The 576,716-nt window shown below is 44.6% G+C and overlaps 8 protein-coding genes across 20 annotated transcripts; 3 read left to right on the top strand and 5 right to left on the bottom strand.

The window, feature by feature from the left end:
* Positions 1-32,861: 32,861 nt before the first annotated feature.
* Positions 32,862-98,138, bottom strand: tpcn2 (two pore segment channel 2). Of its 2 annotated transcripts, XM_086008187.1 has the most exons (26): positions 98,032-98,138; positions 97,719-97,879; positions 88,578-88,627; positions 84,920-84,996; positions 82,878-83,055; positions 80,170-80,286; positions 79,309-79,415; positions 78,592-78,664; positions 76,329-76,428; positions 74,957-75,022; positions 67,328-67,392; positions 62,393-62,496; positions 61,588-61,672; positions 59,929-60,015; positions 56,894-57,013; positions 55,968-56,027; positions 55,737-55,865; positions 54,581-54,630; positions 53,392-53,491; positions 46,559-46,630; positions 44,800-44,879; positions 43,719-43,812; positions 43,431-43,513; positions 40,416-40,497; positions 36,422-36,510; positions 32,862-33,671 (listed from the first exon to the last, which is right to left on the bottom strand). In XM_086008187.1, exons 2-26 carry the CDS (start codon positions 97,861-97,863, stop codon positions 33,584-33,586), a joined length of 2,301 nt encoding a protein of 766 aa, XP_085864313.1. In that variant the 5' UTR covers positions 97,864-97,879; positions 98,032-98,138; the 3' UTR covers positions 32,862-33,583. The 2 variants fall into 2 exon arrangements, with proteins under 2 accessions (XP_085864313.1, XP_085864314.1); XM_086008188.1 differs by lacking the exon at positions 40,416-40,497.
* An 11,534-nt stretch (positions 98,139-109,672) lies between these two features.
* nadsyn1 (NAD synthetase 1) lies at positions 109,673-186,576 on the bottom strand. The gene is made up of 21 exons (XM_086008185.1): positions 186,333-186,576; positions 180,647-180,707; positions 173,048-173,164; positions 170,086-170,139; positions 168,912-169,001; positions 165,584-165,635; positions 163,667-163,755; positions 149,824-149,941; positions 147,184-147,315; positions 146,924-146,998; positions 144,635-144,759; positions 141,084-141,132; positions 136,834-136,936; positions 134,572-134,740; positions 125,567-125,702; positions 123,029-123,135; positions 120,172-120,303; positions 119,943-120,012; positions 118,166-118,294; positions 115,562-115,738; positions 109,673-113,399 (listed from the first exon to the last, which is right to left on the bottom strand). Exons 1-21 carry the CDS (start codon positions 186,418-186,420, stop codon positions 113,337-113,339), a joined length of 2,136 nt encoding a protein of 711 aa, XP_085864311.1. The 5' UTR covers positions 186,421-186,576; the 3' UTR covers positions 109,673-113,336.
* Positions 186,577-208,292: 21,716 nt separating this feature from the next.
* Positions 208,293-263,071, top strand: dhcr7 (7-dehydrocholesterol reductase). 2 transcript variants are annotated; one of them, XM_086008183.1, is made up of 8 exons: positions 208,293-208,415; positions 215,886-215,998; positions 230,815-231,037; positions 238,478-238,568; positions 241,244-241,457; positions 255,026-255,230; positions 257,314-257,445; positions 258,761-263,071. In XM_086008183.1, exons 1-8 carry the CDS (start codon positions 208,413-208,415, stop codon positions 259,223-259,225), a joined length of 1,446 nt encoding a protein of 481 aa, XP_085864309.1. In that variant the 5' UTR covers positions 208,293-208,412; the 3' UTR covers positions 259,226-263,071. The 2 variants fall into 2 exon arrangements, with proteins under 2 accessions (XP_085864309.1, XP_085864310.1); XM_086008184.1 differs by lacking the exon at positions 208,293-208,415 and adding an exon at positions 208,957-209,060.
* Positions 263,072-287,505: 24,434 nt separating this feature from the next.
* Positions 287,506-331,040, top strand: LOC147107111 (uncharacterized). The gene is given in 14 exon segments (XM_086008169.1): positions 287,506-287,612; positions 298,315-298,438; positions 300,219-300,490; positions 301,371-301,432; positions 303,144-303,418; positions 308,080-308,190; positions 309,617-310,213; positions 311,093-311,221; positions 315,716-316,297; positions 322,119-322,265; positions 325,085-325,744; positions 329,453-329,581; positions 330,038-330,319; positions 330,322-331,040. Coding segments are annotated over 13 exon segments (3,393 nt in total). The 5' UTR covers positions 287,506-287,612; positions 298,315-298,335; the 3' UTR covers positions 330,366-331,040.
* Positions 330,685-365,202, bottom strand: LOC147107110 (L-lactate dehydrogenase A chain-like). Its single transcript, XM_086008175.1, has 9 exons — positions 364,891-365,202; positions 364,254-364,745; positions 363,246-363,410; positions 361,109-361,223; positions 355,396-355,569; positions 352,071-352,244; positions 348,283-348,388; positions 340,430-340,553; positions 330,685-333,356 (listed from the first exon to the last, which is right to left on the bottom strand). Exons 3-9 carry the CDS (start codon positions 363,369-363,371, stop codon positions 333,192-333,194), a joined length of 984 nt encoding a protein of 327 aa, XP_085864301.1. The 5' UTR covers positions 363,372-363,410; positions 364,254-364,745; positions 364,891-365,202; the 3' UTR covers positions 330,685-333,191.
* Positions 365,203-366,302: 1,100 nt separating this feature from the next.
* On the top strand, positions 366,303-416,429 carry zdhhc13 (zDHHC palmitoyltransferase 13). Of its 5 annotated transcripts, none has more exons than XM_086008172.1 (17): positions 366,304-366,418; positions 372,623-372,783; positions 378,746-378,868; positions 379,008-379,085; positions 380,353-380,497; positions 381,399-381,463; positions 381,560-381,722; positions 383,654-383,785; positions 389,029-389,162; positions 396,912-397,016; positions 406,034-406,154; positions 406,864-406,926; positions 408,486-408,579; positions 410,551-410,634; positions 412,117-412,274; positions 414,614-414,708; positions 415,970-416,429. In XM_086008172.1, the coding sequence occupies exons 1-17, from the start codon at positions 366,392-366,394 to the stop codon at positions 416,106-416,108; spliced, it is 1,887 nt and encodes a 628-aa protein (XP_085864298.1). In that variant the 5' UTR covers positions 366,304-366,391; the 3' UTR covers positions 416,109-416,429. The 5 variants fall into 5 exon arrangements, with proteins under 5 accessions (XP_085864297.1, XP_085864298.1, XP_085864296.1 ...); XM_086008170.1 differs by having other exon boundaries at positions 366,305-366,462; XM_086008174.1 differs by lacking the exon at positions 366,304-366,418 and adding an exon at positions 368,388-368,404.
* A 15,954-nt stretch (positions 416,430-432,383) lies between these two features.
* csrp3 (cysteine and glycine-rich protein 3 (cardiac LIM protein)) lies at positions 432,384-489,189 on the bottom strand. Of its 7 annotated transcripts, none has more exons than XM_086008179.1 (7): positions 488,979-489,189; positions 465,175-465,225; positions 464,899-465,013; positions 460,697-460,865; positions 451,904-452,030; positions 434,827-434,920; positions 432,384-432,898 (listed from the first exon to the last, which is right to left on the bottom strand). In XM_086008179.1, the coding sequence occupies exons 3-7, from the start codon at positions 465,008-465,010 to the stop codon at positions 432,822-432,824; spliced, it is 579 nt and encodes a 192-aa protein (XP_085864305.1). In that variant the 5' UTR covers positions 465,011-465,013; positions 465,175-465,225; positions 488,979-489,189; the 3' UTR covers positions 432,384-432,821. The 7 variants fall into 7 exon arrangements, with proteins under 7 accessions (XP_085864305.1, XP_085864303.1, XP_085864306.1 ...); XM_086008177.1 differs by having other exon boundaries at positions 464,899-465,050; positions 488,979-489,188; XM_086008180.1 differs by having other exon boundaries at positions 464,899-465,010; positions 488,979-489,188.
* A 14,865-nt stretch (positions 489,190-504,054) lies between these two features.
* On the bottom strand, positions 504,055-545,152 carry e2f8 (E2F transcription factor 8). The gene is made up of 14 exons (XM_086008167.1): positions 544,925-545,152; positions 541,302-541,412; positions 538,212-538,490; positions 537,870-538,026; positions 536,393-536,701; positions 532,253-532,414; positions 528,605-528,742; positions 528,262-528,474; positions 526,892-526,976; positions 525,958-526,528; positions 519,863-520,153; positions 519,199-519,334; positions 508,119-508,516; positions 504,055-505,284 (listed from the first exon to the last, which is right to left on the bottom strand). Exons 2-14 carry the CDS (start codon positions 541,401-541,403, stop codon positions 505,087-505,089), a joined length of 3,039 nt encoding a protein of 1,012 aa, XP_085864293.1. The 5' UTR covers positions 541,404-541,412; positions 544,925-545,152; the 3' UTR covers positions 504,055-505,086.
* Positions 545,153-576,716: the final 31,564 nt, after the last annotated feature.

Raw genomic sequence — 576,716 nt, 5'->3', positions numbered from 1 at the left:
CCACCTTAAACATTCACTCTGTCCACCACCGGCGTACCGTGGCTGCAGTGTGTACCATCTACAAGATGCACTGCAGCAACTCGCCAAGGCTTCTTCGGCAGCACCGCCCAAACCCATGACCTCTTCCACCTAGAAGGACAAGGGCAGCAGGCACATGGGAACACCACCACCTCCAAGCATCTGTGGAGAGAGAAAAACAGAGTTAACATTTCAGGTTTTTGAGCTTTCATCAGAATATATGACTGTGTTTTTCCGTCCCCCATAAACAGTGCAACTTAACATCCAAACTAGTTTCTTCCACTGCCCTCCTAAACTCCGTTCCCCCTTCTCTCCTTGATGATGGCCTTTAGCCATCTCACCCCCCACACGCTGGAACTCTTCACTAAACCCCTTCACTTTACTACATTCCTCTCCACCTTCAAAAGCCTCTTTAAAACCTAACTCTTCGACAGCAACTCTGGCCACCTCCGCTAACCTCCCTCTTACTGTTGTCAACCCTCAACTGTAGAGAGCCTTAAGAGGCTTTGCTACATTAACAAAGCTAAATAAACACCAGTAATTGTGTTTGGTCTATGGTCTACTAAAATGGTCATGTTGTTATTCAAATACCTGCTTTTCTAAAATTCAGAAGCCCAGGGACTATTTCAGTAACCTGGAAATTCAAGGTCACTAACCTTGACCCTGGATCACAGTTAATGCAATTCATTCTTGACTCCACAACCACCTCTGTATTGTCAGACTAATTATGGATAAACCAGAACTTTCTCCGAAACCATGTTATTTGGCTGCCACCAAAAGCTCCACCTCCTTGCTACCAATTGCAAACCTCTCCCCAGGTGTTCACGCTGGTTGAACGAGACAGTGAGCAACATTGCTGGCCTGTTTGTCCCTGAGCTGAGCTTCAAACCGCATAGCCTGTCTATCACCAAGGCCACTTAATTCCACATCTGCAGCATTACCTGCCCCTGCCCCCTGCCTCACCTCCACTGCCATGAAACTCTTACCCATACCTTCATTACCTCAAGACTTCACTTCTCCACTCTGGCCCCCCTACACAAATTCCAATTTTTCAAAAAACTCCACCCTGTCCCATATTAAGTTCCACTTGCCCATTATTCCCAGTGTTCCTGATCTCCAATGGATCCCTGTCCTCAAACCCATGGAATTCAAAATCCTCAGTCTTATATATAAAATCCATGACCTCACCCCACACTACGTCCCAGCCCATATCCTTTAGGCTTCTGACTCTGGTCTTCTGTGTATCCCTTCCTTGATCTGTCCCTCTATTGGTAGAAGCCCTACTCTCTTGAATTCCCTCCCTAAATATTTGCCTTGCTAATTCTCTCAACGACTCCTCAAAAGCTATTTCATTGAACATTCTTTTGGTAACTTATCCTAACTCTTCTAACACTACTCAGCATCCGTGCTATATTCTGTGGATTATCTTGGGACATTTTATTACATTAAAGGTATGATATTAATGCAAATTGTTGCACCATTTGAAACGATGTTAACTTCAGGGCTGTGTAGTGCAGCATTGATATAAACTACACACTGTGTGGTTGTGTGTAAAGGAAGAGAGCCTTGCACTTATATAACACCGTTTATGCCCTCAGCACATCCCAAAGCGCTTTACAGCAAATGAAGTACTTTTGAAGTGTAGTCACTGTTGTAATGTAAGGAAATGCGGCAGCCAATTTGCGCACAGCAAGGTCCCATATCAGCAATGTGATAATGACCAGATAATCTGTCTTTTAGTGGTGTTGGTTGCGGGATAAATATTGGCCAGGTCACCAGGGGGATCTCCCTTGCTCTTCTATCGAAATAGTGCCATGAGATCTTTCAGCCTAGATTTTTGTAGCTCAAATCTTGGTTGTGAGACTTGAACCCACAACCTTCTGACACAGAGGCGAGAGCGCTACCCATTCTTCTTCTTAGGCAGTCCCTCGGAATCGAGGATGACTTGCTTCCACACTAAAAATGAGTTCTCAGGTGACTGATGAGTCCAATGTGGGACCTACAGTCTCTGTCACAGGTGGGGCAGACGGTGGTTGAAGGGGCGGGTGGGTGGGGTGCTTGGGTTGATGAGCGCTCCTTGCGCTGTTTGCGCTTGACTTCCGCTTGCTCCCGGTGAAGAGACTCGAGGTGTTCGACGCCTTCCCGGGTGTTTCTCCTCCACTTTGTGCGGTCTTGGGCCGGGGATTCCCAGGTGTCGGTGGGGATGTTGCACTTTTTCAAGGAGGCTTTGAGGGTGTCATTGAAGCGTTTCCTCTGCCCACCTGGGGCTCTCTTGCTGTGTTGGAGCTCCAAGTAGAGCGCTTGCTTTGGGCCACAGTTGGCATCATGTAAGGTCTGGATATAAGGACTTTCGTTTTTGGTTAAGAAGGGTGTTGATGTCACCAGCAACAATATGATTTCAACTCACTGTGATCTTTTTAAACATGCCCTTTCTTGTTCAAGTAATTATTACAGATAAGATAGACATACATACTTTCTTCTAAATGCGGTGTCTCCAAAGGTGAAGATTAAACATGTAGGTGTTCAGGAATGCAGTAGGGTGATATCCCTTCCTCCAGTTGACTAATAATTTGGCACAGTGAGCGAGACAGTTTGACAGATCATCCCAATGTATAATGAAGGATTTGTTATGGAAGTAAAGAGGTTTAATTAAAAATATTACACCAAATCTACAGGCAAAAGAGAAACGGAAATTAAAATTATAGTTAGGTTTAGTTCCCCGGGCACCAAATAAAAGGTGGCGGATAATTAAGATTAATCTGATAACATTAATGGATGGAACATCAAAGGCTGGGGACGCAGAGTATGTACAGATATGTGCCCCCGACGGACATGGTTCTGGTCTAGAAGCACCAAAGCAGAAAATCTCCCCTACTGTCCTTTCAGCTCTTGGTCCTGGATTTGATTTCAATCCAAATGGATGACATTCTCACATGAAATGGGTCAAGGGAGACTTAAATCCACTGTTCAAAATTGTCACAGATTCAGCACTAAAGTTTTAAAAATCTCACTCATGACTGCAGTGGGAATTGGAAAATTGACACTGGTAGAATAGGATGTTCATTCAGGTCTATGTTACTGTACGTGTCCTCCACCCCTCTGGATCTGGCCTTCTTTGTATACCCTCCTTTCCCTTTGTTCCACTTCAGTTGCACAGCCTGCAGCTCTTTCAGTTCAACATCAACACCCTCCAAAATCTACTTAGCCTTGCTTCCCTCTTTTCCTTCAAAAGCCTCCTTAAAACTAACTCCTCAATCTTCATTCACTTCTAATTCTTCTTCCTCCATTTCTTGGATTCTGGTTCTTTTTGATCTTTGAAGTTAAAAAAAAGACAGAACGCCCATATACATAGTGCTTTTCACAACCTCAGGACATCCAAAGCGCTTTACAGTCAATTATGTACTTTTGAAGTGTAGTCACTGTTGTAATGTAGCAGCCTGTTTTTACTGATGTTGGTTGTGGGATAAATATTGGCCAGGACACCAGAGAGAACTCCCCTGCTCTTCTTCAAATAGTGCCGTGGGGATCTTTTACGGCCACCTGAGAGAGCAGACGGGGCCACAGTTTAACATCTCATGACAGCTCTGAAAGTGCAGCATTCCCTGAGCTGGATTATGTGAAGTCTCTGGAGTGGGGCTTGAACCCACGAACTTCCGACACCAGAGGCGAAGGTGTTAACCACTGAGCCACGGCTGACACCAAGTCCGCCACAATGTTTTCTTTCATTAAAGGCACTGTATAAATGTCGTTGCTGTGATTGTTGTTATGAGATCTTCGCGCTCCTCCAATTCTGGCCTCTTGAGCATCCCCGATTTTAATTGCTCCGCCATTGGCGGTCATGCCTTCAGTTCCCTAGGCCCTAAGCTCTGGAGTTCCCTCCCTAAACCTCTCCTACCTCTTTGACCAAGCTTTTGATCATCTGCCCTAATATCTCATTATGTGGCTCGGTGTCAAATTTTGTTTGATAACGCCCCTGTGAAGCGCCTTGGGACATGTTACTATGTTAAAGGCACTATACAAACACAAGTTGTTGTTGCTTTTGTCATTGTAAGCTGAGGTTTAATGACATTGTTGGAACAGAATAAAGGAAGCCTTCTGGATGTCATAACTGACCAAGGAGCATCTAATGCTGATAAAAAGTGGGAAAGTGTTCTGCTCTCTAGCATTGGTGTTCCTCATCTCAATAACCACAAAAATAAAATATCATTTGTTTGGACATCAACATTTTCAATGATAGCTTGAATTGTTCTTGAGGAACTTCATTCAATTAAGCTAAATCTAGAATAATTTTGCACAGTTCTGAGTGTTGGTTTTGAGTCAGTTACTCATGCTAAACATAGATTGTGAGCCTGCTTTTAGATATCTTTTCTTCTTAGTTAAGTTTTTGCCAATGCTGAGGAAAGGAGCACTTAGCAACATAGCAGCAGGAGTAGGCCTCCCCTCGAGCCTGCTCCACCATTCAATACGATCATGGCTGATCTTCTACCTCATCTCCACTTTCCTGCACTATCCTCATATCCCTTGATTCCCTTAATATTCAAAAATCTATCGATCTCTGCCTTGAATATACTCAACGACTGAGCCTCCACAGCCCCCTGGGGTAGAGAATGCCAAAGATTCACCACCCTCTGAGTGAAGAAATTTCTCCTCATCTCAGTCCTAAATGGCCAACCCCTTATTCTGAGACTGTGACCCCTGGTTCTAGACTCCCCAGCCAGGGGGAAACATCCTCCCTGCATCTACCCTGTCAAGCCCTGTAAGAATTTTGTATGTTTGTATGATTCAATGAGTAGGCCTTTTAGCCCCTCGAGCCTGTTCCGCCATTCAATGAGATCATGGCTGATCTGTGACCTAACTCCATACACCCGCCTTTGCCCCATATCCCTTAATACCATTGGTTAACAAAGATCTATCAAAACACAGATCTAAAATTAACGATTGACCCAGCATCAACTGCCGTTTGAGGACAAGAGTTCCAAACTTCTACCACCCTTTGCGTGTAGAAGTATTTCCTAACTTCACTCCCGAAAGGTCTGGCTCTAATTTTTGGACTTTGGCCCCTGGTCCTAGACTCCCCAACCAGCGAAAATAGTGTCCACTTACCCACTGTTTATACCCTGTGGGAGTATCAAACGTTTATAGGTCAGGTACTGATCAAAATTTCCCTCAGCTATATCTGAACAATGTGCCTTGAGCTCAGCCTCAGAAAGGCGCCCCTTACTGTACCAATGGGACATTTCCATTTCCCGTTCCAGCCATTGGTTGCTTTTGAGTGCAATCGTCAATTTAGATAACACATTGGCAAGTAATTTCCGATAGGAGGCTTCCTGCGTCCCGAGGCTTCCGATCCTGGACACTTCCGATCCTGGGCCTCTCCACAGTCGAAATGCGCAGAGGCCCCTGTATCCCAGGGGCGCAGGCGGTTCGCAAGCGTCCCTGGGATTACGTGGGCCAGGCCAGCCAATAGGAGAAGGGAATCTCCCTTCATACTTATGACAGATAGACCCGTCAAATATATGAATGGAGATCACCACAAAAACACATCAAAACATTAAATACATTTTTTTAAACCATCACGTTTTTAAAATGAGTTAAAATTACATTAAATTAAATATTTTAAACAAAAATTAAATTTTTTGAAAAAATAATTAAAGTTTTTTACAGGGCTAAAAATAAATTTACCTTTTTTAAAAGTATTTTAAAATTATAAATGAGTGAAAACATTTTTTTTTTACTTTTTTAAAACTCTTATGCTGGTAAAAGCAGGCCTTACGCCTTCTTTTAGCAGGCATAAGATTTTGAAGTGGTTTCAGCGGGCGGAGGTTCTGCAAAAAGCGGAACTCTCCGCCCGCAGAGGCCTTTCTGCAGGGCAGGCGTCCGATCTGTCAGGAGGATTCTTGACAGATCGGAAATGCCGGTTTTCAGCGCACGCGCTGTGCATGCCTGAAACCGGCATTTCCGATGTCCCTACAGGTGTGTACACAGCGCGTACCCACCCATAGGCATCGGAAAATACGGGCCATTGTTACTGGGATTTGGGTTACGAGTGTTCCAACATCATTTCACATGGGACTCTTGCAGGCAGCAGAAAGGATATTTCTACCCCAACAGCCTAATCGGAACTCAAATGCAGGATGCAGAGGTGAAAGGGCAATGCTCCAAACTACACCACCAACTAGTCCCTTTAAACTTTTTTTTATGCACGCATTCCTTAATGTTTGCAAACAATGACTTGTGAAAATAGGCAAATGGTAATTTTTTTTTACATAATGTATTAAAATTATTTCAATGCCAGGGCCTGGTCCCTACTGCGCAAAAACTGTTCATCGCCTTTTTGAATTATGGCCTGCTCCCTCTAATTTAACTGAATAATTTCCCCTCCCTTCAAAAAACAAGCAAAAAATGTTTTTCTTTAAACCAGTTGGCCTTTATAAATCTTTAAGTTTAAAGCTATCTGTGGGTGAACTGAAAAGTTAAATACTGTTAGTATTCTTTGAACATCTTCGGTAATGTTGCTTTAATGCATTCCAGGGGTGAGGGACTTCAGTTAAGTGGATAGATTGGAGAAGCTGGGGTTGTTCTCCTTAGAGCAGAGAAGGTTGAGAGGAGATTTGATAGAGGTGTTCAAAATCATGAGGGGTCTGGACACAGTAGACAGATAGAAACTGTTCCCATTGGCGGAAGGGTCGAGAATTAGAGGACACAGATTTAAGGTGATTGGCAAAAGAACCAAAGGCAACATGAGGAAAAACTTTTTTAGGCAGCGAGTGGTTAGGATCTGGAATGCACGGCCTGGAAAGGTGGTGGAGGCAGACTCAATCATGGCTTTCAAAAAGGGAATTGGATAAGTACCTGATGGAAAAGATTTGCAGGACTATGGGGAAAGGGCGGGGGAGTGGGACCGGCTGAAGTGTTCTTGCAGAGAGCCGGCACGGGCTCGACGGGCCAAATGGCCTCTGTCTGTGCTGCAACCATTCTGTGAATCTATGATTCAATAATCTATTCAATGTCGGGCTTTTTCTAGGGAGGTGATGCCTAGGCTAGAATGGCCCGTTGCAAAACCCTTGTAATATAGCTTTGAAAAATTATAGCTAAAAAGGTTTTGTGGAAAGCTGTGTAAATAAGCTTCTCTGACGACCCCACGAAAGCATTTGTGCCAATTTCCCGTCTTCAGTTAAAAAGCTGCAGTTTTTAAATGATCAGATTCATTAGACATTTCTATGTGTTAGCAATAATGCATTGTATTATACAACTCATTGCCTAAAAGGCTCCATTCGGCATTTCTGACCTCAGGAAAGGAACAAATGACATCATTGTATTGGACGTGAAGAGTGGGAATATAGCTTGTTGCAAGGAACATTACAATGGCAGGATGTAGTGCACAAGTTGTCATAAATCATTACTCTGATGCCCAACCTTTTCTCCTGTACAAGAAGACCCTATTAAACCTTCCACTGTTTAGGCACCCAAAAAGTTCCACGTTACCAAATCTAACAGCCAGCTTCCAAGACATGTCCACTCATGGGGGTGAATCCTTCAATCATTAACGAGATTAGAAAGCCTCACTGAAAGCTGACAATGTATTGTTAACTTCGACATGCAGAAAAACTTCAGACTTGGTACTTAGCTGGGGTTTGAGAGGTTCTCTCCTGCATTGTAGGCATGCTTAGCATTCTTGCATGGGGGGGGGGGGGAAGAGGGAGAAATCATTGAGAAGTACCTCAGAACAGTAAATAATCAAACGTTTCTCACTTTGTAGCTCAGATAGGGATATAATCTAGAAAGTGAAACGAACGCAGTAAATATACTGGGTCAGAGCGGCACAGGCAGCAATCAGTTGTACGATCCTAATGATAATCGTGTAATTAGCAAAGTGTCCCACTCCTCTTAAACAATAAGCCGTCTGTACTGTGCAGCGATGGAATTGGGCCAAAATGGTCAGACACAACACCATATAGCATGAACTAATTCACACTGTCCAAAACAGGACTTGGCCGCTAATTAGAATGCAGGCAGACGGTGTTTCACCTCTTGAAAAACAATGAGGATGTCTTATCGCTCAGTAAAGTACTGCTCAAAACCTCTCCCATCCTAGATTTCTAATTATTGCCACTGTTTACAACGACTGGTAGCGCTACATTAAAACAAAACACCCACTGTATTGGCCCACAATTCAATTGTCACCAGCAATGAATTAGTTTGGTTTTAATAAAATAGTCTTATTCTGGGATTTTTTTTTCTTTTTCGGTAGGTGAAACTGTTTCCATTGGCAGGGGGGTCGGTAACCAGAGGACACAGATTTAAGATAATTGGCAAAAGAACCAGACGGTGGGGGGGGGGGGGGGGTGAAAATGAGGAGAAATCTTTTTAACGCAGCGAGATGTTATGATCTGGAATGCGCTGCCTGAAAAGGTGGTGGAAGCAGATTCAATGGTAACTTTCAAAAGGGATTTGGATATTTACTTCAAAAGGGAAGATTTGCAGGGCTATGGGGAAAGAGCAGGGGAGTGGGACTAATTGAAGAGCTCTTTCAAAGAGCTGGCACAGGCACGATGGGATGAATGGCCTCCATCTGTGCTGTATCATTCTATGATAGAGCATGTTACTGATAAACCCAGAATCTACAAAGCAAAAGGACCCGTGATCAAAAGTGCTCTCTCAGACACACAAACACTGCACATCAATGAGCCACCATACTGAGTTATGGCAGGAGTTATGTTACTTCTAGACTTGACTATTACAATGCACTCCTGGCCGGCCTCCCACGTTCTACCCTTTGTATACTTGAGGTCATCCAAAACGCTGCTGCCCGTGTCCTAACTCACACCAAGTCCCATTCACCCATCACCCCTGTGCTCGCTGACCTACATTAGCTCCCGGTTAAGCAATGCCTCGATCTTAAAATTCTCATCCTTGTTTTCCAATCCCTCCATGGCCTCGCCCCTCCCTATCTCTGTAATCTCCCACAGCCGCACAACCCTCCGAGATATCTGCCCTTCAAATTCTGGCCTCTTGAGCATCCCTGATTTACATCGTTGCACCACTGACGGCCGTGCCTTCAGCTGCCAAGGCTCTAAGCTCTGGAATTCCCTCCCTAAAACTCTCTACCTCTCTTTCCTCCTTTAAGGCGATCCTTAAAACCTCTCTCATTGACCAAGTGTTTGTTCATCTGCCCTAATTTCTCCTTATGCATCTTGGTGTCAAATTTTGTTTGATAATCGCTCCTGTAAAGCTCCTTGGGACATTTCACTATGTTAAAAGACTCCAGAGACTTGAGCACATAAAGCTAGGCTGACACTCCAGCGCAGTGCTGAGGGAGTGCCGCACTGCCGGAGGTGCCGTCTTTCAGATGAGACGTTAAACCGAGCTCTCGTCTGCTCTCTCGGGTGGACGTAAAAGATCCCATGGCACTATTTCGAAGAAGAGCAGGGGAGTTATCCTCACTCAACATCACTAAAACAGATTATCTGGTCATTTAAAACATTGCTTGTTTGTGGGAGCTTGCTGTGCGCAAATTGGCTGTCGCATTACCCACAATACAACAGTGACTCCACTTCAAAAGTATTTCATTGGCTGTAAAGCGCTTTGAGACGTCCGGTGGACGTGAAAGGCGCTATATAAATGCAAGTCTTTCTTTATAGAAATGCAAGTTGTTGCTGCTGCGAAGCAGTTTGCAGCCATGAATCCCAACATGGACAACTTCACAATTCCATGTGGTTAAGGGCACAAAGAAATACGCTTCCTTTCTGGTTTAAAAAAAAGTGAGGAAGAAGCAGAAAGCAAAACGGTGCCATCTGCTCCCGGCAGCCAGCGACATGGTAGACAGAGAAAGAAAATCTGCAGATGTTGGAGATCTGAAACAAAAAAAACAACCCCCAGAAAATGCTGGAATTACACAGGCCTGTCTGCATCTGTAAAGATAAAAGTCGGGTTAACCTTTCGGGTTGAACACTTTGTCGGAACTCAGGATACAGTTACGGAGTAGCATTGACAGAGGAATAGGAAAAAGGGCAGCAGTCTGCAGGCTGTACCGACTGATGATGTGCGAGGCATTCAGAATGCAGCAGATAGGGGGTGGGTGGGGTACAAAAGGTAAACTTGATAACTGACCAACCAACTCAAACAACTGCTGTTTTATTGATTCCCCCCTCAAAAAAAATGCTCTCTGTGTGTGCTTGTTGCTCATTGAGAAACATGAGCGCCGACGCACAGATTACTGCAATAAAACTTCAAAAGGGACCAATATACTTGTCATACATTTTAATTGAGGTTTACAAGAAGCCGAGGATAAGGAATTATAGCCACCTCATTACCATTCGCACTTGGCGAGATTGGCAGTTACTTTTATTTGCATGATTGCGGCATTATGTAATGAATAATAATGTTACCAGAGCACTTGCAGTTCTCCCCTCTCTGGCCATCGGACTCTCAGGTTTTTTTGCTCACCGACATTTGTGCAGCATGTTTCTGCCGCCACCCAGTGATGGCTTGCAGTACTGCGGGTCTTTTAGCGCTCAGCTGGTCATCGGGTAAATGACGGGACACCTTTAAGCAGCTGAAACTGCTCGGCATGCCTGCAATGACCTGAACTCTGCTGCATACCGCACTTCGTTCACCTGTATGCAAATCCAGCCCCGATTGCTTTTATCTGCCTGCCAACCCGGGTAAAAGATTGCAAACACTAACATTATTCCGGTAACAAAACACTGATTGTACTTGCTCTGAGTTCATTTTTTATTGGAAATCTTCAAGCCCAGCTTTGCAAATGGGGAATCTTTTCCTTGAGTTCTGGCAATAAGCATTGCCGGGTTATTTTGCCGCAACTCGAGCTGCCTGACAAACACGCGCCTTACAAGGGGAGAAAACACACCTTTTAAGCACATCAACAAAAATTTCCACCAGGCCGAGTAGCCACAAGTTGTCAATCGTTGGTGGCAATGCTTTCCTACGCAAGCTGAAGATTCGGGTTTATTAGTCGCGGGGAGTATGGATTGGAGTGCCAATTGCAACTCAAACTGGCATCGGTCGCCGTACATTGACCAGATGCATCGGCTGCCATTTGAATTAGGTCATGGGAACAGAGAATTTGAAACGGGCACAGAATGAAGAGAATTACACAGAATTAACAGTACAGAAACGGGCCATTCGCCCCCAACTGGTCCATGGTGGTGTTTGTGCTCCACGCGAGCCTCCTCCCACCTTACTTCATCTCACGCCATCAGCATATCATCAGAAAGTAAGAAATCGGAGCAGGAGTAGGCCATTCGGCCCTTCGAGCCTGCTCCGCCATTCAATAAGATCATGGCTGACCTTCTACCTCAACTCCACCTTCCCGCACTATCCCCATATCCCTTCGTTCCCAAATATGTATGACCTCTGTCTTGAATATACTCAATGACTGAGCCTCCACAGCTCTCTGGAGTAGAGAATTCCAAAGATTCACAACCCTCTGAGTGAAGCAATTTCTCCTCATCTCAGTCTTAAATGGCCGACCCCTTATTCTGAGACTGTGACCCCTGGTTCTAGACTCCCCAGCCAGGATAAACATTTTCTCAGCATTAACCCTGTCAAGCCCCTTAAGAATTTTATATATTTCAATTAGATCACCTCTCATTCTTCTAAACTCTAGGGAATATCGGCCTAGTCTACTCAATCTCTCCTCATAGGCCAATCCCCTCATCCCAGGAACTAGTCTGGTGAACCTTTGTTGCACTCCCTCTAAGGCAAGTATATCTTTCCTTAGGTAAGAAGACCAGAACGGTACACAGTACTCTAGGTGCGGCCTCACCAATGCCCTGTATAATTGTAGTAAGACTTCAGAATTGAAGTTTGTGCTCCACACGAGCCTCCTCCCACCCTCATCTCACCCCATCAGCATATCCTTCGATTCCTTTCTCCCTCATGCACTGATCTAGCTTTCCCTTAAATGCATCTGTGCTTTTCACCTCAACTCCTCCTTGTGGTAACAAGATCCACATTCTTACCACTCTTGTATTGAAGTTTTTGTCCATCAGGAAAGATAAAGGTGCAACGGTTTGGGTGTGAGGGGCTGGGCAGTATTTACCTGGAGAGATGAAACTGTTCAGCTGAACTTAATGGTACCGTGCACTCTCTATGCTGGCTGGGATTCCTCATTGCCTGAACACTTTTATGGCATTATTACCATTTACAAATACCCCCCAAATGGCTATTGCTCTTAGCCCTCATCAATCCAAAGGCCATTGTTAAACCCACCAAAATCTGTGTCTAACAATGGCTATGGTTTGGGAGTTTGATGCCAGCTATTCTCCCTGGGCCCAGCATCACTGATAACATCTACAAGTGGATCTCACATCCCCAGTGAATCAGTGCGGACCTGTTCTTGCCTCAGATCTAGGTAAATATATTGAGATCCAGGACCTGGAGAGTCCCCATCACTGTGCTTCAGCTTGCTGGATACATCACTTTGTTTTAATCATTCACAGGATGTGGGCATCACTGGCAAGGCCAGCATTTATTGCCCATCCCTAATTGCCCTTGAGAAGGTGGTGGTGAGCCGCCGCCTTGAACCGCTGCAGTCCGTGTGGTGAAGGTACTCCCACAGTGGTGTTAGGGAGGGAGTTCCAGGATTTTGACCCAGCGACGATGAAGGAATGGCGATACACTTCCAAGTCAGGATGGTGTGTGACTTGGATGGGAACTTGGAGGTGGTGGTGTTCTCATGCGGCTGCTGTTGCTTTTCTAGGTGGAAGAAGTCGCGGGTTTGGGAGGTGCTGCCGAAGAAGCCTTGAACAGTTGCTGCAGTGCATCTTGTAGATGGTACACACTGCAGCCACGGTACACCGGTGGTGGAGGGAATGAATGTTTAAGGTGGTGGATGGGGTGCCAATCAAGCGGGCTGCTTTGTCCTGGATGGTGTCGAGCTTCTTGAATGTTGTTGGAGCTGCACTCATCCAGGCAAGTGGAGAGTATTCCATCACACTCCTGACTTGTGTCTTGTAGATGATGGAAAGGCTCTGGCCTGCTCTTGTTGCCACAGTATTTGTGTGTCTGGTCCAGCTAAGTTTCTGGTCAATGGTGACCCCCCAGGATGTTGATGGTGGGGGATTCGACCGTTGAATGTCAAGGGGCGGTGATTAGATTCTTTCTTGTTGGAGATAGTCATTGCCTGGCACTTGTGTAGCGCAAATGTTACCTGCCACTTATCAGCCCAAGTTGGCAACGCTGCGTCTTCTGCATCCTCCACTTCCTTTGCCCCACCATTGGCGGCCATGCCTTTAGCCATCTAGAGACTAAGGAAATCTCTCCCCAAACCTCCCTACAACTCACTCCTCCTTTAAGATGTCCCACTCCAGAGACTTGAGCACATAAAACTAGTCTGACACTCCAGTGCAGTGCTGAGGGAGTGCTGCACAGTCGGAGGTGCTGCCTTTCAGATGAGACGTTAAACCGAGGCCCCATCTGCTCTCTCAGGTGGACGTAAAAGATCCCATGGCATTATTTCAAAGAAGAGCCGGGGAGTTCTCCCTGGTGTCCTGGCCAATATTTATCCCTCAATCAACATCACTAAAACAGATTATCTGGTCATTGTGACATTGCTGTTTGTGGGAGCTTGCTGTGCACATATTGGCTGCCGCGTTTCCTACATTACAACAGTGACTACACTGCAAAAGTACTTCATTGGCTGTAAAGCGCTTTGGGACGTCCGGTGGTCATGAAAGGCGCTATATAAATGCAAGTCTTTCTTTCGTTCTTCTTTCTTTAAAACCTACCTCTCTGTCGTAATCTTGCCTTCTTTGGTTTGGTGTCAATTTTTTTGTCAGATTGCACTTCCTGTGAAGTGTATTATGTCGTTTTACTACATTAAAGGCGCTGTATAAATACAAGTTGTTGTTGTTGTGCTCTCCTTGGCTCCTTGACTTCAGAAGACAGAGGAATATTTATCCCATCAGAGCTATAAACCAACAGACAAATTTAAACAGGTAGATGAACAGCACTGAGTGCCAACAGTATATTTACAGTAATTACAAATTTACTGTCCTTGACAAAATGTGCTACCTTGAAGCCCTCTGACTGCATTCTACCCACGATGGCCTCCGACTGACGAACGAGCTGAGCACAGGTAGTCAAACGTAACCATACAACCTGTAAACCTGGTTACAGGGCTGTCCATAAAGGGACTACAAAGAATCGTGTCCCAGCCCTTCTCACAGACCCGGCTCAGATTTTCAACACTGATCGAGCTGTCAATCAAATCTATTATTTTTTTTTATATAGCGCCGGAAAGTCAGCTGGGGTATTTAGACCAAACGAAATAGCTTGGCCCACTGATCAGTTCCAAACACTTTGAATGATGATAGAGACAGGTCCCCATCCAAGGGACGGTAGCGCAAATGAACGGTATTTATATCAAGGCTGTCTGGGGATGTGGTATATCAGCCAGTGTGCAATGTGCCTGAAATACAGCTAGCCGTAATTAATTTTAACCCTGTGTATGATCATGGAATCATGGAATGATACAGCACAGAAGGAGGCCATTCAGCTCATCGTGCCAGTGCTGGCTCTTTGAAAGAGCTCTCCAATTAGTCCCGCTCACCTGCTCTTTCCCCACAGCCCTGAAAATGTTTCCCCTTCAAGTATTTATCCAATTGAAAGTTATTATTTAATCTACTTCCACCACCCTTTCAGGCAGTGCATTCCAGATCATCATAACTAGCTGTGTAAAAAGATATTTCTTCATGTCACCTCTGGTTCTTTTGCCAATCACCTTAAATCTGTGTCTTCTAGTTACTGACCCTCCTGCCAGTGGAAACAGTTTCTCCTTATTTACTCTATTAAAACCCTTCATGATTTTGAACATCTCCATCAAATCTCCCCTTAACCTTCTCTGCTGTAAGGAGAACAAACCCAGTTTCTCTAATCTTGCCACGCAACTGAAGTCTTTCATCAATGGTACAATTCTTGTAAATCTTCTCTGCACCCTCTTTCACAACTTGACATCCTTCCTAAAGAGTGGGGCCCAGAATTGCACACAATACTCCAGCTGGGGCGTAATGTGACCAGCAAGGAGGAATCCAAAAAAAAAAACCAAAAAATCAGCTTCATTTTTGTGACATGCAGACTTGGGTGAGGCAAAGTTTTCTCTAATTGAAAGTCAGGCCAGAGGTGGTGGGTTATGACAGGCAGGTGTTAAAAGAGATCTCCTGGGGGGGGTGGGGGGGTAAGCTCAATGGTGAGTGGGAAATATTACTAATTATTTCAGTTATTGTGACTGTATAACAAACCAATTGTATTATCTTACATAATTCCTTTTAAAAAGTATTCTGTCTCTTGAGTTGGATGGATTTTAAAAATTCATTCTTGGGATGTGGGCGTCGCTGGCATTACGCATCCCTAATTGCCCTCGAGAAGGTGGTGGTGAGCCGCCTTCTTGAACCGCTGCAGTCCGTGTGGTGAAGGTACTCCCACACTGCTGCTAGGAAGGGAGTTCCAGGATCTTGACCCAGCGATGATGAAGGAACGGCCGATATATTTCCAAGTCAGGATGGTGTGTGACTTGGAGGGAAGCTTTGTGGTGCTGGTGTTCCCATGCGCCTGCTGCCCTTGTCCTGCTAGGTGGTGGAGGTCACGAGTTTGGGAGATTGAATGGCCTTTCCTTGTTCCCACATCTGTATGTTCTCAATGCAGTTGCCACCAATTGAAACGGGGAGATAATGGAGCAGAGAACCACCGAAAGCCAAACATGTGCCACGTGCGGGTGATGTGGTCAAAACACTGAATATTTTTAAATTAATAAAGCTTACAATTTTCCTATTTGAAATATTTCATATAATGCATTTATAAACTTTCAATGGAACACACTTTTGCAAGATATAAAAAGGACAGCCAGTACTCAAGCAGCAAAGATCATAGTTATGTGTTTCAAGGACACTGCTATACGTCAATGTCACAGGAATATTGACTATTTCAGTAATTCACCCATGAAGCCGTATTTTAGAGGAATGCCAAAGCTTTTTAAAAAAAGTAAATTGTATGGAATACACAAAGATACTGACAAATAATACTATCTCCAAAGGTAATCCTTTAAAACATAAATGTTTGACTTTTTTTTAAATAAAGACCTTTAACAGGCAATCTGCTGTCAACAAGTTGAGCACACAAGGTTTCTTTATGAAAAGCTGGAAGTCCACACGAAGGGGTAGGCCTGTTTTTTTGTATTTTTAGCTAATATGAGAATTCAGTTAAACACGCTTACATTGCAACTCGTGGCATGAGTGATTATTTGGTTATTATTAGTCGATACCTATTAGGCGGACTGAGTATTAATAATTTACTCACAGGGGATTATTTCTGAAACCCACACTTCTGATTCCAATATTTCGTAACGCATCACCTGATACATGAACATGCATACTAAGCATGAACTTGTTCTCCTTTGTGTTTTGAACTTCTGTGAGTTAATTACTGTAGTCCTCCCTGTGTCTGCTGTGGCTCAGTGGGTAGCACCCTCACCTACTGTAGCTCTAGAAGGTTGTGGGTTCAAATCCTGCTCCAGGGACCTGAGCACAAAAAAATCCAGGCTGACACTCCCAGTGCAGTGCTGAGGGAGTGCGGCACTGTCGGAGGTGCTGTCTTTCGGATGAGATGTTTAACCGAGGTCCCGTCTGCCCTCTCAGGTGGACGTAAAAGATCCCATGGCACTATTTTGAAGAAGAGCAAGGGAGTTTCTCCCTAGTGTCCTGGCCAGTATTTATCCCTCAATCAATATAACAAAAACAGATTATCTGGTCATTATCACATTGCTGTTTGTGGGAGCTTGCTGTGCGCGAATTGGCTGCCGCGTTTCCTGTATTACAACAGTGACTCCACTTCAAAAAGTACTTTGTTGGCTGTAAAGCACTTTGAAACATCCGGCGGTCGTGAAAGGCGCTACAGAAATGCAAGTCTTTCTTTAAGTTTACAGTTGTTAAGGGAAATTTTTGCCTGCTAGTCTTCACACCACAATGGGCACACCAGCCAGCTTGCCACATCAAATTTAACAGTCCGTTAAGTAACGGCATCACAGTACAGCAATTCCATCAATCAGTGGTCTTGCACAAAGGTCATTTTGTGAATTAAACAGATTCCTCCCCCCCCCCCCCATCCCCATTTTTGTACAATAGTAAATCCAATGAGTATTATGGTGCTTGACAGAAAGATAAGCTCCCGGTGACAATGTAGGCTCTACACCTGAAACCTATCAGTTCTCGCCACAGATGCCGACTGGTGCACTGGATGGGTGCAGCATTTTTGATTTTTGCTTCAAACTCCCAGTGAGTCAGGCTGGCATAAATTTACAAGCCTGAAGATAGGAGAGTTCTCCCCGGTGTCCTGGGCCAATATTTATCCCTCAACCATCATCACTAAAACAGACGATCTGGTCATTATTACCATTTGCGGGAGCTTGCTGTGCGCAGATTGGCTGCCGCTTTTCCAACGTCACAACAGTGACTCCACTTCAAAAGTACTGCATTGGCTGTAAAGCGCTTTTGAGACATGCTGAGGTCGTGCAAGGCACTATATAAATGCAAATTCTTTCTCCTTCCGACATCCCAGCCAACATCAGTAGCTTCATGTTAAATGACAAACATGTGATGCAGATGCAGGAGCATTAAAGCTTTGAAAGAAAACTGCATTAAATTGGGAAATATTGCTGTTTAAAGAAAAGGTGTTTTATAAAGACTAGCCGGGAGCAAGTGGAAGCCAAGCGCAGGCAGCGGAAGGAGCGCACGTCAACCCAAGCACCCCACCCACCCGCCCCCTTCAACCACCGTCTGCCCCACCCGTAACAGAGACTGTAGGTCCCGCATTGGACTCATCAGTCACCTGCGAACTCATTTTTAATGTGGAAGCAAGTCACCCTCGGTTCCGAGGGATGCCTAAGAAGAAGAGGAGAACCTGGGAAATTAATATACAAGACCAAAGTCGAAGACCAGCCCAAGTAGCACCGTCTTGGCTTCAGTATTTCAAACAGGCGGTTAAGGCGGCAAATGGTATGTTGGCCTTCATAGCAAGAGGGTTCAAGTACAAGAACAAGGATGTCTTGCTGCAGTTGTACAGGGCCTTGGTGAGACCACACCTTGAGTATTGTGTGCAGTTTTGGTCGCCTTATCTGAGGAAGGATATTCTTGCCATGGAGGGAGTGCAGCGAAGATTCACCAGACTGATAGCTGGGATGGCAAGAATGACGTATGAGGAGAGATTGGGGCGATTGGGCTTATACTCGCTGGAGTTTAGAAGAATGAGAGGGGATCTCATTGAAACTTATAAAATTCTAACAGGACTAGACAGACTAGATGCAGGAAGGATGTTCGCGATGGCGGGGGAGTCCAGAACCAGGGATCACAGTCTAAAGATAAGGGGTAAGCCATTTAGGACAGAGATGAGGAGGAATTTCTTCACCCAGAGAGTGGTGAATCTGTGGAATTCTCTACCACAGAAGGCAGTGGAGGCCAATTCATTAAATATATTCAAGAAGGAGTTAAATATATTTCTTAAGGCTAAAGGGATCAAGGGATATGGGGAGAAGGCAGGGACAGGGTACTGAGTTTGGATGATCAGCCATGATCTCATTGAATGGCGGAGCAGGCTCGAGGGGCCGAATGGCCTACTCCTGCTCCTATCTTCTATGTTTCTATGTTTCTAAACACGTGCCTCAGCGTTTCTTACATCAGAGTTTAACAGCAGCTTAGTCCAGGGAATGATTCCGCTTAATTCAGCTAAAAGCACAGACCCCCTCCGGTGAGGCGACAATCACACCTGGACAGCAGGTGTACTGAAGCCACGTGACCAGGTTATGGATTAACAGCTGGTATCAAGACACCTATAAACGGCTGCACAAACCAACACTGGGGCAGGTGCTTTCGCACCGAACAAGCCAGAAGTACTGAATGAACTTCAGATGACAAAAGGAGGTTTCATTAAGTGAAACATGATTAGAGCAGGGCAAGATCGTTTCCTGCTCAAGGTGGTACCGTCTAAAGGACAATTCACCTTTTTTTCTTCACAGCCTTCTGTTAGTCACTTTGATCTAACTTTCATTGTTTGTGATCAGCACCTTTACTCAAATAAGCTTAGAACTTCACTCCGCTAAGCAGAAAGGGAGGTGGTTTCGAACGATTTTTGATACGAACTCCACAAACCAAGGGTGCCAATTAACCGGGGTACAAAACAAATTGCGCTCAAATGCTCATTTTATTTCTCACATTAAAAGCCAAATGGTGTTGATGTGGCGAATTGAATACTTCATTCGCTTATCAGATTCATGCCTGACCTTTGTGTTGCTGCTCAGATGAGCATCGCCCATATGGCATTGAAATTACTAGTTAAGCACCTCAGTTTATTTTTTTGTAGTATTCCGATCACCTTCCCTCAGCCAGTATTTCACATTTCATTACAAATGGTACGTTGCACCTCTCCCACCCCCTCAAGGGCACAACAGCAATGCTATGCTATCGCAGATAGAGTTGTGTTTGAAAAGTGGGGTTTTTTTGTATTCAAAAGCAACAAAAAAAAGTAGGAAGGCAAAATATGCACTGTTTGCTATGGTTGATAAGGCTGGACAGCGGTGTTTTTATCATGTGGCCAAGGTTTCAACTAGAAGTTGGAGTGTGCACAGCTGCAGCCTGAGACAGGCCCGCTGGTAACCTGCAGGTGAAGAGATAGGATTCTGATAGCACCGGCAGTAAAGTCCGCCCCGCTATTTTAGGAAATGAGTGCACTAAATGTTTTGTGTTTACACTGGTACTAAACCTTCAAAAGGCTACCTTTAGCATGCTTGCATTAAAAGTTGTAAATTCTTTAATGCACTATTAACTCCAACCGCTGAATATACCATTTTTTTTTTTTAATGAGTTAACAAACCTCCACTATTAAAAAAAAATGCAGTTTGTTTCAAAACACATTAGTTTCACCTTAACTATTCACCGAGTTACAAATTAACAGGTGCTCGAATAAAGAGCTGTATTAAGCAAACATTTAATTCCCTTGAAGAGTTAGCTGGGTAAGTCAGCTTGGGGGCCATCTTGGATACTGAAAATGGCTCAGTAAAATCTAAACAGATTGGCTAAACTCTGTAGTAAAAAGGTTAATCATTTTATCCTGCACCATAAATAGTTAATATTGCAAAAAAAATGTTATGGGTCAACAAAATGTTAACTCCAAAGTAAAAGCGACTCACCTAGAACATTCTAGGATGATTAGTTAGTCAAGGCCTACAGAGAGTTCTGTGGGACCACTCCTCCCCTCAGCCAATAAAGTGATCTTTCTCACCAATTAAAAAAATAGCATATCTTATCAACAATCAAAATATGTGGAAGCAATAAACCCCAGTCATCACGGGATAATTTTATAATCAGATTGACGTAGATTCCTTCATTCAGTGGAGTAATTTAGGTATGCTTACTAAATGTCAGCAACAACTCCTCTTCTAAGGGAGTCCCTCGGAACCGAGGATGACTTGCTTCCACATTAAAAATGAGTTCTCAGGTGACTGATGAGTCCAATGCGGGACCTAGTCTCTGTCACAAGGTGGGGCAGACAGTGGTTGAAGGGGCAGGTGAGTGGGGTGCTTGGGTTGACGTGCGCTCCTTGCGCTGCCTGCGCTTGGCTTCCACTTGCTCCCGGCGAAGAGACTCGAGGTGTTCAGCGCCTTCCCGGCTGCTTCTCCTCCACTTTGTGCGGTGTTGGGCCAGGGATTCCCAGGTGTCGGTGGGGATGTTGCACTTTTTCCAAGGAGGCTTTGAGGGTGTCCTCGAAGCGTTTCCTCTGCCCACCTCGGGCTCTCTTTCCGTGTTGGAGCTCCGAGTAGCGTCAGCAACAACTGGTAAGAGATTGTATCATAACATTTTTCTCAAGTGTCCTTCAAAAAGGTTATCCTACATTAATTAATGAATTAAGGAATGAATCGTCAAATGGAGTAGAGTGGCAGGTGAAATAGTTCAAGTAGCACCTACAAGCATGCTGGTCACCGAGTTTAATAATGTACTTCTCTGGTGTGCTCTTCACAGTGAAGAAAGAAGAACTTGCATTTCTATAGCCACTTTAACAACAACAAACTAACAACTTGCATTTATATAGCACCATTAACATAGTAAAACGTCCCAAGGCACTTCACTGAAGCGTTATCAAAATTTGACACCGAGCCACCAAAGGAGAAATTAGGGCAGATGACCAAAAGCTTGGTCAGAGGTGTATGTTTTAAGGAGCATCTTAAAGGAGGGGAGAGGTAGAAAGGCAGAGGGGTTTAGGGAGGGAATTCCAGAGTTGAGGGCCCAGTCTGCTGAAGCACGGCCGCCAATGGTGGAGCGATTAAAATCAGGGACGCGCAAGAGGCCAGAATTGAAGGAGCGCAGAGGTCTCGTGGGGGGGGGGGGGGGGGGGGGGTTGTGGGGCTGGAGGAGATTACAGAGGTAAGGAGGGACAAGGCCATGAAGGGGGATTTGAAAACAAGGATGAGATTTTTAAAATGGAGGTGTTGCCAGACCGGGAGCCAATGTAGGTCAACGAGCACAGGGGTGATGGGTGAATGGGACGGTGCGAGTTAGGATACGGGCAGCAGAGTTTTGGATGGCCTCAAGTTTACGGAGGGTGCAAGATGGGTGGCTGGCCAGGAGTGTGTTGGAATAGTCAAGTCTAGAGATAACAAAGGCATGGACCTCAGGATGTCCCAAAGCACGTTACAGCCAATGAAGTACTTTTTGAAGTGTAGTCAATGTTGTAATGTGGGAAACGCGGCAGGCAGTTTGCGCACAGCAAGCTCCCACAAACAGCAATGTGATAATGACCAGATAATCTGCTTTTAGTGATATTGATTTAGGGATAAATATTGGCCCAGGACACCAGGAATAACTCCCCTGCTCTTCTTCGAAATAGTGCCACGGGGTATTTTTACAGACAGAGGGCCTCTGTTTATTGTCTCATTCAAAAGACGGCACCTCCGACAGTGCAGCACTCCCTCGGGTGTATCAGTCTAAATCTTAGTATACAGTTACCAGTTATTTCCCAAATTTCTCGAAAGGTCTCCATACGCCTTGTCCAACCATAGGTGCAGTTGTTTGAAATGGAGGATATTCCGTTCCTTGAGGCTTCTCGCTGATAGCAACTATTCTACATGTGGAGACCGTTCTGGTGGAGGTGATCAAATGACTTCCTTAACACCAATGCGGGGCTGTGGCAGGCAGCAGTGTTAGCGACTGAAGCAGAGAAGGGAAGTGGTTCAAGCAAAGAGAGGGGGAATAAACAGAGCATTATGGAAACAGGGTGAGCACAGGGGCCGACTGCTCACAAAGGATGAACACCAACATAATCTAGCTGAGCCAACAATTGCTGCTGCCGCATTGTAATTTAGTGTTAAAAAAAAAAAAATGTACTCGGGTCTCTTTTCTCTTGAAAAAAGAAAGCTGAGGGGTAACCTAATAAAGGTCTTGAAAATTATGAAAAATGTTGATAGAGTGGATAGAGAGAATGTTTCCACTTGTGGGGAAGAGCATAACTAGAGGCCATCAATATAAGATAGTCACCAAGAAATGCAATAGGGAATTCAGAAGAAACTTCTTTACCCAGAGTGGTGAGAATGTGGAACTCGCTACCACAGGGAGTGGTTGAAGCAAATAGTATAGATGCATTTAAGGGGAGGCTGGACAAGCATGAGGGAGAAGGGAATAGAGGGTTGTGCTGATAGATTTAGATGAGGAAAGACAGGAGGAGGCTCGAGTGGAGCATAAACGCTGGCATGGACTGGTTGGGCCGAATGGCCTGTTTCTGTGCTGTATATCTTATGTAATCCAATGTACTTGCACCTAAAAGGATTCCCAAACCTTTCAATATAGGCTCTCATTGTACAGCTATTGGACGTCATGTATTATGGAATGTTTCTGCGAATTAAGTTACGTTGAAAGTAGCATCAGCTATTTTGGCCTGCACAAACTAGCAGCAATCGTTTTGACAGTGGGCACCAGTGGCCAGGCAAGAGGCAGCCATTTACTTTGTTGTAAATTAAATCAGGGCATCGTGCCCTTACAAGAATGCCATTTCAAGTATCCAAATGCTGAGGTCCCTCCACTTGAATACAATGGCCCGTAATTTCCGATCGGAGGCCTATCGGGAAAAAAAAAATCTACGCCCTTACCCGAGGGCTCCTGGTGTCCGGACACTTCCGATCCTAGGCCTCGCCAGTCGAAATGCACAGAGGCCCAGGTGTCCCAGGTGGTTCGCAAGCGTCCCTGGGATCACATGGGCCAGGCGAGCCAATAGGAGAAGGGAATCTCCCTTCATACTTTTGACAGATAGACCCGTCCAAAGTATGAATTGGGATCACCCCAAAAACACATCAAAACATTAAATACATTTTTTTAAATCATGTTTTTAAAAAGAGTTAAAATTACATTAAATTTAATATTTTAAACAAAAATTCAATTTTTTTATTTTTTTTTATTAAAACAGGGCCAAAAATAAACTTACCTTTTTAAAAGTATTTTTAAATGCTAAATGAGTGGGAAAAAATTTTAAACTTTTTTTTCCAAACAGAATGTATTTAATGTTTTGATGTGTTTTTGGGGTGATCCCCATTCATACTTTTGACAGGGCTATTTGTCAAAAGTATGAAGGGAGATTCCCTTCTCCTATTGGCTCGCCTGGCCCATGTGATCCGAGGGATGCTTGCGAACCACCTGCGCCCCTGGGATACGTGGGCCCTGCGCATTTCGGCAGTGAAGAGGCCCAGGATCGGAAGTGTTCGGACCTCAGGAGCCCTCAGCTAAGAGCGTAGGCTTTTACCAGGCGTAAGATGCCTAAGGGTTCTCTGCGGGCGGAGGGTCTCCAGAAAGCAGAACTCTCCGCCCGCAGAGGCCCTTCAAGAGCATTTTTGACAGATCGGAAATGCCTGAAACCGACATTTACAACGTCCCCACGGGTATGCACACAGCATGTAGGCATCGGAAAATACGGGCCAATATATACACCACTTGTCTATTTTAAGCCGGAGCATCCGATGTGAGTCGTTCATGTATTGGACTGGTGTAAAAGAGTTACCAGCTCACATGGCCAGTTTACATAAGACAGATCAGTTGGTAAACAGTAATCAGATTATGATGTAGATCCTCATGTTAAACGTGCAAAGAGATTCTGCAGATACAGTATTTTCGGGAGATTTTTTTTTTTGCCAAGTGCCCTCTGGCTCTGCCTTGTAGGCTACATTCTGGTACAAGGAGCTTTTGAATGCATGGAAGCACTCAGAATTCAGCTGGTAACAGTTATATGTGGGCATCTGCAGTGGTTCGTGCATATCCAGACTGCTATACAGATCAGCTAGCTGACACACGGGGTGCAAAAACAACTGATGGGCTGGGAGTGTTAGCTGGGAGAGACCGCCCGTGGCTGGCAGCACGTGGTCTGGGAGAGACCTCTCGTGGCTTTTGAAAAGACAGACTTGCATTTAATTAGCGCCTTTCACGACCTCAGGATGTCCCAAAGTGCTTTCCAAACAATATTTGAAGTCAGAAACTGAGATACAGGGAAGAAAACTAAAGCAAGTTTCTCAAATTAACACGATACAGATCCCAACCCATTTTCACACGTCAGACACCGTTTTACTTTAATGGATTTGGGACAAAGTAAGCAGCTCATGTTAAGCGATGCGATACTTGCTTTGTAAATCAGAAGATATTGGCATTGGAATATTACCTCTGAAGTAACATTTTGCATATCAGTGAACTTGTATCCTCTCCAGCCTTTGCACTAATAAAAATTGAAATGTAACAAGTCATATCTCCAATAGACAAAAATATGTAAAGACTCTGATTTGCATTTTGACAACTCCTATGTCACAGGACCAATAGATTGGAAGCAGGCAGTTTTCAAAAAGGGTAACGAGATCCAAAAAGCTACAAAACTTAGTCAATAACAAAATTGCTCACATAGTCAACAGAAGCCAGGAGGGGAGGATTCGGCATCACAAACCTCCCTGAATTTCAGGATGTGGCATCCCAAGCAGAATGTAGGAACCTGTACTACTGCATGATGCAACTCGACTTCAAAAAACATTTGACAAACATTCTACAGGAAATGCCCTTAAGCTTAAAGGTGGCAGGGATTTCAGATAAAATATGGGAACGGATAAGCAATTAGCTGAAGGGTAGGAAGCAGCAGGTAGTTATTAGACAAGTTAGGTTGCCAGGATTGGAGCATTTTAGCTATGAGGAAAGATTGGATAGGCTGGGATTGTTTTCCTTGGAACGGAGGCGGCTAAGGGGAGACTTGATTGAGGTGTATAAAATTATGAGGGGCCTAGATAGAGTGGATAGGAAGGACCTTAATAAACTTGCAGAATGGGCAAATAATTGGCAAATGAAGCTCAACACAGATAAATGTGACGAATTACATATTGGTAGGAAGAATAGGGAGGTCACTTATTACTTGGAGGGTGCGAGTCTAGGTGGGGTAAAGGAACAAAAGGATCTGCGAGTACAAATACACAAATCACTCAAAATTGCGCCAAAGGTTAGCAAGGCCATAAAAAAAGCAAACCAAGCACTAGGTTTATTTCTAGAGGGATAGAATTGAAAAGTAGGGAAGTTATGCTAAACCTGCATCAAACCTTGGTTAGACCACACTGAGTACTACGTACCTGTTCTGGTGGCCATATTATAAAAAGGATAGAGGCGCACTGGAGAGGGTGCAGAGAAGATTTACAAGGATGATACCAGAAATGTGAGGGTATACATATCAGGAAAGGATTAACAGGCTGGGTCTCTCTTGAAAAAAGGCTGAGGGGTGACCTAATAGAGGTCTTGAAAATTATGAAAGGTTTTGATAGAGTGGATACAGAGAGAATGTTTCCACTTGTGGGGAAGAGCATAACTAGTGGCCATCAATATAAGAGTCACCAAGAAATTCAATAGGGAATTCAGAAGAAACTTCTTTACCCAAAGAGTGGTGAGAATATGGAACTCGCTACCACAGAGTGGTTGAAGCGAATAGTATAGATGCATTTAAGGGGAGGCTGGACAAGCATGAGGGAGAAGGGAATAGAGGGTTACAATTTAGATGAGGAAAGACGGAAGGAGGCTCGAGTGGCGCATAAACGGAGTCATGGACTGGTTGGGCCGAATGGCCTGTTTGTGTGCTGTATATCCTATGTAATCCTATGACCTATTTCCCTTAGCAGCAAGGTCAATAACCAGGGGGCATGGATTTAAAGTAATTGGTAGAAGGATTAGAGGGGAGTTGGAGAACTTTTTTCACCCAGAAAGTAGTGGAGGTTTGGAACTCACTGCCTGAAAGGGTGGTAGAGGCAGAAACCCTCATCGCATTTAAAAAGTATTCAGATATGCACTTGAAGTGTCATAACCTACAAGGCTATGGTCCAAGAGCTGGAAAGTGGGATTAGGCTGGATAGATCTTTCAGCCAGCACGGACACGATGGGCTGAATGACCTCTTTCTGTGCCATAAATGTCTGATTCTATAGGTCAGGTTGTTGGGAGAAAAGAAAGTGAAGATTGGTGTTGGGACCTTCATTTGCTTTAACTGATAAGTTCAGAAGCTCAATGCAAACTGGGCGAATTCATTAGAGAACAACAACTAGGAAGGCAGCTGAATTAGAAGAGGCAGGCCAGGAACTACAGAAATTAGTTGGGACAAATATGCAAGTAGACTGTCAGTTGAAATTTAATATAAAAAATTATAAAGTACTGCATATAAGAAACAAAAATGGACAACACAAATATTCCATAAATGGTGCTTAAATATTTAAGGGGAAGTTGAAAAGTAGATCTAGGGGTTCTAACAGTACTCAACATGTCCAATTACTGCAGAGCAGAATCTAGAGCAAATGCAAAGCTGAACCAGAGTCATGCTCAAAATTAGTGCGCGCTCTGGTCAAACTACACCGAGAACGGTTTTCACTTCTCGTCACCAAGACAAAAAAGGGAGATATTCAAACCCTGGACGCAGTGCAAAGAGCCAAGAGACTTCTTCAGCCTCATAGGAAGCCAGATTGTAGTCAAAGCACTTTCAGCAATGGCTTCTCTGCACTGTTATTGCTAGAGTGCCCCATGTATCTATCCATGGACCCCTCTTCAGTTACATGCAGGCCCCTAGTAGCATAATCTTCATACATGGAGTTAGCCTCCACAAGTACGCCGACAACACCCAATTCTACACCTCAGCCTCTCCATTGCCTTTGCTGTCAGACTGCTCATCTGACATCTTGGATGAGCCCCAACATCCTCCAGCTAAACATTGGGAGGACTAAAGCCAGTCTTAAATTCCTACCATGAATCTGTACCCTTGCTAACCACTCCAACCCCCCACTATAGCCAGTGTCTCAGGGTGAACCAGAATGTTTGCAATGTGTCGTTTTCAACCAAACCAAGCTTCCAACCCCATATTGTCTCATCACAAACCCTGCCTATTTCCATCTCCGTAACATTGCCCAACTCCACCAAAACACTTAACTCATGTCACCTCCAGACTTGACTATTCAACTGCTGTGCTGGTCACGTGGGATGGGACTGCTTCATTATTGGAGGGATTGCAAATGGAGCTGCATGCCAATTGCCAGTGAACATTCCCACTTCTGACCTTGAGGGAGGATCATTGAAGCAGCAGCTAAAATATAAAATTCCTAAGGGGCTCGACAGGATAGATGCAGGAAGGATGTCTTCCCCTGGCTAGGGAGTCTAGAACCAAGGGTCAGTCGCAGAATAAGGGGTCGGCCATTTAGGACAGAGATGAGGAGAAATGTATTCACTCAGGATGGTGAATCTTCAGAATTCTCCAACCCAGAGAGCTGTGGATGCTCAGTCGTCGAGTATATTCAAGACAGAGATCGATAGATTTTTGGATACTAAAGAGTGTTAAGGGGTATGGGGATAGTGTAGGAAGGTGGAGTTGAGAAGATCAGTTATGATCTTATCGAATGGCCTACTCCTGCTCCTATTTATGTTATGAGGAACTCCTACAGCGATGTCCTTGGGCTGATTGGCCTCCAACAACCCCAACCATCTTCCTTTGTTCCAGGTGTGGCTCCAGCTAGTGGAGAGTTTTCACCCCAATCTAGGATTTGCAAAAGGCTAGAGCTCACCTAATTTAGCTTGGGGGTTTTGGGGGGGGGAAAAAGAGAAAAAGCGCTCCTTCCGCTCCCTCGTCTTTACCTCTTTCTACAGTGCCTACTCCACCCTCCGTACATCTCATGTACAGCAGTTCTATAATGCTGACAGCCTTAGGAAAGGAAGAAAAATCAGTGTGGACAAAAACAGTACCAACAGAAAAAAACTATTGCAAGTAAAGCCGACATGAACATCTGTAGAGTTTCTAAATCAAAACCATCCTCAAATGAGCACAAATATGAATTTAAACCCAAAGCTACAAAACCACTGCAATTCTAACCCAGCCGGTTCCCACAGTACATACTTTTTGGTAACTGTGATCATTCATCAGACCATTGTGCTTGATGTTGACCAAAATGACACACTTAGAAGTACCAGCAGGAATCAAGAGTAAATATTGTTGCATGCTTTTTCTCTAGTAAATCTTCAAACATGCTTTCTTGAAATAAATACATATTCTAAACCCTGCTTAGTTCTGCATGGAGTCTTTTATCCTTTTTACAGTAAAAAGCAATATACATAAACAGCACCATCGAGTGGTGATCCAGTGCAAGGACAGAAACCAGCTGTCCTCACCTATTTCACAGCAGTGTTGGAAATAAGAATTCATGAGCAAGGATTGCATATGTTCTGAAATTGAAAGGTTGAATCATTTGTAGGTTTTTAAAATTAGTTGGGAAAAGGAATAATACACAACTTCAGGAGAACAGAGTCAAATTTTAATACAAGACTTCAAGAAAAGCTACAAAATAGACATTGCATCTTAGTCTACAAGTGTTTAGCAATTCAGTATAAACTGCATAAAGTTGTCAAGTGTTACATTAATATACAAGTATTAAAAAAAGTGCAGTTTACAGAATATTAAAGCTAAATTAGAAGAAAAGTAGGAATCCAAAACAGAAGGCAGCACCAAAAGCCATTTTGACTATTTACATTTAAAGAAATCCCCACTTATGTGCCAGAAACTAAAATCGGATTCACTTGATCCAGAATCTAGAAAACCATTCAACTGCAGAATCAATAACTGGTCTCTGCTGGATCAGGAAGGGTCTATAACTGACCTCCGCTCCCTGGGGCGGGGGGGGAAAGATGGGGGAAAACAACCGATTTGCCCCCCACCCCACAAAATCATAATTGTTGCCTAGTGACACCTGGTGGAACGTGCTGCATTTGGGAGACAAGTGTGTCTGGCTGGTGTGTGATGCTCGCCACAGTGGAATAGCCAACACTCACTTTCCAGGCTCTCAGGAATGGCAACTTGGGAAATGGCAACAGTGCCAGAGGAATCTTGCCCCTATTATGAAGCAGTACCTTCAGGAGAGAGGGGGTTATCATTGGAAAATACCTTAAATGTACAATACAAGACCAGTAATGCCACGATGGGCTGAATGGCCTCTACTGTAAATTTGTATTTGAAGTGTGAAGTTAGACAGAATGCAGGCTTGGGAAAACAAACCAAAAGCAGATCAAGTGTTTCAACCAACAACTTTCATTCATTAGGTCACCTGTAATGTAGTAAAACGTCCCAAGACACTTCACAGGAAGCTCAAACATTTAACAGAGCCACATAAGGAGATACGGTGGCATAGTGGTTAGCACTGTTGCCTCACAGCGCCAGAGACCCGGGTTCAAATCCGGCCTCGGGTGACTGTCTGTGTGGAGTTTGCACATTCTCCCCGTGTTTGCGTGGGGTTTCCTCCGGGTGCTCCGGTTTCCTCCCACAGTCCAAAGATGTGCGGGCTAGGTTGATTGGCTATGATAAATTGACCCTTAGTGTTAGGGGGATTAAATACGTGGGGTTACGGGGATCGGGTGGGATATGTGTCGGTGCAGGCTCGATGGGCCGAAATGGCCTCTATCTGCACTGTGGGGTTTCTGTGATTCTGTGATATTAGGGCAGATGACCAAAAGCTTGGTCATAGCTAGGTTTTAAAGAGGAATGAGAGGTCAGAGGCAAAGCGGTTTTAGGGAGGGAACTCCAGAGCTTAGGGCCTCGGTTGCTGAAAGCACGGCCGCCAATGGTGGCGTGATCAGGGGGAGCGCAGGGATCATTCCGCCCCATCGGGGGGGGGGGGGGGGGGGGGGGAGATACGCAGGGATCATTCCGCCCCATCGGGGGGGGGGGGGGATGCGCAGGGATCATTCCACCCCATTCAGCTTCAGCAGCTTGCATTGACTGACCCAACAATGGCAACATCTGGAAATGGCTAGCCAGACAAGTTATACAATAGTCTCCCCCCTCAGTCAGAAAAAGTTTATTTCAACAGTGCGTTGACAAGTATTGCTCGGCCATGACCTATAAGAGTACAGTAATTAAATACTGCGCACTAAATTTTTTATATTCCACTAAAAGCTGCACAGGCAGCACGGAGTTAAATTCTAATTTGGTTGCAAAAGCCGACCCCACTGGAGTTTAATAGCCGACAGAAACGGTGATCAGACTCCAACCATCAACAGCGAACAACGGCTAGTGCAATTACAACAGCTGGTGAGGCATTTCCATTGGGCAATGGTCAGTTCACAGGGAGAGGCTAAATGGCCCAGATATTAAAGCAGATGTAGCAGGGCTTGATCCAAGTCATCACCACAAGCAAACATTTAGAGCTCTTAACCCCAATACCACCACAAATTACTTCTTTAAAATTCTAGTTACAATACTTTGATGTTCTATCAAAATTCTACATTAATGTGACATATAAATGAAGTATATATTTAAAAAAGAACAGTTTTGAATTACTTAGGCATTTTTACAGCAGTGCCAAGATTATTTGGTATATAAATACCAAGAGTTGCATTTACCTAAAATTGGACTAATTTATTTGAAAACTTTGCTTTTAATGACCAATTCAATAATAGGTATCAAGTGGGAATTAAAGGCACCAGAGCTTACGGTCATTGAGATCTCAATGGTACAGCACAGGAGGCCATTCAGCCCATCGTGCCTGTGCCAGCTCTTTGGTAGAGCTATGCAATTAATCCCACTCCCCCTTCTTTCCCCGTAGCCCTGTAATTTTTTCCCCTTCGAGTATTTATCCAATTCTTTGGAAAGTTACTATTGCATCAGCTTCCACCACCCTTTCAGGCAGCGCATTCCGGATCACAATAACTCACCGTGTTTCCTTATGTTGTCTCTGGCTCTTTTGCCAATCACCTTAAATCTGTGTCCTCTGGTCACCGATCCTTCTGCCACTGGAAACAGTTTCTCCTTATTTACGCCATCAGAACCAGTCATGATTTTGAAGATCTCCATCAAATCTCTTAACCTTCTCTGCTCCAAGAAAAACAATCCCAGCTTCTCTAGTCTCTCTGCATACCTGAAGTCATTCAGCCTTGGTACCATTCTAGTAAATCTCCTCTGCACTCTCTCTCTCTGGCCTTGACATCCTTCCTAAAGTGTGGTGCTCAGAATTGAGCACACTATTCCAGCCGAGGCCTAACCAGTGTTTTATAAAAGGTTTAGCATAACTTGCTAACTAAGGATCCCATAGACCTTGCCATACATGCTTTGACCATCCACAAGGATAGGAGCCCCCTAAACTGAAGAGATTTTGTGTAGCACTGGCATCCAGGTTGGGGCACACATTTTGTTAATACTACACACTGCAATTACAAAGCATGCTAAAGATGTCTACAGGTAAAACATTTGTCACCAGTTTCCCCCCCCCCCCCCCACCCCACACTCTACATTTGGTCTCAAATACTAGCCCTTGTCCATTTGAATGGCCTCCATGTTGGGAGCTTGTGCCAAGTCAGAGGTGGCCAGTGAAGGAGTCAAAAATTATGGCAGTCTAAAAATTAAGCATTTCATTTTTACAGCCATTTGAAATTGTAATCGAAGAAATGTGTGTGTTTTTCTGGTATTAAATGAAAGCGTAAATAACATGGGCTGCGATTGTTTTAACGTAAAGGGGGCAATAAACAGTCAATTCTGGCAACCGACAAAAATCAAAAGCCATAGATGGTTAAAGACACTGGCCTGGATGTTCCAGGGCCTATGACGGCGTACGCAGTCGGAAGCGTCCCGCAAGTTCCAGGTTTCCGAATGCGCGAAAACCCGGAACTTGCGATCGGTCAAGATTCTGCTCGACAGATCGGACCCGTCCACAGGAAATGGACATTCGCTGGCGGAGAGTTGGGTTATTTGCCCAACTATCGCCCACAAAACTTACACCTGGCAAAAGCAGGCGCAAGGCCGCCTTTCACCAGCGTAAGGGTTTAAATAAAATTTTAAAACTTTTCAAATTAAAACATTCAAAAATCATTAAAATTAGTTTAGTTTATTTTTGGCCCCCTTTAAAAAGGTTTACTTTTTTTCAAAAAATTAAATTGTTTTAAATGTTTAAATTGTATTTTAATTCATTTTTTGATTTAAGTGCTGTGAAAGTATTTTTAAGGGGATTCCTATTCATGCTCATGAGTAATCCGTATGTAATTGGAATCCCCCTTTGTGACTGGTTGGGCTGGCCCACGTGATCCCTGGGACACTTGCGAACCACATGAGCCTTTACGCAGGAGTACGCCTGCAGGCCGGGGGCCCAAGTGTTCGAAGGCATCAAGCAGGTGCAGTTTTCTTGCGGTTTGGAAGCGTCCACCCGCGGGAAGCCTCCGACTACAATTTCCACCCCATCATGTGGTTTTCTAATCAGATACCACTACCTTCTATAGCCCATGTAAAATGAAGCGGTTTTGAAATAGTAACCAACAAAAAGCGTTAGAGCTACATTAGAAAAAATAGTTGCCTTTAATTCACATCATACAAAATAATTAATTTACTCTTCCACTGACCAAGCTTAACAAAACAATTGAGTAACTTCAAATATTGTAGTTTTCATAAAGGTTATCTATAAAAGGTACAAGCCAACGGAAAAGGTTTCCAAGATAGTGCAGAGTATATTCATTAATGATTGCAGGAGTAAGCCCACCAACTTCAGTGTTTTAGTTAAGATGCAAGTTGCAAAAAGTGAAAATCCAAAAAACTGGATCTGTAAGAGTGAAATAGGTAATAAAATGTGGATTATGCACAGTTTTAATTCCATATGCTAGGTGAAGGTTTGGGTTTGTAAATATATGCTACCATTTACCATCTTTAAGCAAACATTGTAGTACTTTTCCAAAACATCTGAAAAGGGAATGTCAGTATTAAAAGCTGGATTGGAAAAAGAACCACATTTTTAAAAAAAAGCCCAGTTAATATTTTGGTAAAAAGTGTATATACAAAGCACGTGGTAGACAGCAAGGAAATTTGAGGTCCGTTGCTAATAGCCAACTTAAATAATTCAGTTTCAGTTCTTGTGCATCTTGAGACGGAGTGGTTGCTAAGGTCGGCAGCCTTTGCGTTGAGCAGAATGTTTGAACCCAGTTTGAAGCACTCTCACGGCAAGAGTCCTGGACGAGGAGTCACATTTCACCAAAACATCCTCGTACTACACTACAAATATGACTAAATGGGTCCTCTGGGTAGATGGAGGTGTGGATGCTGTCGCAGTCGCACCAACAATTCTTCCTCAGTTGGTTCCTCTAGATCATCTCTGTTAATTAAAAAAGTGGAATTAGCCAAGAGATATTTTGCATATGAGAAAAATAGTGCCTGTCGAATGCTACAATTTAAGGAACAGTGACGTGTTTCTTAGTCGTTCAGCTATTGACCACTTTTGTAATGTGAATCAAAGGGGGGAAAAAATATGACACTTTCCAGGACACTTCGGAAAACCTGAGTCACAAAGCAAAAAAGTTAGATGCGCTGATAAATCCACATGATTATAGGCTATTCTGAATATTTCACGGACAAGAGAGTTGGGCCATTAAAATACAAAAAGTGCAGGTGGGGTGGGGAGAATTAACCCAATTTTCTTCAGCATTCTGCTGCATTTGTTAGTCCTCCAAAATTGAAGATCTGGCTTAAAAAGCTATTGATGAGTTAAATGAACGCATCAAAAAAATACAGAAAAAGGACAGCTGGTCTATCAAGTCATGGTCACATCCAGATGTGGAGCAACCAACTCACCATTAAACATCTCCCATCCCTGCAATCTCTAAGAGGCAAAAAAGCCTTTCAGATAAATTTAGAAAAACCCTGGGAAATTTCCCTCTGACCCAGATTAGGTCATCAAGCAAGTGTCAAGAGGTCAAAGATGACAAACCACAACTCCAGTCAACCCACCTACCTTCATTAACTTGTAAAATATCTACTCTGGAATTCATCCTTTTGAATGCTTGCAACAAATTCATGCTCACCATACATACTGGCAACTTATTTCAGAGGTTGCTGACTGAAAAGTACTACCATCATCTAACCGAACGCTTATGCAACTTAAACTGACATCCGAGTCCACTCCTGTCTATCTGGCTCAGGTACCGATATTAAATTATAATAACTAATATCAATTAAGTGGCCCTCCTTCGAACCTTTAAGGCTTTTATATCCCCACCATTTGAGGGGGGGGGGGGGGGGGGGGGGGAAGAAACACTAGATGCAGCTGGACTGAGACCTTGTACGAAGAATGGGTTGGATGGCTGGTTTTATATTGCATTGTCCTGGCAATGCATCCCAGCACCCTATTTGCTTCTGCAACAGCCTCGCAACCCTGGTCATGGACCTTGAGACTAACTATAACCCCCAGGGTCCTTCTCCTGCTCAGTGACCTCAAGCACCCAACCCAGCATGGTGTATTGGAATTTATATTTTTCCACAATATAAGGTCCTTGCGCCTGCACATATCTTCCGTGATGTCCGCCTTCATAACTTCAACGCTTTCATCTAGCTCATTAATAAAGATGACTAGCAACATCCAAGATGGATCCTTGCAGGACCTCCACTAGTGGCCAGTCCATAAATAGAACTGCTAATCAATAACTACTTCCTGCACAATCAAATGATACCAATTCTTTATCCGGCCCAATACCTGGCCACCAGTTCCACAAGATGCAACCTTGCTCAGTAGCTTTTTGCGCAACATTTCATAACAAGTTTTTTGAAAGTCTAATTACGCAACAATCGGGCTTCCCTCATCCGCCAACTTGGTAACTTCCTCAAAACATAACATGCCATCAAGTTGAAGAAATAGAACCTCCTTTTCAAGAAGCCACAAAGCGATTCCCCAAAGGACCGTTCTTTCAAGGTCATACGGTGCATCACTATTCACCTCTTCTAGTAACTTGCCTACAACTGAAATTAAACCAACGGGCCTATATAGTGTTGTTATTCGGAAGTACTGCCCTTAAAAAAAAAAAAAAAAAAGGCATCGCATGACCTCTCCTGTCCATGGGAACAATCAAACCTCAACTAGCAACCAACTGCGAATGGGAGGTAGCAGCTCTCAACGCAGCCGCCACTTCTTTAAGTACCCTATCTGGGCCATCAGGGCAATCTGTTTCAAGAGCGCCAATTCTAGAAATGGACCATTTCCACATCCACTTTTAGCGCCAACTCTTACGCCGCGTTATTGGTAACGCAGCATCTTCAGCAATGGCGACTGATGCGAAGTAGCCATTTAAAACCGGTCATATATTGGGACTCGACCCAAATCTACCCTGCAGATTCCCTCAGTAGCCCAATGCAGTCCATGAATGGCCCCGACATCCAACCTGGCTAAGAAAAAAATCATCACCACCGCCAGACCCATCCAGCAACCTCTTCTCCAGTGCCTTTTTAAAAAATCAATTATATTGTTGCACTAAGCTGAACACCCATCTCTATTCTAGAGCACATAATACCTGTTAAAATATTTACACTTCAGTTGTCTGAAGACATGACTAATTAAACATTTTGGTTTAGTTCTTCCCCACCGTGGGGACGGACATGGCTTCTTTCTGTAGAAGAAATTCTTTTAAAACTGATTTGTCGGTACTGCAATTACCACGTCACCACGGAACAGGACACCCCCAGTAAGCCTTATCCAAGTCACAGCCATTTAAAATGGCAACACTAGGTTGTCAACTTAAATCTCATAATTGCCAATGTTGCTAGTTGTTCCCCTACATGAAGATCAGATGCCACATCAGGGTCACTACCAAGAACTAGATCCAGTAGCCTAAAATAGTCCAATGTGGTTATATTAGAAACATATTTGTTCACCAGTTAGGAAAAAAAATTAAGCGTTTGTTTGTGAAAGGGGAAGTTTTAGCACATTGATTAGTCCACCTAGAATTATGCAAGTAGAATACCATATCCAGCTTTTTTAACATTACTTCCAATGCAAAAGCAAATGGTACCTTAAGTACATACACATGTATGTATTGCTACTACAGTGCATCATACAAGTTAGTGATCAGCACTCACCTGAACATATCCTGCACACTCATCTGATATTCAGACTCCTGATCAGAGAAGGATGGATGGTAGCTCCGATCCCATTTGTGAATAAAGTTCTGCATTTAAAGTAAAAATAAAATCAAATGTACAGCAGTTGCTACATCCCCAGATCAATGCACCACATTACACAGGGGTACAATAAGTTGGAACATCAGTACAATGTAGGTTTGATGCCACGCTTAGCTAATTTCAGATCTGCTTGCTCGAGCGTACCAACAGGAGGGGAGAGTCGCCACCGACTGCGCTTGCATCCTCCTGGCAAGCAGCTCTCAACAACGCTAACCAAATGCCTGGCATCATCTCAGGGTCATCTGGTATTGGTGTATGCAGAGGGATTGGGGGGGGGGGGGGGGGGGGGGGGGGGGGGGCGCGCGCGGGGGAGAAAGAAAGAAAGGATCTTGGCTCCAAAAAAAATAGAATCAGTACAGGTGGCGATAAGAAATAACAAGGGGCAGAAAATACTGGTGGGACTAGTTTATAAGTCCCCTAACAGTAGCTATACCATTGGACAGCATATTAAATCGAGAAATAATAGGAACTTGTAGCAAAGGTAATGCAATAATCGTGCAGGACTTAAATCTTCATATAGACTGGACAAATCAAATTGGCAAAGGTCATCTAGAGGATGAGTTCATGGAATGCATTCAGGAGTTTCCTAGAATACATTGTGGAACCAGCCAGAGAATAGGCTAGCTAATGAGACAGGGTTAATTAGTAATCTCATAGGAGAGTAATCATAATAATGACCGAATTTCAGTGGGTTTGAGAGTGAAATACTCAAGTCCGAAACTAGAGTCTTCAACTTAATTAAAGCCAATTACATAGGTATGAGAGGCAAGTTGGCTAAGGTAGATTGGGAAATTAGATTAAAAGCCATGACAGTAGATAATCAGTGGTAAACATTCCAAAGTTCTCAACGAATATACATTCGAGAGAAATAAACTCAATGGGAAAAGTGATCCATCCGTGGCTAACTAAAGAAGTTAAGGAGAGTATTAGGTTAAAAGAAGAGGCTTAAAAAATGTTGAAGAATAACAGTAAGCTTGAGGATCGGGAGAGCTTTAGAAACCAGCAAAGGATGACCAAAAAATTGCTGAGAAAATAGAATGAGTAAATTAGCAATATAAAAATATTGTAAGTGCTTCTACAAGTATGTAAAAAGGAAGTGCAGCAAAAGTAAGCCTTGGTCCCTTAGAGGCCGAGACAGGAGAAATTATAATGGGGAATAAGGAAACGGCAGAGATGTCAAAAAAATATTTTGTTTGTCTTCACAGTAGACACAGAAAGCATACCAAGAGGCTAATGAGGCCAAGGAACTTAAAGTAATTAAGATCAAGAGAGGAAAAAGTACTCAAACTAATGGGACTAAAAGCCAACAAATCTTTGGACCTGATGGTTTACATCCTAGGGCTTTAAAAGAAGTGGCTGCAGAGATAGTGGATGCATTGGTTTTGATCTTCCAAACATTCCCTAGAACGATCCCAGTGGATTGGAAGGTAGCAAATGTAACCCCACTATTCAAGGAAGGAGGGAGAGAGAAAACAGGGAACTACAGGCCAGTTAGCCAGAGTCAACATGGTTTTTATGAAAGGGAAATCATGTGTAACATATTTAAAGTGTTTTTTTTTTTGGAGGATGCAACTAGCAGGGTAGATAAAGGGGAACCAGTGGATTTATTATATTTGGATTTCCAAAAGGCATTCTATAAAAAAGGTGCCACATAAAAGGTTGTTATGCAAGATAAGGACTCATGGGGTCGGGGGTAATATTAGTATGGATAAAGGATTGGTTAACGGACAGAAAACAGAATAGGGACAATGGGGTCATTTTCCGGTTGGCAGGCTGTAACTAGTGGGGTGCTGCAAGAATCAGTGCTTGGGCCTCAGCTATTTACAATTTATATTAATGACTTAGATGAAGGGACCGAGTGCAATGTATCCAAGTTTGCTGATGATACAAAGCTAGGTGGGAAAGCAAGCTCCGAGGAGGACACAGAGATGCAAAGGGATATAGACAGGTTAAGTGAGTGGGCAATAAGGTGGTAGATGGAATACAATGTGGGGAAATGTGAGGTTATTCACTTTGGTAGGAAGAATAGAAAATCAGAATATTTTTTTTAATAGTGAGAAACTATTAAATGTTGGCATCCAGAGAGATTTAGGTGTCCTCGTACAGGAAACAGTGTTAGCATGCAGGTACATCAAGCAATTAGGAAGGCAAATGGCATGTTGGCCTTTATTGCAAGGGGGTTGGAATACAAGAGTAAGGAAGTTTTGCCACAATTTAACAGGGCTTTGGTGAGACCACACCTGGAGTACTGCGCATAGTTTTGGTCTCCTTATTTAAAGGATATACTTGCCTTAGAGGCGGTGCAACAAATGGTTCACTAGATTGATTCCTGGGATGAGAGGGTTGTCCTAGGTGGAAAGATTGGGCCTATACTCTCTCGAGTTTAGAAAAATGAGAGGTGATCTCATTGAAACATACTAGATTCTGAGGGGGATTAACAGGATAGAGTCTTGAACTAGGGGGCATAGTCTCAGGATAAGGCGTCGGTTTTTATGACTGAGGAGGAGGAATTTCTTTACTCAGGCTTGTGAATCTTTGGAATTTTCTGCCCCAAAGGGCTGTGGATGCCAAGTATGTGTAGATTTTTGGACTTTAGGGAAATCAAGGGATATGGGGCTCGGGCAGGAAAGTGGAGTTGAGGTCGAAGATCAGCCATGATCTTATTGAATGGCGGCGCAGGCTCGAGGGGCCATATGGCAGACTCTTGCTCCAGGTTTGTTTTTTTTTGTTGTTTTTTTTAATTTGTTCATGGGATATGTGAGTCGCTGCCAAGGCCAGCATTTATTGTCCATCCCCCATTGCCATTGCAAAGGTGGGGGTGAACCACCTTGAACCACTGCAGTCCGTGTGGCGAAGGTACTCCCACAGTGCGGTTAGGGAGGGAGTTCCAGGATTTTGACCCAGCAACGATGAAGGAATGGCGATATATTTTCAAGTCAGGATGGTTTGTAACTTGGAGGAGGGCTGCCAGGTGATGTTCCCATGCGTCTGCTGCCCTTGTCCTTCTCGGTGGTAGAGGTCGCTGGTTTGGGAGGTGCTGCCAAAGAAGCCTTGGCGAGTTGCTGCAGTGCATCTTGTAAAATGGTGCACACTGCAGCCATGTTGTGCCAGTGGTGGATGGGGTGCCAATCAAGTGGGTTGCTTTGTCCTGGATGGTGTTGAGCTTCTTGAGTTTTGTTGGAGCTGCACTCATCTAAGCAAGTGGAGAGTATTCCATCACACTCCTGACTTGTGCCTTGTAGATGGTGGAAAGGCTTTGGGGAGTCAGGTGGTGAGACACTCGCCGCAAAATACCCAGCCTCTGATCTGCTCTTGTACCCACAGTATTGATCCAGTTAAGTTTCGGGTCATTGGTGACCTCTAGGATGTTGATGGTGGGGGATTCAGCAATGCTAATGCCACTGTAATGTCAAAAGGCGGTGGTTGGACCCTCGCTTGTTGGAGATAGTCACTGCCTGGCACTTAAGTGACCAGTAACATTGGTGCCACGCATCAGCCAAAGCCTGAATGTCCTCCAGGTCTTGCTGCATGCAGGCATGGACTGCTTCATTTTCTGAGGAGTTGCGAATGGAACTGAACATGGCGCAATCAGCGAACAACCCCCACTGTGCGGAAGGGCAAGCGATACAGCACGCTCGATAGAGTGGACAAAAAACACTTTTTTTATGCATATTTATGTATCTCCGGCTGTAACAAAGAACAATTGTGAAGCTAGTTCTTTATTCCAAGACATGCACTCATTTCCACACCACTCAAGGGCAGAATTAGCTTTTAATTGAAAACCTGGAGTTGAAATAGTTTCCTCTACAAGAGGCGCATTGTGAACAAATAAAAGTTTATGCAGCAAGTCGTTTTTTGGAATTGCTAACCCCCCCCCACCCCCCATACTTGCCTCAAGAATCAAAGCCACAAAGAGGTTAACCCAAATGACAGAGGACACCAGCCACCAGGCTACAAAATACAGCTTGGACCACCTGCAAGATAAAAAGACTCACTTCAGAAATTAAACATGACGCCATCCATTATTAAACATGTCTTGCAAAATAAAAAAAGGCAACAGTATGTGAGGAAACGGAAAGAAAACATACACATTAGAAGTTGAAACAACAGACTAATCAGTAAAGTAAGTTTCTTCACAGCGAATCAGTTCTTGGCAATGCCAGGGGAAGCCACAAAGTATGTGGTGTCCCACAGATGCTGGTAGAAGAGGCCATGGCCAAGAGTGCTAATGCTCGCTCGCACCAGAGCTTGAATTTCCTTACTCTTTCCCCAGGTTCTAATATTCATCGTCTTCAAGTTTTTTAATCTAGCTCCCTCTTAAATGTCACGATGGACTTGGCTACAATAGCTGCTTGTGGTAAAGGATTACCCAGGCCAATAACCACCACCAGCAGCCCCCCCCCCACCCCTTCTAGTCCCACCCATGTTGTACTAACCTGACGTTTATCCCTGGTTACTAATTCACCAACCAACCAGAGGTTACTTTTACTACTGAACTTCCAGAATCTAAATCGACAGCACCTTTCAGATCATGCAACAGAGTCGTCGTCTTCTTAGGCAGTCCCTCGGAACCAAGGATGACTTGCTTCCACACTAAAAATGAGTTCGCAGGTGACTGATGAGTCCAATGCGGGACCTACAATCTCGGTCACAGGTGGTGCAGACGGTGGATGGGGTGCTTGGGTTGACGTGCACTCCTTCCGCTGTTCGCGCTTGGCTTCTGCTTGCGCCCGGAGAAAAGACTCATTATTCGGCGCATTCCCGGATGCTTCTCCTCCACTTCGTGCGGTCTTGGGCCAGGGATCGATGGGGATGTTGCACTTTTTCCAAGGAGGCTGTGAGGGTGCCCATGAAGCGTTTCTTCTGCCCACCTGGGGCTCTCTTGCCATGCCAGAGCTCCGAGTAGAGCGCTTTGCTTTGGGAGTCTCGTATCGGGCATGCGGACGATGTGGCCCGTCCATTGGAGCTGATCGAGTGTGGTCAGAGCTTCGATGCTGCGGATGTTGGCCTGAGCGAGAACACAGACGTTGGTGCGCCTTTCCTGCCAATGGATTTGCAGAATCTTGCAACAGAGTGCAACAAAGCCAGCTGAGATTAGGAAATAGTGCAGAGGATCCAACCCCCAATTTTAGGCCCATTTCATATTTTGCACAGCACAACACAATGGCCAGATGAATGCAACAACAGCAACTTCCATTTACATAGCACCTTCAATGTAGCAAAACATTCCAAGGCGCCTCATCAGACCAAACAATGCTCATTATATTCACGGCCTTGCCCAAACATACCATTAGTAAGTTACTACTACGTTGAAAGACTTCAGCATAATTTTCTCATCACAACTTAATCTTGAGGCAATTTTTTTTTTTTTTTTTTTTTTTTTTTTTTTTTTTTAGAACAAATCCTTCCATTCGCCTCAAGACACACAAATAGAGCCATGTGTTTATACCTTCCAGGGTTTTAGTTTGATCAAAACGAGCTTTAGCATGTTTATTTAATTGCAGCATTGAGTAATTCCAGCCTAATAAAAATTTAACCTACAAAAATAAAGTCAAATTCACTTTAGTTGCACAAAAAAGTCAGGGAAATCAGATGTCAGGGCCGTTTGCCACTCAAAGCCACCTTCGACTGCAATGCCTTTAGTTCTCAATTTGGCCACTAGATGGTGGTTTGTGATAATGCAACACTACACTGCACAGCACAGCAAGTGAAAAGGGGAAAAGTGAGGCCTGAACTGTCCAGCCCTCCTAGCGGAGAAAGGAAGCAAAGCTGGAAAAATGGAGGCAAAAATATAATCAATCAATGCCGATAACTACAGGTCAGTCCTGATTGGAGCAAGTTTAAGCAAAGAAAAACAAAGGATTTTGCTGGAAGAACATGTTTGCCAAACTACACAGAAATAGTTAGCCATGTTTTAATGATGGCAACTTTTTGAAAAATACACAACTCGGATGATGCATTCTCTGCACTGCTCCCTTTGGTCTCTCAATGTTTCCCCTCAAATGTTGCACTTCAAACCCACAATTTCTGGGTAAACTCTGGTTAATCCGATTAGCGTTCCATTAAAAAAGGTGTTGCTTCAACATGTTGGCGGAGCTAGAAGCAACCATTTTCTCAAATACAAATCACTGCTTCACCCCCCAGACCATAGGACACCAGGGCTTAGAGGGTTAAATTAGGAGGGCAGGTTCCATAAACTTGGCTTGTATTCCCTGGAGTATAGGAGATTGAGGGGGTGATCTTGATGGAGGTGTTAACATGTTATGGGTTTGATGGGGTAGATAAAAAGGAGAAACTATTTCCTCTGGTGTGGGAATCTAGAACAAGGGGCCATGATCTTAAAATTAGAGTCAGGTCATTGAGGGGGGGAAAAAAAACACTAACAAAAAGAGTTTGTAGAAATCTGGAACTCTTCCCCCTAAAGGCTGTGGATGCCAAGACAATTGGAGCTTTCAAGACAGAGATTGATAAATTTTTTCTTGTTGGGCAAGAATAACCAGGGATATGGAGCTACAGATGGGTAGCTGGAGTCCGAGGTAAGTAACACACAGCTAGCTCCCCAAATGTGCTCTCTAATGCCTGCGTTCAAGTACCACATTGCCAACCTCTTCTAGCACTGCAACAGCACAAAAAAAGTGCAGTAAAATTGGACCAGAGACACAGGGCAGGGAAGAGGGACAGCCTGGGGAGCAGAATGCAAGTAATCATTTTTAAAATCACTCACCAGGAGCTGAAAATTGATAAAGCTATCAACCAAACCGGAAAGTCATTTCCTTAAACCCCACTGCAACTTAGCATTAAAATGTTCAGATCATCAGGTGGCACTCCACAAAAAGTGTCAGACTCCAATGCTCAGAACTGCTGATAAAAACTCTCTCCAACACCAACCAAATAAAAGTCTACTCACGGGCTTGCGTATCTTGAAAAGACATCCAGGAAAACCTGCCAGTTGTTTACCACCATTAGATCCCACAGGGTGATCAAAGCAGCCTGCCACCAAAAAAAACCAGACTTTAAGCTGTTACAACCATTCTCCCAAGTATCCATACTTTAGGAGATGTACACTCATCAAAAACCAGGCTATGCTTCATTATTCCCACTTTGAACATCTTACAAGGCTGCCGTTAAATTAAGTCATACAAGCATGTTGTGTTTATTTCTGGATCCATTTCTAGCATAGATTTGGACAACTTACAGCAAAGTCATTAAAGTTGTTGGGCCAATAACCCAGCTGTTCATAGGTGCCACACTGAAGCGAGATGTTCTTTGGTAAAATGCTTCCATTCAGACTGTAAAAGCAAAGTGCAAATACCGTCAACTTCAACTTTTGAATACACTGTAACCCATCACTCGCAAGTCAGGTTAATTGAGGATTTTTACCTAGAATTAATAAGACCGACCGATTACATCGCTACAACTCGTCATGCATCTTGTATCAAAAGGTGGAGGACAAGGAGGAAAGAATCAATCACTACAAAAGGCGAGGAAGCAACTTTAAAAACATCCATTTAACTATTTTTAATAGGGCATTCAGGCTGTACAGTGAGTTTACTAGTAAGTCACAAAGGCCTGCAAGTCCATACAAATTAAACCAAGAGAAGGCGGATACCAACTGTGATGCCTCAGCCAATTTAACACAGACTGAGGAAACTCATCCGGAATCTTCCTGGTCTGTATCGCTCGACTACCCTGGCTGAACCATTGGGTGAGCAGCCTCGAGCAACTCAGCTTACTCTCTGGGCACAGTTGAATTTTGAGTAATGATGTGGCTTAACACTTTTTTGTTTTTAAAAGCTTCCTCATACCTTCCAAAAAAGGAAGGTAAAAGACTGCATGTTTTCAATGTTCTTTAAAAAGAGTTAGGTTGGGAAACCTTCTGAATCGGGGAGTGGAAATTGGAGAGGATTCCCATTCCTGATCGCTATGCTGTGACCTCAGCTGGAAGTACATGTGAATGGCCATTGGGTACATAACTGAACCAATGATCAAATAGCCTGCTGGCACTCAGTCAAGGCGCTCTCTCACACACACACACACACACACATAATGGCCACTTGTGGAAGCTATCAGAAGGCAGTCAGGTCAGTGCTTTCAAGAGAAATGGAGTGTGGCAGGAAGAAAAAAAGCATTGGTTTTTATTTTAAAAAATAATGGAACAAAGTATCAACTAGCATACATTTTCAATGTTTTTTTCTTACTTGTACTATCTAACCCCAACAGTTTCAAAATAACCACACGAAAAAAAAGGTCATATTTGCACCCAGACTGAAACTTGCCTTGTATTTGAGTTATGGGGAATTGGGATTGTGTCTTTAAACAATACTACACCAACAATTGCAAAAACATAGTATGCAACCTGCAAGAGGGAAGAAAAAAAAAAACAGTACATGGTCAGTAAAATGAGCATTAAACCCAATATAAAATGACTGTAGACTAACCTGTTCACAAGTCAATTTCTCCATTATCGAGAGTTAATTCTAGTTATATTGTTAAGACAACACAACGTGTGGCATTTGATAACAAGGCATTTATGTTAACAATGGTAGTCAGCTGTGCATCAGTAAGCATAAACCCCCAGTCCTACCAGATACATGGCTCCTCCTCTAAAATGGAGAGCAGAACAATTTCACAATTGTTTTTGAGTGGTGGAAAAAGAGAACCAGATTATTGGACAATACAACCACCTTCAATTTAATAAACGGATCATCCGCCGCCATTTCCACCACCTCCAAATGCATCTTGCCCTCCCCCCCCCTTTCAGCATTCCGAAGGGACCGCTCCCTCCGCGACACCCTGGTCCACCACTCAATCCCCAAGGCACCTTCCCGTGCAAGCGCAGGAGATGCAACACCTGCCCTTTTACCTCCTCCCTTCCCACTGTCCAGGGCCCCAAACACCCCTTCCAGGTGGAACAGCGATTTACTTGTACTTCTAGCAATTTAGTATACTGTATTCGCTGCTCACGATGCGTTCTCCTCTACATTGGGGAGACCAAATACAGATTGGGCGCTGCAATTCTGAAATAAAAAAAACAGAAAATGCTAGAGAAACTCAGCAGGTCAGGCAGCATCTGTGAAGAGAGAAACAGAGTTAACGTTTCAGGTCGATGAACTTTCATCAAGAGTTCTGACGAAAAGGTCATTGACCTGAAACATTAACTCTGTTTCCCTCTTCACAGATGCTGCCTGACCTGCTGAGTTGCGCCAGCATTTTCTGTTTTTAATCTCAGATTGGGTGACCGATTTGCAGAACACCTCCGTTTAGTCCGCAAGGGTGACTGAGTTTCCAGTCGCTCGTCACTTTAATTGTCTGATCCACTTCCTCTCTGTCCTCGGCCTCTTACATTGTTCCAATGAAGCTCAACAGAAGCTCAAGGAACAGCACCTCATCTTTCGATTAGGCACTTTACAACCTTCTGGACTCAACATGGAGTTCAACAATTTCAGACTATAACCTCTGCCCCTATTTTTTCAGGCGGCATCTGTTGATGATTCTGCCGTCCCCATGGCAACCTTTAACCACTCCTGCCTTCCGCCCTATTACAGACCGTCCCTTTTGTTCTTTCCTCCCCTCCCCCACATTCCCTGCCCCTGCCTAAAACCTGTTACATCTCTAATGTAACAGATGATGAACCATAAGTGAAATGGTCATAAGTCAAGGAATGGACAACAGCATTAAGAACAAACAAAAACAAAGGTGACTGTTACAGATAAAAAGCATTTTAAAAAAGCAACAGAAAGGAAAGGGGCAACGGGACCAGGAAGAGATATAGGCAACCCTTTCACCTCTACTCCATAAAACCCTAGGACAACCCAAAGCTGGTACCAGCCATCATCCTGCCTCTCCACAACTTTATTCATTCCATAAACATGCATTTAAGCTCGATCAGGATTCAACCTCAACAGAAGAGACTCTGGAGGTGAAATATGTGCTTCATAATCTGACTTTGTTAGTGCCTCATCAGAAATAAAATGCATTACTTGCTAAACAATGAATGGCAATATTATTCAGTTTTTAAAAAGTTTTGCCACTTACCACAAGAATTCCAGCAAAAGCTCGCAAATTCTTGATCAGATCGACGAGACCACTGGCAACTAACGCCATCAACTGGAAAAGGCAAACAGTAAATACATGAAATATAGTACACATACATTGTAAACCATTCCACACCCACCAGATGATAATCATTTTTTTTTTTTTTTTAATAGAAAGTCAGCATTGTGTAAACCCTTCAGCGTAGCAGTCGGCGCAGACTCCATGGATTTTGTACATATAGCTTTATTAAAAACTGGATCGCCACCTTGTCGTGGTGAGAGGCTTGTGTGAACCTATGAACCTGTGAGCGATGCAGTTGGGAGCACAGCTCTTGGCAGGGTCACCCAAGGCGGCAAGGTCAAGTGGGAGGTTCCAGACGAAGTGCAATCCATACCAAGTCCTCAACGGTGGAACAGGCAGATGACAGTGGTAACTCGAGTTACACTGGTTCAGGAGCTGCGAGAAGCACCAGAACGGCTGTGAAGGCAGCTGCAGCAGAGAGGGGTCTACAGTCGTTGCGGTTTTTCCTTGCCACTGGACCCTGGCCCCTTTTCTGTCAAGGATCGTGTGGTGGCTGGCTGTGCACCAACCACCCCACGCTAAAAGATACCACGCACAAGAGTCCTTCAGAGGGATCTACATTTACCTCTACAACATGCCAGCGTAAAGTCCTGTGGCGATCAGTAAGTGGTGATGGGGGCAGGATTGAGAGGTCTGGAAGCTCCTAATCACAAGCTGGCACACTAAGCGGTGGGTGTCTGATTCAGTCGTCGGGCTCCTGGATCAAGGCAGGGGAGCCCCCCGGCAGCTACATCCACAACTGAGCAGCCCTATTTAGGATCCGCTCTGCTCACCCTGAACAGGGAGGGGGCTAGAAAAGGTGCCCCAAAAATAGCCTGCCACAATAACACCCTGTCTGGAATACCGCATCCAGAGGGGTCACCAAAATGCAGTCCTAAAGACAGAAAATTGAACTTTGGAGCATGGAATGTGCGGACACGAGTAGACAGTGCAACAAGTGATCGACCGGAGAAAAGGACGGCCATCGTATGCAGAGAGCTGAAACGATGCAACATTGATATAGCAGCCCTATCTGAAACTCGACTAGCAGAAGGTGGTCAATTGAAGGAGAAGTGGGGTTACACATTTTACTGGAAAGGGAAGCCAACGAAAAACCCCCAGATCCATGGAGTTGGATTTGCCATCAAAAATGAACTTGTTAGCCAACTCTCCGAATTTCCTGTGGGAATCAATGAACGCCTCATGAAAATGCGTCTAACCCTATCCAACAATCAGATGGCAACAGTTGAGTGCTTATGCTCCCACCCTGGATTCGCTAGATGAAGTAAAAGGAGATCTTCTATGCTGACCTGGATAAAACCTTGTCTGGTATCCCAAAAGACGATAGTCATTCTTCTTGGGGACTTCAATGCCAGGGTCGGTCAGGATTACCAACTATGGAAAGGCATCATAGGAAAAGAGGGCATCGGAAAGTCCAACTCAAACGGACTACTTCTTCTCACTAAATGTGCTGAGCACAACCTCAATCACAAACACTTTCTTCCGACAAAAAAACAAGTACAAAACCTCCTGGAGGCACCCCCGCTCAAAATTGTGGCATCTCATTGACTATGTCATTATACGGGCAAGGGATCATCGTGATGTTCTGGTCACTAGGGCCATGTTCAGCACTGATGACTGCTGGACAGATCATCGCCTTATCCGAGCAACTATGTCCCTCAAACTAAAGCCCAAGATACGTGCTCAGAAGAAGCAGTTCCGGCCAAAATTATACATTGAATGTCTTGAGGATACTGCCATACAGCAGTGCTTTCAGGATTCCATCAGGCAAAGTCTTCCAAAGGAATACCCACATGATACTGGAGAACATTGGGAACTGCTGAAAGCCACTATCCTCAACACCTCCCAGAACATACTCGGTTTCAAGTCCAGAAAACATCAGGACTGGTTTGAGGAGAACGACTCAGAAATTGAGCAGCTCATAGAAAGGAAAAGGAAAGCTTTCTGCGCCTGGCAAAACAACATCAGCAGCAAGGCCAAAAGAGAGGCTCATGCTAGAGTTAAGGCAGATGTCCAGCAGAGAATAAGGGAGATGAAGAACAACTGGTGGTCTAAAAAGTCCCTAGAAATACAACGTATGGCTGATACTGGGGACTCGAGGCTTCTTCAGTGCCACCAAGGCAGTTTTCAGACCAAGCTACCGTGGCTTAAACCCCTTACGCTCCAAGGACGGTTTAACTCTGCTCAAGGACAAGGAGGCAATTGACACAAGATGGAGGGAGCATTTTCAAGAACTGCTCAACCGACACAGTAGCGCAGATCTGGAGTCCATCAATCAATTACCGCAGAGACCAGAAAGGGAGGAAATGGGGGCACCCCCAAACATTGTAGAAGTGCAGAATGCCATCAGGTCCATAAAAACAACAAAGCTGCCGGCTCAGATGGGATTCCAGCAGAAATCCTTAAAAAAGGTGGCCCTGAGCTCCTGACACATACATGCCTGCCTCCTAAAAATATGGCAGCAGGAAAAAATTCCACAAGATCTCAGACGCTTTGATTGTTACTATCTTTAAAAAGGGGGAAAAGTCAGTGTGTGGTAACTAGAGGTATCTCCCTTCTTTCTTCCACAGGAAAAGCACTTGCCCGTGACCTTGCTAACAGACTTTTGCCGTTATCTGAGGAGGTGCTTCCAGAGTTGCAGTGTGGTTTCCGACCATCCAGAGGAACAGCTGATATGATCTTCACAGCACGTCAATTACAGGAGAAATGCCGGTGAACAAAAGCAACCACTGTTCATAGCTTTCATAGACTTAACTAAAGCTTTTGACACCGTCCACCGCCAGACTTTATGGCATATCTTGTCTAAGCTTGGTTGCCCTGATAAATTCATCTTAGTTCTGAGGCTGCTACATGACAACATGTCCGCAGCAGCAGCGGTTCTATTTCAGAGCCCTTTACAGTTGAGACAGGAGTAAAACAGGGCTGCATCATTGCTCCAACCCTTTTTGCAGTGTTCATCTCAGTTATCCTCCATCTCATCGGCAATGATCTGCCCACCGGAATTCAAATCCTTTACCGTACTGATGGCCGACCTTTCAATCTCAACAGGCTTAAGGCCAAGAGCAAAGTCTCCATCACTACCATTATGGAGTTACAGTATGCAGATGATAACGCCATCACAGCTCTTTCCGAGCATGATCTACAAAACACCTTGAATGCTTTTTCCAGAGCCTACAAACTTCTGGGCCTCACCATGAATATAAAGAAAACCCAGGTGCTCCACCAGCCATCACCTAATCAGCTTGCAACTCCTCCCTCTATAAAGATTGATAATAACACCCTTGAAAATGTCAACACCTTGCCAAATCTTGATAGCCATTTATCCTCCAAAGCTGACGGATTCTGAAATCCATCACCGCCTGAGCTGTGCAAGTGCAGCCTTTTCTAAACTGAGGAGAGTCTTTGAAAATCATGACCTCCAAGTCCAAACTAAAATTCTTGTATACAAAGCCATCATCCTTCCCACCCTTTTATATGGAGCTGAAACCTGGACTACGTACAGTAGACATCTCAAAGCCTTAGAGCAATACCATCAACGCTCTCTACGCAAAATCTTGAGGGTCAGCTGGGAGGACAAGCGTACCAACTGGAGTATACTTGAAGAGGCCAATATCTACAGCATCACTACGCTCATCATGCAGCATCAACTCCGATGGATTGGACATGTCATTTGCATGTCAGACTCACGTCTCCCAAAACAGGTTCTGTACTCCCAGTTGAAGGAAGGGCAGAGGTCTCCTGGTGGTCAAAAGAAGCGTTACAAAGAGATCAAAGTAATCCTTAAAAAGTTCCATATCGATATTAACTGGGAGGAAATCGCACTGGACAGAGACAATTGGAGAAAATGCATCCACAACAGTGCCGCACTACATGAAAAGAATCTCCAGCGTGCCGCTGAGGATAAACGCCAGCGCCTAAGGAGAGACAACAACTTAAGGCCCATACTCCAGTCACTACCAATAGTCTTACATGCCCACACTGTAGTAGAGTCTGTGGATCTCGGATTGGCCTCCACAAGCAGATGACTGATGAAGGACATACCATAATCGAATTTGAGTGGTCGCCAATGATGATGATTAAAAACTGGACAGGCTGTTTTGGCGGGGGGGGGGGGGGGGGGGGTGGGGAGAGCAATGAAAAACCACCCAAGCTGGAGTGAGCTCGCGTAACCAGGATGCATTCGTATGGAAACGAACTGTCCTCGGGAACAATGGCCAGAGGCGCCCACTCCCAAGTCTTGATCAACAAGGCCGACGACTCATTGTTCTGGTCAAGATGAGCTCGCTAAGTTAATCAGCTGGGAGATCAAAGTGAGTTCTAAAACATCAAAACCTGGGAGGAAGCCTGGACACTACTTCCCTGAGGCCATGTGTCCATTAAAACCACAGACAGCGGTCTGTGTATTGGAGTGATATATCAGAGCAGTTTGGATAGCGCGCTCTCCTGCCCTCCACACAACGGAACGAACGGCGAGAGGACTTTGACTAAGGCTGGGACTCGCATGCCGCAAGGCCGGTACGGAACCAGGTAGCTGAGACATACGGGACGAAGCTGCAAGCAAGATCAAAAGGGCAATCTAAGTGAGCACTGCCAAGCCTACACACCCACAAGATCACTTAGCTGTGTGAGGGGGTGCCTGTATGTTCCTACCAAACCAGAGGGGGTTTAGCGTTGGCAATGTCCTGTGATAGTTTAGTTCACAGGGAGGATGTTTTTAGGCCGTGGTAAGTCAGCATGGCAGGGGCTTATTGGACAAGTCAGGGTTGTACTGTTTTATTCACACCGCTCGTACTGTATGCGAGTGGAGTGGTTTTTGTCAACCTTAATAAACACTGTACGGGTGAGCCCGAAAACGCTGCCCGTGTTCAAATCTGTTATCAGTAATCCCCATCGTCCAGAACTTGTAGTAAGGGGGTTTGCGTGCTCGCTACGGGCAGGGCAAAACCACTTCCAACAATTGGCGATTGCAGCAGGGGCCATAGGAAATTGGCCACCACAAAAACCGGTTACAACAGGTTCCATATCCTGAAAGTAAGTCTGCAATACTTCAGGAACCAACCTTGTACAGTGAGTTCCCTCATGATTCTGAAGTTGCAGAATGATCACTTTTCATAGACATGAAAATGGCAGCATGCCAGTGACGAGGTTGTCTTGTCAAAATGTAGACTACAACTCCGAGCACCCTTACTTGTTTCTGTTAAAAAGGTTCTGGAGTCTGAAAGTATCCCGGTGCCACCACACGTTAATTAACCTGGTGAACTTTTTACCTCAAATCAGATAGAATTTTATATTATAAAAACAATATGGTAACAAACAATGCTGGGCTGTACACGTGTTCAATGAGGAGTCCAAGTCACCAGAATATATTCGCAGCAATATAATCTGCTGGATTGAGACACAGAAGCTCTACAACTGGAAATGTGACAACAATTTACGAGTTCAGGTGTTACGGAAAATTACTTAACTCTTCACTATTACTCCACTGAAATTTCTTTCTCACCCACCCACTTGTGTTACAGGTTGCTTTCACAGAATGCACCCTGACCCATGGGGCACGGGGCTTATGATCACCTGGGCCATGTGGACTGCAGTACCTCTTGGAATCGAGAAGTTACAGGACAAGTTCAAAAAGGTCAGATTTCTCCCCCCTCCCCCAAATCACAATGGGACCACTTCCTTCAATGTTTCTATTAAATTGCATAGCTGATTGAATTCACAAACATAAACTAACTGGGCGCTCTAGAATTATAAACAAGTTTCTTCAGAACTCCCAACAAAACTTCTTCACCTGCCCTTTATACTTTTATTTTACAATACAGTTACTGCACTATTTCATGCTGCAACAGACTTTCACATCAAGCGAAGATCATAAAATTACAGGAAACTTTGTGCTATCCGGCACCGAGCTGTTGCCATTCCCTCAAAACTGCCGAACACTCCAGCGCTAATGTTGAAAGATCACAGAATCACAGAAACCCCACAGTGCAGATAGAGGCCATTTCGGCCCATCGAGCCTGAACCGACACATATCCCACCCGATCCCCATAGCCCCTACACCAACACATATCCCACCCTATCCCCGTAACCCCACGTATTTAATCCCCCTAACACTAAGGGTCAATTTATCATAGCCAATCAACCTAACCCGCACATCTTTGGACTGTGGGAGGAAACCGGAGCACCCGGGAGGAAACCCACGCAAACACGGGGAGAATGTGCAAACTCCACACAGTCGCCCGAGGCCGGATTCGAACCTGGGTCCCTGGCGCTGTGAGGCAACAGTGCTAACCACTATGCCACCGAGCTTCGGAGCTCCATATCTGCCAACAAACCCTGTTGCTTAGCAACAGCTTCTAAACAGTCCAAACGTCTCTGTAGCTTAGCAACAGCTTCAGCAGACCTTGACTGTTGAGGAAAAAAGCAACAAGAAAAAAACCTAACGAAAACGGCACCTGATTTTTGCCGGTGGCTCGAGCATGCCGGACAGTTAGCCTCCGGATAACAACGTTTCCTGTAGATAGTTTAATAGAGGAACTCCAAATAAAAGGGTGCATGTTAATGGAACATGCATTTCCTGGTCCGAAGTACGCACGCAAGTTCAATTAGAACCCAGGGAGTCACGTTCTTAAAGTTTGAAAGGTTCCAGCATGTGTACCATTTAAAAAAAAAAGAAATTCCCTCCACAAAAAATAACCATGCAATAGTCATTCAAAAAGAATATTTTTTTTTTTTTTTTTTTTTTTTTAAATCACCTTGATATTGGGAATTATCCGAAGGAATCGGAAAACAATGAGCATATTCGCCAGCCGAACGATTTCCCAAAGGGAGAGCCATCCATGCAAATCCGGATTCCTGTAAGGAAGTCAGATAGTTGCAAAAATTGATTGAAATTACTTAGACACGAATGCCCCCCCCACCCCCCAGTTGTTTCGGTTTGCAGTCGCAAGCACTGGCACTTGTGGAAGCCTTTGGGTAAATGTTCCCAATAATCCTGCGATGGAATATCTAAAGTTTCAGTGGAAATAGATACTCCAAAGCACCATCTCATACAAGGCACTTTTTTTTGTAATTGTGTTTTCACCTGAGTTTTAAGACCAAAATGGTTTGTACAGGGAGGAGGCAGAAGTACTTTTAATGCCAAACAACTGCAACCACTCCGCGCTCCAACCTCAAACAGAAACCAATTAAAATGAGCAATCTTGTTTCGCTGCTGTCTTGAGAACACTCAGCACACAGGCGAGAAACCAGTTAAAATAAGTGAATATGACCAACGTTCCCTTTCCATCTTGCAATAGGGAAAGTGCCGATACAAGGATTGCTGTGGAAGCTTTGAATCAAAATGTAAAGAATGTGTCCCACTGGCTTCAACCCTCGCAGGTTTAGTCCAAATTGGTTTAGGCCACTTCGTTTTTTGACAACATTTAACTGAGTATTCTTGAAGAAAAGAACCCGATGTATAAGCATTTGCAAGAATTTATCGACAGCAATGGATACAATTTAGAGAAGACATTTGGCATTTTAAAATTCAAAAATGGTTTGGTCTTGAAGGTGATGACAACAAAACACAACATCCATAATTCAACATAAAAACCCTTATTCTGGACTATTTTTAAAAACACCAGTGAGGACAATTAGCACAACATGAAGGTATCAATATTTAATAAAAATGATTTCCCATAGTATTAAAAATAACCAATATTAAAAAAGTACACCTCCCCCTTTAGATTCTTAATCTTCTGGAGAATGCCTTCAAATTTGACATGTGCAATAAAACTATATCAAGAGCACCCTTTTCTAAAATTGTGCTCACTATGTTACAAGGATACTTAAGTGTCCAGGAAATTATCTGAAAGCAAGGATTGTAGGTTGTGTTGTTAATGTCCCTTCCTCAGAAAAGTATCAATTTATAACAAAGTGAAAGTATCAGGGTCAAAAACATACCATCCTGGATGAGGCAAGCCATACTCTAGAAGAGATGATAGTTGCAGAACCTAAAAAAAGTTAGTTTTTTTTAAAATTAGTTTCTTCTCACCAACTCACTATTCAGCATTTTAATCATATACTGTATCCAGTTGGGCTAGTCACACCAGGCCACCTTTCAAGTAGGTCTGGATAGCAAACAGAGCAACATAACCGATGCTTCCAACAGCCAGATCAGTTCTTTAGCCCAGCCTCTCAGCCAGAGAAAGCACATGGCAGGAAAAAAAACACTTTTTTACAAATTTGTTCATGGGATGTGGGCGTCGCTGGAAAGGCCAGCATTTACTGCCAACTCCAATTGCCCTCGAGTAGGTGGTGACCTGCCTTCTTGAACCACTGCAGTCCATGTGGTGAAGGTCTTTGTAGTGGTTTGGTACAACTGAATGAAATGGCCAAACGATTCAAAGGGTAGTTAAGAGTCAACCACATTGCTGTGGGTCTGGAGTCACTGGGTAAGGATGGCAGATTTCCTTCCCTAAAAAAGGACATTAATGAACCAGATGGGGGGTTTTTTGGACAATGGTAGTTTCATGGTCACCATTACTGATGCTAGCTTTTTATTTCGGATTTATTTAATGAATTGAATTTAAATTGCCCAGCTGCCGTGGTGGGATTATGAACTCATGTCTCCGGATCATTAATCCAGGGCCTCTGGATTACTAGTCCAGTAACATAACTGCTATGCTACCATATTTGAAGGAGCAGCGACCAACCTCAACAAAATGAATCCAGCATCAAGCATTGCAAAGTAGAACTTAATCAGCTTGGCTAGCATTGTAAATGATCCATCACGGTCATTAGCAGATGCACATTTTGCTCCAAAGTATTTAGAACTTGATTTTCCTGCTGCTCAGCAAACTGCCGAGACAATTTTATTTCCCCCCCCCAGTAGATGAACTAAAACCAGCATAATCGCAGGCAAAGCATCTGGACCAAACCTCTGCTTTTAAACATCAATAGGCTCAGTCTTAATTAGTCAAAAGGACAAGTTTCACATCATCTTAAGTGAACTACTAGAGAGACAAGTTAAAAGCTCATATCCATTGACAGCCAAAGAGAACAAAATGAATACATTTTAACTGTTACAGGGAGATATTAAAAAAATCAGTACACTTACCAGTAGTATTAGAGTTAGAAACCCATCAAATAGATTGCTTTTGTATGAACAATAACCCTTAATGCCAAAAGCAAAGATTTTCAATGCCATTTCCAATAGGTAGTAGAGGACAAAGGAGCCATTCACAACCTGCAAAACCCAAGATGATATGGCCAGAAATAAAAACCAAGAACTGCTCGTTTTCCCCAAAGATAGTGAACGTCTTTCTTAAAAGCAAAGCTATAGACTTACCCCAGAAAAGAACCCATCACGGTCAGAAATGGGCTTCTCTGCATCAAGTACCAGAGCAACCTATTAAAATAATTGAATCAATTCAAACTACTGTACATCCATTAACATGAAAAATCTTGCATTACTCATACTTCCCTGTCACCACCATCTTTTATAAATCCTGTGCCCACATTTACACAAGACTGGCCATGTTGTAATTGCACCCTTCACCTAGTAGAGGCACTGCCGGGGGGGGGGGGGGGGGGGGGGGGGAAATTTCAGCGTGACAAGTTCACATAGGCCATTTCCATTATAAACATGGACCTACGATTTTCTAATAGAAATGCAAGCGTAAGGACCGAATGCACGACTCAAATAGGGACTGCATTACATTTACATGCCCTGTTCCAATCACCCCCCACCATTGCCCTCTGATCCCACTTCACTTCAAAACTACACTTGGGTCTTGACCACCCAGTGCAACACCACTGGAAAAACTTAGTTGTAAACGTTTTGGCAGGTGAAGAGGACTCTTTTTAATTTAAGCTCCAAATGATGCACAAGAACGTGGGGAAATTGAAAAATTTACAAGACCACTTAATCCCAATGGGAGCCAATTTTCTTTCATAGCCTTCAGAACATGCATACGTTTCGCACATTTTACACCACTGACAGGCAAAGATTGCCCAAACTTCCTTCACATGATTTGTTAAGATAATCTAATTGTGACAGACTCTGACTACACAAGATTTGATTTTCAAATCTGCGCTTTTTACAATTCTCCCTTTTACCAGCAAGGTGAGATACCATAAGCAAGCAGCTCAGGACACCAGCCTGCTTCTGGTCCATGTGGTCATCCTGATGAACGCTATGCCAAAATGCCCAACACACTTATCAAGCAACCCTACATCAATCGTTTCTCACGACAATAAAAGTTGGCAACTTACAAAAATGCAAGTCAAGTGCACTGCAACCATTAGGTTCCCAACATAATCTGTATAGCGATGGCTGAACATGGTCTGGAGCTTTTGCAAGAATAGTGATCGATAAGCTGGCTTTGGTGGGTACTGAAAGGAAAGACATTTTACATATTTCTTGGTTCTTCATTTCTACCAGAGCATGGATTTTACAAATGTTTGTGTTTACTTTGAGCCATTTGCTTAATCCAGAACAGCAAAAGTAATCTTGCAAGGCCTCAAAAAAAAAAACACATTTAAAAATAAAGGCTTCTAAAAAGGTTAATTTAATTACATTCAATATCCGTACATTTTCTCAGAAGTCAGATTAAAAAGTTAAAGAAATCATCTGAGTACTGGGTTAATAAGGATGCTTCTATTTAAACTCAGAATAAAGTTATTCACAGGACATTGTAAACAGATAAATCAAATGTAATTTGGGATTATTTTGGTCACTGATAACACAAATTCACATGAACAACTTGTTTTTTTTTTTGAAGTCTTGGGACGAGGGCATGGCTGGCAAGGCCAGCATTTATCGCCCACCCCTAGTCGTCCTGAGAAGCTGGTGTTGGGTCGTCTTTAACTGCTGCAATCTTAGTGGTTTGACAACAGTATGTTGCTAGGCCACTTTACAGGACAGTTAAGAGTCAAGCATGTTGGTGTGGGACTGCAGTCACAGACGAGAATGGCAGTTTTCCCTTAGTGAACAGTTCAGTTTTTAAACAATGACAGCTTCGCATCACTTTTACTGCAGCAAGAATTTATTTTTTTATTATATAAACTGAATTCAAATTCTCAAACTGCTACGGCGGGATCTGAACTAATTCTCTTATTAAGCCAGGCCTCAGGATTACTAATTCAGTAACATGACCACTACGCTAATGCACCCCTGCGTACCATACATTTGGATTTAAAAACAGAAGTACAAAAGCTCATTAGGATGTTCCTGGACAGGTGCTGTCTAAATCGACCCCACACTAACGTTTGGCATCACGCACACAGCTCAAAATGAATTATGGTTGCAAACCCATGAAATTGAAACAATGACAATACCTCCTCTAATCGTGTGCAAGGCAATTCAGTGGGATGTGGGGGGTGGGGAAGAGGCGCGAGAAAGGAGAGCAATTTGACACTAATGTGGGGAGAAAAGGAATTTTCCCCAAGTAGGATAGGAACCTGCTTGGAAAAATACATAATCCTCCCTCAAAAAAAGGATAACGCAAATATAACAAAATTGGTTGACAAGTCTGGAATATACAATATATATATACTGCAGAAACCCAAAGTTAAATCCAGGAACACATTTGGCAATCAAGAACATCTTTCATTTTTATAGCAGTTTTAACACAAAACAGTCCCAACATGCTTCACAAAGGTGTAATCAAAAGTAATGTGCAGAGGCAAAGAAGGGGATAATAGATGGGATAACCAAAAGCTTAAACAAGGCTCAGCTGCCAATGGTGGGGAGCATGCACAAGAGGGCAGAGTCAGAGGACCAGGGCTCAAAGGGGTGGGGTTTGCAGGGCTAAAGGAGCTTGGAAAGATAGGAAGGAGGTGACGCCATGATTGAAACAAGAGAATCAGGATATTAAATCCAAGGTATGGGGCACCAGGTGCCAATGCAGATAAGCAAGGACCAGGGTGACAGAGGAGCAAACATTTGGTGAGTGACTGGTAAATTTGCAGGAGACCTTCTAAAATGTATTTTACAAGCCTAAAGTCTTCCTCCCCCCCCCTACACCCCACTCCAAGGACTGACCAATCTTTAGAGACGAATCTAAACTGTGATCAAACACAGATTTGGATCTGGAGAATACAACAGGAAACTAAACTGGAATCATGTATAATTTCCCCCCCACAGACAGCTGGCAAGTAGTTTTCAACCTTTTCTTGACACATTGAACTGGGAACTCAGACACTACCCAGCTGATCTCTGCCAAGAAGCTCAGTCATTACCTAGTGAGGCCAACTTGGCATTCAAGTAATAAAAGAAAATCTGTCCATTGCCCTCCCCAATTGGGGCTAGACCGTACCACCTCATGTTCCCCCTATGACTGGTAGGTCATTAGATGAAAGGTTAAGAGGAGATTGAATAGAAGTGCTCAAAAATCATGAGATTTTAATAAAACAAATGAGGTAAAACAATTTCCATTGATCAGTGAGTTGGTAACTAGAAGCTGTAAATTTAAGACTACCACCCAAAGAAAGCAAGGGAGGATTTTTTTTTAATGAATAGGGTTGCTAGTACATGGAATGAATGCCCTGCCAGAAGCAGTGGTAGAAGGAGAATCCATAAATTGCATTTAAAAGGGAAATGGATAAAAAAAAAAAAAAATGTAAGGTTTAAAAAAAGTTACAGGGATAGCAATTAAGTGAATAGCTCTTGAGAATTAGCAAAGGAGCAATAGGCCAAATGGCTCCTTCTGCAAGGTCAAATTCTATGATTTTATTCCCAAACTCACCTTGGAGCAATTACCAACTCAATTTCTCAAAACTACCAATATGTGCAGTTGGAGATCGTGAGCTATTTTTTAATGGCAGCATAGAAAATGGAAGATGATTACTTCAAAAAAAAAAAGGCTTCCTAGGAAATTTGTCTTAATCACAGTACTACGACAACCAACAAAGTGCCAACATTTTAAGAACATAAGAAATAGGAGCAGGAATAGGCCACTTGGCCCCTCGAGCCTGCTCCGCCATTCAATATCATGGCTGATCTAGGGCTCAACGCCACTTCCCTGCCCGCTCCACATAACCCTTCACTCCCTTATCTTGCAAAAATCTGACTATCTCCACCTTAAAATATATTTAATGACCCAGCCTCCACGGCTCTCTAGGGCAGAGAATTTTATAGATGTGTCAGTGTGTCTTGGTCACCAACAGGAAAGATGACACAAATAGGCTCATTAAACACATGAATACACTGACATGGAATTAGATTAGGATTCCTAGTCCAGGCACTGAAAACAGTCCTAAATCTAAATATGCATCCAAAATTATTTATATTTCATTTGTTCACATACCTCTTTGATGGTCTCTTTGTGCAATTCATCAAAGAGGACTCGAAACTGCTCTGCTGTAACGCAATCATGAGTGAATGCCTTCGCTTGCTGCAAAAATAAAGCAAAATAATTGATCGTTGCAATCAAAACAAACAGTACACAAGTACAGTTTGTACACTTGGAATATATAGGCAACTGAAATGTGTTGCAGGAGAGATTTTAAAGAGCAGAATTATTTTGAAATTCTAGCACTCCATATCCACTTTTGAACACCAGCAGTTGAAGGCCCAGTACTCGAATGGTCACAGACAAAGTCATTGCTACACCATGCCAGTCATTCTTTTGAGAGCAAGTTTCCTCAATTCTCAGGAAAACATTAGGAGTTGCTAGGGTTGTGGTTGAAGCCAACACCTCAAGTTTACCTCACCAAACATGTACACATCGAGCAAGAGTTAGTCGACAGAGCAAGAGCTGAAGTTGCCGTCCTGTATTTATATAGCGCCTTTAACATAGTAAAATGTCCCAAGGTGCTTCATAGAAGTTATCAAACAAAATTCAACACGAGCCTCAAGGAAATATTGATTAAGGCAGATTACCAGAAGACAGAAAATGCTGGAAATGTTCAGCAGCTCAAGCAACATCTGTGGAGAGTGTGTGTGTTAACGCTTCAGGTCAATGACCGGTCATCAGAACTTCTGACGAAAAGGTGATTGACCTGAAACATTAACTGTTTCTCTCTCCACAGATGCTGCCTGACCTGCTGAATATTGCCAGCATTTTCTGTTTTTATTTCAGATAACCAAAAACTTGGTCAAAGAGTTAGGTTTTAAAGGAGAGAGAGAATGGTAGAGAGGCGGAGAGGTTTAGGGAGGGCATTCCAGAGCTTACGGGCTTGGCAGCTGAAGGCACGGCCACCAATGGTGGAGTGATTAAAATCATGGGTGCTCAAGAGGCCAGAATTGGAGGAGCGCAGAGATCGGAGGTTGTTGGGCTGGAGGAGATTACAGAGATAGGGAGGAGCAAGGCCATGGAGGGATTTGAAAACAAGGATATTAAAATTGAGGCGTTGCTTAACCAGGAGCCAATATAGGTCAGCGAGTAATGGGGTGAGGGGCAAACAGGACTTGGTGCGAGCTGGGACATGGGCAGCAGGGTCCTGGATGAGCTCAAATTTAGGGGGTAGAAAGTGGGGTGCCAGCCAGAGTGCGTTGCAATAGTCAAGTCATTGATGAGGGTTTCAGCAGCGGATGAGCTGAAGCAAGGGCAGAGTTGGGCGATGTTGGAGGTGGAAATAGGCAGTCTTAATAAGGACGTGGATGTGTGGTCTGAAGCACAGACTCAAATATGACACCAAGGTTGCAAACAATCTGGTTCAGCCTCAGACAGTTGCCAGGGAGCGGGATGGAGTCAGTGGCTAGGGAATGGAGTTTGTGGCAGGGACCGAAGACAACGGCTTCAGTCTTGCCAATATTTAGTTGGAGGAAATTTGTCGGGCAAGCAGTCTGACAATTTAGAGACATTGGAGGGGTCGAGAGGGGTGGTGGTGACGAGGTAGAGCTGGGTGTCGTCAGCGTACACGTGGAAACTGATGCGGTGTTTTCAGATAAGGAAGTTTTTCCTCACATACTGACAGCAGTCAAGGAAATTCAGTTCTACAAAAAAAAAGTTAAGTTTATTCACCTTAATCATTTCTTGCTTGTGCGCCGAAGGCATTTTTACTTTCTGCAGGACTTGCAGCACTGTGTTGGTGCTTACAGTCATTCTACTGATGAAAAGAAAAACAGAAAGAGAGACCATTTTAAAACCATTTCATTGTAGCCACCAACACTTCAGTTTCCATCCCTGCCACAGCACAGAAATGCTGAGTTTCCAACACAATATCCTCTCCATCACAAAGGCCACATGCTTCCACCTCGAACATCTCCACCTTCAGCCCATCTGCTGAAATTCTCATCCATGTCTTCGGTCACCTCCGGACTTAACCATTCCAATACACTCCTGATGTGTATCCCATCCTCCACTTCAACTCTTTCAAATTTCTGCTGCCCATATCCTATCCCGCACAAAGGTCCACCCACCTAGCAGCTTTGTCCTTCCTGACCTACATGGACTCCTGGCTCCCCCAACATCTCCAATTTAAAGTTTTTCATCTTTAATTCCTTTCATGGACTCAACTCTCATCCATCACCAACCTCCTCCTACATCCCCTCCACAAACTTTGATGATCAGATGGTGTCAGTTATGCATCAATTAAAAGTGTCAAAAATTATAATAGTTGGTAACCTTAAGTTACCTGCAAGTCAACATCCATGATATGGAACATATATAATGCACATCATTTAGAAAATCAATTTAAATGCTTTTGACAATGAAATATTTTAAATATTATTGGATATGTTTTGAACATGTTCCCTTACATGCACTTCAAACACAATTGAATTCAAACAATCCTTTAAATAAAAAAAGTATTTACTGATAATCTTACATGGAACCCTTTCTTCCACATTTGGTTGATCGCTCACAGCAAAGCACCTCAAATGCACCTCGAATTCCCAAGCATCTTCGGATGATAGATGTCTGCATTGAACTCTATGAAAATGAAAAAGTACTGTTCCTTTTACATATGTACTTAAATCAGAGTAGAAAATGCTTGGGGGAGAACTGGTCTGTTACTTTCTCTCAAGAATTCCTCCACTTCGATTTTAGTTTTGCTAAAATAAAGCTTACTAAACCCTCTTTCATTCAGTTTCATGTCAGACATACTGAGCCAAGGCAATCCAGGAGATTCCCTGCTCCACAGATACTGCCTGACCCGCTGAATATTTCTGGAATTGTGCACGTTTGTTTCAGATTTCCAGTAGGTTTTTTTTGCCTTTTAGGAGATGACTCCTGCTGAAAGCTCTCATTATTCTGTAGAACATGCACATTGAAAGAAATCCACAGCGGTTTTTAAAATCGTTGGAGCACAAAGTATCTTCCATACTTTGATTTTCTTATAAACAAGTAATATTTATGCAGAAACTCCCTCAGGATGTTAAACAGATGAAGTAGTGTCACTTAGATTGTATACGATCTACAGAAGCAATAGGTTTGTTGGACCAACTGGCTTTTTCTTCAAGGTTACACAGTAATTCCATTCTCCTTTTTGAAAACTTGCCAAAGAGAATGCTCAAATACAGGAAACTCTTCGGTATCCGGCACCGATGGGACCGGGATGGTGCCGGTTGATTAAAAATTCCGGATGACGGAGAGGGTTATCTACCGAGGCTATTTTTAACAAAAAATGTTTTTAAATCAAGAAATGTGCAGTATACAGTAATTGGGTACTCACCTACAGAATGTTGTTAAATGGATGGTGGAAGATGCTTGATTAAGTACAATACTGCCAGTTGAGGGTAATCCATACTCTAATTACTTTAATAATGCAAGATGGGGGAGATAATTCACAATAAAGATGGAGAGACAGAAAAATGGCGGATCGGAAGAGACTACCGGCAGCGCGGGAGGCACAGAAAAATGACGCATCGGAAGAGACTACCGGCAGCGCAGGAGACAGAGACTCCTGTTATTGAGGTGTTCGGACTTCCGTCAGCGCCAAGAAGCAGAGAAGTGGCAGTTTGGAGAACTACCCCCACTGACTAACTCGGCCACCGCAGGGGACTGACATTTCCAGTTATTGAGGTGTTTGCGGAGTATGAATTTTGCCGGTTAAGAGAGAATTCTGGATATTTAGGTGCCATTTAAACAAGAGTTTCCTGTACATGTAAAGTGATGGAAGGAGGCGTCAACAGCGCCATCAAGCAGTACTTTAACGCACCAATGCTCAGTTTGGGTTCCGCCAGGACTACTCTAGTCCAGACCTCATTATAGCCTTGGTCCAAACATAGACCCAAGAGCTAAATTCCAGGAGGCAAATCACATTTCAAACCCCAGTATTTATAAGAGGCAGTACTCTCACAACCATAAGACACAATGCGTGACATCTGGACCACCCCTAGACCTGAAGCGGTTCATGTTGGTGGAAGGAATGGTGGATTCATTCAGGGTGGAGGGCTTGGAATGGATGGTGTTTGGAGGTCGGAATACAGTCTATTCTTAATTCATATGGTGATTGTTTCTTTTCAGAATTACATTCTAGTGTAAACAACTGCAAATCAACAGTAGACTATACCACAAAGTTAATGCGACAAGTACCATATTTATCAGATTTGCACAATGTTAGAGGAGTGCGTCAAAGAAAATGATGTATTTTTGTCTCGATTTAGTAGAGTTTTTTTAAGGCACGTTGCTTAGGGAACAGCCAGAATTTTACACCAGGTTTAGCCCAATACAGCATTTGGAAGTTTATTATAGTCTCCCTGGTAACAGTTTTTAAAGAGGGAGCCCAAAGCACAATTTTCAAATATATACACACTGTGTGATTTGGTCGAATACAAAATGAACCAGAGTCCCTTTTTGAATTTGAGGAGTCAGGTGTTCAAAATCCACGAGTCCCAGTAATCCTATTTGAGATTGGAAAAAAAAATCTCGTGGGAAGAAGCAGCAGGATCTTCGAGCAGGACAGTTTAAGATAGCCACGAGAAACTAAGAATGGGCTGAAAAATAAAAAATTGTGCATTTACAAGTTATAGAAATTGCAATTTAAAAAAAAATTGTCTACGGAGAGTTAAATGAAAGATTTACAGTAGAAAGATTATTCACTTGTAATAAATTTGCTTCATATTTTAAAACAAGGTCAGACACAATACTCTTAGACTGTGGGATCATATGGAGGGACAAGATAATCCAGTATCCAAAAGCAATTACCAAAAAAAAAAAGCGCGTGCGGTCATTTCAAAGATATGCATTCCTTTCTTTTCCCACCCTTCACCCGCCTTTAAAAACCTAAAAAAAACGTCTCTTCCACCAAGCGTTTGGTCACCCCTTCAGTCCGCTAACATTGTCACTTTAACCATAAAGTGTCATACCATACAACACGGATATTACTGCAATCACAAAACCACTCCGTGTCTCACCGCATAAAATGCCCTTCATGCATGTACAAAATGTAACTGTCCCCAAAGGAAAAACAAAGGCAGAGTGATAGGCCCCGATTTTACGAACCTCAGCGTGTGCGTGGTGGGTGATGTCAGTGGCGGGTCCCGACCCCGCTGCTGGTTCCATCCCGGCCTCTGAAATGACTTTCCATTGATTGGGCTTGTTAAGCCCGCACAGCACGTTGGCCAGTCAATTGAAGGAAGCAGGTCTGGTGATATCATTTGATGACAGTCATCAGCTGATTTTCTTAAAGGGACCATGCACAAATTGATTGACAGTTGTGCTGTCAGTGTTCTCCAGCATTGGGCTGCACCCAGGCTCTCCCATAGCTCCCTCCATATGCTTAAGGGGGGAGTCACCACATACAGGGAGGTCCTCTTCCCATCCCATGAGCAGAAAAGACCTCCCTAGATCAACACAGCCTTGTTGCACATTGCAGAGATGTGGTCAGGAGGACCTGGGTGCAGTACTGCAAATGTTTCAATGATCTCAGTAAATCAGGAAATGTTAGTACAAAGCCACACTCAACCTCATCCTGCTGTGCCTAATCACATCCTCATCACTCTACCTTCCCTACTCTACTGCTGCACATCCTTACACCAACTCCACCCATCCCTCTATCTAGATTATCACATCCCCATCTCACTAGCAACCCCTTACACTCAACTTCATCCTAGTGCAATCATACCAACTAACACACAAGGGTAGGCACTTGGGTGTTTTATGCAATGTTAACGTAAAGTTTTGTTAATGTGGCGTCAAACACAAACCTTTATTTTCAACACTCTGCGTTCTTGGACAGATGAGTGCCCACCTTTGGAATGGCTTAATGAGTTGCAGTGAATGGGGAGACAGAACTGTACCCCCCCCCCCACAATGGTCATGAATGTGAAAGGAATGGCTTGTGCATTGTCAGGATGCTTTACAGTGTTGGTGTGGGGTGGTGCCAACCTGGTGCATCATGTGGCAGCCAGGGTGTACAGCGTCAAAGTGAAGTAAATCTGGCCATGGTGAGGCCATCGCTGGCCGCAATGTGGTCGGGTGCTGATGCCTGGTGTCCCGTGCAGCATCAGGTGATTGCGGAGAAGGTTGGTGATGGGGCTGATCTGGTGGGATTCTCAGGACCAAGGTGAGAGTTTCAAGGGCACCCATGCTGATGGAATAGATGGCAGGTGAAGTAGAGATGACAGAAGAAATCAGTCAATGGTGGAAGAGGTAATGAGGTCAGACTGGATGGAGACTTGTGTAAAAACTTGTAGCATCCTGAGTCTGAAGTAGAAATGCAGTTTAGAGAAGCTAGTGGCTAAGAGAACATATCACAATCAGCTGGGTGCTTTGACTTAACATCTGAAGCTATCAGCTCATCAGTGGCCACTGACCTCCTGCCTCAGCTTCACAGACGAGGTCTAAGCACAGCGGGAAACCAGTGGGTGACCGGACAATTCCAAAAAGCTGGGCAAACACCATTAAGTGGCCGTAAACAAGCCACTGATGATTTTAATTGCCTCCCCTGCCGCTCAGCGGTGGGTTCACAGCGGGGTCCCGACCTGCTGGGGATAAAAACCACTTTCCCACCCGACTTGCCACTGATCGTGCCTGCTGACACCCCTCCCTGCCCCCACGACAGCAAAATCCAGCCCAGTGTTCAGTTACAATTTATTTCTCATCAACTAGATACCAATAAATCTGCAGCAGCACTACACAAATCCCAAATACGCCATTTCTCAAACAAACAATAAGGCAACAGGATATGCGCTCCAAAGTTCACTTTACAAGTGGTGATTGGGATGTGGACATCCTTCTGGTCTCTTCGTGCCCCCGCATCTCCCACCCCCCAAAACCACCACGAGATGGATTCTACTGTTGTGCTCCACTTAACTAGTTTACCAAAGCAGAGGGAGCATGGTAACTACAGAAGTCTACACTTCAATACTCTTCGGAAACATCAAGACAGTACTTCACACCAATTTACTGCCTCAGTCCCCCGTGTCAATAAATATGGATCAAGTCAAGATAAATGATAATCCAAGACAGTCTTCCAAAAACTAATTGGGGGGGGGGGGGGGGGCGGCAGGGGCGTGCACACAGAGAGAGAAAAATCAAGAACATCTAATCAACTCTTGTCCCTCACTTCCACCCACAAATCCCAAGAGGGGAAGGATCACTTGCTGCACACACCAGTTTGTGTTCCCATTCCTGGATTGAGAATGTTGAACGCGAATGGTTGAGAATAGATTAACTTACGGAGCTGGTGCTCATTACATGGTCATTACAGGAATGCAAAAATCAACCAACAGACATGCGGACAAGCCAGTGGAAATTCAGCTAAACACCTTAAATTATTAAAAAGCAAGCATTGTTGAAAACAAAAAGGATTACTTACAAGTAAATATCCACGAAATTGGTTGTAAATAATAGCAGTCAGTAAATTCATTAACAAGTATGTTCCTGAAAGAGACAAAAATAAGCATATTCAGTTTTGAGAAAGACCAGATTAAAAGATTGCAGAAGCTACCAACTTTTCAATTTGAAGTGGAGAATCTAACACCTCACAGAATCCCCACAGTGCAGATAGAGGCCATTTCGGCCCATCGAGCCTGCACTGACACATATCCTACCCTATCCCCGTAACCCCACGTATTTAATCCCCTAACACTAAGGGTCAATTTATCATAGCCAAATCAACCTAACCCGCACATCTTTGGACTGTGGGAGGAAACCGGAGCACCCGGAGGAAACCCACGCAGACACTGGGAGAATGTGCAAACTCCACACAGACAGTCGCCAGAGGCCAGATTTGAACCCGGGTCCCTGGCGCTGTGAGGCAACAGTGCTAACCACTATGCCACCGTGCCGCCTGTAGTGTTTCTTTTAAACCAAGCTTTACATATTTAGTAGGAACGGATTCTTTCACATTTAATAAAAAAGTTACAGAATCCATTTTGAACCACCCACATCTTTATTTAATTCAGTCATGGGATGTGGGCACCGCTGGCAAAGCCCGTATTTATCGCCCATGCTTAATTACCTTTGAGAAGTTGGTGGCGAGCCGCCTTCGTGAAACAACAGAGTGGCTTGCTTAGTCATTTCAGAGGGCAGGTAAGCCAATCACATTGCTGTAGGTCTGATGTCATAGGCCAGACCAGGTAAGGAGGCAGGTTTCCTTCCCTAAAAAAGGGTATTAGTGAACCAGGTAGGTTTTCACTACAATCCGGTAGTTACATGGTTACACCATTACAGACACTAGCTTTTTAAATTTAATTAACTGAATTTAAATTCCCCAGCTGCCATGGTGGGATTTGAACTGATGTCTCCGGATCATGCGAGTATCACAATGATGAATTTATCTTACCGAGACGCCAGGCCCTTGGAATCAACTGCAGTGATAACCAAAGGCACAAACACTGTTCTAAAGTTAAAATATCTATACCCATCTTTAAATACAGGAAGTGAAATTGTGCTAGAGTTATCTCACTGCTTAGAAAAGCTGCATGCACAGAATCAAATCCAACAACTTGTATTTATACAGCTAATCAACAAAGAGATAACCCAACTTGCTTCTCAAATAGGTGCAAGGAAAACACTTGAGAATGCAAGAACATAAGAAATAGGAGCAAGGGTAGGCCATCTGGCCCCTTGAGCCTACTCCCACCCACAACCCCCCCCTTCCGAGTATTCTCCTGGCAAATGTGCAGTCACTGGACAATAAGCTGGACAAACTCAGGGGGAGGCTCACCTTCCAGCGAGACATTAAGAACTGCAACGTCTTGATTTTTCACTGAAACTTGGCTTGATCCATCGATACCGGCTTCGGCCATTCAACCAGAGGGATTCAACATTCACCGGCTAGACCGAACAAAGGACTCGGGGAAGAGGGGGTGGAGTATGCTTTATGATCAACAATTCTTGGTGTTCCGACGTGGAACTACTTACATCTTGTTCACCCGATCTTGAACACCTGATGATCAAATGCCAACCCTTCTACCTCCCGAGAGAGTTCTCATCTGTGATCATTGCAGCGGTGTATATTCCACCACAGGCCGACGCAAATAGGGCACTAAACGAGCTGTATGGGACCATTAGCAGGCTTGAAACTTCCCATCCAGAGGCTGCATTCATCGTGGCTGGCGATTTCAACAAAGCCAATCTGAAGAAAGTACTGCCTAAATACCATCAGCATATCACCTGCCCAACACGAGCCAAGAACACACTAGATCATGTTTACACTCCGTTCCGGGATGGATACAAGGCCCCCCCCGCCCTCCCTTCGGCAAATCAGATCACGACTCCATCCTGCTGCTACCCACCTATTAGGCAGAAACTGAAACAGGAAAAGCCTGTGACGAGATCTCTACAACAGTGGTCGGATCAATCAGACGCTATGTTACAAGACTGTTTTGATTCCACTGACTGGGATATGTTCCGGAATGCCTCGGACAATGGCATCAACACATATACAGATTCAGTCATTAGTTTCATAAACAAGTGCATAGATGACGTCGTTCCGAGGATTGTTGTACGAACATTTCCCAACCAGAAACCATGGGTAAATGGCGATATCTATGCTATGCTAAAAACACGGTCCATCGCATTCAACTCTGGGGACATAGATGAGTACAAGAAATCAAAGTATGAGCTAAGAAAAACCATCAAAAATGCAAAAAGACAATACACGAATAAAGTGGAGACACACTATCATAGCTCAGATTCGCAAAGGATGTGGAGTGGACTACAATCTATTATGGACTACAAAGGGAAACCCAGCTGTCATGCCCAGCAATGCCCCTCTCCCAGACGAGCTTAACACTTTTTACGCCCAGTTTGAGGCCAACAACTGGCCTGTTACAAGGGCGCCTGCGGCTCAGGACGACCAGGTCTTCTCAATCTCCGTGGCTGATGTGAGCAAGACTTTTAAGAGAGTGAACACCCACAAAGCACCCGGTCCAGATGGAATCCCTGGGCGTGTCCTTAGAGCATGCGCTGACCAGCTGGCAGCCGTGTTTACGGATATATTCAACCGTTCACTGTACCAGTCTGTAGTCCCCACCTGCTTCAAGATGACATCGGTTATTCCAGTCCCCCCAAAAAAAGTAACCTGTTTAAACAACTACCGCCCCATAGCACTCACTTCTGTCATCATGAAGTGCTTGGAGAGGCTGGTCAAAACCCACATCAACTCCTTACTAACTGACACACTGGACCCACTCCAATTTGCTTACCGCCCAAAAAGATCTAGGGACGATGCCATCGCCACTGTACTGCACACTGCCTTATCACACCTGGATAAGAGGAACACCTATGTGAGAATGTTGTTCATGAATGCTGAACTATAATCAAATACTATTATCCCCTCCAAGCTGGTCAACAAGCTCAGTGAGCTAGGACTTAACACCTCCCTGTGCAACTGGATCCTGGACTTCCTGACAGGCAGACGCCAGGTGGTGAAAATAGGCAGTAACACCACACTGAACTTGAACACGGGAGCTCCCCAGGGTTGTGTGCTCAGCCCCCTTCTGTACTCCGTTTACTCACGATTGCGTGGCCACGCACAACTCCATCAAGTTTGCTGATGACACTACCGTTGTAGGCCTGATCATAGATGGCAACGAGACCGGCTACAGGGAGGAGGCAAGAGCTCTAGCAGAATGGTGCAAGTACAACAACCTCTCCCTCAACATCAGCAAAACAAAGGAGATGATCATGGACTACAGGAAGCGGCAGGGGGAGGGACACACCCCAATCTACATCGAAGGGGCTGAGGTGGAGGGGGTCAGCAGCTTCAAATTCCTGGGTGTATTCATTACGGAGGACTTAACGTGGTCACATCACATCGACATCATAACGAAGAAGGCATGCCAACGCCTGTTCTTCCTCAGGAGACTGAAGAAATTTGGAATGGCCCCCCAGATTCTCACCAACGTCTACCGGTGCACCATCGAGGGTATCCTGTCCGGCTGCATCACTACCTGGTATGGCAACTGCAACGCCATAGACCGCAAGGCTCTACAGATGGTGGTGAAAGCTGCACAACATACTGTAGGAATTAAACTACCTGCTGTCCAGGATATCTACCCCGAGAGGTGCCGGGGGAAGGCCCTGAGAATCATCAAAGACACGAGCCACCCCAGCCACAACCTCTTCGCCCTGCTCCCGTCCGGTAAGAGATACTGAAGCATACGGTCTCGTACCGGCAGGTTTCGAAACAGCTTCTACCCCTAAGCCATAAGACTCATGAACGTATAATTTATTATTTATTACTGTTTTATTTATTACTGTATTTCTATTAGTATTTTTATCACTGTTATGCCATATTTATTCCAATGTTGGGAGGACTCGTAAAAATCAACATTTCATTGTGCAGTACATACGTCTGCTGCATAGATGACAAATAAAATTGAATTGAATAAGATAATGGCCGACCTACCTCAACTCCACTTTCCTGCACTACCCCCATATCCATTGATTCCCTTAATATCCAAAAATCTATCATCTCTGCCTTGAATATACTCAATGACTGAGCCTCCACAGCCCTCTGGGGTAGAGAATTCCAAAGATTCACCACCCTCCGAGTGAAGAAACTGCTCATCTCTCAGTCCTAAAATGGCTTACTCCTTATTCTGAGACTGTGACTCCTGTTTCTATACTCCCCAACCAGGGGAAACATCCTCCCTACAGCTACTTTAGGAATGTTGTATGTTTCAATGAGATCACCTCTCATTCTTCTAAACGCTAGAGAACATAGGCCTAGTCTACTCAATCTCTCCTCATAGGACACGCCCCTCATTCCAGGAATCAGTCTGGTGAACCTTCGTTGCACTCCCTCTATGGCAAGTATATCTGTGATTGGGTAAGGAGACCAAAACTGTACACAATACTCCAGGTGTGGTCTCACCAGGGCCCTATATACAGGAAACTTTGGTTTATCCGGAGGTTAACTGTCTGGAATGCTCGAGCCACTGGCAAAAATCAGGAGCCGTTTCGTTAGGGTTTTTTTTTTTTTCTTTTCGTTGCTTTTTTCACTAGTCAGGCTCTGCAAGGTCTTGCTGAAGCTATTGCTAAGCTACAGAGACGCTTGCAAGGTACGGCCGACTGTTTAGAAGCTGTTGCTAAGCAACAGGGTTTGTTGCCAGATACGGAGCTCAAAATCTCCGTATGTTTCAACATTAGCGCTGGTTTGTCCGGCAGTTTTGATGGGACGACAACAGCTCGGTCCCGTCAGTGCCGGATAGCACAAAGTTTCCTGTAATTGAAGATACCTTTACTCTTGTACTCAAATCCTCTTGTAATAAAGGCCAACATACCATTTGCTTTCCTAATTGCTTGCTGCATCTTGTGTGTTAACTTTCAGTGATTCATGTACAAGGATACACAGGTCCCACTGAACATCAACATTTCCCAATCTCTCACCATTAAAAAACTCTGCTTTTCCATTTTTCCTACCAAAGTGGATAACTTCACATTTCTCCACATTATATTCCATTTGCCATGTTCTTGCCCACTCACTTAGATTGTCTTTATCCCATTGAAGCCTCCTTGCATCCTCCTCACAACTTACATTCCCACCTAGCTTTGCATCAGCAGCAAACTTCGATATATTACATTTGGTCCCCTCATCCAAATCATTGATGTAGATTGTGAAAAGCTGAGGCCCAAACACTGATCCTTACGGTACTCCACTAGTTACAGCCTGCCAACCCGAAAATGACCCGTTTATTCCTACTGTTTTCTGTCCATTAACCAATCCTCAATCCATGCTAGTATATTACCCCCAATCCCATGAGCCCCAATTTTGTTTAATAACCTCGTGGCACCTTATCAAATGCCTTCTGAAAATCCAAATACATCACATCCACTGGTTTCCCCTTATCTATTCTGCTAGTTACAACCTCAAAAAACGCCAACAGATTCGTCAAACACGATTTCCCAATTCTATTATTTTTTTTCCCCCCATAAGTGTTCTGTTACCACGTCCTTAATAGATTCTAGCATTTTCCCTACTACTGATGTCAGGATAACTGGTCTGTAGTTGCCTTGTTTTCTCTCTTGCCTCCTTTCTTAAATAGTGGAGTTACAGTTGCTACCTTCCAATCTGCAGGAACCATTCTAGAATCTATGGCATTTTGGAAGATAACAACCAATGCAACCACTATCTCTATAGCCACCTCTTTTAACACCCTAGGATGTAGGCCATCAGGTCCAGGGGATTTATCGGCTTTCAGTCCTATTAATTTTCTAGTACTTTTTTTAACCAATACTAATTTCTTTCTAAATAACAGAAAACGCTGGAAAAACTCAGCAGGCCAGGGCAGCATCCGTGGAGAGAGAAACAGAGTTAACGTTTCAGGTCGAAGACCCTTGGTCAGAACTGGAAAAAAAAGCAGGAAGAGGGATAGATTTTAAAGCAAGTGGGGGCTGGGAAAAGGGGGAAGGGATGAAAGAACAAAAGGGAAGGTCAGAGATAGGATAGAAAGCAGGCGAGATTAAGAGATATTCAAGGATCAAAGGATGGCTCTAGATGAAGTGTGAATGGCCCCGGCAGAATGAAGGACAGCTGCCATGTGGGAGGGAAGAAAAAAAGCTATAATAAATAAATAATAGGGGCCAAGGTTATGATCTGAAATTGCTGAACTCTGTTGAGTCCAGAGGGCTGTAGAGTGCCTAATCGAAAGATGATTAATTTTTCAGTTCCTCATTCTCGTTAGACCCTTGGTTGTCCACTATTTTTGGGAGGTTTTGAGTCTTCTTTGTGAAGACAAAGTATTTGCTTAATTTCTCTGCCATTTCCTTATTCCCCATTATAATTTCTCCTGTCTCAGCCTGTAAGAGACCGACATTCGCTAATCTTTTCCTTTTTACATACCTATAGAAGCTTTAATAGTCTGTTTATGTCTCTCACTAGTTTGCTCTCATATTCTATTTTCACTATCAATTTCTTGGTCCTCCTTTGCTGAATTCTAAAATGCTCCCAATCCTCAGGCTTACCACTCTTTTTGGCAACATTATAAGCCTCTTCCTTTAATCTAATACTATCTTTAATTTCTCTTGTTAGCCACAGTTGGACCATTTTCCCGTGGTGTTTTTAGTCCTTAAGAGAATGTATATTCATTGCGAATTCAGAATTATTTCTTTAAATGTTTGCCATTGCTTTTCTACTGTCATCTTTTAATCTAGTTTCCCAACCTACCTTAGTCAACTCTCCTCTCATACCTACTTAGTTTGCTTTGTTCAGGTTTAGGACCCTCGTTTCAGACTTAATTAAAATCACTCAACATAAAATTTTATCATATTATGATCCCTGCTCCCCAGAGAGAAGTACTTCCAGATATATTTTTAAAGGGATGGTGGGGAAAAAAGTGCAATGCTTTAAAAGGAGGGAACTTCAGAAAGTAGGACCAAGGCACTGAAGGCTCTGTCAATAACAGTGCAGGGAGGAGGCAGAAAAGCAGAAGTCTTGAACCCAGACAGGTTTCTGGTGAAGTTAACCATCCATTTAGCAGTACAGTGTACTCCAAGACAAGCAGAGTTCAGTAACTAAATGAAAAGGACAGTCTCCTTCATTCAGGTATAACGAGTAGGACAATGACGACGACTTGTATTTATATAGAGTCGTTAACATAGTAAAACGTTCCAAGGCACTTCACAGGAGCATTATCAGACAAACTTTGACAGCCACTTAGAGAAATTAGGGCAGGTGACTAAAAGCTTGGTCAAAGATGTAGGTTTTAAGGAGCATCTTAAAAGAGGAGAGGGGTGTAGAGGTTTAGGGAGCGAATTCCAGAACTTACTTCCTTGGCAGCTGAAGGCACAGCCACCAAATGGTAGAGCGATTAAAATCGGGGATGCTCAAGAGGCCAGAAATGGAAGAGCGCAGCTATCCGAGGGTCAAGTGATAAGCACACCGTCCAGACGGAGAACCTTACATGGCTTTTGGTCTGAAGATAAAGCTGGTACGGAAGATGTGCTTGTATTTAAATACATATGAAGATTGTACAAGACAAAGCAGATGTCTTACCAATAAGACTAAAGGTCATGAAGAACAGAGCATAGGCACGGTTTCTTGAATAAGCTGGGATCATCACTGTAGGAGGAAAGGAAAATGTTAAATAATTAACAAGTGCAAGATAACCAGCATGTAGAATTAATTGTTTAAAAATTCTAAGGATGGGATTGGTGATCTGTTAACATGAATACTTTTATGCAGTGGGAAATAAAGACAATGCTATTTTTAGTAAAAATGTATCTGATCAAAATTGTTGTGCTACTTATACTGTACTTAAATCTGTATTGTCTGAGTGCACTATTAAAGAGCATACAAGCATTACTGAAAGCTTCCCACCCAGCAATAGCTGTACCTTCAGGAAGCACCTCCCTCTAGCTAATAACTGCACACAATCCTTGCCCTTTGGCACCATGTACTGTACAAATAATAGTACTGACCCACAGACCAGGAAAGTCCCAAGTACAATCCATGGTCATTGTGGTTAACTAATGGGAGCAGGTGAACTGGAACTGGCTTTAGTGTCCTTAGAAATGGGAAGGAGCAGGTCACAGCTCCCAACTTCCCCACTCAATGTGTCTGGAATGCCTAGTAGGAATGTCCCTCCCTCCTTACATAGTCACATACTGTGCAGACGCTCAGTGTCCAGGCTCACCCAAAGAATGATCACTCAGATTTGTTACCACACAAACCAGAATCCAGTAGAGGGGAAGGAAAAAAGAGAATGCACATTTTAAGCAAGAAAATGATCAGGGTAGAAGTTTGGAACTCTCTTCCGCAAATGGCATTTGATGCCAAGTCAATTGTTCATTTTAAAACTGATATTTTTGTTAACCAAAAAGGTATTATGGGATACGAGAGGGATATATGGATTTCGGTCACAGATCAGCCATGGTCTCATTGAATGGCAGAACAGGCTTGAGGGGCTAAATGGCCGACTCCTGTTCCTATGTTCATTGCTTCAACTACAGATTAAGTTGGGGTTGCTGACAATCAAAATCCTCATTCCATTATTTCTAGATTACAGCAGCAGCAAAAAAAAAAAAAAAAAAATTGCTTACTAGTTCATTTACAAAGCTCAAAAGCTACATTTGAAAGATTTCCTGGTTTATGATTAACCTGAAGTACATTTTCCAGACAGGCTATTTACATGAGAAATAAATTCAAGGGAAATATGTTAACAAGAACTACAAGTCTGATGGTGTGGAGATGCCAGAGTTGGACTGGGGTGGACAAATGTAAGAAGTCACACAACACCAGGTTATAGTCCAACAGCTTTATTTGAAAAATAAAGCTGTTGGACTATAGCCTGGTGTTGTGTGACTTCTTACAAGTCTGATGGCAAAGAAGCAATACTAGTTAATGAGAGGGAGGCGTTGTAACTTACCATCAGGGTTATTAGCGGTTGTTAGCAGCACTAGTAAGGAGGTCAAAGACTCTGACAAATTCCGAAAATACGTCTTCCATTCGTCATCCTCTTTAGCAGTCTAGAGGATATTTCAGAAGGAAAATAAATTGCCAACTCCAAGAAAATTTGCTTAGTTCCTTCCTATTGAACATGGTTCTTCAGGTTTCACAATAGCTTAATGCCACACAAAAATCAATGAAGGGATCAATGAAAGTAAACTAGTGCACATAATAAATACCAGATAGTCACAGTTGGCATCACTCAAGGACAAAGTCTCCTGTTCTCTAATTTTGTGGCTCAGTGGGTAGCACACTCACCTGAGTCAGAAGGTTGTGTTCAAGTCCCACTCCATGGGACTGGAGCACAAAGCTAGGCTGACACTCCTAGTGCACTGCTGCAATGTCGGCGGTGCCGTCTTTCGGTTGAGACGTTAAACCGAGGCCATGTCTGCTCTCGCAGGTGGAAGTAAAAGATCCCATGGCACTATTTCAAAGAGGAGCAGGGGAGTTATCCCCGGTGTCCTGGGCCAATATTTATCCCTCAACCAACATCACAAAAACAGATTATCTGGTCATTATCACGTTGCGGTTTGTGGGAGCTTGTTGTGTGCAAATTGGCTGCCACGTTTCCCACATTACAACAGCGACCACACTTCAAATAGTACTTCATTGGTTGTAAAGCACTTTGAGACGTCCGGTGATCGTGAAAGGCGCTATAGAAATGCAAGTCTTTTTCTTTTAGTTCTTTATCTTACTGTTTTGTCTTTGACTCCCTCTGTATTGCACTCTTATTGATAGATCTGTCTGCAACAGTTTTTCCTGACACTCCATAAATTTCTCCTTTGCAGTTATAGGTGCTGTTCAAACAACTTTGCTCCCATTTTCTCTCTTTCTCTGTTCCCTTCTGTCAAATTCTCTTCTCCTCCAGAGACCTGGACAGGTTAAAGCCAGTGCTAGCCACAGAAATGACCTCCTCTCTCCATGGGTATAAAGAAAGGCGTGGAGGAAGGAGACTCAACGTGCTCCCCATCCCATTACTCAATTGTACACACTTTGGTCCTTCAAGAGAGATTAGCTTTTATCTTTTCACACTCCTCATTCATGCTTCTCCGCACACCCAAATGTGGAGTGAGTAAACGATCAAGTGAAGAATGACTGAAGAGGAACTCGCACACTACCAGGCCTCAAGCTCTCCAGTGCTGAGAACAAGAGGCAGGAAATAAAATTAAAGATGCAAATAATCGGGGCAGGGCAGAGAATCGAATCTGTGTTGGACATAAAAGCAGAATGAGACAGAGGCTGAAAAGGGCCAGGACCTCAGCATGCCGCACACTAGGCCTGGCAAAGCAGAAGTGGAGCAGACTGGCACGCGAGGAGGAGGAATTTAAAAAAAAAAAAAAAAAAAAAAAAATTTCCCCCATTTGAAAAGGCTAAAAATTAAGTGAACACAATACAGGTAGACTACCCTTTATCCGGACTTCCGAAAACCGAAACCCTCTAAAAACCGAAGGTTTTTTCGGTCAGTGTAAGTCCAGCGTAAGTCGTGCGCACGACCCCCCGCCGGCCCCGACCCCCGCCGAGTTACGCTGAGCGTCAGCGTAAGTCGTGCGCACGACCCCCCGCCGACCCACCTTCCGAAAACCGAAACACGGCTGGTCCCGAGGTTTTCGGATAAAGGATAGTCTACCTGTACAGGAAACTTTTATCCGGCACAGACGTGGTGCCAGTTTATCAAAAAGTCCGGATTACAGAGAGGTATGGTAAAAGGTACGATAGCTCCGTACACAGCAACAAATCCAGGCTTCCCTGTTGCTTTGCAACAGATGCAGGAACCCGGCCACAAGATCCAGGAACGGCCACTAATATGAATTAAAATTTACCTGAACCTACTCCTGAATTTTGCCAGTTAACAGATTTCCGGTTATTTAGGTGCCGGTAAAGCGAGAGTTTCCTGTAGTTGCCACATGCAACACCTTTGGCAATCAGATTTTTCTGTAGTATCGGTTTAACATGGAGCATTCAGCAGCATTACAGCCTTGACAGTTACAAAACAGAAATGTGCACCTTTGTGCGATAAAATGGCTTAAACAAAAATACCCCCACTGAATCTATTGGCCATTTGAGAACTGAGAAATTCTCTCACTGATGCAAAGCGCATTTTTTTAAATGACAATTAATATGCACCGAAGAGAATCTTTAAAAGTATCAAAGTTACTTTAAAAATCATAAAAAAGGAACTCCACCTGAGTTCGAGTAAACAGCAGCATGGCAATCATCGTGAACAGCAACAGGTGCAACGCTAAAAGCAGCAGAACACTAAAAAAGTAAAAACGCAGTACATAAATAACTGGGTCGTTACATTAGGAAGGGGAGCAAGCGATTAAAATTGTAACAAACAGCATAATTTGAGATTAATGAATTAAGATGTATGCATCCCTCATTGCCCCACTTTTCTAGCAAGTCTGAGTGCAGTTTGTACTGACTGCAGTTATGTATTTCCTTTTGCAAATGTGCAATTTTGTGTACTATCAGACAAAAACCTTCAACTACTTAATGATTAGTTTTCTAGCTCAAAAAAACATCCTTTAATGTCACATCCCCCCCTGCCCCCCTCAACAAAAATCAATGCATATTCAGTCCATTCGTGCAGCAAGTGCTTTGTTTCAGCAAGTTCAGGAACTGGCAGCAACCGATATTTCAAGACACCCCTATTAAAATGGAATAATTTAACACTTCATAGCCTGCCAGTGATGTCCCACTGTACAACAAAATATTAATCTGGAAAGAACTGCCTGTGACATTTTGCCAGATTCGACACAGGTCCATATCAAGACAAGCATTTCTACAGAAACTTTATTGGAGTGAGGGGAAAAAAAGTTTCAAGTACACAGATGGATTATCAGTATTAAAAAATCACATTTCTGAGGAAATTAGTCTTAAAAGCTTCTTACAGGTTTTACCTGGTGATTTGCGGTATTGTTTGTCTGAGGCATTTAAGAGTCTTTTTCATCAGTGATGAGTTCTGAAGGAGGAAGAACGGCCGCAAAATTCTTCTAACTCTTACCCTCTTCAATAAAAAAGGAAATAAGACTCAAATATTATCAGCACAACCAGGACCCAAGAGCCCTACTGTTACAACTTGGGGCAGTTCCAACACCTTGATAATAGACAACAGAGCAGGTTTAAAGAAAGTTATACAGCAAAGTGTCTCAATAGAACCATAACATTTAAATCAATAAACCTGCATAAGTACAACTTAGCTGAAAGGAGAAGACAACACACAAAGCCAAGTGAAATTATATACAATGTACCGTCCACAAGGCTACCCACCGATTCCTTCGGCACGTTGCAGCAAAGGGCATCTACTGGACGCATCGAGAGTCTGGACGGTACAGATAGCTGGCCTTGAGGGGGTGAGGGGGTGAGGGGGGGAGGAGGGGAAAGGTGGGAAGCAGTCACCACACAAAGGCCATTGCAAGTGAAAGGGAATGCAGAGCTTGTAACAGGTCCAGTTAAGGGGAGTGCTATCTGTCACCAGGACAGGACCACTTGCTTGATAGATGGTAACTGCATCTAGTGCATCAACCAGCAATCTTTCAGTCCATCACAAAACCCCACTCGGAACACTACTCCCAAAAGAAGCACAAGAACAGCGGCCAAAATCTGGAATAATTAGACATTGCATGATTTTACGATACCATTGAAATACGCCACGAAGGTTCGGACTATGTATTTAAAGCAGCATCTGTATTATCCTGCACGACCACTTACTTAGCCTTGAAAGTAGATTGGCTGCATAGCCTTGCAAGGGCATATCTTACCTCCTCGCAAAATAAGCACAGAGAAGCAGTCCAGTCCACAGAGGAAGCAGCAAGTACAATAATGTAGGCAATCAGCCATTTTGTCTTCTGAAATTCTTCCCATCCGATTAAATAGCTCTGCAGAAAAATGCATATTTGTGTTTAAGAATAAAGAAAAAAGATCAGCTCACTCAGAGGCAAGGGGGTGACTTAGAATCATAGAAAGTTACAGCACGGAAGGAGGCCATTTCGGCCCATCATGTCCGCGCCGGCCAACAAAGAGCTATCCAGCCTAATCCCACTTCCCAGCTCTTGGTCCGTAGCCCTGCAGGTTACAGCACCCCAAGTGCACATCCAAGTACTTTTTAAATGTAGCAAGGGTTTCTGCCTCTACTGCCCTTTCAGGCAGCGAGTTCCAGACCCCCACAACCCTCTGGGTGAAGACATTTCCCCTCAAATCCACTCTAAACCTTCCACCAATTACTTGTCTGTGCCCCCTGGTTTTTGACCCTTCTGCCAAGGGAAATAGGACCTTTCCATCCACTTTATCTAGGCCCCTCATAATTTTATACACCTCAATAAAAAGGTCTCCCCTCAGCCTCCTCTGTTCCAAGGAAAACAAACCCAGCCTATCCAGTCTTTCCTCATAGCTAAGATTCTCTACTCCCAGCAACATCCTTGTAAATCTCCTTTGTACCCTCTCTAGTGCAATCACATCTTTCCTGTAATGTGGTGACCAGAACTACATGCAGTACTCTAGCTGAGGCCTAGCTAGTGTTTTATACAGTTGAAGCATAACCCCCCTGCTCTTGTATTCTATGCCATGGCTAATAAAGGTAAGCATTCTGTCTGCCTTCTTAACCACCTTATCTACCTGGCCTGTTACCTTCAGGGATCTGTGGACATGCACTCCAAGGTCCCTTTGTTCCTCTACACTACTCAGTGTCCTACCATTTAATGTGTATTCCCTTTCCTCCTTAGCCCTCCCCAAATGCATTACCTCACACTTCTCCAGATTGAATTCCATTTGCCACTGTTCTGCCCACCTGACCAATTTATTGATATCTTCCTGCAGTATAGAGCTTCCTTCTTCAGTATCAGCCAATTTTAGAATCATCTGCAAACTTCTTAATCATAACCCCTATATTAAAGTCTAGATCATTGATATATACCACAAAAAGCAAGGGACCTAGTACTGAGGCCTGCAGAACCCCACTGGAAACAGCCTTCCAGTCACAAATACCCATCAACCATTACCCTCTGCTTCCTGTCACCAAGCCAGTTTTGAATCCAACTTGACACTTTGCCCTGGATCCCATGGGCTTTTAACTTAATGACCAGTCTGCCACATGGAACCTTATCAAAAGCCTTGCTAAAGTCCATATACACTACATCAAACGCACTACCCTCATCAAAAAATCCAATCAAGTTTGTCAGACATGACCTCCCCTTAACAAATCCGTGCCGACTATTCTTGATTAATCCGTGTCTTTCTAAATGAAGATTTATCCTGTCCTTCAGAATTCTTTCCAATAATTTTCCCACCACTGAGGTTAGACTGACTGGCCTGTAATTACTCAGTCTATCCTTTTCTCCCTTTTTAAACAAGGGTACCACATTAACAGTCCTCCCGCACCACACCTGAAGCCAGAGGGGACTGGAAAATGATGGTCAGGGCCTCTGCTATTTCCTCTTTTGCTTCGCTTAACAGCCTGGGATACATTTCATCCAGGCCTGGGGATTTATCCACTTTTAAAGCAGCTTAATAAAAAAATCATGCGCGAGGGAACAGACTTGCAAAATACACAGACGCTGGAAGGTAGCTCAGAGAACCGCAAGAAAATACAGGTTATACTACGAGGATTTTCACACCACATTTGCCATCAACATGAAGCACAAGAGTGGAGTTGATAAACCCAAAACAACCACAAGTGAGTCATTAGCAACACAAGCCTATTCGGTGCCGTAGTGTAGCATGACTTTGGCTCCAATGCCAATCGAAGATGAAAAGTCAACAGAAGCACATGACAATACAACAATGCCCACTGGTGCAACTTGGACTTCTTGGGTTCATGCAGTTTCTGTTTTTATTATACTGCCCGTCTGCAAAAACCCAAGTACGATCAGGACATACATGCACAGGTGCAGCAGGAGTTGCAATAACATGCCATTAATAGTCTGCCTCAAGGCACATTGTACAGCATCACTCAAGAGCTCGGACTCACACCTGCAGGGTTTTCTTCTTACAACAAGTGCAGTAGAATAAAGCTAGTAGTGTATGTGCATTACTTGAACCCAAAGACTGGATTATAAATAATTAAATGTAATCTTGAGATAGCTACTGACTACAGTTTCAACTGTAAAGAACAAGTGCTGTTATTAAGTGCATTGTTGTACTTTGCAAATTTGGTCAGTGTCTCACTGTGCAAGAGGTTTATTTTGCAGGTGCCACAGGAGTGTGCAAAAGTATGTAATTTTTCATACTATGCAAATCTAATAATGCAATTCTTATTGTCCATGTTAAATGTATTTAGCAAGCAAGTTTCAGATTATGAAACTGAGATTAGTGCACAATATAGAATGCTAGTCGCTTCAATCGAGTTGAAGCTTCACAATCTTTCCTGCAATTACTAGTCCTCTGATTTTTATTTCATAGACCTTACTGTCCAAAAGGTGCCCGTGACATTTCAGAATTCAGCGAACACATTGGGCAATGGTAAAAACCTTACCTTGATCACTACATCTACAATGAATAAGAGAAGGCAAAATGCTTCAATGCCTTCAGTCAGACCACAAGGAGGCTCCCAAAGCACATGACGGAATCGGAGATCAGACGTAATGCTCAAAGATGAAGGTTTCTCAATAAAGGCCAAGACCAAAATCACAAAAATAGCAGTGTTCAAAACCCTGGGAAAGAAAGAAACCAGATTGAGAACTGCACAAAAAAAATGGCTGCAGGGAGGCAAAGCAACAATTCAGCCTCCTGCGGACATACTCATGAAGCGTTAATAAAAATAAAACCACACAACCCATCAACAAGCTCACTATTCATCCCACCCTCTTAAATCACAATTTGTAATCATGAATCGCTCACCTGCACAGAACTAGAGACTGAAGTTCAAATATTTCAATGTTAAAAATGTTCCAAAAAAAACCAAGCAATTCTGACAAAAACTAGGTAAAGGGGGGAAAAAAATAGAATCTACGCAAAAAAGTCAGCAATCAATGTCTTCCAGCGAATTGCAGCCATCCAAAAGGGGGTGGGGGTGAAATACCAAGCGAGGGAAACTCAATTTAGTGTTTGGCAGGATTACAAAATTTGTAGAGAAAGAACATCACTAGTCTGATCACGAGTGCTCCCGTTTCAGATTCTTTGGATCCAAAAATGACAATTTTTCAAACATTTTTGTTGGCGTCAACCAGAGTGGAGTATTTTTAGCTTTAAGTATCACTAACTAAGAGAGTTCTGCAAGATGCACATCACAAGTAAATGATGAGCGTTTGACATGATCGGTTTAGTATTAATAACCTCAAATCATAGAGATATGCATCACTGTACACTGGATCAATACAGTGTACAGGTTACAATACTAAGGCAGCAATTCCACCCAAACTATTCACTGCCCTACAGTCTCCCCATAGCCCTGCATCTGGCTCGGCTGCAAACATTTTCTCAATTTTCCCTGAAAAGGTGCAATGATCTCTTCCAGAGTGATTGAGGGACAGTAGTCTATGCTCCAACAACCTTCTAGATAAAGACATTTATTTTAACACCTCTCCTTACTCAGTTGGGGGTTTTAAATTGATAACCCCCTCATGACAGATTTCCCCCCCTCCCCTTTCCAACCAGGGGAAATAATCTCTCCCTATTCACTTAAAATTCCGATTTCACAAACCTCCATTAAATCCCCCCTTGCATTTCTCTACTCCACTAAAAGTAGTGCGAGTAACTGAAGTCTTCCCCCACAATTATAGTTTCCCTTCCTTGGCATCATCCTGGTGCGCCTACACTGTACGCTCTCTATGTCCTTTCACTAATGGGCACCCAAAACTGCATGCAATATTCCAACTGTGGCCTAACCAAAGCTATTAGATTGAAGAACTAAAGTTTTTTACTCTGCACCCCCATTTAGAAAACCCTCATCTTTCTTGTATGCTTACTTTCAGCGAATTACTCATTTGAACCCCTGGTTGGGGAGTCTGTTCATTTATCACCATCTTCCTGTTGATTATATACTCCCATTCTTTGTTGTACCTCCTAAAAATCTATTCTTCTCTAATTTTGCCACGTTACATTGCATCAGCCATTTATCTGCCCATTCCTCCAAGGTCTTCCACAGTCCTTTACATTCATCTTCACTGTTTGCTAAACAATTAATTGGGTCTCGGCCAATTGAGATTGTGCCCATCACAAATCATATACCGCGAGTACAGAGGTGGACCCAGTACTAATCCATGCAACACACATTTGTCCCAACTTTGTCCCCTGTCCAACCAACTTTCTATTTATGCTACTACATTGCCTCCATTTTCAAACAAGCTTCTCCCAAGACCTTAGACACCTTCTGAATATCCATATACGCCGCATTTAAAAAAGGCACTTAAAAAAATCTAAACATCTAATATGCAAGCTATACTATCCAATAGTGTTACAAACGGAAGGTCATGAAATATGCAAATTGAATTGAAAGTTTCTTTACAACATAAAAAGCACCCAGCTTTGTCAAGAGTTCCAGTGATTAGTAAAACAGTCCGGTACTACAGGTCTTACCTCTGACAAGCCTTTGAGTAGTACCACCGATAGAGGCGCAGAGATTGGCAATCTACTCGATGATTTATGGCACGATACTGCAAACAAGGTGAAACAGGGCAAGTCAGACACGGAACAAACTCAAGTGATGTGGTTGCAGATTTCAGGTTAGCTTACTGAAACATATCAAATGATACTGGAGCAGTGCAATTCAGATGTAAATGTTTAAAGTTAAATCAGGATGGTAAAAGTATTAATATTTCTCAAATGGAATGGAGTCAGGAAGAAAAATGTATTTTGTTCAAAATTACAAAATAACCCTATGAAAATGGGGTAGTAAAATGTTAGCAAAACATTTACTGTAGATTGGTTAAAATTGCAGTATTAAACCTTGGTTTTACAATCAAATAAACACACATTTGTTTAAATAATGCAAAAAATGCATGCTGCAATGTGGTTAAGTGTTACGAGGCATGATCAGTGATCTGCTTGGAAATAGGCTTAAATATTTCTGTAGTGTAAGCTGCTCCCCAGAGTGCCCTGAACTGGTTCACACTAGAAAGCAAAGGTGTGCAGGACCAAGGCAAAAAGCAGCCTAGGAGTCAGAATGTGTGCAAACGGGAGGGAAAGCCAATTTACAGACTATAGATGGCCGAGAGAAAATTTACAAGGTGACATACGAGGATCGATGGGATATAATCTCAGTCTTTGACCGGGCTCCATAGAGTATCTCAAAAGACCCCAAATCTGCAACCTTTGGTAGTTGTGGTAAAATTGAGGTGTAATCCTCCACAATCTGAAACCATCTCTTTTGGCTGCAGCAATAGGTTTTGTACGCAATCACTGAGCATTTCATTTTCCTGACCGAATACATTTGAAAGCTCCCGACATATTTTCAACACTACCAAGTATACTCCGAACATAATCATCTTTCTAAAAGGTTGTTGGGGCTTTTGGGAGGGGGGGGGGGGGGGGGGGGGAAAAGTAAATTAAAAACTATTTTTCTGAAGTAGCCATCTTTTCACCAATTGCCCCTGCAAGCTTCAAACTCACTTAAGATTGAAGGAATCGTTTCAATAAGCTTCCAGAGAATTGAGCAGACTGCACAAGCAAAATGGTAGGTTGGCCTTCGTAGCGAGAGGATTCGAGTACAGGAACAAGGATGTCTTGCTGCAGTTGTACAGGGCTTTGGTGAGACCACATCTTCAGTAGTGTGTGCAGTTTTGGTCGCCTTATCTGAGGATGTTCTTGCCATGGAAGGAGTGCAGCGAAGATTCACCAGACTGATACCTGGGATGGCAGGAATGACGTATGAGGAGAGATTGGGATGATTGGGCTTGTACTCGCTGGAGTTTAGAAGAATGAGGGGATCTCATTGAAACTTATAAAATTCTGACAGGACTGGACAGACTAGATGCAGGGAGGATGTTCCCGATGATCGGGGAGTCCAGAACCAGGGGTCACAGTCCAAGGATAAGGGGTAGGCCTTTTAGGACAGAAATGAGGAGGAATTTCTCCAGAGAGTGGTGAACATGTGGAATTCTCTACCACAGAAGGCAGTAGAGGCCAATATACATTAAATATATTCAAGAAGGAGTTGGATATATTTCTTAAGGCTAAAGGGATCAAGGGGTATGGGGAGAAAGCAGGGACCAGGTACTGAATTTGGATGATCAGCCATGATCGCATTGAATGGCGGAGCAGGCTCGAGGGGCCGAATGGCCTACTCCTGCTCCTATCTTCTATGTTTCTAGCTACGGATCTCAAGTGTCAGCTTGAGTCAATTGGTAGCAACTCCACTACAGATTTAAGCAGACATGATTGAGGGAGTGCTGAGTGACATAGTATTTAGCAGCACAGAAACAGGCCACTTGGTCCAACAGGTCCATGCCAGTGTTTATGCTCCAACACAAGCTCATAGAAAAAGTTACAGCACAGAAGGAGGCCATTTTGACCCATCATGTCCGCGCCAGCCAACAACGAACCATCCAGCCTAATCCCACTTCCCAGCTCTTGGTCCGTAGCCCTGCAGGTTAGAGTATCCCAAGGGCACAAGAGCTCTCAGATGTGCCACCTTTCTGACAAGACATTAAATGAAAGCCTGGTCGGAAGTGTTGGTGGTGGGGGGGGGGGGGGGGTGGGTGGTGGAGTTCCATAGCACGCTAAGAGCGAGGAGCTTTCTCCATGTCCTGGCCAACATTCCTCCCTCAATGAACACCACGAAAAACAGATTTAGGTTCCTGGGACCTGATGGTGCACAAATTTGCTACTGCATTTATTTACAAACTGTCCCCGCATTTCAATAGGTAATTCATTGGTTGTAAAGCATTTGGGATATCAGAGGGACATGGAATGTACTGCACAAATGCTAGTGCTTGCTTTCTCATTGTTTGCACTATTTCCTACCCCCTGCCGCCTTCCCCATTCTCTTGCACAAAGATTTCATGTGTCACTCAGTTCTGCAAAATAAGTATCTGCACACTGTGTGGTAAAGAGCACCGCACTATAATTTTTTTTTAAAAACTGACTCCATATTTTCCTTTCTCATATCTATTTGAACAGAAACACAAAATGACAATTAGTATACGTCAGACATTCACATGATCAGCAGCCATCACTTCATATATGCTGCTTGCCCATTTTGAGACTGAATAACTGCAACAGGTTGGATTTATAATTAAACTGTTGTGTTCCCCGTCAGTTATAATACAATGCCTGCTGATTTTGATAAAGGTTAAAATGTTTATAAACGCCAGCAGAATCTCTGCTGACTACCCAAATATGACTAAACGACTAAAATCAAAACAAATATGGCAAACCCATCAAATCGGGCCAACAGACTAAACTTAAAGTGATCATAAAGTGAGGTTTCTCAAGTCTACACTAGTATCATAGAATGGTTACAGAACACAAGGAGGGCATTCGGCCCATCGAGCCCATGCCGGCTCTCTGCAAGAGCACTTCACAGAAATCGCAGAAACCCCACAGTGCAGATAGAGCCTGCACTGACACATATCCCACCCGATCCCCGTAACCCCACGTATTTAATCCCCCTAACACTAAGGGTCAATTTTTTTTATCATAGCCAATCAACCTAACCCGCACTTCAGTTAGTCCCACTCCTCCACCCTTTCCCCGTAGCCCTGCAAATTCCCCCCCCGCCCCTCCTCTCCCCCCCAGGTTCTTATCCAATTCCCTTTTGAAAGCCACGATTGAGTCTGCCTCTACCACCCGTTCAGGCGGTGCGTTCCAGATCCTAACCACTCGCTCTGTTTTTCCTCATGTCGCCTTTGGCTCTTTTACCAATCACCTTGAATCCGTGTCCTCTGGTTCTTGACCCTTCCGCCAATGGGAACAGTTTCTCTCCATCTACTCTGTCTAGACCCCTTTATGATTAATAAACAAAATCTGACATCTATTTAAACTAAACCATCATTCAGGTTCTTTTTAATTTGCCTCTGAAGTTTACACAACTGGTGAAGTGAAGATACATATTTTACATTCCTAGGTGAGTCATGGTGCACATGACATTCCAGTTTGTCTTCAATACAATCACAAGTTTGTCACATGCCAAGTGCAAATCATGAGAAATTTGATCTCTTGAATTTTAATAACTTAAAACCAAGAACCATTAATTCACACAGTAAAGCATACAATAATTTTAAAAAGTTCAACATACCTGTATTGCATCTTCAATGAACACAGCAGCTTGCTGAATACACAGGTCATCTGTCAATTAAAAAAAAAAAGAATTCTGATTTCTTTCATAAGAACATAAATAGGAGCTGGAGTAGGCCATTTGGCCCTTCGAGCCTGCCGATTCATCAAGATCATGGCCGATTTTCTACCTCAACTCCACCTTCCCGCATTATCCCAATTTTCCTTTAATTCCCTTTGTTCCCAAAAATTGTGTCGACCTCTGTCTTGAATATACTTAACCACTGAGCAGCCACAGCTCTCTGGGGTAGAGAATTCCAAAGATTCACAACCCTTCGAGTGAAGAAATTTCTCCTCATCTCAGTCTTAAATGGCCGACCTCTTATTCTGTGACTGTGACCCCCATGTTCCAGATTCCCCAGCCGGGGAAACATTTTCTCAGCATTAACCCTGTCAAGCCCCTTAAGAATTTTATGTTTCAATTAGATCACCTCTCATTCTTCTAAACTCTTGGGAATATAGGCCTAGTCTACTCAATCTCTCCTTCTAGGGGAATCCCCTCATCCCAGGAACCAGTCTAGTGAAGCTTTGCTGCACTCCTAAGGCAAGTATGTCTTTCCTTAGATAAGGAGACCAGAACTGTACACAGTATTCCAGGTGTGGCATCACCAATGCCCATCCCTTTGTAACAGAAGCTAACAACATTTGCTTTCCTAATTGCTTGCTGTACTTGTATGAAAAGCAGATCAACTCATTTACCAGAATTGAAACCAATCTATATTTTACATTACTAATCACATCTTTTTTTTTTTTTTTTAAAGATCTCTTTAAAAAAAGTTATAAAAGTTCTCAGCACTAAAGTCAATGTCTTTTTTTTTTAATGCATGTATGCAGTCATGCTGCAAAAAAAAACCCACGCACACACTACCTAATCCAGGCACCAAGTCCAATGGGCCAGTGTCAGATTTAGAATAGTTACAACTTGCACAAAACAGCCATTTCCCCAAAAATAGATATTGCTTCATATGCAATTTCACAAAGTCGAAAATCAGCAATTGCTATAATTAGAAAGAAATTACTTGGAAACAGACTAAATTGCAGGGTCATTGGGGGGGGGGGGGGGGGGGGGGGGGGGGGGGGGGAGAAGCCCAAGCTGTGGAACTAAATTAGACAGCTCTGTCAAAAAAGAGCCAGCACAGGTACGATTGGCCAAATGTCCTCCTTCTGTGCTGCAAGATTCTATGAGGAGTGCTCCTTCAAGCCCCACAAAGAAAGTCTACGGCCTCTACTGCCCACGTCCCCACCGTGACACCCTGGCAATCTCCCTCCCCCAGCGACCTACATGAATGCCCGCTGCCACTAGTCTGCCTGATTGGTACCAGTACCTGGCAAATAATATTGGCCAAGCTTCCCACAGAGACTCCGGCTCCCAGACCATTTCCTGCCTGGGAATCAATATTCCCCCTTGAATGATATTTCTACATGCAACCACTTAATAGTTTTGGCATACAGTCTCAAGAACATACCACCACTTTTGCAATTCAATTTAAATTGTCAAGAGTCTGGACATTGGTTAGTGAGGAGGCACCAATCAGATCACAATTCAGACAACCATGACAAAGCAATCATCCAGCTCCAACACACTTAATGCAGCAGAGGTAACATGGAAAGTAGCCCCGTATTCCAGAAGAGATTTGCATAGGCTGTCCCATAGAGTATGAGTAAGCTTGCAGGGAACATAAAAACTGACTGTAAAAGCTTTTAGATATGTGAAGAGAAAAAGATTGGTGAAGTCAAGCGTAGGTCCCTTGCAGTCAGAATCAGGGGAATTTATAATGGAGAACAAAGAAATGGCAGACCAATTAAATACATACTTTGGTTCTGTCTTCACAAAGGAGGACACAAATAACCTCCCAGAGATGTCGGGGAACATAGGGTCTAATGACAGGGAGGAACCGATAGAAATCAGTGTTTGTAGGGAAATGGTGTTAGGGAAATTGATGGGATTGAGGGCCGATAAATCCCCAGGGCCTGATAATCTACATCCTAGGGCACTTAAGGAAGTGGCCCTAGAAATAGTAGATGCATTGCTGATAATCTACCAACATTCGATAAGACTCTGGAACAGTACCCATGGATTGGCGGGTAGCTAATGTTACCCCACTGTTCAAAAAGGGTGGTAGAGAGAAAACGGGGAATTATAGACCGGTAAGCCTGACATCGGTAGTGGGGAAAATGCTAGAGTCCATTATAAAGGATGTAATAGCAGAGCACTTGGAAAAAAGTGACCATGGATTTACAAAAGGTAAATCGTGCTTGACTAATCTACCAGAATTGTTTGAGGATGTAACTGGTAAAATAGATAAGGGAGAACCAGTGGATGTGGTGTATTTGGATTTTCAAAAGGCTTTCGATAAGGTCCCGCATAAGAGATTAGCGTGTAAAATTAAGGCACATGGGATTGGGGGCAAGGTATTGACTTGGATAGAGAACTGGTTGGCAGACATAAAGCAAAGAGTTGGAATAAACGGGTCTTTTTCCAAGTGGCAGGCAGTGTCTAGTGGGGTACCGCAGGGATTGGTCCTAGGACCCCAGCTAGTCACAATATATATTAATGATCTGGACGAGGGAACTAGATGTAATATCTCCAAGTTTGCAGATGACACAAAGCTGGGTGGGCGTGTGTGCTGCGAGGAGGATACAGAGAAACTCCAGTATGATTTGGACAGGTTGGGTGATTGGGCAGAAGCATGGCAGATGCAATATAACGTGGATAAATGCGAGGTTATCCACTTTGGTGTCAAAAACAGGAAGGCAGATTATCTGAATGGCAATAGATTGGGAGAAGGGGAAGTGCAACAAGACCTGGGTGTCCTTGTGCACCAGTCGCTGAAGGTAAGCATGCAGGTGCAGCAGGCGGTTAAGAAGGCAAATATGGTATGTTGGCCTTCGTAGCGAGAGGGTTTGAGTACAGGAACAAGGATGTCTTGCTGCAGTTGTACAGGGCCTTGGTGAGACCACACCCTGAGTATGGTGTGCAGTTTTGGTCACCTTATCTGAGGAAGATGTTCTTGCCATGGAAGGAGTGCAGCGAAGATTCACTAGGCTGATACCTGGGATGGCAGAAATGACATATGAGGAGAGATTGAGTCGATTGGGCTTGTACTCGCTGGAGTTTAGAAGAATGAGAGGGGATCTCATTGAAACTTATAAAATTCTAACAGGACTAGACAGACTAAATGCTGGAAGGATGTTCCCGATGGTCAGGGAGTCCAGAACCAGGGGTCACAGTCTAAGGGGTAAGCCATTTAGGACAGAGATGAGGAGGAATTTCTTCACCGAGAGTGGTGAACCTGTGGAATTCTCCAGCAAAGGCGGCAGTAAAGGCCAATTCATTAAATATATTCAAGAAGGAGTTAGATATATTTCTTAAGGCTAAAGGGATCAAGGGATATGGAGAGAAGGCAGGAACAGGGTACTGAATTTGGATGATCAGCCATGATCTCATTGAATGGCGGAGCAGGCTCGAGGGGCCGAATGGCCTACTCCTGTTTCTGTTTCCTACAGAGCTTGCATATTGGAGCAGCTTAAATCAAAACCTTACTGCAATTACCAAACAGAACATAAAGTACTTCAATGCGTTAGCGTAGATTACCACCCATCCCCTTCTCCCATTAGTCAACCCAATGTCCTGACACATGAGGCCCATCACCCTGGTCAGCAGTTTTCCAACCAAACTACTGAGGAATCTATTCAAATAAAAATATGGAGTGCACACTTTTCCCTCATGTGGGCACACCCCACTTACTCTTGCCCAGACACGTCAACAAGAGCCAAGGGACCTGCCTCCTCTCAATCCCCCCCCCCCCCAAACTGTACATGGAAGTACAGCTGGGGTTCAAATTATACATTTCAGAGCACACAAGTGTCTCACTGCTTAGCAAGCTAGAACCACCTTAGCCCCGAGGGAACTGGCATGTATGGCTGTTGGGTGTGGGAAGAGTGCAGCCCCTAATGACAAGTCCCAATAGCCAAGGTTGGCTGTTCAATCATCAATGCAGACTTGCTGGGAAAAATGGCATGTTTCTATGCTTTAACATTGCAATATTCACATAATATTCTGAAGTGCTGGCACTATTCGAAGAAAGGCAGGGGAGTTCTCCCCAGTGTCCAGGCCAACATTTATCCCCAAGCCAGGGAATGGGATAAATATTTAGAAAAAAATTGCAGGGATGTGGGGAAGAGCAGAGGAGTGGGACTAACTGGATTCCTCTTTGACAGAGCCAGCATAGACTCAATGGACCAAATGGCCTCCTTCTGTGCTGTACTATTCAATGATTCTATAAATAAACAGATTGTCATTATTTCATTACTGTTTTAATGTGTGCAAATTGGCTGTCATGTTTCCTACATTACAACAGTGACTACACTTCAGAAAAACTTAATTGACTAAAGCGCTTTGGGATGTCCAGAGATGCGAGATATAAATACAGCAATCAACTCAAGCTTCCTTGCACCACCTGCCTGTGAGAACTAAGTAGTCACTAAACAGGTTTGAGCCCTCACTGGGCAAACAGCAGGTTCCAGAAACTCCTCCCATATTGCATGGTGAGCAATACACCTCATTGTAAAACATGCAAGTGGATTGCCACCATTTTCCTGACCACAACATGAATACACACGATACCCCACTGAATACTGGTTGCACCCTATTGGACATGCAGGGTTTAATCAGCAGTTTAACACTCTGCAACCTAAAGGTTTAAGACACTGAACCCTGGATATAAAAACCATTTGTAAATGTGGCCTCCAGGTATCTGCTTCCTTGGAGCTGTTGACAAAACCTTTGAGGGTTGTAGACATCAGCTATATAACAAAACATTTTCCTTCAGCATGGCTGAAAAGCCTATGCAGCACAGCTTGAAATGTGCCAGCTACTCTGATGATCCAAGTCCAATGTCATTTACTGGGATTGTGTGTCACCAACTGCTTAACCCAGGTTCTTACGCAAGGTGCATAGCATAAACTTGCCCTCCAGAGTACAGAATGGCAGGCAAGTGTCAGCGAGACCATTCATTCCTAGCAATCATTTCCACTTTTTGCCCCAAATCCACCTCACAGCTTAGTCCTAGATTTCATACAATCCAGAGAAAGCCCTTCTGTTGCATGCCTAGGAGCTTTGAAACAGGAGCTTGGACACACATCATGTACGCCACAAGTTGGAATCGCATTGGGACCTTCGCCCTTCATTGAAGAGAAAAAAAATTGAAGAGACCAGACAGACAGCAAGACCCCAAAATTTTCTTCCTTACATAGATCAGCCAAAGTTCATGTTAAAGTTAGCATCCAGCAAGGTAATGACTGAGGGATAAAAAAAAGCCCTTGTATCTTAAATTATATCTTGGAGAGCCTCTCCCTACCTTTGAACAGCAGTTAGCCAATAGTGCAAGATGACATGGGGAACATATTAAATGCACATCACCTGAAAGATGTTTCAGCAAGTGCCTGGAACAATAACCAACACTTTGATGAAAATAACTAATAGGATGAATGATTCTGCTTCACTCATCTTTGGATGACGACGACGACAAGCTTAATAAGTTTCCAATCTACCCCGACACAACTCCAAGCTAAAAGATCACATGCTCAGGTAAAATCCAAAATTCAGCCATGTACTCCCAAAGCTGCCAGCTGCTAATCCAGCTGGATAAAAGTCTTCCAAACAGAATGTCTTTTTCTAATAAGTCACTAGGATAATGCCAGACATGAGGAAATAAATAAGAAAGTTAAGAACAAGGGGCCAGAGATACAATAGTTTTAGAAGCGAGGGAATGAGAAACCTCTTCGGAGGGTGTGGAATTCACTTCGAGAGTTAGTGGTTGAGGCAGAAGCGAAGTTAATATTCAAGATTGAATTGGATTGAAGAGGATAGGTGGATGATTGGAAAAGGATGTTAAAGGAAATGAGAGCAGGGTGGGTAAATGGGAGGAGAACTATTTGCTCACATGGAGGGTAAACATCAACTGGTTGGGTGTTGTAACTATGTATAACTCAACAATAAGTGCCAATCCCTAGTTGTTGTTAGAAGTTTATGAAAAGTCAAAAAAAAGTCAAGATACTGGTTTACCACAAACAATTCAACCCAAGTAACAAAAAATACACAAGTTTTTAAATTAAAGAAGCCAGTATTACTTGACTCACTTCTTCCCCACCCTCCACCCCCAGCATTGCGTTCCTCCACACACACAGCTCCCAATACCTGGAGCACAAAATTCTAGGCTGACACGCTTGTGCAGTGGTACAGGAGCACTGCACAGTCGGAAGTGCCGTCTTTCGGATGAAAAGTTAAACCGAGGCCCAGTTTGCTCTTGCAGGTGGACGTAAAAGATCCCATAGTGAAAAGCAGGAGTTATCCCCCAGTGTCCTGACCAATATTTATCCCTCAATCAACATCACTAAAAACAGATTATCTGGTCATTACCACATTGCTGTTTGTGGGAGCTTGCCGAGGGCAAATTGGCTGCCGTGTTTCCCACATTACAACAGTGACTACACGTCAAAAAGTACTTCATTGGACGTAAAGCGCTTTAGGGCCTCCGGTGGTCCTGAAAGCCAGTATACAAATGCAAATCTAACTTTCTTATCTTCACCACCCCTCCCTCCTCCTCAGTCCCTTGTCCACCCCCCTCCCTTGGCTCCTTCACTGCCCAGCCCCCCATCCCAAGTCCCTTGGCTCCTTCACTACCCTCTCCCAAGTCCCTTGGCTCCTTCACTGCCCTCCCTCCCCAGTCCCTTGGCTCATTCACTGCCCGCCCGCCCTCCCGTCACGTGGCTCCTTCACTGCCCCCCTGCCCCCACCACCACCACCCTCTCCCTAGTCCTTTGGCTCCTTCACTCAGCCCCCAACCCCCCTCTCTCCCCCCAGTCCCTTGGCTCCTTCACTCAGCCCCCCCTCCCTTGGCTCCTTCACTCAGCACCCCCCTCTCTCCCTCACTCAGCCTCAGCCTCCACCTCCCCCCTCCCCTGGCTCCTTCACTCAGCACCGCCCCCCCCACCCACCCTCTCCCAGTCCCTTGGCTCCTTCACTCAGCCCCCCTCTCCCCCAGTCCCTTGGCTCCTTCACTCAGCCCCCCCCTCCCTTGGCTCCTTCACTCAGCCCCCCCCTCCCTTGGCTCCTTCACTCAGCACCCCCCTCTCCCCTGGCTCCCTCACTCAGCCTCCCCTGGCTCCTTCACTCAGCCCCTCCCCAGTCTCCTTCACTCAGCAACCCACCACCCCCCCTCTCCCCAGTCCCTTAGCTCCTTCACTCAGCCCCCCAACCCCCCTCTCTCCCCCCCCAGTCCCTTGGCTCCTTCACTCAGCCCCCCCTCCCTTGGCTCCTTCACAGCACCCCCCTCTCTCCCTCACTCAGCCTCCACCTCCCCCCGCTCCTTCACTCAGCACCGCCCCCCCCACCCACCCTCTCCCCAGTCCCTTGGCTCCTTCACTCAGCCCCCCTCTCTCCCCAGTCCCTTGGCTCCTTCACTCAGCCCCCCCCCTCCCTTGGCTCCTTCACTCAGCACCCCCCTCTCCCCTGGCTCCCTCACTCAGCCTCCCCTGGCTCCTTCACTCAGCCCCTCCCCAGTCTCCTTCACTCAGCACCCCACCACCCCCCCTCTCCCCAGTCCCTTAGCTCCTTCACTCAGCCCCCCAACCCCCCTCTCTCCCCAGTCCCTTAGCTCCTTCACTCAGCCCCCCAACCCCCCTCTCTCCCCAGTCCCTTGGCTCCTTCACTCAGCACCCCACTCTCTCCCCTGGCTCCCTCACTCAGCCTCCCCCCCCCTCCCTCCCCAGTCCCCTGACTCCTTCACTCAGCCCCCCTCTCTCCCCCCAGTCCCTTGGCTCCTTCACTCAGCCCCCCCTCCCTTGGCTCCTTCACTCAGCACCCCACTCTCTCCCCTGTCTCCCTCACTCAGCCTTCCCCCCCCCCTCTCTCTCCCCCCTGGCTCCCTCACTCAGCACCCCACCACCCCCCCTCTCCCCAGTCCCTTAGCTCCTTCACTCAGCCCCCCAACCCCCCTCTCTCCCCAGTCCCTTGGCTCCTTCACTCAGCACCCCACTCTCTCCCCTGGCTCCCTCACTCAGCCTCCCCCCCCCCTCCCCAGTCCCCTGACTCCTTCACTCAGCCCCCCTCTCTCCCCCCAGTCCCTTGGCTCCTTCACTCAGCCCCCCCTCCCTTGGCTCCTTCACTCAGCACCCCACTCTCTCCCCTGTCTCCCTCACTCAGCCTTCCCCCCCCCTCTCTCTCCCCCCTGGCTCCCTCACTCAGCCTCCCCCCCCCCTCCACAGTCCCCTGACTCCTTCACTCAGCCCCCCTCTCTCCCCCCAGTCCCTTGGCTCCTTCACTCAGCCCCCCCTCCCTTGGCTCCTTCACTCAGCACCCCACTCTCTCCCCTGTCTCCCTCACTCAGCCTCCCCCCCCTCTCTCCCCCCTGGCTCCTTCACTCAGCACCCCCCTCCCCAGTCCCCTGACTCCTTCACTCAGCACCCCACCACCACCCCTCTCCCCAGTCCCCTGGCTCCTTCACTCAGCCACCCCCCACCCAGTCCCCTGGCTCCTTCACTCAGCACCCCCTCCCCAGTCCCCTGGCTCCTTCACTCAGCCACCCCCCACCCAGTCCCCTGGCTCCTTCACTCAGCCACCCCCCACCCAGTCCCCTGGCTCCTTCACTCAGCCACCCCCCACCCAGTCCCCTGGCTCCTTCACTCAGCCACCCCCCACCCAGTCCCCTGGCTCCTTCACTCAGCCACCCCCCACCCAGTCCCCTGGCTCCTTCACTCAGCCACCCCCCACCCAGTCCCCTGGCTCCTTCACTCAGCCACCCCCCACCCAGTCCCCTGGCTCCTTCACTCAGCCACCCCCCACCCAGTCCCCTGGCTCCTTCACTCAGCCACCCCCCACCACCTCTCTCCAGTCCCCTGGCTCCTTCACTCAGCACCCCCCACCCCCTCTCCCCAGGCTCCTTCACTCAGCACCCTCCCCTCCCCTGGCTCCTTCACTCAGCACCCCCTCCTCCTCCTCTCCCCAGTCCCCTGGCTCCTTCACTCAGCCACCACCACCTCTCCCCAGTCCCTTGGCTCCTTCACTCAGCCAGCCCCCTATAGCTAGACTTGCTCGCTGTACCTAGTTGACTGCTACTACTGCTGCTGTTGCGGCTGCGGCTGCTACTGCTCCTGGGTCCCGACGAATCCGATCTCCGGCTTTCCTCATTTGCATCGATGTTGTACCAGGACGAGCTGCTGCGTCGGAGAAGCGCGTCGGTCTCCATCAGTGCTGACTTTTCGCTGGGAGAAAAAAATTGGATGGAAAACTCTTATTTTAAAATAAAATCCACAAGAACACACAAACTATTTGCTTCAAAGTAATTCCTCCTTGTGACTAAGCCCAACCACTGCGCACATGTGGCTGAAAAGTTTGCAAAACAAGTTTCACTAACTTTTCCCCCCGCCCCCCGTGCGCTCCCAGCTCGAACTTCCGCTGCTCAGACTCGGAAAAGTTGACTCCAAACTTTTCCTCAGCCACTCGCACCACCCAAGCGCTTTAATCAGTGGCAACGCCTCCAGTGCGCATGCGCTCGGCCGCCGGCATCCTGGGAGTTGTAGTTTTTGATGACGCGCCGCTGCCAGCCCGCGGGGCGGGGCGCCTCGCCCGGCTGGACTACAACTCCCAGCGCGCCCTGCGCCAACGCCCCCGAGCGGTAGGAAGGGGCGGCGAAATATCACCTGCTCCCAGGTAAAACGCTCAATTCTTTCTACAATACCAATTGGGATGAGATTGTCATCAGTCCTAACCGAGTAAGAAAAAGAAAGCACTTGCATTTTATATCGCACCTTTCAATAATACAATACAAATCGCTTTATTGGCATGATAAGGTACATCTTATGTTGCCAAAGCATCAAAATACATTTATGGTTGAACACATAAACGCGGTTCCATTCATACAGTGTATAAACAGGTATATCCCTGAGTTTATAAATATATTTTCGCCTTGTTTATATATACTCTTGTCTTAGTTTACTGGTTGTCCCTCTGTTCATGGCAAGCTGTAACATAGTGTGCCGCCAGTGTTACACAGCTTCTCTCCTCCCCCAGTAGGAATGGGAGTTTTTGGTTGTCAGTCAGATTTCTGAATTCAGGGCATATTTGTGAGAATTTTTGATAGAAATTCTCTCTGATGCCCTGATATTTTCCACAGGCTGTGAGGAAGTGCATCTCTGTCTCAACTACTCCCTGACTGCAGTGAGAGCATATCCTGTCTTCTCTTGGCAGCCTGGTCTGCCTGTGTCTGCCTTTTTCGATCGCGAGGCTATGTTCGCTAAGTCTGTACCTTGTCAAGGTTCTTCTCAGTTTGTTATCCTTTACCATGGTCAGGTAATCAGCTATGTTGTATTGTCTGTTTAGGGCCAAGTAGCAATTGAGTTTGCTTTGGGTTTTTGTTGTTTCTGCCCAATATGACAGATATTTTTCCTTTTGCTTAGCGACGATTGTGTTGGGTCGAATTCTTTGTGTTACCCTGTCACTGTCCTGGGGCTGGTTATTGTTAGTATTGTTATTAGTTACTTTATTGAGTCCCAGGACTAGTTGACTGAGGGTATTCTTCTTTATGGTCAGCTCTTGGCATTTCAGGGCGTCGTAGTGATAGCATTGGGGGTTGCTCATTTGTAGGTGATTCCAAAATTTGGTGGCTCTTTTTTGGATAGTGATTATTAATGGGTATTGGCCTAGTTCCGCCCTGCATGCGTTGTTTACTGTTTTCCTTTGAGTCCGGAGGATACTTTTACAGAATTCCGCATGTAGGATCTCAATTGGGTGTTTGTCCCATTTTGCAAAATCTTGTTGTGTTAGTGGTCCCCAGACCTCACTGCCATAGAGTGCAATTGGTTCAATTACTGATTTGAAAATTTTGAGCCAAATGCTAATTGGGATTTCTATTTGGATTGATTTTTTGATGGCATAGAAAGCCCTTCTTGCTTTCTCTTTCAGTTCATTCACAGCCAGTTTGAAGTTTCCCGTAGAACTGATTTTTAAGCCCAAGTATGTGTAGTGAGTGGTTTGTTCAATTTTGGTTGTTCCTACTGTGAAATTTATTGTGGGTCCATGTTGTTTGGATCTTTGCTGGAACACAAGGACTTTGGTTTTTTGGGGATTTATTGTCAGGGCCCAAGTCTGGCAGTACGACTCCAGCAGGTCCAGGTTCTGCTGTAGACCCTCCTTAGTTGGTGACAGCAGAACCAGGTCATCGGCATAGAGGAGGAATTTAACCTTGGATTCATATAGGGTGAGGCCGGGTGCTGTAGATTGTTCAAGTAGTTTTGCCAATCCATTAATGTAAATATTAAAGAGTGTCGGTGAGATTGGCGAGCCCTGCGTCACCCCCCGCCCCTGTGGGAAGTATTTTGTTTGTTTGTCTCCAATTTTAACTGCACATTTATTGTTTGTATACATTGATTTAATTACATCATATGTTTTACCTCCTACCCTGCTTTCGATAAGTTTCAGGAATAAACCGTCATGCCAGATGGAGTCGAAAGCCTTCTGGAAATCTACAAAGCATGCGTAGATTTTGCTTTTGTTATGGTGAACGTGTTTGTCAATTAGGGTCTGTAGGGTGAAGATATGATCGGATGTTCTATAGTTTGGCAGGAATCCAATTTGGCTTTTACTCAAGACATTGTGCTCTTCAAGGAAGTTTATAAGTCTTTTGTTTATGATGCTACAGAATACCTTCCCCAGGTTACTGTTTACACAGATGCCTCGATAGTTGTTTGGGTCGATTTTGTCCCCACTTTTGTATATGGGTGTTATGAGTCCTTTGTTCCAGATGTCAGGGAAATAACCGACACTCAGAACCAAGTTGAAGAGTTTTAGGATAGCCAGTTTCAGTTTGTCGTCTGCGTGTTTAATCATCTCGTTTAGTATGCCGTCTGTCCCGCAAGCTTTTCCTGGTCGCAGGTCCTTGAGTTTTTCAAGAAGTTCTTTTTCTGTTATTATGGCGTCTAGCGGGTTTTGGTTATCTTTTATGGCCATTTCAAGCTTTTCAAGTTTTTTGCGTATTTGGTGTTGCTCTGGTCCTAGTGTGTTTTTCTGGTATAATTTTTCAAAGTGGTTTACCCATGTGTCCCCATTTTGAATGGACAAATCGTCGTGTTGTTTTTTGTGTAGTGTTTTCAAGTTGTCCCAGAAACAATTCGACTCAATGGATTCCTCCATGGAGCTGAGTGTATTCTTAATAAATTGCTCTTTTTTGGTCCTGAGTGTGTTTCTGTATTGTGTTAGCGTCTGACAATAAGTAAGGCGTAATTCCTCGTTTTCTGGATGTCTGTGTTTTTGGTTTGATAGTTTTCTAAGTTTCACGACTTCAGGACCAAGCCCCAAAGCGCTTTACAGCCAATTAAGTACTCTTCAGGAAACGCAGCAGCCAAATAGCCCACAGCAAGCTCCCACAAACAGCAATTTTGACAATGACCGGATAATCTTGTTTTTTTTTTCTCAAGTGATGTTAATTGAGGGATAAGTTTTGGCCAGGAGACTAAACCCGTTTTAAAGGGAGACGAACAAACCACTCCAAATTATAAATAAAACAAAAGGAAATGTAGCAAATCAAATCAAAAATGTTGTTGCCCAGTCTACTGTGCACTCCAGTCCCTCCGGTGCCATCGAAATCCAGGTAAATGCTACATTGTAGGCGGATCGCCTAGCCAAACTAACGAGGATGGTCTGACACCCGTGCAAAACATCACACCCACACCCATAATTTTAATTCCAATCAAAGAAATGCAGTGATTCATGCTTGAGGTTGACATTAATGAATTAAAATATTCAACTTACTATCAATGTTTTGATGGTGTTCCTTTATCTCCATAGTTATACTGTTCAAGACTGTTGCAGTCTTTATACTTCTACTTTTGTTTTAGGAATAGTTGCGGGAGCCATTTGATGACATTTTGAAGAAAAATGGACTTCAAAACAAGCTGCAGTTGGAGTTGGAGTCACAGGCTAGACGATTTAACATCTGTCCTGACAAATAAAACGAAATTGCAATTGTTGGAAATCTGCATTAAAAACAGAATATCCTGAAAATGCACAAAACATCTATCACTATTTGTAAAGACAGAAGCCAAGTTATTATGCTGGGTATAAAAAGTGGTCTAAACCCAAACTGCTGTTAATGTTTTTCTCTTGACAATTGCTGAGGGGCCAATTGTGTATTTCCAACAGTTCCTGATCTTTTTATCTTTTAAATACATAATGATATTTTTTGTGGATGAAAGAGAAGACTTTCATTTATAGAGTGCCTTCTCACATCTTTCAGAAATATCTCTCAGCACTTCACAGGCAATGAATTACTTCAAAATGTAGAGACTTGTTACAGAGGCAAATGCAACAGGAATGTTGCACACAGAAAGATGCACAAACAGCAATGAGATGAGTGACTAATTTGTTTTTGATGGTGTTGGTTGAAGGACTTGTTTTGAAGTCCATTTTTCTTCAAAATGTCATCAAATGGCTCCCGCAACTATTCCTAAAACAAAAGTAGAAGTATAAAGACTGCAACAGTCTTGAACAGTATAACTATGGAGATAAAGGAACACCATCAAAACATTGATAGTAAGTTGAATATTTTAATTCATTAATGTCAACCTCAAGCATGAATCACTGCATTTCTTTGATTGGAATTAAAATTATGGGTGTGGGTGTGATGTTTTGCACGGGTGTCAGACCATCCTCGTTAGTTTGGCTAGGCGATCCGCCTACAATGTAGCATTTACCTGGATTTCGATGGCACCGGAGGGACTGGAGTGCACAGTAGACTGGGCAACAACATTTTTGAACCACTGCAGTCCGTGTGGTGAAGGTACTCCCACAGTGCTGTTAGGTAGTGAGTTCCAGGATTTTGACCCAGCGATGATGAAGGATCGGCGATATACTTAGTCTAACATCTGTTGTGGGAAAATTATTGGAATCTTTAAGGACAGAGTGACTGAGCACTTAGAGAAATTGAGCTGATTAGAGAGAACTGTTGAGTCTGTATGTTCCAGTTAGGTTTAGGATCAATCACTGGACACAGACAACAAGAATAACTTTTAACAGGCCTTTACTATTCGAAGGTCAGGGCTGACCTGCCCAGCAAATCCTTGCACAACACTTATATACCGGTGTGGTCACCACCGGTATTACAGTATTACAGTATACAGCAGCCAAGAGAAAGTAGTACATCTCTTAAGGTAGTTCTCTTAAGGTGGAACAGGTTACATACACCACAAGAACCAACATGGGTTTGTAAAGGGTAGGTCATAAACCTAATAGAATTTTTTGAGAAAGTAACTAAATTACCAGACAGAGGAATGTCTATGGATGCAGTTTATATGGACTTCCAGAAGGCACTTGATAGAGTTTCTCATAAGAGACTGTTAGCTAAAAATAAATCTCATGGAATTGAAGGCAAATTATTGACCTGGTTATGAGATTAGTTAGGTGGTAAAAGGCAGAGAGTAGGGATAATGGGTATGTAGTCGAATTGGAAGGAAGTGACTAGTGGTGTCCCACAAGGTTCAGTTATTTATGCGCAAATGGTACAGCAACATCAGATGAGGGACAGATGCGTGGTAAGTGCAAAGGTTGCTATCTGAGATGTGCCACTTCACCGTGAGCTTCGCAAAAATAGAATCTTGCTGCCTGCCTCACCATTGACTGGTGTGAAGTTGTTGTATTTGCAGGGTAGATAAAAACTAAATTCGTCAATGTCAAGACTAAGTACCTTTTTAATGACACAATTACTGCAAATCAACCTCTCTGGCACTGAAAATTAACTATTACAAGTGTGGTGTCTCTATTCTTCAGTTATTGTTGATTTAAAGAATGTAAAATTATAAATTATATTTTTAAACTTTTCCTTTGTCTCTTTTTTCTCTCTCTTAATCCAATCCGTTCTCTCTATGTACCTGATTTGACATTGAATTCACCCACTCTAATTTATACTTCCTTCTCTCTCAGTCCTTGCACAGTTTATTTTGCAATCCTTCAATCTGATTAGTTAAGGAGATACACAGTTGCTTCGCCTTGTTCACTCGTGTCCCAGATGCCTGTTTTCCCCTTTTTGCAACGTTTTCAGCTCGCACTTTCAGCAACTTGCCACCCAAAAAATGTAAAAACCTAAACACACAAGGGCAAGTCTAACTGCAACAGCAGATGCCATTAGATGCCCTGCCACAGCAAATTCTGGGCCAACAAAATCAATTATTGCTTCATCCCTAGCTATTGGGTAACGACAGGATCCTACTGTAGTTTGAATCTGAATTAAAATATTCCAATGGATGACTTTGGAAAAAAATCTTTCCACATATGCGTTGCTTGTGCACTTTTCCTCATCCACTTCTAATTTAGAAAGAGACAACCTTAAGCTCGTAGATTCTTTCTCCAAATAAGAAAAAGAGGAAGATTGAGGTCCTAAAAGCTGAATATAGGGAGTTAGGAGGTAAATAAAAAAATAGGACCTCAAAGGTAGTAATCTCAGGATTGCTACCAGTGCCACGTGCTAGTCAGAGTAGAAATAGAAGGATATTTCAGATGAATACGTGGCTAGAGGAATGGTGCAAGGGGGAGGGATTCAAATTCCTGGGACATTGGAACCAGTTCTGGGGAGGTGGGACCAGTACAAACTGGGCGGTTTGCACCTGGGTGGTGTTATGTTCATAAATAAATAGACGTTTTATTATGAACAGCTAGCTTGAGCTAGTCATTTATTCAGCCATGTGGACTAGTGTACAGCATCCATCTTGATTACTGCCTTGTGGGTAGCCCCTTACTAAAACATACAGCTCCACCTAGTGTACAATTCTAGAATGACATGTTACTGATCATTACAGGTGGGACCGGAATCAATGTCCTAGGGGGAGTGTTTGCTAGTGCTGTTGGGGAGGGTTTAAACTAAAATCGCAGGGGGTTGCGAACCTGTGCAGGGAGACAGAGGAAAGGGAAACAAGGATAGAAACAAAAGACAGGAAGGAGAAAAGCAAAAGTGGAAGGCAGAGAAATCAAGGGTGTAAATCAAACAGGGCCACAGTAAATAATAATTCTAAAAGGACTAAGAGTGTTAAAAAATCAAGCCTGAAGGCTTTGTGTCTTAATGCGAGGAGCATTCATAATAAGGTGGATGAATTAGCTGCGCAAATAGATGTAAACGGATATGATATAATTGGGATTACGGAGACATGGCTCCAGGATGACCAAGTCTGGGAATTCAACATCCATGGGTATTAAATATTCAGGAAGGACAGGAAAAAAGGAAAAGGAGGTGGGGTAGCATTGCTAGTTAAAGAGATTAACACAATAGTAAGGAAGGATATTAGCTCTGATGATGTGGAATCTGTATGGGCAGAGCTGAGAAATACCAAGGGGCAGAAAACGTTAGTGGGAGTTGTATACAGACCTCCAAACAGTAATGTTGAGGTTGGGGATGGCATTAAATGGGAAATTAGAGACGCATGCAATAAGGGCACAGCAGTTATCATGGGTGACTTTAATCTACATATAGATTGGGCTAACCAAATTAGTAACAATACTGTGGAGGAGGAATTCCTGGAGTGTATACGGGATGGTTTCCTAGACCAATATGTCGAGGAAACAACTAGAGATCAGGCCATCTTAGACTGGGTATTATGTAATGAGAAAGGATTAATTAACAATCTTGTTCTGCGAGGCCCCTTGGGGAGGAGCAATCATAATATGATAGAATTATTCATTAATCTGAAGAGTGAAGCAGTTGACTCAGAGAATAGGGTCCTGAATTTAAATAAAGGAAACTACAATGGTATGAGGCACGAGTTGGCTAGGATGGATTGGGGAACATTACTTAAAGGGTTGACGGTGGATAGGCAATGGCAAACATTTAAAGATCGCATGGATGAACTACAGAATTTGTTCATCCCTGTTTGGCATAAAAATAAAACAAAAAAGGTAACTCAACCGTGGCTAACAAGGGAAATTAGGGATAGCATAAGATTCAAGGAGAGGACAGATAATTTGGCCAGAAAAAGCAGCAAACCTGAGGATTGGGAGCAGTTTAGGATTCAGCAAAGGAGGACAAAGGGATTAATTAAGAGGGGGGAAATAGATTGAGAGTAAGCTTGTAGGGAACATAAAAACTGACTGTAAAAGCTTCTATAGATATGTGAAGAGAAAAAGATTGGTGAAGTCAAGCATAGGTCCCTTGCAGTCAGAATCAGGGGAATTTATAATGGGGAACAAAGAAATGGCAGACCAATTAAATACATACTTTGGTTCTGTCTTCACAAAGGACACAAATAACCTCCCAGAGATGTCGGGGAACATAGGGTCTAATGAGAGGGAGGAATTGAATGAAATCAGTATTTGTAGGGAAATGGTGTTAGGGAAATTGATGGAATTGAAGGTCAATAAATCCCCAGGGCCTGATAATCTACATCCTAGGGTACTTAAGGAAGTGGCCCTAGAAATAGTAGATGCATTGCTGATCATCTTCCAACATTCAATGGAACCTGGAACAGTTCCCATGGATTGGAGGACAGCTAATGTTACCCCACTGTTCAAAAAAGGTGATAGAGAGAAAACGGGGCATTATAGACCGATAAGTCTGACATCGGTAGTGGGGAAAATGCTAGAGTCCATTATAAAAGATGTAATAGCAGAGCACTTGGAAAACAGTGACAGGATCGGACAAAGTCAACATGGAATTACAAAAGGTAAATCATGCTTGACTAATCTACTGGAATTATTTGAGGATATAACTGCTAGGATAAGGGAGAACCAGTGGATGTGGTGTATTTGGACTTTCAGAAGGCTTTTGATAAGGTCCCGCATAAGAGATTAGCATGCAAAGTTAAAGCACACGGGATTGGGGGTAAAGTACTTTCTTGGATAGAGAACTGGTTGGCGGACAGGAAGCAAAGAGTTGGAATAAATGGGTCTTTTTCCGAATGGCAGGCAGTGACTAGTGGGGTATCGCAGGGATCGGTGCTAAGACTCCAGCTATTCACAATATATATAAATGATCTAGACGAGGGAACTATTGACCGAGGGAATTGTTGACCATCTTCAAGAAAGGTGACAAGTCCGATTGCGGTAATTACAGAGGAGTTTCCCTGCTATCTGCCACAGGGAAAGTCATCGCAAGAATCCTCCTCAATCGCCTTCTCCCAGCGGCCGAAGAGCTCCTCCCAGAGTCGCAATGCGGATTCCGCCCACTAAGGGGCACAATGGACATGATCTTCACCGCACGTCAATTACAAGAGAAATGCAGGGAACAGCACCAACCACTGTACATGGCCTTCTTTGATCTCACAAAGGCCTTCGACACTGTCAACCGTGAGGGATTATGGAGTGTCCTCCTCAAATTCGGCTGCCCTCAAAAGTTTGTCACTATCCTCCGCCTGCTTCACGACAACATGCAAGCTGTGATCCTGACCAACGGTTCCACCACAGACCCAATTCACGTATGAACCGGGGTCAAGCAAGGCTGTGTCATCGCACCAACGCTCTTCTCAATCTTCCTTGCTGCAATGCTCCATCTCACCCTCAGTAAGCTCCCCACTGGAGTGAAGCTAATTTACAGAACAAACGGGAAACTGCTCAACTTCCGTCGCCTCCAGTCCAGATCCAAGGTCGTCCCATCCTCTGTCGTTGAATTACAGTATGCAGACGATGCTTGCGTCTGCGCTCACTCGGAGGTCAAACTCCAAACCATCATAAACACCTTCACCGAAGCATACAAGAGCATAGGCCTTACACTAAACATCCGTAAGACAAAGGTCCTATACCAACCTACCCCCACCACACAGTGCTGCCCCCCCGGTTATCAAAATCCACGACAAGGCCTTGGACAACGTGGACCACTTTCCATACCTCGGGAGCCTACTGTCAACAAGGGCAGACGTCGACGACGAATTCCAACACCGTCTTCAGTGTGCCAGTGCAGCCTTCGGTCACCTGAGGAAGAGAGTGTTTGAAGATCAGGACCTCAAACCCGGCACTAAGCTCATGGTCTACAGGGCAGCAGTGATACCTGCCCTGCTGTATGCCTCAGAGACATGGATCATGTACAGCAGGCACCTCAAAGCACCGGAGAGGTACCACCAATGCTGTCTCCGCAAGATCCTGCAAATCCATTGGCAGGATAGGCGCACCAACGTCAGTGTTCTTGCTCAGGCCAACATCCCCAGCATCGAAGCTCTGACCACGCTCAATCAGCTCCGATGGACGGGTCACATTGTCCGCATGCCCGATACGAGACTCCCAAAACAAGCGCTCTACTCGGAGCTCCGGCACGGCAAGAGAGCTCCAGGTGGGCAGAGGAAATGCTTCAAGGACACCCTCAAAGCCTCCTTGAAAAAGTGTAACATCCCCACCGACACCTGGGAATCCTTGGCCCAAGACTGCACAAAGTGGAGGAGAAGCATCCGGGAAGGCGCCGAACACCTTGAGTCTCTTCGCCGGGAACAAGCGGAAGCCAAGCACAGGCAGCGCAAGGAGCGCACGTCAACCCAAGCACCCCACCCACCCGCCCCTTCAACCACCGTCTGCCCCACCTGTGACAGAGACTGTAGGTCCCGCATTGGACTCATCAGTCACCTGCGAACTCATTTTTAATGTGGAAGCAAGTCATCCTCGGCTCTGAGGGACTGCCTAAGAGATCTAATATCTCAAGTTTGCAGATGACACAAAGCTGGGTGGGTGTGTGTGCGCTGTGAGGAAGATGCAGAGAAACTCCAGTATGATTTGGACAGGTTGGGTGATTATACTGCATTTGCCATGCATCTGCCCAATGTGGATAAATGCAAGGTTATCCACTTAGGTGGCAAAAACAGGAAGGCAGATTATTATCTGAATGGCAATAGATTGGGAAAAGGGGAAGTGTAACAAGACCTGGGTGTCCTTGTGCACCAGTCGCTGAAGGTAAGCATGCAGGTGCAGCAGGCTGGAATGACGTATGAGGAGAGATTGGGTCGATTAGGCTTATATTCACCAGAGTTTAGAAGAATGAGAGGGGATCTCATTGAAACTTATAAAATTCTAACAGGACTAGACAGACTAGATGCAGGAAGGCTGTTCCCGATGGCGGGCGAGTCTAGAACCAGGGGTCACAGTCTAAGGATAAGGGGTAAGCCATTTAGGACTGAGATGAGGAGGAATTTCTTCACCCAGAGAGTGGTGAACCTGTGGAATTCTCTACCACACAAGGCAGTTGAGGCCAATTCATTAAATATATTCAAGAAGGAGTTGGATATATTTCTTAAGGCTAAAGGGATCAAGGGATATAAAGAGAAAGCAGGGACAGAGTACTGAATTTGGATGATCAGCCATGATCTCATTAAATGGCGGAGCAGGCTCAAGGGACCGAATGGCCTACTCCGGCTCCTATCTTCTATGTTTCTATTGTGAAACTAAGAGGGAAATCTTACTGCCAGAAATATCACTGCGTAACAAATTGACACTCATGCACAATGCAATCTGCTCATGAGTTATAAGAAAGCTAAAAGGGAAATGTAAAACTGTTTTGTAAAGTACATAAAGGGGGGAAAAATTACAAAAATAAGATGTGTGTGTAAAAAAATCAGTAAAATGTTTTAAGGAAGCAATTCATATTTTCAATTTTAAACCAATTTTCACATCTCTTGCGCCGTTCACTTATCAAAGGGGCAGGTGGGCAATGTGTTCCTGGCCTCTGTCAGTGTTGCTGTTGAACTGGCCATTAGGAAATCTGCTACAGTAGCCTGAGATGACGTCTCCAATTTTCACTTCCTTCCTCTCTGAGACCAGTAGTTTGTTTGCCCGGGAGGAAGTTTGAGGGGACGGCAGGGATTAATTAGCGGTATCCTACCATTCCCTGATGACATAAAAATGATATACATTTTCAGATTTGTTTATCTGACAGGAGGTTGTTGTTACACACAGTTGCCATTTTTCATGTCCATATTCATTTGTATTATGTTGGGATACCTTTTTCCATTAGTGTAAGTCACACTAAATTGTACTTTCATCATGCACCGAATACAAAGGATTTAAACGGATTTGTAAAAACAAAAAAGGAGACACATTGCAAACTCATTTAAATAATGGAGCGGTGTTTATTTTTCACGATGAGATGCAGCACAGCGGGCTGCATTCTTAAACCAAAACAAGCGAGATGGTTATCCAATTTAAGAACGAAACTGATGAAATGGCAAGAAGAAATGCAGAAGCAGGTTTAGCCACTTTCCCACCAAAATTGCATTTAGTTCTTGTAGATCACACTTTGTACTTTATGGAATGTCATCTGAGGCACACGAAAGAAACACTTACATAGTCAATGTAATAAATACTGCTGCAATTAAACAAAATTACCTTTGGGCTTCCCAACCCGAGTCAATATATCCAGTCATTCATTCCCCTTTTATATATAATTTTCAACTGAAATACTACAATTAGCCTTCACAGTGGAGATTGGTTCTGTTTCTTTATTCATCGGTCCTTTGAACATAGGGTTATATTTTCCTTTTTGCATTAGGGATTAAATCATGGAATCTTACAGCACAGAAGGAGGCCATTTGGGCCATCATACCTGTGCCGGCTCACTGAAAGAGCTACCAATTAGTCACACTCCCCTGCTCTTTCTCCGTAGCCCTGTAAATTTTTCCTTTTGAAGTAGAGGTCCACTTGTAAAGTTTAATAACAACAACACTTTTTGGAGCCATTAAATAAACAAATGCACCATTTACAAGATGCACAGCAGAAACCCACCAAGGCTTCTTCGACAGCACCTCCCACACCCGCGACCAATACCACCTAGAAGGACAAGGGCAGCAGCCGCACGGGAACACCACCACCTCCAAGTTCCCCTCCAAGTCACACACCATCCTGACTTGGAGATGTATCGCTGTTCCTTCATCGTCACTGGGTCAAAATCCTGGAACTCCCTCCCTAACAGCACTGTCGGAGTACCTTCACCACACGGACTGCAGCGGTTCAAGGCGGCAGCTCACCACCACCTTCTCAAGGGCAATTAGGGATGGGCAATAAATGCTGGCCTCGCCAGCGACGCCCACATCCCATGAATGAATATACATAAAAAGTTCACAATTTCCAATTGAACCAAACAGTGCTGTGACTAACAGCCAACTGGGATCCTAATAATGGCATAATGATGGTATTTTAACAACAGATGGAGGATCCTTTGCATGCCAAACGGTTTATAGGCCAAATTAAAATTAAAATTCACCGTCACATTCCCCAGTTGCTCACGGGATTAGCCGAGCTACACAAACCAGCATGGTCCCAGGTTCAATCCTTGATGTGCGCAGAGTTAGGTGCACCAATGCCATAATTGGTCTCAGCAGCCCCTAGTTTGATGTCAGCCATTAAGTGTCAGTCATGGCTCAGTTGGTAGCACTCTCCTCTTTGGGGCAAAGGATTTGGGTTCAAGTCCCACTCCAGGGACTGGAGCACAAAATCTTGGCTGATACTTCAGTACAGTAACAAGGGAGCATTGCATTGTTGGAGGTGCCGTCTTTCAGATGAGACGTTAAACCGAGGCCCGAGGGCCCATCTGCCCTCTCAGCTGAATCTAAAAGATCCTATGGCACTATTTTGAAGAAGAGCAGGGGAGCTGTCCTGGGCCAATATTTAATCCCTCAACCAACATCACTAATACAGATGATCTGGTCATTATCACATTACTATTTGTGGGAGCTTGCCGTGTGCAAATTGGTTGTTGTGTTTCCTACATTACAACAGTGACTACACTTCAAAAGTACCTCGTTGGCCATAAATTGCCTTGGGATGTCCTGAGGTCATGAAAGGCATTATATAAATGCAAGTCTTTTTTTTTTAACCATCCAACAGCTTCAGCAGGTAGCACACTTGTGTGAATGTTGGTTGGGGTCCCAATCTGGCCCACATGTAGTTGACTAACCTGTCCACACTTCGTATTTAGACTCACATATGAACAATGGCTAATAGGGGGAAGGCCTGAGGACCATATGGAACCAAATCCCAACAAAGAGTCAACACTATCAGGACATCGAGAGGTAGTAAACTGGCGAAAACTTTTGTCGGGTAGATGCCAGTGTTGTAGCTATACTGGAACAGCTTGGGTAGAGGTACGGCTATATCTGGAGCACAGGTATTCAGCATTAGAGCTCTTCTACACTCCTCATTGAAGTAGGGTTAGACATCTGGCTTGATCGTGATGGAGGAGTGAGGGATATGCTAGGCCATGAGGTTACAGATAGTGATGGAATACAATTCTGCTGCCCCATCTGGTTACAGCACCTCATGGATGCCCAATTTTTAGCTGCTAGATCTGTTCTTAATCTATTCCATTTAGCATGGTGGCAGTGCCGCACAACATGATGGAGGGTGTCCTCTGTGAAGACGGGACCTGGTCTTCACAAGGACTGTGTGGTGGTCACTCCTATCAATACTGTCAAGAGACAGATGCATCTGCAACAGGTAGATTGCTGAGGATGAAGTCAAGTAGGTTATTCCCTCATGCTGGTTCTCTCACCTTCTGCCGCAGGCCCAATCTGGCAGCTGTGTCTTTCAAGACTTGGGCAGCTCAGTAAGTGGTGGTACTACTGAGCCTCTCTCGGTGATGCACATTTAAGTCCTCTGCCCAAGAGTACATTCTGTGCCCTTGCTACCCTCAGTGCTTCCTCCAACATAGAGGAGTACTGATCCATCATCTGATGGAGGGCGGTAGGTGGCAATCGGCAGGAGGTTTCCTTGCCCATTTTTGACCTGAAGATACGAGACTTCATGGGGTCTGGAGTCAACACTGATGACTCCGAGGGCCGCACCCATCCAACTGCATACCACTGTGCCCTCACCTCTGGTGTTAGTTGTGCAGGGACACATCAGAAAATTCTGTAAATTAATCATTAATGATGGTCAGGGTCTTGGATAAAGCAATATAGATCTTGAGGTCAGATAGTAACGAGACTGATGTCTTTAAAAGGAATATAGTTCTAGTTTTCTCTTCACAGCAATTAATATAAATTAACTTGTATTTGTTTGCAATCCTACAGGATTGATGGCATCACACTAGGTGATGCTTTGCAGTGTTTTCAGACTCGGCCTCGGACGGCGGAGACTTACTGCATTCTCTCATTTGATGAATAGCTGTCAAAGGTTTTTTGTTTTTGAGTTTCCATTCGTCATTTGTGTCCTTCAGTAAAACCACTGTCCTACACTTCAGATTAGATGTCAATCAGATGACCATTTCATAGAGTTCTCATTAGCTAAGGCTAAGTTTCTATAGTATAATTGGTTGCTACTATGCTATTCAAAAATCAGTGCTGCAAATCTAAAATCTCTTATTGTAATTACTAATGTAATATTAATGGAATTCCCTCCCCAAACTTCTTTGCCTCTCCCCCCGTCTCTATCTCTCGGCTTAAAACCTACCCCTTTGACCAAGCATTTATTCACCTGTCCTAATGTCTCCTTCTTTGGCTTGGTATCAATTTTTGTTTTATAACGCTCCTGTGTGAAGCACCTTGGGACGTTTTATTATGTCAAAGATGCTATTTATATGCAAGTAGTTGTCGTGAATGTCTTTGAAAATGATAAACAGTGAGTATTATTGCACAATAAGGAAAGCATTTTCATCAGGACCATCAGGTTTTGTTGCTGTACAGCTTTGCTGACAAGTTATGCAGTTTGATTCTGTGGACACAGTGGGCTGTATCCATTCCCAGGCAGCTCTGCTCAGCACGGAGGTAGTGGCATTCAGTCGAGCTCGCTGCAAGCACCATCAGCAGGATTCTCTTGGCTGCTTTCGAGCTTTGAGACCTTGAAGAGGGGAGGGAAAATTGAAATGACATATGAATGAATAAATGAAAACCCTTCAAATATGTAAAGCTAAAATATGGGATGCATGATCCATATCAAAATCGTTGCATTTATAAAGATACACTTTTAAATGATCTTGAAAGATTTCAGCTGGCGAGATTGCACATCTCTTCTGAACTACAGCCTTAGGGGAAACAAGAATTTTCATTGGGAAATACTGATTAGTACTCCAGAGTTAGATTTAGCTACATGTTGTACAGGTCGATAGCATTTCTATTATACTTGGGATGCAAGCAGATATAACAATGCAGCCTGCCAACTCAATAAATGGTTTGTGGGGGCGGGGGGGGGGGGGACTGAGGTCCTGCCAGATGTAACTGGTGTATGAAATCAGTGCTACATCATATGCAAAAGAGATGTGAAAAGACATCTGCAATACGAAGGTCATCCAGAGGCCACCTATAATTATTCACTGTAGGTCATATTTTTATTCAGTGATCTACCCTCAGCCTTGATGACCGATGGCAAAATGCTTGGAAGAACTGTGACATATGGCATGGATTCCTTATAGAGGACCCCACAGTACAACCTGAAGGATCAAACCTTCCTTGCAAAAGGTGGACAACCATCAACCGCCTCAGAACCGATCATGGTAGATGCTGCCGCCTTCTCCATAGATGGAAGACTAAAGCATCCCCATCATGTGACTGCGGAGCTCCTCATCAGATCCTGGAGCACATCACTGAGCACTGCCCACAAAGGAAATTCGCAGGCAGCCTACAAAATATCCACGCCGTTACACCGGAAGCTTTGGCCTGGATATCTGACTTCGATATTGGCATTTGATTTGCTTTGCTGCTACCGTACAAAAGAAGATCATAGATGATATACATTGAGAAGATAATAATGCAGATGTTTCACTTGGATGCCAAGACATTATGTACTGCAGAACAACTTTTCTTTTTAAAAAAGGTCAAGAACTAAACACCCGGGTGCACAGTCAGATCAGTGCACCAACTCTACCCTCACTTTCATTCAATACATCAGACTGTTGAAGGTTCAATAAAATTCAAACCGAATAAAACTGGGCACTTATTGAACAGTTCACTCAGAAAGACAACAAGAGAGCTAGTGTGAAAAATGGATCATCCTGATGCAGGAGAATGCCTTCAGCTTTGGTGTGAAGGTGAAGGGTGGTCCAAGGCAACTGAACTCCAATTTCTTTCCACCTCTGTCGTCAAATGACTGGCCTGCAATGTGCAATCTCCCACCACCACACAGGTAGGATCAAGAGTTCAGCACAGGAAATCAGGGAACTATATCTGCATCTTAGCATTCTGTGGCTCTGTAACTCCAATACACGGCATTATTCGGACTCCTGAAAGAAAGTGTTCTAGCCCATTATATCATCCAGCCTTTCCTATCTAAAATCATTTTATTAGTTAATTTACAACATTCTCTTTTTTTGTTTTTACTAGTGCTGCCAATGCTTTTCTTTTGCCTCCAGAGTCCTTTATGTGGCATTTCATTTAATTACATCGTAAAGCTGAGAAATTGTTGCTGTGATGATTACCCCAACCCTGGCTCAACAATAGGACTTAAAGGTTACCATTTTAAGAGAGAGGGGGGAACAAAAATGGAAGAATTAACCCATTGTGCTCCACTGACTGCAAATGGCCACCAGGACACAAGCCTACAACAATGGCATAACCTCAGCAGCAAATTCCGCACATCGAAAATGCCCATTTCGGGTAAAAGTTGCTTCCCTGTACCCACGAGGGAAAAGACAAACGAGGTTTGGCTCACATACACCCACTATCCCCATCACAATTATGTCCATTATTTCTCACCTATTGTTTTTCCCCCATTGGCATCTGAGGACGTGAATTCTTTGTGGCATCGTAAATGTGAGGATTTCCTCTCGAAAGCAACGTGTTTATGATGCCACTATGCATTAATTTGGAACTTATTTTTGAAGATTTCCTCGGATTGCAAAATCCTAGCTGGAAATATTCAAGAGGAAATCTTCACAAATGGCATCAGTGTAGTTAGCCAGAGGAATTCTCCACCTCCCCCTCAATGACTAATTGTCTAAGAGCTGAAGCAAAATCACTTTGATCATTCAAGAGGAGTCTTGGGCCTACTGGATCCCAAAGCCTTACCTGGTTATCTATACACCTGAACTGCCAAGACCAAGTAGTATTGTACAGAAATGGTCGAAGATCAAACCGATTGTCGTCAGGACTATAGTTTTCTGCATGGTATGCAGGAGTCAGCGTAGTCATCTTGTGCCGGTTAATTGAATACATCCGGAAGAAATGCTTTACTTTCTCAGCCACCTTGAAACAAATTAGAATTGCACGTTTACTTCAAAAACCTATGAATAGCCATGATGTGCTCTTAAATGCTTTTTCAAGGTTCAGTTTAGCTCAGAATTGCGAGGGTAGATTTCTACTCCACAGGAAATCATAGAAACATAGAAGATAGGAGCAGGAGTAGGCCATTCGGCCCCTCGAGCCTGCTCCGCCATTCAATGAGATCATGGCTGATCATCCAAATTCAGTACCCTGTCCCTGCCTTCTCCCCATATCCCTTGATCCCTTTAGCCTTAAGAAATATATCTAACTCCTTCTTGAATATACTTAATGAATTGGCCTCCACTGCCTTCTGTGGTAGAGAATTCCACAGGTTCACCACTCTCTGGGTGAAGAAATTCCTCCTTATCTCTGTCCTAAATGGCTTACCCCTTATCCTTAGACTGTGGCCCCTGGTTCTGGACTCCCCGGCCATCGGGAACATCCTTCCTGCATCTAGTCTGTCCAGTCCTGTTAGAATTTTATAAGTTTCAATGAGATCCCCTCTCATTCTTCTAAACTCCAGCGAGTACAAGCCCAATCGACCCAATCTCTCCTCATACATCATTCCTGCCATCCCAGGTATCTGCTTGCATTTGGTTACGTTCTATTAAGTGAAAAGAAACTTTAAGGGTTAAGATCGTGAATGGGAAATACTTAGCCATCAGTCTGACTGAAAAGTCATGATCTTAAAACAATCCTCTTTAATGAACTTCCCAGTGAAGCCCAATATATGTCGTTCAAATCATCAGTTAAACAGTGGAATAAACATACTTCAGACATCACCCAAGAGGATGGCCTTTGAATTCATCCATTTAAATGCAGTAGAGGGAGAGGGAGACAGGGAGAGGGACAGTGTTACTGTCACAAATTTGTGGCATATTCTAGAGGCAAACCCTCAACACGCCACCATCAGCCTGCTTATCGAGGTGAGGCAGCCCCAATATGAGAGATTGAGTAGATTGGGCCGATACTCTCTGGAGTTTAGAAGAATGAGAGGTGATCTCACTGAAACATACAAGATTCTGAAGGGGATTGACAGGGTAGATGCCGAGAGGTTGTTTCCCCTGGCTGGAGTGTCTAGAACTAGGATAAGGGGTAGGCCATTTAAGACTGAGATGAGGAGGAATTTCTTCACCCAGAGGGTTGTGAATCTTTGGAATTCTCTGCCCCAGAGGGCTGTGAATGCTGAGTCTTTGAGTATATTCAAGGCTGAGATAGATAGATTTTTGGACTCTAGGGGAATCGAGGGATATGGAGATCAGGCAGGAAGGTGGAGTTGAGGTCGATGATCAGTCACAATCTTATTGAATGGCGGAGCAGGTTCGAGGGGCCGTATGGCCTACTCCTGCATTATTTATTATGTTCTAATACTGCAGGCCTACCAGTGATGCACAGAAAATGGACTTGGAACTTGTGCTCCTTAAGACCGTACTTTAATCTTTGATATCAAATGTAACTCTGGGCCTCCACTTAGTAACAGTATCTAACAGCTAATGCTGAGAAATTGGGAAGCATCCAATCCAGGTTTGTGTTATACGTATAAGGATTTAACTTCTGTTGATTGTCTTCAAGACTCAGTTTGCCTTTACTGTAATCACTGATATTTAACCCTATGATGCAATTGTCGGTACTATATCTGTGTCTGCCCTGATGTTGGATGTCTCTGGCAAGGAAGAGTTAAGTTGTACTTGACTCAGTGTTGTACTGTGGTCCTGTGCTGACTGAACTGGTCAATAACCAAATATCTTTTGGACTCAAGTTACGTAGTAGTTCAAAGTAAGCCAATTTAAGCATCATGTACAAAATCATAGCTATAAAGATCCCAATCTAATTCTTGGATGTGTGCGCATTAGTTGGGGGTGGGACGAAGATTTGTCTGGCACCCTTTCACTTATACAGGTTACACAGTGGGATTCTTCCAATACAATTTTCAGACTCACTGGGGGTACCGTCAATATTCCCTCTAAGCTGCGCGGCCGCGCAGCAATGGGAAAAATCCCGCGCAGGCAGCTCAGCGGCTTCTCCACTGTAAATACCGCGCATGCGCGGAAATTTAAAGGGACCACCCACTAAAAGAAACAGGTCGCGCAGAACAAAGTGCAGTTTACAGGGATCATTGGGTACTGTGCAGGATTAACATCGTAAATTCTACAAAACTAACAACTTTTAAGTAACAATCTTGTGGCTAAATCTGAAAATGAATCTAAAAGGTGCTTGCAAATGTCTTCACACACCATCCAGTTCTATCTAAATCGAAGATAGAGGATTTGGTAATGGCGCACACACCCAAATAACATGAAAAATACATCCTGAATAATTTAGTAGAGACTTTCTTTGCTCAATGATTTTTCCTATGTGCCTGTTAGTTCTAATAAACAGCTTGTAGAGTTACTGCTAAATTACACTCACCTGTCGAGGAGTGCAGATGCTTTTCCACATGTAGACTAATTTGCAGAACATGCTGTAAGGGCCACACTTTGCAATCTTCCTTAGTTTCCCATAGATCGACAGTTCCGCATATGTCATCCCCATATCGGCCTGTGCGGAAATGATTGTTGCATTGAAGCAATTTGCATTATGTTGAAGTGAAGTCCAACCAGTCTAGAATTGTGAATCCAGGGCAGCTCTTCCATGACAGCTGCGATACAATGGACCACACCATCTGCCATTTGGAACTACAGTCTCACAAACAATAAGCACATTCATTGCAGCTCTTGTGTATACAGTAAGAGTGTTTTGTGGCGGAACCACCAGAGGATTAATGACAATTGCATATAATTCCTTTTACAGCAATGTAGTACAGCTGGGGGCTGCACCTTTAATGTATCTGTTAACTGTACTAGGGCTTCTTTCCTGTACTCCGCGTGATGACGTCATGCCGTCCGTCACGTGATCTCTCAACGGCGGGAAGAACGTGATGACGTCATAGCTCGGAACCTTTTAGCAGTAGAGCTCGGAACCTTCTAGCAGTTGAGCTCGGAACCTGCTAGCAGTTGAGCTCGGAACCTGCTAGCAGTTGAGCTCGGAACCTTCTAGCAGTTTCCAGAGAGGCTTTCAAGCAGACCAGACCTATTTGCATTGTATCCTACAGTTTCCTGTACAGCTTCGTTTGTTCATTAAATTTTATTGTTTTTGATTTTCTGAGTCGATCTCAATTCTTCGGCTAGGAACCCCAGTTCCTACAGTTTACTAATTTATAGCCTGGGGGGTTTTAATTCTTTGAAGGGGACAGGACAAGTTGAGAAGGCTGTTAAAAAGACATACGGGATCCTTGGGTTTATAAATAGAGACAGAGTACAAAAGCAAGAAACCTTTATAAAATACTGGATAGGCCTCAGCTGGAGTATTGTGTCCAATTCTGGGCACCAGACTTTAGGAAGAATATCAAGGCCTTTGAATATTTCCCAGACTGATACCAGGGAGGAAAGACTTCAGTTACGTGGAGAGACTCGAGAAACTGAAGTTGTTCTCCTTAAAGCAGAGAAGGTTAAGGGGAGATTTGATAGTGGTGTTCAAAATCATGAAGGGTTCTGATAGAGGAAATAATGGGAAACTGTTTCCAGTGGAAGAAGGGTCAGTAACCAGAGGACACAGATTTAAGGTCATTGGCAAAATAATTAGAGGCGAACGTGATGAAAAAAATTTATGCAGCGAGTTGTGATGATCTGGAATGCGCTGCCTGAAAGGGCGGTGGAAGTAGATTCAATAATAACTCACAAAAGGGAATTGGATAAATACTTGATAAGGGAAAACTTGCTGGGCTGTGGGGAAAGAGCAGGGGAGTGAGACTAATTGGAGAGCTCTTTCATAGAGCACTGTGGTTAGCCCTTTCATAGAGCACTGTGGGAGTGCCTTCACCACACGGACTGCAGCGGTTCAAGAAGGCGGCTCACCACCACCTTCTCAAGGGCAACTAGGGATGGGCAGTAAATGCTGGCCTTGCCTGCGACGCCCACATCCCATAAACAAATTAAAAAAAAAACACCAGCACGATGGGGGCGAATGGCCTCCCTTCTGTGCTCCATCATTCTGTGCTTCTATAGTTCCTGTACAGTTTACACTTTTTCTGGCTTCAACACTCAACTTCAATGCTGTCCCTTTCTTGTATACAGCAAGGATCAAAGCATCAGCAAATCGTACAACAGATCAGAAGTTATCCTGTCATCACCAAATTAGCAACGAGTACCTCGTCAGTCTGCGATATTTGTCCTTCTGCCAGTGGCTCCAGCTCAGCAGTTGGTGGAGCGGACATAATGCTGTAAACAGAGCAACACCAGTGGTACCTTAGTAATCGACAGTGTAAAGAACCAAAGCATTTCCCACGTCACCTTCTTGGGCCTGAGGCAGGCCCACACCACATTCTGAATGTAAACTGAAACAATGACCCTTGCAACAGAATAGGTGTACAAACCTACCTGCGGAGTGCTGTGAGCTGAAAGTTTTCGATACAGTACTGTATAAAGTTCCTTAGATCAGTCTTGCTGATGCCACCGATTGGATTGATATCCGCACTGGAGCAATCGTATTTGGTCATGTATCCTCGAAGACTGAAACAGATCGGTTTTCTAGGGTTAGGAAATCTGTCAACCCAGCCAATGTCATAAAGATTTCTTCACAGACCACTTGAACTGCTGGAGGGACCATGCAGCCTTTTTGAACTTTGTTGGAATTTTTCCCATCCCCACTCCGAGCCAAAAAGCTCTCGATTTCCAAGCTCATGTTATTTCACACTTGGCACACAAAGGCATGTTTTCACATAGGCCCAGAGAGCTTATTTCCAAAAGTCATCCTCGGTTCCGAGGGACTGCCTAAGAAGAGAAGATTTCCAAATGCTGAGAGGAAATGTTTTGCTCCAGCAAGGATCCCCAAACAAGTGGTCTGGCAGAGAAGGAAACTCATTACAAGCTCAGTTTACATAGGATTACATGGGATATATGGCGCAGAAACAGGCCATTCGGCCCAACCAGTCCATGCCGGCGTTTATGCTCCATTCGAGCCTCCTCCCGTCTTTCCTCATCTAAATCTATCAGCATAACCCTCTATTCCCGTCTCCAGCATACGCTTATCTAGCCTCCCTTTAAATGCATCCATACTATTCGCTTCAACCACTTCCTGTGGTAGCGAGTTCCACATTCTCACCACTCTCTGGGTAAAGAAATTACCACCCTCTGGGTAAACTATGGTAAATGTTGACACAAAAGTATAACCAAAATGGTGATGATAGGAAGTAGGTTTGAGGACAGCCACTACGTGCCCTCCACAAGATTTTTTAGTAATATATAGAAAACATAACACGCATATAGAAACTGAAACAATTATATAGAATGTACAGCACAGGAACAGGGCATTTGGCCCACACTCCACAGGAGCCGCCCCCCCCCCCCCCACCCCTCTTCATCTACACCCTCCCATCAACATAACCCTTTATTCTTTCCTCCCTCATGTGCTTATCTAGCTTCCCCTTAAATGCATCTATGCTATTTGCCTCAACTACTCACTGATGCCACCATACATCCAGCAGCTTTGACACTCAACCCCACGACCACAAATTTGCATCAACCACTTGGCCATTAATTGTCCCATCATAGGACACTTCTTCACTGCATATTTCTCTGTTGCAGTTATCTTGCCTTTTAAACCCAAAATAAATCCCTAATAAATGAAGTGAGCAACCTGTAACTTTGCAGTTCTTAATGTTCCATTTGGTTTTATTAATTATTCCCATGTTTGAGTAATCACTTTCATAAACACTTCTTATTGCCAGACAATGGCCTTGGTTTCAATTATTCTGTTTGCCTGAAGCCAACTTTGAAAAAGGTCAAAAGGTAAAGGTACGCATCTGCACAAAAGAAGTCGCAGACTGCAAGAGACAACATAGACTGCTGACTGGTCATCCTGATGGTCAGAAGTCAGGTGAAACCCCTTGAATTCAGATCTGACAGGGCTCAGTTTTGTTTGCAGTCAGCTGCTGTTGTGTGTAGTACTGCGGAGAGCAGCTGGTCACCGGCAGCTCTCAGCTGTTTCCTTGTTTTGGGTTGTGCGTGCCATCTGACCTCCGATTCCATCCCCCCTCCCTGGCCACTGTGAGGTTGAACCAGACTGTTTGCGACCCCAGCCTCCTATTTGACCCCGAGCCGAGCTTCCGACCCCATTTCCTCGCCAGCACCAAGACCGCCGACCTCCCTGCCTCAGCCCATCTGCAGCTGAAACCCTCATTCATGCCTTTGATACCTCCAGGCTCCACAAGTCCAATGTTCACCTGGCCGGCCTCCCCGCCTTCCACCTCTGTAAACTTTGAGTTCATCCAAAACTCTGCTGCTCGTCTCCTGACGCGCACCAAGCCCAATTCTCCCATCACATCTGTGCTCGCTGACCTACATTGGCTCCCAGTCCCTCCATGGCCTCACCCCTCTCTATCTCTGTAACCTCCTCCAGCCCTACAACCCTCAGAGAACTCTGCGCTCCTCCAATTCGGACATCTTGCGCATCCCCGATTTTAATCGCTCCTACCACTGCCGGCCCTGCCTTCAGCTGCCTCGGCCCCAAGCTCTGCAATTCCCTCCCTAAACCTCTCCGCCTCTCTACCTCTGTCTCCTCCTCTAAAGATAAGGGGTAAGCCATTTAGGACAGAGATGAGGCGGAATCTCTTCACCCAAAGAGTGGTGAACCTGTGGAATTCTCTACCACAGAAGGCAGTAGAGGCCAATTCATTAAATATATTCAAGAAGGAGTTAGATATATTTCTTAAGGCTAAAGAGATCAAGGGACATGGGGAGAAAGCAGGGACAGTGTACTGAGTTTGGATGATCAGCCATGATCTCATTGAATGGCGGAGCAGGCTCGAGGGGCCGAATGGCCTACTCCTGCTCCTATCTTCTATGTTTCTATGTAAGACACTCCTTAAAACCTACCTCCTTGACCTGTCCTAACATCTCGTGTGGCTTGGTGTCAAATTTTGTTTGCCAACTCTCTGGTGAAGCACCTTGGGAAGTTTTACTGCATTAAAGGTGCTATATAAATGCAAGTTGTTGTTCAATAAATCCTGCTGTGATCTCACTTAAAATATGCTGTGGCAACTTACAATCTGAGGAACTAACAGACCTCTTACAAGTACAGTCATAGACCTACTGTGGTGTACTCCTAGAAATAGTGTGGGGTTGCTTTTTTAAAAAAAATTAAAAAGTCTGAATCCACAGAAAGTCAGCCGTATCAACAGGATCAAAGATTGCAACTAAAAAACGAGACATTTTGAAATGGACACGCAATGCTCACCTCTCATCCACATTGGCTGATCCCAGAACCAACGATCCTCCAGGTTTCCCGGAAGTCCATAAACTCAACTGAGCAAAGAGGTAGGCAAGGACCATGCGGATTCTAGCCTTGAGAGGACAAACATCGGGAAAGAAAATTCCAGGATCTACAGCTTCATTCATGAAACACTCTTACCGAAGGATTTTAAAACGAAGTCCCAAACTTAGGATCGAGGCACGTCATTTAGTATAAAGCCCGGCCCCTCATGATTACAGGGCAGCAGACAGTGCTGCAACAACAAAGCTGCCTTCTTGAGGCAGTGGTCAACACCATCAGCCCCAGAGCTGTCTGATACAATGGCCCTCAATTTGCGGTCGGAGGCTTCCCGCGGGAAAATGTCTCCGATCCAGAAATAAAATCCACTCTTACCTGGTGGTCCGGGAGGTACGGAGACTCACGCTCCTGGGCCTGTCCGGGTACCCGCGGGTAGAGGCCCACGTATCCCAGGGACTCGGGCGGTTCACAAGCGCCCCTGGGATCACGTGGGCCGGCCCAACGAATGACAGAAGGGAAATCCCCATTCATACTTATGGGGATTCCGTGAAACCCTATAAGTAAAATGGGAATACCCCCGAAAAATACATCTACACATCAAATAAATAAAAACCATTACATATTTAAAATTAATTAAAATGGCATCTAATTCAATATTTAAAACAAAAAAATGTTTACGTTATAAAGGGGCTAAAAATAAACTTATATATTTAAACACCTGTGAAATAAGGCAAGTTATTGATAACATTTTATTTTTCTGTTTTTTAAAACTCTTACGCTTTTACCAGGTGTAAGAATTTCACGGGTATTCGCTGGGCAAATAGCCCAACTCTCTGCCCGCGGATTCCCTTTTCCCGGGGATGCGGAAGATCTGATCGCGAGTTCCGGGTTTTAGCGCATACCTAAACCTGGAACTTGCGTGGCCCTGACGGGCGCGTACACACCCGTAGGGGCCGCAAAATACAGCCCATTAATTTGCCAGTTAACCATGCAACAAGTTTCCATCGGCGAAGTACGCCAGCTACAAGAGTGATAAAGGAGCTCTTACCAGCTCATCCCACAGAAAGGATAAGATGTGAACAGACTGGATTCTAGCCATTTGGCAGAATGAGAATGTATACGCACAAACATCGGAAAAAAGGAAATCATGAAACAAATTAAATTCAAACAGCTGGTCTCAAACCAGACCACAAGGAGGCAGGTGTGCAATTAGACGTTGTGAGCTATTGTTGCATTAGTGCTTTCATTGAAGCGCAAAGCTTCTGCAAGAATCGTCTTATGCATATAATCAATACAGTTAAAGAAGGAGCCCAATCAACAGGACTTCTTGCAAACATTAAACAGTCTAAGAGGTTAATTTGGATGTCCTTTATTCCACCTATTATTGTCAATTTATTTAAAAAAAAATTTTAAAGGCCTATTTTAACATGGAGTGTGATGTCGCCATCTGGGAAAGGTTACTGAGGGCAGCAGTTTAAAAGAGCCAAATTAACAGTACTAAGTATTCATTAACTCAGTGGGTTCACTAAGCTGGTCATTTCAACTGTGTACACAGTGCTGTAAACCAAACAATGGTGGAAAAATACTACAGTACATGAATCCCAACTATGTTTGGGGGGATACCAGTTCTCTTCAAAACAGATTTCAAAATTTGCACATATTATATTGGTCATTTAATCTCTCCTGCCTTCCACCGTATCACAGACCTTCCCTTTTGTTCTTTCCTCTCCGCCCCACCTTTCCCTGCCTCTGTACTTGCTTAAGACTTGTTGTAACTTTTTCCACTTCTGACAAAAAGTCATCGACCTGAAAAGTTAACTGGGGTTTCCCTCTCCACAGATGCTGCCTGACCTGCCGAGTATTTCCAGCACTTTCCATTCTTATTTCACATTGGGTATATATGGATCAGTGTGCGACTGCCATATGATCCTACATTTTTTTTATTCGTTCATGGGATATGGGCGTCGCTGGTAAGGCCAGCATTTATTGCCCATCCCTAATTGCCCTCAAGAAGGTGGTGGGGAGCCGCATTCTTGAACCGCTGCAGTCCGTGCGGTGAAGGTACTCCCACAGTGCTGTTAGGGAGGGAGTTCCAGGATTTTGACCCAGCGACGATGAAGGAACAGCGATATACTTCCAAGTCAGGATGGTGTGAGACTTGGAGGGGAACTTGGAGGTGGTGGTGTTCCCATGCACCTGCTGCCCTTGTCCTTCTAGGTGGTATTGGTCTCAGGTTTGGGAAGTGCTGCCGAAAGAGCCTTGACGAGTTGCTGCAATGCATCTTGTAGATGGTACACACTGCAGCCACGGTACGCCAGTGGTGGAGGGAGTGAATGTTTAAGGTGGTGAACGGGGTGCCAATCAAGGTGGTAGATGGGGTGCCTACATGCAACATGACTCTTTCATTTACAGGTGTGTGAGAGCTTAGCATGGCCCCATATTCACCTGGCATGTATACCTCGCAGGTGAAAATAACATTTGAAAGGAACCATGTAGTCTATGTACCTGCACATTCTGTAGGGCTAAGTTCTCTCTTCTGCAACCTCCATGCACTGCGAACTGTGGAGATTTGCCAGTTACCAAAGTGAAAATTCCAATCACAGCCTTCACTGCCAGATCAATGTTCAAGTTTATGTGGTTACTGAAAAAAAATTGAAAAATATTAAGATACCCTGCAACAGAACACAACGCACCATCAGTAATCTACAGCAGAGTTTCCCTCAAGAATGCTTCTTGCTATCGCAGTCATTTCAACAAGCTGTAAATCATTTTTTTCCTGATCTACTTCATATCCTTATGGTCAGAGCAGTCTGTGCGCACTTATTTATGCCATGTGGGTTGCTATGGCATCTTTTCTTTCCTGCGAAGATTTGTGGGGTAAATCCCACTTGCACACTGCAAAGCAAACATGACACAGGAACAGAGTAACACAGCAACAGGAGTAGGCCATTCAGCCCCTCAAGCCTGTCGCCCCATTCAATTAGATCACGGCTGATCTGTACCGCAATTCCATTTACCCACCTTGGATCCAAATCCCTTTATACCCTTAGTTCATTAAAAAAATCTGTCGATCTCGGTCTTGAAAATTTCATTGACCCAGTATAGACAGCCTTTTTAGGGAGAGTTCTAGATTTCCACTACCTTATGTGTGAAAAAATGCTTCCTGCTTTCACACCGAAATAGCTTAGCTCTAATTTTTAAGAATAATGCCCCCTTGTTCTGGATTCCCCCCACCAGAAGAAATAGTTTCTTTGCATCTACCCTACTGAATTCCTTTATAATCGTAAACACCTCGATTGGATCATCCCTCACCATTCTAAGCTCAAGGGAATACAAGCCAAGTTTATGCAACCTGTCCTTACAATTTAACCCTTGAAGTCCTAGTATCATTCTGGTGAATGACGGGGAGCAGAATTTTTGAGCGCAAGAGTATATGGTCTTATTGAGATGGTGAGGTCGCCATCCCAGCTATTTTAGAGTGGAGTTGGAAAAGGGTTCATTTAAACATTTTAATTTACTTTGGGTGCTTAATGCTTGAAAAAAGTTGCATCCCACCTGCGCAATGCTCATTGTGCAATGTGTGATCCAGCAGTATATCATGAATCAGTAGTATTTAGGAGGCCGGAAATGGCCTTGCACGGTTTGACATTATCTGACATGGGTGCAGTCCTGCCCTGGTCAGGACATGATTTCAAATTCAGGGAGATGCTTATAAAAAAATATAAACAAAAGTTAACTTGCCAGAGCAGTATGAAGGATAGTTTTCTGTTAATAGAGTTCCCCTATTCCAGATTGAATCAAAGAACAAGGGTGGGTGATCATTTCTGCATTGTTTTCCCCATTTACAAAAGATGACCATAGGAGCGACAAGGCTTTACTGTACTTGTACACACATCATAAATTAGCACAAGGATGAAAAAGGACAGCAATAAAGCCCATTCTTATTAAAGTAATGAAATGATCATCAGAAGCAGGCTTCATATTGGGGTTGCCAACCCTCCAGTATTGCCCCGGAGTCTCCAGGAATTAAAGACTAATCTCCAGGGGGGGAAAAATGGTGAATTTTTCATTTCCGTTCATACTGGAGAAAGATAAAAAGAAAAAACACTTTGACTGGGCGGGGCAAGTGGAAGCGGGAGGTCACGTGAGGACACCTCCAGGAATATGTCCAACCAGAGTTGGCAACCCTACTTCATATACATTCGTTTTTCAGGTTATAACTCAGCCACGATTGCTGCTTTGAACTACTGCGGTCACATTTTAATCAAGTATAAAGTAGTTTCCCCTAGTGGGGGTATCTAGAACTAAGGGGCATAGTTTCAGAATAAGGGGTCGCCCATTTAAGACATAGAAACATAGAAGATAGGAGCAGGAGTAGGCCATTCAGCCCCTCGAGCCTGCTCCGCCATTCAATGAGATCATGGCTGATCATCCAAATTCAGTACCCGGTCCCTGCTTTCTCCCCATATCCCTTGATCCCCTTAGCCTTAAGAAATATATCTAAATCCTTCTTGAATATATTTAATGAATTGGCCTCTACTGCCTTCTGTGGTAGAGAATTCCACAGGTTCACCACTCTCTGGGTGAAGAAATTCCTCCTCATCTCAGTCCTAAATGGCTTACCCCTTATCTTTAGACTGTGACCCCTGGTTCTGGACTCCCCCGCCATCAGGAACATCCTTCCTACATCTAATCTGTCTAGTCCTGTTAGAATTTTATAAGTTTCAATGAGATCCCCTCTCATTCTTCTAAACTCCAGCGAGTATAAGCCCAATTGACCCAACTCTCCTCATACGTCATTCCTGCCATCCCAGGTATCAGTCTGGTAAATCTTCACTGCACGCCCTCCATGGCAAGAACATCCTTCCTCAGATAAGGTGACCAAAACTGCACACAATACTCAAGGGGTGGTCTCACCAAGGTCCTGTACAACTGCAGCAAGACATCCTTGTTCCTGTACTCGAATCCTCTCGCTACGAAGGCCAACATACCATTTGCCTTCTTAAACCCCTGCTGCACCTGCATGCTTACCTTCAGCAACTGGTGCACAAGGACACCCAGGTCTCATTGCACTTCCCCTTTTCCCAATCTATTGCCGTTCAGATAATAATCTGTCTTCCTGTTTTTGACACCAAAGTGGATAACCTCGCATTTATCCACATTATACTGCATCTGCCACACATCTGCCCAATTACCCAACCTGTCCAAATCATACTGGAGTTTCTCGGCATCCTCCTCACAGCACACGCCCACCCAGCTTTGTGTCATCTGCAAACTTGGAGATATTACATCTAGTTCCCTCGTCTAGATCATTAATATATATTGTGAATAGCTGGGGTCCTAGCACCGATCCCTGTGGTACCCCACTAGTCACAGCCTGCCACTCGGAAAAAGACGTGTTTATTCCAACTCTTTGCTACCTGTCTGCCAACCAGTTCTCTATCCAAGTCAGTACCTTGCCCCCAATCCCTTGTGCTTTAACTTTACACGCTAATCTCTTATGCGGGACCTTATTGAAAGCCTTCTGAAAGTCCAAATACACCACATCCACTGGTTCTCCCTTATCTATTCTACCAGTTACATCCTCAAAAATTTCCAGTAGATTAGTCAAGCACGAATTACCTTTTGTGAATCCATGTTGACTTTGTCCGATCCTGTCACTGTTTTCCAAGTGCTCTGCTATTACATCTTTTATAATGGACTCTAGCATTTTTCCCACTACCGATGTCAGGCTTACCGGTCTATAATTCCCCGTTTTCTCTCTACCACCTTTTTTGAATAGTGGGGTAACATTAGCTACCCTCCAATCCATGGGAACTGTTCCAGAGTCTATAGAATTTTGGAAGATGACCAGCAATGCATCTATTATTTCTAGGGCCACTTCCTTAAGTACCCTAGGATGTAGATTTTCAAGCCCGGGGGATTTATCGGCCTTCAATCCCGTCAATTTCCCCAACACCGTTTCCCTACAAATACTGATTTCAATCAGTTCCTCCTTCTCATTAGACCCTATGTTCCCCGACATCTCTGGGAGATTATTTGTGTCCTCCTTTGTGAAGACAGAACCAAAGTATGTATTTAATTGTTCTGCCATTTCTTTGTTCCCCATTATAAATTCCCCTGATTCTGACTGCAAGGGACCTATGCTTGACTTCACCAATCTTTTTCTCTTCACATACCTATATAAGCTTTTACAGTCAGTTTTTATGTTCCCTGCAAGCTTACTCTCATACTCTATTTTCCCCCTCTTAATTAATCCCTTTGTCCTCCTTTGCTGAATCCTAAACTGCTCCCAATCCTCAGGTTTGCTGCTTTTTCTGGCCAATTTATATGTGCTCTCCTTGGATCTTATGCTATCCCTAATTTCCCTTGTTAGCCACGGTTGAGTCACCTTTTTTGTTTTATTTTTAATGCCAAGCATGGATGAACAAATTCTGTAGTTCAACCATTCGATCTTTAAATGTTTGCCATTGCCTATCCACCGTCAACCCTTTAAGTAACGTTCCCCAATCCATTCTACCCAACTCGCGCCTCATACCATCGTAGTTTCCTTTATTTAAATTCAGGACCCTAGTCTCTGAGTCAAATACTTCACTCTCCATCTTAATGAAGAATACTTCACTCTCCATCTTAAGACGGAGATGAGGAGGAATTTCTTCTCTCAGAGGGTCGTGAATCTTTGGAATTCTCTACCCCAGAGAGCTGTGGAGGCGGAGTCATTGAATATATTCAAGGCGGAGATTGACAGACATTTGAACTACAAGGGAGTCAAGGGGTATGGGGAGAGAGCGGGAAAGTGGAGTTGAGGCCAAGATTGGATCAGCCATGATCTTATTGAATGGCGGAGCAGGCTCGAGGGGCCGATTGGCCTACTCCTGTTTATGTTCTTATAACACAGTTTCAAACTGCTCTCCCAATAGAAGGTTGCCTATCTCCAAAATGGCTGCTCTTGCTAGTCCTTCCCAACACAGTGACCACACAGGAACTAAGTGTTGTATAGCTAATAATGATACAATTTACCCCAAAATCCTAGGATGAAAACGTCCCCCTAGCAACGTAGGCTGCTTATGTACGTTGAGAACAGAGTTATGGCTAAGTTGCACAACAAGGTTTCTGCATCAAAACCAGGCAGTCAACTGAAGACAAGAGAAAGGGAATCAGCCAAGACAGATCCACAGCAATTAAATGGGGAAGAGTATGCTTATGAAAGGAATTACTCCCTGCTGGATCGTACTTCCCTTTAACACAGCTGTGACTTAACACACTGACTGGAAGACTGAACCAAATTTCTTTTCAAAAGAACGCTATTTAATAATTCAACAATCAGGACAATTGGTCAGCAGAATCACAGGTGAAAATAACTTTTGAACAGTTAATGGGAAAAATGGTATCGACATTTTCTCTTCGAAACAGATTTTTAATTGATTTTTTGACAGATTTTAACATTATGACGCAATCTCAATAGTGACAGCCTCAATTCGTAGAACAAAAATAATAGAATGGTTACAGCATAGAAGGAGGCCATTCGGCCCGTCGAGCCTGTGCCGGCTCTCTGCAAGAGCATTTCAACTCGTCCCACTCCCCAGCCCATTCCCCGTAGCCCTGCAAAAATTCCTTCAGGTACTTATCCAATTCCCTTTTGAAAGCCACAATTGAATCTGCCTCCACCACCCCATCAGGCAGTGCATTCCAGAACCTAACCATACGCTGCGTAAAAAAGTTTTTTCTTATGTCACCTTTGGCTCTTCTACCAATCAGCTTAAATCTCTGTCCTCTGGTTCTCGACCATTCCACCAATGTGAACAGTTTCTCTCGATCTACTCTGTCCAGACCCCTCATGATTTTGAACACCTCTATCAAATCTCCTCTCAACCTTCGCTGCTCTAAGAAGAACAATCCCAGTTTCTCCAGCCTTTCTACATAAATGAAGTCCCTCATCCCTGGAACTGTGCTCGTAAATCTCTTCTGCACCCTCTCCAAGGCATTCACATCCTTCCTAAAGTGCATTGCCCAGAATTACACACAATACTCCAGTTGAGGTCGGACCAGTGTTTTATAAAGCTTCATCATAACTTTCTTGCTTTTGTACTCTATGCCTATGCCTCTATTTATGAAGCCCAGGATCCCGTATGCCTTTTCAACCGCTTTCTCAACCTGCCCTGTCACCTTAAATGATTTGTGCACATATACCCCCAGGTCTCTCTTTTCATGCACCCCCTTTAGAAATGTACCCTTTAGGTTATATTGCCTCTCCTCATTCTTCCTACCAATATATATCACTTCGCACTTTTCTGTGTTAAATTTCATCTGCCACGTGTCCGCCCATTCCACCAGCTTGTCTATGTCATCTTGAAATCTATCACTATCCTCCTCACTGTTCACTATACATCCAAGTCATTAATATATACCAAGAAAAGCAGTGGTCCTAGTACTGACCCCTGGGGAACACCACTGTATACATTCCTCCAGTCAGAAAAACAACCGTTCACCACTACTCTCTGTTTCCTGTCACTTAGCCAATTTCGTATCCATGCTGCCACTGTCCCTGTTACACCATGGGCTTCAACTTTGCTGGCTAGCCTATTATGTGGCACTTTATCAAACGCCTTTTGGAAGTACATGTACACCACATCAACCCTCTCTGTTACCTCCTCAAAAACACAATCAAGTCAGTTAAACATGATTTGCCTTTAACAAATCTGTGCTGGCTTTCCGTAATGAATCCACACTTGTCCAAGTGACTGTTAATTTTGTCTCAGATTATCGTTTCTAAAAGCTTCCCCACTACCGAGGTTAAACTGACTGGCCTGTAGTTGCTGGGTTTTTCCTTGCACCCTTTTTTGAACAAGGGTGTAATATTTGCAATTCTCCAGTCCTCTGCCACCACCCCCGTATCCAAGGTGGATTGGAAGATTCTGGCCAGTACCTCCACAATTTCCACCTTCACTTCCCTCAGCATCCTAGACTGCATCCCATCTGGTCCTGGTGACTTATCTACTTTTAAGTACAGCCAGCCTTTCCGGTACCTCCTCTATCAATTTTTATACCATCCAGTAGCTCAACCAGCTCCTCTTTCACTATGACTTTGGCAGCATCTTCTTCCTTGGTGAAGACAGATGCAAAGTACTCATTTAGTACCTCAGCCATGCCCTCTACTTCCATGTGTAGGTCTCCATTTTGGTCCATAATCGGCCCCACCCCTCCTCTCCTTACTACCCGTTTACTATTTATATGCCTATGGAAGACTTTTGGATTCCCTTTTACGCTGGCTGCCAATCTATTCTCATACTCTTTCTTTGCCCCTCTTATTTTCTTTTTCACTTCCCCTCTGAACTTTCTACATTCAGCCTGGTTCTCACTTGTATTCTCAACCTGACATCTGTCATACACGCCCTTTTTCTGCTTCATTTTACTCTCTCTCTTTCGTCATCCAGGGAGCTCTGGTTTTAGTTGCCCTACCTTTCCCCCCTCGTAGGACTGTACCTCAACTGTACCCGAACTATCTCCTCTTTAAAGGCAGCTCATTGTTCAATTACAGTTTTGCCTGCCAATCTTTGATTCCAATTCACCCACGCCAGATCGGTTCTCAACCCACTGAAATTTGCCTTCCTCCAATTAAGTATTTTTACTCTAGGTTGCTCCCTGTCCTTTTCCATAGCTAATCTAAACCTTATGATGCTATGATCACTGTTCCCTAAATGTTCCCCTACTGACACTTGCTCCACCTTATTCCCTAGAACCAGATCCAGCAATGCCTCCTTCCTTGTTGGGCTGGAAACGTACTGATCAAGAAAGTTCTCCTGAACACACTTGAGAAATTCTTCCCCCTCTCTGCCCTTTACACTATTACTATCCCAGTCTATATTATGATAGTTGAAGTTCCCTAGTATCACTACTCTATAGTTCTTGCACCTCTTTGTAATTTCCCTGTAAATTTGCTCCTCTATATCTTTCCCACTACTTGGTGGCTTATAGAATACACCTAGTAGTGTAATGGCACCTCTATTGTTCCTCATCTCTAATCAAATAGATTCTGTCCTTGACCCCTCCTCTCTCTCCAGCACTGTAATATTGTCCTTAATCAATACTGCCACCCCACCTCCTTTCTTTCCTTCCCTATCTTTCCTGAACACCTTCTATCCAGGAATATTTCGTACCCAATCCTGCCCTTTTTTGAACCAGGTCTCCGTTATCACTACGCCATCATATTCCCATGTGTCTATTTGCGCCTGCAGCTCACCAACCTTATTTACCATACTTCGTGCATTCACACACATGCACTTTAAACCTATCTGAGACCTTCTTGTATTCTCTCTTAGTCTGACCCCACCTAAAACCATACTATTTCTTACTCTAGTGCTGTCTCTCAATCCTTTGAGCACCTTGTTTCTCCATTCTAATGCTACATCCTGGTGCCCACCCCCCTGCCAAATTAGTTTAGACCCTCCCCAACAGCACTGGCAAACCCCACCGCGAGGATATTGGTCCCAGCTCTGTTGAGGTGCAACCCGTCCGACTTGCATAGATCCCACCTCCCCCAGAACCAGTCCCAATGTCGCAGGAAACTAAAGCCCTCCCTCCTGCACCAGCCACGCATTCATCTGCTCTATCCTCCTATTCCTATACTCACTAGCTTGTGGCACCAGGAGTAATCCAGAAATGACTACCTTTGAGGTCCTGCTTTTTAATCTCTTTCCTAGCTCCCTGAAATCTGCCTGCAGGACCTCATCCCTCTTTCTATCTATGTCGTTGATACCGATATGGACCACGACCTCTGGCTGTTCACCCTCCCCCCTCACAATGTTCTGCAGCCACTCAGTGATATCCTTGGCCTTGGTGCCAGGGAGGCAACATACCATCCTGGAATCACATCTGCGGCCACAGAAATGCCTGTCTGTTCCCCTAACTTGGCTCTGGCTGTACTCCCTGGAGGAACCATCGCCCTCACCTACCAGTTAGAGAGTGAGATGCACTCAGGGGACTCCTGCACTACCTGCCTGGTCCTCCTTGTCTGTCTGGTGGTCACCTATTCCCTTTCTCTGCCTGCACACTCTTATGCTGCGGGGTGATCATCTCTTGAAACGTGCGATCCACGTAGCTCTCAGCCTCACGAAACCCGGAGCTAGAGCTCCTCCAGCTGTCGACACTTCCTGCACACGTGGTTGTCCAGGACACGGGAAGCGTCCTGGAGTTCCCACATGGCACAAGATGTGCATTCCACTGGACTGAAGTGCCCTGTCACGCCTCTATTTAATAGATTATTAACCAACTTAACAGAAATAAACTCAAGGAGAATACCTCATCTGTTTCCAGTCTTGGAAATCACTGCCTAAGTGTCAAAACAACAACAACAACAACTTGTATTTATGTAGCACCTTTAACATAGTAAAACGTCCCAAGGCGCTTCACAGGAGCGTTATCAGATAAAAAAAACTCTGGAGAGAAGAATGAACCAATGCTTAAAATATGGCATTAAACATACACATTCTGTGCTTCCACTAATTGCTTACCTGCCAATTTGTTCCGCTAGCTCTTTGGCCCGATTGCAAGTGTCTCGTGAGGAGTTCTCACTAGCCATGTAGCAAGTGGTAAAGATGTGTCGACAGAATTCCCGTGGATCTTTGGGAATGTAATGAGGATCATTCACTATCCTCTGGGCATCTTCTATCACCTGCTGATCTGAACGCATATTATGGAAACTTTTGAGACCAAATTCACAAGCAATGTTTGTCAGCAGTTTGTGATCAACAAAACAGTATTCCGATCCACAATTCACAGTGAAAACTATTCCAACTCTTCTAAATATCCTCAGTTAATAACTAAATTACGACAAACTTCACACAGTGCAAGAATCTAACTTATCTACTTTTTAAAAAAAATGTGTATTGGGCACAGACCCGAGGAAAAATAAAAGAAAACATGGTCTCTGGTTATTTTATCTCCCATCCGCTGCTGAAACCCTCATCCATACCTTTGTTACCTCTAGAATTGACTATTCCAACGCACTCCTGGCTGGCCTCCCATATGCCATCCTACGTAACTTGAGGTCATCCAAAACTCAACTGCCTGTATTCTAACTCGCACCAAGTCCCATTTGCCCATCACCCCTGTGCTCGCTGACCTACAATGGCTCCCGGTTAAGCAAGGCCTCAATTTTAAAAGTCTCATCCTCCTTTTCAAATCCTTCCATGGCCTCGCCCCTCCCTACCTCTGTATTCAGCCCTACAAACCCCCGAGATATCTGCGCTCCTCCAATTCTGCCCTCTTGATCTTCCCTGATTATAATCGCTCAACCATTGGTGGCCGTGCCTTCAGCTGCCTAGGCCCTAAGCTCTGGAATTCCCTCCCTAAACCTCTCCGCCTCCCTTTCCTTCTTTAAGACGCTCCTTAAAACCTACCTCTTTGTCCAAGCTTTTGGTCACCTGTCCTAATTTCTCCTTCTGTGGCTCGGTATCAAATTTTAGATTGCTTCTGCGAAGCGTCTTGGGATATTTTAATACGTTAAGGCACTATATAAATACAAGTTGTTGTTGTTGAAAGAGCAAGAGGAGTGAGACTAATTGGATAGCTCTTTCAAAGAGCTGGCACAGGCACACTAGGGCGAATGGCCTCCTTCTGTGCTGTATCATTCTATGGGACAGGGTAGATAGAAACAGACTGTTACCAGTAGTCGTGGGTCAAGAACGAGAGGCCGTAGATACAAGATTAAATATTAAGAGATTTAGAAGCGAGGGCAGGAGAAACTTCTTCACACAGAGAGTTGAGGGTTAGTGGTTGAGGCAGAAAGTATTGTCAACATTGAAGATTAGATGGGAGAGGAGCATGAAGGAAAAGGGGTTGGAGGGAGATGGGAACAGGGCGGGTAAATGTGATTCGAACTATTTGCTCACGTGGGAGGGTAAAGATCAACACAGACTGGTTGGAATTTCTGTGAAAGTCTACCCGATATGGAGGCAAAGATGAAACCTACTGCTTTATTTTCCCTTTTAACCTTTTCCTCTTCTTGACCCTCCGAGATATCTGCGCTGCTCCAATTCTGCCCTGGAGCATTCCTGATTATAATCGCTCAAATATTGGTGGCCATGCCTTCAGCTGCCAAGGCCCTAAAGCTCTGGAATTCCCTCCCCAAACCTCTCCGCCTCCCTACCCCTCACTCCTCCTTTAAGACGCTCCTTAAAACCTACCTCTTCCTGCCCTAATTTCTCCTTATGTGGCTCAGTGTCAAATTTTGTTTGATAACACTCCTGTGCAGCGCCTTGGGACGTTTTACTCCGTTAAAGGTGCTATATAAACACAAGTTGTTGTTGTTGTTACCTCGCACACTATTCCCCAGCCCAGGGCTACATGAGTAGTATTGGCAGCCCTCTGTTGAGAACAGCCAGGGCAACTCACTCTGGTTCTTGCCTCCTCCCTCTACGTGGGGGAACAATGTTACGTTTAATCAGCATCACCGCCGAGCTTTTTTTGGGGGGGGTCGGAAACTCACCTGGTGGGGACCTGCTAGCGTGAAACCCACACCTCAAAGCTACACCAACTGGCGTCCTACCGCTCCATAAAGGGACGGGCAATAAATGCTGGCCTTGCCAGGTGATGCCCACATCCCAGGAACGAATAAAAAAAAAAAAATACAACACCGTTGCGTCGCACCACAGCACCACCTCCACGACATTAAACGGAGACGTCAAAACTTGCGCTCACTTATGAACCGAAACAGCGGGGTGGGGGAGGGGAGGAGAAGTGATGGGAACAAACGGACCTCGACAGCTACTTACTTCCATTACTTGCAGCAAGACACACCTGACGGCACATGGAATAGACAATGCAGGCTGTAGCGGAGCTATCAATGCCCCCACTAAGAGGCAGAAGAAAGCCAGCCTACAGACACAAAAAAAAATAATAGATTACAGAACAGGAAACAACAAGCAAGACGCTGCTCAATTCACAACATAAAAAACATATGAATATAGAAACATAGAAGATAGGAGCAGGCCATTCGGCCCCTCGAGCCTGCTCCGCCATTCAATGAGATCCAAACTCAGTACCCTGTCCCTGCCTTCTCCCCATATCCCTTGATCCCTTTAGCCTTAAGAAATATATCCATCTCCTTCTTGAATATATTTAACAAATTGGCCTCCACTGCCTTCTGTGGTAGAGAATTCCACAGGTTCACCACTCTCCGGGTGAAGAAATTCCACCTCATGTCAGTCCTAAATGGCTTACCCCTTATCCTTAGACTGTGACCCCTGGTTCTGGACTCCCCCGCCATCGCGAACATCCTTCCTGCCACTGCCACGTGCACTGCATTCCCGCATAATCACTCACACGAACTGCTAAAAAAGTGAGCTGCTTCTCATGATATAAGTTAGTTACGATTATGAAGGTTCAACTGTTCAGTCTTTGTTAGAATGGGCAGATTGTAAAATTATTGGGGTGCTTAGAGAAAGAAGATTCTGCACCTCCACCAAACCCATCGGCAACAGCACGCAGATAACTTTCAGCTGGTAAATCCAGCCAAATCCGGGGTGGGAGGGAGGACATGATTTTTGTTCCCAAAACAGAAATGAGTAGGCTGGGTGAAGAAATGGCAAGGTTCTCAATTGTATGCTGTCACAGTGGAGGATTGAATCCAAGTGGAGGCCAGCGTCATCCCAGCTATTGGATGGGTGATTCTCTGCAGCTGTAACAAACACGCCTCTCTTTTTGGGATCTGCACTAAGCTGGCTACAGAAGGCAGGGGAAACTTCAGTTACAGATTAATCCCGGCACGTCTTGGCTGCTGCGGCCAGACTGGTGGCTGACTGCCACAGAAAGACTTTTATCCATGTCCCAGAAACAGCTACATAAGCATTATGGATGAACCCTCTGACTGAAAAAGATGGGGAGGAATGGGGGGTTGGGGTGGGGGGAGGTATGGAGATAAGGTTCGCACCACCACCATCTGCAGCAAAATGCACCCGAGACCAACTGAAGATCATACATGGCATATAATGCACTCTACACAAGTTCTGTAAGCTTCATCCCTCCATATCATAACTGCTGGAGAGGCAGTGGCCAGAAGGGGTTCCCTCCTACACATGTCCCCACATTCAGCCCTTCCGGCCAGTGGTCCGAGACCACAAGGACCATGATCGTTCTGGCAATTCCAGAGCTTGCTGGATGGACCCAAAGCTCTGGTGAGCCGGAGCTTTGCCGCAATGATCAGGGTAGCACGGAGCAGAAAAAAAAAGTACATCACCCTCTCTGTCAGTGCAGCCCATCCCACAAGAAACATGACTCGAGCACATGTGGGACATATGCCAATCAGGTTGAGTGAGGACGTTCAGCCTCGACCCGAAACTGGAGAAATACCAAGGAAATTTGGACCTGTTCCTGGAGACTCACGCAGCACAAAGTGCCTCCTCCCTCAGAACAGCAACACACCCAACTGAACAGGAGCAGGAAAGAAAGACAAGCAACCTATACGACAGATTAGTAACGAGGGCCCATCCCACTTCCACTCCTGTTACCAGATGTAACTAATCCACAGAAAACAAGATTAAACAAGCTGCCTCAACCCCTTGATCTGCATCGCTCCCAGCACAAGCAGAGTCAGGCTTCAGCTTAGTCGTAGCAATCATGCCTTAGTCACAAGGTGTAGGGGCTGGTGGAGACCGGAGTTCTGAATTCTGAGTTGATATCCAGTGGGACAGTCACGGTGGGCGTGAGTGACCCCTACCCCATTATCATACAAGTTGTGGGAGTCCATGAAACCCACCCTCCGTATAGGACTAACCACCCTTGCGGCGAGCATAAAGATGGTTACGAGCATGGAAGGAGCATTCACATCAGACTGCGAATCCTTCCACTACTTCACACTATTCTCCAAGGGAAATGACATGAATCAGTCATTCATGAAAGAAAGACTTATGAAATAATACTGAGCGGCCTACGGGTGGCGCTGTCCAGAGAGAGTATAAATACTCGGGCATGGGCCCAACTTGCGCAGGACATTATTAACAGGAACTAGTGAAGGACACAACTAGACCTCCATGTTGTAAAACAGTTGATTAAAGCTTTGTTTAACGCTTAGACCAAGTGCCTAGTAGTTTTCTTACGTCAGGAAGGGTGTGAAGATACGAAAACAACAACCATCAAAGGACATGAATACGTTGCACACCCATACATGTATACAAACACACTATTGATAGTTAACCAAAAACATAGCAGGGTACGGTTAAGCACATCTCACAATAGGTGGTGCTGTGGTACCACATAATGGTGTTCCATCACACGGTACCACAGGGTGAAAGGAAATTAGCCCACACTCCTGAAACATCAGGGAGACGCACCCTGTGCAGGTTGGATCGTGCTCAGCCACACCTGCCAACCTCCTAGGTTTATCAGCTGAATAGAATCAATAGCAGAGGCCCGGAAGCAGGCAGTCTGTCTGACCTCACAGCGAGTGACTGGTCAAAGAGGAAAAGATTGAAACAGGGATTAAAATGATCATATCCCCAATCTTCACTGACTCATTACATCTTCCTCCAAGTTAAAAGATAAAATCTTTTTCTAAACTATCATTGGTTTACAATAGCAGACCAGTAAAAACAGCAGCATAATACTGTACTGCAGATGCTGGAAATCTGAAATAAAAACAGAAAATGCTGGAAATACTCAGCAGGTCAGGCAGCATCCGTGGAGAGAGAAACAGATCTAACGTTTCAGGTCGATGACCTTACGTCAGAACATTTGCTGTAATATTAAATACTTTATTTTAGATTTATCCCGTTTTAGTATCCTAACTCGCACTAACTCAAATCGTTGAAGGTGGCAGGGCAGGTTGCGAAAGCTGTTAAAAAGGCTTACGGGATCCTGGGCTTCATATATAGGAGGTATAGAGTACAAAAGTGTGGCAATTATGATGAACCTGTATAAAACACTGGTTCGGCCCCAACTGGAGTACTGTGTCCAATTCTGGGCACCACACTTTAGGAAGGATGTGAAGGCCTTAGAGAAGGTGCAGAAATGATGGACGAGAATGATTCCAGGAATGAGGGACTTCAGTTACATTGATTGACTGGAGAAGCCGGGGTTGTGCTCCTTGGAGCAGAGAAGATTGAGAGGAGATTTGATAGAGGTGTTCAAAATCATGAGGGGTCTGGACAGAGTAGAGGGAAACTGCTCCCATTGGCAGAATGGTCACAAACCAGAGAACACAGATTTAAGGTGACTGGCAAAAGAACCAAAGGTGATAATGAGGAAAAACTTTTTTACGCAGTGAATGGTTAAAATCTGGAATTCACTTCCTGAAAGGGTGGTGGAGGCAGATTCAATCTTATCTTTCAAAAGGGAGTTGGATAAGTATCTGAAGGAAAAAAATGTGCAGGGCTACGGGGAAAGGGCGGGGGAGTGGGACTAGCTGAGAGTCGGCATGGGCTCGACAGGCCGAATGGCCTTCTTCCGTGCAGTAACCGTTCTGAGTCCCATTCACCCATCACCCCTGTGCTCGCTGACCTACACTGGCTCCCGGTTCTGATGAAAGGTCACTTCTTTAAAAGTGCCTTCATGAGAAAATATTAAAAATCCAGAGTGCAGCTAAATAAGTTAAAATAAAACTCCAGTGCATCTACTCAGCAAAGTACTTTCTTGCATCAGCTCAAAATGATTACTTTCCCTCCTCCCCCACTAAACAAGCACAGCGACACGATGAGAGTTTGACCAGCAGAGCAAACTTGTCCTGTGGATGGCTGCAGTGCGCGTCCACTCCATATCGGGCCACTGAATGAGAGACCGCTTGAACTGGTAACTCCCATCTGCTGTGGCATAATCCACGCACGAGATAAACATTATTCATCATGCGCTGGTGCATGGCGTGTAGCAAGGAAGTCTGAATGACTCTTCTTCAGTAAATTAAAACAAACCACTTGATGAAATTATACATGGAAAGAATAAATCAGCCGTCGGCTGCAGTTTCACACATTGCAAAACCAACCATAGCCATTTATGCCTCTATTTGTATGACCTGTACGTCTCACTGACTTACCTGTGAACTGCGTCGCAGATAATCCCACAGCCAACAGGCAGGTCCAAGACTAAATAAAACAGGAGTAAGAGGTCATGAGCAACACAAGAGCATTCAATTTCCCAGCAATACATGCGCTTAAAAGGAAGTTCAGTCGGTGACACTGAATTATCTAAACTGTGGGAAAACTAGCTGGCGTAGAGTTAATACACTGAATTATCTAAACTGTGGGGAAACTAGCTGGCGTAGAGTTAATACACTGAATTATCTAAACTGTGGGGAAACTAGCTGGCGTAGAGTTAATACACTGAATTATCTAAACTGTGGGGAAACTAGCTGGGGTAGAGTTAATACACTGAATTATCATGTTCAAACCGCTTGATTAATAATACTAAATATTCTCGGTGGATGAATTCGTATATTTTCTTCTGGTTACTTTTTCTCATCGGAACATTTGCTGTAATATTAAATACCGAGAGCTCTGTGTTAGATTTGTCCCGTTTTAGTGTCCTAACTCGCACCAAGTCCCATTCGCCCATCACCCCTCTGCTCGCTGACCTACACTGGCTCCCGGTCCACCAACGCCTCAAATTTAAAATGCTCGCCCTCGTGTTCAAATCCTGCCACGGCCTCGCCTCTCCCGAGCTCTGCAACCTCCTCCAGCCCTGCAGCCCTCCGAGAACTCTGCGTTCCTCCAATTCTGGCTTCTTGCGCATCCCCGACTTCCTTCACTCCATCATTGGCGGCCGTGTCTTCAGCTGCCTAGGCTCCAGGCCCTGGAAATCTCACCCTAAACCTCTCCGCCTCTCTCTCCTGCCTTTGAGATGCTCCTCAAAACCTACCTCTTTAGTCAAGTTTATCATCACCTGTCCTAATATCTCCTTCTTTGACTTGCAAGTAGTTGTTGTCGTTTTGTTAGGATCGACCAGTAGATTTAATTTATTTAGATCAGCGAGGTTGGGAACAATGGGCCGGTGGACTGAGTGTGTGACGGTTGAAGGGTGGTTGCATTTTGAATAAAACTGAGGTTTTGAAGTGTGTTAGATGGACGGCCATTGGAATAAATCAAAACTAGAAGTGGCAAAAATATGGATAAGTGCTTCAGCAATGGAGGGTCTAAGGTAGGGCAGAGACAGGCAATGTAGTGCGGGTGGTAATAGGCAGTCTTGGTGATTGGCAAGCTGTGGAGTCTGATACTCCGGTCAGTGTCAGACAAGACAGCAAGTTTTTGAAATGGTCTGGTTCAGCCCAAGTGAGTGGCCGGAAGGCGACGGAGCAGGAGTAGGAGCAAGGAAGCAGAGCTTATGGCAGTTGCCGAAAGCAATGGCTTTATTCTTCAAGTTCAAAGAAGGTGGCGCTCTTTCACGACTTGATGTTGGGTGGGCAGTCTGACATGAATCTTGCCATTCATGTGAAAATGACTTATGTAATAATACTGGGCGGCCTGCTGGTGACGCTGTCCAGGGAGAGTATAAATACTCGGGCATGGGCCCAGTTTGTGCAGGACATTCTTTAACAGGAACTAGTGAAGGACACAACTAGATCTCCATGTTGAAAAATAGTTGATTAAAGCCTTGTTTAATACTCAGACCAAGTGCCTCGTAGTTTTCTTACGTCACAGTCTAACAGCATGGAGGTGGTTCTGGGGGGGTCAGAGAGAGGTATTGCAGAGGTAGAGCGGAGCGTCGTTGGCATACACGTGGAAGCTGACTCCTTGCAGATGATGTCACCAAGGAAACAACATGCAGAGGAGGATGGGGGCTAAGGATAGAACCCTGGGGAACTCCAGTGCGGGGACAGAAATAAATACCATTGCTGGAGTTGCAGGGACTGTGTTCAGATGGGATAGGATAGGATAGTCCCCTGGAGTTCGACAACAGAAAAGAAGCAATGGAGGAGGATGGCATGGTCCACCAGGTCAGCATGAGGATTTACAAAAGTTCCCTTCACACCACTAAATACCAATCTTGTGATTAACAAGAAATCAGTTAGGCCTAGCCTGGGGAAGTCAGTCTGTATGATTAAGATTATAAGCAGAGAGACATTGAATGCTGCCTGAATAAGTGGTCTTCAACCACAGTGGATCTAATGGTTAGCTCGTTAATCATTAAAATGCTGTATTATTATTGGGAGCCATAAAAACAATGCAATGTAAGAAAATAGGGCTGAGAAAATGAAAGTGGCAGTAACAGCCTTGACCAGACTCCAGTACTGCATTCAGTTTTGGGCACCAAACCTTAAGAAGGATATATTGGCCTTGGAGGGATGCACAGCGCAGATCCAGCAGAATTATACCAGGGCTTAAATTATGAGGACAGGTTGTATAAACTTGGCTTTTATTCCCTTGAGTTTAGACTATTTGTGCGGCGATCTAATTGAAATGTTTATTACGATAAAAGGATTCGATAGAGTAAATTCAGCTAAGCTATTTCCTCTGGTGGGGAATCCAGAACAAGGGGGCACAACCTTAAAATTAGAGCCAGGCCATTCAGGAGTGAAATCAGGAAGTATTTATTTTTTTAGAAACATTCGTGGAAATCTGGAATGCTATCCCCAAATCAGGCGTGGATGCTGGATCAATTAAAATTTTCAAGACTGGGATCGATAGACGTTCGTTCGGTACGGGTATCAATGTATATGGAGCAGACGGGTAAATGGAGTTGAGGTAATGATCAATCAGTCATGATTTAATTAATGGTGGGACAGGCTGGAGGGGCTAAATGGCCTACTCCTGTTCCTATGAATCCAGGATAACACTCTCCACTGAAAGAGGAGCAGCTCATGGACAAAATGGAATAACATTCTCCCCTATTTCAGGCTCAACTTCAGAAATAGTTAAAACTAGATCCTGCATCCATGTAGACCCTGTGCTGGAGTAAGTATTAACACATCCATGGGAGTCTTTTAAAACTTAGATATAATTTTCTTTATTCCCCCCCCGCCGCCGACCTCAGTTGTTCTACAACAACTTTATTGTTGTTGCTTTTACAAAATAGAAATGAATATATCACGGTCTAGAATCATAGATTCTTACAGCACAGAAGGCGGCCATTCGGCCCATCATGCCTGTGCTGGCTCTTTGAAAGAGCCGTCCAATTACAGGAAACTTTGTGCTATCCGGCACCCACGGGACCGAGCTGCTGCCGTTGCCTAAAAAGTGCCGTACTCTCCAGAGTTAATGTTGAGAGATACGGAGATTCTTATCTCCGTATTTGACAACAAACACTGTTGCTTAGCAACAGCTTCTAAACACTCGGGTGTGGCCCTAAAGCTCTGTAGCTGAAGCTGTTGCTATAGCTACAGACCTTGCACAGCTTGACTGTTCAAAACAAAGCAAAAAAAACAAACAAAAAGAATAAAAAACGGCTGCTGATTTTTGCCGGTGGCTCCAGATTGCCGGATAGCTCACCTCCGGATAGCACAAAGTTTCCTGTAGTCCCACTCTCCCCGCTCTTTCCCCGTAGATGGGACGTTAACATTTTTAATTAGGAACATGTTAGGTGTGCTATTTAACACAGGTAAAAATGTTGACTGTGTGGGACTTATTAAACAGTTTGAAGGTTCCAACCTACCTGATTTCTTCTTCTGGTGTGTGGCATCGGATCTGAATGGGTTCGATGGACGGCAAATAGACATCATCAACTGCAGAAAGTGCGAAGTTGACTTTCACCCGATGATACGGCTCTGTTTCACTTGCCTGTTTGGGATATCATTTGCAGGACAGATTTAATTCTGACATTTGGAAATACGTACAAGTGAAGGAACATGTGGCAGCTGTTGATAACAATGGTGGAACTCCTGCAAGAGGAGTCAGTGAGTCCGGTGATTAGTGTAGGTGATGAACCCACCATGAAAAACTTACAACCATTAAAAAAAAAGCATTTTTTCTCCCTTCCTAAAGAAGAGAGTGATGAGAAAAATTCACATTGAAGTTTGAAGAACTCAAGTCATTGCTCAATTAGATGGGTTTAAGAGACTCGCCAGTTTGCCTTGATATGAATAGCTTAGTCCTCAATGGAGTAGGAATCAGAAAACAAAATTGGTGTCTCTTCTTGAAATATTTTTGCTTAACTCTCTTCTGGGTTCTGGAATGCCAGTTGCCAATTTGGATGGGCTGCCTAGGCCCCAAGCTCTGGAATTCCCTCACTAAACCTCTCCGCATCACTACCTCTTTCTCCTCCTTTAAGGCGTTCCTTAAAACCTAACTCTTTGACCAAGCTTTTGGTCATCTGTCCGAGTATCTCATGCAGCTCGGTGTCAAATTTTGTTTGATAATATTCCTGTGAAGCGCCTTGGGACGCTTTACTACATTACAGGCACTATATGAATGCAAGATGTTATTGTTGGATAATGTAGCAGGTTAGCAAACTGCCCTTTTCACCTCTGTATCCTCGATTTGGATCCTTCTCACTGGCAGCTCCGAGGGTTCTACGTGAAATGGGCTCGGGTAGTTTTCACCCAAGTCCGCGTGTTCACAGGCCCACAGCATGCAATTTGATATAAATTGGAAACCAAATTGAGAATTTCAGTCAGAGGTCACAGGGTGTCAGGGAATAGTACAAACCAGTGAAGCAAGGAATGGCCTATGGAGGAGTTTGGGGGTACGACACATTATTGAGACTGTAGAGAACATTTCACCTCAAATAAAAGAACAAAAATGCAAATGCTAGAAGCATGAAATAGAAACAGAAGGAGCTGGAAATACACAGCAGGTTAGTCAGCATGTATAAATAGAATCGTGGAATCATACAGCACAGGAGGCCATTCGGCCAATCGTACCTGTGCCAGAGCTATCCAATAAGTCCCACGCCCCTGCTCTTCCCTTATAGCCCTGCAAATTTTTACTTTTCAAGTGTTTATCCAATTCCCTTTTGAAAGTTACTATTGAATCTGCCTCCACCCCCCCCCCCCGGTTCAGGCACTGCATTCCAGATCATTACAACTCGCTGCGTAAATAAAATTCTCCTCACCTCCCCTCTGATTCATTTGCCAATTACCTTAAATTTTGCCAATTAACTTAAATATAGAAAAAAAAGACAGGGTAACGTTTCAGGTACGTGACCTTAAGTGTTCTGTTTCCATCAGAGCTTTATTCTGTATCTGACAATTTTATAGGACTTCTGATTGCTTGATGCTGACAGATGTGCTAATAATGGAAGAGCGTTTAATTCACCAGCAATGATAACATAAGAAATAGGAGCAGGAGTGGGCCATACGGCCCCTTGAGCCTGCTCCGCCATTCAATAAGATCATGGCTGATCATCGACCTCAACACTTTCCCGCCCGATCTCCATATCCCTCGATTCCCCATGAGTCCAAAAATCTATCGATCTCAGCCTTGAATACACTCAAAGACTCAGCATTCACAGCCCTCTGGGGCAGAGAATTTCAAAGGTTCACAACCCTCTGAGTGAAGAAATTCCTCCTCATCTCGGTCTTAAATGGCCGACCCCTTATCCTGAGACTATGCCCCCTAGTTCTAGACTCTCCAGCCAGGGGAAACAACCTCTCAGCATCTACCCTGCCAATCACCTTCAGAATCTTGTATTGTTCAATGAGATCACCCCTCATTCTTCTAAACTCCAGAGAGTATCGGCCCATTCTACACAATCTCTCAGCATGATATCCCTCAGCTTTATGAGCACAACAAAAAGAATTAAAATTAAGTTTAAAGGTGGTCATTACTTCATTGGCTTGAGTGGAAATCACTGAACAAATATAGCTTGCATCCCACAAATTAACAGGACATGACTATGCCCCAATTTCCCTCGGTTTACAGCAGAACACTAGTTACCACTTTATTTACTGGACATCGACAGTAAAACTCCCTCTTCAACATTGAGGAAAACTCATGTACAAACCCTTAATCTTCCAGAGATACTTTCTGCACGATAGCTTCTTACATCTTCCAAATCCTGAGTGGTAGTTATAACTTCCTAAAGGAAGAAAAAAATAAAAAATAAAAAATCTAGGATGGATCCCAGCGGAGCCTTCAAATATTGAACAATTCTGCAGAGGGCAACTTAGAATGCTTTTTTTTTTAATTTAGAAAATGTGCAATAGACAAACAATGAGCAAGGTGAGCCAATCTCAAAAACGTCCGACAGTATTCACATCTTACCACATCGTCCAATGAAAACTGGGCTCCTTGAGCCACTAGATGTCCATTCACGGTAATCATAGCACAGCCATCATAATACAGGCGATCACCATCACAGCCCCTCTGGTTGGCAAGGAGATAAATACCACCATTCTGGGGAAGATGAAAGAGAAGAAAGTTGAAGAGTCAGCCTAGGAACGAGATTAAGCGATCTTTGTTCAATTACACTATTTGAAGGATGGAGCTGGTGGTAAAAGGTTGGACAGGAGTTTTACAGTCTGCCTTCGCACAGGGCTGCATCACAGTTGGAGCGTATAAAGCGTAAACGTTTCTAAATACAGATCTCGATATCATTTTGTGTGCTGCCATACATTTCTGGTGACAATTTACACCATTTTATAGTCCGCAATGCTTTACTGCTTTTCTTTTAAAAGCAGCGCGAGCTCAGCAATTGAGGCCACTTTGCAAGTCTTGGCCTCTGGAAGATGAACAAAATTATATTTCAGTTGCCACTGTTGCCTTCTTACTTTTATACAAAAATCAATAAAACAACAAGTGTGTCATTCAGGGACTGAAGTACACAGATAATAAACAACAAGGTATACGGAGACATGCCTGGGGTGACACCACATCCAATTTTTCCTATCTATAAACGGGAAGTGCTTGGGTCCTGCTCTCCAAATGGATGGAAGTGGGAGCTCGTTTTGTGGGCAACTGCAAGCTTGGGCCTGTATCCTGCCACTCAACATAGCTCATACAAATTATTAGGTTCACATCATTGTAACTGCTAATTACAAATGTGGGAAAAGGCTGCTTTAAAAAAAAGAGGAAAACAAAGTCAGCAATTGATTGCACTGCACCCCTTAGAAGGAAGCAGTCCATATTGTTAGCATACGATTATGTTCTGTAACTATCTGAGCTTTCTTCAACACCACGAGAATCATAGAATGGTTACAGCACAGGAGGCCATTCGGCCCATTGAGCCCATGCCGGCTCTCTGCAAGAGTACTTCAGCTAGTCCCACACCCCCGCTCTTTCGCCGTAGCCCTGCAATTTGTTTTCCTTCAGGTACTTATCCAATTCCCTTTTGAAAGTCACAATTGAATTTGCCTCCACCACCCTTTCAGGCAGTGCATTCCAGATCTTAACCACTCACTGCGTAAAAAGGTTTTTCCTCATATCGCCTTTGGTTCTTTTGCCAATCACCTTAAATCAGTGACCTCTGGTTCTCTACCCTTCTGCCAATGGGAACAGTTTCTCTCTATCTATTCTGTCTCGACCCCTCATGATTTTGAACACCTCCATCAAATCTCCTCTCAACCTTAGAGTCATAGAGTAATACAGCACGGATAGAGGCCCTTCGGCCCAACCTTCTCTGCACTAAGGAGAACAACCCCAGCTTTTCCAGTCTATCCACTTAACTGAAGTCCCTCATCCCTGGAACCATTCTTGTAAACCTTTTCTGCACCTTCTCGAAGGCCTTCACATCCTTCCTAAAGTGCGGTGCCCAGTATTGGACATAATACTCCAGTTGAGGCCGAACCAGTGTTTTATAAAGGTTCATCATAACTTCCTTGCTTTTGTACTCTATGCCTCTATTTATGAAGCCCAGGATCCCGTAAGCTTTTTTAACCACTTTCTCAACCTGCCCTGCCACCTTCAACGATTTGTGCACATATACCCCCAGGTCTCTCTGTTCATGCACCCCCTTTAGAATTGTACCCTTTAGTTTATATTGCCTCTGCTTCCTACCAAAATGTATCACTTCGCACTTTTCTGCGTTAAATTTCATCTGCCACATGTCCGCCCATTCCACCAGCCTGTCTATGTCCTCTTGAAGTCCATCACTATCCTCCTCACTGTTCACTATAGTTCCAAGTTTTGTGTCATCTGCAAAACAGAAATCTTGCAGCAGATGACAGCAAGATCTGTTTTGTAACATAACTTTTCTCCCCATCTCTGTAACCTCCTCCAGGCCTACAAACCTCCAAGAACTCTGCTGTCCTACATTTCTGGCCTTGTGCATCCCCGACTTCCTTCCCCCACCATTGGCAGCCGTGCCCAAGGCCCCGAGCTCTGGAACTCCCTCCCTAAGCCTCGTCGCCTCTCCACATCTTTCTCCTCCTTTAAGACGCTCCTTAAAACCTACCTCTTTGACCAAGTCACCTGTCCTAATATCTCCTTACGTGGCTCGGTGTCAACTTTTTGTCTGATTATGCTCCCGTGAAGCGCTCGGAACGTCATATTACATTAAAGGCTCGGTATAAATGTAAGTTATTGTTATAACTGCATTTGGTCTAAATTTTGGCCAGATCCATAAGTGTTACAAAAATACTGGACATGCAAGAAGTGCATCCCCTGCCCCAATACTTGTTTATCACCCATCAAGGCCTAGAAACAAAGATTGACATGGTCATGTTGTAGCTGCCACCAGGACAATACTTGGCCCAATTTTCATATCAGACACACATTCACGAACACTCGGTGAGTCATCGCGTCAGCAACTCGGGAAGTTAGCTGGCAATCTGATAAAGGAATGAACCTGGCTGTGCAGCAGCAGCAGCAGCGAGTTCATTCTTTGAAACTTTTCCTTTGTCAGTTCTTGAAGCAGCCCTGGAAATCCATTTTAACCTGGAGACACCACCATTTCAACACTTGTACCTTTGCGGTAGCTGACTTTACAAGGTCGACCCTGAGGTAATTCTTCCGAAGGACATGGTGGCTCCCCGAGGAATTGGTAAATATCTCCACCCCGTCCATCGCCATCGTAATGTGGGGACTGAGAAGGAAGGAACAAGAGTAGTCAGTGTCTTAAACATATGTTCTCACTGGCACAGGCGACCTTTTTGTAAAAGATGTATCAACACACAATGCACAATCTAGCCTTTTTGGAACATGCATTAAACAAGTTCACTGCTGGATGGCAGTCTCGGTTCTCGACACACTCACACGACAGAACTGCAACACACCAGCTGAACAAAAACATGGTAACCTTACTCAGATATCAGTCAGATATTCAACTCACAGGGTTTAGTAATGGGATCACCATATCAGAAGTGAGTGGGCTACTGTATCTAAAAGGTCTTTCGTTTTACATTGAACCAGTAATAATTACTCAATCACGTTTCTGCCTGTTCAAACTAATTACATCCCGTCTTGGTACAGGGCTTTTTCCAGGCAAACATTTGGGCATATCAGCTGTCATGTAAAGGTGAGAGATATACATATTATTGACGTTAAAACAATATCAAAGAAATCACAGAGGCCACAAAAAGGCATCTTGTTCCAGAGAGATCAAGGTAAGCAAATGGATAAATCTCAATTAGCAGTCACGTGATAGTCAATAGGTCTTTACATAGAATTGCACTGAATTTACAGCACAGAAACATCCACTCCAACTGGTCCATGCTGGTGCTTAGCTCCATATGTGCCTCCTCCCACTCTACTTCATCTAAGCCTATCAGCATATCCTCCTATTCCTTACTCTCTCACATACTTACCTAGCTTCCCCTTAACGGAATCTATGCTGTTCGCCTCAACTCCTCCGTAGCAAGTTCCACATTCTAACCACTCTCTGGGTAAAGAAGTTTCTCCCGAATTCCTTCTTGGATTTATTAGTGACTATCTTATAGTTATAACCCCCTAGTCTTACTTCTGGTAATATCAGGGAGTCAGGGATAAAGCAGAGGGAACGGCTTCCTCACAACACAACAGGCCCATAGACCTCGGACACTGGCTCGAAGAGAAGCCTGGGAGCAGGTCAGCTGCCCATCATCTCAACATGTAAATGCCAGAAAACAGAACAAAAATAACGGGGCGAAAATTCGGTTGTTTTGCGCCTCCCGCTAGCACCCTAAGAGGGCGCTAATGGGGCGCAAACCAACTAGCGCCCAGGCACGGCGATGTTTGCGCCGCTCGCGAAATTGACCAGACATTTTGCGGCGGCACTAAACGCTACCGCCACGATCTCCTGCGTCGGCAGGTCGTGACGTCAGTCGAATGTGCAATGCCCCAGTAGTGCCCCGGACTGGATATTGAGTGGCGCCCCCTGCCTTACCGCCTGCCACTATCAACGACAGGTTGAGGGGAGCCTTTTGCAGTCGGGAAGGGACTGGGGGAGCGCTATTTAAAGGCGACCGCTTCCTGCCTTTTTTTGTCGGTGACATTTTTGTACCATGCATTTTGAGAGAGAGAGACTTCTGGAAAGATTCAACGCTGTGTGAAGGAGTTTTGGGTACTGAGCAGCACTTTGCAGGTTCATTTTGATTTGACCTTCCTTGCATCGACTTAGGAGAGACGGGCTGCACTCTGATCTCTTTCCCTGGGCCTCTCCATTGTTCTTTCCAGCAGATTTGATGTCCAGGTCTCTCCAGACCGAGATTCAAGGCTGCAATGAGCAGGGTGTGGATGGAGAGCAAGATCGATCCTCCCCTTTAAGAACTAGCCGGCGCCATTGTGTCTGTGTTCCATTGCTGACTGACATCACATGAGCTTCGCCAGCGCTCTGAGGTAGCGCCTCGCTCCTCGGCATTAGTGCCTTAAGAGAGGTCTGTAGCGCCTGATTTAGCGCTCCAATCACCTCCAGGGGCGATAGAAGCCAAGTTTGCAGTCGGAGGCGATAATTAGCGGCAGGCGCTAAACTTTGCGCCCGGCCGATAAATGCGCCCCAAACAGGGCGATACCGAATTTCTCCCCCAAAATGTTTAAAAAGCAAAGATGAGGTTATGCTGGTGGGCGTGGGGGGGGGGCGGGAGGGGAGGGGAAGAGAGGAAGAGTATGTGATGTACCTTTACCAATTTTTTTCAATTACAGTATTATAAAAAACTAAAATTAGATGAAGAAACTATTCTGAAGGATGAAATCCCACCATCAGGATCCCATTAAAAAAAATCAAACACTTGAAAATAATTAATACCCTTTCAATTTACTTCCTGATCCACTCCAATCTCTCCACCCACCCACCCACCCACCCACCCCTCCTCCTCTCGAGCCTGGGCTGGCTTTAGAGTTGGGTTGGGAATAAGTGTGGAGGTTAAAGATCAAGCAGGGTAGAGAGAGGGGAAGCTAAAGAGCCAGATTAGGCAATAAGCAGCGAGAGGACCGAGTTCGGTCAGGTCTCAAACGGAAAGGCTGTAGAGTCAGGTCAGGATGGAAGGAGAGTCAAGTTGTAAGCATCAGGACTGATAGTCCATAAGGTATTAAAGGCTATAGAGAAACGGCAGGGAATTGACATCAAAAAGATAAACAGCTGCCCTGGATAAAAAAAAATGGTCCAGTGTTACCCTGGCTCAAATGCACCACACTACACTTGTCTACTTTGAAAGGCATCTGCCACACACAGGCCCATTCAATCAATGCATCCAGGTCCACCGGCAGACTAGTTATTTTGTCAAAGGTCCCAACTCCTGTCCATATCTTCATGTCAACAGAAACCTTGCGCTTGTTCCTCCGATGTCTTGTTCAAGATCATTGATTGTTGATGCTGAAGAGTAACGGACCCAACGCGGATCCCTGCGGGACTCCCACTAGTGACCGGCTCCAATGCGGAGCTGCTACAATGAATAACTTCCCTCCGTCTATGCAAACACAACCAGTTGGCTATCCAACCTAAAATCTTCCTCACTCGGCAGTCATTTGTGCGGGACTTTAGCGAAGACTTTTTGAAAATCAAGATACACAATATTTACTAGATTTGCATCATTCACCAACTTTGTAACCTCTTGAAAAAATTCAATCAAGTTGGCAAGATTGGACCTCTTTTCCAGAAAGCATGCTGGGATTCCCCAATAACCTCTACTCATATAAAAAAAACCTCTACTCTTTCCAGGTGGTCATATAATGTATCTCTAATAATCCTTAAAACTTGCCTATAATTGATGTTAAATTAATGGGCTTATAGTTTCCTGGTTCTGGCTTACTCTGCTTTTGAAATACAGGCACCATGTGGGCTTCTCGCCAGCCCATGGGAATAACCCCAGGTCTCAGTGAGCTATTAGATATATGTTGCACAAGACAGCCCCCATATCTTTAAGCACCTAGGGTAAATATCATCAGGGCCAGCAGCCCGATCTGTCAGTGAGAGGACTATTTCTACATCCACGTGTACGCATTGAATTTTAGCATCACCACTGTGTCGCAGCACTGGTAACTCAGTATTGTCAGTACTGAAGCGTGATGCAAAGTAGCCATTTAAAACCTTAGCCTTAATGTTGGGACTCTACCTGAATCTGGTACGAGCATGACATTTTCAAAACCATTAACTTGGCTGATCAAGTTATATCTAATGATGCTCAGGTCTCTATTTCCCACATGAAGGTGTGATACCGTATCAGGGTCACGGCTAAGAATTAGGTCTGGTGCACTATTTCCCCTGGTAGCATCTCCTACATGCCATGTATGTAGGAATCATTTGTAATACGTATCTACAAATCTTGCAGCCCTTACCAACCCTCCCCGCCAATATTAGGTTGATCACTACTGGACCACTGGAAAATTAAAATCCCCCAAAACACTACCTAATAATGTTACCCCTTTAGTTTGTGGCCTGATGGCCTTTTCCCGATAGGCCCCTTGACCTGGAGGCCTGTAACAGTATCAATGATCAATTTTAGATCAATAGCTTGATCCAGCTGCGTCTGAATTGCTTCAGCACCACTTTATAAATCAACAGCATCTATTTCTCAAGAACTGTTAAGTGCTCCCTTTATGTCCTATTCTGTCCTTTCGGACTCTCTTGTGCCCCTTCAACTGAAACTCTGCCACTTCATTTGCATCTGATCACATCTCGGAGATAATGAATAACGAGGTGCTTCAGCAGTAGTTTGATTTCAACTCCGCTTACTCGTACTGTTAAACACCGGATCTCCTCTAAACAAGTTTCCTCCAATGTCATTAGCATTTACCATTTAAAGAATGTAAAATCAATGGTGACAAACGGAAGAAATAAATGAAGACATAAAAAATTAATCGGACTTGTTTACAACCCTTTGATTTTATAAATGAAGTAGCAATGGTGACACTCCCATTGCAAAATGTAAGATTAGGTCATCCTGTAACAGAAAAATGTTTGTCAGTACACAACTGAATGTCCTTGAACAGTGGAGTAAGTAAGTACAGTAATGGTACAGTAATAACAGCATGTTATTTTTTTGCTTGATTTTTTTCATTTCATTTTGCCCTGGTTACACTGACACAGGAGGATAGGTTTGGTCACAGTCCAATCTGTTATGTCCACCATTAATAATCTGAGCTCGCGGCACTGAATCGGTGCCAGAATAAACCAAAGCTCTCCCAGAGATCAGTTTCACATTAACCCTAATAAGAACATAAGAAATAGGAGCTGGAGTAGGCCATTTGGCCCCTCAAGCCTGCTCCACCATTTAATAAGATCATGGCTGATCTTCTACCTCAACTCCACTTTCCTGCACTATCCCCATAGCCCATGATTCCCTTAATGTGCATGCATGCTGTTCTAATAGATAGACTAGAGTTGAGGCTCGAATCAAAGAACACAATTCACTGGCTGACTCATTCCCTTGCTCTGCATGTTCACTGAACTTGGCCAGGTTATGCAATGTGAAATATTGCTATGCCAGCGAAATTTTTTGGAACTCCTTGAATCTCTTACACATTCCTCTCTGCTTCAAGTCATTGGTGCAACAGCACAACACACCTCATGCAGAGGAGCTGCTCTGGAAAGCTTGTAAACAATAGGTAACCTGGGCTGCTTATTGTAATCTTTAAGGAGAAGGAGTGGAGCTGCCCTGGTTATACCGCTGGGTCTTAACAGAGCAGTTCCAAGGCCGTGACACAGATTTAAATGTTACACACATGCATGGGCAACTAACTATATTTGACAATTTTATTCCCATTTGAAACACAGCTCTAATCATAATGATGCAAGGAATTTGGCAATTTAAATTGCTGAGTTCACCAGCGTGCATCCAAATCAGCACTGCCATCAAACCAGTTCCCAAGGCGGTTCTTCCTTTCCGAGCTTATTCTGCGCACACAAAATGGTTGATCTAGTTTCAAGTTCAAAATCAGACTTCCAAAATATCGCCGCTGACCTCGAAGGAAGCTGCCTCCAAAGATCTCGTGATCTCTGTGGCGAGAGCTTTAGCTTCCTCGATGTGTAATCGATTGTAACGCTGTCAATAGGGGATTCCTAGCGCGATGCAGCAGTGACATCATCAAGTTGTCTAAGCAGCCAATCACATTTGAAGAATTCTCACAGACAGCAAAGCAGGAAATGAAAAGCAATTATCTGCACTTTAAACTTTATTCATGGTATTTCAGGTTCTACTTAACCCCCATGTGTATGTCCCAATCTTTATTTTGCTCTCTAACATTTTTTTTTTTTTTTTTTTTTAAATGTGTTTTTCTTTTTAAAGTCTAGGTCATGGATGAATTTAACATTCCACAAATATAAAATTAGTGTTTCAGGGCCAGAACGTTTGCTTAGCAGTCAATACGCTGTTCAAACCCCAGTTACACCTATTCCAACAAGGCTTAACATTTAATGGGCTGTTTAACAGCGATATTAGCGCGGAAAAGCTTACGCCGGGGGTGGGGAAGGTCCACAGTGCAGACTGTGTCGAAGCAGCGAATGACTGACTGCAACTTCAAGATTTCCACCTTTAGCTGCACATTCGCTAAATCCTGAAGTTACAGTCAGTTTCAGAGGGGTAATCACCCACCGCAAAATCCGGGCCAGTCACCACCAGAGCTCTATCATCTCCTTGATAGAATAGCATGTCTGCATAGACAGCATGCTGAAAACATTAACTATTAACAATGTTAACATTAGTTGGTGTCAACCTTGAGGAAGTGCTGCACTGTCAGAGGTGCCGTCTGTCGAATGAGACATTAAACCGAGGCCCCGTCTCAGGTGGACATTAAAGATACCACGCCACTATTCCGAGAGGAGCAGGGGAGGTCTCCCGGTTTTCCTGGCCAACAATTATCCCTCAATAGAGGTCACTAAAACAGATTATCTGGTCAGTTATCTCATTGCTGTTTGTGGGACCTTGCTGTGTGTAAATTGGCTCCAACACTTTAAGAAGTACTTAATTGGCTGTGAAGCGCTTTGGGATGTTCCATGGCCCCGAAAAGCGCAATATAAATGCAAATGATTTCTTTATTTTGATCATGAGGGTCTCCAACAAAACCAGATCTGGCAGCCTACCTTTGATTTCCATCACCATAGAACATTACCGCACAAAAGGAGGCCAATCGTGCCTGTGCCAGCTCTTTGAAAGAGCTATCCAATTCATCCCACTTGTCTGCCCTTTCTCCATAGCTCGGCAAATATTTTCCCTTCAATTATTTGTCTACTTCTCTTTTGAAAGTTGTTATTGATTCTGCTCCCACCACCCTCAGGCATTCCAGATCATAATAATTCACAGCGTAAAAAATACTTCTCATCTCACCTCTGGTTCTTTTGCCGATTACCGTAAATCTGTCTCCTCTGGTTACCGACCCTTCTGCCACTGGAAACCGTTTCTCCTTATTTACACCATCAAAACCCTTCATGGTTTTAAACATCTCTATCAAATCTCCAATTAACCTTCTCTGCTCCAGGGAGACCAACCCCAGCTTCTCAAGTTTCTCCATGTAGCTGAAGTCCTGCATCCCTGGTGCCATTCTAGTAAATCTCCTGTGCACCCTCTCCAAGGGCTTGACATCCTTCCTTATCTTTTTACAGCAAACATTAAGTAAATATGCCTCCAACCACTACAAGTCAAACAAGCACCAAGTGTAGACTTGTGTCCATGTGGAAGAAATCTTACACTGAGGCTTAAAACAAAATCCACTGCAAACTCGAAGAGCACAGTAGCAATTCAGTTATTTAACGTGCAATAAATCTGAACTGATTCAGAACACACTGTGAATATATCCCCTGCTTGTAGTTTGTAACATTCACCATTAAAAATGCCACCATTGTTAAAGTCAAGCACTCCCTGGTTAGATAGAATAAGCACGTAAGAACATAACAATTAGGAGCAGGAATAGGCCTTCCAGCCATTCAAGACAGCTCCGCCATTCAATAAGATCATGGCTGATCTTCGACCTCAACTCCTCTTTCCCACCCGATCCCTATATCCCTTGATTCCCCTAGAGTCCAAAAATCCTATCTATCTCAGCCTTGAATAGACTCAAAGACTCAGCATCCACAGCCTTTTGGGGTAGAGAATTCCAAAAATTCACAACCCTCTGAGTGAAGAAATTCCTCCTCATCTCAGTCTTAAATGGCCGACCCCTTATCCTGAGACTATGCCCCCTAGTTCCAGACTCTCCAGCCAGGGGAAACAACCTCTCAGCATCTACCCGGTCAATCCCCTTCAGAATCTTATGTTTCAATGAGATCACCTCTCATTCTTCTAAACTCCAGAGTACAGGCCCATTCTACACAATCTCTCCTCATAGGACAACCCTCTCATTACAGGGATCAATCCAGTGAACCTTTGTTGCACCGCCTCCAAGGCAGGTATGTCCTTTCTCCAATAAGGAGACCAGAACTGTGCACAGAACTCCGGCGTGGTCACACCAAGGCCCTGTACAATTGTAGCAAGACTTCCTTACTCTTGTACTCCAAACCCCTTGCAATAAAGGTCAACATGCCATTTGCCTTCCTAATTGCTTGCTATACCTGCACGCTAACTTTGTGTTTCCTGTACGAGGACACCTAAATCTCTCTGAACACCAACATTTAATAGTTTCTCACCATTTAAAAATATTCTGTTTTTCTATTCTTCCTACCAAAGTGAATAACCTCACATTTCCTTATATTATACTCCATCTGCCACCTTATTGCCCACTCACTTAACCTGTCTATATCCCTTTGCAGGCTCACAGCTTACTGTCCCACCTAGCTTTGTATCGTCAGCAAACTTGGATACATTGCACTCGGTCCTTTCATCCAAGTCATTAATATAGATTGTAAATAGCTGAGGCTCAAGCACTGATCATTGTGGCACCCACTAGATATAGCCTGCCACCCGGAAAATGGCCCGTTTATCCCTACTCTCTGTTTTCTGTCAGTTAACCAATCCTCTATCCATGCTAATATATTACCCCTAACCCCATGAGCTCTTATCTTGCGTAGCAACCTTTTACGTGGCACCTTATCGAAAGCCTTTTGGATATCCAAATATACTATATCCACTGGTTCCCCTTTTATCTACCCTGCTAGTTACATCCTCAAAAAACTCCAATAAATTTGTTAAACATGATTTCCCTTTCATAAAACCATGTTGACTCTGCCTGATCATGTTATGATTTTCTAAGTGCCCTGTTACCGCTTCCTTGATAACGGATTCCAGCATTTTCCCGACGACTGATGTCAGGCTAACTGACCTACAGTTCCCGGTTTTCTCTCTCCCTCCTTTATTGAATAGCGGGCTTACATTTGCTACCTTCCAATCTGCTGTGACTGTTCTAGAATGGAGGGAATTTTGGAAGATCACAACCAATGCATCCACTATCTCTACAGCCACCTCTTTTAGAAACATAATATGCGTTAGATGCAAAGTAAAGGTCCCTGTACTCAGATTACCTCCCTACAGCTTCACAATTGCATCTTTGCATGTCTTGCACAATCCTTCGTTACGGCCACCTTGAATACAATTGCCAATTTGTCTCAAATTAAAGTCAGATTTGCACTGTAGGCTGCCTGCAATTGGAACTGGGTCGAGGCTGTCCAAGTTCATTTGACATTGGACGCTTATAGCCAGCAGAAAGGAGACTTTCATCTCATCGCTCTAGATTGAATTTGAAGTTGAGTCCCAGAAATCGAAGGGCAGAGTTACGACTGCACACCATCCACGCTCCCAAAATTTTTCCAGCAAAAGCATATTCAAGGGCCAAATTACTGAATCTCTTATAATCACAACAAAAGCGCAGGTCAAGGCTTAGCACTGGAAGTTAAATCTTTACATTACAACAGTGACTACACTTCAAAAGCACTTGATTGGCTGTAAAGCCCTTTGGGATGTTCTGCGGTCATGAAAGGGGCTATATAAATGCAAGTCTTTCTTATTACTTTCCACTGGCTCTTTCTAGGTCATAAATTCCTAATTGAGAAATTGCTTTGGGTAAATATTATTCCACCTGACTATTTAAGGCCTTGAAAATGCTACCATTAAATAGCCCACTGAAAACTGATTTATTTTGGGGGAGGAGGAAAAAATTTTGAATATTTTTGCTAATCTTAGACAGAGTTCTCTATTCACTCGCTCCCATCTGTAGAGAGGTGGCCAGAGTAGAAGAGCAAGAGAATGGACACTGAAAACAGTCAGTTTAATCACTCCCCACCACCTAACCAATAGTATAAATGTATAATCTAACTTAGGGTCACTGAAATGCTGTTATTCTATTATTTATTCTTTTATGTAATGGGAATAATGATGCTGTGTTGGAAGATGCAACATTGCAAAGCTTGACCCCACCAACCACCCACCACCCACACAAGTACCAGCAACAAGATAGCTCATTTCCCAGCAACAAGATAGCTCATTTCCACACATGCCCCTCTACATGGGCTGCTGACAAGTTATCTCACATCTCATGCTTTTTAGTTCTTGGGGTCAGCTTCAAAAACAGTCAAAACGTTTAATTCATCCGAACGAAGGGCCAACCAGATCAAATGTTATTCATCCATCTCCGCACTGGTTGAAAAAAAAAACCAGATTTTGAAACGTGCTCTCAGTCAATCACAGATAGATTTCAAGCAATGCTATTCGAGCACTGAAAATGGAAGCCGGGTCGGTGGAGAGATTGAAGGCGCAAATAGCCACATGGGAATATGATGTCGTGGCGATAACGGAGAGCTGGCTCAAAAAAGGGCAGGACGGGGTTTTAAATATTCCTGGATATAAGGTGTTCAGGAAAGAAAGGAGGTGGGGTGGCAGTATTGGTTAAGGAGAATGTTACAGTGCTGGAGAGAGAGGATGTCCTGGAGGGGTCAAGGACAGAATCTACTGTAATTGGTTGGAGTTAAGAAATAATAGGGGTGCCATTACACTACTAGGTGTATTCTATAGGCCACCAACTAGTGGGAAAGATATAGAGGAGCAAATTTGCAGGGAAATTACAAAGAGGTGCAAGAGCTATAGAGTAGTAATAATGGGGGACTTCAATTATCCTAATATAGATTGGGATAATAATACTGTAAAGGGCAGAGATGGGGAAGAATTTCTGAAGTGTGTTCAGGAGAACTTTCTTGATCAATATATTTCCAGCCCAACAAGGAAGGAGGCATTGCTGGATCTGGCCCTGGGGAATAAGGTGGGTCAAGTGGAGCAAGTGTCAGTAGGGGAACATTTAGGGAACAGTGATCATAGTATCATAAGGTTTAGATTAGCTATGGAAAAGGACAGGGAGCAATCGAGAGTAAAAATACTTAATTGGAGGAAGGCAAATTTCAGTGGGTTGAGAACAGATCTGGCCCAGGTAAATTGGAATCAAAGATTGGCAGACAAAACTGTAATTGAACAATGGGCTGCCTTTAAAGAGATAGTTCAGGTACAGTCAAGGTACCATGAGGGGGAAAGGTAGGGCAACTAAAACCAGAGCTCCCTGGATGACAAAAGAGAGAGAAAGATGAAGCAGAGAAAGGGCGTGTATGACAGAGGTCAGGTTGAGAATACAAATGAGAATCAGGCAGAATATAGAAAGTTCAGAGGGGAAGTGAAAAAGAAAATAAGGGGGGCAAAGAGAGAGTATGAGAATAGATTGGCAGCCAACATAAAAGGTAATCCAAAAGTCTTCTATAGGCATATAAATAGTAAACGGGTAGCAAGAGGAGGGGTGGGGCCGATTAGGGACCAAAAAGGAGACCTACGCATGGAGGCAGAGGGCATGACTGAGGTACTAAATGAGTACTTTGCAGCTGTCTTCACCAAGGAAGAAGATGCTGCCAAAGTCATAGTGAAAGAGGAGGTAGTGGAGATACTGGATGAGATAAAAATTGATAAAAAGAGGAGGTACTAGAAAGGCTGGCTGTACTTAAAGTAGATAAGTCACCAGGACCAGATGGGATGCATCCTAGGATGCTGAGGGAGGTTAAGGAGGAAATCGCGACAGTACTCACCATAATCTTCCAATCCTCCTTAGATACAGTGGGGGGAGGGGGTGATGCCGGAGGACTGGAAAATTGCAAATGTTACCCCCTTGTTCAAAAAAGGGGGTAAAGAGAAACCCAGCAACGACAGGCCAGTCAGTTTAACCTCGGTAGTGGGGAAGCTTTTGGAAACAATAATCAGGGACAAAGTTAAGAGTCACTTGGTCAAGTGTGGATTAATTAAGGAAAGCCAGCACAGATTTGTTAAAGGCAAATCACGTTTAACTAACTTGATTGAGTTTTTCGATGAGGTAACAGAGGGGGTTGATGTGGGCAATGCGGTTGACAAGGTGTACGTGGACTTCCAAAAGGCGTTTGATAAAGTGTCACATAATAGGCTTACCAGCAAAGTTGAAGCCCATGGAATAAAAGGGACATGGAATAAAAGGGACAGTGGCAGCATGGATACGAAATTGGCTAAGTGACAGGAAACAGAGAGTAGTGGTGAACGGTTGTTTTTTGGACTGGTGGAAGGTGTTCCCCGGGGGCCAGTACGAGGACCACTGCTTTTCTTGATGTATATTAAATGGCTTGGACAGGGCACAATTTCAAAATTTGCAAAATACACTATACTTTGAACAGTGAGGAGGAGAGTGATAGACTTCAAGTGGACGTAAACAGGCTGGTGAAATGTGCGGACACGTGGCAGATGAAATTTAACGCAGAAAAGTGCGAAGTGATAGATTTTGGTAGAAAGAACGAGGAGAGGAAATATAAACTAAAGGGCACAATCCTGAAGGGGGTGCATGAACAGAGAGACCTGGGGGTATATGTGCACAATTCATTGAAGGTGGCAGGGCAGGTTGAGAAAGCAGTTAAAAAAGCACACGGGATCCTGGGCTTCATAAATAGAGGCATAGAATGCAAGGAAGTTATGATGCACCTTTATAAAACACTGGTTCGGCCTCAACTGGAGTATTGTGTCCAATTCTGGGCACTGCACTTTAGGAAGGATGTGAAGGCCTTAGAGAGGGTGCAGAAAAGATTTTCAAGAATGATTCCAGGGATGAGGGACTTCAGTTACGTGGATAGACTGGAGAAGCTGGGGTTGTACTCCTTAGAGCAGAGAAGGTTGAGAGGAGATTTGATAGAGGTATTGTAAGAATCAGCCATTTGCTGTAAGAATTTGCTATAACTTGACCAAACTTAAAAAGTTGACCAAATTTAATATCCCAGCATGCTTCGGGAGGTTGAGAGGTTGGCTCCTGTGAGAACTTTGAACAAAAGCTGTTAATCAGATAAGGAAGTGACAGACCCTGAGCAGGAACAAACTGTTGGGCGTTACAAAGACAGGAGCATCTTCAGGCAAATGGAGTGAACGGCTTTGGGGCCCACTGATAATAGGAAAACAACTGCCGACCATTTGTCACAGTTTGGGACACATACACATTGAGGGGCCTGCCCAGGTTTTTAGGGTATAAGAGATGCTGTTTTAAGACACTCGGGGCGGCTGCAGCCGGGCGACCTGGTCAGTTGCCAGAAATCATACGCCTAGTCACTGCCGGATTGATCACTCGCTGGTGTTAGTACGTATATGGAGTTGGCTTATTATCGCTTGATCTTAAAGTAAAGGAATAGCTCTGTGTATGCTTAGATATAATCGGGAGTATTACATGCAACAGTTTTGTATGAGCTTACTTATAACCTCTTGCTGATTTTAAGTAAAAAGAAATTTATTCCCGAATCCTTGTGTTTTGTGTTGTCTGTTCCACGGGTCTGAACTTTGGAAACTGTTGGACGGGTTAAAGGACAAGGGTGAATTTAAACATCTTACAATATTCAAAATCATGAGGGGTCTAGACAGAGTAGATAGAGAGAAACTGTTCCCATTGGCGGAAGGGTTGAGAAGAGTCACAGGTTCAAGGTGGCTTCATGGGAAAAGAGCCAAAGGCGACGTGAGGGGAAACTTTTTTTTTTTTTTTTTTACACAGCGAGCGAGTGGTTAGGATCTGGAATGCACTGCCTGAAAGGGTGGTGGAGGGAGACGCAATCGTGGCTTTCAAGAAGGGAATTGGATAAGTATCTGAGGGGGAAACAATTTGCAGGGCTACGGGGAAAGGGCGGGGGAGTGGGGCTAGCTGAAGTGCTCTTGCAGAGAGAGCCGGCACGGGCTCGACAGGCCAAATGGCCTCCTCATGCGCTGTAACCATTCTATGATTCTATTCTATGCGTAAAGCGCAGAAAAGAGAGCACACAGATAATACAGGAGAGATCAAATAGAAAATACAGCAGAATGAGAATGGGGAGGAACAAGACCAGAAAAAACAGACATACGTGTCATTTTTTTAGCTTCAGTATTTGAGATGATATTTTATAATCTGAACAACCCAAGGGGTACAGAATCCCTGGAGATGCTGAAAGCATTATGATTAAAGTTTGTACCTATTAGGAGCCCAGAGTTCCTCACAGATTTCACTTCCAAGACAGGTATCCTTTGTTGCTATGACAGCATCACCAAATGGGACCGAATCCTGAAAGAAAAAAAAATGCGCACTGCATTATTGTCTTCTATTTAATTTCTTTTATAATAAATTGAATTCTCAAAAAAAAAGTACCTTCACTTATGGCCAGAAATTCACTCAGTGCTGCTCCCGCTTGTAGTGATCAATAGCATGTCATTCTATAGTGGACACTAGGTGGAGCTGTATATAGCTGTATGTATAAGACTACACTACCCAGCTGTATGATATTAAGACTACATTACCCATGAGGCACTAGGCTACCCACAAGGCAACAGTCAAGATGGCAGCCTGCACACAGGAGCACAATGCTGCATCTCTACAGATACTGTACCAAGTCCACATGGCTCAATAAAGTAACTAGCAAAAGCTAGCTGTGTTCATAATATGAATGTCTATTTATTAATGAACATAACACCGCTCTGTTGCTGGACCTTTGCCTGATCCCTGTTTTACGCGTGTAAATTGGTTTTACGTCGCGCGTCCCACCAAGTTACTGCGGCCGAGCGGGGGGCAGCTCCGAGGAAATTCCTGGCCGTATATTGTATGAAGCCACTGTACATTTTATTGCACATTCACAGGCATATTTTATGGTGCCTTTTGTACATTTTGACCACGGTGTTTGTGGGAGAACTGCATTGATGCACCCATTGGTGTTAACTGTTTTGAACAAACAAAGAAATTAAATACGGGCAACGATGCATTGACGCAACAGCAAACTCTGAACAGAAATCGCGACTTTACTTACAGCTGCAAAAACAATGATCCAGTTAAAATGGTGACTCTGTTTAATACCGTAAAAGATCCAAAATCATTTCTGAACTGGTCCCCAGATTAACAAACTTGAGCTTCTGCCCAAAGCAAAAAGGTCAATCATTCTGGATTTATTCAGCTAATAAAGAAACAGTCTGTGCCTTTCTATAGTTGTATTTCATACCACTCAGCATTCAAAATGCCTAAAATCCTAATTTTTCAGTTATAAGACAATCTCCTTACACATTAAGAAAGACCCAAAAACATTATGGGCTAGATTTTGCTGTAGAAACAATGGTGAGGCTAACAGCGCTCACCGTTATTTAGGTGGAAATCGGACGGTAACTTCCAGTGATCCCACATGCACAGCTAATCGTGAAAATCCAGAAGTTGCCGTACGAGACGAGACGTTCCTCCAAAAGCTTCCCGAAAACGACATCTCGCCTACTGACTCACCATTCAAATACAGTGAATGGCATGATGTTGTGGTACTTACCTCACAGATACAGACTAAACACACCAGAAAAAGTTAGGGCTTGTCCATTCCAGTGTAAGTACCCTTTTAACGGTGGGGTAAGTCTTAATTACTGCCAAGCAACCTCTAGCACTGATAATTAGCCTTAACAAGTGTGGAGTCTCATTCCTTCAGACTTTAATTATTGTTGGAGATTTTTTAAAAAGTAAATAATTTTTTTATGTTTTTCTTTGTCTCCTTTATCTCTCTCTCTCTCTTAATCCAATCTTTCTTTCCCTCTCTTTATTTCACTTTCTGTACCTGATTTTACATTGAATTCAACATTCTAACTGACACTTCCTCGTTCCGACTCTGCACTGCTCATTAACGATTCTTCAATCTGATTGGTTAAGGAGATACACAGTTGCTTGCCCTGTTCACACAGGTCCCAGATGCCCTGCAGATGGCACTTTTTTGACAGTTGGCTAACAGGAACTTCCAGTGCAAAAGCCCATAGAAAGTCTACGGGCAAGTGCAAGCATAACGAACGGCTGACACTCAGAACAAAATCCGGCCCATTACTGATTACTGGAAACAGTAGTAGCAGTGGAAACACAATGCTATTCCGCTCACCTGTCCAGTCACCATTTGGATTACTTCCGGGAGAGCATGCTCCTCCACTATCCTAGGAAAAGGGAAAAACAAAACAACGATTACTTACTTAAACTATTATAAAACAGAAATAAGCTCCCAGATTATGAGAAATCTTTATTTCATTTTAAAATTTATTACAACACTAATGAATCGCCCATGGCATTGCTCCTGTTAAGTCAAACAATGCGCTGCTTTAGAGAGATAGGAACATTCTACCATGCAAAATGTAATATATTATTCTGCGGCCAAAGATTAAAAGTGTAGGTCCCTTTAAAGGTTACAAAGTATAATCAATATTAAGCAATTACAAAAGTGAGTTTATTCAAAAGGTTAATTGCTATTCTGCCCTGGCTTTCTTTGTGGAAAGGTCAATTAAGAGCTTGTAGACATTGTGGCTCCAGTATTTTCTGTTCCTGGAAAGTTTTTCTATGCACTGCCTTTGTTTCCTCCTACTTTCTTTTTAAGCACAACACAAGACATTTGTATGAGACAGTGTCTCATCCGGACAAGAATTTGTGCATACATCATTTAAAAAAATAATATTCTAGCTTGAACAGAAACCGATAAACCATTACAAGTGCATAGCTAAATATAATCCAACTTCAAGCTGTTCTTCTCTGCCAAACCGCGGATGGTATTTTACGCGCAGTTCCAAACAAAAAGTACTCCTAATCTCCCCTTCGGCCGTACATTTGTTAAACCATTCATCAACATGGTGATGCAATCGGAGATTCAGATTCAATGTTGCATGCAGTAAAATGTTAGATCAAGCAGCTCTGGACATCATTAACCAATACCACACTAACAAGAAACAGAACATTTGTGGAAAATTACACGACAGCGAGATCAAATAGGACCGTATTAAAATGCTCACAAGTACACTTTGTCTAATTGAAGAACTAAACCAAATGTTCCAAGGCATCAGGTTACACTGATGCACTAGGCTCAGAGTGGTAGTCTGCTCTACTCCTCCAGATTTCTATGCCTCTTCTTCAAGTCTAAGCAGGCCCATTCAGCGGAGTTTGGGGCATTCTGGAGTTCTCAAGCGAATTCCAGGGGTTCTCAATTAAGCGGATGAGCTAAGGAAATGCAGAACGTGGGCAAGTGTAATGTAGTGCACACTGGGAAACAACACTCAAAAGAATATTTATCAGCAGCAGTGGAAGAGGAAACGGATTTGGGTCCAATTATTCAAAATTTGCTGAATGTATCCAGTGAAGCCATTTTCAACAGGATGAATCAAGTTAGCAGGATACATCTCAAGGGCATTTGATTTGAATTGAAGCAGATTATGCGCATTATGTGCAATTTGGACAGCACACCTTCAAAAGGAGACTGATAAACGCAAGAGAGAGACACGAGAGAGACACGAGAGAGAGAGACACACACGAGAGAGACATGAGAGAAAGAGAGAGAGAGAGAGAGAGGGAGAGACACTCGAGAGAGAGAGAGAGAGAGAGAGGGAGAGACGCGAGAGAGAGACGGACGAGAGAGAGGCGGGAGAGAGACGGGAGAGAGACGGAGACGGGAGAGAGAGAGAGAGAGACGGGAGAGAGAGAGAGAGAAAGACGGGAGAGAGAGAGAGAGAGAGAGAGACGGGAGAGAGAGAGAGAGAGAGAGACGGGAGAGAGAGAGAGAGAGACGGGAGAGAGAGAGAGAGAGAGACGGGAGAGAGACGGGAGAGAGAGAGAGAGAGACGGGAGAGAGAGAGAGACGAGAGAGAGAGAGAGAGAGACGAGAGAGAGACCGAGAGAGACACACACACTCGAGAGACACGAGAGAGAGAGAGAGAGAGACACACACACGAGTGAGAGAGAGAGACACTCGGGAGAGAGAGACACTCGAGAGAGAGAGAGAGAGACAGAGAGAGAGAGAGAGAGAGAGAGAGTTTAGCAAAGAGTGATATGAATGCTTCCAAAATGTAAGGATCTAATGAAGAGTAACTCACAGAAATAAATTGGTATTCATTAAAGAAAATATTGCGAGGGTAAATGAGTGACATTTTTCAACCAATAAGAGGCATAAATAATGTGGATGCAAGGAGGATATTTAAATGGACTATAATTCCAGAATTGCAGGATATGAGAACAAAAATTAGCATGCCTTCAATGAGATTAGAAGAAATTTATTTTCCCCCAAAGAGGTGTGGTAAGATTCCCAGCAAAAGTAATAAATATGTCAATTAACTGTTTAAAAAAAGAACAGGATTGAAGGTAGACACATATGTTTAAATAATATTTCGTTCATGCACAGCTGGGAAGACGGATAAGTCACCTGTGGAATGTGGTCGGAGTTGCAAGAGTGGGTTGTAAAGCTGGATTAATATTCTACTTGATTTCTCTTAGGTGTAAGAGATAAGGGGCTATTGCCTTGGAGGTTTACCTATTGGGTGAATGGTCACCTCCCCTAGCAGATGGAGTGCGTTGGGTAGAGTTCACAACGGATAAATGTACAGGAAACTTTCGTTTATCCGGAGGTTAAATGTCCGGAAAGCTCTATCTACCGGCAAAATTCAGGAGTCGGTTCAGATAATTTTTTTTCTTTTCGTTGCTTCTTTTCTCCAGTCCTGGCTCTGCAAGCGTCTCTGTAGCTAAGCAACAGCTAGACGCTTGCAAGCTGCGCCGGCTGTTTTGAAGCTGTTGTTTGTCGCTTCACACGGAGCTCTGAGCTCCATATGTTTTAACATTAGCGCTGGTTTCTACGTCAGTTTTGATCTAACGGCACCAGCTCGGTCCCGTCGGTACCAGATACCAGAAAGTTTCCTGTACATGATTTGTGGATGCTGCAGGTTTGACAGACTAATGGCAGTTTCTAGTTCCATACTTTATTAGGAGAGTGAGTAAACTTCATTATTTAGAAGGCCAGTTAGCCTCCCACTGTATCAGATTTGGAAAGCATTTGCTGATGTGATGGCTCCCCTACTCTCTTGCTCAGGGAATGAGCAAGTACACCCAAGAAAATGGCGACTTAAAATGGGACAGGAAGAAATGGTATAAAATTGTAGCTAGCCACGATACTGCGCAGTAGTGATCACCTGGGTTTGGACACAGGAATAAAGACTCCATTTACTCAAATAACTAAGCAAGAAAGCCTATAATGGAGATGCTGGAGTTAAACTGAATTAAATTGGGCTTCTAGATGCTTTTACCTGCCAATACTTTGAAGGTACTGCATACATTATCTCCGGACATTAAGCATCCTACGGACTGAGCGGATAGGGCTGAGCGGACGTTCCTTAATGCTCTGTCACAAGAATGCTGGCTAGGATCCTAAATGTCAATAGTATGAAAGAGAACTGTTACCGTACCTCAGTTTACTCCATGGCAGGAACCAGCGTAACTCTCTGTAGTTACCATTATTTGCCATGATCATCTTTGGTCTAATCAACAAAATCTTCCTGAAACACATTTTTTAAGATAAGCGCACAGAATTATTCCCAATCTTCTTTAGGATAAAAAAAACACAAACAAAAGCTAAAAAGACATGGGCAACAGACCCATAGTGCTCAATGCTATTGAACACCTGGAATACTTTATTTGGTATTGGCCAATACTCAAGATATACATGGTATTTAGAAAGGGAACATTTTGATTCATCGTGAAAGAACAGCGAGATTGGAATCAATAAATCACTTATTGCCTGAATGTAGGACATCACTGTATTCAGACATCCCAGTTTTGAAGCCATTTCAGCGACACCCTGGCAGAGTGGTCATTTCACCAGCCCGCACTGTCCCAATGATCCAAGTAAGATTCATTCAAGGTCCATTTATTGTGATACAAGGCATGGATTTTATGCCAAGGCTGAATTTAATACGGAGGTTGGCATCGATCTGGGATGAAACTGGTCTGCAGCAGTTTGGAAAGCAGGATAATTAGGGAAATACCGGGATAGTTGAGATCTGTGCTCCTTCCTTTATGATTCTGGGTGGAAAACAAAATAGAGACGGCACCTACTCCAATCCAAGGTGACCAATATAGCAACCCACTCTCAGGTATCAAACAGGGCTATGACATGAATCAGCTCCCCTCTCGGGTGTCTCTTTTGTCTTTATAAAGTACAAACAGTTTGGACAATTTCATTCCATTTCAAAGCAAATGCTAATATCAAACAAACTCTTTGTGACTGTGAACAAATTTGCTGAACTTAGAACGTTAACCTATTGCTTTACATGTACGGCCAGTTTTTTGTCCTTTTAAAAAAAAAAATAATAATAGTCTTTCCTTTTTATTTGAAGTAGCTTTTATTAAACTTATTACGGTTAGGCATACTAAGCACAGCAGAGATCCTGTGATGGCAGTGAAAGAACAAGACAAGGCCTGCAGGTATATCATGTCATGCAAGACGTACAAAAGTATGACGAGAGTTTCTTTTTTGGCAAGTGTTACTCACTACAACCTTTGCTGAAAAATAGAATTCAAGTACAATTCTCAGCAAAAAACATTAAAAGGTACAGTAATGTAAAGAAAAGAACAACTTACTTGTTGAGGAAGATCACTCTGCAGTTATAGAGGGAATTTTTGTGCATGACTGGCCTGGATCGTAAGAAAAAGATGGATAATTCAAACCAATTATAATAAATCATTTCAATTCACCGCTCCATTCCTACTCAGACCTCACCGTCCGCGGCCTCTTGCATTGTTCCACGGAAGCTCAGCGTAAGCTCGAGGAACAGCACCTCATCTTCCGATTAGGCACTTTACAGCCTTCCGGACTCACTATCGAGTTCAACAATTTCAGATCATAACCTCGGCCCCTATTATATTTTTATATATTTTTTATCCACACCTTTGGTTTGTGCCTTTTCCTTTTTCTCTCTCCCACATGGCAGCTGTCTCTCACTCTGCCAGCGTATTTCACACTTCATCTAGAGCCATCCTTTGTCTCTTTACCTGTCCTATTACCATCTCGTCTCGCCTTGAATATCTCTTAATGTCTCCTCACCTCTCCCAGACCTTCCCTTTTGTTCTTTCATCCCCTCCCCCATTTCCCAGCCCCCAAACCTGCTTTTTAATCTGTTTCATTTCCTGCTTTTTTCTCAGTTCTGACGAAGGGTTTCGACCTGAAACGTTAACTCTGCTTCTCTCTCCATGGATGTTGCCTGGCCTGCTGAGTTTTTCCAGCATTTTCTGTTGTTATGACGGATTTCCAGCATCCGCAGTATTTTGCTATCGTACAATGAATCTTAGCTTATTCAACTAATCTTCAATTATTTTTCAATCTTAGAATTTTAAAACCAATGACAGAATCACCAATCCAGAAGATCATTTTTAACGTCACACCACTGGTATTCTAACAGCTGCACAATCATTCAAATAAAATAATGAATTAAAACAGTTGACTACTTATCATCACTGTTGGGACATATTAAGGGATCAAATCAGTAACCTACAGGTTCAGAACAGGAAAACAAAAAAAAAATCAGCCTTTACGTAAGCCATCAGCATTGAAAGTTTACTTTCAAGGAGTGGCATTGATAGAGGCAGGAATTGTGAAGAAATTTTCTATATAGCCTTTTTAGAAAAATACAGTATCTTATGAAATAATTCTGGCCTTGTTGAAACAGGACAAGTTGTTGACCCTGAATAAATAACCTTATTGAAACAGAAGAATGGGATGGGAACAACACAATAGTCAACCCTGGCTGTGTGATATAAATTAAACTTCGTAAAGATGGCACATAAGATAAGGAACATCTGCCCTCGTAAAGATGACACATAAAATACGAGACACCTGCCTTTCATACCTTTTTATATGGTGAACCCAGAACACCTGGAGATGCAGCAGATTCTGGAATATTACAAGCTGATGTGGCAGTAAAGAATTGCAGAGGTCAGCAGATAGATGAATAGTGATAATTAACTTGCATCAGCAGAAACCTTAAAGGAAATACAACTGAAAAAGTGTATAAATATTGAAGTCTCAAATGAGATAGCAGACTCGCTTTAATCGGGCAAAGCGATTCTCGACTAGAGGTAGCTCTGTGGTCTTCCACTCTTTGTACCTCGGGGATCAAAGGTATTTTGATATTGATGGATATCCTGTACAGAAAACTTTAAGAACTGTAATACTGTAGCAAAGTTAAGATTTAAAAGTAAGATTCTCTGTTTAAAAATAAGATTGTATTTTTTCTCTTTTTAAAACTGTTAACGTTGTGATTGACTGATTCACCAACTGTAAATTGCATGTCGGTTCTTTTAATAAATCTCTATATATTTTTAGAATTGTCTCACATAAGTCTTCTGTATCAATAACTCGCAAACTCAATCCTGGCCAAGATCAATCATCAATTTCTCGCGAGAAACTGTCCAATTCAATCTTCCAGCCTGCTAGCTTAGGCTGAATCTGACAGTCTGCAACCTTGGTGTCCTATTCACCGCTGAACTACTCTTCAAAGCGCACAGCCAGTCCATTGCCAATCCTACCTGCCTTGATCACTACCTCGCCCCAGTACAGCTGAAATTTTCATCCCCACTCTTATTACCATCAGACTTAGCTTTTCCAGCACTCTCCACCCATCACCTCAGTTTTCATCTACCTCCCACCCTGTGCTCCAGCCCAATGATTAAAAAGCCATCCATGTATACCCCTATAAACCTCCTCCTAGCCTCATGTCCTAGCCCATACCCTTCAGTTCTCCCACTCTGCGTTCCTTCATCGGTGGCACAACCTTTGACTTTCAGACCCATGCTCTGGAATTCTCTTCCTAAACCCTTCCGCCTTGCTATACCTCTCGCTACTATTAAAAGCCTCCTGAAAACCCACCTCTTGTCCTAAAGCTTCAGTCACTACCCTAAACTCAGCATTCCACTCACTGTACAATCTCCTCTTCCCACTTTGAAATACACCCTGGGGAATTTTGTAACTTTGAAGACGCTATAGAAGTGTAAGTTGTACGCAAGAGATTTCAAGGCAGTAATCCAAACGGTATCAACGTCACTTTTCAGTTTATGGCGTTATCTGCATCTCTTAGTCAGAGTGCCGCCTTACAATCACTCTGACGTAGTTTTCTCTTAACCCTGTGAGCATAGGGCTAAAGTTGGTCATTTCACCATGGAGCAAGAGTCAGGAGATGTAACATAAGGAATTAACTTCAGCAAGCTAGTTACTGAAGTCTTCCAAGTTTTCCTGATTACGTCAGTCATGAGTATTCCCTTATCCAACACCTTTGCCAGACTTAATAGGGTAGAGATTACAATCAGCGCTACTCTGGTATGAACATAACCTGCTTATATATGCATTCCACTCTGCGTTGCTTTAATTCAGGCATTAACCTATTATTTTAAATGGGTTAGAATAACAGAGAGGAACTTAGTATGAGCCATATTAAATGTTAAGTGCAGATCATTATTTCACCCCTCTTAAGTCTACAATCCCAGGTTTAATGGTATTGAGATCATTTTAATTTGATCTAATCAACATTTCTGCACTAAAAGCACTCACATTCCAACATCACACATTATGTCTTCAGTGATTGGAGAGACCAAGAGTTCTGCCAGCATTTGAAACGAGTGAAGAATGGTATCAGATTCCAAGTAGTGATCAGCACAGCCATACCCACTGGAAGGAAAAAGACACAGAGTAACTTTTCTGAACATAAGAACATACAAAATAGGAGCAGGAGATTCAAGCCTTCGAGCCTGCTCCGCCATTCAATAAGATCACGGCTGATCTTCCACCTCAACTCCACTTTCCTGCCCGATCCCCATATCCCTCGGTTCCCTTGGAGTCCAAAAATCTATCGATCTCAGCCTTGAATACACTCAAAGACTCAGCATCCACAGCCCTCTGGGGTAGAGAATTCCAAAGATTCACAACCCTCAGGTGAAGAAATTCCTCCTCAGCTCAGTCCTAAATGGCCGACCTCTTATCCTGAGACTATGCTCCCTAATTCTAGACTCGCTAGCCAGCGAAAACAGCCGCTCAACATCTACCTTGTCAAGCCCCCTCAGAATCTTATAAGTTTCAATAAGATCACCTCTCATTCTTCTAAACTCCAGAGAGTATCGGCCCATTCTGCTCAATCTCTCCTCATAGGACAACCCTCTCATCCCAGGAATCAATCTAGTGAACCTCCATTGAAAAGAGAAATACAGGAGATGTTGAATAGGTACATCAAGTAGTTTTCTTGGAAGTAGACCTAAAGAGTCACAGTTTTCATCACTGTGGAGAGAAGAGCCATAACATCAGTCTGTCACTTCTCTTGTGATGCCATCATGTGCATGTAATGCAATGATGTGTGTTGGCACAAAGTGTTAAGCAAACAAAAGACTGCATCCCTTTAAAAGATTGTTGCACAAAATGTTTGGTTCTACTTTAAGGCTGGAGCCTTTTCCAGAGCTCGTCACCGAAGACTACAAGAGTCCACTGTCAAGGAGAAAACTGCTAGAGACCATTGTCAAGGACAAAACTAATTCTCACTTGGAGAAGCATGGGTTAATAAGGGACAGCCAGGATTTGTTAAAGGCAAATCGTGCCCGAATAACCTGATTGAGTTCTTTGACGAAGTAACAGAGAGGGTTGATGAAGCTCGTGCAGTAGATGTTGGATATATAGATTTTCAAAAGGTATTTGATAAAGTACCACATAACAGACTTATTCGTAAAATAGAAACACATGGTATTAACGGGACGGTGGTAACTTGGGCACGCAATTGACTAATGGATAGGAGGCAGAGAGCAGTGATGAATGGATGTTTTTCTGACTGGAGAGAAATATGCAGTGGGGACCCCAGGGGTCGGTATTAGGACCATTGCTTTTCTTGTTATATATAAAAATGACCTGAACTTCAGTATAGAAACTACAATTTTGAAGCTTGCAGATGATACAAAACTTGGCAACATAGTAAATAGTGAGGAGGATAGCAGCAGACCTCAGGAGGACATAGACAGACTGGTGAAATGGGCAGAGACATGGCAGATGCACTTTAATGCGGTTAAGTGTGAAGTGATGCACTTTGGGAGAAACAACATGGAGAGGCAGTATAATCTAAATAGTCTTATTTTGAGGGGGGGGGGTGCAAAAGCAGAGGGACCTGGGGATGCATATTCACAAATCTTTAAAGGTGGCAGGAGAAGTTGATAAGACAGTCAAGAAAGTGTATGGGGTAATAACAACAGAAAATGCTGGAAAAACTCAGGTGGTCAGGCAACATCCATGGAGAGAAATTTGAGTTGACATTTCGGGTTGAAACCCTTTTTCAAAACTGGAAAAAAAAATAGATCGAAGGCAGGACTGCGATCGAACAAAAGAAGTAAAAGAGACAATAAAAGGTATTTGAAACCAGACGAGATGGTAATAGGCCGGTGGGGACAAAAGGCAGCTGAGATTAGGTGTGAAGTATACTGACAGGTAAGAGACAGCTGCCAGGTGGGAGAGAGAAACAAAAGGAAAGTGGGGGGGGGGGGGGAAAGGAAGACCCAAAACAAAGGGGTGGAAAAAATTATAAGTAAAAAAGTAATAGGGGCCGAGGTTATGATCTGAAATTGTTGAACTTGATATCGAGTCCGGAAGGCTGCAGGGTGCCTAATCGGAAGATGAGGTGCTGTTCCTCGAGTTTACGTTGAGCTTCCGTGAAACAATACAAGAGGCCGAGGACGGTGAGGTCTGAGTGGGAATGGAGCGGTGAATTAAAATGACAGGCAACCGGAAGCTCGGGGTCACCCTTACGGACTGAACGGAGGTGTTCCGCAAAGCGGTCACCCAATCTGCGTTTGGTCTCCCAATGTAGAGGAGACTGCATCGTGAGCAGCGAATTCAGTATACTAGATTGCAAGAAGTACAAGTAAATCGCTGTTTCACCTGGAAGGGGTGTTTGGGGCCCTGGACAGTGGGAAGGGGGGAGGTATAGGGGCAGGTGTTACATCTCCTGCGCTTGCATGGGAAGGTGCCAGGCGAAGGGGAAGGGCTGTTTGGGGTGATAGAGGAGTGGACTAGGGTGTCTCGGAGGAAGCGGTCCCTATGGAATGCTGAAAGGGGAGGGGAGGGGAGGGGAAGATACGTTTGGTGGTGGGATCACTTTGGAGGTAGCAGAAATGGCGGAGGATGATCCGTTGAATGTGGAGGCTGGTGGGGTGAAAGGTGATGACAAGGGGAACCCTATCGTGGTTCCGGGAGGGAGGGGCAGGGGTGAGGGCAGAAGTGCGGGAGATAGAACGGACACAGTCGAGGGCCGTGTCAACCACGGTAGAGGGGAATCCTCGGTTGCGGAAAAAGGAAGACATGTCAGAAGCACTGGTGTGGAAGGTGGCATCGTCGGAGCAGATACGGCGGAGACGGAGAAACTGGGAGAATGGAATAGAGTCCTTACAGGAAGCGGGGTGGGAGGAAGTGTAGTCCAGGTAGCTGTGGGAGTCAGTGGGCTTGTAGTGAATATTGGTCGGGTAGTTGGCTTTGTAAATAGGGGCATTAAATACAAAAACAAGGAAGTTATGCTAAACCTTTACAAATCACTGGTTAGATCTCAGCTGGAGTATTGCGTACAATTCTGGGCTCCACATTTTAGGATGGATGCCAAGGCCTTGGAGATATTATAGAGGAGGTTTAGCAGGATGATGCCAAGGATGAGGGACTTCAGTTTTGTGGACAGATTGGAGAAGCTGGGATTATTCTCCTTAGAGCAGAGAAGGTTAAAGGGGAGACCTAACAGAGGTATTCAAAATTATGAGGGGTTTTGATAGAGCAAGTAGGTTTCCTCTGGCAAGTGGGTCGGTAACCAGAGAGCATAGATTTAGAATAATTGGCTGGGGAATAACAAGAGGGGAAATGAAAATTCTTTTCACACAGATTGTTAAGATCTGGAACGCACTACCTGAAAGGATGGTGGAATCAAATTCCATTGGAACTTTCAAAAGGCAATTGGACATGTGCTTGAAGAGGACTAACTTGCAGGGCTATGGGGAGAAAGCTGAGGTGTGGGGCTAAATTGGACAGCTCCTTCAAAGAGCCGGAACAGGCACGACAGGCCGAATGGCCTCTTTCTGTACCGTTAAGATTCTATGATTGTTTGAGTGAACAAGTTCAGCAGCAGCTGAAATTATCCAACCACATAAGCCATCGACCGCACTCAAAACAAGAAAATTGTGCTACAATTACTTACCTTCCAGTATCTGCATACAGGCCATAACCAATGCTCCCTTAAATTATTTTTGTCGTGCGGTATCTTCCAGCGGCGGCAGCTTGTGAGCGGCCTGCGCAGGACCTCCCGATCGATGCGCGGCCACGTGTCCGCGCGCTTTCGGGGGAACAGTGGTCATAACCAAAACCACCGGTATATGGTTTTCATGTAAACATCAGTAGGATATGATCCCCAGAGCACCAATAAAAATCCAAGGCAATTCCACAATCCCATGTAATAAAAACAGAATTTCACTGATTTAGCCCCCATAAAGCAGTCATTTCTCTATAAACCCCCCCCCATATTTAATTAAAGGGCGCGACTGCTGCCAACGACATAAAGTAGTTGCCCGCGCGCAGTTCCAGTGGTTTTTTTGTTTGTTCTCACCGAACTTCCCACAGATTAGTGAGAAAGGTGAGGGGTGGACATTTCAGGTATTGTGAGGTCTGTAAGGTGACTTGAAGGTGATATTTAGGATGTTGTCAGCTCGCAAGAGTTTTATTGCACTTTCGCAGAGTGCGTTTATCACCGTCAGGTCCTCTGTTGTGATTTGGACGTGCGGCTAGTGAACAGACTGCAGGCGCAGGCTGTTAGGATTTAATCGGCTGGGAAAAGGATCATTGGGAAAGAGAGTCGAGACAGTGCGGAGAGATAGAGAGAGCAGCGCTAGGCAAAGAGACTGGGGAGGAAAACGAGAGGGAGGGTGGAGATGGAACGCGAGAAGAGAGAGTGAGAGTGGCAGCGGTGTGAGTAATTCATCAAAATGAACTGCTAAAACTTCCAGTACAATTTAACAAGGAAATGTGACTTGAAGGTGATATTAGGATGTTGTCAGATTGAGAGTGTTTTATTGTACTCTCGCCGAGTGTGCTTATTACTATCAGCTCCTCTGTCTGTTGTGGTGAATGTTACTTTTTCATATTTGGGGCCTGACATTTGTGCGCAGAATGCTTCTGCGCAGCTTCCGGTTCGTTGGCAGCAGTCACCCTGTTAATTAAAATATTAATATTTCCCCACACTGGAATGACCTGTGATAAAACATCACGTTTGTAGATCAGATCTCTACTCAAATGGAGAAATCATTAGCAACGTTCTCTAATCAAAGTCCTCGCTACAGCACTCTGATATTACAGCTCTCATTAACAACCGGATTGCACCATGACACAAAGGGGGAAAAATTCAGTTGTTTGCGCCTCCAGTTAGCACCTTAAGAGGGCGCGGCGACGTTTGCTCTGCTTGCAAAATTAACTAGACATTTGCGGCGGCGCTAAACACTACCGCCACGATCTACTACGCCGGCAGATTGTGACGTCAGTCGAGTGCGCCCCGGACCGGATATTGAGTGGCGCCCCCTGCCTTACCGCCTGCCGCTAGCAACGACAGGTTGAGGGGAGCGTTATGCTGTCAGAAAGGGACTAAGGGAGCGCTATTTAAAGGCGACCGCTTCCTGCCTTTTTTTGTTGGTGACATTTTTGCACCACGCATTCTGAGAGAGAGAGTGAAAGACTTCTGGAGAGATTCAACGCTGTGTGAAGGAGTTTTGAGTACTGAGCAGCACTTTGCCAGTTTATTTTGATTTGCCCTTCCTTGCTTCGCCAGCGCTTTGAGGTAGCGCCTCACTCCTCGGCCTTTGCGCCTTAAGACAGGTGTGAAGCGCCTGATTTAGCGCTCCAATCACCTCCAGAGGTGATAAAAGCCAAGTTTGCTGTCGGAGGCGATAATTAGCGCCAGACGCTAAACTTTGCGCATGGCCGATAATGGCACCCCAAACGGGGCGATACTGAATTTTTCCCCCCATGGAACCTCCTCTGTGAACACACACATGGGCAATAAATAGGAATTAATAGTCAGTTTACCCGTCATAAATCAATGTTTTAGACATGAATAGTTCTTCAGCGGCTTCTGAACTTTACGTGTGGTAGAGGTTTTGAGATTTGCATGTCGCACACAATATCTTAAATATTACCCCACATCCCTTCCTACCGTGTAGTCTTTCCCCCCCCCCACCTCCTTTCCTTACTGACTCTCGAGTGGGTGTCATTCCACAGGTAATGGGCATCATGCAGTGCCTCATAAGGGTGGCCATTTTTCACGTGTTGGCCGAGATGGTGGGCGCCAGTTGCCGATTCAACTGCAGGCCTTAGAATCATAGAATGATTCAGCACAGCAGGAAGCCACTCGGCCCATCGTGCCTGTGCCGGCTCTCTGAAAGAGTGATTCAATTAGTCCCACTCCCCTGCTCCTTCCCCAAAACTCCTTTTCAAGTGAATATCCATTTCCCTTTCGAAGGTCACATTCTGCTAAATCTCCTCTGCACCCTCTCCAAGACCTCGGCATCCTTTCTAAAGTGTGGTGCCCACGAGATTATATTCTGGCTGTCTTCTTCGATATCGAAGGACGACGACAGCTTTTTTCTAAAAGCAGGCCCTGCGACCTCACCAGTCCCATTCAGCTGAAGGATAACTCGGGCTGCAAACACCTCAAACCTGCTTCCTGTTGCTTGGCCTGTCCCCTCCTCACTAGTGGCAGATGCTTCACCTTTTTTTTAAATTTGCTTATGGGATGTGGGCGTCGCTGTCAAGGCCAGCATTTATTGCCCATCCCTAGTTGCCCTTGAGAAGGTGGTGGTGAGCCGCCTTCTTGAACCGCTGCAGTCCGTGTGGTGAAGGTAGTCCCACAGTGCTGTTAGGGAGGGAGTTCCAGGATTTTGACCCAGCGACGATGAAGGATCAGCGATGTACTTCTAAGTCAGGATGGTGTGTGACTTGGAGGGAAACTTGGAGGTGGTGGTGGTCCCATGCGCCTGCTACCCTTGTCCTTCTAGGTGGAAGAGTTCGCAGGTTTGGGAGGTGCTGCTGAAGAAGCTTTGGCGAGTTGCTACAGTGCATCTTGTAGATGGTACACACTGCAGCCACGGTACACCGGTGGTGGAGGGAGTGAATGTTTAAGGTGGTGGATGAGGTGCCAATCAAACCGGCTGCTTTGTCCTGGATGGTGTCGAGCTTCTTGAGTGTTGTTGTAGCTTCACTTATCCAGGCAAGTGGAGAGTATTCCATCACACTCCTGGTGCTTTTTATCTGATATCCAGGTGCATGGGAACACCATCATCTCCAAGTTCCCCTCCAAGTCACATACCATCCCAACTTGGACATATATCGCTGTTCCTTCATTGCTGTTAGGTCAAAAATCCTGGGACTCCCTACCTAACAGCACTGTGGGAGTACCTTCACCACACGGACTGCAGCGGTTCAAGGAGGCGGCTCACCACCACCTTCTTGAGGGCAATTAGGGATGGGCAATAAATGTTGGCCTTGCTAGCAATTATTGTCTGGGGTTTCTGGGTAGCAGCCAGAGGTGGGAATCCCGGCTTCCCTTTCTGCTCTGCCGCCACAGGACAGTTCCATTAGCTCAGCAGACTGGCGATTGAACCTAGGACCTTCCTAGTAGTATAGCTTGGTTCCACACTGTCTTTTACTACTGAGCCAGCAAGGGATCTCCCAAATACTTTCAACTAAGTGTCTGACGTGACAGACAAGACCAATCAAAGGGTGACCTGCTGAAGTGTTTTGCTGTTCAAGCAGGCAAAGTGATTCACACATTACACTAACAAGTACTCGTCACATTTCATTTATTCTGAATTTCCATATAGAACTTTTAGCAATACAAGTTAATCAATATGATTCAATAGCCATTCATTTTTGTTCAGCGAAATATCCCCCTCTCCGTACATAATTCCAGGTCAGATCATCTGGTCATTGTCACACTGCTGTTTGTGGGAGCTTGCAGTGCGCAAATTGGCTGCCAAGTTTCCTACATTGCAAAGTGACTGCACTTCAAAAGTACTTCATTGGTTGTAAAGCGCTTTGGGACGCCCTGAGGCCGCGAAAGCAGTTATATAAAATCTTTCTTTTTCTTACTTTACTTACCAGATTTCCAGTTCAGGTCCAAGTCTGTATCTTGCCCCTTTTGATTTTGCTATTTCAATACCTGTGTATATTTAAAAACAAAATATTTTTTTAAATGAGAATATATTTAAAAACCCATTTGCAGGTTATTTAAATCCTTGAATTTAAACAAGCACAACAATGAATGGGTTATAAAACAGGATAAGAGATAGAGAGATATTTTTTGAGGAAACAGTTGCAATCTTATTGATCTTCCAAAATTGCCTCGATTCTAGAATGGTCCCAGCAGATTGGAAGGTAGCAAATGTAAGCCCGCTATTCAATAAAGGAGGGAGAGAGAAAACGGGGAACTACAGGCCAGTTAGCCTGACATCCATCATCGGGAAAATGCTGGAATCCATTGTTAAGGAAGCGGTAAAAGGGCACTTAGAAAATCATAACATGATTAGGTAGAGTCAACATGTTTTTATGAAAGGGAAATCGTGTTTAACAAATTTATTGGAGTTTTTTGAGGATGTAACTAGCAGGGTAGATAAAGGGGAACCAGTGGATGTAGTATATTTGGATTTCCAAAAGGCATTCGATAAGGTGTCACATAAAAGATTGCATCACAAGATAAAGGCTCATGGGGTTGGGAGTAATATATTAGCATGGATAGAGGATTGTTTAATGGACAGAAAACAGAGAGTAGGGATAAACGGGTCATTTTCTGGTTGGCAGGCTGTAACTAGTGAGGTGCCGCAAGGATTAGTGCTTGGGCCTCAGCTATTTACAATCTATATTAATGACTTAGATGAAGGGACCAAGTGCAATGTATCTAAGTTTGCTGATGATACAAAGCTAGGTGGGAAAGTAAGCTGGGAGGAGGACACACAGGGCTGGATTTTTATTCAGGAGTCGAGTAGGAGGCGGGACTACAACTTTCAGGGTTGTAGTCCCGCCTCCATCGAGATGTGGCCAATCCACGCGATTTTAACTTGATTGACCTTGTTGAGCCCGCCCAGCGGGCTCAGCAGGCCAATTAAGGGCCACCCGGCAACAGGTGACGTCACAGACTGAAATTTCATCTGTCAAGATGTTTTGACAGATGAAATATCAGCGTTTCACAGATGTTTGAAGCTGTCAAACACTGATAGTCTTACTTCTAACCTGAGTCCTTCTCCACAGACTCAGTTAGAAATCTCTCCTGCACAGAAAGCTGAAGGCTGTCACTTTTGACAGTTCGCAGCCATTCTGCTTTCTGTGCCGGTGAGATGAGGGACTCCCCGAACCTAAAGGAAGGAAGGCTGAAAAGGTAAGAAAAGGTAATTTAAACTTCTTTAAACACTTTAGACACACTTACCTTTGCACTCATGCACACATCACTCACCTGAACACCAACATCTCGAACCCTCCAAGTCCTTCAACCCGACGGTCCGCCTCCTCTAACTTGGCGTGGTTTGGAGCCGTCGGAAATCCCACACTTCAACCTTAAAAATAGGGATTAGGCTAAAAACTGCCTGTTAACTACCTGTTAACAGGCAGTTAATTGGCACTAATCCCTTCCCGCCTCGGGTAGGCGGGTCCCAGTGCGGGGCGGGTACCCGCCTCCTTTGAAACTGGCATGGAGGCGGTTTGGGGGCGGGATGGGGTCGGGACCCCTGATTTGGGGATTTTAACCCCCCACGCGCCTCCAATCCCGACTCCACGGCCCAATGAAAATCCTGCCCACAGTGTCTGCAAAGGGATATAGACAGGTGGGCAATAAGGTGGCAGATGAAGTATAATGTGCGGAAATGCGAGGTGGTAGGAAACATAAACATAGAAGATAGGAGCAGGAGTAGGCCATTCGGCCCTTCGAGCCTGCTGCGCCATTCAATGAGATCATGGCTGAATAGAAAAACAGATTTTTTTAAATGGTGAGAAACTATTAAATGTTGGTGGTCAGAGAGATTTAGGTGTCCTCGTACAGGAAACACAGAAAATTTGCATGTAGGCACAGCAAGTAATTAGGAATAGCAAATGGCATGTTGGCCTTTATTGCAAGGGGGTTGGAGGAAAAAGAGTAAGGAAGTCTTACTACAATTGTACAGGGCTTTGGTGAGACCACACCTGGCGTACTGTGCACAGTTTTGGTCTCCTTATCTGAGAAAGGGCACACTTGCCTTAGAGGCGGTGCAACGAAGGTTCACTGGATTGATTCCTGGGATGAGATGGTTGTCCTATGAAGAGAGATTGAGTCTATACTCTCTGGAGTTTAGAAGAGAGGTGATCTCATTGAAACATGTAAGATTCTAAAGGGGATTAACAGGGTAGATGCTGAGAGGTTGTTTCCCCTGGCTGGAGAGTCTAGAACTAGGAGGCACAGTCTCAGGATAAGGGGTTGGCCACTTAAGACTGAGATGAGGAGGAATTTCTTCACTCACCAGAGGGTTGTGAATCTTTGGAATTCTCTACCCCAGAGGGCTGTGGATGCTCAGTCGTTGAGTATATTCAAGGCTGAGATAGATAGATTTTTGGACTCTAGGGAAATCAAGGGATATGGGGATGGGGTGGGAAAGTGGAGTGGAGGTCGAAGGTCAGCCATGATCTTAATGAATGGCGGAGCAGGCTCGAGGGGCCATATGACCTACTCCTGTTCCTAATTCTTAGGTTCTCATGCTATGGGCCCTGAATTCACCTTCACAAACCTGCAGTCTCAACCATATCATCAGTTGAAGGTGCAAAACGGAACCCGTAGAGAGAAAGGAAAAATTTAAATTATACAGATGAACAACCATTCTTTAAAATATTGCACGACTCAGTAAGCTATTTCACTTTTTTCTTACTATTCTTTCTTCTATTCCTTCCCATTTCTAGGAAACACAGCTCAATGGTGTTGGAATAAAATGCATCTCCTTGCGATTAAGTTTACCCTTCCCTGCGGTAATTAACAAATTTCTCCCTGATGATGATCTGATTGGCAACGTCATTTCTTCAGCCTTCCCCCTCACCCTGGTGGCTGGTAACCCGAGTGAAACTGGTATAGATGTTCCATACCACCACCCGCTCTTCCCCCCGCCACCCCATCCCCATGAAGCGTAAGTGGAAATAACTACTGGAAATAACCACTGCAATGCATCCACAGGTGCTCTGATTTGAGAGCTCATTGTCTAAATACTTCTTGAAAATGTGAATGTTAAAAATGTATGGTATGCAAGAAATATTGTATTGAAGAATCTCAATATGTGACCAATGTTAATTGAAGAATACCAGCCAAATCTTCCACCTTTCCACTAATGCAATTAAGGGGAATTTAGATAAAACACACGAGGGAGAAAGGAACAGAAGGAAATGTTGATAGGGTGAGATGAAGTAGGGTGCGAGGAGGCTCGTGTGGAGCATTAACACCATAGCGGCGTGGACCAGTTGGGCCGAATGGCCTGTTTCTGTGCGGTACATTCCACATGGTCCATGTAGCAGAAAATTAGATCGGGAAGTACCTTTTACGTTTAGAGTTTCACATAGGATACCTGAATCAGCTTCCTTCTAACTGTCCTAGTTTACCCTGCCCAAAAGATATATTGATTATTAACCAAGCCAGATCTCAAAATCACGACCACAGTACAGCACACAGGTAGACGTAAAATATCCCACGGCACTGTTTCGAAGAAGAGCAGGGGAGTTATAAGAACATAAGAATTAGGAGCAGGAGTCGGCCATACGGCCCCTCGAGCCTGCTCCGCCATTCAATAAGATCGTGGCCAATCTTATCCCCGGTGTCCTGCCCAATACTTATCCCTCAACCAACATCACTAAAATAGATTATCTGTTCATTATTTCGTTGCTGTTTGTGGGACCTTGTGTGCAAATTGGCTGCTTTTCCCTACATTACAACAGTGACTGCACTTCAAAAGTACTTCAATGGCTGTAGAGCGAGTTGGGACGGCTGGGGTTATGAAAAGCGCTATATAAATGCAAATCTGTCTTTCTTCTGTTTTAGGTGAGCAATATCTGACCTTTTTTTAACCTTCAACTACAATCCCACGTCAGGTGACCTGACCAATCCAAGTGGCTAATTCAGCTATATGTTCATTTTCAATGATGCCACTCAACTAAACCAGATGTGTCTTGGAAACTAGTATTGCCTTGCCAGATTTTAATTTGTTTCACAAAAATTAAACTTGCATTATTTTATTCCAGCCTCATTTCTCCAAACGTATAAATCACTAGCAAAGTGTGTGATTCTGCAACTTTGCAAACATCCTCTCAAGGCCTCTTTATAATGTTATCAGCCTAAGGTATGTGTGCAGTTTTGGTCGCCTTATCTGAGGAAGGATGTTCTTGCCATGGAGGGAGTGCAGCGAAGATTCACCAGACTGATACCTGGGATGGCAGGAATGACGTATGAGGAGAGATTGGGCAGATTGGGCTTATATTCGCTGGAGTTTAGAAGAATGAGAGGGGATCTCATTGAAACTTATACAATTCTAGCAGGACTAGACAGACTAGATGCAGGAAGGACCAGGGGTCACAGTCTAAGGATAAGGGGTAAGCTATTTAGGACAGAGATGAGGAGGAATTTCTTCACCCAGAGAGTGGTGAACCTGTGGAATTCTCTACCACAAAAGGCAGTTGAGGCCAATTCATTAAATATATTCAAGAAGGAGTTAGATATATTTCTTAAGGCTAAGGGGATCAAGGGATATGGGGAGAAGGCAGGGACAGGGTACTGAATTTGGATGATCAGCCATGATCTCATTAAATGGTGGAACAGGCTCGAGGGGCCGAATGGCCTACTCCTGTTCCTATCTTCTATGTTTCTATGTGAATGTACCTTTGTTTTTTTGCCCCATAATAATAGGCCCAAGTTCATCCTGGTGCAAGTGTACACTATTCAACCATTTAAACCTTTAATTTGAGCATCTCTAACACATTGTAGATACTTGGATACCCGCTACTAAATGTGATTTAAGGGCAGTTTTAACAGATGCTCCGTGTAACTTTCTTCTCCACTCCAACATGTATATGCTTCCTTTCCGTGAAGAATTATATTGTTGCTGCAAGGATGTATAAACAAGTGGTAGCATATTGGAGCACTAACAGGGAGTGTCATGAAGAGTAATAATGCAACACAGGCTGATGCCAGGTCTGACAATGTGGTGCATTCCCAACAAGACCATGTGGAGACCACACATTTCCCCACATGAGGTGGAGAATAATACACCTCCGAGCAGCAGTGGCAGAGACCTGGGAGGAAGGAGGGCGATAAGTGCTCTGGCTGTTCTCTCTTGACTAAGAGTTTAGGAATATCTCGAAAAATGAGTGCTCAGAAATTAAAAACAGACACATGTGCATTAACAGCTATCTGCAATAAAATTATTGAAGTAGATGCTGTTACAATGGTGTAGTCCTGAAACTGTTAAAAGTACAAATATTGCAAGCATTTCAGTGCCGCTGGCAGTTCCTATATAATGCAACTACAGTACCATACTTTGGAAGATAATTTGCCAGTTTACGAATCCTGTGAGATGGGGAAAGGGGGTGGTTGTTAGTTTTCCAATATATAGAATAATAATAATAACTACAATCCTGGGGCGGGGCGGGGAGAGAAAAATATTTAAATTCTAAGAAAAAAATTCCAAGTACAGTCATAAAAATGCTTCTGAACGCAACGATATACGAGTACGAAGTTGCCGTTCCAGTTGTTCATTTACAATGCATCGAGACTTTTTCCTTAAAAACTTACTTTTCAAAATTCGGTGACGATTTCCTTCAAAATCTAATGCCCACTGGTTCAATGCGCAAGTCGCCAATGTCACTTTACGACCCAGCATTGTGCGCACAAAGATAACTTTTTTTGTTGTTGTTGTTGCTGTTGATGGTGCTATAAAGTATCGCCCGGCTAAGATTAATTACCAACTTGCTACAACCTCGCACACTGCGACGCGCGAGGTCGCTGAATTGCTGCAATTTCCCTTGCAATCAATTTCTTATTTTTTTCTTCCGGGTCAGTTTCATCTCCTCTCTAGTGGGGAGAGTGGAGAACCGCCTTCAATGGGAGATTGTCATTCCCATAGGCAACTGCCTGGGTTTGTTACCGTCTGCGCTCATTCAGTTTTTAGTTTGCTCTGCTTCGCCGCGGGTTTAATGCCACCTGGTTACAATTTGTGAGATATTTCTGTTAAAGTACACGAAAAAACACTGCCGCTTGTTCTGCTGGCTCAATCTACCCCTCCAATCATGGTATGGTTCATTTGGTGCTCTTTTAACTGTAAATTAACTGAAAATTAACAGAACTTTAAATAAAACTCATCAAATTAAATTATAATTACATTACCGGGATGACAATGCACTCCAGTCCCCGTACCGCGTGCTCCATCTCCAGGGCCACCCAGGCGCAAACATAGCCACGGAAGAGAGGCAGGCAATCGGGCCGGACGACCCCCTCGACCGGCCGCTGCCTGGACCAGTTCATGGCCACTTTGGCCAGGCCCAGGAGCAGTCCCACGAGGAGGTCCTCTGACCTGCCCGCTCCCCTCCGCACCGGGTGACCGAAGATCAGGAGCATGGGACTTTAGTGCAACCAAAAATCAAGGAGCAGCCCCTTTAAGTAATGGAACAGGGGCTGCAACCTCACACATTCTATATAAAGGTGGAACACGGACTCCTGTAGGCCGCAGAAAAGGCAGGCGGCCTGGGAGTCCGTGAACCTACTTAACATTTTATTGCACGGGGCTGCTCCATGCAACACCCTCCAGGCCAAGTCCCCAATAGAAAAGGGGAGGACTCCCGCTTAGAGAGCCCTCCATTGGGGACCTCTGCCTCTGCCGGACGGTTCATTTGGTGCAGATTACATTGTTCTGCCATTTGAGCCCAGCTGGAGTTGCCAACCTGCCAGGGTTGCCCTGCAGTCCTCCAGGAATTGAAGATTCATCTCCAGGACGCTGCTAGGAGTAATCCAGGAGAAAAACGCATAGGGGCATTTAAAAAAATATATATATTTTCTTTCAACACTTTTGTTTATTAGTTATAGAAATGTTGGAGTTGGGAAGGAACAGGCACTTTGACTGAAACATAGAAACATAGAAGATAGGAGCAGGAGTAGGCCATTCGGCCCCTCGAGCCTGCTCCATCATTCAATGCGATCATGGCTGATCATCCAAGTTCAGTACCCAGTCCCTGCTTTCTCCCCATACCCCTGGATCCCTTTAGCCTTAAGAAATATATCAAACTCTTTCTTGAGTATATTTAATGAATTGGCTTCTACTGCCTTCTGTGGTAGAGAATTCCACAGGTTCACCACTCTCTGGGTGAAGAAATTCCTCCTCATTTCTGTCCTAAATGGCCCACCCCTTATCCATAGACTGTGACCCCTGGTTCTGGACTCCCCGACCATCAGGAACATCCTTCCTGCATCTAGTCTGTCTAGTCCTGTCAGAGTTGTATAAGTTTCAATGAGACTGACAGGTAAGTCTCATCCAATCGGCTAATGAAGAGTCTGTTCGCTTTCCAATTGGGTGGGAAGAGATTGCGCCGTGAGAATGGACATGTTGGCCGGCCAATGGGGGGAGTGTGGGGTCGGGGCAGATGGGAGGGTGGCAGTCATGTCATGAAACCTTCTGGATTACATTCAACCAGATTTGGCAACCCTAATCCTAGCACAGAGCAAAATAGTTCTAGTCCATTAATGTACAGTTACTTTATGATCGCCTCATAGAGATTCTCTTTTAAATTAACCAATTGTTGGAATCTGTTGCTGACTGCTCTTTATTTTTCATAATAATTTCCTTTAATATATTCTTTTTGTCTGGTTTACAACTAGGACTATGAATGGGTGGAAAATCAAACCCTTAGGAGTACGAGTAGGAGTTGTAACAGAAAATGTCACAAATGTCCATTCCCAGCGGTTAGTCTCCGTGCCCAGAGGAGGCATATCACGAAAGGTTGTGTCTGCTGGGTGTATTGACATTTCCAAGACTGAGATTGACAAACCTTTGTTGGGTAAGGGTGTCAAGGGATGTGGAGCAAATGCGGGTAAATTGAGTTCAAGTACCGATCAACCATGATCCAATAGTACGGCGCAAGAGACTGAAGGGGCTGAATGGCCTACTCCTATTCCAATTAAGCTCGAGGAATGCTGCACGGCCAGAGGTGCCGTCTCTCGGATGAGACGTTAAACTGTCTGCTCTCTTAGGTGGACGTAAGAGACACCATGACACTATTTCAGAGAAAAGCAGGGGAGTTCTCCCGGTGTCCCGGACAATTCTCCCGGTGTCCCGGCCAATATTTAGCAAACATGGGGTGAGATTAATCAGAGTTGAATTGCAGATTGGAAGGCGCTTGTAAATTTCAGTCTCCAGGTCATGAACATGATTTTTTTTTTAATTAGTTATTGGTTTGTGACGTAATAAAACTCACTACGCACTTGGTTCGAGTATAAAACAAGGCTTATAGAAACATAGAAACATAGAAGATAGGAGCAGGAGTAGGCCATTCGGCTCCTCGAGCCTGCTCCGCCATTCAATGTGATCATGGCTGATCATCCAAACTCAGTACCCTGTCCCTGCCTTCTCCCCATATCCCTTGATCCCTTTAGCCTTAAGAAATATATCTAACTCCTTCTTGATTATATCTAATGAATTGGCCTCCACTGCCTTCTGTGGTAGAGAATTCCACAGGTTCACCACTCTCTGGGTGAAGTAATTCCTCCTCATCTCTGTCCTAAATGGCTTACCCCTTATCCTTAGACTGTGACCCCTGGTTCTGGACTCCCCGGCCATCAGAAACATCCTTCCTGCATCTAGTCTGTCTAGTCCTGTTAGAATTTTATAAGTTTCAATGAGATCCCCTCTCATTCTTCTAAACTCCAGCGAGTACAAGCCCAATCGACCCAATCTCTCCTCATACGTCATTCCTGCCATCCCAGGTTTCAGTCTGGTGAATCTTCGCTGCACTCCCTCCATGGCAAGAACATCCTTCCTCAGATAAGGTGACCAAAACTGCACACAATACTCAAGGGGTGGTCTCACCAAGGCCCTGTACAACTGCAGCAAGACGTCCTTGTTCCTGTACTCAAACCCTCTCGCTACGAAGGCCAACATACCATTTGCCTTCTTAACCGCCTGCTGCACCTGCATGCTTACCTTCAACAACTGGTGCACAGGGACACCCAGGTCTCGTTGCACTTCCCCTTCTCCCAATCTATTGCCATTCAGATACTAACCTGCCTTCCTGTTTTTGACACCAAAGTGCATAACCTCGCATTTATCTACGTTATATTGCATCTGCCATGCTTCTGCCCAATCACCCAACCTGTCCAAATCATACTGGAGTTTCTCGGCATCCTCCTCACAGCACACAAGCCCACCCAGCTTTGTGTCATCCGCAAACTTGGAGATATTACATCTAGTTCCCTCGTCTAGATCATTAATATATATTGTGAATAGCTGGGCTCCTAGGACCGATCCCTGCGGTGCCCCACTAATCACTGCCTGCCACTCGGAAAAAGACCCGTTTATTCCAACTCTTTGCTTCCTGTCTGCCAACCAGTTCTCTATCCAAATCAGTACCTTGCCCCCAATCCCATGTGCCTTAACTTTACACGTCAATCTCTTATGCGGGACCTTATCGAAAGCCTTCTGAAAGTCCAAATACACTACATCCACTGGTTCTCCCTTATCTATTCTACCAGTTACATCCTCAAAAAATTCCAGTAGGTTAGTCAAGCACGATTTATCTTGTTTCAAAACATGGAGGTCTAGTTATCTTTCACTAGTTCCTGTTTACAAAATATCCTGGGAAAGCTGGGCCCACGCCCGAGTAGTTATACTCCTTGGACGGCACCACCAGCTGGCCGTCCAGTGTTATTTCATTAGTCTTTCTTCATGGATCATAAGATTCATAACAGTTTGCATTTGTAACAAAGTGTGACAACCGGTGAGAGGCAGAGAGAGAGAGTAACAGAGAGAGTGAGTGACAGAGTGGGTGACAGACTGAATGGCAAGAAACAAGAGTGTGACAGAGGGAGAGTGAAGAGAGAGTGACTGATAAAAACCCAGATAGATAACAGCTAACAAAGCAATGCAAATGTGATAGAAAGAGCTTACATTTATATAATAATGGCTTTCATGTCTTCAGGACATCCCAAAGTGTTCTGCTGCCAATGAATTACTTTTGGAGTGCAGTCAGTGTTATTTTGTAGGCAAATGCTGCCACCATTTCAGCACAGCAAGTCCCACAAGCAGGAATGAGATCAGTGATGGTGTTGGGTGAGGCACAAATGTTATCCAGGAGTCAGGACACCAAGAGGACTCCCCTGCTCTTCTTCATATAGTATCATCTGGTCTTTAAATGCATCGAGAGGACAGCGGGGGCGGGGGGTTCGAGTTATAAAGACAGTGGGGTAGAGTTTCCGCTTGGTTGCGCTGGTTTTTTTTTTGGCACAATGTGACCGAAATCAGCGTAACCCGTGCAAAAAATCACGGAATTTTAAGCGCAAATTACTTTCGGCGCAAATCGGGTTTCTGCGACTGTTTGCGCTAGTTTTTTTTAAATCGCGCATTGAAGCGGGCCCCGCCCACAAAACTGGCCACGTCCCCAGGATGAATTCATCACCATGGTGAGTTTCCGCTAATTGCGCTCATTTGCAGGACTTCGAGGAGGCTGTAAAAATTAAGCTGGTACTTTTGGGTGCAGGGACACTAATAGGCTCATTTTAAAAATGTTTGAATAAAAATTTTTTTTTAATTTACTAAGAAATTGACTATTGTGCCCCAGTATAACTGGTTCTGTTGTGTATGTAATATGTATGTTACTTTAAACCTATGGCCAGGGCAGCACTACTTTGTAGGGCGTAGTGATACCATAGTACCACTCCTGGCCATAGGGGTATAAATAGTACTGTGGGTACTGATCTCCCCTCAGTTCCCGCCTGTTGGTATTAAGTAAAGACCTATGTTGAATCTTCCAAGCTGTCTCTTCATTATTGGATTAAGTATAGACACATACTTTATACTGGCGATGAGTAAGGTTCGAACTCACCAGTACACGGTGCAACAAAGGAACGGCAGCAGTATGGAGAGAGAAGGAGAGAGGCTTCTTACCAGCCAGCCTGCAGAGTCCAGCGTCGACCGAAGGAGGCCGCCCAGCACTCCGGGTTTGGGAGGAGCGGCAGCAACGGAGCGAGAGAGAGAGGGTTCCAGCGGAGGCTGCAGCAGCTGAGAGAAGAGGCTGAACGGGCGCTCCAGCCACGGGGCAAAAGTCCACCCAGGGCCAGGTAAACTGAAATCCTTCCCGGGGAACGGGAGCTGCAAGGGCCAGAACGGGCAGGCGATCTGGGGAACAAACGGAGCCACGAGGACTAGCAAGCCACGAGAGGGGAAGGTCGTTGTTAATAGCGGCGGTGGCAATAACGGGAGCTGCAAGGGCCAAAAATAACGACGCTGGAGAGAGGTCGTTAGCAGCAGCAGGAGAAACGGCGGGAAAAACGCCATCTAGTGGACAAAGGGGAAAAGTTTTTTCTCTTCAGCAGTTTAAAATTAAAAAAAATAAAAACCGCCATCTAGTGGACAAAGGCGGGAAAAGCTCTTCAGCAGTTTAAAATGTCTAAAGAAGGTTGGTTGTCAGAATTTGTTGAGGACACAGAAGAGTGGGATGCCTATGTCGAAAGGCATGAACTTTATTGCATAGTAAACAAGGTGAAAGATGACGAAAAGGCAGCAACCTTATTAAATTGTATGGGGGCAAAAACATACGGTCTGCTGAGGAATCTTCTTACTCCAGAAAAGCCAGCAGACAAAACTTATGCCCAAATTGTTGATACGTTAAAGGTACATTTAAACCCTAAGCCACCATTTATAGCAGAAAGGTACCGCTTCTACAGACGTGACCAAAGGAATGATGAGTCGCAGGCAGCCTATTTAGCTGAGCTCAGAAGGTTGTCCAAACATTGCCAGTTTGGAGCCATATTGGCAGACGCGATCAGAGACAGATTTGTCTGTGGCATGTTAAATGAGAGTACACGAAAACGGTTGCTAGCCAAGAAACAGCTCAGCCTAGATCAGGCGATTGAAATAGCATCGGTCCACGAAGCAGCAGCACAGGGTGCTGCTCAAATGCGACAAAACACAACCTGCTATGACACCCATGAGGTGACATTTCACAAAGGTAAATGCTACCGTTGTGGCAAAACCACCCACGACCAAAGTAATTGTTGGTTTCGTGATAAAATATGCCGGCAGTGTGGAAAAAAGGGGCATATAGCGAAAGTTTGTCGGTCGGGTACAAAACCCAATAGTGGGGGCAGTCCGAGCAGTACCAAGGCAAGGACAAAAATACATAAGATGTCTGACAGTAGCTCAGACGAGTCACAGGAAGGCACAAAAGCAGAGCCTAAAGGTCTGGGATGTCTCAAGTTATATGGTGTAGACAAAACGGAGGACCACAGCACAATGTGGGTTAAAATGAAGGTAGCAGGCGTCGAAGTTAATATGGAGCTGAACACGGGTTCAGCCCTATCAGTAATTAATGAACAAGATTATAACAGGCTGTTCAAACGCATTCCCTTAAAGGATACGGAAATTAAATTAAAAACATATACGGGACAAAAAGTTTACCCGAAGGGAAAAATGCAAGTAACAGTTAAATACAACGGCAGAAAAGTGCCAGGACTTTATTTATACGTCCTACCAAACGGTGGACCACCACTTTTGGGTAGGGAATGGATAAGAAAGATCCATTTCGACTGGAAGTCGATACACGAGTTAAAACTAGAGACCACCAAGGATGATACAACCATTACAAGCAGGCTGTCGAAAATATTGGCAAAAACGCCAGAGGTGTTCCAACAAGGGCTGGGGACCTTAAAGGACATTAGAGCAAAAATAACTATTGCTCAAGACGCAAACCCCAAGTTTTGTAAGGCCAGACCGGTGCCTTACGCCATTCGGCCAGCTGTGGAAGCAGAGCTGGATGCCTTAGAGAGTGCAGGTGTCCTTACAAAGATTGAGTGGAGTGAGTGGGCCACGCCCATCGTCCCAGTTATAAAGAAATCTGCAAATAACACACCGGGGGAACCAAAGAAGGTTCGCATTTGCGGGGATTTTAAGATAACTATTAACCCAGTCCTGCACACGGTACAGTATCCGCTGCCGCGGATAGAGGACATATTCGCATCGTTAGCTGGGGGTAGACACTTTACGAAGATTGACCTTTGTCAAGCTTATTTACAGATGGAGGTGGAACAGGACTCGAAAAAGCTCCTAACGATTAACACACACAAGGGATTGTACCAGTACAATCGCCTGGTATTTGGTGTGGCGTCCGCCCCGGCAATATGGCAGAGGACCATGGAACAGGTCTTACAGGGCATTCCAGGAACGCAATGCTACCTGGATGACATCCTGGTGACAGGACAAACGGATAACGACCACCTCGCTAACCTGGAGCGAGTACTTCTGCGGTTACAACAATACGGACTCAGGGCGAACAAGCAGAAATGTGAGTTTTTCCAGGAACGTATCTCATACTGTGGTCACATTATAGACAAGGAAGGCCTGCATAAGTCCCCGGAAAAGATCGAGGCAGTAGTGAAGGCCCCGCCCCCTGAGAATGTATCTCAGTTACGATCATTCTTAGGCCTTATAAACTATTACCATAAGTTCCTCCCGAACTTATCGTCCATTTTACATCCACTAAATTCATTGCTGCAAAGGGGAGTCTCCTGGAATTGGGACGAAGCGTGTGAGGCTGCTTTTAAAAAGGGTAAACAACTCATTACATCAAAGGAAGTGCTCGCACACTTTGACCCAAAAATGCCAATGAGGTTGGCATGTGACGCCTCCCCGTATGGTATAGAGGCAGTGTTGTCACACAAATTTCCCAATGGGACGGAGAGGCCAATAGCATTTGCCTCAAGGTCGTTAATTACAGCCGAAAGAAACTATGCGCAAATCGACAGGGAGGCCCTCAGTCTGGTGTGGGGTGTAAAAAAATTCCACCACTACCTACATGGGCAACGTTTCACACTACTGACGGATCATCAACCATTGGTGTCGATATTTAATCCAACAAAAGGGGTGCCCCTGATGACGGCCCAAAGGCTACAGAGATGGTCACTGTTCTTAGGCGCACACCAGTACCTTATCGAATATAAGGGTACCAAACAGCATGGCAATGTGGATGGCCTGTCGCGGCTACCATTGCCTGCCGAGATCGAAGAGATAGTACAGGACCCCGTGGAAATATATCATACGGCTGTTATGGAACACTTGCCCATCACCAGCCAATGTATCGAGCGGGAAACACAGAACGACCCGACACTGGCAAGGGTTTACGAATTGACCGTGAAAGGCTGGCCGGCGCAGGGTGACGCATCATTGCCGGCATTTTTGGCAAGGAAGGACCAGTTGTCCGTCTGCCGGGGCACATTGATGTGCGGAGCTAGGGTGGTGGTCCCTCAAAAATTACAACATAAAGTGTTGCGGGACTTACACGAAGGTCATCTGGGGGGGTGTCAAAATGAAAAGCCTCGCCAGAGCCTACGTCTGGTGGCCCGGCATTGACAGGGACATCGAGGAAGTAGCAAAAGCAAAAGATGGTACAGAACATACCACCCCAAGCCCCACTACATCCGTGGAAGTGGCCCTCAACGCCGTGGCAAAGGATCCACGTGGACTTCGCTGGGCCCTTCCTGGATGCGATGTTCCTTATTGTAGTGGACGCCCACTCAAAATGGCCGGAGGTCATAAAGATGTCATCGACGACAGCCGAAAAGACGGTCGCAGTCTTAAGGACCATTTTTGCCCGAAACGGGGTGCCCGAGCAAGTCTGTTCGGACAATAGGCCACAATTTGTGGCAGAAGAATTTCAAGCATTCCTAAAAAGGAATGGAGTGCGACATTATACGTCCGCACCATATCATCCGTCTACAAATGGGCTGGCAGAGCGCTTTGTACAGACTTTTAAAAAGGCCATCAAGGCGATGGGGGAGGAAAGGTTGCCACTACAACACAAGGTGGACAATTTCCTATTCGCGTACCGTAATGCTGCACATACGGTGACCAACCAGGCCCCCGCCGTCATGTTCTTTAATAGAAGGTTAAGGTCGCGCCTTGAATTGCTCAGACCAAACATCCGGAGAGATGTGGAAAACCGAGTATTTCGTAGGGCTCCTGACAGACAGACACGGAGCTTCGAGGTGGGGCAGCAAGTGTTGGCCCGTGATTATAGAAATGAAAAGTGGCGGTTTGGTACGATAAAGGCCCACCAGGGACCTTTGATGTACACAGTGGATACAGGGGACGGCATAATCAGATGACATGCTGATCAACTTGTGGAGTCCAGAAACCCAACTGATTCACTACCTCAAACGTCTCAGCACATTGCTACAGCGGAATCACGGCCCAGCTCGTCGTTACAGAGGTCTCAGGATTGCGAGGAGTTCAGCACTCCAGTGATCTCCACAGCACAGGATGTGCCATCAGACACCGACGACTCCAGCGATGAAGTGGTGACGGAAGTACCGCCGCCTACACCGAGACCGACTAGAGAAAGACGTTATCCTAGTCGAGACAGGAGGCCTCCTCAGAGGCTGAATCTATAACATGTTTCTTTTTATATATATATATAGGTAGACAACTCTGATGTAAATATGTTATGTATATTGTGTTACCAAATGTTATTAGCCCTAGTTATGGTGCATCTGTTGACTTAATTGCATGGGTACGTTTTAATTAAAAGGGGAGAAATGTTGTGTATGTAATATGTATGTTACTTTAAACCTATGGCCAGGGCGGCACTACTTTGTAGGGCGTAGTGATACCATAGTACCACTCCAGGCCATAGGGGTATAAATAGTACTGTGGGTACTGATCTCCCCTCAGTTCCCGCCTGTTGGTATTAAGTAAAGACCTACGTTGAATCTTCCAAGCTGTCTCTTCATTATTGGATTAAGTATAGACACATACTTTATAGGTTCTGTATAATTTTTCAAGTCATTTTCAGTCATTTAAAATCGGGTTACTCACAGGTGGTGGATTGACACTGTGATTAAAGATGCTTATTTTTTGCGATAAAACCATTTTCACCTGTATTAATCAAACTGCACCAAGTTACCACGGCATATTTTTGAAAGAATTTTTTTTTTTTAATTATTTTTTAATATGTTGCCCGATTGCGCTGGTTTGAGGCAGATTTTACGTTTGGCGATATGCAAATTAGTTTCCACGGAAATTTGAGCGGGAAAAAATCACTTCTCAAAACGGGCACAATTTGCACGCCGATTGCACCCAAAGAGGAAATTCTACCCCATTACCTCCGATAATGCGGTACTGCACTGAAATGTGCTTGAGTCCTGGAGTGGGGCTTGAACTCCCAACCTCCTGACTCAGAGGCGAGAGCGCCACTGAACCAAGGCTGATATTATCATAAAAGCTCGAACATGTTGACCTTTCTGTCCACTACAATTGTTATTGTCCTTGATTGCTACACCCCCACAGACAACAATGTTCTCCTGTACATTCATACCCTATCTCTGTAAGTTTAGCTGCAATCTGCCATCAGACATGTCATCAAGGGCAGCCTACATAACAAAGTGGGGTCCTGACGAAGGGTTTCGACCTGAAACGACTCTATTTCTCTCTCCATGGATGTTGCCTGGCCTGCTGAATTTTTCCAGCATTTTCTGTTGTTATTTCGGATTTCCAGCATCTGCAGTATGTTGCTATCATAACAAAGTGAGCCTTTGTTTCCTTATTACTCCACATCATGTTGCAGTGTTCAGAATGTTTGTTTGAAAACCAGCAAATAGTAATAAAAGGATTTCATCTCGTAATACACAAAACATAAATGTTACTGCCTACACTGCTTGCACAGAGTATATATTGACTTTGTCTGTCTACACTAAAATACGCCATCTATATCCTGACTATACATTTTTTGCAATGAAATACATCAGTATACCCTGTGTTTGCATTTAACTGCACTACAGTACACAAGGTATGTCCTGACCACTGTTGTACCTACACTAACAGGCACCTGGTGTACTCAGACTGCACATTTAACTGTACCAAATTACTCTAGGTATAGTTTGACTATATTTCTATCCACACTGACCAACAAGGGTATATTCTGGACATGCATTTAACAACACTGGCGCATATTGGTATATCCTGACCATACATCTATCTACACTGACTGGTATATTCTGACCATGCCTCAATCTACACTGGCACATACTGGTATATTCTGACCATACATCTAGCTACACTGGCACATACTGGTATATCCTGACCATGCCTCTATCTACACTGGCACATACTGGTATATCCTAACCATGCCTCAATCTACACTGGCACATACTGGTATATTCTGACCATACATCTATCTACACTGGCACATGCTGGTATATCCTGACCATATATCTGTCTACACTGGCCCATACTGGTATATCCTGACCATACATCTATCTACACTGGCACATGCTGGTATATCCTGACCATGCCTCTATCTACACTGACACATACTGGTATATCCTGACCGTGCCTCTATCTACACTGGCACATACTGGTATATCCTGAACATGCCTCTATCTACACTGGCACATACTGGTATATTCTGACCATGCCTCTATCTACACTGGCACATACTGGTATATCCTGACCGTGCCTCTATCTACACTGGCACATACTGGTATATCCTGACTGTGCCTCTATCTACACTGGCACATACTGGTATATCCTGACCATGCCTCTATCTACACTGACACATACTGGTATATCCTGACCATGCCTCTATCTACACTGGCACATACTGGTATATCCTGACCATGCCTCTATCTACACTGGCACATACTGGTATATCCTAACCGTGCATCTATCTACACTGGCACATACTGGTATATCCTAACCGTGCGTCTATCTACACTGGCACATACTGGTATATCCTAACCGTGCCTCTATGTACAACACAGATTTCAAATTGAGGTCCCTGGTCCATAGAAAGCTCACAAAGGGATCCTTGGGTTGTGATTTCTGTATGCCATTAGATTTCTGTATTTGTGAACTTACTATCATATCGGTTGCTTTAATAAAACTGCTTTCTGCAATGATAACACTGTTTTTCTTTGCATGGCTGGCACTGGCTTTTGGAAGTTAGGACAAGACGAGTGTTATCCACACTGAAAAGTTTAAAAGTCACTGATCTACGCTGAAGTATAATACATTTTATATGGACCATGCATTTTTCTACACTGACATACTAGGTATATTCTGACCATGTAAATATCTACATACAGTATCTACACTGAAATACAACAGGTATATCCTGACAAGCAGCTATCTACAAAGTGGCCTGCTACAAAGTAGTCTCTTTGTAACAAGGATTCAGGGACATCATACTAGTGAGATATTACACCATGCTTACTGGATATATTTGTGATGCTGCGGCGCTGTGTTCAGTTCCTGCTCACCGTATAGTGTGTGCCAGCTGTATTTGTGATGGTGTGGCTTTTGTTTTGGCTCTTGGTCGCTGCACTTTGGGTGAAGATTAACTACTGTACTTGCTGACGGTACTTGCCACTGTCTCATAGATAAGAGTAATAAATCTGTATCAAAGGTGCAATGGATAGGAGCTGAACATAAAGTCCATGAATGTTGAAATGGCAAAGAATGAAGCTGAAAGAGGCCCAAGAGTCTTAGTAGACTCAACGTTAAACATGTCCAACCAATATGAAGGGTTTTGATGGAGTAGATAGGGATCAACTGTTGCCAGTGGCAGGGGGATTGGCAGCCAGAGAAGACAGATTTAAAATAATTGCTAAAAGAACCTAGGTGGGGGAGATGAGGAGAGTTTTCTTTTTACATACCGAGTTGTTGTGGTCTGGAAAGCACTGCCTGAAAGGGTGGTGGAAGCAGATTCAACAGTGAAGGATTATTGGAAAAAGTTTGCTTGACATAAAAATAAAGGACCTTAACACATAAAGTCATTGATGGCAAGGACTGTTGCACTCTGAACTGGTTTATCAGTAAGAAGCTAACTGCATCATGAGGTCACCATATGATAAGGAAATGGTGGAACCTTGGATGAGCTGAAACAGAGGTGATAACATAATGTTGAAAACAGATGGCCTTGCTCACATAAACTGTCTGGGCTATGAGTAAAACACTTCATGATTTACTACCCTAAACAAGGTTAGCGAATCACCAAAAACTGTGCACGTGAGCAAGGACTTAGGGTTGGAGAAAAGAAGATCATAAGAACATAAGAATACAAGAATTAGGAGCAGGAGTAGGCCATACAGCCCCTCGAATCTGCTCCGCCATTCAATAAGATCATGGCTGATCTTCGACCTCAGCTCCATTTTCCCGCCCGGTCCCCATATCTCTTGATTCCCCTAGAGTCCAAAAATCTATCCATCTCAACCTTGAATATACTCAATGACTCAGCATTCACAGTCCTCTGGGGTAGAGAATTCCAAAGATTCACAACTGTTTGAGTGAAGAAACTCCTCCTCATCATCTCAGTCTTAAATGGCCAACCACTTATCCTGAGACTATTCCCCCTACATTTGAGCTACAGGGAAGTCAAGGGTTATGGGGAACAGGCAGGAAAGTGGAGTTGAGGCCAAGATCACATTAGCCATGATCTTATTGAATGGTGGAGCAGGCTCGAGGGGCCGAATGGCCTACTCCTGCCCCTATTTCTTATGTTCTTAGTTCTAGACTCTCCAGCCAGGGGAAACTACCTCTCAGCATCTACCCTGTCAATCCCCCTCAGAATCAATGCAATCATGCAAGTATTCATGCACCGAGCATGCAGTAAAAGGTGAATATAAGGAGGCTGTTTGGCGCTCCTTGGGGCTGCAGTTGACAGTAAGAAACTACTGCCTAAGAAGACAGAAGACATCAAGAAGCAAACCACCCAAAGACCACGGGTCTAATCAACCCTCCATCTTGAGCACTGAAACTCTCCATACAAAGGTTGTATTATGATTAACTGTTTGTTGACCAAAATCACACGTTAATAAAAATATTGCTTCAGTATACTAAGGGAATTGGCTTATGTCTATGTCAGTCCTTCCATGTCTGACCCTCGAAAGACTAAAAAGAAAAATCGCACAATAGTAACTTTCAAAAAGGAATTGGATATATAGCTGAAAAGGAAAAAAAATCATAGTGCTGTTTGGGAAAGAGCAGCGGATTGGGACTATGTTCTTATCAGTTTTTTGAATGATAAGGGAGTCAAGGGTTATGGGGAGCGGGCAGGAAAGTGGCGTAGAGGCCAAGACCAGATCAGCCATGATCTTATTGAATGGCAGAGCAGGCTCGAGGAGCTGAATGACCTACTCCTGCTCCTACGTCTTATGTTCTTTCTAAGATGGGCCGAATGGTCTCCTTCTGTGCTGTATGATTCTATGAATGCAAATCAGCAAGCACCAAAGCCAATAGGAGGTTGAACTGCACAGCTAAAACAGTAGAATATAAGCCAAAGGAGGTAGTAATGATGAAAATGTATAGTGCTCTGGTCAGACCACTTCTTGAATATTATATCCAGTTCTAGTTGCCAGGCAATAAGAGAGACATTCAAGCACTGGAAGCCGTGCAGAGAAGAAAAGAAAGACTTGCATTTATAGGGCGCTTTTCACGACCACCAGACATCCCAAAGTGCTTTACAGCCAATGAAATACTTTTTGCAGTGTAGTCACTGTTGTAATGTAGGAAAATGACAAGATACTGACCCCGAGAGACAAGGGCCTGAGTTATGAGGAAAAACTGGTGAAACTAGAAAGGAGGCATCGGTGAGGGGATCTTATGGAAGTCTAAAGATTGTTAAGAGAATGGAAAAAGTTAACCTGAAATTCTACTTTAAATTAAATTGTGGGAGTACAGGTTCATACTAATAAAAAGTAATTTTAGGACTGATATCAGGAAATTCTTCTTCAGACAAAGAGTGATCAATGTGTAGAGTAAACTTCCATATAGAGTATTGGAGGCAAAAACTCTGAAATAATTTAAGAAACAATTGGATGCTACAATAGCGGGGACATTAGAATTTCTCTGGATGAACGAATAAAGATGGGCTGAACGGCCATCCTCCTCTGTAATTATTTTGTGAACTTGTGTCCCAGCCACAGCTCGCAAGCACAGTCGGGATATGAATTGAGTTGGTCATAATCATGTACTGTGATTTTGCTAGCACTGTATAATAATAATAATGTAATTAATGGTAATAAAAAATACACAAATGCTATAAATTAATAACAGGACAATGAGAAATATTCAGCACCAAACTGTAAAGTAACATTTCCTCCTTCACTTTTTAATATAATTTTCCAGATCATTAAAAATGTTACTGCAAGCATTTCTCTGTGTTTGTATTCTTTCCGTTTTGTTCAAGCTTTTGTTTCAGTTAATTCTTTGGTTCACACGATAGTTTCGCAAGATCAGTAATTCCCACCCACAGCGTGTAGCAGAGTTTTGATCCCTCACATCAATTGTCTGTAAATTTCAACGAAAAACATTACTATATTTCATATACTTAATTTTTTCTTTATTTTTTAAATATTTTCTCAACTCCTGATATCTGTTTCTTTTTCTCTTCTATTTTCTCCTCCAAATGTTTTCCCTGTCCTTTTTATAATTTGGCAATGGAAGCATTTATTGCCCACCCCTAGTTACCCCGAGAAGGTGATGGTGGGACTTGTCTTTGAACTAATGTAGTCCTTGTGGAGATGATGCTCCCAAAATGGTGTTAGGTATGGAATTCCAGGATTCGGATGCAGCAACAATGAAGGAACGTGGATGTATGTCCAAGTCAAGATGGTGTGCGACTTGCAGGTGAATTTGGAGGCAATGGTGTTCCTATAACATTGCTGCTCTTGTATTTCTCTGTGATGCAGGTTGCAGTGGAGGGATGTGCTGGTGAAGTAACCTTGGTGAGTTACAGTTGTGCCTGCTATAAATCATACATACTACATCCACAGTGTGTCAGAAGTGGGGCTTGATTTTGAGTCTAATCAAGCTCTGTCTTGGATGGTGTTGAGCTTCTTGAGTGTGTTTGTGGTTGCACATATTTTTTTAATTCATTCATGGGATGTGGGCGTCGCTGTATTGCCCATTCCTAATTGCCCTTGAGAAGGTGGTGGTGAGCCACCATCTTGAACCGCTGCAGTCCGTGCGGTGAAGGTGCTCCCACAGTGCTGTTAGGGAGGGAATTCCAGGATTTTGACCCGGGGCAATGAAGGAACGGTGATATATTTCCAAGTCAGGATGGTGTGTGACCTGGAGGAGAACTTGCAGGTGGTGGTGTTCCCATGCGCCTACTGCCCTTGTCCTTCTAGGTAGTAGAGGTAACAGGTTTGGGAGGTGATGTTGAAGAAGCCTTGACGAGTTGCTGCAGTGAATCTTGTAGATTGTACACACTGCAGCCATGGTGCGCCAGTGGTGGAATTGGGGGTAATATACTAGCATGGATTGCGAATTGGTTAACAGACAGAAAACAAAGAGTAGGGATAAACGGGTCTTTTTCAGGATGGCAGGCTGTGACTAGTGGGGTACCATCAGTGCTTGGGCCCCAGCTATTCACAATCTATATCAATGATTTGGATGAGGGGACTAAATGTAACATTTCCAAATTTGTTGATGACATAAAGCTAGGTGGCAGTGTCAGTTGCGAAGAGGGTGTGAAAAGGCTTCAAGGGGATCTCAACAGGCTCAGTGAGTGGGCGAGAACATGGCAGATGGATTATAATGTGGATAAATGTGAAGTTATCCACTTTGGTAGAAAAAACAGAAAGGCAGAGTATTTCCTAAATGGTGAAAGATTGGGGAATACAGATGCTCAAAGGGACCTGGGTGTCCTTGTATATGAGTCACTGAAAGTGAATGTGCAGGTGCAGCAAGCCATTAGGAAGGCAAATGGTATGCTGGCCTTCATTACAAGAGCATTTGAATACAGGAGTAAAGAAGCCTTACTCCAATTATATAGGGCCTTGGTGAGACCACACCTGGAGTACTGTGTACAATTTTGGTCTCTTTACCTAAGGAAGGATATACTTGCCATAGAGGGAGTGCAACGAAGGTTCACAAGATTGATTCCTGGGATGGCGGGACTGTCGTATGAGAAGAGATTGAGTAAACTAGGCCTGTATTCTCTTGAATTCAGAAGAATGAGAGGGGATCTCATTGAAGCATACAAAATTATTACAGGGCTTGATAGGGTGGATGCTGGGAGATTGTTTCCCTTGGCTGGGGAGTCTAGAACCAGGGGCCACAGCCTCAGAATAAAGGGTAGGCCATTCAGGACTGAGATGAGAAGAAATTTCTTCACACAGAGGGTGGTGAATCTTTGGAATTCTCTACCCCAGAGGGCTGTGGAGGCTCAGTCATTGGGTATATTCAAAACAGAAGTCGATAGATTTCTGACTAGTAAGGGGATCAAGGGATATGGCGATAAGGCCGGTGAATGGAATTGAGGCAGAAGATCAGCCATGATCTCATTGAATGGCAGAGCAGGCTCGAAGGGCCGAATGGCCTACTCCTGCTCCTAGTTCTTATGTTCTTATGTTCTTATGGAGGGAGTGAATGTTTAAGGTGGTGGATGGGATACCAATTTACCAGGCTGCTTTGTCCTGGGTGGTGTTGAGTTACTTGAGTGTTGTTGGAGCTGCACTCATCCAGGCAAATGGAGAGTATTCCATCACACTCCTTATTTGTGCATTCCAGATGGTGGAAGGGCTTTGGGGAGTCTGGAAGTGAGTCACTCACCACAGAATACCCAGCCTCTGACCTGCTTTTGTAGCCACAGTATTTATGTAGCTGGCCCAGTTAAGTTTCTGGTCAATGGTGGCCTCCAGGATGTTGATAGTGGGGGATTTGGTGATGGTAATCCCATTAAATGTCATGGGGAGGTGGCTGGACACGCTCTTGTTGGAGATGGTCATTGCCTGGCACTTGTGTGGCGCAAATATTACTTGCCACTTATCAGCCCAAACCTGAATGTTGTCCAGGTCTTGCTGCATGAGGGCATGGGCTGCTTCATTATCTGAGGAGTTGTGAATGGAACTGAACACTGTGCAATCATCAGCAAGCATGCTATAGACAGAGCTCCATGAACATCCCCATCCTCAATGATGGCAGAGCCCAGCGCGTGAGTACAAAAGACAAGGCTGAAGCATTTGCAACCATCTTCAGCCAGAAGTGCCAAGTGTATGATCCATATCGGCCTCCTCCTGAGGTCCCCACCATCACAGAAGCCAGTCTTCAGCCAATTCGATTCACTCCATGTGATATCAAGAAACAGCTGAGTGCACTGGATACAGCAAAGGCTATGGGCCCCGACAACATCCCGGCTGTAGTGCTGAAGACTTGTACTCCAGAACTAGCCACGCCTCTAGCCAAGTTGTCCCAGTACAGCTACAACACTGGCATCTACCCGACAAAGTGGAAAACTGCCCAGGTATGTCCTGTCCACAAAAAGCAGGACAAATCCAATCCAACCAATTCCCGCCCCATCAGTCTACTCTCAATCATCAGCAAAGTGATGGAAGGTGTCGTCCACAGTACTATTGAGCAGCACTTACTCACCAATAACCTGCTCACCAAAGCTCAGCTTGGGTTCCGCCATGACCACTCGGCTGCGGACCTCCTTACAGCCTTGGTCCAAACATGGACAAAAGAGCTGAATTCCAGAGGTGGGGTGAGAGTGACTGCGCTTGACATCAAGACAGCATTTGACCAAATGTGGCATCAAGGAGCCCTAGTAAAATTGAAGTCAATGGGAATCAGGGGGAAATTTCTCCACTGGCTGGAGTCATACCTAGCACCAAGGAAGATGGTTGTGGTTGTTGGAAGCCAATCATCTCAGCTCCAGAACAGCCCTGCAGGTGTTCCTCAGGGCAGTGCCCTAGGCCCAACCATCTTCAGCGGCTTCATCAATGACCTTCCTTCCATCAAAAGGTCAAAAGTGAGGGTGTTCACTGATGATTGCACAGTGTGCATTCCATTCGCAACTCTTTAGATAATGAAGCAGTCCATGCCTGCATGCAGCAAGATCTGGACAACATTCAGGCTTGGACTGATAAGTGGCAAGTAACATTCACACCACAAAAATGCCAGGCAATGACCACCTCCAACAAGATAGAGTCTAGCCGCTGCCAGTATGTGAAGGACGAGCTTGAGACACTGAAAGATATGATTCTGTGAGTATGACTAATGTCTGACTAGTCTGTGGGACAGCTCTCCCAATTTTGGCACAAGTCCCCAGATGTTCGTGAGCAGAACTTTGCAGAGTCGACTGTGCCTTTGCCATATCTAAATCTGGTGCCTTGGCCGATGCCGGGTGGTCCGTCTGGTTTTATTTGTATTGTTTTTCCTAGCTGTTCCATACAACTGAGTGGCTTACTAGGCTATTTCAGAGGGTAGTTAAGGGTCAACCACATTGCTGTGGATCTGGAGTCACATATAGGCCAGACCAGGTAAGGACAGCGGATTTCCTTCCCTAAAGAACATTAGTGAACCAGATTTTTATTTTTATGACAATCCGGTAGTTTCATGGTCACCATTACTGATAATCGTTTTTTTATTCAAGATTTATTTAATTAACTGAATTTAAATTCCACAGCTGCTGTGGTGGGAATTTGAACGTGTGGCTCTGGATCATTCGTCCAGGCCCCTGGATTATTAGTCCAGTAACATAACCACTATGCTACTGTTTCCATGAGTATTCCATCATACTCCTGGATGGTGAAGAAATTCTGTGGGGTCTGCGGTGAGCCAGTTGCCACAGAGTATCCAGCCTCTGCTCTGCTAGCCACGGTGTTGATACGGCTGGTTCTGTTAAATTTCTGGGCAGTGACGACCCAAGATGTAGAGGACTCGGCGATGGTGGTGCTTTTAAAGATCAAGAAGAAATGGTTGGGTTTTCTTTGTTGAGATGATCATTACCTGGCACTCATGTGGCGTGAATGTTACCTGTCACTTGTCAGCTGAAACCTGGATGTTATCCAGGTCTTGCTAGCATGGGCTGCTTCATTATCATAGGGGATGTAAATGGAGCTGAACGTTGTGAAATCATTGGTGAGCATTCCCATTCCTGTCCTTACGATGGAGAGAAGGTCACTGATAAAGCAGCTGAAATGGTTAGGCCAAGCCAAGGACATGAGGTGTTCACTCCTATGCTGCTAATTGGGACTGGTTGCTCTCCAATACCTCATGCAAGTGGTTATTATTCATGCGTGAGTCTTCAGAGTGATTATCAGTAGGCTGTCTGACTCTGGGGCATCACTACTAAGCTTCCACATTAAGTATGGAACAGTCAGCGTTTCAGACTTAGTATCTGCTTGTCCATGTTTATAAGCTTAGTTTTAGCCAATGAGCAAAAAGAAAAAAGTCAGACCCCTCACGAATTTGGTCCAAGAGTTTTAAGCTAGTTCAGGAGACAGGAGGCTTATGTATGTTATCGAGAACTTCCTGGAAATTTCTTGATGTTTAAGGGTACTAGCGACCAACAACAACAACTTGCATTTATATAAATGTAAGAAGTCACACAACACCAGGTTATAGTCCAACAGCTTTATTTGAAATCACAAGCTTTCGGAGCGCTGCTCCTTCGTCAGGTGAAGTGTCTGTGTCGATATGCGCGATTTTCTTGGCGATCCTCTCCACTTTGAGCCGGCAGTTTGTGGTGTCGATAGTAGCCATGGTGTGGAGGTGCCAGTATTGGACTGGGGTGGACAAATATAAGAAGTCACACAACACCTGACGAAGGAGCAGTGCTCCGAAAGCTTGTGATTTCAAATAAAGCTGTTGGACTATAACCTGGTGTTGTGTGACTTCTTACATTTGTCCACCCCAGTCCAACACCTGCATTTATATAGCGCCTTTACCGTAGTTATCAAGCAAAATTTGACACCGAGCCACATATAAGGAGATATTAGGAGGTGACCAAAATCTAGATCAAAGAGGTCGGTTTTAAGGAGTGTTTTAAATGAGGAGAGAGAACTAGAGAGGCGGAGAGGTTTAGGGAGGGAATTCCAGAGCTTAGAGCCTCGGCAGCTGAAGGCACAGCCAACAATGGTGGAGCGTTTAAAATCGGGGATGTGCAAGAGGCCAGAATTGGAGGAGCGCGGATATCTTGGAGGGTTGTGAGGCTGGAGGAGGTTACAGGGATAGGGAGCTTGATTACAATTGGCAACTCCCATTAACAGTTAAGCTGAGATTGGAAACTCGTCAGATCACAATTAAAATTTGGAAGTTTGAAGGCTAGGAAAATTCGTATTGAAGTTTGCAAATTTAATTAGTGGCACACCCAATCAGTGATGCAATGACATAAGTCATGCTGAAAATATTGTCGAAATAATCTGCACATCTCTGACCACACTTGATTTAACATTTGTCAGGAAGACAACTTATTTTTTTAGACTAGTTCAGTTAATGTTTCAAAAGGAAATGTAGGGATGCGATCCTATGTTCTTGCTGAACAATTACAATTAGCTATGGGGCATATCTTCCACAGTACCATCCTGACTCCTGTGAAGACCGCCCAAGTTATCCCGGTCATTGCCTGGAATCCCCCAGATCGAACTATGGAATGGTTTGAGGCGCTTTGACCAATCGCTGTCAAAGACACGCCCCTTCCCTTTGTGAGGTCAGTGGAACGGTGCGATCTCATTGGAGAGTCTGACGGTGAAAGGCGTGCCATTCATAAAACCACCCGGCAGATGATTGACAGACCGCTCAGGGACTGGCGCTGACAGCTGTGGCTGCGAGCATCTCAGCGCAGGACAACTTTAAAGGAGATTGCAGACAGGCCTGGGGAGGGGGCAAAGAGCATGGTAAGGATGCAGTAAACGTACGCTTGCAAATTTTGGTTCGTTTGGCTTCGTTGCAGTTAAACCCTAACATTGGCCTTTTTTTTTAACGGTTCTCTTTGCTGCGTCTCCCGTATGGCGGAAAAAAATAAAGCCAGAGGGGACGCCTTTAAATACAGGGTCTTGTTCCTCCGCCGGTGGAATTTAGCCCCTTATTCGGACGGGTTGCTGGGTTTGCAGCGGGATAAACACACGCACTCCTGCGCTGTCAGCCGCTCTGGGCGGAGTTTGCATAGGCAGATGTTGTATTCCCCCTCGGGGCCTCCGATCCAGCGACTTGTGCCTGAAGCTGAGTCTGCACTGTTACATATACAGTGTTAAAGGTGGCTGTGTTATCACTATCCTTGGGCTGAAGTCCTCCCTGTCTCCCTCTGCTTCCTGAGACCTAGCTTAGTATTTATTTTTATCTTCAAAGATTATTATCGCGACCAAGACTGCAAGTGAGAAATAAGGATGTTCGAGTTAATCTGAAACGTAGACCGATTTTTTTTCTCTCTTAAAAAGGTGAAGAGTGGGTTTCATACAAAAGTTCAGTGAAACCAACAGGAAGGTGGACTGCAGATAACAGCAAAAGAGATCCAAAATACATTATTTTTAATCATCTCAGAAGTAGGTTCATTGTTAAAGACCAGATATTGTAGGTCCATTAAGGGATACGTTTGCTGTTTGTAGTTGAACCAGCCGATGGGAACCTTTTTCTGGGTGCATTTAATAATATTTATATAAGGCTGCATATATACCATGATGATGATGACTGTAGTGTTGGGGTTTAGTTTCACACTGATGCTGAGATCCTGCTTTAATTTTACCCTGATGCTCAGGCCCTGACTCCAGAATGAGACTCTGAGCTCCGTACTTGATGCTGCCTGGCCTGCTGAGTATTTCCAGCATTTTCTGTTGTTATTCCAGCAAGTCTAGTCCTGCTTCGCTCCAGAATTGGCAGAAAGTGCACCAGTGCTACAGTTGTCATATAAATTAGCCTCAGACCAGCAGCTCAGTTTGGGTTGCACCATTTATACTGCCTGACTGAAAGCTCAATTGTGCTGCTTGGGACAGAGCTCTCTCTGCCTTTGCAAACTTACATAAAAGCACAGAACTGCAATCCCCAGCAGTTTTAACCGCATTCAGGCATCCGCATCGTCAAGCCATTTAAATTAATGACAAAGGTTTTTGAAAAGTATTATGGAGGCTCTAAGGACCCTTGGGCACTTTTCACACCAGGTTTGACTGGTACCGCAGTGGCGTTGCACTCCACAACTTCAGCACTAGTGCGCCAGTAAAGTTGGCACCCCAAATTGTGCAGAAGCTGTAAGGAGTAGTGCCAATGGTATGTGAGGCAGTAGGTCATGGTGAACCTAGTGGAATTCTTTTAAGGAGATAACTAACTCAAATCAGTGGACCAGAACTGGCCAATGGATATATATTACTATGATTTCCAGAAGACGTCTGATCAAGCAATACAGGTTCCGAAAGAAGGTCAACGATCTGGAAATGAATTATAAATTAGCCCATTGAATTGAAAACCAGTTTGGCAGTAGAAGGCAGGAGATAATGATAAACATTCTGTCTGGGGTCAGAGAGCCGTGATGTTCTTCAAGAGTCTATACTGAATCCTTTGCTGTTTATACTATCACTAAGTGTACTTCTAACAACATAATAAAATTTTCTGATGGTGCCAAACTCTGTGGTCAGGTAATGAATATAAGAGATTTTGAAGGCATTTAAAGGGCTCTGGACAATTTAAGTAGATAGTCGAAGGAATGGCAGACAAATTTTAATATGAAGCAGTGTAATTGGGACAGGAATCATGAAATGTGTACACAGGGAAGGGATGTCCGTTTGAAAAGGTGGAATAGGATTTCGCATGGTTTGATGACTAGAAGTTTACAGTCAATATGAAGCTACCATCAACAAAGCTAATCAAGCACAAGGATACATCTCAAGGAGATTTCATTATAAATTGAACCAAGTTGCCTTGTATCATTGGTGAGACCACATTTGGAATATTATGTGGGCATTCAAGCAACCTATCCTCAAAAGGATATTGAGGCTTTTGGGAAGTTTCATTGAAAAGTGACACTGGTTTTTCCCAAATTTAGGGCTCTAAGTTATGAAAGATTCAAAGAACTACTTTGGTTTTCATGAGAAAAGATTGAGGGGATATGTTTTGTGTTTTTTTTTAATTGAGAGAGTCCTGGATAATGTGGTTGTATGCAGGTTATTTAATTTTGAATGTGGTTGCAGAACAGAGAGTGCGCTAATAATGCCAGTGCCAATTCATAGACAGTAGAAGTTCATGGAGAACTTGGAAAAAAAAATTCTCCAAAGAGCAATGGATATATGGAATAGACGCCTAGCCAGAACAGTTAAGACACTCCTTTAAAACTCTCCTTAAAACCGACCTCTGACCAAGCTTTTGGTCATCTGTCCCAATATCTCCTTATGTGGCTCGGTGTCAGGTTTTGTTTGATAATGTTCCTGTGAACATTTTAATACGTTAAAGGGGCTATGTAAATGCAAGTTGTTATTGTTAATGCTGTATTAATTAACATCATTTTTTAAAAATCTGTTAAAGAACGGCGCTGAAAGTTTTGAGTGGATACTCAACAAACAATCAAATATTTCATGCAACATGATGGTTTATACAAAGTTAAAATGATGGAGAAATAGCTTTGGAAAGCAGCTGGTCAAAGTGTTATGGAATTTTACTTTTATTACCTTTTGAGGGTCCGGGAGATGTTTCCACTCAGCTCATATGTTCTTTGATGTTTTGAGTGATTATAATCAGGGATGCTCAAGAGGGCAGATTTAGAGGAGTGCAGAGATAGGGAGGGGCGAGGCCACATATCAAACCGCTACAAAGAAGTCTACTCCTTCATCATCGACAAGGTCAAAATCTTGGAACTCCCTACCTAACAGCACCTTGGGAGTACATTCACCACAAGGACTGCAGCGGTTCAAGAAGGCGGCTCACCAGCACCTTTTCAAGGGCAATTAGGGATGGGCAATAAATGCTCGCCTTGGCAGCGACGCCTACACCTCGTGAACGAATAGAAAAAAAACATTGATAGCCTGGCTGGCACATGTATAGTTGGGTGCATAGTACCAAGAGTGCAAGTTGCTTTTGAGTCAGCACTTGAGCCAAATGGTATCTATTTAACAACAGCAGCAAGGGACGCAGACTTGAACCGTCAACTACTTTAGCTATTCACCGCCAGATCTGGCTGGGCCACAGAAAGCGCTATCGGGTCCTGTTCTTGTCTGCCAAAGCTGCTCACTATTCCAGGATCATTCTGGAATGCAAAAATAACCCCCAGCTTCTTTTCCCTACTGCAAACCGTCTTCTTAACCCCCTGTCCCCTGTCTCTTCCACCCTCGCCTCCAACAACAAGTGCAAGGAGCGCATGGACTTCTTGGTCTCGAGCGCCTTTAATGTAGTAGACTGTCGCATGGTGCTTCACAGGAGCGTTATAAAACAAAGTTTGACACCGAGCCATATAAAGAGATATTAGGACAGAGGTAGGCTTTAAGGAGCGTCTTAAAGGAGGAAAGAGAGGCAGAGACGTTTAGGGAGGGAATTCCAGAGCAGAGGGCCTCGGCAACAGAAGGCACGGCCACCAGTGGTGGAGTGGTTGAAATCAGGATACTCAAGAGGCCAGAATTAGAGGAGCGCAGATATCGTGGGGGGGTGTTGTGGGGCTGGAGGAGATTACAGAGAGAGGGAGGAGTAAGGCATTGGAGGGATTTGAAAACAAGGATGAGAATTTTAAAATCGAGGCGTTGCTTAACCGGGAACCAATGTAGGTCAGCGAGCACAGGGGTGATGGGTGAACGGGACTTGGTGCGAGTTAGGACACGGGCAGCAGAGTTTTGGATGACCTCAAGTTTACAGAAGGTAGAAGGTGGGCGGCCGATCAGGAGTGTGTTGGAATAGTCAAGTCTAGAGGTAACAAAGGTGTGAATGATGGTTTCAGCAGCGGATGAGCTGAGGCAGGGACGGACTCCGGCGATGATCCAGAGGTGGAAATAGGCGATTTTAGTGATGGTGCGGATATATGGTCGGAAGCTCATCTCGGGATCAGACACGACACCAAGGTTGCCAACAGTCTGGTTCAGTTTCAACGACAGTTGCCAGGGAGAGGGATGGCGCCTGTGGCTAGGGAATGGAGTTTGAGGCGAGGGTCAAAGTTGAGGGCTTTGGTCTTCCCCAATATTTAGAAATTTCTGCCCATCCAGTACTGGATGTCGAACAAGCAGTCTGACAATTTAGAGGCAGTGGAGCGTTCAAGAGAAATGGTGGTGAGGTAGAGCTGGGTGTTGTCAGCGTACATGTGGAAACTGACGCTGTGTTTTTGGATGATGGCGCCAAGGGGCAGCATGTAGATGAGAAATAGGAGTGGGGTTGGGGGGAGGGGGCAGGGATCAAGTATAGATCCTTGGGCGATACCAAAGCTAACAGTGCGGGAATTAAAAGAGAAGCCATTGCAGGCGATTCTCTGGCTATGATTAGATAAGAATGGAACCAGGCGCGTGCCTCTTATCTGAGGAAGGATGTTCTTGCCATGGAGGGAGTGCAGTGAAGATTCACCAGACTGATACCTGGGATGGCAGGAATGACGTATGAGGAGAAATTGGGTCGATTGGGCTTATACTTGCTGGAGTTTAGAAGGATGAGAGGGGATCTCATTGAAACTTATAAAATTCTAACAGGACTAGACAGACTAGATGCAGGAAGCATGTTCCCGATGGCGGGGGAGTCCAGAACTAGGGGTCACAGTCTAAGGATAAGGGGTAAGCTATTTAGGACTGAGATGAGGAGGAATTTCTTCACCCAGAGAGTGGTGAACCTGTGGAATTCTCTACCACAGAAGGCAGTTGAGGCCAACTTATTAAATATATTCAAGAAGGAGTTCGATATATTTCTTAAGGCTAAAGGGATCAAGGGATATGGGGAGAAAGCAGGGACAGGGTACTGAATTTGGATGATCAGCCATGATCTCATTAAATGGCGGAACAGGCTCGAGGGGCCGACTGGCCTACTCCTGCTCCTGTCTTCTATGTTTCTATGCCTCAGGACATCCCAAAGTGCTTTACAGTCAATGAAGTACTTGTGAAGTATAGTCACTGTTGTAACATGCTGGTGTTGTAGACTTTGTACAATTTGCCTGCTGTTTCATGCCAGTATAGAAAAAACGCATTGTCAAATGAACCACGGTAAAGTGCAACGGTATATTTTAAACAGGGCAAGGGAGGCTTTATGCTGTCAGCGTGAATAACATGGAATACAAAAGAAATTGAGCCCATTAACAGCCTCTTTGTAAAAGTTTCCTTATTTTAATTGCAAAACAATTCACAGCTCATATCCCATGTCCCTTCTTCCCCTCCTTGGGGCGGATTCTTAATCATGTGTAATGTTTCATAACAGGGAGAAGTGTCTCCTGTTCTAAAGAGGAGAAAATAAGTTTAAAATGATGTCGTCTGCTGCAATCAGGAGAAACCCGAGATGCGCCAGAAATGCCATTAAATAAACGCTTTGTCCTCACTAGAAGTTTCCTTTTGAAATACCTACCTTTTCTAAGCAGTCCTGATTAGTGAAGACAAAGGGTTGAACACAAAGCACTAAGCAGAGCACTGTAGGTGGTCCAAACCCACAGATTATTACAGGGTTAGGGTTTGAGTTCTCGCCCTGGCTGTTAAGTGAACCCTCCTACAGTAAATCAATCAGTTTGGGAAGGAAGGATGAACTACAGAGAACAACGAACTACAAAACCGGATCAACTACACAGAAGCAGGAAGGCTTTGAATTTCATCAGTTTTTTTTTAATTGACAAATATTTTCTCCCTCCTCGAAAGGAAATTCCTGATGTAAAATCAGCTGATGGGTGGTGCACAGCATCAGCCCTTTGTTGACTCCCCATAATGATTCCCACCCTTTCTGCGGGCAGGTCGCTAATCTCTGAGTGAGCCAGTGAGAAGTTGTAAATTTTATTTTTTAATTTGTTCCCTGGATGTGGGCGTCGTTGGCGAGGCCAGCGGTTATTGTCCATCCCTAATTGCCCTTGAGAAGGTGGTGGTGAGCTGCCTTCTTGATATCTAGGTGGCTCGCTTTGCCATTTCAGAGGGCAGTTAAGAGTCAACCACATTACAGTGGGTCTGGAGTCACATATAGGCCAGACCAGGTAAGGGCAGCAGATTTCCTTCCCTATAGCCTTCACCGGCAGTGATTCGGGATAGTATCTTTTTGATGTGTTGTGTACCTGGAGCAGTGCTAGAAATGTGAGGTTTCATTGGCAGTGTTTATGCGCATCATGATTTTGTGCTCATCAATGTGACAGATGTTGGCGCCAAGTCAGGTATAGCACAGCCAGATGTGGAGTCAAGCACCTTCTACCTAGCCCAACAGCTTTGGAGGAGCAACCCCATACTGTGCCTGTGTGAAACTTGGAAAAGCACCAAGGGGGACTCTTTGAACTCAGGTTCAAGAGATGCAAGGCCAGTATCTAACCCATTGTGCTACCCAGATCTTTATAAAGGCTATGATAGAAACATAGAAGATAGGAGCAGGAGTAGGCCATTCAGCCCCTCGAGCCTGCTCCGCCATTCAATGAGATCATGGCTGATCATCCAAACTCAGTACCCTGTCCCTGCCTTCTCCCCAGATCCCTTGATCCCTTTAGCCTTAAGAAATATATCTAACTCCTTCTTGAATATATTTAATGAATTGGCCTCAACTGCCTTGTGTGGTAGAGAATTCCACAGGTTCACCACTCTCGGTGAAGAAATTCCTCCTCATCTCTGTCCTAAATGGCTTACCCCTTATCCTTAGACTGTGACCCCTGGTTCTGGGCTCTCCCGCCATCAGGAACATCCTTCCTGCATCTAGTCTGTCTAGTCCTGTTAGAATTTTATAAGTTTCAATGAGATTTGATTGTATTGGATTATAGGATGTTGTGTTGGTTCTAGTGTATAAAATGAGAAGCCAACAGAATGATAATCTGCCATCAGACTAACACCCTGGGTAGCTCTTGGTGGAACAGGTCACACAGTTGGCAGTGGTGCAATTCCAGGAATCTGCACCAGGAGCATTGGGATATCTCCTCGTAGCTGCATGAATACAACGTAAAAACCCTACTAGAAAAAGGTATAACTTCAATATTTATACTGACCCAGCTATTGTGGAAGTGCTGAAACTTTCTGAATTTTAGATTTAGGAGAATGAATAAAATTAAGCCTTGGGTTTCAATTAAGTAACTTTCTGCTTATCTGGCTACTTCAAGTTTGTCATCCACTAAAATATCCTGTCAGATGATAACTATCTAATTGGCAACCGCAATGGCCTGTTTATATTACAGGGCTGCCAAAGTTGTTGTGAGTAATAACTATGCCTTTATTTTCACACAAACCAACCTTTAGCTGTCTGTCCTTTTCTAATAGAGCGCCATGACTGCCACACAGTCCTCGGGAGCTGGAAAAAGACAAAGCAAGAATTCTGCAAATGGAGTTGGTCCAAGTGCGAAGGAACAACTGGGGCAATGGGGCAGAGCCTGGTAAGGAAATGAATATAACAGACAAACATGCAAGAGGGCTTTGCCACATGGGGACTATCTTGAGCTCGTTGTGGGCTGGCGGTGTCTGTGGAATTTATACTATATATTTACCCGTGTAAAAATCATAACTGAATTTCGAAGTAATTCATTCTTAGTGAAGTGCTTCGGTATGTTTCTGAGAAATGATACAAGGCACCATGTAAGTGCCATTTCTTTTGTCCATTTATTTTTCCTCTTTGTTTTCGTACTGCATTGCCAAGTGTATTGAATGACTTTTGGAAAATGTACAGCTGAAGGAAAACCTGCATTTATGGTTCAAATTCATTTTGGCAACCAGGATCTGAGCTTTGTATTCTCATGATCCTTACAACAACAGCAACAAGCACTTGTACTTTCAACGTAGTAAAACATCCCAAGGCGCTTCACAGGAGCATTACCAGACATCATTTGACACCGAGCCACATGAGTTATTAGGACAGGTGACCAAAAGCTTGGTCAAAGAGGTAGGTTTTAAGGAGCGTCTTAAAGAAGGAGTTATAGAGAGGCGCAGAGGTTTAGGGAGGGAATTCCAGAGCTTGGGGCCTCGGCAGCTGAAGGAACGGCTGCTAATGGTAGAGTGATGAAAATTGGGGATGGACAAGAGTCCACAATTAGAGGAGCGCAGATAGCTCGGAGGGTTGTAGTGCTGGAGGATTCTACAGAGATAGGGAGGGGGCGAGGCTGTGGTGGGGCCGTGGCGGGATTTGAAAACAAGAATGAGAATTTTAAAATCGAGCTCTTGCCAGACCGGGAACCGGGAGCCAATGTAGGTTAGTGAGCACCGGGATGGTGGGTGAACGGGACTTGGTGCGTTCTACTACCAGATTCTGCTGTAGATTTAATTGGTGTATCATTGCATGAATTCCAGTCTCTCTAAATATACTGGGGTGAGATTCCACTTTGGGCGCATTCGGGAAGTTAGGCGCTGATTGGGTTACAGTTCAAGTTTCTGCTAAAATGCATTTGCAGAATGACAAATTTAAAATCTTCAATTAACCAGTGCCATCGGTCAGCGTAATAGAACGGAATTGTTCACTTTATTTCTTTGCATTTAAAAGTATTATTTGATGTATTTAAGAGTGGTAACTTGGTGCAGTTTTGTTAATGGGTATATCACAAAAAATAAGCATTTGTTAATAAGAGAGTCTAGTCCGCCACCTCTCAGTAACCTGATTTTAAATAATTGAAAATGACTTACAAAAAAACTATACTGAACCATTTATCAATTTCATTGGTGTACAGTAGTCAGTTCCTTAGTAAATTAAATATTTTATAATATATAAAAACTTTTAAAACGTGCCCGTGCATCTAAAAAAACTAGCTCAATTCGAAGAGCCTCTTCAAACAGCTACAACTGGGCGCAGTCGACGGAAACTCGCCATCCTCATTATTTTGATCCGGGCCAGTTTTGTGGGCGGGGCCATCTTTGGGCGACACGATTTTTAAACCAGCGTTAAAAATTGCAGAAATTCAATTTACGCTTGATGCAACTTATGTTTAAAATTCCCCAATCTTTTGCACTGGTTCGGCCGATTTCACCCTGATTGCGCTGATAAAACCAGCAGTAACACTACCCCACTTTATTTATCTGTATGTATATATGTGTGTGCATGTGTGAGATGTCCACCCTGCACAATTGCATAATGTTGGCAGTGGCTTGCCCGTTCAAGTGAGAGAGACCACGTGACTAGTTATGCAAGCTTTGTAGTTCTTTGAACACTGCAGTAAAGATTTCTGCACCCAAATCAAATGTGTTTATTTCAAGAATCCTTTGAATTGGCATTGTGAGATTCGATTCAACTTATCAAAAATGAGTTGTATCCCGTGCCACACGGAAGCATCAGTATTATTGCTGAGTTTGTTTTAGTGATCCTGACGTCCAGTTTTTTTTTGGGTGGCGAGGGGGGGGTGCTACAGCATGCCAACCTGCCCCCGCCACACAGTACTGCCTCCCCGATTATCAAAATCCACGACAAGGCCCTGGACAACGTGAACCACTTTCCATACCTTGGGAGCCTCCTGTCAACAAGGGCAGACGTCGATGACGAAGTCCAACACCGCCTTCAATGTGCCAGTGCAGCCTTTGTTCGCCTGAGGAAGAGTGTTTGAAGACCAGGACCTCAAATCCGGCACTAAGCTCATGGTCTACAGAGCAGCAGTGATACCCGCCCTGCTGTATGCCTCAGAGACATGGACCATGTACAGCAGGCACCTCAAAGCACCGGAGAGGTACCACCAACGCTGCCTCCACAAGCTCCTGCAAATCCATTGGCAGGATAGGCGCACCAATGTCAGTGTTCTTGCTCAGGCCAACATCCCCAGCATCGAAGCTTTGACCACGCTCGATCAGCTCCGATGGACGGGTCACATTGTCCGCATGCCCGATACGAGACTCCCAAAACAAGCGCTCTACTCGGAGCTCTGGCACGACAAGAGAGCCCCAGGTGGACAGAGGAAATGCTTCAAGGACACCCTCAAAGCCTCCTTGAAAAAGTGTAATATGGGACACCTGGGGATCCCTGGCCCAAGACCGCACAAAGTGGAGGAGAAGCATCCGGGAAGGTGCCGAACACCTCGAGTCTCTTCGCCGGGAGCAAGCGGAAACCAAGCGCAGGCAGCGCAAGGAGCGCACGCCAACCCAAGCACCCCACCCACCCGCCCCTTAAACCACCATCTGCTCCACCTGTGACAGAGACTGTAGGTCCCGCATTGGACTCAGCAGTCACCTGAGAGCTAATTTTTAATGTGGAAGCAAGTCATCCTCGGTTGGAGGGACTGCCTAAGAAGAAGAAGCTACAGCGGAATCAGAAATAGAACTAAAGCCAGGTCAGGAAATGGGCCCCCTCAGGAATTGAACTTTGTGTCCAAACGCAGGCGTGAGATGAAAGTAGAAGCTGCACTAAGACCAATACTGATGCAGATGGATCTCGGGGAACAAAGTAAAGTCCAGGCCGGTGGGTTATTACTTGGGAGGACTTGATGACCGTTGAGGCAGGGCCAGCAACTAAAAGAAACAAGTTGAAAACTTGCCCGCGGGGAAATTGAGCAAATACAACTGTAGTATGAGTAAAAATCTTCCGTGTGCTGCAAGTTCCTGTCCTGCTCCAGTGATGAGACACAAGTCTGTTACCTGTTGCCACACAGCACAACTGCACATAACGCAATTCGCCAGTGGGTTTTTTTTTGTGGGCAGTTGTCTGGTGTCCATTCTGATCATCTTGCAACAAGTTTCCCCCTGTCACGTAGGGCTCCCCAGACAGTCTAGCTTTAAAGTATGAGCTGTGAACATCACCGCAGAAATGAAGCCAACCAGTGACTTTATGCAGATCTACTATCAGTGACTCAAATAAGAGCAACATGCTAGCATGACAGGACCTGGCTTCCAGCATCCTTTGCTCTCTGACTTATTACAAATTATGCTGGTGTTACTTTGGCACCTCACCCTGAAGTCCGATTCCGTCCTTGTTTTAGCACGTTCGTGGGAGCTGAACGTTTAGCATCTTATGAAGTCATTTTTTTGGTTGGTGGGGGGGCGGGGTGTGGGTGGGTGGTGAGCGGAATAGGTTTTGTTTTACTTGAGTGGACTTTACAAATCTAAACTTTTCACTTAGACAACCAGACTGTCACGTATATGATGCTTACTGATAGCCAACGTCGTCAAGAGGCAAATGGAAGATTGTAGCAGCGGCTCTATGCTGCTACCAAAATTGAGGAGCCAACCGTCCCGTGATCGAAACACGAAAAGAAAAGGAAGACTTGGATTTATACAGCGCCTTTCACGACCACCGGACGTCTCCAAGTGCTTTGCAGCCAATGAAGTATTTTTTGGAGTGTAGTCACTCTTGTAATGTAGGAAACGCGACAGCCAATTTGCGCACAGCAAACTCCCACAATCAGCAATGTTTGCCACTGATCATGTTTGGAATAGTTGCTCCAAAGAGCAGTTGGCCTGCGTGAACTAACCCACACTGAGGAAATAGTGTGCATCATTAAAAACACTGGGGATGAAATTCAACGAAATAGTTACGTGACCCCCCGAGCAGTGGCTTTCCAAAGGGAATTGGATAAATACTTGAAGGAGAAGAAATTGCAGGGATGTGGGGAAAGAGCGGGGGTGGGGGGAGTTGGACTAACTGGATCACTCTTCGAAAGAGCCGGTGCTGTACTATTCCATGATTTGGCGGGGGCACAATACCGGGGATGGTGGCGTAACAGCCGCCCGTTTATATACCCCGCCCAATTTTCCTTTCCTGAGCCACTACCGCCCGTATTGTAGCCCTGCTGAAGTTGAATCTTACCGTCCCCCCGCCCCCGCTCCCCATGTCTGTAATATTCTATGAATGAATGTAGTTTCTGATTGGTCCATGCTAATTACATGATACTGGACCAATCAGATCTTGGCAGTGTGAGGTCCCGATAACAACATGCAGACAGAATTCATTCTGATTATTGGGGGGGAAAATGTTAACCACTTGTCAATGCCCATCACATTTCCTTACCCATCACACTGGAGAACACTAAAAGAAAACTTCATAGAAATATAGAAGATAGGAGCAGGAGTAGGCCTTTCGGCCCCTCGAGCCTGCTCCGCCATTCAATGAGATCATGGCTGATCATCCAAATTCAGTACCCTGTCCCTGCTTTCTCCCCATATCCCTTGATCCCTTTAGCCTTAAGAAATATATCTAACTCCTTCTTGAATATATTTAATGATTTGCCCTCAACTGCCTTCCGTGGTAGAGAATTCCACAGGTTCGCCACTCTCTGGGTGAAGAAATTCCTCCTCATCTCAGTCGTAAATGGCTTACCCCTTATCCTTAGGCTGTGCCCCCTGGTTCTGGACTCGCCCGCCATCGGGAGCATCCTTCCTGCATCTAGTCTGTCGAGTCCTGTTAGAATTTTATAAGTTTCAATGAGATCCCCTCTCATTCTTCTAAACTCTAGCGAATATAAGCGTAATCGACCCAATCTCTCTTCATACGTTATCCCTGCCATCCCAGGTATCAGTCTGGTGAATCTTCGCTGCAGTCCCTCCATGGCAAGAACATCCTTCCTCAGATAAGGCGACCAAAACTGCACACAATACTCAAGGAGTGGTCTCACCAAGGCCCTGTACAACTGCAGTAAGACATCCCTGCTCCTGTACTCGAATCCTCTCGCTATGAAGGCCAACATACCATTTGCCTTCTTAACCGCCTGCTGCACCTGCATGCTTACCTTCAGCGACTGGTGCACAAGGACACCCAGGTCTCGTTGCACCTCCCCTTTACCCAATCTATTGCCGTTCAGATAATAATCTGCCTTCCTGTTTTTGCCACCAAAGTGGATAACCTGACATTTATCCACGTTATACTGCATCTGCCATGCATTTGCCCACTCGCCCAACCTGTCCAAATCATACTGGAGTTTCTCTGCATCCTCCTCACAGCACACACGCCCACCCAGCTTTGTTTCATCTGCAAACTTGGAGATATTGCATCTAGTTCCCTCATCTAAATCATTAATATATATTGTGAATAACTGGGGTCCGAGCACCGATCCCTGCGGTACCCCACTAGTCACTGCCTGCCACTCAGAAAAAGACCCATTTATTCCAAATCTTTGCTTTCTGTCTGCCAACCAGTTCTCTATCCAAGTCAGTACCTTACCCCCAATCCCATGTGCTTTAACTTTGCACGCTAATCTCTTATGTGGGACCTTGTCGAAAGCCTTCTGAAAGTCCAAATACACCACATCCACTGGTTCTCCCTTATCTATTCTACCAGTTACATCCTCAAAAAATTCCAGTAGATTTGTCAAGCATGATTTACCTTTTGTAAATCCATGTTGACTTTGTCCGATCCTGTCACTGTTTTCCAAGTGCTCTGTTATTACATCTTTTATAATGGACTCTAGCATTTTCCCCACTACCGATGTCAGGCTAACCAGTCTATAATTCCCCGTTTTCTCTCTACCACCTTTTTTAAATAGTGGGGTTACATTAGCTACCCTCCAATCCATAGGAACTGTTCCAGAGTCTATAGAATTTTGGAAGATGACCAGCAATGCATTTACTATTTCTAGGGCCACTTCCTTAAGTACGCTAGGATGTAGATTATCAGGCCCTGGGGATTTATCGGTCTTCAATCCCATCAATTTCCCTAACACCATTTCCCTACAAATACTAATTTCATTCATTTTATCAGCTAATTAATCCATAAAAATGTCAATCTACACAACAATCACAAATATAGTTATGAAGCTCAGCATCCCAACGCCGATATCTCTTCCCACCTCCCATCCATGCTAGATTAACAACCCTGCGTACAACCTTCCCTACCAGCAGACAGCAAAGAACCTGCTGCACTCCTTTATTCCAAGCATCCACCAACTCGGGCCCAGCCTCCGATGGCCCAATGTGAAAAATGTGCAGCAGTCCAAAGGGTTCTTTTGCCTTCCGGCTCTGGCCTTTTCCCACAGCTCAGTGCCTGCTGCATACACACCTCACTCTTTCGCTCACTCCCATGTCTCGGACCCCAGGAAGAGAGTTAAAAAAAAAAGATTCAGAGAACGAGAGTGACAGAGACACCAAGGCAGATAAACCAAATGGCAGAGAGAGAATGTGGGCCGGTAGCAGAGATATAGGATAGCTGAATGGAAGGGGAGGGTAATTGAGAAAGACAGAGAATCATGCAGGCACGGGAAGACCACAGAGGAACTCATCCAGTGTGCCCCCCAAGCTTGTTGGAATGGTGCTGCAGACTGAGCACCTCCTGTGGCCGCAAAGTCTCCTCTAACCCCCAAAGGGTCGTGAATCTTTGGAATTCTCTACCCCAGAGAGCTGTGGAGGCTGAGTCATTGAATAAATTCAAGGTGGAGATAGACGGATTTTTGAAAAACAGGGGAGTCGAGGGTTATGAGGAGTGGGCAGGAAAGTGGAGTTCAGGCCAAGATCAGATCAGCCATGATCTTATTGAATGGCAGAGCAGGCTCGAGGGGCCGAATGGCCTACTCCTGCTCCTATTTCTTATGTCTTATGTTCAAATGTTCACTGTCCAGAAAGCACAAAGCCCACCACAAACAGCATTAATAAAACTACCACTACCTCAGCCTCGCAGGCCTGAAGTCCATCTGAAGTGTTTTCTGGATGAATAAATTGGCTTCCTGAGGGTCGACTGCAAGAGCACAATGAGCAACAAAATGCGAGTATAGACAGCAAATACAGAGAAAGACTTTCATTTATATCGCGCCTTTCACGACCTCGGGACATCCCAAAGCACTTTTTTGAAGTGTAGTCACTGTTGTAATGTAGGAAACTCGGCAGACAATTTTGGCATAGCAGGGTCCCACAAAGAGCAATGAGATAATGATCAGATAATCTGTCTGTGATGTTGGTTGAGGGATAAATATTAGCCAGGACACCGGGAAGAACTAGTAAGAGTACAGAGAACAGGATAGTTAGGCTAAATACGTGGCTTGAGCAGTGGTGTAAGAGGGAGGGTTTTAAATTTTTGAGGCATTGGAACCAGTTTTGTGGTAGGTGTGACCTATACAAAAGGGACGGTCTACACCTGTGCAGAGATGGAACTGATGTTCTCGGGGTAATTTTTGATAAAGCAGTTCGGGAGCATTTAAACTAGTATGGCAGGGGGCTAGAAACCTATGTAGTGAAATAGAGGAAAGTGAAAGGCAGACAGAAATAAATGGTAAAAGGGTGAGGAACAAAAAACAAAGGGCCAAACTAATTCATAAAAAATGTGAGCATAAAAAAAGCCTGAGGGTTTTATACCTTAATGCGAGAAGCATCAGGAACAAGGTAGATGAATTAGCTGTGGAAATAGAGGTTAATAATTATGATCTAATTGGGATTACGGAAACATGGTTGCAGGGTGAGCAGGGCTGGGAGCTTAACATACAGGGGTATTCAGTATTTAGGAAGGATCGACAAAAAAGAAAGGGAGGAGGGGTAGCATTGCTAGTAAAAGAGGGGATAAATGCAATTGAAAGGAAGGATATTAACTCAGTTAATACAGAATCTATATGGGTGGAGCTAAGAAATAGCGAGGGGCGAAAAACATTAATAGGAGTGGTATATAGGCCTCCAAATAGTAAAATAGAGGTTAGGGAGGGCATCACGAGGGAAATTAGAGAAGCGTGCAATAAGAGCACAGCTGTCATCATAGGTGACTTTAACTTACATATAGATTGGACTAGCCTAATCAGTAAAAATAATGAGGAGGAGGAATTCCTTGAGTGTTTAAGGGATGGTTATCTGGATCAATATGTCGAGGAACCAACTCGGGAACAGGCTATATTGGACTGGGTACTGTGCAATGAGAAGGGACTAATCAGTAATCTTGTTGTACGGGGACCCTTGGGTCAGAGCGATCATAACATGATCGATTTCTCACTCGAAATGGAGAGCGAAGAAATTGACTCAGAGACTAAGGTCCTGAATTTAAACAAGGGGAATTATGATGCCATGAGACGGGAACTGAGTAGGTCTGATTGGACAACGTTCCTGAGAGGACTGGAGGTAGATAAACAATGGCAAACATTTAAAGATAGAATGACAAAATTGCAAAAATTGTTTATACCAATCTGGCATAAAAGGAAATCTAAAAAGGTGACTCAACCGTGGATAACAGGGGAAATTAGAGACAGCATAAAATCCAAAGATAGGGCGTATAAAATAGCCAAAAAAAGCGCCAGAGCGGAAGATTGGGAACAGTTTAAGATAGAGCAAAGGAGGGCAAAGGGCATGATCAAGAGGGGCAAAATAGCTTACGAAAACAAGCTGGCGGAAAATATAAAAACTAACTCCAAAAGCTTTTATAAATATATCAAAAGGAAAAGACTGGTGAAAACCAAAGTTGGTCCATTGCAGTCAGATACGGGGGAATATATAATGGGAAATAAGGAAATGGCAGATCAACTAAATGCATACTTTGGGTCAGTCTTTACGAAGGAAGACACAAAAAACCTCCCTGGGATATCGGGAAAAATAGGGACATTGGCAAAGGAGGAACTGACGCAAATCAATATCTCTAAGGATATGGTGTTAAGGAAGCTAAAGGGATTGAAGGTGGACAAATCCCCAGGGCCTGATAACATGCATCCTAGGGTACTGAAGGAGGTGGCCCTAGAGATAGCGGATGCACTAAGGATGATTTTTCAGAATTCATTAGACTCGGGAACAGTGCCGATGGATTGGAGGGTAGCTAACGTTACCCCACTATTCAAAAAGGGGGGTAGGGAAAAAGCAGGTAATTACAGACCTGTAAGCCTTACATCAGTTGTGGGCAAAATGCTGGAGTCCATCATTAAGGATGAAATAGCGGAGCACTTAGCAAATGGGGACAGGATAGGACAGAGTCAACATGGATTTACAAAGGGTAAATCGTGCTTGACTAATCTATTGGAATTTTTTGAGGGAGTAACTGGTAGAATAGATGGGGGAGAGCCAGTAGATGTGGTGTACCTGGACTTCCAAAAGGCCTTCGATAAGGTCCCACATAAAAGATTAGCATGGAAAATTGAGGCTCATGGGATAAAGGGGAAAGTTTTGGCGTGGATAGGGAACTGGCTGTCAGATAGAAAACAGAGAGTTGGAATAAACGGCTCATTTTCTGAATGGCAGGCAGTAACAAGTGGGGTACCACAGGGATCTGTCCTGGGCCCCCAGCTGTTCACAATTTACATTAATGACCTGGATCAGGGAGTCGGATGCAGCATTTCCAAATTTGCAGACGACACTAAACTAGGAGGTGGGGTGGGCTCAGAGGAAGAGACCAGGAAGCTCCAGAGCGATTTGGACAGACTGGGCGATTGGGCGGATAAATGGCAGATGCACTATAATGTGGACAAGTGCGAAGTTATCCACCTTGGGTGCAGGAACGGGAGGGCAAATTATTATTTAAATGGCAATAGATTGGGAGAGGGGGAAGTACAGAGAGACCTGGGTGTTCTTGTACACCAGTCACTGAAGGCGAGCATGCAGGTGCAACAGGCGGTCAAGAAGGCAAACGGTATGCTGGCCTTCATAGCAAAAGGGTTAGAATACAGGAACAGGGATACCTTGCTGCAGCTGTACAGGGCACTGGTGAGACCACACCTCGAGTACTGTGTACAGTTTTGGTCGCCTCATCTGAGGAAGGATGTTCTTGCCATGGAGGGGGTGCAGCGGCGATTCACCAGGCTGATACCAGGAATGGCGGGAATGACCTATGAGGAGAGACTATGTAGTTTAGGGATGTACACACTGGAGTTTAGAAGATTGAGAGGGGACCTCATAGAAGTGTATAAAATTCTGACAGGTCTAGACAGACTGGATGCAGAAGGAATGTTTCCCTTGGCGGGTGAAAACAGAACTAGAGGACATAATTTAAGGATAAGGGCTAAACCATTTAGGACAGAGATGAGGGGGAATTTCTTCACTCAGAGAGTGGTGAACCTGTGGAACTCATTGCCACAGAGGGCAGTGTACGCCAGCTCATTAAATATATTTAAGAGGGAATTAGATATATTTCTACGGGCAAAAGGGGTTAAGGGTTACGGAGAGAAGGCGGGGACGGGATACTGAATTAAAGGATCAGCCATGATCTCATTAAATGGCGGAGCAGGCACGAAGGGCCGAATGGCCTACTCCTGCTCCTATCTTCTATGTATCTATGTATCTATGTAACTCCCCTGCTCTTCATTAAATAGTGCCATGGGATCTTTTACGTCCACCTGAGAGGGCAGACGGGGCCTCGGTTTATCGTCTCATCTGAAAGACGGCACCTCCGACAGTGCAGTGCTCCCTCAGCACTGCACTGGAGTGTCTGCATGGATTTTGTGCTCCAGTCTCTGGAGTGGGACTTGAACCCACGACCTCCTGACTCACAGCCGAGAGTGCATTCCCCAAACTAACCATGATCAACACAGGAGGTTTAATCATAAATAGTTAATGGCCCGTAATTTCCGATCGGAGGCTTCCTGCGTGCAGATGCCTCCTATCGGGAAAAAAATCTACGCACTTACCTGCAGGCTCCCGAGGTCTGGACACTTCCGATCCTGGGCCTGTCCACAGTCGAAATGTGCAGAGGCCCCTGTATCCCAGGGGCACAGGCGGTTCGCAAACGTCCCTGAGATCACGTGGGCCAGGCCAGCCGATGAAAGAAGGGAATCTCCCTTCATACTTTTGACAGATAGACCTGTCACGTTTTTAAAATGAGTTAAAATTACATTAAATTAAATATTTTAAACAAATTTAATTTTTTGCAAAAAATAAAGTTTTTTACGGGGCTAAAAATAAACTTACCTTTTTTAAAAGTATTTTTAAATTCTAAATGAGGAAAATTCTTTTTTTTACTTTCTTAAACTCTTATGCTGGTGAAAGCAGGCCTTACACCTGCTTTATCAAGAGGATTCTTGACAGATCGGAAATACCGGTTTTCGGCGCGTGCGCTGTGCATGCCTGAAACCGGCATTTCCGATGTCCCTACGGGTGTGTACACACCCGTCGGGATCGGAAAATACCGGCCAATGTTTCATCTAAACGTCCAACTATTTAAGTAAGCCATTTGTCTAATTTTTTTAATTAATATCTTTCAATTAATAATCCTATTTTCTCTGTGGAAGTGAATGTTGGAAAAACCGCCTTATAAGCAGGCCTTCCATCTGCAGTGCGCCCCTTAATTTGGATTAACGAACTTGATAGGGATTGGTATTTAACCAGTGACTTGCCTATTGAGTAAACAGTATGTTATAATATTTGCTTTGATCTGTGGTGATTTGCCTGATTCATCTCGAATCCATTACCTTCTGCATAAATGGCGAGTGCCTTCATTATTTTTTTTTTAGAAGAAGAGATTTTCACAAGAAAGCAGTAGTTCAGGAAGTTTACGGATCTGCCCTGAGGTCGCACAAGATCTTTTGTTACAATGCAGTCTGTGGGACGAGGAGCTTGCTGCCAGTCCGAACAAGTGTATGCTGCAGTGAATATTCCCTAACATCATTGAAGAGAGTGGGGGAAAAAAAACTTGAGCTGGCTAAATTATAAATCGAATCTTCTGATGGCTGTGGCATACGTTTTTTTATTTGCTTCCCCCCCACCCCCAACACTCTCGTATGAGGATTTATTTGTGGTTTCCATTGTAGTACAACTAGTTGTCAGATACTGACTGACAGAATCAGGATGTCATTGTATATTGTAATGCACTTTGATTTTTACCAATCAAACCTTCACCTTTTCTCTCTAATTCGCTGACTTTGCTCAATGTCAGCTTTGCTAAGTTGGTAACACTCTTACTTTTGATTCAGCAAGTTATGGGTACAAGTCCCACTCCGGGACCTGCGCTAATATTCCCTCCTCTGCATTACGGAGAGCGTGTTGTCAGTGGCGTTGTCTTTCAGATGAGACATTGCGGGGGAGTTTTAACTGGAAAAAAAAATGGGTGGGTTGGGTGCGTGGTGGGGTAGTTAAAGTGTTAAAAATGTGAATCCCGACCTCAACCCGCCCACTTCTGGATTAAGCAGCGATGGGGCGGGCAGCCAACCCGCTGCCAGGAAGCGGGCGATCTATTTAAATATTATAATGAGGTTGGAAGCTTCTTCTTTAACCTCCATTTTGTGTTTAACTGTAGCTGCTCGGGTTTTACACAGCTCGTAAAACCCGGCAGTTACAACAGGGCGAGGATTGCTGCACCCAGAAGGTAAGTGCCTCTACACCTACGTCCTAGATTCAGGGACCCTGCCAAACCTAAAGAGGCTGGTTGGATCCACTTTCCATTCACCACTGCAAGTTCAACATGACCTCCTGCCTTCCAACCTTCCACTCTCCTTGCATTTTTTACTCCACCCACCGGCACGAAAAAAATGATCAGAAGGGAAAATGTTGAGACAATGAAGTGTGCACAAAACCTCAAGTAAAGGCGCAGGCACAAATTTTCACACTTTGTCCTGATTTTATTTTTGAACCACTTGAATATTTGCTTCAAGCTTTTGGCTATCCCTTTTTTTTAATCGCTCATCGTCCATCTTTGTGTGACTGCGTCAGTGATGGGGTCTTGGGATGTTTTTTCTACGCCATTCATGCTACGTCAATAAATGCCAGTTACTGTTGCTGGCCTATTAATAGGTCCCATGAAAGCCATTTGCCCAGAACAGAAGCAGGAGACGGATGAAATGATGCCCATTTTTTTATTTTGCCACCACCTGCATCTTCTCCCTCGTTCATGAAACACCCAAAAGGCTCGGAACATAAACATGCATTGCACTTTGCACGTCTGTTTGCTGATCAGTTCAAATATTTGATTTGTAAGTCAACAGAAAGCTTTCCTACCATCCTCCCAGCTGTGGAGGTAAGGCACTATAATCGACAGAGGGAATTAAGAACCAGGAAGTAAAGCTCGACCTGATAACATACTTAACAGTGGTGATTAGCTGAGCCATATGGAACAGGAAGTCAGCAGATTCGATCCCCAGTCTGTGTTGAGTTAGTTGACCTCAAATAGGATGGCAGAACGCCTTTTATTATTGACCTCGATGTCCCCGCATCAAGGGTACGGTGGCGTAAGTGGTTATTTTACTGGACTAGTAATCCAGAGGCCTCGACTAATGATCTGGAGACTAAAGTTCAAATCACAGCACGGCAGCTGGGGAATTTAAATTCAGTTAATTAAAAACATCTGGAATTTAATAAAGAAAGCTAGTAATGGTGACCATGAAACTACTGGATTGTTGTAAAAACCCATCTGGTTCACTATTGTCCTTTAGGGAAGGAAATCTGCCGCCCTTACCCGGTCTGGCCTATGTGACTCCAGACCCACAGCAATGTGGTTGACTCTTAACTGCCCTCTGCAGTTCAAGAAAAAAACATAGGAGCAGGAGTAGGCCATTCAGCCCTTCGAGCCTGCTCTGCCATTCAATATGATCATGGCTGATTCTCTATCTGAATACCATATTCCCGCTCTCTCCCCATACCCCTTGATGCTTTTGTCTAGAAATCTATCTATCTCCTTCTTAATATATTCAGTGACTTGGCCTCCACAGCCTTCTGTGATAGAGACTTCCACAGGTTCACCACCCTCCTGAGTGAAGAAATTTCTCCTCATCTCAGTCCTAAATTTCCTAACACTTATCCTGAGACTGACCCCTCGTTCTAGACCCCCCAGCCAGAGGAAACATCCCCCCTGCATCCAGTCTGTCTAGCCCTATCAGAATTTTATACGTTTCAATGAGATCCCCTCTCATTCATCTAAACTCTAGTGAATACAGGCCTAGTCGACCCAATCTCTCCTCATACGACAGTCCTGCCATCCCAGGAATCAGTCTGGTGAACCTTCGCTGCACTCCCTCTATGGCAAGTATATCCTTTCTTAGGTAAGGAGACCAAAACTGCACACAGTACTCCAGGTGTGGTCTCACCAAGGCCCTGGACAACTGTAGTAAGACACCCTTGCTCCTGTACTCAAATCCTCTTACAATGAAGGCCAACATCACCACCTCGGGGGCAATTAGGGATGGGCAATAAATGCTGGCATTGCCAGCGACGCACACATACCATGAAGGAATTTTAAAAATAGGGACAGGAAAATCAGACTAGAGTTTAGTTTGATTTGTATGTCTGTTACTGTTGGACTCTGACATATACCAGAAGGTATACCACTAGTTTATATAATGTTATGTATTCACATTTTGAAGATTTATTGATTTCATACATCTAACTTGTTCATTTCTTGCCGTGAAATAGTGGTTCTCAAAATACCTTTCAACTTATAAATGAACTGTAATGGCTACCTGTGCTTTTTTCCCAGGGAGGTGGATTGGTTTTCCCTTGTGTCAGTTATCGTTCTCCTCCTATGTGCTCCGTTAATTGTATTTTACTTTGTGATGTCGTGCGACCAGTACCAGTGTGCTCTGTCTGGTCCTCTTCTCGATTTATACTCTGGAAAGTCGAGCGTCGGTGACATCTGGAGTCGAGCCCCGTCCTTCAGCTGGTCCGCGGCTAAAATCTACGCCGCGTGGGTCTGTTTTCAAGTAAGTTTCTGTTTGTCGGCCTGCAGGCTGCTAATTTTGTCCAAAAATGTTGGCACGGTCTATGTACATAGTTCCACAGGTAGATGCCAAGGTAGAACAAAGTATTCCACTTCCCCTTTTTAAGGCTAGGTTTTCTTTCTTTCGCATATGGGTGGGGTGAGAGACACTGGGCAGGATTTTCATTCAGGAGTCGGGTTGGAGGCGGGACTACAACTTTTGGGGTTTGTAGTCCCGCCTCCATTGAGATGCGGCCAATCCACGCGATTTTAACTTGATTGACCTTGTTAAGCCCGCCCAGCGGGCTCAGCAGGCCAATTAAGGGCCACCCAGCAACAGGTGATGTCAGACTGAAATTTCACCTGTCAAGAGGTTTTGACAGATGAAATATCAGCGTTTCACAGCTGTTTGAAGCTGTCAAACACTGACAGTCTGACTTCTAACCTGAGTCCTTCTCCACAGACTCAGTTAGAAATCTCTCCTGCACTGAAAGCTGCAGGCTGTCACTTTTGACAGTTCGCAGCCATTCTGCTTTCTGTGCCGGTGAGATGAGAAACTCCCGGGACCTAAAGGCTGAAAAGGTCATTTAAACTTCTTTAATCACTTTAGACACACCAAACACATTTATCTTTGCACTCATGCACACATCACTCACCTGAACACCGACATCTCGACCCCTCCAAGTCCTTCAACCCGACGGCCCGCCTCCTCTAATTTGGCGTCGTTTGGAGCCGTTGGGAATCCCACACTTCAACCTTAAAAATAGGGATTAGGCTAAAAACTGCCTGTTAACTACCTGTTAACAGGCAGTTAATTGGCACTAACCCCTTCCCGCCTCGGGTAGGCGGGTCTCAGTGCGGGGCGGGTACCCGCCTCCTTTGAAACTGGAATGGAGGCGGGTTTGGGTGCGGGATGGGGTCGGGACCCCTGATTTCAGGATTGTAATTCCGACTCCACGGCCCAATGAAAATCCTGCCCACTGTGTTTTAACTTGTCTAATGAATGTTTAATTACAAGGCAATCTCAGTAGACTGCAACTTTAAAGGAAGAGCATAACTAGAGGCCAGCAATATAAGAGTCACCAAGAAATCCAATAGGGAATTCAGAAGGAACTTCTTTACCCCAAAGAGTGGTGAGAATGTGGAACTCGCTACCACAGGGAATGGTTGAAGCGAATAGTATAGATGCATTTAAGGGGAGGCTGGACAAGTATATGAGGGAGAAGGGAATAGAGGGTTACGCTGATAGATTTAGATGAAGAAAGACGCGAGGAGGCTCGAGTGGAGCATAAACGCCGGCATGGACTGGTTGGGCTGAATGGCCTGTTTCTGTGCCGTATATCCTATGAATGAAGGGGAGTAAAAGGACACTTGAAGCAAAATTGTACCAAAATATCTACCACAGGTGCCTTTAAACATCGTGCAGCAAGATTGCTACCAGGATTTTATGTATTTACTTAAAGCTTTTCAGAAAATCTTTTAAGAACAAACAAAGAGCATCGATAACATAAGTAAACTAAGCAATGTATCTGTTGAGATTAAAACAGAAAATGCTGGAAACACTCAGCGGGTCAGGCAGCATCTGTGGAGAGAGAAACTGATGACCGTTCATCTGTTGACATGGCAACGATTCACAGCTCCAATGGGAGAAAGCCCCAAACAAAACTAGGAGAGTGAAAGCTGGTAGACTAGTGCTTAAGGGTGAGCCAAACATGTCTCAAACCAGCCAACAAATCCTTTCATCAAGGTCTGCCCTGGCTTTAAGGTGCAAGCGTAAGGACTCAGAAATTGCCCTGTTAGAAAGAAGGACCCATGTTAGGAAATGGGGCCCATTAGCCAGCAAGCAGATTGTCCGTTTGATAGTGGAAATGATTTATGAGCTGCCAACAATAAAAAGTAAAAAAAAAACAGGTCTCCTAATAATAAAAATGCACATTAGTGGGCCGTGAGATTGAGTGAAGCACTCTAAAGAATTCACGGGGCAGATCCCGACTTTGCGAGCTAGTGTAAAGGGGGTGGGAGGGAGTCGGCAGCCCGCTTTACGTCTCACCCGATTTTTATTTCCGTTGGCTTGGAAATAAAAGTGGGGAGGAATATAAAAAGGGCTGCCGTCTCACTATCGCTCATTTTACACGATCGCACAAAGTCAAGATCTGTCCCCACTTCTGAATCTAGGGCATTCCTACAATGTGTAGAGCAGAACAGGTAGGCCTTCATCATATCTTCCACAGCAACCAACCTATCGGGTGCATCCAAAAAGATGCACATGAGCCTGTATACACTATTAAGAGTTTTGTATTAAGTAAGTTTTAGCCTCGCACAGGAAGAAGTGTGTAGATCCATGTTACATGTCTGGGGTCTAGACAGAGTAGATAGAGAGAAACTGTTCCCATTGGCAAAAGGGTCGAGAACCAGAGGACACAGATTTAAGGTGATTGACAGAAGAACCAAAGGCGACATGAGGAAAAACCTCTTTACACAGTGAGTGGTTAGGATCTAGAATGCACTGCCTGAGAGGGTGGTGGAGGCAGACTCAATCATGGCTTTCAAAAGGGAGTCGGATAAGTACCTGAAGGAAAAAAATTTGCAGGGCTACGGGGAAAGGGCGGGGGAGTGGGACTAGCTGAAGTGCTCTTGCAGAGAGCCGGCACGGGCTCGACGGGCCGAATGGCCTCCTTCTGTGCTGTAACCATTTTATGATTCTACATACACTTGCCTATCTGAAATGACATGTCCCAGGGTCTCTGTCCAGGCAATGAGCTTATCCAGTGAGTCGGTGATTCATACAGATCACCAAGATGTGAGGGAACTGGATTGGTTTTCCCTTGTGCCAGTTATCTCTCTCCTCCTGTGTACTCCATTAATTGGATTTCAATTTGTGTTGTCATGTGATCTCTGGTCTGTACCCACTTGGCCTATCTCAGCTGAGGCAGCAGGAGGGGTCCTGCACTTCACCCCACCTCCCATAGGTTTAGGGAATGGAAACCCAGTCAGGGTTCTCTCTCCTGACTGCTATCCAGCAGCCCCTGGTGGAAGTGTGCGGGCGTCGGGTGAGGTCACAATCAGGCTCGGGTTGTGAAGCTCCCTCCAGTCAAATAGCCAGCCAACACTCGCTTTCAAGACGCGCACATGAACAGTGGCTATTTGGATAAAGCACTGGAAGGTGTGTCCAGTGTTTGTTCATTTCTCCAGGACGAGAATACCAAAAACTTGGTTAAACCACACTTGGAATACTGTTCTGGTATCCGCACTATAATAAGGATATCGAAGCACTGGAGAAAGTGCAGAAAAGATTTAGAACATAAGAACAGTAGTAGGAGGTTGTTTCCAGAATTAAGAAGACGCAACTATCAGGAAAGATTGAGTGGGTTGGGGTTCTTTTCTCTGGACTGAGAGGAGACCCGATAAGTGGTCTTTAAAATGATGAAGCGTTTTGAATGTAGAGTCCAGAACAAGGGGTCATAAATACAAGATAGCCACTAATAGATCAAATAAAGAATTTTGAAAAAAAAATTCATTACACAGAGAGTGATGAGAATGTTTTACTCATTGCCACATGGAGTGGCTAAAGCAAATAGTATTGATGCATTTAAGGGGAAGCCTGATGCATACGTGAGGGAGAAGGGAATAGAGGATACGGGGAGGCAGAGCGAGAACAGGTAATTTGAGTTAGAGGAGACTCGTGTGGAGCATAAATACTGACATAGACCAGTTGGGCCGAATGGCCTGTTTCTGTGCTGTACATTCTATGTTTAACATGTGGTTCAGCCTAACTGGTCTTGAGGAAAACGGTGGGAGGAATCATTTCTGAAGGGGAAAACAAAAGCACAAAAATTAATTTCAAGAGGCTTGAGGGCAGAGGAAGAGCCAAGCTCCTCTGAACGATTGTAAGAGGCATTTTTAAGGGTCAGTATGTCGACTTGCGAAGAAGAGGGTCTGCCTCCAACACACAATTTCCTGATCGGTTTAAATAAATTGTTAAGCGAGGGTCTTTCAGTTGGGCGAGAGGCGTTGCAATGAATGTCTTGATTTTTTTTTTATATCTTCTCGTTATGATAAATTCTGTCTGTGGGGTTAGGAGCACTGGGCAACAGAGCAGAGCTTACAACAGAAAGTGCTGGAAACACTCAGCAGGTGAGGCAACATCGAGGAGAGGAGAAACAGACTCGACGTTTCGGGTTGAACCCTTCGCAGGAACAATGTAAGAGGCCGAGTCACTTTAATTCTCCCCTCCACTCCCACTCTGATCTTTCCGTCCTCGGCCTCTTGCATTGTTCCAATGAAGCTCAGAGTAAGCTTGAGGAACAGCACCTCATTTTTCGATTAGGCACTTTACAGCCTTCTGGACTCAACATCGAGTTCAACAATTTCAGACTATAAATTGGCCTCTGTATTTCTTTTTTCTCGTTTCCTCACATGGTAGCTGTTAATGTTGCTGCCATCATCATTCACACATCATCTAGAGTCATCTTTTGTTTCTTAACTTGTCCCATTACCTCTCCTTTTGCCTTGCACCATCATCCCTTTTGTCTCGATCTCTCCTGCCTTCCATCCCATCACAGACCTTCCCTTTGTTCTTTCCTCCCCTCCCCCCCTTTCCCTGCCCCTGCTTAAAAATCTCTCCTCCCTAACCTTTTCCAGTTCTGACGAAGGGCTCAACCCAAAACGTTGACTCTCTTTCTCCTCTCCTCGATGCTGCCTGACCTGCTGAGTGCTTCCAGCACTTTCTGTTGTCATTTCAGATTTCCAGCATCTGCAGTATTTTGCTATTGTGACAGAGCAGAGCTGTTGGTTGTGAGGTTTGTGGTCTCTACTGTGTGCGTGTGTGTGTGTGAGAAAGAGCGAGAGCTTGAAAGGTAGTTTGGTGTGTGCTTTTAAAATAATCTTCTCTTCCAAGCTGCGTCAAAAATAGAGAACGTGGTCCAGACTGCAGACACTACCTTTGTATCTGTATAGCACTTGGAGCACTGATCCTTTGGCAACCCGTGAATCGCTTGAGCTGGCCCGCCACAGAAACCACTTCCTGTGGTGCACTTCCCGCCCATCACTTTTTTAAACTATTTAAACAAAAAAAATTGTGTTTTTAATTTGGTCTTTTCCTTCAGTGAAACGAAGCTTGTAATTACCAAAGATGTTTTCAGTTTTTACATTTGTGAAGCTGAAGTGGTAAAAGGGTTATCTGTTCGCTTCGGTCTTTTGAAAGTTTTCATTGAGAGTCCACCATACTTCACAGAGCTCATACGCACAAGTGTGACCGCACCAGTGTGGGAACTACTTCCTCACCGGCCTGTTCGCAATAGTCACAAGGTGTACCATGTCACCCGGTATCGCAATGCTGCTGTCACTCTTTGTTTAAACTTAAAAAGGCAAAAGCACAGAGAAATGCTATATTTAAAAAAAAACTCAAAACATATAAAAATATCAAAAATTATCCCTCAAAAATCCCCTCACGAGCTGCATTCAGACGCTCCAGCACATAAATCTGCATAGTCGTAGTGTGTAACAGCTGCACTTGCTATCCATTCGTGTGAATATAACATTTGTCTTTTTTTAAAGTCTTTTATTTAAACAAAGTTTTTACAACTGAAATCCAATAGACCCTTGCATGGGTTCAGCTACAGCACATTTAAGCAAAGCGTGGGTGTTCCACATAACGCAGTCATTACTTATGTGGTACTATGCTGGCTCCCATGTGGAACTCTGCAGGGGTGATCCTAGGCTCCCAATGTGCTCACAGCTGCTGAAAGCACGGGTTTGTGGAATGACCCTTTTAAACGTCTTGTGCTCAACAAACTCTATCCAGTTACGTTCTCGCGAGTGAAATCTTCCCATCTCGTATAGTCTGGGAGCCACTTGTCGCCATCAATAGTGCTTCGTGGGCAACTGATAGGAGGATAGGTGGAGCAGGGCAAGTGTTAAATGCTTCAAGGACACCCTCAAAGCCTCCTTGAAAAGGTGCAACATCCCCACCGACACCTGGGAATCCCTGGCCCAAGATCGCAGAAAGTGGAGGAGAAGGCATCCGGGAAGGCGCCGAACACCTCGAGTCTCTTCGCCGGGAGCAAGCGGAAGCCACGCGCAAACAGCGCAAGGAGCGCTCGTCAACCCAAGCACCCCACCCACCCGCCCCTTCAACCACCGTCTGCCCCACCTGTGACAGAGACTGTAGGTCCCGCATTGGACTCATCAGTCAGAGAAGAGAAGAGAGAAACCTCTCTGTTTAATAAACCAGAATTTTGGTAAGGAAATTGAATTGTACCCAGCATAATGGGGACACACGTGTTAAATGCATGTTACAATGGAATTCGTTGTTGAATGCGAGCTGCTTTTTAGGTTGCTTGATCAAAAAGAACTGCAGTGGGATTGACTCGGGTACCGATAATCAGTCTGATTGTGTGCTTATCACTGAACGCATAAGGCCCTAGATATTCGGCTGCGCAGAGCCCGTTTTTTGGATGCTAAACGTCTTCCTAAGCGTCCAATATGGCGGGCAGGAAGTGCACGCTCATTACAAGCCGGTAGTGCATTGCACGGCATATTGGTGAAGGACAAAAAAAAATCAGCGTGCAGTGCTCACGCCTGAAATAGGCAATGCGGCCTTTTGGATATGCAAATAAGGGATCTAACACCATATGTGAGGCCCCCACTGCAAGATTGCTTTGCCCTGAGGAAGCCAGAGTTGATTGAACTCAGGAAACCAGGTCTATATGTGACCTTAAAGGGGCCCCTATTACCCACAGGTAAGATTTTAAAAGTATAGTTACCTGAATGTGGAGCGCTCCTCCCAACCACACATTAAGAATTCTGCCAGCCGCCGATACCCCCATGCTAATCGCTGCCGCTCCCTCTCTTCCCCCGCCCCTGCTGATCGCTGGCACTTCCCTGCCCCTCGTCGCCTGCACTGCCTCCCAACCTGGCCACCCGCTCACCTGATGAACTCGATGTAAATGAGGCCCGAGACCCAATTTCGGGGGGCAGGGACCGGGCCCGCCCAAATTTGGGTGCCAGTGGTTCTTCCAACCAAGCTGTTGTGACAGTAACCCGAATGGAATAACTAGGAAGCAGAATAGACAGCACAAAAAGCTGGCCATTCGGCCCAACTAGTCTGCTGGTTTTTATACTCCACACGAGTCTATGTAGAAATAACTGATGCGTGATGTCTGGAACAAACTGCTACATATTTTCACACAGTCGCACTTTTTCCCAGGTCAGTTATTTATGTCATAGCTTGGTATCAGACCATACAAAATACATAAAAAAACAGTGATGCTTATGACTATGGATGTGGCAGAATGATACAGTTACAATTTTTGCTTTTTCTGAGTGACTACGTTCTATTAATATCCCTGCGTCCCTTCCACCAGCATGACCCACTGCTGAGGAGACCTCTAGGCAGTACAATTAAATCTTACCAAGACTTTTTTTTTCTGTACATGATTTGCAGGTGTTTTTGTACATGTGTGCGCCTGATATTTGTCACAAGTTCCTACCTGGCTATGTCGGTGGAGCACAGGATGGTGCGCTTACTCCTGCAGGTAAGATTAATCTCTCAGTTTGTTTTGTCAGGCAGTAAAAAACCCATCCAAGCCACATTGCTTTGATAGGTTGTTGATTGCAATAAAGACAAGAGGAGATGGCCAGTGTAGTGCAAAACAAGACCACTTGCTCAGGGATATCTTCTTATTCAAAGTATGTGGCTTGACTCCATTAAACGTGCGCTCCCACTTGGCCTAGTACTACAAAGTTTTGTTTTGTTAACATCTGTTAATCATTTGGGCGTGAAAGAGATTGCTTCTGTTCTAAAATAGATACTTGGTTTTTTTATATATCGAATTCTCAAAGTACATCCACATTTGCTCTGAACTCATTTTGATTGCATGGCGGTTGCATGAGGAGTGCATCAATACATCCAGGTTTCTTGGCATGCCTGTGGTGGTTCCACAGTGAGGATCACGAAAGGGAAGCAGGCAGCTTGTTTGGTCTTGGTTTTTGGGGAATAATTAGGCCTGCGGAAGAGGGGACGGGGAGGGGAGAAGCTCAGCATAGTAGTGGTCATGTGGGTTGAGGTCATTGCCCTTCATGGTCAGCGGGTGGGTCAATGTGATGTGGGGGGTAATTATGTATGGTCGTGTCTATTCGCAACACCAAAGTTCTGATTGGTCACCTTGGATGACAAGACCTGGTTTCTGATTGGTCCCCTTGGGGGACAAGACACACCAAGCAGTTTCTCTGGAATGTGTAATTAGATCCTGCCTGCCTACGTAATCGGTTACTTTGCAAAGTGTAATTCGAGCCATTCTGACTGCCAGGCTCCAGACAGCACAGAGCTCACATAGAACAGGGCTCAACCTCGTGGGTTAAGACCTTCTCCCATACCCTGCCCAATTTCCTGATCTCCCCCCCCGCCCCCCCCCCCCCCCCCCATCCACCCTGCCCAAGTTCCTGACCTCCTACCCGCCCCGAGTTTCTGACGACTTCCTCCTCCCACCACCGAGTTCCTGATCTTCTCTCTTTCCCCCCACCCCGAGTTCCTGACCCCTTCTTCGCTCCCACCGAGTTCCTGACCTTCTCTCCCCCAACCGAGTTCCTGACCTCTCTCTTCCCCCCCCCCTCCACCCCGAGTTCCTGACCTCTCTCTTTTTCCCCCCCCCCCGCGTTCCTGACCCCTCTCTTCCCCTCCCCCCCCCCCCCGAGTCCCTGACCCCTCTCCCTCCCACCCAAGTGCCTGACCTCCTCCTTCCCCCCCCCCACCGAGTCCCTGACCCCTCTCCCTCCCACCCAAGTGCCTGACCTCCTCCGTCCCCACCCCCCCCCAAGTTCCTGACCTTCTCTCCCTCCCACCCAAGTGCCTGACCTCCTCCTCCACCCCCCCCAAGTTCCTGACCTTCTCTCCCCACCCCCACCCCCCCACCGTTCCTGACCTCTCTTCGCTCACCCCCCCCCCCCCCCCGTTCCTGACCACCTATCCCCTCTGATTCCCCCTCCTCTCTCTCTCCCCCTCCGATCCTGTTGTCCCACGGGGCTTGAGGAAAGCGTGGCCCACGCTGCACTGCAGGCTGCAACTGTTGGTACTGCACATGTGCAGGAGAGGAGCAGATGTGCATGCACAGCTCCGGTATACCGCACGCATGCGCAGAAGGCCACAGAAATGTTTGTGCAGATAATCACTTTGATTATGTATTGAATTGGCTGTAAAGGGATGTCCTGAGGTTGTGAAAGGTGCTATATGAATGCAAGTCTGACTGTTTTTTCTTTCTTTCTTTCGAGCAGCTGACTTGCACAGAAACTTCTGCCAATGAAGCTTTTGAATTGGCAGCTCAGAATTGTGCAAGAATGGTCTACATTGCCTGCAATGTTCCCACACAGCCGCGCAGCGACCTGCAGGTCCCGTGCAGCCCGCTCCATGGCATTCTAATGGCAAAAACTACGCATGCGCGGTAATTTCAATAGGCTGCGCAGCCCCTTACAGGGGCGTACGCCCCCCCAAAATAATTACGGGGAACATTGCGTAACTCCCACTTTTTTGGCTACCTTTTTGAGAGAAACTTTGCTTTTGAAAGTACATATCTGTGGCAAGGGTAATTATAGGTTCCCTCCAGCCTTTCCAAGACAAGTGAGCTCATTAAGCAGTTATTATCCGATCTGCATGTCTAGCTGTACTTGATAGAACTTGTGTGTAGGGACTGCGGCCAAACCAGACTTCTAATAGTCGGCGGTATGGTATGACAGCAGGTCTTGCTGGTTAATGGAGAAGTAACCCATCCTTCAGTTAGAGTCTGTTAGGGAAGGTGGTGTGGGGAAGGCTACTGCAATATACAGGAAACTTTGGTTTATCCGGAGGTTGTATGTCCGGAAACCTCGATCCACCGGCAGAAATCAGGAGCTGTTTTGTTAGGGCTTTTTTCTTCTCGTGGCTTTTTTTTTTTAACAGTCAGGCTCTGGAAAGTCTCTCTGAAGCTGTTGCTAAGCTACAGAGATGCTTCCATGGTACGGGCCGACTGTTTAGAAGCTGTTGCTAAGCAACAGTGTTTGTTGTCAGATACGGAGATGAAAACCTCCGTATCCTTCAGAATTAGCGCTGGTTTGTCCGGCAGTTTTGATAGATCGGCAACAGCTCGGTCCCGTCGGTGCCGGATATCACAAAGTTTCCTGTATTCTGAATTGTTTTTCAAAAAAATATGAAGCCTAAAATAATGTCTTTGCTCTGCAGGTCTGATCAATAAATATGAGATCAATGGTCTACAGGCGTGGATCATTACCCATGTGGTCTGGTTTGCTAATGCCAACTACCTCCACTGGTTCTCTCCCACCATCATGTTTGATCATTGGATCCCTCTGTTGTTGTGTGCCAACATCCTGGGCTATGCTGTGGCGACATTTGCAATGATGAAGGCGTACCTCTTTCCCACTAACGCCAAAGACTGGTAAGAATTTAATCTGTAACGTGTATTGAAGAATTGTTCAATGACAACCTGTTCTCGGCTCGTTGTCATCACTGGCCGTCCCTCCAATGCTCTGTTTTAAAAGCTGAACATGCAGGTTTATTGAAGCAGTTTGCAGAATAATAATAAAACGTGTATGTGCTAGTTGACATTGTAAATGGTTCCCCTCTCCTTGGTCACTGTCTCCCGTCACTTTCAAAACTGCTGTTATCGCCCCTGTCATGAATCTTACCTCACTGGGCGGCCAGCTGGTGGCGCCATCCAAGGAAAGTATAAATACTCGGGCGTGGGCCCAGCTTGCTCAGGACGTTTTTGTAACCAGGAACTAGTGATGTAACATGGTTGTGAAACAGTTGCTTAAAGCCTTGTTTTATACTCAAACCAAGTGCTTAGTAGTTTTCTTGCGTCAGCCCCATACTTTATAACTTTTTTTACAAAAAGCACCCTTGGCCTCTCTGTCCTTCCAAACGAATGCCTCATCTCCAACCTCCCATTCCTCTCCACAGTCCTTGAACATATAGTTGCCTCCTATATCCATGCACACGTCTCCTCGAACTCTGAAATATAAACAGAAAACGCTGGAAACACTCAGCAGGCCAGGCAGCATCCGTGGAGAGCGAAACAGCGTTAACGTTTCAGGTCTTGGACCCTTCGTCAGAACTGGAAAAAGCTGGAGATGTAATATTAAGCAGGTGCAGAGACAGGGGGTTAGGGGGTGGGTTGGGAGGGGAGGAACATACTGTGCCTATGTAAGAGGCAGGAAAGATAAAGGCCGAGAAATTCAGTTAGCGCCAGCCGCTAGCGCCTTAGGAGGAGGAGAAGTGGGGCGCGAAGCGGCTAGCGCCCGGGCGCGGCGCGATCTGCGCCTCTCGCGAACTTCAGTCAAGATTTAGCGGCAGCGCAAAACCGTAGCGCCCGCTCAGATGCGCGCACAGATCCTGACGTCATTTCATGGTGCAATGCCCTTGGTGCGCCCCGAACCGGAACTTCAGTGGCGCCCCCCCTTCTGTGCGCCTGGTGCCCCCAGCGACTGGTAGAATGGAACGGTTCCCAGTTGCTGCGGGGTGCGGCGGGGTGCTATTTAAAGGGGACTCTTCCTCCATTCTTTGTGGCAGCCATTTTGTTCCACTCCTGTGTGAGAGAGATATTTGGAGAGAGACAAAGGGAGAGAGGTTTCTGCTTTGACTCCGCGCTCGCACAGGTACTTCTGGCTTCAGGCCAGAGCTTTGCAGTTGGATTTAACTTTCAGTGCCATAGCCTTGAGTCGCCACATATAATGGGGGCTGCAATGGGTGGAAATGTTGGCTTTCTGCATTGCATTCAAAGGGCTCAGAGATGCCGTGAGAGAGTGCCAGTCATGGCCAGACGGAGAAGGGCCAACAGGCGTCGGCACAGGAGGCCTTACCCACCCAGGGTATACCGCCAGCAGTTCTCATATCTGAACATGTCTGAGGAACAGTGTGTTCGGAGGCTGCGATTCAGAAGGGAGGTGGTCACTGAGATCTGCCACCTGCTTCAGAGAGATCTGCAGCCACAGCTGAGGAGCAGGACGTCTCTGTCGGTGGCAGTGAAGGTGACGGTGGCTCTCAACTTCTATGCCACCGGCTCCTTCCAATCCGCTACTGGGGACATTGCCAATATCTCCCAGTTCGCGGTACATTGCTGCATCCGCCAGGTGACGAATGCCCTCTTCAGAAGGAGACGTCCGTACATCTCCTTCCCCATGACCCTGGACAAGCAGCAAGAGCGTGCAATGGGATTTGCAAGAATAGCGGGCTTCCCCATGGTCCAGGGCGCCATTGACTGCACGCATGTGGCTTTGCGGGCACCTCTACAGAATGCCGAGGATTACCGCAGCCGGAAGGGCTACCATTCGCTCAACGTCCAGTTGGGGTGTGACCACAGGCAACTCATACTAGCTGTCAATGCCCGCTTTCCAGGCAGCAGCCACGATGCCTACATCCTGCGCCAGACTTCTGTGGCAGACATTTTCGAAGCCCCAGCTCACCCAGGAGGCTGGCCTCTCGGGGACAAGGGATATCCTTTGTGCACCTGGCTGATGACCCCGCTCCGTGCGCCCAGCACCCCTGCTGAAGAACGATACAATGACAGCCATCAAGCTACCAGGAACATCATTGAGCACACAATCGGCGTGCTCAAGCAACAGTTCTGCTGTCTGGACTGTTCCGGAGGAGCCCTACAGTACTCGCCTGAGCGAGTCTCCCATTTCATTGTAGTGTGCTGCATGCTGCACAACCTGGCTATCCTCAGGACTCAGCCACTGCCAGCAGACATTGGAGGACCACCAGAGGAGGAGGAGGAGGAGGAGGAGCACCAGGACGGGAGGGAGGCACAAAGTGCAAGGGCCGTCCGTCGGCAGATTATTGCAACTCGGTTCTAGGCCCCCTCTCGGGGAATGGCTTGTGCCAATGAAAGAACATGAATGGAGTCGCTCCGCAAACCCTCAGCCGGTCATGGCAACAAATAGTTCAAAGTGCAAACATGGACAATCTGAATAAAGCAAATTTTTTATTTTACAAACTCTGTGCCCTTCCCGCATGACAAACAAATTCAGAGAAACCCCTCAAAAAACATTCAGACACATAACTGGCTCTCACAACCTTGAGAAAATGAAAAAAACAGTTAAACAAAAATGTCCATGATTCTTGGCCTTCATATAAAAAACAAACACAACATTCTCGGCCTTCATATAAAAAAAACATTTTGCCAAACCTTCTACTTTTTCGCCTGCGAGGGTGATCCGCCTCGCTTCCGCGATTGGCCCCTTCCCGCCCTGCAGCTCCTCCTCAATGGGAGCCCAGTGGCTGCAGCAAGGCTGGGGGAAGGCTGCTGAGGGTCAGATGGTGAGACAGCAGATGCCCTTGGGGGACGATCTGGGCCTGGAGGGCTCGGCTTCTGACTGCTCCAACTCTGCTTGGGCGGCAGCAGTCTGTCCTATGGGTGGTGGCAGCTGCAGTGGAGGAGTGACAGTGTTGGCTGCAGGAATGCGGCCAACCTGACCGAGCACAGGCACTCCCTGGTCGGCCGATACACTGGCACTCGCACGGGTCAGCACTGAAGCATGCACAGCAATCTGCTGTAGCACAGACTGCTGGGCTGCTGCGGCGCGGCGAGGGCCCCGTCGATGCCTGGATGATCCAGCGAGGGTGGCAGCAGTTAGTGCCCGTGTGGCCCTGGTCTGTGTCTGCATCACACCAGCCAGTGAATGCATGGCACGACTGAGCACTTGGCTGGAAGCCGCCCGTGATGCCGCGAAGTCCTGCAGACTCCTGGCCTGTGCTGCCCCGAATTCCTGAACACTCCTTGCCAGTGACTCGAGTCAGGCATCCTTGCCGCTGCAGCCATGAGCTCAGTGTGCCTGCACTCAGCCTGGGCGCCCATTTCACCAAGGAGCCACACCTCCTCTGCGCTCACCATAGCAGGACTGGAGGCCGCATTCACCCTCCGGGGAGAAGGCCGCCGAGCTTCCCCACCCCTCCCGCGTTGCTGCAGCCCACTGGGCCCTGGAGCTTCACCCTCATCAGACCCTTCCCCCCTGCTCCCCTCCAGGGAAGACGTGTCCCCATCATGGCCATGGGCTGCGTCGGCTGAGGGTGGCACTGATGGGCCGGCTTCCTCTTCCTCCTCCTCGAATTCTGAATCAGACACAGTGCCAGCTTGAGGGCCCGCCTCCTCACCTGGCAATTCATCATCTGAAAGCAGGGAGACACAAGAGTTGCTTTAGAGAGAGGACGGACTCCAAGTACACTGTCAAGCCCTGATCTTGCTTGCACAGCCTCCCATGGTGGAATAACCCTGACAGTGTGTAAAGTGCTGAATGTGCAAGTGATTTTTATGAGAGTCCCATAGCTGTTGGATGAGGGCTGGGCATTGGGGCTTTCAGGTCCCTTTGGCCATAAAGTGAGGTGCACATGCAGGGATGAAGAGGATACTGGAAAGGGTACTCGCCCTGACAACCCGAGTGAGGTCGTTGAACTTTTTTCTGCATTGCACAGGAGTCCTGGCAACCATGCTGTTGGAGGTCACCCTGTTTGCCACCTCCCTCCAGGCTTTTCTATACTCGCTGGGCAGCGGCCTCCTGCCACTATCAGGGAAGAGGACAGGTCGCCTGCGCTCCACTGCACCAACCAGTAGCTTCAGGGCACCCTCGCTGAAGCGCTGCGCTTGCTCCCTAGCCTTATCCATAGTCCTGGGTGTTGAACTGGTGAAGCAGCTATGTTCAGGCCTTGATTCAGGGCTGCAGTGTGCAGGGTGTCGCAGCAAAACAAATTGACCCTCCCCCTTTAAGAGCTGACCGGCGCCAGCGTGTCTGCCTTCAATCAGCAACTCGCCGCACCTGTGCTGCGCCCGCCCTCAGTGGTAGCGCCCCGGCTCGCCGGCTTAGCGCCTTATGATAGTCGTGCACCGCCTGCTTTAGCGCAGCAGCAACCTCTTGGGGCGATGCAACTCAATTTCGGTGAAGGTGGCGCTAAGTTGCGCCGGTCGCTAAATTTTAGCGATCGCCTGGCTGCAGCACCCCAAACGTGGCGATACTGAATTTCTAGGCCAAACTGTTGCAAATGGGGATGGCAAAATCATACAGCATGAAAAATGGGGGCAGGGGTTATAGTTTGAAATTGTTGAACTCAATGTTGAGTACAGAAGGCTGTAAAGTGCCTAATCGAAAGATGAGGTGCTGTTCCTCAAGCTTACGGTGAGCTTCATTGGAACAGTGTAAGAGGCCGAGGACAGAGAGATCAGAGTGGGAGTGAAGCGGTGAATTAAAGTGACCGGTGACCAGAAGCTCAGGGTCACCCTTACGGACTGAACGGAGGTGTTCCGCAAAGCGGTCGCCCAATCTGCGTTTGGTCTCCCCAATGTAGAGGAGATTGCATCGTGAGCAGCGAATACAGTATACTAGATTGCAAGAAATACAAGTAAATCGCTGTTTCACCTGGTAGGGGTGTTTGGGGCCCTGGACAGTGGGAAGGGAGGAGGTAAAAAGGCAGGTGTTGCTCACTACTCTGGTCTGGTATGCACCCCTCCCCAGCACTGCAACAGCCCTAGCGAAAGCCACAACAACATTCTCTGTGACGGTCATTCCGAACATTCTTCAAGTTCCTCCACCTCTCTGCAGCTTTTGACAAATCTCCTTCCTCCAAAAGCATCTCCTCTGTTGTCCAGCTCAGTGGGAATGCCCTGGCTTGGTTGCACTCTTAACCTATTTGATCATACCCAGACCATCTCTGCCAAAAGCTTCTCTTTGCATCCCTGATCTAACCTTGGCCACCCCTCCCCCCCACCTCTTCCTCATTCGCGTACTGCCCCCTTGGTGACATAATCTGCAGCTGTGGGGCCAGGTTCCACGTGTATGCTGATGATGGCCAGCTCTACATCTCCACCACCTCTCCCGACCCCTTCATTGCCTCTGTGCTGTTGACTGCCCATCCAACATCCAAACTTAGATGAGCTGCAGCTTCCTGCAAGCTTAAATAAAAACAGAGAATGCTGGAAACACTCAGCAGGGCAGGTAGCATCTGCGGAGAGAGGAACAGAGGGTTAACGTTTCCGGTCGATGACCTTTCATCAGAACACTGAAACAATAACACTACCTTCCTCTCTCCACAGATGCTGCCTGGCCTGCTGAATCTTTCCAGCATTTTCTGTTTTTATTTCAGATTTCCAGTATTTGCACAGGAGTCATAGAGTCATAGGAACAGGAGAAGGCCATTCAGCCCCTCGAGCCTGTTCCGCCATTCAGTCAGATCATGGCTGATCTGTATCTTAACTCCGTTTACAGGAAACTTTGTGCTATCCGGCACCGACGGGACCGAGCTGTTGCCGTCCCATCAAAAGTGCCAGACAAACCAGCGCTAATGTTGAAACATATGGAGATTTTGAGCTCCGTATCTGGCAACAAACCCTGTTGCTTAGCAACAGCTTCTAAACAGACGGCCGTACCTTGCAAGTGTATCTGTAGCTTAGCAACAGCTTCAGCGAGACCTTGCAGAGCCTGACTGGTTGGAAAAAAAAAGCAACGAAAAGAAAAAAAACCTAACGAAACGGCTCCTGATTTTTGCCGGTGGCTCGAGCATTCCGGACAGTTAACCTCCGGATAAACCAAAGTTTCTTGTACCTGCCTTTCATCCATATCCCTTGATCCAGTCTTCAGTATTTTTCTTTTTGTTTTATTGCTCCAGCTAAACACTTGTCTTCAGCCCTCGCCACTAAGATCCTACCCTCGCCTGGGGTTGCCAACACTGGACATATTCCTTGAGGTTTCATCACATGACCGCCAATGCCCCGCCCAGTTAAAGAGCCTTTTTTTTATCCTTCTCCGATATTTTTATAACTCATAAACGCAAACTAAAAATTCCAACATTTTTTTTTAATGCTTCCTATGATTTTTTTATAAGAACATAAGAAATAGGAGCAGGAGTAGGCCAATCGGCCCCTCGAGCCTGCTCCGCCATTTAATAAGATCATGGCTGATCTGATCCTAACCGCCAATCTACTATCACAGAACCATCTCCTGAATCTAACAGAATTAGACACACGAAATAGGAGCAGGATCAGGCTACACGGCCCCTGGGCCCGCTCCGCTACCCACAGGGCCATGTCCGATCCGAACCTAGACTCATGTCCAAATTCCTGCCCGCTCCCCGTAACCCTTAATTCCCTTTACTTCTAGGAAACTGTCTATTTCTGTTTTAAATTTATGTAATGATGTAGCTTCTACAGCTTTTTGGGGCAGCATATTCCATGGACCTACCACCCTCTGAGTGAAGTAGTTCCTCCTCATCTCAGTTTTGAAAGAGCAGCCCCTTATTCTAAGACTATGCCCCCTAGTTCTAGTTTCACCCATCATCGGGAACATCCTCCCCGCATCCACCCGATCCAACCCCTTCACAATCTTATATGTTTCAATAAGATCGCCTCTCATTCTTCTGAACTCCAATGAGTAGAGTCCCAATCTACTCAACCTCTCCTCATATGTCCATCCCCTCATCCCCGGGATTAACCGAGTGAACCTTCTTTGTACTGACTCGAGAGCAAGTATGTCCTTTCTTAAGTATGTCCTTTCTTAAGTATGGACACCAAAACTGTACGCAGTATTCCAGGTGCGGTCTCACCAATACCTTGTACAACTGAAGCAATACCTCCCTATTTTTATATTCTATCCCCCTAGCAATGAAAGCCAACATTCCATTGGCCTTCTTAATCACTTGCTGCACCTGCATACTAACCTTTTGAGTTTTGTGCACCAGGACCCCCAGATCCCTTTGTACTTCAGTACTTTCCAGTTTCTTGCCATTAAGATAATAGCTTGCTCTACGATTTTTCCTGCCAAAGTGCATAACCTCACACTTTCCAGTATTGTATTCCATCTGCCAAATCTCTGCCCACTTACTTAGCCTGTCTATGTCCCCTTGCGGGTTTTTTATGTCCTCCTCACTCACTACTTTCCCTCCCATCTTAGTATCATCTGCAAACTTTGATATGTTACACTCGGTCCCCTCCTCCAAATCGTTAATATAGATTGTAAAGAGTTGGGGACCCAGCACTGACCCCTGCGGAACACCACTAGTTACTGATTGCCAGTCTGAGAATGAACCATTTATCCCAACTCTCTGCCTTCTGTTAGATAGCCAATCCTCTATCCATGCCAGAATATTACCCCCAATCCTGTGATTTTTTATTTTATGCAATAATCTTTTGTGTGGCACCTTGTCAAATGCCTTTTGGAAGTCTAAATACACTACGTCCACTGGTTCCCCTTTATCCACCCTATACGTTACTTCCTCAAAGAACTCCAGCAAATTTGTCAAACATGACTTCCCCTTCATAAAACCATGCTGACTTTGTCCTATTAAATGATGATTATCCAAATGTCCTGTTACTGTCTCTTTAATAATGGACTCCAAAATTTTACCTACCACAGATGTTAGGCTAACCGGTCTATAGTTTCCAGCCTTCTGTCTACTGCCCTTTTTAAATAAGGGTGTTACATTAGCAGTTTTCCAGTCTGCCGGGACCTTTGCTGAGTCCAGGGAGTTTTGGAAAATTATTACCAATGCATCCACAATCCCTACCGCCACTTCCCTCAAAACCCTAGGATGTAAGCCATCAGGTCCAGGTGATTTATCCGCCTTGAGTCCCATTATTTTACCGAGTACCACTTCTTTAGTGATTTTGATCGTGTTTAGCTCCTCCCCCCCCTATAGCCCCCTGTTTGTCCAGTGTTGGGATATTCTTAGTGTCCTCTACTGTAAAGACTGATACAAAATATTCATTCAGTGTTTTTGCCATCTCCATATTTCCCACCATTAATTTCCCGGTCTCATCCTCTAAGGGACCAACATTTACTTTAGCCACCCTTTTTCTTTTTATATAACTATAAAAACTCTTACTATCTGTTTTTATATTTTTTGCTAATTTACTTTCATAATCTATCTTCCCTTTCTTAATCAATCTTTTTGTTATTTTTTGCTGTCTTTTAAAGTTTTCCCAATCCTCTATCCTCCCACTAGATTTGGCTACCTTATATGCCCTTGTTTTTAGTCGAATACTATCCTTAATTTCTTTACTTCGCCACGGATGGCTGTCTTTTCTTTTACACCCTTTTCTTCTCAGTGGAATATATATTTTTTGGAAGTTGTAAAATAACTCCTTAAATGTACACCACTGATCATGTATCGTCTTACCCTTTAATCTAATTTCCCAATCCACTCTACTCAATTCCGCTCTCACACCTTCATAGTCTCCTTTATTCAAGCTTAGCACGCTTGTTTGAGATCCAACCTTCTCACCCTCTAATTGAATATGGAATTCAACCATGTTATGGTCACTCATTCCAAGGGGATCCTTTACTAGGACATTTTTAATTAATCCTGTCTCGTTACACAGGACCAGATCTAAGGTTGCTTGCCCCCTGGTCGGTTCAGTTACATACTGCTCAAGAAACCCATCCCTAATACACTCAATGAACTCATCCTCAAGGCAGCCCTGCACAATTTGATTTGTCCAATTAATATGATAGTTAAAATCCCCCATAATTATAGATGTTCCCTTATTACAAGCCTCAACTATTTCCTGATTGATACTCCGTCCAACAGAGTTGCAACTGTTCGGAGGCCTATAGACTACGCCCACTAGTGTTTTTTCCCCCTTATTATTCCTTACCTCCACCCAAACTGTTTCATTATCCTGATCTTTTGACCCAATATCATTTCTCTGTATTACAGTGATTCCTTCCTTTATTAACATAGCCACCCCACCTCCCCTTCCTTCCTGCCTGTCCTTCCTGATCATTAAATAACCTGGTATGTTTAATTCCCAGGCATTGTCACCCTGCAGCCATGCTTCTGTAATGGCCACAAGATCATACCCATATGTAGTTATTTGTGCCATTAACTCGTCTATTTTGTTACGAATGCTACGTGCATTCAGATAGAGAACTTTCAAATATGTTTTGTGACACTTAGTTCCTGCTTTTGCCCTTTTTATTACTTTACCTTTTACTCCATACCTTCTGCCCCTTCCTGACATGCTCTGGTTTTTAATTTCCCCACTGCTACCTAAGTCTATGACCTTCTCTGTTGTAATTTTTATTATTTGCTCTCTAGGAACCTCCCCGCCCCCCACTAGTTAGTTTAAAGCCCTCTCTACAGCCCTAGTTATATGATCCGCCAGGACTCTAGTCCCAGCACTGGCCAAGTGAAGCCCGTCCCAACGGAACAGCAAAACCCATTTCTCCACACCAGTCTTTGAGCCACGCATTTAACTCTCTAATTTTATTTGTCCTAGCCAAATTCGCTCGTGGCTCAGGTAATAATCCAGAGATTATTACCCTTGAGGTTCTGTTTTTTAATTTGACCCCGAGCTGTTCATACTCCTTTAACAGAACCGGCTTCCTAGTCCTATCTACGTCGTTTGTACCAACATGGACCACGACAACTGGATCCACACCCTCCCACTGCAAGTTTCTTTCCAGCCCAGAGGAGATGTCCTTAACCCTGGCACCGGGTAGGCACCACAGCCTTCGGGACTCTCGCTCTCGGCTGCAGAGAACTCTATCTATCCCCCTAATAATACTATCCCCTACCACTACAACATTTCTAGTTACTCCCCCCTCTTGAATGGCCCCCCGTTCCACAGTGCTGTGGCCAGGTTGCTCATCCTCCCTGCAGTCCCTGCTCCCGTCCCCACAGGGAGTAAGAACCTCGAACCTGCTGGACAAGAGCAAGGGCTGCGGCTCCTCCAGCTCTACCTCCTGGATCCCCGTACCTGCCTCACGCGTAGTCACACCGTCCTGTCCCTGACCATGGGCTACATCTGAATTAATTAACTTCATAGGTGTGACCACCTCCTGATACACCGAGTCCAGGTACTTCTCCCCCTCCCTGATGTGTCGCAGTGTCTGAAGCTCAGACTCCAGCTCATCAACACGGAGCTGGAGTTCCTGTCGCAGCAGACACTTTTCACAGACGTAATCACCGTGAGCCTCAGTGGGGTTCACCGGCTCCCACATCTCGCAACAGTAACACATCACCTGCTCCATTCTATGTAATTAATTTAAAAATTTTATTGTTAGTTATGGACACCCTCTGCCCGATTATAGATGCTAGTATCCCCTTTAATTAATTGGATTTAATTTAAATCAATCCCTCTAATTACACCAGTTAAATGGTTTACCAACAGTCACTCTGCACCAGAAAGGCCTTATTAACTACAACCCACAGAGTTAAAGTTTGAAAAGAGCACCTAACACCCCACTTACCCTAACTCTCAGCACTCTTTGATGACTCGCACTCAGTGCTTGCTCGCACTAGGACTGGTCTTTTTATACTGTTTGTTTGTTGACAGCCAAATGAGTCACCCCTGCTGATTGGTTAGAAAACTGGTTTCCACTGCCTGCTGTGCCAATTTACTCCTACTGCAGTGTAACCTTGTTTTACTCTTCTTAAACCAACAGAATCCCAAATATTTAACTTTTCCCCTTTACTTAAACTGCTTAAGTAATCTTATCAAGAATGATTTAAAGAGAAATAACAATTAAAGAACTCACACACTTACCCAAAATCACAGCACTCTCTGCTGACTCTCCCGGGTTTGCTCACAGCGGTGTCCTAGAGACTCATCTTCAATTCCTGGAGACTCCAGGGCAATCCAGGAGTGTTGGCAACCCCACCCTCGCCACCGATTTCATCCACTTCCCTGGCTACTGTCTCGAGGCGAACCAGACCTGCGCAAACACGGCATCCTGTTTGACCCCGAGCTGAGCTCCTGATCCCCATACTCTCGCTATCTTCGTAACACCGACTGCCTCTTTCCCTACCTCAGCCCGTCTGCTGCTGGAACCTTCATCCGTGCCTTTATCACTTCGATACTCAACAATTCCGATTATCTCCGTGCTGGCTTCCCATCCTTCTCCCTCCATAAACTTCAGCTCCTCAAACTCTTCGGCCTGTATCCAATCCTGTACAAATTCCTGCTCGCCCATCACTTCTCTCCTCGTTGACTTATACGGGCTCCCAGTCACCTAGTGATTCAAATTTAAATTTCTCCTACATGTGTTAAAATCAGTCCGTAGCTTCAGCCCTCCCTGTGCCTGTAACATTCTCCAGCATCACGACCATTTCCCCACGCCCCACCCCCACCTCCCTGCCCTCCGCCACTGCCTTGAACTCTCTGTTTCTGTGACTCTGGTCTCTTGTGCATCCCCCTGCATCCCTTTGCCCCACCTTTGGTAGCCGTGCCTTCAGTCACCTTGGCCGGACACTCTGCCATTCCCTCCCTAAACCCTTGTGCTTTCCCGCCTCCCTTTTTTCCTTTAAGACAGGACAAATCCAATCTGGCCAATTACCGGCCCATCAGTCTACTCTCAATCATCAGCAAAGTGATGGAAGGTGTCATCGACAGTGCTATCAAGCGGCACTTACTCACCAATAACCTGCTCACTGATGTCCAGTTTGGGTTCCGCCAAGACCACTCGACTCCCGACCCCATTACAGCCTTGGTCCAAACACGGACAAAGGAGCTGAATTCCAGAGGTGAGGCGAGAGTGACTGCCCTTGACATCAAGGCAGCATTTAACCAAGTGTGGCATCAAGGAACCCTAGTAAAACTGAAGTCAATGGGAATCGAGGGGAAAACGCTCCACTGGCTGGAGTCATAACGAGCACAAAGGAAGATGGTTGTGGTGGTTGAAGGTCAATCATCACAGCCCCAGGACATCGCGGCAGGAGTTCCTTAGGGCAGTGTCCTAGGCCCAACCATCTTCAGCTGCTTCATCAATGGCCTTCCTTCCAACATAAGGTCAGAAATGGGGATGTTCGCTGATGACTGCACAGTGTTCAGCGCCATTCACAACTCCTCAGATAATGAAGCAGTCCATGCCCACATGCAACAAGACCTGGATGACGTTCAGGCTTGTGCTGATAAGTGGCAGGTAACGTTTGCGCCACAGAAGTGCCAGGCAATGACCATCTCCAACAAGCGAGAGTCTAACCACCTCCCCATGACATTCAACGGCTTTACCATCGCCAAATCCCCCACCGTCAACCTCCTGGGGGGGTCACCATTGACCAGAAATTTAACTGGACCAGCCACATAAATACTGTGGCAACAAGAGCAGGTCAGAGGTTAGGTATTCTGCAGTGAGTGTCTCACCTCCTGACTCCCCAAAGCCTTTCCACCATCTACAAGGCACAAGTCAGGAGTATGATGGAATACTCTCCACTTGCCTGGATGAGTGCAGCTCCAACAACACTCAAGAAGCTCAACACCATCCAGGACAAAGCAGCCCGCTTCATTGGCACCCAATCCACCACCTTAAACATTCACTCCCTCCACCACCGGCATACCGTGGTTGCAGTGTGTACCATCTACAAGGTGCACTGCAGCAACACACCAAGGCTTCTTCGGTAGCACCTCCCAAACCCACGACCTCTTCCACCTAAAAGGACAAGGGCAGCAGGTGCACGGGAACACCACCACCTCCAAGTTCCCCTCCAAGTCACACACCATCCTGACTTGGAAATATATCGCCGATCCTTCATCGTCACTGGGTCAAAATCCTGGAACTCCCTCCCTAACAGCACTGTGGGAGCACCTTCACCACACAGACTGCAGCGGTTCAAGAAGGTGGCTCACTACCACCTTCTCGAGGGCAATAAACAAATTTTTAAAAAAAACTCCTTAAAACCCACCTCTTTGACCGAACTATCAATCACCCCTCCTAATATTCCCTTCTTTGATGAGGCATCCACATTTCTCCTTGCACCTCTGTGAAGCAATTTGGGCATTTTTCTGTTAAAGATGCTATTTAAATGCATGTTGTTGCTATTTTTGTTGTTGCAAACTGTGAATCAGTGGCCTTGGTCTTAAGCAGAAGCCTGGTAGATACATCCACCCCTCTTTTATGGAATCGCCAACGAACACTTGATAAAAAAGGGACGAGAATACAGTATAAAAGTATTCGCAGTATTACATTGCTGCGTCTATTAAGGCAGAAGTACAATTTTAACTGGTTTATTCCCTTTCTTTAGCAAATTCACTGGCAATTTTTTCTATGACTACATGATGGGAATTGAATTTAACCCACGGATAGGAAAGTGGTTTGACTTCAAGCTGTTCTTTAATGGTCGTCCTGGTATCGTGGCATGGACCCTTATTAACCTTTCCTTTGCTGCCAAACAGCAAGAGCTCTACGGCCAAGTGACCAATTCCATGATCTTGGTGAATGTGCTGCAGGTACAGTATGTTTCCGTTTCCTCCGAAATGGTTAAAAACCTGTTGGGAAGAGCCTCGGAACGCTGCAATGGATGAGAACATTGGCAGGCACTAATGGGTGGAAGTAATTGCTGTTGTAAATGTTCTGATTTGAGTGAGGGCACCGAAAGAACAAAGGGAGGGGTTAGGATTTCTGTTCATGGAAGCTTGCCCTACCTCACAGTGCTGGAAACAGAATTCATAGTAGCTTTTAAAGGGGAAGCAGATTAATGTTTGAGAAAAGGTTTGAGGAAGGCACAGGGGAAATCCTGTTTCTCCTACATGCTGCTCCTCAGCACATTATTCGAAAAAACAATGCCAGGTTCCACATGGACGCTGACGACACCCAGCTCGACCTCGCCGCCACCTCTCTCAACCCCTCCACTGGGAGGAATTTTAACCCCAAAAATCGGTTGGCTTGGGGTCAGGTCAGGTTAAAAAAAATGGAATCCCGACCCTAACCCACCCACCTTCGGTTTTAATGGAGGCGGGACGGGAAGCGGGCAGCCAGCCCGCTCCCAGAAGGGACGGTCGTCCATTTAAATATTATAATGAGGCTGGCTTGCCTGATGGTGATCCACCATAACAAATTTAACTCTGGCTGGCCAGGTTTCCCGAGCCTCGAGGAACCCGCCAGCTAGAGAAAGGCGAGGACGGCTGGCTCCAGGAGGTATGTGTCTTTCCACTGACCTGCTAGATCCAGCGTCCCTGCCTCACCAACACCCAGGCGATCGGAGCCCCCCCCCCACCGAGGGCTCCGATCTACCCACAAACTCCTTCACCCCTCCAGCCCTGATGCTCCTCTGGCCACCGACCAACGCGCCTCCCCCTCCGCGCCGCCCCCGCCCCCCCCCCCCCCCCCCCCATTCCCCGGACCATCCTCTGGCCCCAATTCACCCACCTCCCATCCCCAGCCACAAAATCATCATCCGGCCCCCGATTCAATCCCCCACCCACCCCCCCACCGCCCTCTCTGCGGCCTAGTGCCGCAGGCCTACATGCCTGCAGCCAGCCAGCCTCTCCATTTGGCTAGCTGCAGGCGGGAAACAGAGCTTTAAAATGTTAATCAGGCCCTGCCATTAAATTTGGCAGGGCCTGCGGGAAACCCCTTCTCTCAGGATTCCTGATCACTTTCTAGCCACCCCGCCACCTGCTCGCGACCCGCCTCCAGATTAAAATTCCAGCCACTGTTTCTGATTTGTCACGCTGCTTGTCCGACACCCAGTATTGGATGAGCAGAAATTTCCTCCAACTAAATATTGGGAAGACTGAAGACGTTTTCTTCAGTCCCCGCTATGAACGCCGTTCCCTAGCCACCGAGTCTGCTCGCAACTTGCCGTATTTGACCCCGAGGTGAGCTTCTGACCACATATCCACTCCATCACCAAGACCGCCTACTTCCACCTCCGGAACATCGCCCGACTCTGTCCCTGCCTCAGCTTATCTGCTGCTGAAACCCTCATCCATGCCTTTGTTTCCTTGAGACTTGACTATTCCAACGCACTCCCATCTTCCACACCACATAAACTTGAGCTCCTCCAAAACTCTGCTGCCCGTGTCCCAACTCACACCAAGTTCTGTTCACCCATCACCCCTGTGCTCTACATTGGCTCCTGATCTGGCAACGCCTCGATTTTAAAATTCTCATCCTTGTTTTCAAATCCCTCCATGGCCTCGCCCCCTCCTCCCTATCTCTGTAACCTCCTACAGCCCTCCGAGATCACTGCGCTCCACTGGTTCTGGCCTCTTGCACATCACCCATTTTAATTGCTTCACCATTGGCGGCCTTGCCTTCAGCTGCCTAGAACCTAAGCTCTGAATTCCCTCCCTAAACCTCTCCGCATCTTTACCTCCCCGCCTTTAAGACGCTGCTTAAAACCTAACTCTTTGACCAAGCTTTTGGTCACCTGTCCTAATATCTTCTTACGTGACATGGTGTCAAATTTTGTTTGATAATCGCTCCTATGAAGCGCCTTGGGACATTTTATTACGTTAAAGATGCTAGATAAATGCAAGTTGTTCTATGAAACATTTACAATAAGTCTGACTGACTGACTATTTTTAGGCAATTTATGTGGTGGATTTCTTCTGGAATGAAGCTTGGTATCTGAAGACGATCGATATTTGCCATGACCATTTTGGCTGGTACCTGGGCTGGGGTGACTGTGTGTGGCTGCCATACCTTTACACTCTGCAGGTAAAACCATTTAAAACTGTTACACCAATAAATACTTCGCTTTCAGATTTGTTCTCTATTCACTTTGATGGGGGAGTGGTGATGGTGCGGTTTATTTCTTAAGCAGAATAATAGTGTGAAACAGAAGAAAGCTCAACATGAGCGGTTTTTCTACTCCCATACACTGGCGGGGCGGCACAAGTAGTGATGGATGTGGGGGTGGAAAATCAGATGTTGGGTGCCAGAAATCCACCACGAGCTCACTGTCTGTATTTTCCATCCAGGTTACACTGGACAGGGAGTGGGATGTTGCCGGGGTGGGTGGCGGTGGGGAGCAAGAGGCTTGTGACACTGGGATACACCAGCATCAATAGACCTTCAAAAATTGTCACGAAAACAAGGCCTTCCTGCCCTTCATTTTCCAGTGGTTTGTTCCAATAGTGCAGTGTCATAAATGGGCATACCAGTCAAGAGAAGTGACTTCCTGGTCCTCTTAAAGCCATGGGTCCAATGCCTGCACAAGACTTTGGGAGACGGCAGCGCTAGCGTCGCACTTAACCCAATATAAGGAGAGTTACGGGAATTGGATGTTAAGACAGAGACATGCATTTATATAGCCCCTTATCCCATCTCTCAAACATCTCGGAGCTTCATATGCAACAAATTCTGGTGCAAGATCAGCGATGAGATAAGTCACCAGTTTATCTGTTTTTGGAGGTGAGTGAGGGACGAATGTTGTCCAGTTCTGGGGGCGCTTCCTGCTCTTTAAGTAGCACTATCCAAACTTTAGCACCCACCTTAACCACTAGAACAGGCCGATGGGGCCTCAGTTTATCCTCTCCTCCAAAAAAAAAAATGGCACCTCCAACAGTTTGGCCACACTCAGTGCTGCACTGAGTATTGGCCTAGTTTATTTATTGAAGTCCTTAAGTGAAGCTTGAATCCTCAGGCTTCTGACTGAGTCACGAGTGATGCCAGCCCTGTGCCTCAGATTTTCCGACGTGGCGAGATCACAATTTAGCTGCCCAACTGAGGAAGGCTGCATACTTCACCTACATGGAATGAGTGTCGGTGAGTGTCTCACCCCAGGTTGCCATGATCCTCATCACTTTGAATGCAGAATGAGAATTATAAAGTGCTCCATTTATTTCAATTCTGAGGAAGCCCTTTTACAACCCATTCTTGGGGGGAGAAAAGATGTATTTCACACTTGTTAATTCTGTAATTGTACAGAATATTATTTTTGCAAATAAACTATGATTACCAGGACTGCTATTAAATATTCATGATCTTACCGTTCTTAAGTTGGAAACTAATGTTCTCTTCAATGTCACAGGGTCTGTACCTAGTCTACAACCCAGTACAACTATCGACAGCCAATGCGGTCGGTGTCCTTCTCTTGGGGCTGGTTGGCTACTACATCTTCAGAATGACAAACCACCAGAAAGATCTCTTCCGGCGCACAGATGGAAACTGCAAGATCTGGGGCAAGAAGCCTGAGTACATTGAATGTTCCTACTTGTCCATTGATGGTAAGAAGCACCACAGTAAGCTGATGACCTCTGGATTCTGGGGGTTGGCACGCCATTTTAACTACACTGGGGACCTTCTGGGCTCCCTTTCCTACTGCCTGGCCTGTGGATTCGGACACCTCCTGCCATACTTCTACATCATCTACATGTCAATCTTGCTGATCCATCGCTGTATCCGGGATGAGCATCGTTGCTCAAGCAAATATGGCAAGGACTGGAGACGTTATACAGACGCAGTTTCTTCCCGCCTTATACCTGGACTATTTTAGGATGGTTTATATCATCAATGTAGTTTTCAGAGGCTTAATTTTCTTCAGCCAAAGAAAATTTACCGTTACAAGTTCTGATTTGGAAGTAAGTGTTTTTACAGTACATTGCAATACAAAGAGGAGGAGGCCTTATGGATTCTAAATCTAACCAAAATATATTCACAATTACAAAAGTGAGACGCCAATTTTAACAAAAAGCCTGGGATTTCTGCGCAAACTGGCCAAAGTTAATAGACTGTCTAAAGCAAGCGATTTCCATTGATGTATCAGTCAGAAAGGTGGCTGCTTTAATATAAATTATATTTCTCCAAATTGATTGTGGTGAGAGTGGTAAATACCAGCACATGCCCGCTGGGATTAATATATTGCATACAATGGCATTTATTAATCTGTGATGCTCTGAATATTATGTGCCCAACTGTCCCAAATACATATTATAATTTAATTTTTAAAATGCTACTTTGCATATGGTTCCCAAACAGGACTACGGAGTTTCATTTTCTGCTTGACGTGTATGTGTAAATTTTCTTCCCTGTGCTGTTCTAACGCAGTCGTTAAACCATTTGTTTTAAATGAGTTAATGACTGTGTCGAAAAAAGAAAACAGAAGACTTGCATTTGCATAGCGCCTTTCACGACCTCAGGACGTCCCAAAGCGCTTTACAGCCAGTGAGCTTCTTTTGAAGTGTTGTAATGTAGGAAACGCGACTGCCAATTTGCGCACAGCAAGCTCCCACAAACAGCAATATGATAATGGCCAGATAATCTGTTATTAGTGATGTTGATTGAAGGATAAATAGGACACCGGGGAATAACTCCCCCGCTCTTCTTCATAATAAATGTAGCACATGATGGACCTTTGCTTTGAAAAGATATCAAGCACCTGTGTGACTGCAATGAAAGATCTGTGCAGTTATCTGATTTGGACACATTCATTGAGCCAAGCATTTAAAAGTAGTTTGCTGGATTTTTTTTTTGTTTGTTCCATTATTCGTTCAGCCATCACTTTTATCTGTGACTTTTGGAGTTGCAGACCAAACCAAGAGGGGAATGGTCTTGAGGTGCATTTACACTTCAGTTACCAGCCTAAGACCGGTTGCAGTAGCTCGGGTTCCAGCCAAGCAAAACTGTTTACATTGCCTGGCTGGAATTGTAACAGACTTGCACCTGAGAGTCATGGTTATGGATACAGGATGGGAAATCGCTTTGCACTGATGCCAAACTTGCAGTGTAAATGCCCCCTTGATGTTAAATATTGTGGACCAGAATTTCCTCGATCTGACTTGCGGCAAAATTACACTGAAATTTTACAGCCGGTTTCTGCGCCGATCTTGCCAACTGTAACCTACACCAAAATTTCCTGAGAATTCGTGAAAACAATCGAGGCCCGGGGAAAGTGCAGAACATACACAATCCTCCTTCGTTAAATCCCTCATTGTCTTATTGATGTCATTATAAAAACAGATCCTGATGCCATCAGACCAAGACTTGCGCACATTAAGAAAATGTAATTAAGAGCATAAGAATTAGGAGCAGGAGTAGGCCATATGACCCCTCAAGCCTGCTCCACCATTCAATAAGACCATGGCTTATCTTGTACCTCAACTCCACTTTCCCGCCTGGTCCCCATATCCCTTGATTCCCTTAGTATCCAAAAATCTATCGATCTCATTCTTGAATATACTCAACGACTGAGCATCCACAGCCCTCTGGGGTAGAGAATTCCAAAGATTCACAACCCTCTGAGTGAAGAAATTTCTCTTCATCTCAGTCCTAAATGGCCGACACCTTATCCTGAGACTGTGACCCCTAGTTCTAGACTCTCCAATCAGGGGAAACAACCTCTCAGCATCTACCCTGTCAAGCCCTTTAAGAATTTTATACATTTCAATGAGATCACCTCTTATTGGCCCATTCTATGTCTCCTCATAGGACAGCCCTCTCATATCAGGAATCAATCTAGTGAACCTTCGTTGCATCGCCTCTAAGGCAAGTAGATCCTTCCTTAGGTAAGGAGTCCAAAACTCTGTTTGGTACTCCAGGTGTGGTCTCACCAAAGCCCTATATAATTGTAGCAAGACTTCCTTATTCTTATACTCCAACCCCCTTGCAATAAAGGTTAACATGCCATTTGCCAGCCTAATTACCTGCTGTACCTGCATGTTAACTTTCTGTGATTCGTGTGCAAGGACACCTGCATCCCAACATTTACTAGCCTCTCACCATTTGAAAAAATTCTGCTTTTCGATTCTTTCTACCAAAGTGGATAATTTCACATTTTCCCACATTATCTGCCACCTTCCTGCCCACTCACTTAACCTGTCTATATTCCTTTGCAGCCTCTTTGCGTCCTCTTCACAGCTTACTTTCCCACCTAGCTTTGTATCATCAGCAAACTTGGATATATTACACTTGGTCCCCACATCTATGTCATTGATATAGATTGTAAATAGCTGAGGTCCAAGCACTGATCCTTGCGGCACCCCACTAGTTACAACTTGCCAACCCGAAAATGACCCGTTTATTCCTATTCTGTTTTCTGTCCATGAACCAATCCTCAATCCCATGAGCCCTAATTTTGTGTAGCACCTTATCGAATTGTGGTAGCTTTTCTCTTTTTAATGTAACAGATTCTGATGGTAAAAAAAAATTCAAAAATACAGTGCAGATCTCAGTAAGAACATAAGAACAAGGAGCAGGAGTAGGCCAATCGGCCCCTCGAGCCTGCTCCGCCATTCAATAAGATCATGGCTGATCTGATCCTAACCGCCAATCCACTATCACAGAACCATCTCCTGAATTTTTTTTAAAAAAATCATCCAACAACACCAGCAACTCATTAAATTTGGGTCTAAATTTACACCTATTCAGAACTGGCAAAAATGCAAGAAACTCACGTACTTTGGTCATTTGCACGGGGGCGGGGGGCAGGCAGCTATAAGTCAGGAGCAGTTGGAAATGATTGAGGAATTTTGCACGTAGCACTGATTCAGTGTAAAACCAGCATAAATCAGCTACACGTGAATTTCCTCCAGAGGGAAAAAAGAAGCTCGACTCCGCTCTTATGCCGTAGTTCCACCAAAACTTTCCGGGAAATTCCAAGTTTATTTATTTCTGAATAGCTCATTATTTCAGGGACATTCCGCAGAATCAAACCTTCTGCTTTCCTGTGGGGCAGGTTGTTAAAAGCTTAAAACTGCCCTAATATCAAGTGTTGAAAAGGTCCAAACATTTTACTGGCCACATTTAACAACTGTTAACATTTTCACATGGGATCAGATACCCTCAGTGTTAGCAATGTTCCAGCACGTCAGACTGTTGGGTTTATTTTTACGATTTGAATTAAATTTGCATGTCATATCCAAGCAAATACAAACACCAGATTTTACATAGTGACTACATAGTTAACTTATTAAAAAGGATCCAGCCTAAAATTCAAAATACTGTCAAAAATAAATGACAAAGTATTGTGTATGTTAATTTTTGCTTTTATTAATTAAAATTGTAGTTTGTTTGTGGTATTTATAATTCCTGGATAATGTTGGTCTTGATTTCAAACGGTGATACTATTTTTAATGTAAATAGTCAATCTGGCACCCCTCTCTCTCTGTCAAAGTACAGAGGGGAAAATAGAAATGAAGGTTTCCAGTTTTTGATAGACTGCTGAAGTTCATATGTTAGCATTCTGTACAAATATCTTTATGCAAATTAACAAAGATGTAGTAAACTACCTAAAGATATTGGTAGAGTGCAAATTAGTCTTGTCTTGTAATTCACTTCTGAGATGTTTTTATTCTCTGTTGAATAGCTGTATGCAGTAAATAAAACGTGTGTTTTGCAGACATGAGTAAGATGGGATTGTGTTTCATTACATCATACTTTCCATGGTTGACATTCACTTCAAACGATTCAGGTTATGCTTCTGCCCCTGTATTGACATCACCATAGATAAATGTATCTAATTAGGTCTTATCAGGGTGTAGTCCCTCAGTGTTACCATGACTTTTTTAGAAGTTTTTTGTTAGTTTTTTTTTTATAAGTGAAGAAAGCTTGTTTTGTAATATTGCAACACTATTTCCAGCCTATAAAAGGGAAATATTAAAAAAAAAGAAATATTAGTGAAGCTCCAGTATGTAGAACCATACAAATTTATTTACTACTTCAATTTATATATATAAAATATATATATCCCGCACAAGTGCTGGCTTCCCAAAGGCTGCGAACACCGCCAGGGTCACCGAGGCGAGCAGTGGGTCTGCGGGGATCGGAGGGGTGCAAAAGTGCATTGTGGAAGTAAGTGATGGGTGCAAGTGTGGAGAGGTGAGTATGTGAGGTGAGTGGAAAGTGTTAGAAAAAGTTTGCTTACCTTTGTTTCTTCCTGCAGGCTTCAAGAGTTGGGAATGCGGAGAGTCTCGCACCTCCGCGGCAGAGATGACAGATGGCTGCTGCATTCTCCAATGAACAACCATCTCATTTCTGCTAAAGAAAGAGGTTTGATGTCTTGAATTCAAGAACTCATCAAACTACGGAGAATGTCAGTGTTTGACAGCTTCACAGAGCTGTTAAACGATGACAATTCATCTGTGAAAATTTTTTGACATGAAACATCATACGCTGACGTTCTCTGTACCCGGCTTTCCCTTAATTGGCCTTCTAAGCCTGCTGGGCGGGCTTAACAAGGTCAATCAAGAGAAAATAGCGTGGGTTGGCCAGAAGTCGATGGAGGCGGGACTAAAACCCGACAAGTGGGAGTCCCGCCTCCCAAAGCTCCCCATTGGTAAAATCCGGCCCATAGACTGAATGAAATCTAATGATGGTATATATGCTGGCACAGACACAATGGGCCGAATGGCCTCCTGTGCTGTAAATTTCTATGATTCCACCCAACATATAAACTTGAGGTCATCCAAAACTCAGCTGCCCGTGTCCTAACTCGCACCAAGTCCCGTTCGCCCATCTCCCCTGTGCTCGTTGACCTACATTGGCTCGCGGTTAAAAAGCGCCTCGTTTTCAAAATTCTCATCCTTGTTTTCAAATCCCTCCATGGCCTCGCCCCTTCCTATCTCTGTAATCTCCTTCAGTCCCACAACCCCCCCCCGAGATATCTGCGCTCCTCTAACTCTGCCCTCTTGAGGATCCCTGATTATAAATCGCTCAACCTTTGGTGGCCGTGCCTTCTGTTGCCTGGGCCCTAAGTTCTGGAATTCCCTGCCTAAACCTCTACCTCGCTACCTCTCTCTCCTCCTTTAAGACACTCCTTGAAATTACTGATTTGACCAAGCTTTTGATCACCTGCCTTAATTTTATCCTTATGTGGCTCGGTGTCAATTTTTTTTGTTTTAAAATACTCCTGTGCAGCGCCTTAGGAGGTTTTACTATGTTAAAGGCGCTATATAAATACAAGTTGTTGTTGATTCTGTGATGTGAAATTACATGAAAAACTAGGCTATGTAAAGAAGTTCTCAGCAGTTTTTCATTGCCATTTTTTCCTCAAGGTGAACACTTTATAATATGAAACACTAAATGGATTAAATCCTGAGGGAATATGCAGATACAGTTCCTTTGCCAGCCAATGCGCAAGTCAAATAGGTCGCGTTAAAATTCTGCAGTCCAGCAAATGCTGTCAGTGTAAGTACACAGTCCTTTTAGTCAGATAGGTGGGAGGGAAGCCTTTATTTTGAAGCAAGTTCTCCTGATCTTCTGTATCTCTTGGAAAGTGCATCACCTCAGTTTACACTGCACTCGGGTAAGTAAACACATAGAAACATAGAAGATAGGAGCAGGAGTAGGCCATTCGGCCCTTCGAGCCTGCTCCGCCATTCAATGTGATCATGGCTGATCATCCAAATTCAGTACCCTGTCCCTGCCTTTTCCCCATATCCCTTGATCCCTTTAGCCTCAAGAAATATATCCAACTCTTTCTTGAATATATTTAATGAACTAGCCTCCACTGCCCTCTGTGGCAGAGAATTCCACAGGTTCACCACTCTCTGGGTGAAGAAATTCCTCCTCATTTCAGTCCTAAATGGCTTACCCCTTATCCTTAGACTATGACCCCTGGTTCTGGACTCCCTGGCCATCAGAAACATCCTTCCTGCATCTAGTCTGTCCAGACCTGACAGAATTTTATAGGTTTCAATGAGATCCCCTCTCAATCTTCTAAACTCCAGTGAGTATAAGCCCAATCGACACAATCTCTCCTCGTACATCATTCCTGCCATCCCAGGTATCAGCCTGGTACACAACACAACTTTGGCAGGGGTGAGGCCACCTGACCACTCTCTTAAACAAGTAGGAGTGTATTGCAAGGGGTGGGAATAGTTTGTTGAAAGGGAAGGAAATTTACAATAATAATGGGCTGGATTTTGCCAATGGGGAGCTTTTGGAGGCAGGATTCCTACTTGTCGGGTTTTAGTCCCGCCTCCATCGACTTCTGGCCAACCCACGCTATTTTCTCTTGATTGACCTTGTTAAGCCCGCCCAGCGTTAGAGAGAACGTCAGTGTATGACGTTTCATCTGTCAAAAATTTTTGACAAATGAATTGTCATCGTTTGACAGCTCTGTGAAGCTGTCAAACACTGACATTCTCTGTAGTTTGATGAGTTCCTGAATTCAAGACTGATCAAACCTCTTTCTTTAGCAGAAATTAGATGGTTGTTGCATTGGAGAATGCAGCAGCCATCTGTCATCTCTGCTGCGGAGGTGCGAGACTCTCCGCATCCCCAACTCTTGAAGCCTGCAGGAAGAAACAAAGGTAAGTAAACTTTTTCTAACACTTTCCACTGAACCTCACATACTCACCTCTCCACACTTGCACCCATCACTTACCTTCACAGCGCAGTATTGCACCCCGCAGACCCCCGCAGTGACCCTGGCGGGGTTCGCAGCCTTCGGGAAGCCTGCACTTGTGTGGGTAAAATCCTCTCATCTGCCTGTTAACTACCTGTTAACAGGCAGTTAAGTGGCTGTAATCCCCTTCCCACCTTCAGGAGACCGGACCCGGCGCAGGTCGGCTACCCGCCTCGTGGGAAGATGGCACAGAGACGGGTTAAGGGTGGGATGGGCAACTGCCCCCAGATTCTGCCATTTTCCCGGCAGTCCTGCCTCCAAACCCCCCTCCCCAGGGCTGGCAAGATCGCGCCCAATGTCTACAGAGTGTGTTATTTGTCAGGAATCAACTGTACATTATCACTTGATAAACTTGCAAGGATCCTACAGTGTGGATATTATTACACATCAATTGTGCATGAATGCCCTGACTCTTGCCATTTGTTATAATATCCACCACGAGGTAAAATGATAGATGCGAGCTGTGTTATATCTCCACAAGGATCACCACAGCATATATTATGGAACAAGTGAAGATGAAGTTCCTACCTGCTGATTTTTATTCAAAAGACACACAAGTGAAATGTCTTATTTCACTACTTTCTTTGCCTTGATGGTTTGGTAAAATTAGCAGATAGAACTTTCCCAGGTATTCCCTAAGCATAAGGCAGAGGAAAAAGGGATAGAGATGTATCTTTGAAAGTTAATAGAGTCTAAAGGCATCTCTCATGGTTGACCTTGGACTTTATAAACCCTTTGGTTTTTTGTCCTTTGGGACACAAAATTTATCTTAACATCATTGAGGGTAATTTTAACCTAATCTGTACTAATCCAACCCCCTTGCCTTGAACAATGACATAAGAACATAAGAAATAGGAGCAAGAGTAGGCCATTTGGCCCCTCGAGCCTGCTCCGCCATTTAATGAGATCATGGCTGATTTGATCTTGGGCTCAGCTCCATTTCCCTGTCCACTCCCCATAACCCATCACTCCCTTATTGTTCAAAAATCTGTCTATCTCCACCTTCAATATATTCCATGACCCAGCCTCCACAGCGCTCTGGGGCAGAGAATTCCACAGATTTACGACCCTCTGAGAGGAGAAATTCCTCCTCATCTCAGTTTCAAATGGGCGACCTCTTATTCTGAAACTATGCCCCCTAGTTCTAGATTCCCCCATGAGGGGAAACATCTTCTCTGCATCTACCTTGTCGAGCCTCCTCAGCGTCTTATATATTTCAATAAGATCACCTCTCATTCTTCTAAACTCCAATGAGTATAGGCCCAATGTTATAATTACTTTACTTTTCTACTCTGTACCTCTATAAAATCCAAAATGCTGTTGGCCATTTTTATGGCCTTATCTGCTTGCATGCGCGCACACGGAATTACACATTTGAACCTCTTGGTCTCTGTTTATTCACACCATTTGTGTTTTTTCATTGAGTGGAACCCCCACCCCATTCCTTGCTTTTCCTTCCAAGATGTATTACTTTACACTGATCCACATTAAACTACATCTGCCATCTGTCTGCCCATTCTGCTAACCTCTCTATGTCTTATAGTATTTTACAGCCCTCTTCACTGTTTGCCTATGTTTTCCCTATACCCAAGTTGAAATCATCTATATCTCCCTAAGTCAAAAGTGAATGCATCATTGACCTTGCAATACATCACTTCCAACCTTTCTCCAATCCAAGAAACACTCATTAACCCTAACCCTTTGTTTTCCTGTATGTCAACCAACTTTCTATCGATGCTGCAACATTCCCTCCTACAATACATCTGAATTTAAACCTCCTCTGAGACATTTTGCATGCTTTCTGAAAATCCATATACACCGCATCTACTCCCTTCCCTTTATCTGTGCAATTGCTCACTTCTTCAAAAAAAAACTTTATTAGATGAGTGGCCTCCACACCAGCGCCTTAGTTCAGAAATGTAATCCCTACTTGGTGGTTTAGCCACAGATCAAAGCCACACTTTTCTGAATGAATACAGACTGGTCTTAATGTCCCATCAGAAAGGGATAGAAAATCCCTTTAATAAATAGTTTACAGAGAGTTTGAAACATTAGCAGAGTAAGTTCACGTCTGAGAGGCTGGATTGATACATTTACATTTGTAACTACCTTCACTACAGTTGTGGTCTGTCTTCCAGCCTCCACACCACTGATCCCACAGTTTGCCTCCCCAGTTCACTTTCTCTGAGGTTTCAGAGAGCACTCAGTTCAGGAGACACTGTTGGCTTCCACTCCCAATATAGCCCAACTATAGTTCTGGGCTCCTAGTTGGCTCATATTTTCTTCCATTTTACTTTTTTATACTTTATCTGCCAGTTTGCTTAAAACCTGTTTTTCTTATCTTGTATTTCAATACCATTTGCATTTCTACTTTATAGTCAATCGTTCGCTTCCCCCATTCTACATTATTACATTGTACTTCAGTTTGAAACGTGTTTCCACAATTTGTGCCTCTTCACGTAATGATGTTGAAGACCATTGCTCTCCAGAGAAAAGGGGGGAAAAAATCACTCAACCAAAATTTGGAGCTGAAAATCAGAAATTCTAAGTCGCAACGAAAAGGGAAGGCACAGTAAATGTCAAACCTGCAGGCAATTTTAACAGTTACAGGAAACTCTTTGGTATCCGGGACCGGCGTGTTGCCAGTTGATCAAAAATTCCGGATAATGGAGAGGGTTATCTACTGAGGCTATTTTTAACAAAGAAAAATTTAAAAAATCAAGAAATGTGCAGTATACAGTAATTGGGTACTCACCTACAGAATGTTGTGTTAAATGGATGGTGGAAGATGCTTGATTAAGTACAGTACAGTAAAAGTTTCTATAGTTGTATAAAAAGAAAAAGGGTGGCTAAAGTAAATGTTGGTCCCTTAGAGGATGAGACCGGGAAATTAATGGTGGGAAACATGGAGATGGCAAAAACACTGAACAATTATTTTGTATCAGTCTTTACAGTAGAGGACACTAAGAATATCCCATCACTGGACAAACAGGGGGCTCTAGGGGGGGAGGAACTAAATACAATTAAAATCACTAAGGAAGTGGTACTTGGTAAAATAATGGGATTCAAGGCGGATAAATCCCCTGGACCTGATTGCTTGCATCCCAGGGTCTTGAGGGAAGTAGCGGTAGGGATTGTGGATGCATTGGTAATAATTTTCCAAAACTCACTGGACTCAGCAAAGGTCCCGGCAGATTGGAAAACTGCTAATGTAACACCCTTATTTAAAAAGGGTAGTAGGCAGAAGGCTGGAAACTATAGACCTGTTAGCCTAACATCTGTGGTTGGTAAAATGTTAGAGTCCATTATTAAGGAGACAGTAACGGGACATTTGGATAAACATAATTTAATAGGGCAAACTCAGCATGGTTTCATGAAGGGGAAGTCATGTTTAACAAATTTGCTTGAGTTCTTTGAGGAAGTAACATACAGGGTGGATAAAGGGGAACCAGTGGACGTAGTGTATTTAGACTTCCAAAAGGCATTTGACAAGGTGCCACACAAAAGATTATTGCTCAAGATAAAAAATCACGGGATTGGGGGTAATATTCTGGCGTGGGTGGAGGATTGGCTCTCTAACAGAAAGCAGAGAGTTGGGATAAATGGTTCGTTCTCAGATTGGCAACCAGTAACTAGTGGTGTTCCGCAGGGGTCAGTGCTGGGTCCCCAACTCTTTACAATCTATATTAACGATTTGGAGGAGGGGACCGAGTGTAACATATCAAAGTTTGCAGATGATACAAAGATGGGACGGAAAGTAGTGAGTGAGGAGGACATAAAAAACCTGCAAAGGGACATAGACAGGCTAAGTAAGTGGGCAGAGATTTGGCAGATGGAATACAATACTGGAAAGTGTGAGGTTATGCACTTTGGCAGGAAAAATCATAGAGCAAGTTATTATCTTAATGGCAAGAAACTGGAAAGTACTGTAGTACAAAGGGATCTGGGGGTCCTGGTGCACGAAACTCAAAAAGTTAGTATGCAGGTGCAGCAAGTGATTAAGAAGGCCAATGGAATGTTGGCTTTTATTGCTAGGGGGTTGGAATATAAAAACAGGGAGGTATTGCTGCAGTTGTACAAGGTATTGGTGAGGCCGCACCTGGAATACTGCATACAGTTTTGGTGTCCATACTTAAGAAAAGACATACTTGCTCTCGAGTCAGTACAAAGAAGGTTCACTCGGTTAATCCCGGGGATGAGGGGGTGGTCATATGAGGAGAGGTTGAGTAAATTGGGACTCTACTCATTGGAGTTCAGAAGAATGAGAGGCGATCTTATTGAAACATATAAGATTGTGAAGGGGCTTGATCGGGTGGATGCGGTGAGGATGTTCCCAATGATGGGTGAAACTAGAACTAGGGGGCATAATCTTAAAATAAGGGGCTGCTCATTCAAAACTGAGATGAGGAGAAACTTCTTCACTCAGAGGGTGGTAGGTTTGTGGAATTTGCTGCCCCAGAAAGCTGTGGAAGCTACATCATTAAATAAATTTAAAACAGAAATAGATAGTTTCCTAGAAGTAAAGGGAATTAAGGGTTACGGGGAGCGGGCAGGAAATTGGACATGAGTCTGGGTTCGGAATGGTCATGGCCCTGTGGGTAGTGGAGTGGGCCCAGGGGCCGTGTAGCCTTGTTCTGCTCCTACTGTGTTCTAATTCTGTTAGATTTCAGGAGATGGTTTTATTCCTGTTCCTGGCTGGGGTGGAGATCGCCTTTACAGAAGGTAAGTACTGTAGAAAATATAGGGACAGAGTGATCTCCTGGAAGAATTTCGATCGCCTAGATGGGTCGGAGAGGAATTTCCCAGATTTTTTTCTCCCAAATTGGCCATTGGGTCTTTATCTGGTTTTTTGCCTCTCCCGGGAGATCACATGGGTTCGGGTGGATGCAGAGTGATAGAAGATTTGAGGTTAGGATCAGATCAGCCATGATCTTATTGAATGGTGGAGCAGGCTCGAGGGGCCGATTGGCCTACTCCTGCTCCTATTTCTTATGTTATTATGTTCTTATGTACTGCCAGTTGAGGGTAATGCAATGCAATGACTACCAGCAGCGTGGGAGACACACAGTACCCCTGTAAAATGGCGGATCAGAAGAGACTACCGGCAGCGCGGGAGAGTCAGACTCCTGTTACAGGGATATTGAGGTGTTCTGACTTCCGACAGCGCCAAGAAGCCGAGTAGTGGCAGTTTGGAGAACTACCCCCACTGACTAACTCGGCCACCGCGGGAGAGTCGGACTCGGCAACATTGCTGGTTATTGAGGTGTTGTTTTCGGAGTGAGAATTTTGCCAGTTAATAGAGAATTCCGGATATTTAGGTGCCGTTTAAACGAGAGTTTCCTGTATTTGGCTGTAACCTATTTTATCTGGAGTAAAGAATAAAGTAGTCCAAGTATATAATGAATGCTTATTCGTTATTTAAAGCAGATGAGGGAGTTTGCCGAACATGTATTGCATCTTAAATTGGGTACGCATTTCATTGCAAATTCAGTCAACCGTAATCCGATGGAAAAAACCATTATAAATAGCTGTCTGTAGATGGTGCTGTGATATGAGTTTTCACTGTTGTAGGTGTCATGCTTTGCCTATCGCAGAATTACTCATGTTTGTATGAAGAAGATATAGAGGCACTAGCAAAAAAAGATTAACAAGGATGGTACCAGAAATGCGAGGTTATACCTATCAGAAAAGGATGAACAGGCTGTGTCTCTTTTTCTCTTGAAAAGAGAAGGAGAAGGTGACCTAATAGAGGTCTATAAAATTATGAAAGGTTTTGATAGAGTAGACACATAGAGAGAGTGTTTCCACTTGTGGGGAAGAGCAAAACTCGAGGCCATCAATATAAGATAGTTGCCAAGAAATCAATAGGGAATTCAGAAGAAACATCTTTTACCCAGAGAGTGGTGAGAATATGGAACTTGCTATCACAGGGAGTGGTTGAGGTAAATGGATGCATTTAAGCGGAGGCTAGATAAGCATATGAGGGAGAAGGGAATAGAGGGTTATGCTGATAGAGTTAGATAAGGAAAGACAGGAGGAGGATCGAGTGGAGCATAAACGCCGGCATAGACTGGTTGGGCCAAATGGCCTGTTTCTGTGTTGTATGTTATATGTAATTCTATGTATGACCCGCACAATAGGTGTGAAGATACAGGTATATATGGCCCCAACCATCTCCTTTTCACGATAGACGTCCAATCCCTCTACACTTCCATCCCCCACCAGGATGGTCTGAGGGCGCTCCGCTTCTTCCTTGAACAGAGGCCCAACCAGTCCCCATCCACCACCACCCTCCTCCACCTGGTTGAACTTGTTCTCACATTGAACAACTTCTCCTTTGACTCCACTCACTTCCTCCAAATTAAAGGTGTTGCTATGGGAACCCACATGGGCCCTAGCAAGCCTGGCTTTTTGTGGGATGTGGAACATTCTTTGTTCCAGTCCTACTCAGGTCCCCTCCCTCACCTCTTTTTCCGATACAACGATGACTGTATTGGTGCCGTTTCCTGCTCTCGCCCTGAACTAGAAAAGTTCATTCACTTTACTTCCAATTTCCACCCTTCCCTCACCTTCACATGGTCCATCTCCGACTCTTCCCTCCCCTTCCTTGACTTTTCTGTCTCCATTTCTGGCAATCGGCTATCAACAAACATCCACTACAAGCCCATTGACTCCCACAGCTACCTGGACTACACTTCCTCCCACCCCGCTTCCTGTAAGGACTCTATTCCATTCTTTCAGTTTCTCCGTCTCCGCCGTGTCTGTTCTGGCGATGCCACCTTCCATGCCAGTGTTTCCAACATGTCTTCCTTTTTCCTCAACCAAGGATTCCCCTCTACTGTGGCTGACACGGCCCTTGACCGTGTCCGTTCCATTTCCCGCACTTCTGCTTTCACCCCTTCCCCTCCCTCCCAGAACCACGATAGGGTTCTCCTTGTCCTCACCTTTCACCCCACCAGCCTCCACATTCAACGGAGGGACTGCTCCCTCCGCAACACCCTGGGCCACTCCTCAATCACCCCTAACAGCCCTTCCCCTTCGCCCGGCACCTTCCCGTGCAAGCGCAGGAGATACAACACCTGCCCTTTTACCTCCTCCCTTCCCCACTGTCCAGGGCACCAAACATCCTTTCCAGGTGAAACAGCGATTTACTTGTACTTCTTGCAATTTAATATACTGTATTCGCTGCTCACGATGCGGTCTCCTCTACATTGGGGAGACCAAACGCAGATTGGGCGACCGCTTTGCGGAACACCTCTGTTCAGTCCGTAAGGGTGACCCTGAGTTTCCGGTCGCCTGTCACTTTAATTCTCCGCTTCACTCCCACTCTGACTTCTCCGTCCTCGGCCTATTACACTGTTCCAATGAAGCTCAACGCAAGCTCGAGGAACAGCACCTCATCTCCCTGGATTCAGGAAAGGTCCCAGCAGATTGGAAAACTGCTAATGTAATGCCCTTATTTAAAAAGGGAGGTAGACAAAAGGCTGGAAACTATAGACCAGTTAGCCTAACATCTGTGGTTGGTAAAATGTTGGAGTCCATTATTAAGGAAGCAATGACAGGACATTTGGATAAGGATAACTTAATCGGACAGAGTCCGCATGGTTTTATGAAGGGGAAGTCATGTTTGACAAATTTGCTCGAATTCTTTGAGGACATAACAAACAGGGTGGATAAAGGGGAACCAGTGGATGTGGTGTATTTGGACTTCCAAAAGGCATTTGACAAGGTGCCACACAAAAGATTACTGCACAAGATAAAAAATCACGGGATTGGGGGTAATATACTGGCGTGGGTGGAAGGTTGGCTATCTAACAGAAAACAGAGAGTTGGGATAAATGGTTCATTCTCGGGTTGGCAATCAGTAACTAGTGGTGTTCCGCAGGGGTCAGTGCTGGGACCCCAACTCTTTACAATCTATATTAACGATTTGGAGGAGGGGACCGAGTGCAACGTATCCAAGTTTGCCGATGATACAAAGATGGGAGGGAAAGCAGTGAGTGAGGAGGACATAAAAAACCTGCAAAAGGACATAGACAGGCTAAGTGAGTGGGCAGAAATTTGGCAGATGGAATATAATGTTGGAAAGTGTGAGGTTATGCACTTTGGCAGAAAAAATCAAAGAGCAAGTTATTATCTAAATGGAGAGAAACTGCAAAGTGCTACAGTACAAAGGGATCTGGGGGTCCTGGTGCATGAAACACAGAAGATTAGTATGCAGGTACAGCAGGTGATCAGGAAGGCCAATGGAATCTTGGCTTTTATTGCAAGGGGGATGGAGTATAAAAGCAGGGAAGTCTTGCTTCAGTTATACAGGGTACTGGTGAGGCCACACCTGGAATACTGCATACAGTTTTGGTTTCCCTATTTAAGAAAAGATATACTTGCTCTCGAGGCAGTTCAGAGAAGGTTCACTCGGTTGATTCCGGAGATGAGGGGGTTGACTTATGAGGAAAGGTTGAGTAGGTTGGGCCTCTACTCATTGGAATTCAGAAGAATGAGAGGCGATCTTATCGAAACATATAAGATTGTGAGGGGGCTTTGTTGTGTATGTAATAGGTATGTTACTTTAAACCTATGGCCAGGGCAGCACTACTTTGTAGGACGTAGTGATACCGTAGTACCACTCCTGGCCATAGGGGTATAAATAGTACTGTGGGTACTGATCTCCCCTCAGTTTCCCGCCTGTTGGTATTAAGTAAAGACCTACGTTGAATCTTCCAAGCTGTCTCGTCATTATTGCATTAAGTATAGACACATACTTTATAGGCTTGATCAGGTGGATGCGGGGAGGATGTTTCCACTGATGGGTGAGACTAGAATTAGGGGGCATAATCTTAGAATAAGGGGCTGCCCTTTCAAAACTGAGATGAAGAGAAACTTCTTCACTCAGAGGGTAGTAAATCTATGGAATTTGCTACCTCAGAGAGCTGTGGAAGCTGCGACATTAAATAAATTTAAAACGGAGATAGACAGTTTCCTAGCAGATAAGGGAATTAGGGGTTATGGGGAGCGGGCAGGGAAGTGGACATGAGTCTAGGTTCGGATCAGCCATGATCCTATTGAATGGTGGAGCGGGGCCGTATGGCCTACTCCTGCTCCTACTTCTTATGTTCTTATGTTCTTATCTTTCGATTAGGCACTTTACATCCTTCTGGACTCAACATTGAGTTCAACAATTTCAAACTATAACCCCTGCTCCCATTTTTCATGCTGTATGATTTTGCCATCCCCATTTGCAACATTTTATCTTTCCTGCCTCTTACTTTGGCACAGTATATTCCTTCAATTCCTTCCACCGCCCCCCACCCCCGCCGCCCGCTGTCTCTGCACCTGCTTAATATCTGTTACATCTCCAGCATTTTCCAGTTTTGATGAAGGGTCCCAGACCTGAAACGTGTTACGTCGGTACCTTTCTACCTAGACACAATTTAGGACTCAGAACTCAGAGATTCAAACATGAAGTGCTTTATTGGAAGGAAAGGAAGTTCTGGAAAGTTCCGAACAAAGAGAGCTAAACTTAACAGAGAACACCCAACCATTTATCTCCTGTGACAGTGCCACCACAGCTGGGAGGAGAACACACAATAGAACACACAATACATAACATTTCCTCCCCTCTTAAATGGAAGGTCCACATTATTCCTCAACAGGTAAGTTACTTTCAATGCACTCAACAAACCTAGGGTAGAGGTAGACTGCCTCAAACCCTGACTTTACCCTGGGGTTTATTCTGCCCCAGTCTTGTGGGTAAGTCACTAAGCCGACAGATCCAAGCGTCTTGGAGGCCGCCGCTCTCTGACAGGATACCGGCGGTCATCGCTGGCTTCCACAGTAGTAGGCATTGACACAGGCCTGGATGGAGAAGGTGCCTGTTAGTCGAAAGTCAGGAGTTTGCACAGGTGGAACAGTCTCTTTGACTTCCTGTGTTGGAGAAGAGCACTGTGGCAAAGGATGCTGGTTTGCGGTATCATCCGGAAACAGTTCAGGCCAACCAGCTGTTGGAGCCTCTGTGGCTGTCTCTGCTCCTAGCAACAGTTGATCTGTGTGTCTTCTCCAGACGACGTCCTCAGCAGTCTCAACCGTGTAAGACACAGGGCCCGTCTGCGCGATCACCGTAGCAGGAACCCATTTCGGTCCAGTGTTGTAGTTTCGAGCTAAGACGTGCTCTCCCGGATGAAACCGTCTCTCCTTGGCTCTTTTCTCTCTCTTTTCAACTTGAGCTTGTTGTTGACAATGGACAACCTGTTCTGCCCTTGGAGGTTTGAGTAAGTCAAAACTTGTCCGCAACTGCCTCTTCATCATGAGCGAAGCGGGGGAAGTTTTGGTTGTGGCATGCGGCTCGTTCCTGTAGGACAACAGGAAGCTGTTCAGACGTTGGTGGATTGAGCCCTGACCTTGCGATGCCTTCAAGGCGTGCTTCAAAGTTTGCACAAACCTTTCTGCCTGGCCGTTAGTAGAGGGATGATAGGGCGCAGACCTGATGTGTTAGACACCATTCACATGCAGGAAGGTTGCAAACTCCTGTGATACAAATTGTGGACCGTTGTCACTTACGAGTTGTTCCAGTGAGCCATAACGGCTGAACATCTGACCAAGTTTCTCAATTGTTTTCTCTGCCGTGGTAGACCTCATCACAGCGACCTCTGGCCACTTGCTACGAGCGTCCACAACCACCATAAACATCTTCTCTTCGAAAGGACCGGCGAAGTCCACATGTACTCGCTGCCACACTTCTGCAGGCCAATCCCAGGGGTGTAGGGTTGCCAGCTGTGGAACATTCCGGACCCTTTGACATGGGGAACATGTTTTGGCTTTCTCCTCAATATTCCCATTGAGACCTGGCCGCCAGAAGTAGCTTCTTGCCATTTCCTTCATCCGAACCATCCCACTGTGGCCTGTATGAAGTTGTTGCAGTATAGGTTCCCTCAGAGGTGGCGGAATGATGACACGGCGTCCCCAAAGAAGACAACCTGCCTGGACGGAGAGCTCATTTTTTTTTGAAACGTAAGGTTTCAAACTAGGAGAATCTCCTATAGCTCTCCCTCGAATGACATCGTCCATTACCTCAGACAGGACTGGATCGTTGCGGGTGTACCTTCGCACCTGAACTGCAGTGACAGGTGCTCCCTCCACTTGTCTAAAGTAGAAGATGTCTATCTGACGAGGCTCTGGGGGAGTAACAGGCAAGGGTAGCCTCGAGAGACCGTCGGCGTTGCCGTGCAAGTCTGATTTGCGATATTTGATGTCGTATGTGTGTCCTGACAACAGTAAAGCCCACCTTTGCATCCTGCTTGCAGCGAGAGACAGAATTCCGGTGTGGGACCCGAAGATTGAAGCCAATGGACGGTGGTCCGTCAGGAGTGTGAACCTTCTCCCAAACAGGTACTGATGAAATTTTCAAATTCCAAAAACGATTCCCAAGGCCTCGCGCTCGATCTGCGCATAGTTACTCTCGGCCTTGTTCAAGGTGCATGATGCGAAGGCGATAGGTTTCTCTTCACCCGAAGGCATGATGTGGGATATGACGGCTCCCACACCATATGGTGATGCATCACATGCTAGCTGCACGGGTAGCTTTGGGTCGAAGTGTGTCAGGACCTCCGATTTCAGCAATGCTTTCTTTGCTTGGGCGAAAGCTTCGTTGCACAGTTCAGTCCATTTCCATGTTTTGCCTTGACATAGCAACTGATGTAATGGCTTCAGCAATGTTGCTAAGTCTGGAATAAACTTCCCATAGTAGTTAAGTAGCCCCAGAAATGAACGTAACTGGCTCACATTCTGGGGTGCTGGGGCCGCCACGATCGCCTTGACCATTGACGGTGCCTTATGCATGCCAGTAGCGTCAATCACATGCCCCAGGTACTCAACTGAAGACTGAAAGAATTCACATTTGTCTTTACGAACTCTGAGTCCGTACTCTTTCAGTCGTTGTAGTGTCGCATCCAAGTTCAGAAGATGATCTTCCTCATTTGTCCCAGTGACAAGGATGTCGTCCAGGTAGCACTGGACTCCTGGCAGTCCACTCAAAATCTGATCCATTGCCCTTTGGAATAGAGCAGGGGCCGATGTAATTCCAAACAGAGAGCGGCAGTACCTGTATAGCCCCTTGTGTGTCACAATTGTCAGCAGCTCCTTTGATTTGTCATCGACATGCATTTGTAGATAAGCCTGGCATAAGTCTATTTTGCTGAACTTTTGCCCTCCGGCCAGGCCCGTAAAAAGATCATCAATGAGGGGAAGAGGATACTGTTCCGCAGACAGCACCGGGTTAATTGTCACTTTAAAATCCCCGCAGATTCGAACAGATCCATCCTTTTTCAGGACAGGAACAATGGGTGTGGCCCATTTGCTCATGCTCACAGGCTCCAGGACTCCATTCTCGACTAAGGCCTCCAAGTTAGCCTCAACTTTTGGCCTAATTGCATAGGGTACAGGTCGGGCTTTGTGAAACTTCGGCTTGCTGTCAGGTTTAATGTCCAGTCTCACGCTGACCTTTTTCATGCTCCCAAGTTCCCCATTGACGAGTTCTGCATGTTTGTTTAACACTGCAGTCAGACCTGACTCCCCTTTTGACATCATGCGGACTGCAGGCCAGTCCAGCATGATTTTCTCTAGCCACGCACGTCCCAGTAGCGATGGGTAATTTCCCTTTACCACATATAGTGGCAGTTTTGCAGTCTGTCCGTTCAATTTAACTGTCACCTCAATGACGCCTCTCATGGCCACAGGTTCGCCGGTATACGTCTTTAGCACAATGTTTGTTGGCTGAAGGGTAAGATGCTTTAGCATTTTGTTGTAGACAGTGTCTGAAACAAGGGACACAGCCGCGCCTGTGTCCACCTCCATCCGCACTGATTGTCCCTCCACCAGTGGTGACACCCAGTAGCCATTTGAATCACCTGCAACCGTCAGTATGTGCACCTCTTCCTCCTCAGAGGTGTCGCTCCCCTCTGTTTTGCTTGTTCCATCATACTGCACTGAATGAACACTCTTTTTCCTCCCTTGTCCAAATACAGACATTTTGCTTCCATGCTTCCCAGCTCTGTCTGTTCTTTTTTTACCTCTACAGGCGCGTTCAATGTGACCCTTTTTGCCACAATTTCGGCATTCCAGATCCGTACACCAGCAGTCATTAGCGTGATGGCCCGTTTTCCCACAATGGTAACATGTGCCGTTCCGCGCACCTTTAGGCTCAGACGACACCTTGTGAACTCTCCCTGTTGAACTCAACTGGTGAGCCTCCTTTTCCGCCATCTCCATGGAGACACTAACTTCAATGGCCTTTTCAAGAGTAAGGTTGTCCTCAGTAAGAAGGCGCTTCTGTGTGGCTGCATTTTGCAGACCACACACAAGTCTGTCTCTAATGGTGTCATTCAGCACCTCCTTGAACTGGCAGTGTTCCGACAACCTTTTTAAAGCAGCAATAAACATCGTCACTGATTCCCCCTCCTCTTGATTCTGTTTGTGAAATCTAAATCTCTCGGCAATAACCAGAGGTTTTGGTGAAAAATGTGCTCCAAGAATTTCCACTAGTTGCTTATATGTTTTAGTTCCTGGCTTATCTGGCTGCACGAGGCTGCGAAGTAAATTGAATGTCTTCGGCCCGATTACACTCAAAAAGGTAGGCACGACCTTTTCATTTGCCACCGCATTCGCCAATACAAAATAGTCAAAACGTTCCGTATATGCACTCCATTGTTCCACATTTTCATCAAAATCACCGATGTTTCCTAACATAGTAGCCATCTCACGTTTCAAATTAAATTTTCTGTTTACTCACTGCACCCGTAACGTACGCAGATTCATCCGCTCCTCGTTGCCACTTGTTGTGTCGGTACCTTTCTACCTAGACACAATTTAGGACTCAGAACTCAGAGATTCAAACATGACGTGCTTTATTGGAAGGAAAGGAAGTTCTGGCAAGTTCCGAACAAAGAGAGCTAAACTTAACAGAGAACACCCAACCATTTATCTCCTGTGACAGCGCCACCACAGGTGGGAGGAGAACACACAATAGAACACACAATACATAACAAAACGTTAACTCTGTTTCTCTCTCCACGGATGCTGCCTGGCCTGCTGAGTATTTCCAGCATTTTCTGCTGTTATTTTATATTATAATATTTGGTCAGTTTGTTGAACTGTAGTTAGTCTCAGTTGGATTTGTGCCATTTCTGTGATTCTTACTTTTCAGTTGCTAAATTTTTTAACTTTTATCATGAATTTTCTTTGCATTAAATAAAGTCTGCCTTTCTTTCAATTTGCATGGTTTTAAATATAATTTTAAATAGTTCCTTGCAGATAAACCTCAACAGTTTCAAAAGTACCTTTACCTACTTTAGGGAGGCCTCTGACTGTCCTGCTCATACTCACCATACCCTTCTTTCTTTCTTTTTAAATACTAATTGAAACATTTTTAATATTTTGGGTCCTCCCTGCAAGTGGTTTTCAAAAGAATATATGTATTTTGGGAGATTGAAAACTTTTAATTTTTCAGCCCTTGACCAATCTCCCCAGCATTGCCATCCTGCATACAGTTCAATTTTCAACAGGCTGATGCTGTCCCCGCTCCCTCCTGATCACCATCTCTTTGTTGCCATTTACCTTTGGACGGTCTCCTGATGCTTCATCCTGCTGCTGGTTGGAGCTTTTGGCAGGCCTAAGGCTGTCCCACTCACCCTTGCACAGCCTTCCACAATGCAAAACATAAAAAGAAAGAATATAAATACAACATCTCATATAATAAATTAATAAAATATTGGAGAACGAAAGGGGGACTGAGACATAAATATAACATGTATTTATAATATAAGCTGCATATTATACAAAAATGGAGAGTGAAAAGCATCGAAGGCATAAACATAATAAAAGTAAATATAAGTACAACATATTATAGAAGGTATATCAAGATGCCGCAATAAATATATACTAATGCAAAGTGAAGAGGGCTGAATGCCAATGGGTCTGAGACATAACTATAAAAATATAAATACTGCACAACCTACGAATATAAATATATAATATGGCATTCAATTTTTGAATACTATCATAGTGATGGAAAGTAAAAAGGGGCTGAGTGTGGGTACAAAGTAGGTCTTAGATAAGAAAGAATTGCATTTATATAGAACCTTTCACAACCTCAGGATGTCCCAAAGTGCTTTAGAGCCAATGAAGTACTTTTTGAAGTGGAGTCACTGTTGTAATGTAGGAAACCCGGCAGCCAGTTTGTGCACAGCAAGCTCCAACAAACAGCAATGTATTAATGACCAGATAATCTGTTTTTCTTATGTTGATTGAGGGATAAATATTGGCCAGGACACCAGGGAGAACTCCCCTGCTCTTCTTTGAAATAGTGCCGTGGGATCTTTTATGTCCACCTGAGAGAGTAGACGGGGCCTCGGTTTAACATCTCATCTGAAAGGCGGAACCTCCGACAGTGCAGCACTCCCTCAGCACAGCACTGGAGTGTCGGCCTGGATTTTTGTGGCTCAAGTCTCTGGAATGGGACTATGAACCCACAAACTTCTGACTCAGAGGCGAGTGTGCTTCCCACTGAGCCACGGCTGATACAATAAATATAAAGATGTCACTATAAATATAAACATTAAATTAATGAAAGCTGAGAGGGTCTGAGTGCAGGCACATGATACAGTGAGACATAATAATATAAGAAACTTATATAAATAAATACAGTACATACGAAATTATACCTGCATATAAAAAATGAGAGAAAAAATATAAGCGCAGCTGAAATATAAAATCAAAATAATAGAAAATGAATCGGCACCGTGAAGTTACACAGCTGATCAGAGACATAAATATATATAAATATAGCTTAAAATAAAAACAGAAAATGCTGGAAATACTCAGCAGGTCAGGTAGCATCTGTGGAGAGAGAAACAGAGTTAACGTTTCAGGTTGATGACCTTTTTCGGCAGTTCTGATAATGATTCTGATGCTCTAACAGATTGACTTATGATCATATGCACAATTCAATGTGCATGTAACCTTTACCTCACATCTCTAACTCTTTCCTTTACGCCCCACAGGACCATCGAGAGCCCCCGTCCCCACTGTCCAGGAGGAACATCCTGAGCCTCAAGACTCCTCAGAGGAAGCTGCAACCTCTGAGGGCGCAGCGTCAGCGAAATTCAGCGCACCTAGCACCAGCACCGACACTCACACCTCGGTGGGACCTTCGGGAGATAGAGTAGTGTTGTCACCTGGTGTATCACAGCTCACAAGTGAGCATCAGCAGATGGTAGAGACAGGGACAGCAGTGGAGAGTCCTCGTTGGAGGGCGCAGGACTCTGCCAGCTCGGCTCAGCTGCATGTCGACCCTGTGCCTCCGGGTCCATCCAGAAGGAGAGCGGTGTGGAACTCCAGGAACAGGTGCAGGAGTCTCTGGCAGGTTTTGTCTCCAGGGTCGCTGCGAGTGTGGAGCGAATGGAGGAGTCCATCGCGAACATGAGCAGAGCCTTTATGGAGGCATTGGCGCATGAATGCATCACCACGGAAAGGATGGTAACCTCCGTGGAAAGGATGGCAACCTCTGTGGTAAGGCTGGCTACCGTAGAGGAGAGGATGGCTACGGCCATGGAGGAGCTTAGTCGCCAGGGTATTGAAAACATGGTAATTGTTCAGAATAGACTGACATCTCTTGAGGAGCGATGGTCAGCTATTGAGCATAGAAACCAGACCTTCATGAAAGTCCTCTGGAGTAGGACTTCCAGTGCAGAAACGGGTCCTCATGGCCCCCCTGCAGTGCAGCAAGGTGCTGTCAAGCCACTTGCTAGCTCTGAAGTGGGGTTGACCCATGAGAGGGATGTTGGTGGCAGACAACAAGGAAGTGGGGGCTCCTCTCCAAGCGCTCACATGACCATGCCACTGCAAAGCCCTTGGTCAGAGCCACACCAAAGTCCTCACCGAACTGAGATGTGCGTCTCAGCCCCTGCACAGCCGCAGGAACAGCAGACTGTTGCCGAGCCCTCACAGGTTAGCAACCCCAGAGGATGGCCGCCAAAGGTGTCGAGACAGGAGCAGCAAGAAAGTGAGCAAGGGGCCTCCACATCTGCTGAAGCCACCGGGGAAGCACCACGTAGGAGCATGCGTAAGAGGAAGATAAAGCACAAGTAGTCACAAGGATAGTCACTTGGGTGTTCTGTTGTATTGATTTTTGACAAGCCATCCTTGAATTGTTATGATAAACAGATTTGATGGCAAACTGTTGAAGTTGTGGCCTGTGTCATTTCGCAAATGGGACTTCCACATTGAGGACTTAACGCGACTTGCAATTGTTAGTATGGTGGTCAGAGTGATCAGAATCCGTAGGTTCTTGTCCATTGTCGATACTCTGGTAAGAAGGTGTGAGGCAAAAGTGTTTGATTGTGCAGGCTCAGCAAATCTGGCCAACATGAGTGCATCCCTTGCATCCCGGGCAGCAATGTGGTCGCGCGCTGGCGCCTTCTGGCCTATGCAGCTTCAGGTGGGTGAGTAGCAGCTTGCTGCTCCTGTTGATGCTCCTGCTGTTGGTGCTGCTGTTGCTCATGGTTCTGCTGCTGCCGCGGCTGGTCTTCGACCGAATCTGATGTACAGGAGGAAAGGAAATAAATGGTTCCCATGCTTCTGGTATATACCTCAGTTGAGGAAGCGCTCAGTCAAGGTGGCAAGAGGGGTTTCCCAGGAGGTCACACTGGAGATGGGTGTCAGGCTCCAAACTTCCACAACAATGAGTTGGCCTGCTAAAAGTTCCCCAGACCTGAGACGACAATGTTCTGCCACCTGCAAATGATCAGTGGTGAAAACTCCTTTTTAATGGTGGAGCTGCAGCGGTTAGTAAGCAATCCACTTGTGAGGCCGTCAAGATTAACTGGCGTGTTCCAGAGGAGACGTGCAGGATGGGGGAAATGTGTTAAAATCAGAAAGGCCTCTCAAAATGGGATTATAGAGGCAATTAAATGTTTGTTAAGGGCCTTAAGGGCCTATCCCGCCTCTTGGAGGTGGGATGGAAACAGGGTCTGAAACCAGGAATGTGGGAAAATTGCTCAGAGGCGGGATGGAGGCGGGATCAGACCCACCCATCATTTTTTGCGATTTTGACAACTCACACGCCGCCAAACCCGCCTCCTCGTCCTGGTAAAATCGAGCCCATAGACCTTACTCCAAAAGCCGGCAGAGCAGAATCAACTGCTTTTGAAGTGAGGTGTTCTGTTTTTTCTAGCACATTCGGAATATTACCAAAGCAGAGATGTGGATTTTATTATCACCGTTTCTGTCTTGCGTCTGTACACAGAACTACATTAGTTGTAATATGAAACACTTTCGCTTTAAGAAGAATAACTTGGTCATGTTATTTATGTATATGATTTTTTGACTTTCTCTCATGAACTAGTACTGAGTCCAGGGAGAAAAGGAAGAATTTGCATTTATATCTTGCCCTCTCTCGCCTGAGTTCATTGCCCTCCTATTCTCCCTTAATCTCTCCCCTCCATATAAACTCCCCTACCCATATTCACGGTCACCCCCTCGTCCTTGTCATCTCACGTGGCTGCTCTACTCCCATTGTGTCAATCACAGATAATGCCATCTCTGATCACTTCCTTGTATCCCTCTCTATTCACATTCCCCTTCCCCCTCCCAAATCACGTCCTTCTGAGTTTGTCCCTTGAAAAAACTCTCCCCCAAGTCACTTAAAACAGCACTTTTAAATTCCCAACTGTCTAGCATTTGGCTCTCCATTGACCACAACATTCCTGCAGCTACCGATCTGCTCAGTCACACCCTCACCTCCCCCTTTGATGTCCTTGTCCCAATTAAAACCATTGCTCTCTCTCTCACCTTGGTCGTTCCCCCTGGCCCTGATCCCCGCCCCCATAAGTTCAAGGGATGCAAACTTGAATGCCCTCAACCAATGCCTCTCTACTGTCGTCCAGCTGTGTGGGACTGTGTCTCTTCCTGCACCCGCACCATTACCTCTGGTGTCCTCCAAGGATCTATCCTTGGCGCCATCCTATTTCTCATCCACATGCTGCCTCTCGGCGACATCATCTGAAAACACAGCGTCAGTTTCCACATGTATGCTGATGATACCCAGCTCTACCTCACCGCCACCTCTCTCAACCCCTCCACTGTCTCTAAATTGTCACACTGCTTGTCCGACATCACCATTGTCTTCGGTTCCCACCAAAAACTCCGTCCCCTAGCCACTGACAGCATCCCTCTCCCTGGCAACTGTCTGAGGTTGAACCAGACTGTTCGCAACCTTGATGTCATATTTGACCCCGAGATGAGCTTCCGACCACATATCTGTGCCATCACTAAGACCACCTATTTCCACCTCCAGAACATCGCCCAACTCCAACCCTGCCTCATCTCATCCTCTGTTGAAACCCTCATCCATACCTTTGTTACCTCTAGACTTGACTATTCCAATGCACTCCTGGCTGGCCTCCCACTTTCTACCCTCCGTAAACTTGAGGACATCCAAAACTCTATTGCCTGTGTCCCGTTCATCCATCTGTGCTTGTTGACCTACATTGGCTCCCAGTTAAGCAATGCCTCAATTTTAAGATTCTCATCCTTGTTTTCAAATCCCTCCATTGGCCTTGCCCCTCCCTATCCCTGTAATCTCCTCCAGCCCTACAACCCACCGAGAGCTCTGCACTCCTCCAATTCTGCCCTCTTGTGCATCCCTATTTTAATCGCTCCACCACTGGCAGCCATGCCTTCAGCTACTTAGGCCCTATGCTCTGGAATTCCCTCCCTGGACCTCTCCGTCTCTTTCTCCTCTTTAGGCGCTCCTTAAAACCTACCTCTTTGACCAAGCTTTCGATTATACATCCTAATATCTCCTTGTGTGGCTCGATGTCAAATTTTGTTTGATGATCAGTTCTGTAAAATGTTTTGCGATGTTTAACTATGTTAAGGGCGCTATATAAATGCTTGTTGTTGTTGTTCAGGATGCTCTAAGTTGCTTTAAAGCCAATGCATTAGATTTGGGATGCAGTCAATATTGTTTTGCAGGCAGATTAGCAGCCAATTTGCACACTGTAAGGTTTCACAAACAGCAGTGAGATGAATCTGATTTAGTGGTGTTGTGCTTGGGATAAATATTAGCCAGGACAACACCCCTGCTCTCCTTCAAATAGTGCCTCAGGATCCTGTCCATGCACCTGAGAAGGTTAGATGAGTCTTAATTTAACATCTTCCACAATTCAGTACTACCTAAGTACCTGGTGAATGGAGAGGAATGGTTTTATTTTAACTGGGTCTCAGAGTAAGGTGGTGGTATTATCTAAGCTTTGTAAATTATGTATATAAGAAATTCCACTATGGGATAAGCAACCTGTTAAAACACTGAAGAGCAAGGACTGGAGCAACAGGGAGAGGTGAAGGGCAGCGAAGAGGGTGACGGGGGTGGGTTCGTGGCTGTATAAAGTCCTGAGTGGCAGAAGCGGCCACAGTACGCTGATCATGGGTGGCCTGATCCAGGTAGCAGATGGGGCAGAGGTGGGTGCGTGGTTCTAGTTGTATCAAACGTTTCTTCAGTCTGCATCGTGCAAACAAGTTAAAACAATATTTAGACCAAGATTATAACCACTGCTCCCATTTCCTTTTGGATAGCAGGTGCTGGTCATGGTCCTGCTGTTGCCATTTACTCCTCCTCTAGACCCAGCTTTTGTTCCTTTACTTGTCCCATTTCCATCTCCTTTTGCCTTGCACCATCATCCCTTTTGTCATTTAATCTCTCCTGCCTTCCACCCTATCACAGACCTTCCCTTTTGTTCTTTCCTCCCCGCCCCGCTTTCCCTGCCTCTGTACTTGCTTACAACCCTAGAAAGACTTGCATTTCTGTAGCGCCTTTCACAACCACCGGATGTCCCAAAGCGCTTTACAGCCAATGAAGTACTTTTTGAAGTGTAGTCACTGTTGTACTGTAGGAATAGCGACGACGCTTCAAAAAGTTAACTCTTTCTAACTTTTATCAGTTCTGACGAAAGTTCACCGACCTGAAGCGTTAACTCTGTTTCTCTCTCCGCATGATGCTGCCTGACCTGCTGAGTGTTTCAACAACAATTATTATATTTATATATTGATATTTATAGCATTTTCTCTTTTTTTATTTCAGATCTGCAGCTAAATTTGCCTTTTTGCAAAAAACAATTCTTCGTTGCAAGCTACAGAAGCTGAGTTGAAAGGAGTGCCTTTAAAGTAAACCCCCAGCCACCAAAAATATGACCAATTGTGTCTGGCTGCCTGGCGCCATGTGTTTTGGGACAGAGCCCCGCCACGCGCCTGCGCAGTGCTCGCCATCTGAAGGGGCGTGTCCTTTTGTTGGGTGGGTGGCGCTCCCGCCCCAGCGCGCATGCGGGTGGGCGGGACGTCAGGACACGTTACGTTGTTGCGTGGACGTCGAAGCGTTTTTTGCGGGGCCTGGGCCGGGAGCCGGGGCTGGTGACGTCATGGCTTTTTTCCCTGTGGTTGGTCCGGCCGGGAGCCGCGCACGTCACAGAGGCGGCTGATCAGTGCGGGGCAGGTGACGTATGGCGCGCCCATCTTGTGTGTGTTGATTGATAGGAGGCCTGTTGTGCAGCCCCCCTGGGCCGCTGAGGTGCTCAATCCCCCTGGGGGTGGGGTGGGAAAAGGTGGGGCTGGGTTTGTGTGCAGGAGGAGCTGGCCTTATGTTGTGTGTGTATAGAGCTGGCCCTATGTTGTGTGTGTATAGAGCTGGCCCTGTGTTGTGTGTGTATAGAGCTGGCCCTGTGTTGTGTGTGTATAGAGCTGGCCCTGTGTTGTGTGTGTATAGAGCTGGCCCTGTGTTGTGTGTGTATAGAACTGGCTCTATGTTGTGTGTGTATCGAACTGGCCCTATGTTGTGTGTGTATAGCAGAACACCTCCGTTCAGTCTGTAAGGGTGACCCCGAGCTTCCGGTCGCCTGTCATTTTAATTCACCGCTCCATTCCCACTCGGACCTCACCGTCCTTGGCCTCTTGCATTGTTCCACGGAAGCTCAACGTAAACTCGAGGAACAGCACCTCATCTTCCGATTAGGCACGTTGCAGCCTTCCGGACTCAATATCGAGTTCAACAATTTCAGATCATAACCTCGGCCCCTATTACATTTTTACTTATATTTTTTTCCACCCCTTTGTTTTGGGTCTTCCCTTCCCCCCCCATCCCCCCCTTTCCTTTTTTTTCTCTCTCCCACATGACAGCTGTCTCTCATCCTGCCAGTACACTTCACACCTAATCTGAGCTGTCTCTTGTCTCCACTGTCCTTTTACCATCTCGTCTGGTTTTGAATACCTCTTAATGCTTCTTTTGTTCTATCGCAGCCTTGCCTTCGATCTATTTCATTTCCTTTCCAGTTTTGAAAAAGGGTTTCGACCCGAATCGTCGACTCTTTCTCTCCACGGATGTTGCCTGGCCTGCTGAGTTTTTCCAGCATTTTCTGTTATTTCGGATTTCCAGCATCTGCAGTATTTTGCTATCGTGTGTGTATAGAACTGGCCCTATGTTGTGTGTGTATAGAGGTGGATCTATGCTGTGTGTGTATAGAACTGGCCCTATGTTGTGTGTGTATAGAGCTGGCCCTATGTTGTGTGTGTATAGAGCTGGCCCTATGTTGTGTGTGTATAGAGCTGGCCCTATGGTGTGTGTGTGTATAGAGCTGGCCCTATGTTGTGTGTGTGTATAGAGCTGGCCCTATGTTGTGTGTGTGTATAGAGCTGGCCCTATGTTGTGTGTGTGTATAGAGCTGGCCCTATGTTGTGTGTGTATAGAGCTGGCCCTATGTTGTGTGTAGAGCTGTGCTCAACCTTTTTGGTGCTTGGTGTCCACACAGCCACGGTGACTGATGGACAAGGACCTCAGGATTATTGAGGGACCCACAGGAGGGGCAAGGCCAGAGGATGGAGGAGCGCAGACCCATGAAATTGTAGAGATTTGAGATCCAAAGATAAAAGAAAGGCTTGCAATTTCTACAGCGCCTCTCTACCACCGGACGCCCCGACGCGCTTTACAACCAGCGACGCACTTTTGAAGTGTAGTCACTATTGTAATGTAGGAAACGTGGCAGCCAATTTGCGCGCAGCAAGTTCCCACAAACAGCAATGTGATAATGACCAGATCATCTGTTTTAGTGACGTTGATTGAGGGATAAATATTGGCCCCAGGACACCGGGGATAACTCCCCTGCTTTTCTTCAAAATAGTGCCACGGGCTCTTTTATGTCTGCCTGTGAGAGCAGAAGGGGCCTCGGTTTAACATCTCACCCGAAAGATGGCACCTCCAACAGTGCAGCACTCCCTCAGTGCTGCACTGGAGTGTCAGCCTAGATTTTTATGCTAAAGTCTCTGGAGTGGGACTTGAACCCACAACCTTCTGACTCCGAGGCGAGGGTTCTACCAACTGAGTGCAGCGTATGTTTACCAGAATGATACCCGGACTCCAAGGGTCAAGTTACAAGGAGATTATTACACAAACTAGTGTTGTATTCTTTGGAATTTAGAAGGTTAAGGAGCGATCTGATCAAAGTTTTCAAGATATTAATGGGAACAGATAGTTTCTATTTCTGCTGGTTGGTGATTCTAGGACCGGGTGCATAGTCTAAAAATTAGGGCCAGACTTTTCAGGAGTGAAGTTAGGAAACCACTTCTACACACAAAGGGTGGTAGAAGTTTGGAACTCTCTTTCGCCAACAGCCATTGCTGCTAGATCAATTGTTAATTTTAAATCTGAGATTGAAAGCTTTTTATTAGACAAAGCTGTTAAGGGATATGAGCCAAAGACGGGTATATAGAGTTAGGTTGCAGATCAGCCATGATCTTATTGAATGGCGGAACAGGCTCAAAGGGCTGAATGGCCTACTCCTGTTCCTATGTTCCTAAGTCACTGTGATGGATGGACAAGGACATAAGAAGTAGGAGCAGGATAGATTAGAGAAACTGGGGTTGTTCTCCTTAGAGCAGAGAAGGTTGAGAGGAGATTTGATAGAGGTGTTCAAAATCATGACGGGTCTGGACAGAGTAGATAGAGAGGAACTGTTCCCATTGGCGGAAGGGTCGAGAACCAGAGGACACAGATTTAAGGTGATTTGCAGAAGAACCAAAGGCGACATGAGGAAAACCTTTTTTACGCAGAGAGTGTTTAGGATCTGGAATGCACTGCCTGAAGGGGTGGTGGAGGCAGATTCAATCGTGGCTTTCAAAAGGGAATTGGATAAGTACCTGAAGGAAAAACATTTTCAGGGCTACGGGGAAAGGGCGGGGGAGTGGGACTAGCTGACAAGCTCCTGCAGAGAGCCGGTATGGGCTCGACAGGCCGAATGGCCTCCTTGTGTGCTGTAACCATTCTATGATTCTCTAAGAACATAGGAATTAGGAGCAGGAGTAGGCCATGCGGCCCTTCGAGCCTGCTCTGTCATTCAATAAGATCATGGCTGATCTTCGACCTCAACTTCACTTTTCTGCCCGATCCCCATATCCCTTGATTCCCCTAGAGTCCAGAGACCTCGGGATTATTGAGGGACTTCAGGAGGAGCAAGGCCAGGGGTGATGGAGTGCTGAACCATGAAATTGTGGAGATTTGAGATTCAAAAAAAAGAAAGTCTTCTATTTCTATAGCGCCTTTCACAACCTCAGGACGTCCCAAAGTGCTTTACAGCCAATGAAGTACTTTTGAAGTGCAGTCACTGTTGTAATGTAGGAAACGCGGCAGCCAGTTTCCACACAGCAAGCTCCCACAAACAGCAACGTGATAATGACCAGATAATCTGTTTTAGTGATGTTGATTGAGGGATAAATAGTGGTAAGGACACCGGGGATAACCCCCCTGCTCTTCTTCGAAATTGTGCCATGGGATCTTTTACGTCCACCTGAGAGGGCAGACGGGGCCTCGGTTTAACATCTCATCCAAAAGACGGCACCTCCGACAGTGCAGCACTCCCTCAGCACTGCACTGGAGTGTCAGCCTGGATTTCGGTGCTCAAGTCTGTGTAGTGGGACTTGAACCCACAACTGTCTGAATCAGGCGTGAGTGCTGCCCACTGAGCCACTGGCTGACACAAAAGGAAAGGGCTGCAGATTCATGGAACAGGAGTAGGCCATTCAGCCCTTCCAGCCTGCTCTGTCATTCAATGAGATCGTGGCTGATTCACTTCTCAACCTAGGGTTGCCAACTCTGGTTGGATGTATTCCTGGAGATTTCACAGCCTTTTTCCCTCATCTCCCAATATTTTTATAACGAATAAACGAAAGGTTTCAAAGAAAATGCTAAAAATAAACCAACGCGCAAGTTTTTTAATGCCCCTATGATTTTTCTCCTGCGTTGCGTGCAGTGATGCCCAGAAGATTAATCTTTAATTCCTGGGGACTCCAGGACAATCGTGGAGGCTTGGCAACACTACCAGAACCCCATTTACCCACCTTTGCTCCATGTCCCTTGCTACCCTTACCGGAAAAAAATCTAGCGATCTCCGTCTTGAAAACTCCAGTTATCCCCCAGTCTCCACAACCTTTTGGGGGGAGAGAGTTCTGTAATCTCTTTGATGGTGTTGGGCATCATAGCCCAGCTTGACCCTGTCCTCATTTTGGTATCCACATATGCACCTTCCCAGTAAGGATCAAGGCTACCATTTTGACAGTTTTTTTTTTTAAATTACGATTTTGGATGTCAGCTTGGCTTAGTTGGTAGCACTCTTGTCTCAATCTAAAGGTTCTGGGTTCAAGCCCTACTGCACAACTTGAGCATGTAGTGTGGGCTGATGGTCTAATGCAGTACCAAGGGAGTGATCGAAACATAGAAGATAGGAGCAGGAGTAGGCCATTCGACCCCTCGAGCCTGCTCCGCCATTTAATGAGATCATGGCTGATCATCCAAATTCAGTACCCTGTCCCTGCTTTCTCCCCATATCCCTTGATCCCTTTAGCCTTAAGAAATATATCTAACTCCTTCTTGAATATATTTAATGAATTGGCCTCAACTGCCTTGTGTGGTAGAGAGTTCCACAGGTTCACCACTCTCTGGGTGAAGAAATTCCTCCTCATCTCTGTCCTAAATGGCTTACCCCTTATCTTTAGACTGTGACCCCTGGTTCTGGACTCCCCAGCCATCGGGAACATCCTTCCTGCATCTAGTCCTGTAAGAATTTTTATAAGTTTCAATGAGATCCCCTCTCAGTCTAAACTCCAGCGAATATAAGCCCAGTCGACCCAACCTCTCCTCATACGTCATTCCTGCCATCCCAGGTATCAGTCCCAGATGCATTGTCAAGAGTTGTCATCATTCAGATGACATGTTAAATTAAGGCCCTGTCTGGCTGTTTACTTGAATAGAATCATAGAAATTTACAGCACAGAAGGAGTTCATTTGGCCCATCGTGTCCGTGCCGGCTGACAAAGAGCTCTCCAGCCTAATCCCACTTGCCAGCTCTTGGTCCGTAGCCTTGTAGGTTACAGCACTTCAAGTGCATATCCAAGTACTTTTTAAATGCGATGAGGGTTTCTGCCTCTACTACCCTTTCAAACAGTGCGATCCAGACCCCCACCACCCTCTGGGTGAAAAAAGTTCTCCTCAACTCCTCTCTAATCCATCTACCAATTACTTGGATGTAAAAGATGCCATGACACTATTTGAAGAAGGGCAGCGAGTTTTCTCACTGACCGAGTCAACATTCCTTCTTCAACCAAAAACAGATCAAATTGGCCATTCATCTCCTTTTTGAAATTTGCTCCAAGTTGGCTGCCATGTTTAGCTACATGACAACAATGAATTATTGAGATGCGCAGCACTTTGGAATGTCCTTATGGCATCAGGTGAAGCTGCATGGATGCAGATCCGCTTTCACTTCAGCCCATTGAAGTTGCATTAAATGCAATAATATTTGTTGTATGTCACTGGCAAAATAAGCAGATCTGGATAATTTTGATAAAATTCTATCTTATTTTACTTTTTTTCATATCCTATTTCACATCACTGGTAATATTTGAATTTTTCATGCTTTGCCATTGGGGTGAGAAACAACTTGTATGGTAATAGCTTTTTTTTAACAACGTCCTTTGAAACATTTGCAAGAGGGTAAATAGTCTGGCTTGAAAATTGGTGTGAAAAGCTTGTAACATTTTTGAGTTTTGTGTGGCAAATTCACTACCATTGTACAATGCAGTGCATGTAAGCACCTCAGAAAATCTACACACTGTACAGAATGTTCAGTGAAAGACACAAAATACTGCAGATGTGTGTCATATATAGTGAAATTTAAGGTGTGAGAGTGGGGTTGGGGAAGGTCATAGGTTCAGTGGAAGTAACAGAATAATTTTTGATGATTAATATGGTGGCATAGTGGTTAGCACTGTTGCCTCACAGCGCCAGGGACCCGGGTTCAAATCTGGCCTCGGGTGACTGTCTGTGTGGAGTTTGCACATTCTCCCCGTGTTTGCGTGGGTTTCCTCCGGGTGCTCCGGTTTCCTCCCACAGTCCAAAGATGTGCGGGTTAGGTTGATTGGCCATGATAAAAATTGGCCCTTAGTGTTAGGGGGATTAAATATGTGGGGTTACGGGGATAGGGCTTGGGTGGGATGGCTGTCGGTGTAGGGATCGGGTGCTAGGGTTTGGATGATCAGCCATGATCTCGTTGAATGGCGGAGCAGGCTCGAAGGGCCGAATGGCCTACTCCTGCTCCTAGTTTCTATGTTTCTATACCAAACAAAAAGATGTTTTAATATTTCATGAATTTCTTTGGTGATTATGACTGCATAAGTAATCACAGGTACCTAATACTGGCTCTGCAAATTTAACAAAAGATCAATATTTTTATTTATTCCTACCACATTATATATCCTTTTGAATAGTGTTTAAAAAGTACGGTCTTTGAACAAAGAACCAGTGGACGTGGTGTATTTGGACTTTCAGAAGGCTTTCGATAAGGTCCCACATAAGAGATTAGCGTGTAAAGTTAAGGCACATGGGATTGGGGGCAAGGTATTGACTTGGATAGAGAACTGGTTGGCAGATAGAAAGCAGAGTTGGAATAAACGGGTCTTTTTCCGACTGGCAGGCAGTGACTAGTGGGGCACCACAGGGATCGGTCCTTGGACCCCAGCTATTCACAATATATTAATGATCTAGACAAGGGAACTAGATGTAATATCTCCAAGTTTGCAGACGACACAAGGCTGGGTGGGCGTGTGTGCTGTGAGGAGGATGCCGAGAAACTCCAGGATGATTTGGACAGGTTGGGTGATTGGGCAGAAGCATGGCAGATGCAATATAACGTGGATAAATGTGAGGCTATCCACTTTGGTGGCAAAAACAGGAAGGCAGATTATTATCTGAATGGCAATAGATTGGGAGAAGGGGAAGTGCAATGAGACCTGGGTGTCCTTGTGCACCAGTCGCTGAAGGTAAGCATGCAGGTGCAGCAGGCGGTTAAGAAGACAAATGGTATGTTGGCCTTCATAGCGAGAGGGTTTGAGTACAGGAACAAGGATGTCTTGCTGCAGTTGTACAGGGCCTTTCAGAGACCACATCTTGAGTATTGTGTGCAGTTTTGGTCGCCTTATCTGAGGAAGGATGTTCTTGCCATGGAAGGAGTTCAGCCAAGATTCACCAGGCTGATACCTGGGATGGCAGGAATGACGTATGAGGAGAGATTGGGACGATTGGGCTTGTACTCACTGGAGTTTAGAAGAATGAGAGGGGATCTCATTGAAACTTATAAAATTCTGGCAGGACTGGACAGACTAGATGCAGGGAGGATGTTCCCGATGGTCGGGGAGTCCAGAACCAGGGGTCACAGTCTAAGGATAAGGGGTAAGCCTTTTAGGACAGAGATGAGGAGGAATTTCTTCACCCAGAGAGTGGTGAACCTGTGGAATTCTCTACCACAGAAGGCAGTAGAGGCCAATTCATTAAATATATTCAAGAAGGAGTTGGATATATTTCTTAAGGCTAAAGGGATCAAGGGGTATGGGGAGAAAGCAGGGACCGGGTACTGAACTTGGATGATCAGCCATGATCACATTGAATGGCGGAACAGGCTCGAGGGGCCGAATGGCCTACTCCTGCTCCTATCTTCTATGTTAATATCATTTAACAAAATCGTTACCAGAACATTGGCAGATGTAATAATAGAAATCGGCCTTTATTTATGCAATTATAATTCCCACTGTCATTTGTATAACTGATGTCAAAAGTTAAGTGATTGAACCTATAGTGTTGAACACAATAAAGCTGTTCTCTCAGGTACCGCGCAAACTGAACAAACACGTAAGTTCTTTTATATCTTCTGAATTCCCAATTGGGAAAACCATTGATTCTGATTTGAGAGGGCGAGCATCATTGTTGTTGTGGTGTGCAATAACATGTCCAAATACCCTAAATACTGAGCTCGTTCAATTACCTCCATACCGACCTGGAATATTTGTTACCCCCCCGAGACGCAAATAGTGATATCAGAATGAAGAATCTCACTAGTTGGATGTTTCTAGTGTGGGATGTGTTTACAATTGAGTCTATAAATTTCCCTAAATATGTGATTAACACTTTGAATCTTGCTTGTGGACTTTACCAGAATGTTGGTTTCCCCCCCACCCACCCCCCCCCTATTCCCAGATTCTATTTGCTCCAGTGCCAACGTTTCACTTAAGATCATGCCAGGATAATAGCGATACAATCTATTGCTGGCGGAAGGGCCCACTTACCTATCAATGCTGAGTGATTTGCCATATGTCTAAGCAAAGTTTGTTTGTTGCAGATGGAATGTATAACCTCCAACAAGGTCTAATTTATACCACTGCCCAAGGCCCATGCACTGACGATGATATAGACATCTAAAAGATGCACTGCAGCAACTCGCCAAGGCTTCTTTGATAACACCTCCCAAACCCGTGACCTCTACCACCTAGAAGGACAAGGGCAGCAGGCGCATGGGAACACCACCACCTCCAAGTTCCCCTCCAAGTCACACATCATCCTGACTTGGAAATATATCGCCGTTCCTTCATCGTCGCTGGGTCAAACTCCTTCCCGAACAGCACTGTGTGGGTACCTTCACCACACGGACTGCAGCGGTTCAAGAAGGCGGCCCACCACCACCTTCTCGAGGGCAATTCGGGATGGGCAGTAAATGCTGGCCTTGCCAGCGATGCCCACATCCCAGGAACAAATGGGGGGGAAAAAAGCTACACAATGGAGGAGAGACGTTGGAGGAGGATGGCGTGATCAACCATGTCAAATGCCAGCGAAGCCCGCATCCCGTGAATGAATTTTAAAAAAGAATAATTGAATCGTACATCACAGAAGGAGGCCATTCAGCCCATCGTGCCTGTGCCGGCTCTCTGAAAGAGCTACCAATTAGTGCCACTCCCCTGCTCTTTCCCCATAGGCCTGTTGTTTTATCCTTTTTATAAGTGGAGATCCAATTACCAATCTAATTTTGAAAGTTAGTATTGAATCCGCTTCCACCACCTTATTAGGCAGTGCATTCCAGCTCATAACCATTGGCTTGAGTAAAAAAAAATTCTCATCTCCTCACCTGGCTTTTCTTTTGCCAAGTACCTTTTATAATGAATCTGTGTTCTCTGGTTACTGACTCTCCTGCTAGTGGAGGGTTGGTAACTGTAGATGAGGCTGTATTTGTTGCAGAACTTGCAGACCTTAGTTTTGAAGAATGACTACCTTCCCAGCAGCATATTCATGGACTGACAGTAATGGTGCAGGGGAATGGACTGGGGTAATTTTTTTTCCTGATGGACTAACTAATACACAGCAAGGAGCAAATATACTTTTATTTGTTCGGAATTAAGTAAATTTAGAGACATTTGCTCCGTGTGAAAAATCTCACAGTACCATGGAATCTTTTTGTTAAACGAGATTTATCAAAACACGTATATAAATATTGACTTTAATCCATCTACTTCAGAGCAGCTTCCTTGTGTTGTGACTTAGCAAACAGATGCAGATGTTTCTGCCTCCTATACTCGTCCAAAATGGTTAGTTCTGCATCAAAAAACTTTGAAGGTGATGGTGGTGAATGCTTTCCATCTGAAGAAAATGTAATCTAAAGTACTCCCTGATCCCTAAAAGCACCATATTGTTTTTTTAAAAACCCTATAATTCATCTCGACAGGAGAATTTCCCGTTTATTTAAAGAGCAGCCTGCCGGAGAACTGCTATGTTGTGGAAAACTGTCCTCGGCTAGCAATCCTATGTCTAGCAGAGAATCAGTATGTTTCACACTCCTGGCTGGATCCCGGCCCTGATACTCCAGGACAGTCTGTAAACAAAATAAGGTCGTAACCAGCCAGCTCGCCACGCTGCGTTACGGCCACAAAAGTTGAAGTTCACTGGCCCAAACATTCCTGTAACCGGTCAGTGAATGGCGCCCGCCGTTTGTGAGACTTTCCCTTCCCCGTTTAATTTCCATGATATTTTGCGGGGCAAGTTGCTGGAAGTGCAAGATGGAAACAGCACGGCGCCCTCCTACAGGGCACCTGGGACCTGAGTGAACAGGGCAAGCAACTGTGTATCTCCTTAACCAATCAGATTGAGGGATTATGGAATTAACAGCACAAGGTCAGAACAAGGAAGTGTAATTTAGAATGGTGAATTCAATTTCAAATCAAGTACAGAAAGAGAAATAAAGAGAGGGAAAGAAAGATTAGATTAAGAGATAAAGAAAAAGTAAAACAATTATTTACTTTTTTTTTTATATCTCCAACAACAATTAAAACTTGAAGGAGTGAGACTCCATACTTGTAATAGTTAATTTTCAGTGCCAAAGAGGTTGACTGGCAGTAATTAACACTGATCATGTCGTTAAAAGGGTACTTAGACTTGACTTAACTATATGTGGCGAGTTTACTTCATATCTACTGTGCAAATACAGCAAGTTCACGCTGCTCAATTCTTTTGAATGGGGAGCCAGACAGCGAGATGCCTATCGAAGCTAATGGCAGAATGGCGCATCTCTGACAACATCATTTGGATTTCTGCGTTTAATCACGTATCTGCCCTCACCTGAAATTGCTGTGGCATTTGCACTTAAATAACGGCGAGCGCCAATATCCTCGCCATTACTTTGACAGCAATTTTTGGGCCATTATCTTTTTTGTGTGTGGTTGTTGATTTATCAACTGGTGGTTGAGTTTCTGAGAATGTGCCCATTTTGTCTAACTACAGTGAGATTTGCATGACTCTTTTCCTTTTTTATTAAACTTACCTCAATTTGTTCTTGTAGGAAGTGATACTTCATGGAAATATGGACTCAAACCAGTCTGTGGAGGTGCAAGCACCATCGCTGAGGGAGCTAACAAAAGACAGCAGCACTCCTCAAAAAAGCAGTAGTGAAAATGCTAACTTGTGTGAGTAAATCTTCATTTTGGACAATTGCAGTATTAAATTGAGGCCAGTTTTTGTTACATCATTAGGATTTTTTTAAAAAGCTCCATAATTAAGGTCTTCTCGTGCGTGTCCATAGTGCAAAAACTACTAATTGAAACACTCAGCTATAGACAGGCAGGAAAAGCTACTGATCACGAACCAGCAACCCAGTAATCAATTAAATCGCTCAAAGCTTTCTTTGAGCACCCTCGGGTGAATGCTGTCAGGACCAGCAGCCCGATCTGTTTTGAGACCCCTTTATTCGATCCAGGATTATATCTGCATCTACTTTGACACTGACAACTTAAATGGTAACTGAGCATAGTCTACTGGAGTGAGGACTGATGCAAAGTAGCCATTTAAAACATCTGTCATGTCCTTGGACTTAGGAAGATAGGAACAGGAGTAGGCCATTCAGCCCTTCGAGCCTGCTCCGCCATTCAATTAGATCATGACTGATCTGTGTCTTAACCCCAGCTACCTGCCTTGGTTTTGTAACCAAAGATTTTAATTTTACATTTGGTTAAAGACTTCACCTGAATCTGCCCAGACTGTCCCATTCTCCTGCCGTTTCCCCATGTATACCCTGTTAAAAATTTTCTCTCGCAATATGTTCTTACAAGTATTAGATCTGTGAGGCCTGTATCTTTTGAGTATCCATAATAAGCTGTATAATTTTGTACTTTGCGTCAGTCACGTGAGTTATTGCTTCAGTACATCTACGCTGGTACAGTGGCGAGTGAACCGCTACATGTTTAAGCTGCAGCAGGGAGGCAATAAACATCTGAAACTGTACCACAGGTCCCTCACTACGTGTAAGCAGCACCACACAAATGAATACTTTATTTGTAATTACTACATGTCCTGCTTTTCCTCTTTATCTGTCTCCCGAAACTGCTTATTTCCATATGGTTTTGCTTCAATTTGCAAAGTAGCAAAACATGGCTCAGGCTGTTCCTCTAAAAAAAAAAGAAAGACTTGCATTTTTATAGTGCCTTTCACGACCACCAGACGTCCCAAAGAACTTTACAGCCAATGAAGTACTTTTTGAAGTGGAGTCACTGTTGTAATGTAGGCAACGCGGCAGACAATTTTCACACTGCAAGCTCCCACAAACAGCATTATGATAATGATCAGATAATCTGTTTTTAGTGATGTTGTTTGAGGGATAAATATTGGCCAGGACACCAGGGATAACTCCCCTGCTCTTCTTCGGCATAGTGCCATGGGATATTATACATCCACATGAGAGAGCAGACGGGGCCTCGGTTTAACGTCTCATCCAACAGTGCAGCACTCCCTCAGCACTGCACTGGAGTGTCAGCCTAGATTTTTGTGCTCAAATCTCTGAAGGAGGACTTGAACCCGCAGCCTTCTGACTCCGAGGCGAGGGTGCTACCCACTGAGCCACGGTTGACACTCTAGTTTTAATGGAGGGGCCCTTCGACTTTGAGTATAAGCCGATTGGTAATTTATGACTATTTCTGTGCAAGTTAAATTAACAGATTTTATCGGTACAAAAGCAAAATACTGCGGATGCTGGAAATCTGAAATAAAAACAGAAAATGCTCAGAAAATGGAAATACTCAGCAGGTCCGGCAGCATCTGTGGAGAGAGAAACAGAGTTAATGTTTTGGGTCGATGACCCTTCGCCAGAACATTTTATCATTACATTTGGTTAAAAGCTTGTTATTTCGGCGTTTAACTCTTTCTCAGAAGCTCCTTCATAAGGTAAAGGTTTTTTTTTCCTGTTTTTCTTAGACCGTGAAGACTGTCAGGAGTATTTTGCGAGTGGCTGTGCTGCTCATGGGCCACCGGTGTTTGTCATGGACACACCTGTTGAGGTTGACACCCCTTCGAGAGCATTTTACACCATTCCCCATGGGCTCGCAGTGGGACCATCAGGGAATCGAGAGGGAGGACTTGGAGTATGGTGCACTGCGAAGGCCATACCTAAAGGTGTCCTATTTGGACCATACGAAGGCCAGATTGCAGTTGAACAAGCTTCTACGGAAAAGCTATATTCCCAGATGGCATGTATAGTTTCTTTTTTGTTAATATTGTTATTCGGAGACGATTCACACGGTTGATTCCTGAGATGAGGGGGTTGACTTATGAAGAAAGGTTGAGCAGGCTGGGCCTATACTCATTGGAATTTAGAAGAATGACAGGTGATCTTATTGAAACATGTAAGTTACTGCGGGGGCTCAACAGGGTAGATGCAGAGGGGATGTTTCCCCTCGTGGGGAAATCTAGAACTCGGGGCCATAGTTTCAGAATAAAGGGTCGCCCTTTTAAAACTGAGATGAGGAGGAATTTCTTCTCTCAGAGGGTCATAAATCTGTGGAATTCTCTGCCCCAGAGAGCCATGGAGACTGGGTCATTAAATACATTTAAGGTGGAGATAGTCAGATTTTTGCAAGATAAGGGAGTGAAGGGTTATGGGGAGCGGGCAGGGAAGTGGCTTTGAGCCCAAGATCAGCCATGATCTTATTGAATGGTGGAGCAGGCTCGAGGGGCCAAGTGGCCTATTCCTGCTCCTATTTCTTATGTTCTTATGTATTGCTAATTCCCCACCTCCCTCCCATATAAATGTTTCATCATCAAACATGTTTCTTTGGCTGGTAGAGTGCCAGTGAGCTTGATGCATTATGATGGCCATTTTATTCAGCAGCAGCTCGTATGCAATTAAAGAGCATACAAGTGCAGTCAGCAGCCAGGTGTTGCTTTTGAAGTTGAATCATTTTTTTGTTACATATTACGGTCGTAAAATTCAGCTAGAGACTTGTTTTGTCAGGGACAGGAATCCCTACCGTGTTCATTGTAAAAAGTGCCCGAGGTACAGTATGTTCTTCAAAGCGTATATCATCCATTATAAATACATTGGTACAAAAAACAATTTTCAATTCACAGGTGCAGGAGAGAAATTTGGTCAAACCGGGTGCCTTTGATGAATCTAAATCCAACTGGATGAGGTGAGTTGTCAGTTAGTCCCTCTTTCTCTCACACTGTTTTTAATGCTTTGTTTTGTGGTTGTAATTTTCTGCTTATTGTCCCAGAAATGATAGGGATTTTCCCAAAAGCATGATCTCCATTTTAGATCTCTGGTTTTATTGCTCTAGGGGGGAGTATATTTCCTGACTTACTATTGCGATATACCGGTTTATTCTGCTTTTCGATTAAGTTTTCCAAACATAAACAGTGTTAACTTCAAGCCCATAAATATGTTCATAGCTCCCTTTAAATTCTGCCAGATTTGATGAATATTCCTCAGGTTTTTTTTCTTTGCAATTTTCTACCCTTCCCTCCTCTCGTAAAGATGTTGATATCTTGCTGGTTGTTGGCCAGTACCTCATTATTAATGTGCAAGTCTTGAAAGTAGAGTGTCTGCAATCATTATGTAACCTTCTCCTTACCCAACATGCACATGCACCACTCCAGAAGTAACTCAGTGGCAACCTTGGTCAACTTTCCTCTCTCTAACCTAGAGGCACTGAGAATTGTAGCACTCCACCGATGCCCCTGCTTAGATCAGCGAACTCGGCACAGGCCAATCAAATCACAAACTTTACTAGTTTTACAGCTGAGTTGCTCACTGGAAAGACCTGGCAAGTCTTTGAAAAAGCAATTTATTTATTTATTATTCATGGGATGTGGGCCTCACTGGCAAGGCCAGCGTTTATTGCCTATCCCCAATTGTCCTTGAGAAGGTGGTGGGTGAGCCGCCTTCTTGAACCACTGCAATCCTTTTTTGTAATGGTTTGGTATAACAGAGGGCAGTTAAGAGTCAACCACATTGCTCTGGGTCTGGAGTCACATATAGGCCAGACCAGGTGAGGACAGCAGATTTCCTTCACCATTACTGACACTAGCTTTTTATTCCAGCTTTATTTAATTTAAATTCCCCAGCTGCTTTGGTGGGATTTGAACTCCGGATCATTAGTCCAGGCCTCTGGATTACTAGTCCCTTAACATAACCACTATGCTACTGTACCCACTGTGGTAACAGTCTTTTTAATGGCAACTGTGGTTGCAGTGGTGGCATGCAATTCAAGTTCATGCCTGACAGAGCTTCTAGTCTCTGGAATTTGGTAGGAAAATAGTTGAGAGTAAGGTTGGTGCATCCCCTACGAGGAGGAGGGAAAAGGGGAGGGAGAGTCATTCCTCAGCTGCCCTTAATACAATTCCTGTCACCCTGCTGAGGCCAAGGAATAGTGAGAAGCTCACTGGCCCCACCCTGTCAGCTGGAGTTGGTATGGTTTGTTTTTTAAATGTTGGCATTTTGATCCGAAACCAGGCCAGCCCACACTGTACTGTGCTACTGTACTTGGGTCTTGTCATGCTTGGTAAGTTATTTAGATGTTGTCGTAGCCTCCAGTGGCCAAAACTGTTGTTGCACCATGAAGTCACCACTGTTTCCTAGTGTACCGTCACACTGTTCATTGATTATTTTCTTCCCATTTCCCTGCTAAAGAAAAGGAGCACGTAAGATTTTGAGCTCCTCACTAGTACACTACTAGATAACAAGCCTTTCGTTATTATGTGCTTGTTGGGTAAATGCTAGTCGAAGAAAGACAGCACTGGCACAGAAGGTAGAATATAAAACAGGGAGAATACTTTGCTGATGACTAGAGGAAACGTTGAAATGTGACCCGTGTGATATAAAAAAACCTGTACTTTATCCAGATTTGTGAATCTTGCCAAGACACCAGAAGAGAAAAATCTGACCCTTTCCCAGTGTAGTGGAAAGATCTATTACAGAGTGTGTTGCTCAATTGAACCAGCACATGAACTGTTCATCTGGCACGGGGATGATGAAGTGAACAGGCCCATGCATAAAAGGAGATCACTCACAGAGAAACATGAAAATATTTGCACTTACAACAGAATACAGGCGGCTGGGAAATATTCTGTGCAACAGAAACAGCAAGGAACAAAAACTGAGGAAGAGACAGACCAAGGTGGGTGAAAAAAGTTGTCCTGACTTCCTCTCTTATTTATTCCTAATTTTCTCATTTTTAAAATTGTATTCTCTAATTTTTGAACCCTTCATCATAGTGAATCAGTTGCCAGGATCAGTTTTGTCAATTCCCTTCATAATCTCAAAAACTTTCAATTCGATAGAATCTCTGTTATTTTAAACTTTCTCTGGAACTTAAATTCCTGAGACCCAGAATCGTCTTTGTTGCCTTCCTCCATTGTCCCTTGAGCAATAATATATTCCCCATGGTGACCAGAACTGCACACAGTAATCCAGATGAGATCTGATCAACACTTTATAAAGTAAAAATATCACCTCTTAAGATTCATACTCCCATCACCCTGCAACCGAGTACCTTACTTTTTTTTTCTACTGCAATTAAGGACTATTGCTCACCAATGTTCCCTTTTACTTTTTTTTGGGTGCGTGGCCCCTTTAAGGGGCTGCGCAGCCCATTCAAAATACAGGAAACTTTGGTTCGGCAAAATTCAGGAGTCGGTTCAGTAAGTTTTTTTTCTTTTTCGTTGCTTTTTTTTCACTAGTCAGGCTCTGCAAGGTCTAGCTAAAGCTGTTGCTTCGCTACAGAGACGCTTGCAAGCTACGGCCGACTGTTTCGAAGCAGCAACAGGGTTTGTTGCTAGATACGGAGCTCAAAAGCTTCCGTATGTTTTAACATTAGCGCTGGTTTGTCCGGCAGTTTTGATGGGACGGCAACAGCTCGGTCCCGTCGGTGCCGGATAGCACAAAGTTTCCTGTACCGCACATGTGTGTTTTTTCCCATTTAAAAGCCGGTGAGCCGGCTGCGCGGGTACTCCAGAGCGCTGCATGGCCGCTGAGCTTAAAGAGAACATTGTTGCTCACAATTACAGTCTATAGATTTATCTGCTATAGATCTCTTATAATCAGCATGCTGTTCCATTTACCGCATACTCTTTCGGATTCTTCATCCCATAATAATTATTTTACGCCTATCTAAATTAAATTGCATCATCCCCAACCGCCCTCCCCACCGCCTAGTTACTTAAGAGGTCAAAATCTTTATGAATCTGTTTGCATTGGTCCTTGTTATTTTCCCTCTGTTGCCATGGTGGTAGAGAGAGACCACAAATTTAACATAACCAGAAAAAGAACTAAAGGAATAGATAAAAAGAAATAAAGCGGATAGGAAGGACCTATTTCCCTTAGCAGAGAGGCCAATAACCAGGGTGCATAGATTTAAAGTAACTTGTAGAAGGACTAGAGGGGACTTGAGGAGAACTTCTTTCACCCAGAAGGTGGTGGGGTTCTGGAACTCACTGCCTGAAAGGGTGGTAGAGGCGGAAACCCTCATTGCATTAAAAAATACTTGGATATGCACTTGAAGTGCCGTAACCAGCAAGGCTACGGCCCAAGAGCTGGAAAGTGGGATTAGGCTGGATAGCTCTTTTCCGGCCGGCACAGACACGATGGGCCAAATGGCCTCTTTCTGTGCCATAAACTTCTATGATTCTATATGGGGTAGTTAGAAAAAAATCATAGATAGCATTATACATAGAAGTTACAAATGGAAACGGGCCATTCAACTCATCCAGTTTGTGTAGGCGTTTACTCTCCATGCGAGTATATAGTCGTATTTGTATTCACCCACCCTGTTCCCACATCCCTATCCAACCTAATCTTGAATGTTGATATAGTTTCTACCTCAGCCACTAATCCTGGAAGTGAATTCCATAGCCTCACAATTCTGTGTAAAGAAGTTTCTCCTGTCCTCTGTTTTAAATCTTGCATGTTGACATGAATCAGTCATTCATGAAAGAAAGACTTATGAAATAATACTGAGCGGCCCTCGGGTGGCACTGTCCAGGGAGAGTATAAATACTTGGGCACGAGCCCAGCTTGCGCAGGACATTCTTAACAGGAACTAGTGAAGGACACAACTAGACCTCCATGTTGTAAAGCAGTTGATTAAAACTTTGTTTAACGCTTAGACCAAGTGCCTAGTAGTTTTCTTACGTCACATGTTATCTTGTACCTATGGCCCCTTGTTTGAGCCCCTTGTTAGAGACCCCTTGATTACTGGAAACGGTCTGCTTTTATCTACCTTGTCCCATCCTTTCAGAATTATGAATACTTAAATCGCCCCATAATCTGCGATGACATTTTTCAAGTCTTTCTTCGTATTTGTACTTCTTCGTACCTGGCAGCATCCCAGTGAATCTGCATTGTACTCGCTCTAAAACTTCAATATCCTTCCTATACTGTGGCGCCCAATATTGCCCACAGTACTCTGACTGAGGTCTTACGGTTTTATCAAGGTTCATCATTACCTCTTGGCTTTCATATTCTATACCTCTTCTGAATAAAGCTAGAATTCCATTAGATTTTTTCTGGCCTCATCAACGTGAGGTGTTGCCTTTAATGTCCTATGAACCTGTCCCACCAAATCCCTCTGCTCTTCCACAACACCTGGCCTACTTCCATTTAGAGCATAATTACTGCTTTTATTTTTTTTTACCAAAGTGCATCACCTCACGCTTACTGACATTGAATTCCAGCTGCCACTTTTTAGCCCATTCCCCCATCTTATCAATATCCCTTTCCTACATTACAGCAGTGACTACACTTCAAAAGTGCTTCATTGGCTGTAAAGCGCTTTGGGACGTCCTGAGGTCGTGAAAGGCGCTATACAAATGCAAGTCTTTCTTTTGCAGTTTCCTGTGGTCTTCTAAATAATGAACTATACATTCTATACAAGGGGAGACTGGATAGGCACTTGAAGGAAATAAGCTTGCAGGGCTACGGGGATAGAGCGGGGGAATGGGACTGACTGGATTGCTCTACAGAGAGCCGGAACAGACTCAATGGGCCGAATGGCCTCCTTTTGTGCCGTTATGACTCTATTTTGGTATCATCTGGAAATTTTGACACCTCTCCTTCTAGACCTATAATCCAAATCATTGATGGACACTGAACAGAAGTAGCCCCAGAACTGAACCCTGTAGGACACCATTACCCATTTCCAACCACTCCAGAACATCTGCCTCCTACTCTCTCTTTTCTCCCTTCTAATCAATTTTTAATTCAGTTTGCTACCCTCTTCCTAATTCCATACCCGTTACACAGAGGGTGGTTCGAATTCGGAATCCTCTGCCACAAACCATGGTTGAAGCAAAGTCCATAAATGGTTTTGAAAGGGAATAAGATTATTACAGGAAACTTTGGTTTATCCGGAGGTTAACTGTCCGGAATGCTCGATCCACCGGCAAAATTCAGGAGTCGGTTCAGTAAGTTTTTTTTCTTTTCGTTGCTTTTTTTCCACCAGTCAGGCTCTGCAAGGTCTAGCTAAAGCTGTTGCTTAGCTACAGAGACGCTTGCAAGCTACGGCCGACTGTTTAGAAGCTGTTGCTAAGCAACAGGGTTTGTTGCTAGATACGGAGCTCAAAAGCTCCGTATGTTTTAACATTAGCGCTGGTTTGTCCGGCAGTTTTGATGGGACGGCAACAGCTCGGTCCTGTCGGCGCCGGATAGCACAAAGTTTCCTGTACTTGTTAAAAAAAAAGAGAAACATAAACGGGTATTGGAGCAAGCAGAAGAGTGGGATTAAACTACGTACCTCATGGAGATGAACATTGGCGCAGAATTAAAGGGTCGAGTGGTGTGCCATAACATTCCAAGACTCATTCTGTGAAATACAGTATACCTCCTCTGTAACCTCTTTCCAGCCTATAAAGTTCCCATTTATGGCCATCCCCTCTTTTTTTTAACTCAATTTTCTATGCAACACCATGTTTTACAATTTTTACCTTGGCCATTACTTGTCAAAAACTTGATGAAAATTTAAATATAGCACCAACTGTGTTTCACTGTCAACCATGTCCTTCTTCAGAAAAGCCAAGCAGGTAGGTTAAACCTGACCTTTCTGACCTAAATCTGTGGTAGTTCTGTTCTGCTTTTTACCTGCGAAATCTCAAGATTGTTTTAAAAAATTTCCCTACAACTTATGGATTTGGCCTTTGACCCTTTTTTTTAGTCCTCAGGAATCTCTCTTGAATTCAACAAGCCTACAAAATGTCAGTTAAAGCGTCAAACATTTCAGTCCCCATCTCGGCTCTGGTGGCTTAAGATCGCAGTATAAAATTGCTCCCAAAGTCACTTTGTTTGAGTCCGCTATGGCTCAGTTGGTAGCCTCTGAGTCAGAAGGTTGTGGGTTCAAGTCCCACTCCAGAGACTTGAGCACAAAAATCTAGGCTGACACTCCCAGTGCAGTGCTGAGGGAGTGTTGCACTGTCGGAGGTGCTGTCTTTTGGATGAGACGTTAAACCGAGGCCCCCATCTGCTCTCTCGGATGGACATAAAAGATCCCATGGTACTATTTCGAAGAAGAGCAGGGGAGTTATTCCTGGTGTCCTGACCAATATATATCCCTCAATCAACATCACTAAAAACAGATTATCTGGTCATTATCATAATGCTGTTTGTGGGAGCTTGCTGTGCGAAAATTGTCTGCCGCGTTTCCTACATTACAACAGTGACTACACTTCAAAAGTATTTCATTGGCTGTAAAGCACTTTGGGTTGTCCTGTGGTCGTGAAAGGCGCTATAGAAATGCAAGTCTTTTTTTTGTATCACTGTTATATTTTTAGCTATTGTTTAATTTTCCAGATTTCACAAAACCATATTGTCGTGACCCAGTTGAAGAGGAGCAAGACCGTGGGAATACTTCACAAATTCAGTCACTTCACAATGATGACCAGATGAAGGCACCCCCAGGAGGTAGTAGACCACTTTATAGTTTAAATGATCTTGCCAGTGGCAGTTTAGAAAATGAAGAAAATATCATTCGCCCCATAGCTTCAGGAATAACAGAAATCCTAATGTGTGCAACAAGTTAAACCCCAGTCAAAGGACACATGGGAATGGAGAGGTACTTGGTGAAAATGGCAGCATTGGTGACCAGAAGCAATTTAAATGTGAAACATTTTTTCGCAAGAGAATCACTTGATGCGCACACGCTGGCAAGAAACCCTATAGATATAATGAACGTGGGTAAGCTTTTTCAAAAGAAGTTGGGCTTAAATGGACAGATGTTGCATTGACACAGATGAGTACCCCTGCATCAATGTTCTCATTAAGCTGCGCGGCCACACAGCGCTCCAGGGGTCCTGTGCAGCCGGTGAGCCGGCTTTGACCGCGCACATGGGGCATTTTGAATGGGCTGCGCGGCCCAAATAAATGACAGGGAACATTGCCCTGCATGTGTAGTATTTTTGATGAAAGCATTTTATCGCAGTACTCAGAGGTGCATGCATATCTGCTGTCACAAGGGAGAAGAGCCATTTAAATGTGATGACTGTGGTCTCTGCTCCGGTTCCCGGCTAGGTCTGCTCCTCCTCGGCTGCTTGCAATGAGTTCAGGCCCCTCTCCGACCGCGCTCTTTATTTACTGGCCTCTGCTCCGGTTCCCGGATAGGTCCGCTCCTCCTCAGCTGCTCGCAATGAGTTCAGGCCCCTCTCCGACCGCGCTCTTTATTTACTGGCCTATGCTCCGGTTCCTGGCTAGGTCCGCTCCTCCTCAGCTGCTCGCAATGAGTTCAGGCCCCTCTCCGACCGCGCTCTTTATTTACTGGCCTCTGCTCCGGTTCCCGGCTAGGTCCGCTCCTCCTCGGCTGCTCACAGAGGGTTGTGGGGGTCTGGAACTCACTGCCTGAAAGGGTGGTAGAGGCAGGAACCCTCACCACATGTAAAAAGTACTTGGAAATGCACTTGGGATGCTCTAACCTGCAGGGCTACGGACCAAGAGCTGGGAAGTGGGATTAGGCTGGATAGCTCTTTGTTGGCCAGCGTGGACATGATGGGCCAAAATGGCCTCCTTCTGTGCGGTAACTTTCTATGATTCTATTTGTGAATTCCTCACCTCTCTAGTAAAATAGAAAGACCCTTCTCGTAAGATACCTGACTCTTTGAAATTGAATTTTATTCTTGGAGTTTTTGTGACGACTCGTGACTTTCTAAAAGTTAATATTATGTTACAACATTAACATTTTCTTTGCTTGGAAAAAAGAAATTGCTGAAACTGTGAACATTTCTGTGAAAGCTCCTTTACAAAGATTAACAAGACTTCCAGATCTTGGTACACATTGATTCGGCAAGTTTTTCATCAGTGGATCTTTATGAGCTTATTTATCTTTTTTTAAACACAGATTCAGTTAATGGAGTTCTTCCAGAAAGTGAAGTTTGTGATCCTCAAAAGCCTTGGCTTGAGAATGACTGTCGAGATAATGAAGGAGAGACTCTGCCCGGGGAGGTTTTGTTTAATGGTTTGAAACGGATGGACAGTAATCTATCCCAAGATAAACCGGACACCTTTAAGCACCTGTTAAACTTTGGGAGCTATAAAGTACAAAGTAGACTCGGCGTTAAGAATAAAAGGACGCTGAAAGCCAGTTCACCGCTCCGCGACAAAGAGAAGCGTTTTAACTGTGACTATTGCGAAAGGAGATTTTATCGTAAAGAGCAGTTAACGATGCACCGGCGCACACACACCGGGGAGAAGCCCTTTGCATGTGAGGAGTGCGGAAGGGCGTTTGCAGAGAAGTCGAACCTCAACGAGCACCGCCGCACTCATACAGGGATACGGCCTTACTCGTGCAGCTTCTGCGGCAAAGCATTTTATCGCAGCTCCCACCTGAAGGTGCACCTCCGTCGCCATACTGGAGAGAAACCCTATAAATGCGACAACTGCCATCAAACATTCGTGGATTCTTCATCTCTTCAGAGGCACAGGCGGTTATCTTCAGGTAAGGTGCTGACTGTGGGAACAGTGTTCTAAATATGGAAACGTTATTAACATTTCGAGGCACCTTCTGCAACTGCTAATATTTCTGTGGAAGATTTTTGCACACTAATACTTGTTAGGTAATATATTAAACCTGGGAGTCAGCGCTGCAATTTTTATAATTGGTTGTTTAATGTGAAACTGAGCTAGGTACACGTTACCTAGTTACCCAGTTCTGTGGCAGTCTTCCAATAGTGATTGCAAACCTTTGTTTGCCAAACGCTCAATGGAATGATATAATTTTGAATAAAAGCTCATCATTGTTACAGAAGCCCATGCATTTGTTCCACCTCTCTCTGCAATTATAAGACAGTTACTTTATAGTCCATGTCTGTGTTTTATAATATGACGTGACACTAATGTCAGTCAAATTCATAATACTTTATGCATTATACAGCTGGTAGATGGCATATCAATCTTCTGAAACCAATCTGGGTAAAACTTGTTCTGAACGTTGCATCCTCTAATGTGGCAGGTCTGGATATCTGTAACGTTTTCTGGTAAGTTAAGTATGGAGCTGCAGTAGCTTTACCTCTTAACTGGCCAAGTTTGATGCGTGGTGTGTAACTGTGAACATGGTACAGCCTTAATTAGGATCTGGAATGCACTGCCTGAAAGAGTGGTGGAGGCAGATTCAATCGTGGCTTTCAAAAGGGAATTGGATAAGTACCTGAAGGAAAAAAACTTGCAGGGCTACGGGGAAAGGGCGGGGGAGTGGGACTAGCTGAAGTGCTCTTGCAGAGAGCCGGCACGGGCTCAACGGGCCAAATGGCCTCCTTCTGTGCTGTAACTATTCTATGATTCTGTGACTCTTCTAATTCAGTTTGTGTATTTTTCCTAGTGTGCTGTAAACCTAAGAATACAATGTTAATACATTCAGAGGGGACGGCGTCAACGGAAAAAACAGAGTCAGGCAATTGTAATGGAACTAGCATTGGCGGCAGGCAGTTAAACCCATCAGAAAATAAAGGTAACGATCTTTCGGTAAACTGAATCATTTGACTGCTACGCAGTGAATCCTGTGCTTTGCTACATGTTTATGTTAAAGGATTCAAAGAATGATTTAATTGACGAAATTACAAATAAATTGTCCTTGTATATTATTTTCTCCCTTCTCTCCTGAAGATGTGGTTCAGTTCCATGTGTGCGGACGTCTGCTGATGTTAACCTTTCTTCATATGCGAACCTAGGCAGCAAGTGTCAGCAGCGTATTTCGGCATCGTGGCTGAGCGCGATCCTATGCTCCTCTAACATCCAAACATGCACATTTTTAGAAGAGATCAGTGGATAGTGATCGGCAGTGATCCCTTCTTCCCTCCTTTGCTTAGGGGACAGTTAAGCCTTTAGCAGTGCCCCACCATCACACATCTGCTTAATCAGCACAGACCATGGCTCAAACCTGATATTTCCAGGCTCATTGCTATAACACAAGTAGTGCATTTACTCACTCGGCCATTAACAGGAGGTCCAATTTTATCCTTTCAAAGGGAAATCACTGGTGTTGGAACTTGGGGTGGGGGGGGGGAAGCTGTTGTTATTTGCTCTACTATATCAAACAAAAACTAAACGAACAAACATTAGGTTAATGCAAGTAATATTGGCTTGTAATGTGAAAAACCTGATTTAGAATAATACACTATAGAGAAGTAATGGGATATTTGGAATAGCGTCAGGACTCCGAGGCTGATTCATGCAGATCAAGGCACTATGATGAGATGACTAGCTCATAAATGAAAAAAAAACTGCAAACTGTCTTTGACCAGTCTCTTACGTGGGGACATTTTGAAGCTGTCTCCTTGCCCCCGCCCCAATTTTCGTCCCTCTTTACAGCACAGAAACAGGCCATTCGGCCCAACAGGTCCAATACCGGTATTTATGCTCCACACGAGCCTCCTCCCACCCCTCCTCATCTACATATCCTTCTATTCCTTTCTCCCTCATGTGCTTATCTCACCTCCCTTTGGATTCATCTGTGCTATTTGCCTCAACTACTCCCTGTGCTTTTCCCCATTAAAAAAAATAATGATATACTTTATCAATTTTCTTTTTAATTTGGTGTCTTATTTACAATTCTGAACTCCTGCTACACAGTACATATGTACACATCGAACTGTGGTGCCCCCGTAGTCCAGTAGCTTGCCAATGCTCACACATGAGGAATGACCATTGGATGAGGTATCGGAAGCTGCCAGCTCCTTTGTGTGATACCCCAACATAAACTCCTGAAGGCACTGGCTTATGAGAGATTATGCGGCTAGTAGTTGACTTTAGGATCCTCATAAAGTGCCCTTCAACTGTGAGCATTGGCAAGGTACTCAACCATAACTCTCTTGATATCACAGCCCTGCCCAATTTTGTCGTTGTTCAATGTCCATACGTGTATTTTCCAGCAGGAAACTTTGGATAGCCATCAGAGGCAGAAACCTGGCTGATTTCCCCTTCCCCCTCAGCATGCATGCAATCCAACGGCCCTGAGATCAGTATTACCACTCCGGGGTGACATCTGATCACTCGGTTGACAGCAGATTTGAAAGGGAGGGGGACAGAACTTGAGAAGAGGGAACTGTTCTTAATGTCAGCTAGCATGGGGGGGGGGGGGGGCGGCTAGGAAAGGAAGTTGACTGGGCAGCAGGTTAGTGGGAATAGGGTCAAGGCAACAGGAAATGGACAAGAGTCGCTTGGAGGGGGGCATGATGGGATCGGAACTCGAGAAAGATGCAGGATCAGGGCTTGGGCAGGGGAGAGCCTGGGGGCAGGTTTGGCTTGCTGGGGCAAGGACAAGGGGGTTGGGATGCAATGGTGGCAGCTGAAAGGGTGGTCTCCGTCTTCGTGACAAAATCTATGAGCAACTCACACTTTTTGTTGGAGGTGAGGGTGGTTTTGGCAGGGCAGAGGTGGTTTAAGGAGACAGTTGTAGTGGAGAAAAGAAGCTGGAGGTTATCTTTGCTCCCCAGGATAATCCTGGAGCAGTAATCACTCTGTGTTAAGAAGACTTCATGATGCCAGTCCTAAACTTGTCTTGTACTAGTTTGAACCTCTATTTCCTTGTCCTATTCTTGCATTTCAGTTTGAAGTAATTTTCCAAGTCTCCCTTTTCCATACCATTTTCTATAACTCCTGTGCACTGGATGCATGAGTAAGTTATTGCACCAGCTGTCAAGTGTTGTGCCAGGAGTTCTTGATGTATAAATATTTTTATTAATTGTAAAATATCTTTTCAAAGAAATTAGCACACAGTTGCCATCTAGTGGCCACTGTGTGTACTATGTTTTCACTTTCCTGCCTGACGGCTTCTCCCACTGAGCCAGCACGATCATTTTAAACTACATCCTTCCCTTCGTCATGCTTGCTCTTTTGCTTGAACCTCGTATCATCGTCAGTGGAGAAAGTGGGCGGACAGTGTGCTTCCGTGCCTCTGTCAAGGCCATGCTGAAAGTGACCGACAAAACGAAAGCTCCTGCCTCACTTTATTGAGATCTTCCTTCCAGGTATTTGCTTAGCACTTCACCTGGCCTTTGCTCAGTGTATTTGTACAGTGGTAAGGTTGAGATGAAAACCAAAAGTCTTATTATATGGTGGAAAGTATAAGGGAGATATGAAACATAACTGATTGTGTTAAGGCCATTTGGCTCCTCTATAATGTTTTTTCTTGTATAGTTTACCCTATTGTAGACTCAATTATTTAATCTCCAGCGGGAGGTGAATAATAACTGGTAAAACTTCCAAGCAGATAAACCTCTAAAATTTCTTTGTAACTCTATAAAGTTACAGTGCAAACATTTCAGGAATCAATCAATAAATTTAAAAGTATGCAGTATGCTAATTTCAGCCATTGTCAATATTTCCTAAGTCCAATACAGGAAACTCCCTTTTAACTGGCACCTAAATATCCGGAAATCTCTCTTAACCGGCAAAATTCAGGAGTAGGTTCAGGTAAGTTTTACTATATATTAGTAGCCGTGTAACCGGGGTTCCTGGATCTGTGGCCGTGTAACCGGGACTCCTGCACAAGTGCCGTGTAACCGGGACTCCTGCACAAGTGCCGTGTAACCGGGACTCCTGCACAAGTGCCGTGTAACCGGGACTCCTGCACAAGTGCCGTGTAACCGGGACTCCTGCACAAGTGCCGTGTAACCGGGACTCCTGCACAAGTGCCGTGTAACCGGGACTCCTGCACAAGTGCCGTGTAACCAGGGCTCCTGCACCTGTGGCTGTGTACGGGGCTCTCGTACCTTTTACTGTACCTCTCTGCAATCCGGACTTTTTGATCAACCGGCACCACGCCGGTCCCGTCGGTGCCGGATAAAAAAGTTTCCTGTACTCACGGTATTATAGTTCTGACGAAGGGTCATCGACCTGAAACGTTAACTGTTTCTCTCTCCACAGATGCTGCCTGGCCTGCTGAGTATTTCCAGCATTTTCTGTTTTTATTTCAGGTTTCCAGCATCTGCAGTATTTTGCTTTTGTTCTCACAGTATTACTTCCTGGGTTGGTGCTTTAAATTTTGTAACAGGTTGGCATGTGATTCTTTAGATTTCTGCCAATGGATTGACTAAAGAAAGAAAGACTTGCATTTCTATAGTGCCTTTCGCTACCACCAGACGTCCCAAAGCGCTTTTACAGCCAATGAAGTACGTTTTGAAGTGTAGTCACTGTTGTAATGTAGGAAACGCACAAGCTAATTAGCACACAACAAGCTCCCAGAAATAGCAATGAGATAATGACCAGATAATCTGTTTTCAGTGATGTTGATTGAGGGATAAACATTGGCCAGGACACCGGGGATAACTCCCCTGCTCCTCTTCGAAATAGTGCCGCGGGATCTTTTACGTCCAACTCAGAGGGCAGACGGGGCCTTGGTTTAACGTCTCCTCCGAAAGACGGCATCCCCGACAGTGCTGCACTGAAGTATCAGCCTAGATTTTCTAATCTGTGCAGGTGGCTTCTGAAATGATGCTGGTATTTATTTGGAATCTTCTTTACACATTCATGGTACATGGGCTTAGGAAGTGGAGAACCGAGAAGGGATATAATTTAGTTTTAACAGAGTGAGAAGAATGCAGACTTCGCACTCTTTAAAAGCTGCACCAGGCTGCTGCAGCAGGCTACCATAATTGATGTCAAATAAGTAATCACTTATGATACAAACTGACATGAATCAACTGAGCGGCCTGTGGGTGGCGCTGTCCAGGGAGAGTATAAATACTCGGGCATGGGCCCAGCTTGCGCAGGACATTCTTAACAGGATCTAGTGAAGGACACAACTACACCTCCATGTTGTAAAACAATTGATTAAAGCTTTGTTTAACGCTTAGACCAAGTGCCTAGAAGTTTTCTTACGTCACAAACCATTTGAAATCTTCCAGTCATCCACCAGTAAGCGGCTTATTCTCCAATCCTATCCATGGATTTCTGTGGGGATTGTTGATCGACTTATATTTTTCTTTTTTGTCTCATTACTCAGTTTCATTCACTGGAGTTTTACCAGAAAATGAAGGTTGTGATCTTCCAAAGCCTGGGCTTGAGAATGAAGGAGAGACTCTGCCCGGGGAGGTTTTGTTTAATGGTTTGAAACGGATGGACAGTAATCTATCCCAAGATAAATTGGACACCTTTAAGCACCTGTTAAACTTTGGGAGCTATAAAGTACAAAGTAGACTCGGCGTTAAGAATAAAAGGACGCTGAAAGCCAGTTCACCGCTCCGCGACAAAGAGAAGCGTTTTAACTGTGACTATTGCGAAAGGAGATTTTATCGTAAAGAGCAGTTAACGATGCACCGGCGCACACACACCGGGGAGAAGCCCTTTGCATGTGAGGAGTGCGGAAGGGCGTTTGCAGAGAAGTCGAACCTCAACGAGCACCGCCGCACTCATACAGGGATACGGCCTTACTCGTGCAGCTTCTGCGGCAAAGCATTTTATCGCAGCTCCCACCTGAAGGTGCACCTCCGTCGCCATACTGGGGAGAAACCCTACAAATGCGACAACTGCCATCAAACATTCGTGGATTCTTCGTCTCTTCAGAGGCACAGGCGGTTACCTTCAGGTAAGGTGCTGACTGTGGGGAAATACGCTGTAGATGCTGAGGTGTAATGCAGTGGAATTTGTAATCTGCGCAGGTAGCTTCTGAAACTATGCTGGTATTTATTTGGAATCTCCTTTACATATTAATATTGTTATTAGGTTTCATCCTTTTCATCCTTTAGTTTTCCAGCATTTAACGTTTGAAAGTGAGAGTGAAATCGCTTTGAATGTGAAACTGATAACCATATTCATGTTATTGTGGACCTCGCTCGCATGAATTTTAAATAGAGATTTCCTCATATTTTGACAAAAATGAAGCATTTTTGTCCCTGGCTTTTTTCTTTCTGTCACAGTACAGCAAACTCTTTCTTATCCGGCACCTATGGGACCAGGGTGGTGCCGGTTGATGAAAAATTCTGGATAACAGAGAGGTATACCTACCACGGTGCTGCTTTTCCACTCACCATCGCCACTGACTAACTCGGCCACCGCGGGAGACTCGGACTCGGCAATACGAGTGCTGGATGGATTCAGCAAGATTACTGGTTATTAAAGTATTCCGGATGATGAAGTGCCGTTTAAACAAGAGTTTACCGTACATGGAGTTAAAAGCCAGGTTCACTCACAGAAAATGGCCCACCTTGTTTTGAAACATAGTAAGCCCAGAGTATAAATGTTATACTTGCGTAAGCTATTTGAAAGATTGGCCAAGTCATTCAATTTAAATACAAGCATTTTGTGGATTTGTTTATATGTTTGATTGGCAGCTCTTTTTGAGCTTGAGCCACATATTTTTACTTTACTTTAGCCTGGTAAAATTTTGCTAAGTATTTCTCTCAGCTGTGGCTCAGTGGGTAGCACACTCGGCTCGGAGTCAGAAGGTTGTGGGTTCAAGTCCCACTCCAGGGACTTGAGCACACAAATCTAGGCTGACACTCCAGTGCACTGCTGAGGGAGTCTTCTTCTCCCTTTCTTAGGCAGTCCCTCGGAACCGAGGATGACTTGCTTCCATATTAAAAATGAGTTCTCAGGTGACTGATGAGTCCAATGCGGGACCGACAGTCTCTCTCTCAGGTGGGGGCCGCGTGGCCCACTCAAAATATCGCGCATGCGCGGTTTTTGTATTTAAAAGCCGGCAGGCCGGCTGCGCGGGACCCCTGGAGCACTGCGCAGCCGCGCAGCTTAGAGGGAACATTCATTCTCACCTATAATAACAAGAGAAAATGCTGGAGATACTCAGCAGGTCAGGCAGCTTCTGTGAAGAGAGAAACAAAGTTAACGTTTCAGGTCGATGACCTTTCGTCAGAACTGGAAAAAAGCAGGAAATGGAACAGATTTTTAAGCAAGTGTAGGAGCTGGGAAAGGGGGGGAGGGGATGAAAGAACAAAAGGGAAGGTCTGTGATAGGATAGGAGGCAGGAGAGGTTAAGAGACATTCAGAGATATTCAAGACAAAAGGAGATGGTAATGGGACAGGTTAAGAAACAGGATGGCTCTAGATGAAGTGTAAATTGCGCTGGCGGAATGAAAGACAGCTGCCATATGGGAGAGAAGAAAAAAAGTGTGGATAAAAAATATATATATGATAGGGGCCGAGGTTATGATCTGAAATTGTTGAACTCTATGTTGAGTCCAGAAGGCTGTAAAGTGCCTAATCGAAAGATGAGCTGCTGTTCCTCGACCCCTGAGTTAGAAAGTCGTGGGTTCTCACTCCAGCACTTGAGCACATAATATTGACTAACACTCCAGTGCAATGCTGAGGGAGTGCTGCACTGTCGGAGATGCCGTCTTTCAGACGAGATGTTAAACCGAGGCCCCGTCTGCTCTCAGGTGGCACCTCCAACAGTGCAGCATTTCTTCAGCACTGCACTGGAGTGTCAGCCTAGATTTTTCTGCTCAGGTCTCTGGGGTGGGATTTAGAACCCACAACCTTCTGACTCCGAAGAGGATGCTACCAACTGAGCCACTGGCTGACAATATGTCTGGGACTTGGATCCATTCATGCTTTTGTATTGTTTATTTGAATATTATTTGAATGGCAATAGATTGGGAGAAGGGGAAGTGCAAAGAGACCTGGGTGTTCTTGTGCACCAGTTGCTGAAGGTAAGCATGCAGGTGCAGCAGACGGTTAAGAAGGCAAATGGTGTGTTGGCCTTCGTAGCAAGAGGGTTCGAGTACAAGAACAAGGATGTCTTGCTGCAGTTGTACAGGGCCTTGGTGAGACCGCACCTTGAGTATTGTGTGCAGTTTTGGTCGCCTTACCTGAGGAAATACGTTCTTGCCATGGAAGGAGTGCAGCGAAGATTCACCAGGCTGATACCTGGGATGGCAGGAATGACGTATGAGGAGAGATTGTGTCAATTGGGCTTATACTCACTGGAGTTTAGAAGATTGAGAGGGGATCTCATCGAAACCTATAAAATTCTGTCAGGCCTGGACAGACTAGATGCAGGAAGGATGTTTCTGATGGCCGGGGAGTCCAGAACCAGGGGTCATAGTCTAAGGATAAGGGGGTAAGCCATTTAGGACTGAAATGAGGAGGAATTTCTTCACCCAGAGAGTGGTGAACCTGTGGAATTCTCTGCCACAGAGGGCGGTGGAGGCCAGTTCATTAAGTATATTCAAGAAAGAGTTGGATATATTTCTTAAGGCTAAAGGGATCAAGGGATATGGGGAGAAGGCAGGGACAGGGTACTGAATTTGGATGATCAGCCATGAGCTCATTGAATGGCGGAGCAGGCTTGAAGGGCCAAATGGCCTACTCCTGCTCCTATCTTCTATGTTTCTGTTTAGTGCAGCATCTAAAGTATTGTTCATATTCGGCATATGGGCAAGTCGAGTTATGTTCCCTAACTTCATATCAAGCTTTATCACAGATGTAATCCCAAGACTGTTGTTACATTGAGACGTGACGGACCAAATGCTGGTAGAGTTAGGCACTGATATCTTGTGATAATTCATCTGCAGTGTTTGATTTTGTTCCTTTTCTATTGAGCTTTAGTTTTTGTTTTAACTTGTAAATGTTTGAGTTTTTTTCATGTTCTTCTTTATGTTAACTCGTGTGAATAATCATTTTTCTTGCTGCTTCTGTCAAGATATAAAATATTCTCACAGCCACGTAACCATTATATATACAACTGAAGTAATATTACCAAAAATAATATCTAGTGAGTGAATGTTGTACCAACCTGAAACATATGGCCCGGATCTTGCGGTGGTAATGACGGCAAAACCGTCAGTGTTTGCCATCATTACCCCTCTGAAACTGACCGCAACTTCAGGATTTAGCGCATGTGCAGATAAACGCGGAAATCCTGAAGTTGCGGTCAGTCATTCCCTGCTCCGCCACAGGCTGCGCTGTGGAACTCCCCATACCCGGCAAGCAGTGAAATCAGTTGAACTGACGAAAACTTAAGCTTTTCCAATCTAATTGCGCTGTTAAATACTCCAGTAAAAGTTAAGCCTTGTTGGAGTAGGTGTAACTGGGGTTTTAACGGCATATTGACTGCTGAACAACCGTTCTGGCCCTGAAAAACAAATTTAATGTTTGTGGAATATCAAATTTCTCCATTATGATAGAAAATTACTAGATTTTTAAAATAATTAAAACATTTCTTTTTTTTAAAGTTCTCTCATGTTTTTCAGCTTCTATAAACCCCATGTGTATGTCCCAATCTTTATTTCACTCTCTGTAAAAACTTTAAAAAGTTAATTGAATCAGTGCTTTTTATTTCCTGGTTCGCTGTCTGCATAAATTCTTCAGTGTAATTGGCTGCTTAGACAGCTTGATGATGCGACTGCTGCTCTGCGTGGGGGGATCTCCTTTTGACAGTGCGACAATCAATTTAATGTCGAGAACCTAAAGTTTTCGCCACAGAAATCACAAGATCTTTGCGGGCAGCCGTCGCTTCACTGTAGAAAATGTTTTACTGTTTCCCTTTATCTGTGATCCTCAGCAGGCTTTAGTTTTAATTTGTTCTCTGGATGCTAAAGTTCATTTATTGTCCATTTCCAGTAACCCTGCGGTCCTTGTGGTGCTGGTGCTCCTGCAATGGTGAACTTTGGCTTGCTAGGCCACTTCGGTGGGCATTTAGAATCAACCACATAGGTCAGACCGGGGAGGGGTAGGTCGGCTCCCTTCACTGGCGGACATTAGTGAACCAGTTGGGTTTTTACGACAATCTGGATGCTTTCCCGGTTAATTTTTCTAGCCCATGTTGACTTCAACCTCACAATTTGCCATGCTGGGATTTGAACTTGCAACCTAACTTTTCATCAGGGGTCACAATTCTAACCAGTGTCTGCTCAGGAGCCGCGCTCGAGAATACTGAAACATGCTGCACCACTAAATGGCGAGACCCTATCCTATGCCTGCAATTTGGTCCTGGTTGCTGGTCCAGTACCCTAACCACTAGGCTACCACACCCAGCAAGTGAAAGGGCCAAAAATTGAAACAGAAAAACAGAGCCATTAGTCCTGTCAGCTTATTTTCCTCTTCGTCTGTCTAGCTTCCACTTCACAACTGCCCATAGTGGCATGGTTAAAATCAGAGGCTCACTGTGTAGAAAATCACAGGCACATGATCGTGTCACACCAATTAGTGGTGCAAGGCATTGGTTAGAATTCTAATCCTTGATAAGTTAGTGCTGGGCCCTTACAATAACGCTGAGCTCACAGACTCTGAGCCTATCTGCCATGGGCTGAGAATCCTGCAATTATGTAGCCTCTTTCACAGCCTCCGCACATCCCAAAGCACTTCACAGCCAATGAAGTCGTTTTGAAGCATAGTCCCTGTTGTAATGTAGCGAATCTTAAAACTAATTATGCTTTCTCTAATTATGAGGTTGTTTTGGTATTTAAAGTCTTTCAACTATCCCATGAAGCATATTTATACTAATGATTTCTATTCCCATAAAGTTCAATTGACTTTGTGAATCACCCGCTTATTCTGGACTATCCAGCCTTAATGTAAGCTTTTAATGCTTAGAACACAAGAAATAGGAGCAGGAATAGGCCACTTGGCACCCTCGAGCCTGCTCCGCCATTCATTAAGATCATGGCTGATCTTGGGCTCAAAGCCACTTCCCTGCCCGCACCCATAACCCTTCACTCCCTCATCTTGCAAAAATCTGTCTATCTCCGCCTTAAGTGTATTTAATGACCCAGCCTCCACAGCTCTCTGGGGCAGAGAGTTCCACAGATTTACGACCCTCTGAGAGAAGAAATTCCTCCTCATCTCAGTTCTAAAAGGGCGACCCTTTATTCTGAAACTGTGCCCCGGAGTTCTAGATTTCTCCACAAGGGGAAACATCCTCTCTGCATCTACCTTGTCGAGACCCCTCAGTATCTTATATGTTTCAATAAGATCACCTCTCATTCTTCTAAATTCCAATGAGTATAGGCCCAACCTGCTCAACCTTTCTTCATAAGTCAACCCCCTCATCTCAGGAATCAACCGTGTGAATCGTCTCTGAACTGCTTCCAATGCAAGTATATCCTTCCTTAAATAAGGAGACCAAAACTGTACACAGTACTCAAGGTGTGGTCTCACCAATACCCTGTACAGTTGTAGCCGGACTTCCCAGCTTTTATACTCCAACCCCTTTAAAATAAAGGCCAACTTTCCATTTGCCTTTTTGATTACTTGCTGTACCTGCATGCTAACTTTTTGTGTTTCATGCACAAGGACCCCCAGGTCCCTCTGAACTGTAGCATTTTGTAATCTCTCTCCATTTAAATAATTTGCTTTTTTATTTTTCCTGCCAAAGTGGATCACCTCGCACTTTCCCACATGATACTCCATCTGCCAAATGTTTGCTTAACTTGCTTTTATTTTTTTCTCAGCTTGCTGCAGAACGGACCAGATGGATTCAGCAGCCTTGCACCTCAATGCGCCAATGACTGACCAAGGGCAGAATTACAATACAAACACCATCGGTGATTTGCAGTTTATCCAAGGAAATAACCCGGAAAACCAAAGGCAGTACAGAGGTAACAGCATTACTTTCAAATAAATCCAGTCCTATAGATAGTAACTATAGGAGGTTCCTAAAAATGTTCTGGATGAGAAGGTGAGGGGGCGGGGGGGGGGAATATTTGAAATCCGCAAGGATGAAGAATGTTGGGATGGGCGAAGAGAAAAGTGATTCTGAGTGCATAAAAAGAAATAAAGAAAGAACTTGCATTTATATAGCGCCTTTTACGACCTCAGGACGTCCCAAAGTGCTTTACAGTTAATGTAGAGCTAAGAGATGGATATTGATCATTTTGACATTTTAGAAAATTTGAGCGGCTCCTGTGACATCCAGAGTGTGGAAGATTTTTTTAAAAAGCACAGTTCCTCCTCCCGTAACTCCGAGACTAAATCAGATACTTGTATGGAATTTTATACCACTCTTGAACTGGGTATTGACAGATTATGTGTGATGGTTTATTTTTGAACCAGATAGTTTACTTTGATCTCCAAAATTGTTTAGTGCATCACATGTTGTGCACAGTTACATATCCGACAGTGACGCTTATTAAGCTATCGTCCCTTGTGCCAGTTGTAAACACTGTTAGGCCAGTTAGCCTAACCTCAGTGGTGGGCAAATTATTGGAAAAGATTCTGAGGAACAGTAGTAATTTTGACAGCCACGGATTAATCAAGGACAGTCAGCATGGATTTGTTCAGGGAAGGTCGTGTCTGACTAACTTGATTGAATTTTTTGAAGAGGTAGCAAGGAGGGTCGATGAGGGTAGCGTGTTTGATGTAGTCTACATTGATTTTAGCAAGGCCTTTGACAAGGTCCCACATGGCAGACTGGTCAGAAAAGTAAAAGCCCATGGGATCCAAGGAAAAGTGGCAAGTTGGATCTAAAATTGGCTCAGTGGCTGGAAGCAAAGGGTAATTAATGGTCGACGGGTGTTTTTGTGACCGGAAGGCTGTTTCCAGTGGGGTTCTGCAGGGCTCAGTACTAGATCTCTTGTTTTTGGTATATATCAATGATTTAGACTTTAATGTAGGGGGCATGATTAAGAAGTTTGCAGATGATACAAAAATTGGCCATGTGGTTGATAGTGAGGAAGAAAGCTGTAGACTGCTGGAAGATATTAATGGACTGGTCAGGTGGGCAGAACAGTGGCAAATGGAATTCAGTCCAGAAAAGTGTGAGGTAATGTATTTGGGGAGGGCTAACAAAGCAAGGGAATATATAATAAATGGTAGGGTACTGGGATGTGTGGAGGAACAGAGGGACCTTGGAGTACATGTTGACAGATTCTTAAAGGTAGCAGGACAGGTAGATAATGTGGTTAAGAAGGCATATGGAATACTTTCCTTTATTAGTTGAAGCATAGAACATAAGAGCAGTTATACTTGAACTGTATAAAACGCTAGTTAGGTCACAGCTAGAGTACTGCATACAGTTCTGGTCACCACATTACAGGAAAGATGTGATTGCACTAGAGGATGTTGTCAGGACTGGAGAATTTTAGCTATGAGGAAAGATTGGATAGGCTGGGGTTGTTCTCTTTGGAACAGAGGAGGCTGAGGGGAGACTTGATTGAGGTGTATAAAATTATGAGGGGCCTGGATAGAGTGGATAGGGAGGACCTATTTTCCTTAGCAGAGAGATCAGTAATCAGGAGGCATAGATTTAGAGGAGAACTTTTTTCACCCAGAGGGTGGTGGGGGTCTAGAACTCACTGCCTGAAAGGGTGGTAGAGGCAGAAACCCTCATCACATTTAAAAAGTACTTGGATATGCACTTGAAGTGCCGTAACCTACAAGGCTACGGACCAAGAGCTGGCAAGCTTTTTTTCATCTGGCACAGACACGATGGGCCGAATGGCCTCCATCTGTGCCGTGAATTTCTATGATTCTATGAACTGCAGCACTTCACACAGCGACTATTGTTCTGCTTAATGCTTCCTTCTGTCTCAGTCCTATTTCTCTAACTATATCTTGCTTCACAAGCACAAAACATTTATTCTTCTACTTTTCAACAATGTGCAAGTTATCCAGCTTGTTACAACATTGAACTCACAGACTACCATGTGACGGCTTCATTGTACAACAGTTATGTGTTGTGGAGTTACATCTTCCTATGTCATAAAGTAATTGTATTTCCTTAATTTTTTCAACAACAAATTGCATTTATATTGCACCGTTAACATGCAAATACGTTTGAAGGCACTTCGCACTTCAGAAAATAACTTACTGAACATGTGGCATAAAATATAAAATGGGACCCAATAGTTCTCACAAAAATAAACTGCCAGTAAATATTGTTGAAATTATTTTGACAGTCCTAGATGATGTCTTTCATCAATTATCTGCCTGGCCAAATGCATAAAGAGTGAAGGATGTCCCAAAACACTTCACAGCCAATGAAGTACTTTTGAAGTCACTGTCGTAATGTAGTCAAACATGGTAGCCAATCTGCGTACAGCCAGATCCCGCAAACTGTAGTGAGAAAAATGACCAGATCATCAGTTTTAGTGGCGTTGGTTGAGGAATAAATGTTGGTTAGTACAATGGCTTCCTTTCCATCTAGCAGGCAAACATGGCCTTGGTTTAACACTTCATTCGAAAGATGTCCATGCAGCGCTCCCTCGGTAATGCACTGATGTGCTAGCCTAGATTATATGCTCAAAGTTCTGGAGTTGGTCTTGAACTCACAACCTTCTGACTCGGATGCGAATGCTGCCACTGGACTAAGTTGACACTGCCTAATGAACTGTCATCTTGGATATACATTTGTATTGTGTGTCTTGTCTTGGTATCTGTTTTCAAGTTGTATCAAAACCTTTTTAAAAAATTACTATAGGGTCAATCTGTGCACTTCCTGAAGTAGAACCTATTGAAGTAGCGTGCTTTGGGGATTCAGGCTACCGATACCCTGAGGATTTCGCAAAACATGGTGATTGCGACAGTAGCTCTGGGGCGGACATTTTGTTGGGCGGTACTTTGGCCCGGTTGAGCAGCTGCCTATTAGAAGACAAAAGAACGAATACTTCCCATTCTCTAACGGGTAAGATGAATAGCATAAACTATAAAATTGATAACAAAACCATCTCCTGTTTGAGACCTTTGAACAATGGAAAGACATTCAAAGAGGTTGGATCTTTAAGCAATGACATTATTTCCGCTGGAGGGAAATGCTTTAAATGTGAATACTGTGGGAGGAGATTTTTGCGCAAAGCACAGTTAACAATGCACAGACGCACTCACACTGGAGAGAAGCCATACGTGTGTGATGAATGCGGAAGAGGCTTTGCAGAGAAGTCCAACTTAAACGACCATCGTCGAACTCACACAGGCGAACGTCCTTATGCGTGTACTTTCTGTGTCAAAGCATTTCATCGTAGTACGCACCTGAAGGTACATCTCCGCCGCCACACTGGGGAAAAACCGTACAAATGTGATGATTGCAAGAAAACATTTGTGGACTCTTCCGCCCTTCAGAGACATAGACGATTTCCCTCGGGTAAGAGCCTTGCCTGGACCTTCAAAATAAGCTTTTGATAAGGTACCTCACAGGCTGTTTCTCTACAAGATTGAATGCTGTGGAATCAGTGGTAATCTGCTGCCGTGGTTTATGAATTGGCTGCATGCAGGCAGACAGATATCAGTGGATTTGTAGGTGTTGGGGGAATTATCCGCAGATTCACCAGGCTGATACCTGGGATGGCAGGAATGACGTATGAGGAGAGATTGGGTCGACTGGGATTATACTCGCTGGAGTTTAGAAGAATGAGAGGGGATCTCATTGAAACTTATAAAATTCTGACAGGACTGGACAGACTAGATGCAGGAAGGATGTTCCCGATGGTCGGGGAGTCCAGAACCAGGGGTCACAGTCTAAGGATAAGGGTTAAGCCATTTAGGACAGAAATGAGGAGGAATTTCTTCACCCAGAGAGTGGTGAACCTGTGGAATTCTCTACCACAGAAGGCAGTAGAGGCCAATTCATTAAATATATTCAAGAAGGAGTTGGATATATTTCTCAAGGCTAAAGGGATCAAGAGGTATGGGAGAAAGCAGGGACAGGGTACTGAATTTGGATGATCAGCCATGATCGCATTGAATGGCGGAGCAGGCTCGAGGGGCTGAATGGCCTACTCCTGCTCCTATCTTCTATGTTTCTATGATACCAAGATGTGTGCGAGTGTGCTGGGGGAATGGTCCTGTGTTTGGAAAGTTATGTATAACTTAGAAAAGTATAGTGTTATGCACATGGGCAGGTCTGACGCTAAATATACATACACCCTACAGGGAACAGAATTGAAGCCAGTGAGAGCTGGACCTGTTTCTGGCTGGGGTGGAGATCAGATTGTACAAGAGGTAGGTAAGGGGTCGGAGAGAAATGTCCCCATCCCCTAACTGGCCTGGGTTTTTAATCTGGTTTTTCGCCTTGCATGGGGGATTTCATGGCTCCAGGTGGGTATGGTGCATCTGTATCCTGATGTACATGGGACAAGATAGATGGACTTTTCCTGTTACGTCATTTTCGTATGTTGGTTTTCAAGAACATAGATTATTTAAATATTATTGAGATCAATTTAAAAAGTGAGTTTCATAATCAGTCCAGAGTGTTTGAGCTTTGATGCGCTGCGTTGTGCAATGGCAGGGTGGAGATTTGTGTCCATGAGTACCTCATGCAGAGTTCCCAATCTTAATGGTGGGAAGGTGAGGGTGAAAGCCAGGTATTTCTCCACAGACAAGTGAAAACTGAAGGGAGAATCACCCTAGCCAATTTTTGAACACCTCTTAATGGGTCAATTCTGGGTGGTAGAGGCGAGGGAGCAATAGTTTATCCAGCACACTCTCTCTCTGGGGAAATGATAGGTGTCTTGAGGAAAATAATACTTTGGAAATGACTGACAAGGGTTTCATTATTAGTACCTTAAAATAAATCAAACAATCACAATGAATGCAGATCATTTTTAAACAAAATGTGCTGGTAGCATCATGAAGGGAAGTTGCTACACGCAGTTGTTGAACCCAGTAATGTGGGGGCAATAAATTATTATTGGTAGACGGTCATTTAATAATGGAAGAAAAAGGCCATTCAACCCATTGAGCTCAATCTCAACACAATCGGGCACCCAGGAGGCCGGTTCATTAGGTATGTTAAAGAGGGGATGCTTTCTGTCGGTATTTCCAATTGCCAAGCCTAGCATTCAACTGCATCTTAAAACTCCCCTAACATTTTTGATTCCACTACCTTATCTGAATATTCCAAGTGATTATCGCCCATTGAGTAAATAATTGGTTTAGAATTTTTAAATTGGAAAAAAACTTGCATTTATATAGTGCCTTTCACAATCACCGGACGTCCCAAAGCGCTTTACAGACAATGAAATACTTTTTGAAGTGTAGTCACTGTTGTAATGTAGGAAACGCGACAGCCAATTTGATAACAGCAAGTTCCCACAAACAGCAATGTGATAATGACCAGATAACCTGTTTTTGTGATGTTGATTGAAGGATAAGTATTGGCCAGGACACCAATAATAATTCCAATTTTTAAATTGGAATTTACTTTTCAGTAACTTACATATATGTCTTGTCCCACTGGCTTGACTAAAGTAATGTTCCCAAATAATTTATCTGTGTTGTGAGAGAGACCTTATGAACCGCTCCCGTTCAACCGTGCTCAGTGGGTAGCACTCTTGCCTCTGAGTCAGAAGGTTGTGGGTTCATAGTCCCACTCCAGAGACTTCAGCACAAAAATCTAGGCTGACACTTCAGTTCAGTCCTGAGGGAGTGCTGCACTGTTGGAGGTGCCGTCTTCCAGATGAGATGTTAAAGCGAGACCCCGTCTGCCCTCTCAAACGGGCATAAAAGATCCCATGGCACTATTTCAAAGAAGAGCAGGGGAGTTATCCCCGGTGTCCTGGCCAATATTTATCCCTCAATCAACATCGCTAAAACAGATTATCTGGTCATTATCACATTGCTGTTTGTGGGACCTTGCTGTGTGCAAATTGGCTGCCACGTTTCCTACATTACAACAGTGTTTCCACTGCAAAAAGTACTTCAATGGCTGTAAAGTGCTTTAGGATGTCTGGTGGTCGTGAAAGGCGCTATCTAAATGCAAGTCTTTCTTTCATTCAAGTCTGTCAGATGAGAGGTTCAGTTGGCAATTAAAGTTACTACCTTGAGGTGAGACCCTTTCATGTGAGAGCATGAGGTGTCTGTTTTAGCGAAGTGTGAATGAAATGGAAAGGCATCCTAGCCCTCATCTAACAGTAGGCCAAAAATATTTGACATTTTATATAACAATCCTGCCTCTCAATAACGAATACTCATTAGCAACATTGTGATCCCAATCGAACTGTGAGGTACCTTATTGTTTCTTAAAAAAATGCTGATGCTTGCATTTTAGGAAAGTAAGTTTTTTTATTCATTCATGGGATGTGGACGTCACTGGCAAAGCCAGCATTTATTGCCCATGAGAAGGTGGTGGTGAGCCGCCACCTTGAACTGCTGCAGTCCGTGTGGTGAAGGTACTCCCACAGTGCTGTTAGGGAGGGAGTTCCAGGATTTTGACCCGATGAAGGATCAGCGATATCCTTCCAATTTAGGATGGTGTGTGACTTGGAGGTGGTGGTGTTCCCATGTTCCTTCTGACCTTATGATGGAGGGAGGGTCATTGATGAAGCAGCTAAAGATGGTTGGGCCTAGGACACTGCCCTAAGGCACTCCTGCAGCGATGTCCTGGGGCTGTGATGATTGACCGCCAACCACCACAACCATCTTCCTTTGTACTAGGTATGACTCCAGCCAGTGGAGAGGTTTTCCCCCAGATTCCCAATGACTTCAGTTTTACTGGGGCTCCTTCATGCTGCACTCGGTCAAATGCTGCCTTGATATTAAGGGCAGTCACTCTCACCTCACTTCTGGAATTCAGCTGCTTTGTCCATGTTTGGACCAAGGCTGTAATGAGGTCAGGAGCTAAAGGACCCTGGTGGAACCCAAACAGGGCATCAGTGAGCAGGTTATTGGTGAGTAAGTGCTGCTTGATCGCACTGTTGATGACACCTTCCATCACTTCGCTGATAATTGAGAGTAGACAAGAAAATCAACTCTGGCAACACAAGCAAAATACAAAACACTGACGTCAAATGTAACTCTAGTTTTCTGTCGATATACTTTCCAAAACATAAAAAGTGGATTTTATTTCTCTTAGGCTGCTGTAGAGCTGATTACGTAAAATCTTTGCAAAAGGAGCCCATGGGAGAGCAGGAAGGTTATTCTGAAGCAAACAGCAGTACTGACGTAAAATTGAAGGAAAATTGTGTAACGGCGAAATGCACAGGTGAATTACAACACCTTTCGTTTCTATAACCTCTGCTTTCCCCCTGTGATGTAATGCATATGTGCCCTGGTGGAGTTCCTGATCTCAGCAGTGCCTACCTGGGAATATGCTTCTCCTGACGGATAGAAGATCAAAGAGCACACTACATTTATGCATCTACACTCAACCAGCGGGTGGAGGGGGAGATTCTTTGTCCTATCAGCACATTGGGAGACGTCACTTCAGCACTGATTACATTCAGAATACCCATGAAAATAATTTTTACTATATAGATAGCTGATTGTTAATTAAGATACTTTCTTGGGCACTAATGAGTTGTGATTTTTTTTCTCAAACATGTCTGATAAATTAGCTACAATTTTTCTGAAGCATTACTATTAACAAGCATTAACTCTCATTTCTAATATGGAAACTATAGTTAAAAGTTTTATGAATTGTCTTGTCTTTTTTTTCCAGATTTATGCAGTTTACAGGGCAAACAAAACCCTGAAAAGAATGTGTGTGATACAAAGGTTTTAGTGCACAGCAACTCCAATTGTACCTCAAATTTCAGTAGGCCGGAAGGAAAGCCCATTCCCACTATTTACTTTGGCATTAGTAATGGAGAGAAATTAGAACATTGTGATTACACGTTGATATCGGCGAGTGGTAGATATGTAAAGAACAGTCCGAATACAGTATTTGATGAGCGGTTACTTGGTCCTGAGCAGTTTACACTTAAAACCCAAGTGGAGGAGAAACCCCTCCAAGTACCAAGCCTCCAGTGAGCTACAGCCATTCGTAACTCGGGATCTGTAAAGACTCTGCAGTCACGCAGCGTAATATGTAACCGCAATGAGCACTGCACCTCGCACACAAACATGTGGCCTTATATTTACACTTCCAGACAAGTGGACCAAGAGTCACACCTACGAAAATGCGCCCAAGCGCAAGAGACTAGATTATGAAGTGCTGACCTTCCAGAATAGACATTTCTACCAGAAATATAATCGCCGATACAGTATCAGAACCACCATTGCACAATCATTCATCAACCCTCTCAGTAGCTTGATTTGATTACGTGACTGGCAAAAATTCAGAAGCCATTACTTGTAAGTATGTGATGTGTTCCATATAGAGTCATATTTTATTTAAAACTTTTGTAACATTGTAGAACAGTCTTATGCTCACTACAAATAATAGATGGAGATTAACCAAAGAAAGATACACATTTCCAAACCAAACAAGTGGAAACAAAAGACAAATCTTGGCATGTAGTTTATCTTGTAACTGCATGAATATTCGACAGAAAATGTACTGTGAGTCAAACCCAAGTCTGATTTAATGTGTCAGTAGTCCGACTACTGGTTAGCACAATGTTTTAGAAATGACCATGTTTCAGGTGTACACCATTTTATATGCACAGGTTGTGGTAAAACAAAAAGGACTTGTCTTCAGAATAAAGAGTATATTTAATTTCCCTTCAGTTTGTTTCAATTTATGCAATATTTTGGTCTGTTTTAAATGTTGGCAATGTTTAATGTAGCCTGTGACCTTGCTGTTATAAGTTAACGACTAGAATAAAATAAGCGAACAGAAATCATTTGAGCAGTTTTGTCTAAACTCCTAATTTGTAGAAGAAAAAGGTCATTTCTTAGTTGTAGGGCAATGTGCAATAAAACATTTCAAACAATGGAGCAGATTTTCCTGTCCCTGTACCTGGAATTAATGGATCAGCTGGGAGCGGCGAGTACAGGAAAATCAGGGTGGGGAGCAGCGCAAGTCTGTCATTGGAGCCACCTGCTTTTTCCGTCCCAATAATGTCGAAGGACAGAAAAGAGCACGTGCTCCCTTTTAGGGACGTGGTCCTTGTTACCCCCTTTTCCTGTATTCACTGTGCCCAGGCAATTCGGCAGCCCCAGAAATTTGAACCAGTGTGTCTGGATGCCAACTTTTGTCTAAACTCCTAACACTGCTGAAGCGCAGCAAGTTCGGATGGAAACTTGGATACTAATGCAAATTGGAAATAAAAACCTGCACATACTGGAAGGATGAACACCCAAAACATTAACCTGTCTTCTCGTTACAGATGTTGATGGACCAGATGTGTATTTCCATCATTTTCTACTTTTATTGTAAATTTACTGCCCCGGGAACAACTTTGGTCTTGACAACAAGTTTGATTATACAGCAGAAGCCCTTCTAACTGTTGCTTGCTTATCAACAGTACAACTCCATTGCTGTATCTGAAACCAGCTGATTTGGTTACTGGCTGAAAGCATGACATTTAGAAAGTGGTTAGATTGAATCCTGATGGAATATTCTGCAATTAAATTTGGAATTGATAAAGTATACTTGCCTGGCTCCCCACGCATATTGAGAGAAAATATCCTGTCAGCACCTGCATCACAATGTTAACAAGGCAGTACTACATCATGCTACTTGCTGTTTTCCCAATATCATAAAATTATTGCAGTTTATTAATGAAAGAAAAAATATATTGCATCATAAACTGAATATTTCATGGGAGGTCTGTGTGTGAGACTGTATATTGATTTCCACTAATGAGGTTGAAATTAATTCAGGAGTTAGTCACTTGAGGAAGTTAACATTCTTGTACACAGACCTCCATTATTAAGTGTCCTTTAACTTTTAGATTTAGGCTGTGTGCAGACAGGATGCCAAGTACTTAAAGTGGAAGCACTAGTACACAGTTCATACCCTATCTACCACATTCTATGGGCTGAAATTAATGGTTCTGGTTATTAGTGTGTGGTACACTTGTATTATAAGAAGTTATTCTATTCTATTATACCGTAACTCAACTCTTCATTTTAGGGTTGAAGGTGAATACGTCTTGCTCTGTTCAGGATACCCTCGTCATTTCTTTACTAATAACCTTCAGAAGCCGTTGTATTTCTCTGCTGTGACACGGATTATAGTAAATTGGGGGTTCGCATTAAGAGTTAGCATGCTTGTGATTTGGTTTTATTGGTGATTAGTTACTGGGTTTTTATATAACTCTAGCAAGCAATATCTAAAATAATAGATCTAATTTCTGGGCAACTACCACACAGCACGACACTTGACTAATATTTACTACGTATATACAACGGAGTGACTGCTGCCAATGAACCGGAAGCTGCGCAGAAGCGTTGTGCATAAATCTGTGGTGGTTTAAGTATGAATGTATAATAAGTCAGTCATATCACATGCCTAAATCTATGGAGCTATGAGTTGGTTTAATAATGTATAATAATAGCGTGGGTTGGCTTATGTATTAATGAATATTTTCACGGGGAGGGTTGTGTTGCGGAGATTTATTTGTATGGAGCCCGAGCGCCGTGTGAAGGGAAAGGAGAAGAAAATGAATAAAAATGGACCTTTACTGTGTTTTGCTGGCGCAGATTTTCTTTTCCGGATGCGGCTCTGTTCGGCAACAGCGATCTCTTTTCTCCACCCCCTCTGGAAGTGTTTTCTTGAACTGAAAAAAAACACTGCGCGCAACTACTTCAACTTTGTTGGCAGCAGTCACCTCCGTTATATAATGAGGCAATCACAAAGTGATGTAATAATAGTGGTGCACTGATAACCAGCTGCATAAAAAGAGGCCTGGCTCTTAGCATTTTGTTCACAATACAATTTCCCGCTGGGTCTTCAAAAGAGAATCCACATTGTGTTTCAGTTTTATTTCCTCTGCCTCCTTGAGTGGCTGCCTTAAGATTCCGCACACTCCTGTTGTGCCCAGGACACAAGGGAGACTTAGAAACACGTCCGCATGGATACCGTGTTCATCCTGATGGACCGTTGGAAGAAATGTCACAAATGTTACTGTACAGAAATCTTTAGTTATATTAAATGATAAATTTGCATTGGATGTGGGCAGTCAGTACTTGTTAAATAATATTGCTATCTATACAAACGTGAAAGAAGAAAAGCTACCTTACAGACACATCATCATTCCAACAGGCAGTATTCCTCTTATACTATTAGAGTTGAACAAGCTCATCCGCTGTTGAAGGGAAACCACCTTGTACCCCCCTGCCAATCATGCAGTTAGAGCAGTACAGGAAACTTTGGTTTATCCGGAGGTTAACTGTCCGGAATGCTCGAGCCACCGGCAAAAATCAGGAGCCTTTTCGTTGCTTTTTTTTCCCCCCACCAGTCAGGCTCTGCAAGGTCTCGCTGAAGCTGTTGCTAAGCTACAGAGACGCTTGCAAGGTACGGCCGACTGTTTAGAAGCTGTTAAGCAACAGGGTTTGTTGCCAGATACGGAGCTCAAAATCTCCGTATGTTTCAACATTAGCGCTGGTTTGTCCGGCAGTTTTGATGGGACGGCAACAGCTTGGTCCAGTCAGTGCTGGATAGCACAAAGTTTCCTGTACTTTGTATTGTCCTTAAATCCAAAACCTACCAAAACCAAAAAACCTAAGTGTGCGCCTTCCTACAAAGCCTGATAGGAGCACCATTTCAGGATGCTGCTTGCTGAAATGCCATTAGTGGAACCTTATTTATTCAGCGTTCTCCATACAGCGCTGAACTAGAAGAATGAAGGCCATTGTGGCATTAGAGGCCCCATCCATCAGGACAGATCTACAATAAGATTTTATCATCCATAATTTTAAGTCCAAGCAATAGTGTTTGATAAATGTCACGAAAAAGGTGCAGGCATCACTTCACGGTGAACAGAGTAACAGCTAAACTAGCCTGGGCTTTCCTCATGGCTATGGGGACCACCCTCAAAGAAGCAACCTTAAGACTGGAGGGTTCCAAGCCCACAGAGGAAAGTGCCCTAAAGGTAAAGAGGACCAATGTGCTACATCCAATTTAGTGCCACCTGCTGTGACAGATGGAGCTGGTGACTCTTGGGGCACTGCATCTAACTGGGCTGTCACTTATCTAACAGCCTGCTAATAGAAAATGCTTGCGGAAAAACATGCATGGTACTTTATCACATCTCTTGGAGAAGTCTCAAAGCACTTTACATCCACTGAATTACTTTGAAATGCAGTGACTGCTGTTATGCAGGTGATAAAGTCAGGCTGGTGAATAGTTTTGACCAAATTGGCCCCAACCTGCATCATTGGACATTCAGACTCCAAAGTGTCAGTGTTGGTCCGCAGCAAGGCCATTGGCAAGTGCCTCAAGCGTGCCCTGAGCCCTGGCTGAATCCAACACTAACCAACACCAAACTACATCCACAGGTGTGTCGGAGCCAAGTGCAAGACTTGGTGTTGGCAGAAATTTAACCGTTGCCTTTTTTCTTGGTTAAGGTATCACTTTGTTGTGAACGATGCCAATGTTGCTCGAATTTGTCAGAACTTGGCCAACGGATTTCTCCTTGTTTTTTTTTTCCTGTCAATCCCCCTTTGAATGATGCAGAGGATTCCCTGGAGCCAGTGCCAACAAAGAATCTGAGACCGGGTAAGCATATTGTTAATTCAGAACAGTTAGCTCGTGTCCATCAATAACTAACGCCCTACACCAGATAGAGCGTCATTTGGAAACTTGCTACTGGAAGAGATGTTGCTAAAACACACAGACACACTGTTAGTTGTAATCTTGAGTGTTGACAAAGATAAATTACTGCAGGCGTCAGATGGTGCTGAAGCAACAAGGGGCGGGTGGAATTGGACAGTGCAGAGCTTTGATTGAGGCAAGAGGATCATACCCGTCTCCTGAAGTTGGCTGGAGCATTTTAAGCCAACAGAGCAACAGTGCCGATTGTTCAACTTTTAAAAGTTATGTTTGATGCCAAACAACACTCCCACACGAACAAACTGTTACAGGATTAACTATTCCAACTAATTTATCTTTGCAGAAATTTTCGTTCTCAATTCCATTTACCCGCCATATCCCTTATCTAACAAAAATCTTACTGATCTCAGTCGTGAAAGCTCCAATTGTCCCAGCATCCAGTCTTTTGGGGCAGAGAATTGCAGATTTCTACTACCCTTGGTGTAGAAAAAAAGTGCTTCCTGACTTCCTTCCTAAATGGCCGAGCTCTAATTTTAAGATTATGTCCCATCGTTCTTGATTCCCCCATCAGAGGAAATCGTTTCTCGGTACCAGCCCTATCGAATCCTGTTAAAACACCTCGATCGGATCACCCCCTCAATCTTCGATACTCAAGGGACGACAAGCCAAGTTTATGCAACCGGTCCTCATAATTTAACCCCAAAGCCCCAGTTTGGTGAATCTGCACTGCACCATCTCCAAGGCCAATATATTCTTCCGGAGGTGCGGTGCCGAAAACTGAACGCGGCACTCTAAACGAGGGTCTGATCAAGGCTCTACACAGCTGATTATTATGACCCTTGTAAATAAAGCAATTAATGCTTTGTTGATTTACACCTTTAACAATGGTTGAATATCTGCTCATTAGTGGGACGGAGGGTTATAAAGATGGGTGCAGATAAAAATGGTAAAACAACGCATAATGATTGCTAAGGTTCTAGAACCATACAAGTATTGTGGCAAGGAAGGCAACTGGTCAAGGATGAATATCACTGGATAGAATCTGTAATTTTGTTTGAATTACAGTGGGCGGGGGTGGGTTTGGGAAATTAATTAAGTGTGTTGGATAAAGCCGGTGATGGAGAAAATCCAGTCAAAACAATGGCCCAGAAATTCAGGTCTCCACGGGTGAGTACGCACGGGGTACTCACCCGTAGGCCCAATGGAAGTGCCGGTTTCGTGCATGCACTGCGCATGCGCGGGAAACCAGAACTTCCGTTCCCTTAAAGGGGTTCACAGGTCGAACGCGTGCGCCGGAGAGGCAGCGCGTACGCCTGGAACTTGTTATTTTTCCAGGTTTCTCCGGGAGGGTAAGTCTCCAGCAGTTACACTTTTAAAAAGCAGGCGCAAGGCCTGCTTTTAACAAGTGGTGAATTAATTAAAATTAAAACATTGTTTCCACAGGTTTATTATTTTTAAATACTTTAAAGAAAGATAAGTTTATTTCTAGCCCCGTTAGAAAATGTAATTAATTTTTTCAAAAATTTAAATTATTGTTTAATAGTTATTTTATGTAATTTAGTTATTTTAAAAATGTGATGTTTAAAAAAAAAAAAAAAAAATTATTTGACGTTTTAGTGATGTTTTGGGGCTTACAGTATTTATAGTTTTGACAACTCTTCCTGTCAATTTTATGAATGGGCATTTCCCTGCTACCAGGGAAAAATAAGGGTGACCGTGATATATAATGGTAAGGAAACACCAAAACTAGACCTGTATGTATTGCAAGATGGAGGACCACCATTACTGGGACGTGAATGGATCCGGAAAATACAACTGGATTGGCATTCCATACAGGCACTGACTGTGGCTGACAAAAAGGATGACAACGTCACACCTGGGCGACTGTCAAAGATCCTAACTGACGCGAAAGAAGTGTTCCAGCAAGGACTCGGAACACTAAAAGGCATGACAGCGACGATTAAAATTGAAGAAAACGCAAGCCCCAAATTTTTTTTTAAGGCCAGACCAGTACCTTATGCGATCCGCCCAGCCGTCGAAGCAGAGCTGGAGAGTCTGGAACGTTCAGGTGTACTGTCCAAGGTAGACTGGAGCGAGTGGGCTACACCCATTGTCCTGGTGATGAAAAAGTCGTTGAGCAGCACGCCTGGGGAACCAAGGAAGGTTCGCATCTGTGGGGACTTTAAGGTAACAGTAAACCCGGTCCTTCACACCGTACAATATCCACTTCCGCGGATTGAAGATATTTTCGCCTCGCTATCTGGAGGGAAACGCTTCACTAAGATTGATCTGGCCTAGGCGTATCTGCAAATGGAGGTAGAAGAAGCATCAAAAAAAAACCTCACAATCAACACCCATAAAGGTCTCGACCAATACAACCGGCTGGTATTCGGGGTAGCATCAGCTCCGGCTATTTGGCAGAGGGCAATGGAACAAGTCCTGCAAGGGATCCCAGGGACCCAGTGTTATTTGGACGACATCCTGGTCACGGGCGAAAATGACTGATCACCTTGCCAACCTGGAGCAGGTGCTCACTAGATTGCAGGAATATGGGCTCCGAGCTAACCGCCCCAAATGCGAGTTTTTTAGAAAACAGATCTCGTATTGTGGCCACGTTATCGATAAAGAGGGGTTACATAAGTCCCCAGAGAAGATTGAGGCAGTAGTCAAGGCTCCAGCACCGGAAAATGTGTCACAACTGAGGTCGTTCCTCGGGCTGGTAAACTACTACCATAAGTTCTTGCCAAATTTGTCTACAATACTACACCCACTGAACACCCTACTGCAAACTGGGGTGCCATGGAAGTGGAGTGACGAATTTAGACGAGCTTTCCAGAAGAGCAAAACACTAATCACATCGCAAGAGGTATGGGCCCATTACAACCCAGCATTACCAATTCGGTTGGCATGTGATGCGTCACCCTACGGCATTGGAGCGGTGCTGTCGCACAAATTCTCGGACAGCTCAGAGAGGCCAATAGCCTTTGCGTCACGATCACTAACCTCAGCCGAGCGTAACTACGCCCAGATTGACAGGGAGGCCCTCAGCCTAGTGTGGGGAGTGAAAAAGTTCAATCACTATCTGCACGGGCAGAAATTCACCTTGCTGACTGATCACCAGCCTCTTGTCTTCATTTTTAATCCGAAGAAGGGCGTTCCGGTGATGACTGCGCAACGACTACAAAGATGGTCACTTTTTCTAGGGGCGCACCACTATGAGATTGAATATAAGGGCACGAAACAGCATGGAAATGCTGATGGGCTATCACGCCTGCTACTGCCTACTGCGGAGGAAGCACCAGCAGTGGATCCTGTCTAAATATTGCATTCGACTATTGTTGAATACCTACCGGTAACTAACGCTTGTATCGAAAAGGAAACCCGAAATGACCCGAAACTGTCTCGGGTATATGATTTGACGGTGAAGGGATGGCCAGCACATGGCGACTCACTGTTGCCAGCATTCTCGACAAGGAGAGAACAGCTGTCAGTGTGCCGGGGGACCTTGATGTGTGGATCCCGAGTGGTAATTCCACCCAAGTTAAGGGATAGAGTGCTCAATGAGCTTCATGAGGGTCATCTGGGAGGGGTAAAAATGAAAAGCCTAGCCAGGGCTTATGTGTGGTGGCCGGGAATCGCTAAACAAAATCGAGGACCTGACCAAGAGCTGCTCAGGATGCCAGAAAGTCCAAAATGCACCACCTCAGGCCCCTCTACACCCATGGGAGTGGCCCTCATCTCCCTGGCAACGGGTGCATATTGATTTTGCTGGTCCATTCATGGACTCAATGTTTTTAATAGCCGTGGATGCGCACTCGAAATGGCCTGAGGTCATCAAAATGTCCTCCACCACCACGGAGAAAACTATTGCAGTCCTACGGACCATTTTTGCCAGGAATGGCTTGCCAGAACAGATTTGCTCCGACAACGGACCACAGTTTGTGTCCGAAGAGTTCTGGAGGTTCTTGAAAAAGAATGGGGTAAGGCATTACACATCCGCCCCGTATCATCCAGCCACAAATGGATTGGCTGAGAGGTTCGTACAAATCTTTAAGAAGGCAATAAAGGCTATGTACAATGACAACATTCCACTGCAGCACAAGGTGGACAATTTCCTGTTCGCCTACCGGAATGCGACACATGCAGTCACCAACCAGGCCCCAGCCATGATGTTCTTTCACCGAAGGTTAAGATCTCGCCTGGATTTGCTCAGACCAAACGTACGAAGAGATGTTGAGAGTAAGCAATTCCAGCACATCCATGAGAAGCCAACAAGGAGCTTCAATGTAGGGCAACCAGTCTTGGCCCGCGACTACCGAACAGAAAAATGGCAGCCAGGAACGATATGCACATGGCAGGGCCCACTAATGTACACAGTGGACGTTGGGGAGAGCATCGTGAGACGCCATGCTGACCAGATCCTAGAGTCACAGGAACAAGTCAACCCCATGCCTTGCCCATATGTACCTGGTGATGAACCCGACGTACAGGTTGCATCTACCCCAGAAACAGTAGCATCGGAAGCTGACGACGGGGCCAGAATCGCCTCCGCACCAAGAGCAAGACATTTGGGAAAGGCGCTATCCAGAAAGGATCAGGAAGCCTCCTCAAAGACTGAATATATAAATAGACTATTTTCAGCTAATGTTGCATGTTAAAAATGTTAATTGTAATTAGTTTGATATTTAATTGTTAAATGAGTGTTATGGTACTGTTAATCTAAAAGGGGAGGAATTGTAATGTATATACCTTTAAGGGGGGAACTATTTTTTACAGCTCACGTATACTGCAGTACTGGCAGTGACCACACCTGTATATAACACGGAGTAGTAATCTGTACAGATCAATTGCAGTGTGAGCCACGTTGAGTAAACACCTGTTGTACCGTTCTCCGCAGTTTGTGGCTTATTATACACGGACGTAACATCCTCAGTATTGACTTTTTCCTTCCCCCCCCCACAATCTGGTGTCATCCGCAAATTTAGAAATTGTATTTTTGATTTCAAAGTCCAAATCGTTAATGTAAATTGTGAACAGCAGTCCTATCACCTTCAAAGATGCAAGTATATTCAATATGTTTATACAGGTCTACCTGTACTGCACAATGATAGAGTTAATTCATTATGTGAGATGTGATCGTAAATCACATCAAATACATTTAGCATCCAAGTGTTTCACTCTTTTTAAATAATTACTTCATCCAAAAAGATCTTTTGCATGCTGTTATAACATTCTTTCAAATAGTTAACTTGGCTAAATTATAATTTCTTATGCTTTTTAGAGAAAATAACACTTGCAAAAATGTTGTCCTAGTTGCAGCTCTTTGTGTTGGGTATGAATTTTACATCAATGTTTACACAATAATGGAATGACAGCTGTTTAAAAACTTACTTTTGCATTGGTGGACACCAGATGGATAGACCGTAAATTTTTCAAAATTGCACTCACAATACTGGCCACGCTTAAACCAATGGCCCAAGAAGTGTATCCTTTCAGATTTATAACATCATGGGCACTATAGTGGGAAGTAAAAAATCATTAAAACCAAGCTGCTTAAAGTATCCTTTGAGGTTCCACATCACACCATTCTACTTTAGTTAAAGAGCCATTTTCTATCAGACATCTTGTGTTTTACATAAAAGTAAATTTATACACACACACACACACTGAAGGACTTGGTGATTTATTAAGAAAGTCCTATCTCTAGGTTTAGTTCATAAATAAACCACTTAGATTTTGCTTTTATAGTTCGTGATTTCATCTGAAACCGGCGATGGGATTACTGCGTTGTAGCCTATTGATACCAATCGCCTGCGTGCAATTCCACACGAGTGTGAAGTTTTGTACTTTGAAGGTAGTGTCACCTGGTTCCCAAAGCGTGAGTTTTACGCAGTCAACTGCAAACCAAATGTGAAACTGTAAGGAAAGTGTGAGGTAGAGCTGAATGTTCAGTGTTCTCTCAAAGCCCTTGAAGAAAACAGGGTACAGGAAACTCTCTCTTAACCGGCAAAATTCAGGAGTAGGTTCAAGCAAGTTTTACTGTATATTAGTGGCCGTGTAACCGGGGTTCCTGGATCTGTGGCCGTGCAACAGGGACTCCTGGATCTGTGGCCATGTAACTGGGGCTCCTGCACCTGTGGCCGTGTACGGGGCTCTCGTACCTTGGTAAGTATACCTCTCTGTAATCCGGACTTTTTGATCAACCAGCACCACGCCGGTCCCGTCAGTGCCGGATAAAAGAGTTTCCTGTACATATATTTGTTAACTGTCAAAGATGCATCTGCAAAGATGTTGCTGCAGTGGAGACCTGCCATTTTGGTCTAGAGTTGCTCTGGTGAGGTCAGTTATGCCAAGAGGGTATTTACATTCCAGAGTTGGCTCCATTCATTTCAGTTGGGATGGGCACTTTAGAGCAGACCAGGCTGATCAAGAGATGTCCAATCTGTCGATAAGCTGAATATCCTGAAGTACCTATAGGCCTAGAAATTCAGTTGTTAGCGCCAGCTGCTAGCGCCTTAGGAGGAGGAGAAGTGGGGCGCTAAGCGGCTAGCGCCCGGGCGCGGCGCAATCTGCGCCTCTCGCGAACTTCACTCAAGATTTAGTGGCGGCGCTAAACCGCAGCGCCCGCTCAGCTGCGCGCGCAGATCATGATGTCATTTCATGGTGCAACGCCCTTGGTGCGCCCCGAACCGGAACTTCAGTGGTGCCGCCCTTCTTTGCGCCTGGCGCCCCCAGCGACTGGTAGAGGGGAACGGTTCCCAGTCGCTGCAGGGCGCTATTTAAAGGGGACTCCTCCTGCATTATAAGTGGCAGCCATTTTGTGCCAATCCTTCTGAGAGAGACACGGATATTTGGAGAGAGACAAAGGCAGAGAGCTTTCTGCTTTGACTCAGCGCTCACACAGGTACTTCTGGCTTCAGGCCAGAGCTTTGCACTTGGATTTCACTTTCAGTGCCATAGCCTTGAGTCGCCACATATAATGGGGGCTGCAATGGGTGGAAACATTGGCTTTCTGCATTGCATTCAAAGGGATCAGAGACGCCGTGAGAGCCAGTCATGGCCAGACGGAGAAGGGCCAACAGGTGTCCGCACAGGAGGCCTCACCCACCCAGGGTATACTGCCAGCAGTTCTCATATTTGAACATGTCTAAGGAGCAGTGTGTTCGGAGGCTGCGATTCAGAAGGGAGGTGGTCACTGAGATCTGCCACCTGCTTTGCAGAGATCTGCAGCCACAGCTGAGGAGCAGGACGTCTCTGTCAGTGGCAGTGAAGGTGGCTCTTAACTTCTATGCCACCAGCTCCTTCCAATCCGCTACTAGGGACATTGCCAACATCTCCCAGTACATTGTTGCATCCGCCAGGTGAACAATGCCCTTTTCAGAAGGAGACGTCAGTACATCTCCTTCCCCATGACCCTGGACAAGCAGCAAGAGCGTGCAATGGGATTTGGAAGAATAGCGGGCTTCCCCATGGTCCAGGGTGTAGAACTGATGAACCAGCAATGGTCAGGCCTTGCTTCAGGGCTGCAGTGTGCAGGGTATGGCAGCCAAACAAGTCGACCCTCCCCTTTAAGAGCTGACTGGCGCCAGCCATCATTCAGAAACTCGCCGCACCTGCGCTGCGCCCGCCCTCGGTGTTAGCGCTTCGGCACGCTGGCTTAGCGCCTTATGATAGTCGTGCATCGCCTGCTTTAGCGCAGCAGCAACCTCTTGGGACGATGCAAATGAATATCGGCAAAGGTGGCGCGAAGTTGAGCGAACGCCCAGCTGTAGCGCCCCAAACGTGGCTATACTGAATTTCTAGGCCATAGTGTTTTCTTTTCCAGAAACAGACGGCATTGGATTGGTGAGGTGATGGCCCCATTGAAATGAAAGGATCTCTCCAGGGATGCAGGTGGACGCCCCCCACACAACTAACATCAATAAAGCAAATGAGGGACGGAGACCCAAAATAGTGGGTTTCAACAGGACAAAAAATAAATCATTGAGTCATACAGCATAGGAGGAGGCCAGGAGGCCCATTGTGCCTATGCCGGGTCTTTCAAAGACCAATCCAATTAGTACTACTGCTCCACTCTTTCCACATAACCCTGAAAATTTTTCCTTTTCAAGTATTTATCCCAATTCCCTTCTGAAAGTTACTGCTGAATCTGCTTCCACCACCCTTTGAGACAATACATTGCAGATCATAACAACTTGCTGCATTAAAAAAAAAAAAAAAAATTCTCCCCATCTCCCCTCTGGTTCTTTTGCCAATTATCTTAAATCTGTGTCCTCTAGTTATCAGCCCTTTCGTCAGTGAAAACAGTTTCTCCTTATTTACTCCATCAAAATGCCTCATAATTTTGAGCACCTATTAAATCACCCTGTAACCTTCTCTACTCTTAAAGGAGAATAACCCCAGCTTCTGTAGTCTCTCCACATTACTGAATTCCCTCATCCCCGAGATCATTCTGGTAAATCTCCTCTGAACCCCTTCAAGGCCTTGACCTCCTTCCTAAAGTGCAGTTTGCAGAATTGGACACAGTACGCCAGCTGAGGCCTAACCAGTGATTTATAAAGATTTAGCATAACTTCCTTGCTTTTGTGCTCTATGCCTCTACTTATGAAGCTCAGAATTGTGAATGCTTTTTTTAAAAAAAACAGCTCTCAACTTATTCTGTCACCTTCAAAGATTTGTGTACGTTAACCCCCAGCAGATGTTTTGTGTAATGCCAATTAGTAGCCTCTTGGAAACTATTACGCCATTTTAGGACATCTGCTCACTTTAAGGTTTGATTTATGCATTTTTTTTTTTTTAAATTAACGACAGGTTTTCTCCAGCACCACACTATTTGGAGTCAATTAGTTATAAGTGAAGTGAATGGAAACCAGTTAATCAGATAAAAGGTCATACAAATTGCTAATACTAAAAATCCATCCCAATAAGTGCAATCATTCAGAAAGTGAATTTACTTATTCAGTCATGTTTGAACAATGGAGTTAAGAATGGGAGTGCATGGAACATATAAATAGACTGATAATGTAAAAAAGGACAAACGACAGAAGTGTGTTTATTAATTTCATTTTAAACTCTTGGTTGTGACAGAGGCACAGAATGAGGAAAGGAGAAAACAACTTGCATTGATATAATGCCTTGAATATATTTTTAACATCCCAAAGTGCTTCATGATCGGTGTTGGAATGGAAGCCAAGGCAGGAAAACATACATTAGGAGATGTGGTGAAAAACTTGGCCAAAATGATGGGTTTACGAGAAGGATTTCAAAGATGTAGAGAAATATATATGGAGAGAGATCCAGGGAGCGGGACCAATGCAGCTAAAGGTTGGGGCAAAGGAGGAATTGCAAGGGGGGGGGGAGGAGAAGAGGGCGTGGATGAATAGAAGGCTGGATTCAGAGGAGCAGAGTATTGGGGGAGTTGATATGGCTGGAGAAGCTTGCAGAGGTAGGGATTTAAAGACTGGGACGAGGATGTTAAACATAATATAATGTGAATCCAGTAAAGACCAGTGATGCTAGGTGAATAAGATTTACTGTAAGACAAGGTACAAGTGGCAGAGTTTTGGACAAGTGGGAGACAAGGGAGGAAAAGGTATGGGAGATGGCATGGAGACTATTGGATTAGTCAAGTCTGTAATCACAAAGGCTCGTACAAGGGTTTCAGCAGTAGAGGAGCTGATGTAGAGGCAGGTATGGTTTCAGGCATGGAAAGAACCAATCTTAGTGATCATAGAATGGTTACAGTGTGGCAGAGCCACCAGGGGACTCTGATCTAATGTACATAATTATCTTTAACAAATTATTAGCTACAGAATGAATCTGTATCTTTGTTCATATTATCACATGTACATAGCGCGGTCCCTTTAAGAATGAGACCAAACGCGATGTCATCACGTTGATCACGTGATCCTCCAGCGGCAGGAAAACGTCATGACGTCAGACTGGGGAGCCGCCCTAGCCAGTCCTCGTGGAGCCAGCAAAGAGTACAGACCTGTAATTTAGTTCTCCTGTGTTTTCGCGTTAAACTCTGTTGAATAGTATTAAACATCGTTTGTTTGATAGACTGACTCGACCTCAGTCCTTTAGTTAGGAATCTAGCCATTCCTACAACAGCACAGAAGGAGGCCATTCGGCCCATCAAGCCCATGCCAGCTCTCTGCAAGAGCACTTCAGCTAGCCCCCTCCCCCGTCCTTTCCCCGTAGCCCTGCAATTTTTTTCCTTCAGGTACTTATCCAACTCCCTTTTGAAAGCCACAATTGAGTCTGCCTCCACCACCCGTTCAGGCAGTGCATTCCAGATCCTGACCACTCGCTCTGTAAAAAAGTTTTTCCCTCATGTCACCTTTGGTTCTTTTGCCAATCACCTTAAATCAGTGACCACTGGTTCTCGACCCTTCCACCAATGGGAACAATCTCTCTCTATCTAGACCCCTCATGATTTTGAATACCGCGATCAAATCTCCTCTCAACCTTCACTGCTCTAAGGAGAACAACCTCAGCTTCTCTAGTAACTGAAATTCCTCATTCCTGGAATCATTCTCAAATCTTTTCTGCACTGTAAGGCCTTCACATCCTTTCTAAAGTGCGGTGCCCAGAATTTGACACAATACTCCAGTTGAGGCTGAACCAGTGTTTTATAAAGGTTCATCGTAACTTCCTTGCTTTTGTACTCTATGCCTCCATTTATAAAGCCCAGTGTCCCGCAAGCCTTTTTAACTGCTTTCTCAACCTGCCCTGCCACCTTCAACAATTTGTGCACATATACCCCCAGGTCTCTGTTCATGCACCCACTTTAGGATTGTACTCTTTAGTTTATATTGCCTCTCCTTGTTCTTCCTAACAAAATGTGATGAATAGGATATGAGGTTTAAAGCTTAGCTCTGGGTCAAATTATACTGTGAATGGTCTAGTTCAGCCTGAGAGAGTGGTCAGAGGAGGATGGAATCAACGGTATGAGAGTAGTTTGTGAGGGAAGAGTCAAAGACAGTGGCTTTGGTTTTCTCTGATGCGGAGCTGTAGGATGATGTGACTCATCCAGGATTTGATGTTGGACCAACAGTTTTGACAGCACAAACGGAGACATGGAGTCATGGAAAGTGGTGGAAAGGTAGAGTTGGGTGTTGTCAGCATACATGTGGAAGCTAACCCTGTGCTTGTGGATGATGTTTTCCAGGGGCTTTGTACAGATCAAGAGGGAGCCGAGATCACAATTCAAGAAAGGGAAGAGAAGCAATTGCTGAAAAAGCAGCGGCTGCAGACGTGATCATAAATACAAAAGCATAATACTGCGGATGCTGGAAATCGGAAATAAAAACAGAAAATGCTGGAAATACTCAGGTCAGGCAGCATCTGTGGAGAGAGAAACAGAGTTAACGTTTCAGGTCTGTGCCCCTTCGTCAGACCTGGAAAAAGCTGGAGATGGAACAGGTTTTTAAGCAAGTGTAGGGGCAGGGAGAGGGGGGAGGGGAGGAAAGAACAAAGGGAAGGTCTGTGATAGGATGGAAGGCAGGAGAGATTAAGAGACAAAAGGAATGATGGTGCAAGGCAAAAGGAGATGGTAATGGAACAAGTTAAGAAACAAAAGATGGCTCTAGATGAAGTGTAAATGGCGATGGCAGAATGAAAGACAGCTGCCATATGAGAGAGAGAGGAAAAAATGGTTAGGGGCAGAGGTTATGGTCTGAAATTGTTGAACTCAATGTTAAGTCCAGAAGGCTCGATTAGGCACTTTACAGCCTTCTGGACTCACTGTATTCAACAATTTCAGACCATAACCTCGGCCCCTATCCTTTTTTTCCCCATTTTTTTTCTCTCTCACATGGCAGCTGTCTTTCATTCTGTCATCGCCATTCACACTTCATCTAGAGCCATCTTTTGTTTCTTAATTTGTCCCATTACCATCTCCTTTTGCCTTGCACCATCATCCCTTTTGTCTCTTAATCTCTCCTGTCTTCCAGCCTATCACAGACCTTTCCTTTTGTTCTTTCCCCCCCTCCCCCTTTCCCGGCCCCTACACTTGCTTAAAATCCTGTTCCATCTCCAGCTTTTTCCAGTTATGACGAAGGGTCATTAACCTGAAAAATTAACTGTTTCTCTCTCCACAGATGCTGCCTGACCTGCTCAGTATTTCCAGTATTTTCTGATCATAAATACTGTGGCTACAAGAGCAGGTCAGAGGCTGGGTATTCTGCAGCGAGTGTCTCACCTCCTGACTCCCCAAAGCCTTTCCACCATCTACAAAGGCACAAGTCAGGAGTGTAATGGAATACTCTCTACTTGCCTGGATGAGTGCAACTCCAACAACACTCCAGAAGCTCGACACCATCTAGGACAAAGCAACCCACTTGACTGGCACCCCATCCACCACCGGCGTACCGTGGCTGCAGTGTGTTACCATCTACAAGATGCACTGCAGCAACTCGCCAAGGCTTCTTCGGCAGCACCTCCCAAACCCGCGACCTCCACCACCTAGAAGGACAAGGGCAGCAGGCGCATTGGAACACCACCACCTCCAAGTCACACACCATCCTGACTTAGAAGTATATCGCCGTTCCTTCATTGTCGCTGGGTCAAAATCCTGGAACTCCTTTCCCTCCCGAGCAGCAATGTGGGAGTAACTTCACCACAAGGACTGCATTGGTTCAAGAAGACGGCTCACCACCACCTTCTCAAGGGCAATAAATGCTGGCCTTGCTAGCGATGCCCACATCCCAGGAACAAATTTTTTTTTAAAGTTACACAATGGAGGAGAATGGCATGATCAACCATGTCAAATGCCACCAGTAGGTCTGGGAGGATAAGATGGGATAAAGCGCCACAGTCACATAGGATGTCGTTCATAACTTTGGCAAGGGTAATTTTAGTGCTGCGAGAAAGGCAAAAACTGTATTAGAAGATCTCAAACAGGGAGCTTCAGGAGCGATGGGAAAAGATCTGGGTGGAAACAATGCGTTTAAGAAAGGGAGGTTGAAGAGAGGGCTGTAATTGGAAGGACGGCTGGGTCAAGAACATTTTTTTTTGAGGAGGGGTGAAGAAGGCGGTTTTGAGACAGAAAGAATTAAAAACTGAGAATTACTATAGAGGAAACAAATATGTAGCATCCTCCCCATTATGTCCCAGAGAGACTTTTAAACATCTTACCAAGATCCCTAGTTCTAAGGATGGTTTCACTATATTCACAAATGTAACAAGCACCCGGATCTGTCATTGTATGCAACCTTTTACAAGAACCCATTGACATTTACCTTTCGATAACCTTTTTATGAATTTGATGTCCCTGCTCCGTTGCCAGTTTTTCATCCAATTGCTCCAGATTAATACCAGCCACATTCGCACTACTCCAAACAGCAACTACATTAAAAGGGGAAAAAAACAGCATTAGTTGCAGTGACATGTTTCATGCTTCATAAAGCACAAAACTCAGAACATTAAATGAACTGGGGCCATGCTAATCATTAAGGACCAGGTGGCATCTTGAACAATCAGTAAAAAGATTGGTCATCACATTCTGCCAAGAAATAAACATTCAAGAAAGGTTGGCTTCATTTAAGCAAAGTTCTGGAAGTAATAGCCAGGAAGACCAATGTAATGGATACTGTTGCTATGGTGTTCTTCAATAATCCTGCATCCAATTGGAAAAGCTGCTCTTGCAAAAATAAGTGGGAAAAAAAAAAGATAAACCATTAGCAGTATATGAAAAACAGATTGTATCCTGCTTATGCTATGAATGCACTGTTAAACTAGAATCATAGAAACTTAAAGCACAGAAGGAGGAAATTCAGCTCGTCATGCCCGTGCTGGCTCTTCGTGCTTAGTCCCACATCCCCACTTTTTGTCTGTAACCACATAAGTTCCTCATCCTCAAGTACCTGTCCAACTCCCTTTTTAAATTATTTATGGAATCAGCTTCTTTCACCTTTTCAAGTAGAGAGTGCCAGATCCTTACAACTCAGAGTGGAAAAAATTCTCCTCATCTCCCCTAAATGTGAGGTTATCCACTTTGGTGGCAAAAACAGGAAGGCAGATTATTATCTGAATGGCAATAGATTGGGAGAAGGGGAAGTGCAACGAGACCTGGGTGTCCTTGTGCACCAGTCGCTGAAGGTAAGCATGCAGGTGCAGCAGGCGGTTAAGAAGGCAAATGGTATGTTGGCCTTCGTAGTGAGAGGGTTTGCGTACAGGAACAAGGAGGTCTTGCTGCAGTTATACAGGGCCTTGGTGAGACCACATCTTGAGTATTGTGTGCAGTTTTGGTCGCCTTATCTGAGGAAGGATATTCTTGCCATGGAAGGAGTTCAGCGAAGATTCACCAGGCTGATACCTGGGATGGCAGGAATGACGTATGAGGAGAGATTGGGTCGATTGGGCTTGTACTCGCTGGAGTTTAGAAGAATGAGAGGGGATCTCATTGAAACTTATAAAATTCTAACAGGACTGGACAGACTAGATGCAGGGAGGATGTTCCCGATGGTCAGGGAGTCCAGAACCAGGGGTCACAGTCTAAGGATAAGGGGTAGGCCATTTAGGACAGAAATGAGGAATTTCTTCACCCAGAGTGGTGAACCTGTGGAATTCTCTACCACAGAAGGCGGTGGAGGCCAATTCATTAAATATATTCAAGAAAGGAGTTGGATATATTTCTTGAGGTTAAAGGGATCAAGGGGTATGGGGAGAAAGCAGGGACAGGGTACTGAACTTGGATGATCAGCCATGATCGCATTGAATGGCGGAGCAGGCTCGAGGGGCCGAATGGCCTACTCCTGCTCCTATCTTCCATGTTTCTATGTTTCTCTAGCTCTTTTGTCAGTGATTTTAAATCTATGACCTCTGGTTATTAACTTACTTGCCAGAGGGAATAGTTTTTTTCTCTATCTGCTCTATCGAAACCTCTCATCATCTTGAAAACCTGCATTAGGTCACCTCTGAACCCTCTCTGCTCCAAGGAAAACATTCCTAACTTTTCCAACCTCTCCTCATAACTGAAGTTCCTCATCCCTGGTAACATCCGGGTAAACCTCCTCTGTACCCTTTCTAAGGCCTTTACATCTTTCCTGAAGTGTGGGGCCCAGAACTGTCCACAATACTCCAGCGGAGGCCTAAGCAGTGATTTCTAAACTGTTGGTATTCATTTGACCCCATGTCTGTGTTGAGTTAGCTGATCTTAGCCAGGGTATTAGGGTGCTATAATCAGCCACCTGAACCCAAAAATCAGAGGAAGAAAAAAATCAGACCGAATTCTCACTATTGGTGGCTACCCAGCAACCCATGTTGGAAATATGAAAATATGTTTGAATATTGGGTGAGGTTGAGATCTCCATCCCACCTCTCCTGGAAGGAATAGGCTGCAGCACTCACCGTCAAGGACCACACATGAAGAGTGACCACTCGGATGAGGCTCCAAAGGGCTGTTGGTCCCATGCAACTGTACCCCAGCAGGAGTCAAACAGCAGTATATTCTAACAAGCACTTTTTGATCTGGCTTTAAACGGAGACAGTGAAGAAGTTTTCTACGGGTGTGGAATCCTGCTTTAAACTATTGGTCAGTAAATACAACGCAGTGTCTTCAGAATAACCTCGAAGAGTTTCCTACATTTCTGACCAAAGTAGCTTTGCTCACTCAGTTGGACATAAATCTCAGTGATGGGAGAATTGAGTGAACTACTTCGCCCACATGTAAAGATGATCCTTTAAACCCACAGCTGATTTTTAATCCCATAAATATTAGTGCTGCAATCGACCATTTAAAATAATTTATAACAAAATTTATTATTGATTTCTCTGGTTGTCAGTGTATTTCACTTTCAGCAGTTACATAAATACTGTGGCAACAAGAGCAAGTCAGAGGCTGGGTAAGCTGCAGCAAGTGTCTCACCTCCTGACTCCCTAAAGCCTTTCCACCATCTACAAGGCACAAGTAAGGAGTGTGATGGAATACTCGCCACTTGCCTGGATGAGTGCAGCTCCAATAACACTCAAGAAGCTCGACACCATCCAGGACAAAGCAGCCCACTTGATTGGCACCCCATCCACCACCTTAAACATTCACTCCCTCCACCACCGGCGCACCGTGGCTGCAGTGTGTACCATCTACAAGATGCACTGCAGCAACTCGCCAAGGCTTCTTCGGCAGAACCTCCCAAACCCGCGACCTCTTCCACTTAGAAGGACAAGGGCAGCAGGCGCATGGGAACACCACCACCTCCAAGTTCCCGGCCAAGTCACACCATCCTGACTTGGAAGTATATTGCCGCCCCTTCATTGTCGCGGAGTCAAAATTCTGGAACTCCCTCCCTAACAGCACTGTGGGAGTACCTTCACCACACGGACTGCAGCGGTTCAAGAAGCTGGCTCACCACCACCTTCTCAAGGGCAATTAGGGATGGGCAATAAATGCTGGCCTTGCCAGCGCCGCCAACATCCCATAAACAAAGTTATATTAATTTGCGGCAAGATCACATCTCTTATAATTGTTTCGTTTATTTTATTCAATAATTGGTTCCCAGCCAAATGTTAAACGAATTTGATTTTTAAAATGTGAATTATCAGTAATGATTGTACCAATAGCACTTAATATTTGTATGTTTAAGGATTTTCCGATACTAATTTCTCACACTGCATTAACACTCAACCATCTAGCAACATATATACCCCTCGAAGCAAGAAGCCGTCTAGCTTCCAAGTTTCTCTCGTGACCACCACTGGTGGACACTGATCACCCAACAAGAGGCATGATGTGATGTGGGCAAGTCAGAGGTGGAACCTTTCACCTTCTCAGTGTTCTACCTGGCTGAAAACTGATATAAAGTTCACTAATTTGAGGCAAGGGTTTTAAAGTGATAGCCCTGGGAGCCATGCTTAGGAATCAAAGACTTGAGCCGTACATCTCAAACATTTTGTATGAAAAACAACCATCAAAATTGAAATGGGGGAAAATTGATAATTTAGAACAAAGCTTATGCATTTCACAGGCCTACATACAATATCTTTATTAATGTTTTGTCAATATTAATCAAGTTGGCAGCTAACTACATACCGCTTTCATCTCCTTGTTCACCGATGATGTAAGCGTGAACACTAACTGGATTAATTTTCAACTTCGCGCCTAGTAAAAAACGAAACCTGGCAGTGTCCAAGTTAGTGCCAGTGCCGATAACACGGTGCTTTGGGAAGCCACTCAATTTCCAGGCAACATAGGTCATTATATCCACTGAAAAGTAAACAAAGTCCAGAAAAAATAATTTCTCCTGTCATTGTGCAACACAATTTAAAAAAAATGAAAATTAACATGTGAAAAAGATTTTATTCTCTGGTTGATTGTCCTATTGTGTGCTATCATCTGAAATGGTCACTGTTCAAACGTAAAACTCAATTATTTGAAGTACGGGATATTGGTGAATATGAAATATTTACTTGCATTGTGGTCTACATTGACACCATTCTAGACTATCTACACGAATAAAGATTTAAACTAAAGACAGGTGAGGTATTCGGATTAAACTCAGGGGTACCCACAATACAGTGCTAATAAGATCAACTTGAAAATTGCAAGAACGGCACAGAAAAGAGAGAGATCAATTTTTTTTTTTTTTTAAGAATGTTAATGGCCCAGAAATTCAGGTCAGAGGCTTCCTGCGGGTGCAAGCCTCCGACCTGCACTTACCTAGCGCGCCGGCGGTTGTGCTGTGGGCCCGGGTGGGATTCCGATCCTGGGCGGGATTCCAATCCTGGGCCTGCTCCAACTGCTGGCGCGCAGTGCTTGCGTATCCCAGGGGCGCAGTTAGTTCGATGCGTTCCCTGGGATCACGTGGGCCATGGAGAGCCAATCGTAGCAGGGAATCTCTATTCATAGATTTGACAGGAAGACCTGTCAAATCTATGATTAGAGTTCAGCCCCAAAACGTAACAAACTTCAAATAATTTTTTTTTTTTTTAAATCACATTTTTAAAATAACTATAAATTACATAAAATAACTATTTTAAACAATAATTTAAATTTTTGAAAAAATTAGTTCGTTTTTAGCGGGGCTAAAAATAAACTTACCTTTCTTTAAAGTATTTAAAAATAATAAACTTGTGGAAAAAATGTTTTAATTTTACTTAATTCACCACTTACCTTGTTAAAAGCAGGCCTTGCGACTGCTTTTTAAAAGCGTAACTCCTGGAGACTTACCCTCCCGGAGAAATCTGGAAAAAAAACGGAAGTTCCAGGCGTACGCGCTGCCTCTCCGGCGCACGCGTTCGACCTGTGAACCCCTTCCTTTAAAGGGAACGGAAGTTCCGGTTTCCTGCGCATGCACGAAACCAGCACTTTCGTTGGGCCTACGCGTGAGTACCCAGCGCGTACTCACCCGTGGGGACCCGAATTTCTGGCCCATTACTGTTTTGTCATTTAGTTCTCATCACTTAGCCCTTTAGATACACATAAAATATCAAAAATGTTGCCTAGGTTGATGCGAAACCTTTGGAAGGGAAGGAAAGGGAGGGCCTACAAATAGCAAAAACCCTAGGACCAAATTCAGAGGAATTTGCATCGATTGCTGGGATGGATTGACAAGGTGCAACTAAATTAATGTGGACAAATGCAATAGGATGAGACTGGAGAAGCGGAATAAGCAGAACTTTTAGACACAATTCAGGAGCGGGATCTAGCTTACTGATGGATAGTTCATTGAAACAATCAATGCAATGAGCAACAGCAGTAAAGAGAAAGATAATCTTAGGGTAAATAGCCAGAGGGACAAAATATAAGTCCCAAAGTCCGATAGTGACAATTGACTCAGTGATAGCAATCTCACCTCCGAGTCAAAAAGTTGTGGGTTCATGCCCACTCCAGGATTTGAACATATAATCTAGGCAGAGATGAGGCATTAACCCAAATCCTGTTCACATGGGTACAAAGGATCCCTTGAAGAAGACCAGGAAGGTGTCCTGGTCAACCTTTTTCCTTCAACCAGCACCACAAAAAAAACCCAGAATATCTGGTCATATAGGGGGTATGATTAAGAAGTTTGCAGATGATACTAAAATCGGCTGTGTGGTTGATACTGAAGAAGGAAGCTGTAGACTGCAGGAAGATATCAATAAATTGGTCAGGTGGGCAGAACAGTGGCAAATGGAATTCAATCCGGAGAAGTGTGAGGTAATGCTAACAAGGAAAGGGAATACACACTAAATTGTAGGACACTGAGTAGTGCAGAGGAACAAAGGGACCTTGGAGTGCATGTCCACAGATCCCTGAAGGTAGCAGGCCAGGTTAAGGTGGTTAAGAAGGCAGACAGAATACTTGCCTTTATTAGCCGTGGCATAGAATACAAGAGCAGGGGGGTTATGTTTCAACTGTATAAAACACTAGTTAGGCCTCAGCTAGAGTACTGCATGCAGTTCTGGTCACCACATTACAGGAAAGATGTGATTGCACTAGAGGGTACAGAGGAGATTTACAAGGATGTTGCCGGGAGTAGAGAATCTTAGCTATGAGGAAAGACTGGATAGGCTGGGTCTGTTTTCCTTGGAACAGAGGAGGCTGAGGGGAGACCTTATTGAGGTGTATAAAATTATGAGGGGCATAGCAAAGACCTATTTCCCTTAGCAGAGGGGTCAAAAACCAGGGGGCACAGATTTAAAGTAATTGGGGGGGGGGGGAAATTTCTTCACCCAGAGGGTTGTGGGGGTCTGGAACTCACTGCCTGAAAGGGTGGTAGAGGCAGGAACCCTAACCACATTTAAAAAGTACTTGGATGTGCACTTGGGATGCTCTAACCTGCAGGGCTACGGACCAAGAGCTGGGAAGTGGGATTAGGCCGGATAGCTCTTTGTTGGCCGGCGCGGACACGATGGGCCGAAATGGCTTCCTTCCGTGCTGTAACTTTCTATGATTCATTCATTTGCTATTTGTGGGACCATCCTGTGCGCAAATTGGCTACTGTGTTTGACTCCATAACAACAGTGACTACACTTCAAAAAGTAATTTGCAGATTGTGAAACACTTTGGGGAATCCCGAGGATGTGAAAGGTGCTACATACATTAAAAGTTCTTTCTTTCCTTCTTAATAAACTTGTACGGAGCAATGTTTCGGCCCCACTTGGAGCACTGGGTGTTGTACTGGAGGGCACCGATTGTCTGGCAAGCAACCAATGCCTTTAAGAAAGGAGGGAGGAGAGAAAATTGGACAGGAAGAGAAAGGAAGCTCATGTAATAGTACAAATGTGTACTGAAGTTGAAATCTTTGCTTTAAATGAAGCATTTCTCTAAAACAAAGCTATTCAGTGCTGCGGTATAGCATTCCAGATTTTTTACATTGAATACACACATGCAACTGAAGACATTCTCAGCGCTACTTAATCAATTTAAACTTTACCTGGGTGAGTAACAATTAGCAAAACAGTAGTTGGACTGTACTTAGCCAATTGAGGGATAATCTCCTTATAGGTAGCTATGTTTTTTTGCAGCTGTTTTGTCTTCACTTCTCCCTCCGTCTGCCGTACACCAGTACAGATGATGCACACCTTCGACTCTCCTGTAACTAGATAGTCTGTAGGATGGTCATTGTAAGAGACATTCAGTTAAAAAGGAGACGTACCTATTTCAAGTTCGTGTAATACAGTCAGACTTGGACTGCACAGACTCCCTAACTCAAATATCCCAATTATAAAGAACATGAATACTTGATACAGAGAAGCTGAATGGTATCCATCTGACACCAATCTTCAAATCCACAGAGTTTTCTGCTCATTAAAGTGCTAGCCTGACAACTTCATTTTATAAAAAGACAAGTTTGCCATGTTGTTCAGTGGTCCCGGACTTATTGAACACCAGAACTGATGTTTTCAGCATTGTACTTCCCACTTTGATTAATGTGCGAATGAGTAGAACACGAGTTCGTGTCAGGCAAAACACCATAACCAGCAATTGAACAATGAGCAACCTTGTCAATAGTTCTTTGTATTTTTAGAACTGCTTCTTTTATGAGCCTCAGAATTAAAAGAATTGTTTAAAATTAGTGTTCCTGTCTATAATGAATTTAATTTAGAGTTCTAAATGTTTAAATTGATGGCAGGCAAAGCACATGTTGTAGTTGGATACTGTATCTGGCTGTCGGCAATATGCACTTCACTCAACAAATTACAGCTGCTTTTATACAGGGAGAGAGAGTGGTTCTGGTGCTGCTGGCTTCCAACACAAGGGTCTCATACAGCCAGTGAAACTGAACTCAACAGATTTGCTCATTTCAGCTGCCAGGAAGACTCGCATTTTTTAAACACTTGCTGCACTAGCCGTGGCTCAGTGGTGGTACTCTCGCCCGAGTCAGAAGGTTGAGAGTTCAAGTCCCACTCCAGAGATTTGAGCACAAAATTTAGGCTGACATTCTCATACAGCACTGAGGGAGTGCGGCACTGCCGAAGGTGCCGTTTTTCGGATTGAGACCCATTAAACCGAGGCCCCGTCTGCTCTCTCGGGTAGACGTAAAAGACCCCATGGCACTATTTCAAAGAAGTGCAGGGGAGTTCTGCCCGGTATTCTGGCAAACATTTCTCTCTCAACCAACATCACTAAAACAGATGATCTGTTTGTGACGAAAGGTTGTCGAACTGAAACGTTACCTCTGTTCCTCTCTCCACAGATGCTGCTGAGTATTTCCAGCTTTTTCTGTTTCTATATCAGTTTGTGGGACCTTGCGGTGCGCAAATTGGTTGCCACGTTTCCTACATTACAACAGTGCAAAAAGTATTTAATTGGCCTGTAAAGTGCTTTGGGACGTCCTGAGGTCGTGAAAAGCGCTATATAAATGCTAGTTTTTTTTTTAAAAACCAGATCTTGCTGCAGCCAGACTTAGCCAATCTGGCAAGTTTACATAGGGATTGTCGCTGGCTGGAGAGACAAAGAGGCACAGGATAGAACTTTTTGAACTTGGCTTGATGTTGGTATCAACCTAAAGCTTGCTTGCTTCACGCACTGCTATTTTTTTGCTTATTCCAATAATTTGGAGTCTGTAACAAAAGTGGGCATACCCAAAGTATTGGGATAAATCAGCTCTGACTGTATTATTCAACATCTTTCAGCGATCAGCCTACTGTCAAGCAGTTCACTCATTCACATAATCAAGTTTGTGTTTGTGTTATTCCTGCAATATGCAGGAGAAAATACTTCATTTTGAAAATTGCACCAAACTTGAAATCTTTAGTGAAAAATCCTGCCATCTGGGAGACGCTACAGATGCATTCGCACCCGTACGACCAGATTTAGGAACAGCTTCTTTCCCAGGGCTGTCATCCTACTGAACTCCACAAATAAACTCTAAAGCCTGCACATCTGCCAATGCACTTTATTATGGTTATGTTAATGTATTACAAGCCAAATGTATGTTGAATGTTTAAATGTCTTAATCCAAATGTACACTCTCGGGAGCCGCAAGCCTACATTTCGTTGTACTGCACTTGTGCACTAACAATGACAATAAAAGTTGATTTGATTTGATTTGACTGACTACTCCCCTGGCTCAGCCGGTAAAAGCATCGAGTATCTGCGGCATATAGATCAGCTTAGAGCCTGCCCTGTGCGGAGTTAGCCGACCTTCTGCACCTTGACCTTCTGCACCATCTGTGGGTGCAGCCCAATGGCTTCAGATGTGAAATGATGAGATGTGCTGCAAATGACTTATACAAATGTGACCTTAGTGGATTTCCCCCCCCTTTGTTGCTGTGGCTACTTAGAAGATGCAAGAACTTGCAGCCTGCAAGTTAGAACTAGGCTGTCTCCAGCACTTGTATGTTTTATTATGCAAGTTAGAACTTTCAGGCTGCACCCGTCGGCAAGGGCTGCCTGGCTCCCTTTCACAATGTCCCTCACTCAGCTATTGAACAGTTAGAACACTTCGACTAACACACTTGACTGGACAATCTATATAAATGCAATCACAATAAATAAAAATAAATGAGGCACGTGTAGGGTACTATAAATAGCTAAATCGGGCCTCAGTTAGGAAGGCAGAAATGGGTCTGGGTTTCAGCTCCTGGTCACTACCTCCCAATCGCTGCCCGAAGTGTGTACATGTGGGCGTTGGGCGAGCACAAAACTTGGCCCAGATGTAACGCCTCCTATGGGCTTGGGCCGGTCATAATGAATAGCTACTAGGATGAGATACAGCACCCACAGAAGCACCCGTACACCAAGTTGAAGTCATTGTCTAAAAGGCAAGGACAAGGGAGGGGAGAAGCATTAAAAAGAAATTAAAGCTAAACTATAAAAAGGGGTCAATCTATTTTACCCTCCATTCAAACAAAAAACTCGAGAATGTTTGTCAACTCCACTAAAGATTTTCTAAGAGGGACTATTTTTATGGGTCTCATCACAGCCCCTCTTAGGAAATCCTACCACTTATCCCCTAAGCTTTCCATTCCCTTTCTATTTTCCCTTTATTCGAGAGAAGCACTATTTTTGAACACTCTACCATAAGCATTGTAATAGAAAAATCCACAGCAATTAATGATGTTACAGGTCATCTAGAAACAATTCAATTATCATTCTATTATATATATGTAGTACTATATAATACAATGTGCTGCTCAAGTACAGATGAAAATAAAACAGTCTTTACAGCAAAAACAAATCCATAGCATCTTAATATATCACAGATTGCCTAGCAACAATTGAGGCCATGGGATGGCCGTCTTTCTTCTACTCGTTCAATCTCCCAGGTGACCCGTCACCATGCCAACTGCTCAGTATGGGCAGAGGGAGCCTTGGAAAGGGACCCGGGGGTGATGGTTGGTTCATCACTTTCAATGCCTGCACAATATGGCAAAGCAATTAAAGAAGTGAATAGAATGCTTAAATATACAGCCAGAACAGTCTCCAGAGGTTATGCCAGAGCTCTGCAATTCCAGGTTGCCATGTCATTAAAAACATACAAGTGCTGGAGACCGTAGAGCAGAACAATGAGGCTAATCCCAAGTGTAAAGGAGGTGGGTTATGAAGAAAAATTACAGAAGCTTAAGCTCCACAACATGAAAAGAATATTGGGATGGGTAGGGGGGTGGGGAGACCTCACTGAGGTATGCAAAATGTTACATGATATATGGTTGTGTAAACCTAGATATTACTTCAAATTAAGCCAGGAAAGTGGGACCAAGAGAACTCAATGTAAGTTCACGAGGACTAGTTTTAGAACAGATATTGGGAAGAACCAGATGGAAATAATTTATTTGGTTTAAAGTGTTGCATTAATTTTAAAATAAACTGAATAGGTTTTTTTATTCAGTCTCGAAATGTGGGCGTCGCTGGCAAGGTCGGCATTTAGTGCCCATCCCTAATTGCCCTCGAGAAGGTGGTGGTGAGCCGCCTTCTTGAACCGCTGCAGTCCGTGTGGATTATAGTTTATTGTCGCGGTTTTTGATACAACGGAGTGGCTTGCTCGGCCATTTCAGGGGACAATTAAGAGTCAACCACATCGCTCTGGATCTGGTGTCACATATCGGCCAGACCAGGTAAGGACAGCAGATTTCCCTCCCCAAAGGACTTTAAATGAACTAGTTAATTTTTTACGACAATCCGATAGTTTCATGGTCACCATTACTGATGCTAGATTTTTATTCCAGATTTATTTAATTACCTGAATTTAAATTCCCCGGCTGCCGTGGTGGAATCTGAACTCATGTCTCTGGATCATTAGTCCAGGCCTCTGGATTACTAGTCCAGTAACATAACCATTATGCTACTGTACCCATAGATTTTTGTCTCTTGCAATTTTATTATAACTGCATGGTGTAAACAACATACTCGTTGGTTTGCCATGAAACAAAAATTTTGTTTCACTTGACACCAGCACAAAGAAACCAGCGTTAACCCTGTATTATGCCAAATCAGTACAAATAGGCTCTGGTACATGTTTGAGACCAAGTGAAACAGAACACTTAACATACAGCACATTGCACTGCAAAGGAGGCTCTTCGGCTCTATGCCGGAGATTTGCTGTGCAGTGAGCAGAGGTAAAGAGTGAACAGGACAGCGAGAGTTAGGATATGGGCGGCAATGTTCCCTCGAATTGTTTTTGGCCCCGGCTGCACAGGACATCTACTTGGGCACGCAGCTTAAAGGGAACATTGGCGGGCAGCTACAGGAGTTTGAGAAGTTCAAGTTGACGGAGGGTGGAAGATGGGAGGCCGGCCAGGAGTATTGGAATAGTCGGGTCTGGAGGGAACAAAAGCACTGATGAGGATTTCAACAGCAGATGGGCTGAGGCAGTGGTAGAGACGGGGTGATTTTTAATGGAGGTGGATGTAGGCGGTCTTTGTGATGGAGAAGATGTGCAGTCAGAAGCTCAGCTCAGGGTCATATAGAACGCCGAGTTTGAGAACAACCAGTGAGGAGGATGGAATCAGTGGCTGGGGAACGGAGTTTGTGGTGTGTGCCAAAGACAATGGCTTCGATCTGCCCAATGTTTAATTGGAGGAAATTCTGGCTCATCCAGGACTGGCAGTCTGACAACACAGAGGCAGTGGAGGGGTCAAGAGAGGTGGCGGTGAGGAAGAGTTGGGGGTCATCAGCATGTCTTTTCTGCCTGATGAGGTGCCTTCGAATGATGTTACTAAGGGGCAGCATGTAGATGAGAAATAGAATTGGGCCAAGGATGTATCTTTGGGAGACTCCAGATGCAGGAAGAGAGGCCATTGTAAGAGATTCTCTGACTATGACTGGATAGGCAAGAGTGGAACCTGGCAAAGGCAGTCCCACTCAGTTGAACGGAGGAAAGCCATTGAAGGAGGGTGGTGTGGCCAATTGTGTCAAAGGCTGCAAGCAGGTCGAGAAGGATGCAGAGGGATAGTACATCATGGTCACAGTCACAGAGGATGACAAGTTTACATAGGCAGTTTGCATTATAAATGCAGACATAGGAATTTATGGTGCCAAAAGCTGCCAGGAAACCTGTGCAGATAGAAGATTTTTATTATATAAATGGGTATGTTAGACGAGCAAGTTGTGAGCAAAGAAAGGCATGCTTAAAAAATATAATTTTATTCCAAAGTTCAACAAAATTAGATATACCATGATAAATCCCATGACCTGTCACTGACCTGTATCTGCCGAAATTCTGGATTTTAGAAACATGCTACCGTGTAACAAATCCAGAGCCTCCCCCTTCAGTTTATCTGCCACCTTATCAACTAGTGCCAGCTCATCAGTGATGTGCTATAGAAAGAAACAAATGGAAAATACCAGTTTTAAGTTTGTGTTTGATCATTATCCAACATTCTAGCAATATATTGTTGATGTTATTCTAGTTGGTCTGGCATTTACATTAACCTTAGATCATATCCTTATGCCCATTTTCTATTTCCTTTCTAGTTTGTCTCTAAGATTGCCTGCCAAGTAAAGCAGGAGTGTCCAGCCGTTCTGCCTTCAAGGGTCACTCAGGTGTATCCTATGGCGCCTCAGATGAAGTTTAAATCCACGTTCCCATTCAGCTGCATAGATTTCAAGATGCAGATATCACCAGTTCATGGTGTTCCGATTTAGGATTTGTCCACCAATGGAGTAACTGGGCAAATAGCAGCCCTTTCCAAATCCCCAGGCCCGCAAAATTCAATCACGACAAATCAGCGAGTAAGAAATATAAACACCAATAGATCTAAATCTTCTTTGTGCACCAGGATTGCCAGGGCTCGTGAGCCAGATATAGACCACAGTCATAGCACTGGCACAACCATGCTGAATGTGGTTGTACCCAATTCCTCTGTGTTTTAAAATGGCACAGAGAAGGTTTCGGTATGAGCACATGAAGTGTTCATCTCAGAACAGCACGGATTGTAATTTCTGCCCTGATCAGCATGGATTCTCAACCAGCCCCTGGATTTGACTAACTCTGTGCACAGAAACCAGGCCACCAACGTGACAAATATTTTAGATCACAAGTAAAAAAGAAAAAAAGACTGGCATTTATATAGCATATATTTTACGACCTCCGGAGGTCCCAAAGTGATTTACAGCCAATGAAGTACTTTTGAAGTGCAGTCACTGTTGTAATGTGGGAAACGTGGCAGTCAATTTGCACACAGCAAGCTCCCACAAACAGCAATGAGATAACAACCAGATAATCTGTTTTTGTTACATTGTTTGAGGGATAAATATTGGCTAGGGCACTGGGGAGAACTCCCCTACTCTTCTTCAAAATTTTGCCAGGGGATCCTTTACGTCCACTTGAGAGTTTAACTTCTCATCCGAAAGAAAGCACCTCTGACAGTGCAGCACTCCCTCAGCACTGCACTGGAGTGTCAGCTTGGGTTATGGGCTCAAGTCTCTGGAGTGGGTAGTAAGAAGGTCCGTCCCAGTTTGGGAAGTTTGCCTTTTCCCCCAGTAGAACTTGACTCGGTGGTGCCAGTTGGCTCCAGCGATGTGTCGAGGATGCAATTTATAGAAGAAAATAAAGATGAATACATATTCTACTGCATGTCGTTCTCTTGGCACAAGTGTTATTTTGCATACTGTGTGGTGTTTGAGTGGCTCCAAAATAGAGAGAGATGCTGTCCCGGGAGCAGGCGAGTAACTGTGATCAGCACATCCTGCAAGTGGGCCTGGGCAGACAATATAAAATCAAACTGTCTGTCCTGCAGTATATTAAGTCGCATGAAATAAATTCACTATGATGCTGTCAATGTACCCACCTGTAAATACCTTGCTGAGAATATATACACACTGCTAAGTCAGTGGGAAAACCAGTGTGCAAAATTGATGCTTTAATATTTATCTGCTTCAACTTGTAATCGTGGCCAACATTTATTCCTCAGCCAACATCACTAAAACAGAAATAACTGTTCTGAAGCAGGGTTTCGACCTGAAACGTTAACTCTGTTTCTCTGCACGGATGTTGCCTGGCCTGCTGATTTTTCCAGCGTTTTCTGTTGTTATTTCGGATTTCCAGCATCCGCAGTATTTTGCTATCACTAAAACAGACCATTTGGTCGTCATCATCACGTTGCTGTTTGTGGGAGCTTGCTGTGCGCAAATTGGCTGCCTACATTACAACAGCGACTACACTTCAAAAGTACTTCATTGGCTGTAAAGTGCTTTGGGATGCCCGGTGGTCGAGAAAGGCACTATATAAATGCAAGTCTCTCTTTCATTCATCTGCATATAATGTTTGGATCTTTGAAACAAAATATGTTAAAAAAAAAAGCAATTGCTGCACAGAATAACGAATGTGATACTTTTTACCTGCTGTAGAATAGAAATGGCGCACGACATGCCAACTTGTCCAACCCCCACGATTGAGATTTTGGAACAAGCCTTCATAGAAGTTTCGGGGTGCATTTCATGCATCAATTTATTTTTCAAGCTCATTGTTTTAAACTGGGCGGTCAACCTGGAAAGATCAAAAATCTGAAGGGAAAAAAGCATCTGTCTGTTAATACAGTAGAAAAGGTGTGCAGTTTAATTTTTTTTTTTTAAACTCATGAATCTCAAGGGCAATTCAGGATGGTCAATACATGCTGGCCTTGCCAGCGACGCCCATGTCCCATGAATGAATTTTTAAAAATAGGATGGTGGTGATTGGCAACTAATACTTTACTTCTGACATTCGGAATTGGAATCTGAGCTTCAAGGTGACCATTTAAACACTTCTGCTATCGTTGGATTTCTTTCTAAAGAGCTATGCCTTTTGATGGGAGTCCTGCACAATCTTTTTATCTCCGGGTTGGAGAGTGTAGCAGAAGTGCGTTGTGAAAGGACATGGATAGATCTGTATTTTTGTGTACAACCATGAATGTTTTTCGATGCTTTGGCAACATAAGATGTACCTTGTCATGCCAATAAAGCGATTTGAATTGAATTGAATGGACACCGAGTGTGAAGAAGTCCACAGCCCAGACTGTCTCAACCACTTGATTGATGGAAGAATTATGGCAGTTAGGGGGAAAAAAATTAAAGCGAGAGAAAGTATACATCACAAGGATCCTTGGGTATATTGATCGCCTGGGACTTAACACTGTTCAATATTATCTGTGGATGCTTAACCCATTGTATCAAAATCCTTTGACTCACTTTAATGGAGGCACGGGCTCGACGAACCGTGCTGTAACCATTCTAGGATTTTATGATTTAAACAAAGCATTTGGATGATAAGTGTCATTTCCATGCTGTAATGTCCATCTCCATTTTCGCTCCCTATTAATATTTCCCATCAACTCTTTGAATATTTTCCTTTTTAAAAAAAAAACTTACAGTAATTTGTTTTCCTCTTCTGGCGTCTTGCTCCTCACTTCAGCCCTGCTCCTGGTTCCCTTGTGTGTGTTTGTCTGTGGGTTTTATTTTTTTTGAGTGTTGCTCCGAGACCTGATTTGCCTCCTTCACCGTCAGCGATGTTTTCTCCTAACCGACCCCAACTGCTCCCTCTAATCCGTTTTCATTTAAACCCCGGGAGTCTCTGCTCAAAGTTCTCTCCGCCTACCTCGCGCCTCCACTCGATATTCAGCGCCGTCAAAGGGCGCTCCGTTTGATGCGTCTCAAATATAGGGCGTTGTCCAAGTCTCACCGTCACAGGAATCCACGGATTAGCAATTATTACAATTGATTTTTGTTCAAGTACCCACTTTGACCCGAAGTACTTTAAAAACTTAAAATAACAACAGAAAATGCTGGAAAAACTCAGCAGGACAGGCAACATCCGTGGAGAGAAAATAGAGTCAACGTTTCGGGTCAAACCCTTTGTCAAGACTGGAAAAGCACAGGAAATAAAATAGATTTATTTTAATGAAATACTTAAAAAACTTAAGACTGTAGCTCATTCAGACCATCCAGCCTGTTAAATACAGTACAGTACACTACAGTGTCTGCGCCGCTCAGTTGCCAGCACCCTCACCTGAGTCAGAAGGTTGTGGGTTCCAAAATCCCACTCCAGAAACTTGAGCACAGCCATCTGCTACTGGTGAGCAGTGCAAAGACTTGCATTTATATAGTGCCTTTCACGACCACCTGACGTGCTTTACAGCCAAGTAAGTTCTTTTGAAGTGTAGTCACTGTTGTAATGTGGGAAACGCGGCAGCCAATTTGCGCACAGCAAGCTCCCACAAACAGCAGTGTGATAATGGTGGCCCTGGAGATGGAGCACGCGGTGTCCGCACGCTTGAGGCCTTCCGCGACCGGTGGGCGCCGCGGGGACTGGAGTGCATCATCACCCTGGCCAACAAAACCCTAATTTAATTTAAGTTTTATTAAGTTACAGTTGATTAGTTTAATCAAAAGAGCAGCAGTGTGATAATGACCAATCTATTTTCTGGAGATGGAGCACGCGGTGTCCGCCGGCACGCTTGAGGCCTTCCGCGACCGCTGGCAGCTGCAGGAACTGGAGTGCATCATCACCCTGGACCATAAAACTTTAGTTTGAATTGACAACGATAATTTGAAAATTTGTTCAGTTTTAGTTTGGGTGCTCAGCCACCCCCTTAAAAAGAGTCAATCTATTTTAATGATGTTGATTGAGGGATAAATATTGGCCAGGACACCAGGCATAACTCCTCTGCTCTTCTTAAAAATAGTACCATGGGATCTTTTACATCCACTTGATGGAGCAGACGGGGCCTCGGTTTAACGCCTCATCTGAAAGACGGCACCTCTGACAGTGCAGCACTCCCTCAATGGTGTTTCAGCCTAGATTTTGTGCTCAAATGTCTGTAGTGGGACTATGAACCAACAACCTTCTGACTCAAAGGTGAGGTGTGCTAATAACTGAGCTATACCCTGCCTTGTAGGCAATGATGGCTTGTGACTTTGTACAAAGAGCCGAGACCTGAGCTCTGCAATGTCATTAACTGTAAATAAATTGTTCAAATTTTAAAATTAAAAAAAATAACTGAGCTACGACTGACTGCAGCACATTGTTTTCCTACATTACAATATAGTGACCACACTTCAAAAAGTACTCCATTGGCTGCAAAGCGCTTTGGGACGTCCGGTGGTCGTGAGAGGCGCTATAGAAATGCAAGTCTTTCTTTATGGAGGATGAGACCCCAATCATCATCATTTAACAGTTGACCCATGCATTTTTAGGGTTTTTTTGCTCTGGTGGTGCTTTCCTCCAGAGGGAAGGGGTGCTTGGAATTGCACTAGTCTCGGTAACATTTGGCTGATGCCCAAGGCTGCTCCATTGGCGCTGCAGCTGCTACCGATATTGATCGGTACAGGGTCCGGGGCTGCTCCTCAGCCAATCGGGTGTGTCCGGTCTGGGGCGGGTTCCCCATTCATCAAAACCGGCCTCGTTCCAATGACGCAACTACGCCCGCGGTGCGTGGTGACGCAGAACGAGCGGATGGCAACGAGCGAACAGTGCGCGCGGGGGAGGCGGGCCGAGCGGCGAGATCGACATGGAGTGGCCGGAGAGCGGGCCCGAGGTAAACCCCGGGGCTGGGGGAGAGAGAGAGAGAGCGGGCCCGAGGTAAACCCCGGGGCTGGGGGAGAGAGAGCCCGAGGTAAACCCCGGGGCTGGGGGAGAGCGGGCCCGAGGTAAACCCCCGGGGGGAGAGAGAGAGCGCGGGCCTGAAGTAAACCCCCGGGGGGGGGGAGAGAGAGAGCGGGCCTGAGGTAAACCCCCGGGGGGGGAGAGAGAGAGAGAGAGAGCGGGCCTGAGGTAAACCCCCGGGGGGGGGGAAGAGAGAGAGCGGGCCTGAGGTAAACCCCCGGGGGGGGGGGGAGAGAGAGAGAGAGCGGGCCTGAGGTAAACCCCCGGGGGGGGAAGAGAGAGCGGGCCTGAGGTAAACCCCCGGGGCGGGGGGGGGGAAGAGAGAGCGGGCCTGAGGTAAACCCCCGGGGGGAGAGAGAGAGAGCGGGCCTGAGGTAAACCCCCGGGGGGGGGAGAGAGAGAGCGGGCCTGAAGTAAACCCCCGGGGGGGGGGGGGGAGAGAGAGAGCGGGCCTGAGGACCCCCGGGGGGGAGAGAGAGAGAGCGGGCCTGAGGACCCCCGGGGGGAGAGAGAGAGAGCGGGCCTGAGGTAAACCCCCGGGGGGAGAGAGAGAGAGAGAGAGAGGGCCTGAAGTAAACCCCCGGGTGGGGGAGAGAGAGAGAGCGGGCCTGAGGTAAACCCCCGGGGGGGGAGAGAGAGAGAGCGGGCCTGAGGTAAACCCCCGGGGGGGGGGGGAGAGAGAGAGAGCGGGCCTGAGGTAAACCCCCGGGGGGGGAAGAGAGAGCGGGCCTGAGGTAAACCCCCGGGGCGGGGGGGGGGAAGAGAGAGCGGGCCTGAGGTAAACCCCCGGGGGGAGAGAGAGAGAGCGGGCCTGAGGTAAACCCCCGGGGGGGGAGAGAGAGAGAGCGGGCCTGAAGTAAACCCCCGGGGGGGGGGGGGGGAGAGAGAGAGCGGGCCTGAGGACCCCCGGGGGGGAGAGAGAGAGAGCGGGCCTGAGGACCCCCGGGGGGAGAGAGAGAGAGCGGGCCTGAGGTAAACCCCCGGGGGAGAGAGAGAGAGAGAGAGAGAGAGAGAGGGCCTGAAGTAAACCCCCGGGTGGGGAGAGAGAGAGAGCGGGCCTGAGGTAAACCCCCGGGGGGGGAGAGAGAGAGAGCGGGCCTGAGGTAAACCCCCGGGGGGGGAGAGAGAGAGCGGGCCTGAAGTAAACCCCCGGGGGGGGGGGGGGGAAGAGAGAAAGCGGGCCTGAAGTAAACCCCCGGGGGGGGGGGGGGGGGAGAGAGAGAGCGGGCCTGAGGACCCCCGGGGGGGGGGGAGAGAGAGAGAGCGGGCCTGAGGACCCCCGGGGGGAGAGAGAGAGAGCGGGCCTGAGGTAAACCCCCGGGGGGGGGAGAGAGAGAGAGCGGGCCTGAGGTAAACCCCCGGGGCGGGGGGGGGGGGGGGAGAGAGAGAGAGCGGGCCTGAGGTAAACCCCCGGGGCGGGGGGGGGGAAGAGAGAGCGGGCCTGAGGTAAACCCCCGGGGGGAGAGAGAGAGCGGGCCTGAGGTAAACCCCCGGGGGGAGAGAGAGAGAGCGGGCCTGAGGTAAACCCCCGGGGGGGGAGAGAGAGAGCGGGCCTGAGGTAAACCCCCGGGGGGGGAGAGAGAGAGCGGGCCTGAAGTAAACCCCCGGGGGGGGGAGAGAGAGAGCGGGCCTGAGGACCCCCGGGGGGGAGAGAGAGAGAGCGGGCCTGAGGTAAACCCCCGGGGGGGGAGAGAGAGAGGGCCTGAAGTAAACCCCCGGGTGGGGAGAGAGAGAGAGCGGGCCTGAGGTAAACCCCCGGGGGGAGAGAGAGAGAGCGGGCCTGAGGTAAACCCCCGGGGGGGGAGAGAGAGAGCGGGCCTGAAGTAAACCCCCGGGGTGGGGGGGGAAGAGAGAGAGCGGGCCTGAGGTAAACCCTCGGGGGGGGGGGGAGAAGAGAGAGAGAGAGAGCGGGCCCGAGGTAAACCCCGGGGGGAGATAAGATAAGAGTATATATAAATTATATGAAAGTATATTTATACACTCAGGGATATATCTGTTTATACACTGTATGGATAGATCTGTATTTTTGTGAACAAACATGAATGTTTTCCGATGCTTTGGCAACATAAGATGTAACTTGCCATGCCAATAAAGCGATTTGAATTGAATTGAAAGAGAGAGAGAGCCCGGGGGGGGGGAGTGGCCGGAGAGCGGGCCTGCAGTAAACCCCGGGGGGGGAGAGAGAGAGAGAGAGAGCCCGGGCCCGAGGTAAACCCCGGGGGGAGGGGGAGAGAGCGAGCGGGCCCGAAGTAAACCCCGGGGGGAGTGGAGAGCGGGTCTGAGGTAAACGGCGGGGGCGGGTGGTGGCTGGAGAGCGGGCCTGAGGTAAACTCTGGGGCGGGGGGGGGGAAGTGGAGAGCGGGCCTGAGGTAAACTCCGGGGCTGGGGGAGTGGAGAGATGGCCTGAGGTAAACTCCGGGGCTGGGGGAGTGGAGAGCGGGCCTGAGGTAAACTCCGGGGCTGGGGGGGGGGGGGGGAAGTGGAGAGCGGGCCTGAGGTAAACTCTGGGGCTGGGGGAGTGGAGAGCGGGTCTGAGGTAAACTCCGGGGCTGGGAATGGACTGGCAGGAGAACGGATCTGATGTAGGTTCCAGGAACGACCCGCGGGCCCCACATCTCCTCACTGTCGGGAGTGTGTGTGTGTGAAGGATGATGGAGTGCGAGAAGAGCCGGCGGAGGAGGGGATTGACATAGCTTGGGTGAGGTGTTTGGGGTGCCGATCAAGCAGGCTGCTTTGTGCTGGATGGTGTTGAGTTTCTTGAGTGTTGTTGGAGCTGCACTCATCCAGGTAAGTGGAGAGTATTCCATCACACTCCTGACTTGTGCCTTGTAGATGGTGGAAAGGCTTTGGGGAGTCAGGAGGTGAGACACTCACCGCAGAATACCCAGCCTCTGACTTGCTCTTGTTGCCACAGTATTATTGTGGCTGGTCCAGTTAAGTTTCTGGTCAATGGTGACCCCCCCCCTGGATGTTGATGGTGGGGGATTGTTCGATAGTAATGCCGTTGAATGTCATGGGGTGGTGGTTAGACTCTTGTTTGAGATGGTCATTGCCTGTCACTTGTGTGGCGCGAATGTTACTTGTCACTTCTCAGCCCAAGCCCAATAACGCTACAGAATACCAATTTGATGAGAAAAATATCAAGTGGTTGTAGTCAGTTATTTATCTAAGTCAAGTGAGGTAAAACACTTCTTTAAAAGAAAGTTTGTGGGAGAGATATGAATGCCATGCGACCTGCTCCCTCATGCCCTTTATATATAGTCTTCTGCTTTAGTCTGCTGTTTGAGTAGTTGGTTGTGTGATTGCCCAGATGGGTTTCTACTCTTCACAGAAACCCCACAATGCAGATAGAGGCCATTTCGGCCCATCGAGCCTGCACCGACACATATCGCACCTGATCCTTGGATGTTACTAACTTGAGGTGGGGTTAGGGCAACACACAGAATGAGGAAATAACCCATAATCATAATCAACTTTATTGTCATTGTTAGTGCACAAGTGCAGTACAACGAAATGTAGGCTTGCGGCTCCCGAGATTAAGACATTTAAACATTCAACATTCATTTGGCTTGTAATACATTAACATAAACATAATAAAGTGCATTGGCAGATGTGCAGGCTTTAGAGTTTATTTGTGGAGTTCAGTAGGATGACAGCCCTGGGAAAGAAGCTGTTCCTAAATCTGGTCGTTCGGGTGCGAATGCATCTGTAGCGTCCCCCAGATGGCAGGGGGGCGAACAGACTGTGGCTGGGGTGGGTAGGGTCTTTGATGATGGTCCATGACCTCCGTAAACAGCGTTTCTGGTATATGCTCTATGGTCGGTAGCCGGGTGCCGGTAATGCGTTGGGCATTTATTAAATTATTCTGAGCTGCTGTTGCAAAATTCTTCGTAGACAAGTTGCACAGCATTTGTGGCATTGTCTCAAGTGTACCTAGTAGATAATTTTCATAGTATATTTGCTGCCACTGCCAGAAAATGGCCTAAGGGGTGATGGGATTTTTCTTGGCCTGAGTTAATTTCAATTTTTGTCTCTGGCATTGATGCTAAAATATTTTTACCCGTTTCCAAGCAACAGAAAAATCTTGAAAGGGTGTTGCACATGAGCACTGGTAAACACATATGAGCACTGGTAAACAAACCCGAGTAATTTTTGTTCACTAGAGAGATTAGAAGAAATGTTTGTTGCAATGCAAAATACTGCAGATGCTGGAAAATATTTTATTTTGCAATCTTTTATTCAAATCTACAAAATTGAGTGCTATTTTTAATAATTATCTGATTTAATATACCACAGTCTTGATACTTACTTTTACAAACTGAACTTGTACAGTGTCTTTAACATCCTGAAACATCCAAAACCTCTGCAGAAGCCTATGAAAATGAAAGAGTAGGAGTTAGGAGAGGTGATTAAAGTCAAGGGAAGTTTTGAGAATGCTTTTGATTTGATGAGAAATGTATCAGACGTTAGGAAGAGAATTCCAAAATGGTGGGCCATGATAGCAGCACAGTGACTCTGTTGGCGAATGCTTTAGGAATTGATTCTGTTCGTCATTCTCAACCCCCTACATAGGAACAGGAGTAGGCCATTTAGCCTCTTAAGCCTGTTCCGCCATAAAGTGAGATCATGGCTGATCTGCCACCTAACTCCATATACCCGTCTTTGACTCATATCCCTTAATACCGTTGGTTAACAGAAAGCTATCAATCTCCGATTTAAAATTAACGATTGATCTAGCATCAATTGCCGTTTGCGGAAGAGAGTTCCAAACTTCTACCACCCTTTCTGTGTAGAAGTGTTTCCTAATTTCACTCCTGAAAGGGCTGGCTCTAATTTTTAGACTATGCCCCCAGTCCTAGAATCTACTTAAATCAAAACATGATTTAGTGGTAAGCAATGTTCCCTGTAAGCTGCGCTTTGTTCTGCGTGGCCCATTTATTTTACTGCGCAGCCACATTAAATTTCTGTGCATGCGGGGTACTTACAGTGGAAAAGTTGGTGAGTGGCCTATCACAGAATCACAGAAACCCCACAGTGCAGATAGAGGCCATTTCGGCCCATCGAGCCTGCACCGACACATATCCCACCCGATCCCCGTAACCCCACATATTTAATCCCCCTAACACTAAGGGTCAATTTATCATAGCCAATCAACCTAACCTGCACATTTTTGGACTGTGGGAGGAAACCGGAGCACCCGGAGAAAACCCACGCAAACACGGGGAGAATGTCTGTGTGGAGTTTGCACAGTCACCTGAGGCCGGATTCGAACCCGGGTCCCTGGCGCTGTGAGGCAACAGTGCTAACCACTATACCACCGTGCTGCCTATGTGGGACTCTTTCCCATTACTGCACGGAGGGAACATTGGTAAGATGTTTTACTGTACTATAAAAGTGGTAGACTTCATAGCATCAAGTATTAGTGGACAGACTTAGAATGTGCCCTACTTATCATAAGTTCAGGTAGATGAAAACCGACAGCTCATCATCCCAGCTGGATCAGATGGATTTGAATGACGCATAGATCTAGACTCAAAAGTGTGACCACCTGGTTGGGAGGACAGTGTTGTTGTAATAGCCTGGATTAGAAGAATGGATCCATTTTGCTACTGGCTGAAATCTTGAGTTTACACCTATGGTGAAGCATGTAAGCTGCAATTCAGTTAAACGAATACAGGCTATTTAAATTGCACTATTGCTTCAGTAGCTATACGTTCTTTTAAATTTGTTTATCATTTGCAGTCACCAAAATAGAGCTCATGTTTATGCAGCAGTGGACTACATTGGTAGTCTAATGGTAGGTTTGTTCCTGTTTTGTGTGTTTAGTTCCTGACTTTAGATATGTAGCTGGGGTGGGAGGGAGGCGGGGAGAAAGAGATGATGAGTATTCCTATAAGGAGGTGGGATAGGAGGAAGAACTAATTGAAATGTTGTTGTGCACTTTTTAGACTGGCTAATTGACTAATCCTGAGAAGAGGCTATCTGTCTGCCCTCTCAGCTGGATATAATGCCTTACGCAGGCAATACAATATTGCATCCAACCATATCAGATTATTTTACTCTTACTGTGAGATCACTTTTTAACCTGTCACTTCACTGTTTCAATTAGAATTTAACTACTATGTTTCATCCATAGTGTCAACTTAACTGTCCTCATGGACCACATAAACATCAAGAATCTCATGGCCACCATGAACAGTGCAAGAGTTCAAGTCAAACCACGAGCCCTGCTGGACATCACAGTGACCTTGCTTTCATGGAAGACTATAGCAACTGGGATATTGTAAAAGCCACACAGTAAGTTCCGTGTGAATGATAATATTGCCCAGCATGTAAACAATCAGCTCATGTGATTGTGTGTCATAGAGACATAACGGCACAGAAGGAGGCCATTCGGCCCATCGAGTCCATGCCAGTGTGGGTTGCAAAGCTCCTGTGCTTCCTTTCCCTTTTGAGGACAAAACTTAAACTTTTCTTCCTGTGAATTATTTTGCACGTCTTTACACATGTAGGCATGGAGTGCCAAATGTGTTGATTCCTTATATATTGCGTCTCCTTCACATACTGGATCAAGGCTAGAAACTGAATAACTAACTTGCAGTAATATAGCAAAGGACCAGTTACAGTGAGAGTATAAATGGTCTGAGAAACCACAGAACATATTCAGTGTAAAAGCATCCTCACTGTGCTGAACCTCTGCAATTAGAAAGCTTCTGGGCAGATATTTTAGAAGATTATCACAAAATATCCACGTGAGCTTAAGATGCAATAAAAACATTTAAAATTTCTACCATGTTAATGAGGCAGTACTTGTTGATGCAGGGACAGATACAGAGACAGAAAGTAAAAGGCAAGTCTGGGCATGAAGGAAAACTACTATAGGGAGAGTGCAATATAAGGTACTGTAGCTATTTTTTAAAAAGATCCAATAGACAGAAAGGGCTTTCTGGCACACCCACATTGGAAATGTAAAAATAGCTTATGAAAGCAAAATACTGCAGATGCTGGAAATCTGAAATAAAAACAGAAATAAAAACACGAGATGTAGCATCTGTCCTTTTACATCCTTCCAACTGTTCAGGGCCCCAAACACACCTTCCAAGTGAAACAGCGATTTACTTGTACTTTCAATTTAGTATACTGTATTCGCTGCTCACGATGCGGTCTGCTCTACACTGGGAAGACCAAACACAGATTGGGTGACCGCTTTGCAGAACACTTCCTTTCAGTCCGCAAGTGTGACCCCGAGGTTCCAGTCGTCTGTCAATTTAATTCTCCTGACAACTCCCACTCTGACCTCACTGTCCTCAGCCTCCTACACTGTACCAATGAAGCTCAACGTAACCTCAAGGATCAGCACCTCATCTTTCTATTGGGCACTTTACAGCTTTCCGGCCTCAACATTGAGTCCAACAATTTCAGATCGTAACCTCTGTTCTCATTTTTTCAGATGGCAGCTGTTGCTGATGACTCTGCTATTCCTATTTACACCTCTTCTGGACCCATCTTTTGTTTCTTTACTTGGTCCATTACCGTCTCCTTTCTCCTTACACCATCTTCCCTTTGGTCATTTAATCGCTCCTGCCTTCCACCCTATCACAGACCTTTCCTTTTGTTCTTTCCTCCCCTCCCCCCTTTCCCTGCCCCACACTTGCTTAAAACCACATCTCTAATCAATTCCAGTTCTGACAAAAGGTCACCGACTTGAAACGTTAACTCTGTTTCTCTCTCTACAGATGCTGCCTGACCTGCTGAGTATCTCCAGCATTTTCTGTTTTGTTATAAATAGCTTGCACCCACTAACAATAGGTGGTACAATGTGAGGAGTGTATACCTATGTTTAACTGTACAGTGTCTACGTAACTACTATGTGTGCTGAAGCAAGAATAAGTGTTGTAACCAGAACCAAAGGGTGACTTTGTTACAACTCAAGTGAACGACGCACTTTATAAAAAAAAAAAAATTCAACCGTGCTTTTTCACTGAGTTCTATCAGCTAATGGTCCTGCTGTTTAGTGATTTTTAACAGCATTCAAATCAAGAAAAACGGTATAGTGAATATGTGTAAATATCTCTTCAGCATCAGAATGTATGACTCCGCATTCCTGGCAATGTTCTGCATCTATTCCTAACAACCAAATGTTCAGGTTTTTTATCTCCTGCATTTGGAGACAACTGGTCCAATATGTTCCCTTAACAGTCATGTCCAACGGTAATACAGGAAACTCTCGTTTAAACGGCACCTAAATTCTCTATTAACCAGCAAAATTCATACTCCGAAAACAACACCTCAATAACCGGAAATGTTGCCGAGTCCGAGTCTCCCACGGTGGCCGAGTTAGTCAGTGGGGGTAGTTCTCCAAACTGCCACTACTCGGCTTCTTGGCGCTGTCGGAAGTCCGAACACCTCAATATCCCTGTAACAGGAGTCTGACTCTTCCGCGCTGCTGGTAGTCTCTTCCGATCTGCCATTTTTCTGTGTGTCTCTCCATCTTTATCGTGAATTATCTCCCCCATCTTGTATTATGGAATTCCCAATCAAGCATCTTCCACCATTCATTTAACACAACATTCTGTAGGTGAGTACCCATTTACTGTACACTGTGCATTTCTTGATTTTTTTAATATTTGTTTGTTAAAAATAGCCTCGGTAGATAACCCTCTGTTATCCGGAATTTTTAATCAACCGGCACCATCCCGATCCCGTCGGTGCCGGATACCAAAGAGTTTCCTGTAGTATAATCTATCCATTTGTGTTGTGCTACAGGAAACAGTGGGGTCATGAGGGCTTGTTCTCTCCCCTCTCACCCTCAACAGAAGTTAGCGCAATCTCTGAGATTGCTGTAAAATGAGTTGCATTAAACTGCAATTTTTTTTCCCGTTTTGTTTATAAACTTTTGAAACTCTGTCTAGAACGAACACTGTTGAAATGGCATGGCAATAGGCTGTATTATTTAAATCGGTTCCTCATCACCACCTTCAGACAGTGGTCGGAGAGTATTCACTTTAATTCCCTGCCTTGACTGTGGTAACTTGCAAAAAGGTAAAGGTCCATGGATGGCAGCAACACTCCAATATCATGTTTCCGATTGGTAGGCGAGTGCAGTCAATATTATGGTATTCCCATTGTAGATGCAACCTACATGAGAATCTTTTGAAGTACTTTATGGCGACTTGAGAAAAGCTACACATGCAGGGAACTGGTTGAACGTTTACCAGTGCCATTAATTGGGGCATTCTGTGATCCCATGCTAAATGGGGGAATTCTGTGATTTGGCGCTCGCAGGGCGTGCAGCTCAGGAAATCATGTGCTGCGCACCCGAGAATGCACTCACTGGGACTGCCAGTCTCCATTGGCACTCTGGATTACAGAAATGCCCCTTAAATCTAACTTGATACATTTGTGTGAACAGTGAATTTCAGCAAGCTTTTTGTGGGAAATCACAGTACAAAGTCACCATAAAGTGGTAATGTATTAATATTTCTAGTTACATAACTCTCAAGTTAGTTCTTTAAAAATGTGTTTTAATTTTTTGGAAAGAAGGCTTACAGATGCTCGGTTCCTGTAACCAAATTAAAAGAACCATATTGAAGCAGCTCATATTAAATTAATTAGATTGAGTGAGAGTAGAAACAAGTCGTCAATTCCTGTATGTCACTAAAGATGTTCTCCATAAAAATATACCACATGTAAATTGTGTTTACAGAATGCATGGCCGTTAATTCCACCCTACAGTCCCCAGCCCTTCCACTGTCAAAAGTGCTTGCAACACCTTGCAGTTACTTCCCTTTCAGTTTAACTCAGAGGAAGCAATTTCAAGATGTTGAGAAATTATCCAATTACCCATTTTGAGTTTAGTGTTTCTGTAAGATGGAGATAGTGGTGATGAACCAGAATTAGCTGCCTTGTCATTGTACCGAACCCACAGACTGACCAACTGTTTTGAGGTAGAGACTTCAGAAATGCAGAACTTAAGAACTGCAGATGTTGGGCATCATAGTTTACTTTTGTTTCTAGGACCTTGGTTCATCTGCAGCCCAGACAGAGAAAATGAAAGTTTCCTCTCTGTTGCTTATAAGGTTTCTACATGAAATGAGTGAGCAATCTCAACTCAGTTCCAGATGGGTTCATTGCCAAAGTGTTCCATTCTCTAGCACGGATCTCTCACTCGCGACCACAAAATTCATTTAAATTGGAGTTGTAAGAGGGAAGGGATGGGAACTAGGTGGGGCAGTGGATTAGCTATTTGTCTTTGACTGTTGGTACCCATTTTCAAATCCAGTCCACACTGCCAGAACGAAAGTCACCTGTGCTTGCTTGAAGGCAATGAAATTAACTTGGGCAATCTCAATTGGGAATGGGGCTACAGCACAGATCTGTTCCTAATTCGGCACTAATTGACATTCTCACGAGAGAGAGAGAGAGAGGCCATAGGGCTGCTAGTATGATTTAAAAATTCTCATCCATGTGTTAAATCCCTTCATGGTTTCGACTCTCCCTATCTCTAACCTCCGCCAGTCATGCAAACCCCCCAACCCTCCCGAACTCTCTGTTCCCCTCACTCTGGCATTTTGTGCATCTAACTCTGCCTTCAACCCACCTTTGGCAGCTGTGCCTTCAGCTGTCTTGGCCCCACACTCTGCATTTCCCTCCCTAACCCTGTTCACCTCCCTCTCCTCTAAAACCCTCCTTTCGGATGAGACGTTAAACCGAGGTCCCGTCTGCTCTCTCGGGTGGATGTAAAAGATCCATGGCACTATTTTGAGGAAGAGCAGGGGAGTTATCCCCGGTATTTATCCCTCAATCAAGATCACTGAAACGGGTCATTATCACTTTGCTGTTTGTGGGAGCTTGCTGTGTGCAAATTGGCTGGCGCGTTTCCTACATTACAACAGTGTCTACACTTTAAAAAGTACTTAATTGGCTGTAAAGCGCTTTGGGACATCCAGTGGTCATGAAAGGTGCTATATAAATGCAGGTCATTCTTTTAAAATCCACCTCTGAGCAAGCTTTAAGTCACCCTACTTAATATCTCCAATAACAACAGAAAATGCTGGAAACACTCGAGCCAGGCAGCATCCGTGGAGAGAGAAACCGGTCTCTGACCCTTCGTCAGAACTGGTAAAAGTTGGAGATGTAACAGGTTTTAAGCAGGTGCAGGGAAAGAGGGGGGCGAGAAGGGGAAGAAGGAACTGAAGGGATAGTCTGTGCTAGGATTGAAGGCAGGAGAGATTAAATGTTGCAAATGGGGATGGCAGAATCATCAACAGCTGCCTCCTGAAAAATGGGGGTTATAGTCTGAAATTGTTGAACTCAATGTTGAGTCCGGAAGGCTGTAAAGCGCCTAATCGAAAGATGAGGTGCTCTTCCTCGAGCTTACGTTGAGCTTCATTGGAACAGTGTAAGAGGCCAAGGACAGAGGTCCGAGTGGGAGTGGAGCGGAGAATTAAAGTGACAAGCGACTGGAAGCTCGGGGTCACCCTTACGGACTACTTACTATCTCCTTTGATTTGGTATCCATTGTCGTATGATTACACTTTAGTGTAGTGCCTTGCATATTTTTGTATGGTAATGGCACTATATAAATGTAAGTTGTATGAAAAATTATGACATGGAGGCAGCCCAGGACTGCAGTAGAGTGGAGTAAAGGAGCCTCTGGCTGTGCTAATTTGTGACTTGGGAGTGCTTGACACTGACACTGAGGGCCTGAAATAAGAGTTCCAATCTCACTTTGACCACAAATATGTGAACAAAATGGGGTGCGGGGAGCGAGAATGAGATTGTCAAGTAATTTGACTTAACGGTATGATCTTTTGGATTCTTTACTGGAAAATCGCAACTACTTTTAGGTTTGTAATCTGTGCACATACTCAAAATTGTTGGGAGCTGCTGTCTTTCGAATGAGAAATGACACCATCTGCTCTCTCCGCACTATTTGAAGAAGAGCAGGGGAGTTCCCCCGGTGTCCTAGTCAATGTTTATCCCTCAACCAACATCACAAAGACCGATTACCTGGTTACTTACCTCATTGGTGTTTGTGGGACCTTGCTGTGCACAAATCGGCTGGTGAGTTTCCCAACATTACAATAGTGCATACACTTCAAAAATACTTCATTGACTGCAAAGCACAATTTCATGCTTGCCAACGATTATGGGTAAACCTGTCCGCTATTTGCAAGAAACTGACTCCATTACATTAGGTGTAGTCCACCTCTGTCTCCACTTTTTTTTTTACATAGACTTCATTTTATACTTTCAGATACGGGATAATTGATAGATGTAAAGAGCTAATAGAAGCTGGTTATGATGTCCGACAGCCTGACAAAGAAAATGTGACGTTGCTTCACTGGGCAGCCATCAATAATCGAACCGAGCTCGTCAAGTAAGTCCTGTCGGTTCTCCTCGTGGAAAGAATGTTTTTATAATCATTCTTGCATTACATTTAACTTGTACAATATCCCAATACAAACGTATACGCTTTATGTTCACATTGTATTAACTTCACCAAAATACATCCGCAGATACTATATTTCAAAAGGCGCCATTGTGGATCAGCTGGGTGGAGATTTAAATTCAACGCCTCTTCACTGGGCTACCAGGTAGAGTTTCAGAAATACTTAATCCTTTAACACAAGTTTCAGAAATGTGTTGTGATGTAGCTCTCTAGCCATAATTTCCAAATATACTTATGGAGGATGGGGAAGTCTGATGCATGCAGTATTTTCTGTGGAACATGTAATCTGTAACCTTTGATTGTCAATCATTTTGCCACTAGTCTGCCCTCCAACTCTATGGCTAATTTCCAGGATTTGAAGGCACGCAACAAACCTTTGACAGTAAACTGTCTTAATTTGGGGAAAATTTCTTAATTTTGAACTGCAGATACTCAAATTAGTTTTTCAACTTAAGCAACAGTACTTTAATTAAACTGAGTTGCTTCAGATTAATCTTCGGAATTGACAATTAAGATTGTACTCTTCATAGTCGCTGTGTTATTGGAGAACCAGACAGACTGTTCATTTTGTTAATGAGATCGTCGTTAATCTTGGTTTGTCTAAATCTTGTGTTACAACTAGTAGGTGGCTCGATTACATTTCTTAGTTGTTTCAAATACTAAGGAGCTTTAAAATTTATTCAATTTAATTATTTCATAAAGTTCTCTTTATTACAAATGTTGTTGGGTTACTACATATACACTATAGAAGGTTCAGAGTGTGCAGTACTGTTTGAGTCTTGCAGTGTAGCCTTGGTTGCATATAACCCTGGGAATTGATTCTAGGGCACTGTGGCAGTGTCTTGAAATTATTTTCTATTTTACCTTTGTGGAAGATTTGCCTGTCCCTTTGTCTGTGAATAGTACTCACTTCAATAACTGAATGCTACCACACAGGAATTCAGTTGACGTTAAAGTCCAGAAAGAACAAACCAAACTCAAACTTTTTTTTTTAACAAAAAGCTTTTTTTGAAGAAAGTTTGAAGAAATAAAAAGTGAGTAATCATCACTCAGTGGGGAGGGGGTGGGGGAAGAGAGGAGAAGCAAAAGACTTGACCAAACTGACATGAAAAGTTGGAAACTTAGTGCGTAAATTACAAAAGATCTGCTGCAATTCAAGCTGAAGCTAAAAGGTGCATTTAAATTCAAACCATGGTGAAAAAGAAGAAAATGCGAAATGTATCGGAGGCTCTTAAATAAATAAAGGAAATTTAAATTGACTTTTACCAAATAAACATAAAATACTTTACAATTACAGCCAGCAACAAACTGCAGAGTTAGAAATTCTTATTGTGACATTCAGTAATTTTAGGGAAACTTACTACTGTATGGGATTTTAAGCCATATAAGGAGACCTCTTTATTTTATTCCAGGCAAGGCCACTTGTCGATGGTTGTGTTACTGATGAAATATGAAGCGGATCCCTCCCTGGTCGATAGGGAAGGATTTACTTGTCTTCACCTTGCAGTCCAGTTCCAGCATATGCCTATCATAGCATACCTTGTAGCAAAAGGTCAGGTATGTTCAGCTTGTTTTTACTCGGGTGGGAGAGGTTTCGATTGTATTTGCACGTTCATAAATAAAATGCATGCATTTGAAGGCATTCCTGCTGAAGTTAATGCTGAGGAGAAATTATGATGTAATACTCTGTACAGTTAATCTACAGGAAACTTTGGTTTATCCGGAGGTTATATGTCCGGAATACTCAATCTAACGGCAAAAAATCAGGAGCCGTTTTCTATAAGTTTTTTTTAGTTCTCGTTGCTTTTTTTTCCCCCCCAGTCAGGCACTGCAAGGTCTGTAGCTATAGCAACAGCTTCAGCTAGAGGCGCTTGCAGCTGCAGCCGACTGTTTTGAAGCTGTTGCTAAGCAACAGGGTTTGTTGATTCACACGGAGCTTTTCAGTTCCGTATGTTTCAACATTAACGTTGGTATGTCCGGCACTTTTGATGGTACGGCACCAGCTCGGTCCCGTCAGTGCAGGATATCAAAGTTTCCTGTATATGAAATTTGTTTTGTATGTCACCCACTCTATGTTTGGGCATCACTGTTCTGTGACACCTGTAGCTGCACATTTCTACCACGCGATGAAGTTTCTCAAGCTGCAGAAGCTGCAGATCTCCATACCTACAGCATCACTAACGTACTCTTCAGGGAAATTTGCTTTGTCCTGGCTTTCCACCCATTGATCATTTGCTTTGTGAGAGAGCACAAGGGGAAGAACTTATTCTAGTTAAGTCAAATTTAACTTCACCTAGTAGAATCTGTTCAGGCTTGCGCAGTCTCCCTCTCCCTGTAAAAGAGGAGGGCCCCTTTTTGATATTTCTGGGCCAGGATAGAGCCCAATCGAACCAGTCTTTGATCTCAAAATCAACCATTCATTTTTTTTTAGAACTGAGATGTTTTCTGTTGTTTTAAGGATGTAGATGCAGCTGATGTGAATGGACAAACACCATTAATGGTAGCAACATGCAAAATAATAGGGTAAGTGGAGTATGTTTGTAACATGGCTTTACACAGAATTGGTGCATCTTATTTAACCAGGCCTACAGGTGTGATGTTACGATCTGTTTTATCTAGGCCTGAACCTACCAGATTCCTTATCAAATTAAATGCTTCAGTAAACGCTGTCGACACAGTGCACAGAAACAGCCCACTACACTGGGCAGCAATGTCAGGAAATGTGGCAGCATTGAATGTACTGCTAGATGCTGGAGCCAATGTTGAAGTTAAAAATGCAATGGTAAGTAAGTGCCTAATGTCTGTCTTGTATGATTTTTGCCTGAATATTTTAAGCTGACTCCACATCTAGTTGTGTTCTGTTTTAATGTCCTCCTTCAGGCTAAAATTGGTAGTAAAAATTTCAACTAAACTGGGACATGTAAGAGATGCAGATCCACAGATAACGTATTGAGTACAGTCAATTGTGTAGGGTAATTTTGGCTGAGTTAGCCGATCTCACTTGTGACCTCGCAGTTGGTCTTGAAATCGCTGAAAGATGGAGGTGCATAAAATCAGATGGACTTCCCATGCGTAATTGACCTCGTGTGACTTCTGCTGGAAATTGCTGATGTTTGAATATTTCAAAGACCGCATCAGGCTTGGCTGTGACCCCCTCTGTGGTTAAACAGCTTGCTAATGTCCATTGCCTCGGCTTGCACGTGGGCAATGACCACTTTGGTGAGGTACCAGAAAGCTGCTTTGGAGCTGAACCCAGCAGGAATTGGACCTTCAAACAGGAAGAAAGAAAATTGGAAGGAATAAAAGTGTACATGTACAGCTTTTGTACTGTCTGATTAGTGAAGATCTAATGCTGCACGTTTTGGGTCTTTTAAATTTATTCTCAAGATGTTGGAGTCACTAGCAGTGTTCCCTGTAATTTTTTTGGGGGCCACGCGGCCCATTCAAAATTCTGCACATGTGCGTTTTTTTTTTTTTTCAATTTAAAAGCCGTCTAGGTGTGGGACCCCCTAGAGTGTTGCACGGCCGCGCAGCTTAAAGGGAACATTGGTCATTAGGAAAGCCAGCATTTATTACCCATCCCTAGTATCCCTGAGGTGGTGGTGGGCCTACCCCTTGAACCACTGGTAGTGGCTTAGATGCTATTGACTAACTTGCTCGGCCAATTTAGAGGGCAGTTAAGAGTCAACCACGTTGGCGTGGGGACTGGAGTTACATATAGGCCAGACTGGGTAAGGATGGCAAGTTTATCTTCCCTAAAGGTCATTAGTGAACCAGTTGGGTTTTAAAGGCAATCAGACAGCTTCATGGTCACTCTTACTGACACCAGCTTTTTATTTTCAAATTTTTAAAAATTTGATGTGGATTACTAGTCCAGCAACGTAACCACTACACTACCATACCCCCTATAAGATTGTACAGGAAACTTTGTGTTATCCGGAGGCTAAATGTCCGGCAAGCTCGAGCCACCGGCAGAAATCAGGAGCCATTTTGTTAGTTTTTTTTTCAACAGTCAGGCTCTGCAAAGTCTCTGTAGCTTAGCAACAGCTTCAGAGAGACGCTTCCAAGGTATGAGCCGACTGTTTAAAAGCTGTTGCTAAGCAACAGTGTTTGTTGTCAGATACGGAGATGAAAAGCTCCGTATGCTTCAACATTAACGCTGGTGTGTCCGGCAGTTTTGAGGGAACGGCAACAGCTCGGTCCCGTCGGTGCCGGATAGCACAAAGTTTCCTGTAGTCTTTTATTTTGGAGATTACATTGGTGAAGAATAATTTTTGCAAATGGCCACATTTTTGTCAGGGGGTAGGAAGAGCATACACTTTTTTTAATGGCATGTTACCTATTTTCTCCCTTTTTTAGTTTCTCTCAGGCAATGTGCCTCTTGCAGCTAAGAGGACAAAGGGGAGATGGGTGGCCTGCTTTTGGGGCAGTGCCACTGCTACTGGTCAGCAGGAGGTGATTTAAAAAAAAAAAAAACTATCATCACTTTAACTTATCCATGGCTCAGGCCAGGAACTCTGCAATGTGGTTATCGTGGGTAAGACCAACTTCCCATCACTCAAGTGTAGCTACATGTTGGTGTCCTGCTGGGCCTAATGTTTCTAAAGTTCCAAGGATGTTTCTCTTTTATATAAAAAGGATGTAATTTTTCAAAACTACCCATCAGAGTTGTACTAAGGAAGGTGAAATGAAAATTTGCTGAATTGTTTGCAGGGGGAAACTCCTCTGGGGCTGGCCCAGCAGAACAGAAATCCTTGGATAATCCGTTGTCTGCTTGACGCAAATGTTGATCGAAGTAGAAGCCATTTTATGCTGAATGTTCTCAAGAGTTTTGAAAAATACAAGGTAGGTCACCAAATTAAAAATGTACAGGTAGACTACCTTTTATCCGAACTTCCGAAAACCGAAACCCTCTCAAAACCGAAGGTTTTTTTGTTCAGCGTAAGTCGTGCGCACGACATGACCAGAGTGGCGCACGACCCCGACCCCTGCCGACACCAACCCCCCCGCGCGGACCCCCCCCGCCGACACCGACCCCCACCGACGACAAATTTCCCAGTCTTATAAAATACCTTCCGAAATTTTCCGAAAACCGAAACACGGCTGGTTTTCGGATAAAGGATAGTCTACCTGTACTTGGATTTGATTTTTTTTTGATCGTAGATATGTATTGTACAGTCACACTTTCTGGTGTATTTCATGATTTGTAACACAATGGAGCATTCAATGTAACGGATTTGGAGTCGAATGAACATAGAAACTAGGAGCAGGAGTAGGCCATTCGGCCCTTCGAGCCTGCTCCGCCATTCAACGAGATCATGGCTGATCATCCAAACCCTAGCACCCGGTCCCTACACCGACAGCCATCCCACCCAAGCCCTATCCCCGTAACCCCACATATTTAATCCCCCCTAACACTAAGGGCCAATTTTTATCATGGCCAATCAACCTAACCCGCACATCTTTGGACTGAGTTCCGCAACACTGCCGTCCCATCTTCCCTAGCTACTTCTACCCTTGACTTGTCTCCTGAAGCTGCTGATTCTTGCTGGGGTACAGACAGCTCTCCAGTACCTTTTCCAAGTGTCCATTCTTCCTATGAAAATTCAGTGCATGTTGGAGCACTAGTTGATGCTCCAACATGGTCAGGGATTGAGGGGTAAGACGAGAATTTTTCTTTAATTGATTTGCAAGGTATTTGCACAGTAGCATTCTTGAAGTAATGTTCAATTATAAAAACACATTTTTGTATATTCCTATAAATGATCAACAGAAACATAATCTTTAACGTTATCTTTGTAGAAACCTTTTGTTTTACTTCATAGAATCATAGTCTGATACAGTACAGAAGGAAGCCATTAGGCCCATCGTGCCTGTGCTGGCTTTTTGCAAGAGATATCCAATTAGTCCCACTCCCCTGATCTTTCCCCGTAGTCCTGCAAATTTTCCCCTTTCAGGTATTTATCCAATTCCCCTTTGAAAGTTATTATTGAATCTGTTTCCACCACTCTTTCAAGCAGTGCAATCCAGATCAACATAACTCTCTCTCTCTCTCTCTCTCTCTCTCTAAAAAATATTTTCCATGTCTCCTCTGTTTCTTTTGCCAATTACCTTAAATCTGTGTCCTGATTTCTGACCCTTCTGCCAATGGAAACAGAGTAAATAAAAATAAACTATCAAAACCCTTCATGATTTTGAACACCTCTATCAAATATTCCCTTTACCTTCTCTGCTCTAAGGAGACCAACCCCAGTTCTTTAGTCTCCACAGAACTGAAGTCTTTCATCCCTGGTACCATTCTAGTAAATCTTATCAGCACTCTCTCCAAGGCCTTGACATCCTTCCTGAAGTGTGGTGCCCAGAATTGGCCACAATACTCCAGCTGGGGCCTAACTAGTGTTTTATAAAGGTTTAGCCTAACTCCCTGTTTGTGTACTCTGTGCCTCTATTTAAAGAACCTTGGATCCTGTATGCCTTTTTAACAGCCTTCTCAACTTGCTCTGCCAACGTCAAAGATTTGTATACACACACCCCAGGTCTCTCTGCTCTTGCACCCCCTTTAAAATTGGACCATTTAGTTTGTCTTCCTGCCAAAATGAATCACTTCACATTTCTCTGCATTAAATTTCATCTGCCAAGTGTCTGCCCACTTCACTAATCTGTCTCTGTCCTCCTGAAGTCTGTTACTATCCTCCTCGCTGTTTACATTTCCGAGTTTCATGCCATCTGCAAACTTTGAAATTATGCCCTGTATATCGAACTCCAGGTCTTTATCCGTGGTGTCGGTTTATCAAAAAGTCCGGATTACAGAGAAGTATAGTAAAAGGTACGAGAGCCTGGTACACAGCAACAGATCCAGGTGTCCCTGTCGCTTAGCAACAGGTGCAGGAATCTCCCACAAGATCCAGGTGTCCCTGTTGCTTAGCAACAAGTGCAGGAACCCCGGTTACACAACCACAGATCCAGGAACGGCCACTAATATGAAGTAAAACTTACCTGAACCTACTCCTGAATTTTGCCGGTAAACAGAGATTTCCGGTAAATCGAGAGTTTCCTGTATATGTATATGTGTGTGTGTGTGTGTAAGTGTTCCCAATACAGACCCCTGGGGGGGTACCACTGCACACTTCCCTCCAATCTGAAAAACTACCGCTCACCACTACTCTCTGCTTTCGATTCCTTAGCCAATTTCGTATCTGTGGAGCCACTGCCCCTTTAATCCCATGGGCTTCAATTTTGCTAACAAGTCTATTATGTGGTACTTTGTCAAATGCCTTTTGAAAGTCCATATATACAGCATCAACCACGCTACCTTCCTCAACCCTCTAGGTTACTTCCTCAATTAACTCAGTCAAGTTAGTCAGGCATGATTTACCTTAACAAATCTGTGCTGGCTTTTGTTTATTAACCCATATTTTTCCAAGTGCCAATTAATTTTGTCCTGGGTTATTGTCTCTAAATGTCTCCTCACCACCAACATTGGGCTAACTAGCCTGTATTTGCTAGGTTTATTCCCCTCTCTTTTGAACAGGTGTGTTAACATTTGCAATCCTCCAGTCCTCTGGCACCACTCCCATATCCAAGGAGGATTGGAAGATTATGGCCAGTCTCTGCGATTTCCACCCGTACTTCCCTCAGCAGCCGAGGTTGCGTCCCATCCGGACCGGGTGACTTTTCTACTTTGAGCGCTGCCAACCTTTTAAATATCTCCCCTTCATCTATTTTTATCTTATCCAATTTCTCTACTATCTCCTCCTTTACTGAGACATTGGCAGCATCCTCTTTTGTGAAGACAGATGCCAAGTACTCATTTAGTACCTCAGTCATGCCCTCTGCTTCCACATGCCGATTTCTCTTTGGCCCAGATCGGCCCATCCCTTTGACTACCCTTTTATTATTTATCATTATAAAAGTCTTTTGGGTTCCCTTTTATGTTAGCCGCTAATCTATTCTCATAATCTCTTTGTCCCTCTTGTCCTAAAAAAAAACCAACCCTTGACCCCTCCGTCCTTGCAAACTACCACCCCATCTCCAACCTCCCTTTCCTCTCAAGTCCTTGAACATGTTGCCTCCCAAATCCGTGCCCATCTTTCCCACAATTCCATGTTTGAATCCCTCCAATCAGTTTCTGCCCTTGCCACAGTACCGAAACAGCTCTCATCAAAGTCACAAATGACATCCTTTGTGACTGTGACAAAGGTAAACTATCCCTCCTCGTCCTTCTTGACTTGTCTGCAGCCTTTGACACGGTTGACCACTCCATCCTTCTCCAACACCTCTCCACTGTCGTCCAGCTGGGTGCGACTGCACGCGCCTGGTTCCATTCTTAACTACCTAATCATAGCCAGAGAATCACCTGCAACAACTTCTCTTCCCGCTCCCACATCATTACCTCTGGTGTCCCCCAAGGATCTATCCTTGGCCCCCTCCTATTTCTACATGTTGCACCTTGGCGACATCATCCTAAAACACAGCATCAGTTTCCACATGTACGCTGACGACACCCAGCTCTGCCTCACTACCACTTCTCTCGATCCCTCCACGGTCCCTAAATTGTCTGACTGCTTGTCCGACATACAGTTCTGGATGAGCAGAAATTTTTTGCAATTAAATATTGGGAAGATCGAAGCCATTATTTTCGGACCCCGCCACCAACTCCGATCCCTAGCCACTGACTCCATCCCTCTCCCTAACATCTGTCTGAGGCTGACCCACACTGTTCGCAACCTTGGTGTCATATTTGACCCTGAAATGAGCTTCCGACCACACATCTGCAGCACAACTAAGACCGTCTATTTCCACCTCCGTAACATCGCCCGTTGCCGCCCTTGCCTCAGCTCATCCGCTGCTGAAACCCTCATCCATGCCTTTGTTAGCTCTAGACTTGACTATTCCAACATACTCCTGGCTGGCCTCCCACATTCTACTCTATGTAAACTTGAGGTCATCCAAAACTCGGCTGCCCGTGTCCTAACTCGCACCAAATCCCGTTCACCCATCTCCCCTGTGCTCGCTGACCTACATTACCTCCCGGTTAAGCAACGCCTCGATTTCAAAATTCTCATCCTTGTTTTCAAATCCCTCCATGGCCTCGCCCCTCCCTATCTCTCTAATCTCCTTCAGCCCCACCACCCCCTGAGATATCTGCGCTCCTCTAATTCTGCCCTCTTGAGTATCCTTGATTATAATCGCTCAACCATTGGTGGCCGTGCCTTCTGTTGCCTGGGCCCTGAGCTCTGGAATTCCCTGTCTAAACCTGTCCGCCTTGCCACCTCTCTTTCCTCCTTTAAGTTGCTCCTTAAAACCTACATCTTTGACCAAGCTTTTAGTCACCTGCCCTAATTTCTCCATATTTGGCTCGGTGTCAAATTTATTGTCTTTTAATACTTCTGTGAAGCGCCTTGGGACGTTTTACTACGTTAAAGGCGCTATATAAATACAAGTTGTTGTTGTTTCCTTTTTCAGGTCTCCTCTACTTTTTGTATTCAGCTTGGTTCTCTACTGTATTGTGAACCTGACCTTTATCATAAGCCTTCATTTTCTGTTTCATTTTAATCTCTATACCTTTAGTCATCCAGGGAGCTCTAGCTTTGGATGCTGCCCTTTTCCCTCTCGTGGGAATGTGTCTAGTCTGTACCCGAACTATCTCCTCTTTGAAGGCCTCCCATTGCTTATTTACTGTTTTACCTGCCATTCTTTGATTCCAATCCACCTGGGCCAGATCCCTTTTCAACTCACTGAAATTAGCCCTCCAGGTGAGTATTTTCACATTTGATTTTTCCTCGTCCTTTTCCAGAACTACTCGAAACCTAATATTGCGATCACTGTTTTCCAAATGCTCCTGCATTGTAAGACATGCTCCACTTGCCCCACTTCAGTTCCCTAGAACTAGATCCAGCACTGCTTCCTTCCTAGTTGGACTGGAAACAAACTGATCAAGAAAATTATCTTGTACTCATTTCAGGAATTCCTCTCCCTCTTTGCACTTTACACTGTGATTTCCCCAGTATATATTGGGATATTCATGGAAGAAAACTTACGTAAGGTAACAAAAATTGTTATTGATTGCATTGTCTCTTGAACCGCAGCTTCTCCTATTGTTTTTGATGGCAGTGGCAGTGATATGGGTGACAGGCTACATAGCAGACTTGGAATCTGACTCTTGGCTTCTGAAAGGCATATTATTTGTTTCTACCTGGCTCATAGTACAGCTTATAATAAGGTAGGTACCTATGCCTGCTCACTTACCTTATTTCTTCAATTGCCACTTGAATTCACACACACACAATCAGATAACAATAAATGCTCTTCCTCCTGCCTCCCCCCTTCCTACCAACCCCCCACTCCCCATTGCTTTATATGAACTGGGACTCAATTTTAGACACAATCAGCTGAACTCAGATGGGGTGCCGGTAAGGCTACTATTGATTTGGGTGTTCCTGGTTTCGGAGGGAAGGGGTGGGTGGTGTGGGAGAAGTTGTTCCGTGTTTCTAATCTTGATAGCTATCCAGTGATACAGAATATAAATGCACGATTCAATAATGATGTTAGGGTCAGGCTCAACTGTAATGCTTTCAACTCCCCCCCCCCCCCCCCCCACCACCTTCACTGCTGATGCACATGATCTGGACTAGCATATGAATATGAGTGAGGTACGGGGGTGGGGGGGGTGCCGGCGGCATCCAGTGTCTGGAACCGTAACCCCAGCAAGGAGTTAATGACATCAGGAGAGCATAGTAAGGCAAAAAATAGTGAAACAGCTAGCAATATTCTAAAGGATAGAAGTTATTGCAAGTAATGGTCTCTCTTTATTGACGACTTTCAACGGAATACGACAGTCAAAAAATGAAAGATTTTGATGTAATTTGTTTGTGAAGGATCGCAGATCTATTTTGAAGGTGAGAAATCTTGTGTTTAATGTTGAAATGAGATGAATCCAGAATCCTCTAGCTCAGGTCAGACCACATGTCTGGTGTTGCCTTGCTGATTGTAAAATTCACCATGGGCCAATGAGCTGGTTGTAAACTACAATGAAGCATGTTGCACAAGTATTGATACATAAATTATTTGTGTGTGCTTGGCTATCGGAAGTAATTCTAAATTGAGTTAAAAGTTCTAAAACCAAAAATACATTTTCTATCATTAAAACTGCATGTATTCTTCTGATCTCATTTTCACCATTTCTTGAACAATGGACACTCATTTCAACAGAGCACAGCTGAGAAAGGGAACTTACCATTTGTATGTGCTTCATACCTTTGGTATAATGTGCTGGGCTGTACTCCTATGCTGTGATTTTCTTAACACGTACAGACAATTGCCTTGTTTTGGTTTTTCAAATCCATATTATATAAATTGGTCAATCCACGTCCTCTTTGTGATGTGAAAGAACATTTTCTTGAATTGGTACCACAGAATAAATTGATCTGTAAGACTGATCAGTTGTTGTGATCTGGAATGCACCGCCTGAAAGGGTAATGGAAGCAGATTCAATAGTAACTTTCAAAAGGGAATTGTATTATTACCAGAAGGGGAACAATTAGAGCGCTATGGGGAAAGAGATGAGGGAGTGGGACTATATGAATAGCTCTTTCAAAGAGCCGGCATAGGCCAAATGGCCTCCTTCTGTGCTGTATCATTCTATGATTTTAATATGTGAGGTGATGCTATAAAAAAAACTTAAGTATGGAATATTGCAATCATGACATTGATCTCCCACAAAGCAGAAGTTTTAATGAAACCAATATAACATGCAGAACTGGAAATGGGGCATTTCATGTTGCTGCTCATTGTGTTGCTTGCTGACAGGTCTCATTGCTGACACCAGATAAGTAGCTACCTGCTCAGAGCTTAAAATGCCAAAATGGTGCATCTGGAATGATCATAAGAACATAAGAAATAGAAGCAGGAGTAGGCCATCTGGCCCCTCGAGCCTGCTCCGCCATTCAATAAGATCATGGCTGATCTTCTCCCTCATCTCCACTTTCCTGCACTATCCCCATATCCCTTGATTCACTTAATATCCAGAAATCTATCGATCTCGGTCTTGAATATACTCAGCGACTGAGCCTCCACAGCCCTCTGGGGTAGAGAATTCCAGAGATTCACCACCCTCTGGGTGAAGAAATTTCTCCTAATCTCAGTCCTAAATGGCCGACCCCTTATTCTGAGACTGTGACCCCCCCCGGTTCTGGACTCCCCAGCCAGGGGAACTATCCTCCCTGCATCTACTCTGTCAAGCTCTAAGAATGTTGTATGTTTCAATGAGATCATCTCTCATTCTTCTAAACTCTGGAGAATATAGGCCCAGTCTACTCAATCTCTCATAGGACAATCCCCCCGTCCCAGGAATCAGTTTGGTGTACCTTCGTTGCACTCCTTCTATGGCAAGTATATTCTTCCTTGGGTAAGGAGACCAAACCTGTACACAGTACTCCAGGTGTGGTCTCACCGGGGCCCTATGTTATTGCAGTAAGACATCTTTACTCTTGTACTCAAATTCTCTTGTAATAAAGGCCAACATACCATTTGCTTTCCCAATTGCTTGCTGTACCTGCATGTTAACTTTCAGTGATTCGTGTACAAGGACACCCAGGTCCCTCTGAACACCAACATCTCCCAATCTCTCACCATTTAAAAAATACTCTGCTTTTCTATTTTTCCTACCAAAGTGGATAACTTCACATTTCTCCATTATATTCCATTTGCCATGTTCTTGCCCACTCCCTTAGCCTGTCTATATCCCCTTGAAGCCTCTTTGCATCCTCCTCACAACTTACATTCCCACCCAGCTTTGTATCATCAGCAAACTTGGATATATTACATTTGGTCCCCTCATCCAAATCATTGATACAGATTGTGAATAGCTGAGGTCCAAGCACTGATCCTTGCAGTACCCCACTAGTTACAGCCTGCCAACCCGAAAATGACCCGTTTATTCCTTCTGTCCGTTAACCAATCCTCAATCCATGCTAGTATATTACCCCCAATCCCATGAGCCCTAATTTTGTTTAATAACCTCTTGTGTAGCACCTTAACGAATGCCTTCTGAAAATCCAAATACACCACATCCACTGGTTCCCCCTTAGCTATTCTGCTAGTTACAATCTCAAACAATTCCAACAGATTTGTCAAACACAATTTCCCTTTCATAAATCCGTGTTGACTCTGCCCAGTCCTATTATTATTTTTCTAAGTGCCCTGTTACCACATCATTAATACAGGAAACTCTTTGGTATCTGGGACCGGCGTGTTGCCGGTTGATCAGAAATTCCGGATGACGGAGAGGGTTATCTACCGAGGCTATTTTTAACAAAGAAAATTTTTTAAAAATCAAGAAATGTGCAGTATACAGTAATTGGGTACTCACTTACAGAATGTTGTGTTAAATGGATGGTGGAAGATGCTTGATTAAGTACAGTACTGCCAGCTGAGGGTAATGCAATGCAATGACTACCAGCAGCGTGGGAGATGCACAGTACCCCTGTAAAATGGCAGATCAGAAGAGACTACCGGCAGCGCGGGAGAGTCAGACTCCTGTTACAGGGGTATTGAGGTGTTCTGACTTCCGACAGCACCAAGAAGCCGAGTAATGGCAGTTTGGAGAACTACCCCCACTGACTAACCTGGCCACCGCGGGAGACTCGGACTCGGCAACATTGCTGGTTATTGAGGTGTTGTTTTCGGAGTGAGAATTTTGCTGGTTAATAGAGAATTCCGGATATTTAGGTGCTGTTTAAACGAGAGTTTCCTGTAATAGATTCTAGCATTTTCTCTACTACTGATGTCAGGCTAACTGGTCTGTAGTTCCCCGTTTTCTCTCTCCCTCCTTTCTTAAATAGTGGGGTTACATTTGCTACCTTCCAATCCGCAGAACCATTCTAGAATCTATGGAATTTTGGAAAATGACAACCAATGCATCCACTATCTCTATAGCCACCTCTTTCAAAACTCTAGGATGTAGGCCATCAGGTCCAGGGGATTTATCAGCTTTCAGTCCCATTCATTTCTCCAGTACTATTTTTTTACTGATACTAATTTCTTCCAGTTCCTCATTCTTGCTAGACCCTTTGTTCTCCACAATTTCCAGGAAGTTTTTTGCATCTTCTTCTGTGAAGACAGACACAGTATTTATTTAATTTCTCTCTGCCATTTCCTTGTTCCCCATTATAATTTCTCCTGTCTCAGCCTGTAAGGGACCCACATTTACTTTTGCTAATCTTTTCCTTTTTACATACCTATAGAAGCTTTTACAGTCTGTGTTTATGTCTCTCGCTGGTTTGCGCTCTCATTCTATTTTCCCTTTATCAATTTTTTGGTCCCTCTTTGCTGAATTATAAAAACCTCCCAATCCTCAGGCTTACCACTCTTTTTGGCAACATTATAAGCCTCTTCCTTTGATCTAATACTATCTTTAACTTCTCTTGTTAGCCACGGTTGAGCCACTTTTCCTGTGGGGTTTTTGTGCCTTAAAGGAATGTATATTTCTTGTAAATTATGTATTCTTTAAATACTAGCCATTGCTTCTCTACTGTCATACCTTTTAATGTAGTTTCCCAATCTATTGTAGCCCACTCCCCTCATACCTACATAGTTTGCTTTGTTTAAATTTAAGATCCTAGTTTCGGATTTAACTAAATCACTTTCAAATTCAATATAAAATTCTATCATTATGGTCACTCTTCCCGAAAGGCCCCTTTACTACAAGATTATTAATTAACCCTTTCTCGTTGCACAATACTAGATCTAAAATAGCCTGTTCCCTAGTTGGTTCCTCAACATACTGATCCTGGCCAATATTTATCCTTCAACCATCATCCTTCCTCCGGGTGCTCCAGTTTCCTCCCACAGTTCAAAGATGTGCGGGTTAGGTTGATTGGCCATGATAAAAATTGGCCCTTAGTGTTAGGGGGGATTAAATATGTGGGGTAACTGGGTAGGGCTTGGGTGGGATGGCTGTCGGTGTAGGGACCGGGTGCTAGGGTTTGGATGATCAGCCATGATCTCGTTGAATGGCGGAGCAGGCTTGAAGGGCCGAATGGCCTGCTCCTAGTTTCTATGTTTCTATAATGAAAACAGATTAACTGGTCATTATCACATTGCTGTTTGTGGGACCTTGCTGTGTGCAAAATTGGCTGCTGCTTTTCCCACATTACAACAGTGACTCCACTTCAAAAGTACTTCATTGGATGTAAAGCGCTTTGAGACGTCTGGTGGTCGTGAAAGGCGCTATATAAATGCAAGTCTTTTTCTTTAGAAAACTATCTTGCATACATTCCATGAATTCGTCCTCCACACTATTACTGCAAATTTGGTTTGCCCAATCTATATGCAGAGTAAATTCCCCCATGATTACTGTATTACCCTTGTTACATGCGCCTCTAATTTCCTGATTTAAACTCTGCCCTACATTACAACTACTGTTTAGGGGCTTATAAACAATTCCCACCAATGTTTTCTGCCCATTGCTGTTTCTTAGCTCCACCCAAACTGATTCTACTTCTTGATTTTCGGAGCTAAGATCCTTTCTCTCTACTGTCTTTATCCCATCCTTTATTATCAGGGCTACTCCGCCTCCTTTTCCATTTTGCCTATCTCTTAAAGTTAAGTATCCTGGAATATTTAGTTCCCAACATTGGCCGCATTGCAACCACGTCTCTGTAATGGCTATTAGATCAAACCTATTAATTTCTCTCTGCGCTATTAATTCATCTATTTTGTTGCGAATGCTTTGCGATTCACATTCAGATATAGTGCCTTTAGCTTTGACTTATTTCAATTTTGCCCTGATGTAACCTTAGTCACTGATGCCCTGCTACCTTTGTTACTCTCTCTGTCCCTTCCTGACTCACTGCTTATTTTTACCCAAAACTCTACTCTGCTGCTTTTAAATTTACTCTTTCCTGAATCCTCCCACCCCCACTTCATCATTAGTTTAAAGCCCTGTCTACTGCCCTAGTTATTCAGTTCGCCAGGAAGCTGGTCCCGGCCTGGTTTAAGTGGAGCCCGTCCCAACGGAACAGCTCCTTTCGCCGGTTCTGGTGCCAGTGGCCCATGAACTGAAACCCCTTCCTCCCACACCACCATTTGAGCCATGCATGTAAACCTCTAATCTGTTTGTCCCTATGCCAATTTGCGCATAGCTCCGATAACAATCCAGAGATTATTACCTTTTGAGGTTCTGCTTTATAATTTGGATCCTAGCTCCTCAAACCTCCTCAGCAGAACTTCATTCCTAGTTCTACCTATGTCGTTGGTTCCTACGTGGACCACGACGACTGGATCCTCCCCCTCCCACTCCAAAAGTTCTCCTCCAGCCGCAAGGAGATGTCTTTAACCCTAGCACTGGGCAGGCAACACAACCTTCTGAACTCTCGGTCGCGGCTGCAGAGAACAGTATCTATCCCCCTGACTATACTGTCCCCTTTCACTCCCCCCACTTGAATGGCCTCCTGCACCATGGTGCCATGGTCAGCTTGCTCATCCATCTTGCAGGCAGCAAGAACCTCATACCTGTTGGATAAGGACAAATGCCGAGGCTCCTCCAGCACTGCACCTGGGGTCCCCTTACGTGCCTGAGTTGCAGTCACATCCTCCTGTCCCTGGCTACTACCTAACCTAAGGGGTGTGACTGCCTCCTAGATCAGTGTCCAGGTAACCCTCCCCATCCGTGATGCCCTGCATTGCCTGCGTCTCATGCTTCAGCTCAAAAACACTTACTGCAAATGTGGTTGTCCAGGAACACAATGCTCTCCACAAACTCCCACATTCTGCAGTTACAGCACACCACTTGCACTGCCATCTCTATATGACCTTATTTAATTTAATTAAATTTGTAATTATGTAATTTAGTTGAATGTGTAGTTTCTTGACTACTTACTTGATCTAGATTAAGTTATGGGTACTGAAATTAAATATCTACTGTAACACAAAGCACTACAAGTAATGTAAGCAAAAAGCAGCAACTCCTTCCCCCTCTTCTCCAAATTTCCAAATAAAACACTCTGTTTAAGTACACTCTGTTTTAATCCTGCTCTGTGCAGACCGCTCTGCGATCATAGAAAATAAACTGCAAAATTCAAATGTCTCCTACAATGTAGCAACGAAGAAACAGATTGAAATTGCAACTTGGGAATTCCGTGATTTCGACAGCCATAGCACTTTAAAGAGCCTTTACTTTCAACACTTTACTGGTCTGTTACTCTGTTGCATAGCCAGAAGAGGGCAGTGTTTATTCAAAGTAGTGCAGATTTAGGAAACTGTCACATAAATGTTCTTTTTAATAGTATATTTGAGACATTTGTGATATGGCTATTGGTAGCATAACAAACAGCAGCTCCACATCAATGTGCCAGTGCATATTACTGCACATTTTCATAATTGACCATTTGATCCTAAAAATATTTATCCAAGTTTCTCTCGTATCCTTTATTATGAATGCAGCTGAATCCAGAATATTGATGGTCTGTATTGTGCAATAATGCATACTGTATTATGCCCAGTCCAGTGAAAGTAAAAAGACTTTTCAAGCTGATTATTTATATAAAATAAGACACCGTGTACATAAAATACAACTCCTTGCTCCCTTGTCAGCTCGGCTGGTTAAGACAGTGAGTAGTTGATCTGCGGTCGCTGATCTCTGCTGGGGTAGCAATGCATGGCACTACCATTGGCCTCAAATGTCCCCGAGTTGGGAAGAGAAAAGTCGGCTAATTTTCCCGAGGGCAGCATCGGGCCTGGATGAGCTGTCCTGTGTGGCCGGAATAGCCCGCTGAAGCTTGCAATCCAGGCTTATGGATGAAGAATGGGCAGTTTTGCAAGGTAACGGAGGGCTATTGGCTCTTGTTAAATCCTAGTCTAGCGAGGACTTGACCCCTTCAGGAGGACAGGGTAGAAATTTGCCAGAGAAAAGATGAGCAAAACTAATATTACCATTCATAACTTAATTTTTATGTATCTTTTCCTCCTATAGGCGTTTTGTGAGTGCGCAGACATTTAGCTACATTCCATTGGCGTTTCTGTCAGCATCGTTTTTTTGGATGGTCATCACGTGGTTCATCCGGTTCTTGCCTGATATCCTTTTGTAAATTTGTGTGCGGAAACAATGGCTCGAAAGGGAAAATAATTTCACTGTCGGCTGCAATACAAAATAATTCAGAAGTGTCATAATGTCTGGGTGAGTAATGTGTTATGCACCTAAGCAAAGTAACCCTTGGTGTTCAGAGTGAAATTCCTTTTAAATAGATCATACCAGGAAAACCAAGTACAAAATAATGCTCCGGATGATAACTTGTTTGTCTTTAGCTGCATGTACAGTTCAATGCTTTTGACACATTTTTCGTGAAGCTGTGGAGCAAGTCAACAGTATTGAATTTTCCTAATAACTTAAAATGCTAACTAGACTAAAGTACAAATTATTACAATCGTACACTTAAAGAAAAAGTTATAAAAGAAAGAACTTGCATTTATTTAGCGCCTTTCACGACCGCTGGACGTCCTAAAGCGCTTTACAGACAATTAAGTATTTTTTGAAGTGTCGTCCCTGTTGTAATGTAAGAAACACGTCATTGTGCACAGCAAGCTCCCATAAACAGCAATGTGATAAATGACCAGAGAAAAAATCTCTTTTTTTAATAGTGATGTTAGTTGAAGGATAAATATTCGGCAGGACACTGGGGAGAATTCCCATGCTTTCCTTTGAAATAGTACCATAGAATCTTTTACGTCCACCTGAGCAGGCAGAAGGAGCCTCGGTTTAACGTCTCCTCTGAAAGCTGGCACCTACGACAGGCCAGCACTCCCTCAGTGTTGCACTGGGAGTGTCGGCCTGGATCACGTACTCCTGTCTTGTGGGACTTGAACCCACGACTTCCTGACTCCGAGGCGAGGGTGCTACCCACTGAGCCATGGTGGACAACTTAAAGACTTCCAAGTTATGCTCCACTGATGCAAATTAGAAACTTAATGAAGACTAACTCGAATCTGGGGAAATTTAAAAAATACGTTTCCCATCTCCTGAGTGCTCTCAGCTTAGAAGGCTAAAGCAGTTTTAATTTAGTGTTGTCTTTTTGCAGCAATTTCATCATGATAACAGTTCTGCATTGTAGGAGGCATTTGAATTTTGTAGGTTATTTTCCATGACAGTTGGAGAAGCAGCATTTTCTCATTTCACTTATTCAGCGAGTAGCTGCTTAACTGGTGTCAGCAGTGAGACCGGCCGGGCAAACAACACCATGCACAGCTGAGGAGCTTCAGTACAAGTTAACATTTGAGTCCCTTGGGAGCTATTCACTGACTGATTTTCTTACGACAAGAATCAAGAGGACCCCTGCTCAAAGTGGAAACCCAAAATACTGGCTTCATTAAAACTTCTGCTTTGTGGGAGATTATTCAACTATCCCCTAAAATAAAAGTATCACTTAATATTTTAACATTATTTGGAATGATATTCCAACTACATGAAAATGCCTTTTGTGAAATTGTGGGTGTGTAATTGTGATGAGAACGGTGTTTGACAATTTACTATTTATGCAATCTCTCCTGGAGATGATCTCTTCCAATTAGATTTCACCTAATGGCATTTTCATTTCATGGGATTTAATTGGCATTTTAAGCAAAATTGCAAGCATAATGACATGGCAAGTTTAGCATGTGGACTGGAATTACAAATATTTGTCAAATCCATCTGGAATTACTGTAATGAAATGGATCTAAAATAATTATTCTGTTGCCTGTATAAACCTAATTTTAATAACATATTGAATATTCTCTCAAGTGGTTGTTGTTGAGCAGGTCATTTGGGCCCTTGAAGGGACAGACCTTAATTCCTCATTCAATTACAGATACAGGTCTCAACCCAACTTCAAAGGAAGGTGCTCCATCCTGCCCACCCCATACTCCTGACTGGGAATGACCAGGCTCTGATAGAGTTCCCACCCTACTGAATATACATGCAAGTATTGTTTGGGCAGAAGCATGGCAGATACAGTATAATGTGGATTAATGCGAGGTTATCCACTTTGGTGGTAAAAACAGGAAGGCAGATTATTATCTGAATGGCAATAGATTGGGAGAAGGGGAAGTGCAACGAGACCTGGGTGTCCTTGTGCACCAGTCGCTGAAGGTAAGCATGCAGGTGCAGCAGACGGTTAAGAAGGCAAATGGTATGTTGGCCTTCGTAGCGAGAGGGTTCGAGTACAGGAACAAGGATGTCTTGCTGCAGTTGTACAGGGCCTTGGTGAGACCACTCCTTGAGTATTGTGTGCAGTTTTGGTCGCCTTATCTGAGGAAGGATGTTCTTTCCATGGAGGGAGTGCAACGAAGATTCACCAGACTGATACCTGGGATGGCAGGAATGACGTATGAGGAGAGATTGGGTCGATTGGGCTTATACTCGCTGGAGTTTAGAAGAATGAGAGGGGATCTCATTGAAACTTATAAAATTCTAACAGGACTAGACAGACTAGATGCAGGAAGGATGTTCCCGATGGCCGGGGAGTCCAGAACCAGGGGTCATAGTCTAAGGATAAGGAGTAAGCCATTTAGGACAGAGATGAGGAGGAATTTCTTCACCCAGAGAATTTCTCCACCACAGAAGGCAGTGGAGGCCAATTCATTAAATATATTCAAGAAGGAGTTGGATATATTTCTTAAGGCTAAAGGGATCAAGGGATATGGGGAGAAGGCAGGGACAGGGTACTGAATTTGGATGATCAGCCATGATCGCATTAAATGGCGGAGCAGGCTCGAGGGGCCGAATGGCCTACTCCTGCTCCTATCTTCTATGTTTCTATGTTAATCTGTACTTTGACTTAAAACATGTAAACTTTTAATATAACGCCAAATAAAGCCCAGGGTGGAGAGATGACTTGCACAGAAGTGGGTGGAAATGTCAAAGATAAAATACTCAATGCCATTAATTGGGAGGACATACATTCGTGCCAATGATCACCTCCCTATTAAGATTCAGTTCTCAATTGTGCTGTGTTGTGGCACTCGGGTACTTCTCCCTGGAAAGGGAGGCAATACTGAGGTGGGGGAGTCGCTCTGAGATGCTTTTTTGGTATATCGCAACATCAGCAGAAGCTTCTAATCGGCTCACCAACCTCTTGCGAGATACATCTTCCCCTGCCAAAGCGTGAAAACTTTCAAGGAGGATGGAGCAGCGAAAGTGTAAAATAATAAAATTACCATAAAGAAAAGTTAGATGCCAAAAAACACCTTTTAAGGTAAGTTTGTGGGCTGAGGAATCTTGATATTGAAATCCCCTTTGGTGTTGTCTTTTTGCTGATTTAGCAGTATTTGCCCGAAGCACCACACAGCTTTAAAAAAAGTGTATTCTGAACTTTACACTGCTGGGCACGGTGTATATAGGTTCTCTGAAGCAGTGTTCATCTTTTTTAAATATAATAAAACAATATAAGCATTGTTATTAAAATCAAACTTTTGCCAACAGTAGAATTTTATGTGGAATAAACAGCAAGACAGGCTATAAATAAACTCACTGAAATGAATATAGATATTACTGTGAGACATCCAGAAATGAATTGTCTTATTTTCTCTCTATCTTTCTTGAAGTCATTAGTGACGAGTACAGTTCCGCTGGTGTCAGCAGCCCCCTAGAAGCTTTTCCAAATAGCCATTCTTCATTTTGAAGTCTAGACAGTGAGGGCATGCTATTGAAGTGTGGTGCTGGGGAGGAGATGGGTGGGATGGGGTGGGGAGAATCACAGCTGAGCCAGAATCTGTCTCCACTCAATATCCAGATAAATGTACTTTTCACCAGGGGTCACGGGATAGTAATTGGCAGAAACCCTGTCAAATAAAAAACTTAAATATCCCTTGCCAAAACTGCCTAGTAATGAGAATATTTCACCAAATGCAATCAGTAAGTTAACGTTGCAGAATGCAGTGGTTTTTATGCTGTAATCCTGGAACTGCCACTATATTAGCTTCAAATATCCGCTGTGGCTCAGTGGGTAGCACCCTTGCCTCTGAGTCAGAAGGTTGTGGGTTCAAGTCCCACTCCAGAGACTTGAGCACAAAAATCTCGGGTGACACTCGAGTACCGTACTGAGGGAGTGCTGCACTGTCGGAGGTGCCGTCTTTCGGGTGAGATGTTAAACCGAGGCCCCGTCTGCTTTCTCGGGTGGATGTTAACGATCCCATGGCACTGTTTCGAAGAGGAGCAGGGGAGTTATCCCTGGTGTCCTGGCCAATATTTATCCCTCAATCAACATCACTAAAACAGATTATTTGGCCCTTATCACTTTGCTCTTTGTGGGAGCTTGCTGTGCACAAATTGGCTGTCACGTTTCCTACATTACAACAGTGACTACACTCCAAAAGTACTTCATTGGCTGTAAAGCACTTTGGGACGTCCAGTGGTCGTGAAAGGCGCTACAGGAAACTTTCTGGTATCCGGCACGGACGGGACCGACGTGGTGCCGGTTCATCAACAATTCCGGATAACCGAACACTATAGTAAAAGATACGGAGCTCAGAGCTCCGTATAAAGCAACAAACCCTGCAGCTTCAAAACAATCGGCACAAGTTGCAAGCGTCTCTGTAGCTTAGCAACAGCTTCAGCTACACCCTTGCACAGCAACAAATGGAGTAAAAAAAAGTAATAAAAGTTATCTGAACGGACTCCTGAATTTTGCCGGTGGATAGAGCATTCCGGTTATTTAGGGACCGGTTAATCGAAAGTTTCATGTATATAAATGCAAGCTTTTCTTTTCAAATCACAATACTGGTATCCTTTGTTGCTTGAAGATATGCATTGGGAGGTGAAATGCTCCCTGTAGTGTAAGACCAGGCACCTGTTCACATATGCTTGCAGGTGGCTGGCTGAGTTCATGTTAGTTTGTAGTTTATTTCCCCCCCCCCCCCGCCAAATGAATTGAGGGGTGAGTCTGATGGGAGGTTTGGGGGAGGGACGTTTTTACCAAATTTGCTGCAGAAAGGAGTCTGTTAGGAAGGTGCCAGCATAGACTGAGTATAAAATTAGTATGAGGCTCGAGAGGGGTCACATCAATTCAATGAAGATGTAGGCTTCATAACTTCAATGCAGCTTTACACAGACTTGGAAGAATTAAATGTGGGCAAATAAATGTTGGCAATTATTAAATGAACTGAGGAGAAACATTACAGTAAATAAATTAAACAGCTGGATACAAATTCAAAATAGTTAGACATTTGGCTGAAATATTGAACCCTCTGGTGGATGAGCACAACAGCATTGGCAATGGGAGGTGGAACAACAGCTGGCACGACCAAAGATCACACACCACCATCATTATTATAACCCCATCAATTCCTCCATTCTGTTAGCAAAAATAATTGAGGGTGACCACCATGCTTTAACAGTACTTGCCCCTTATCCACAGTAGCACTGTAGACATTTCTGTAGAGAAGTAAATTTTCGCCTTGCAGCAGAACTATCTTTTGTATGTATCTGCTGCAACAGTCACCTAGAACTGACTTCAATTTGTCCTGTAACACATCTCCTTGGTTTCAGCACCACTGGCCACTCCCATTAATTCACCTCACACCCCTAGAAATGTGCTTTTACCTGCCCAATATCTAGGTTAATGTAGCAAGACTCAAGAATCAAACAGAATCTTTGTCACTGTACTCTGGCTTATTGGAATACATCATGTGCTACCATGTGGTCTTCTGCTCTTTGGTAGGTGGAAGAACCTATACTCCACCAGACTCTGGCTCAGGCTATAAACTAATTTATGGAATATAAAAAGAAAATTACAGTACTTACAAACTTTATTCCAGCTAAACAACAAAAATGCTAATACTGCTCTAATCCTGCAACATTAAATTAACCCTTGAAATAACATTAATTTACTTCTTGCATGGCCATCGGTTACCACAGAGTCCTGTGGCCAGCCCTGTATCTCTGCTGGCTTTAGGTTGATTGGTGAGCTGAGTGCATACAGCCAAATATAAATCCTCAGTCAGAAGCCCCTGGTAACACAGCTGTCACAGTAGGGCAACAAGGAATCAAAGCTGACCTGACTCAGGCCCTTGCCTCAGCTATAGCTGTCAATCAAACCATTTGGTTCAAAGAGATGCCTGACATGTCAATCACATGATTTAAATTGAATGGAATGGCTTGATTTATTGATCTGCCCAAAATGCTTCGACCTGTTAGATCCCCACCAATCACAATGGAAACAGTCACAAGGGCTTCCTGAACTGGTCATGTACCTGCCTTGTCCTGGGGTGTGAATATCAGACAGACTAATATATTTTTTTGCAGTTTGAAAAATCAGCTTGCAGCATATAACTTTAATCCTGTGTTTACTTTAGTGAGAGAATCCAGCAAATAATGCACTGTAGACAAAAGTGCTTCATTTTTGCCAGGCAAATGGCCTCCTACCTCTTGCAAATGTTTCTACTCTGCTATGCCTCCCAAAGATCATGATTTTTTGATTTCAAGGTTTTTTTTAAACTAAGGTGCATTGTGTTGCACAAATACCCATGAACGCGTTTGTGTGGTCTTTTGATTTCAAATGGCATTCCTTCAGACATATATTTTAATATGAAACCTGGTTTGTATTGGAAAAAATCAAAGAAAACCCATTGTAGCTCAAAGGAGTCTGTTATCTGATTAACCTTCTCTAAATGACAGAGCAGGAAGAGCTGATTTGGGTGGTGATGAGCATTTTTGTATTTGAGCAGTTGCATTGAATCTCTTGTATCTGTTTACGCAAGAATTTTAACATTAATCTTGAAATATTCTAAAAGCATATCAGTCTGGACAGGATTAGAGTGAATATATCCATTCTTGTGTGGGCTGCTCGTGCTCTGAGATTTCCCCCACTGCAGGATTTCTCCTTCACCCCTTTTTTCTATCCCCTTAACAGTTTTTCTCATTGTAATTTTATTGGATTGATTACTTAGTGTTTCAAATCAGTTGGTATTGTCTGACAACAAGCTTCTCATCGTCATTAAATTACAGCTCATTCATTTTTATACATTTCACCTAGCATTTCAAAGTTTTGTATGTGTCACCTGCTTGGCAGACCACCCAGTTCTCTGATTCATTTGATCTCTGCTGCTTAAGCAGCTGATTTTCGAAAAACTCTTGAGTCCATCCACACGCCCTCTTGTACTGTGCTCAACCTCTGTGTTGTATATGTTTGAAGCACCGGTATTTAAAAACTATCTCCTGACAAGGTGATCACAGCCTCCGCATTGTTCTAATGAATGCATCTCCGAGTTTGTTCATTGTGACCGTGATTTGAAGGCACGTTATTGAATTAACCTTGGCTGGTTATTGAATCTGTCAAAAGTCCTGGGTTCGAAGGCACTTCCTGGAAATACAACGGTGTAATTTTAAACTAATTTGAAATGAGAAATTCAGTTCAGACAGTATTTTTAATGGTTCGGCTCTGCTTGCTGGATCAGGAGATACAAAGTTGTAGAACCACCAGTTTAGCTGTCTGGCATGTAATATCTAGCAGCCCCACCTAGCTATGTGAAAAGTTAGCTGAGACATTTAGATGTCAAGTGGCAGCACTTTTTATAGTGTTTATTTTATTTATTTATATAGTATATATATATATATAATATATATGATATATATATATTTTAAAATACCTATTGTATTTGGCCCTGAGGGGTTGCAGAATTATAGGGGGGTGACTGAATTTAGAATTCAGCAATATTAAATAATATTTGACAAAACCTTTTGCAAAAGTTATTTTAAAAATACAGTACATTTTACAAGGCAAAGTAACTAATTACCGGCAAAAGCAAAATTCTGTGGATGCTGGAAATCTGAGATAAAAGCATAAAATGCTGGGAATACTCAGCAGGTCGGGCAGTATCTGTTTCTCACTTCACAGATGCTGCCTGACCACCTGAGTGTTTCCAGCATTTTGTTTTTAATCCATATACAGGAAAAACATTTTTTTATCCGGGACCGGCGTGGTGCCGGTATATCAAAAAGTCCGGATTACAGAGAGGTATAGTGAAAGGTACGAGAGCTCCGTACACAGCAACAAATCCAGGCGTCCCTGTTGCTTAGCAACAGGTGCAGGAACCCCGGTTACACAGCCACAGATCCAGGAACGGCCACTAATATGAAGTAAAACTTAACCGGCAAAATTCAGGAGTAGGTTCAGGTAAGAGATTTCCGGTTATTTAGGTGCCGGTAAAGCGAGAGTTTCCTGTAACTGGCATTTCCTTTTATACTGTATCTATAATTATTTCCATTTTATTAAAATACAACTTGTGTTTTTAAAATTAATCTGTTTTCATGTCTTTAAATCTACCAGAGTTTCACCTCTGCTGAGAAGTTGGTGAGTCTCTTATTCCAAAAGCTCCAAAGGCTTTATTGACTCGCCTTGAGCCATGAGCTCCCACCTAGGCTGACCTTTATTGTGCTTGGTGTGGCTCGGATCAGATGTAGGACATTTTGGCTCACTGCATTGAGGTTTCTTCACTGGGATTCAGTTGACTTTAATAGTGTCACTGCTTTACATTAACACTTCTGTATGATAAATTGTTCATTTCTAATTGATAACCTTATTATTGGTTTAATTGTGGATGTGTTGTGACTTACTGGTAAAGTTGTAGAATTCTGCTGTCTGTGGTCATTAGTCCTAAATGTTTAATTGAATAAAATATTTTTGGACTGAGTTTGAAGTTGCCCTCTTAGTCTTGGCAATGGACCTAATTTGAATCTTTTCATTTTAAATTTTCATTCGATGTTTTTGTTTTCTCAATTCTGTTTCCTTTTTGAGTATTTCTGTCTGATTTTAGTGTGCTTTATAACCTCTTAATAGTCATCTATAGATTTGCTGCCAATTTTGTCTGGTGTCCTCTTCTTTGCCTGTTGCAGTTTCTAATGAGGGATGGGTTCCTTTCAATGTGTATGATTTGAAGTACAGGTATCTTCTGTCAATTTGAAAAACTTCTTATATATGCCTGAAATGCTTGATTTTACCAGGATCTCATCTCTTTTTTCCACAACAGGTGATTTTTCAGTATTTGTACTGGGTTGTATACATCATGTAAGACTGCATTTGTATGTAAGTTTGCTGAAATTTCCTTAACCAAGAACGTACATATGCCTGACTCAGAAATTCAGATTCCATTTGCCCTCAGCATTACAGGCTGCATCTATTACTTTTATAAGACCTGGACAGTAGGCCCTGGATACCTCCAGGTTTCAGAGGAAGAGAAGAAAAGGGTAAAGCTACTTCAGAATCAACTTTTGAGAGACCTTGCTGTGCACTAAATAGCTCTCGCTTTCTCTCGATAGTGCACTCACTTTCGGTCTCTTGCACTTTCTCTTTCCTGCCAACACAAAAGTTGTTAAAAAAAAATTTAAATTGGTATTTTGACTTTTTAAATTCAAGTATTGTGGTCATAGATGTACTTGCCCCATAAATGCTCAATTTCAGTTGAAACGAGTGGGATTGCCAGAATGACAGATGAATGAAAGAACTTGCATTTGTATAGTGCCTTTCACATCCTCAATGTCCCAAAATGCTTCACAGCCAATTAGTTACTTGGAAGCGTAGTCACTGTATATGCAGGCGCGTGCAGTAGATAATTGGAGCACAGCAAACTCCAACAGACAGCAATGAGATAAATAACCAGTTAATCCATGAAACCCATAGAGAAATGAAAATAGATCAGAGAGGTGTTAGTGCTTCTGTCTTTGCAGTGGGTGAGACTAAAATTGATGCAGTAAAGATATTATGGCTTATACCACACTTAATGGGTAAATTATACTTGCACCCAGCCTGCCATGAAGCATTCTCCATCTTTTTGTTAAAGTACAAAAGAAAGTAATTAATTCATGGCTAGTGTTAATTTCCTAAAAGTTATGTATAAAAGCTCTTTTGAAATAGATTTATATGCTATTACATTAATATTCCTAATCTATTTTCCAGACTGTTGTGGCGCTTGCAGAAGCTGACTGCTTAGACCCAAGGATCTTCTGTACTATGTGTCTCGTAAGTGAAGATCAAAGAAACAGTTAAAACTATTGACAAATGATCTATTTTTCAATAGAATTAATCTGCCGCGTCTTATGGCAATTTTGTAATGTACAAAAAATAACATGCAATAGCTACTCTGCGGACAAGTGGTTTAAGTTTGTTTAAATAATTTCTTACAAGTCGAACCTTTTGATAGAATTTCTACTTGACTCAATTGACAACTAATTATATTGTAATCTTTCCTTCTTTCCCCCCCCCCCCCCCCCCAGCTCTTTTTCTACTAATTTTCTCTTCCCCCATCCCCTTCTCTATTGAATTCTTGCTAGCGAATGCTTCCAGATCCTCTTCAGTACCTCTGCCAAGTGACCATTTTTTGTGTAGGTGCACCTCAATCACACCAGCACCTTTTTTTAAATCTAGCTGCAGCATGATATTTGAGAAATTATTTTTAGGCTTCACTCTGATGCTTCTCTCGTGCTCAATGTCAAAGGCTACTCCTGTATGAACCCTCTTGCTCCCAACAGACTGGAGCGTGACTTTGTATACACAATTTCTCGTACGGTAGTGTTGCCTCAGTTAAATAGAAACCTTTATCACCGTATTAGCTTACTGAAATTGGCACAAGCTCTCTTGTGTTCTCTCAGTCTTCAGATAGCAAGAGGTCCTGTGATTTAGACTATAAACTATGAATCAGATTTATTAAAAGTGAAGATTAGATGTTATAAAGTCAATGCACCCTATTTCATTTGGTTACAGAATTTCTAACTTGCATCTCCTTGAGTATACAAAAGAACAAAAAAATGCAACACTGCGCTCACTTAATAATAGCATTTGTAACAAAACTTACACATGGGGTATCGTCTACCCTCTATGTGCCATGACCACACAGGCTGCAGTACAGTGGTAGAAGAAGAAATGATGATTTGGGAAGTGCTGTCCTGCTTATCCTTCAGAATCAGTAGCTACTGGCTACTAAGCTATCTATCAAGTGGACTTGAAAGAATAAAAGCTGCCCTCTTCCTAAGAAACCTGCTGCAGTCAACTGAAGTGTCAGTGTGTTTCATCAGCTAGATTCAGTGGACTGATGATAAAGTAGATGGTTATCAGCAAGTACTTCTGTTGAGATCAGCACTTAATGGGTTTGCAGTTTTTAAAAAAAAGTGTAATATTGTCCAGGCCAACCATATCCATGTGTGGCTCTGTCACCTGTGGACATGATTTTCCTGACAATGCAATACCCAGCCACAATTGCTGTAGATTCGATCTCATCCAGAGAAACTAAGCCTACAGTAACACACATTTAAAATTATCTTTCATATCTCAAAAACAGTGATATGAATTGTGACAAAACTTTTACTAGTCAGCAAGTCCAACATTATTGAACTGCACATGCAATAGCTGTGTTTCTAGTTTCTCATTCTTAACGGCCATATTGCTTTGTTGTAGATGTGATCTATTACCTCTTTCCCTTGAAACCTTTATAAGATAGCTGTCAAAAGATCTGAAAATATATCAGTTGTACAAAGAAATGCTTGTTGATCTTTTTCTTTTTAAAAAAATAAATAAAATTTCAGATCCGCAAACCCCTCCGATCCAAACACTGTGCCGTTTGCGACTGTTGTGTAGCCAAGTATGATCACCACTGTCTATGGATTGCAAGTTGTATCGGTGAGTCCTGTTTTGCCAGAAAATACTCTAGATGACTATCATGCACAACCAATTGGGCATCTAAATGAGAGTCAGTTTTGGAAATAGTTTATTAAGTTAAAACTCTTCAGTCAGCTTTCAAAAACAAGCCAATGATGAGGTGATGCAATTTTCACTATCGATGAATGAGTAAATATAACTACACTAAACTCTCCTATGAGTTGTAAGCAACAGCGTTTCCATAAAACTGTCTTGTTTGGACATATTTGACGATATTAAGGCCAGTCAGCTCGCTCTTGGTTTTCTCCTTGGCCTTGTTCCTGCTACATGAGAACCACAACAGTCTTCACTAATCTGTTGTCACTTCTACTTAAATATCCAAACCATCTGAGTTGTTTCATTGATTCAGTCTTTCAATCTACTAATATTTTGTTCAGTTATAGTTTCTTTTTTATAATCCAATATTGCTTATATATAATCTGGAATCACATTAGGCAAGCTATTTCTGTCGGTAAAGATCTTCATCTATCCTAAGGCACCATGTTTCACCATGAGTAAAACAGGAGTACCAAAGTTTCATATAGTCCAGTTTATATGGTAATATGCAGTAAGGATATGGACCTCTAGGTTATTAATCCTTTTTTTCTTAGTTGCGTTATTTATCTTCTCGTTCCGCGTCCCCGTGCCTCACTTTCTTTTCACAATCTTCAGTCAGGAGGTTTGGGTGGGTGGTCCGTAGTACAGAAGCTTTGTATACCACCAGTGTTGCTGCTTTGTTCATCAGCACGAATCTCGGAAGGAACCCACCCTAACCAGCTTTCTCTTGCTGTTTCCTATACAGCTCAACAGAGATTGGCCAGTACAATAGCAAAATACTGCAGATGCTGGCAATCTGAAATAACAACAGAAAATGCTGGAAATACTCAGCAGGCCAGGCAGCATCCGTGAAGAGACAGCGCATCTCTCCACGGATGTTGCCTGGCCTGCTGAGTATTTCCAGAGATTGCCCAGTGTCTTGGAGGTGTAGCCCCGTCACTTGGGTCGATTGTGAAATTTCTTTGTAAATTTTAAACATTAAATCATGAAAGATATTGGGTGATATAAACTTGAACAACAGCAAAACATTGCAGATGCTGGAAAATTGAAATAAAAACAGAAAATGCTGGAAATACTCAGCAGGTCAGGCAACTTCTGTGGAGAGAGAAACAGAGTTAACGTTTCTGATGAAAGGTCATCGACCTGAAACGTTAACGCTGTTTTTCTCTCTCCACAAATGCTGCCTGGCCTGCCGAGTAGTTCCAGCATTTTCTGCATATTATATAATATAAACTTGAAGTTGTGTATTTTCTATGTTCTTTAAGCACATCATTTTTTATTTATGACTAAAATGAGTTATTCTTTAACCAAAAATCAGTGTTTTTTCTCGAAGTTTATGATATGACCATCTGATAATGCTTTCTCACCATGCTTGGCTCAGGAGACCAAGATGTTTCATAAAATGCTAGTTGTGCTCCTATAGAGTAACGCTGCACCTGCCTACTCATCTTCCATCTAGCCATCTGACCAAGCTCTAGCAAAATATTTCCAGTAAGACTGACCCAAGTTTGAATATCACCAAGAAGTATTGTTGGGCTTGTGTGACCCTTGGGGTTGGGACCCACTGCTCTTGTTCCCGAGTAGAGATGTGTTTCATTTTCCCTAAAGTACTGATTAAAGAGGAAATTTTGCAATCTGCTTACAAATGTGAATCATTTTCCTTTGATTGATTCCAGCACTGATTACTTTCGATAGAGTTTTTGCCTTTGTAGAGCAGGTGTTTGGCATCTTTTAATACTTGCAAATAAATTTCTGTGCACAATATTAAAAGTTGTAGAAAGAAAAGAACAACACCTGTGCTGTAATTGTTACCCAAGGTCTCAAAGGGATAGCAATCTACTTGGAATTAATATCAAAATCTCACATTTTGACTTCCTTTGTCACTTTTTTAAACAGGTGCATGGAATCAACGGTATTTTGTTAGTTTCCTGTTCTTCCTGTTTACAGTAGTTTCCTGGATGAGCTATGGAACTATTGTGTGTAAGTGACTTTCTTCCAGGGTCCTTTTCTTCAACAGCATGCCTGCTATTTTAAAGCGTAATTGAATTATATTCCCATGCATTGTGAATAGGTGCTAATTGTCATGTACTTGCACTGGAGACTAATATTTGAATGACTTAAGTTGTGTGAGATTAATTTTGTTCTATCAAACTAGCAAATGGAACCATTAAAGTCACACAATGTCAGCATCTATCACACTCCGTTGACTATTCTATCTCTGTAATATGCCTTAACTCCACTTCAGAAGAGCATATTTTCATTTCCTCCACCAGCCATCTCATGTCCTGTCTAACTAAGACTACTGTGGGCTCTTGAATTAGATCCCTTACCCGCTAGGGCTAATTTGATGTTTGTTCCTCGGTGCATGGATGTGACTGTTTGTTAAATAAGAACTTTTTTAACCTTTCCTTAATATGTTATTATTTAGTACTTTTTTACCCCTTCGAGGGAAAAAAAATGCTGACTTAATGTGAAATCATTGCACAGTTTCACGGCAGTTATGATTTCTTGTAAATAGTCTGTTGGCAATTTGATTTAACTTCAAGATTTAATTATTAATCAGTCGATGCATATAAAATTGGATATTTGCCAGCAATTAAATGCAATTGATCTAATCAAAAGATCAGTGATTATCTGAGAGTGTGAACGTAAGAAATAGGAGCAGGAGTAGGCCATTTGGCCCCTTGAGCCTGCTCTGCCATTCAATAAGATCATGGCTGATCTTCTACATCAACTCCACTTTCCAGCTCTATCCTCATATCCCTTCATTCCCTTAGTGCCCAAGAATCTATCGATCTCAGTCCTGAATATACTGAACGACAGAGCATCCACAGCCCTCTGGGGTAGAGAATTCCAAAGATTCACAACCCTCTGAGTGAAGAAATTTCTCCCCATTTCAGTCTTAAATGACTGACCCCTTATCGTGAGACTGTGACCCCTAGTTCTAGATTCTCCAGCCAAGGGAAACCGCCTCTCGGCGAGCCTATGGCTTAGCGGCAGCATTCCTATTTGAGCCAGCCGAGGAGGTGTGCAACATTAGCCTAAAGGCAACTGTCCTGACGGTGAATACCGAGCACCTGTCCCATATCAGTGTGGTTCAAATTGGGAGATTGGACCTGTTACATTCTGCATGGATATCCTAGCATGCTGTGCCAAAGTGCCACAATATATTGTTTGAAGTTTTATACAGCATTGTTATCTGGATTTTGCGAGAATGCTGACTGTTCATGCATTATCTGACCTTGATATGAGATCTTAATTACTTGTCCTCATAGAAAAGGAAAAAAATCCTTTATTAAGTAATAATTTACAGTTTAATTCTGAAATACACTCAGTATAATGAAGATTAAGTCTAGTCAACTAGTAATTACAATTGGATTATTGTGTCAAGGCATGTTGGTTATACAGTGTACTTGTCTTGCAAGCATTCCAGGAAGTAATCATCTTGTTTCACTCTTGTAGACTGGTCCTTACATTGTGTAACTAGCTACGAGAAGGATGGACTATGGGCATTCCTGACCCAAATGATCTCATGCTCTCCATGGATAGTTTGGATTTTTCTACTTGTGGTGTTCCATTCTTCGTGGGTGATTTTCCTGTTATTAAACCAGCTCTATCAGGTAAAGATAGTAGTAGAATTAGTCGTGGAATTAAATTTGTGTGACATGAAGGTGCAATACCCTGTCCTCTTCCATGGTGCAGAAACCACGATGGTAATAGAACACTGAAATGCTTGGGGAAAATGGAAAGAGCTGCCCGGAGTTAGCACTTCACCAAAAATCATTAGATGAGAATTCTTGATGTGTATTAATATAAGTTTCATATATTTATGAAAATATTCCAATGCAACCTTTTTTCATTTTTTTTAAAAAGAATTTTAGAACTACAATCAAATGAATTGTTCCCCTCTGCTTCCCTATAAATGCCAAGTAAAGATAATATGACGTTATGTGGTTGATGTTTTTAAACAGCAGTGATTTAGTCTTTTATGCTTCATTATGACATGGAGTCAAGTTTGGCAAATCATTTGTTCAGAAGATTGGTGACTAATTGATGCCTGTAGGCAGTAGAGTACTTCTGGCATGAAAAAAAAACCACACACACATCCCATCATTAAATCTTCAAGGATGGTCAAATCTAAATGGCCCAAAGTGTTTGACAAAATATCAACTCTTACTGGGAAAAATTTGACAGTTGCCCATACCTTCAGGTTGTGTTTATTAATGAGCATATTCTGTAACTATTACATTTATTTGGAATTGTCCTCTTCAATGCCCTTCAAATATTGGCACAGGATTTCTTGTGAAGATAAATATCCTGCATTTATTTGTTTATTGGAGGCAGTTACATTCTTTTGAGGTCAGTGCCATTAAGAGGCCATTACTGTTGATTTTTATTTTCTCTAGTTATCTGTATGCTCCAGTCATTAGCTAAGTGCATTGTTCATTGAGCTGAAAACAAAAGTATCAAGTTACCTGTCTGCCATCCCACTTTACTGGCCTTCCAGATGCTCTGTTTTCCTATTAATCTTTGCTTTCTGTTTATCAAGTTGGAAACCTGGAGAAATCAATAGTACAATTTCAGCCACATCGCTTCTGATTATGAGCAAAGAGCATTGTTCCTGGAGCTAAAAACAGAAATTTACTCATCATATTTTAATGACCATTAAGATGCTTCCCCCCCCCCCGCCCCCCCCTTGATCTTTTACATCTTGTTTGTGGAGGTTTCCTCGATTTGGAAATCTGAAGACGTCGATACTAAAATTGTAGCCACCAATCGGGAGTTATGAGGCGTGAATTAAAAACTAAATTTTGACGAAAGTCCATGGTGTCCAAATTCTCACTTCAGGGATCGGAGAGGTGGGGGAGGATTGACAGAGTGGAAAATATATTTGAAATCTTCCCCCGCCCCCCCTGAAAAAAGTTTATTTCACACATTTGTTTCATAAAATTCTTTAAAAATTTTAAACAGCAGCTCATTCCAAATGTATTGTACTTGCTTATACAGTCAGTATTCCAAGCTCACATTTTAGTTCTTTAATTGGTATTCTTAATTTGGATGTGTTTGTTATTGTATTGAAAAAGAAATCTGAAATTCAAACCATGTTTTCACCGTAATTAATTTGGTCTGCCTCAAAACCTAGTTTGTTGAAATCAATTTCCAGTCTTAAGGAGACGGCGCGAAAACAAAAGACCCCCTCCCCAATGTTTACTCTAATGCTTTTTCTTGTACACGGTCCCTTTAACTGGCTGCGTGGCCCATTCAAATTTTTGCACACGCGCAGTTTCTTTTATGTAAAAGCAGGGAAGCGGCCGCGCAGCTTGGTTGGGAGTGTTGCCGCTCCCTCCCACCGAACATTTGTGTAAGCAGAAAATATATTAAGCTGCACGTGTAATTTAGAACTCTCTTTTTCAGTACGCTTATGCACCATATTTAATTTCAGTGCCACTTGTGATGTCCACCCAAATATTGTACAACTAACTTATTGAAGTGGCTTCAAACAAAAACAAATGTTCTCTCTAGATCCAGTGTAACCTGTGTGCCAGCTCTGTGCGATGCATGGGCCAAGGTGACAGGATTACAGGATTCTGCCAATGCTCTCTTGATCCAGCTGTTTTGGGTGCTGGCAGTGTGCGAAAGTGCCTGCTCTTTGGCTGGCAGCTCCCCTGAAGGAGCAGAGCCAAGATCAGGTTCACTGTGCAGAGCATTTAGAATTTGATCCCATGTAACACCGCTTCCTGGCGCAACATGTTAGAGCATCAATAAAGAGCTGTACACACAAATGCAATGTGATTTAATTGTAAATTCCTACATCGAGTGCTTTTGTACAAGCCTATGACACTCCAATTATTTACTTTAAATAGCTCAATCATCATTCTGATGAAACCTGCTTTTAAAAAGGATGGGCCAAATGCAAAAATGCTTGAGAGAGCCTAAAAGATGTATTCTTCTCATCTAGATTTTGTACTTGGGTCTGACGACCAGTGAAAGAGTCAGTCTGATCAAACGTGCACATTCTGGACGTTTTCTTGGACTTCAGCAAAACCCATTCAAGTAAGTATTTTACAGCAGATGTCATAGGAATTGTAGCTGGAATAAATCAACTCGAGTCCTTTCTAGTCTCGCATTACAATGTAGCAGCATAGTCGGGGTGCGCTGTGCTCCCAACAGGGCTAGGGAGAGGCAACCACTAACTTGGCAAATAAGGACGTTTTGTGGTCCTAGTCTTGCTCGCGTGAGACTTCTCTGTTAAGTAAAAAAGAACATGCATTTATAAAGCACCTTATCAAGTCGCTCAAACATCCCAAAGAGCTGTAGAGGACTCCCTGGTATTATCTAAATAGTGCCGCAGGATATATAACCTCCTCCTGAACCTTTGGAAAAGGCAGATCGATTCTCTGCTTACCATCTCCAAAAAATATTATCTCTAGTAATTGCACATTCCCTCAGTATTGCACTTAAGTACCCGCCTGAATTATGTGCTCAAGTCCTGGAATGGAGCTTTAACCTGCTTCTGATTGGAGACTAGAGTGCCACCAACTGAGCCAAGCTGACAAGCTCATTGTACCAGCTTTCCGGTGTCTGCCAGCTTGGCCTTCTACCATTTCTGGCTAGCTATTACTGACTGGATGGCGTCTGGTGGCTAGCTGGCTACTCTTGGCTGAGTGCTGCTATAGGCTGTCTGGCAGATTGGTCAGGTCTCCCCTCTGTTGCTGTGTTACAGCTCGTGCTCTACTGCTTCTGTCTCCTCATCTCATCAGATACTGTAAATTTATAGTTCGGGTGCTTCCACTTAAACTTGTGCTCTCTAATGTAAGAAAAAAATTGTGCTTTTGAACTTGGTTCTACAGACCTGTAATATGATCAGACCAATTACAGTAGTAATATGGCTGAGAAAATTGATAGAGCTACCACGCAATCTGCAGAAATTGCCCTTGAAGTGACAGAATTTTAGGGATCCTGAGCATAGTTCGAGTAATCCATCATTTATATATCTGGTCAGTAATTTTTTTTATCATACAATAAAGACACAGGAATGTACAACCATGCTAGCCAAAAATAAAATACAGCAATAGTAGTATATTGTGTATCAGGGAAATGAGTTTTTATAGTTGCAGCATAGTAGTCGCCATCAGTGCCGCACTTTGTACACTTAACAGGGTAGAATAAGATAACCTGAAACATAAAAGCATTTTATGAACAAGCTAGAGGCATGGGGGATAGCGAGGGGATAACATACTTGCAATTATATCATACTTCACGCAAGAAATAAAACGGTGCTGGATACTTAAATAATGTTGTTCATTAATTGCAGTCATGGCTGTTTCCAGAATCTGGTGGACTTCTCCCAGTGCCGCTGCTTTGGTCTGTTTAAGCCAAATCAAATCGACTGGACTCGACAGTACAGCATGGGCGTTGAGCAGCCAAGAGCAAATGAGTTTCAGTTTGTATGAAAAATGTGTACAGTTTAATAATGGATTGATGTGTAGAAATTTTGTTGGTTTGTGGTGGGCAATAAAAACAGATAAATATATTACCTATTGCAGAATTCTGGGCCATCTCGGGTGGTAAGTGATTTCAAAAGCTTGAATTGCGATACTTTTCAATGTTTGACTCATGCTTGACCTCACTACTAAGCTGAATGGGATATTTTTCTCCATAGAAAGCACCCTTTGGGCATAAAATGTTGGTCAAATCCACATATTTATGAAATAATATTGTTAATCAAATTGATACTTTAAATTATATAAAAAATCTTTACTTTTTTAACTGTTCATTTTACAATGTTTGTTGTAGTTCCTTGCTCGGGTCAAAATGGTTGCTTTAATTTCAAAGCTTGTCCAGCTTTATCTGTGGTACAGGTTGCCAGCTCTGGATATATTCCTGAAGGTTTCATCACAAGACCTGCTGTCTCCAACTGCCCCACCCAGTCAAACAGCCTTTTTTCCTCATTTTGGAATATTTATGATGAGAAACTAAAGTGTTCAAAGAACATGAAAAAACACTTCTTTTAATGACCCCATGACTTTTCTCCCGACTTGCTTGGAGCAGTGTCCGGCAGATAAATCTTCAATTTCTAGAGACTCCAATGAAATCCTGGAGTGCTGGCAACCCTACCAATGCAGGCTATTTATACAGTGAAGAGTTAGTTTTACAGCTGTTGTTCCCTGCCACTTAATTTGTTCAACAAAAGACATGTTTCTAACTGTAATTACCTTTTAAGTGTGTGACCTGTTAATTCTACTTCAAGATAACTGCCACTTTTAAATTTGCTTGAGCACCTACTCTGCTCCTTCTGTCATATGTTCGAGCATAGAATGTGAGCTAAGTGTTGTCAGATTGGTTCTGTTAACTTTAAGTATTTGGATTACCAGTTCTAAAGCTGATTTCTTTTGGTAAACAAAGGAAATAATCTTTACAAGAGAGATACAAAAATTAACGCAACAAGCTACTTGGAGCCAAGATATATGGTCATCAAAGTCTTATTAAGCACTTTTAAAACATTTTATTGCTAGTAAATTATGCGTTAGAGCAGCTTTTTATATTTAAAAATGGTAATCCAGATGTACAGGTAATGTTGCAAAACACCAATGATCTTTCACAGCAACTTGCATTTATATAGCGCCTTTAATGTAGTAAAATGTCCCAAGATATTTCACATGAGCATTATCAGACAAAATTTAACACTGAGCCACATGAGATATTAGGGCAGGTGACCAAAAGCTTAGTCAAAAATGTAGGTTTTAAGGAGTGTCTTAAATCAGGAGAGAGAGGCGGAGAGATTTAGGGAGGGAATTCCAGAGCTTAGGGCCTAGGCAGCTGAAGGCACAGCCGCCAATGGTGGAGCGATTAAAATCGGGGATGCGCAAGAGGCTAGAATTGGAGGAGCACAGAGTTCTCGGAGGTTTGTAGGCTAGAGGAGCTTAGAGGGTGTCGGACTCATTTTGTACAATTGAAGACATCAGATAAAGGCAAATGTCTGAAATGGAATCCGTCCTAAAGCGGTGTTTGCTAATTACAGTGAGCACCTCACTTTGAATTATAGATAAACATCTGTTGGCTATGCAAAAGCTGAGTCTAATTGGTGTAATCAGGCATGCCGCATCATATGTTTGTTAATGATCAAAATGTAATTGCTGACTGCAAAGACTTCATACTGTCTGGAGCTATAACCAATTGCTTTGTTAATAGCTGCACCTCAGGGATGCAAATGCTATACCCAGCGATTTTTCCATCTCTATATTTATTTGAAGTCATCTTCATGGCTGTAACAGCATTGCACTTTTGAGATGCTACACAACTGACTTCATGAACTTTCAAGCATTTAAAGCACTAAGTGTTCCTTAAAGCTTTAAGAATAGTTTTTTGTCAGTAATTTGTAACGTAGAACTAGATCAATGTCGACAACCTTAGAATGTTTCATAATTCATAGTATAGAAATAAAAAGATTGCAATCTTAATACTTAACTTTCTTTTGATGCAGCAGGTCTCAAGTGGTAATGTTTTAAAACAAATACTAATTGGTTACAGTGCTGTAACTTTGAGAGATCAGAGTTCAGATCTTAGTTTTGACTGCTATCTACAATTGAGCTACTTTAACAGTGCTATACCACTCTAAGCCAAACTGTCTAAATGATGGAGGCCATTTGTGCAACACCCAATTTTGCCTTTTGGCTGCTTGACCAAAGACTACATCCAAGTCCTGGGTTTGACTGCTCAATTGACTGAGGGATACTTGTGGGGGAAAATGGAGAAAAATTGCATGTTGCAAAACCAATGATTATTAGTGACCTAGTTTAGGACTCTACAGTATACAAATTTGCAATGCTATATGCTGCTTTCATCAGATCATTTTAATTTTGCTGTTCAAAACCTTTGTGAACTCGGCTTGTTTATTTTCAGAGCTTTGTGCCCAATCATCAATTTCCACAAAAATACCATCCCATTGGACAGCAAAGTGCACCTGTTATGGCATCCAAGACAGCGCAGGGATTGTTTGGGCCCCCTTACCAACTTTCCCCATGGAGGTAGACCCTTATTGTCATAGCATGTTCCTCACTGTACCTCTGCTTAAAACATAAAGCAGAGTCCAAGACATTATGGCCCCAACAGAACCGCTTGTACTGGTTACAGCACCTGCCCAAAACACTAAATCCAGCCCCACACTGAGCAACTTCACTCCTCAAAGGCCTGACTAAGGCTGCGATTTCACCAGCGGAGGCGGGATCGCGGCAGGAGGGGTAATTGACAGGTTCCGGTCCCGCTCCCGGCTGCAACCGCTCTGTAAAAAGGATTTTCTGTTAATAGGGCTTGTTAAGCCCACCCTGTGGGGTTCCTGGCCAATTAAAAGGAAGCGGGTCTGATGACCTCATTTGATGACTTGTCATCAGCCGGTTTCGACCTGAAATGTTGACTCTTTCTCTCTCCGGATGTTGCCTGGCCTCCTGAGTTTTTCCAACGTCTTCTGTTGTTATTTCGGATTTCCAACATCCGCAGTATTTTGCTATCATATTCCTTAAAGGGACCATTGCCGCATTCATTTTGACAGTTGTGCTGTCCATGTTCTGCAGCATTGAGGTGTTGCAAACACTGACAAGCACTGCACAAAGGTGCACGGCTGCACCCAGGCACTCGCATGACTCCCTCCACAGCACGCAGGGAGGTTCTCTTCCTTTCCAAGGGCGGAAGAGACCGCCCCAGGACACCAACACAGCCTGGTTGAACATTGCACAGGAGGACAAAAGCAGGGATGTCGTCGGGAGGACCAGGCTGCAGTGGCGCAAACCTTTTGATGATCTCAGTAGATCACAAAACGTTACTGCAAAGCCACACTCAACCTCATATAGCTGTGTCACTCATCACACCCCCATAACTCTGCCTTCTCTACCCTACTGCTGCACATCCTCACACCAACTTTCCTTGCACCTCCGCCCATCCCTCTCTATCTACATTATCACGTTCCCATCTCATTAGCCACCCCTCACACGCACCCTCATCCTAATCCAATCATACCAACTAACAACACACAAGGGTAGGCACTTGGGTGTTTTATGCAATGTTCATGTAAATTTTCAGTTAATGTGTTGTCAAACATTGAAATCTTTATTTTCAAAACTTTGCCTTATTGTACAGATCTGTGCTAACCTTTGGAAGTGTCTTAGTGAGTTGCAGTGAATGGTGAGACATAACAGTGGTAAATAATGTGGTAAAATAGAAAAAAGCTGGCAAAATAGTAGTTAACGATCACTTACCAAGCAGTTAAGTATCTTAAATGCCTCCCCACCGCTTGGTGTCGGGTCTGTTTTGAAATCGCAGACCAGATACTTTGGAAATTTACATGGAAGCGGGTTTGCAGCAGGTTCCCAACCCGCTGTCAATCATTTTGATTTTTGACAGCGGACCTGCCTCCAACCCACCACTCTGAGCGCCGGCAAAATTCGTCCCTAATTTTTAGGCTATGTCCCCTAGTCCTAGATTCCCTAACCAGCAGAAATAGTTTCTCTCTACCTTATCAGTTCCCCTTAATATCTTAAACTTCCAGGGAATACAGCCATGGCTTGTGTAATCGCTCCTTTGTAATTTAGCCCTTGAGTCCAGGTATCATTCTAGTAAACCTACGCTGCACTCCCTCCAAGGCCAATAAATCCTTCCTATGGTGTAGTGCCCAGAATTGAACACAGTACTCCAGGTGTTGTCTAACCAGGGGTTTGTATAGCTGCAGCATAACCTCTAAACCCTTGTATTCCATTAGCCTTTTTGATTTTTTTGTACCTGTCCATGACATTTTAGTGATGTATGTACATGGACCCCTAAGTCTATTTGGACCTCCACTGCTTTCTTTTCATCACTTTATATTTAAAAAATGTATTCACGGGATGTGGGCATTACTGGCAACAGCAGCATTTATTGCCCATCCCTAATTGCCCTTGAGGAGGTGGAAGTGAGCCACCTTCTTGAACTGCTCAGTCCATGAAACATAGAAGATAGGAGCAGGAGTAGGCCATTCGGCCCCTCGAGCCTGCTCCGCCATTTAATGAGATCATGGCTGATCGTCCAAATTCAGTACCTTGTCCCTGCTTTCTGAGGTGAAGGTACTCCCACAATGCTGTTAGGTAGAGTGTTCCAGGATTTTGACTTGGCGACGATGAAGGAACGGCAATATATTTCCAAGTCAGGATGATGTGTGACTTGGAGGGAAACTAGGAGGTGATGTTGTTCCCATGCACCTGTTGCCCTTGTCTTTTTAGGTGGTAGAGGTCGTGGGTTTGGGAGGTGTTGAAGAAGCCTTGGTGAGTTGCTGCAGTGCATTTTGTAGATGGTACTGCAGCCACGGTATGCCGGTGGTGGAGGGAGTGAATGTTTAAGGTGGTAGGTGGGGTGCCGATCAAGAGGGCTGCTATGTCCTGGATGGTGTCAAGCTTCTTGAGTGCTGTTGGAGCTGCACTCATCCAGGCAAGGGGAGAGTATTCCATCACAGTCCTGTTTTGTGGCTGTAGATGGTTTTGGGGAGTCCGGAGGTGAGTCAATGGTCACAGAATACCCAGCCTCTGACCTGATCTGATCTTGTAGCCACAGTATTTATGGGGCTGGCCCAGTTGAGTTTCTGGTCATCAGTGACCCCCAAATGGTGGATTTGATGTTAAATGTCATGCATGGCAGGGTGGTTAGATTCACTCTTGTTAGAGATGGTCATTGCCTGGCATTTGTCCTGTGAATGTTGCTTGTCACTTATCAGCCCAAGTCTGGATGTTGTCCAGGTCTTGCTGCATGCGGGTATGGATTGCTTCATTATCTGAGGAATTGTGAATTGAACTGAACACGCTGAAATCGCCACTTCTGCCCTTATGATGCAGGGAAGGTCATTGATGAAGCAGCTGAAGATGGTTGAGCCTAGGACACTGCCCTGAGGAACTCCTGCAGCGATATCCTGGGGCTGAGATGATTGGCCTCCAACAACCACAACCATCTTCCTTTGTGCTAACTCCTTTATTGGTGTTCTATCAAAGTCCTTTGTGATGGATTAGTTCATTAACGAAATGTCAAAATGAAGTAGCAGACAAATGAATTATATGTAAAAATGAGTACAAATTACTGGACCAAAATCAGTCAACAGAAGGCCATATGTTTGCTGCTTTAACTGCAGCAAAACCTCGCTGGTGAGATGTATTATGCTATTACAGGGCTCTAATTATGTACATGTTTTGATTGAATAAGTGCCTAGAAATAATGGACGCTATAACTTTAACCCTCCATCAGTAATAACAAATAATCAGTTTTGGAGAATAATGGCCTGTGTTTTAAATAGACTCGCAGGTGACTGACCTCAGAAGACCTTTTGGTCAGCTGATTACTGAGTAGTTAGCCTGTGCCATTTATTATTCCAGTCACGTACAATAGAAAGAGTAAGAATGTGGTTTCTGATTAATTGACCTTCTACATATTGTATGGTTACAATCACCAATAAGGGCATGTCACTGACTTGTTCTGTCATATACTTGTATATAATGCCGCAAGATTTCTTAATGGCATTGCTCAGTGATTCAGATAATACCCTGAGGTTTGATGGCTGCAGTGTGACATTTACAGGGAATTGATGCACTACAGAAGGCTTTTAATATATATAAGCCTCATGCATCCATCACACACTAAATACTGTACTTTGTAACACAAGCAAAATCTTTTTTTAAATGCCAGATATGGACCAAAAGGCTGAACTTTATATGGAATAATAACTATCTAATTGACTGTGGCACTTTATAAGTAACTATGATTTCTGCATTTGCAATTTGAAACAGTGGCCTTAACCTGCCCCCCTTCCCCTCTTTCTACCCCCCCCCCCCAAAACAGCTAAATATCACAAGCACACAGCTCCAAAGCCACAGCGATGCGCCACTATATAAAAAAAAAAAATCAAGTAATGGAAAGTGATTATGTAACTAATTAAGAGGGGTCCCATTGAGTTAACCCAAAAGAGTAAAACATAAGAAATGGAGAGAGACTGCAGAGTGCTGCGGTACACAGGGATCTGGGTGTCCTCGTCCATGAAACACAAAAAGTTAGCATGCAGGTACAGCAAGTAATTAGGAAGGCTAATGGAATGTTGGCCTTTATTGCAAGGGGGATGGAGTATAAAAGTAGGGAAGTCTTGTTGCAACTGTACAGGGCGCTGGTGAGACCACACCTGGAGTACTGCGTACAGTTTTGGTCTCCTTATTTAAGGAGGGATATACTTGCATTGGAGGCAGTTCAGAGAAGGTTCACGAGGTTGATTCCTGGGGTGAAGGGGTTGTCTTATGAGGGAAGGTTGAGCAGGTTGGGCCTATACTCATTGGAGTTTAGAAGAATGAGAGGGGATCTTATTGAAACATACAAGATTCTGAGGGGGCTCGACAGGGTAGATGCTGAGCGGATATTTCCCCTCATGCGGTCATAGTTTCAGAATAAGGGGTCGCCCATTTAAGACGGAGATGAGGAGGAATTTCTTCTCTGAGGGTCGTGAATCTTTGGAACTCTTTACCCCAGAGAGCTGTGGAGGCGGAGTCGGTGAATATATTCAAGGTGGAGATTGACAGATATTTGAACTACAGGGGAGTCGAGGATTATGGGGAACAGGCAGAAAAGTGGAGTTGAGGCCAAGATCAGATCAGCCATGATCTTATTGAATGGCGGGCAAGGCTCGAGGGGCCAAATGGCCTCCTGCTCCTATTTTTCTTATGTTCTTAGGCAGTTCACAAATAATATCTTTCCCTCCTCCCCTTCCCCTAAAAAATACTTTATGGGATCAACTGTAAGAAAACTTGCATTTATATAGTAGCTTTCACGACCCATCCACAGGATATCCCAAAGTGTTTTGCAGCCAATAAATTCCTTTTGAAGTGTAGTCACTGTTATGTGGCAAACACAGCAGCCAATTTGCACACCTCAAGGTCCCAGAAACTGCAATGAAATGAATGACTAGTTTTGGTGGTGGTGTTTGAGGGATGAATGTTGACTAGGACACCAGGAGAACTTATGTTATTCAAAAAAGTATCATGGGATCATTTGCATCCAGCTGAACAGTCAGGACTCTGGCTTAAAGATGGCACTTTCAACAGTGCCGCTTTCCCTCAGGACTGCATTGGGCCAAATGGCCTCCTATGATTGCTCGCTGAAATTATGTGGGAGGCACTGAACTCTTTAAGTAAATATTTAACCTTGCTGATTTAACCACTATTCCTTGTGGGCCTGAATCTGAAAGCTATACAAGGTTCAGATATCCGTGGAAGTGTTGTGACAATCAGAGGTCTGTCTGGAAAGAAATATACTATATATTTTCATGACAATCTGTGTCATTATTAGTACTGTAACATCCTTAAAAATGGTTTTCAGTGCCAGTTGGTTGAGGACAGCCCACCTGTTTGAGTGGGATGAAACAGATCTAAATCCTTGAAGCGTATTGCAGACCACAAACATTATCAACCATTCCGTCATAGAGGAATATTCTCACCCATTGGGACACTGATACTTTGTTCTACAAAGGTATTAAATACTGAGTCAGGAAACTTGTCAGGCTGTCTTTGTGCCTTTGAACCCTATTCTGATTGACAGGTGCAATTAATTGTGGAAAATTATCTATTAATCTTTGTGACAGTTTGAAAGGGTTGGCTTATATGGGTATATAAACAGTGAGTAACGAGTGGCTAATTGACTGCAGGGGCCAAAGTTGTCTTTGATTGACATCCAAGCATGCACATTTCCCAGCAGGAGTTTTTTTTATTTGTTCTGGGGATGTGGGCGTCGCTGGCAAGGCCAGCATTTAGTGCTCCTCCCTAATTACCTTCGAGAAGGTGGTGGTGAGCCGCTTTCTTAAACCGCTGCAATCCATGAGGTGAAGGTACTCCCACCGTGCTGTTAGGTCGGGTGTTCCTGGATTTTGACCTAGCGACGATGAAGGATCGGCGATATATTTCCAAGTCAGGATGGTGTGTGACTTGGAGGGGAACTTGCAGGTGGTGGTGTTCCTATACACCTGCTGCCCTTGTCCCAGGTGGTAGAGGCCGTGGGTTTGGGAGGTGGTGTCGAAGAAAGAGGAGTTTCCAGATAGCAATTACCAATCAGGAGCAGGAACTGAGGCTGATTTTTCCCTCTCCTTGGCTCGGGAGACTGACACCACTTGTAATGGTGGATTGCTACCTGGCAGTGATCCATTAACTCAGCAAGGTCCAGAGATAAAATCTTAAATCTTCCTGTTCTCTGCGTGGTGCACCTACCTATTGAGCCATCAAGGAACGTCACATACAAAGTAACACAAAAAAAAGGAAGTGCGGGGAGGGAGTAAACTCGTTCTTATTAAAGGGTTATTAAAATTAATTTTCTTCTGCATGCAGCAGTTATTGAGAAATTGAATATTTCAGCCTTTCAACAGTGTCTGTTAAACCAATAACTGAGAGCAACCACAACAACTTGCATTTATATAGCGTCCTTAATGTAGTAAACCATCCCAAGGCACTTCACAGGAGTGTTATCGAACAAAATTTGACACCGAGCTACCTTGGTTTCATATTTGACCCTGAAATGAGCTTCTGACCACATATCCGCAGCATAACAAAGACCGCCTACTTCCACCTCCGTAACATCGCCCGTCGCCACCCTTGCCTCAGCTCATCCGCTGCTGAAACCCTCATCCATGCCTTTGTTACCTCTGGACTTGACTATTCCAAAGCACTCCTGGCTGGCCTCCCACATTCCACCCTACGTAAACTTGAGGTCATCCACAACTCGTCTGCCGGTGTCCCAACTTGCACCAAGTCCCATTCGCCCATCACCCCTGTACTCATTGACCTACATTGGCTCCTGGTTAAATAGCGCCTCGATTTCAAAATTCTTATCCTTGTTTTCAGATCCCTCCATGGCCTCGCTCCTTCCTATCTCTGTAATCTCCTCCAGCTCTCCCTCTGCCCGAGATATCTGTGCTCTAATTCTGTCCTCTTGAGCATCCCTGATTATAATTGCTCAGCCTTTGGTGGCCGTGCCTTTTGTTGCCTAGGCCCAAAGCTCTGGAATTCCCTGCCTAAACCTATCTGTCTCGCTACCTCTCTTTCCTTCTTTAAGACGCTCCTTAAAACCTACCTCTTTGACCAAGCTTTTGATCATCTGCCCTAATTTATCCTATGTGGATCGGTGTCAAATATTTTGACTTAAAATACTCCTGTGCAGCGCCTTGGGATGTTTTGCTATGTTAAAGGCACTATATAAATTTGTTGTTGTTGTAAGGAGATATTAGGGCAGATGACCAAAAGGTTGGTTAAAGAGGTAGGTTTTAAGGAGCCATGTAACGATACCATATAATGACTACAGCAAAGCATTAAAGGGTTTTTATTGGAATTTTGCACCTGGTATTGTTGCAGAGTTGTGCTTGTTTTTGTTGCATAACAGCAGTATATGCAGTTATAATTTTCTTCAGAGATCCCTTAAATGGAGCTCCCCCAATGGTTTAGTGAGGTTATCCGATCACTAGCTGAGTTAAACAAACCAATAAATTTCAAGACTCAATTCCCCAATCTTGCTGAATTATCTATTGTCATCAGAAAGACGTTTTACCCCTCCACCCCCACGTTGGGCCAGATGCACTGCAGCAACTCGCCAAGGCTTCTCCGGCAGCACCTCCCAAACCCGTGATCTCCACCACCGAGAAGGACAAGGGCAGCAGGCGCATGGGAACACCATTACCTCCAAGTTCCCCTCCAAATCACATACCATCCCTACTTGCACATATATCGCTGTTTCTTCATCGCCGCTGGGTCAAAATCCTGGAACTCCCTCCCTAACAGCACTGCGAGAGTACCTTCACCACATAGACCGCAGCAGTTCAAGTAGATGGCCCACCACCAACTTGTCAAGGGCAACTAAGTATGCCAGCAATGCCCATATATAACAAGAATGAATAATAAAGATTCCCTATCCCCATTACTATCCAATAACTCTTGCTGTGCGCATGTGGTGACGGGAGACTTGTCTATAGTGCCCCTCGGGATTTGGACAAGTATTAGCAGCTGATCAAAGAGTGTCAGCATGGATTTGTGAAGGGTAGGTTATGCCTGACTAAAATAGATGAATTTTTTGAGGAGGTCATTAACATGGTGAATAGGGGATTGTCTGGATATGGTTTATATGGACTTCCAGAAAGAATTTGATAAGAACTAAAAACAGAAAATGCTGGAAATACTCAGCAAGCCAGGCAGCATCGGTGGAGAGAGAAACAGAGTTAACATTTCAGGTCGATGACTTTTCGACAGAACTGAATAATTTGATAAGGTTTCGCACAAGAGATTATTAGCAAAAGCATTAGTAAAAGCGCATGGAATTGAAGGCAATCTTCGGGCATGAGTTGATAATTGGTTGGGAGGCAGGCGTTAAGAGTAGGGATAAAGGGAACATTCTGTGATTGGCGGAATATAACAAGTGGTGTTCCCCAGGGATCTATACTCGGGCCTCAGCTTTTCACCATACTTTATCAATGAATTGGATTAAGGAATAGAGAATTGTATCCAAGTTTGCAAATGACACTAAGTGAGGAGGCACAATAAGTTGTGTAGATAGAAGCAGAAATTTACAAAGGAACATAGACAGATTAAGTAAGTCCGCTAAACTGTGACAGATGGGAGTTCATTGCGGTGAAGAGCGAGGTCATCCACTTTGGATTCAAGAAAAACAAATTGGAATATTTTCTTAATGGCGAGAATGATACCAGGGATAAAAGATTAAATTATACGGACAAGTTGCATAAACTTGGCTTGTAGTCTCGAGTTTAGAAGATTGAGGGGTGATCTAATTGAGGTGTTTTAAAATTATAAAGTTCAAGGGCTAACAATCTTTAAAATTAAAGCTAGGCCACTCGGGGAATTAAATCAGGAAGTGCCTTTTCACACAAAGGGTAGTGGAAATCTGTAACTCCCACAAAGGTTGCGTCAATTGAAATTTTCAAGACTGAGATCAATAGATTTTTGTTAAGTAAGGGTATCAAGGGATATGGAACAAAGACGGGTAAATGGAGTTGAGACACAGATCATCCGTGATCTGATTGAATGGTAGAACTGGCTCAAGGAGCTGAATGGCCTACTCCTGTTCCTAGAATTTAATAGATGCCAACTCTTACTTGGCCAGTTGGAGGACACCTGCAAGGGGATAAGTGGAGAGAAAAATATATGTTTTTAAAAGCCAGAAGATAAAAATTCATAAGATTACAGATATGGTTATTTCTATTACAATAATAGTGCTCATTCTGTTGGGTAACTATCACCTAATGCAGAGTAACATTTGATCAATGGAGCTGGTCCTGGTACACAGAGAGCTGTAGTTACAATATAGAATACACTACACAAAGACCGCACAAAGTGGAGAAGAAGCATCCGGGAAGGCGCCGAACACCTCGAGTCTCTTCGCCGGGAGCAAGTGGAAGCCAAGCGCAAGCAGCGCACGTCAACCCAAGCACCCCACCCACCTGCCCCTTCAACCACCGTCTGCCCCACCTGTGACAGAGACTGTAGGTCCTGCATTGGACTCATCAGTCACCTGAGAACTCATTTTTAATGTGGAAGCAAGTCATCCTCGGTTCCACCTAAGAAGAAGATAGAATGCACTAATTACATCTGTTTGAACCTTGTCTTCTGACTACTAGACTGTAATTAAACAAATGCAGTGCACAGAGCAAGTAGAATTCAGATTCATAATACATTGCTAATTTTGCAGTCAGTCATTGCTGATACAGTTTCCATCTCTGGAACAGAGATTGTAGGCAGGTATCACAGCAGTCCACTCCACTGGAGATTGTTGCCGTGGTACAACAATTGACCTGGCCAAGTCAAAGCCCATGTGTCACCTCATCCAAGTGTGCTTCCAGTTAACTAATGAGAGCGACACTTTCAGAAGGTGTGATGTGAGGCTGTTGGCTTGGCCTTCTGTGCATTGGGGGGGAAAGGCTTTGTAGAGGGAATTGGAGCCCAAACCCACGAGGAAATATGAATAAAACATTTAACTTTGTCAATCAGTGCTATAAATGCAAATCTTAGACAATACTAGTGTTTGTGTTAGTGTGTTCCATTGGAGCTTTTGTATATAGAATGTGGATGTAGCACACAATTTCTTTAAAAACAATGCTCCTTGCCTTGCAGAATAGTTATTTTGAGTGAAGTGTGAAAACCAGAAGCAGCTGGGGGCAGATTTAAAAGGATGGACTGGAAGAGGAGGGGGTTTTAGTGTTCACACCTTAGTATAAAAAGTTTTGATAGCAACTGGTGGGACACCAACTGTCAGAGAATAGAAAAATAAAGACAAGACTGAGAGTGAAAGGCTGAGAGTCGAAGATCATTGACTTATTGAAGCCAGGGGTACTTCTAGCAGGTTGGTAATGTTTCATTGCTTCACATTTTTGTAGCTGGAGATGTTATGAAGAGTGGGTTCTTTTCTCTGTTCCAATGTGAATGTTCACGCAGTTGTAACCTTAGTGAGGTCCCCAATGTTAAATTAGTGCACTGTAAATAAAGCACAGATAATGAGTCCACTGGTGTTATCCATTGATAAAAGCAATGAATAAAATCAGAGAGAATCATTGTAGTCCAATTTATTTCCATAGTTAAATTTTAAAGATTTGAAACAATTGAATTGTGGAACGCAAACAAAATCTCAACTTTAATGATCATTTTATCTAAGAAGGACTTTGCTTATCCTTTTGACCAAGGATCAGAAGTCAGCAGTTGCAAATGCTATGTACAGAGCTCCGAAAGGGGTTGAAAGATCCCGTAGTGTTAAATTAAAAAGTGTAGAAAGTCAATGTGCTCGAGGTCCAAAGGAGCGAGTCACTTGTACCTGCCTGCTCCAGTGGCCTGAATGGAGTTATTGTATTTTTCCCCATTTTCTTCCCCAGTCGGTGGTGACACAAAACAAAGTACAATTCCATATGACCTGGGACTCTTTGGGGTGGGGGGAGAACCTTACCCAAGTATTTAAGCTTAAACAGTGACGGACAACAGGCCAATACTTGGGGAGGGGGAGGTCAAGCCCACTGATGTCCTCTCCCATCAGTCACATACTTCCAAAATTCTATAGACTCTGGAACAATTCCCATGGATTGGAGGGTAGCTAATGTTACCCCACTATTCAAAAAAGGTGGTAGAGAGAAAACGGGGAATTATTGACCGGTAAGCCTGACATCGGTAGTGAGGAAAATGCTAGAGTACATTATAAAAGATGTAATAACAGAGCACTTGGAAAACAGCGACAGGATCGGACAAAGTCAACATGGATTTACAAAAGGTAAATCATGCTTGACTACTGGAATTTTTTGAGGATGTAACTGGTAAAATAGATAAGGGAGAACCAGTGGATGTGGTGTATTTGGACTTTCAGAAGGCTTTCGATAAGGTCCCGCCTAAGAGATTAGCGTGCAAAGTTAAAGCACAGGGGATTGGGGGGTAAGGTATGGTCTTGGATAGAGAACTGGTTGACAGTCAGGAAGCAAAGAGTTGGAATAAATGGGTCTTTTTCAGAGTGGCAGGCAGTGACTAGTGGGGTACCGCAGGGATCGGTGCTAGGACCCCAGCTATTCCCAATACTGTATATAAGATGTAATGGCCTAGAAATTCAGTTGCGTTTGCGCCCACTTATTGGCTATAGAGTGGTTTGCGCCGGAAGTTTTTTAGCGCCCGAAATTCAGTTGGTCCCTAACATCGGCGTTAGCCGGTAGCGCTGCGCCGGCACCGATGACGTCATCGGTGTGCGCAGCGCCCCCGTTCCAATGCTATTCCGTGCCGATGGCCAAATTCAGTTGCGGCCACCTCGCCCGTAGCGGCCGCAAACAGCGTTTGAAAAACGGTGCCTTGCAGCTCCGAGAGGCCGGCGCATAAAGGTGGAGGGGTGGCCGGCCGCTTTCCCGGCGGCCGCCTGGCCGCACCTCCCTCCCCGGACTCCTGCACCACCCCCCCGCGGCATTGGTGTCTGACTCCCACGAGCCCGGCACTTCTCCGTGGTGCCGGGCTCATTTGCCGGGGGAATCCAGCGGCGATCTCACGGCTGCAGGCAGCTCCTCCTTAAGAGGAGGAGGCCTGCAGTACCCCAGCCTGCCGCACCGCATCGGGTGCCGCAGCGGCAGCTGGACGCCTGAAACTGACTTTCATCACCCCAAACGAGGCGGCCAAACCCTGCAATAGCGCCCGCCTCCGTCTTGGGGCGGCGCAACTGAATTTCAGGTGGGCGCTACAGGAATCCGGGCGAGTGCAAAATTTCGGGCACTAAAGACCTGGCGCGGCGATACCGAATTTTTAGCCCAACATCTCCAAGTTTGCAGACGACACAAAGCTGGGTGGGCGTGTGTGCTGTGAGGAGGATGCAGAGAAACTGCAGTATGATTTGGACAGGTTGGGTGATTATACTGCATTTGCTATGCATCTGCCCAATGTGGATAAATGCGAGGTTATCCACTTCGGTGGCAAAAACAGGAAGGCAGATTATTATCTGAACGGCAATAGATTGGGAAAAGGGGAAGTGCAATGAGACCTGGGTGTCCTTGTGCGCCAGTCGCTGAAGGTAAGCATGCAGGTGCAGCAGGCGGTTAAGAAGGCAAATGGTATGTTGGCCTTTATAGCGAGAGGATTCGAGTGCAGGAGCAAGGCTGTCTTGCTGCAGTTGTACAGGACCTTGGTGAGGCCACACCTTGAGTATTGTGTGCAGTTTTGGTCGACTTATCTGAGGAAGGATGTTCTTGCCATGGAGAGAGTGCAGTGAAGACTCACCAGACGGATACCTGGGATGGCAGGAATGACGTATGAGGAGAGATTGGGTCAATTAGGCTTATATTCGCTCGAGTTTAGAAGAATGAGAGGGGATCTCATTAAAACTTATAAAATTCTAACAGGACTAGACAGACTAGATGCAGGAAGGATGTTCCCAATGGCGGGGGAGTCCAGAACCAGGGGTCACAGTCTAAGGATAAGGGGTAAGCCATTTAGGACTGAGATGAGGAATTTCTTCACCCAGAGAGTGGTGAACCTGTGGAATTCTCTACCACACAAGGCAGTTGAGGCCAATTCATTAAATATATTCAAGAAGGAGTTGGATATATTTTTTGAGGCTAAAGGGATCAAGGGATATGGGGAGAAAGCAGGGACAGGGTACTGAACTTGGATGATCAGCCATGATCTCATTAAATGGTGGAACAGGCTCGAGGGGCCGAATGGCCTACTCCTGCTCCTATCTTCTATGTTTCTATGCCCACCGTTTCTAGCAGAACGGTGATCTGTGGCGGTGTTTTTTTATCCTCTTCAAAATTTTTACTTCAGCATTTCACCGTTGGCCCCGCTGAGATGAGCTCACTCAGTATTAGAACAAGGATTGTGCTCAATGCCACCAAAATCCCCACCCTGGCCAGAGAAAGGTGCCGGGGAGAGCGGGGGTGGGGGTGGATGGAATATCACTAAATACCTGGCAACCCAAGTGAACTGTCAGGTAACCTGTTCGGAACAAGTTTTTAAGGAAGGTTTTTTAAAAAAAAAAAATCAATTTTGCTCAGCTACAAGCATATCGATTATGATGGCCTTGGAGAAATACCAGCAACCTAGGCCATTATCATCCCTGGCCAAACAAGGAGCATCCAGGGTAAAAAACCTTGTGGAGAGAAGGGGGGGGGGGGAAATCACAAAAACCAGGAAAAATGGATGAGTTACTGTGTCAAAGAAAGTGTCAGGAAGACTGTCCGATTCTTTAGATGCTAATACTTTATTTAGAGTTACAAAGCATGGATTAATAGGTACTTTTATAAGCTTACAATAGCAACAACATGAGCATAGCAAGGCATTTTATCATACAGTGCTCAATTCCATTCAGTGTGGAAATGAACCTTTAAACAATTTATCATTGCGTTACAACGGGTCTGTAAAAATAGTTTTGGACATTGCCTGCCTGGTATTCATCATTTATAGTGTTCCTTCTATTTTGGACACAGTCTGTATTTGAAATCCTTTATTGTGAATATATGACTGACCCTTGAAGGATGAAGATAGTTATGAATTATAGCCACACTATAAATGTTTTTCCAGCTTTACAGGGAATGGTATTCATTTGAAAAGGACGTGAGGGGGAATTGGAGAATGAAATGCATCTTCGATTGTGCCAGAAGATTTTTTTTTTTTTTTTTTTTAATTTGTGCTAGGTAATGCTCCACCTGACTGTCCATGACCCATTCCTTTTGGGCCAAAGTTCCTCGCATAGCAAGCTGCAACAGGAAGAAAGAATAATGTTAATTGTTTAAAAAACAAATTTTTTAAAAAGGTGTTGATCAAATCACTTGCAATAAAGTAACATTCTGTTGATGCCTTTAATATGGTTATTGGAATCTATTCTACTACAACTACTAATGCTGCTAGAACCACATTTATTTCGTTAGTTGTTAGGTGATCTATCCAACTATGTGTCAGACTGAGATGCAACACAAAGATGATGCAACTCATCATTCTACTTCCTGATCAAAAAGGTGTGTTCTTGTGTAATGCAGGTCAGTGAGCTCACCCCAACTCTGAACACTTAATTATTTCAATAGTGGAATACAATATGCATAACAACAAAGTGACAAGATAATCATTTGGCACATGTGGTGTAATATTACAGCACGAGATTGACGTTAAACAGGTTACACATTAGCGCAGTTTGTTTATGGGGACAACACGCACAGAACAATTGTGACTTTAGATATCAAGAAAGAACCGACTTGCACTTATGTAGCGCTTTAATCACATTGCTAAGAAATGTCCAAAACACTTCACCTACACTTGATTACTTTGAAATGCAACCAGTGTTATCTTATGATGTGGGTAAACACAGCTGCCACCTTGCACGCAGCATAATCTCACAAACAGCAGAGAGATGAATGATTAGTTGAGCTATTTTTGACAGTGTTGATTGAGGGAGGAATGCGCTCCAGGACTGCGGGAGAATTCCTCGCTGCTCTGCAAAATGAAGCCACGGGAACTTTTGACATCCGCCTGAACCATCAGAAGGAGCCTCAGCTTAAGGTCCCATCGGAAGGACTCCTGCTCTGACAATGCGGCACTCCCTCAGTACGGCCCTGGAGTGTTGGCCTGGATTATGAAAGATTCAACTGTTTCTAGTCTGCCATCATTACCAACAACAAATAGCTCTCCAATTCCAAGTGACATATGCAGCACCCTTAGCAATTCATCTACTGCAAGGTGCCAGAGGCAGCATTTCTGTTGGTTGGTCTGAACTGTCAACAAACTGAATAATGTACTGTAGCTAATATAATGAAGGGAACAGATTGTATTCCAGTTGACAGTTTGTTTCAATTGAATAGGGAGGACCAGGGGTCACAAATTCAAGTTGTATAAGGCCAGATCTAGGTTAGATGTCAGGAGGTGGTTCTTTTCCCAGAGAATAGAGGACCTGAGGAACAGGCTGCTGTCTCGTGCGGTGGATGCGGACTCGCTGAATTCCTTTAAGTGAGAGCTGGACCTGTTTTTGGCTGGGGCGGAGATCACCTCTTACAGAAGGTAGGCACTGCAGGGAATTCAGGGCCAGAGTGATCTCCTGGACTAGTTCTGATCGCCTAGATGGGTCGGAGAGGAATTTCCCAGATTTTTTTCCCCCAAGTTGGCTTGGATTTTTAATCGTTTTTTTTTTGCCTCTCCCAGTAGATCACATGGTTTCGAGTGAGGTGGAGTGCATATGTTAGGACATACAAGGTATCTCAATTGTGTGGGAGAGGCTCTATGGACCAGAGGGCCTTCACCTGTCCGTCGTCATATGTTCCTAAACACCGATGTGAAAAAAGAGTCACTTCCCATGCAGTGTTTCCTGTAAGGTGCGCGGCTGCACACTGCTCCAGGGAACCCGTGCAGCCGGCTTGCTGGCATTTCAAAGTAAAGACCGCACATGTGCGGTATTTTGAATGGCCCTTAAAAAGGACCACACAGGGCCAAAAAAACTGCAGGGAACATAGCTCCCATGTCTACTAATTCCAAACAATACAAATAGGTTTTCTTTGTGAGGAGAAATGGATGGTGACAAACTCCTGCAAGGTTTGATCCACTGAATGCACTACATTGTAAAGGACTACTATGCATAACAGTCTTAATTCAACTGGTTTTCTCCTTTACAAGAAGCAGAGAATTTTACATTTGGCCTTACCTTTACAGTAGATTTCTCCATCTTTATCTGTGACAGTTGTGGATTCCAGGCTCTTGCCACACAGTGCACAGCGAAAACAGGTTTTGTGCCATGCCTGCGATTTAATGAAGTGAAGATTACAAAGATTTATTGGGCAATTACTTCTAGTTTTAATCAATAACAGCAATATGCATTTATATAGTGTCCTTAACGTAGTGAAACGTCCCAAGTTGCTTTACAGGAGCGTCAGTCAAAAAAAATCAATTAATTTGTGATCACTTCACTGTCTCTACTTCTGTCTTCCCAGCAATGAGAAAAATAATCTGCATTCGTCTTGCATTTACTTTGGGCAACCAGCTGCATCCTTATCAAACTATACATGTAACATGCTAGCCTTGTACCTGGGGATGAAGAACAGTGGAAGCACCCTATTATTCCCCAACACAACAATGTCTTTCCAAGAAAACAAAACACTTTCACGGATTGTATCATAGCATTGAAGTACTTGGCAAACCAAAAAAAAAAATGGCGCGCAAAATATCTGTATAAATATTGGCTCCCTTTTCCTTAATATTCTTATACACTTTTCACCTAAAGGCATATAAATCGTTCAAGTCTCACATATATAATTTGTTGTGCGTGTTCATCATGGCACTCTTACGCTAGATTGATTTTTAACCAAGAGTTTATTGTGGTAAGTTCTCAGGTAGTATTTTGAGCCCTGCTGGAATGGCAGTTTCTGGAGATATCCCACCACCTCAATACTGTGTTAACATTCGTTCCATTTGTAAGACAACAGTAGGCACACATCCGACAAAATGGCTGTTTAAATTAAGTGTTGCTGCAGTTAAACAGCCCAACTGATCTACGCTGGTGGTTATGCTCCACACGAGCCTCCTCCCACCCTATCTGCATATCCTCCTGTTCCTTTCGCCCTCATGTACTTATCTAGGTTCCCTTCAAAAGCATCTATGCAATTAAACAGTGGTTTCAGAATATAACCAAACTGGCTATAGATCCCTAGAATGTATCCATTTTCTTCAATTTATTCTCGAGTGACCTTCACTTTAGATCTGGCGGCAGGCAACCTGCTCCCGAGGAGCCAGTATCAGGGAGTTGTGAAAGTGGGCCAATGTGTAAGAACTTACAGAAAATGCTGGACACACACAGATCAGTCAGCATCTGCGGAGAGAACAGAATAGTTAACGTTTCGGGATGGGGACCCTTCAAAACAGTTTGAAGAAGGGTCGCTGAACTATCCCGTTCGCTCCACAGATGCTGACTGACCTGCTGAATGTTTCCAGCATTTTCTATTTTTCTTTCAGATTTTCAGCATCTGCACTACTTTGCTTATTTACTTGGGAGAAACTCGTACCTAAAGTTTCTCCCCCCCCACCCACTCCCTACTTTGTCTCTGCTTCCAGTGTTTAACTTGCATTCAGTTGATTGCACGGCAGTGTCTGACAGTCTTTCAGCCATGTAAGGAGTTTGTGCAAGCACTCTATGGCAGAGTGTGTTGGTACACATACATGTGCTGTTGGCCTGTCCTAACTGGGATAGAGAACTGGTTGGCAGACAGAAAGCAAAGAGTTGGAATAAACGGGTCTTTTCCCGAGTGGCAGGCAGTGACTAGTGGGGTACCGCAGGGATCGGTCCTTGGACCCCAGCTATTCACAATATATATTAATGATCTAGACAAGGGAACTAGATGTAATATCTCCAAGTTTGCAGACGACACAAAGCTGGGTGGGCGTGTGTGCTGTGAGGAGGGTGCAGAGAAACTCCAGGATGATTTGGACAGGTTGGGTGATTGGGCAGAAGCATGGCAGGTGCAATATAACGTGGATAAATGTGATGTTATCCACTTTGGTGGCAAAAACAGGAAGGCAGATTATTATCTGAATGGCAATAGATTGGGAGAAGGGGAAGTGCAACGAGACCTGGGTGTCCTTGTGCACCAGTCACTGAAGGTAAGCATGCAGGTGCAGCAGGTGGTTAAGAAGGCAAATGGTATGTTGGCCTTCGTAGCGAGAGGGTTTGAGTACAGGAACAAGGATGTCTTGCTCCAGTTGTACAGGGCCTTGGTGAGACCACACCTCGAGTATTGTGTGCAGTTTTGGTCGCCTTATCTGAGGAAGGATGTTCTTGCCATGGAAGGAGTTCAGCGAAGATTCACCAGGCTGATACCTGGGATGGCAGGAATGACGTATGAGGAGAGATTGGGTCGATTGGGCTTGTACTCGCTGGAGTTTAGAAGAATGAGAGGGGATCTCATTGAAACTTATAAAATTCTGACAGGATTGGACAGACTAGATGCAGGATGTTCCCGATGGTCGGGGAGTCCAGAACCAGGTGTCACAGTCTAAGGATAAGGGGTAGGCCATTTAGGACAGAAATGAGGAGGAATTTCTTCACCCAGAGTGGTGAACCTGTGGAATTCTCTACCACAGAAGGCAGTAGAGGCCAATTCATTAAATATATTCAAGAAAGGAGTTGGATATATTTTTTGAGGCTAAAGGGATCAAGGGATATGGGGAGAAAGCAGGGACAGGGTACTGAACTTGGATGATCAGCCATGATCTCATTAAATGGCAGAACAGGCTCGAGGGGCCGAATGGCCTACTCCTATCTTCTATGTTTCTATCTAACCACTGGTTGGTTGTGATTTGCATATACATGAAGTCCACAGGCCTCGCACTCATTTTATAATGGATTACAGAACAGCACAGAAACAGGCCATTCAGCCCAACTGATCTACGCTAGTAGATATGCTCCACACAAGCCTCCTCCCACCCTATCAACATATCCTTCTATTCCTTTCTCCCTTATGTACTTATCCAGCTTCCCCTTAAAAGCATCAACACTATTCATTGCAACTACTCCATGCAGTAGCAAGTTCCACATTCTAACCACTGTTTCAACAACAACTTGCATTTATATAGTGCCTTTAATTTAGTAAAACATCCCAAGGTGCTTCACAGGAGTATTATCACAGGAGTATTATCAAACAAAATTCGACACCGAGCCACATAAGGAGATAGTAGGACAGAGGTAGGCTTCAAGGAGTGTCTTAAAAAGGAGAGAGAAGTAGAGGCGGAGAGGTTTAGGGAGGGAATTCCATAGCTTAGGGCCTAGACAGCTGAAGGAACACCTGCCAATGGTGGAGCAATTAAAATTGGGGATGCGCAAGAGGCCAGAATTAAAGTGCAGAGATCTCGGTGGGCTGGAGGAGGTTACAGTGATGGGGAGGTGCAAGGCATTGGAGAGATTTGAAAACAAGGATGAGAATTTTTTTTTTTTATAAAATCGAGGTGCTACCAGACCAGGAGTCATAGGTCGGTCAGCAAGCACAGGGGTGATGGGTAAACGGGTCTTGGTGCAAGATACGGGCAGCAAAGCTTTGAATGAGCTCATGTTTATATAGGGTGGGAGATTTTTCCTGTAAAGATTTACACTGATCGACCTGGACACATTTCTACATTTGCCAGTGACTGATCGGCCCAATTGAAATGATGTGGCAGGTTGTCCTGGCCACTGGCAGGAACTCAATTCAATTTGCAGCTAATCCTGTTGGAGTTGCATAACAACTTATTTTAACATGCTGTGTGAAATTCATGAGTATTTTAAATACAATGAAACTTTAACTAAAATGCAAGATGGGGGTGTGACCAAACTTCCAGCGAGAAGGCAGAATTTATCTTTATTTGTATCATGCTCAGTAAATGATGGGTTTATAGGCATATAAAACTGTAAATGGAAATCATGGTGGCATTAACGATTTGTTTTTTCTCCCTCAAGACAATTGACCTTTCACTTTATTTGAGGAAGGAAATGAGCTGTTAATTCAGCTCGCTCTTAAAAAGGCAAGACAGTGCATATCTAATAAAAACACACCTATATCCTGCAGCCTAATGTTTTAAGTATGTAGTAACAGTGTTTTAAAAAAACCTGTTAATTGCCTAGTATTAGCACAATTCATTCATATGCAGTGTCTGAGGACAGTGTCTCCTACGTGCAGAAAGTTGTGACACATAGAAACATAGAAGATAGGAGCAGGAGTAGGCCATTCGGCCCCTCGAGCCTGCTCCACCATTCAATGAGATCATGGCTGATCATCCAAACTCAGTACTCTGCCCCTGCTTTCTCCCCATATCCCTTTAGCCTTAAGAAATATATCTAACTCGTTCTTGAATTTATTTAATGAATTGGCCTCAACTGCCTTCTGTGGTAGAGAATTCCACAGGTTCACCACTCTCTGGGTGAAGAAATTCCTCCTCATCTCTGTCCTAAATGGCTTGCCCCTTATCCTTAGACTGTGACCCCTGGTTCTGGACTCCCCTGCCATCAGGAACATCCTTCCTGCATCTAGTCTGTCTAGTCCTGTTAGAATTTTATAAGTTTCAATGAGATCCCCTCTCATTCTTCTAAACTCCAGTGAATACAAGCCCAATCGACCCAATCTTTCCTCATACGTCATTCCTGCCATCCCAGGTATCAGCCTGGTGAATCTTCGCTGCACTCCTTCCATGGCAAGAACATCCTTCTTCAGATAAGGCGACCAAAACTGCACACATCACAGTAGAATCATAGAATAGTGCAGAAGGCGGCCATTCGACCAGTCATTCCTGCGCCGGTTCTTTGAAAGAGCTATCTAATTTCATCCCACACCCAGCTTTCCTCCCGCCCCCTAACCCCGCAAATCCTTTTCAAGTATATGTTCAATTGCCTCTTGAAAGTTCCGATGGAATCGGATTCCACCACCCTTCCAGGCAGTGCATTCCAGATCTTAACAACGCTGTGAGGAAAAAACAAAATTCTCATTTCCCCTCTAGATCGTTTGCCAATTATCTTAAATTGACATTTTAGGAGGAACTGGGGAAACATAAAATATTTTCTGAAATTAAATACATTACATTCCTAGCCAACAAATAGCACATCCAAAACCTTGCATCAAAAGTACCTCATAAATGGTCAAAATAATTTGTTCAATGCTTGGTGTTGCATTTCAGTGTCAAACTTGCACCAACAGCTATTTTTATATTTGGTTTAGTGGTGTGCCAGGGAAACCGATACAACAGGTCTTCCTTGGCAGCTGGTCTTGGCAGATCCAGCAAGATTACTTTGTGACTGCTGCCAGCTAGAAGACCAGTGTGTCTGGTGTTGGTAGAAATAGAATCCCACTAAACCCAATACAAAAATCATCCAATGGTCTTCTGAATGCTTTGCTATTGCTAGCCTACATGGAACATTCCTTGACACTTGAAGGGAGGACCGTGGTCAGAATGATAAACATTGCAAAGAGGTATTTGAAGTAACTGCACATGCACATTTAGGTAATTCCACTCCAGTCAAGAGGCTTTGCAGCTCCTGTACCAATTCCATCTCCCTCCATGGCCAGTTGTTCCAACTCACTTGCAGACGAGCAGCCACTGTGTCTTGTTTGACCCCAAGCTCACATCGGCAAGAGATCATCTCTAGAACACCACCCGCCTCACCTCAACCCCACCACAGTTCCAGTATGATCCCATCATTCTCTCAGGTGCATATTATGGGGGAGGGCGGGAAACAGTTATATTTTCTGAAATTCTGTTCCTTAAGGCCTTGCTGCCTTTCTCCCCAACTTCAGAAGTGTCCTCAAAACTTGTATCTCAGTCACTTCCACTACTTCCTGCTTTGCTCAAACATTCCCCATGTTAAGTACCTTGGGGTGTTTTAAATACATGATAGGCTCCACATAAACACAGGACAGATGAAGCCATTTTGCCAGATGAATTAGCACATTATGGAATCATTCACATTAAAAATTCTTCCAAAAAGCCTTCAATATAAAATTCTTACCTCAAAATTACTTGGGATAAAAATTACACACCAGACAGCTTTGTATCTTTATGCTGTTTACACAATACATCAGAAGTCACACATCACTGCAATAAAACCTGCAATCTTTGGTTCACAGACTGCAAGTTAGTGCTCATGTAAAGTGAATGTAAAGCAATTCAGAAGTTCTGCTCTTCTCAGAGACAGGATTTCCATTTGTCTCTTTTCTTTCCTCCCCTCCCCTCTTTCCCTGTCCCTACACTTGCTGAAAAACCAGTTACATCTCCAACTTTTTCCAGTTCTGACAAAGGGACATCAACCTGAAACATTAACTCTGTTTCTCTCTCTACAGATGCTGCCTGACCTGCTGAGTATTTCCAACATTTTCTGTTTTTGTTTGAGATTTCCAGCATCCTGCTTTTGTACCAGTGCTCAGCTGGTTGATCCATATTGCCTTGTTCTTGAATGCCCCATTTACAGTACTTTAAAAACTGTGAAATTCAATCGGTCTTGTCTCCTATAACCTTCAGCCTTTTAAAACCCAAGTTTGGTGTAACCTGATCACTACTTCCCAGTTGACCGCTCTGTCCCTTACAGTCTTGGTGGTGTCCTGCATTGTGGGCCTTAGCCCTTCATCTGGTCTCAATTTTAAAAATGCATTTTTTGTTGGAAGGGATTCCACAACATGACCTTGTTCCCTTCCTGCCAAATCCATATTGTATATTGCAAGGTGGATCCAGTAACACCAGACCGATGCACATGTACATGATAGGCGCACATGTTCAGTTGCTTTGGCAAGTGCGCCATCCCTGCAGTGCGCCAGCTTCAATGTTGGCTACAGTCTATACAGGCCAGCAATATTACAAGTTGTATACGAATAGGCTAAGCACTCAATCCACCCGTGGTCAAAATAAAAATGATTCCAAGACAACAAGCAATCGCTTTTCATAGGCATTTACCTTCATCAGTGGTGACACAACTCGAGAGGTGAAGAGTAAACCATCTCGCGAGATGTGGTATGTAAAGGGAAGGTGTGCCACCATTGCATGGTTATTACACTTTCCACCTCTTTAGTCACGTAACTGACTGACTCTCATTCCTTGGGCAGCTTATGTATGTCTTATCCCATTGTCTTCACATTATTCACACGATGGAGACCAACAAATGGAGACCAACAGGGGAGAGGGAACCTGGGCAACTTGTGCAATTCACTGTTCATATAAATCACTGATTCCACCTCCCCCCCCCCCCTTCAAAATCAGTGGAGCATGAAGAAAGGCTACTCGTAAAATACTGGAACTATTCAGTAGTACTCAACCTCAGTAATTTTATTTCCCCAAACCTTTCCTGTGAGCCGGGAACGCCTTTAACCACTGAAGGTGGTGCCAGCTCTACTATTCCAAGTCTAGGTTTTCAAACCAGGCCTTCAGGAGTGTCAGATATCTGTCTGTCCGTACCACACACCCAGAGCACAGTGTCTTGAGAATTCGGTATTTGTTGATTTATTAACCACATTATTTATTTTCCCGTGCACCAATTAAAACATTTTCTGCAAGAACAGGATAGTTTTCCTTTCGGTAGCTGTAGCTTATACTGGGATCCCCAAGAGTTTTTCAATATTTGCAGGGGGTCCCCACAAAGAGAAATATGTACGCCTTTGCTCCAAGGTCATCTACCTGCCGGGGTCAGTGTAGAACAATGTGCCAAAAAACACTGGTTGTGCACAGAACAGATTTTCCCGAGTGTCTCATTTGAGTGGATTCTGGAGGCGAACAGATGGATTTGTAACAGGGGCTTCATCAAGTCATTCTACAGCAGTAGAATAAAATTAGCATAATTTAGAGTGTGTTTATCTTGAACCAGAATTTCACTTGGATTTTTCCTATATATTTTGACAGAGGCTGCAAACTTCTTCTCTGGACTTGAAGTATTGACACCCCTCTTTTTTTTCCTCCCTACTGATTTTCTCTTCCCCTCCAAGCACAGGCTAGGACTCCCCTGGCAGAAACAGCCCTCCAGGACATACCCCAAGTTACCGTTCATAATGTGAGCTTAGCCATTGAAGGGTGAATTCATTCATTCATTCACCCTGCATTCCCAGCAGAGGGCAAGGGTTGGAGACTGGGCTACAACAACATAGCTACCATCCAGCACAGCTCCCCCCACAGGGAGTGTGGATTGGTGAATTCACCTTTAAAAAGTGTTAACACTGCAGTGAGACGAATTTGTATCCTTTTCCAATGTTCACGCAGGGATCACTAATGGTAGGAAGTGGAAAGGCCATCTGATTTTCCCTGGCTCGGATCAGCTATCAAGACAGGTGGTGTGCCTACTCCAAACAGCTCAATAAATCATGGAGCACTATGTATACTCACTGAGTCAGTGCGGGAACTCTTGCAGAAACATTCCAGTACAGCTACACCACGGACATCTACCCGACAATGTGGAAAACTGCCCAGGTATGTCCTGTCCACAAAAAAGCAGGACAAATCCAATCCGACCAATTACCACCCCTTCAGTCTACTCTCAATCATCAGCAAAGTGATGGAAGGTGTCGTCGACAGTGCTATTAAGTGGCACTTACTCACCAATAACCTGCTCACTGATGCCCAGTTTGGGTTCCGCCAAGACCACTCGGCTCCCGACCTCATTACAGCCTTGGTCCAAACATGGACAAAAGAGCTGAATTCCAGAGGTGAGGCGAGAGTGACTGCCCTTGACATCAAGGCAGCATTTGACAGAGTGTGGCATCAAGGAGCCCTAGTAAAACTGAAGTCAATGGGAGTCGGGAGGGGGGCAACTCTCCACTGGCTGGAGTCATACCTAGCACAAAGGAAGATGGTTGTGGTTGTTGAAGGTCAATCATCACAGCCCCAAGACATCACTGCTGGAGTTCCTCAGGGCAGTGTCCTAGGCCCAACCATCTTCAGCTGCTTCATCAATGACCTTCCCGCCATCATAAGGTCAGAAATGGGGATGTTCGCTGATGACTGCAGTGTTCAGCGCCATTCACAACTCCTCAGATAATGAAGCAGTCCATGCCCACATGCAACAAGTGTGATGGCATACTCTCCACTTGCCTGGATGAGTGCAACTCCAACAACACAAGAAGCTCGACACCATCCAGGACAAAGCAGCCCGCTTGATTGGCACCCCATCCACCACCCTAAACATTCACTCCCTCCACCACTGGTGTACCATGGCTGCAGTGTGTATCATCTACAAGATGCACTGCAGCAATGCACCAAGGCTTCTTTGGCAGCACCTCCCAAACCAGTGATCTCTTCCACCTAAAAAGGACAAGGGCAGCACCAACACCTTACACACCATCCGGATAGAAATATAGCACCGATCCTTCATTGTCGTTGGGTCAAAATCCTGGAACTCCCTACCTAACAGCGCTGTGGGAGCACTTTCACCATATGGACTGCAGCAGTTCAAGAAGGCGACTCACCACCACCTTCTCAAGGGCAATTAAGGATGGGCAATAAATGCTGGCTTTGCCAGCGATACCCACATCTCAGGAACTAATAAAAAAAAAACCTGTTTAGAGTGACAAGTGGGACAGGAATGAACAAAAGGAATGCTAGGATTCGACTCCTATACATAGGAGATGTTGGAGTAACAAAACCCATGGGGGAAAAATTCAGTTCATTTGTGCCTCCCGTTAGTGCCCTCTAACGGCGCGGCGTCACTAACGCCTCCCGCAAAATTCAGCGGGTGGTTAGCAGTGGCGGTAACCATTAGTGTCCCGTGCCTCCGGAGATGATGTCATCGCCGTGCGCAGCGCCCCAGCCACAATCATCGGTAGGGCCCCCTGACTTACTGCAGGACGCTATGTCCAACAGGGTCAGGGGCGCCTACCTGTGGCCGAGGCGGCGCAAATTAAAGGGGAGCTCCCGGGTGGCCATTTTTGTTGCTGGCCGCCTGCCAGCACCTGCCCCCGTTGCCATCCCTGGCCTCCGGTGAAGCTACTCCACAGGGTGCCGGCTACGCTCCATGAACCCGGCACTTCGAGTGCCAGGCTCTTTTGCTGGCACTCCGATCCCTGGTGGCCCAGCTGGGCTCTGGGTCGTGCTGCACAAAGCCTCTGCCCTTTAATATGGGGAGGAAGGCCTGTAGTACCGCGGCACGTAGCGCCACGATATTCACTCATAGCACCCCAAGAGGGAGGCGGGGCGCTTCAAGTAGCACCCCACCTCCCTCTTGGGGCTCTACCAGTGAATTTCGGGTGCGGGGGTGCGCCCCGGCGAAGTTAGCGGGGGGTGCGACCCAATTTTACCCCCCATTTGTTTCCACGTCACCTGCCTTTAGTGGTTTCCAATGGACTTTACCTCATATGGCTCCAAAAATGAGCAAAGACATTTTAAAAATAGCAATACATCAACATGTAAGTAGAGTCCTTTCTTTTTTAAATTAAAATTTATTTAAGCTACTTTTTATAGCCATGACAAGGAAATCCATGCACAGGTATACAAAAAAAAATGCTTGCAAAAACCAAGAAAGAAGCAGACTAGTGGTGGCCAAGTTCTTTTTGAACCTGTCCAGTTCTTCTCCCTCCAGTTAGTGAATTCCTTACCCTCACCTGTATAAAAATGAGGTGGTCTCACCCACAGGAGGAACTCAAACTCTCAGAGCAGTTTTCCAGTCTGGCCTGGTAGAGTTACAGCACAGAAAGAAGTCATTCAGCCCATCACACCGGTGCTGGTTCTGTTAAAGAGCTATCGGCAGAGTCCCATTCCTTTGCCCTTTCCCTCAGATTCAACTCCATCTCCTAGTTTGGTACTGTGTGAATCTGACCAATTTGCAAATCATTAATGTAACTTAGAAGTAGTCGGAGTCCCAACACTGATCTCTGGGGCACTGCACAACACTTGCCCCACCCTGACATAATTCCCGCTGCTTCCTACTCTTCAGCCAATTTCTTATCTAGTTTCAAATTGTACATCGAACTCCTACTGCGTTAAGCTCAATTAACAGTCTTGTGTGGAACCTTGTCAAATACTTTTAGGAAGTCAAGACAAACCATGTCACAGATCTTCCCAATCTACTTGGGATATCTTTTTCTCAAAAAAAAGTCAGGGAATTTGGTCAGGTACAGAAAGAAAGAACTTGCATTTATATAGCACCTTTCACAACCTCAGGACTTCCCAAAACGCTTAACAGCCAATGAAGTATGTTTTGAAGTGCAACACAGTTGTAATGTAGGGAAATGTTGGCAGACAATTGTAATGTATATACCTTTAAGGAGGGAACTATTTTTTACAGCTCATGTATACTGCAGTACCGGCAATGACCACACCTGTATATAACACTGAGTAGTAATCTGTACAGTTCAGTTGCAGTTTGAGCCACGTTGAGTAAACACCTGTTGTACCGTTCTCCGCAGTCTGTGTCTTATGATACACGGACGTAACATTGGCGACGAGGCAGGTTCGAACCTACCTGCAACTCTGCATCACCTCCCGGGGATTCGTTCCTGAAGATCAGTGGATTGGAGGTCAAGGCCAGAGACTCGGGCGTCGACCACGGGCAACCGCCCAGTCATCCAGCAGAGACTTGAGAATTGCGGGGGAGGCTGTCGAGAGCCAGGCTTGGCTTTCCAGTCGAGGTAGTGCGCAGACCCTGCCCGGACAGCGGCGGGCTAGAGCCTGACCGAGCAGGGGGGGGGGGGGGAAAAAGGGGGAAAAAGACAGACAGACAGACAGACAGAAAAAGAAAGAAGCCGGTGTTCAGGGGCTGAGCAGCGTTGGAGGGAGAGAGAGACGCGCAGAAACCCGCGAGGCGCCGCCATTGCAACAAGGACCGCCGAGAGCGGCATTGGCAGCAGCGCAGGAGAAGCGCGTGAAACCTACAGGGTGCCGCCATTGCCACGAGAACCAGCAGCAACGGGGGAGGAAGGAAAGCGCGGGAGACGCCATTTTAAACCACACCCAAAATGCCGAAGAGTGGCAGTATCGCCGCATTTGACAACGAAGTCGAAGATTGGACTACATATGTTGAACGAATAGAGGTGTACTGCAAGGCAAATGAGGTGTCAGATGACAAGAAAGCATCGGTATTGTTAAATTTAATGGGTGCAAAGACGTATGGTTTATTACGAAATCTAGTAACCCCAACGAAGCCAATGGAAAAAGAGTTTTGAAGACATAGTAACGATACTAAAGGAACATTTAAACCCCACACCGCTGCTGATAGCAAAAGATTCAAGTTTCACAAACGGAACCAGCATAAGGATGAAAGCAATGCTGATTATTTAACAGAACTGCGCAAACTATCGAAACACTGCCAGTTTGGAGCGGGACTGGCAGATACCTTAAGCGACAAGTTTGTGTGTGGGCTTCAAAGTGAAGGAACCCAGAAACGGCTTTTACCTGAAAAGGACCTTACGCTGGAAAAGGCTTTCAGCATTGCGGTATCATATGAAGCAGCAGCACAGGGCACTGCAGAGATACAGAGACCGCAAGAATATGGCACAAACGAAATGTCATATGGAACAGAGAAGTGCTATCGCTGCGGCAGAACAACACACAACCAGAATGATTGCTGGTTCAAAGACAAAGTGTGCAGACAGTGTGGAAAAGTAGGACACATAGCATGAGTCTGCAGGTCGGGAAAGAAAACCAGCAATAAGAAACCTACCAAAGTACAAGAAGGTACATAAGATGATGGAGAATAGTTCAGACGAACAAAAGAGTGATAATGACTCCGAAAGCAGGGAACTGAGTTGTCTGAAACTACATGTGATCACAACGGAGGATCACCGAACCATTTGGGTCACTCTCAAGTTAGCAGGAGTCCAAGTAAAGATGGAATTGGACATAGGATCAGCCCTAACGGTCATAAACCGATGGGACTGATGTGCCTCAATAATTCCGAGACTCGAAGGTAGCAGAACAAAACAAGGCTTTTATTAACTTAGAACGAAACACGTAAGTGAGAGAGATGTCGTCCTTCTGGAGATTGGGGCTAGACTGAAGCTAGCTTACAAACGGGGCCAGGTATGGGCGGAGCCCTACACACAGCACATTCCAGTATACAATACAGCACATTCCAGTACACAATACAATGAGGTCTGGGGGAAGGGAAATGACACTGAAACCGATCTCAGTCACAGGCAGTGATGAATGGAAATATTTCATCACAGGGACTACGAGCAGCTATTCTCACACATACCCTTGAGAGACACAAAAACTATTTTGAAGACGTACACTGGGCAAAAAGTCTACCCCAAAGGAAAAATAAGGGTGACCGTTATATATAACGGTAAGTAAACACCAAAACTAGACCTGTATGTATTGCAAGATCGAGGACCACCATTACTGGGACGTGAATGGATCCGGAAAATACAACTGGATTGGCATTCCATACAGGCACTGACTGTGGCTGACAAAAAGGATGACGACGTCACACCTGGGTGACTGTCAAAGATCCTAACTGATGCGAAAGAAGTGTTCCAGCAAGGACTCGGAACACTAAAAGGCATGACAGCGATGATTAAAATTGAAGAAAACGCAAGCCCCAAATTTTTTTACGGCCAGACCGGTACCTTATGCGATCCGCTCAGCCGTCGAAGCAGAGCTGGAGAGTCTGGAACGTTCAGCTGTACTGTCCAAGGTAGACTGGAGCGAGTGGGCTACACCCATCGTCCCGGTGATGAAAAAGTCATTGAGCAGCACGCCTGGGGAACCAAGGAAGGTTCGCATCTGTGGGGACTTTAAGGTAACAGTGAACCCGATCCTTCACACCGTACAATATCCACTTCCGCGGATTGAAGATATTTTCGCCTCGCTATCTAGAGGGAAACGCTTCACTAAGATTGATCTGGTCCAGGTGTATCTGCAAATGGAGGTAGAAGAAGCATAAAAAAAATACCTCCCAAGCAACACCCATAAAGGTCTCTACCAATACAACCGGCTGGTATTCGGGGTAGCATCAGCTCTGGCTATTTGGCAGAGGGCAATGGAACAAGTCCTGCAAGGGATACCAGGGACCCAGTGTTATTTGGACGACATCCTGGTCACGGGCGAAAATGACAGTGATCACCTTGCCAACCTGCAGGAATATGGGCTCTGAGCTAACCGCCCCAAAATGCGAGTTTTCTGGAAAACAGATCTCGTATTGTGGCCACGTTATCGATAAAGAGGGGCTACATAAGTCCCCAGAGAAGATTGAGGCAGTAGTCAAGGCTCCAGCACCGGAAAATGTGTCACAACTGAGGTCGTTCCTCAGGCTGGTAAACTACTACCATAAGTTCTTGCCAAATTTGTCTACAATACTACACCCACTGAACACCCTACTGCAAACTGGGGTGCCATGGAAGTGGAGTGACGAATGTAGACGAGCTTTCCAGAAGAGCAAAACACTAATCACATCGAAAGAGGTATTGGCCCATTACAACCCGGCATTACCAATTCGGTTGGCATGTGATGAGTCACCCTACGGCATTGGAACAGTGCTGTCGCACAAATTCTCAGACGGCTCAGAGAGGCCAATAGCCTTTGCGTCACGATCACTAACCTCAGCCGAGCGTAACTACGCCCAGGTTGACAGGGAGGCCCTCAGCCTAGTGTGGGGAGTGAAAAAGTTCAATCACTATCTGCACGGGCAGAAATTCACCTTGCTGACTGATCACCAGCCTCGTCTCCATTTTTAATCCGAAGAAGGGTGTTCCGGTGATGGCTGCGCAACGACTACAAAGATGGTCACTTTTTCTAGGGGCGCACCACTATGAGATTGAATATAAGGGCATGAAACAGCATGGAAATGCTGATGGGCTATCACGCTTGCCACTGCCTACTGCAGAGGAAGCACCAGCAGTGGATCCTGTCGAAATATTCCATTCGACTATAGTTGAATGCCTACCGGTAACTAACGCTTGTATCAAAAAGGAAACCCAAAATGACCCGACACTGTCTCGGGTATATGATTTGACGGTGAAGGGATGGCCAGCACATGGCGACTCACTGTTGCCAGCATTCTCGACAAGGAGAGAACAGCTGTCAATGTGCCGGGGGCCCTTGATGTGTGGATCCCGAGTGGTAATTCCACCCAAGTTAAGGGATAGAGTGCTCAATGAGCTTCATGAGGGTCATCTGGAAGGGGTAAAAATGAAAAGCCTAGCCAGGGCTTGTGTGGTGGCCGGGAATCGATAAACGAATCGAGGACCTGACCAAGAGCTGCTCAGGATGCCAGAAAGTCCAAAATGCGCCACCTCAGGCCCCTCTACACCCATGGGAGTGGCCCTCATCTCCCTGGCAACGGGTGCATATTGATTTTGCTGGTCCATTCATGGACTCAATGTTTTTAATAGCCGTGGACGCGCACTCGAAATGGCCGGAGGTCATCAAAATGTCCTCCACCACCACGGAGAAAACTATTGCAGTCCTACGGACCATTTTTGCCAGGAATGGCTTGCCAGAACAGATTTGCTCCGACAACGGACCACAGTTTGTGTCCGAAGAGTTCCGGAGGTTCTTGAAAAAGAATGGGGTAAGGCATTACACATCCGCCCCGTATCATCCAGCCACAAATGGATTGGCGGAGAGGTTCGTACAAACCTTTAAGAAGGCAATAAAGGCTATGTACAATGACAACATTCCGCTGCAGCACAAGGTGGACAATTTCCTGTTCGCCTACCGGAATGCGACAGATGCAGTCACCAACCAGGCCCCAGCCATGATGTTCTTTAACCGAAGGTTAAGATCTCGCCTGGATTTGCTCAGACCAAACGTACGAAGAGATGTTGAGAGTAAGCAATTCCAGCACATCCATGAGAAGCCAACAAGGAGCTTCAATGTAGGGCAACCAGTCTTGGCCCGCGACTACCGAACAGAAAAATGGCAGCCAGGAACGATATGCACACGGCAGGGCCCACTAATGTACACAGTGGACATTGGGGAGAGCATCGTGAGACGCCATGCTGACCAGATCCTAGAGCCACAGGAACAAGTCAACCCCATGCCTCGCCCATACGTACCTGGTGATGAACCAGACGTACAGGTCGCATCTACCCCAGAAACAGTAGCATCGGAAGCTGATGAACCAACCGACGACAGGGGGCCAGAATCGCCTCCGCACCAAGAGCAAGACACTCGGGAAAGGCACTATCCAGAAAGGATCAGGAAGCCTCCCCAAAGACTGAATATATAAATAGACTATTTTCAGCTAATGTTGCATGTTAAAAGTGTTAATTGTAATTAGTTTGATATTTAATTGTTAAATGAGTGTTACGGTACTGTTAATCTAAAAGGGGAGGAATTGTAATGTATATACCTTTAAGGAGGGAACTATTTTTTACAGCTCATGTATACTGCAGTACCGGCAGTGACCACACCTGTATATAACACTGAGTAGTAATCTGTACAGTTCAGTTGCAGTTTGAGCCATGTTGAGTAAACACCTGTTGTACCGTTCTCTGCAGTCTGTGTCTTATTATACACGGACGTAACAACAATTTTCACACACCAAGTCCCACAAACCATGTTTTAGTGACCTTAGTTGAGGGATAAATATTGGTCAAGACTCCCCAGCAGAATCTTCCTCTTCTGAAGCCATATTGGCTACTATTTATTAGACATCAATTCCATTATTTCATCATCATTGCTGTAAGCTTCGTGGGTCTGTAGTTGACTGGGTCATTTTTTGTCAGACTTTTTGACATAAAATAAGATCACCTTAGATTGGTTCCAATCTATCAGAATCTCCTCAATAGTCACTATCTCCCTCAATAATGTAAGAAGCCACACAACACCAGGTTATAGTCCAACAGCTTTATTTGAAATCACAAGCTTTCGGAGCGCTGCTCCTTCTTCAGGTGAAGTTCACCTGAAGAAGGAGCAGCGCTCCGAAAGCTTGTGATTTCAAATAAAGCTGTTGGACTATAACCTGGTGTTGTGTGACTTCTTACATTTGTCCACCCCAGTCCAACTCCGGCATCTCCACACCATCCCTCAATAATGCCTCGCAAGTTTTATCTCTTGGCTCTTTTAGGACTTGTGAATAAAGATCATTTGTCTATGGGGATATTTTTGTTTTGATCCCTTTAGATTGCTTTCTTAATGTTGAAGTCATTAAATTCTGTTTGGATTTTGCTATTTAGGGTGACATGTTGCTTATATGAAATCCTTTGTGAATACTTGAATGAAGCAATCATTAAATATGCTAGCTACCTTATGCTTATTCTCAACTCCGTGAGCATATTTAGGGTTCTCGTCTCTTGCTTGACTGCCCTCTTACTGTTATAGCACTGAAAGAATATCTTGGTGTTATATTTCCATACCTTTCCTCCTCCAATCACCTTCTCGGCTGCATACACAGACTGGCTGCATCGTGGACACTTCTCTGCACCACCAAATTTCTGGGCAAATTTGGAGGAGTTGGGGTTTGCAGACTGGCGAGGTTTAGCCCTTAGAAAAATGAGAGGGAGATCAAATAAATAGGGTGAAAAGTTTGTCAAAAGTGTGTAGCAAGTGTGATAGGCATGATAAATGGAAGATACTAAAATGGTTAAGGCTTCCCAAGGCTAATCATAAGGCAGTGGATACAGTTTGGCTACTTGAATGTAGATTAAAGACGCATTCCAATATTCAACTCAACACTTCCACACCTCTGAAGTGTTAGGAATAGATTAAATGCATTACGTACATTAAAATAATGCCCTAGCTCCTCTCCAAAAATGTTACTTGTTTCCTATAAGTAAATCTCTTAAAAAAGGAGCATTTATTTCATTCCTGGGATGTGGGCATTGCTGGCAATGCCAGCATTTATTGCCCATCCCTAATTGCCCTGGAGAAGGTGGTGGTGAGCCGCCTTCTTGAACCGCTGCAGTCCGTGCGGTGAAGGTGCTCCCACAGTGCTGTTAGGGAGGGGGCTTCAGGAGTTTGACCCAGCGATGAAGCAACTGCGATATGTTTCCAAGTCAGGATGGTGTGGGACTTGGAGGGGATGGCTATATGCTTTCCCAGATGGTCGAATTGGGAAAAACATCTTAGTTTGATCTCTAATAAAAACAGAAAATGCTGGAGATACTCAGCAAGTCAGGCAGCATCTGTGAAGAGAGAAACAGAGTTAACGTTTCAGGTCAACGCTCACAGTCTAGATTCACCCACAAAGAATGATGATTTGCTTGGGTGGGGTACGGGAGTAGTGTCAGTACTTCTGGAACCCCCCACCCCCCAAAAAAAGTCACCACGGAGTAAAATTGAGAGAAAAAATGTGTAGCTGTGTGAAACAGTACCACTTACTCGGGCAGAAACATTTGACGCACGTTCACTATTGGCTCTAGCAAAAGAGCAAAAGACCTGCCAGCAGCTCACCAGAGTTGTAATTTTTGTACGAGCCTTGACAGAGAGTGCAGCTCTACACTTACACACTCGTAGCACCGCATAGTGATCAAGGGCCACTGTATAGTGATCAGGAATAGGACTGCTGGCTGATTGTGGTAAACCACTGTTATACCTGCCTGTGTGAGTGTTTGTATTCCACTGTGTACATGTCTGTACATGCCTCGGCTGACTCCTCCCACGAGTCCAGGTATAAAGGTGACTGCTCCACAGTCCCTCTGTATTCTGGACTGGTCGACCACTCGAGGCACACCTTCATTCTCTTGTTAATAAAAGCCTGTTAGTTACTCGCTTAACCTCAGTCTTTTGAGTAATTGATAGCGCATCAATTTTATTAACAAGATTTTTTTATAATGGAGAAGATCCTCACACCAGCATGCCTGGACTTAGACCATCGGGAGGCGGATGCATCCACCAAGTTTGCTCATTGGCTTAGGTGCTTTGAAAGATTCCTGATCGCCTCCGCTGTAACGGTCAAATCGGATGAGGACAAACTGGATGTCCTGACCTCCAAAATGAACCACCGAGCGTACTCGGTCATCCAGGACGCGACCTCGTACACGGCTGCTCTCAAGCTCCTCAAGGACCAGTACACGCGCCCAGTGAACGAGGTGTACGTCAGGCACCTCCTGGGGAGTCGTAAACAACAACCTGGGGAATTGACCGAGGAATACCTTCAGGCACTGTCTGTGCTTGGCCGGGCCTGTGGTTGTAAGGATGTAAAGGGTGCCGTGTACACAGAGGAACTTATCCGGGACGCTTTTGTAGCGGGCCACAGGTCCAATTACACCCGACAGCGACTGTTGGAGCAGAGTGACCTCGACCTCAACAAGGCCTCTGAACTCACACTATCATTGGACGCAGCCTACCGGGGCATGGATACCTACTCCTCTGCACCGTGGACGCCGCGGGGAACGACAGCCTGGGACACGGTAGGACCGTCTCATAGCGCCGTGCCACCCCAGCCACATCCCAGCAACGGCCCAACTACCGCAGCAGTGTCCCAAGGCCAGAAATGCTACTTCTGTGGCCAGGCCAAACACCCCAGAGCGCGCTGCCCGGCGAAAAATGCGATCTGCTCAGGCTGCGGGAAGAAGGGACACTACGCCAGCGTCTGCAGGGCCAAAGCCACCCTGAACCCCAGCAGCGCCGCGTGTGGGTCTTGCGGGCCGCCATCTTGGGCCGCCCCAGACATGTGCGAACCACCGGAACAGCAGCCATTTTGGACGCCTCCAGCCACATGGGGATCATGGACGCCGCCATCTTGGACGCCAGCCGGGACGCAGCAGGCCCCCAACACCGCCTCATCTGATACCCGCAGCGACACACCGACCCCTACACTGGCCTCCATTACGCTGGACCAAGCGAGACCGCACCAACTGGCCCGGTCCACAATGGACATTAAGGTAAATGGTCACAAAACAACCTGCCTTTTTGACTCTGGGAGCACGGAGAGCTTCATCCACCCCGACACGGTGCGGCGTTGCTCTCTCCCAGTCCTGCCTGCGCAGCAGCAGATTTCTATGGCCTCAGAGTCCCAGTCGGCGGACATTGGCGGCTACTGCGTGGTGACACTCATAGTAGACGGGACTGTGTACGATAATTTTAAACTTCTGGTCCTGCCCCACCTCTGCGCTGCCGTTCTACTGGGGTTAGATTTTCAGTGCCACCTTAAAAGTGTTACGATGGCGTACGGTGGACCCCTCCCCCCACTCAGTCCGCAGCCAGCAGCTTCCAAACTGCCCGCCGCGCACCAGGTGCGACCTCTCCACACTCAGTTACCCCCCCCCCACTGTTTGCTAACCTCACCCCCGACTGTAAGCCCATCGCCACAAAGAGCAGGCGATACAGTGCCGGGGACAGGGTTTTCATTAAAACCGAAGTGGAGCGGCTCCTGAAGGAGGGGATTATTGAGGGCAGCACCAGCCCCTGGCGAGCCCAGGTTGTGGTCGTTAAGACCGGCGAGAAGCAGCGCCTGGTCATCGACTACAGCCAGACAATAAATCGCTACACCCTGCTGGACGCTTACCCACTCCCCCGCATAGCTGATATGGTCAACCAGATCGCGCAGTACCGCGTCTTCTCGACCATTGACCTGAAATCAGCGTACCACCAGCTCCCTATCCGCCCTGAGGACCGCCAGTATACTGCCTTTGAGGCAAACGGCCGCCTCCATCACTTCCTTAGGGTTCCCTTTGGCGTCACCAACGGGGTCTCCGTCATCCAAAGGGAGATGGACCGGATGGTCGATCAAAATGCGTTGCAGGCCATTTTCCCATATCTGGACAAAGTGACCATCTGCGGCCATGACTTGCAGGACCATGACGCAAACCTCGAAAAATTCCTCTGCACCGCCCAACTCCTGAACCTGACGTATAACAAGGAGAAGTGCATATTCCGCACAACCCGCCTCGCCATCCTTGGCTGTGTTGTGGAACACGGAGTCATCGGTCCCGACCCCGACCGGATGCGTCCCCTTATGGAACTCCCACTGCCTCAAGGCCCTGAAGAGGTGCCTAGGGTTTTTCTCCTATTACGCCCAGTGGGTCCCCTACTATGCGGACAAGGCCCGTCCACTGATCAAGTCCACCTCTTTTCCCTTGACGGCAGAGGCCCGCTTAGCCTTCCACCGTATCAAGGAAGACATTGCCAAAGCCACCATGCATGCAGTGGACGAATCCATCCCCTTCCAGGTGGAAAGCGACGCGTCCGACTTTGCCCTGGCTGCTACCCTTAATCAGGCGGGGAGACCCGTGGCCTTCTTTTCACGAACCCTCCAGGGCCCGGAGACCAGACACTCCGCTGTTGAGAAGGAGGCCCAGGCTATTGTGGAGGCTGTGCGTCATTGGAGGCACTACCTGGCCGGAAAACGATTTACCCTGCTCACTGACCAGCGTTCAGTTGCTTTTATGTTTAACAAGCAGAGGGGCAAAATCAAAAACGACAAGATCTTGAGCTGGAGAATCGAACTTGCCACCTACAATTACGAGATCTTGTACTGGCCCGGGGAGCTCAATGAACCCCCGGATGCTCTATCGCGTGGCACCTGCGCCAGCGCGCAGATCGATAGACTGCGGGCCCTCCACAATGACCTCTGCCACCCGGGGGTCACCAGGTTCTTCCACTTCATCAAGGCCCGCAACCTGCCTTACTCCATTGAGGAGGTCAGGACTATGACCAGGAACTACCAAGTCTGCGCTGAGTGCAAACCGCACTTTTATAGACCAGACAGGGCTCACCTGATAAAAGCCACTCGCCCCTTCGAGCACCTGAGCGTTGATTTTAAAGGGCTTCTCCCCTCCTCCGACCGCAATGTGTACTTCCTCAACATTATTGATGAGTACTCCAGTTTCCCGTTCGCCATCCCCTGCCCGGACATGACCAGGGCCACGGTCATTAAATGTCTGAACGACCTCTTCACCCTGTTCGGTTTCCCCAGCTATATCCATAGCGACCGGGGCTCATCGTTTATGAGCGACGAACTCCGCCAGTACCTGCTCGCTAGGGGTATTGCCACAAGCAGGACCACCAGTTACAACCCCCGGGGGAACGGACAGGCGGAAAGAGAGAATGCGACAGTTTGGAAGGCTGCCCTGCTAGCCTTAAAGTCTAGGGGCCTTCCGACCTCCCGCTGGCAGGATGTGCTCCCCGATGCGCTCCACTCTATTCGGTCACTGCTCTGCACTGCCACTAACGCCACCCCTCATGAGAAAATGTTTGTCTTCCCAAGGAAGTCCACATCGGGGACATCGCTACCGCCATGGCTGACGTCCCCAGGGCCAGTCCTACTGAGAAGACACGTGAGGACCCATAAAACGGACCCCCTGGTCGAGAGGGTCGACCTCCTCCACGCCAACCCCCAGTATGCTTACATTGCGTACCCAGACGGGCGGGAGGACACAGTCTCCATACGAGACCTCGCACCCTCGGGGGCCCCAGTAACCCACTACCCACTACCACCCCCCCCCACCCCCACGATCCAATATCCAACCCCAGCAGACGGCACGCCTGGGCCCCGCGACCCGCTCGACACCCACGAGGACTACACACCAGTGCCCCAGCCTACGCGGGACTCGACGCCAGAAGCTTCACTACCCCTGCCGTCGCCACGTCAATCACAGTGGCAGACAAGACCTCCGGAGAGACTCCAATACACAAACTTTTAATACACTTCACCCCGCCGGACTCATTTTTAAACAAGGGGTGAATGTGGTAAACCACTGTTATACCTGCCTGTGTGGGTGTTTGTATTCCACTGTGTACATGTCTGTACATGCCTCGGCTGACTCCGCCCACGAGTCCAGGTATAAAGGTGACTGCTCCACAGTCCCTCTGTATTCTGGACTGGTCGACCACTCGAGGCACACCTTCATTCTCTTGTTAATAAAAGCCTGTTAGTTACTCGCTTAACCTCAGTCTTTTGAGTAATTGATAGCGCATCACTGATTTTGCCTGTCAAGGCCATGGCAGCCAATTGTGTGGTGCCCCTACCAAAGCCTCGGCTAAGATCACCACAAACCAGAGGTGGAATCCGAGACTTTCCTGGTTGGTACAAGCTTGGTCCCTTTGATTACATTTTAACAATATCCCTTAGCAGAGCTGCACACCACACAATATGCCTTTCACTAATTATACATTGCTGCTCGAGAACTCCACTTGGAAACAGGTGAAGCAATTCATACTGTTGATGGAGCATTGTTGGCACTTCAGGTCATGTTTTTTGGCTCAGCAGGGTTGTTGCTGCTGCCACACACCCCACAATACCTCAGTTGGGGAACTTTGGTGGAAGTGTTCCTGGACACTTCAGTAAATAAATAAATGCACATCAGTGAGGCGGTACTGAGGCAGGCAAATCAGGAAGATGGCAAGCATTATCAGCTTGTCTCTGCAGAGTTTGGTGATCTCAACTAGGGTGGCAGTGCAGTTGGCTTGGGTTAGGGAGGGGGGAAAATAAAATCAATCAGTCAGGAGACCCAGTCCTGATCAATGCCCATGACCCCGGTTTGAAAATACGTGTGGCAATGTTCAACCACGACAGCATTGGGTTCGGCGTTGATGCACCGCAACGGTTGAATAGTCTTTTGACACTCACTGCCTGGCTCGCACATGAAGAATGGCTAAAGTGGGTAAAGTGCTGGAGTGCGGGCAATGCTGCTTTCTTTTTTAAATTAAATTCTTTTCTTGCCAACTTTCTCACGTCCTCCCCATGAAGAGGTTGACTCCTTGCTGGGATGAGGGTTCATGTGCGCTTGGGGGGCCCTGCTGTAACTCGCTGGAGTGGCGCCAACCTGGACAGTGAATGTCAGCAGGCTTCGCAGCGAAAGGCCAATCCCACCCTCACCCAACGTCCACATCTGTGCATTTCCAGCAGTGGGACTGGACAGTGGTTGAATCTTCCTCCTTTAACCAAGGGGGGGGGGGGGGGGGGGGGCGGAAAAGACTAATCAATACATTAAAACAAAATATTGTGGATGCTGGAATTCTGGAAGAGAAAATGCCGGAAACACTGAGCAGAACAGGAAGAAGTTAGAGATTTAACATTTAAAAAAAGGGGTAGGTTTGTTTCCCTTTGTTCTTTCTCCCCTCTCTCATTCCCCTCCACCTGTAACGTGAACTCTCTCTCTCTCTCTCTCTCTCCAGATGCTGCCTGACATGCCGAGTGTTTCCAGCCTTTTCTGTAAATAAATACACTGCTCCTTTTCACACTTGCAGCAATGCGATGTGACTAATGGAGTAAACAGTAACAGCATGGAGGTACACACAAGTGTGACAATCAAATTGAAATGTGATTTGTTTCATACGGCAGTGCAGGTGGAGAAATTTATTCGAACACTAATCTGTATCCATGACGACATTAGGGGATATAATAGCACAGAACCAGGGTCTGGAGAATTAGTTTTAATACTGGATTACAATGGAGACTTGGAAAATTTGGAGGTTGAACACCAAACCATCGTCAACACCTTCACCGAAGCGTACGAGAGCATGGGCCTTACACTAAGCATCCGTAAGACAAAGGTCCTCTACCAACCTGTCCCCGCCACACAGTACTGCCCCCCAGTTATCAAAATTCACGACAAGGCCTTGGACAACGTGGACCACTTTCCATACCTCGGGAACCTACTGTCAACAAAGGCAGACGTCGATGACGAAGTCCAACACCGCCTTCAGTGTGCCAGTGCAGCCTTCGGTCGCCTGAGGAAGAGTGTGTTTGAAGACCAGGACCTCAAACCCGGCACTAAGCTCATGGTCTACAGAGCAGCAGTGATACCCGCCCTACTGTATGCCTCAGAGACATGGACCATGTACAGCAGGCACCTCAAAGCACTGGAGAGGTATCACCAACGCTGCCTCCGCAAGATCCTGCAAATCCATTGGCAGGATAGGCGCACCAACGTCAGTGTTCTTGCTCAGGCCAACATCCCCAGCATCGAAGCATTGACCACGCTCAATCAGCTCCGATGGACAGGTCACATTGTCCGCATGCCCGATAAGAGACTCCCAAAACAAGCACTCTACTGAGCTCCAGCATGGCAAGAGAGCCCCAGGTGGGCAGAGGAAACGCTTCAAGGACACCCTCAAAGCCTCCTTGAAAGAGTGTAACATCCCCACTGACACTTGCGAATCCTTGGCCCAAGACCGCACAAAGTGGAGGAGAAGCATCCGAGAAGGCGCCGAACATCTCGAGTCTCTTTGCCAGGAGAAAGTAGAAGCCAAGCGCAAGGAGCGCACGTCAACCCAAGCACCCCACCCACCCACCCCTTCAACCACCGTCTGCCCCACCTGTGACAGAGGCTGTAGGTCCCGCATTGGACTCATCAGTCATCTGCGAACTCATTTTTAATGTGGAAGCAAGTCATCCTCGGTTCCGAGGGACTGCCTAAGAAGAGAAGACAATAGAGACTTGGAAAATTAGACTGGGTTTCCCCATCAGAAACTTGGTTTAAGATAGTTGCAATAGATGCGACTCAAATTTCAATACAACAGGCCGTGCCTGTCTCTAAAGGATTTTTAATGATGGATTGTTTTGAACCTCCGAGGATTTCTAGGCTCTTTTTTTCATCCCCACTCTATAAATTTGTATATGCTTAGCCCCAGTAACTTCTGGTCAGCATTATGCACGAGAGCAATAAACAGTGCATTAATTCATCTTTCATATGAATTTTCCCAAAGCCTTTCCACCATCTACAAGGCACAAGTAAGGAGTGTGATGGAATACTCTCCACTTGCCTGGATGAGTGCAGCTCCAACAACACTCAAGAAGCTCAACACCATCCAGGACAAAGCAGCCCGCTTGATTGGCACCCCATCCACCACCTTAACCATTCACTCCCTCCACCACCGGCGTACCGTGGCTGTAGTGTGTACCATCTACAAGATGCACTGCAGCAACTCGCCAAGGCTTCTTCGGCGGCACCTCCCAAACCCCCGACCTCTTCCACCTAGAAGGACAAAGGCAGCAGACGCATGGGAACACCTCCACCTCCAAGTCACACACCATCCTGACTTGGTATATCGCCGATCCTTCATCGTTGCTGGGTCAAAATTCTGGAACACCCTCCCTAAGAGCACTGCGGGAGAACCTTCACCACACGGACTGCAGCGGTTGAAGGCGGCGGCTCACCACCACCTTCTCAAGGGCAATTAGGGATAGGCAATAAATGCTGGCCTTGCCAGCGATGCCCATATCCCATAAAAGAATTTAAATAAAACATTTAAAAAACACTTACTCCACTTGCTGGGTGCCACAATTTCCCCCAGCCTCCGAACTAAGGGTTCCAGCACCTTGGCCATAGCCATAGCCCTTGGGTCCATACTTCCTGCCATAGCAGGCCTTGCAGTAGATTTCAGCTTCATGTGCAGCAACTGTCGTGCTGTCCAGGGCTTTTCTACAGTCCACTGAAAAAGAAAAAAAGGGGGCGGGGTGGGGAACATAGCAGTTACTGCTGAATCTATTTTGTAAATCAAACTCTCAAAGCATGTCTATAATGAGAAAGCTGGTTTGAAAAGAAAACGTATATATCACCTTAAAGCATTTCTCGTCTCGAACCGACACAAGGATCATTGTGGAATGCTTTAATTTCTAACATCAAGTTATTCATCGTCTTAAAATGTGCACTTTAACACAGCAAAAATATTACCTCAGAAATAACAACGGCTAACCTCAACCTATTTCTATATTTAAAACAATTTGGATTTAAAATACTGTAGCTCACTCTGGTAATTTGTTTGGTATTTTTAAAAATTATTTTCACAGATTGGGAGACACGACTTGCTTTCCAAGTTATCAACTGCTGTGCACACTCTGGTTTTCCCTAAACAGCAGCTCTATTCCAACCGTCCGGTACAGCAACGAGCGGATCAAACACCAAACTGATGGGAGCGAGTGCAGCTTACACTTGCTGTCAAGTTGCATTGGATTGGTCACGAGGAGGTCTGTAGTTAACCAGTCATCCCCTCTAACACACCTGGTACAGGAGAATAAGGTACCAAAGTGCCGTTTTAATTCCCCCTCTAATCCTTCTTTTCCATTGGTTGTGAAGCGCTTCGGGACATCCTGAGGATGTGAAAGGCACTATTATATAAATACAACTTCCTTTCTTTTCTTAATTTGTCTTTCTTTCCTCTCCTGAAGAAAGACAGACTTACATTTCTATAGCGCCTTTCACGACCACCGGACGTCTCAAAGCGCTTTACAGTCAAGGAGGTACTTTTTTGAAGTGTAGTCACTGTTGTAATGTGGGAAACCCGGCAGTCAATTTGCGCACAGCAAGGTCCCACAAACAGCAATGTGATAATGACCAGATAATCTGGTTTTGTTATGTTGGTTGTGGGGTAAACATTGCCCAGGACGCCGGGGATAACTCCCCTGCTCCTCTTCAAAATAGTCCACCTGAGAGAGCAGGCGGGGCCTCGGTTTAACATCTCATCTGAAGACGGGAGTTATAGGCAGGAAGAAAACAAACTTATTGATCCAAAATTATTTGTATCCTCCATAAAAATCGGATAGCGCTTACGCTGGCGAAAAATATGATTTAGCTTTCAGATTGTTACAATCCAGCCAGCCCAAGCAACACAAGGGTATCCTTTAATTTGAGTGTTAACTGGCAGTCATGCACTCAAAGTGGTGGTAAAAATACAAAATAAATTTTAAATGCTGCTCGTCGGTAAAGAATTTCTATTTTTGGCTGTCTGGTGACGAAACCTATGAAGGCCTCGATGGAGTAGTCGCAATCGTAGACGACATCCTCATCTATGGCAGGAATAGAGGAACATGACAGGAACCTCCGTGCGATGCTACAAAGATCACGGGAGAAAGGTATCCGGCTCAACCCCAAGAAAAGCATAAATCGGATCCACCGAGATCAGTTATTTCGGGCATCGCCTCTCAACTGATGGCATTAAGCTGGATCCAGAGAAAATCTCCGCCATCAAGAAGATGGAGCCGCCGAAGAACCGCGCAGAGCTAGAGACAGTACTAGGCATGGTTAACTACTTAGCCAAGTTTGCCCCGAGCCTCTCCGAAATCAACGCACCCATGCGTCAGTTGCTCAAACAATCCAATGAGTTCCTGTGGGACAAACAACATGACATAGCATTTCAGAAAATGAAAGACTTAATCACCAGAGAACCAGGACCAGTTCTTGCCTACTTCGACCCCAACAAAGAGCTCAGACTACAAGTGGACGTGTCAAAGTACGGACTAGGTGCAGTATTACTGCAAGAAGGAAAGCCCATCGGCTACGCTTCCAGATCTCTCACAGTGAAATCAACTATGCTCAAATCGAGAGAGCTATATGCAATTCTGTTTGGATGTAAGCGTTTCCACCAGTACGTCTATGGCCGACAAGTCATTGTGGAATCCGACCACAAGCCCCTCGAGTCAATCATGAGGAAACCACTAGCCGCAGCCCCACCAAGGCTACAGAGAATGATCCTTCAGCTACAGAAGTATGACTTCACAATCATTCACCGTCCAGGCAAAGACATTCCTGTCGCAGACACGCTCTCCAGAATGTCTCTTAGCTACCAGGACAGCAGCCTCAGTGAAGGCACGGATGTGCAGGTGCACACGGTGTACAACAGCTTACCTGTGAGTGACTCAAACTGAAGGAGATCCAAGCAGGAACAGAGAAAGATGCACAACTCACACTGCTGAGCAGTGTCATACATGAAGGATGGCCTGAGGAAAGGAGGAAATGCCCTCAGAGCATATCTGAATTCTGGAACCACAGAGACGAACTGTCACAAATCAACGGAATCATCGTCAAAGGGGAGAAAATCATCATTCCTACCAGTCTCAGAGATGTTGACAAAAATTCATGCTGGACATATGGGCATGGAAAAATGCAAACAAAGAGCATGTGACATTATGTTTTGGCCCGGAATGTGCAAACACATTGAGGACATTGTCGGAAAATGTTCCATTTGTCTAGAACGCTGCCCATCAAATGTCAAAGAGCCCATGATACCTCACCGTATCCCAGACAGGCCCTCGCAGGTCGTCAGCTGCAAGCAAGTGCATGCAAAACATGTACACAGAGACAGCAACACCAAAAAAGAGATACAGGTAGACTATCCTTTATCCGAAAACCTCGGGACCAGCCGAGTTTCGGATAAAGGAGAATTTTGGATTTCGGAAGGTGGGTCGGCGGGGGTCCGCGGGGGGGGTCGTGCGCACGACTTACGCTGACGCTCAGCGTAAGTCAGTCGGGGCCGGCGGGGTCCGCGGGGGGGGGGGGGGTCGGCGGTTGTCGGGGCTGGCGGGGTCCGCGGGGGGGGGGGGTCGGCGGCTGGCGGGGTCGGCGGTTGTCGGGGCTGGCGGGGTCCGCGGGGGTCGGCGGTTGTCGGGGCTGGCGGGGTCGGCGGTTGTCGGGGCTGGCGGGGTCCGCGGGGGGGTCGGCGGCTGGCGGGGGTCGGCGGTTGTCGGGGCTGGCGGGGTCCGCGGGGGGGGGGGTCGGCGGTTGTCGGGGCTGGCGGGGTCCGCGGTTGTCGGGGTCCGCGGGGGGGTCGGCGGTTGTCGGGGCTGGCGGGGGGGTCGTGCGCACGACTTACCCTTTATCCGAACTTCCGCAACCGGAACCCTCTAAAAACCGAAGGTTTTTTCATTCAGCTTAAGTCGTACGCACGACTTACGCTGAACGAAAAAACCTTCGGTTTTTAGAGGGTTTCGGTTTTCGGAAGTCCGGATAAAGGGTAGTCTACCTGTACTATGACAGGTCAGCTAGACTACTGTCGCCGCTGCACAATGGAGAATCCATCAGAATCCAGGAGCATGACTACTGGAAGCCAGCAGTCGTCATCCAGCCAGCTGACACTGAGCGATCGTATCATATCCGCACCCCAGAAGGACAGGTGTACCGCCACAATTGCAGGCACCTCCTGAACACCAAGGAACAACACCGTCATTCCGACGAGAGGTCAAGCCTAGAGTTCCTTGACTTGTGAACTGCCAAAGGGTGTAGGTGGATCGCTGCCCTAAAAAAAATGTACATCGTTATTGAAACGTTGAGATGTTTTCAGTGCTAGTTAAATGCCGAGTTTACTTATATGTTGATGCTACTGAGAACATTATGTAGAAGGTTCAAAAGTAATGCATAACATTTTTCTTTTAAAAGGGGATGTAACATTTGCATATTGATTTATCATTGGCCCGCAGGCATCTGTAAGGAATACCTATTATATTCACGTGATCACATGCTGAGTGGTCATTGGCCTGTAGGCATCTGTAAGGGCTGCTATTGTTTAGAAGACCCAGGGGGTCCTGACTCCATCTTGTCCACACGGTGCTGTATTGATTGAGAAAGCTTACAGACCTGATGCTTCATTAAAAGAGTTTAAACTGTAATATTCCGTTGTCCTGCAATTTATTATTTTTGTACAAAGTGTGCAAAACAAGACAGTGGGGACCTGATAAACGAAATGTGCTTACTGCAAAGAAAGCAGGTTTTGTGGAAACTTCTGCCGTTGCACTGGATCTCCTCAGCATGGTAGACAGTCTTCTGGCAGGCAGCGCACCTGGCTCCACCACCCAACTGCGGCATCTCCTCAGAAAACAAATGAAGCCAAAATCTACAAAACAAACTGGAATTCACAAATAACCACAAAGCATTAGCACAAGTTATTCTTCAATATCATTCACACCGATGTAGAAATGCTCAAGAGATTATCCACCAATTTCAGGAGTTCTAAAAGTTAAGATACTCACTAGCAGAAATTGGTGTAGAAGTTCCACGGGATTTTCCGCCGTAACTGTCGGCTGAAACAACAGCGACAACTTGCATTTATATAGCGCCTTTAACATAATAAAACATCCCAAGGAGCTTCACAGGAGCCATTATCAAACAAAGTTTGACACCAAGCCACATAAAGGAGATATTAGGACAGCTTGGTCAAAGAGATAGGTTGTAAGGAGCACAGAGAATGAGAGAGATGAAAGAGGTTTAGGGAGGGAATTCCAGAGCTTAGGGCCCAGGCAGCTGAAGGCATGGCTGCCAATGGTGGAGCGATTAAAAATCGGGGATACGCAAGAGGCCAGAATTGGAGGAGCGGAGAGATCTCCAAGACTTGTAGGGCTGGAGGAGGCTACAGAGATAGGGAGGGGGGAGGCCATGGAGGGAAAACAAAGGATGAGAATTTTAAAATGGAGGCGATTCCGGACCAGGAACCAATGTAGGTCAGTGAGCACAGGGGTGATGGGTGAACGGGACTTGGTGGCAGTTAGGACTCGAGCAGCAGAGTTTCGGATGAGCTGAAGTTTATGGAGGGCGGAAGATGGGAGGTTGGCCAGGAATGTGTTGGAATAGTCAAGTCTAGAGGTAACAGAGGCCTGGGTGAGGGTTTCAGCAGATGAGCTGGGGCAGGGGAGGAGTTGGGCAATGTTACAGAGATGGAAATAGGCAGTCTTAGTGATAGAGTGGCTATATGGTCGGAAGCTCATCTGAAGTGTCAAATACAACAGAAGAAACAGCGCAAATGGCCGCTTATGTTACTTCTACCAATTGTTTACTGACGTTACAGCACATGATCAGGAAAAAAATCCCACAAACTTTCCGGACATTAAGAATTAAAAAAAAAGTCTTATTCAGAGAATGGTTAGAATGCACAATTCTCTGCTACAAACCATTGCTAAAAAATGTGAATTAGTCAGGTGCTTGAAAAAAAATTAAACAGTTTGGGAAGCAAGTGGAAGAGTAGGATTATGTGGCTCATGGAGAAAAACACTAAACACAGACTTGCTGAGTGGAATTGCCTGTAACGTTCTATAAAAAGGGGCAGTGGATTTTCTTTAAAGAAAACAGTAGCTGTAGGAGGTGGTTTAACAAAAGGGTGCTCTTTGTACTCTTGTGAGAAAGATGTTAATCTTGCATGGCAGTCATTAACAATTAAAAAAAAAAAATTCTGCCGAATGTTTCGTTTTCACTAATAAATCCAATTCAGGAAAAAACACTTTACCCAGAGTATGGTTAGAAGGCGGAACTTGCTACCACAAGGAGCAGTTGAGGCGAACAGCACAGATGCATTTAAGAGGAAGCTCAGTAAACACGCGAGGGAGAAGGAATAGGAGGATATGCTGATATGGTTAGACGAAGAGGGGTGGGAGGAGGCTCGTGTGGAGCATAAACACCGGCAGGGACCAGATGGGCCGAATGGCCTGTTTCAGTGCTGGACATTCTGTTTAAACAAAAAATAATGATGTGGCCCTTTTAAACTTGATTTTTTTGGTGTGTGGTACTTCAAAGCTTATTGACGGGTTGACCCAAATGCAGCTATTATATAGAGAGAGAGAGATATATATTTGCATGCGTCTTGTGTTTACTAGAATGTCACATCTCGTTATAGGTACAAATCAAGATTTATTTGTAATAAAAAAGTCATTTATATTCGATGCTTTTTCTAACCATTCAGGAGGAGCCAATGATTTGTGAGCAGCTACCAATCACTGCGTCAATTTACAATAATCCGGCCTTGTGGTTTGAAGAATGGGCCAGATTATTACCTGCAGTTCCATTTTATCAGCAGAATAATAGAAACCTAGAAAAAAATAGGACCAGGAGGCCCTTCGAGCCTGCTCCACCATTCAATATGATCATGGCTGATCCTCTATCTCAATACCATATTCCCGCTCTCTCCCTATACCCCTTGATGCCTTTTCTGTCTAGAAATCTATCTCCTTCTTAAATATATTCAGTGACTTGGCCTCCACAGCCTTCTATGGTAGAGAATTCCACAGGTTCACCACCCTCTGAGTGAAGACATTTCTCCTCATCTCAATCCTAAATGTCCTACCCCGTATCCTGAGACTGTGATCCCTCATTCTAGACCCCCCGAGCCAGGGGAAACATCCTCCCTGCATCCAGTCTGTCTAGCCCTGTCAGAATTTTATATGTTTCAATGAGATCCCCTCTCATTCTTCTAAACTCTAGTGAATACAGGCCTAGTTGATCCAATCTCTCCTCATACGACAGTCCTGCCATCCCAGGAATCAGTCTGGTGAATTTTCGCTGCACTCCCTCTATGGCAAGTATATCCTTTCTTGGGTAAGGAGACCAAAACTGCACACAGTACTCCAGGTGTGGTCTCACCAAGGCCCTGTATAACTGTACTAAGACATCCTTGCTCCTGTACTCAAATCCTCTTGCAATGAAGGCCAACATACCATTTGCCTTCCTAACTGCTTGCTGCACCTGCAGGTTTGCTTTCAGTGACTGGTGTACAAGGACACCCAGAACTCTCTCTACATCAACATTTCCCAATCTATCACTATTTAAATAATACTCTGCCTTTCTGTTTTTCCTACCAAAGTGGATAACTTCACATTTATCCATGTTATACTGCATCTGCCATGTATTTGCCCACTCACTCAACTTGTCTAAAATCACCTTGAAGCCTCTTTGCATCCTCCTCACAACTCACAGTCCCACCAAGTTTTGTGTCATCAGCAAACTTGGAAATATTACATTTGGTTCACTCATCCAAATCATTGATATATATTGTGAATAGCTGGGGCCCAAACAATTTTCCCTGCGGTACCCCACTAATCACCGCCTGCCACCCCGAAAAAGACCCATTTATTCCTACTCTCTATTTCCTGTCGGTTAACCAATTTTGAATCCATGCCAGTATTTTTAATTCATTGATGGGATGTGGGCATCGCTGGCTAGGCCTGCATTTAGTGCCCATCCCTAATTGCCCTCGAGAAGATGGTGAGCCGCCTTCTTGAACCGCTGCAGTCCATATGGTGTAGGTACACCCACAATGCTGTTGTTAGGAAGGGAGTTCCAAGATTTTGGCCCAGCGACAGTGAAGGAACGGCGATACAGGTCCAAGTTAGGATGGTGTGTGGCTTGGAGGGGAACTTGTAGGTGATGTTCCCATGCGTCTGCTGCCCTTGTCCTTCTAAGTGGTAGAGGTCGCGGGTTTGGAAGGTGCTGTTGAAGGAGCTTTGGCGAGTTGCTGCAGTGCATCTTGTAGATGGTACACACTGCAGCCACAGTGCGCCGGTGGTGGAGGGAGTGAATGTTGAAGGTGGTGGATGGAGTGCCAATCAAGCGGGCTGCTTTATCCTGAATGGTGTCGAGCTTCTTGAGTGTTGTTGGAGCTGCACTCATCCAGGCAAGTGGAGAGTATTCCATCACACTCCTGACTTGTGCCTTGTAGATGGTGGAAAGGCTTTGGGGAGTCAGGTGGTGAGACACTCGCCGCAGAATTCCCAGCCTCTGGCCTGCTCTTGTAGCCACAGTATTTATATGGTTGGTCCAGTTCAGTTTCTGATCAATGGTAACCCCCAGGATGTTGATAGTGGGGGATTCAGCGATGGTAATGCCATTGAATGTCAAGGGGAGATGGTTAGAGTCTCGCTTGTTGGAGATGGTCATTGCCTAGCACTCGTGTGGTGCGAATGTTACTTGCCATTTGTCAGCCCAAGTCTGAATGTTGTCCAGGTCTTACTGCATATGGACACGGACTGCATCAGTATCTGACGAGTCTCGAATGGTGCTGAACAGTCTCGAATGGTGCTGAACAGTGTGCAATCATCAGCGAACATCCCCACTTCTGACCTTATGATGGAGGGAAGGTCATTGATGAAACAGCTGAAGATAGTTGGGCCTAGGACACTGCCCTGAGGAACTCCTGCAGTGATGTCATGTGATTGAGATGAATGACCTCCAGCAACCACAGCCAACTTCCTTGGTGCTAGATATGATTCCAACCAATGGAGAGTTTTCCCCTTGATTCCCATTGACTTCAGTTTTGCTAGGGCTCCTTGATGCCACACTCGATCAAATGCTGCCTTGATGTCAAGGGCAGTCACTCTCACCTCACCTCTTGAGTTCAGCTCTTTTGTCCATGTTTGGACCAAGGCTGTAATGAGGTCAGGAGCTGAGTGGCCCTGGCGGAACCCAAACTGGGCGTCAGTTAGCAGGTTATTGCTGAGTAAGTGCCGCTTGATAGCACTGTCGACGACACCTTCCATCACTTTGCTGATGATTGAGAGTAGACTGATGGGACGGTAATTGGCTGGGTCAGATTTGTCCTGCTTTTTGTAGACAGGACATACTTGGGCAAATTTTCCACATTGCCGGGTAGATGCCAGTGTTGTAGCTGTACTGGAACAGCTTGTCTAGGGGCGCAGCTAGTTCTGGAGCACAAGTCTTCAGTACTATTGCCGGAATGTTGTCAGGGCCCATAGCCTTTGCAGTATCCAGTGTCTTCAGCCGTTTCTTGACATCACGTGGAGTGAATTGAATGGGCTGAAGACTGGCATCTGTGATGCTGGGGACCTCAGGAGGAGGCCGAGATGGATCATCCACTCGGCACTTCTGGCTGAAGATACCCCCCAATCCCATGTGCTTTAATTTTGCACACTAACCTCTTATGTGGGACTTTATCAAAGGCCTTCTGAAAATCCAAGCACACCACATCCACTGGTTCTCCCTTATCTAGTCTACCAGTTACATCCTCAAAAAATATATGGTACAATGTTCTGTCCTCAAAGCATGGTATTTTCTGACAAGGAGCACTGTCATGGGAGATCCATTAGTTACAAAAATATATTGTTTCTGCTTACTGTGACCTACCAATTGCAATTTGACCACTGCCTGTGCTCTCCAAATAAAATGTAACTGCTACTGGGATTAAAATCCGGTAATGTCTTTATGTCATGCAAAACAGCATTTCAATAAATGTTTAGGCCTCTTATCTACAAATAGAATTTATTTGAATTAGCTTGTAACAGATGTTACTTCAAAAACATTTCAGAATATTAACAGCGAATCTCAGCCCAAACCTCCTGTAGTTCAGTTCCCCAAGCAATTTCTTCAAGAAACTGAGTTTTAAATTTTTTTTTACATACTGCCACAATTTAAAAGCCGGCGTTACGAATATCTTTTCCCACACTCTTGTTCTCTATTTTTCCATCGTCTAATCCTTGAATGCCACAAAGTGTCAATCTGTCAGACTGATATTGTACCATAATCTATTATCAGCTTGCTATTATCCTCGGACTCGGTGTTTTACTCTTGCATGGCAGCTCGAGTCTGTTTCCCATTATAGTCCTTTATTGGAATGCTCCCAGTTGCCATTATTAAACGGTGGAGGACAAATTACATCATTTGTTCAAGAGGGCTATAGATTAGTACTTTCAGAAATAAACTGATGGCTATTTTATTTTACAACCTGCCTCTGATTCCACTCCATGAAAATATGATCAGTGAACGATGCTGTTCAGATACATACATAAAAAATTTATATCTAAAAAAAGTCCCAAGGTGCTCAATCCTGCTTTGATTTTTTTTCCTAAATATACACTGTTGCTGTACATTGAGCCACTAAACAACTATATTGATTGGAGAAGTTCAAATGAAATCCAAATGTTCTTTGTTAATGTCAGTCCCAATCAGTAATGCTGTTGACTATAAATAACCTTGGCTATAAGGACAAGTCATTTTAAAAAATATAATTACATAGACTGCCCTATAGCACTGCTTTCAGATTGGGACAATAATGGTTTATTGGCCCTTTTTATTTTATCCACAAAAATATAGAACACATGTTCCAATAAACTACAAGCATTCCATTCCATACTCTTCCCAATTTAAATGAATTTAGTACAGAAAAAATTTAAGAGGGTTACATCAAAAATATTCACACAGGTCAAACATCTTGATTGTAGTTTCTGATCACAGTTATCATCAAATGATACAACTAGACCGATTCTTGGGATTGGGGGGGGGGGGGGGGGGGGGATTGTCCCATGAGGGGAGATTGAGTAGAATGGGCCTATATTCCCTAGAGTTTAGAAGAATGAGAGGTGATCTCATTGGAACGTATAAAATTCTTAAGGGGCTTGACAGGGTTGATGCTGGGAGGATGTTTCCCCTGGCTGGGGAGTCTAGAACCAGGAGCCAGAGTCTCAGAATAAGGGGTCGGCCATTTAGGACTGAGATGAGGAGAATTTCCTTCACTCAAAGGGTTGTGAATCTTTGGAATTCTCTACCCCAGAGGGCTGTGGATGCTCAGTTGTTGAGTATATTCAAGACAGAGGGATAGATTTTTGGATACTAAGGGAAATCAAGGGATATGGAGATAATGTAGGAAGGTGGCGTTGAGGTAGAAGGTCAGCCATGATCTTACTGAATGGCTCGAATGGGCTAATCCTGCTCCTATTTCTTATAATCTTGACATTTGTACAGTGGGCTTTATTGAATTACTTGTAAAACCCCAGGAACCTGCAGGGAGCGTTTATTTTCACTGTCTGACACCAGCTGCTGCTCTATTTCAGCGAGGCAAGAATCGATATCTCACAGCGGTGATAAGATACCATTGACTGCCAGGCTGGGCAGATTAGTTCTGTCACCATTGCTGATCTCGGTGCAGTATCAGTAAAGAAGAAAGGGGGATGTCTGGAATACCTTGATAAGGATCCAGGAATAGCTGGCTCAGAAGCCCCAGTACTAATGATGTTTTTCCGAAGCACACTGCCTCAGAAGGCTTCTCCATAGCTGATGCTGATTATGTTACCACATTACAAAATGAGTCACTGCTTCCATAATGAGATTGTGCTCTGCGGTTTTTGTTTAGTTAAGGAGCGCCTACTTGCAGTTAGCATCATTTTCCCTTCAGTTTGTCACAGTACCAGTCCGTCCAATTTATACTGCTTTCATTTTTAATATGCTTAATTTGAAATGATTTTTTTTATGCACAATGTAAAAGCCAATTTAAGGTTCAACTGAAACAGGTTCCCCCAGCATGAAGCCATCATTACATCTATTCTATTCTGTAGATGAGATGTAGACTCACGAAATATTAAATCCAATCTCAGCTTCTGTGAAAATTAACAACAATCTGAAATTTCAATTTAATTTACGACACACGTCTCATTTATTTTTTCCATGTCTTATTCATAAATGCCTATGGATTGGAAGGGAATACAAATGTTCAACAGACCAATGGTACAACATATCTCAATAAAGGAACTTCTATTTGTTCTGGAATTGTCTAACACACCATGGAAATGTCTCTCACATCTCTGGTAAACAGAAAGTGCGCGCTCCACTTTATATCGCAGAGCTCCTTCTGCTCATTTATGCAGCAGGCCAGAATTCAGAGCAATGGAGCCAAGCAAGAAATAAATGTGCTCGCTTTGAATTTGCAGTTGTACCTTTCGCAAATATCACGTGAGGATTTTCATCAAGTGCAAAGAAACCATACTGAGAGTCCAGCCATTGCTGGAATAAAACAGTTGCCCATGCATAGAAACAAAGATAGGAGCAGGAGTAGGCCATTCGAGCCTGCTCCGCCATTCAATGAGATCATGGCTGATCACCAAATTCAGTACCCTGTCCCTGCCTTCTCTCTCCATATCCCTTGATCCCTTTAGCCTTAAGAAATATATCCAACTCTTTCTTGAATATATTTAATGAACTGGCCTCCACTGTCCTCTGTGGCAGAGAATTCCACAGGTTCACCACTCTCTAGGTGAAGAAATTCCTCCTCATTTCAGTCCTAAATGGCTTACCCCTCATCCTTAGACTGTGACCCCTGGTTCTGGACTCACCGGCCATCAGAAACAGCCTTCCTGCATCTAGTCTGTCCAGGCCTGACAGAATTTTATAGGTTTCGATGAGATCCCCTCTCAATCTTCTAAACTCCAGTGAGTATAAGCCCAATCGACACAATCTCTCCGCATACGTTATTCCTGCCATCCCAGGTATCAGTCTGGTGAATCTTCGCTGCACTCCTTCCATGGCAAGAACATCCTTCCTCAGCTAAGGCGACCAAAACTGCACACAATACTCAAGGTGCGGTCTCACCAAGGCCCTGTACAACTGCAGCAAGACATCCTTGTTCCTGTACTCGAACCCTCTTGCTACGAAGGCCAACATACCATTTGCCTTCTTAAACGCCTGCTGCACCTGCATGCTTACCTTCAGCGACTGGTGCACAAGAACACCCAAGTCTCTTTGCACTTCCACTTCTCCCAATCTATTGCCATTCAAATAATAATCTGCCTTCCTGTTTTTGCCACCAAAGTGGATAACCTCACATTTATCCACATTATAGTGCATCTGCCATGTTTCTGCCCAATCACCCAACCTGTTGAAATCGTACTGGAGTTTCACGACATCCTCCTCACAGCATACCCTCCCACCCAGCTTTGTGTCATCTGCAAATTTGGAGATATTACATCCAATTCCCTCGTCCAGATCATTAATATATATTGTGAACAGCTGGGGTCCTAGGACTGATCCTTGCGGTACCCCACTAGTCACTGCCTGCCACTTGGAAAACGACCCGTTTATTCCAACTCTTTGCTTTCTGTCCGCCAACCAGTTCTCTATCCAAGTCAATACCTTGCCCCCAATCCCATGTGCCTTATTTTGCACGCTAATCTCTTATGTGGGACCTTATCGAAAGCCTTCCGAAAGTCCAAATACACCACATCCACTGGTTCTCCCTTATCTATTTTACCAGTTACATCCTCAAAAAATTCCAGTAGATTAGTCAAGCATGATTTACCTTTTGTAAATCCATGTTGACTTTGTCCGATCCTGTCACTGCTTTCCAAGTGCCATCCTAGGCCACTTAAAAATGGTTCATTGCTGGCCGCCTTCAGAAGAGCCTCAGCTGGGGGTCTCCACTCATCCAGCCACAGTGGCATCATCAGATTTTGAAATTTTGCAACTGCCCTTCAGTCCGGTTTACATACATCCTTACTTTTTGATACTGTCATGGCCGTGTTTTGAGCTCCAGAATTATTCAGATCCTTGTTTAATATAGCGATGCCCTTTAAAATAGGAAGTATCCAGTGCAGTGCACGCTGTATGGTCTTACTGAAGAAGCTAAACACTGGTGCCACACTTTAGGAAGGATGTCAACCCCTTGGAGAGGGTGCAGAGGAGATTTACTGGAATGGTACCAGGGATGAGGGAATTCAGTTATGTGGAGAGATTTAATAGGAAATGTTCAGAATTATGAGGGGTTTTGATAAAGTAGATGAGGAGAAACTGGAGCAGGAGCATCAGTAACCAGAGGACACAGATTGAAGATAATTGGCAAAAGAACCAGGAAGGAGAGGAGAATTTCTTCTACACAGCGAGTTGTTGTGATCTGGAATGCACTGCCTGTGAAAGGGTGGTGGAAGCAGATTCAATAGTAACTTTCAAAAAGGGAATTGGATATATACTGTACTTGAAAAGGAAAAAAATTGTAGGGCTATGGGGAAAGAACAGGGGAGCGGGACTAATTGAATAGCTCTTTCAAAAGAACCAGCACAGGTATGGTGGGCTGAAAGAATCTTGCAGCACAGCAGGAGGCCAATGAATGAGGCTAAACTAATGATTGCTTTATTCTGAGGTCTGTGCCACCGTCTCACTTTATTAGAACGAAGAACATCAGGAACAAGATAATTAGCCCATCTCTCCTGTTCATTATAACCCAGGTCTCTAGATTAATTATATAGACAGTCTTTGTATTATATCCTTCCATTCATAATTCAGATCTCTGTATTGCAATTGCAACAACTCACATTTAAATAGCACTTTTAATGTCCCAAGGCACTTCAGGATAGAGCCAAGGAAAAACCAATCATTGAACCAAGAAGGGAGAGGCTTAGAGGGGTGACTAAAAACATGTTCAGAGAGAGGAGATTTTCCAAAGATTTTTTAAAAAGTAAGAGAACAGGAACGTGGAGAGATGGAGAAGTTTGGGGAAAGAATTCCAGAGGATAGCAGCGAGGCAGCTAACAGCTCTGCCACCAATGGTGAGAGAAAGGAAGTGGGGCTAAACTCCGTGGAATTGAGTATTTGGGGAGGGGCTGGAGGAGAAGTGGTCTGGAGCGTCAGCCGAGATTATCGGCTCAAGTCTCTGGAGTGGGACTTGAACCCACACCCTTCTGACTCAGGGGCAAGAGTGCTGCCATTCAGGCGGTCACCAATGAGCATAAATGATCATTCCAAGTGGCATGGGAAGCTGGGCTGCCATTCGGATCAGTTTTGCCTTAAAAATCGTTTATTTTTCAGTGACCTCCAGATATTTATGAAAAACTTGCATCAGATAAAAGTTGTGTACACAAGATCTGATGGCTTTCATACTATGTGCAACAGTGAAATAAATGTCTTTTGTTTTCAAGTGTGAAAAAAATGTGCTTGCTGTTTACAACCACATATATCAGGTTGTAAATTTTAGATAAAGGTGAAAGACATTAATACAATGGTTGAGTTAATGTTCTGAATGTTTGTGCAAATGTTACCTTGGTTTATATCTAACTGAACAATTGAGTTAATTTTGCAGATCAGCAGGCATAGAAACATAGAAGATAGGAGCAGGCCATTCGGCCCTTCGAGCCTGCTCCGCCATTCAATGTGATCATGGCTGATCATCCAAATTCAGTACCCTGTCCCTGCCTTTTCCCCATATCCCTTGATCCCTTTAGCCTTGAGAAATATATCTAACTCTTTCTTGAATATATTTAATGAACTAGCCTCCACTGCCCTCTGTGGCAGAGAATTCCACAGGTTCACCACTCTCTGGGTGAAGAAATTCCTCCTCATTTCAGTCCTAAATGGCTTACCCCTTATCCTTAGATGATGACCCCTGGTTCTGGACTGCCCGGCCATAAGAAACATCCTTCCTGCATCTAGTCTGTCCAGACCGGACAGAATTTTATAGGTTTCGATGAGATCCCCTCTCAATCTTCTAAACTCCAGTGAGTATAAGCCCAATCGACACAATCTCTCCTCATACGTCATTCCTGCCATCCCAGGCATCAGCCTGGTGAATCTTCGCTGCACTCCCTCCATGGCAAGAACGTCCTTCCTCAGGTAAGGTGACCAAAACTGCACACAATACTCAAGGTGCGGTCTCACCAAGGCCCTGTACAACTGTAGCAAGACATCCTTGTTCCTGTACTCGAACCCTCTTGCTACGAAGGCCAACATACCATTTGCCTTCTTAACCGCCTGCTGCACCTGCATGCTTACCTTCAGCGACTGGTGCACAAGGACACCCAGGTCTCTTTGCACTTCCCCTTCTCCCAATCTATTGCCATTCAAATAATAATCTGCCTTCCTGTTTTTGCCACCAAAGTGTATAACCTCACATTTATCCACATTATAGTGCATTTGCCATGTTTCTGCCCAATCACCCAACCTGTCCAAATCGTACTGGAGTTTCCCGACATCCTCCTCGCAGCTTACCCTCCCGCCCAGCTTTGTGTCATCTGCAAATTTGGAGATATTACATCCAATTCCCTCGTCCAGATCATTAATATATATTGTGAACAGCTGGGGTCCTAGGACCGATCCTTGCGGTACCCCACTAGTCACTGCCTGCCACTCGGAAAACGACCCGTTTATTCCAACTCTTTGCTTTCTGTCCGCCAACCAGTTCTCTATCTAAGTCAATAGAAACATAGAAACATAGAGATAGGAACAGGAGTAGGCCATTCGGCCCTTCGAGCCTGCTCCGCCATTCAATGAGATCATGGCTGATCTTCGTCTGAGATCATAGCTGATCTTACCAGTTCAGTACCCCGTCCCCGCCTTTTCTCCGTAACCCTTAATCCCCTTAGCCTTCAGAAATATATCCAATTCTCTCTTGAAAATATTTATTGAATTAGCCTTCACAGCCCTCTGTGGCAGGGAATTCCACAGGCTCACCACTCTTTGAGTGAAGAAATTCTTCCTCATCTCTGTTTTAAATGATTTGCCCGCTATTTTTAGACTGTGGCCCCTGGTTCTGTGCTCCCCGGCCATTGGAAACATTCTCTCTGAATTCAGCCTGTCCAGGCCTGCCATAATTTTATATGTTTCGATGAGATCCCCTCTCAATCTTCTAAACTCCAGTGAGTACAAGCCCAAACTATTTAATCTCTCTTCGTAGGTCATTCCCGCCATTCCAGGTATCAGCCTGGTGAATCGCCGTTGCACTCTTTCCATGGCAAGAACATCCTTCCGCAGATGGGGCGACCAAAACTGTACACAATACTCCAGATGCGGTCTCACCAGCACCTTGTACAGCTGTAGTAAGGTATCCCTATTCCTATACTCGAACCCCCTTGATATGAAGGCCAACATACCATTTGCCTTCTTGATCGCCTGTTGCACCTGCATGCTCTCCTTCAGTGACTGGTGCACAAGAACACCCAGGTCCCTCTGCACTTCCCCATCTCCCAATCTATTGCCATTTAGATAATAATCTACCCTCCTGTTTTTACCCCCAAAGTGGATAACCTCGCATTTATCCACATTATAGTGCATCTGCCACGTATCCGCCCATTCCCCCAACCTGTCCAAATCGCACTGTAGCCTCCTGACATCCTCATCAGAGCCCACCCCTCCTCCTAGTTTAGTGTCGTCAGCGAATTTGGAAATATTGCATCCAATTCCCTGATCCAGATCATTTATATATATTGTGAACAGCTGGGGTCCCAGGACAGATCCTTGCGGCACCCCGCTGGTCACTGCCTGCCACTCCGAAAACGAGCCGTTTATTCCAACTCTCTGTTTTCTATCCGCCAGCCAGTTCTCTATCCACGTTAATACTTTGCCCCCAATCCCATGAGCCTTAATTTTGCATGATAATCTTTTGTGTGGAACCTTATCGAAGGCTTTCTGGAAGTCAAGGTACACCACATCCACTGGCTCTCCCCCATCTATTTTACCAGTTACTTCCTCAAAAAATTCCAGCAGATTAGTCAAACACGATTTACCCTTTGTAAATCCATGTTGACTCTGTCCGATCCTTTCCCCATTTGTCAAGTGCTCCGCTATTTTATCCTTAATAATGGACTCTAGCATTTTGCCCACAACCGATGTAAGGCTTACTGGTCTATAATTCCCTGCTTTCTCTCTACCCCCCTTTTTAAATATTGGGGTAACATTAGCTACCCTCCAATCCACGGGTACTGTTCCCGAGTCAATGGAGTTCCGGAAGATGATCCTTAGAGCATCTGCTATCTCCAGGGCCACCTCCTTAAGTACCCTAGGATGTAGTTTATCAGGCCCCGGGGATTTGTCGGCCTTCAGTCCCCTCAACTTACCCAACACCATATCCCTAGAGATACTCATTTCTGTCAGCTCCTCCCTCTCATTAGTCCCTATGTTTGCCGATATTCCTGGGAGGTTATTTGTGTCCTCCTTTGTGAATACAGAACCAAAGTATGAGTTTAATTGGTCTGCCATTTCCTTATTCTCCATTATATATTCTCCCGAATCGGACTGCAAGGGACCGACTTGGGATTTTACCAGTCTTTTCCTCCTGATATACCGATAAAAGCTTTTGCAGTCTGTCTTTATGTTTGCTGCAAGTTTACTTTCGTATTCTATTTTCCCCTTCCTGATTAATCCCTTTGTCCTCTTTTGCTGTATCTTGTACTGCCCCCAATCTTCCGGTCTGGTGCTTTTTTTTGCCAGTTGATATGCCCTTTTTTTTGATTTTATGCTGTCCCTAATTTCCCTCGTTATCCACGGTTGAGTCACCTTTTTAGGTTTATTTTTATGCCAAACCGGTATAAACATGTTCTGGAATTCTTCCATTCTATCTTTGAATGCTTGCCATTGTCTCTCCACTGTCAATCCCCCCAGAAACACCACCCAATCAATCTTACCCAATTCCCGTCTCATACCCTCGTAATTCCCTTTATTTAAGTTCTGGACCTTAGTCTCTGATTCAATTTCCTCACTCTCCATCTCGACTGAGAGCTCGATCATATTATGATCGCTCTGACCCAAGGGGCCTCGTACAAGAAGATTGCTGATAAGTCCCTTCTCATTGCACAATACCCAGTCTAAAATGGCCTGATCGAGTCGGCTCCTCGACATATTGGTCCAGATAACCGTCCCGAAAACATTCCAGGAATTCCTCCTCCTCAGAATTTTTACTAATTTGGGTAGTCCAATCAATATGTAAATTAAAGTCACCCATGATGACAGCTGTGCTCTTATCGCACGCTTCTCTAATTTCCCTTTTTATGCCTTCCCTCACCTCCATATTACTATTTGGAGGCCTATATATCACACCCACTAACGTTTTCCTCCCCTTGCTATTTCTCATTTCTACCCATACAGATTCCGTTTCATCCGAGTTAATATCCTTCCTTTCCATTGCATTAATCCCCTCCTTTACCAGCAATGCTACCCCACCTCCCCTACCTTTTTGCCGATCCTTCCTAAATATTGTATATCCCTGGATGTTAAGTTCCCAGCCTTGCCCACCCTGCAGCCACGTTTCTGTAATCCCAATCAAATCATACTTGTTTACCTCTATTTCCACAACTAATTCATCCACCTTGTTCCTAATGCTTCTAGCATTAAGATACAAAGCCTTCAGGCTTGCTTTTTTCACACTCTCATTATGAATTAGTTTGGCCCTTTGTGTTTCTCTCCTTTGCTTATTGCTTCTCACCTTTCTACCATCTATTTCTAACTTCATATGACTTCCCTCTTTTCCACTACCTAGGTTCCCATCCCCCTGCCAAATTAGTTTAAATCCTCCCGAACCGCCCTAGAAAATATTACCCCGAGGACATCGGCTCCCTCACAATACCTTGCCCCCAATCCCATGTGCCTTAACTTTACACGCTAATCTCTCGTGTGGGACCTTATCGAAAGCCTTCTGAAAGTCCAAATACACCACATCCACTGGTTCTCCCTTATCTATTTTACCAGTTACATCCTCAAAAAATTCCAGTAGATTAGTCAAGCATGATTTACCTTTTGTAAATCCATGTTGACTTTGTCCGATCCTGTCACTACTCTCCAAGTGCTCTGCTATTGCATCTTTTATAATAGACTCTAGCATTTTCCCCCACTACCGATGTCAGGCTTACCGCTCTATAATTCCCCACTTTTTCCCTACCACCTTTTTTGAATAGTGGGGTAACATTAGCTACCCTCCAATCCCTGGGTACCATTCCAGAGTCTATCAAGTTCTGGAAGATGACCAGTAATGCATCTACTATCTCTAGGGCCACTTCCTTAAGTACCCTGGGATGTAGATCATTAGGCCCTGGGGATTTATCGGCCTTCAGTCCCATCAATTTTCCTAACACCATTTTCCTACAAATACTGATTTCTTTCAGTTCCTCTCTTTCATCAGACCCTATGTTCCCCGGCATCTCTGGGAGGTTATTTGTGTCCTCCTTTGTGAAGACAGAACCAAAGTATGTATTTAGTTGGTCTGCCATTTCCTTGTTTCCCATTATAAATTCCCGTGATTCTGACTGCAAGGGACCTACGCTTGACTTCACTAATCTTTTTCTCTTCACATATCTATAAAAGCTTTTAGTGTCAGTTTTTATGTTCCCTGATAGCTTACTATCATATTCTATTTTCCCTTTCTTAATTAATCCCTTTGTCCTCCTTTGTCGACTCCTAAACTGCTCCCAATCCTCAGGATTATTGCTTTTTCTAGCCAATTTATATGTCCTCTCCTTGGATCTTATGCTATCCCTAATTTCCCTTGTTAGCCACGGTTGAGTCACCTTTTTTGTTTTATTTTTATGCCAAACTAGGATGAACAAATTCTGTAGTTCATCCATCTTTGAATGTTTGCCATTGCCTATCCACCGTCAACCCTTTTGAGCGCCATTCCCCACTCAATCCTACCCAATGCGCTCCTCAGACCAGTGACCCAAGAAAAAAAAACTTGCATTTATATAGCGCCTTTTATGGCTGATCCATGACATAACTTAGTCTTCAGAAAGACTTGCATTTATATAGCTCCTTTTACAACCTCAGGATGTGCCAATGCACTTTACAGCCAATGAAGTACTTTTAGTGGAGTCACCATTGTAATGTAGAAAACACAGCAGCCAATTTGCGCACAGCAAGCTCCCACAAACAGCAATGTGATAATGACATAGTGATGTTCGTTGAGGAATGAATATTGGCCAGGACACCTGGGAGAACTCCCCTTGCAATAATGCAATGGGATCTTGTGCTGCACTCCCGACAGTGCTGCACTGGAGTGTCAATCTAGATTTTTGTGGTCAAGTCCCTGGAGTGGGACTTGAACCCACAACCTTCTGACTCAGAGGTGAGTGTGCGACCCAGTGAGCCGCGGCTGACACCAGGAAGTACATAACTTTCAGCTGTCACAAGTTTGGTTAGGGCAGTAGTGTTCTCAGTGGTGCGCTGACATACCGTGTCCTCAGTGATCGGATATAATTGCATGTCTGAAGCAGTGCTCCCTGTAAGGTGCATGGCGGTACTCCAGGGAACCCGGGCAGCCGGCTTTTCAATGTAAAAACCGCGCATGCGCGGTATTTTGAATGGCCCGGATTTTGCAGACAGCGGCGAACGAATGGCGACGGCCATTCATTACACACACTTGCTCAGACTTTGTGGGCTTTTGCACTGGAACTCACCGTTATGTTTTCCAACAACAAATACATTTTTGAGAGTCTCCCGATCAGCTGCTAGAATAACCACCTCCCTTCTTGGGCTTGCAAACATAATGGAGATCATCGTCATCAATTTATATAGCGCCTTTAATATAGTAAAACGTCCCAAGGCGCTGCACAGGAGTATTAAGAGACAAAAAATTTGACACCAAGCCACATAAGGATAAATTAGGGCAGGTGACCAAAAGCTTGGTTAAAGAGGTAGGTTTTAAGGAGCGTCTTAGAGAGGTAGCGAGGCGGACAGGTTTAGGCAGGGAATTCCAGAGCTTAGGGCCTAGGCAACAGAAGGCACGACCAATTGTTGAGCGATTACAAATCAGGAATGCTCAAGAGGGCAGAATTAGAGGAGCGCAGATATCTCAGGGGGGGGTTGTGGGGCTGGAGGAGATTACAGAGACAGAGAGGGACGAGGCTGTGGAGGGATTTGAAAACAAGGATGAGAATTTTGAAATCGAGGCGCTGCTTAACTCGGAGCCAATGTGAGAGGCCAGCCAGGAGTGTGTTGGAAGAGTCAAGTCTAGAGGTAACAAAGGCATGGATGAGGGTTTCAGCTGCAGATGAGCTGAGGCAAGGGCGGAGACAGGCATTGTTACAGAGGTGGAAATAGGCGGTCTCAGCTATGCTGCGGATATGTGGTCGGAAGCTCATTTCAGGGTCAAATATGGCACCAAGGTTGCAAACAGTGTGGTTCAGCCTCAGACAGATGTGTCTGAGGCATGAGTCAATGGCTAGGGAACGGAGTAATTCAGCAAGACGTGCTTTATCATGATGCAAGTATGCACAATACAATTAGTCAGCTCAGCATCTGCTTGGCCAGGGTTCTTCAATCTTTCAAAAAGAATGCAAGAGGAATCAGTTCATTATACCAGTGGCTCTCAAAAATTTTTTTGGTTGAAGGACCTCTTTTCAAATTGATTCGTAATCACAGACCGCCCCCATCTAAAATGATCATACTATATAATACTAATAGGAAAGTGCTGCGTGTAACAAGTGTTTTATTAATGCTTTTAAGAAAACAGGTATTTATTTACAGATATCAGTGAGATGGGTGTGCCTGCTGCTCACACCAATTCTGGGTTCTCCGCAGCAACAGATGGCCACTTAGTGCTGGACTGTTTTTAAAGCCGCCAGCAGACTGGCCAAGGTGAGTGAGGGCACGAGCGCCAATGCACGTGCTGGAGGCATGACCCACTGCCACACTGTCCCACTGGCATGTTCTGCAACAGCTGTACGGTGGGATTGTACGTGCTTGCGTGAACACGTTCAGGCACGTGTTTGAAGGACCCCCGCAGGCGTTCTAATCAAGTGTCAGGAGGCTGGTACAGGGTCGCGGAACCAGGGAGAGGAAGCGGTTCAATCGGCAGGGAGCGCTCATTGCAAAGTGAGCGAGAGCTGTGGGCCTCTGTGAGGAGGCGGGACCAAACGTTGAGAATAATTCACAAGAACTGGATCAGTGTCAGTTTTATAAAGAGGAGCAGGCTTGAAATTACATCCGGTCGCCTCCAGTCGCAGACCCCCTGGAATGTCTCTAACAGACCCCAGTTAGAAAAACACTTTCTTATATGCCTGTTGGAGGTGGTCAATTTAGATAAAAGACCCTAGAACCTCTGCATATGCACAGAGGCCTGGATGTCCATTTTCTGAATTGGCCTTTAATGGATTTACGAGAGTGGAGGCACAGCACTGCATGAAACGAGAGAGCCATACACAGGGGGTAGTTCGATATCAATCTCCCGTTGGCAGAAGGATCGAGAACCAGAGGACACAGATTTAAAGGTGATTGGCAAAAAAAACAAAGGTGACACAAGAAAACACTTTTTTTTTTATAAACACAGCGAGTGGTTAAGATCTGGAATGCACGGCCTGAAAAAAGGGTGGTGGAGGCAGACTCAATTTTATCTTTCAAAAGGGAATTGGATAAGTATCTAAAGAAAAATTATTTGCAGGGCTACGGGGAAAGGGTGGGGGAGTGGGACTGGCTGAGATTCGGCACGGGCTCAACGGGCCGAATGGCCTTCTTCCGTGCTGTAACCATTCTATGATGCTATGATTCTAATTCAGATTATACATTAAAAGGTGCATGAGAGAGGCCAAGTGTTTCTCTTCAGGGACAGAAAGGTGGAGGACGAGTCATCTCAGACCATTCTCTGTTCATGGCTGAAACCAGGACTTCTTATACTCAGCTATGGTTCCACAGGTACTAGCAGCCCTGCAGTACATCACCCAGTGGCCATTGTTGTTTATGTGTAAACTGAAACAGTAAGTTTGAGGATTTTTGGCCAAGGGAGCATCACAGTTGAGATTAATCATGTGCTCACACAGTATGTACACTTTCCAGTAAAGAGGGGGAAGAGATTAAGGTCAATTAAGTGAATGGGCAAAACTATGGCAAATGGATTTCAATGTAGGCAAATGTGAGGTTATCCATTTTGGATCTAAAAAGGATCGAACAGGGTACTTACTAAATGGTGAAAAGCTAAACAGTGGCGGTCCAAAGAGACCTGGGGGTCCAGGTACATAGATCATTATTTTCTGTACTTGTTCGTGACCTTTTAATCAAAAAGGCTAATGGTATGCTGGCTTTTATATCTAGAGGATTAGAATACAAGGGGGTAGAAGTTATGCTGCAGCTCAAAGCCCTGGTCAGACCACACCTGGAGCACTGTGAGCAGTTCTGGGCACCACACTTTAGGAAGGATATATATATTGGCCTTGGAGGGAGTGCAGCGTAGGTTTACCAGAATGATACCTGGACTCCAAGGATTAAGTTACAAGGAGAGATTACACAAATTAGGGTTGTATTCCCTAGAATTTAGAAGGTTAAGGGGTGATCTGATCGAAGTTTTCAAGATATTAAAGGGAACAGATAGGGTAGATAGAGAAACTATTTCCGCTGGTTGGGGATTCTAGGACTAGGGGGCATAGTTCAAAAATTAGAGCCAGGCCTTTCAGGGAGTGAAATTAGGAAACACTTCTATACACAAAAGGTGGTAGAGGTTTAGAACTCGCTTCCACAAACAGCAATTGATGTTTTTCCAGCATTTTCTGTTGTTATTTCGTCAGCAATTGATGCTAGATCGATTGTTAATTTTAAATCTGAGATTGATAGCTTTTTGTTAACCAAAAGTATTAAGGGATATAGGCCAAAGGCAGGTATATGGAGTTAGGTCACAGATCAGCCATGATCTCATTGAATGGCAGAACAGGCTCGAGGGGCTGAATGGCCTACTCCTGTTCCTATGTTCCGAAGAGAGTCACTGGACATCAGAAGTGGGAGCCTTGGCTAACTTTTAATTTTATACCACACACCTCAAACAGATAGATAAACTACAGGGTCCTCGACTGTAGAGAGTCCTGGTAGTTTTTAAAAAAATAAAAGTAAAAATCATCTGCTTCTACTTGGAGAAGAAAATCCAAATTTCAATGATTAAAAAGATTTTTTGAAGAAACAAATGCGCAGTCTACAAAGGATAGTAAATTACAGTGTTGACAATGTGAACTATTCCCCATCATAAATCCTCTGTTCTACATTACAAAACTATGCACCATCCCCTATTTATACTCTGGCCTTCTTATATTTAATTGAGGTACTTTAATGTCTTAAATATTCCATGGCCAAAATTATATTTCCATTTGGCTGTATTACAGAAATGCCAGGTTTATACGCCTGTAGTTATTAATTTATTCAAGGTGCAAAGGGCAAACTTCAAAATGCTGGCAGGCGCTTGAATATCTTACGACAGACAGATCGTGTACTTCAAGTTGGCATCTTTTAGCTGTATGCTGTTTAGTAGGAGACTACATTAAGGGAAACACAGTATAAAATTCAATCAGATATATTTCCAAAAATATAAAACTGCTGCGTATAAAGAGCTATTATAGAAAGAAAGACAGACTTGCATTTATATCGCGCCTTTCACGACCACCGGACGTCCCAAAGCGCTTTACAGCCAATGAAGTACTTTGGAAGAGTAGTCACTGTTGTAATGTAGGAAACGCGGCAGGCAATTTGCACACAGCAAGCTCCCACAAACAGCAATGTGATAATGACCAGATAATCTGTTTTAGTGATATTAATTGAGGGATAAATATGGGCAAGGACACCAGGGAGAACTCCCCTGCTCTTCTTCGAAATAGTGCTATGGGATCTTTTCATCCTCCGGAGAGCAGACGGGGCCTCGGTTTAACGTCGCATCCAAAAGACAGCACCTCCGACAGTGCAGCACTACCTCAGTGCTGCACTGAGTGTCAGCCTGGATTTTGTGTTATAGTATTGAAGAGTAATAGGAGTGAAATTCTTCTTGATGGAAACACAGAGATGGCTTTTTTATGATATGGTAATCAAAAAAAATCACAGGGAAGTGTAACTTTGAACTATGTAATTTCTGAGATAGCAATTTCGTTACCGGGCTGCTCAATAGAGAGAAAAAAATCAATTTTTATCTATAGAAATGGTCAATATTTACTGATTTTAAACAAACCAAACATTTCTAGCACTCCTTTATACAGTACAAGTCTGTTTTGTGTGTGAATTTATTTTAATGTTATACCCTTTCAGAATAAAAGGAGTGATTACAAGGTTGCAATGCAATTAAAGGGTTAAGGTAACATTAGCCACGAGATCAAAGCTTAGGCGATTTATCCTATGCTCTAAAATAGGAGACAACTACCTTGAATCCATATTACCTGTTTTGGCTGTATACAGGGGAGGGCCACTCTTGTTTTCAGCCAATTTTTGTGCTCGTGCCCTTGAAGCACAAGAGTAACAATGTACTTGGCATGATTTACTGCAATTTATTGAGATTTAGTGCACCCTGTACATAGTCTGTGCCAGATAATATCTTGTTGAAAACCTAATGTAACACCACCACGCCACCCCAACCCCTTCTCGATAGGAGGCACCGACTCTTGTTGGGGTACAGTTCTATGCCCCTTGCATATCTCACCCAGGATACAGCTCTATGCCCCTTGCATATCTCACCCAGGATATAGACATATAAGATTCTGAGGGGGATTGACAGGGTAGATGCGGAGAGGTTGTTTCCCCTGGCTGGAGAGTCTAGAACTAGGGGGCATAGTTTCAGGATAAGGGGCCATAGCCTAAGGATAAGGGGGCCATAGCCTAAGGATAAGGGGGCCATAGTCTCAAGATAAGGGGTCGGCCATTTAAGACCGAGATGAGAAGGAATTTCTTCACTCAGAGGGTTGTGAATCTTTGGAATTCTCTGCCCCAAGTGCTGAGGATGCTGAATCATTGGGTATATTCAAGGCTGAGATCGATAGATTTTTGGACTCCAGGGGAATCAAGGGATTATGGAGATCGGGTGGGAAAGGGGAGTGGAGGTCGAAGATCAGCCATGATCTTATTGAATTGAGGGATCATATGGCCTACTCCTGCTCCTAATTCTTATGTTATGATGTGATTTTCCCTATGCCTAGCCAATGGGTGTTGGCAGGCTACTGGTGGGCATCACAATCCTATCCTTATTTGGCATCCATGTGCACAGTCTCATTGGATAATTGTCACGAACAGGAATCCTGGCTAGTTAGCAGTGGTGGTGGACGGTAAACTTCAAAATGATGGAATGTCAAATCTTCAAATAAGAAACCCCACCATGATGGAAGAAGAAGTCTGAATACGTATAAATATTTTACTGATGTAACACTAACTTGGGGCTTTGATTACTTTATTAGCCACGCAACATTGGCTTTCATCATCAGAACCGTTCAGTTGTGTTACATCTAACACTGCTCTGAGAATACTTCCCCCTAGTCTAGTCGAAAAATTACAGCCCGTGACCAAATTGAAGAACAGATGGGCGACAACATTTTCATTGCTGTTCCCAGAGTGTGAAGTTACTACCCGTGTTAAAATATTTTTTAAACACATGTATTGTATACGGCAATGAAAATGCTGATTAAGTCACCATTTACATTTGATTTTTTTTGCTTCTTAATTTTAAAGAAACAAAGCCAAATTTGTACTTCGATGCAGTAAGACATAGGCTAATCCTGCATCAATGGGAGCAGTATCAGTCATCAATGTGCAATAGTGGAGATGTGCTTACACCACTGTGAAAATGTCAATGACAGAACTCTGTATATACATAAAGGCACCTGTGGAGTGCTGCTCCCAATTGGGGACGACATTGTTTTTTAAATGACTGAAAAAGAGCTACTGGTAAGAGTCAGTCTTTCTGATCATTAAATGTGAACAGTACAACAGTCTGAAGAAATCCTTCCCTTTTGGGTCAGAGCTGTATTTATACATAAGCTGATGAGCATCTTTACTGGTATGAGTTTGCATCTTCCACGATGTGGATTTGCCCATTTCACACTGTATATTTGGTGGCTTATCAGGATTCAAGGAAATGCCAGGTCAACAACAAAAATCACAGTTCAAAACCAGAAGTAAACATTTGTGATTTGTCCTGTACCCCCATGCAGCGGTTATCATACCAACAGTCAGGACACTTGCATTACTTAGTTTTGTAAAACAATTCCAGTTTTAAAAAAATATATATTTTCTCTACCCTCCTCCAAAGTACTCCCTAGGCTGCAGCTCCCCAGGCACTGGGTGTCTTTTAGAAGCTCACCCAAATTGCCATGACTGTTGGCAAACTATCCAACTGTGGAGGGCATCACAGCAGAACCTGAATCTGTTCTCACTTGGCATTCACACAAATATTTCCAGCAGGTATTGCTGTATTGTGATCAGGAGTAGGAACACTGGTATTTTTCCCTAACACAGTCACCATGGCCTACAGCTTCCCCAACTAAAATCCACCACTTTCTTTTTTTAAATTTTCTTTAGCGGAGAAATTACTGTTTGGGGTATTGGCGTGGATAGATTTAACATGTTACAATTACATCCCTTTGTGCTCGATTTTAATAGACGTTAACCATTAATGACCCTGCCAACAGTCATTTCTAACTTTACATCGTTGACTTTTAGATATCGACTAGAATACTGTAAAGCATTTCACGGTAATGAAAATATTTGTTGACAGTTATGTTTGAAGTACTGCAGATAAAAGTGCTTTAGATCAAATTAGTCATTGTAAATTGATTCAGAAAAATTGACTTGGAAGGTAGATATGGCTTACCGAACAATCAAATGCAGTCTCTGTGAGGCGTCCTTGCAATAATCGGATTGCTTTACGTTTCTCCCCCACCAAAAATGATAGGGGGCATTTTAAATCCTCTCAGACTGACGGGGAGGTCTCTGGGTCGGCAATTTGTGACGCGACAACAAGCTTCCAACTTAAAATAGCTTCTGACAAAACACAGGATGAATCAGTGTGTTGGAAATTAGAAATGAACACAACAGGTCGCAACAGTGAATGATATAATTGACCTACAAAAAGCGATTTCAAGCCAGAGTATGACTGGGGCAAAGACTGACAGAACATTTTATTTTTGGAAAGTGATTTAGGAAATCCTTCATTTTCCTCGGCGTTCGTTGAGGGACATTATTAAATCAATTTTAAGTTTCGGAGTAACGGGTCTCACGATTTAGCCATTGCTCTAACCTGATTTGTCCTGCGAAATTGGCCTTTTGTTTGTGCAGACTATCCATTAAATTATACCTGCTGGTTCATCCCCAACCCCGACATGACCGTGACATATTACAGGCCTGGTCTCAATAATACACCCATCCAATCTTTGAAGCCGATTATAAGGTTCAAGTTATTATATTTAAATTAGTTTTATTCAAGATGAAAATCGAATTACTTGTAGGATTAAAGCTGATTTTAATTCAACTTTTCTGGGTCTTCCTGGGTGCAGCTAATGTAACACACCAGAGAGATTTCCTGATGGGTAATTGCTTGATTGATGGGTAATTGCTTGATTGATGGGTAATTGATTGATTGGCAATTGATTGATGGTTAATTAATGGGTAATTGAATGCTTGATTGGTAATTGATTGCTTGGTAATTGACTGATGGATAAGTTATCGGTAATTAATTGATGGGTAATTGAATGCTTGATTGGTAATTGTTTGTTAAAGTTAAAGCTTTCACAACTTGGTTGAGATTTGGAAAAGTGTGATAGTTGGACAGGTGCAGGCCCTCAGTATTTTGTTGGCTCTATTGTATATGTTTGTGTTCCTATAGCTGCTTCCAGTTCCATTCACAGTACTAAAAATACTATTGAGCTGTCCTTGTTTCCACAGTTGTGACCAGATTTATGAGAAAATAGATTGTTGGAACCAACTACAAGCCGGCATTAACAGAGGATTGATGACTTTGACAGAACTGCCAAACAGATGTTCAAGGCACTTCACCGACTCTCGGGCTACCTGTAACTTTTGCGGCCTGGATGGGTTTGAGGTTGCAGCCCCTGTTTCACTGCTTGAAGAGGATGCTCCTCAATTTCTGGCTGCACTTCAGTCCCACGCTCCTGAACTTTGGCCACCTGATGCGGGCGGGCAAGTTGGAGGACCTCCTTGTGGGTCTGCTCCTGGGCCATCAGTGGGTCCAGTTTGGACGCGGCTCATGGGTGTGGTCGCTCCAGCTGTTTGCCTCGCTTCCGTGGTTTTGTCTGCACTCTGGTGACCCTGGAGAGGGGGCACGCGGTATCCTGAGGCCTACCGTGACCAGTGGACACCAGAGGGACTGGAATGCATAGTCAGCTCTGTAAATAATTTGATAAGTTTCCTTTGTTTTAATTTATAATTTGAATTTTGTTTGTCCCCCTTTAAAAAGGGGGCACTTTTGTCAGCTTGACTTTTTGATTGGTGACACCTGTGGCATCCAGATTGGCCAATCGGAGAAGAGTAGACCGAACTGCCAAGTGACCCTGAAGTTGCTGAGGACAGTTCATAGTGATTTGGGTGTCGGCTCTGGCTCAGTGGTAGCACTCTCTCAGAAGGTCATGGGTTCAAGCCCCATGCCTGAGACTTGAGCACGTAATCTAGGCTGACACTTTATCTGTGTAGTATTGAGGGGGCACTGCACTGTCGGAGGTGCCGTCTTTCAGATGCGACATTAAACCGAGTTCCCGTCTGCCCCCTCGGGAGGATGTACAAGACACTACCGGAAGAAGAGCAGGGGCAATCCTGCCCAAGATAAATCTCTTGACCAACACCTAAAACAGATGATCTAGTCATTTATTTCATTGCTGTTTGTGGGAGCTTACTGTGCACAAATTGGCTGCTGCGTTTCTTACATTACACCAGTGACTATACTTCAAAAGTACTTCCTTGACTGTGAAGTGCTTTGGGATGTCTTGAGTTTGTGACAAGCACAATATAAATGCAAGTCTTTCTTTACATGGGGTTTGCTTTGTAGTGTATGTGCCTTTTTAAGAGCCCCATATGTGCTGTAATGCCGGTAATGGCCACTCGGGCTATATAAGCCTGTATATTGTGTTCTATCTGTTAGTACCCCTCCAGACTTTGCTTAGTAAACACCTATGAACCAATTCCTGTCTTCAGTGTCTCTATCAACACACGGACACTACAGTGGCGACGAAGTGGAAACGGACTTACCTACAATTCGGCAGCACCTCAAGGACATCGATTCTTCTGGCGTCCAGAAGAATCAAGAAGTGAAAGAAGCTGTTGTTTCACCAGCTGGCCAAGCTGGTGGCAGGTACTGCGGTAAGTCTGGCTGGGGCTCCAGCGGCTGGCTCTGCAGCTGGGCCAAGCGGCGAAAGCGGAGGCAAGCAATAACAGACGGGGAGGGAGCACTCGGGAGACGGCCGCGGCTGCAAGCAGGTTGGCGTTCAGACCTAGAGAGAGAGTCCGGCAGGAACGAGTCTCCAACTGTAAATAAATAAATAAATAAATAAATAAAAGAACGGAAACCGCGGGAAACAGCGTTGTCATCGGCAGCAGCGGCGGGGAAGTGCCTATCTTTTCTGCAGAAAAGAAAGAAAAGCGCGGGAAGCGCCATATCTTTTCTAAGATGCCTAATTCTGGCAATATTGATGCTTTTGATAACGAGATAGAGGATTGGACCACGTGTAAAGAGTGGAGGTATATTGTACCGCAAATGGAATAGAAGATGAAAAAAAAGCTTCAGTACTTCTGGATTTAATGGGCGCAAAGACATACAAGCTGTTACGAAACTTAATCACTCCAGCCGAACCGATGGACAAGAATTTTAAGGAGATTGTTGATACCCTACACTGCCAATTCGAGGCAGGATTGGCAGATTCTCTGCGAGACAAATTCGTCTGCGGTCTCCTAAGTGTAGGAACACAAAAAAGGCTATTTTCTGAGAAAGATTTAACACTGGACAAGGCTTTCAGTGCAAGAGGAGCTGCAGAGATACAGCAAAGGCCACAGGACTTCAGCACCCATGAAATGACACGGGGTTTCGAGAGATGTTATCGCTGCGGCAGATCCACCCATGACCAGAGGGACTGCTGGTTCAAGGACAAAGCATGCAGGCAATGCGGAAAGATGGGACACATTACACGTGTGTGCCGATCTGGAAACAAAAAAATCCACTAACAGGAAAAGAATCAATAAGGAAAAGCACAAAGGTACAAATGATGACGGACAGTAGCTCCAAAGACCAGAAGAGCGATAGCGACTCCGGGAACAAGAGACTAAGCTCTCTCAAATTACATAATGTAATTGCCAAAGAAGATTACCAGACCATTTGGGTTACCCTCACAATAGCAGGGTCCCCAGTTAAAATGGAGCTAGATACAGGATCAGCTCTGACCGTCATAAATCGACGGGATTACGAGCGGCTATTTCCGCATATACCTTTAAAAGACACATCCATTATCTTGAAAACATATACGGGGCAGAAAGTATACCCCAAAGGAAAAATAAGGGTGCCTGTTGTATACAACGGCAAGGAAATACAGAAGTTGTATTTATACGTTCTACAAGATGGTGGTCCACCGCTGTTGGGACGTGAATGGATCAGGAAAATACGTTTAGACTGGCACTCCATTCAGGCACTGACGGTGACCAGTAAGGAAAAAAAATGATGATGACGTCATACCTGAACAATTAAAAGACATCTTGGCCAACGCCAAAGAAGTGTTTCAAGAGAAACTAGGAACCTTGAAAGGCATCACCGCCTCAATAAAAGTGGAAGATGCAGCAATTCCCAAGTTTTTTAAGGCAAGACCGGTGCCATACGCAATTCGTCCAGCAGTCGAGGCAGAGCTGGAGAATTTGGAAAAGGCAGGCGTATTATCTAAAATAGATTGGAGCGAGTGGGCAACACCCATCGTCCCAGTCATGAAGAAAGCATTGGAGAATGATAAATCTGAAGAACAGAGAAAAATTCGCATCTGTGGAGACTTCAAGGTGACTGTAAACCCGGTCCTTCACACGGTACAGTATCCTCTTCCGAGGATAGAAGATATATTCGCCTCACTATCCGGAGGGAAACGTTTCACCAAAATTGACTTGACTTGGCACAGGCATATCTACAGATGGAGGTTGAAGAGGCCTCTAAAAAATATCTCACGATAAATACACACAAAGGTCTGTACCAGTACAATCGACTGGTTTTCGGAGTAGCATCCGCTCCAGCTATCTGGCAAAGAGCTATGGAGCAAGTCCTCCAAGGGATTCCGGGGACTCAATGCTACCTAGATGACATCCTTGTAACAGGAGGAAACGACAACGAGCACCTTGCCAATTTAGAACAGGTGCTCACTAGGCTGAGAGAACGGGGCCTACGAGCAAATTGCCCGAAGTGCGAATTTTTCCGAGATCAAATATCATATTGTGGCCACATAATAAATAAGGAAGGGTTGCATAAGTCACCTGAAAAAATTGAAGCGGTCATAAAAGCCCCAGCACCTGAAAATGTTTCACAATTAAGGTCGTTCCTGGGATTAATAAATTACTATCATAAATTTTTACCGAACTTATCAACTCTTCTACACCCTCTTAATGAACTGCTACAAACAGGAGTAATTTGGAAATGGAACGAAGACTGCAAACGTGCCTTCCATAAATGCAAAGACTTAATCACATCCAAAGAAGTTTTGGCTCATTACAACCCATCACTGCCAATCAGACTGGCGTGCGATGCATCCCCTTACGGCATAGGAGCAGTATTATCGCATAAATTACCTGATGGCTCGGAACGGCTGATAGCTTTTGCGTCACGCTCCTTGAGCTCAGCTGAGCGTAACCATGCCCAAATTGACAGGGAAGCACGCAGCCTGGTATGGGGAGTGAAGAAATTCAAACATTACCTACACGGACAAAAATTTACCTTGTTGACTGACCATCAACCCCTCGTCTCCATATTCAACCCTAAAAAGGGTGTTCCCATTATGACAGCGCAAAGGCTACAGAGGTGGTTCCTTTTTCTAGGGGTACGCCAATACAACATAGAATACAAAGGATCAAAACAGCATGGGAATGCTGACGGTTTATCGCGCCTACCGTTGCCAACGGTAGAAGAGGCACCTACAGTAGACCCAGTGGAGATGTTCCACTCTACCATAGTGCAATGTCTACCAGTAACAAATTCTGCCATTGAAAGGGAAACGAGAAATGACCCGACTCTCTCATGGGTCTACGATTTAACAGTGAAGGGATGGCCAGCACATGGCGAACCACTGTTGCCAGCATTCTCGCAAAGAAGAGAACAGCCATCAGTGTGCCGAGGAACCTTGATGTGTGGATCCAGAGTGGTGATTCCACCCAAACTCCAGGATAAAGTGCTAAAGGAGCTTCACGTGGGGCATCTGGGTGGAGTGAAAATGAAGAACCTAGCCAGGGCGTTTGTATGGTGGCCAGGTATCGATGGAGACATCGAAGAAATGACCAAGAGCTGCCTAGGATGCCAGAAGGTCCAAAACGCTCCACCACAAGCCCCTCTACATCCATGGGAGTGGCCCTCATCTCCCTGGCAAAGGGTACACATCGACTTTGCTGGTCCATTTATGGACTCAATGTTCTTAATCGCAGTTGATGCACACTCCAAGTGGCCGGAGGTAATAAAGATGTCCTCCACCACCACGGAAAAAACCATCACAGTATTAAGGACCATATTTGCCAGGAATGGGCTGCCGGAACAGATCTGTTCTGATAATGGACCGCAATTTGTGTCCGAAGAATTCAGGAAGTTCTTAAAAAAACAATGGGGTTAAGCACTACACGTCCACCCCGTACCATCCCGCCACCAATGGATTGGCTGAAAGGTTTGTCCAGACCTTCATTACCCATGGCCTTTATGGCCTTCTTGAAGACATAAAACTTCAGCACAAGGTGGATAACTTCTTGTTCGCATACAGGAATGCAACACACATGGTTACCAACCAAACTCCCGCCATGATGTTCTTCAATAGAAACCTAAGATGCCGGCTGGATTTGGTCAAGCCCAACATCAGAAGGGACGTGGAGAACCGGCAGTTTCAAGGCATGAATGAAAGGCCAACTAGAACCTTCCAGATAGGTCAACAAGTTTTGGCCCGGGACTACCGTACCGAGAAATGGCAGCCTGGAACTATCTGCACACGACTAGGACCACTGATGTATACCGTGGACATCGGAGAAAGCATAATAAGGTGCCATACTGACCAAATCATTAGAGTCATCCGAAAAGGGACAACCTACACCACAACTCTATACGCCGAACGATGAAGTAGAGATACCCATATCTACCTCCGATCCGGTGATACTGGAACCCGACACTGGCATTCAAGCTGAATCAGCCTTGCCAAAAGAACCTACTACACCACCAGAAACTACTACACCACCGAGGCGTTATCCGGACCGAGTCAGGAAGCCTCCAGAGAGACTGACTTATAATTAATTAACTACAGCAATGTGTATATTATTTTTCTTATAACATGTAATTAATAATTACTTAAAATATGATGTACTGGTTAGCTAAAAGGGGAGGATTTGTAGTGTATGTGCCTTTTAGAGCCCCATATGTGCTGTAATGGCACTCTGGCTATATAAGCCTGTATATTGTGTTATATCCGTTAGTACCCCTCCAGACTTTGCTTAGTGAACACCTATAAACCAACTCCTGTCTTCAGTGTCTCTATCAACACACGGACACTACATGCTTCACTCCAAGAACATGACTTTTATTAGTGGTTAATAGGTCATTTCACCACAACATTGTTCCAATTATTCCATTTACTGGAGGAGCTCTCAATTATGGCTTATGATTTAGTGACTGGCCTTGGAAGCATTGCAGTGATCCTAACACAGAGTAACGGCATTGAGCAAACATTTGGCAAAGCTAAATGGTTTTTGGTTTTTCCTAGCCCCAGTTGCTAGATGTTTGACATGGGATTTACATATACAATAAATGGAAACCTGGAAAAAAGTATTCTAAAGCTGTAAGCCAATGAGTGATGTATACTTTTGAGCCATATCCCAGGTGTTAAAAACATTGAGGGAGAAAAATATCTAAGTTTTTCTCTCCCAATTTCTCCTCTTAAAGTAGTGACGTACAGTGGGAATTGCTTCAGTTGATGCTGGTAGTTCTCTAGCACCTCACCAAAGTGGCCATCCTTCATGCGCAAGACTAGACACGTAAGTATATTGGGCTTTGCCCATCGGCCATTACAATTGAGTTATTGGGAGCAACATACCTAGTGGAAACGAAACTGGCCCATTTAGCATTAAATAAAAGTAATTCTCCTGAGTCTGAGGAAATAAACCCAGCAAAGAATCATTTGGATGGATTGGTTTCCTGTGCCTCTGTAAATGTACCTTCCGGCCGAAGTCACTGGATAGTCATCAGGAGTATAGGTTATTCTCTGCCTAGTCTCAGACCACGAATAGTGACCGCACTGCTGCCTCAGCAGACACCAACAAATTCAATACAGACTGGAGATCAAACCTGTGACTCCCCTGTCCTCCTTGGTATAGCTCAGTACTATACCAGGCACTGTGTTTATCTTTTCAAAAATGTCAGTCACTCCAGATTTGAGCACAAAAATCTAGGTTGGCACTCCAGTGCAGTACTGCACTGTCGGAGGTGCCGCCTTTCAGATGCGACGTTAAACCGAGGCCCCGTCTGCTCTCTCAGATGGATGGAAAAGATCCCGTGGCACAATTTTGAAGAGGAGCAGGGGAGTTCTCCCTGGTGACCTGGCCAATATTTATCCCTCCATCAACATAACAAAAAAAATTATCTGGTCATTATCACATTGGTAAAGCACTTTGGGACGTCTGGTGGTTGCTATATAAATGCAGGTCTTTCCTTTTTTAAATGTCTTCGCCTATAGAGAACAATGAGATATATGTTTGATTCCCTGTTGTGCTGAATTTCCCACTTCAGCTTTGTCATTAGCATAACTAAAGCACAGCCCCATAAAATGTATGTGATCCTTTTTTCAATGGAATTCTAGGCCAACCTATTGCAAATTGAAAATATAATTATCAAAGGTGGTGGTGAGGGTGTGGTTGAGCAATAGATATGTTTAACCTTTCCTGCCTGTAATGTGAGACTTTCTCACTGCAACCAAACCTGAATGAAAAGGATATCTGAATGGAAAAGTATTCCAGTTGTAAATATAGCACAACAGACTGTTGTGTATATATTCTTGTTCTTAGCTTGTCATTTGATCCTCTTAAAGCAGAGTCAGCATGGTTTTATGAAAGGGAAATCATGTTTGACAAATTTGCTGTAGTTTTTTGAGGATGTAACAAGCAGGGTGGATAAAGGGGAACTAGTAGATATCGTGTATTTGGATTTCCAGAAGACATTTGATAAGGTGCTACATAAAAGGTTACTACACAAGATAAGAGCTCACGGGGTTGGGGGTAATATATTAGCATGGATAGAAGATTGGCTAACTAACAGAAAACAGAGAGTCGGGATAAATGGGTCATTTTCAGGTTGGCAAACTGTAACCAGTGGGGTGCCGCAGGGATCAGTGCTGGGGCCTCAACTATTTACAATCTATATTAATGACTTGGATGAAGGGACTAAGTGTAATGTAGCCAAATTTGCTGATGATACAAAGATAGGTGGAAAAGCAAATTGTGTGGAGGACGCAAAGAATCTCCAAAGGGATATAGAAAGGTTGAGTGAGTGGGCAAAAATCTGGCAGATGGAGTTTAATGTGGGAAAATGCGAAGTTATCCACTTTGGTAGGAAAAATAAAAAAGCAAATTATTATTTAAATGGGGAGAGATTACAAAATGCTGAAGTACAGAAGGATCTGGGGGTCCTTGTACATGAATCACAAAAAGTTAACATGCAAGTAATTAGGAAGGCAAATTGAATGTTGAAATTTATTGCAAAGGGAATGGAGTATAAAAGTAGGGAAGTCCTGTTACAACTGTACAGGGCGTTGGTGAGACCACACCTGGAGTACTGCGAACAGTTTTGGTCTCCTTATTTAAGGAAGGATATACTTACATTGGAGGCAGCTCAGAGAAGGTTCACAAGGTTGATTCCAGAGATGAAGGGGTTGTCTTATGAGGAAAGGTTGAGCAGGTTGGGCCTATACTCATTGGAGTTTAGAAGAATGAGAGGGGATCTTATTCAAACATATAAGATTCTGAAGGGGCTTGACAGGGTAGATGCAGAGAGGATGTTTCCTCTCATGGGGGAATCTAGAAATGGGGGCATAATTTCAGAATAAGGGGAAACCCTTTTAAAATGGAAATGAGGAGGAATTTCTTCTCTGACGGTCGTGAATCTTTGGCATTCTCTGCCCCAGAGAGCTGTGGAGGCTGGGTCTTTGAACATATTTAAGGTGGAGATAGACAGATTTTTGAACAATAAGGGAGTGATGGGTTATGGGGAGCGGGCAGGGAAGTGGAGCTGAGCCCAAGATCAGATCAGCCATGATCTTATTGAATGGCGGAGCAGGCTCCAGGGGCCAAAGACCTACTTCTGCTCCTACGTCTTATGTAATTGTCCTTTAGTTTCGCAAATCAAATTGCTTCTGGTGTGGGCAGCAAGATCTTCAACAGCCTAGTTTTTTTTGTGCTGTTGGTTGCTGATAGAATCCCTGCTCTTCTTTGAACCAAAGGATCTTTAATGTCTAATTGGACAATTGATGGGCATCAGCATTGGAATATCAGTATTGATCTGCTCAAGTCCTGGAGTACGAGCAACTGAGATAGTGGGGTTAGAGAAAGTTCCTTCACACCTCCCCCCCAAACCACCCCCAAGTTGTGTCTGGAACAAATGCGACATCATACTCTTGGGTAGTCCAAATTTCCCACCCCCTTTAATCAGAGCAATGGTTCTCTTGGTTTCCATGAGAATTTTTTAAAGTCAGATCAGTCTTTGACGCAGTCAGAAATCCATCAACAGGATTAAGAGCTTCTAAATTGCTATGAAAAATTCATAGTCTTAACAGCTGGAGTGCATGCTTCCTCCTCATAAAGGCACAAACCAACGTGCACAAGACTTGCAAAGAACCAACGTTTTGGAATCTCCAAGTATGCAAAAGGGATACTATTGGAATTTAACCACCACACAGTTTACCAGTGGTAAGCTTCCTGTTCGGATCACCTTGGTGGTTAGGGCATTACCTTGTCGGGGCTTTCTGTAGCTGAATGGAAAGAATCTCACCCCTCACGGGCAGGGCCAAGTCCCACCAATGAGCAAGGGTGGCTGGTCATTGCTCAATAGTCCTAGATGACTGCAGATCTGCCTGGCTCAGATGTGGGATACCAAATCTGCTAGAATGGATCAACTCCATTATAATCAGACACATTATTCTTGATAGCCCACTTACAGATTCCAGAAGATCAAGAACTTCACCTTAGCTAACAGCAGAGATCAGATTCTGACCATACCACTAACGCGTGTCATTTCAGCCTAATTTACAAATACTTCAACCATACACTTAACTTGCTTGTTTAAAAAAAAAACCTGATCCAGATTGTTTGTCATGTTCCAAGCATCAGACAACCCCATTGCTAGCCTATAAAACTCAGGTCTACAGCTAATAGAAGTCGTACACTCTCCAGGTCTCCCCGTCTCTTCCTGTCTTGAATGGAAGTGAAGGAGAAAAAAAAGACACCAGAAATACATCAAACTTCAATAATCTTTCCTTTATCCCTAGGAACGTCAAGTCAATGGCCTGGATTTTGCAGTAAGAATAATGGTGCGGCTATCAGTGCTCCATTATTAAGGAGTAAATCAGTCAGCGATTTTTGGAGTCCGCACATGTGCAATTAAACGCGGAAATCAGGAAGTTGCTGTCAGATATGCCCCGCTCCTCCACAAGCTTCACTACACCGGTACCTCGCCGATAGATTCGGCATTCAAACACATGAAGAACGTGAAGTTGCGGCACTATTACCCAAAAAACAGGCTAGAAAAAATTAGGGCTTGTCCATTCAAGTGCAAGTCTTAATTACTGCCGAACAACCTCTCTGGCACTGAAAATTAAATTTTACAAGTGTGGAGCCTCATTCCTTCAGATTTTAATTATTGTTGGAGACTTTTACTTTCTGTCTATCTTAATCCCATCTTTCTTTCCCTCTCTTTATTTTGCTTTCTGCACATGATTTTACATTGAATTAAATATTCTAACTTACATGTCCTGGTTTAGACTCTGCGTGCCTCAGAAAGGATTCTTCAATTTGATTGTTTGAAGAGACACGCTGTTGCTTACCCTGTTCACACAGGTCCCAGATCTCCTGTCGAAGGCTCCACACTGCTTTGCCTGTCCGATAACCGTAAGTTGCTATGCAAAAGCCCCAAAAAGTTCATAGGCAGCTATAAGCGTAATGAATGGCGAGTGCTGTTTGCTCGCCACTGACTGCAAAATTCGTGCCATTCTTAACTAATAAGGAAGCAGTTCCACCCTCCAAATTTTCTGCCATTTCACAAGTTGCACGATTCCCATTTTTCACAGGTCAGGGATGAAACCTGGGCCCTTCCAGCCGTGGCTCAGTGGTAGCACTCTCACCTCTAAGTCATGGGTTCAAGTCCCACTCCAGATACTTGAGCATAAAATCCAGGCTGACACTTCAGTGCAGTACTGAGGGAATGCTGCACTGTCAGAGGTGCCGTCTTTCAGATGCGACATGAAAGTCTGCCCCCTCAGGTGGACATAAAAGATCCCATGACACTACTCGAAGAAGAGCAGGGGAATTCTCCCTGGTGACCTGGCCAATACTTATCCCTGAAGCAACATCATTAAAAAAAATCCAGATTATCTGGTCACTAACTTTTTCCAGTTCTGCTAAAAGGTAATCAACCGGAAACATTAACTGTTTCTCTCTCCACACACGCTGCCTGACCAGCTGAGTATTTACGGCATTTGTTTTTTATCTGGTCACTATCTCATTGCTATTTGTAGGAGCTTGCAGCGTGCAAATTGGCCGCCGTGTTTCCTACATTATAACAGTGTCTACACTTCAAAAAGTACTTAATCGGCTGTAAAGCACTTTGGGATGTCCTGAGGTCGTTTAAGGCGTTATGAATGCAAACTCGAGGAACAGCACCTCATCTTCCGATTAGGCACTCTGCAGCCTTCCGGACTCAATATCGAGTTCAACAATTTCAGATCATAAGCTCGGCCCCTATTTCATTTTTTCTTGTAATTTTTCCACTCCTTTCCCTTTGTTTCTCTCTCACACCTGGCAGCTATCTCTTGCCCTGCCAGTACACTTTACACCTAATCTCAGCCTATTACCATCTCGTTTAGCTTCTAATCTTTTACTTCTTTTGTTTCTTTTATTCTTTTGTCCGATCGCAGCCCTGCCTTCGATCTAGCTTCTTTTCTTTCCAGTTTTGAAGAAGGGTTCGACCTGAAACGTCAACTCAAATTTCTGTCCACGGATGTTGCCTGACCTGAGTTTTTCCAGCATTTTCTGTTGTTATTTCGGATTTCCAACATCTGCAGTATTTTGCTATCATACTTTTTGTGTAGCTGTGCTACATTACGAGCAGTTTTATTGGACGATTTAGGAATTGGATTGAGATGACAGGCAGCAGAGACGGCAGCTCTAAGGCCAGTTCCAAGACGGTAAACAGCACTAAAACCCCCAAAACCTTCTGTCTCCTTTGTTACACAATAGGGATTTAAGTTCTCTCATTACTAGGAGTCATTACCTCACAAACTACTGAGACTGTTACCAACACTAGCCACTTAACTTCTGGTGGAGGGGATCTCGAGTCACCAACCCTCCCTGTGGCTGATCTTTCACCTAACAAAATGCATACCTTCAAGTGTGAACTAACAGCAAGGCTCCCCAATGACCCAGTGAATAATGTGCCGTGTGATGTACTACAAAACCATATACAGGAAACTTTCGATTTACCGGCACCTAAATAACCGGCAAAATTCAGGAGTAGGTTCAGGTAAGTTTTGTTACTTGCCTTCCTCGATCTGTTGATGTGCAAGGGTGTGGCTGCAGCTGTTGCTAAGCTACAGAGATGCTTGGAACTTGTGGCCATTGTTCTGAACCTGTTGCTAAGCAACAGGGTTTGTTGCTTTATACAGAGTTCTCAGCTCCGTATCTTTTACTATAGCTTTCGGTTATCCGGAATTTTTGATGAACCAGCACCACGTCGGTCCCGGATAAAAAAGTTTCCTGTAGATGGCAACGTCCCAGCTTTGGTGTCGGAGTTAGCCAATCTCTGCTGAGGCAGCAATTAGGGTGCTACAGTTGGTCTTGGCACCCTTCAGTTAGAAGTGGAAAAGGCATTAGGTAGGGTTGCTGCTTTTCTTTGCAATAATGCCACGGGAACTTTTACATCCACCCGAGAGGGCAGATAGGGCATTGGTTTAATGTCTCATCTGAAAGACAGCACCCCCACCCTGAAGTATGTGCTGAAATGGGACATGAATCGACAACGTTCTGACTTAGGAGAGAATGCTGCCACAACTACAGTTATGACTCAGGAGAAGGTGCAGACTGTAGAAGTGTAAAGGCTGTCCTTCACCCCATTATTAGTGACAGAGCTTCCATTTCATGGAATTATATTCAGTCACTTCTGTCCTACGCCTTTGACCCATCTTAAACTACTCATCTCTCCCCCTTCAAGAACCTACTCTAAATCCATCTTTTCAATCAAGCTTTCTGTCATCTCCACCAGTATGTCCTGATGCTCATTTCCAATGTGAAATACATTGAACGGTGGTTTTTTAAAAATATTAAAACACTACATAAATGCAATTTGTTGTTGCAGTGGAATAGATGTTAATACTGAGCACTGTAGAAAGGAGACATGGACACAAACTAAAAAGGCAAATTTATGACTGATATCAGGAAGCACTTCTTCATAGTAATCGACAGAAGGGATTGTAAATTTGTATCGAAGTCTGCACGGTCTCTTATGGTGGTGCTTTGCTTTGTGGTTTCCATTAGAGGTTAGGGCTGTGCAATAATGAGGACAGAGCAGGTGACCTTTGGATTTGGTTGTTCTTCAAAGGGTAGTTAAATCATGACTGTAGCATATTTCCCCACATCATCATTCAAGTAATCTCTGGTATGATAATCCAAAAATGGTTGAAGATAACAGTTTATGTTCTATTTACATCTATGCTAGGTCAATTTTAGTGACTCTAGAATCTGGATTTTGATTTCAAGTTTCAAGTCTTTTCTAGACTCCAGCCCAGTATACACGATCACAACATCGTGTAGTTTACTGAAGTCCTGAAACTTTGAAGATCATTTTATGCAAAAGGTACTGCTGTTTACCTTGTGTCCATTTCACACATTGCGGGCCAAGTGAGCATCCTGTCATCTTCTACTTAAACCACCCAACACTAAAATGTCACAGATTATTATTAAGGATTCCATCATGCAGTTGTATCTACTGGGACACAGTGCTTGGAAGTTATTAATTATGGGCATTAAAAACCTGTAGAAAGGTTGTACAATTTGTAATCATGCCCATTCCACTCAAAGGCATCAGCTTGTTCTGTTCCAATACAGGAGCTATTTCTTTACATTCAGAGCCAGCATCTATTTCTTACCATCAATACTGGGTGGGAAAGAAAGAGTTTGGGAAACTTTCTTTAGCGGACGATAGGGGACAAATGAGTCTGTCATGTGAAAGTTTAGCGGTTTGAGAAGTTCATTTAGCATCATTGTACAATACAGCAGCTAAGAGCAGATTTGTTGCGAGATGCAGTTTAGCAGTGACTGTGATGTTAGACTGCAGCGAGCTCACTGCATTCTGGGAAAATAAGCAGAGGGTTAACTATTTGCTACACAGCACTGCTTGCAAATAAAAACTCAGACACATGCTCCACCCGTTAAAACTGTTGTAAAAATTAGTCAACCAATTAGAAGCACTTAAATGTGTAGAAAATATTAAAAACTGTACAGGTTTATTCTGAACTAGTCACAGTACAGAACAGCTCGACAAGAATATAAATAAATTCAAATAATTAGACAGAAACTTGATTGGACTAACAAAGATCACTTGCCATCTACTTGGATTTCCATGTTTTAAGATTTAATTGCTAATAGAGCCCAGAAATCATTAGAAACCTATGACCATCTACAGCTCACAGTACCTGTTCAGACGGGTTTTACAAGAGACAATGACATCTAAAATTGCATAAGTACATCAATTTGAAATTTAATTCCATTTAAAGTTAATGCTTTAATGTAATACATAAATACAGCACAATATGTACAAATTACAGTACTTGTGTATTTCTCCAATGGATTATCCTGGTACGATGCACAGTCTCAAATGCAAACATACAATTTTCCTGTGATTTTCACCTCCAATAATCAGATGTTCTGTGACATCTTAATTTTGTACTGACCGATTTGTTCAGTAACAATGGCCACCTAATGGGATATTGTCCAAAGTGGATGACTTTACAGCACATATGCATCTTTGCAGAGTACATCATCCCCAGTGGATTCCATGAATGTTAGTTTGCAGCTAATGTGTACAAATGGTTGTACCACTTATATATACATAAAACACTAAACCAACTCCAACTAGGATGGTAGTCATCCTATTGTTTCATGTGTATAATGTGCAAAGTAAATATTCCTTGTAGTTTGTAATTTTAGCCACGTTTAATCATAGTACTTTATGAATATATGGTTTTGCATTGGATTTTATTCTGCTTAGGCAGAAGGTCACAGTTTTGTTAACTATGGCTATGTTAACAGTCACATTGGTACAATGTAAACTCCTCCAAACAATCCCTTAAGAGCAATATGCACTGCCAGATAACATTAAAAAAAAATCATAGAATTAAACGCAAATTATGCGTTAGATATTTAGAATGTACCCCGAGATTTGTTCATAACCTAGTAATACATTAAAAATCTTACAGATCACTTTGGATTTACCAGCTGTTCCAAAGTCATTGAAAATCTTCAGTGCAGACTTCAAGCTTTCGTTGAAGAAGGTGCATGTTTCCTTGAGGACCTTTGCTATTGCTGTTGGAGACAACAGCAGTTACCGATGACAGGAAGGAAGCTGATGTTGGACCTCCTGGAGTACGGAAAAAGCTCTCCCTACTGATTGACTGAGCACCCTCGGGTGTAGCTGGCACACTAGGCTGTAAAATGGAAGAGATCATCAGTAACTATTTAGAGCCAATTACGTGTCTTCATAATACAGTTTGGGATATGCTTTACCACTGTCGCCAAAACTGCTCCCCATTACAACTTAATTTGTGATTCATAGTGATGGAATAGGCTGACAGCACTCCCCCAAGTTCAGTCAACATATTGCATTGAATGAAAGTGTGTCAGCTGGTCTTATCACAGCTATTAATTCTTAAAGGGCCAGGTGTACCACAAAGTTTTTAACTTTAACAAAATAAACATTGTATTAGGTTCTCAAGAATGTACATTAGAAACTTATGAAGCTGTTCTGCATATCGGCATATAGTCAGATCTCGGATGCCTTGACATCATTCAGAAAAGTAGCCAATCCTTCACTTACTTCAAATAATAATATCCTTTCAAGGACACAATGAGTAAATATTGAATTCACTTCATCAGAAGCGGCAGAAACCAGAGTTACTCCAGGTACTCAATCCAGTGAAAATTAACTTATGAAGCGCTCCTACTGCTCAATTCTTCTATTTATATTACTAAGTACAAGTTAGACGCACTCAATGATACTGTTTAATTGCTTATCCTCAATGATTTCCGTTTTTTTAAATGTGAAAATTGTGCATTTTGTATTGTTTCTTCCATGGCACCCGCACGCCCAAAAATTTCAGACGCGAATACTCTACTAGACCCATATAGGAGTAGATTTGTTCAGTGAATTACCAATGTGCTGAACTGTTACTTGGAGTAGGACCTTCATTAATCTCCAATTTTCCACAGTGAGATCCAGATGTTAGCAAGGTAATAGGTGGGGGTGGGGGGACCACAATGCAATGGGAGAAATCAAAATGAGAAGCAACGAGTAAGAGCATTGGACAATACTCTTACTCGCTGTGTCTAACAAGAGAAGTTAAAGATAGTATTACATCAGCAAATTTGGATATATTACATTTGGTCCCCTCATCCAAATCATTGATATAGATTGTGAATAGCTGAGGCTCAAGCACTGATCCTTGAGATACCCAACTAGTTACAGCCTGCCAACCCGAAAATGACCCATTTATTCCTACTCTCTGTTTTCTGTCCGTTAACCAATCTTCAATCCATGCTAGTATATTACCCCCAATCCCATGAGCCCTTATTTTGTTTAATAACCTCTTGTGTGGCACCTTATCGAATGCCTTCTGAAAATCCAAATACACATCTTCGATAGCACCTCCCAAACCTGTGACCTCTACCACCTAGAAGGGCAAGGGCAGCAGGCGCATGGGAATACCATCACCTCAAAGTTCCTCTCCAAGTCACACATCATCCTGACTTGGAATTATATTGTCGTTCCTTCAGCATTGCTGGGTCAAAATCCTGGAACTCCTTCCCTAACAGCACTGTGGGAGTAACTTCACCTCAGACTGCAGTGGTTCAAGGCGGCGGCTCACCACCACCTTCGAGGGGCATCTAGGGATGGGCAATAAATGCTGGCCTTACCAGCGACGCCCACATCCCATGAATGAAAACAAACTCAGGATGGTGTACAGTTGTGTGGGTGCTAGCAGGAAGTAGCCATTCCTTATGTTTGAGTCTAGACAGTGAGTGACAGTAGGCTATTTCAATAGGGAGGAAGGGGCCAAAAAATTTTAATTGAGGCATCGGAGCAAAGTCCAATTCTTTTACATGTAAACTTTCTAGCAAGGCCAGCTGGAAAGCAGGAAACTTGGGAATTTTTTCACACACAGGAAATATTAGCATTGTCCTGACAATCTCAGCTGAGGAATTGTATCAGTACAGATCAGGAATCAAATACGATCAGCTACTCGTACAGTTTAGAGTCATAACGGCACAGAAGATGGCCATTCGGCCCATCGAATCCATGCCGGCTCTCTGCAGAGCAATCCAGTCAGTCCCATTCCCCCGCTCTATCCCCGTAGCCCTGCAAGTTTATTTCCCTCAAGTGCCTATCCAGTCTCCCCTTGAAAACATCGAGTGTCTCCGCTTCCACCACTTCCGTCGGCAGCGAGTTCCAGGTCCTCACCACTCGCTGCGTTTTTCCTCACATCCCCCCTGTAGCTCTTGCCCAAAACCTTAAATCTGTGTCCCTTAGTCCTTGTGCCATCAACTAGTGGGAACAGCCTTTCCCCGTCTAGCCTATCCAAACCCGTCATAATCTTGTACACCTCCATCAAATCACCCCTCAACCTCCTTTGCTCTAATGAAAACAAATCCAGCTTCTCCAACCTGTCCTTGTAGCTAAGATCCCCCATCCCCGGAACCATTCTGGTAAATCTCCTCTGCACCCTCTCGAGGGCCTTCACATCCTTCCTAAAGTGTGGTGACCAGAACTGGCCTAACCAGCGCTTTATAAAGGCTCAGCATAACTTCTCTACTTTTGTACTCGATACCCCTATTTATGAAACTCAAGATCCCATATGCTTTGCTAACCACTCTCTCAATATGTCCTGCCACCTTCAAGGACCTATGCACATTAACTCCCAGGTCCCTCTGTCCCTGCACACTCTTTAAAACTGTGCCATTAAGTGTATATTGCCTCTCCCTGTTCCTTCGGCCAAAATGCAACACCTCACACTTCTCTGTATTAAATTCCATCTGCCACTTGTCTGCCCGTTCTGCTCACCTTTCTATGTCCTGTTGCAGTCGATTGGTATCATACTCCCGCCACCCCTCCTCCAAAATTTGGTGTCATCGGCAAATTTAGTTGCAGTGTGGATTCCTTTAAGACACAGTTAGTGCTTTGCTTGCTAGTAGTTGAATCAAGCCTTTTAAAATGAAGTATTTTAACATGTTCATTGTGGTTGTGTGTGTTTGAGTCATTGCTCACCTGTTGTATACTGATCAATGCTACAGGTTGTCCAGGCAGCTGGTGATGAGGCTTGACAAAGATCATCTTTCCTTGTTGTAGATTTATGTGTCCCGTGAGAGGACTAGCTTGCTCTGGAGAAGCAGTAGCCACTGTAGGCCCTTGACTCACTGAAAAGTGCACCCCGGGGTTGATCAAGCCAAGATTCTGCAGTGTGAAATTCAGAATTCCTGGGCTGGGACTGTGAAAAGGAAAGTGATGGCCTGAAGAAGTGATGGAGGATATGTTGGCTTGGCTCACAACAGGAAGAGAGGCTACAGAAGAAGGAACAGCCACTGGACAAGGCAATTTCAGAGGGGTGATATGCGTGGCAGAGAAATTAGCTGGAGAGAAGTCTGAAGTGGCCATTGATGCAACACCTACAAAAAGAGAGAACATTTTAATAACCCACTGTCAAAGCAGAAATGACTTTTTTGAACAATTGTAAAACAATATATGCACAACAGATGCAGGACTTTAACCAGATAAAATCTGAACAAACAGCAGCAGTAGCAATAGTATGCCAGCACTACAATCTTTTCCCTCAGTGCACTACTCTCAATTTATTCTGAAAGAAATAAAACACCACTGGAATTGTGCCGATTCAGTACAACTTAGCTCATTGTGGTAATCTTAGTGGGTGCTTTTTTGTCTTGGGATATGGCATCAAGGAATTGCCACAAAATTAGCTATGCAAAGAGAAAGTAGTTGTGTGAAGTGAAGAAAAACAAAATTGTTGAGGGTATTGGAATGAAAGATGAAAGGATAAAAATACAGAAATCTGGAGGAGGTGACAGAGGCTGAAGGCTATAATTTATACTGAGGGATTTCAACCCAGTGTTTTCCATAATTTAACTGAATTTTGGCATTAACAATGCCTCAGTAGCTGTTCTGACAAAGTAACAATAAGTTATAGCAGAATAGGTAAGGGTGCTTTTCTGTGGGTTCATGCAACAGTTATAAAGATGGTTTTGCTCCATTGACCAGAAACTAAACTGGACTAGCCACATATATACTGTGGCTACAAAGGAAGGTCAGAGGCTGGGTATTCTGCAGCGAGTGTCTCACCGCCTGACTCCCCAAAGCCTTTCCACCATCTACAAGGCACAAGTCAGGAGTGTGATGGAATACTCTCCACTTGCTTGAATGAGTGCAGCTCCAACAACACTCAAGAAGCTCGACACAATCCAGGACAAAGCAGCTCACTTGACTGGCACCCTATCCACCACCTTAAACATTCACTCTCTACAAGATGCACTGCAGCAACTTGCCAAGGTTTCTTAGACAGCACCTCCCAAACCTGCGACCTCTATCACCTAGAAGAACAAGGACAGCGGGCGTATGGGAACCCTATCACCTGCACGCTCCCCTCCAAGTAGGCAGGTAGGCCCCACAGCGGACCTGTGAGGAGCGGCGAGGTGAGGCGGCGGAGCAGGTAGGCTTACCAATCTCAGAGCTCCGAGAGGGGGAGAGAGAAGTAAAAAGTAATCGAAGTGTGACGTCACCAGAAAGCAGGTAAGTGATTGGTTGGTGAGTATTTCTCTCTTTCTCCTTTTTTCCAAACTTAAATTTTGTGGTTTATAGTTTATAGGGTGTCTGTGGTGTAGCGGGGACTGCTGGTAAACAAGGGCCCTTCAGTATATCATTTAATTGTAGTGTAATTGGTGGGATTGATTTGATTTAATTTAATTTGAATTAATTAAAGGGTAAGTCATGGCAGGAGAGCTCTGTGCCGTGGTATGCTCCTCCTGCACTATGTGGGAAATCAGGGACACTTCCTGTGTCCCTGATGGGAAGTGTCCCGGACGACCATGTGTGCGGGAAGTGTATCCAGCTGCAGCTACTGACAGACCGCATTGCGGCGCAGGAGCTGCGAGTGGATACATACTGGAACATTTGTGATGCTGAGGACGTCGTGGATAGCGCGTTTAGGGAGTTGGTCACACCGCAGGTAAAGGCTGCACAGGCAGGAAGAGAATGGGTGACCACCAGGCAGAGTAGTGGGCGCAGGCAGGTAGTGCAGGGGTCCCCTGTGACCATCCCCTCTCAAACAGATATACCGCTTTGGATATTGTTGGGGAGGATGGCTTATCAGGGAAAGGCAGCAACAGCCAACTTCCTGGCACCGTGGGTGGTTCTGCTGCACAGGACGGGAGGAAAAAAGAGTGGGAGAGCTATAGTAATAGGGGATTCTATTGTAAGGGGAATAGATAGGCGTTTCTGCTGGTGCAAGGGTCAAGGATGTCTCAGAGCGGCTGCAGAACATTTTGGAAGGGGAGGGTGAACAGCCAGTTGTCGTGGTGCATATAGGTACCAAGGATATAGGTAAAAAACGGGATGAGGTCCTAAAAGCTGAATATAGGGAGTTAGGAGGTAAATTCAAAAATAGGACCTCAAAGGTAGTAATCTCAGAATTGCTACCAGTGCCACGTGCTAGTCAGAATAGAAACAGAAGGATATTTCAGATGAATGTGGCTAGAGGAATGGTGCAAGGGGAAAGGATTCAAATTCCTGGGACATTGGAACCGGTTCTGGGGGAGGTGGGGCCAGTACAAACCGGACGGTTTGCACCTGGGCAGGACCGGGACCGATGTCCTAAGGGGAGTGTTTGCCAGTGCTCTGGGGGAGGGTTTAAACTAAAATGGCAGGGGGAAAGGGAAACAAGGATAGAAGCAAAAAAGACAGGAAGGAGAAAAACAAAGGTGGCAGTCAGAGAAATCAAGAGTTTAAATCAAACATGGCCACAGTAAATAATAATTCTAAAAGGTGTAAGAGTGTTAAAAAAACAAGCCCAAAGGCCTTGTGTCTTAATGCGAGGCGCATTTGTAATAAGGTGGATGAATTAGTTGCGCAAATAGAGGTAAACGGATATGATATGATTGGGATTACGGAAACATGGCTCCAGGGTGACCAAGGCTGGGAACTCAACATCCAGGGGTATTCAATATTCAGGAAAGAGAGGCAAAAAGGAAAAGGAGATGGGGTAGCATTGCTGGTTAAAGAGGGGATTAACACAATTGAAAGGAAGGATATTAGCTTTGATGATGTGGAATCTGTATGAGTAGAACTGAGAAATACCAAGGGGCAAAAAACGTTACTGGGAGTGGTATACAGACCTCCAAACAGTAATATGGAGGTTGGGGATGGCATTAAACGGGAAATTAGAGACACGTGCAATAAGGGCACGGCAGTTATCACGGGTGACTTTAATCTACATATAGATTGGGCTAACCAAATTAGTAACAATACTGTGGAGGAGGAATTCCTGGAGTGTGTACGGGATGGTTTCCTGGACCAATATGTCGAGGAACCAACTAGAGATCAGGCCATCTTAGACTGGGTATTATGTAATAAGAAAGGATTAATTAGCAATCTTGTTGTGCAAGGCCCCTTGGGTCGGAGCGATCATAATATGATAGAATTCTTCATTAAGATGGAGAGTGAAGTAGTTGACTCAGAGACTAGGGTCCTGAATTTAAATGAAGGAAACTATGATGGTATGAGGCGCGAGTTGGGTAGGATTGATTGGGGAATGTTACTCAAAGGGTTGACGGTGGATAGGCAATGGCAAACATTCAAAGATCACATGGATGAACTACAGAATTTGTTCATCCGTTTGGCATAAAAATAAAACAAAAAAGGTGACTCAACCGTGGCTGACAAGGGAAATTAGGGATAGCATTAGATCCAAGGAGAGGACATATAAATTGGCCAGAAAAAGCAGTAAACATGAGGATTGGGAGCAGTTTAGGATTCAGCAAAGGAGGACAAAGGGATTAATCAAGAGGGGGAAAATAGAGTGAGTGCAAGCTTGCAGGGAACATAAAAACTGACTGTAAAAGCTTTTATAGATATGTGAAGAGAAAAAGATTGGTGAAGTCAAGCATAGGTCCCTTGCAGTCAGAATCTGGGGAATTTATAATGGGGAACAAAGAAATGGCTGACCAATTAAATACATACTTTGGTTCTGTCTTCACAAAGGAGGACACAAATAACCTCCCAGAGATGTCAGGGAACATAGAGTCTAATGAGAGGGAGGAACTGTAAGAAATCAGTATTTGTCGGGAAATGGTGTTAGGGAAATTGATGGGATTGAAGGCCGATAAATCCCCAGGGCCTGATAATCTACATCCTAGGGTACTTAAGGAAGTGGCCCTAGAAATAGTAGATGCATTGCTGGTCATCTTCCAAAATTCGATGGACTCTGGAACACTTCCCATGGATTGGAGGGTAGCTAATGTTACCCCACTATTCAAAAAAGGTGGTAGAGAGAAAACGGGGAATTATAGAGCGGTAAGCCTGACATCGGTAGTGGGGAAAATGCTAGAGTCCATTATAAAAGATGGAATAGCAGAGCACTTGGAAAACAGTGACAGGATCGGACAAAGTCAACATGGATTTACAAAAGGTAAATCGTGCTTGACTAATCTACTGGAATTTTTTGAGGATGTAACTGGTAGAATAGATAAGGGAGAACCAGTGGATGTGGTGTATTTGGACTTTCAGAAGGCTTTCGATAAGGTCTCGCATAAGAGATTAGCGTGTAAAGTTAAGGCACATGGGATTGGGGGCAAGGTACTGACTTGGATAGAGAACTGGTTGGTGTAGTGTATGTACCTTTAAGAGAGAACTACTTTTACAGCTCCTGTATACTGTAGTACCGGCAGTGACCACACCTGTATATAAGCCTTAAGCACGCCTCTGTACTGTCAGTCTTGAGACTACCCTCCTTCAGTAAACACCTGTTGATTGTTAATTTACAGCCTCCGTCTAGTCATTGAGAAGCATCATACTTTAAGAATCACGGATTCAACAGTGGCGACGAGGTCGATTCGAATCTACCTGCAACTCTGCATTTCCTTCCAAGGATTCGCTCCGGGAGGACGGTGGAAGAAAGTCGAGGCCAGAAGCACGGGCGTCGACCACGAGCAACCGCCCAGTCATCCAGCAGAGAGTGAACATCGCAGGGGAGGCTGTTGAAAGCTGGGGCTTGGTTCTTCAGCCACGACGATCCAGCAACAGACTGGCAACAGGTACAGCACAGACCCTGCCCGGACAGCGGCGGCGGGAGCCGACCGACGGTACAGAAAAGGCTGAGCAGCGTCGATGGGGTAAGAGAGAGGGTGAAGCGCACAGGGCACAGCTGGGGGTTGAAAACCGAGCGGCGTCGACTGAAAATAAAAAAGAGAGGGTAAAGCAGCAGCCGGGTTCAGGACCGAGCGGCGGCAACGAGAGAGGCGCACAGGAGAACGCGCAGAGCACAGCCAGGGCTCAGAGGCTGAACAGCGTCCGCGGGGGAAAGGAAGGAAGCGCGGGAGACGCCACTGAGAAGGAGGGAGAGCGCGGGAGACGCCATTTTAGAAGCCGCAGCGGAGAAGGGCGAGCGCGGGAAGAAAGGAAAGCGCGGGAGACGCCATTTTGTGCCAGCGGAGAAGAAGGGAGAGCGCGGGAGACGCCATTTTAGACAGTTTAATCACACCCAGGGATGCCGAAGAGTGGCAGTGTCACTGCGTTCGACAATGAAGTCGAAGATTGGGCGACATATGTGGAACGCATTGAGGTGTACTGCAAGGCGAATGAAGTGCCAGATGCTAGGAAAGCACTGGTTTTGTTGAATTCCATGGGTGCAAAAACTTATGGCTTACTGCGAAACCTAATAACCCCAGAGAAGCCAGTGGATAAGAATTTCGAAAGCATAGTGGAAATCCTACAGGACCACTTAAACCCCACACCGCTGCTGATAGCAGAAAGATTTAAGTTCCACAAAAGGAACCAGCATAAAGATGAAAGTAATGCTGAGTACTTAGCAGAACTGCGCAAGCTATCGAAACACTGCCAGTTTGGATTGGGACTAGCAGATACGTTAAGGGACAAGTTTGTGTGTGGGCTTCAAAGTGAAGGAACCCAGAAACGGCTTCTATCAGAAAAGGATCTTACGCTGGACAAGGCTTTCGGCATGCACGGGGCGCTGCAGAGATACAACGGAGACCGCAAGAATATGGCACCAATGAAATGTCATATGGAGCAGGGAAGTGTCATCGCTGCGGCAAAACAACACACGATCAGAAGGATTGTTGGTTCAAGGACCAAGTGTGCAGACAGTGTGGAAAAGCAGGACACATTGCAAGAGTCGGCAGGTCAGGGAAGAAAACCAGCAGCAAGAAATCTCCACAGGAGAAGTACAAAAAGGTACATAAGGTGATGGACAGTAGTTCAGACGAACAGAAAAGTGATACAGACTCCGGAAGCAAGGAGCTGGGTTGTCTGGAACTACATAAGGTGATCAAAATGGAGGATCACCAGACTATCTGGGTCACGCTCAAGATAGATGGAGTCCAAGTGAAAATAGAATTGGACACAGGATCAGCCCTAACAGTCATAAACCAAAGGGACTACAAGCGGCTATTTTCACATATACCCTTGAAAGCTACAGAGATTGTCTTGAAGACGTACATGGGGCAAAAAGTCTACCCCAAAGGAAAAATAAGGGTGAACGTGATATACAAAGGCCAGGAAATACCCAAAATGGACCTATATGTATTGCCAGATGGAGGATCACCACTACTAGGACGTGAATGGATCCGGAAGATACAATTAGATTGGCATTCCATACAGGCACTGAAGGTTGAGGCCAAAAAGGATGACGACGTCACACCTGGACGACTGTCAAAGATGCTAACTGACGCACAAGAAGTGTTCCAAGAGGGACTCGGAACACTAAAAGGCATAACAGCAACGATTAAAATAGAGGAAAATGCAAGCCCAAAGTTTTTTAAGGCCAGACCGGTGCCTTATGCGATCCGACCAGCCGTCGAAGCAGAGCTGGAAGCGTTGGAACGTTCAGGAGTACTGTCCAAAGTAGACTGGAACGAGTGGGCTACACCCATCGTTCCTGTAATGAAGAGGTCGTTGAGTAATACGCCTGGGGAACCAAAGAAGGTCCGCATCTGTGGGGATTTTAAGGTGACAGTGAACCCAGTCCTTCACACGGTACAATATCCACTTCCACGGATTGAGGATATTTTCGCCTCGCTATCTGGAGGTAAACGCTTCACCAAAATTGATCTCGCCCAGGCGTACCTGCAAATGGAGGTAGAAGAAGCCTCGAAACAATACCTCACGATCAACACTCAAAGGTCTCTACCAATACAACCGGCTGGTGTTCGGGGTAGCATCGGCTCCGGCTATTTGGCAAAGGGCAATGGATCAAGTCCTGCAAGGGATTCCAGGGACCCAGTGTTATTTGGATGACATCCTGGTCACGGGCGAAAATGACAGTGATCACCTCGCCAACCTGGAGAAGGTGCTCACTAGATCAAAGGAATATGGGCTACGAGCTAATCGCCACAAGTGCGAGTTTTTCCAGAAGCAGATCTCGTATTGTGGCCACATTATTGATGAAGAGGGGTTACATAAGTCCCCTGAAAAGATTGAAGCAGTAGTCAAGGCTCCAGCACCGGAAAATGTGTAACAACGGAGGTCGTTCCTCGGGCTTGTGAACTACTACCATAAGTTCTTACCAAATTTGTGTACAGTATTACACCCACTGAACACCCTACTGCAAACGGGGGTACCATGGAAGTGGAATGACGAATGTAAACAAGCTTTCCAGAAGTGCAAAGAATTGATCACATCAAAAGAGGTGTTGGCCCATTTCAACCCAGCACTACCAATTCGGTTGGTATGTGATGCATCACCCTATGGTATTGGAGCGGTGCTGTCGCACAAATTCCCAGACGGGCTGGAGAGGCCAGTAGCCTTTGCGTCTCGGTCACTAACCTCAGCCGAGCGCAACTACGCCCAGATCGACAGGGAGGCCCTCAGCCTAGTATGGGGAGTAAAAATATTCAACCACTATCTGCATGGGCAGAAGTTCACCTTGCTGACTGACCACCAACCACTTGTATCCATCTTTAATCCAAAGAAGGGTGTTCCGGTGATGACTACACAACGGCTACAAAGATGGTCCCTTTTTCTAGGGGCGAACCAATATGATAGAGTATAAGGGCACGAAACAGCATGGAAACGCTGATGGGCTATCACGCCTGCCACTGCCTACTGTGGAGGAAGCACCAGCAGTGGACCCTATCGAAATATTTTATTCGTCGATAATTGAACGATTGCCAGTGACTAACGCGGATATAGAGAAGGAGACCCGCAATGATCCGACACTGTCTCGGGTATATGATTTGACGGTGAAGGGATGGCCAACACATGGTGACTCACTGTTGCCAGCATTCTCATCCAGAAGAGAACAGCTGTCAGTATGCCAGGGGACAGTGATGTGTGGATCCCGAGTGGTAATTCCACCCAAGTTAAGGGAGAGAGTGCTCAATGAGCTTCACGAAGGCCATCTGGGAGGGGTAAAAATGAAAAGCCTTGCTAGGGCTTATGTGTGGTGGCCGGGGATCGATCAACAAATCGAGGACCTAACAAAGAGCTGCTCAGGATGCCAGAAGGTCCAAAATGCACCACCACATGCCCCTCTACACCCATGGAGTGGCCCTCCTCTCCATGGCAACGGGTGCATATTGATTTTGCTGGTCCATTCATGGACTCCATGTTCTTAATAGCAGTGGATGCGCACTCGAAATGGCCTGAGGTGATTAAAATGTCCTCAACCACTACAGAGAAAACAATTGCAGTCCTACGGACCATATTTGCCAGGAACGGTTTGCCAGAGCAGATTTGCTCTGATAATGGACCACAGTTTGTGTCCGAAGAGTTTTGAAGATTTATGAAAAGGAATGGGGTAAGCCATTACACATCCGCCCCGTATCATCCAGCCACAAATGGGTTGGCTGAGAGGTTCGTACAAACCTTTAAAAAAGCAGTAAAGGCCATGTGCGATGACGACATTCCACTGCAGCATAAGGTGGACAATTTCCTGTTAGCCGACAGAAATGTGACACATGCAGTTACCAATCAGACCACGGCCATGATGTTCTTTAACCGAAGGTTGAGATCTCGTCTGGATTTGCTCAGACCAAATGTGCGAAGAAATGTTGAGGATAAGCAATTCCAGCACATCAATGAGAAGCCGACAAGGAACTTCAATGTAGGACAACCAGTCTTGGCCCGCGACTACCGAACAGAGAAATGGCAACCCGGAACGATATGCACACGGCAGGGGCCATTAATGTACACAGTGGATGTCGGGGAGAACATTGTGAGATGCCACGTCGACCAGATACTAGTGTCACAGGAACGAGTCAACCCCATGTCTCGCGTACCTGGGGATGAACCCGACATACCGGTAGCATCTACCTCAGAAACAGTAGCAGAGGAAACTGACGAACTAACCGACGAAAGGGGGCCAGAATCGCCTCCGCACCAAGAACAAGAACCTCAGGAAAGGCGCTATCCAGAAAGGATCAGAAAGCCGCCCCAAAGACTGAATCTATAATGGACTATTTCAGTTTAAAGTGCATGTTAAAGTGTTAACTGTTACTTGAATGTTATGGGCACTGTTAATCTAAAAGGGGAGGAATTGTAGTGTATGTACCTTTAAGAGAGAACTACTTTTACAGCTCCTGTATACTGTAGTACCGGCAGTGACCACACCTGCATATAAGCCTTGAGCATGCCTCTGTACTGTCAGTCTTGAGACTACCCTCCTTCAGTAAACACCTGTTGATTGTTAATTTACAGCCTCCGTCTAGTCATTGAGAAACATCATACTTTAAGAATCACGGATTCAACAGTTGGCAGACAGGAAGCAAAGAGTTGGAATAAATGGCTCTTTTTCCGAGTGGCAGGCAGTGACTAGTGGGGTACCACAGGGATCGGTCCTAGGAACCCAGCTATTCACAATATATATATATAAAATGATCTAGACGAGGGAACTAGATGTAATATCTCCAAGTTTGCAGATGACACAAAGCTGGGTGGGCGTGTGTGCTGTGAGGAGGATGCCAAGAAACTCCAGTATGATTTGGACAGGTTGGGTGATTGGGCAGAAGCATGGCAAATGCAGTAGAATGTGGATAAATGCGAGGTTATCCACGTCGGTGGCAAAAACAGGAAGGCAGATTATTATCTGAACGGCAATAGATTGGGAGAAGGGGAAGTGCAACGAGACCTGGGTGTCCTTGTGCACCAGTCGCTGAAGGTAAGCATGCAGGTGCAGCAGGCGGTTAAGAAGGCAAATGGTATGTTGGCCTTCATAGCAAGAGGGTTCGAGTACAGGAACAAGGATGTCTTGCTGCAGTTGTACAGGGCCTTGACGAGACCACACCTTGAGTATTGTGTTTTGGTCGCCTTATCTGAGGAAGGATGTTCTTGCCATGGAGGGAGTGCAGCGAAGATTCACTAGACTGATACCTGGGATGGCAGGAATGACGTACGAGGAGAGATTGGGTCGATTGGGCTTATACTCGCTGGAGTTTAGAAGAATAAGAGGGGATCTCATTGAAACTTATAAAATTCTAACAGGACCAGACAGACTAGATGCAGGAAGGATGTTCCCGATGGCCGGGGAGTCTAGAACCAGGGGTCACAGTCTAAGGATAAGGGGTAAGCCATTTAGGACAGAGATGAGGAGAGTGGTGAACCTGTGGAATTCTCTACCACAGAAGGCAGTGGAGGCCAATTCATTAAATATATTCAAGAAGGAGTTGGATATATTTCTTAAGGCTAAAGGGATCTGGGGAGAAGGCAGGGACAGGGTACTGAATTTGGATGATCAGCCATGATCTCATTGAATGGCGGAGCAGGCTCGAGGGGCCTAATGGCCTACTCCTGCTCCTGTCTTCTATGTTTCTATGGAAGTCACACACCATCCAGAGTTGGAAATATATTGCCGATCCTTCATCGTCGCTGGGTCAAAATCCTGGAACTCCCTCCCTAACAGTACCTTCACCACACTGACTGCAGCGGTTCAAGAATGAGGCTCACCACCACCTTCTCGAGGGCAATTAGGGATGGGCAATAAATGCTGGCTTTGCCAGTGATGAGATCATACCGTGAACACATTTTTAAAAAATTCTTCAAATGGAAAAACAAAGTTTTTACAAGCATTGCACAGTTCGAATCGCTTGAACATGAAGGCGTAATCACAAACCTGATAATGGTGAATGGTAAAGCTGATGCTCTGGTGAGGACACACATTGGTTTATCATTTCAGGAGACCCGTTGCCTGAATTACTGAAAGATGACTGCTGTGGCAATGGGATGAGGTATCCTGATGGCATTACAGTCTGAAGCAAAATAAAACAAAAATAAACAAACTGGGACAAACGGGATTAAAAAAATGGAAATCATATACTAAAAAAGTATAGCTTCTTTTAACAGAGTACAGGAGACTTTGGTTTATCCGGAGGTTGTATGTCCGGAAACCTCGATCTACCGGCAGAAATCAGGAGCCGTTCTGTTAGGTTGTTTTTCTTCTCATGGCTTTTTTTTCCAACAGTCAGGCTTTGGAAAGTCTCTCTGAAGCTGTTGCTAAGCTACAGAGACGCTTCCAAGGTACGGGCCGACTGTTTGAAGCTGTTGCTGAGCAACAGTGTTTGTTGTCAGATACGGAGATGAAAATCTCCGTATGCTTCAACATTAACTTTGTATGTCCGGCAGTTTTGATAGATCGGCAACAGCTCGGTCCCGTCGGTGCCGGATATAACAAAGTTTCCTGTAAAACTAATCCTTGAAGCAGAAAAACAATTTCAGCTTTTGGGCTGAAGGTCCATTTTGCTAATCACATTTATCAATTCACAAAGCCAAGATCTCACCTCAGACACAGAATGAAGATGGGCAGGAAATGCAATTGCCACTGGAACAGCTTTTACTGTGGTGGCATTTCCTTCTGACAAAACAATCCCACACTTCTCTTCATTCTCAAGGAAACATTCGACACTGTGCTCTAGTTTTTCACAGCAAAGACTCTGGTCTTCTGGGGCATTGATGAACTCTGGGTCGAGGTGCAGGGCCCTTGGGGAAGCTCGATTAGCGATCAAACTTCTGCGGGCCTTCAGCCTCGCTTGATGAATCTCAAAAAGCTCATCTTCATTTGGTGATGGGCCCTTCAAGGAGAAGTGAAGGGAATACGTTAAATTCTTCAGTTTTCTATTTTAGGTTCTAGATTTAGTCGTAAACATAAATGCAAGACATTAAATGATGTGCAAGCCTAAAAGAAGTCAGACACCATGGGCAACAATTACTGCACAACTGTTTTAATTGAGGCATCAAGATCGATCCCTGGGTGAGAGGGCTGTCCTGAGGAGAGATCGAGTAGATTGGGCCTCTACTCTCTGGAGTTTAGAAGAATGAGCGGTGATCTCACTGAAACATATAAGATACTGAGGGGGATTGACAGGGTAGATGCTGAGAGATTGTTTCTCCTGGCTGGAGTGTCTAGAACTTGGGGGCCGAGTGTCAGGATTGGGGACCGAGTGTCTTAGGATTGGGGGCCGAGTGTCTTGAACTTGGGGGCCGAGTGTCTTGAACTTGGGGGCCGAGTGTCTTGAACTTGGGGGCCGAGTGTCTTGAACTTGGGGGCCGAGTGTCTTGAACTTGGGGGCCGAGTGTCTTGAACTTGGGGGCCGAGTGTCAGGATTGGGGGCCGAGTGTCAGGATTGGGGGCCGAGTGTCAGGATTGGGGGCCGAGTGTCAGGATTGGGGGCCGAGTGTCAGGATTGGGGGCCGAGTGTCAGGATTGGGGGCCGAGTGTCAGGATTGGGGGCCGAGTGTCAGGATTGGGGGCCGAGTGTCAGGATTAGGGGCCAGCCAGTTAAGACTGAGATGAGGAGGAACTTCTTCACTCAGAGGGTTGTGAATCTCTGGAATTCTCTACCCAAAAGGGCTGTGGATGCTGAGTCGTTGAGTATATTCAAAGCTGAGATCGATAGATTTTTGGACTCCTGGAGAATCAAGGGATATGGGGTTCGGGCGGGAAAGTGGAATTGAGGTCGAAGATCAGCCATGATCTTATTGAATAGGCTTGAAGGGCCCTATGGCCTACTCCTGCTCCTAATTTTTATCTTCTAAGATCCATGATAGATAATTATTTTATCAGGGTCTTAAAAGCACAACTGTGCAGATGACAGAAATCTAATTTGCAAGGCCCTGCAGCATTGTAAAATATTTGAAAAAAAATAACCAACCATTAGTAATTAAAGAAATGCTACAACACATCATTCATTAAAATGAATGAGTCCGGCCTGTAACTCAAATTACTTTTAAAACTCTTTGGCTTGAGAAGTTTAAGTTTTAGAAAGGTGTAACCTGCTGTCTAATGGGTCTAGCAAGTTTATCCAGCAAGTCTCTGAGCAACAGTAGGATAGCTAAACTCAGCAAGGGTTGCTTTAGAGGACACTACATTTGCTGAGGGAACTGGAGCTTCAGTTTCCATTAACTATGCCATGATCACGGCTTGAAATATGAACATAGATGTCAGGGGAGGACAGGGTTAGGCTCAGCTATGAAACTACTGCAGTCAAATAGCCTACTTAAGACTCATTCTTCAACAACAGTGAATTCTTGAGGCTGACCAACAGGATGTCAGCACATTTGGGAAGGATACATGTTGGAAAATAAACAGCACTGAACTACAGGCACAGATGGTAATTTATATTGGACCACTGTACTGTATGAATAATAATTTAATTATTTAAGAATTTCAGTCGGCAAATATTTGGGTAAATTTTCAACAAACATTAATATTCATCATCTCACTAAAATTAAATTTGAAAGCCAGGTTTTACAATGCAAATTCAGCACAACCTGAACCAAGGTCTTTCAGTAGCATCAGTGAGTTGTGGATCCCATATTAATATTCCATGTGTACAAGTGAACAGAGATACTCATCAACAATAGTTGAGCTTTCCAGCATCTTGCCCTCTCTCATAATTCAGGGGACATCTCGAAAGGCAGCCTTTAACCCAGGCGAATTTCCAAGTACAGGAAACTCTTTGGTATCCGGCACCGACAGGACCAGGATGGTGCCGGTTGATTAAAAATTCCGGATGATGGAGAGGGTTATCTACCGAGGCTATTTTTAACAAACAAAAATAAAAAAATCAAGAAATGTGCAGTATACAGTAATTGGCGGATCAGAAGAGACTACCGGCAGCGCGGGAGAGTCAGACTCCTATTACAGGGATATTGAGGTGTTCCGACTTCCGACAGCGCCAAGAAGCCGAGTAGTGGCAGTTTGGAGAACTACCCCCACTGACTAACTCAGCCACCGCGGGAGACTCGGACTCGGCAACATTGCCGGTTATTGAGGTGTTGTTTTCGGAGTGAGAATTTTGCCGGTTAATAGAGAATTCCGGATATTTAGTTGCCGTTTAAACGAGAGTTTCCTGCATAATATTTGCAGCATGTTCCAACTGAGCTAGATTAATTTGGCCATCGAAATGACCATAAATCAAGGGGCTTGCTCGTTGAGACATTCATTTTCTTGGCATTAGTTAATAGGCGAGTATCAGTGAATCACTCGTCAATAAAACACCTTAAGTTGTGATAGGTTACCAGAGAACTGCTTCAACAATTTGGAGAAGTCATCTGCAACAACATTATTTGCATACATTTGACGACATTTACGAAGGCCGCCACAAATGCAAAATGGACTAAGTGCAGAACGGAGACATCAGGGCCTAGAAATTGGTCTTGGGCGGTATCGGACTGGCCGCACGTTATACACAGCGTGGATATTCAGTTCCATTGACTGCGACCGGTCCGATACTGCCCGTTTCGCCCCACCACCCGAGACGAATTTCTAGGCCCAGACCTTTAGTGCTCACACACCAGTTTGTTAAAATCCCATGACTGCTCGTTATTTTAAACAGGCAAGACTGGAACCAAATCTGAGGAGAGGCGTCTGCACACAATCAAACTTTGTCACAGAAGAGAGTTTGTGCATTTCCTGTAGAGTAGTTTCGTCTAACTGTTAGGAGACCAACTAAGTATTTCAACGGCAAATGACAATTATTTATAGTGAATTTTAGTGTTCAGAAGAATGTCAGACTTTTCCACTTTTAGCTTCCAGAGTTAGCAATAAACAATCCAAGATCAGCTGCAAAATAAAGTTCTCCAAGTTAAACCTTAAATCCAAACTATTGTAAAATAAAGCACCCGACTACTGCACCAGCATGACATTTGCTACACCAACCATCTTTTTTGGTCAGACAGGGGTCCACACATGGAAACAAACTACTGAGAAATACAAGCAGATAGTCTTTGTCTGGCTGCTATGGAGTGCACATACTCCCTCCATAAAAGGAACACACAAGGCCGAGCCTAGTAGAGGATTTTCACGTAGGTTGGCAGGAACCAGTGCTTAGGACCCCCCCCCCCCCCCCCATCCAAGACAAAGCAGCCCGCTTGATTGGCACCCCATCCACCACCGAAACATTCACTCCCTCCACCACCGGTGCACCGTGGCTGCAGTGTGTACCATCTACAAGATGCACTGCAGCAACTCGCCAAGGCACCGCCCAAACCTGCAACCTCTACCACCTAGAAGGACAAGGGCAGCAAGCACATGGGAACACCACCACCTCCAAGTCACACACCATCCTGACTTGAAAATTTAACGCCATTCCTCCATCGTCGCTGGGTCAAAATCCTGGAACTCCCTCCCTAACAGCGCTGTGGGAGTACCTTCACCACACGGACTGCAGTGGTTCAAGAAGGCGGCTCACCACCACCTTCTCAAGGGCAACTAGGGAGGGGCAATAAATGCTGGCCTTGCCAGCGACGCCCACATCCCAGGAACGAAAAAAAAAATCTGGAGTGCAGTGTCGTGGCAACAATTCCAGCTCTTCAAAATAGGTCAACCCTTCAAAGTTTTATTACCAAGCTAGGCTAGCTGGCCAATATCAGTGCCCTAGAATAGTACAAACCTGCTTGGTTGCATACACAAGGAACTAATTGAGTCTTTCACATGTAATCACAGTAGGCAGTGGGAAACTTGTCACCTCATCAGTCTGAGCTAACCTAACAAATTGACAAATTTGCTCGAATTCTTTGAGGACGTAACATACAGGGTGGATAAAGGGGAACCAGTGGATGTAGTGTATTTGGTCTTCCAAAAGGCATTTGACAAGGTGCCACACAAAAGATTACTGCACAAGATAAAAAATCACAGGATTGGGGGTAATATACTGGCATGGGTGGAAGATTGGCTATCTAACAGAAAACAAAGAGTTGGGATAAATGGTTCGTTCTCGGGCTGGCAATCAGTAACTAGTGGTGTTCCGCAGGGGTCAGTGCTGGGACCCCAACTCTTTACAATCTATATTAACGATTTGGAGGAGGGGACCGAGTGCAACATATCCAAGTTTGCCGACGATACAAAGATGGGAGGGAAAGCAGTGAGCGAGGAGGACATAAAAAACCTGCAAAAGGACATAGACAGGCTAAGTGAGTGGGCAGAGATTTGGCAGATGCAATATAATGTTGGAAAGTGGGAGGTTATGCACTTTGGCAGAAAAAATCAAAGAGCAAGTTATTATCTAAATGGAGAGAAACTGCAAAGTGCTACAGTACAAAGGGATCTGGGGGTCCTGGTGCATGAAACACAAAAAGTTAGTATGCAGGTGCAGCAGGTGATCAGGAAGGCCAATGGAATCTTGGCTTTTATTGCAAGGGGGATGGAATATAAAAACAGGGAAGTCTTGCTGCAGTTATACAGGGTATTGGTGAGGCCACACCTGGAATACTGCGTGCAGTTTTGGTTTCCATATTTAAGAAAAGATATACTTGCTCTCGAGGCGGTTCAGAGAAGGTTCACTCGGTTGATTCCAGAGATGAGGGGGTTGACGTATGAGGAAAGGTTGAGTAGGTTGGGCCTCTACTCATTGGAATTCAGAAGAATGAGAGGCGATCTTATCGAAACATATAAGATTGTGAGGGGGCTTGATCGGGTGGATGCGGTGAGGATGTTTCCACTGATGGGTGAGACTAGAACTAGGGGGCATAATCTTAGAATAAGGGGCTGCCCTTTCAAAACTGAGATGAGGAGAAACTTCTTCACTCAGAGGGTAGTAAATCTATGGAATTTGCTACCCCAGAGAGCTGTGGAAGCTGCAACATTAAATAGATTTAAAACGGAGATAGACGGTTTCCTAGCAGATAAGGGAATTAGGGGTTATGGGGAGAGGGCAGGGAAGTGGACGTGAGTCTAGGTTCGGATCAGCCATGATCCTATTGAATGGCGGAGCAGGCCCGAGGGGCTGTATGGCCTACTCCTGCTCCTTATGTTCTTATGTTAACATGGAGGAAAGGAAAATGGGCTAAAGCACTCTGGCACCTACTTCCCTTTTTGGAAAACAGCTTAAATAATTAAACTCATAGAATTATCCAGTGGGCCATACTTGAAAGTGTGCTTGTTTTGTGGTGAGGTGGCAACAAAGAGGGAGGAAGAAAGACGACCAGGCTTGGTTATGTTGATCTCAGGAACAGCACCTCCAATACCTTGCTTAAGTCACCATTATTCACATAAGCCCTGAACAGTGAATGTTGGCAGACTATTTTTAGTGTGGAGGGATATCCTAGGCAAGCACTATACTATCCTCAACCACTGTTCACTTTCTGGCAGGAACACCAGAATAATGATCAGGAATCTAGCCTGCAACCCGCATCCCAACAGATCCGGAGGTTAATTTACATGCCTCGGTGCCACCTAGGCAACTTGTCACAGGCCAGGGATCGAGCCAGAACCAGGCTGGTCTGCATGATGCTCAATACACTTTGCAATTTCCATTTGCAAGAGACAGAACCAGACAACAGTTAAATGACCATTACTCTCAGCAGTTATTGAAAATAAAATCATCATGAATAGGTCATTTGAGAAACTGACAGTTAAGCACTTTCATCAATTTACCCGTAATGAATCAGCATCCTTTGTTGGCTGCCTCTCGGATTTATTTGCTTCTTCTTTGAAGTTTTTGGAACGGCAAACTTCACTAAGCTCACGTGCGGAGGGTTGCTTCAGGCACCAGTCAGGGACAGCGTCACGTTTGGCTGCTTTGCTATTTTGGTCTTCGTTATCTGGTTCTGGCGCATCAGCACACGTTTCAGCAGTCCGTTTATTGGTGTGGTTCCTCGACTTTGAATCACTTGGACTTGCAATTTGTCTTTCAGTGGCAAAGGATATAGACTGTACTGTAAAGCCAGAGGGGTGCGCAGTCAGGTTTCTTGGCTGTGCAGGTTGGAAATAAATTGTGTAAGATCCACCAGAGTGGCTTTGAGGTAACATCACTGGTAAAACAGAAGAATACTGTCCGTGCACCAAAGGAAACACCCCGAGAGGCTGAAATGTTGATTTAACCGGAGGGAATGCTGCGGAATTAACTCCAGTACATAGTGCTGCTTCTACAAGTCCAGGGGGGTTATCAAGTTTTGACTTCTCTTGTGAGGAAGATGGGTTTGTCGGCGAAGTTGTGGCATTCATGCTGAGGGGGCGGGGAAGAAAAAACTTAAATCAGAACATTTTTTTTTAAATTGGCTGTTGCATAACATTTAAAATATTATACCAAGTAAATGAGCTATCTTTCAGTAACATTGACTATATTGTTCCACTTATACTTTTAGGCAATACAGTATTGATATACGGAGGACTCGGTTTCTTTTAGAGTTTTAAAATGGGCACAATTCAAATGAAATTTGATTACAAGTGAGACTTAAGATTTGTGAACTATTTCTTGTATAAATACTTGCATTAGTAGGTTAAAAAAAAAATTGGACAAAATTCTCTCTGTATATAGTATTTGAAAATCCAGTCAGGGATGCGAGAGTGTTGAATTTCTGGCACTTACTTGGATTGTGCCTCCAGTTGAAGTTTACAGATTGTAGCAAGCTGGTCCATTTTACTTGGATATAATCCAGGTTTGGCTGAATCACCTTTTATGGAGAAAAAAAAGAAGAATATTTTCAGCCATCTGCAAATCCTTATGATTAAATTACACCAGCATGATGCTCAACAGTGTACATTTATTAGCAGAATGGAGATCCACTAGTTACCATCTCTTCTTGGTGGGTTGGGGGAGGAAGTTGGAAGAAAAAGGAGGACAATACCACCAGAAAGGTGCTTAACTATCAACACAGTATTTTAGTCACCCCTTTTCAGTATCTCTCCCGCCTGCCCCCCCCCCGCCGTTAAATAAAGCACCGTAGGAATGGTACAGCTCTGCAAAGACCTACATTTATATAGTGCTTTTCATATGCTCAGGATTTCCTAAATCTAACCCTGTCCAGCTGAATATTAATGATCCCAAAACTCCACATAACCAAACCAGTTTTTGCCAAGTACAGGAAACTTTTTTTTAAATCCGGCACCGACGGGACCAACGTGGTGCTGGTTCATCAAAAATTCTGGATAACCAAAAGCTATAGTAAAAGATACGAGAGCTGAGAGCTCCGTATAAAGCAACAAACCCTGTTGCTGAGCAACAGGTTCAGAACAATGGCCACAAGTTCCAAGCGTCTCTGTAGCTTAGCAACAGCTGCAGCCACACCCTTGCACAGCAACAGATGGAGGAAGGCAAGTAGAATATGAAGTAAAACTTACCTAAACCTACTCCTGAATTTTGCCGGTTAACCGAGATTTCCGGTTATTTAGGTGCCGGTAAATTGAAAGTTTCCTGTAGGTTGGTGTAATTGTGCTGTATTCCAGACACGAAAAAATAAAGTTTCTGTGCAGCCATTTCCTGCAACAGACTTGTTAGAAATGACACCTCCCCATTTTGTTGAATTTCACATGGGCAGTCATAACTGTTAATAGTTAACCCAAAAGTGCTTTTATTTTTGGGAACGTAGCACAGGAAATTCATCAATGTAGATGAACCTCCTGTCCATTTTTACATCACTTTCTTTCACTAAAGCAAAATAACTACGGCCCGATCATCAAAACTTGATTGAACACATTCATTAAAAGCTCGACACAAAGAAATGTAGACACTGATATCATGCGATTGAGCACACAAAACTAGAGTAGCCCTTTCATTAAATTATCACCGGTTAGGTTTAATTTGGTACTTGTTGAACTCATTGGGCACAAATATGTTTTGTAGGACAAGAACAGGTAGACGACAAAACTAATGGTGCCAGTTTAAAAATACCTTTAAGAATTTAACAAGAAATTGGGATGAGTAGTTACATATTAAATTCGTTATTTTGTTATACATACTGTAGATTTTCCCAACTGGGCTGCTAGGTGCGGAGCTGATCTTCCTCTGATCATTCTCCATGTTCTGTAATAAGTGGTTCAAAGATGCATGCCGAGTGAAGCCTTGCTTGGTGGTCGAGGCAGGGAAGAGATTTTTGGCAAATGCTTCTTTTGAAATCTTGGGTAATGCAGTACTAGGTACAGCTGAGGTAGTCAGTGTAATAGGTTTTACATCTGCAACAATAGCAGTTTCATTATTAATAATCAAAGCTTAATTAATTAATTGTACAAATTGTCTCTGCAGAAAACAGGTAAAATCCTAAGAACCACAGAAATATAATTTTAGCAAAAAACAATTGCGTACCATTTAGGTCTGGGAATGCCTCCAGTCCTATCCATTTAAATGCTGGCTTCCGTCCTCTCAGCTCTGTTACATGCACTTTCTTTATAAGTTCAAGGCTGGTGAGAACATTAGCTATATCGTAGAGTCGTCTTATTTTCGCTGCAAAATATAAGTTAATTATATTAGCAGATAGTGAAAACGTTATTTTTCAGAAATCCCCATGTGTTACAAGAATGGAGTGCTGATAAAGTTTACATATTTGGGTCTTTTCCACATATCGATAATAGGAAGTATTCATTACCTGCCTCCCTCATAGGACAATACAATAAGAAGGGAGTTATTCCCAAGATCTCAGCACAACTTAAATCAAAGACCTATGCATCAACAAGGGCTGTATGGCACATAGCTATTGCGAGTAGTGAATAGATAGCAATGGGTCATGTACGATCTGGCACACAAGATCTGCTCAGTGTGATTTGCTTAGTAAAATCAAAAGTCCACATTTTATTTATAGTTGCAACTGACTCAGAATCTAGAAAAACAAGTTCACACATCACCACATTCGGTAAAGATTACCTGCTCCTCTACTAACAACACAGGGACACTCCAATGTTAGTTACTGCAAGTAAACTTGAGAACCAGTAACTATTATCCTGGAACATGACATCACTAACAATTGTCCAAAATCTCAAAACCTGATCCTATGCGCCATTCACTATGTCCTGCAGGGGCTCTTTGTCCAAAGATTTGATATACTAGCTTAATACATACCTTTCATCGAAGTACGTGTCGTCCTCCATCTCTCTCTCTAGCTCCACATAGCCAAGTTATAATAGTACACAACAATCACAGCTCTGCTACACATACTAGTTTTAGGTTTTAGAATATTTAGGTTTTAGAATATTTAAAGATAAAGGACAGCAGGAGTTTGGGTATGGACATAATGGGGCAGAAATTCAGGCAGGAGAGGCTGCGCGTGCGCATCAAACTTGCGTTTTTTTTGCAGGTTTTCCCAGGAGGGTAAGTCTGCAGAAGTTACACATTTAAAAAGCAGGCGTAAGGCCAGCTTTTTACAAGGTAAGTGGTGAATTAATTAAAATTAAAACATTTTTCCACAGGTTTATTATTTTTAAATACTTTAAAGAAAGTTAAGTTTATTTTTAGCCCTGTTAGAAAGTAAAATTATTTTTTTCAAAAATTTAAATTATTGTTTAAAATAGTTATTTCATGTAATTTATAGTTTATTTAAAAAATGTGATTTAAAAAAATTTATTTGAAGATGTAGTGATGTTTTGGGGCTGTAGTATTTCTAAGTTTTGACAGCACTTCCTGTCAAGCTTATGAATGGAGCATTCCCTGCTCAGATTGGTTCCCCATGGCCCACGGGACGCATCGAACTAACTGCGCTCCTGGGATACACAAGCACTGCGCGCTGGCAGCTGGAGGAGGCCCAGGATCGGAATCCCATGCGGGCCCACAGCTCAACGGCCGGCGCGCTAGGTAAGTGCAGGTCGGGGCTTGCACCCGCGGGAAGCCCCCGACCCGAATTTCTGGGCCATGATCTCCAATCATGGTGCTTCACTTATGGGCTGGTTGGTGAGTTTGTACAGTAAATGAACGATACAAACTAGAAAGATCACAGGTTCAGTCCCTGGTCTATTCAAGTTGGTGAATCTCCGACATGACAGTCGTTGAGGTACCACAATCAGTCTCAGTTAGACAAAGTCTTAGAATCAGAATAGTACAGCACAGAAGGAGGCCATTCAGCCCATCAAGTCTGCGCCAGCTCTTTCGAAGAGCAATCCAGTTAATCCCACTCTTTCCCTATATTCCTGCAATTTTTCCTCCATCAAGCATTTATCCAATTCCCTTTTGAAGACTACTATTGAATCGGTATCCACCACCCGATCAGGCATTACATTCGAAATCCTAACCACTTGTTATGTAAAAATGTTTTTTCTCGTGTCACCTCTGGTTCTTTTGCCAATCACCTTAAATCCGTGCCCTCTGGTTATCAACCCTTCAGCCACTGGAAACAGTTTCTCTGTTCTATGGTCAGGTGTGCACATACATTCTCGAATGGAAAACAGACTTGGAATTGTTGGATCGTCAGGATAAAAGGCTTTATAATTTGGGTATTATGACTACAATAATCTAGTTAATCCAAGATCACAGCAGCTCACTCAAAGCAAGATTTCAAATGGCAAATGTCACAACATTAACACTCGTTAATGGTCTGCTATTCTTGTTGGACCCTCAGCAGCTTATCCAGCGAGCAGGTTTGATGTTTGGTCAGCGCTGAGTTAATTGATCTAATAGGACAACTGAAACAGCATTATAATTGGTCTGGATTAGGGAGGGGAAAGAGAGGGGAAAAAATGATATGCAAATGATAAATCAGGCTGATCGGTGGTTCCCGCCACAGTCAAATAGCTTGCCAACACTTACGAACACATATCAAATAATGACTGGTGGGAGGAGATGCTGGAGGGCGCCTGGGATTTGTGAGCTTGTACCTCAAAGAGTCAAGGTCTTCAGGAGATGAGGAAAAAGCTTGGCATCAAAAATTGGCGGGAAATTTTTACAAAGCGATTTCCTTCAATATACAACTTAATATCCACCTCCTTTGGCACCTTGATAGAGTATTTGAGGTCAACCTTATGCAATGCTCACCATCGAGCTATTGTCTTAGAACACAACAGAAAAGGTGGAGGAAGATAAAGATATTCAAGTTAGTCACAAAAAACCGCAACATCTTTTCAGCCTTCCAAAGTAAAATGTCTTACTGTTGGAAGTGGAGAAGAATTGAATCAGAGAAAGTTTTTTTTTACACACAAACCACTGTTGCATGCCCCCTGATGGCAAACTGAAGAGTGGCAGTTTGAGGTTAATAAGGCCTCAAAAAAAGCAAACCAAGCACTAGGATTTATTTTTTTAGAGGCATAGAATTGAAAAGTAGAGGAAGTTATGCTAAACCTGTATCGAACCTTGGTTAGGCCACACTTGGGAGTACTGCGCACAGTTCTGGTCGCCATTTTATAAACAGGATATAGAGGCACTGGAGAGGGTGCAAAAAAGATTTACAAGGATGATACCAGAAATGTGAGGTTATACCTATCAGGAAAGGATGAACAGGTTGGGTCTCTTTTCTCTTGAAAAGAGAAAGCCTAATAGAGGTCTTCAACGTTATGAAAGGTTTTGATAGAGTAGACACAGACAGCGTTTCCACTTGTGGGGAAACAGCAAAACTAGAGGCCATCAATGTAAAAGATAGTCACCAAGGAATCAAATAGGAAATTCAGAAGAAATGTTTTTACCTAGAGAGTGGAACTTGCACTACAGGGAGCAGTTGAGGCAAATCGTACAGCTAGAGAAGCATATGAGGGAGAAGGGAATAAAGGGTTATGCTGATAGATTTAGATGAGGAAAGACGGGAGGAGGCTCGAGTGGAGCATAAACGCCGGCATGGACTGGTTGGGCCGAATGGCCTGTTTCTGTGCTGTTATACACCATGTAATCCCATGCAGGGGAATTACAAGTCTATATAAGAATAAATGAAGAATTCATACTTTCACTGAAATAAGTGTTACAGGTTGTCATGTGATCATTTTTGTTGCTATAGTAATTGAAATGCACAGTTTAAAACAATATATAAAGCACTTCACTTACTCTTAAACTTGCTGTGATCCAGATCCACCTTCTGGTCATCACCAATTAGGATTTTAGCAGCAGTGTCAAGACTAACCACTCGGGGCTTCGATACCAGGAACAACATGACAAATTTCTGACTCATTACTCTCAGGGATTTGTCTTTCCGCCCATTTACTGAGGCTGCAGATGGAAAAATAAATTTTAATTGTAATTTGGAAAACTGAAAAGAACTTGCTCTGCATAAATGGATGGCCCCAAATTCTACACTCCCGATTTGATACTTAGTCACTGAATCACAGTAACCAAATATAATATTTCTGGCCATCGGTGACACTAGTTCTTAAAGTTTTCCATATTTTTCCCACCGCAATTTAAAGTAGAATCATACAGCACAGGAGGCCAATTCGGCCATCATGCCTGTGAAAGAGCTATCTACTGTAATTAGTCCTACTCCCCTTGCTCTTTCCCCATTGCCCTGCATTTTTTCTCTGAAGTATATAACCAATTCCCTTTTGAAAATTTCTATTGAATCTGCATCCACCACCATTTCAGGCAGTGCATTCCAGATCATAACGACTCACTGAGTTTATAAAACGCTGTGTAAAAAAAAACTCTCATCTCCTCTGGTTCTTTTGCCAATTATCTTAAATCTGGTTACTGACCCTCCTGCCAGTTTTTCCTTATTTACTCGATCAAAACCCTTCGCAAAAAAGAGTAAAAATTACTAGTAACGTTGCTATAATCTTCATTTTGAAATATTATTGGCCAAGTCACATAAACCTGTTTCTAATGGAGACAAATTGCCACACAACCTTGTTGCAGATAGTTGCTAAGGAACTCCAGCTGTGCATCTTTTAAAAGGAGACAGCAACTGCAGCAAAATACACTTAGTTCCAACTGGAAATGAGGACCAATTGGTGGGTTGGGGGGGTGGAAAAAGAGAAAGAGAGAGAGAGAGAGGCAAATGGCTTTCAGTATTTTATCTGGCAGCCTGTCTTAGTGGTAGCACACTCCTCTCAGAGTCAAAGGACTGGGGGTTCAAGTCGCACTTCAGGACTGGAGGACAAAATCTAGGCCAATACTTCATTACAGTATCAAGGGAGTTCTGCATCATGGAAGTGTCATCGTTTAACTGAGACTTTAACCGAGACCCTATCTGCCCGTTTAGGTGGACGCAAAAAGAATCGCATAGTGTCATTTGAAGAACAGAGTCCAAGTGTTCTGGCCAACATTCATCCTTCAACTAAAATGGTCAATTAACTTGTTTGCAGTTTGTGGGACCTTGTGTATAAATTGGCTGCTGTGTCTGGAGTGAAGTATTTTTTAAGGAATTGAGAAGGGGCGGAACGAAATGGCAGAAGCAGTCAAATATTTATGCAGCCACTTCTTCGGACTGTAAATTTATGGAATAAATCTTATCAAAAGTAGAGAATTAACAGAATAATCTGCCTAGGTCAAAGCCATGGACCTACACAAACAAGTTTGGTGGACTGAATGACCCTTTCTCATGTCTAATCATAAAACTGAACACAATAGGTAATCACTGCCACAAAAAGAGAAAAAAATACATAAATGTTTACAAAAAAATGCCCAAAATAGAGAATGCCATGAAGTTCTAGACAGCAGCTCCACTAGGAGTCAGCAGCAGCGGAGGCAGAGAATAAAGAGAGCGGGACCCGAGGATAGCACGGACCTGAAAGGAGTTGGCAGCAGTACAAACCCAGCGGATTCCAAAAGAACAGCAAAAAACAAGGAATGACGTCACAGAACAGCAGGTAGGTGATTGGTGGGTAAGTGTTAGCGAGGGGGGGAGGGGGGAGTGCTAACTTATCTAGATATAAACTAATTAATATAACTGTAAATAATGGTTTGAATTAAGACTTTAACTAAGAGAGCGAGAGAAGCGGCCGGAGATAAAGGTAGGCCCAACTTTTAAGACTCTTAGGGGGAGAAATTCGGTATCGCCCCGTTTGGGGAGCAATTATCGGCTGGGCGCAAAGTTTAGCGCCTGGCACTAATTATCGCCTCCAACTGCAAACTTGGCTTCTATCGCCACTGGAAGTGATTGGAGCGCTAAATCAGGCGCAACACACCTCTCTTAAGGCGCTAACACCAAGGAGCGAGGCGCTAATTCAGAGCGCTGGCGAAGCTCATGTGATGTCAGTCAGCAATGGAACACAGACACACTGGCGCTGGCCAGTTCTTAAAGAGGAGGGTCGATCTTGCTCTCCATCCACACCCTGCTCATTGCAGCCTTGAATCTCGGCCTGGAGAGACCTGTACATCAAATCTGCTGGAAAGAACAATGGAGAGGCCCAGGGAAAGAGCTCAGAGTGCAGCCCCCATAGTCTCTTCTAAATCGATGCAAGGAAGGTCAAATCAAAGTGAACCTGCAAAGTGCTGCTCAGTACCCAAAACTCCTTCACACAGCGTTGAATCTCTCCAGAAGTATCTCTCTCTCAATGCGTGGTGCAAAAATGTCACCGACAAAAAAAGGCAGGAAGCGGCCGTCTTTAAATAGCGCTCCCCCAGTCCCTTCCTGACTGCAAAACGCTCCAATCAACCGGTTGTTCCTAGCGGCAGGTGGTAGGGTAGGGGGCGCCACTCAATATCCGGTCCAGGGCGCTATAAGCTCGACTGACGTCACGATCTGCGGGCGCAGGAGATCGTGGTGGTAGTGTTTAGCGCCGCCGCAAAATATCTGGTCAATTTCACGAGCGGCGCAAACATCGCCACGCCCGGGTGCTATTTGCTTTGCGCCCCATTAGCGCCAGCTTAGGGCGCTAAGCAACCGAGTTTTTCCCCCCTTAGCTTTAAGTTTATTTCTGTAAGTTAGTTAATAGTCAAATAAATAGAGGCATGGAAGGGCATCTCAGTCTTGTGGAATGCACATCTTGTACCATGTGGGAACTCCAGGACACGTCCAGTGTCCTGGACAACCACGTGTGCAGGCAGTGTCATCGGCTGGAGGAGCTCGAGCTCCGGGTTTCGGAACTTGAGCAGCAGCTGGCGTCATTGCCGTGCATTCGTGAGGCTGAGAGCTACGTGGACAGCACATTTCAGGAGGTGGTCACCCTGCAGAGTAAGAGTGTGCAGGCAGAGAGAGGGAATGGGCGACCACCAGACAGGTAGTTCAGGAATCCCAAGTGCATCTCACTCTAACCAGTATTCAGTACTGAACACTGGTGAGGGCAATAGTTCTGCTGGGGAGTACAGGGTGGGGGGGTAGGTCAGAAAAGCAATAGTGGTGGGGGATTCGATAGTTAGGGGAACGGATAGGTGTTTCTGCAGCCGCAGGCGCGATTCCAGGATGGTATGTTGTCTCCCTGGTGCCAGAATCAAGGATGTCACTGAGTGGCTACAGAACATTGAGGGGGAAGGGTGAACAGCCAGAGGTGATACATTTCGGTAGGAAGAATGAAGAGGAAATATCAACTAAAGGGTACAATCCTAAATGGGGTAAATGAACAGAGAGACCTAGGGGTATATGTGCACAAATCGTTGAAGGTGGCAGGGCAGGTTGAGAAAGCAGTTAAAGCTTACGGGATCCTGGGCTTCATGAATAGATGTATAGAGTACAAAAGCGTGGAAATGATGATAAACCTGTATAAAAAACTGGTCCGACCTCAACTGGAGTATTGTGTCCAATTCTGGGCACCGCACTTTAGTAAGGATGTGAAGGCCTTATAGAGGGTGCAGAAAAGATTTACAAGAATGGTTCTAGGGATGAGGGACTTCAGTTATGTGGCTAGACTAGAGAAGCTGAGGTTGTTCTTCTTGGAGCAGAGAGGGTCGAGAGGAGATTTGATAGGTGTTCAAAATCATGATGTGTCTAGACAGAGTAGACAGAGAGAAACTGTTCCCATTGGCGGAAGGGTTGAGAACCAGAGGACACAGATTTAACGTGATTGGCAGAAAAACCAAAGGCGACATGAAGAAAAAACTTTTTTTACACAGCGAGTGGTCAGGATCTGGAATGCACTGCCTGAAAGGGTGGTGAGGCAGATTCAATTGTGGCTTTCAAAAGGGAATTGAATAAGTACCTGAAGGAAAGAGCCGGCATGGGCTCGAAGGGCCGAATAGCCTCCTCCTGTGCTGTAACCATTCTATGATTAACAACTGGTCCAACTACATCAACAAAGCATAACACTTGTATACCTGCTCTAAACTCCATTCCAGGGAGTTCCACAAAGTACATTTCCTTGGGCTTCACCTCACTGTTGCTGGCCGAATTTTGCTCACGTAGTGGCTCTTTTATATAGCTTTCATGCAATTCAAATCCTCTCTTCTTAATGTGCAACATCTGCTCTGCATATTTTTGATCTTCACCAACAAGCTTCAATGTTCCCAGTGTGTGAGTGAGATTGTGGCGGCCATGCCACGTGTACCGGTTCTTAGCAAGGCGACTGACCATATGCAAGCTTTCTAGAACATTCACAATATCGTAGATACGCCTACGTTCAACATCTATTGAAGGAGGAAGTACAATTCTGTTAAGTGATCAAGTATACAATTTCTGGCAGAAGATTCATACTTTGATCCTTCTACATTATATGCTTAAATTAAAAAAAAAAATTGAACATCAAGTTTCATAGATAATATTTGATGTAAGAAAACTACTAGGCACTTGGTCTAAGCATTAAACAAAGCTTTAATCAACTGTTTTACAACATGGAGGTCTAGTTGTGTCCTTCACTAGTTCCTGTTAAGAATGTCCTGCGCAAGCTGGGCCCGTGCCTGAGTATTTATACTCTCCCTGGACAGCGCCACCCGTAGGCCGCTCAGTATTATTTCATATAAGTCTTTCTTTCATGAATGACTGATTCATGTCAATATTTATATATTTTTAATTCAATTTTCTCTTCTGCATCTCAATTTACTCTCTTCTCCTGCGTATGGCAACTGATCCTGTGCACAGATCCAATGTTCTCAACAGCCCTCTGTTACATTGCCCAAATGGCCTTTATTCATATGCAAGTCCAAATAGTGAAGGTTGACCATTGAGACTGATCATGTTATTGTCCAGTATCCACACAGCACTCAGAAGTGGGAAGTCTAGTTATTTGTTAGTCTGTGTCCTTTCCTGGCCCAACATGATCAGGCCACAGAAAGGCATTTGAGTCAAGCTACACTCCTGCAGCTCTGTGCTTGTTATTTTTAAATAAAGCTATAATGTAGATACTACAAGCAATTGTAGGTACCTCAACATATCATGCCCAAGATCAACTAACACAGTAACTAGAAATCCAGTTGCCACGATACTTTGGGAACAAGAACACCACCAGGAAATTTGCATTGAATAAACAGGTATTTCAGTAGTGAAAGTCCCACTTGAGTAGAGATACATTTCTCTCTCCAAACACACAAGACTGAACATCTTGAAGTAAAATAAATTACAAAGCCAGGCCCAAATGTTCCAACAGACCACATGCAATTTCCATCTTTCGATTTCCGCAACTTAAGTCTTCTGTAGGAGGTCGACAACTATTGGTAATACAGTAATTCAAAGGAAAAATACTTTATATCAGAGACTAATCAAAACTAAATGTAGTAACTTTTCAGGCTCCGCTTAACATTGGGTCCTGTATCTCCATACAGCATATATACTTAGTATAAGATATGTGCGTCAACTCACTCAATTCTGCTGCTACTTCATCCAAGCATATATCGTTGTTCACTGCAGGATTGGGATAGTTAGGATACCGTGCCAAGAACCTATAGCACAACAAACCCAGACTCTTCTCTTTGCGACTTGGATGACATTTCTCAAATTCTTCCCCAGATAACTGGTCCTGAAATTCAAATACAAGCACATTTTACCATACTTTCTTGTCATTAAGAAATGGTAGGATAGTATTTATAATTTTATTTTTATAGTGTATTGTTTTCTAATCCTAATTTTACACTTTACAACTATCTATGTTACACAGTCCTGCTTATGGACTACAAAATTAACACTACTGAATAGTTACTGTACTTGTAAATTCTCATTTGCCTCTGTAGTATGGTCTTCATCCACAAGCAATTCCTTCTTCTTTTCCCTGCTCCTAATCTCCGGACTAGCAGCACTGATTAACATTTTCAAATTAGCGGTCGGGGTCCACGGCTCTCCAACAGGGTATTCCTGAAGCTTTGTTGGAGTGGTCATGGTTCCCAAGTCTGGCCGAATTCCACCCAATACTGAATGTGAGGTAGAGGACTGTTGCTTTAGTGGAGTCTTTGTGGCTCTTTTATGTGGTTCTAAAAATATATTTTCCTGTTTTGAAAGACACAAAAATCCAATTTTTATGGGGCCATGCATCAATTCCATCATCAGAGTGACTGCTGCCAAAGAACTGGAAGCTGCGCAGAAGCATTCTGCGTCTAAATGTTAAACTTTCATAAGCCGATAGAAACACCAATTCAACTTTTAATTTCTATTTTCTTCTCCTGATGCGGATCAGTTTGGCAGCATTGATCATCTTTCCCCACCCCCTCCCCTCCCTTCTCTCTCACCAATCTGTGGGATTTCCGACGAGAACAACTGAAAAAAAAAAATCACTGGAATTACACACGTGCAACTACATTATTTCATTGGCAGCAGTCTCGTCCTTCCATCATATTGTATAGAATTGATACTACAATTCACATTCATCTGGTGTGTTGTAAAGAAGCAATATGGTTTGTCAAATACTTTTAAATGATGGTAACCATTTAAAAAAAAAGGTACAGGAAACTTTGTGCTATCTGGCACTGACGGGACCGAGCTGTTGCCGTCCCATCAAAACTGCCGGACAAACCAGCGCTAATGTTGAAACATACGGAGATTTTGAGCTCCGTATCTGGCAACAAACCCTGTTGCTTGCTTCTAAACAGTCGGCCGTACCTTGCAAGCATCTCTGTAGCTTAGCAACAGCTTCAGCGAGACCTTGCAGAGCCTGACTGGTGAAAATAAAGCAACGAAAAGAAAAAAAACCTAACGAAACGGCTCCTGATTTTTGCCAGTGGCTCAAGCATTCCGGACAGTTAACCTCCGGATAAACCAAAGTTTCCTGTAGATATATCTGCCCCCACCAAAATAAATATAGAGTCTTCACCAAATACGTCATTGTTGCAATATTAAAAGGCCCCAGTTTGAAACTTGTCCTGTACTGACCAGCCAATCTCACCCAGAGAATCATACTATAATTAGCTTTAGCAATGCAAGGCTATGGGGAAAGAGCAGGAAAGTAGGTCTAATTGGATAGCTTTTTCAAAGAGCTGGTACAGGCACAATGGGCCAAATAGCCTCCTCCTGTGCTGTATTATTCTATTCTATGTCAAAATAGGGAGCAAAAATTTGTAATCCCCACTATTGTTGGTTATCTAATGATCACTGGAAGCACGTGTGTGCACAGATTGCATCGCAGCTATGGTGCTCTTATTAGGAATTAGCAATTAGGAAAGCAAATGGTGTTAGCCTTTATTAGAAACATAGAAGCTAGGAGCAGGAGTAGGCCATTCGGCCCCTCGAGCCTGCTCCGCCATTCAATGAGATCATGGCTGATCATCCAAACTCAGTACCTGCCTTCTCCCCATATCCCTTGATCCCTTTAGCCTTAAGAAATATACAGGAAACTTTCTGGTATCCGGCACTGACGGGACCGAGCTGGTGCCGTTAGATCAAAACTGCCATATAAACCAGCGGCAATGTTAAAACATACAGAGCTTTTCAGCTCCGTGTGAATCAACAAACCCTGTTGCTTAGCAACAGCTTCAAAATAGTCGGCTGCAGCTGCAAGCGTCTCTAGCTGAAGCTGTTGCTTAGCTACAGACCTTGCAAAGCCTGACTGGGAAATAAAAAAGCAACCAAAAGTAAAAAAAAAAAACTTATAGAAAACGGCTCCTGAATTTTGCCAGTAGATAGAGCTTTCCGGACTAAACGGAAGTTTCCTGTATCTAACTCCTTCTTGAATATATTTAATGAATTGGCCTCAACTGCCTTCTATGGTAGAGAATTCCACAGGTTCACCACTCTCTGGGTGAAGAAATTCCTCCTCATCTCAGTCCTAAATGGCTTACCCCTTATCTTTAGACTGTGGCCCCTGGTTCTGGACTCCCCCGCCATCAGGAACATCCTTCCTGCATCTAGTCTGTCTAGTCCTGTTAGAATTTTATAAGTTTCAATTATATTACAAAGGGATTGGAGTACAAGAGCAAAGAAGTCTTACTACAATTATATAGGGCCTTGGTGAGACCACACCTGGAGTACAGTTTTGGTCTCCTTACCCAAGGAAGAATATTTTTGCTTTAGAGGCAGTGCAATGAAGGTTCACTGGACTAATTCCTGGGATGAGGGGATTGACTCATTAGGAGAGATTGAGGAGACTAGGGCTATATTCCCTACAGTTTAGAAGAATGAGAGGTAATCTGATTGAAACACATAAAATTCTTAAAGGGCTTACAGGGTAGATGCTGAGAGGATGTTTCCTCTGCCCGGGTAGTCGAGAACTAGGGGGTGACAATCTCAGAATAAGGGGTCAGCCATTTAGGACTGAGATGAGGAGGAAATTTCTTCATTCAAAGGGCTGTGAATCTTTGGAATTCTGCAGCCATTCAGTTGTTGAGTATATTCAAGACAGACTAAGGGAATCAAGGGATATGGGGATAGTGCAGGAAGGTGGAGTTGAGGTAGAAGATCAGCCATGATCTTATTGAATGGCTGAGCAAGCTCGAAAGGCTGAATGGCCTACTCTTGCTCCTATTTCTTATGTGCTCTCATCCACACTTACATATCCAGCTCATACTGACCAGACTGGATAAGGATGAACCAGCATTGGGCTGCTGTCACCTGCAAAGTGGTTAAGATGTGCTGCTTCAAAAGTGACAAGTTTCACTGAAACAAGTGTAAAGAAGTTAACAGACATTGAGACCAGGTCTTCAGCTTCTCTACCTGTCACAGTAACTCTTGCCCCACGAGATCGTCAGCACTCGCAGTGCCAGAAGAGGGTTAAAGTCTGAGAAATGCCCACAACACCCAATACCTCAGCACATTAATTCCTCAACAAAGGGGGAATGGCCAAATTGATAGCAATTGCAGGCAACTCACTTTTTGGTCGATTTCTGTAACGTCATCTTCAGGTTTTCCATTTCTTTCAGCAGTATTGAAGCTTTCGCTCAGATTTTGCAGTTTTAAACAAAAGCTGGTCATCTTGTTTGTCTAAAAATCATGCCAGAAATAACAGTTAAGACTTTTTCCAAAGTTAAAGGATACTTTAATCCAAACATCTGACCCTATTTAAAATATGGATTTAGACAAAGCAATCTCCATCAAGGCCAAAAATGTGCTTAAAAAAAGAGGTAAATTAAAAAAAAATATTCTAAAATAAAAAATTAATAATCCACAGAAGTTTTATATATTTTAAGGAACGAAAGACTTGCATTTATATAGCGCCCATCATTACCTCAGGACAACCCAAAGCACTTTGCAGCCAATGAAATACTTTTGAAGTGTTGTAATGTAGGGAAGATGGCAGCCAATTTGCGCACAGTAAGCTCCCACAAACAGCAATGTGATAATGACCAGATAATTTGCTTTTGTTAGGTTGATTGGGGGATAAATATTGGCTAGGTCACCGGGGATAACTCCCCTGCTCTTCTTCGAAATAGTGCCATGCCATCTTTTACGTGCACCCGAGAGAGCAGACGGGGTCTCGGTTTAACCGAAAGATGGCACCTCCGACAGTGCAGAACTCCCTCAGCACTGCACTGGCGTGTCAGCCGAGATTTTAATGCTCAAGTCTCTGGAGTGAGATTTGAACCCACGACCTTTCGACCCGTGCCTTGGTTCAGAATGATAAAGAAAGACTTGCATTTATTTATACAGCGCCTTTCATGACCTCAGGACGTTCCAAAGCGCTGTACGGCCAATGAAGTACTTTTGAAGTGCAAGTCACTGTTGTAATGTAGGGAACGCGGCAGCCAATTTGCGCACAGCAAGCTCCCACAAACAGCAAAATGTGGTAATGGCCAGATAATCTCTTTTAGTGATGTTGGGCGTCAGGATAGATTTGTAAAAAACATTTTTTAAATTATATATGTAAAAATGTAGCTTTTACAATAAGGCGAATGACCATAATGCGAGGATGTCCAAGTGCTATCAGCCCCCTACCCACAGCACAATGATATATAGATGTGTGTGTGTCTCTTGGCGGGACCAGGTGAACTGGTCGGCCGGGGGTGGGCGGGTCAACTTAACTTGGAGGGGAGGCATGATTGGCATCGGGCGCAGCCAATCGCGGCCGCGTTACCCGGAGCAACGGCCCAAACACTGGGCGGAGCGGGACCAATGAGCGGGGAGAGGAGGCGGGACGGCCGCCAAGTTCGGTTGACTCCGATGGGGTAAGGTGAGGCTTCTTTTAAAAAAAAGGGAGTGTTTTTGAAATTGGCGCGTAAGCGGCAAAAAAAACCTCCCGCGCGCGGTTGGGCACATCGGACTAAAAACGAAGCGTCGAGGTTAAATACCGACTAAATAATAAATATATATAAAAATCTAAAAAAAAACCTCTCAATATTAATAGCGAGGAAGGACAGTTCGATGAATTAATACACAGACACATTCAAGAGATGGAGGGCGAGTCGGGCCGCGTCTCCTCCAAGACTTGGCGTCCGGTGGCTGTTTAAATAATGAAATCAAGCGCGTATTAGAAAAGCCGGCGGGGTGGCCGGTGCGGAGAAGCCGGCGGGCGAGCCGCTCGCAGGCGGCGGTTAGCGGGCTGGCTTTGAACGGCTTTTCCTGCGCGGGAGGGGACGGGACGGGAGGGCGAGCCGGCGGCTTCCACCCCGCGAGCCCGCCCGCCCGCGCCGTTGGGTTTGAAATTCCGGCCCGTGGCCCCCCGCTCCCTCCGAAGGAATTGTCCACAGTCTGAGCCCCGTGGGGAGAAAACCTCCTTCTTCACACACAGACACACCGCATTATAACATGATGGGCACCAACAGAAAGGCCTGTCACAGTGAGCAGGGCCCGGTGGAGGGGGTGGGGAGAGATGCCCGTGGGGTTAATTCTCATCTACTCCCCTACCCAGGGAGGGTTATTGGGGATTGAAAGGGGGAATTTAATGGAGATTGAGAGGGGGGGGGGGGCAATGGACGGGGATTGAGGGGGAGGGAGGGAATGAATGGGGATTGAGAGGGGCAATGGACGGGGATTGAGGGGGAGGGAGGGAATGAATGCGGATTGAGGGGGAGGGAGGGAATGAATAGGGATTGAGGGGGAGGGAGGAAATGAATAGGGATTGAGGGGGCAATGGACGGGGATTGAGGGGGAGGGAGGGAATGGACGGGGATTGAGGGGGAGAATGAACGGGGATTGAGGGAGAGAATGAACGGGGATTGAGGGAGAGAATGAACGGGGATTGAGGGAGAGAATGAACGGGGATTGAGGGAGAGAATGAACGGGGATTGAGGGGGGCAATGGATGGGGATTGAGGGAGAGAATGAACGGGGATTGAGGGAGAGAATGAACGGGGATTGAGGGGGGCAATGGATGGGGATTGAGGGAGCGAATGAACGGGGATTGAGGGGGCAATGGATGGGGATTGAGGGGGAGGGAGGGAATGAATGGGGATTGAGGGGGAGGGAGGGAATGAATAGGGATTGAGGGGGAGGGAGGGAATGAATAGGGATTGAGGGGGGCAATGGACGGGGATTGAGGGGGGCAATGGACGGGGATTGAGGGGGAGAATGAACGGGGATTGAGGGGGAGAATGAACGGGGATTGAGGGGGAGAATGAACGGGGATTGAGGGAGAGAATGAACGGGGATTGAGGGGGGCAATGGATGGGGATTGAGGGAGAGAATGAACGGGGATTGAGGGAGAGAATGAACGGGGATTGAGGGAGAGAATGGATGGGGATTGAGGGAGCGAATGAACGGGGATTGAGGGAGCGAATGAACGGGGATTGAGGGGGGCAATGGATGGGGATTGAGGGAGAGAATGAACGGGGATTGAGGGGGGGGATTAATGGGGATTGAGGGGTGGCAATAGGATGGCAGCAACCACTGTGACCTTCTATTTAAATATTTATTCATGCAGCCATGAGCCAGGGCTCAAAGTTGTGCAACTGTCACCAAAGGCAGAATCTCTCATAATACAATTCATCATTTACTGCAAAAAAGTGTTGTTCATCGTCCCCCCCTTAGTTGCTAACTTTCCCCTACTTATTGCTAGTACAAAAAGTAAGAAAGCTGGAAATCTGAAAGAGAAAATGCTGGAAATACTCAGGTCAGGCAGCATCTGTGGAGAGGGAAACAGAGTTAACGTTTCAGGTCGGTGACCAATTGTAGGCTGCTTTTATAATATTAATGTTAAGCTGCTATTATAAACGTGCTTAAAGATTCTGAATGACTCTTAAAGACTCTGAAATGGAAAACTATCGGTTATCAGGCTGCAGCAAGAGTTTGAGGACTGGACTAGGTGCCTGAACCAGAACTCCGGATCTCGTTCTGCCTGATCTTGGCCATGTATTGTCACCAACACTCAATGATCAGACAAATGTACAGTGTCTGCTATTAATGGAATTACAAAAGGTTATTTTAAATGCGAACGAGCCTCATAATAATGAAAGATATCTTCCCCCCAGATACATTAAGTGCGGTTTACCCGCCTTAATAAAATATAATCAAAGCCATTAAACAAAAGTTGTAATTTTTGTTGCTGTTGCAATATCTTACCCGAATAGGCTTTTTCTTTCAATCACTCATTGTGGTGTTGAGGGGGAAATCACAGAAAGCGAAGCAGCTCCATTGAACTGTTGTTATTTCTTTGTCATTAAACAGTCCAGTTAGTAATTTTTTAAAATAAAACACACACAAAATGTTGCTGTTTAAAGTTGCTTGGGAACTTCCTAGATCTGTAGCACTGAAACCTTGAATCTTTGCCCCGCTCCACCGCCGCTGCCATTTGACGGAAACCCGCCCCGCGCCGGTCCCGGCCCCGCCCCTTGGAAACTTCTCCGCCAATCAGGACAGGCGCACAAACTTTTTCCGGCCAATCCCAGAGCACCTGCAACTTTTTGGACAAGAGTGTGTAAAATTGGCGGGGGAAAGTGCGCGCAAAAAAGAGCCATTGGTTTAAACATCAGGTTAAGTAGCGGCAACCCCCCGCCGCCTTCTAGATACGTGCATCCGCAGTATTGTGCGTTTGTACATGCACATCGTCATCGGTTTATACTTTGCAAAATGTATTGTATGTATTTGTGATATTAACGTTTACCCTACTTGTTTAAGGTTTTCCATCCGTAAGACTTGTTTTGGACTGTTCGGCCTAACAGTCTAGCATTTTTCCTAAAAAAAAGTCTATTCGATATTGCTCAAATAACACGTTACTGCTGCAAAAAAAATGCTGACAAGGCATATGAACTAACGCAAAAGGGTTTCTCGGAAAGCATGATGCACAAGGAGAAAAGATATGTGGGCGGAGTCCGGATATAATATTCTAAAAGCTGGTGTTCGTTTGATTTTTATATTAATATATAAATGGCGTTGTATTAATAAATACAGTGATTTCAGAACTACGTTTGTGCATTCTTCGTTACGATATTTACTCTTGTGCTTTATCCGGTGGGACCCTTCGTAACCTTTTACTAGTGCCACTTAATTTAAATAGTAAATTGAAATTCTGGAAAGCGGATGGCGAGGGATTTTTGAAGATTCCTACTTCTCAGTTTGACCAAATTCAAACGAATGGCTCAGCAGTAAGTCGGAAGGGAAATGACAGTGTAAAGTGATTCGGTTTATGTTTCTGTCGATATGGGAAACCCATAACAGCACAAATTGGATGGAAAACACTTTTCCGAACAGTGGCAAAGAAGCAGCATATTTTATGTCTGCAAATTATTTGGCCGGAATTTGCGATCGGGATGATGGTGAACTGGCAGCGTTCACCGTCATTCCACCTTTGAAACTGACCGCAACTTTGGGATTTGGCGAAATCCCGAAGTTGCGGTCTGTCAATGACAGCTCCGAAACTGGCTGCACTGTGGACAACCCCCCGCCCACAGAACTGGCAATCTAATCAGCCAAATCATTGAAAACTGACGAAAACTTCGGCTCTTCCGCAGTAATTACGCTGTTAATTTACCCACTAAAAGTTAGACCCAAAGGGATTCGGTGTAACTGGAGTTTTAACAAGGTATTGTCTGCGAAACAAATGTTAAGGGCCTGGAAAACTAATTTTAATTTTGTGCAGTATGAAATTTGTGCATTTTAATAAAAATTTCAAAAACATTTTTTTAAAGTTTGTCCATCTTTATTTTCGGTTTGACTTTTCCCCGTGTGAGGGCCCCAATCTTTCCTTTGCTATCTCTAACTATTTTTAAAAGTTCAAATTTTAAAGGCTTCTTTGTTCGCTGTCTGTCAGAATTCTACCTTTTGAATGGCTACTTAGACAGCCTGTTGACATCACAGCATTTCGAACAAGGGGTTCCCCATTAAGTTGAATTGAATTGAATTGATGGTCGGAAAACCCGACGTTCTCGACACACAGCGATTGCGAGATCCTTGTGCAGAGCGTACTGCGGGGCCACCTTCGCTGTGCTGCTGACTGCAAATTCCGGGCCATTGATTACTCCGAAGTCCAGGGATTGTTAATGTGTAGTTAAAAATGCGTTTAAAAGATCGAGCTGGACCCAAATCTCTTTCACTCCAAATCTTGATCAGCTGTGTGCTCTTCAAGAACAAAAGAAAAAGTTCAATTTTTCTCAAAATTTCAGTGGGAAGAAAATGATTTATTATTCATTCTGTCAAAATACTTTTGAGGAGGTCTGTGATTTGGTTCATTATAAGGTTAATAGACAACACTTAATTATGGAATCAAATATGGATTCCTGGTGTTGCTAGCAGATGTCAACTTTAGTTTGGATTCAGGACTTTGGAATTTCCCTCAGAAGTAGTGACGGATGCTGCAGTTCGAGGTGGCCAACTAGCATATCATGAGCCACACGCAGCCATTCAATAGCCATAGAGTGGCGATGTGAATGCTTAGTTCAGTTGCTCCGTTCAAGCACCACGTCATCATTGATGGTCTTGATACATTCTGGTCATGCTAACCCATTAAAAAAAAATTAATTGTTATATATCAACTGTTCATATATAATGCTAATGCCCTCATCACCAAGTTTGCCTACTTCCACCTCTGTAATATTGCCCGTCTCCACCCCTGCCTCAGCTCATCGGCAGCTGAAACCCTCATCCATGCCTTTACCTCCAGATTTGTTTATTCCAATGCTCTCTTAGCCGGACTCTTATCTTCCACTCTCTGTAAACTTCAGCGTATCCAAAGGTTGCTGCCGGTATCATAACTCGCACTGCCCCGTTCACTCATCACCTCTGTTCTTGCTGACTTATATTGGCTCCTGCTCCGGCAACACCTCGAATTTAACATTTTAATCCATGTGCTCAAATCCATCCATGACATCGCCCTTCCCTATCTCTGTAACCTCATTCAGCTTTACAGAGTTCTCTGCGCTCCTCCAATTCAGGCCTCTTGCGCATCCCTGATTTCCATCGGCGCACCATTGGTGGTTGTGCCTTCAGTTGCCTAGGCCCTAAGCTCTGAAATTCCCTCCCTAAACCTCTCTATCTCTCCTCCTTTAAGACACTCCTTAAAAGCTACCTCTTTGACCAAGCGTTTGCTCACATGTCCTAATATTCCTTCATGTGGCTCAGTGACAGATTTTGTTAGATGACGCTCCTGTGAAGTGCTTTGGGATGTTTTGCTTTGTTAAAGATGCTACGTAAATGCAAGCTGTTGCTCACTGCTGGATGTGCAGCCCTGTCCTTAGCAATATCACAACATACTGAGGAAAATGGGGATGCGAAACTCGGATACCACCTTTCTGAAAATAAAGCTTTTCTCTTTATCATTTTTTTAGGAAGAGACTCCAGGCTTCAGGTCAATCAAGGTGAAGGAAACCTGCTGAGCACCACTGACTGCCCTTCCTCAGCTGGTGAATCGGTACTTCTCCATGTTGAACATCACTTGAAGGAAACTCGAAGGGAAGCAAGGGCACAGAATGGATTCTGGGTAGGGACTTCAATGTGCGCCACCAAGTGTGACTTTGCAGTACTACCACTGACCAAGCTGGCTGAGTACTGAAGGACAGACAGAGTTACAGATTTCTACTACCCTTTGTGTAAAGAAGTGCTTCCTGATTTCACTCCTGAATGGCCGAGCTCTAATTTTAACATTATGCCCCCTTGTTCTGGATTCCCCCACCAGAGGCAATAGTTTTTCTTTATCTACCCTATCAAATCCTTTTATCATTTTAAAGACCTCCACGAGATCACCTCTCAATCTTTTATACTCAAGAGAATACAAACCAAGTTAATGCAACTTGTCCTCATAATTGAACTCTTTAACCCCCGGTATCATTCTGGTGAATCTGTGCTGCACCCGCTCCAAGGTCAATATATACTTACTGAGGTACGGTGCCCAGAAGTGAATGCAGTGACTGCACTTAAACAAAAACAACAACTTGCATTTATATAGCACTTTAATGTAGTAAAAGTCCCAAGGCGCTTTACAGGAGCATTATCAAACAAAATTTGACACCGAGCCATATAAGGCGATATTAGAATAGATGGAGGTAGATTTTAAGGGGCGTCTTAAAGGAGGAGAGAGAGGTCAAGAGGTAATTCCAGAGTTCATGGCCTAGACAGCTGAAAGCATGGCTGCCAATGGTGGAATGATTAAAATAAGCAAGACATAAGGAGCCAGAATTGGAAGAGTGCAGAGATCTCAGAGGATTGTAGGGCTGGAGGAGGGTACGGAGATAGGGAGGGTCGAGGCCATGGAGGGATTTGAAAACAAGGATGCGAATTTTAAAATTGAAGCGTGGCCGAACGGGGAGCAATGTAGGTCAGCAGGCACAGGTGTGATGGGTGGACGGGACTTGGTGCGAGTTAGGATACGGGCAGCAGAGTTTTGGATGAGCTCAACTTTATGGGGGTGGAAGATGGGAGGCCGGCCAGGAGAGCATTGGAATAGACAAGTCTAGAGATAACAAAATCATGGATGAGGGCTTCAGCAGCAGATGAGCTGAGACAGGGGTGGAGTCGGGTAATGTTATGGAGGTGGAAGTAGGCGGTCTTGGTGTTGGCGCAGCTATGTGGTCAGAAGCTCAACTCGGGGTCAAATACGACACCAATGTTGCGAATGGTCTGGTTCAGCCTCGGACAATTTCCAGGAAGAGGGATGGTGTCAGTGGTTAGGGAACGGAGTTTGTGGTGGGGACTGAAAACAATGGGCTGTATTTTGCAACCCCTACGGGTACATACGAGGTGTGTACGCACCCGTAGAGGCCGCGCAAGTTCCGGGATTAGGCATGCGAAGCGCATGTGCTAAAACCTAACACTTGCGATCTGTCATCCTCTTGACAGATCCTCCGCATCCCTGGGAGTTGGGCCTCTGCGGGTGGAAACATAGAAACATAGAAGATAGGAGCAGGAGTAGGCCATTCGGCCCCTCGAGCCTGCTACGCCATTCAATGAGATCATGGCTGATCATCCAAACTCAGTACCCTGTCCCTGCCTTCTCCCCATATCCCTTGATCACTTTAGCCTTAAGAAATATATCTAACTCCTTCTTAAATATATTTAATGAATTGGCCTCAACTGCCTTCTGTGGTAGAGAATTCCACATGTTCACCACTCTCTGGGTGAAGAAATTCCTCCTCATCTCTGTCCTAAATGGCTTACCCCTTATCTTTAGACTGTGACCCCTGGTTCTGGACTCCCCCGCCATCGGAAACATCCTTCCTGCATCTAGTCTGTCTAGTCCTGTTAGTATTTTACAAGTTTCAATGAGATCCCCTCTCATTCTTCTAAACTCCAGCGAGTATAAGCCCAATCAACCCAATCTCTCCTCATACGTCATTCCTGCCATCCCAGGTATCAGTCTGGTGAATCTTCGCTGCACTCCCTCCATGGCAAGAACATCCTTCCTCAGATAAGGTGACCAAAACTGCACACAATACTCAAGGTGTGGTCTCACCAAGGCCCTGTACAACTGCAGCAAGACATCCTTGTTCCTGTACTCGAATCCTCTCGCTATGAAGGCCAACATACCATTTTCCTTCTTAACCGTCTGCTGCACCTGCATGCTTACCTTCAGGGACTGGTGCACAAGGACACCCAGGTCTCGTTGCACTTCCCCTTCTCCCAAACTACTGCCGTTCAGATAATAATCTGTCTTCCTGTTTTTGCCACCGAAGTGGACAACTTCACATTTATCCACATTATACTGCATTTGCCATGCATCTGCCCAATCACCCAACCTGTCTAAATCTTTGTTCCCCATTATAAATTCCCCTGATTCTGACTGCAAGGGACCTATGCTTGACTTCACCAATCTTTTTCTCTTCACATATCTTTTACAGTCAGTTTTTATGTTCCCTGCACGCTTACTCTTATACACTATTTCCCCCCTCTTAATTAATCCCTTTGTCCTCCTTTGCTCAATCCTAAACTGCTCCCAATCCTCAGGTTTGCTGATTTTTCTGGCTAATTTATATGTCCTCTCCTCGGATCTTATGCTATCCCTAATTTCCCTTGTTAGCCACGGTTGAGTCACCTTTTTTGTTTTATTTTTATGCCAAGCAGGGATGAACAAATTCTGTAGTTCATCCATGTGATCTTTAAATGTTTGCCATTGCCTATCCACCGTCAACCCTTTAAGTAATGTTCCCCAATCCATCCTACCCAACTCGCGCCTCATATCATCGTAGTTTCCTTTATTTAAATTCAGGACCCTAGTCTCTGAGACAAATACGTCACTCTCCATCTTAATGAAGAATCCGATCATATTATGATCGCTCCGCCCCAAGGCGCCTTGCACAACAAGATTGCTAATTAATCCTTTCTCATTACATAATACCCAGTCTAAGATGGCCTGATCTCTAGTTGGTTCCTCGACATATTGGTCCAGGAAACCATCCCGTATACACTCCAGGAATTCCTCCTCCACAGTATTATTACTAATTTGGTTAGCCCAATCTATATGTAGATTAAAGTCACCCATGATAACTGCTGTGCCCTTATTGCACGCATCTCTAATTTGTAAGATTCGAAATTTTCAGCAATAATCACGCAAGAAAACAGGATAAAATAAGACAGTTTATTAACCAAAGTAAGCTTGCACAGAAAAACCTTTGATAAAAGGGCATACAAAATGGCCGCCGGGCCTCGTGATCAGTTTTCTGGACCGTTTGATTTCTGTTACTGCAAGCCAGACAGGCTTGTGGATTGAAGACAGTAAGCCCGCGAAAGCCAGTATCTGGGAACTGAAACTCAGGGAAACAGCATACATATTCAATGGATTCTAAGTACAGGATGGGGCCCATCAAGATATGGGCGGACAATGCAAAAACACTTATACCCATTTATTGTACAAAGGAGAAACCGTTTAACAGCCATCAAGGAAATCTCCAGACCGATCAATATGCGAACCGAGCCGCGGTGACAATGTAAAAGACATTTAAAGACATTATCGGCCAGGAAGGCCAGTTAAGTTATCACCGGCTCCCGTTACAAGACAAAGCGCCCCATCAGAGATTTCTGCCTGCCAAAATTAATACAAAGACAGGACTATGATTTGGCGGGAGATAAGACTGTCCCAAAAGAGTATAACGGTGGCATAGTGGTTAGCACTGTTGCCTCACAGCGCCAGGGACCCGGGTTCGAATCCGGCCTCGGGTGACTGTCTGTGTGGAGTTTGCACATTCTCCCCGTGTTTGCGTGGGTTTCCTCCGGGTGCTCCGGTTTCCTCCCACAGTCCAAAGATGTGCGGGTTAGGTTGATTGGCTATGATAAATTGACCCTTAGTGTTAGGGGGATTAAATACGTGGGGTTACAGGGATCGGGTGGGATATGTAGGGGTTACGGGGATCGGGTGGGATATGTGTCGGTGCAGGCTCGATGGGCCGAAATGGCCTCTATCTGCACTGTGGGGTTTCTGTGTTTCTGTGTGAACTATGGATTGAAAGTCCATCAAAAGTTACGATCGACGGTACGGAGTGAATCGGAGAACAATCGGAGTCATCGACAGAACGAACGGACGAACGAAGGACGGACGGTGACGGTTACACCGATCCAGGATCGGCGCCTCTTCTACCTCGGTAGCATCGGAATCGATGAAGACGCTTCGTCTTTTTAAAGACGCTTCGGACGGACAATTTCAGTAAAAAGACAACGTGGTCGGTGTTCAGCCAGACAAGGCTCGGCCACGACGAGAAGACGACGAGGGTGGCCCGGGTACTGGGGTCGGGAGATCATCGACGACCCAGGCCGAAGGAGAAGACACCCTCAGGAAAACCGACGATTCAGGCCGGAGAGAAAGGACATTCCGGGCCTGACACTTCCGTGTCTCAACATCCCAATGGGTTGTTGGTCTGCTCCATGAACAAAAATCGACAACAGACCTAGGGGATCCAACCTTGACGAGCGCTCATCGAGGCTGTGTCTACCCCGCCGCCTCGAGAGAGAGAGAGAGAGAGAGAGAGAGCGAGAGAGAATATCGACTGCGCCAGAAGTTTCCAAATCCACGTGACGACGGAAAGCGGTGCCAAAAGACTGCGAACCCCCCTTTTTCGCGATTGTGAGAGTGGTGAGCATGATCCCAAGTTCCTCAGGTCGAAACTTAGTTTAGGTATAGGGGAGGGAGTTAAGGGTAATCGTAATGTGTTTTCCCTTTTTTCGATGTGCCGTGTGTTCCCCATTTCCATAGAGTCAAGTTCATAAATTTGTGCATGATTGTAGTTACTTTAATCTGTGCCTATGACATGTATTTTGTAATGCTTCAAACTGTTTAAAAATAAAAGCATCCATTTCGTGCTATTCAACCTGGTCTATTGAGTCCTTTCTCTGCACTACAGTTCTCTGCATCTAAGTCCAAGGTCTAGAACCGTAGGGGGAGTGGGTCGAACCACTCAAGGGTAATTATTGCACAAAGCCTGGCAGGAGACCAGAACGAGCAAGAGAAACCCCCTACAAATTTCCCATTTAATGCCATCCCCAACCTTAGCATTACTGTTTGGGGGTCTGTATACAACTCCCACTAACATTTTCTGCCCCTTGGTATTTCTCAGCTCTACCCATACAGATTCAACATCATCAGTGCTGATATCCTTCCCTACTGTTGTGTTAATCTCCTCTTTAACCAGCAATGCTACCCCACCTCCTTTTCCTTTTTGCCTGTCTTTCCTGAATATTGAATACCCCTGGATGTTGAGTTCCCAGCCTTGGTCACCCTGGAGCCATGTTTCCGTAATCCCAATCATATCATATCCGTTTACATCTATTTGTGCAGCTAATTCATCCACCTTATTACGAATGGAGAGTTGCGCTGTTTGCACAATTCCCGCCCACTGAATGCCTGTCAAATTCTTACGACTGGTAAAAGCAGGCATAAGTAAGGCCTGCTTTGACCAGCATAAGATTTTTAAAAAATAGAAAAATACAATTTTATCACTCATTTATAAATTAAAATTACTCTTCAATAAGGTATTTTTAGCCCCATAAAAACATATATATATTTTTTCAAAATATAAAATTTTTGTTTAATATATTTAATTAAATGGCATTTTAATTAATTTTAAATATGTAATGCTTTAAAAAAAAATTATTTCATGTGTTGGTGTATTTTTTAAGTGATCCCCATTCATACTTATTGGAGATCCGTATGTACAGAACTCCAATAAGTATGAATGGGGATTCCCTTCTTTTATTGGTTGGGCCGGCCCATGTGATCCCAGAGGTGCCTACGAACCGCCTGCGCCCCTGGGATACGGGGACCTCTGCCCGTGCAGACCTGGAAAGGCCCAGGATCGCAAGCCTCCGTAACTCCCGGGCCACCAGGTACATTCGTAGAATTTTTGCAGATCGGAGCCATCCGCCATCCGCCATCCTCCAATCGCAAATGTTGGCCCAATAGCTTCGGTCTTCCCATTATTTAGTTGGAGGAAATTGACAAGCAGACAGTGGAGGGGTCGAGAGAAGTGGTGGTGAGGTAGAGCTGGGTGTGCATGCGGAACCCACATGTAAAGCTTACACGTGGAACCTGACGTGTTTTCAGATGATGTCGCTGAGGGGCAACTTGTAGATAATAGGAGGGGGCCAAGGATAGGTCCTTGTGGGGACTCCAGAGATAACGGCACTGGGGCGAGAAGAGAAGCCATTGCAGGTGACTCTCTGGCTATGACTGGATAGATAACAATAGAACCAGGCGAGTGCAGTCCCACCCAGCTGGACGAGGGTGGAGAGGCGTTGGAGGAGGATAGTGTGGCCAACCGTGTCAAAGGCTGCAGACAGGTCGAGAAGGACGAGGAGGGATAGTTTACCACAGTACAGTCACATAGGATGTCATTTGTGACTTTGAAAAGAGCCGTGGCAGGGGCAGAAACCTGATTGGAGGGGTTCATACATGGAGTTCTGGGAAAGATGGGCACGGATTTGGGAGGCGACAAGGACTTTGGAGAGGAAATTACATCATTGGTTGTAAAGAGGTCGTGAAAGGTGCTATATAAATGAAAGTCTTTTTGTCTCCAATTAAGTGCACTATCTTTTTTGCTTTCAGGGTCAGGTTGTGAAGGAAGCAACACAAGGAAGTAAACTGCTTGACCTTGTCCTCAGCGATGCTACCTATTGCAGGAATGTCTGGGAGTAATAGCATTAACAAAGGCTGGTCGAAGTGTGGGACTCTCTCCCACAAAAAGCAGTAGATGCGAGCTCAATTAAAAATGTTTAATCTAAGATTGATAGATTTTTGCTAGCCAAGGGTATTAAGTGATATGGAGCCAAGGCAGGTAAAGGAGGTTAGGATACAGATCAGCCATTGAATGCCGGAACAGGCTCGAGGGGCTAAATGGCCCACTCTCTTGTTCTCATGTTCATTGGTAGGAATGACCACCACAAAGTCTTTGTGAAGACAAAGGGAGGAATTTTTAAAAACAGGTGGGTTGGAAGCGGGTTAAAATTTTCAGTTTTTCGATCGGGAGTGCAACTCGGCTCCAACGTGCCCACTTCCGGATTTAATGGAGGCACTTTTGGATGCTGACGCGAAACCTACATGCCGAAGTTGAGGTTTTAATTGTTGCATGTGGGCGGGTACTTATTGGCGCAATTAACGACCTTTTGTTTTTAACTTAGCTCCAGATTTAAATTGTGCAGCACAGGTTTCCCGGGGCTTGAGAAACTGACCAGGGAAACGGAGATGAGTTTGAGCAGCAGTTCAGGTGAGTATTTAAACTTGTCATTGCCCCATCTGAATAAAAGCTCACTTATTGCAGGTGCTGTCTCAGTTCCCTCTGGCAAACGTTTTGCAGAGAATCTTGTGGAACTGTGGACACAGCTTTTTTCAACCTTTCAAACTGACAAGATCAGGCTGGAAGGCGCGTTGGATGTGTTTGACAGCACATCAGAAGAGGAAGCCCATCACCTTCCACGGCAGCAATGCAGTGCTGTGGTGGGAGCAGCACGTGCACAGGAGAGAGGTCCACAGGAAAGGGGCCAAGGTCGCAGGAGGCACTACCCAGGTCACAGGGTTTACAGACAGCGCTCAGCTTCCTTGACCTTTTGGAAGAGCAGTGGTTCCACAGGCTGAGGTTGTCACAGCAGGTGGTGGCAGACATCTGCAGCCTCCTAGAAGACGACCTGCTCTCCGCTGGACCCGGTGGCTACGCATTTCCAATGGTTGTGAAAGTGACCACTGCCATCAACTTTTTCGCCTCGGGATCCTTCCAGGGCACTACCGGCGTCATGTCCAGGATCTCCCGGTCGGCTGCATATAAATGCATAAGGCAGGTTACTGACGGATTGTTTGCCAGAGCTGACAATTATCTAAATTTCCCCTGTGAGACAATAGCCAAAATGAGCGGGCACTCTGATTCACCTCTCTGGCTGGATTCCCATAGATACATCAACTACACACGCATGGCAATCCGAGCACCACCGCAGCAACCGGGAGTTTTTATAAACTGCAAGGGATATTCATCCATCAACGCGTAGCTGGTGTGCAACCACAAGAAGAGGTTCATGCAGGTCTTTGCCCGATTTCCTGGGAGCTGTCATGATGCCTTCATACTATGGCAGTCTAACATTTCAGACCTTTTCGTTCTAGGAAGCAGACTTAAGGGCTGGCTCGTAGGAGACAAGGGACACCCCTTTCAAACCTGGCTGATGACACTTGTGAGGAATCCCATCAATGACGCGCAGAAGCACCACAACGAGAGCCACATGACTACAGACGTGTCATTGAGCAAGTGATTGAAATGTTGAAGATGTGGTTCAGGTGCCTTGATAGGCCTGAAGGTGCTCTTCAGTACCGGCCAGTGAGGGTTTCCAGAATGATAGTGGTGTGCTGCGTGCTGCACAACATTACGCAGCAGAGAGGATTACTGGTGGAGGACGACCAAGGCGCTCATCACTCCTCTTCGGATGAGGAGGACATAGAGGAGGAGGAGGGGGATGATGTAGATGCAGCACCCAGCGCCAGATCAGCCGGTTACATTACAGCCCGGGATGTCCTAATATCGCAAAGGTTCACGTAGTGTAAAGCATAAGAATTACAAATATTTCTGACACACATATGCTGACTTTATTTCATCAGTGACTGAACGATGAGAAGACTGATACTTGGATATTTTATACTCATCCTCAGTTCACGTCTGTTTGTGTTTTTTAAAATAACTATCCTGTTTTCACATACTCTTATTATCTCTTCATAGAGTGAATTAAACTCCTTATGCTGACCTGGTAGTCTATAGCACACCCTTCCCCTCTGTGTTAGCATTGATTTTTTAGCATTATAAATGATTAACCAGAGAAGTTAATTTTATAGCTTTCTATCTCCCACATAATTGATTTCTTTTATCTCCTGGACTTAGAGGGCTACAGCACCTCCTTTTCTATCCACTCTGTCTTTGCTAAACACGTTATACCTCCGAATTGTTATATTGATGTCCATCATCTGGTTTTAGCCATGTTTCTGATATTCCCAGCAGTTTCCTGCTGGCACCACAGCCTCCAATTCCAGTATCTTATTGCTAATGCTTCTAGCATTCACGTGTGTATATATATTTTATTATAGATTTGCCTTCTCAAACATTCCTCAATGTCTGACTGCTCCTGTTCTCTGGTTCATGTGTGTCTCTCTGAGCTTCCGCCTGTCCATTAACTTCTAAACTATGATCTATCTTGTCTGGGATCCTGTCCAGCAACATTGTGGGAGCACCGTCAACACAAGGACCTCAGCTGTTCAAGAAGGCAGCTCACCATCACCCTCTCAGGGCAACGATGAATGGACAATAATTGTAACCTTGTCACTTTAATCCTCCGCTCCACTCCCACTCTGACCTCTCTGACCTCGGCTTCTTACACTGCTCCAATGAAGCTCAACGTAAGCTTAAGGAACAGCATCTCCTCTTTCGAATAGGCATTTTACAGCCTTCTGGACTCAACCTCGAGTTCTACAATTTCAGACCATAACCTCTGCCCCTATTTTTTCAGATGGCAGCTGTTGATGATTCTGCCATTCCCATTTACACCTCTTCTAGACTCATCTTTTGTTTCTTTACTTGTCCCATTACCATCTCCTTTTGCTTTGTACAATCAAACCATTTGTCATTTAATCACTCCTGCCTTCCACCTATCACAGACCTTCCCTTTTGTTCTTTCCTCCCCTCCCCCTCTTTCCCTGCCCCTGCACTTGCTTAAAATCTGTTACATCTCTAACTTTTTCCAGTTCTGACAAAAGATCATCAATGCTTCTCTCTCCATAGATGCTGCCTGACCTGCTGAGTATTTCCATCATTTTCTGTTTTTATTTCAGATTTCCAGCATCCGCAGTATTTTGCTTTTGTATTGTAACCTTGTAGTGTCTCCCACATCATGAGAACAAATAAAACAGAACCCTCTGGGCATCTTTACCTTACCTTTTATTTTAAAGTGAATTAGTCTTTCATTGCAGGTTGAATTCTGCTTAAATCTCCAAAGGTGGAAAGGATCGGGTATTGTACTGATATTAAAATGGTAGTGCACCAACAAGATGAATCTTGTAAAGAGATTCAGCGTGATGACAGGTCAAACACGACAAGCATGAATCGTGTAGGCTCCTTAGATTTGTTCTGTGTGTTGAACCTTAATTTGCTCTAAGTATAAACAAATTGTGCATATTTATCACTGAACAACAAGCATAGTATTTTCAGCAAGGTAATTTACTGTCTATGGTAATTTAAGCAATCCATTACAAGACATAATGCAAAATTACCATCTTAGAAGAAACATAGAATGAGCTACTTGACCTTTGTTAATGAGTATAATTAGTTTTTGCTGGCAATAAATAATAGGTGGTAAGTAAGTCAAAAGTCACATGCTGCAGAGAAGGATTTACATAATTTAGGAGTCCATGAAATGCTACTCACCCCCTCCCCATCCCATTGAATCAGAGTACATGCATCAGCCATTGTAGTACGAAACCATACTGAATGGAGAGGGGATAAATAAGAACATAAGAATTAGGAACAGGAGTAGGCTTTATGGCCCCTCGAGCCTGCTCCGCCATTCAATAAGATCATGGCTGATCTTCTACCTCAACTCACTTTCCCGCCCAACCTCCATATCCCTTGATTCCCCTAGAGTCCAAAAACCGATCTATCTCAGCCTTCAGTATACTTAACGACTCAGCATTCACAGCCCTTTGGGGCAGAACATTCCAAAGATTCACAACCCTCGGAGTGAAGAAATTGTTCCTCATCTCAGTTTTAAATGGCCGACCCCTTATCCTGAGACTATGCCCCCTAGTTCTAGACTCTCCAGCCAAGGGAAACAACCTCTCAGCATCTACCCTGTCAATCCCCCTCAGAATCTTATTTGTTTCAATGAGATCCCCTCTCATTCTTCTAAATTCCAGAGAGTATGGGCACAGTCTACTCAATCTCTCCTCATAGGACAACCCTCTCATCACAGGAATCAATCTAGTGAACCTTTGTTGCACCTTCTCTCAGGCAAGTATATCCTTCCTCAGATAAGGAGACCATAACTGTGCACAGTACTCCAGGTGTGGTCTCACCAAGGCTCTGTACAATTGTAGCAAGACTTCCTTACTCTTATACTCCAACCCCCTTGCAATAAAGGCCAACACGCCATTTGCCTTCCTAATAAAATCAGCCAAGTTTCCCATTCCTGATCATTGCTCAACGCCCCTGTTTGAAAGCCTGTGTGTTGGCTGAGGACAGGATTGGGCTTCACTCATATACCCCCATAAACTAACATACTCACCGTCCGGCTGTACACATAAATAATGGTCTTTTAGAAAAACTGTCTTCTGTGCAAAGTATGAGTTCATAATACAATGCATTATGTCAATGATATTTAGATTGATGGAAATTCAAATGTAGTTCAGGAGATCTGCCATATCTCATCTCCAAGCTGGAAAAAACGTGTTTGGATGATTTATTTAGTATATCCTTCTCTGATTGCCCGCTATTGAGGAGCATCCTTCGGGGTCCTTTTTTTATTACACCTCTGTGAAATGCCTTGGAATGTTTCACTACATGAAAGTTGCTGTAAACCTTTGTGTGATTCCCTTGCTAAGCACATGTCAAATACTTGGGCCCCATTTGGGAACAATTTTGTGGAAACAGTAAGGCCTAGAAATTCAGTACAGCCACTTTTGGGGCGGTAAAGTCGGGCGGCCGCTAAAGTTTGCGCCCGGTGCAAAGTCGCGCCCCATTTGGCGATATTCAGTCGCATTGCCCCAAGAGGTTGCTGCTGCGCTAAAACAGGCGATGCACGACTATCTTTAGGCGCTAAGCCGGCGGTGCTGAGCGATACCCCCGAGGCCGGGCGCAGCGCAGGTGCGGCGAGTTCTTGATTGACGGCAGACACTCTGGCGCCGGTCAGCTCTTAAAGGGGGAGGGTGGATTTGTTTGCCTGCCATGCCCTGCACACTGCAGCCCTCAACCTAGGCCTGACCACTTCTGCTTCATCTGTGCAACGCCCAGGGCTATGGAGAAGGCCAGGGAGAGAGCGCAGCGCTTCAGCGACGGTGACCTGAGGGTGCTGGTTGGCGGAGTGGAGCGCAGGCGCCATGTTCTGTTCCCAGAAGGTGGCAAGAGGCCGCTGCCCAGCACCTACCGGAACGCCTGGAGGGAGGTCTCAAACAGGGTGTCTTCCAACAGCGTGGTTGCCAGGACTCCTGTGCAATGCCGGAAGAAGTTCAACGACCTCACTCGGGTTGTCAGGGTGAGTACCCTTTCCAGTGTCCTCCTCATCCCTGCATGTGCACCTCACTTTATGGGCAAAGGGACCTCAAAGCCCTAATGGCCAGGCCTCATCCAGCAGCTATGGGACTGTCATGAAAATCACTTGCACATTCAGCACTTTACACACTGTACAAGCGATTCGACCATAGGAGGCATTGCAGACAAGATCAGGGCTTCACACTGTTCAAGCTATTCGACCATGGGAGGCAGTGCAGACAAGATCAGGGCTACACACTGTACTTAGAGGCCGTCGTTTCTCTTGCAGGCCAAGGTGCCGCACAACCGGCGCAAACGAACTGACACCGGGGGAGGCCGTCCTGACGTCAAAGAGCTCTCCGACCTCGACCAGCGTGTGGAGCGCATTATGGCAGGCCGGCTGATTGGACCCGTCACCAGTGGAGATGCCGACCCTGTTCTGGGCACCAATGGTAAGGGCATCACCTTTTTGACTTCGCTCGTTCCACTGGCGCCTCATATCAGCATCCTTTGCCACTGTCCGACCAATGCTGTGAATGGCACCACTCATGCCTCCCTCGCTGCCGCCCTGTCCTCACTCTAAAGCTACTCTTGTGCCTTCCTGCTTTCAGATGGTGAATCGCCAGGTGAGGAGGCGGGCCCTCAAGCTGCCACTGTCAGCGCTTCGGAATACGAGGAGGAGGAAGAGGAAGCCGGCCCATCAGTGCCACCCTCAGCCGCGCCAGCCCATGGCGATGTAGGGGACACGTCTTCCCTGGAGGGGAGCCGGGGGGAAGGGTCGGAGGAGAGTGAAGCTCCGGGGCCCAGCAGCCTGCAGCAACGCGGGAGGGGTGGGGAAGCTCGGCGGACTTCTCCCCAGAGGGTGAGTGCGGCCTCCAGTCCTGCGACGGTCAGCGCAGAGGAGGTGCGGCTCCTGGAGGAAATGGCCGTCCAGGCTGAGCGCAGGCACACTGAGCTCATGGCTGCAGTGGCAAGGATGCCTGACTCCATAGAGTCTCTGTCAAGGAGTGTGCAGGAATTCGGAGCAGCACAGGCCAGGAGTCTGCAACAATTCAGTGCAGCACAGGCCAGGAGTCTGGAACAATTCAGTGCAGCACAGGCCAGGAGTCTGCAGGACTTCGCGGCAGCACAGTCGGCTTCTAGCCAAGTGCTCAGTCGTGCCGTCCATTCACTGGCTGGTGTCATGCGGACACAGACCAGGGCCACACGGGCACTAACTGCTGCCACCCTCGCTGGATCAGCCAGGCATCACCAGGGCACTCGCCACGCAGCAGCAGCCCAGCAGTCTGTTCTTCAGCTGTTTGCTGCGCATGCTGCAGTGCTGGCCCGTGCGAGTGCCAATGTCTCAGGCGACCAGCGAGCACCTGCGATCTGCCAGGTTGGCACCATTACTGCAGCCAACACTGCCACTCCGCCATTGCAGCTGCCACGAGCCGCTGGACAGACTGCTGCCGCCCAGCCAGAGTTGGAGCAGTCAGCAGCCGGCCACTCCAAGGCCAGAGCTGGTGCAGGCCGACCCCCAAGGGCATCTGCCGTCTCGCCATCTGCCCCTCAGCAGCCTTCCCCCAGCCTTGCTGCAGCCACTGGGCTCCCATTGAGGAGGAGCTGCAGGGCGGGCAGGGGCCAGGCAAGGATGCGCAAGGCATCGCCCTCGCAGGGCAAAAAGTAGAGGTATGCACAAATGCCTGGTGCTTGTTGTAAGGCCGAGACTGGTGCAGTTGTGTTTGTGTAAGGCCGAGACTGGTGTCTTTCTTTTTGTAAGGCCGAGACTGGTAGTTTTGTGTTTTTGGAGGGGGCTTCTCCACATGAGGATGTAATGTGGGAAGGGCAGAGGGTTGCAATAAATTATTGTTGTTAAATTGCAGTGTGCATGGTTTTTTTGGTAAGTCCTGGTTGCCCTGCTCGGCTGAGGTCTTGTGGAGCGGCTACATTCATCTGCTGACATTGGCACAAGCCATTCCCTGAGAGGGGGCCTAGAAGCGACGTTCAATAAGCCGGCGACGGGCGGCCCTTGCACTTTCTGCCTCCCTCCTGTGCTGGTCCTCTTCCTCCTCCTCCTGAGGTGGTCCTCCAATCTCTGGTGGCAGTGCCTGAGTCTGGCGGATAGCCAGGTTGTGCAGCATGCAGCAAACGACCACGAAATGGGAGACTCGCTCTGGCGAATACTGTAGGGCTCCACCGGAACGATCCAGACAGCGGAACCGTTGCTTCAGGACGCCGATTGTTTGTTCGATGATGTTCCTGGTCGTTTGATGGCTCTCATTGTATCCCTCTTCAGCAGAGGTGCTGGGCGCACGGAGCGGGGTCATCAGCCAGGTACACAAAGGATAGCCTTTGTCCCCGATAAGCCATCCTCGTGGGTGAGGCTGTGCCTGGAACATGTCTGCCACAGAAGTCTGTCGCAGGATGAAGGCATCGTGGCTGCTGCCTGGAAAGCGGGCATTGACAGCTAGGATGAGCTGCCTGTGGTCACACACCAGCTGGACGTTGAGCGAATGGTAGCCCTTCCGGTTGCGGTAATCCTCGGCATTCTCCAGAGGTGCCTGCAAAGCCACATGCGTGCAGTCAATGGCGCCCTGCACCATGGGGAAGCCCGCGAATGCTGCAAAGCCCATTGCACGCTGTTGCTGCTTGGCAAGGGCCATGGAGAAGGAGATGAACTGACATCTCCTTTTGAAAAGGGCATTGGTCACCTGGCGGATGCAGCAATGCACGGCGAACTGGGAGATGTTGGCAATGTCCCCAGTAGCGGATTGGAAGGAGCCGGTGCATAGAAGTTGAGAGCCACCGTCCCCTTCACTGCCACCGACAGAGACGTCCTGCTCCTCAGCTGTGGCTGCAGATCACCGCCAAGCAGCTGGCAGATCTCTGTGACCACCTCCCTTCGGAATCGCAGCCTCCGAACACACTGCTCGTCAGACATGTTGAGATAGGAGAACTGCTGGCGGTATACCCTGGGTGGGTAAGGCGTCCTTTCCCGACGCCTGTTGCCCCCTCTCCGTCTAGCCAGGGCTGCCACTCTCTCACGGCGTCTGTGAGCCCTTTGGATGTAATTGAGAAAGCCAGCGTTGACACCCATTGCAGCCCCCATAATATGCTGGCAAACAATGAGATGTCAATGAAGGCAAAGACTAGTGGAAAGCTGTGGCCTGAAGCCAGAAGTACCTGTCCGAGTGCTGGGCCAAAGCAGAAAGCTCTCTACCTTGGTCTCTCTGCAAAGATCCGTTTCTCAAGAAGGAGTGTTGCGAAATGGCAGCCTTTTATAGTGCAGGAGGAGTGCTCTTTAATTTCCGCCCCCCGCGCCCCGCATCGACTGAGCACCGTTCCACTCTAACAGTCGCTAGGGGCGCCAGGCGCACAATGGGGCGGCGCCACTGAAGTTCCGGTTGGGGGCGCACAAAGGGCGTTGCACGAGGAAATGACGTCATGATCTGCGCGCGCAGCTGAGCGCGCGCAAAGACTTTGCACCGCCGCTAAATCTCTAGTGAAGTTGGGGCGAGGCGCAGATCGCGCTGCGCCCAGGCGCTAGCCGCCTAGCGCCCGACATCTACTCCTCCTAAGGCGCTAACGGCTGGCGCAACCAACTGAATTTCTAGGCCTAAATGTGAATAACTTCACCAGGTAAATGGTTGTGAGGAGTTAATAATACCTCCATTGTCCTGTGCTAGTTTTTGGAGCAGTGTTGCACTGCTGTACTATACATGTGAAATAGTCAAATCAATGGAGTGAATCCAGATGAGGCCACCTCCAAGAGATCTTGAAGCAATATTAACATTCATTGGCTGCAAGTAACTGTGTCTTCAAGTTGCTTTTACATGCTGCACATATTTTAGCATCAACTGACAATTGAACTGTGACTAATATTTAATCCTTTAAAAATTGGATTGCATGTGTTCACATTTTGTGTTATAATTGTATGCAGTGTGGTCTCTACCCAGTGTAATTTGTACAATATTAAGTACACTGACGGCTACTGAAGCACTCCTGTGTCACCCTGCATAATTTTTGGGCATCGCAGGAGAAAACAGTGCTGGCTGCAATTTGCAATTGTCCTATTTGTGGATTAAAAATACAACGACAACTTGGTTAAGTCTACATTGAATTCTTGACCTTTGGAACAGCCAGATACTGGGTGGAAGCCTCACCAGCACAATTGATTCAAGCCCCACTATGGACTTAAGCACATAATCTAGCCTGACACTACAGTGCAGTACACAAGAAATCTTTCGGGTGAGATGTTAAATACAAATCCATCCATCCGTCCTTCCTTCTTTCCTTTCTCTTCCCATCCCATTCCCTTCCTTTCCCCTTCCCTTCCCTTCCCTCCTTCCTTCCTTCCTTCTCTTCCTCTCCCATCCCCCTCACCGCTCCACTATTGACTGAAAACTGCATTGATACAGCTCAAACTCATTTCACTTTGCAACGAAGATCACAAGTCATCTGAAATAATAGTCCGGATTTCTATTTTCCATATTGTTTACTATCTTACATACCTCTACAAGGTTACCATTTCAGTCTCCTCCATTCAAGGCTGAAAGTTTTTGCCGACGTTCATCATAACTCAGACCTCTGATAGAAGGGATCAATCTTGTGGCTTTTCTCTGGAATGCATTTGGCACTTGAATAGCTCCTTTGTGTCTTGGTGACCAGAACTGGACACAGTATGAAGGAATAGTCTGACTAATTCACTGTACAGTTTAAGTATGTCTTCCTCTGATTTGTATTCTACTATTTTGGCTTTTTAATTCAGCATTCTATTACCTTTTGTTGAATGCTGCTCTGGATACACTGAACATAGAGGACATAATTTAAGGATAAGGGCTAAACCATTTAGGACAGAGATGAGGGGGAATTTCTTCACTCAGAGAGTGGTGAACCTGTGGAACTCATTGCCACAGAGGGCAGTGTACGCCAGCTCATTAAATATATTTAAGAGGGAATTAGATATATTTCTACGGGCAAAAGGGGTTAAGGGTTACGGAGAGAAGGCGGGGACGGGATACTGAATTAAAGGATCAGCCATGATCTCATCGAATGGCGGAGCAGGCACGAAGGGCCGAATGGCCTACTCCTGCTCCTATCTTCTATGTATCTATGTAACATCAAGTCTACTAAGAATCTAAATCGCTTTCAATTTCATTCTTAGCAATTTTGACACCTTTCATAGAATACATATGCCACCTATTTGTTTTCTTCCTATATGTGGTACTTTGCACTTGTCTGTATTAAGTTTAATTTGCCACCGTTGCAGCCACTTACATATCTTTTCCTGAACTGGCTCCCCAAATCAACTGCCCCTTCTAGTTTGGTGTCATTTGCATTGAGTTTCTGAATACAGTACAAGCTGTTAATATAAATTGGAAACAGTACTGGGCCCAACACTAAGTCAGAACAAGAAGGAAGACAGTTTGCTGGGGGAAGGGATAAAAAGGAAAATTATTTTAATTAATAATTTTTTTTATTCATTCATGGGATGCGTGCGTCGCTGGCAAGGCTGGCATTTATTGCCCAACCCTAATTGCCCTTGAGAAGGTGTTGGTGAGCCGCCTTCTTGAACCGCTGTAGCCCGTGTGGTAAAGCTGCTCCCAGAGTGCTGTTAGGTAGGGAGTTCCAAGATTTTGACCCAGCGGCAATGAAGAATCGGCGATCTATTTCCAAATTAGGATGGTGTGTGACTTGGAGATGGTGGTGTTTCCATGTGTCTGCTGCCTTTGTTCTTCTAGGTAGTAGAAGTCACGGGTTTAGGAGGTGCTGTCGAAGAAGCCTTGGCGAGTTACTGCAGTGCATCTTTTAGATGGTACACACTGCCGCCATGTTGTGCCTGTGATGGAGGGAGTGAATGTTTAAGGGGGTTGATGGGGTACCGATCAGGCAGGCTGCTTTGTCCTGGATGGTGTTGAGCTTGACTGTTGTTGGAGCTGCACTCATCCAGGCAAGTGGAGAGTATTCCATCACACTCCTGACTTGTGCCTTGTAGCTGGTGAAAACGCTTTGGGAAGTCAGGAGGTGAGTCACTTGCTGCAGAATACCCAACCTCTGACCTGCTCTTGTAGCCACTGCTGGTCCAGTTAAGTTTCTGGTCAATGGTGACCCCCAGGATGTTGATGGTGGGAAGTCAACAATGGTAATGCCGTTGAATGTCAAGGGGAGGTGGTTAAACTCTCTCTTGTTGGAGATGGTCATTGCTTGGCACTTGTGTGGCGCCAATGTTATTTGCCACTTATCAACCCAGGCCTGGATGTTGTCAAGGTCTTGCTGCATGCGGGCACGGACGGCTTTATTATCTGAGGAATTGTGAATGAAACTGAACACTGTGCAGTCATCAGCGAACATCTCCACTTCTGACCTTATGATGGAGCGAAGGTCATTGATGAAGCAGCTGAAGATGGTTCGGCATAGGACACTGCCCTGAGAAACTCTTGCACAATGTCCTGGGGCTGAGATGATTGGCCTCCAACAACCACCACCATCTTGCTAGGTATGACACCACCCAGTGAAGAGGTTTCCCCCTGATTCCCATTGAATTAATTTTTACTAGGGCCCCTTGATGCCACGCTCTGTCAAATGATGCCTTGATGTCAAGGCCAGTCACTCTCACCTCACTTTTGGTATTCAGCTCTTTTGTCCATGTTTGGAGCAAATCTGTAATGAGGTGTGGAGCCAAGTGATCCTGGCAGAATCCAAATTGGGCATCGGTTAGCAGGTTATTGGTGAGTAAGTGCCGCTTAACAGCACTGTCAATGACACCGTCCATCATTTGCTGATGATTGAGAGTTGGCTGATGGGGTGGCCGAATTGCTTTTTGTGAACAGGACATACCTGGGCAATTTTTCACTTTGTCGGGTGGATGCTGACGTAAGAAAACTACTAGGCACTTGGTCTAAGCGTTAAACAAAGCTTTAATCAACTGTTTTACAACATGGAGGTCTAGTTGTGTCCTTCACTAGTTCCTGTTAAGAATGTCCTGTGCAAGCTGGGCCCATGCCTGAGTATTCATACTCTCCCTGGACAGCGCCACCCGCAGGCCGCTCAGTATTATTTCATAAGTCTTTCTTTCATGAATGACTGATTCATGTCAGATACCAGTGTTGTAACTACTGGAACAGCTAGAGGCGCGGCTAGTTCTAGAGCACAAGTCTTCAGCACTATAGCTGGGATGTTGTATGGGCCCATAGCCTTTGCCGTATCCAGTGAACTCAATCTTTTTTTATTCGTTCCTGGGATGTGGGCATCGTTGGCAAGGCCAGTATTTATTGTCCATCCCTAATTGCCCTTGAGAAGGTGATGGTGAGCTGCCTTCCTGAACCGCTGCAGTCCGTGAGGTGAAGGTACTCCCACCATGCTGTTAGAGAGGGAATTTCAGCATTTTGACCCAGTGATGATGAAGGAACGGTGATATATTTCCAAGTCAGGAAGGTGTGTGACTTAGAGGGGAACTTGGAGGTGATGGTTTTCCCATGCCCCTGCTGTCCTTGTCCTTCTAGGTGGAAGAGGTCACGGGTTTGGGAGGAGCTGTCGAAGAAGCCTTGGCGGGTTGTTGCAGTGCATCTCATATATGGTATACACTGCAGCCATGGTGCGCCAGTGATGGAAGGAGTGAATGTTTAAGGTGGTGGATGGGGTGCTTTGTCCTGGATGGTGTCGAGCTTCTTGAGTGTTGTTGGAGCTGCACTCATCCAGGCAAGTAGAGAGTATTCCATCACACTCCTGACTTGTGACTTGTAAAAGGTGGAAAGGCTTTGGGGAGTCAGGAGTTGAGACACTCGTTGCAGAATACCCAACCTCTGACCAGCCCTTGTAGCCACAGTATTTATGTGGCTGATCCAGTTAAGTTTCTGGTCAATCGTGACCCCCCAGGATGTTGATGGTGGGGGATTCGGTGATGGTAATGCCGTTGAATGTCAGGGTCTCTCTTGTTGGCGATAGTCATTGCCTGGCACTTGTGCGGCGCAAATGTTACTTGCCACTTATCAGCCCAAGCCTGAATGTCGTCCAGGTCTTACTGCATGCGGGCATGGACTGATTCACTATCTGAGGAGTTGCGAATAGAACTGAACACTGTGCAATCATCAGCGAATATCCACACTTCTGACCTTATGATGGAGGGAAGGTCATTGATGAAGCAGCTGAAGATGTTTGAGCCTAGGATACTGCCCTGAGGAACTCCTGCAGCAATGTCCTGGGATTGAGATGATTGGCCTCCAACAACCACAGCCATCTTTATTTGTGCTCGGTATGACTGCAGCCAATGGAGAGTTTTCCCCCTGATTCCCATTGACTTCAATTTTTCTAGGGCTCCTTAATGCCACACTCAGTCAAATGCCTTGATGTCAAGGGCATCACCTCACCTCTTTTGTCCATGTTTGGACCAAGACTGTAATGAGATCTGGAACTGAGTGGTCTGGCAGAACCAAGACTGAGCATTGGTGAGCAGGTTATTGGTGAGTTGGTGCCGTTTGATAGCACTGTCGATGACACCTTCCATCACTTTGCTGATGATTGAGAGTAGACTGGTGGGGCGGTAATTGGCCGGATTGTATTTGTCCTGCTTTTTGTGGACAGGACATACCTGGGCAGTTTTCGATATTGTAGGGTAAATGCCAGTGTCGTAGCTGTACTGGAACAGGCTGGCTAGAGGCGCAGCTAGTTCTGGAGCACAAGTCTTCAACACGACAGCTGGGATGTTGTCGGGGCCCATAGCCTTTGCTGTATCCAGTGCATTCAGCAATTTCTTGCCGTTCCGTGGAGTGAATCGAATTGGCTAAAAACTGGCTTCTGTGATGGTGGGGACCTCAGGAGGAGGCCGAGGTGGATCATCCACTCGGCACTTCTGGCTGAGGATGGTTGCAAACGCTTCAGCCTTGTCTTTTGTACTCATGTACTGGGCTCTGCCATCATTGAGGATGGGGATGTTCATGGATCCGCCTCCTCCCGTTAGCTGTTCAATTGTCCACCACCATTCATGACTGCAGAGCTTTGATCAGCCAAATTTAAGTTGGGCATACTTGTGTTTTACCTGTTTTTAAGTTGATTCCTGGGATGAGAGGGTTGTCCTATGAGATTGAGTAGATTGGACCTATACTCTGGAATTTAGAAGAATGAGAGGTGATCTCATTGAAACATAAGATTTTGAGAGGAGTTGACCGGGTAGGTGCTGAGAGGCTGTATCCCCTGGCTGGAGAGTCTAGAAGTAGGGGGCATAGTCTTAGGATAAGGGGTCGGCTATTTAGGACTGAGATGAGAAATATTTTCACTCAGAGGGTTGTGAATCTTTGAAATTCTCTACCCCCGAGGGCTGTGGATGCTGAGTCATTGAGTAGATTCAAGGTTGAGATCAATAGATTTTTGGACTCTAAGGGAATCACGGGATATGAGGATTGGGTGGGAAAGTGGAGTTGAGGTTGAAGATCAGCCATGATCTTATTGAATGGCGGAGCAGGCTCGAGGGACCATGTGGCCTTCTCGGGCTCCTATTTCTTGTGTTCTTATACCCAAGTGGTTTGAAATCTCTGTTGGTAAACATAATGCTTCACAACCCACAACTGTGCCATGATCCAGTGCAGAACTTGACTTGTAATGGTAAGTGTTTCCTTTTTAGTTTTACTTATCCCAGGTGCTCCATTTTAACCCTGCATTAACCCTAACCCTGTTTGGTGTTCTCCATTTACTTTTTATTTCACTCCAGTGCTCCCCTTTTAACTTGGCTTCACTTGAATGTTCCCTTTTTAAGTTAGTTGCTCTCTGGTGTTCCTCTTTTACTTTTTTGTTTCACGTGCTCCTCTTTAATGTTTACTTCTCTCAGATCCTCTCCTTTTAAATTCACTTCTGCCCAATGCTGCTATTTAACTTTGGCTCAGCCTAGTGGTCACCTTTAGCATTCTGGCTCTCTCCTTTTAAGTTATCTGGTCTTCACCATAACTTCAGGCTGCTTCAAGAATTTTGGAGAATGAAGCTCTCCCACAATGAAGTGTTGCACTATTGCCCAGCTAAGATGAGACACATTTATTGACTATTGATACACTGCTTGACTGACATTAAGTCAGAGATGACTAAACATTGATAAGACAAATTTATTGTAAGGTCCAACACACAAATGCTTCCAATCTGAGTTTTGTTTCCCCCAGTCAGTACTGAGACCCATACAGTCAAAGTCAGCAGCGATATCCTATGTAACTGAATGTAGTGCATTATCCCTCCATGATCTCTCCGCAGTCTTCAACATGGTTGACTCCATCCTCCTCTGCCTCTTCTTCAATGTCCATCACCGTAACACCATCCTTTCTTGATTCTTTTCTTACCTTTCCCAATATAACCATCAGAACTCCTTCATTGGCTTTTCCACTGCCTGAATGGTCACCTCCAGAGTGCCCCAAGGCTCCATTCCTCATGCTCCCTCCTATCCCTTCTATACATGCTGCCTCTCTGTAAGCATGGGGTTAGCTTCTGTATGTATGCTAATCACATAAACATTTGCCTCTCTGTCACCAGCCTCAAATTCATGACTATTGATACGCTGCTTGACTGACAATAAGTCAGAGATGACTAAACATTGATAAGGATGGGCAATAAATGCTGGCCTTGCCAGCGACGCCCAGATCCCATAAACGAATAAAAAAAGACAAAAACTGTTCTACATGGTTTTGGCCATAAACTTTGCAGTCTAGCTCCTGATTCCCTGCCAGCTACTTTCCCAATTTAAACCTAACAGTGCAGCCTCCATGTCCTGTTTGAACCTGAGGTGAGTTTCAAACCCCACATCTAGTCCATTATCAAGACCAACTTCTTACACTTCTTAAATACTGTTTGCTACTGCCCTATTTCACCCTGCCAAAACCTTTATGCATGCTTTTGTCACCTCCAGGTTCGACTTCTTCAATACTCTCCTCTGTTAATATAACAGCTTCCATTAACATAGTGCCTGTAAGGTAATAAAACACCATGATGAGTTTCCTGCTCTTCCTGGCCCACAAGGAAACCTGTAAAAAATTAATAATGGACACTTACCTGGGCATCTATGGCCCTAGATGCAGATCCCGACAGCGTTAACCTGGCGGGGCACCACCACTGCTCCCGCTCAGCCCTAGTAAAAAATAGCAATCGGCCCGATTATGTAATTGGAGCCCAATCTGCATATTTAAAATTGCAATCGGCCAGATTGAGGTGGGAAAGGAGTGGGCACGATCCCCGTTCCATTTTAACTACCTTGCTTCATCTTGTGAACTTTCAAAACGTACCTCTTTAGTCTCACCTTTGATCACTTCGCCTAATTCGTCTTCAATTCCTGCTTAGTATCCAAGTTTCCCCCTCGTGAAGTATTTGGAATGTTTTGCTTTGTTAAAGATGGTGTATAAACATAAGTTGTTGCTACAGGTTAACCATTTGTATTGCAGTTATTTTACCACTGTTAGTCCTCCCATCCACAAGATGGTAGTATAACACACGTAATGCACAGGCATCCCATATAATTACACTCTTGAGTTTTTCCATGACTCCGATTAATGCTACCTTGTGATTGTTCAGTAGGTCATGGTGATTGAAGCAACTGAGTACGCCCAATACTGATCACCCTTGTTTTTGCATGGCACACCACATGGTAATTTGACTGAGAAGAGGAAAACCTCACTTGCCTTCTAATTGCGAATCAAGAGTTAGATTCTTCCTTATCTTACTTTGTACTTTCATTTGATATAGAATAAATAAATTCTTTAACAGAATTCATTGCAAAAATTCATGCATATAGAGATATTACAAATATGTTTTTAAAATATTTTCAAAAAGCTATCCTGTTGCCATTAACAACTGTGTCTAATTTTTTAAAACAAGTTGGGTTTGCATTTCAGTAAACTACCTGAGGGTGGCAGAATTGAATCAGTCATATGCATAGGTAATATGATAACCATGTACTCTCCTTTACAAATGCAGACATCGCATCAGGACAATTCATATTTACTAAATGGGGAAAATGACCATTTATAATAGAAACTGAAAGAAACAATTTTTTTCTAGCTGAGTATAAATGATTCATTGTCCAGTGAAGTCCCAGTTCAACAACAATAACAACCTGCATTTATATAGTGCCTTTGACATATAAAATATCCCATGGTGCTTTAAGGGAGGGATGAAAAAGAAGAAAAAAGAAAATAGATAAAAAGGATAAAAAATGGACCTCAAGCCATGGTGGGTTAGGAGAGGTAAGTGAAAGTTGGGTTGAAAAGATGGGATTTAAGAAGGTTTTTAAAGATGGAGAGAGAAATGGAGAAGTGGAGTGGAGAGAATTCCAGACGATTTGGCCAAAAAAACTGATGTTTCTGCCACTAATGGTGGGGCGAAGTGTGAGGCGACGTACAAAAGGCCAGAATCAGAGGACTGAAGGGTGTGGGAAGGGAATATAAAGTTGAAGAGATAAGTTGCAATTAGGCCATGGAAGGATCTTGAAGACGAAGACGAGGACGAGGATTTACAATCTAATCATTGGTGGAAATGAAGCCAATATAGTCAGAGAGCACAAGAGTAGTGCAAGAGGTAGACCTAGTGCAGGCAGGATACAGATGGCTGAGTTTTGCATAAGTTGGGAGGTAATGGGTGATGGAGGATGAGTGGTCAACAAGGAAGACATCGGAGAAGTCGAGTTGGGAGATGAGAAAAGCATGGATAAGGGTTTCAACGTTGGTGGGGTTGCGACAGGGGTAGAGGTGGGCAATGTTGTAGCGCCCCGAAAAAGTTAGCGCCCCTGTGCCGTAAATTCAGTAGTAGCGCCCCAAGCAGGAGGCGGTGCTACTGGAATGCGCTCCCCCTCCTTGGGGCGCTACCAGTGACTTTTGCAGCGGCACGTAGCGCCGCGTCATTGCAGGCCTCCTCCCCTGATTAAAGGGGAGGGGCCTAGTGCTGCACGCACCGGGGCCCTGCTGGACCACCAGGGAGCGGAGTGCCGGGAAAACAGCCCGGCACTCAAGAGGAGTGCCAGGCTGAGCGGTCGCGGCCGGCACCCTGCATACAGAGGTAAGAAGGAGCAGGTGCTGGCAGTCAGCCAAAAGAAAAATGGCCACCCGGCAGCTGCCCTTTAATTTGTGCCGCCGCTGCTGCCAAAATGCCCCCTGAACCGGTCAGACATATTGTCCGGCGTTAGGTCAGGGGACGCAAGGGAAGTTTGCAGCTGGGGCACTGCGCACGGCGATGATGTCATCGCCAGTGGTGCAACGCCATGGGGCACTACCGGCTACCGCTGCCGCTAACCTCCTGCTGAATTTTGCGGGAGGCGTTAGTGGTGCCGTGCCTGGGTGCTAGGGGCATTGCGCCTCCCGGGGGTGCTAATGGGAGACGCAAAGCAACCCAATTTTTCCTCCTAAGGTTTTTTAACAGTCTCGTTTAGTCTGATCAATTGATCAGGGAGCAGCGGTCAGCTTTTCATTGATTTCAATGAGATGAAAATTGGGCAGGTTGTACAACGGGCGAGCAATCTGCTCTGCCAGATTACCGCCCAGGCGGTGAAGATAAATATTACCCCCAATCTGTACTCTTAGATATCTTCACTGGTAATATGGTGAGTAGGATGTAATGTAGAAAGGTAACATTTTCCATACATTTATTCTTTTTCTGTTTGAAAACATGAGATGAGAGTATCTTGGACACTGGCGGAACTTGCGTGCAGTGCTACAAAAAGGTAGAATATCAACATACTTTTGCATATCCTTATCAAGCAGAAAGGCAGTGCACTGAGAGAGAGAAAATCAGATGTTAATCAAACCATGGCACACTCATGTACCAGTGGCTGGTACTAGAAATAGAATCATAGAATGGTTACAGCACAGAAGGAGGCCATTCGGCCCATTGAGCCCATGCCGGCTCTCTGCAAGAACACTTCAGCTAGTCCCACTCTCCTGCCCTTTCCCCGTAGCCCTGCAAATTTTATTTCCTTCAAGTACTTATCAAATTCCCTTTTGAAAGCCATGATTGAGTCTGCCTCCACCACCCTGTCAGGCAGTGCATTCCAGATCCTAACCACACGCTGCGTAAAAAAGTTTTTCTTCATGTCGCTTTTGGTTCTTTTGCCAATCACCTTAAATCTGTGTCCTCTGGTTCTCGACCCTTCCACCAATGGGAACAGTTTCTCTCTATCTATTCTGTCTAGACCCCTCATGATTTTAAATACCTCTATCAAATCTCCTCGCCATCTTCTCTGCTCTAAGGAGTACAACCCCAGCTTCTCTAGTCTATCCATGTAACTGAAGTCCCTCATCCCTGGAATCATTCTCGTAAATCTCTTCTGCACCCTCTCTAAGGCCTTCACATCCTTCCTAAAGTGCGGTGCCCAGAATTGGACACAATACTCCAGTTGAGGCCGAACCAATGTTTTATACAGGTTCATCATAACTTCCTTGCTTTTGTACTCTATGCCTCTACTTATGAAGCCCAGGATCCCGGATGCCTTTTTTAACCATTTTCTCAACCTGCCCTGCCACCTTCAACGATTTGTGCACATATACCCCCAGGTCTCTCTGTTCATGCACCCCCTTCAGGATTGTACCCTTTAGTTTATATTGCCTCGCCTTGTTCTTCCGACCAAAATACATAACTTTGCATTTTTCTGCGTTAAATTTCATCTGCCACGTGTCCACCCATTTCACCAGCCTGTCTATGCCTTCTTGAAGTCTATCACTATCCTCCTCACTGTTCACTATACTTTCAAATTTTGTGTTAACTGCAAATTTTGAAATTGTGCTCTGTACACCCAAGTTCGAGTCATTAATATTAGTATTTGGCAGAAGACTTGAAACAGACCACCTGCTTGCCTTCTAGGCTGGTAATGATCTGTGGAGGAAAAAACATAAAATGGAGAAAGGAACTGGAATAATTTGTTTGAGTTGAAAGACCAGACAATTTGAGGCTTTTGCTGGATTAAGTATGTTGTATGTAATTGCACATACATTTTTTGAGCGCTTTATTTAAAAAATCATTTTACCTGCACTTGTCCATCAGTCGGGAGGGTGACACAGTCTCCACAATAAATGTTGGTATGTGTGGTTGGCTTACAGAAGGTATGCTGTGTGGAGCTAGAGATGTTTTGTCAGATTTTTCTTCTCCAGAGATGAAGCACTCCTCTGTTGGGCAATGCTCCATGATAGCCAAAAACTGAAAGAACATACCCAATGAGTGGAGGCTAACTCAAATATAAGTCCAGGGAGGAATTCAAAGCCCCAACCTATAAATTGTGAGCCTAGTGCTTTTTTGTCAGAACTACTAGACTGACCAAGCAACAATATTTCTTTAGAAATTTTATAGTAACAGATTTATGAGAGATTAATAAAATGGTTCGTTTTATATTTAGATATAAACACTTTATTATAGGCTATATTTGTGACTTTTTTTAACCTGTATTTTCCTCTACATCAGCTGTTTTGGTGCAAATATTTCAAACTGAGGAAAGACAAGTGACTTGTTTCCAGACCTCTCCCAATAATGCGGTAAGAGGTGTGCTAGAGCAGTACAGATCGAATTGAGTTTTCTCCCTTAATGGAAACACCTTCTCCAGGTAATTCCAGCAGAAATGAGGAATTTACCATGTGGAGAATCTGCTTCCCTCAGCTTCATGGCATAGCACCACTGATCATGTTCCAGCAGTAGTGTTTAATTCATTACATTTTTTAAAGTGATATTGACTTCTCATTGCAAATGAGATTAGATATTATATACTAGAGAGCGGATAACCTTATCTGCTGGAAAAAGTAAACTAGACTACAGGTCCAGTCAGGTGATGAAGCATACTTTTTGGTTCCTGTTTTTTTTCTCCCAGTTTTCTCTGCTCCCTTCCTGAAGGCAGTGATTCATGCTGGTGAATTGTTCCAAGGTCACCAACAGCCCTTTGGTACCTTGCCCAAAGAACCATTCTTCATGCGTGAATGTAGACAGCAAATGTCAGCAGGCAATTTGACAGAAGGGGCATTACATAAGAATTAGGAGCATGTGTCGGCCATACAGCCCTTCGAGCCTGCTCCGCCATTCAGTAAGATCATGGCTGATCTTCGACCTCAACTCCACTTTCCCGCCTGATCCCTATATCCTTTGATTCCCCTCGAGTCCAAAAATCTATCTATCTCAGCCTTGAATATACTCAATAACTCCAAAGAATTCCAAAGATTCACAACCCTCTGAATGAAGAAATTCTTCCTCATCTCAGTCTTAAATGGCCAACGCCTTATCCTGAGACTATGCCCCCTAGTTCTAGACTCTCCAGA

Source organism: Somniosus microcephalus, chromosome 15 (assembly GCF_052327205.1).
Source record: "Somniosus microcephalus isolate GS21.2 chromosome 15, FLI_Smic_1.0, whole genome shotgun sequence".
Lineage (NCBI taxonomy): Eukaryota > Metazoa > Chordata > Chondrichthyes > Squaliformes > Somniosidae > Somniosus > Somniosus microcephalus.
The sequence above is the reverse complement of the archived record's forward strand: the minus strand, read 5'-3'. Positions and strand labels throughout refer to the sequence as shown.

What these genes read in the sequence shown, in the direction of transcription:
- e2f8 (XM_086008167.1), bottom strand. Translation starts at nt 541,403, where the DNA reads ATGACCAGCTTTTGTTTAAAACTGCAAAATCTGAGCGAAAGCTTCAAT. An exon ending in GGATCACAGCAAGTTTAAGA is followed by an intron (nt 528,743 to 532,252) that starts GTAAGTGAAGTG and finishes TATATTTTGCAG; the next exon opens with CGAAAATAAGACGACTCTAC. An exon ending in CCCAGTTGGGAAAATCTACA is followed by an intron (nt 526,977 to 528,261) that starts GTATGTATAACA and finishes TCTCCATAAAAG; the next exon opens with GTGATTCAGCCAAACCTGGA.
- zdhhc13 (XM_086008170.1), top strand. Translation starts at nt 366,337, where the DNA reads ATGGCAACGAGCGAACAGTGCGCGCGGGGGAGGCGGGCCGAGCGGCGA. An exon ending in AATCGAACCGAGCTCGTCAA is followed by an intron (nt 378,869 to 379,007) that starts GTAAGTCCTGTC and finishes ATACATCCGCAG; the next exon opens with ATACTATATTTCAAAAGGCG. An exon ending in CAGAGGAAGAGAAGAAAAGG is followed by an intron (nt 406,155 to 406,863) that starts GTAAAGCTACTT and finishes TCTATTTTCCAG; the next exon opens with ACTGTTGTGGCGCTTGCAGA.
- dhcr7 (XM_086008183.1), top strand. An exon ending in TGGTGCGCTTACTCCTGCAG is followed by an intron (nt 238,569 to 241,243) that starts GTAAGATTAATC and finishes TTTGCTCTGCAG; the next exon opens with GTCTGATCAATAAATATGAG. An exon ending in CCCACTAACGCCAAAGACTG is followed by an intron (nt 241,458 to 255,025) that starts GTAAGAATTTAA and finishes CCCTTTCTTTAG; the next exon opens with CAAATTCACTGGCAATTTTT.
- LOC147107110 (XM_086008175.1), bottom strand. Translation starts at nt 363,371, where the DNA reads ATGAGCTTGAAAAATAAATTGATGCATGAAATGCACCCCGAAACTTCT. An exon ending in GCTAATTGTTACTCACCCAG is followed by an intron (nt 352,245 to 355,395) that starts GTAAAGTTTAAA and finishes TTTACTTTTCAG; the next exon opens with TGGATATAATGACCTATGTT. An exon ending in TGGTGTCCACCAATGCAAAA is followed by an intron (nt 333,357 to 340,429) that starts GTAAGTTTTTAA and finishes ACGGTCCATCAG; the next exon opens with GATGAACACGGTATCCATGC.
- tpcn2 (XM_086008187.1), bottom strand. Translation starts at nt 97,863, where the DNA reads ATGGAGACCGACGCGCTTCTCCGACGCAGCAGCTCGTCCTGGTACAAC. An exon ending in TACTCAAAGGCTTGTCAGAG is followed by an intron (nt 83,056 to 84,919) that starts GTAAGACCTGTA and finishes TTTCTTTCCCAG; the next exon opens with GGTTTTGAACACTGCTATTT. An exon ending in ACAACTTTAATGACTTTGCT is followed by an intron (nt 43,514 to 43,718) that starts GTAAGTTGTCCA and finishes TTTTGGTGGCAG; the next exon opens with GCTGCTTTGATCACCCTGTG.
- nadsyn1 (XM_086008185.1), bottom strand. Translation starts at nt 186,420, where the DNA reads ATGCTGGGTCGTAAAGTGACATTGGCGACTTGCGCATTGAACCAGTGG. An exon ending in TCGTCACCGAATTTTGAAAA is followed by an intron (nt 180,708 to 186,332) that starts GTAAGTTTTTAA and finishes AAATATACACAG; the next exon opens with GTATTGAAATAGCAAAATCA. An exon ending in TCAGCCAATGTGGATGAGAG is followed by an intron (nt 120,304 to 123,028) that starts GTGAGCATTGCG and finishes GATCTGTTTCAG; the next exon opens with TCTTCGAGGATACATGACCA.
- csrp3 (XM_086008179.1), bottom strand. Translation starts at nt 465,010, where the DNA reads ATGCCGCAGTTGGGTGGTGGAGCCAGGTGCGCTGCCTGCCAGAAGACT. An exon ending in TGTGGCACCCAGCAAGTGGA is followed by an intron (nt 452,031 to 460,696) that starts GTAAGTGTTTTT and finishes CATTTTTCTAAG; the next exon opens with GGCTAAACCTCGCCAGTCTG. An exon ending in TGGAGAAATCTACTGTAAAG is followed by an intron (nt 432,899 to 434,826) that starts GTAAGGCCAAAT and finishes TTCCTGTTGCAG; the next exon opens with CTTGCTATGCGAGGAACTTT.